At 39.1% G+C, this 502,605-nt stretch overlaps 7 protein-coding genes across 12 annotated transcripts in view; 2 read left to right on the top strand and 5 right to left on the bottom strand.

Moving 5' to 3' along the window:
• The window catches only part of LOC131960526 (NLR family CARD domain-containing protein 3-like), a 10,974-nt gene extending 4,062 nt beyond the window's left edge, over positions 1-6,912 (bottom strand). Inside the window, exons 1-6 of the mRNA XM_059325764.1 lie at positions 6,868-6,912; positions 4,693-4,778; positions 4,001-4,468; positions 1,899-1,977; positions 1,507-1,726; positions 1-790 (exon numbers count right to left, since the gene is read on the bottom strand). The exon at positions 1-790 is cut by the window's left edge and continues 1,011 nt beyond it. Of these exons, the coding sequence (XP_059181747.1) occupies positions 1-790; positions 1,507-1,726; positions 1,899-1,977; positions 4,001-4,468; positions 4,693-4,760 (1,625 nt within the window). The 5' untranslated portion in view covers positions 4,761-4,778; positions 6,868-6,912. The remainder of the gene's footprint in view (positions 791-1,506; positions 1,727-1,898; positions 1,978-4,000; positions 4,469-4,692; positions 4,779-6,867) is intronic.
• A 6,103-nt stretch (positions 6,913-13,015) lies between these two features.
• aebp2 (AE binding protein 2) lies at positions 13,016-28,661 on the bottom strand. 2 transcript variants are annotated; one of them, XM_059326305.1, is made up of 8 exons: positions 28,064-28,661; positions 22,256-22,481; positions 21,192-21,299; positions 20,414-20,600; positions 17,839-17,963; positions 17,675-17,742; positions 14,809-14,926; positions 13,016-13,507 (listed from the first exon to the last, which is right to left on the bottom strand). In XM_059326305.1, the coding sequence occupies exons 1-8, from the start codon at positions 28,582-28,584 to the stop codon at positions 13,475-13,477; spliced, it is 1,386 nt and encodes a 461-aa protein (XP_059182288.1). In that variant the 5' UTR covers positions 28,585-28,661; the 3' UTR covers positions 13,016-13,474. The 2 variants fall into 2 exon arrangements, with proteins under 2 accessions (XP_059182288.1, XP_059182289.1); XM_059326306.1 differs by having other exon boundaries at positions 14,813-14,926.
• Positions 28,662-54,993: 26,332 nt separating this feature from the next.
• LOC131960517 (pleckstrin homology domain-containing family A member 5-like) lies at positions 54,994-296,084 on the top strand. Of its 4 annotated transcripts, XM_059325753.1 has the most exons (32): positions 54,994-55,121; positions 55,245-55,321; positions 56,109-56,166; positions 206,129-206,212; positions 216,520-216,573; positions 225,802-225,979; positions 229,621-229,725; positions 231,796-231,868; positions 237,574-237,674; positions 239,195-239,310; positions 241,328-242,449; positions 256,069-256,355; positions 257,793-258,031; positions 263,081-263,164; positions 265,816-265,935; positions 268,866-268,919; positions 272,041-272,121; positions 275,999-276,061; positions 276,150-276,230; positions 276,741-276,893; positions 279,112-279,213; positions 279,740-279,848; positions 280,007-280,053; positions 281,031-281,225; positions 283,082-283,217; positions 284,502-284,623; positions 285,560-285,751; positions 286,589-286,726; positions 286,873-286,992; positions 289,855-290,000; positions 290,893-291,062; positions 294,161-296,084. In XM_059325753.1, exons 1-32 carry the CDS (start codon positions 55,030-55,032, stop codon positions 294,193-294,195), a joined length of 4,734 nt encoding a protein of 1,577 aa, XP_059181736.1. In that variant the 5' UTR covers positions 54,994-55,029; the 3' UTR covers positions 294,196-296,084. The 4 variants fall into 4 exon arrangements, with proteins under 4 accessions (XP_059181736.1, XP_059181737.1, XP_059181738.1 ...); XM_059325754.1 differs by lacking the exons at positions 206,129-206,212; positions 216,520-216,573; positions 225,802-225,979; ... (24 more) ...; positions 290,893-291,062; positions 294,161-296,084 and adding an exon at positions 160,814-160,916; XM_059325755.1 differs by lacking the exons at positions 206,129-206,212; positions 216,520-216,573; positions 225,802-225,979; ... (24 more) ...; positions 290,893-291,062; positions 294,161-296,084 and adding an exon at positions 160,548-160,777.
• A 1,454-nt stretch (positions 296,085-297,538) lies between these two features.
• On the bottom strand, positions 297,539-300,698 carry mrps33 (mitochondrial ribosomal protein S33). The gene is made up of 3 exons (XM_059325761.1): positions 300,389-300,698; positions 298,952-299,168; positions 297,539-298,038 (listed from the first exon to the last, which is right to left on the bottom strand). Exons 2-3 carry the CDS (start codon positions 299,164-299,166, stop codon positions 297,933-297,935), a joined length of 321 nt encoding a protein of 106 aa, XP_059181744.1. The 5' UTR covers positions 299,167-299,168; positions 300,389-300,698; the 3' UTR covers positions 297,539-297,932.
• Positions 300,699-305,782: 5,084 nt separating this feature from the next.
• Positions 305,783-443,905, top strand: tmem178bb (transmembrane protein 178Bb). 2 transcript variants are annotated; one of them, XM_059325759.1, is made up of 5 exons: positions 305,783-306,050; positions 306,319-307,018; positions 373,562-373,675; positions 433,861-433,998; positions 437,826-443,905. In XM_059325759.1, the coding sequence occupies exons 2-5, from the start codon at positions 306,637-306,639 to the stop codon at positions 438,074-438,076; spliced, it is 885 nt and encodes a 294-aa protein (XP_059181742.1). In that variant the 5' UTR covers positions 305,783-306,050; positions 306,319-306,636; the 3' UTR covers positions 438,077-443,905. The 2 variants fall into 2 exon arrangements, with proteins under 2 accessions (XP_059181742.1, XP_059181743.1); XM_059325760.1 differs by having other exon boundaries at positions 305,783-306,065.
• Positions 443,906-450,026: 6,121 nt separating this feature from the next.
• cnot4b (CCR4-NOT transcription complex, subunit 4b) lies at positions 450,027-483,815 on the bottom strand. Its single transcript, XM_059325758.1, has 13 exons — positions 483,631-483,815; positions 475,214-475,428; positions 472,256-472,453; positions 467,297-467,383; positions 467,082-467,183; positions 466,872-466,997; positions 466,442-466,566; positions 466,006-466,185; positions 463,882-463,939; positions 462,686-462,941; positions 460,913-461,443; positions 454,301-454,522; positions 450,027-451,891 (listed from the first exon to the last, which is right to left on the bottom strand). Exons 2-13 carry the CDS (start codon positions 475,385-475,387, stop codon positions 451,632-451,634), a joined length of 2,319 nt encoding a protein of 772 aa, XP_059181741.1. The 5' UTR covers positions 475,388-475,428; positions 483,631-483,815; the 3' UTR covers positions 450,027-451,631.
• Positions 483,816-485,287: 1,472 nt separating this feature from the next.
• On the bottom strand, positions 485,288-489,805 carry LOC131960519 (toll-like receptor 1). Its single transcript, XM_059325757.1, has 2 exons — positions 489,749-489,805; positions 485,288-489,613 (listed from the first exon to the last, which is right to left on the bottom strand). Exons 1-2 carry the CDS (start codon positions 489,760-489,762, stop codon positions 487,144-487,146), a joined length of 2,484 nt encoding a protein of 827 aa, XP_059181740.1. The 5' UTR covers positions 489,763-489,805; the 3' UTR covers positions 485,288-487,143.
• Positions 489,806-502,605: the final 12,800 nt, after the last annotated feature.

The raw sequence follows: 502,605 nt of genomic DNA, 5'->3' as shown, positions 1-502,605 counted from the left end.
CCGGCCTGCTCCTCATCTCTGAATCTCTTCCTGAAGTACTCCTCCTTTTGTGGCTCAGTGAACCCTCTGACCTCTGTCTCCATGTCAACACAGTCAGCAGGGATCTGATTGGCTGCTGCAGGCCGTGTGGTTATCCAGAGGTGAGCAGAGGGAAGCAGTTTGCCCCTGATGAGATTTGTCAGCAGCACATCCACTGAGGTGGACTCTGTGACATCAGTCAGGATCTCAGCGTTGTGGAAGTCCAGAGGAAGTCGACACTCATCCAGACCATCAAAGATGAACACAATGTGGAACTCTTCAAACCTGCAGATTCTTGCTTCTTTGGTTTTAGGAAAGAAGTGATGAACAAGTTCCACCAAGCTGAACTTTTTCTCTTTCAGCACATTCAGCTCTCTGAAAGTGAATGGAAATGTGAAGTGGATGTCCTGGTTGGTTTTGTTGTCAGCCCAGTCCAGAGTGAACTTCTGTGTTAAGACTGTTTTCCCAATGCCAGCCACTCCCTTTGTCAGTACTGTTCTGATTGGTTCATCTCTTCCAGGTGAGGCTTTAAAGATGTCTTCTTGTCTGATTGTTGTTTCTGGTCTGTCTGGTTTGATGGATGCTGTTTCAATCTGTCTGACCTCATGTTCATCATTGACTTCTGCAGTCCCCCCCTCTGTGATGTAGAGCTCTGTGTAAATCTGATTCAGAAGGGTTGGGTTCCCTGCTTTAGTGATCCCTTCGAACACACACTGGAACTTCCTCTTCAGGTTAGACTTCAGTTTATGTTGGCACACTGCAGCAAGAGTTCCTGAATGAGCAAAAAACAGATGAAATCAGTGAGAGCATCCTATAATGCAGCTATTCTCAACCTTGGGGTCGGCCCAATTGGGGTCGCGAGATGATTTCTGGGGGTCGCCAAATCATTTTGGAAGTCAGCTCTGTCTCCACTGTGTTAAAGTGTTCATGTGTTAATGTGTTTTAGTCTTTTTGGTCACTTAATGTCTTTTTTTGGTCATTTTGTGTCTTTTTTTTAAATCATTTTGTGGTCAATTTGTGTCTTTTTGTGGTCAACTTGTGTCTTTTTTTAGTCATTTTGTGTCTTTTTTGTCATTTTGTTTCTTTTTTGGCTCATTTTGTGTCTTTTTTGATCACTTTGTGGTCAATTTATATCTTTTTTGGTCATTTTGTTTCCTTTTTTTGGTCATTTTGTTTCTTTTTTTGGTGATCTGAACTGTGCATGTGAGATTGTGTTCAGTGAGTGGGGGTCAGGGACAACATCCATGTTAAATGTGGGGTCGCGACTCAAAAAGGTTGAGAACTACTGCTATAATGCAACATGTAAGTGTGACTGTAGAGCTTCTGCTCCTCCATCAGATTTAATCAGCTCATCAGTTGAGGACCAACAGCTTCTGATCTGATGCAGATGTGTGCAGCATATCTACCGCAGAGTTTGGAAATGTAAATTTTGCCCATGTTGCCTCGATTTCATCTTTCATCATATACATTTGATAGAAATCCACTTACTGCTCTGCAGACAGTCAGCCAGCTCCTCCTGCTTCATTCTTCTCAGAAAGTGAAGTGTGATCTTCAGAAACTCCTCTCTGCTTCTCCTCCTCTGCTCCTCATCCTCATCCTCCAACACCTCCTCATCCTCCCTTTGACTCTCTAGGTAATCTGGATTCAGAACCTTCTGGATCTTCTTCAGCTCGTTCTTCACAAAAGTGACGATGTTCTCCTCCAGCAGCTGGAACAGAATGATAAACTGAACATTTAGTTTAAAGCTCACAACATGTGATTCATCTGTCAGTCTGGAGGCCTGCTGGTCCAAACAGAGCAGCATGGAGACTGTTAGGACCTGAAAGATAGTTTAGCATTAATCTGTTTATAGTGAAAGCTTTGTTTGTACATGTACACACCATAAATATGGAGTCCAGATCTGTTTGATGTTGTGGGGCAGACTCACCACGGAGACCCTCTGAGCTCTGCTGCTGAACTCTGCAGAGAAAACATCAAATTTAGGTGATATTAACATTTAATGATATTAACATGCAAACAGCGTTCTAAAGGAGTTCTAAGATGATGACACAATGACAGAACTGAGGCTCAGGAGGAAGAGTGGGTGGTATAAAAGCATTTTTAAACCAACATTACTAAAGCCTGAGAGCATCCTTCTGGCAGAAGCTTTAAGCAGGGGATCATGTTTGAGCTGACTGTACCCTTGGTCAGACAGAAAGAGGACCATATGTCAGCAGATATTAGAACATTGTCTGTAACTCTAACTGTTGATGTCAGATATGGAGGATTTTTCATCAGGATCACATCAGAGGCTTCTGAAATATCCAGATGGTGACTGACCAGAGGGAATGATCTTTGGGGTCTGATCAAGGTGGGCTGAGGCACCTAGGAGATGGAGTCCACCATAAAGAGAATTGAAACACCCAAAGACACCAGATCATATCACTGATGTGTTAAAGTGCACCGTTGGGGATTTCTTAAACCAACAAGTCTGTTTAGCCAGTGAGGCCTGAAGACAAACTTGGAGACAAGTAACAAAATGATGACTGGAGGAACAGCTGGAAGCAGGAAGGTTAGCAACCCAACCTACATGATCACAAAGGAAGAACTCAAGCGAGCTGCAGACAAACGTTCAAACAGATACTTTGTGGTGTTGAGCACCTCAGCAAAACGGATTATAGGTCATTGTTGTGACCTCAGGCAGATCTCATTCATTTGTGCACCTTGGACTGATTTTAATGGAAAATGTAACATTATTTTTCATTTGTTAGCCTCTTAGAAGGGCAGTTAAAATGGCAGCTGAATCTCTTTGTTCTCAAACTCAGTTACCCAGGATCCCTCACAGTTTCACACCGATGTGAGAGGTCCTCAGCCCCAACCTTCATTGGTCAAAAGGACAACTGGCACAACAGGGGGTGTCCAGGTTTAAAAACAAAACAAAAATCCCACTGTTCTCTTGTTCAGACTCTCTCACAGAAGCTTGCATTAATATTCTTTGTTTGTTAACATACAGTTAACTACAGCAACAAGTTAGACTCAGGGACCACAACCCAAGGTCTATCAGCTTACTTTGAAGTCAACAGGAGCCAACAGAGTGAAGTAGCACCCAACAACTAATGCAGGATGACAACAGAGACAAGTATGCATCCAGCACAGGACTGGACCCAACAAGGAACCAACTCTCTTGGCATCTTCCTGCTTTCCTCCACCAAAGGTTTCCAATCTCCTCCTTTCATGGACTTGGTGGTAATGTAACTGGGAGAGCAACAAGCACAATGTTTAAAATTTAGGAGCTGTAGTGGGCCTTACACAGCCTATAGGAAATAAAAAACTTTATTTAAAAATAGCAAACTGAAAATGGAAAATAAAAAATGTTTATCACAAAAAAAAAGCTAACTGGAAAACAAAAATGCACGTAAAGTTAGACAGCTGACAGGCAGAACCCGAGAAATCAAGTTCTTGAATCATAATATGTACGACATGATTCATGAGTCCATCCAACTGAAGCAAGAGTGAGACACCAATGTGTCCTCTTTGAAACAGCCGAGTAAATGTGAAAAACATCCAGAGAAGCTGCATTTATTGTGAAGGACATACATGAAGTATTAGCAGTAGCTTTAAACTAACTTTATCTAACCACAAAAAATGAGAATAACAGAAAACTGTTTGAATGCACCTGTTTAGGTAATACTTTAAGGAGGTAATAAGGTCAGTATTGGCGCTGAAAGCTTTAGTTCGGATCAGGTCATCCCTGGTACTCAGGGTAGTTCAAAAATATGTTCATTAAGTTTATTAATCCTGATGATAATTTACCATGTTGATCCTAATTGGCATTATATCACTGGATTGTTTGACAGGTAGCTGTACAGGTGTACAATGAGATGTCCCTGCTGGAACAAAGTATTGTTGAGTCCCACAGCAGTCTACAAAGTTCTGGTCCAAGACAGGATTCATCTTCTCAGTAGAGTCAGATAATAATAAAGTTTAGTTTTTAAATTCTTACCTTCCATCAGCTGCTTGTCCAACTTTTAAGTTAATAAAGCGACCCATAGACCGATCACTCTTAATGGTCACACAGCTGGGTTCAGGTCCAGATTCTGGTTCAGGTTCAGGTCCAGATCCTGGTTGTCCAACTTTTAAGTTAATAAAGCGACCCATAGACTGGTCACTCTTAATGGACACACAGCTGGGTTCAGGTCCAGATTCTGGTTCAGGTTCAGGTCCAGATCCCGGTTGTCCAACTTTTAAGTTAATAAAGCGACCCATAGACCGGTCACTCTTCATGGACATACAGCTGGGCTCAGGTCCAGATTCTGGTTCAGGTTCAAGTCCAGATCCCGGTTGTCCAACTTTTAAGTTAATAAAGCGACCCATAGACCGGTCACTCTTCATGGACACACAGCTGGGCTCAGGTCCAGACTCTGGTTCAGGTCCAGATCCAGGTTCAGGTTCTGGGGAGTCTGGTCTCTTCCTGATACAAAGACAGTGGATCAGTAATGTTCAAAAAGTGATTAACTTTGATAAAAGATGCTGTCTCCTCTCAGTCTTGATCTATTTGTTAACAAATAAAGTTAGTAGTTAATAATAGTTGAGTGTGTGATGTGACAGTGAGTGTGAATAATGATGCTGGAGTTATTGGAGTGCTGAGCTCTGACATGGAGAAGAGTCCTGGACAGTTAGAGATCCTCATCTCACCTCTGAGCTTTGGTCTGGCTGTCATGTTCCCCACACAGAGTCGTTTCTCTGTCCTCACACGGCTCCATAGCAGAGGCCACAACGACCTGCAGGGAGAGATTCACAATCAGTCTTTATTAACTTTATTATGAGTTTGATTAACTATCAGATAGCCACATTATTATTTTTTTCTGTTTTGTTTAATTGAATTTACAGGATCAGACTCATAAGCGTCTTATAAGTACTACATAAATCTTACCAACAATTAATTATTATCATGAAGTTTCAGTGCCCATTCCTAGACAGATAATAATACATGTGTAAATCTCACTGTGCTTAAAGAGGAGAGAAATACTAAAATCAGAATCAGAATCAGAATCACTTTATTAGTCCCTTGAAGGGAGATTAGTTTTGCAGCAGGACACACAAGACAAGGTACACAATGATAATAGAATAAAACCCAATAAAAGTCTAATAAAACACAGTCAAAGAAACGCCATACGCATATATAAAATCACTGACACATGTTCATTACAGGGATAATACCCCTAAATGGAGAGTTAATACCTGGTATAGGCGAAAAGTGAAATGTGCAGATGTGCAAAAAGCAGACTTGTGAAGATGAGCAATTTGAGGGCTAATTTCTATTAGTAAAATAAATGGCAGTTGGTATAAATGAGACCTGGAGTCTTTTAGTCCTCCACCTAGGGGCCGTAAGAAGACGGCCTGAGGGCGAGAGCTCAAATTCATTCCGAAGAGGGTGATAAGGACAATCCATAATGACGTTAGCCTTCCTCAGGACCTGCCTGTTATACATAGACATAACGCCTTCCTGCCAACTTCCTGAAATCCTTCCAGCAGTATTGACCAGCCTACCAAGGCGATTCCTGTTGGACAAGTTCAGGTTTCCAAACCATGCAACAATACAAAAGTTTAAACAGATTTAATAAAACTTCTGTAAAAGAGAGTCATCATCTCAGAGGAGACATGGAAGGTCGTCATTTTCCTTAAAAAGAACAGTCTCTGCTGGACTTTTTTGGAGGTAACCTCAACATGTGGTTCGAAGCACAGCTTGTTATCAAGGACCACACCTAGATATTTATAGCTGTCCACCATCTCAACCACAGCACCTTTAACAACTGTTGGAGGTGGAGGAGAGGATGACTTCCTGAAATCAATTATCATTTCTTTGGTTTTTGACACACTCAGCTCAAGAGAGGACACATCACACCAGGCTACTAAGTCATCAACAACAGGCCCATGTTCCTGCTCGTCACCCTGAAGAAGACTAACAATAACTGTGTCATCAGCAAACTTTAAAATGTGTCTATTACTGAAGCTGCTGCGGCACTCATTTGTGTACAAAATGAAAAGGAGCGGTGACAAGCAACAACCCTGAGGAGAACCGGTGGAAGAGGAGAGCATACTGGAATAAACATGGTTAACTCTCACAAAACTCTGTTTGTTGGAAAGTCAAAAGGGAAGTAATTAAGTATATTTACTCAAGGACTGCTAAATACAATGTATGCTACTTTCTACTTATAATATTGTACTTTTTACTGCACTACATTTAATATCATATTTTTAAATAGTTTATCCAGCCAGCAGTTTATTCAGTAATTAAAGCATCAATGGTAATATCTGACCCTTACAATGACCTTTTATACATCATTTACTCAGCTTGTGCTGCCTTCAGTTCTTGTAGAAAATGTTGTTTTTCTCAAATGCCTCCACGTTAAGCGAAGAATCACAAAACACAACATAAAACACCTGTTCAATAACTCTTAAACAACACAAGCAGCAGTGGAGAAAGTACTCTGATCTAGTAAAGTAGTAAAGTATCAGCATCAAAAGAAATGATCAAAGTAAAGTACTCATGGTGTAGAAAACATTTGAAAATATTATATAAATAAATTATTGCTTTACTCTGTAATTTTAGCCATTTGTTAGAAAAAGCTGACAAGTGAGGAATAACTGGAAGTAACTCACGAGGACAGAAACGTTGCGTCACATGATTGAACTTTAACATTACTAACAAAGTACTTTACATGGTTGTAGTGGTACTTGTACTGCAGTGAAGAAGGAACATTAAATATGGTTAGCATGTTAGCACACAGCTAAACTTCAGTCATCATTAAACTCTGAAACACAAACAAGAAGACCTGAGAGTGTTTAAAAGTGAAAAGAGTTGCTTACCAAAAGATTCACACAGAGAGAAAAAACAGCTCCATCGCAGCAGAACAGGAGGAAGAAGTGAAAGTAAAATACAGTCGAAGGTGGGAGGTAAAGAGAGAGAGAGAGACACACACACACACACACACACACACACACACACACACACACAGGTAGGGGGGGACTTTGGTCACTCAAGGAAATGGGATAATAAAATAACTTGTGGAATATATAAATATATATATATTGAAAGTTAACTAAATGTGTGCAGTAAAGTTTGTTATATGAAGTCAAAATATGTCCAGTAATGTTTTGAATATGTGAATATAATGAAACGAGAACTTAAGGTAAATAAAACCAAGAGTTACCACCTTCTACTGCAGGGGTGGGTAACCTTTACTAACTAAAGAGCCACTGTTGGCCAAAAAAAGGAGAGAAATTGCAGAATGGAGCCGCAAACCTTATATTGAGCCTAAAATGAAAATTAAACAGCCTAATAAGTCTAAATTAGCCTACCAACATTATTTATAGTCATATTGATTATTTATTAATATGATTTTGAAAACTAGTCTATCTTGGGGAACTCAAAATTAAACTCAAAGTTTACTTAAAGGTTTAGGTGCCGGGCCAGAGACTTTCATAAGCTCTGAAGCACATTTTAGTTGACTTAAATGTCAAAACTTTTTTAATATACTGTGAAAAAGGCTATACAATTTTACAATTGAGGAATACAAATAGCTTTTGGTCTACACCATTGATAAATGAACATTTTAATGTAAAAATATGTATATAATTTTTTATGTCTCAGCCACGGGGAGCCCCTGCAGACGGCCTAAAGAGCCACATGAGGCTCTGGAGCCACAGGTTGGCCACCCATGTTCTACTGTGTGGCTGCAGGTATGGCCATCACACTAAACTCACTAAAACATGCAGGTTAACAGGGCTGACTTTAAAATAACCCAGATTAGATCTAGATAAGCTTCTGTTTGTTGTTATAAATGTAAATCGAAGTATTTCAATATAGAACAGGAGTGAATGAATCTGCTTATTTTCGTCTCGGCTTCGTCTCCTTATTTTCGTATCATTACCAGGCCTTACTATATGTTTAGTTGTGTAATAGTCAGTAGGCTAACATTAGCTTGATGCATTTTGATGCATTTTGTATTCAACGTTATACAAAACGTTCAACGTTTCCAGTTTAAATTAATTTCTAAACAACTTTTTAATAGTGCTTTCATGACTGACTGGACATCTTGTAATGCAAACAAACACAGATGGGGCTTCTTACAGTTAAGCATTTAATCTTGACACTAGAGGTAATATGGTTATCAGTAGTCTTTCCAACTGAAATAAATAAAAATAATGAATTAGGGCAACTTTGTCTGTGTGCATTTTATGTCAAACCAATGGAATTTGTTTGTTTATAACCAGAGATATTATTTTCTTTATGGGACCTATCAACAGTATCTATAAAAGGCATTATCTAACACGGTGAAGTACCTGTTTCTCATTTAATCATTCAGGTTGTCTATTCAATTTAGGGTTATAGTTTAGTGGTAATTTAAAAACTCCAAGACCCCAACATTGTAAGTTGGTCGCAAAATACATGTTTTTATATTCCAAGCATGGTTTCTGTCTAACACTCTGAACTGGTTAGTTTAGGGTTTTTGCAGCTTGAGGAGCTGCTGGTGTTTATTTGTTATCTCTTGGCGCCATCTAGTGACGCTCAGGAGGAAGTGCTATTTGTTTCCCAGATCATCTGGTTAAAAATTATAAATGTAATTATGAAAGTGTCAAAAATGAGTTCCTCTTGCCAAATGAGCTTTAATCTACACATTTTCATTATAAGACAAACTACTACAGACAACCAAATATATCAGTGTAGTTCTTCAATCGAACTAACTTTTACATGTTTCCTGCATAGAATTTTCCCCCCCATAGCTTCTGGTCAAAAGTTATACATGTCATGCTTCAAAGTGTCCAAAATGAGCTTAAATTCACACACTGTAACATACACACAAACTTGGTCAATATAGTGTTGTAATAGTGTTGCCTTTGGTACCAGTTCAGGTTTCTGTTTTAGTTTTTGCTGCAGACTTGTATCTATGGATGGCATAATGAATCTCAGTGGGGGCTTATATTTCAATTACATAAGCCTAAATGCTGTTTAGTGTTACTTATTGACCCAAAATCTGTAAAATCTGGACTCAATATGCTCCCAACACTCTTCTAAAGTAGTCTTAGTAGGGTGAGATCTACAATGTCTGCACATTAATTCATTATGCCCACATAAGTTTGACCCTTCTAATTCGTAGAGACTCAACTTACTATAGTAAGATAGACTAGACTAAGTACTATAGACACTGCTGATGTTTTCATTGCTTCACTACAAATCCATCCATCCATCCATTTTCCTCCGTTTATCCGGGGCCGGGTCGCGGGGGCAGTAGGTTAAGCAGGGCATTCCAGACGTCATCAAGCTTTGAGGTTGGTTTCTGCTGCAGACAAATACGCTATGCATCCATAGTCTAGGACTAGGATGTAGTAGATATTAAATAAACATGTCCTGCTTGCTCCCCAATCTTGTCCTGAGAGGCATTGCACTATGTTGTTGAGCTTTTTGCATTTGTTGTTCACTTTGTCAGTGTGGTGACAACTGGATTTAGGGTTAGCGAGGTAACTTCAGCTTTAACCCTGGGTTTCCCGTAACATGGAGGTAGTTCTCTTTTAATCTGGCTAGACCTCCATGGCAACTCACACTGCAGATCTAAGATTGTGTTTGGATGCTGCAATTAAATGATGTTATCTGAAGTATTGTGAACCCCAAATGCTTTTGCAGATTACCTGTTATCATCAATTCATGGTCACCAGCATTGAGGCAAAGTGGTCTGGTCTGTTCATGACTCCTGGATATTCAGGGAGTCTGCACTGTGCCACAGATTTCAGCAAGGTACAGCAACTGCACATTACACATCTTGTTTTCTTAAAATACATTTTGATATCGATCATGCCATATTCCTTTTTCAGGGCTTTTCAGTGTATTGCTGGTAGGAGATATGCATGTCAGCCCTTTTTATTGAGCCACTATCCTCCTGACCCAAATTATGGGCTAAAAAATGCATTAAATGCGGCCCTTACCAAGACAAGGGGCAGGATAAAGATGACCTTCTGAGTAATGAAAGGCTGGTTCAGCTGCCTACGTGGCCTCAGGTTTTCCTGAACAGAGCCTGCTAAAATGTGGTAGCTTGTGTTGTGCTGCACAACACAGCAGTCCAACAACCCCCCTAGACCATTGTTTTTTTAGTGCCAGGGGGGTGCAGAAACTTTGATATGTTTTTCAATATGTTGCTAAAAACAGAAGACACTGAATGTTTTTTGGATATTTGCAATCATAATGTACACGTAATTTAAAATAATAATAATAACTAGGACTGCAAGCAGTACTGAACGGGCCCTCGCAGTACACGCGTGTCGGGGCATGCTGACGTAGGGGCCAGTCTATACCACCCCTGTGAATTTCATTGCCTTAAGTGTTATAGTGTGGCCACGGTACCAAATATGAAATTAGACTGCCACCACAGTGCCACCTAGGGGCCGATCAATAAAACCTTAAAGGGTTATCCTCAGGAGGGCATTGACAATAATTGTACCAAGTTTTGTATAATAATGCACAAACTATCCCTTTAATCCTCATACAGTGTCTGAAGGAGGACTCTTAACTGATATGTATAAGTTAGAAGAAGCAGGTAGCAATGGTGGAAAGTAACTATGTACATTTACTCAAGTACTGGACTTAAAGTAAAATTTTGAGGTACTTTTTACATTTTATGTAACTTTATACTTCTACTCCACTAGATTTTGAGACATATATTGTACTTTTTATTCCTCTACATTTAGCTGACAGCTTTAGTTACTTTTCAGGTCAAGATTTAAAATGAAAAATATGATACATTTAAAATGATTACCCATTTTTATAAATTAAACCACTTAAAAGTTTATTAGGTAGTTAAAATGAGCGGAATGGAGTCATTTCACAGTGTGGTATTAGTACTTTTACTGAAGTAAAGGATCTGGACAGTTTTGTCAGACCACAGGACATGTCTCCAAAAAAGATCTTTGTCCCTGTGTGCGTTTGCAAACTGTAATCTGGCTGTTTTATGTTTCTTTTGGAGTAATGGCTTCTTCCTGGCACTGCAGGGCCAAAGTCATGTCCTCAGTGAGTATAGCCTAACAAAGCTCAATCAAAAGTATTCATATAGATTTAGAAGTGTTAGATAATTTATCTTCTTTTAAGAGTTAATTTCTTATTTTAAGGGTTCAACATGCTTATTTCTTGACTTAACAATCTTAATTCAAGACATCTTGTCAACTTAATTTATCTATCCATGCAGCAAGATAATATCCCTCAGATTTAGTGTTTTTATCTTCTTTTTAGACACCCCTTTTTTGCAGTGAAGTTGGTGTAATTTATGTACAGGTGGCAAAGGTTATTCCCCATTTTTCAGATTACCTGGTTAGCCCACTAGCAAACTTTGAAAGCAAACAGGAGCGCAGATTTAATGGTGTACACACGGACCACAGCAGATTGCTCTGTGTGGGATCAGCGGGGGAACTCTGCTGTACATGCCAACAAAAGTGTGCAGCATCATCCTGGCCAGTGGAGTTCTGCACAATATTGCACAGGACAACAGGGTGCCATTTAAGGTTACTGTGGAAGATGAACCCATACCCCCCGGTTTAGACGAGCGTCTTTAGGGGGAAATCTGCATGCATATGGTGACACAAAAGTCTGTGGAAATCGATGTAGTATGCAGCCAGGTGGCTAGTGGTACTGAAGCACTGCCACACAACACCACAAAGAGCTCACACATGCCACGACACTTCTCCTCTACGCCTCTTCCTAGTAGTGCCAAAGAGAATAGAAATAGAAAAGATCGTCCTAGGTAATTAATGTGCGACTTGAATGTCTGACTGATGGAAATAGTCCAACATGACTGTTGTCGTTTGCCTTGACTGCACATGGATGTTACGTAAAAGCGTACGCGATGAAAGCCAGCGTGAGCTGATCAGACACTTGTGCGTTTTCAACTCTTTAGACGGAAACGCAACATTGGAGCGATTTCCACTCAGGATGGTTTATTTTTTTCTGTCTAAACAAAAGTCACATCTAATAAAATATTTTGAAATTTTCACCTGAGAGTGTTGTCGTGTAAAAAGGCCCTTACTGATGATCTCTGGCCTGAGCTCCACCCTCTTTATTCTTGTCCACTTTTGTCAACATTGATTCCAATTAGTACAAATGTATTAACATAATGGCCTATAAATCTGCTACTGTACATAACATAATTGTTCACTTTCAAACTCGGGCACATGTGAGCTACTATACTACTCAGCAGCTTTAATCAAAGTATTTTGTTTTACTTTATAGACTACTAACGACCACAATATATTTGTGATGGGAGAACAATGGGACTATGTTAAAATTTGAGATGTCTTCTTACAGTGCAAGAACTTACTAGTGTGGTGCTGTAGCCCTCTTGAGGGCGATGTAAAAAAACATGGAGTTCTCAAACACTGAAGGCTACACACTTTGCTTCACTTGATAAAGTATAATACACAAATGTTACCATGTATTCAAACCATGTGAAAACCAAGGAGGTGCAAAGACGCACCACAGTACTGGGACCACTGGGATGCTGATCGGTGCAGCGTTGCTATGCTTCGTGAACGAATCATTAAGCTCCTCTACAGTGACTGGGTAGCTGTCACGTGACACAAAAACGATAAATCGATCGGGATGAATCACCAGTCGTGAACTAACCATGTAATGTAATGTAATAAATGTAATAAATGACATGTAATGTAATGTAATAACCACTGTGCTTACTGCTCATCCCACAGCCCTGCAGCTGAGCCTCTACAGCTGTCACATGACAAATTAACGACAGACTGAAACTTGAGGACGCATAGTTGAGTCTCAAACTAATCATTTCAGTTTCCTGTCCTGTGACGAGGGAACGTACTTCGTGAAAATGAACCAATCACTCATTGAGACTACTCATTACTCCCAGTCATATAAAAAATTACTTCAAATTGAACAACCCGTTCACGAACGACACACCACTATAATTAACACTCCAGCTGGCAAGAAAAGAAGACAGGACACTTCAGACTGAGTGGAGCTTGGAAAAGTTTATTGACATCAAACCAGAGCAATGCCAGCTATATGCACATGACCAATGTTATCAGTTTTTAAAACATCTATTTAAAATGTTTCACATAAAAAAGACATCTATCTACAGTACAGTAAAAAAATTCAAAGTATAAAAATATATTACAAATCTCAAGTATTTACAAACACAGCTTCTGTTTAACATGTGTCTGTCTACAGTTACACTTCTGTCAGTTAGTTTCCAGTCTAGTTGCTTTACCTAAAACAAGCAACATCTCTCCCTACATGCCCTCTGTAAACTCAGCACCTAATGCAGATAATACTGGTGGCCTCAAACAGCCATGACAAATAAGTCACTAAACTCCCAGCATCCTCTGGGAGAAGGGGAGGGGAGAAGAGGGACCTAGAGATGGAGACAAAGAGAAAAGGAGACAACGTCCCCTGGAGGTTGGATCAGCATCAAGTTCCCCTGGAAGTTGTTAGAAGAACATCCTGTGGGAGAAAAACAGGTTAAGATATTTTATTCATGGGTCATATGTTCTGGAGCTGCCAAAACCAATCAAATTACTGGGACAATATCTTTCAGACTCTATCAGATATTCTACACAGAAGCGCTGGCATGCGCAGAATCGCAGAAAAGCAGCGCATGCGCAGAAGCCAGAAAGTTCGCGCATGTGCAGAAAAAAAAAAAAAAGAAATTAAAATAAAAAAAAATAAAAAAATAAATAAATAAAATTAAAAAAAAGTTTAAAAAAAAGTAAAGAAGTAAAAAAGACAGTGGTGGAAGAAGTGTTCAGATCCTTTACTTAAGTAAAAGTACTAATACCACACTGTGAAATGACTCCACTCCGCTCATTTTAACTACCTAATAAACTTTTAAGTGGTTTAATTTATAAAAATGGGTAATCATTTGCACATATGCTTTTTTTTCTCACTGTCTGACATGAAATCAGACAATCACTTTTCCTGTTTTAGGTCCGTTAGAATTACCAAAATTGTTTCTATTTGCTAAATGCCAGAATAATGAGAGAAGGATTTTTTAAGACTATTTTTTATTACTTTCTTCAAAGTCAAAGTCTTCAAAGTCTTTCAGACTCTATCAGATATTCTACACAGACCTATTAATGTAGACCCATTGGTGGCGGTTCTCAGAATTGTTGATTCAAGTATGACGAAAAGCAATATGGAACATAGTATGATTTCGTTTGTCACTTTACTTGCTCGAAGATTGATACTACCTTATTGGAAACAAGAGACAGCCCCAACTTATTCAAATCTTATGACGGATGTTATGAGACATTTAGAGCTGGAGAAAATCAGATTCTTACTGAAAAATCAGGAGGGAAAGTTCTATAGAATTTGGCAGCCGTTTATTGATCATTTTAACCACAACACATAGTCTGGCAAGTTTTAGAGGTGCTCTTAACCCCCACTAGAAGGAAAGAATTTTTATTTACCCTTTTTTTTTTATTCTAAATTTTTTATTTACTTTGTGTTTTATTTATTTAATTTTACATTTCTGTCTTTGTTTTTACTGAATGTATACATGTCTGGGTATATTGATATATATAAGTACAATCTTGTTTCTTAAAGTAACCCCCTTTATCTGTTTTTTTTTTTCATACTGAGATATATTAGTTAATATAATTTAAACGACACTTATATGTGATTGTGTACGTGTAAATGTGTATCGTGGATGTGTGACTGTTATGTTTTATGTTCAAAATGAGAAAATTAATAAAGAGAGTTGAAAAAAAAAAAAAAAAAGATATTTTATTCATGTTTTTACTCACACACCTGTAGATGTTGGGGTCCAGCAGCACGGCGGTGTCCGTGGGTAGCTTGGACAGATGAACCACCTTGGTCTTTTGCTGCAGTCTGTCTCCCTCATTCACCCACACATCTGGCAGTCTGACACATACATTTACAGAGGAATGGCAAAAATCTATTAACACTGGATCTAGGCCAACATGTGCACTTTGGATCAGACTTTTTTTCACATGTGAAATATTGACGTGTGAACATTTAAAGATACATGTTAACCACGTGGTGTCAAACATGTGGAACACCATTCTGGACCACTGGGTGACTTAGGCCGCGTTCAGACTGCAGGCGAATCTGATTCAAATCAGATTCCAACTCAAATCCGATTTTTAGGGCTGACTGTCCACACTGTTCTTAGCAAGTGTCCAAATCCGATATGGCTCTGTTCAGACTGGGCCACATTATTGACTGATCTGACAGGTTGCTATAGTAACGGCGTCAGATCGTCCGACGTCGTAACGCCGCCTGACGTCATATAATTGCGAAAGCGACAACAACAACAGCAACAAACATGAGGGAGGCAGGTCACCTCAGTATATTGGCCTTATCACTGTCCAGTAGAGGTGCAGAACATCTCAGACGCACCAGGGGAGAAACCGGGCGGATGGACGCCCCCGTCGGGCCCGCATGAGTCGGGCGCGGCTGTGAGACCGGTGAGATGAGTGTTTGGAGCGGTTCAGACTGAGACGCATCTGTCCAAATGCGATCTGAAACTACCTCCCGAATGTGGTTTCGATCCATTTTGCAAAAATCGGATTTCATGTGATTTGTGACTGTTCAGACTTCAAAAAGAGCCATCCAGTTCCAATCTGGATGGGCTAAAAATCAGATTTTGGCTGGCAGTCTGAACGCGGCCTTTGTAGACTGTGAAAAATTGCAGAAAAGTCGATCACTAATTCCTCATTCAAATGAACTGCTCTTCCCATTTGTCTGCTTGGGGTTTCACTGTCCTAACGAGTAGCCGGCCCTATGCCGGAGCACCACGGTTACAGAGCTCACATGCTGCTCGTAGGCTGCTGTTCACAGAGGAGCTGCCGCTGGAAATTGTCTTTGTCAAAAGAAACGACAAGCGAGCACAGAGTTATTGTTTTCTTCTTGGTTGAGATCCTTCATTATTTCCACCGCAGATGAATTTACAGTAATACAGCAGCGAATGTGGGCTGAAAATGTCCACTTCCAAAAGAAAGCAATAAAAACTTTACAGATTAATATTTTTTTCTACTTTTTTCTGCATAAACCTCTTACACAACTTCCGCCCTGCTCAAAACTACACAAACTAAAAATGCATCAAAAATCAATTTTGTTGCTAATCTTTGACATATCCAAGGCTGTGATAAAAACCAGTGCCCCAGCCAAAAATTATTTATTTTGTGGAAAATAACTACATTTTTGTTTGTTTTTTCTTTGAAAAACAGTGACATCATGTAATTAAACTAGCATTTAAAGGGTTAAAATCCTCAATCTTTTAATGTTTGGTAGATTTGAGCAGGGCGGAAGGAAAGAGGTTATGAGGTTAAGAGGTTTATGCAGAAAAAAGTAGAAAAAAATATTAATCTGTTAAGTTTCTATAGCATTTTTTTTAGAGGTGGACATTTTCAGCCCGAAGGGTCTGAAAGGGTAGTAAATTTTAAATCTGACACTAGACTAAAACCTTCTTCTAAAATTCATGTCATGGGCAGTAGAATAGCCTAAACTTTGCCAAAACAAAAGTGAAAAATGACAAATATGGCTGAAAATGTCCATAGTGGTCCCAAAGGGTTAATAATTAAAAGTAAGATAAATAAGTAAACAATAAAAAAAGTAGACTGAATGATTGAATTGAGACTACTGACTACAGAAAACCTATCGATCTACACAAATATTTACATATAATTACAATAATTGCAATCTATAGCGATTTTCACTTTGCAAATTCATCCAATGGTCCAGACTGGACCCCTTGACACCCCCTTATATAAACACATGTAGAATATATTTACATATTCTATTAAAGTCTACGCTGTGGCAGTCCTGCAGTAGATCTGCATATGCAATGCTGCTGTGGTACGATGGCTATGGGAGTTGAATTGATTGAGAAATAAGGGGCCAGTTGGAAAAAGCATCTTAAGTATTCTCCTCAAGTATGACACGTTTTTTCTTAGCTGAGGAACTTAGTTTCGGGTGTTGCACAGAATCTCTGAACAGGTAACTGTTTAGTCAAGGATAGAGTTTAGTAATTACAGCTCTGTTAGAGATTCTATCAGTCCAAGTGAGAATGTTAGTTTATGGTTATCCTTCCTCTAAATTGGCCTGATAAATTGCTTAAATGGCAGAAGAGAAGAAAAGAAAGCCAAATTGGTCGGGGGGAGGAATAAAATCATACTTCGAGAAGAATTCAATAAAAGAAAGAACATACTGAAAAAGTACATTTGATCCAAAAATAACAGCAAAAGGCAAAAAAAAAATTCAATAAATCTAGTTAGGCAGTCCATCCAAGAAATAAAACCAAATCTGACAATTTGTCTGTCCTGGCCAAAAGAAACAACTGATTAGAGGAAGGATTCCAACAAAACTGGTAGGAATAACATTATACCAAAGTTAACTTTAGTTAGAGTTCATCTTGAGGTGAGGCTAACTGTGTGGCTGACATATTGGTAAGAAGCAGCTACTTTTCTGAAGCTGCCCTGAAGGCTTTAAAAGTTTTATTTCAATTTTTAATTTGTGTCCAAGATCCTCTCAGCAGTTGGAACTGACTTATCACCTGATAACTTCATCTAGTCTACAGAAGAGAGTGAGGGGAGCAGAGCAGGAGAAGAGAGTGAAGACAGGAGGAGAGTGATGGAGGAGGAGACTTACATGTCTTCAGGAGTCCAGTGCAACAAGACCTTCACTTTCCCAGAATCCTCTTTCCTCCTGGCTATTACCTGAACGTACACAATACACAGGCATGAAAATAAGACAATGCTCTGCTGCACAAAGCATACTGGCTAGTGTGTGTGTGTGTGTGTGTGTGCACCCACCGTGCTGTGGAAGACCACACTGTGTCCGTTGCCCAGGCTCTCGATGTGTGTTGCCAGGTTGAGGCAGATGGCTCGATGTCGGATGGCGTCCATGGTCTGGGCGTCAAAGAAGTCATGAGGTCGGGCTGGAAATGTTAACAAAATAAATAAATAAATAATTATAATGTGTGTGTTCAGTTGAGGGACCGAATAAATATTATGTCTTTCACTTAAGTTTAAATATGAATATGTATTGAAGGAAATTGTATTTCATAACCTATCTGAGTAGATCTTAATCAAAGACGATATATTTTTTATGATCAGAAACGGTTATTGGGTGCGTTTCCACTATAGTCGAATACCCGTAATGAGGCGGCTCTCACTCGCCGAAACACCCTTAAGTTGAATGCGAGATGCGGTCGTTTTTTATCTCTGTCGAAGAGCGGGGCTGTTTTTCTCCCCCCAAAAAAGCCTGGTTGCTGATTGGACAGAACACTAAGCGGGATGTGGCGTAGTACTCGACGCCGCAACAACACGCGCCATTTCTAAAAGCCGGCGAAGAAGCAAGCTACAAGAAACATAAGTCCCTTTCATAGTTTGGTCCCGCTATATTGCCGGAATGATCTGTGCCGGCTTTTCGCCACTTTTCATAGTGATCCCTTCAGAGTGCAGTCCGGCGTAGCGGAAAAAGATGCACAGTAAGCGATGCCCGTTTGTATATGATCAGCAACGATAACTTTGTATAGAGTTAGCGACCGTGGGCGCAGCTGTTGCGCATGCTGTTGCGCATGCTGTTTCAGCAAGCTATGCTCCTTCTATTTCTGCGTCTCCTTCCTTATTGTTTATGTTTGGCGCGTCTCCCGTGTTAAATCCATTGCGTATGTGACATCACAGTCGAAACTGTCACTAAGCAATTACGCTACAATCAAAAACCATAAGTTTTTCTGTAATGGAGACACTGCCAGTGAGCGGCCAGTTGAGAGGGCGTGGCCCGAGGCTTTCCCAGCGGACACTTTTTACTCTAAGGGAAACGCAGCTATTAATAGAAGCCTCGTTATGTTGCATGTCATACCCCTTCTTCTCCACCAGTTTCTAGTCTGCCTTTACACCATCTGACACTAAACCCCGAAATCCCCAAAACGCGATTTTTAAATTAAAAAAAAGTAGTTCAAATCGGGCTCGGCCCTACACAACATGACAGCAAGCAGAGAAGAGTTTGTTCTCCAAAAAGGCACGTTCTCGTCAGTAGTTTGGAACTGGTTCGTTTTTGTGGCGTGAGACTTTGAACAAAAAACCACTGTCTGCTGCAAAGTTTCTTTAAAGGCTGTTGCAACTGAAGGCAGCAGTGCGACCAACTTATTTCAGCATTTCAAACTGTGACATGCAGCCGAGTGGGAGAAAGGTTGATGCATGACACCGCAGTAGCCCACAAACCACTTAAAAGGAGAAAACATTAGCAGAAGCGTTTTGGCATTGTATTTGGTGTGACAGGAACAGGCCCAGGGGAAATCTAGAAAAGATGCAATCGTGCTGCATTTTGCAAAGTAACGCTAACAGACACTGATCCACTTCAGTGGTGGAAGGGACACAAACCAAACTTCCCAAGGCTCTATCATCTGGCCAAGAAATACCACTCTGCCCCTGCTGAGGGTGTTCAGTGTGTGTGTGTGTGTGTGTGTGTGTGTGTGTACATGCAACATAGCATGACTCAAGTCAAAGGAAGTAGACAGACACAAAGAAGAATGTTGAAACTAAAGACAGCAAGCATGCACCTCATGTCCTGTACTCGGGAGGGGAATAATTAATCGAAGATCAATTAATTTTTAATTGATCTGTGTATTTAAAAAAAAATTATCAGTAATGTATCAGTACTCATTGAACTGAAATACGGCCAAGCGTTCTGTACTGTGGCCGTAAATGAATAAGCCAATGAGTGTATCAAACCTTGCTAGCATGAATATCGAGTTTAAATAAAATCCAAAGTTTGTTTAAACACACAATACTTAAATATGCAAGATTACTGTGAAAACCAACCTCATGCCTCTTCGGGGGCTAAAACATAAAAATTATACTTGACAGTATCTTTACAGTGTAATCTCCCTTGAGTAAGTTTTACAAATCGACAGGATCAAGTCTCTTTTCGATCTTTTAAAATGAAAGCGTCCGTTATCGAAACAGGCTTTTGCAAAGTACTATTTATTTATCTTTTAATTTGCCCATATAGTTTACAAGCATACTTCTATGATTGTGTTTGGTTGCACTTTAACCCCAGAGCGAAATTCAGGTCAATTTCTTAAACCCAGAAGAGAAAATCAGTTTGATTTTGTTAAGTATATTGTTCATTTTTTTGTCATTTGTAGTTTGATTTTAAGAAATAAAAAAAATAAAAAAAAGTTGGATATAAAAAATTTCATTTTATTTCAAGGCTATATTGCCCAGCCCTAATTTGTATTAGTGATGTGTATGATGCTGTCTGCAACCCAAATAATAGTATTTTAGTTTCGTTCTTCAGCGTCTATGTTTGCTTTCTACAAAACCCATTAGTGCTTACTTATGAGGATATACAGGTGTATGAGGGTGTTTGTGTTGAACATACGGAGGGAGCGTCTGTGTTTGTTCTTGAGTTTCCTCTTCTTGTTGAGGCCGGCCTTGGATGGGGACTCCTCCTTCATTTTTCCCTGATTGGATACTTTGGATGAACTCTGTGAGCTGAAGTGAGTGGGGACGTGACGGGCCAGCCCCCCCTGAGAGGCAAACGTGGCGTTGCAGCCTCCCACCACACACTGAAAGGACACAGATGATTAGTCAGTGAGCTGAGATGGTACAGAGTGAATTCAGGCTCACAGTGGCATATGACTGTCTATGTCAGGGGTGTCAAACTCAAATACACAATGGGCCAAAATGTAAAACTTGAATAAAATTGCGGGCCAAAATTGAACAAATAAACCTTTTAATATATACCAAACATGTTTTGCTTTAACATTAAATATGGAACCAGCAATGCTTATAAACATACAATATATAACTAAATAGAGCAGACATGCAAAATCAAATTTCAAATAAAAAACACATCAATGTCATTAATTTATTAAATAAAAATCTTATGCCTCTTTTCTATTTGCATCCTTCTGATTTAAATATCAAAATAAAGTTTTTCAACAGGTTAATACATTTAAAAATAAAATAACAATAATAAATCTAGTATTAGCGGTAAATGCGCCGTATAATCCCGGCGGGTCAGCTTTTATAGTACAATAATATAATAATTTGGTATTGCCTTGCGAAATTTGGCCCGCGGGCCAGAGTTTGACACCCCTGGTCTATGTAAATGTGATATTACATGTTATTACATATACGCTATTGCACATGGTTACCTTGAATGGCTTGTCTCCGCTGTGGGTAAGCATATGTCTCTGCAGCCAGCTTTGACTGGTGGACGGTGTGTTGTACACCTTGCAGCCCTTCCACAGGCACACAAACACCTGAGGGACACACACATACAAGCACACACTGATAACTAAGTCAACAGAGCAGTTATGGTGGTGAGATTATTTAGCTTACTATAAGACAGCTGGTCTTGGGGAAAAAAAAAAGATTAAAATAATACTTTCTGAATAGTCCTGCTGGGAACATTCTTTTGAAAGCCCCTTTTCAAACTGTGGGAACCTGAATTATTTTGCATTATTAGGCAAAAATTCCATGATATGTCTTAATTTAATAATTCAAATGGTGTGCGCTGTGCTATATTTTTTCCTGGAATATAGAAATGTCATTATCAACTAATTAAATACCTCACATATTAAGGTACTTCATTACATTAATGCAGTTCGGTGTCATGATGCATGCATAAAGTTAAAACATTGGGTGTTAAAAAGCTTCTGAAATTCCCATTTGTTATGAACGCTGCACAGCTGATGCACTGGGGGTGGGCAGGGGAGGACGTCCTGCTCTGCCTCTCTGCAGGGCTGCAGCAACTACTACTTGCATTTCTCTGTGCTAGTCAACAAGGCATTCTGGTCCTCTCCTTTTCAAGTTTTTGGCCTTCTATCCATACTAAACTGGCATTGTTCCCCCACCTCAAAACAAAGCACTCTCCAGTTCGAAACAGAGCATTTGCATAATGATGAATTAAGCCTGTCCTGCACACTTAAACGTCTAAGTAGCTGAACAAGTACAGAAACTATTATCTAACTGAATTGAACGGTTGGATTGTTTGCTGACTAAAATGATGAAAAAGAAGAAAACAGTTTGAGGTTGTCTGATTGTTTAGGTGTTTTAGTGGGAGCAGAAATCTTTAGAAAAAAGCCAGATGTGGACTCAAGTTGCTTTTACATGAAAAAATTGTTTTTAGCCTTAGCCTTCCTAAATAAAACGAAGTACAGAAACACGCCCCTGAGAGCAACACACGCATACAGAAACCTGGCAGTGAATCACTGACCCCTCCTCTCTGTCCGTCCACATGTGTGGCTCTGATGTGTTCAGCCAGGTCAGGGCTGCTGGGAAACAGCAGCTGACAGTGATCCCAGCAGCATGTGTAGCTCAGAGACTTGCTGCCCACCGGTGCCGAGCCACTCCCCGCCACCGCACCGTGACCGTTGAGCATGGCCGGGGTGGAGCGACCGCTGGACGCCGTGCTCTCCATGTCCATCAGGGTGCTGCCGATGCTGCAGAATACACACATGAAAGAGAAAGAAAAACCCATGTTAGACTGGCATTAGTTTTGCATAACCAGAACTCCTTCCCCAGCACCATATCATCACTGGAGAGTGGTCTGGCTTAGGGCTGGGCGATTTGGACCAAAAGTCATATCCCAATATATTTAGGCTGAATATCGATGTACGATATACAGTACAGGCCAAAAGTTTGGACACACACCTTCTCATTCAATGTGTTTTTCTTTATTTTCATGACTATTTACATTGTAGATTCTCACTGAAGGCATCAAAACTATGAATGAACACATATAGAATTATGTACTTAATATAACTGAAAACATGTCTTGTATTTTAGATTCCTCAAAGTAGCCACTGTTTGCTTACTAGAATATAAGACATGTTTTCAGTTATTTCACACTTTTTTGTTAAGTACATAATTCCACATGTGTTCATTCATAGTTTTGATGAATTTACAATGTCAATAGTCATGAAAATAAAGGAAACGCATTAAATGAGAAGGTGTGTCCAAACTTTTGGCCTGTACTGTATATCCCGATATTTTTATCGCAAAGTGAGAGCAAATGTTCAGTCAAAGTCAAAGCCAAATGTGACATGTCACAAGTAGTTTTATTGAAACGGAGTACCTTTTTAAAAAAAATCAAACCTCCATAAAGTACACATTTAAATAAAAAAAACATCTTAACCCATTGAAGCCTGGAAAGCGGATACATCGTTTTGTAGTATTTGTATAAGCTCTCAAATACTTTTTGAATTTAATTTCTATCTGCTACAGAGGCTGAAAAATCTATTATTTAGTAGAAGTGTTGACACTTCTGTTGAATTTCCAGAAAAACTTCAGGTTTTAGGGTCTTATTTTAAAATCGCCCAGAGGTTTTACAGGCGTTTTAGGCCTCAATGGGTTAAATAAAAATAGCCTATAAAATTAAATAGGCCAATCTTTTTCTGAAATAAATACATTCATACAAGAAAAGAATAATGAACATTACAAAAGAACTAAATATGACAAACCCTAGTACGGGCAGAGTTTATATATAAAGAAAGGGAAAAAAATGGAACTATATCGATATATGCGATATGGTCTAATTCCATATCAAATTAAAAAATATATAGATAAAAGCTATCTCCACTGCAAACAGTTGGCTCAATAAGATCCCGACTATCACAGTTATTAAAATATAGTTAACATGGTGACAGCACATCAGCAGTCTCCTGTACAGTATGAGACGGGGAGAAATTGAGTGTATCTGGATGTTACTCTACCATCACTTTCTATCTCAAGGCACTTTTTTGTGTGAACCCCACTATGATAACCATCTGCTCAAATCACTGTCCATCTCTTTGTGGGGGCTGTGCTTACAGGTCCTACTAGAGCAGCTATTCTCAACCTTGGGGTCGGGACCCCAATTGGGGTTGTGAGATGATTTCTGGGGGTCGCCAAATCATTTTGGAAGTCAGCTCTGTCTCCACTGTGTTAAAGTGTTAATGTGTTTTAGTCTTTTTGGTCATTTAATGTCTTTTTTTGGTCATTTTGTTTCTTTTTTTGGCCATTTTGTGTCTTTTTTTGTGTCATTTTGTGTCTTTTTTTGGTCATTTTGTTTCCTTTTTTTGGTCATTTTGTTTCTTTTTTTGGGTGATCTAAACTGTGCGCGTGAGATTGTGTTCAGTGAGCGGGGGTCGCGGACAACATGAATGTTAAATTGGGGGTCGCGACTCAAAAAGGTTGAGAACTACTGTACTAGAGGACCAACACTTCTGCAACACACAAACATTTACTACATAACACACACCAGCTTCTAGCTGCTGGGAACAAAAGTTCTAGTGAGTCAACATTTACAGCTACCACAACAACAGGATTACCAAAAGTTAGCTTGAAGCATTGAGTATCTGAAGCAAGTGTAGTAGAATAAAAGCACCCATGACATTGCTATTTTTCAAAATAAAAGTCCAACAAAGTAACTATATTATAATAGGAAGTTATGGGTGTGTTTTTGTTCATAGAGTAGACCTAACTGTATCTTATTCACCAGTTCCAGTGCCATAAACCAGGGGTTCCCAAACTTAGCAATGCCAAGGACCCCATATAGCATCAGCCTCTGGTGGGTTTTTCTTCTGTCTTCCACTAGAGAGTGGACAGCCCACTGCCTTTGCAGGGAATTGCAAGATGGAGAGAAACAGCTGTGCTGCTTGGTGAAAAGTATGAACAGCGCCAATACTTCCAATATGATTGCACACATAGGAGATATAATAGCATTTGGTCTGTTGACTGCATGAGGAGGAGACAGTCAGATAAAAATAATTCCTTCTGTATTACACAGCCTCTCCATGCAGATTCAGGCTACGTTTACATGATGACAGTCTGAACAGAAGATGCAAAAGTGGCGTCGCGTCTTCACTTTTTATTCCTCGTTTAGACGAGCGTTTCGGGAGGAAATCTGCTGCATACGGTGACGCAAAAGTGTGTGGAATTGGATTGTATGCATGCCAGGCGGCATCACTTAAAGCGATAAGAGCATCTTTGGGCATGTGGAAGTTTTCACACCACGCATTTTCATCAGCTACTCCTTCCACAAAGTTCTCCACCATCCACTAGATCTCCCAGGTCTCGTCCAAAGCCGTCTGGCTCGCCTCCCACCAATTGCTGCATCCAAAATGTGATAGAGGTCATTCCAGATCCCTCTCTGTTCACTAATACTATCTGTACATATCCTGTACATTTGGTGGAAAGACTCCTGTAAGTTTATTAGAGCTGTCAGAGCAGTTTGAAGGTCCAACGCATCGAAATAATCCCACATGTTTGTTTATTTTTCTGTACTGGAGCATGTATGTGACGTAAACACAAACGTGACGTGAGCAGATCTGAGCAGTTTTGCGTCTTGTCAGTGTAGACGGACACGCTACGGAGGAGCGGATTCAACTTTTCCACTTTGGTTTCAGATTTTTTCGTTTTTAAGCCCCAAAAACGCTGTCACCGTCTAAACGAAAGGCACTTCTGATAAAATATTTTGTCGTTTTTAACCCGCAAGCGTCCTTGTGTAAACGGGGCCTCAGATAGGGCAAAATCCAGAACTAAAGCTAAGGGGTTAATAGCTAAACATATGCAGCCCTATGCAGTCATGGAGGATGCAGGATTTCAGCACATAAATGAAGGACTTAAACAATGCGATCACATCCCCTCCTGCTGTCACTTCAGCAACACAGTAATTCCCAAATGTTATTCAGACAAGACAGGAAATTGCTAAATAACTGTCCAGCACACCCCTCTTACTAAAGAGGGATGGACATCCAGGGCTACTGAAGGTTATCTAACTTTGACTACCCACTACATGAATTTGGAGTTGGCGATTTTAAGCTCCGTCTTTATAACAGCCTTACAAGGGAGCATCTCTCTGAAGAACTGACACAAGCAGTGGCAGAATGGAAACTGGAGAGATACATGTAATGCTGTTTTTAAGTCTAGTGCTAATTGAGCATATGCCTCATTTATGTTGATGGCCTTTGTGTAAATGTGGCAATTTTTCGATACGATTTTACAATTTGATGGTGAAGAAGAAGTTTGTTTCTTATGTTCATCATATCTACACTGTAATACATTTCCTATAGTCATTTCATTTTACGTAATATATTTGATAAAATGTATTAAATATAAATGCGTCCTTGATTTTGAGGCAGTTGTTTAAGTAGCTTTAATATAAAAATGTTTGAGATAGAATCTACTTATTTTGATGACATTAAATATAATCTTTATGTGTATGTAACTCTAAATCAAGAGAATTTTGACTGAATCCAACACAATAGAATTAGTCCGTTTTTAATTGACAGGCACTTCCTGTTAAGTTGTTATTAACTCAACTTGTAACGTAGTTAGATTTAATTAATAATATTGCCTGCAATCTGTTGCCTCAATTTTATTGAGTAGTTATTGTTTCTTTTTTTTACAGTGTATTGTTACTATACTTACTATTACCGACCCTATGTTTACATATTTTGGTAAAATCGAAGAATAATAGGTACAACAAGTTTTAGTCTTGCTCTTGACAGTCACAGGCTGCCCGCGATTGGTGCTCATTTTTGCTACATATAGGTTCAGATAGATATTATGTGCCTGACATTATGACAACATTAGGTAAAGGATCCCTACAGAGATAGACCGTTTTGGTAAAGAATAAAATCCTTTTTGTTTAACCAGAAACAGCTAAACTGCGTTTGCCAAATACACCAGACTCCACGAGAAAATCAGAGACAAACAGTAATTTTACCATGTAATTAAACAGACTTACTTGAAAGTCAACCGAAACAAAATAAAACTCACAAACCGTATGGTTAGTGTTTCTATTGTTCCAACAATCACAAACGCTGGCTTGGTAAAAAATCAATTCTTAATTCACCCATGTGTGTGTTTAATTTTATTTCTGTCGACTCTGAATGAACAGTATTTTATGACATGGTAAAATGACTGGTTTTTGTCAATGGAGTCTGGTGTATTTGTCAAGTGTGACTGCAACTGCTGTTTCTAGTCTAGTAAAAAAATTAATTTTACTTAAAAGAAAAAAAGTCTATCTCTGTAGGAATCTCTTTTATTATTTTTTTTGTCAAAATTGTTTTGTTGCCTATATCTTCTCCTCATGACACAGGCCACCTATGGTAAAATCACCTACATCCTCAGTTGATCAGATCATGTGATTTTACCCCTTTAAGATAATTGCCTATGTCAAGTGTGTGACTTAAGCGGATTTATTATGCCCAAGTCAAAATAAAATGTGACTTAGACAATTTTTGAACATGCCTTTGTGAGTTAAGCAAGATAGCAACACAAGATAAGCAACACTTTATTTTGAAGGCGTCTACACAAGAGTGACATGAGCGTATCATAAACATGACATGGGATGTGTCATGAACATTAATGACACTTTGAAGTAACATTAATGCTCATGATACTTGTCATGTCATGTTTCTGACAGGCTTGTGTGACTCTTATGTAGACACCTTCAAAATAAAGTGTTACCATATCTTGCTTAAGTTACAAAGGCATGTTCAAAAAATTGCAAAAAAGCAAGAAAAAGTCATTTATTTCTCTTAAGTTACATAATTTACACAGTGTTATTACTATGCCAATAGCCATTCTTTGTCACATGCTTTTTGAGAGAAATGATCAGGTCGGCTGGGTCAGCGATCTCTTTTAAATCTCTTCTTAAAACATACTTTTATCGGAGAGCCTTTTCTGATTTTACATGAACTTTACCTTCCCTTGATCTGTCTTTTAATTGCACAGAACTATGTCATTCTCTAACATAATTTTTTTCTGTTGTTTCATGTCTGTTTTTAACTTGTCTTTGTAAAGCACTTTGTAACATGCGTTTTGAAAAGTGCTCTATAAATAAAATGTATTATTATTATTATCAATAAATGTCATATGTTACACTTTTGGTGAAGTTTTTTTGCGTTTCCTGCAAAACTTGAAAAAATGAGTTAGGCGATTATTTTAACAGGGTGACGATATTGTGACCTCACACCGCATATTCTTATAGAAATCGGCACAAGGCCTCCTAATACTGCTTACTACTGGAACAGACCTGTCTTCTGAATCCATCCGGCTGAGCGGCTCCACATTGGCCGGGGTCAGCTCCACGCTGGCCGGTCTCTTGGAGCCGTGCTCGGCTTTCTCCGCGGTCTTTGTCCGCTCGGTAGGCAGTGAGGAGGACACGTTCTCCCCCTCTCTTTGTTCTTGTTTCAATACCCGGGAGCCCTCTTGTGCGGAATCAGTGCTACTCGCCAAACTCCCCTGTGCGGGACTTTTCCCCGGTTCAGAGAGTTTACCGCATGATTCCTCTTCATCGTTTTCGGTATTTTCCGTCGGTAACGCTGTTTCCTTCTCGGTGTCTGGGACGGAAGACAGGTTATCTCCGTTCGCCACGATAGCATCACGACTGTTCACATCCATTCCTGCTCTGTGCTCGTTGTTGTCGCCCGGTTCCTGTTTGGGGTCCGGCACGGCCTGTCCCTCCTTGCCGGTTTCAGGTGTTTTACCGGTTCCGTTTTGATCCGATGTCTTCTTCGAATCTCGTTCGGCCCCTTCGTTCGTTATTTGAGCCATTTTCAGCACGAAAAGCTATTCCGTGATGCCCTATTGGAAAAGTTGCCCTCAGGCTGCCCTTTTCTCTCCACTCACACTCTCCGCTCCAAGCGTAAAACAGTGTACAGCAGGGGGTTGCATGACGTCGGAGCTCCGCATGGCCACAGCTCGTCTATTGAGAAGATGTCTCACATATTTACACATGCATCCAGCTATAACTTTGTTTATTAACGCTTTGGAGTTTGGGGCTATTTTGTTGGTTTTTGACTCTTTTTCATTCTGCCTGTATAAGGGTCAATGGCGTGATCTAACGCAGTGTCAGTTGGTGTAACCAGTATTTTTCTTCTCATAAAAATCTGATTATATAGGCCTACAGGGAAATAAATGTGAACTAAAATGAGAAAAATATACAATCCACGTTTACATTGCAACACTATGGTATATAACTAATTTTTACATAATTTGTCAAAACTTTTGAAAAAAATGGTTGTATTTAGAATATGTTCTGTTCGATATTGACGAAATGTGTAAATGTAGAAATAAAAAAATAAAAATTTGATGTTTTTAAAAATTAAGTAATTCTATGTATAAGTCAACTTAAATACAATGAAGGTGGATGAAGTATTTAATATTCATCATTTTTTGTGATTACACCATTTGACATCTTGCCAACCCTTATTTGTCACCGACCCATAAACGACTTAAAAAGGGTTCACCTTGCCATGTTGGTATCATTGTTTTCAGCACAACCTCACCTATGTGACTATGTGATTATTCTTTTTTTCATTTTGACTTACTGGATCAACATTTTGAACACAAAAACACAGAAAGACACACCAAAAATACACACAAAACACTAGGAAAAAAAGACAAAATTACGAAAACACACGAAAACACATACTTTTTTTTTTTTTTTTTTTTTACAAAAAATTACTAAAACACACACAAAACACTAGAAAAACAAAAACAAACCCTTATGTCATTCAGCAATAGATGGTGACATTAACGGACATGTATTTAAATAAAAAACAATAAAACAATTCATTATCATTTAACTTGATCATTCAATCAACTGTATATACATATAATTTTACATGGATATAGGTGGGCAAAACAGCACTGCAAAGAGAAGCAGACTGAACTTTTTTTTAAGCGAGTGACTCATCTTCATGAGTATAGATGATCTTCGGCATTGTGGCCTCTCAGCTCCACGTGTTCCGACAAACAGAAAAATGATCCAACTCAGAAAGTGCTGAAATGGCACGTTCTTATCACAGCAAGGTGCACATTTTTGCAGCCACCATCAATCATTTTTTTAGCCTTCGTGGCCGTTCTTGGTTCAAACCATAGCTCACTCCAATATATCTGTGAAACTCTGAGCGGATCGACTTGTTGCATTGAAATTAAAGTGTTCTTCTGTATTGCCTGTGTTAAAATGGAGAGAAGTGGGCTAAGCTCTTATAATAGGCTATAACATAAATATGTTAGGGATAGTAGGCTCCAGAATAATCCACAAACTATATATATACATCACATCTGTACACCATTATAAAACATTTTTCTTTGGAAATCCATTATAGAAATTCTGAATAAAATGTTTTAACAGCGACACCTGCTGGTCATGCAAGGGGGGACAGCAGTATGTAAGAAGTGGTGCTGGCTCCTACTGTCCTCAAAGGTGTGTTGAAATAACTGGTGCTGACTTGGTGTTGAATTGACTGGTGATATATGAGGGCGTGAGACAGATGTGTCGTGGTCGTGGCCTCTGTGGACCCTTTGTTTATAAATCAGGAAATAAACATTCTTACTACTTTGCATCTTTATTGCACTTAACACGGTGTTTCCATATGAGGTTACATTGTAGGCTACTTCTTTCAATCATATCTCGAAAGCAAGTACATTTTACTGCACTGTATTTGTCTGAAAGACAATTTTCCAGATTACAATTTTTCATCCTCCTCTGCAGTGAAATCCATACAACAGATCTGTCCATTTACTTTCTTTTCCCATTTAGAATAAATTTGATAATAAAAGTTGACTTTTTAGAGATATGCGGTCTACAGGACAGTCATGCTAAAAACAATACATTGCTGTGGATTAAATTACCTACCTACTTAAACTTATAATATATTATACATCTATAGCAGTAAAACATCAGATATAATCGTAAAACACAGACAGGAAACATTTTACTGTACTGTAAATAATTCTACTTCAAGTACAGTTTATACACGTCACTTTGCTAGTTGTACTCAATAGATTTTACTTAATGCTTAAATACAGTTTAGAGGACTTCTATTTGTAATGTCTTATTGTCAGACCTGGTTACTCCATCAATACTGGATGACATCTTACTATTGTTAATCACATTATTATTCTGTTGAAGTTTTTTGGCCATGGAGTTTGCTTTGAATTTCTTATAATAAAGAACACAGCATATTTAAATCTAGCATTTCCGCATTTTGTGTATTCACACTCTAGGCCATGCCTTTCTTTTCCCTTTAAAGCACAGTTTTTAAAAGCTTCTTTGGCCTCTACATGGAATTCAGACACATATTAATGCCATCATGGCCAAAGATTTTGTTATTTTACCGTTTTTTGTACAGCTCATAACAATGCTTCTGACCAAGGCTGCGGCTCAAACATTTCACTCAGCTCATTTCACTCAGAGGTTATTTTGAAGGAGCTGAACCATCTCTCTGAGCAGTGTCTATGTCTTGACAAGTAACCTCACGGCCGAGTTTGTCTTTCAGGCAAATAGCCAGTGTCTAAGTCAGTGAAAAAATTTGTAACAAAGACATTCACCAGCTTGGTATTTCTAACTGGTATGTTTCCCCCAGTGCTGGTCCCAACAATGCTGCTTGTTTTCTTTCTGGAAAGATTCACGCGGGTTTTGGGCTGCATTGCAGCATTTCCAGTGATATGATTTGGATGTACGATGTTCCCAAGTAGGCAAGAAACGTCAAGGCTGTTAAAGCCACAGATGGAAGTTCATCCATATATTGAGATACAAAACAAGGGATGCTTTCACCAGCCGTTTCAAGTAATTTTGAACAACTCTTAACATTGTTTATGTCTTTTTGCTGCCCTTTTTTTGCGACTACAAAGCAGTGGATGTAGTCAATATTTGGGTACTCATTCTGAAGTCAATATTTGACGGAGGGGCGGCGCCCTAGCGTCCTCTCCTGACCCACCGCCACTGGTCTATAGATATTTCTGTCATCACTCAAATCATCTGTAGTAAAGTCACCAAGGTATTTTATTGCATGTCATGAGAGGATTGTCACACAGGTTGAAGACAAGTTAACCTTGTCCTTGTCCTGTCCTCTCTCACAATCATGACATTACACTTATTGGCATTACATGTTATATCATAATCATTGTCATATTGTGAGCACGAGTTTAATAATTGCAGCAGCCCCCATTACTATATGGGCTCAGAATTACCAGGTCGTCAGCATACATGAGATGATTAACAATACAGCCCGCCTTGCAAAAAAAAAATCATCCATAGAAACGTTAGACAATATCAGAGACAGAATTCCACCTTGGTGTACACCATTGCTCACATTAAAATGGAGCTGACAAAGTATTCCCCCATTTTATGTGCATGGTTTGATTGGCATACCAGAAAAAAAAAATAGGGCTCAGTTGGTAGAGTGGGTTGCCCCCCAACCGAAGGGTTGGTGGTTCGATCCGTGACGATCGCAGCCTACATGTCGAAGTATCCTTGAGCAAGATACTGAACCCCAAATTGCTCCCGATGCTGCGTTCATAGGTGTGTGAATGAATTCCAAATGGTGGCAGGTGGCACCGTTTAGGGTCTCCTCTGCCACCAGCATGAATATGTGTGTGAAAGGGTAAATGAGCGCAGTCTGTAGTGTAAAGCGCTTTGAGTGGTCGCAAAGCGACTAGAAAAGCGCTTTATAAGTGCAGGTCCATTTACCAAAACCAATAATTTAATAATATACTTTGGGAGATCTCTAAAAAATGTATCATATTTAACTTTTCATGGTTAATTCTATCAAATGCCTTAGATACATCAATAAAACCCATAAATAAAGTGGAATTATGGCTTCTATATTTAGCAACCGTTTCCTTAAGAGCAAAAACACACATATCATGTTTTCTTTTAAAACCAAATTGATTATCAGTGGAGAAAACGTACCTCCAACCGTGTAAATAACATCCATTCAACACACACACACACACACACACACACACACACACACTTAGCAATCATACACTGCAAAAGAGGCACCTCCAAGCCAAACAAAAGACATCAAACAGTAAGCGACAATTAGTTATGGGCTGAGTAACTGGTCTGTTATTGAAGGCCTCACACACACACACACAAGCTTGCGCAGACACAGCACATGGCTGTGGGATTATAGAGGACTCCTGCTGGGGAGCTGAGCTGCCTTGCCTGACAGATACGTATTTTTCATGTGTGACTGACAGAGAGAAACATGTCCAGCTAAAGTAGGGATTATATACGGCCATTCTCTCAAGAAAACAAAGGCTGTTGGTCATCAGCTTTAGCCACAGTTCCTCAAACATTGCTTCACAAACCCTTTGGAGGGCAGGTACAATGTAAAACATAGTTTGTTGATTTAGTTCTTAGAGTACATTCTACGCCCTTTCACTACAGGCCATTGTTCTATTACTGTTCAAAAGGGAGATGAGCAGCAGATGTGTTGGTGTGTTATAGTGTGTGATTGCTACCTCCTAATGTGTGCAAAGATTTGTCCCATACCCCTTTTTGACCAAGACAGTTCTAGGGCTGTTCGGAGCCAGTGTCTAATCCTGAACCAGTTCCTCTTTTAGACAGCCAAAGAACCGGCTCTCGGCCTGGGAAACTGGTTCCAGAGCTGCACCAACTCTTTGCTGATCTTAAACCACAAACCACTTACGTCAGGGGCTGGGGGGCGGGATAACTGCCCTTATAAATGGGATCAAGATGAGCAGCACAAATGTGTTGTACATGTGATGTTTGGATGCCAATGTAGACTCGCAAAGCCAGGAGCAACATTTGTGAAGAGACCATATAGTCTGCCACCGTTTTTATTAAACTTGACATTTCCAGATGTATACAGTGACGTAATGACGTCTCTCTCGAGCCTGTGGAAAAGCAAACAGCTTCTGAGACGGTTCCTAAGTTGAACCAATTGCGAACCAGCACCAGCCCAGGAAAAGAACTAGGTGGACGTTGGTCGAAAAGAGGTATTAGAGGGCAGGTACAATATAGAAAATAGTTTGTTGATTTAGTTCTGAGAGTACATGCTACGCCCTTTCACTACAGGCCATTGTTCTATTACTTTCTAGTTGAAAAGGGAGATGAGCAGCAGATGCGCTGGCATTTTACAGTGTGTGATGGCTAGGATGGTGTGCAAAGATTTGTCTCAGGTTACCAAGATGCAACCTAGAGATAGATAGAGTCCATGAAGAAATTGTTTTTTGAACTCTGCCCCACTACTCTACTAATGAAACGTTTCCCATATAGAGCCATAGAAAGACAACAACAACAACAACATAAAGAGTTACCTAAAAAGTAATAAACGATTGGGGGAGAATATGTCTAGATTTGTGTTTCGTTCCCCTGGAAGAGCTTCCACCAGTGATATTTAACAAAGTTGATGTCTTGGGTCTACTCAGAAGAATATAGCAGCTGTATGCTGAGGCCTGCTTGATGAAGCGCACAATACAGCTAACAACAGGTGTAAGTGTTTCTGAGGTGCACATGCATCAGCTGCAGTGTTTGCAGCCACTGACGGCTGGAGGCTGCAGCTGCTGGAGCCTCACGCTTGGACACTGTGAAGTGAAGGCAACAGATAGTCCCAGTGGATTAATGTGCCAACCAAAACTTGCCATGAGCTTTGTCCGACACTATTACGTGTCGCTCAGGACTGGATTTATCCGTTCCAACACTGCACCTGCTGCAGGGAGAATGAGAGTGCCTGTCGCTGCTGTGGGCACTCACTAGTCTCACGAAAATGACTATTTGGATTATGTCGTACAACTGTTGTGGACTGTGTTTGGACCAGGGCGTAGGGGATAAAGCTCATTGCATAGTTGTTGGCAACCTTCTGGTGAACTGTTGCGTTCTATGTTTAGACCTTGGCATGGGTATAGTCAGAGGTAGGATATCAGGGTGTGTGGCTATCATATGGAACAAGAAGCTTGACTCATTCATAAATGTTGTTGGGCTTGGTGCTGAATGGTGTATTGCAAAACAGTTTACTCACAGTGGCAAGGAATGTGTTATCCTATGTCCAATTAATGCCATTAGAATGGCAAATAATGCCCAAAGTCAGCTGGGATGGGCTCCAGCTTCTTGTGACCCAAGGTCGGATAATGGATGAATGAATGAATTAAATAGACTAAACAAAGTTATGACAAACAGTTCACAATTATTATTATGTTAAAGGAGGTTACTTATGCATAGTTTATAGTATATATCCCGTCTGTCAATAGCAGCTCCCGGGGAGTTGAGTGAACAATGTCTGGCTAAGACACTACCCCTGGCATTTTTGTGGTTGGGCCCTGATAATAATAATCTCTACAAATACAATAGATTTCACCTGAAAGTCTCAGTGTCAGGGACTGTCACCTGGCATTGTGTGGACCCTAAAAAAACAAAGACAGGATGAGGCCACAGTTTGTGGGATCTTGGAGGTCCCTAGACGTTGGAGTCCAATCGGCCTGGTGGATAATACTTGCTAAGGTTTAGGTAAACAGTATGGTTTAGGGTTAAGTTAAGGTGGTTACGCTGTTCATAGTTACATTAACAATTAATTGGTAGAAGTTAGAGAACAAATCAATGTGACACTTTTTGTTACAGTCCCTCCAATGCAGATCAACTGTAAAACACTAAGCAAACAGTTAGATATCCACCTTATCTAATTTATATAATTAAGAGCTAAAGCCTTATATTCATTTCTGATGAATTTTGAATACATTTAGGCAGAAAGCAAGGGCTGTATATTTTATTGCCCATTATTTACATTGAAATTTGGCGAATAATAACAGCAGGCAAAATCAGTTTCAGTGTTCATATAGGCATCTTTTTTTTTAAGACAGACTTGAAAATTTGTGAGCCCACCCTTTATCAATGCTTTTGCTGCAGGTTGACAGAATGGTTTGGTGAAATGTATGGGCAGTTAACAGATAAATGTTATTCATTCATTATCTGTAAACGCTAATTCAAACGCTGACGCGGGGGGTTTGAGCCAATCCTCATAAGAGATGGGGTACACCCTGGACATGCTGCAAGACTAACACAGGGCAGACCCATAGAGATAGACAACAGAAACGGAAAACCATTCACATTTACACGACAGGCAATTAAGAGTCAAATTAATTAAGTTGTGTGTTTGGGTCATCTGTTATGTGTCAAATCCACAGAAATCTATCTTTCTTGCCATATTGGATCTGGCAATAAAAACCTCATCTGGCCTGTTCCTCGTCCACAAATATCCAGATTATCCAGTTTGACAAGTCTGTTCTGATGGGTTCGGGTTATGATGTCAGCTGTCTTTAGTCCATATGTGAGCTTAAAATTCACAGTGGTTTTTGTCAGAGCAGTCAAATGGGCCTTTGTGTTCCCCTCTGAAGCTGAGTTGGATGACAGAATCTTTAGCACCTGGGTGTTCTTACACCTGCATTATATGATTTTGTGCTGCTACAGTCTGATCACTGAGGACACGTGAGGCCAGTGAGGTTAGAAAAGTTATAAGTAATAATACCTGAAAAAAGGGAAGTGAGTTAGAAGTCATTCAAAAAGCTGAGCTTATTATTCCTGAAGCTTTTACAGCCGAGAGCACACAAGCCCTCTAATTATCACAGATAACGTTGTGTTGCAGTGAACTGAATTACCTTTTGAAAATGACATTACCTGACCACCTCCAGCAAAACCAATCCCACCCAGTCCATTGGCTGTGATTAATTTACACTCAATACCTCTTATGCCTATTGCCTACTTGCAGCTTAAAATTGTTTTCATCTTCAGTCTGGTCCCTCTGTGAAAATCAATCAGGCATGCTGCACTTTTCAGTTCATTTCCACCTGAACCTCTTGCCTTCAAAGGAATTGTATTCTGTTTTAAAGGTTTGAAACTAGTGCCTTTTTTCCCTGCCTGAATCTGAATGTAAACCACAGAGGGTGGCGCTTTGGGAAAAATTATTTTAACCGGAGGGAATCACCATTCAACACAAGGATGCTGGTATTCAGTTCAATGCACAACACTGGTAAGTATCTATTAGGGGTTGTCTTCATACTGGCAGGAATATTGATTCCAACCCAGAACAGAAACCAATGTGCAAGTTACTTGGTGCCATACAAGAGAAAGAAACTCAGGCCTGTATATGTGAATTGGGAGATCAGAGTTTGCGACATTTCAACGACTGTTCAGGACAATTGTCTAAGGACAATTGTAGTTCACCATGCCATCTCAGACTTGAACCCCTCCTCATTCAGTGCTTTTACTGTCTGAGCACAACCAACCCTTTCAGATTACAGACAGATTAATATTTCCTTGGGAAAACACACTTACGATACTAAACCAGTGATACAGATGGGCTCCAAAACACGACTGAACAATATCTACAAATTACGTAAAATACGGTGGCCGACAAGGGCAAACGCGCCGTAAACGGCAAAACGCAGACAAACGGCAAAACGCAGACAAACACATAAAACAATTACAAGAGCGAAAAGCTGCAGATTCACTCCACAAAACGGAAGAGAGCCAGGCCACGAGGGGGACCGACCTGAGGGACGGACCAGTCCTCACTGCAAAAAAGAAAAGTTGGGTGAACTCAAAATTTCAAGGCAACAAACTTCGATAAAATTTCATTTTAAGTTGGACAATTAAACTAAATATTTTAAGTTTTATTTTTGAGTTTGCTCAATTAACTCTGAACTTATAATTTTACATTGTAAACTTTTAATCCTTACTTCTGCAATGTGCTGAATTGGCACGATTGTAACGCCGCTATGAAATGTCAGCTAATGTTGTGACCACAATTTTGAGTTAGCATTGATACGCTAATGGCTACTCTTGTAGCTGTAACAAGCAGCGCCGCTAGCATTAGTTAGCCGCTAGCTTTCACAAATGACCGAAGTTCACCGCTTTCCCGCATTTCACAACAAAGAAATAAGAGTTAGCAGAACTATTGTCCCTTGTTGTGAACCCCAACTTAAAGATATAAGTAACAACAACTCACAAACTTGTTTTTGAGCAGACAACTGGCTTCCTTTGTTGTGCTAAATTACATTGTTGCCCTAAATGTCAATAATTTATATTTCCAAGTTTTACCAACTTAAATCACTGTTTTAGGCAAAGAAGAAGAAGAAGAAAGTTGTTTACCCGTCAGCTGTCAGAGAGTTTTACATGCAAACATTGGACATACATCGGTGGTGAGCTGTACCACTGCTGCAAGAAGCCCATGCTCCAGTTTGTTTGGTAAGTGAAATTCTATTTTAATTTTATTTATATATTAGCAAATATTAGCACTCACAGTAGTTTGTTAGCTTACGTTATTAGCCAGCTAATGCTTCCTTTGATGCTAACGGCAGCATATAAGAAGATATTATTAGACCAGCTTGATGATTGAAGTCATAAGTAAGAGAGAAGTGTTATAATTTATTGTGCTAACACTTGGAATCAGAAGGTGTCTGTGTGTTTCGAAAATAAAGCTTCATCGTGTCAGTTAGCTAAAATTATGCTATGTTATGATAAATTCACCTACCATTACGCTAGGAGTTAACGTTAAATTGTTCAAGTGTTGAACTGTGTAATTAATTACAATAATGTCTGTGGAATTTAAAAATATCACATTTCAGCATGGTTCAGAAATGAGTTAAGAGTTGGTTATCAAGGCTGACAGACAGTAAAATATAAGGGATCCGTAAAATCTGATGGCGCACAAACCTGGACTTAATATCATTATCAAGCAGACATTTAAGATTAAAACACTCTAGAAACTGACTGATTGTGATCGACTTTAGGTGACATAAAACGTTATGCCTGCATTTCAGGAGGAACTGTGCAAAGCATTATAACATCTACCAAAGTTGGTATACGAAACAGGAATGACATTTAAGCTTGTCCGTTCCAACACATTTTACTTACATTTGTATTTGTCTGTGTAAAGTTTTCCTCTGCAGGTGATGCAGACAGGGTGGACCACTGATGCTCAACATGAGAAGACAGAATTGGACTTGATGTTTTTATGAATGCTTAGTGCTGCTGTAGTGTTTATCATGTTTTGCATTAAATCACATTATTAAAAGAACCCATTCATCAGCTTCCTGATTGTATTCTCACTTTACTGAAATTTTTTTTCCTTGGAAAAAGAGTTGAGCATGAATGCTAAATGTTTTATCTGCATTGTATTATTATATTACATATTATAAATCTAACATTTTCAGTCAGTAATGAATCGCAAAATTAAATATAATTTATTGAAATATAATGGGACATAAAACACAAGAAGTGGACAATGTTTAAGACTATAAAATGTAAAGTGTGTAAAGTTGTGATAGGGTTGAGATTACCATAACGGGGTTGAAGAGACAAATAGAATTTACATATAAATAGTTGTTTTATTACTCTCAAATTCACTATATAGGACTTATTATTAGCATTATATTTTGTTATGTAACCATAAGAAGGACAACATATATGAATTGCAGTTGAATTGAGTTATTAACCTATGTAAAAACAACCACAACAACATATTAACAAAAACTAACAGTCAAACACTGTAAAGTGAATTGCTCAAATGTAACATAGTGTGTGTGTGTGTGTGTGTGTGTGGTGTGCATGCATGTGTAAATGTAGTAAATTCATCTAAATGCAAATTCATCCAATGTTGTTAAGGCATTTTTGAGATGTCACTGTGCAATAGTTTCAAATGATAAAATGGAAGATTTTTTAAATGATAATTGTGTGTGTGTCCAGGCATAAGAGCAAAGCCTCATCTGGTCAAATATAATTTTAAAAGGCACTTTGTCCTTGTGCCAATTATTACATACAATTAAAATGAAAAACAATTAAACGAATGAACTGATAGTAATAACAATAATAATCAAACAGTCAAATGATTTCAATGTGTCTGTCTGTATCAGTGCCTGTGTCTGTCTCAGTGTGTGCATGTGTGTTCCTGTGTTGGTGTGCGTATCTGTATTCACGCATGTGCCTCTTGTTTCATTGAAATCATCTTGTGAGTCGGTCACCGGCTGTGGGGGTGAAATGAGTTCAAGGACATCACAAAAAAAGGTACCACACTGTAAAAAATGTTTGTAGAAATGACAGTAAAACACTGTCAAATTGCATCAGAAATAGGTCGTAAAATTGAACATTGTACATCACCGTAGTAGATACTTTTAATTACTGTAAATCAAAGAATAGCATAAAACTTTAAATTCTACTCTCATAAACTGTAGAAAACACACAGTTGTGCTGTAAAAATAAACAATTTTCATGTAAAATGAATGGAGAAATACCATGATGACACAATTATCCTGAAAGTAATGGGATTATTCAGTATAAATTACAGTTTTTTTTTGCTGATATTTACATTTACATACGCTCACTGTATTTCTTACGGTGAAGTTCTGGCAACCACAGCTGCCGGTATTTTACCGTAAATTAAACAGATTTTTTTTTACAGTGCAGAGGAGATCATCCTGATGAGGCCAGAAGAATCTGTTCGACCCAACACGATGCATGCATTTGACCATGAAATGTGTTTCCTGTATCTTTAGAATGGTGTCTGGGTACAAATCATCATCATATCTTAGAATGCACCATTTCCTAATCAGCTCTGGACTTTCCCACTAGATTTCCTTTTCTGGATTCCCCCTTCTGGCTGGCTGTGATACAGCCATTTTCATCTTCTGGCTAAAACTGAAACACTGGGTGTTGAAGCACTTGCAGTTAAACTGCTTCCTTGTTGTGCACATGCAGCTTACATCACGAACCACCACTTCTCCTGGAGCCAGAGTGATAAGCTGGTAAATTCTCATGGTTGCAGGAACAGCTGGTATCAGCTTTGGCATTTTCTCCATTGCTTCCTCAACATAACAAAGAACAGTTTCACAGTTGTGTTTGTTTCAGTCAAGGGCCTGAATAACTCTTCTGCATCTGGGATGTCACGAGCCTTTGCCACCATTATGTCAGCTGCTCTTTTTAAACCAGCCTTGAATCCTCTTCTGTCCAGTTCTGTAGTGAAAAAGTAGAAGTTGCTTCATTGTTTGTATTGAGTACAGGGTCCGTCACTCAAAAAGTGCAGCACAGAGACTTGGTGGATGTTGGGCTTGAAGGTAATCCAGCACAGGATTTAGGTTCTGCCATATTACTGGAAGACCTTTATGTCTACTGGGGGAGATGGTGCTAAACGCCAACATACAACACACCTGTATGAAGGTCGGCCTGTTGATGTGAAGCCCCAAAGTGGACTGCCTGAACTTGAGAACTGTATTTACAGCTGTAGTTTTCTGAGAAGTCAACATGTATCAAAGCCTCTTCCCCTGACGTGTTCTTCTTCAGCTCACGGCAGAAGGCATACTGCTGCTTGATGTTAAAGTGATGCATTTTAAATCTATATCAACCTAATTACAAGTCCAAACTTGTTTGCCTAATAACATGCAAGTATGGTTATAAAGGGGCGGATTTCTGATCGAAGCTCACCAAGTAACTTGACTGACTAACCGGACCGGACAGAGTGGAGTGGAGCATAAAATAATGATTTGCTTTAAAATTATTGAAAGAACATGTACAATGCAAATTAAAGATCAAAACTATAGTTTGTAGCAGGTTTTTGCTTCTATGAAAAGAATAAGTGTGGTTCACAATGTTTCACTGTATAGGCTCCTAACGCATTAAACAGAAATGTTGACACAACCCAAGACAGCACAGGCATTTTCTTTAAATTATTATCATTTTTTGCATGAATCTTGTGATAATAATACAAGTATGTTTTATGTACAAAAAGAGGAAACAATCATAAAAATATTACCACGTTCGCACCTTCTGTTCATTTGCAAGGATGTGAAGTTAACTGTTAATTACTTGTATCCAATACAGTGAATCAATTTAGCACGTATTTAATTTCATGACTAATCTTTAACGATGATTTTTATATTCCAAGCACGTTTTTAAGTCCAACCTCATTTGAAAGCCAATTCATCAACACTTTCTTTAAGTGTTTTGAATAATGAATCCTGTACGTTATATGGTCCCACCACAGCTTCAGCTCCGCTAACTGCTTCTTTTAACCATATCTGGAAAACATAGTTGAAAAAAACTTTACTTTAATATTAAACCAAACAAGCAACAAATATACCAAATAAAACAGTTGACTTTATTCTCAAATTGCATAATTCCTCCAGTTTCCTCCGAAATTCCTCTTCTCATTATTTCTTTCTCCTACCTGGCCCCATCCCTGCTCCATGCAAAACAGTAAAATGACATGCATGTGAACAAATTGAACAATTAAAGTTATTATTAACTCTTTCAATACAAACATAAGGACATACAACACCAGCTGAAGAAAAGAGTAAAAAGAAGAAAACAAAATAAAATAAATCTAGGCACATATAATTAAAAGTACAATCAAAATTGACAAGCAATAAACTGTGGAGTTAAGTGAAAAAATAATAAAAAAGAGAATAAAAATAAATAAATAAAATAAAATAAAAAATAAATAAATAGTGGGCACCATTTATCAACACGTAAGGTAGGGTATTTCTTCCTTAACAAAAGGGGGTAGAAAAAAAGGTATTTATTTCAGATAAGGTTCCTTCCATTATATACATCAAAAACTTACACCAAGCTTCAAAAGCTCTTGTGATTAGAGCTTCAAAAAAAGATGATATCCATCATCAATTTCAAGCATTCAGCAAGACCTGATTTTGTCTGACTTTTCCTATGGCAGAGAATAATCCTTCAGCCAGCAATAAAGCCCAAAGTCCAAGTCTTGTTTGGATATACCAGGTGGTAGGAGAGACTGATCTCCTAATAAGCACAGCTAGGGAGCTTCTGGCTACTGTTAATCACTTGTTTCCAGAAAGGAAAGACAAAAGAAAATTCCCACAAAAGTACCTGTTTCACACTTCCAACACTAATTGTCAGCCATAAGTCCCATTTTTTTTAACTACAGTGTAATAATGTCTGAGGATTATTTTGTAGTGTGTAAATTTATTCAGAATGTTTGGCATCATTCTATAAAAGACTGGAGGCATATTAAAGTAAGATAATAGTTTGTTCTCCTTTTTCCCTTAGTACAACCCCCAGACTCTTTATGCAGCTTCTCATTTGCAGATACCTGCAAAACTCCCTTAAGTCCACCAGTCCAAAATCATATTTAAGCTCTTGAAAGAACAAATCAATAACTTTTTTTCCAAATATTCTAATCAAGCCACGATTCTCAAATAACAGTTTTTTTTCACTATTCTGATTAATGGATTGTTATAATTGATGACTATCCGTGCTTATATTGAGAGATATGTAACAACTTGTGAACGTTTGTCCACATCTCTCTAGAATGCTCCCAGATGGGTTATTAATGCTTGTCCTCTTTTTCTGTAACAATGCCTCTATCAGCCGCCAGGGGGCAGCCATTTCATTTTCTATCTGCTTGATGATCTGCTGTATGATTCTAGTATTTAGCCAATTTTGTCATTTCAAATGATTTTCCATACTGCTCTACATTTGGTTATCCCAAACCTCTTAAATTCCTTGTAGTGTGTAATTAAAGAATGTCTCTGGGTTTCTTTCCATTCCACAGAAATTCTCTAACTGATGTCAAATGTTTAAAAATCCCCAGAGGAATGTTGATTGGCACCATCACCATCCCCACCATAGATATATAATTAAACTGAGGTGCAACTGCCATTTTTATTATGCTTATCTTTCCCCATAAACACAGATGTATGTGTGGGTGTTATCCGTGGCACTGCTCTAATAGCCACTGCAAGTTGTTCAAGTAATAACGTAGACGATAATGGAGAGAGCTGGTGTCCCTGCTTTGCACCCTGTGACAGCTCAAAGGAGGGCAATATCAACCCATTTGTAATTCAAAAAAATTCAATATTCAAAATGACTTTGTTTACCCCAGAGGGGAAATTCAGTTAGTCTGTTAGCTCTTGAAGAATGAGACAGCCTGATGGCTGTAGGAGAGAAGGATCTTTTGTATCTCTCCGTCCTGCAACGGAGAGAGAGGAGCCGTCCACTGCTGTTTTTCTGGTCCATAAAGGTTTTGTGTAGCGGATGATCTGGGTATTTCAAGATGGACTCAAACATGTTGACAGGGCATCTCTCCACCACCTCCTCCAGTGTGTCCAACCTGGCTCCAACCACAGAACCAGCTCTTTAGACCAGTCTGTCCAACCGCCTTGCATCTCTGTGTGTGATGCTGCCTCCCCAGCAGACTGCAGCATAAAACAACACACTACCACCACAGACTGATAAAACATCTGCAGCATCTTACTACAGATGCAACATAGTCTCACAGGAATCCGTGAAATAGTCACAGATTTGCTTAACTCAAATTTCCGTGAAACTGACACGGATTTCGCGACAATGCAAGTTAATGACAGTCATATCCCGTGGCTATTCCAACATACAAAGTGATTATGTACATTCACTGAGTGAATATTTAGAAAATAAAACATATATTTCTCGCTAGAAATCTGATCAAAATCCATTTTTATGCGGAAACTAAGTCAAAATATTGATTTTTTTCACTAAAAATGACTGTCCGCCATGTTTTTTGTTCTGACCGCCGGGACCTTGAAAGTCACGTGAATTGGAACAAACCAATAGGAAAAAATATCCATGGTATAGCCACGGAAATCCTCATTAACCTGCATTGTAGCAAAATCCGTGTCAGTTTCACGGAAATTCGAGTTATTCCGTGGCTATTCCACGGATTTTGAGTTAAGCGAATCCGTGGCTATTTCACGGATTCCTGTGAGACCAGGTTCACAGATGTCAAAAGATCTGAGCTTCCTTAAGAAAAAGAGGTGGCTCTGCCCCTTTTTGTAGAGAGCGTCTGTGTTTAGGGACCAGTCCAACTTATTATCCAGGTATACACCTAGATACTTATAACTTGGCACCACCTCCATGTCCACCCTACAGGTATTCACTGGCAGAAGAGGAGGCTTGAACCTGCAGAAATCTCTGATCATTTCCTTAGTCTTTGAGGTGTTCAGTAGGAGATAGTTCTTGTGACTCCAGTCACTGAAGGCTTCTATCAGACATCACACAAAACACCTACATTCAGATTCCTGTTCATTCCTGATACACGCCACAATAGCAGTGTCGTCCCCGTATAGGACTGCATATATCACTCTAATCCAATTAAAGAACCCAACAGGGATTAAATTACTTGGAAATGAAGTATGGAAGGAAAGAAACTTAAAAAAAATTCCCGCAAATTTGCCACTTTAAATCTTGTAAATATGCAACTTTTTTTCTTGTAGATTTACCACTTTAATCTCCCCTCCCCCGGCCCCTTTTTTTTCTTCTTTTTTTTCATACTTGGCCCTAATACACTGTCGTAATTTAGTGAATATACTTAATACCTTTTATTAAATTTTGTGAAATTCTTTAAATAAACCAGACATGGCCTGTTGTGTAAAGTTAGTTAATCTTCTACAGATTGTTGTGTGCTCTTTATGCTTCATTTAAAAGCTATGAGATGTGTTCATGCATGCATGCATGTGTGTGTGTGTGTGTGTGTGTGCGCGCATTAATCTCTGTTTAAAGCATGTATGTGGCACTGCAGGTCTACCCTCTCAGAGAGTAACCTCTGGCCACTTGCCCTGTAATGTGGCTACTTAACTGGAATAATTAGCACCCAGCAGGTTTGAAAGGCTTTCAGTCTGTTGCGTAGTGTTATTTACCAAGCTGCTGTCTTTGAGGAAGAAAACTTGCTGAAATGGTTGTTGAGGAAAGGAAACGGATGGGGAAATCACCAGGGAAATGATTTCTACGAGTAGTTTCACTGTGAAGCCAGATATCTGTGACATGTACACTCACACGTTGACTGCCAGCATGAAAGGAAAACTCACTTCTGTATTTCTAGGAACTCTGCTTCAAAAAAAACAAAAACATTATCTGTTTAAGAGTGTACTTCCATTGTCTTCTCCTATCCTGTTTAGGTCACAAGGGGCTAGAGCCATTCCCTGCATGCATTGGGCCAGAGGCTCTATCTAAAGCTGGGCTTCATGTCCCGCATCCAGTGGTGGAAAAAATATTTAGATTAGAGTTATAATACTGCATTCTGAAATTACTAAAAGTCCTGCATTCAAAACAAAAATATAAAAGTATCAGCATCAAAATATACTTAAAGTGTCAAAAATACCCAGATTGTTATTATGTCCAAATATATTTTATTAGATTATTTGTATTGATGTATTTATGGAAGCAGCATTTTCATTTTGTAGAAGATGGTGCTCATTCTAATTATTTAATATACTGTTATGAGGTTTAATTTAAAAAAAAAAAATCCAATCATTTTAAATTGATCAAGTTTTTTAATCTCAACCTGAAAGTAATTAAAGCTGTCAGCTAAAGGTAGTGGAGTAAAAAGTACAACAATTGCCTCAAAATGTAGTGAAGTAGAAATATTGTCTAAAACAATGATTTAAGTTGGTAAAAATTGGAAATATAAATGATTGACATTTAGGGCAATAATGTTAGTTAGCACAACAAAGGAAGCCAGTTGTATGCTCAAAAACAAGTTTTTGAGTTGTTGTTACTTCTATATTTAAGTCGGGGTTCACAACAAGGGACAATGGTTCTGCTAACTCTTATTTCTTTGTTGTGAAATAAGGGAAAGCGGTGAAATTCGGTCATTCGCGAAAGCTAGCGGCTATCTGATGCTAGCGGTTAACTGATGCTAGCAGCGCTGCTTGTTACAGCTACAAGAGTAGCCATTAGCGTATCAATGCTAACTCAAAATTGTGGTCGCAACATTAGCTGACATTTCATAGTGGCGTTACAATTGTGCCAATTCAGCACATTGCAGAAGGTAGCAGAAGTAAGGATTAAAAGTTATTATAATTTATAATGTAAAATTATAGTTGAGTTGAGCAAACTCAAAAACAAAACTTAAAATATTTAGTTTAATTGTCCAACTTAAAATTTTATCGAAGTTTGTTACCTTGAAATTTTGAGTTCACCCAGCTTTTCTTTTTTTGCAGTGTGGTATGCATTAAAATGCATTAAAGTCTGCAAGATTTACAAATGGAGGTTTAAAACCTTCAAAGTAAGCAGTATGGTGGTTCAGTCAAGCCTCTCCAGCAGAGCATCTCTGCCTGTGAGAAATCCACACGGACACCAGTTATCAGTGCATTCAGTGACATGAATGGCTCTCCAGGCACCAGCCAAGGTATGCTCTACAGTACAGCAATACTACAGTCGATACATAACACCATAATACCCTACTTGACCTCCACAGCCTGAACGCGGGTCTAACAAGCCTGTCTGCAATGACACGCTCCTAATCGGCTAAAGACCCGCCTCTGACACAGGGGCTTAATTAGATGGCTTTAAGGAGGGGTCCTGTGGGGCTCACACATGCATGCGTGTACACACACACACACACACACACACACACACACACAGTAGATAAATCCCTTGTTCTGTCAGGGGCCCTAGCTTGCACACAAACACCAATATTAAATAGAGATGTTGTGATTTGTAAGCTGTTAAATGGTCACATCAATGCAATGTATCATTATTTGTTAACAGCTTTTCAAAGTAAAAGCTCAAAAATGGTTATTGTCATTGTAAACAAGAATGGTATACCTAGATGGAAGCAAATAGACTAAACTATTCAGTTTGAATGTATTAGCATTTTTTGAGTGGACTTTCTGTTGAAAGTGTTGTTTTATTGTATTAAAGCTGTTATAATCGATCTATTTATATTGAAGGACCTCTTCGTATGTGGTAGGTTTTATTGTGAATACATGGAGAATTATTACACAGCTCTCCAAAGCACTTCAGTGTCTTTGTCACAGCTCTCATCAGCATCCTGCGTGTCTGACAACTGCAGGTAAAGCAGTTTTCACCTGCAACAAAGTTACGCACAAAGAGCTGAATATTCCACTCAGGAGACAAAAGGAGAGAGAAAATTGTTCCTATATTGGTGTTACAATGTTGCTCTGTTACATTTCCATCCAGCCCTTTTTTATGCACATTTACAAAATGCACTGGTTCATGAGTACAATTGCTGGAAATTTGGGAGGAAATCTGAAATGTAAAACATGGTATATCAAGAATTCATTTTCCTTCTGGTTAACTACTTAATACATTTCGAACACTTCATTTTAAGCCCCCTATTTAGCATTCATAATTACTAAATAAAAACTTAATGATTTATAACTTGAATGTATAGTAATGTAAGCAGATAGAAGTGTTTCTGAATGTGTTTGTCAGCTGTTGTAACTCATTCAGGAGGCAGCCGTGGAGGCTCCTGTTGAAACAGAAACAGAATTACAACATACAACGTCTTCATACAGAGAATTAAAATTATATTTAGGTGTATATGAATGTACAGGACTTGATTGCTGCATACAGCTACTTCATGCTTATAAATGCAAATGAGGGGGGTTTAAACTAAAGTTACCTGAAAATGATTAATGTTTCAGGTTTTGTCCAGATGTCATTATTTTCTTTATCTTTAAGTTTTGGGATACCCCGATCAAAATGGACCAACTCAACCTTTTTTCTTAAAGAATAGATGAGAAAAGGAGGTAACTGTAATCCTTCCAGCCTCCCTGTGCTGAGGAGGGTGCTCGGACACTATATTTCACATTTACAGTATTTGGCTGTGACTTAACAGTGGGAGGGGATCCTCCTCCTCCTGAAATTTGACCTGTGTGTGTGTGTTCTGCATGTGAGCTTGTCAAGACCTTGGAGATGGACTTAACGTGTGTGTGCGTTATCTTTGTCTAGCCTCATTAGGAAGTGTGTGTGCATGTTGTGGGGAATGGAGGTGGTGGGTGAGTGTGCATGTGTGTGCAGGGTGGGGGTGTTGGGTGACGGGAGGATTTGCAGCTAGTTGAGCTGGAGAGACTGAGACTGATCAATATTTGAGCAAACAATCAGCTCCAACAGAAGCTCCCTGTCATGTCGGACAGGCAGGAGCCCTCATTACTGAACATATGCGCTGTCAGGAGCTCTCATTACAGCTTTGCTGCAGAAAAGTGGGATTTTAGGATTAAACCATCAGTGCTTTTGAAGAATATTACTGATTGACTGCTGAGAAGCGGTTTTGGAATTAGACAGTTCTGCCACTGACTAAAAATATGTTTACGTAATCTGGACAAAATATGTCTGGATTCTGTTGCATTCCCTTCTTTAAGAAGAATAGTGGGCCTCCACAGGGTCTCCCTTAAAACTTTGGGATGAGCCCCCTTCAACTTAAACAGAATTCATAACAGAATGTATCTTGGTTGATGACAGTCAGTGCGTTTACATGACACTTGAAAAAAACAAATTATTGCCTTAACTATAACTGGACAACTGAAGTGAAACGTGTTAGTCTGATTAATGTTGGAGTTCTCTAACTCCGATAAAATCACAAACACAATGCATGTGCACATGTTAGCTAAGAAAGCCGGTTGCGGTAGCTGATCCCAGTAGCGGGTCAGTAGCGACGGTACAAAGTGTCGAACTGAAGACAGGCTACTGTTGTAGCCCTCCAACAGCATCCGGCGTTTGTGTCTGCTCCTCAAAATCTCCGTCCATCTTGTTGTTTTTGTTGTTCGAAAATGCAGATTTTCTGCCTTTCTCCACTTATGATGTAATAGGCCAACCGGAAAGGGGGCTGTATTAACCTGCTGAAATTACGCATATCGTCACTTAGTGTTGAGGAGGAGGACTAGTCCCGACAGTTATTCGATTTTCTCAGCTGCATGTGAACTGGGACAAAGACAGAAGTCTGATTCGACACCAAAATCAATTTTAAGCATAACTCGATTGAACTGTGGTAAGCAGAAGAATTTAACTCTGCAAGTGACAACAACCAAAGCTAGAATAGTTAGCAAGTTATGCTACAGCTCTAGAGGTTGGCAACAACAACAACAACAACAACTCTCCTGATCAGCACCCCTAAAAAATTCATCCAAGACCCTGTTAATGTCAGGGCCAAACAGGCTAAAATGAAACAAAATTTGGTGACACTAAATCAAGACTCTATTAAAACTCTATTCTTCCTGTATTTGAAATGGCTCATTGAGGCCCAGACCATGATTAAAACTTTGCAGAAACTAAATGCTTCTCTGCTAGACTGACCAGATGGACCTAGAAAATAGATGACACAGAATAAATCTATACTTACTGATATACCAAAAGGATGTAAAACCCTTTCCGCACTACGGAATGAACATATCTCTGCCCTGCTGGACAGACTAACCCTCAGACCTAAACCTGTAATGGATAAGCTGGAAATGCAGTTTGTCTTGTACTGAGACATGCCCGTCAGCACCAGATACCAGGGACATGACTTTAATGCAGCAGAAACTTTCCCCTCTCCTTACTGCACCACTGGTCGTTACAAACGACTGCTAAAAGAATATGATAAATGTGTTAAACCATTTATTTAGAAAGTATAACATCTCGGTACAAAGTTACAGTTTTTTTCATTCCAACACAATAAGAGCACTAAAGAGCGTTTTCACAACCCGAAGTTTAATCCGTTTCAATTGATTAAATCCTTGTTAAGGTTCATTTGGTCGATTGTAAACGTTCCAACAGTACTCTGGTGTGGACCAAATCAACCATTCCAAGACCACTTGCAAGAGGGGGTCTTGGTCTGTTTCCAAATGAGCCCTAGTGCGCTTTGATTGCACCGTGGACGTATTCCGACCCAATTACAGGAAATGAACCAAAACCCAGTGGATTGTGGGCTACCTGTGAGATGTCCACAGAGCGACAGATGCAACATGACTGGGAGAGAACAGACTTGGACACTTGTGCACAGTTAGCGATGCCGGTTAATTCACAATCACGATGTTTATGATCAGCAGAGATGCTGTGCATAATTAGCCATGCTGGTTTGTTTATGATCAGTGTTGTGCACAGTTAGAGATGGCGGTCACAGTTGCCTCTCCTGTGTTTAATCCGTCACGTACTGTATGTGATCATGGATCACAGTCGAAGCTGTCGCTCAGCAATTACGCGATGATCGAAAACCATACGTCACCTCTTTTTTTGTAATGGAGACACTCTGAGTAAGCGGACATTTGAGAGGGCGTGGCCTGAGACTTTCCCGGCAGCCACTCTCCCCCATAAAAGGAAACACGGCTATAGATCAGTGCAGCCGAGGTAAAAAACAACTTACTGACAGCAATTTCATGGTGTGTTCGGTTCCATGTTGCTTTTTTCCACTGGCAACTTTCCAACCAATAAGAAATAAAACCGCGAGAAAATGTTCAGTCCTCCACCTTCATACACGCCCCTCCACAAATCAAATTTTTTTTCCCCTGCTTACATTTCTGCACTGTGAAAGCAAATCAGACTAAAAAGTATCAATTTCATTCTGATTCAGACTAACCAAATGGACTTAAGTTGTCCGTGGCCTGGAGGTTAGGAATCAGGCTTGTAACTGGAGGGCGCCGGTTCAACTGACAGGTCAAGGACCCTGCAAGGCATTTAACCCCCCACTGCTCCCCGGGCGCACTGCTCCTAGCATGGTGTGTTCACTGGTGCGTAAAAAATGGGTTGAATGCAGAGGACAAATTCACTGCAGTGTGTGTGTAAAATCTGAATCTTAATCTAATCTAAAAGAGCCTTTACTTGAGGACAGAGCCAACACATGTGATACAGGTTCTCAGATGGGTTATTTTGGAATAGCATGCATTTATCTGATTCTATGTATCCCATGAGGTGTAGTTTATATTTGTTAAAATGGATAAAATGTTGGCTTTCATAACAAAATAGTTGGATTTTAAAAGTATACGACAAATAAAATCTAGCTTTTGTACTGTATTACAACAGTGAGTTTAGTGAAGACAGGAGTCTGTACATTCGAGAAAGCAAATTTTCTTGGTCTCAATCACAGCTATGAGGGTAGATGAATATATAAATAATATTTTCTTAATTTTCCCCTACTTCTATCGTAGCCGTTGTGTGTTGTACATGAATGAAACAAGGGCAGTAGATGGAGGAAGGAATAAAGATAAGTATGGAAACTATATGTGCATATATTATGTGTTACAAACATGGCTTATAAGCTTGTAACAAGAGGGAGTCAATACACACATAAGTTTAAAAGCCAAATTATTAATAACAAGGGGTATGGAGATGTGGAAGGAGACAGTGGTGTAAATCATGTATGGATGATTAAAGTATGTAGTGTTGTAACATAAGTCATCTTAACCCTTTATCAGGCAAATAACTATATTTGGTAACTTCAGATAATATTTTGAGAAAAAAGTTGCAAATTTACTAGATTAAAGTGACAAATCTACAAGAAAATATGTTGCAGATTCAAGAGATTTAAAGTGGCAAATCTGCACGAAAACAGTCACAGATTTAAGAGAAAAAAGTGGGAAAAAACAACTTTTTTCTCCCGGATTCACCACTTTAAATCTCATAAATCTACGCATTTTTTTCTTGTAGATTTGCCACTTTAATCTTGTAAACTTTTTTTTTCAAAATATTATTTTCGTATGTTTTTTTTAAACATTCTGGCTGTATGTAATATCCTCCAATATTCTCTAGGGTTGAAATTTGGAATTTGCAAGTATTTCAATGAGTGCCCTATTAAGGGTTAAGCACACACACACGCACGCACACCCTCCTCTGTTAAAAAAACAACTAGTTATATATAGTAGAGCATTTAAAAAAGTATATAACACAAATGTTGTCCCTTGAATTTCCATTTTTATCACTCTCTTCATTCTAATAACCATTGTTGGACAGTCGTACATCAATTGCTAGTATTAATTGATCTGGCAGTTTAATTACATTTTGCAACAGCTTGTTGGTCGTTCAACTGAATTTATATTTGTGTAGTGATACAGGTAGTTAAATTACTTTTTTGATATGTAGTTAAACTACTGAAACTATAAAGTATAAGTTGGGCCATAAAAGGAAATTACTTTACCATTACATTATATTGCATTCTATTGTAATTGAACCCCTTTTGACTGACCCCACCCCCTTTTTCTCTTATGCTGACCGTTGTGAAGGCGTGCTGAGGTAATGGCCTCCGTCAGACAGCTACAACCACACACTGGACTTGAACTTTGTGTAGCATTTTTCTTAACTCTTTTAGTTGTGGTCAGATAATACAAAAGCCAGATTTGTTAAAAAATGCTGTCAGATTGAACTCTTATTTTCAAAAAGTGGGTTTGTGATTAAAGGAAAACCTTTATATTTTTATATCTGAAAATCATTTTTCTAGTTCTAAATTTGATTTGTGGGAACATACACAGGAAGGAAGGTCAATTAAAGTAAAAAACATGAAAACCACCAAAGGTGGAGCCCAGTAATGCGCCTGAATCTGGCAGCAACAGATAGCATGACTTATTCATAATTTATACCTCACACACACAGTAGATACATCTCTCGTTCACCCAGGGCCCTAGCTAGCTTAAATATTTAATAGAGATGTTGTGATTTGTAAGGCTGTTTAATGGTCACATCAATGCAATGTATCATTATTTGTTAACAAATTTTCAAAATAAAAGCTCAATTAAAAATCAAATTAACTAAATCAAAATTACTTTATTTATCCACAATGGGAAATTCAGTTAGTCTGGTAACTCTGGAAAAATGAGCCAGCCTGATGGCTGTAGGAGCGAAACCTCAAAAAAGGTTATTGTCATTGTAAACAAGAATGATATACCTAGATGGAACCAAAGAGAAAATGTTCAGTTTGAATGTATCATCATTTTTGTAGAGGACTTTGTGTTGAAAGTGTTGTTTTTATTGTATCATTCAGTTGTAAAGCTGATATAATCTATCTATTCATGTTGAAGGACCTCTTTGTATGTGATAGGTTTTATTGTGAATACATGGAGAATCTCATCAGCATCCTGCATGTCTGACAACTGCAGGTAAAGCAGTTTTCACCAACAACTAAGTTACGCACAAAGCGCTGAATATTCCACTCAGGAGACAAAAGGAGAGAGAAATATTGGACCTATATTGGTGTTACAATGTTGCTCTGTTGTAAATATTACCTACTAAATGGCATGCTGTAGGTACAGAAACATCAGCATCTTTAGTCAAGTACGATGTGTCACATTCCTGTTTGTGCTGTTCTACTAATAATAAGCTCAAACATGTTCTGAACTTGTACTGACAGTTATTATGCAGTATGAGTTTTGAGGTCTGTACATTGTCAATTTGAAGTATTTGAACTACTTTCTCAAAGTAGCTTCAGTTGACCAAACTACATTTGTCCCTCGGGTAGCTTTACTGTAGTTCAACCTCTTTTAGTGTGAGTCATTGGTGGCCTGCTAAGCTTCTTACCGGTTTTAACAGACAAAATCACATCACTCTGATTTTAGCTCCTTTGCACTGGCTCCCTGTTAATTTTAGGATTGGCTTTAAGATTTTACTGATCACTTTTAAAGCTCTTTTAGGTCTGGCTCCTAGCTATTTAACAGAATTACTAACTCCATACGAGCCAACCCGCGCCCTTAGATCCTTGGGTGGCGCCCTTCTGAGCGTTCCAAAGTCAGAACTAAAACCCAAAGGTGACCGGGCTTTCTCCACCAGAGCACCCTGACTTTGGAACGGGCTGCCTGAGGAGATAAGGCACGCAGAGTCAGTAACTTCTTTAAAAATCACTTCTTAAAACCCACTTTTATAGACTTGCTTTTATGTAGGCTAATGCTTTCCATCTCATCACTCCTTTTTACTTCTTCACTTTTTTACTCCTTTTACCTTTTATTTTCTGTGTATCTGAGAATGTCGTGTAAGTGTTCTATCTCTTATTGTTTTTTTTTTAATGTAAGAGTTGTTTTTAGCCTTATGGCATCATTCTTGTTGTGATAAACTGCTGTTTTTAAAAGGTGCTATATAAATAAAGTTATTATAATTATTTTTATTTCAAACTAGCTTCCCCAACACTGCTTATAACTTATATTTGACATTTATTCCGTATGTTTGTTGATTACCTTTAAATGTGTTTGTTACAACATAACGATTGGCTGATTAATCGATTAGGTAATTGGTTGATTGTGTTTGTGGCAGCGCGTGCAGGAGTCACACAGACAGTAAACGTTCATTGGGGCCAGTGTTTCACACAGCTACAGAAATACCCCGCCGCCTGCCCTCAACCGGCAGAAAATCATTACTTGTGTCTTTATCCTTTAAGCGCGCTCCCGTCTCTCACAAGCGCGCGCGAGTGCTTGTGCGTGCGCGCGCTTGGCACGACGCCGCGCACTCCAGCCCCTGTGTGTAGTAACCCAGAGCAGTAGAGCTCTCAGCTAGACATGGCGGCGGATCCTAAGCCGGACTGGCTCTCCTGCCTTCCCTCTTCTTGGAGTTATGGGGTGACTCGAGATGGACGCATATTCTTCATCAAGTAAATATGACGCGGATACTTGGATTTATGGATACGCACTGCTTATTTCTCCGACGCATTTTTCCTGTTTGTCTTTTTTCGGGTTCTCTGTTCACCTTTCCTCCCGTTTTCTTCCACCAACAGCGAAGAAGCAAAGAGCACAACCTGGTTGCATCCTGTTACTGGAGAAGCTGTAATCACGGGCCACAGAAAAACTCCAGGTAAACAATCAGATAATTTGTTTTTTCTTCGATCCATGCGAAAACACGTACACGCGCGCGCACGCAGAACCTGGGAAAGGTTCTCCGCGCGTCACGGAGGAGAAAAAGGGGCGACAAGTTGCGGAGGAGCCGTGGAAGACGATGAGGGGAGATTTGTTCTCTCTGCAGCAAAGCAACAGCCTCCTGTGCTCCGCTCCCCTCTCTGCTCGCCTCTCCTCTGGCGGACCATTACGCACGGCGTCCCCCCCTCCCCTCCTGCTCGCTCCACCTGGACACTTTGCGACACACTTTTTAAAAGTTCCGTCACGTAGGCGTGAACCGATTTCAGAGTCGATTCCCTGCAGTGACATTTGACATATTTCCCAGTGAAACACAGCATTTGTAAGCACGTACAGGCACCGAGGCTGCTGAAAGGACAATGCAGTGCGTCAGTGCAGAGCCGATTTTCCAAAATAAAAGACACATCTGCCGCGACAGGAATGGGATGACGGGTGGGAAAGCATTGTTCCACGCAGATCAACAGTGTATTCACACAGCTGGAGCAGTGCACATACTGACACACAGCCGTTGAGTAATCCCACAATATCTGCTCTGCTTACTGGGGAGGGGGCGCGGAATACCGTTAAATGGCACAAGCCAAACGAGCTATTTGTGGTCCAGACACTGCATTGCTGTGCAGGTGTGCGTGCGTGCGTGTGTGTGTGTGTTTGTGTGTTTGATCATATCACTGCATAGCTGCTTATGTTTCAGTGTCTTGTGTTTTCTTTTCCCTCCACTGTCCTCCCAGATTTACCAACAGGATGGGAGGAAGGATACACATTCGAAGGAGCTCGCTGCTTCATCAAGTGAGTGTGGATGTGTGGTGGTAGAAAAAAAGAGAGAGAAAGGAAGAGATTGATGGATGCAGAGACAGAGCAAGGCAGTTTGAGTAGCCGTCTCAGGCGGTGAGGGGCTGCGTTGTTTGGTCGGCAGGCACAGAGATTTCCCTCAGCTCTCATCACCGCCCACCACTGTCTCTCTGTGTCTGTCTCTCTGTGTCTGTCTCTCTGTCCCTCTGTGTCTGTCCCTCTGTCTCTGTCCCTCTGTGTCTGTCTCTCTGTGTCTGTCTATCTGTCTCTGTCTGTCTCTGTCTCTCTGTGTCTGTCTGTCTATCTGTCTCTGTCTGTCTGTCTGTTTATCTCTCTGTGTCTGTGTCTGTCTCTCTGTGTCTGTCTCTCTTGTGTCTCTGTGTCTGTCTCTCTGTCTCTCTGTGTCTGTCTGTCTGTCTATCTGTCTGTCTGTCTCTCTGTGTCTGTCCCTCTGTCTCTTTGTCTCTCTGCCTCTCTGCCCTGCTGGAGGAATTCATAGATATGTTTTCTCATCCTTTAACACACACACACACACACACACACACACACACACACACACACACACACAGACACAGCAACAATCAGTGTGAATAGATAGCTAGATGGCCTCGACTTTCTCTTTCTGCTGTTTGCTGGTGAGACTCCCCTATCAGTTGCAGTGTCTTTCTTCCCATCCACACACACACACACACACACACACACACACACACACACACACACACACACTCTCCAATGGAGGGATGAGGGATTTGCTTGGGAACAAGTCTTTGCTGTCAGTGGGATGCAAGTTTGACATGCAAGTGTGACTCAGAGGCTGCTGTGCCGAACAGGCTCTACTTGTTGGTGTTCGGCGTGTGTACACATGTGTGTGCGTGTGCATGTGTGCAACCTCTCCAGGGCTATTGGAACTCCAGCTCCATAGGCACATTTGCGTACATGTATATTTTGTGGACCTGTTTGACGGCTAATAGGCCCTGCAGCTCCCAGCCTTTCACACACCCATAACCTTCACACACACTCACATGCACACACACACACACACACACACACATTTACACTCCCTTTCTGAGGTTATGAGCAGGTACTTTCATTTGTTCTACCTACTTTCCCACCTAGTTTTCCTGCTGTTGCCCTTGCTTTCTGTGGCCATTTTGAGAGCAGCAGCTGACACATACAGTGAGCTAATATAGCCACTCTATAAATAGCCCTGAACCGCTGCTCATTGGTATGTATGAATGCATGCAGAATGCGTGCACATACATATTCTGCATGTATGCAGGCATGCACATGGACATGTAAATATACAAGCATAGTTAGTTACACATGTGCTTGCATGCAAACACAGACAGTCACTTGAATGAGTCGCTGGTGGTCACATGTGACAAGTGGACAGCTGTGAATGCAGGTGTGAATGCAGCCAGAACAGATCAGAGGTGCTGCAGGGAGCCATGAGATCGTGTTCAGCAGTCTAAACTGACATGGAAAAGATTAACAAATTAAATTATGGCCCTCAGTGTACTTGCTACACCACTTTTCCCCCCAAGTTCCCATTAAGTGGTGTATAAACAGTAGACCTAGACCATGACAGCTTCATGACAGACACTCTTTTGTAATAATACCCCCCTTGCTTCAGGTTTTTAGTGTGGTTTGATTCAACATAACTTTACTGAGGACTATGTAACATATATGGGCAAAATCTAATGAAAATAAAAGCATTAAAACTAGAACATAGGGCCTCTACAAGACATGGGCTAATTAATTGATATAATTGCATAATAATGCAGGACACATTTCAGTTGGCATTTAACTTCACTGGTGCAAATTCCCTCAACAAGTTTGCAATCAATACAATTACCATACCCTAATCAAAGGGGAAGCACATTAAAATTCAAGTGTTTTCAAGGTTTAAAAAGTACTTGGATTTTGAATTAAGTGTTAAAACTTGCTTCAGATTTTGGTAATATAGGACGCCAATTATCAGCTTAATTTTGGATGTTTGCCACAGCTGGAAAGTGCTGAAAAGGCTTGAAAATGCACCTTGAAAGGTGCCTAAATTTGGCTTTAGAAAAGGTGTAATCAACAGAATTGACTGTTTTGTTGTGCAATATGCTATTGTTGGTTTGTATACATACGATCTTAATTACAAATGTTTGAAATAAAGATTTCAATCAATCCGTCAATCAAACATGCAGAGAATTCATATGACATCCTACAAAACGTGATATGCGTTGCTGGTACTTGATGGCTGCTGTTGTGCACTACGTTGTGTTTGCTGGTTTTAGGAATCACAATCACTGCTTTTAACACATTGTTATTGCTGTAAAAGTAGGTTTATTAAGTTGATTTCAGTAATGTCAGGAGGGATTTTTTTCAAATATGGAACAAATGTTCACTGGGACAGATTAACTGACATTTTGGAGGTCAAAGATCAAGGTCTGTGACTTCAAAATAAATTTTTGACCAAGAGCTAATATGCTAATCATGACAAATTTGACATAAAATGTCTAATAGGATGAAATTATGCTATTTCCTATCCAAAAGGTCAACTTCACTGTGACATCGTAATATTTAGCAAAAACACTTTCTGGCCATTATTCAACGCCATAACTCAGGAACAGAAGGGAAGACATTTAGTCAGATACTCAAGTAGAAGATCTTTAGTCGTCACAGTTTTGTGTTGCTTGGTTGAACATGTGTGCGAAGCATCCATGTTTAGAATTTAATGCTTCTTTGAGGCATCTTTCATTGTCACTTTATTTCTAGAGTCTGAACAGACATGCATGTAAACTGCTACTTGGCTGGATGGTGGAGGCGTACAGCGGCAAGGCAGTAATTCTAGTTAGCATTACATTGCTTTATCACTGAACAAAATTTTGTGGGATACTTAGACATTCCAGTGGATTACTTTTCTTAGGAAAACATTTGAACAAGAGGACAGCCTGCAACAAAATAGCCAACACACAAGCTAAATTCAATATCATGTCTGGACCAACTGGGAGCAGAACTCCAAATGGTTCACAAGAAGACGTTGCTTCATTATAGGGGGTTACATTACAAATAAAGGTTTGGTAGCACTAGGGTAGAGTGTAAGTGCTTCTCTAAAATGCGTCTCGAAAAAATAAACCACCACATCATTGTTGGATGGTACAAAATGCATTAACAGGGCACCTGAACAGAGGGCCAGTGGTGTTTTTCTGGTATTGGCTGACTCAGACTGGACTGCAGGCTAAGAATTCATGCTGCAACACTCAGTCTTAAATACAATGAGCTGCATTTGACTCTGAACAATCGGGTCTAGTGTCATATTGAGTGAACATCGCTGCATCATCACCACTTCTTCAAATCCTTTAAATTCCTTCCAAATTCTTTCTCGATCACTTTTCTATCGGCCCATTATTGGAATCCTGGCCCCGCTGCTCCCTCTACATTCATGGTGTTGAAGGACACTACTGCCCTCTGAATGGCTGCTGACAGCCGGTCACTCCCCAGGCTCAGCCCTGGACCTCAGGGTGGAGGTCACACTGCTCCTGCATTTGTTTGATCTTCAAGATTCATTTTGAATAGGTTCATATCCTCATTTTCTTTTTTTTTAAATGATCTTTTGTATTGATTCCACATATCAACATTCCATCGACATTTTACATGTGCTGTACAATTTTCCAACAGTAGTAGAATATTCACATCCTTCTCCACCACGGAGCAGAGACATAGTTTGACACAAATTATCAAGTAAAGTTACAGTAGAAGTAAAATGAAACCTTTTTCCACTACTCTCCTTATTTTCATACCTCTCTTGCATTGTCCCTTTTTCTCCCGTTGGAGGGTAAACATATCAAATAAACATATGAACAATGAACAAGTTTGTAGCCCAAACCAAGGGGGTCAATAATCTACAATATACAGTACCCTTACTGTATAAAGTCTGCTCTCAATGGAGACACAAAATCATCCCAGTTTTTCCAGTATATAATAAAAGTATCTGTTTTTAGTCTAGTTGAGAAAGTCAGCTTCTCCATTCTATATATATCCAGCATTACCTCTACCCAATCCTCTATTTTTGGTGCATCTGTTTTTAGCCATTTTCTGGTGATGGCCTTTTTAGCCGCCACCAACATTATTCGAAATATGTATTTTTCTCCTGACCTTGTAATCTCCTGGTTCTCTTTTCCCAAAAATAAAACTTCAAATGTAAGTGGGAGTTGCACTTTCAGAATTTTTTCCATACTCTTCTTTAAATCCTGCCAATAAGGTATAATACCAGGGCATCCCCAAAAGATATGAAAATTATTGGCCTTATCTTCCCCACACAGTCTCCAACATCGTGTGTCATATTCTCATTTTCATTGTAAAACTAGTAAGGATTCCTCTAAACATGAGTAGCCGACATGTTGGTTTGCCATAGTAAGGCCAACTAGGGACACAGCTGAAATGTCATGACTTTGCAGCTTTTTAGACTAAGCATTTGGTTTGAAATCACACTGATTCAATATTGGCGCAATTGTGTTTTCAGAGTGTGCAAAACTCCAGTAGAATATGAGGAAGTGATATTACTGGCCTTTTGTTTCTGCTTCGTGACTACTGAGTCTACAGTCTTAACCAGTGTTGATTCAGGGAGAACTGAAACCTGAAGGACTGGGCCACATTTTCACTTGGGTTGTTACATGTTTCACTGTGTATGGGCTGCTGCAATGTCTCCCAAATGCCTTTCAGAACACTTTTCTTTGATTGCCCAGATTTTGAAACCTTGCCAAAGTGTTATGCTCTGCATGGCTAATTAATTGCTCCTGCACTCAGCGATGGCAAGTCAAAAAAGGTTTTGACTTGGAATGAAACATGGGATATTCCCATTTGTAATTAAAGAATATATTTCATTTTCGTTCAGGTGAACAAGGCACAGCATGACTCTCAGTGAAATGAAAACCTGTGTACAGCATGTTTCCTGTCTGGTTGTTCCACTGACTGTCGGAAAACATCAAGTAACTGATGGCACCCATCGGGGGTTTACTGTTCACTGCTGCATTAGCAAAAAGAGCAAAAGCCAAAAAGACTTGTTTTCAACCAAACCAGCTGTGGTTCTGGATCCAGTTTTGTGCAGGAATCTTAGCGCCCGCGTCTTCGCCGCTTTTGAACAAGCACAACCATTGCAATCAAGTGTCGTCAACAGAGGGCGCTGCACGATCCACAACAGAAAGGAACAGTAGTAGCAAGATTGGCAGTTTCTATAGATTCCCTGTGAGCAAGCATAGACCAACTATTAATGAGGCCACTGCATGCTCCTTTTTCTGATGATTTCACATTTGACTGTCCATTTTTGCCTTCTCCATGCTCTCTTTCCAACTTTTCAAATATGACACACTCACTGATGTTGTGACCGTTTGCACTTCAGTTCAGGGAAAATCTGTTAAAGCTATTTTTCAGTTGTAGCCGAGAACCAATTTTTCAGATTCCAAACCCAAATTTATTGTTGGTCTAAATGGGCAGAATGTTTCAAAAGGATATGCATGAACTGTTTTCACCACTCCATGTTGGTGGACCTGTGTGATAGGCTAAAACACCTGTCAATCAAGGCAAACATCCTCCTAAACCTAGTCCTTCTTAAGCCTCAATATCTTCTTAATGGAACAATAGCACTTAGCCTAGAGCTGGGCGATATATCGATATAAAAGATATATAGATATATTTTTAATGTGATATGGAATTAGACCATATCGCATATATCGATATAGTTCAATTTTTTCCTTCTTTATATATAAATGCTGCCCTTACTAGGGTTTGTCATATTTAGTTCTTTTGTAATGTTTGCTATTCTTTTCTCATATAAATATGTTTATTTCAGAAAAACAATTGGCCAATTTTTTTTCATAGGCTATTTGAATTTAAGATATTTTTTGTGCATTTAAATGTGCACTTTATGGAGCTTTGATTAAAAAAAAGGTACTCCTGTTGTTATACAGTATTTATGTTCACTTAATTGAACGGTTTCAGTAAAACTACTTGTGACATGTGATGTCATATTTGGCTTTGACTTTGACTGAACATTTGCTCTCACTTTGCGAAAAAAATATCGGGATATATATCGTATATATTACTATTCAGCCTAAATATATCTGGATATGACTTTTGGTCCATATCACCCAGCCCTAAATTTTAAAGTTAAAAAGCATTTTTGAACCCTAGGTTTTTTTTTTTTTTATTTCAAAATATGTTTATTGGGAAACCAGTCACTTAACAGAGAAATTAACAGTTGACAGTTATGTTTCCTTTGTTTTTTTTTTTACAGAAGGTGAGGAACCATAGGCTTTTTGGATTGGCTTCTCCTATAGCATTTTAAAAGTTTTTTGAAAGCCTTTAGTTTGCATGTGAGTGTTGCTTTACATACATAAATACATAAAGCTGGTAAAGGTTTATGCCAGTACACATAGTAAAGATCTGTATGGAGGAGAGTCAGTGTTCAGACATATGAGAACAATGTTGATGGGGCGTTCTGTGCTGTCAAACAGTGTGTTGCTAGTGTAAAACAACTTAAATTCATAGATTTAGTCATTCCTACTATTTTTCTCATTTCCCTTTGGCACACATGTACTCAGTGCATGTTCATGCTTTGGCTCAGTTATTAGCATATATTTGGTGACTTTCCATGCTGCAGATTGAACTCTTATACGAAGGATTCCAAGATTGCACACTGGGGGTTTTCCCATTGATTTCCATGTAGTCAGGTTATTGTGGAGATATTGTGGTATTGGAGGAACTGCAACTTCCACATAAGTTTTATCACTCAGCTGTTGTGGTTGCATCTTGTGCTGTCCACGTCAGCTACATAACAAAGAATGGCCTCAAAATCACTACAAAATATGGAAATGATTAACATGTGACTGTCACATTTCATCCCTTCCCCCTTTTCTTCAAAGAAAATGTATGTAAAAACTGTAGACCCAGTATGCTGATTTGTGCTATATTCTTGGTATAATGTACTTTGGATTGGTGCATGCTACTGTTGCTCACAAATGGAATGAAAAAAAGTTTAATTTGTTCGATATTTCTCCCTGAGAAGGAACTAGCATTGGTTTGTTAAACTTGAAAGATGATACTGATGCATCACAGGATGCGCCCTCAGTTCTGTCTGCAAGGCCTAGCATGTACACTGCTGCAGCTATTGTTGCAGTAGCAGTAGATGAAAGTGACAAAATACAGAATTGGTAAATGTTATGGATGCATAGTGTTGGATGTGTTACAGCAAATATTGCTAAAGTTGCTGTCAAGCTGCATGAAAACCTGGCTCAGTATATACACAGTGACATACCATTCAGTGAGGCCCAGTCCTCTGCATAGAAGCTGTCTATTCATTTAGTCAGGTTTGTCCAGTATGTATATCTGCAGAAGCATTTCCGTTCCTTGTTGACAACTGTGTGTTGCTCTCTTGTTTCAGTCTCTCTCAGCTTTCTCTTTCTCTCTGCATAGAGCCCTAGAAGGTGCTGCATGAATTGTCATGGCAGTTTGTACACATTTTGTTTGAGATTTGGTCATTGTGTGCAGGTCACATCCAATACTATATTCAGGCCAGGAGCAGGATAACGGATTAAGAGCCACTATACCCTGGATTAAGACTGACACTCACTTGACAGCCTAGTGAAGACCTGGTAGGGTCCAGTGTGTGCATATTTTCTGCTTTTTATTTCAAAGTCTGTCAAGTCTTAAAAAAGTGACATCACTTGACTAACTCATCTTGAGCTTGGAGGCTACAAATTTGCAAGAGAATGTTTTCATGGGAAACTGGGGACTGGGGCCTAACGCTGTGTTTCACCAGAGCCCTAAAGTCAGAATATCTCTTCCTCTGTGTCTCACAAGGCCCCAGCTCTCTGCAGTGCTGTAGTAAAAGTAATTTGTTGGCATTTTTTTTTTGTACAGTAAGGGCCATTAGCTTAGTTATGCTTAGTGTAACTTTTGGTCAATAACTAGCTGTTTGTTGCCCACATCGTTCAAATAATAGACTCATTTCCTGTGAGAGTAGGCCTGTGTGTACATTCCTTTTCTATTGGAACTGTGTGTGTGTGTGTGTGTGTGTGTGTGTGTGCGCGTGCGCATGTGTGCGCGCATTTGTGTAGAGACTCTTTCTGCTCAGTGGGAGCGATCCTGCCCACCTCTCCTCTCAAGTCCCAAATCCCAGGAGAAATCTCTGTGCCACTTCTTTTTTGACATCTCTCTCCTGTGTGTGTGTGTGTGTGTGTGTGTGTGTGTGTGTGTGATGTTTGCTCCCTGCTTCACTGAGCAGAAGCCTTTACCAGACCTTGCCTCTGAATCAGTTGGTGCATGAGCCTGGTTAAATTCAGTTATGAAAAGAACTGTATTTATTTCATAATGATGTAGTTATTGATATTGTAAACTGCTTTAAACTGTATAAATGGTATAAACGTAGGAACATGTCGAACAGTGTGAGGTCGTCTGTTCCGCTGTGGGCTCAGCCAGCGCTCCTCAGCAGGATCAGGATGTCTAGAAGGCTCTTTGCTGGATCACATGATCACATGTGTGATCACAGGATTTTATTCAATGACAGACAATATTAGTTCAGTGCATGGGCCGCTGCTTGGACTGATTTTTGGAATGATTTGCTATGGACGTGAGGTCCCATAGGATTTATTGTCGAAAAAACAAACAAACACTCTAGTGTTTGCTTATTCGCACAAGGGCTTGTTGATATGGCTTATCAATAATATATCAATATGTGTAGGCTATGCTAAAATATTCATCACATATCTCTATATTTTCTTTTTGTTTTGATTTAACCCTTTGTTGTGAATGATGATAGCAGGGAACTCAGCCTGAATGTGTCATTTCAGAAGGCTTTAATTTTGAAATTCCACAATGGAATGTTAAATATTGTTGAATATTGTCTAAGTGACCCTGCAACTATTTTTAAGTGAAATTGGTCTGTGGAAACATGAAGTTTCTCAATGACACTATGAGAATGTGTTCATAATGTCCGAGTGAACTCTTTTCTTGGACAATCACCTAAAGAAGAAGATGTTGGCCAATCAGAAGCCTGGAAAAAAGTTATTGTTGGATTGCTATCTGGATCACTCTGTAGCGCATTCTGACGCCTCTGTTCCCCAGAATAGTGAAGGAGTACCTGTCCCTTTCTGAATAAACAACTCAAAAATCCTCTGACAGGTGAGAACCAGCGCTGTTTTGTCACTTTCACCAGTAACAGCACACAGTCTGATGATAGAAGACACAAACTCTGTTTTCCCTATCCTACCAGTTAACACTGAAAACAGAGTTTCTGGAAGTTTCCACCCTGGGCAGAGTTTAACAAAAGGTGTGGACTACGCTGAATATTTGATTTCATATTTTATTATCTCACAATACATTTCAACTTTAATATATAACTTACCATCTACTATAATAATACTTTTAATTTTTATTGATATTACTCTACCAACTCATTTGGTAGAGGGGTCGCCCACTGATTGGAAGGTTGGTGGTTTGATCCCTGACCATGGCAGCCTACATGTCAAAGTATCCTTGAGCAAGATACTGAACCCCAAATAGCTCCCGATGCTGCGTTCATCTGTGTGTGTGAATACATTTCTAATGGTGGCAGGTGGCACCATGTAGGAAAGCCTCGGCCAGTATAAATGTGTGTGTGAATGGGTGAATGAGTGTGTAGTGTAGTGTAAAGCGCTTTGGATAAAAGCTCTGTATAAGGGCAGTCCATTTACCATATTCTCTATCTTTATGCAATTATTCATGGGAATAATGAAGGTTTATCTTAGCTTAATCATTAATCTGTTTACTATTGACACTGACTAAAGTGGGCTTAGCGATCATGACTACTGAGATCTCGGATAGTTAGTCAGATGGGCAGTCTGACAGGCAGGCTATGTTGAACACATATGCAGACTGTTCACGGGCCAGCTGCTGCCACACTGTCCTTACAGCAGACTAGACACTGCAGTGGTGTATTGCTGCCCAGCTGCAACACTACACTACACAGCTTCACACCAGATCTGGCGGTGCCACAGAAAGACAAGTAATCCCATTCACTTGAGTATGGGTAGTGTGTCTAGTCTGTGGTGATTGGTGCCCAATGGGATGGCGGTAAAAAACGCAGCGGCCTGCAGAAAAAAATAAAACGGAGTCATCTTTCGGACAAACTCAGACCAACGTCACTGCGGTGATGACTTTGTAACAAGCAAGTTAAAAAAAACAATAAAAAACCCCATAACCACCGCACAACCGTCATCAATGAAACTGACTATACTGGCTTGCTATCCGGCCTTCTGCTCCACTGACATACTGATGTGCTGCATTGAGTGTGAAGTCAGATTTCTGGACAACACATCCAACCTTGAAGCAGATAGGCTACAGCAGCAGAAGACCTCACTTGGCGCCACTCCTGTCAGCTAACAACAGGAAACTGGGGCTACTATTCGCACAGGCTCACCAAAATTGGACAATAAATAATTGGGAAAAAGTTGCCTGGACTAATGAGTCTTGATTACTGCTGAAACTTTCAGATGGTTGGGTCAAAATTTGGCATAAACAACCTGAAAGCATGGATCCATCCTGCCTTATATTGACAGTTCAGACTGGTGGGAGTGGTGGTGTAGTAATGGTGTGGGGGATATTTTATTGCCACACTTTGGGCCCCTTAGTACCAACTGAGCATTAAAGTCATGTCACTAAGATAAAATAATCTCAAACTGGTTTCTTGAACATGAAACTGAGTTCACTGTACACCAATGGCCTCTACAGTCACCAGATCTCAATCCAGGAGAGCAACTTTGGGATGTGGTGGAACGGGATGTTCCATCATGTGCAACTGTGTGATGCTATCGTGTCAATATGGACCAAAATCTCTGTGGATCTCCTGGTTTCCAGCACTTTGTTGAATCTATGCCACGAATAATTAAGGCAGTTCTGCAGGCAACACGTCCAGGTCCAACCTGGTACTAGCAAGGTGTACCTAATCTAGTGGCCTTCTTACCTTACCATACACTGTGTGTGATAACAGGTGGATAAAGTTATGCACAAGTGATGTAACAGTGCATCTTGGATTAAAGTATTCCATATAGCTTAAGTGAGGAGAGGAGACATAATGGGAGTGAGAGTAACATGCAGCTGACCTTTGACCTCTGTAGTGGGACATTTAACAAACATGCCTGCTTTGTGGAATTCTCATTTAGCTTGAAGCAGGCAGAGATGAAAGAGGAGGAGAGCAGAGCCTCTGCTGACACACAGATGGATGAAAAGGACAGAAGAATACAATGAAACCTGGAGGTGACACTGAAAAGAGAGGAGTCTGCCTTTGCCTATTTCTCTCTTCCATTTTCAGTGTGTGTACATGTCCTTCTCCTTCTGTTCTGTGTGTTTGTGTGTGTGTGTGTGTGTGTGTGTGGTTTAGCTTCCCACCTGCTCAGTGCTTTGGGAACATCACAAAATAAACACTTAGTAACATGAACGTAGCCTTGTTGCTTCCTGCCCACCAGAAAACGGCTCTTCGAAAGCTCTTCATGTGGGCACGCGTGGAAGTGTGTTGGTGTGTGTCCAAGCATTAATGAAGGGAATATGTGAAAGCACTTATCAGAAGTAATCGTGCCAACTTAAGTTTATTTTCCATAAACGGTTCATTTATAACTTGTTCCAACAGGCGACACAGAAAATTATTTTTTAATTTACACATCTTCACTGTGAGAGGACACACATGTAAATGGGATCTCAGGATTTTTTCAACCATTATTGGATTATTGGACAGAAAATCTGGGCTACAAGGAGCTGTAGTGGTTAGCACTTTCGCCTCATAGCAGGACGGGGTTTGAATCCAGCTTGCACAGCTTGCAGCTCCTCTTCCGGCTACCTCCCACAGTCCAAAGAGATGCAGTTTAGGTTAAATATGTGACTCCAAATTTCCTGTAGGTGTAAATGCAAGCATGACAGAACATATTGTATTAGAAAGAAGTAATCTTATGATCTCTCTGCAGCTCGCTGCTCATCTGCTGTAGGTCAGAGGCACTTTAATACTGTTGCTGCACTGTTGCCACTTTCTTGCTAAATTTGGTGGCGATTTAGTCCCTCTTCGAGATTCGTAAGAAGCAACTTGTTAAGACCATCAGGGAAAAAGGGAGAAATATGATAAGCTATTGTAATTCATTTCCATTAGGGATGTTAATAATTGACCATTTAACCATTAAGTGACAAATGGAATGTAGACCGATTACTTCGGCTGTGGCTCAGTAGGTAGAGTGGGTTGCCCCCAACCGAAGGGTTGGTGGTTCGATCCCTGACCGTTGCCGCCTACATGTCGAAGTATCCTTGAGCAAGATACTGAACCCCAAATTTCTCCCGATGCTGCTTCGGTGTGTGAATGACTTCCCAATGGTGGCAGGTGGCACCGTTTAGGGTAGCCTCTGCCACCAGTATGAATGTGTGTGTGAAAGGGTGAATGAGCGCAGTCTGTAGTGTAAAGCGCTTTGAGTGGTCGCAAAGCGACTACAAAAGCGCTATATAAGTGCAGGTCCATTTACCATTTACTTCTATCATTTAAGCGGTATAAAAAATGTAATTAGTAACTTAAGAGAAGAGGGAGAGCCAGACCAGAGCCTGGTCACTCACCACCTAAGCAGGTATTCTCCGCCATGCACCTTTTTTCAACCAACATGAAGCTAGTTTTGCTGGGCTGGTGCAGGTTCGCAGTTGGTTCAACTTGTGAGCTGTCTCAGAACCTGTTTGCTTTTCCACAGGCTCGAGAGCCACGTCATTATGTCCTGAAGAATCAGCTTCTTCAAAACCAACATGGCTCAGTTCAATTTTGTTTCAAAACAAAACTTCTCATTTCTTCTCTGACATGATTTTAACATCAGATGATTTGCTACAGCTACATTTCATAGTGATGTTTCTTCAAACAGAGAGACTGAAGTCTTATCTGTCACTAGATTTGAATTAATAGCTCTGACTGCTGTAAATGCAGAAAAATCTAACATCTGTCATTAAAGGAATGTATAAAAATAAGACTGTCTTCTGATTAGTCTTAAAATCAGACTTTTACATAGACATTTGTAGCTTTTGGGAGTTCATCTAATTAGTTTACGTCTCTGCTCTCTCAGCAAGTTTAATGACAACAGTGGCGGACTACATGGTCTCTTTACAAATGTTGCTCCTGGCTTCACGAGCCGAGGTGGTACGGATGTTGCTGAGCAGCTAACATTGGCAGGAGAGCAACAAGTCGGCATGTAGTGGAAATGGAAAAATCTGTATACCTTGGGTTAACTCAGGGGTTGGCAACCTTTATGGGCAAAAGAGCCACTGTTGGCCGAAAAAAGGGAAAAACTGTCGGAATGGAGCCGAAAACCTTATTCCGAGCCTTACAATGACAACGAAACAGCCGACTAAGTCTAAACTAACCTACCAGCTTTACTAATAGGTCATAATAAGCATTTATCAATATGATTTTGTCAGAAAGCAGTGAGAACCAAAGTGCAAATGAGGAACTGACACAAATCTCAGGAAATTTGGAATCAAATGGGAAACTAGGGACACTTAAAACTAGACTTGAAGTTGGCTAAATTTAGAGGTTATGGTGTTGACGTAAACAAATAACCGTTTCGTTTTGTATATATGTTTTGGTCACAGCCACAGGGAGCCACTGCAGATGGCCAGAAGAGCCACATGTGGCTCTGGAGCCACAGGTTGCTTACCACTGGGTTAACTGGTGCCCCCTCCTGGAGCCGGACCTGGGATGGAGATGGACAGGCAGTTTGGTGTGGCTTCACTCTGGTGAAGAAAGAGCTGAGCGAAAAGGCAAAGCTCTCGATTTACTGGACCATCTATGTTCCAACCCTTACCTATGGTTATGAGCTCGGAGTAGAGCTGCTTCTCCTTTGCGTAGAAATGAGCCAGCTGAGGTGGTTCGGGCATCTGGTATCTGGTAAGAGGATCACTTTTGGTGCAGGTATCATGACACTGTTAAAAGGGACAGTCATCATAGTAGTCTTATAAATGGTTCCCATGGTAACTGTGTCTGTGTGCTGATTGGTGCTGCACAGGCAGTGTGAAGTGTGTGTTAAACTCAATTTAACACTGCAGAAATATTTTGGTATGGTCTGTGTGTGTGTGCCTGCATCTCAGTTCCCACAGTGAGGTCACATTTACACACTAGTTTACAATATACATTTACTTGCAACTGCACTTGCACAAGGTATGGCAGGTGTGTAGAGCCCAGCAGTATGCAGGGACACATTGACTCACAGGAAACAAGGACAGAATACAAATAAGAGGAATGGATGTGTTTTGATAAATAACTTTTCAACTGACTGATTTTTAAAGATAAATACCATCAGTAAAAACATCTCATGGGGTGATGTTGTGACCACAGTAGTTTAAGAGCTCACGTCATACAGGCACAATGTACACTTGTTGCCAGGCACTCACACAGCTGAAAACATTGCCGCTACTGTAAGGGAGACTTCGGGAAATAGCTGCGTGTGTCCATGACGATGCACACAACATCGTACAACCAGTACAGTCTACAGCAGTTGGTAGATGCTAGATCCAATCCACCGAATGTTGGTGAATTAAAAAAAAAAGATGTTCATCACCTGTTGTACTCTGCATCTGACTGGCTCCAGCTAACCTTGACCAGTCTCACCACCCCCTATCAATGGCCACAGCTGTCTGCAGAGAGTATGTCCCGGTGTTATCTCTCCCAGTTGGTTGATTACAGCTGTTGGCAGAAAAAATGTCCAAGCGTCAACTCTTCCGGATGGGGAGCAGAAGTTCCTACCTTGCATAATGTCATTGTTGGCAGTTGGTAATGGTAAATGGTAAATGGACCTGCACTTGTATAGCGATTTTCTAGTCGATTTGCAACCACTCAAATCGCTTTACACTACAGACTGCGCTCATTCACCCGTTCACACACATTCATACTGGTGGCAGAGGATACCCTAAACGGTGCCACCTGCCACCATTGGGAATTCATTCACACACTGATGAACGCAGCATCAGGAGCAATTTGGGGTCCAGTATCTTCCTCAAGGATACTTCGACTGGCTGTGACGGTCAGGGATCGAACCACCAACCCTTCGGTTGGGGGGCAACCCACTCTACCAGCTGAGCCATTTTGAAATAAAATGTAGCTTCAGAAAGCTGCTGGTTTTCTAGTTTCACATGACACCATGATGTTCTCTGTAGCAGTAAGACGCAAGTCATCCATTGAAATGCTATGGGGTTCTTGTTAGAGGTAAGGTTTGAATGAGGTCAGGGTTAAGCTGTCCACAAGGCAGTCTGCAGTTTCCTAAAACCATATGCTCTGCAAGTTTTTTTTTGTTTTGTGATTTTTTTAAGTCTCCTTATGCTGTGCAAGTGTTTGTGTGTGTGTGCTCAGGCACACTTTCCACAGTTAATACTTGCTCTGCAATATCATGAGTGCAGTGTTTTTTTTGTTTTTTTTGGGGACAAAGAGTTGCTAAGTGGGTCGTTGGCTGGGTGGGGCAGATCAGATCTACCCCTGAATAGTTTCCTGTACAATTTTAAACACACACACACACACACACACACACACACAGACACACACAGACACAGACACAGACACACACACACTCTCTCACTCTCTCAAAGAATTTGAGTATATTCATTCTCCACATATAACTTGCAGTTTGTGGTAGGGCTGGGCGATATATCGATATAAAAATATATTGATATATTTTAGTTTTTTTTCTTTCTGTTATATATAAATGCTGCTCTTACTAGGGTTGTCATATTTCGTTATTTTGTAATGTTTATTATTCTTTTCTCATAAATATATTTATTTTAGAAAAAGATTGGCCTATTTTATTTCATAGGCTATTTTTATTTAAGATTGTTTTTATTTAAATGTGCACTTTATGGAGCTTTGATTTTTGGAAAAAAATGTACTACTGTTATACAGTATTTAAATTTCCTTATAACTACCTATAAACGGGTTCAACTGACATGTCATATTTGGTTATGACTTTGACAGAACATTTGCTCTCACTTTGCGATAAAAATATCGGGATATGTATATCGTATAACAATATTCAGTCTAAATATTTCGGGATATAACTTTGGGTCCATATCGCCCAGCCCTAGTTTGTGGTTGTGTTTTTGGATCTTTCTCAGTTAAATCCAGCTCAAAATTCAATTCCGAGATCAGTTATGTGAGAACAGTGAATCCTGCCTTTAGATTATCTTAAGCCCCATGAGGGGAAGCTGGCCAACTGCAGGAGAACAGAGGAATACAACGTGAATATTCTACAATATTGTGATTTGTGTTTATGTGTTAACACCCTGCTGCTGTTGCGATGTTCCAGCGAACAGTGACACAGCTCAGTGCTGTTCTTTGAAGGAAGTCCATTAAAATAAAACAACAAAATTTACCCCAAACAGCTTGGTCTGTGTTGGTTGGCTCACCTTTATCATCAGGATCACCCCTAACAGGGATAGAGTCATTTTACTGTCAGAATGAAGGTACTGGTCATTTCCTCAATTCAACCATCCTTTCTAAATTGGGAATAGCAAAAGATACACTCACCGGCCACTTTATTAGGTATACCTGTTCAGCTGTCCATTAACACATATATTTAATCAGCCAATCACATGGCAGCAACTCAATGCATTTAGGCATGTAGACATGGTGAAGACGAGCTGCTGAAGTTCAAACCAGCATCAGAATGGGGAAGTAAGAAGATTTAAATGACTCTGAACGTGGCATGGTTGTTGGTGCCAGACGGGCTGGTCTGAGTATTTCACAAACTGAACAAACAAGCAACCATCTCTAGGCTTTACAGAGAATGGTCCCAAAAAGAGAAAATATCCAGCGAGACAAAATGCGTTGTTGATGCCAGACGTCAGAATGGCCAGAGAAGAAGAAAGTAACAAAATAGTTTCCCTGCAATATGAATGTCAAGTTAAGATAATGAGCACAACTGAAGCTCTTTAAAAAAAAACATGTATTTATATAGGCAGTAATATACTTTTTCAAGGCAAATAACATTGTATTAATGTGTATTAATGAGATTGTTTGTGTGTAAGATATCTCAAAAAGGATATTTCCTTAAATGTGCTGTACTGATTGCCCTTGAGCAAAAGAAAAGTCAAGAAGATTTTGGTGGTGATCCAGAAGGTCTACCATTAAACTATTATTGATTGGCACTCTAAGTGTGAAACTAATGGAGAGTACGGCATGATTCTAATTCCTTGGGGAATAATTATCAGTTGAACTTGAAATTGAAGCGTGAATTGCAGAATAGTTGACTGTTGGCAGAGCTTTGCATTGTGATACCTTCTTGTTTTAAAGGAGTGGGCATTGCTTTTTGCTTTTATGGATATCTTGTTTCAAAATCCATCCATCCATCCATCCATTTTCTTCCGCTTATCCGGGGCCGGGTCGCGGGGGCCCTTGGGGCGTTCATAGTGATCCCGCGAAGGCGTGATATTCGTGCCCTTTCATAGTGCAGTCCGGCATCGCGGAACAAGGTGGGAGGATAGTGGGAGGATACGATAGTGACATGCAACATAGCAGCAGAAGTGCTGTGCAGTAGCACAGTGCTAATAGGCTACACAGTTAGCTCTTTACCAGTACAGTATGTATGTGCTGCAGCAGGATGTGTTCAGTTAGCGACCTCCGTTTGTATACAACAAGCACTGGATACTATGTGCACAGCTGCTTGGTCAATCCAGGGAGCATCCTGCAATGGAACCATCAGTGCCAAGTCTAACTGTATTTCCATTTGTTGCAATGAAAGGTTAAAATCTATGATACGAGTGATCCTGACTGAATATTTCTTATTATTAATCAGTCAATTTTATCATACTTAATGAGTGCAAATTTAAAGTGGCTGTAGTTCTGTACCATTTTGTATGATTGTATGACAAAGTCCCAATTAAAGCAATATGCGGGTTTCCATTGAGTACTTTTTGGAAAGAGTGTTTTGGCTATGCCCACTAGTTAGTTCCCCTCGGCCTCTGTTCCCATACAGGTACTTTTGTAGCGGCTAACCAACAGGGTTCGAATGTGACAACAGACGGACGCAGGAAGCAGTGTTGCCAACTTAGCGACTTTGTGGCTATATTTAGTGACTATTCAGACCCCTCTAGCCACTCTTTTTCAAAAAAAGCGACTAGCGACAAATCTAGCGACTTTTTCTGGTGTTATTGGAGACTACTCTTCTGAACGAGTAGCGCTGTCCCAAAGCACTCACAAGCGGCCCAGTCCTCCCGCTCCAGTCAGGTTCATAAAATGCTCCAGAATTAGCATGTATGTAGGATATTACTTCAGACATTGTAATCTTCCGTCACTGACATGAGTAATCGTTAGCTTCAGCAAACGTTAGAAGTAAATACAAATTTTGTCATAGAAATGGAGCAAAACAGTCTTCAGCTATTATTTTGTACCTTTGTAAAATGTTTTTTTTTTTAAATATAGATCTCTGATTTTACTTAACCTGTACATTAATGGGACATGAATGAAGAAAGAGGAGGAGAGGAGGGGCTCGGTGTATCATGGGAAGTCCCTCGGCAGTCTAACCCTATAGCAGCATGAATAGGGGCTGGTCCAAGCCAAGCTTCAGCCAACCCGAACTATATCCTATATCAGGATGCAGTGATGTACAGACATGATTTTGCAGGGACTCACAGTGATGATTCATCCTGTCAGAGCAGTGCAGACTCTTTTGAAATCCTTCATCCCTCCTGATCAGCAGGGAGGCATGAGGAAAAGGAGACGACTTGACCTGGGCACTGCTACAAAGCAGCAAGGAGTTGTAAAGAAGTGCTGATTAATTTGATTGTGGTGGCTGTTAATAAACAGACCTTGAGCAGACAGTAATGAGTAATCCCAGCGGAACAAGCCTAAATCTGTGATGATGGAGAGAGATGACTTTGAAGGACCTCTCCTGGGACCCCCATTGTTTCCTTTTGTAGGCCTGTGTGTAGTACATGATAATAGGGTGTGTTTGGGCCCACCCCTCCAGGAATCATCACTTGTTGTAATTTTGTGCATGTGTGAAGTGTCCCAGGCTGGAGGTCACTATAAGAGAGACAGACATGAGTGAAAACAAAAAGCACAGTAGGGGAAAACTTGCGGGCTGGAGATGCAGATTAAGATGAAGGAAATAGAAAGACCAAAACATTAAAATTCAGATTGATTTTTTTTCTTATCTGCTCTCCTTGCCCCAGCCATAGGATTTTTTTCTCAACTGACTGATAAGATCTTTTTGTGGGCTGTGGATTTTTTCTGTGGAACATTGCAGGACGGGAGGTCTGTCTGTCAGCTCGCTGCTCAGTATTCTCCACCCAAAAACTGAATGATGAAACTGATTTGTCACCTCGTAATAAGTGTGAGGACAAGTGTCTCACAGAGTGGATTCTCAGCCAAGGACTGTCCTCTCATTTGGCCTGTTTGCTCTCTGCTCACTGTTGTGCGCGTCTTACTTTTCTACAGCAGACGTTCAGATATGCTTGTCATAGGTCAAAGGGTCACAGGAAACACACTCATCTGTTTCCTGCTCAAAATCTTCACGCCCCCATTTTCACCCTGTTGTGTGTATGTCCATTCAGGTCAGGATCTGTGCAAACACACACACACATGCACATTAAATAACTGTGTGTCTGCAAGTGACTTTGACACAGTATGGCCCAAAAGCCATAGCTGCCTCATGAACACTTCTGACATGATGGTGTGTGTACTCTGCAGAACACACAGTCACTCACATCACCTCCATTTCTAGAAACAGACACATTTTAAAGCTGCATGCACATCCTGTGTAAGCCCAGCTTGCCAATCGTACCAAGCATGTTTTCCAGCCTTTACCACCGTTTGTCTAAAAAAACTCCAGGCAAAACCCTGGTCTCTCTGACCCTGTGGCCGTCAGAGTTGCATAGTGGAAGCAAGGTTTATTGGGGACGTAGTCCATTGGTCCATTGTCATTTTAATTATACTGTTGTATTTAATTATAATGTTGTATTATTATATTGAATGACTTAAATAAAAGGTTAAAAGATTAGTGGTAGAAGACATGGTTGTTATTTTGGGGTAAATTAACTAAACTAATTGACCATTAAAAAAATGATTGATGCATACATTTTAAAATAATCAATAGATTATTGATTAACAGCCCAAGATCTTTCCCATGCGCAATTATGTCTCATAAATTGTTGCAGAGATTTTGGGGTTGATACCATTTGTGGCACAGATTTAGTGCTAAATGTAACCGTTTCTACCACTTGAGAATTTATAACAACATGATCAAAAATCCCTCTGGAATACCATATCAAGTCACACAGACTCACAAAGACACAATAGAAAAATCCATGCTTTGATTTGGTTTTTGGAAATTTCTGTAAGAATTGCATTTTTGGGATGGGAGCATTTCTATTCTGAAAACTGCTAGGACTCCCTGGTTGTCGATATACCTAGGAACACCATACATCCACTGAATTGCCTAGGTTTCTGTGATTATCCTAGCGGTCACAGCAGATAATTTTAGTGAGGTCAAGTTTCAAACTATGGGACTAACATCATCACAAATGAATAACATTCAGTCAGAGTCTCAGCTTCCCAGTCATTCGTGGGTTTCCACCAGTGTATCACATTGCCGATAGCTCACTAGTATTAATGATAGACTGTTGGATGTTAAAGGTAATGTTACAGTTACTGCTTGCTATTGAGTCAGTTTGCCTTTACAGTGAGTGAGCTGAATGTTATGTTAACAAGGAGGAATAAACTCCGCAGCTCTAGATTAAGATTGAGATTAGGATTAAGATTAGTTTTTTAACCCTTCCTTTACACACCAGTGAACACACCATGCTAGGTCTATAAAAATGGTGGCATCATGACAGAAACATGCCATTTAAAGGGTTAAAATATTTAAAAATCAATTTGTGTTTGATGTCAATTATTAGGTCAGATGTAGGTGAAAAATAATCAGTACAATGAAAGTAGAATATCATAATGTGTAATATTTTTGTTATGGCTTGCTTTTTAGGAGCACATTTTATGCGCTAATCAGTACAACTGTGCTTAAAATGTGAACAGGCCCTGAGGTATAAGTTCTTCTAGTGTAAAGGTTCTCACATTGGGATGCTGTGTTTTACAGTCTTAAGACACTTATGATATATGAGCTGCAGAAACTTGCACATACCTGCAGGCAGATCTTTTGTTGACCTGCCAAAGAACAACATCCCTCACTGCAAAACATGGGCATCCTTGCATTATGAAGTATATTTAGACTAGTATAAGGGTGTGTGGCTTTAGCTGTATTTTTACTGATGTAGTCACAGTCATGTGTCACCAGGCCTGATTGTCCAAAGCAGCCAATGTGACAGCAGGAGCTTCAACCAACTGGCAGCTCCACTGCTGGACTTAAGCAACAACTGCTTTGGGGGTTTGTAGCGATATTGGGCCTAGAAATCATAAGATAGGAGATTTAACTAAATCATCAACATTAATTCATTAACATCAATGGTTTTTTGATGATGCTATGATACTGCATGTCAGGAGATATTTTTTTTTAATGTTTTGTATTCATTTGCATGTATATGTATACTTGTCTAACATATATTTTATTTTATATCATCATTTTTCCTAATTACCTGCAAATAGAATCGAGTAGCAGACGGTGAGGTGTTATTTTAACCCCAATGGTTCTTGTTCATTAACCCTTTATCAGCAAATAACCATATTTGGTAACTTAAGCGGACATTCTTTTATTTTTTATTTTTTAACTTGACTTAACATCTATAACAGGTCTCCTCGCTCTCCGTGAGCTCATAGAACCACATGGATTTCTACATCACACATAGTGACACTGTGGCATCTGACCAATCAGTAAATCATACAAGATTCAAGCTTTCCTTTATTGTCATTGTATTAAAAAGTATACAACTAAATTTACGTGTGCTTCTCATACATAAGGTGCTTTAAAAAAGACATTCAGACATATGTAATAAGTAGTCTAAAAATATAATAAATAGTTTAAAGGTAAAAGATAAAGTGGTGATGGATGCAGATGATGTGTTATTGTCTATTTAGGGTTGCTGTGGGAAAGAGACTATAATAAATATAATAATAATAATGACTCAATTGACCTTGATTTGTAATATAAAAATGAAACATTTTGCAAAAAGTCTTGTAATATCCTCCAATAACACTTCAGGTTGACATTTTCAATTTCCAGGAGTGCCCTATAAAGGGTTAAACAGCATTAGGTGACTGACAGAAACTCTCCTGGTTACAGAACAACTGTGTTTGAAAAGATCTGGTAAGACTAATGGTAAAACACTGAACAGTGAAAATCAGTTCACTTTGAGATTGTGATTGTAGCTTTGCAGCATGTTGCACCAGCAGCAAACATAGCTGAGTCTGAATCCCATGTTGTTGTTCTAGGCTATTAATTAATCATGATTCAAAGTTTTGACACTATAATTTCCACTTTTCCTGCAAATAAATGTACATATCTGTTGCATAATATCTGTTATGTGGTTCTTTAAATAGTAATTACTGTTGCAGTACAACACACAATATACACAATAAGATGAGATAAAATATAACTATATTTATCTCGCAGTAGGGAAATTTAGTTGTCACTGCAGCTCAAGATACAGACACATAGATATAAGAACAGAATATGAATATTTAAAAAAGACATACATATATTCTATACACATTATATACATGCATTTCTGCTATTTGTTATTATTATTAACATATATTATTGTGTTGTTTGTTATCCTGAGAGTACTTTGCATTCTACAGATATTGCACATTGGAAAAAATGTATTTTAGCTTGTTAAATAAATTAAATAAGTTGTTTTGTGTAGTGGTATGAACATCAATGTATAAATATGTGGTGCAGTCCGACAATGGGTTTGGCTGGTTGTCTTCCTCTCCTACACACACACATGCACACACAATCATGAGTAAACTTTTTCCAAGTTGCTTGAAGTAACTCCCTAAATGTTCCATCTGACTCCCCCCCCCTCCTCTGTCTGTTAGCACCCTGCAGTGTGTAACAGTGTGCTGCTGTGCTCTCATTGGGGGCTCATGGTAGCAATGTGATTAATGCCCGCTGGCTGGAGAGAAAGGTGGACTTTTCTGCTGCGTTGGCTGTGGCTGTGCTTCCTCCAACCATCTGCTCACGCTCACTCTCTCCAGCTTGTTCGCTTAGATAGATGCAGGGAGCAGAAGAAGGGAATAAAACACTGGGTGCTGCTGCTGCTCACTATGTGACAGCGGGATTACTCAGGAGGATATGGACCTTCAGGCTGACTTCTAGAAAAGAGCCACGACACAAAGTCACAATAGTTTGAAAAAGATATGTACTGTTATATGAATTTTATTTTAAGGAGTAATGACATAACATAAAGCTGTGAAGAACATGTCTTAAATTCAATCCAACAATAACAACAAATGGTAACGCTTTATATTAAGGTCCTTGTAATAACCATTAATTAACAAGTAATAAGGCCCTTGTAAGTCCTTACAAGTTGCTTATTAACATTGTGTGTTTATAAGCTTATATAAGTGTTAATAATGGCATTATAATACAGTTAATAGCAGGCTATAAGAGATTTATAAGCACTAATAAGAAACTTGTTAACAGTTTGCAAATGCTTAAGAACATTAATAAAAGCCTCATGAGTATCTTATAATTGTTAATAATGGCATTACAAACACCCATGACCCACCCATTATGTCTTTGCCATGCATTTATCAATCTTATTTATTTGCGAGCCGTCATCAGAAGAGATATATAAGAGATTTGAAATGACGTTTACGGGTTTGGTCTCATAACTTTGTCCCTTTCACACTGTATTTCATTTTTCAACAGTTTATTTGAACGTTTTGTTCAGTAAAAATGTCTTGTTCAGCGTATGGTTGGACTAAGAGACATTCCAAGGAGTCGCTGTTCATTTTTCTTAGCTAAGTAATGAACATTTTGTTTTTGTTTTTTGCTAGCCAAAACGAACATCCCAGCTAATGCTCCAGTTAATGCTAACATGAATTAGCAGCGGCTTCTCTCAGTCAGGTTGAGGTGTAGAGAGGCTGTAGTCAGTGTCGTCAGATCCCTCTCGCTCCTCCACAGTCCAAATATGGTCTGCTTCCCGTTTTCGGAAACAAGATGGCGACGAGTGAAACGCTGAACTCGATGCTTCCGACGGGCAGTCCACAAACCAATGGGTGACATCACGGCCACTATGTCCATTATTTATACAGTCTTTGATGTTAACATAAAATATTTTTCTTCTTCAAAATAAAACTGATAAATCTCACTGTCATAGTGACCAACAGTGTCACACTTGTTTTTCAAGTTCACAGCCAAAGTTGTGCAGCAGTGTGCTAGCAGGCTAATCAGCTCCCCCGTGACCCATCTCCCATCACACTGCAGCCACCATCAATAGGTAATCTGCTACTGAGGCTGCTCAGGATTACAATGATGGAGGGATTCTGTGCCAAGCTTGTGAAATTCTCCCAATCCACCCTGGCAGCTGCCAGGCCTTTCTCACTGCGCTAATGTTCTCAATCTGAGCGTGTGTGTGTGTGTGTGTGCAAAACAAAGAAATGGATAAAATAAATAGGATTTTCGAGGTGAGCCTGCTGCTCTGGAGTCAATGGAGGCTTATGTTTGGTTTATGATTATGAATTTAAAAGCAGAAGATGGTTTAATATATGCAGCAGTTAAACTGAGCAGCTAGCGGTCAGTGTGCAGGGCGTGGCACAAGAGTACAACAAGAGAAGTTTTTCCTCTGACTTCCAGTTTGACTGTCTGGATACAAGCACAAAAACACAATGACACACACACACACACACCACAATCTGTCCCTCTACAAACACACAGCCTAAGTGGATGATGTGTTTCCCCTGCCACAGACTAAAGCCATAAATCGGATGAAGTTAGCGGAGCAGTGTTGGACCCGAGCAGATACAGGTTTTACTGTGTGGACGTGGGCAACAACACAAATACCTCCACTGCTCCCAGTTACTGATTATGTTAATGCTGTTTTTGGGCACACAGCACCTGGCATAGAGCGACAAGAGGGATGGTAGGAGGCAGTACTGTCAGGGTGCTAATCACGGGAATCAGGTTTTGGCCTGATGAAGGCAGGGTGGAAAGCCTCACACCACAGGCCAGCCTCTGTTATCCTCCACACAGCTGTCCATCAGTGTGTGAGGAGTGTCTCTGTGTGCGTTCATGGCAATGGAGTATGTCCCCCACCTCACTGATGTGTTTTTAATAGCTTTTGAGCTCTGTGGTCAAGACACCATCACATACACAGGCCTCATGACTGAACCCCATTCTGCTTCTTCAGAAATCCAGATGCATTCAGGTGTTTGTGTTTGTTCTTCATGTAACATTCATGAATCCTCAATGTTAAACAAGTGGCCAGTTATGCTGCAGTCGAAACACACACCACAGTAGCAGGCAGAGCAGCTTGCTGTTCAAATATTTAGCTGCGGAAGATCAGCATACATGTGGTCAGACACACATACATGTACGTAAGCATTCAGGGCCATTCATTCCACATCACTTGATCCTATTTAAATAGACATAATTCATAGTTTTCTACTTTCAGATACTGTCCATCTCTCCTCTCCCTCTCTCTCTTTCTCTCTCTCTCTCTCTGTCCCTCTCTCTCTTTCTGTTTCTGTCTCTCTCTCTCTCTCTCTTCTCTCTCCCTTTCTCTCTCTCTCTCTCTCGCTCTCTCTCTCTGTCTCTCTCTCTCTCCCACACACACACACTCTTTCTGTCCCTTTCTCTCTGTCTCTCTGTCACTCTCTCTCTCTCACTCTCTCTCTGTCCCTCTCTCTCTTTCTGTTTCTGTCTATCTCTCTCTCCTCTCTCTCTTTCTCTCTCTCTCGCTCTCTCTCTCTCACACACTCTCTCTCTCTCGCTCTCTCTCTCTCTCTCTCTCACACTCTCTCTCTCACACACACACACACACACACAGAACTGTGCTAGCAATGGGAAGAAGCTGAAGGCCATTCAGACGAGGTGAAGTCATCATGTAGAAAGCAGAGCTGGTAGTTCCACTCTGGGCAGACACAGAAAGCTCAGTACTTTAGTACATTGATGCCCATCATGTTTCTTGCTATAATATTCACTATTGCATGTGTAAGACACACTAATCCATTGATAATCTTTGACAGAGCTTTCTCAATCCTGTCATATTCCATCTCTGAACAGATTAGCAGCGCTTTAGACACTTCCAGGCTGATTTACAATGGAGAGAGGGCTTCTCTGCTCTTCCACCGCCACTGGCAATAAATGAGTTCTGTCACCTTGCATTAATAATTTTAAACAGGCAAGACCTCAGTGACAAATGCAAGGACCAGCAAGTTGTATCAAGCACTGGATTTGAAAAATGAGTCAGTGCAGCTTGGTCCTATTCACCAAACAAGAATTAATACCTCGTGGTTGTATGTCTCCACGAACCAGACAACCGTCAACTTGAATTCTGCAGCACAGAAGATCTATACATAATCAGCACAGTGTCAAGATTAGTGTCACCACTTCGTTCGTTATGGTCACCACCTTCAGTTCCTGAATTACGGTATGGAAAAAATGTCCAGAGAGAGTTTTTTTGCAGAACATTATATCACAATGACATCCTCTAGTCCAAGTGGACATTTGTGCCAAATCTGAAGAAAATCTTTCCTGGTGAGATATTAGGTTCACTAGAATTGGACGAACAAACTGACTTCATAGTGCCTCCTGCCCGGCTGTCATCAGTACAGAGCATAGACTGTAAAAATGGTAGACAGACAGAAAAACATGTTTGTGGTCTATCGGCTAGAGAGAACAAGGGTGAAGATGACCCTGTAGAAAATGTATTGTTACCAGGTCTCTAAGGAGTTACTTCATTATCCGGACATGCACATTGTCTGGAGGAGTGTTGTTTTGTCATGAGATAAGACAAAGGCTATTCATAATGATCCCTGCCAGTCGTATGTCTGGAGGGGATCATGCATTCCGTGTGTACGTGTGTCTGACTGTCAGTCAGCTAATCTCTCATCCTGTTGGAGCAACCTCAAATTTTTTTTTTGCAAGCCTGACCATCTTCAGAAGGACCTCTCATGGTTGTAGTCATTTATCATTTTTGATATACCTGTTTTATTGATTTTCATTGACTGCTGACCACTAAAATCTCCTAGCTAACTCCTCACTCCTCCAGATGATAGGGAGCAAAGTCATCAACAACTGCGTCAGTTACATAGCCACTGCAGTTCCTACAATGACACAAACCTCGTCTGTTGCAGGCATAGACTGTTTAAAAAATGAATGTAGTGACTGTGAAGTTACCCACTGGTTTGTGGACTGCCTGTTTGAGGCATCAAGTTCAGCGTTACACTCAGACCATATTTGAACTGTGGAGGGTCGAGAGGGATCTGACGACACTGACTACACGCCTCTCTACACCTCAACCTGACTGAGCAAAGTAGCTGCTAATTCATGTTAGCATTAATTGGAGCATTAACCGGGATGATCATTTTGGCTAGCAAAGAACAAAAACAAAATGTATGATGCTTATCTCAGAAAAATGAACAGCGACTCCTTGGAGTGTCTGTTAGTCCAACCAAACGCTGAACAAGACATTTTTACTGAACAAAACGTTCAAATAAACTGTCATTAAGTGAAAATACAGTCTGAAAGGGTCAAAGTTATGAGACCAAACTGGCAAACGTCCTTTTTTTATACATACTTAACTTAATTTACACAGTGCCGTGGATACGCATTGTTCTGCTTTTCTCCCGATGACGGCTCGCCTTGTTAGTGACCTGTCAATCAAAGGTAGCCACGTCCCAAATCATACGATTCTTTATCTTCTATTTTCTTCTAAATGGGGCCATTATTTACACTATTAACATCAAATTGTCTTGAAGAAGATTTTTTACTAGTAATTGAGACCATATTGTTGTCCTAAAAAGATTCTGAGGTAATGAATCAAGTGAAAAGTTTTCTCATTTTGCATTGAAATGAATTGACGCAAATGCTTTTGCAGCCGACGTCAGCACCCCCTGTTGGAAGTTTTGGTAGAATGCAGAGGCACTTCCTGGAAGCTTGCCTGCAGGATATCATCTGGAGGTGCACACAACTCATGGGCTGTAGTAAATCATCTCATGAACCCTCAGATTAATGTTGTGACACTTTGGAGTAACCTGACCCCCAGCTTGGAAACCGCTGGACTAGCAACTACTGGTTTATAAAGTAGTTTAAACTAGCTGGATATAAAGCAGTTAAAAGTAGGACCACCTTAAGTAGCTTCAATGGCAAAATATTGCCTAAACATTGATGCTTCAGTGTTAGTCGCAAGCATTACTTTTGCTATCCAGGCAGATCCAAGGTCAGTTCAGACATCTGCTAAACATAATATTAATTTAGCTGCCAGCTCATGCATATCTGCCGCCTGCGTGATCGTATACAAATGACTGTGAGTTAGTGGTTGGAATCACCAAACATACTGTGTGTCCTTGCATGCCGTAGATCAGACAAATATTTTGCTGGGATTTAATTAATAAGCACTAATGGCTCTGTTAACACAGAACTGCACCAACCTGGGACTGTTGTCATTTATCCCTCCCTCTCCATCTGTCCTGCCTTATAAAGAAACAATGTCAGAAAAATCTTATTTATGAAAAGAAAGTGGGGCATTTCCTTGTGTCACAGTAAAATACTCAATGCCTTTGGGCTAACTTAAGAAAAGTTGGACCCAGTGCAGCTGTACTGTAAGAACTCTGTCTGTTTTGTGGGTTCAGATCTGCTGCTCAGCGCTCTGATACATTTTTTTAAGCAGTGTACTCATTACCATCCACTAATTGATTAAACAGTGCATTAATAAGTAACAACTCCCAAGCTCCATCCATATCTGTACAGGTATAAAAGCCCAAAATATACCCCAGGGTATAATTTGGGCTTTACCACTATCCTCTCTAATAGTCTCTAGTCTGTATTTCAATGTCCCAAGTTTTTTCCCATCATTATTTATATATTCTGGGCTGGACCAGACTTTATATCCCATGCCCCATTGTACCTCCTTGTGTTTTTCATAAATAAGGTAAATTGTAGAATATTAAATTGGATTATTGAGTAATAGATCAAATACAATTGCATATTTATATACCCCAGGGTATATTCTTGGCATATTTTGGACTAGCTCATTTTAACCCCGGGTATAGTTTTAGTAGGGGGGTTAATGTGGGCTGCTATACCGGGCTAAAAAGACCACAAATATATTTGTGCAGTGTGGTCCTAAACATTCAACACTTCATCAAAAAAAGTTATTTATTTGCTATTAATTATTAATTTGGTATTGAATGCATTAAAAATAACATAGCACATTTGTTGTAAAATTGTCCATCAAGGATAAATATCCATAAATTGGGGAAAGACCTCAGACCTCGCAATGGAAAAACATTCTTGTGCATGATTGAAAATGCATCACTTCATTAGTGTTACGTTGCAGGCGTGAGCCCTCAAAACCAGCAGCCACCAATTTTCGTCCAAACCAGTGGATTGGCTTTAGGGATGTCAATATCTCAGCAGTTGGAGGAATTGTTTCATGAAGTGGCTCAGAGTTCAGACAAAGGAGGAACACTCAGAAATGCAAAAAGAAGAGGCAAACAAAGCAAGCAATGAAGAACACCATGATGGAGCTGAGAGAGTGGACACAAGGCATTGTGGGAACTGACTCTGTGAACTTAACAATGATAACACCATTAGAGAGGGGAACATGTAGACCAGTGGGCTCTGTCCTGATGTGATGTATAGGGCAGGAAGATAGGGCAGCATTGAGTCTTGCTGAAAAGCCAATGCTGAAAAGTGCAACAGTCATAAGTCGAGCGGTGTACGGGACTTTGTTGTATTGTAAAATAGCCATTCGGAATTGTGCGGTGTATGGAATACGAATGTGCTAATAAAACTTGCTGAACAGAGTATTGAGTGCTTTGTGTTTGGATGTGTGTGAGGATGTGATCCCCTGCCATATCAGCAGTTTGGGTTTTCATTAAAATATGATGTATTAGACTATTGGATTGATTGCCATTTAAGTTGTTACAATTAATTCTACATTTTAACATTGTTGTTACAATTTATAATTAATTGTCATAATGTTGGATGTTAACATGTTTCTGTCAGCATTTTGCTCAAAGCACTAGTGCCAAAACTGGACTGTAGACTGTCAGTATTTTAATTCTGGCAGTAGTAAATCAATAGTTGTAATGACAGGACTGCAAACTCTTGTTGTGTTGATTGTGTTTTTCTGAAAGGTGGAATATTTTGAAGCTCAAGCAGTATTACTTTCTACTAATGATAACTTATAGTAATGTTTTGGCTACAGAAGGCCACATTTATACTTCAATATACATTATTTAGCACTCTGTGTATTCGTCCAGAATGGAATACTTTAATGTTCAGCGTTCTTTGGTTTAATGTGCCATTATAATTATTTACTTCAAATTAGCCTGTTGTTATGGTCTTTTGGAAAACTCTAGAATGATAACACTGTTTCAGAAAATGTATTTGGCATTGCTGTTCTTCAATATCAATGGCAGACATACACACAATGCCAATATATCTACAAAGCTGTTTTGCCGGTCAGAATTTAGTGTGGAAAGTATGTTCTTAAGTGCAAACCCTCACGTCTCTTCAACTGCATGCTGTCATAGGTTGCCAGGTCAGACAAGATGTATTCTTCTCAGCAGGATCTTGAAAATGAGTTAAGCCCAGGTATCTGTGATCTCATTCTTTCGGTCACTACCCAAAGCTCATGACCATAGGTGAGGGATGAAATACACTGCAACTGCTGTGATTTTTACTAACTCTAGCTACTTCTTCAGATATTTGCTCAGCATTAGCTGAAGGTGTTGGTGTTGTTCAACCTGGGTGTTTCAAGCCTACTTCATATTTTGCACGTCCATGTGTTCATGAGGGTCCACAATGGTCTATGTGGCGTTACTGTTGTCATCTGCCCATTTCTGTGAGGGTCTGCTCCAATTGTCTGTGTGCAGCCCCAAAAAAGTGACCATGCAGACTGTACATATAGACTGTACACATAGCACCCAAGCCGGCTCACATGCTCTGGTTCTCCACTCTAGTAGGCATGTCACGATAATTACTATATCGACTTTTTGTTCGATACATAAAAATAGACACAATAGTTTTTGTGGACTTGACAATTGTTGTTTATGTAAGCCATCAACATTTCCACCAGTCGCGCTGCTTCTGTCCCTCTCCTGTCGCCCAACCTGCTCTCTATGGGAGGCGCGGCTCACACACACAGTGTGGAGTCGACGATAGCCAGCTGAAGCATAGTGAATGTGTTACTTGAAGTTAAGGTTCCCGACAGCTGCACAATTCCAGAAATTTTGGTGAAATAAATGGAATTGGTGCCAAAGCCAGTGTGGTGTGGGAACATTTTAGATTTCACTGTTCAGCTCAGTAGCAGCACAACAACTGCGACCGCCGTCGCTAACTGTGCACAGCGTCCGCCACTGATCGTAAACAAACCGGCATGCTAACTGTACACAAAGTGTCCGCCATTGATCGTAAATGAACCGGCATCGCTAACTGTGCACAGTGTCCAGTGCTTGTTGTAAACAAATGGAGGTCGCTAAGCGAACACATACTGCGGTAGCACATACACACTGTACTGCTACAGAGCTAACTATGCAGCTTATTAGCATGGCGCAGCACTGACTGCCCTGCCTTTTAAAGGAGCCACGCCACTTATATAGTGGACGCATTATAACGCTGACTTTTTGTGCTATTTAAGTAATACTGCAAATGTTTGACAAGCAGTAGGAACTGCCAAAAAAATCTCTGAAGCTGCTGTTTGTATATTATTTATAATATATAATAATTGAATATTTATCTCAGTGCAATGTCTGTTAACAGAGCCCGAGAGTCTATTGTATTTGTTTTGATTGTAGTTTGTTTATTTATGTTTTATTTATCGTGGATGTTTTAATATTTATTTTCTACATTTCAATTCCAACGTTTACTTGAGATTTAAAAATTCTTTGCTGTGGAAAAGGATATACTCATTACATTTGTTTATGGTCATAGTTTTTGGGAAAATATATCGTCCTCCCGAAAATTTGTTATCGTGACAGGCCTACACTCTAGTCCAGTTGGTGGGGTATGTAGCTCTAGATGATAACTATTTGTATGCTTGTTTTGAAGTGCCGTTCTGTGAGGAAATCAACTGAGAAATGTTCTTGCGTGGAATGGCAGACCGACGCAGACCCTCAGTTATAGTATGAATAGACCTGCACTGTGCGTCTGCTTGACGGTACAATTCTGCAGCTGCGGAAATTGAAAGCTATGTCCGAGTCTTCAAGGTACATGTGCAGTTATGTATGGTGGGAGTAAGGTAGTAAATCTGTTGTAACACATCTAGTAGAGAAAGGATGAAAGCGGCGTGAAACGTATCAGTATTTCTGCAAATATGATTTTCAATTCAGCCCACGCTTGGCAGGATCTGAATGTGAATGCAGCAGTGTTTGCCTATTGTTTGTATTCAATATGCTCACACACACACACACACACACACACACACACACACACACACACACACACACACACACACACACACACACACACAGACAGACTAGCAGAAACATCCACAGTGCAGGTCTGAAAACATGCACACACTCCCTGCATCCAGTGTAGATTAAATGACTACAGTTCTGTTCTTCAAAGGGATTTGAACTGTTTACTAAGTCTTACGGTTACTGAGTGTGTGTGTGTGTGTGTGGGAGGATGTGCTTGAAAAATCTTCATTTGAAATCTCTGTCTTTTTTTTATTTCCAAACACATTAAATATAAATAAGTATGCCTTTCCATTTTAATGTAAAACTTTACCCGCCCACATTATCTTTCCTGAAAAAGACACCGATACATGTGCTGTGCTTTTCTTTTGCCTGCTAGATACTATGTAATATGTAATAGACTTTTTAATATTTTCTTCTAGCAGGGAAAGCACAGGTGAACTTAATAACTCAACAATGGCTCTAATCAAGCAAGCTGCTCCAGTGAGCCAGCATGCACAATACCTCCAAGGACCTCCCTGAAGTGGAATACAGCAATGATTAGCATTATTAAATAACTGCAACAATTGCTCGCTATCAGCCAAAATCAACAAATCCAAAAGAGCGATCAAGCTATAACACACTAAACAGATTAAACTACTATCTTAACACAGTTACATATATGTAAGTGTCATAGCAAAGGGTCTGAATACTTATCTGACATTTCAGTTTTTCCTATTCAATAAATTAGCAAAAATTTTAAAAATGATTTTCCTGCTTTGCCATTATGGTGTATGGAGTGTAGATTGATGAGGGGAAAAAAACATTTTAAAATGTTTAGCATAAGGCTGCAACAAAATAGAATCTAAAAAAAGTGAATACTGAATACTTTCTAAATGGCACTGTACATTGGAGCAGTTAAACGGGGTGATTCAGCTTTATTGTCTAATTATTTGTCAACCTCTCAAGTCTTCTTATGTTAATATTGACACAACAACCACACATTCATTAATTTTGGCTGTCTTGGACAGTAGTTATTTTGAGTGGACCTACAACAAAAAGACAACAAACAGACAGAAACCTCAAGTCTCAGGGGTGAATTCACAAAGAACGGATTGCACCCGCTGATAGCACCATGAAGTGCATGCAAGTGATGCACAATTCATAGTGCTATCAGCGGCTGCAATCCATTCTTTGTGAGTAACTAATGAATATCTAATGTTATTTAATGGTCTGTTTTCTTCTAGACATACAAAAAACACACACACACACAGTCCACTTTCACACAGTGAGCATATGTGAACGCATCGGAAGATGACATCATGAGAGTCAGACTACCTAAACAGTATTTTTTTGGAAATTTCTCATGTATATTTAAAAATGACACATTGGGTAGCGGAGAGGAGCGTCCTGCCTCTGGATCTCAAAATAAATGAGTTTGAGTCCACATCTCTCATAAATGCGCTACCATAAATGAGATACCACCAGCTCTCTGAAGAAGCTAATACTTTCACTCTAACTGCATGTGGCTATTAGAGCTGGTGTTTGGGAATTTGACTTTTTCTTGCAATGAGACTCATTTACATTGGATGGCACCAAATGTATGCATATAACCTATACATGCAAATGGAACCGGAGCACCGTGATGCAATTTGCTTGGTAATTCACCCTTTGTTGGTGCTTTACAGGGTTTGTTTTTGCCTTATTTGCACTTGTTTAGCGGCCGCAAAAGCCCCTCAATCTTTTTTCTGAATTTGCTCCTAAATGTAGGCCTTCAAGCTCACGTCTGAGTGCACCACACTGCACACAAATGCATATTTTCACAACTGGACGATTTGCAACGGCTTCTCCACACATGTAAAAGCTTATAAACAGATATTAAATGACCTCATGGTATAAAGCGTGAAAAATATGTGGAATAGGTCAAAGTTAAGAAAGGAAGCAAAGCATCAGTAATCAGAGTAGGAGGAACAATAGGAAGAGGAGTAGGAAAGCTGCCTGTGTAACAGCATGATAGTGTTCCTGTCTGTCAGCTTAGTGTCAGTGCCCTCTCTTCCTCTATCTCTCTCACTGAATCCCATGTCTCTATTGTAATCTGTCCCATATCCTCCTCTTCCCTGCTCCTTTATGTTCTAATGCTCGTACTACATATTCCTCTCAGGCAGGACTTGTGTGTGGGTGTCTAAATATTGTGAAAAGGAAACCCTTTACTGATGACTTTACATAAGACAGTAAATCTGTGAGTAGGCAGCAAAATACTGAAATGAAGAGAAGCATAGAGAGAATCTAAACATTGTTCACAGTATAAATGAACCACCTGTACTAATGACTTTATGTAATCTGTGAGTGGGCAGCGATACAAAAGTGTGGAAGAGGGGAAGAGCACAGAGGTGAGGAGAGGAGCTGTTTTCTAAGAGCAGATGAGTTCAGAGAAAGTCATGTCAGCCGCTTCTATCTACAATTTCATCCTTTCGGTCACTACCCAGAGCTCATGACAGCAGGTGAGGGTTGGAACATAGATGGACTTTTAAAGCTTCGATTCCTGGCTTAGCCTCTTCTTTACTACGACAGCACAATATGATGTCTGCATCACCACTCCGTTACAAACCGATCCAATGCTTGGTTTTGTAAAAAATCACCCGTTCGTTGATTGGAAGCCCAAGAGCAAACACACACTGGAGATAAAGTAAGGTCTCAATACCGGCCTTTATTTTTGATCACAGGTAAAATTATGCAGATCTGGTCTCAGAATAACATCATTCTTGCAGAAAGTCAGTTAGAATGAGCCAGGAACACTATAAAAGTTTATATATTTTTTTCATCTTGGGCTAAGCCTGCCCTCGTGTAGCTAAGAGTCTAAACATGACAGCTGAGAACCCAAACTGTGCCCTTGAACATCTATGAGAAAAAGATTACAACATCACAAGCAAGGTGGAAAGTCATTTTTACTCTACACAGCATTATAATTATCCATATATAACAGGTTTATAAGCCTGATAGAACCACATCATCTGCAAAGAGCAGAGACGCATTCAGAGCTTACCAAACAGAACCAAGCTGGGACCGTTTCATCACGTGTTTCAAACTGTAATGTCTGAGAGTTGTCAATAAGTTGTCAATCTACAGCCAGTCTATGGCCTCACATGCTGTTGGAGTATAGATGCCATAATAATGGGAAGATAAGACAGGAGAGACTGTTTGAGAAGAGATGGGGAAAGAAGAGCTATGGAGAAGACGATGAGTACTTCTGAGATCAGAAAGGTACAGGGAACAGAATGAGTAATTTCTGAGGAGGACATGAGAGAAGAGGAAATACAAGTGAGAAGATGAAGTACATAGAAGGAAGGCAAGCATTTTGAAGCTGCGAGAGAAGAGGAGGGGGGAGTAGTACGTCTCCCAGAAGAGGAAGCGAGAAGAGAGGATGTATAAGAGGACAAGAGGACAGAATACATGTTCTTGGAGAGGAGTAGTTGCAAGAGGAGAGGGCAGAAGAAGATTCAATGAAAAAGTGATGACTGGAGTAAATAACAGAAAACAGAGAAGGTTTGGAAAAGGAGAGAGGGAGAGATGAGCTTAGAAAAGAAAGGCTGACAGGAGATTAGAAAGGGGAGTGGGGAAGATAAGAGGGGTGGAGTGTGTTTTGTCCATCCAGAGACAGCTGGTTCTGCTCTCTCTCTCCCTCTCTCTGCTTATCACTAGTCTCTCTGACTCAGTCTGCTCAGTGCAGGGCTTTTAGCTATGTGCTGTGAGTATTCCTTGTTTACTGTTTACAGTATATGAAGACAAGCTTGGCTCTGTTGGACCTGTTCTCTGCCAAGCATCCTCTCAGAAGTACACATGGAGCCACGAGTGAGACAGTTAACCTTCTATGAAGACTGTTTGATAGAAGTGTAGAGGACGCTGGTATTTACTGTTCGCAGTTCTCCACCAGAAAGAAATAACTAAGACCTGTGATTGTTTAAGGCCATTCAAGGTTTAGCACTCTCCTTGTCCACCACGACCTGACAGTAGCATTCGCCACCACGATCACGTCATCCTCCTTTACCCCCCTGCGACCTGTGGTGTCCCCCAAGGATCAGTCCTTGGCCCCACCCTGTTCACCCTTTAAACGCTCACCCTTGGCAGTGTCATGTAATTTTATTCCACTGCTATGCTGATGACACTCGGCTTTACCTAAATACAAATCCAACCCCCTCCGCGCACCTGCCATCATCCTCCATGAGCAGCATCACCTTATCGAATCTCAGCATCAGAATAGACCCTCACATGACCTTTGTGGCCCACGTTAAACATCTGTGCAAAAACTCACTCTACCAAACATTGCCAAACTCCGTTCCACACTCTTCCTGTCAGATGCTGAAAAACTTGTTGATGCCTTTGTCTCCTCCAGCCTGGACTACTGCAACGCACTTCACACCGGGATGCCTAGCAAGAGCATCCAGCGCTGCTAGGATCCTGATCAGAGTGTGAAAACACAAACACATCACACCCATCCTTCAGAAACTACACTATCTCCTTCAGGATTCAATACAAGGTCACCCTTATCACCTACCAGTGCATCCATGGAACTGCCCATCCTACCTCAAAGAACTCCTCACCCCACAATCCTCCACATGAAACCTCCAATCTGTGAATACTTACCTCCTCCAACCCCCCAGGACTCCATACCATGGGAGACTGGGCCTTCTGCTCCACAGCTCACAGTCTGTGGATGCTTTATTCTTACCCTCAACTCTGTAGCACTTTGAGATTTTATCAAAAATAATTAGATTTGTTCAATATAATGACGATAGTATTCCTGCTGCAGAAAAAGTAAAACATAATTCAGCTCTTTAATGATGACCCCATGCTTTAACACTGTCAACAATAAGGAGCCCTGGAAAGGAAAAAATACATGCTTTATTGCTTCTTTTAGCATTTACCTGAAAACTTTCATAGCAATGGTTTAATAAGGAGAATGTGACAGATTGAGACAGATTCCTTAGCAATCTCATCTCATTGATTGAAAAAAATGATTTCATTCATTCATTGGACAGGTCTCCAGACCATCACAGGGCTGACACATAGAGACAGACAACCATTCATACTCTCATTCACTCCTCAAGGAAACTTTGGGAGTGAATAGGAGTCACTTTTGTTGGCCTTTTAGTTTGTTTTTTTTGCTGTTGAATGAATGAACTTGTACGAATGAATAATTGAAAGAATGCTTTACCTGTTCACTGTGTTACGTGCTCAACATGGAAGCTAACAGCTTGTCTCTCTTTCTTTTCTTTCTTTGTCCATCTGCTGTACAACCCCATCACACCTGCTCACCAGGTAAGACATTTTTTGTTTTTGGACTATAATGGCTTTCTGCCCAGGCTCGCAGATCTGATGCATGCTGGGGCAGAATTATCAATGTGTTTGTGGTAGTGGTGCTGCTTTTATTTTGTTCTTTAGAGTCAAGTCACACTTGTGTCACAGTCTGTTGCAGTATGCTGTTGCTGCTCCTGGTGTATGTGTGTTAGTATTTGAAGCTTGCTGTCTTGGTCTTTTGCCTGATTCCGGTTCAGAGAGGAGCAAGGTGCAACACTAGTAATGCCATGTTGGTCAGTTGGCCCAGTACTATTTTTGCAATAATGATATTTTTGACGATATTACAACATACTGAAAAATATATAGAAAATATGATTTTTTTTGTCTGTATAAATAAATAAATAAATAAATAACCTACAACAAAATAAAATAAATCATACATCTAAAATGTAGTGTAAATTGCAAATCTCAACAGTTGGCAAATGCAAAAAAAAATACTCTTGACTTTTGAGTATTAGCAAATAATAAAAATAATCATCTAGAGGGTCAAGGGGCATGCCCCCCCCGGGACAATTTTTTGTACATTTTTAAGTAAAATGCATCAATCTCATCTACTTTGAGAGCAAAATGAGAGCAAACACCTCACGTGACATTTTTAACAGTCAACAGGGTTTTCCACTAGGACATGGAGTAGCCAGACAGTGTAAAAATATAGCTGGCTAGGGGGGTTCGGGGGAATGCCCCCCTGGAGAATTATTTTTCATTGAAGCCAAAATTTGGTGCCTCTCACACATTCTAATGCCAATTTTCCATCATATACACTGATCTTAATTATTGCCTATTATTATTGTAAAGGAGAATAGGTTCTTGTATGTTTTATTTAAGGCATCTTATTTTGACAGTCTTCTTGTAAATTTTGTGGTTGATTCTGTTAATACACTGTGCTCTTATTTTGAAAGCTGCATGTGTTTAGCGACAGGAAGTAATAGTAGCTTTTTGTGATTAACAAAACTTTAATTGTAAGCTAATGTTAGCTTGTGGATAACGAACAGCATAATGCAGCAGTGTGTTTGGACCTCTTACTGCCTGGAGAGGTTGATAGTATTTAGTTTGCCGCATGCACACACAGACACACACGGAGAGATGATGTGGGGACGGGACTGATACAGACACGTAGGCATGTTTCTCTGCCATACTTGAATTGTTTTGGAGTGCAGTGCGGAGGGCAGCTTGGTATATTCAGTGTGTGTGTAAAAGTATGAATGCAACAAAAAATAAGTTTGTATTATGAATAGTATATATAAATATACTTTCAGTAGCTTGAAATGTGATGTTAGCGCAGCACAGGAGACTATGGCGGGCCGCCACAGTGTAGGTAATTAATGGGAAACCCTTACGCCACTATGTCACCCCTACTGTGAATTAAGGATTAATTTCATACAAATTAGAGTTGGTGGTTGTTTAAAAAGTGAATGACTTAACTAAGGTTTTGGTGAGTTTGATTTAATTTCTTTCCAGTTGGAATCAAGTGTGTTTTAAATGCTTGAGTGGGGGGATTGACAATGTTAGTTTACTGAATAGCAAATTAGCTGCCTGGCTGCATCCTATTCATTCATTCATTCAGTATCGTTAACCGCTTATCCGCACTGGATAAGGCACTGGATAAGGGCTGGAGCCAATCTAACTATCAAAATATCGCAGGGCTGACATATAGACACAGACAATCACGCTGTCATTCACACCTACGGGCAATTTAGAGTCTACAATTACACCTAAGTGCATGTTTTTGGACACGAATTGTACATAGTGAGTTCTTCCATGTATTCTGCCTGGTGACATTCAGTGCTCTGATAGCTTTGTTTACACATGGAACATTAAATCATGAGAGGAAGAATCGACTCTAAAATGACATCCACGTCCAGCTGTTACAGAGCAAATGTAAACATGCTGAAATGTGAACATAGTTTTCATAAATGATGAGTTTTCCTTCTTGGACCATCCCAGACAGAGATTGACTGTTGCATGCTGTTGTCCAGAGAGAGGAGTAAACACACACAGCATCAGAGAGCAGAGATAATTAGCTCATCTCTTTTTGTTTCACTCCCACTCTGCCTTCCAGAGGGACAAGTGGAGCATGACTATATTTAGGGCTGTTTGTAAGACTCCAGGAGTCACCTGACTACCACACACACACACACACACACACACACACACACACACACACACACACAGAGCTAACAAAATGAATAAACTCTGGAATTGACTGCAGTGGGAGTAGAGAGACATCTGGACACAGAAATTAATTAGTGTAATTATTTAATGATAAATGATGCAGAGTTATTGCCTCTTACCTCGATTCTGGCCTGTTTTTTGAGTTGTAACTAACTGCACTCACCTTCAGGAAATGAGATGCTGCCTTTCAAGGTGAAGTTTGAGCTGATTATTATTATGAGACTAGATGATCCTAGAATAACAATTTATTTGGGGAGTCATAACAAAGTCACGATTCCTTCTGGAAGTCTGTATTGTGAGTATCCATAAATTGGGTTTACTGAAGCTTATTAACTTTTCAAGAGAAATATCAACCTGGAGAAAAGGTGAAACACTCTCAAGAACATCTGAGCCTTACAAACAGACATGAAGAGCTGCACGATTAATCTATTGATCAACAATCTGTGTGGACATAGGGCTGGGCAATATATCAATATAAAAAATTATATTGATATATTTTTAAATGTGATATGAAATTAGAACATATCGCATATATCGATAGAGTTCAAATTTGTGCTGTCATCCTTGTGATCCATAGGGTTTTTTATTTAAATGTGCACTTTATGGAGCTTTGATTAAAAAAAAAAAAAAAAAACAGGTACTCCTGTTCATTTATTTATGTTCACTTGAATAAACGGTTTCAATAAAACTACTTGTGACATGTCATATTTGGCTTTGACTGAACATTTGCTCTCACTTTGCGATAAAAATATCAGGATATATGTCGATATTCAACCTAAATATATCAGGATTTAACTTTTGGTCCATATCACCCAGCCCTAGTTAGACATAGTGTATCGACGCGTCAACCTATCTATGTGCGGACTCCTTACTACCCCTGCCCATAATAAAAAGATGACCAATCAGTCTCTGTTTATACAGTTAAACATGTGCTGTGTTTGGTCATCTGATTAGCGTCACGCAGGCAGAAAGGTGGAAAATGGAGGATGATGACGTGCAAAATAAAAGTCGATACATCAAACAGCAACACAATTTGTCTCAGCACCTGAAACAGCACAGAGAAAAATGTGATGAGTGCATGAAAGTAAAATATCTATTTTGGACATAGACTTAACTTTTCCATTGGTAAGTTAAATTGATTTGATGTGTTTTATCGCAGTTTTATCTTTCTGTATACACAAAAGAAAAACAACCTGACCCATTTCTAGCTATATAACAGCACAACAGTCTGAAAAGTTGAAAAGTATATTTTATTTTTATTATTTGAGAAATATTGACAAAAATGCCTTTAGTTTTGAAAAGTTTATAATTAATTTCTACTTTGAAAACAGTACTGTACTGTTTTTTTGTGTTTTGTATTTTATGACCATTTAACTTTGTATATGAGCTGAAAAAAATACACATACACACACACACACACTCAAAGTTTTAAGTAATCTGTGCGATCACAAATCACAATAGTGTCCCCAATATCACTTCAGTCATGCAGCCCTAGTAGGGAGCAAATAAAACTGTTTTTGTTACAATTTTTTGCCTCCTCCTGCTAGGCAAAGTCAATACAATGTTCTTTGTTTTGGTGAGTCATGTAGTGAAGAGAATGGTGTATCCAGTAGAGGCTACGAGTGGGGTCATCCACATCAGCAGCTTATAAAGTGTTTCTGTCTCCTGTCCATCTCACTAAGCAATCCCAGTGGGGGAAGCTGCTTTGAAACTGCTGTTGAAAGTAGTTCAGACACAAAACAAAGTGGCTGTAAACCATATTCAGAGTATATCGATTGCTTCTGCACAGACCTCAACATGGCAGCATAGACCGTACAGAAATAATGGACGTAGTCACGGTGACATCCCCCATTGGTTTGTGCACTGCCCATTTGAAGCATCAAGTTCGGCCTTACGGTTGTGGCCATCTTGCTTTATGTACATCGCCATCTTTGTTTTTTGAAACCGGGAGAGACCATATTTGACTGGGGAGGAGCGAGGACGGGTGTATCTATTTCTTCACGCTAAAACAAAATGCACGTTACTTACTGCAAAAATTGAAGAGCTGACTCCTTGGAGTGCTTTACATGAACAAAATGTTCACATAAAATTTAATAAAAACAAAACACAATGAAAAGATCAAAGTTCAGAGAGGAAAACGAGGCAAAGAAGTTAACAGCTGTTTAGATGTACACAGTGTTGTGGAAATGCATTATTCTGCTTCTCTCCCGATGACAGCTTGCAGTGTTGGCAACCTGTCAATCAATGGTAGTCAAGCCCCAAATCATAAGCTTCTTCATAGTCCATTTTCTTCTAAATGGGACCATTATTTACACAATTGACATTGTTTTGTCTTGAAGAAGATATTTTTTACTAGCGATTGAGACCATAATGTTGTCACAAGAATTTTTTCTGAGGTAATAAACAAGTAAGAAGTAGTCTCATTTTGTATTCCGATAGATATTGCCATTGGCGACCACAACAAATGTAGGCTCAGTGATCAGAGCAGAGTGACCGCAACTGGGACACACACAAGGACTCACAAGCACATTTGGCTGGACCAGCTACCACAATCATTTGTTGTTGTTTGTTGTCAACAAAAAACAGAGAGGCTCAGATAAAGGACTTCATCCTTTGGTTAAGACACCATACCTCAACTATATTTTTTACATAGGAAATAGATGTTCACTAATATATTCATGTTCTGAGTGTCATGTACAGAACCTCCAGTAACCAAACACATTTATTATTCAGTGTAATTCATTTTTCTTTTCTCTTTTCACACTGGAAAACATGGCACATTTTTGTTAAATTGCTCTGCTACCTGAATGCTATTATGAAAGTGATAAACAAGCAGCGTGGCTATTGTCCTGCACTGATCAGTTTCCTCCAACTCTGAGAGACGTGCGTATGATGCAAATCAAGATGCAATTTCATTACACTCTGTCTATTTTATTTTCTTACAAAGTGATCGAATTCATCACTCATAGATGAATAAGGCCTTTTCCTTGAAAAGTACTTTTATCTAATGGACTTCTGATCTGAATATGCCTGATAGTTTGGGGTTTAGGATAGCTGGATCTGACTGCAATGCTAGCCCCTTTCATAGTGCGGTCCTGCAAATGTCTCGTTATATTGCCGGAAAGATCTGTGCCATCTTTTACCCTTAGCGTGTTCATAGTGATCCCGTGAGGGCGTGCAGTGGCGGTTCTAGACCGGTTTTACTGTGGGGGCCAAGCAGGGGCCAGTGCTTAATCTGAGGGGCACATTAAAAAATAGCAAAGGTGATATTTAAGCATTCAAACCGTTATTTTAGCATATTTAAAAATCTAATTTAAGTATATTTGGAATAGACTTACCAACAATAACAACTATTTTTGTATGACAATGGCATTTCTCATTCTTGTGCACAATTACTTTTTTAAAATTTTGAAAGTGCAGTACAATGAGAATGATCTTTTCTTTATATACACACACTTTTATTGCACAATTAAACTATCATACAATGTACATATTTTGGGCTCCTTTTGTGTACAATGAGATATTGTTTGAACAAAAAATAGGTGAGAGTTGTTCTGTTGTTCATCGTTATAAATTGATCATTTTATTATTAATTTGACACAAGGGCCACAGCAAGGGCCAAGGGCTTCTTCACAGGGGCTGTGGCCCCTGTAGGCCCCTGTGTAGAACCGCCACTGGGCGTGATATTTCAAAGTGCAGTCCGGCGTCGCGGAACGAGGTGGGAGGATAGTGGGAGGAGATGATAGTGATGTGGGACAGAGCAGCAACAGTGCTGCAGTAGCACAGTGCTATTAGGCTACACAGTTAGCTCTGTAGCAGTACAGTGTGTATGCGCTGCAGCAGGATGTGTTCACTTAGCGACCTCCGTTTGTTTACAACAAGCAGTGGACACTCAGTGGACAATTAGCGATGCCGGTTTGTTTACGATCAGCTTTGTACACTTTGTGCACAGCATCCGCCGCTCATTGTAAACAAACCAGCATGCTAACTGTACACAGTCAGGGACGGCGAACACAGCTGTTGTGCTGCTGAACTGTGATTCGTTCACTATCGGACCAAATAGGAGGTGTATGTTAAACGTCACGTGCGACATCAATTATCCCGGCTTGCCGCGGTGGCCCGTTCATAGTGGTCCCACTTCCAACAGTCCCAACAATTTTTCGCCTCTGTGACTACCTCTGAAAGGCATTGGTGAGATTGGTGGGATCATTTGGTCTCGGCATCCTGCCTCGGGCACGTTCATAGTGGAGGCGAGACGTTACAGAGCTGTAAATGTACCGGCATGAAACGGCACTATGAAAGGGGCTATTGAGACAGTGCCGTCCTCAGTTGGTTGGACGATTAAATGGATGGACCTCCAACCTGGTGTGAATGAAGGGATAGTCTTGTGGACTTGTAGTTTTCGATTTTTCCTTTGTTTTAGGTAATGCATTACTTTACTTGATTAATCCCAGTAGACAGTAATTCATTCATTTTTAGCAGTGCCTGAAAAAGAAACTCGCCCTTACAGCTCCTGTGTGCTGCAGAATGTAAACTATCAGACGGACAAACCAGTTATTCTGCTTACATTTCATCCTGTGTCTGGCTGTCCGAGGTGCTTCTGTCAGCCACTGCACAGAAGAAAAAAGGAGCCAGAACACAAATTCAACAGCTGCATGATCATCACATGTGTCTTGGGTATATTAAAATGAATATGTATATCTCGTATGCCCCCCCACCCAAGAGAGGAAACAATGGAAAAAGAGCCCTCTGCCATTTAGTTCTGTGCAGGATTTATTGGAAAGGAGGTGGCCATTATCATGTTAGCGAGCTGGTCTGACTGATAATGACTGGGCTGTTATCTTGTTAGGAGATGGATTGCTAGTCACAATAGTCTAGACGTTGTGGGTTTAAGGTCAGACAACAATGTGTGGAAATGTGAAATGTATAATAGTTTAAATCCACAAGGTATGTGGCCCTGTCTGACCTGTTTAACTGTGATGCCTTCACTTCTGTCTGCTTTTCAAAGGCTCACATCAGCCATCACCATGAATACGTATGCTAGGAGGCCTTTACAGACCTGCTCTGTAAGATATTTAGCTGGTTACCATTTTGCTATTTCCTTAAAGTGTAAAACTTAATGACAGGGAGTGAGGAGACAGCCATAATTTGGAGTTTGAAAAGCATGACCTAGTTATATAAGAAGGCTTAACCTGCACCTGCTCTCTAAGTGTAAGGGCTTCTTGCCTTTACTTAGCTTGTGTTTTTTGAAATGCAGTGTGACAAAGAAGATAGTTCCTGTAATGAAACACAGAGAGAAGAAGATGAACTGCATCAGCACAAAGGAACAGTATGACACCAGGCATAGATAGGCTTCCTGTAACAAAACTTTTTTCTTGAAATATCGCCCAGCCCTGTATCAGTGGTAGAAAAATGTCTTAAAACGACATCAACGATATTATTGTTTATCGTGATATTTTCAGATAAAATTTATCGTCCTAAAAAATATGTTATCATGACAGGCCTAGCCTTTGGTCACTTTAGCGTTGACTTCAACACTTAACCCTTTATCAGGCAAAGAACTATATTTGGTAGTTAGAGTCAGGTAATATTTCGAGAAAAAAGTTACAAATTTACTAGATTAAAGTGGCAAATCTACAAGAAAAAAAGTTGCAGATTTAAGAGATTTAAAGTGGCAAATCTGTGCAAAAAAAGTTGCAGATTTACAAGAAAAAAATGGGAAAAAAGCAACTTTTTTTCTCCCAGATTCACCACTTTAAATCTCTTAAATCTGCACATTTTTTTCTCGTAGATTTGCCACTTTAATCTCGTAAACTTTTTTCTCAAAATATTATTTTCGTATGTTTTTTTTTTAACACATTCTGGCAGTATGTAATATCCTCCAATATTCTCTAGGGTTGAAATTTGGAATTTGCAAGTATTTCAATGAGTGTCCAATTAAGGGTTAAAGTGGTGAATCTGGGAGAAAAAAGTTGTTTTTTTCCCACTTTTTTCTTGTAAATCTGCGACTTTTTTCGCACAGATTTGCCACTTTAAATCTCTTAAATCTGCGACTTTTTTTCTTGGAGATTTGCCACTTTTTTCTTTGAAATATTACCTGATGATACCAAATATAGTTCCTTGCCTGATAAAGGGTTAACCCTGGTGGTTGCCTGTTTCTCTACTTTGCAGTGGTGATCCACTTACCTCAAAGTTAAAGCCCTATTTTCCTGCAGTCTTTATTTTTCCAGCCCTGCAAACTCAACCTATACTCTGTGAAGCCACCATCAGAGGTCTGTTTGGCTCACACAGTGTCACATCCAAACAGGGGAAATGTCCTTCTTCACTGCTGTGTATTGCTAGATGTTGACATCTGCATTTCACTGACGGATGACTGGATTGAGTGGAATTTAGAGCTTGAATTAATTAACAGGCTTTCCAGGTCTCCCTTTCTCATCAAACCTTCCCCTGTATCTGTGCTTCACTTTTTCTCTTTCCGTTTCACTCACCCCATCTCTCCCTGTGTGTATGAGCAGTCCATTAAGGCTGACATGTCTCCTCAGACTCACAGCCTTACATGGAGAGAGAGAGAGCTGGAGAGAGTCAGGCAGACAGGTAGACAGAAGCAAGACACTTGACCTCTGGCAGCCTCAGCAGGCTGTTGTTGTAGCGGGCAGCTCCCAGGAGGAAATATGTCTGAACAAAAAAGAAAAAGAGGATTCATGCTTGCTCAGCCATCCCTGGATCAATAAAGATGAAAAGCATATAACCAGAGGGGACGGACATCAATAATATAGGAAGAACGTAGGATTGAGTTCTTAGCATTGCTGTTAGCATGTAAATACAGCTGCCACAGCAATTTCTTATCAAAGCCTGAGCCAACCAATAAGCCTTGGGCTGGTGTTTTTAACATGTCAGAACATCAGATTACAATTTTCAAAAATGTAAAAATGAAAAAAAAAAAATGCATATTTTTTACCCACGGGGCCTGTTGAAATTTTATGCACACTTGTACTGCTTAGTGCATAAAATGCGCTCCTAAAAAGCAAGCTATAAAAAAAACATTATACATTATGATTCTATTTTCCACTTTCATTGTACTGATTATTTTTCACCTACATCTGACCTAATAATTGATATCATACACTTATGATTTTTAAAAAAAGATTTTAACCCTTTAAATGCCATGTTTTTGTCAAAATATCACCATGTTTTTAGATGGAAAAAAATTAAAATTATTTTTCTGAATCATTTTCAGTATACTCCATGCAAAGTAAAAAAAAAAGAAAAGTTGAATTATTGCAGTCTGCAACTTGTCAATGATTAGCAGCAACACTGATTTTGTTGCATTATTGATTTTTGTGCAGGGTCAAATACTCACACTTACTGCTTAGTGCACAAAATGCACTCCTAAAACGCAAGCTATAAAAAAATATCATACATTATGATATTCTACTTCGATTTTTTCCCCTCTACATCTGACCTGATTTTTGATATTAAATACTAATTGATTTTTGAATATTTTAACCCTTTATATGCTAGGTTTCTGTCATGATGCCAACATTTTTATAGACCTGGCTGCAATCACAGCTGTGTAAATAACTATTTTTTTGTCATGAGTTTGTCATTGTTTGTCATTTTATTTGAGGCAATACATGCTTATGTGTATGGATTGTGTGTAAAATGGCATGTTTTTTCTCTATATGCTGAATATGGTCAAAATAACGCAATCTGGTGAAAAGTCGTAAAAATGATCAATTCCAAGGCCAAAGCCCAGATTGACACCAAGATTTAATAAAAATGCATGTATTATGCTTAATGTAAGTGATATAAAAAATTGCATTTTGTTTGTACACAGTGTATTTTAGCCTTACTGCAGGAGCTAAGCTGGAAATAACAAGATCAAATAAAAATACACAATCCTGCCAAAATTCATGCCAAATGCATGAACACAGCCAAAATTATTAACAAATGAAGAATAAAAAGCTCGTAAAATGCGCTCAACCTGGGCCAGTTCAGTGTGTTTTTAAAACTTGTTGCATTGCATGCAACCCTGCATTTGTATCAAAATCAATAAAAAATGTATTTTATTTGTATTCATTCATTTTTTGTTAGCATTATTGTTTGGTCTAAGCACAGCCTTAATGTGATGAACACTTCATGTACAATCGCATCACCACTGGAATTTGTCAGTTTGATAACATGTTAGGCTATAGTGTCTGCAAAAAAAGAAGCATGTATTGTTTTTTAAAGACAAATGGTGAGGTGAGAAAATAATAAACATATAAGTTGACTGAGAATGTCCATGAAGTAAGAAATAAATAGAGGAAGAGCAGGGCAGTTAGAAACCTTGTTATACATATATTGAGTGTGACACATCACCTACTTTGACACGGTAATATCTGACTTGCAAATTAAATGATATTCTTCATAAGTCCTCATCTTTCCTTAGTTTGTCTGGAGAAAATTGCAGCATTTCATTTTCATTCTGTGGTCAACAGGAGTCAGTGAGCAGCAGACTCCTTTGTCCTCCTGTTAGAATGAAAGCCTTCAATTTAAAAGCTTTCAACAGTCGTTATGGTCTGAGTGCCTGCAGGATTTGACCTGTCGAACTTTGAACAGCCCGTCGCCTTTTTCTGGTCTTCATCTGATGTTTTACTGCAGTCTAATTAGTGATCATTAAAGAGAAGAGTAGCTACACAGGCCTGGAGCCTGGAGTGTGTGCTGAGAGGAGCACTTCTATTGATCTGACCCTGGATGGGCATCTGTATGTATGTGTATGTGTGTGTTGGATGGCTGTACAAAGACAACACATTTTCAACAGGATATGATGTACGTACAAGTGTGTGTGTGTGTGTGTGTGTGTGTGTGTGTGTGTGTGTGTGTGTGTGTGTGTGTGTGTGTGTGTGTGTGTGTGTGTGTGTGTGTGTGTGTGTGTGTGTGTGTGTGTGTGTGTGTGTGTGTGTGTGTGTGTGTGTGTGTGTGTGTGTGTGTGTGTGTGTGTGTATTGATCAGTATTGTTTGTGCATTAAGCATGTTGGTGTGTATTTGTGTGAATTAATGATGTTGCCAGTAACCAACAGATGGTAACAGATGTGAGGTGTTGGCCACAGGTCTGTGTGTTCCCACTAACTGTGTGTGTGTGTGTGTGTAGTGTGTTCCAGCACCTGCAGGGCTTACAGATTGAAAACAAGCAGTCCATATGATAGAATAGCCAACAAGTGGGATCAGCGTGTGTGTGTGTGTGTGTGTGTGTGCGACTCCTGGAGTTTCCTCATTATTCCCTGTGTCTGTGTCTGTCTGTTCTCTGGAATGCAAAAAATGAATGAGTGGTGTCCCATTGTGTATGTTTTATAAACCTCCATAAAATGTTTCTGGAATGAGGAAACATATCCATATGAACAAACTTTATTATATATTATATTACATTTAAACACATGATATTTTATAATTACACTTTATTTTCAAGTCTGTAAAATGTATTTTATTTCCTATATGTTTCCTGGAAATGGCTGTGGAATTTGGCACAAATTAAACTGATGAATATAGATTACACTTCCAATAAAGAATTCCAATGAAATGGTAGCAGATAACATAAATGATTAATGGTCATCTGAACATGCAAAAATATAAAATGTGTCTACAGGCAAACAGACAAATCAGACACATTTTTTTGTGATTGGTTACCTATTGCTTTTGTTCTGGAGACTGCTAAGAAACCTTCTTATCGTCAATATACCTAAGAAAGCCATCCATCATTTTATTTTTCAGTCATACCCAGTTTATGCAATTCCAAGACTCCAGTATGCAGGAATATTCTAATACAGTATGCAAAATCACAAATGTATTGCATGAGAAAACCTGTGGTTTTGGCCTTACACTGTATTAGCATAACGTGGGAAAGTCCGTAAAGACTTGTGGGTTCCCATAGAACCCGTTTTCATTGAGATACAAGATGTTGTGACATGGTTAGTACTACTGGATTCCCTACGTGATCCAGTTTCATAGGATACCAGTAGTTTCACTGTCTTGGCCTAACAACTGAGCCTTCTACAGCCTTTGAAAGGCAGAAAGTTGGACAGGCCCGCTGGCGTCTGCTGCTCTGCTCCTTCCTCATGCACTGTGAGAAAAAAAGTGAAAATGTTTAGAGTAAAGTCAGCTTTTTGAGTTATATGTCTTAAAAATTCACATAAATACATAAAAACACATTTTTCCAAAACAAAATTTGCAGTAACCTACTACCATGAATAGCTCATTCGTGTGTAGGGGGATTTTAGTTCTACTACCGCCTTTGGTAACGCTTTATAATAAGGTCCTTAATAACCATTAATTAACAAGTAATAAGGCATTGTTCTCGCTTTAGATCCGGTAGTTGCAAAAAGCATAGTTAACGTATAGTTAACTTATAATAGATGAGCAATAAAGTATATTTTAATATCAATAAGTAAACAAAATAAGATTAATAAAGGCATGGCAAAGACATAATGGGTGGGTCATGGGTGTTTGTAATGCCATTATTAACACTTATATAAGCTTATAAACACACAATAATGTTAATGAGCATCTTGTAAGACCTACAAGGGCCTTATTACTTGTTAATTAATGGTTATTACAAGGACCTTAATATAAAGTGTTACCCACCCTTTTATATTAACAGTAGCTTATTGCTCATTTTATGACATTGATGAAAATCAGGTTGTAGCTTGTAGTCTACCGAACTGTTCGGATAGAAAACAGTGTTGCTCTGATGACTCATTGACACAGGAACAACCAGTTTGTGAATATTATTCAAACTTTACAGATCACAAAATGTTGACTTTATTCTCAATTTTCAACTTTTTTTTTTCTCCTACCCGGCCCCGATCTTCTTCCATACACTTGATAGAAACTGCACTGACCAGCTGTTTCAGGATTGATTGAGGCTTTTTAAAAAAGGAAACTATATTTAGTTCAGTAAGAGCCAGTGAGCGTGTAGCTAAGTGCCACAATCAGAGTAGAGAAGTCAGTCTTGAATATTGAGAAATGGACTGCTAGTTTTGTTCTTATTGTGCATTAGACAAGAAAAAAAATTCAAATGAACCAGACAAAGCCTTTTTTATCGAGTGAGAAATATGTTGTGTTGTGAAAATTGGGCAAGATTGCCAAAACTGTGCAAATCAGATTTGAAAAAAGTTTTAACCCAGAATTACCCTTTGAGGGTGAAATTGTTATCATGGTCCCTAAGCATTAATAACTGAAACATAGTTGTGTAGTTGAGCTTCTTCAATGATCCTGTCACCATCAACAGCTGTGTTGTGAGATTAGATTTGGTCCATGGTGATGTCCCCTTTTTGTATCTCAGAGTGCTCCATATTTTAATCTGCTGTATTTTTAAGACCTACAAACGTTAGTAAAGTCCTTCTTCACTGATATGAAACGTCAGCTATGTGTCCAGTGAACCTTGAATTGCCTCTCTTAGAAGAGCTGCAGCGGATTTTGGAGCTGAATGCTCAGCATGTTGAGAATGAGACTTTGGAGAGGGTGCTTTTTACCTTTTTTATCCCCCTTCTCTCCTCTGTCACTCGATCCTCTCCCCATGTCATTTCACATGGAACTGGATTGAAAGGTGCAGATTTTTGTCTGTCTTCTTATCTAAAGTGATGTTCTCTCTCAGTGTGTATTGACGGTACTGTGCTGTAAATGGGATGCAGATGAGACAAGAAGATGAAGCTTGTTGCAGTGCCAGGTGTTTAGATATTTTAGAGGTAAGTTAGACCATATTTTACAGAGTGTCAGAAAGCATCGGAGTTCAAGAGGGAATAATCCTATCATGAGACAGAGAATGACTCCAGACAAACTTACTTGTTGTCAGAAGCGTGGGTGCAAGGCATCAGTGGAAGGGTCCAAATGCAGATAGTGCGAAAACAGCAACATTTCAGGGATTTATTAATGAAGTGGAGATTGATACACTTATAGCTAAGCAGATACAGGTGCACGTTGAGGATAGATGAACAGGTGCAGAGATGGGCGGTGCAGATGATTTGAATGAGATAAAACACCAGAAGAGCTATAATGTTATGCACAGCAGACTTCGGGACAGGTACATATTAGGTTTGGGTCGTATCTGTTTTTTTCATACCATCATATCTTCCTGACATTTCACTGGGGCATATAGAATATGACAGTATTTGTGTTTCATTGTAAGCAAAGTCAGAGTTTGAATTTTGTGTATTCCTTTAAATGGTAATGGTAAATGGACCTGCACTTATATAGCGCTTTTCTAGTCGCCTTGCGACCACTCAAAGCGCTTTACACTACAGACTGCGCTCATTTACCCTTTCACACACACATTCATACTGGTGGCAGAGGAGACCCTAAACGATGCCACCTGCCACCATTGGGAATTCATTCACACACCAATGAACGCAGCAATTTGGGGTTCAGTATCTTGCTCAAGGATACTTCGACATGTAGGCTGCGACGGTCAGGGATCGAACCACCAACCCTTCGGTTGGGGGCCAACCAACTCTACCAACTGAGCCACAGCCGCCCTTTACATAAAGACATTTACACCATCAATATCAGTAGGCACAGGAAAAAGAGAGCTTTCACATTGTGATGATGTAACTATCCACAGTGAGCGTTGGGGCTGTGACAACTTCCTGTTGTCTCTAACTTTTTCTGTGATGACTGATTTTATTCAAACCAACAGATGATACAGCAGCTGTGTGCACTGTGGTTTTATTTCTGGAATATGAATAGGACGTGCGCTTTTTCGTTTCTTTAACTGCTTAAATGCTTAAATGGCAGTGGATCACAAAAGGAGGGAGAGTGTGGGAAAAACTTGAGAGTGTGCCAGCGCTAGTGGCAAAAGTGCTAACCCCAATCTCATATGGGAGTCCGGCCCGGCAGCTTCAATTACAACACACACTAGAAGAATATGGCTTCATTCTCCGCCAATACTCCAAAATACTTTTACACAGCAAATATTTGTTCACTGCTATATTAACCCTTTATCAGGCGAAGAACCGTATTTGGTAACTTCAGCGGATATCCAAAATAAAAAATAAAGATATTTTGAGAAAAAAGTTGCAAATTTATTAGATTAAAGTGGCAGATCTAGAGAAAAAAAGTCGCAGATTTAAGAGATTTAAAGTAGCAAATCGGCGTGGAAAAAAGTCGCAGATTCATGAGAAAGAAGTGGGAAAAAAGCAACTTTTCTTTTTTGAGAGATTCAAAGTGGCAAATCTGTGCGAAAAGTCGCAGATTTACAAGATTTAAAGTGGTGAATCTGCGAGAAAAGTTGCTTTTTTCGCCTGATAAAGGGTTAAGCACTTCATTCATCATTCACGAAAGAGACTCACTAGGTGATTCTTGGATTGCAGACTGTAGATTTAAATTTCTCAACAACCAATCAGCTTTCTAGTTCTTCAGATCTACATGAGTGTTATTCAAATTTGGGATATGTGTATACACTCATCGGAGTAGAAATGATCTTTGGAGATCCTGATTGTTTTTTTGTTTTTTTCAGTGCTGTAAGCAGAATAAAGTCAATTCCATCCACCACCATTGCATCAAATTCTGAACACGTATAAAACCTCATACTCATTCTAACAACAGTCATGAGACACCTGAAGAGTATCAATCACTGCTTCAGCATAAACTGCACTGTTAGAAAGTAGCTTTGTTGTGTGGCACGCAGTGACATGCACTGTGTGTTAGGTGTTACAGAGCTGTGTGTGTGTGTGTGTGTGTGTCTCCACCCTAACTAAAGCAAACACAGCAGCAGCTCCCAGCATACATCTGCTCTCACGTCACATCAGCATCCCTAGAGACAGAGCGAGAGACAGACTGCAAAGGAAACACACACACACACACACACACACACACACACTAAAGTGTTTGTGTGGGAGGGAGACTGAGAAAGAATCAGTTTGTGAATGTTCTTCTATGCTCTCCTAAGTGTCACCTGACGTGTGTGTGTGTGTGTGTGTGTGTGTGTGTGTGTGTGCGTGTGTGTGTGTGTGTGCGTGTGCGTGTGCGTGTGTGTGTGTGTGTGTACTTGAATTTAGTTGTGGTCATGGTCTTGTGTTTGGGGAAGAAGTCACGCTCTCTGCTTGTACCCACCCATTACCCCACACACACACACACACACACACACACAGTTAATGTGTCAGACCTCTGGCTTGAATTCAAGAGGATAATTACAGGAAGGAGCTTTTTGGCTTTGAATGCTATTTGATTGCACTGCCTCTTCCTCTACTGCATTTCAGGACAGCCTTTTAAGTGTGAGTGTGTGCGTGTATGCATTTGTTGCCATGGCAATGTGAGAGGAAGGGGTATCAGAGTGAGTGTTGAAGATTTGTAAAGGATGATATGTTCCAAACTGAGTAAAGTTATTCAGACTAGGCTCTGTCACACTCATCATCTGCATAATTACAGAGCATCTAACATTTCATGATGTCTCACTTCACAACATGCATCAGGATACTCACTGGAAGGGTTGGGCACAGAAACTTGTACACTTGTAGATTACAGTACACTCTTTCCACAAGACTGATTCCAAAGGAATCACTATTTATTTCAATTCTGGTTTTGCTTTCAGTTCCTAAACAAATACACATAAGTGCTCTTTCTGGACTACAAGACACCACGCAAAGCAAATGCATTTTGTTTTGTTTCAAAACTTTGGGAAGATTAATGAATGTTGCAAGCACATGAATCGGCTGTTTCTTCTCTGCTCCAGCCACTGACACAGTTGTTTGTTTGCTGTGCAGCCACCGTCTTTCTGTCAATAGCCCCTTTCACACGGCTGTTTCAAGCTGCGATATTTACCCCTCCGTGACGTTTCACCTTCATTCGGAACGTCCCAGAGGTGTAATGGGGGGATCAAGTGATCCTGGCTCTGTACCGCCTTCGGAGGTAGTAACAAAGGCGTTACAGGTTATGAGTCATGTTAAGCAAAATCCAGGTCAACTTTGCTTAAGTATGTAGAATCTCTACAGAGAGAAACAGCAAAATGGGCAGTTCTCGCAATTATTGTTTTGAATGCCTTCGCTTATTGTATTTTACATATACTGTGGCAGCCTATTTTATTGTACACATACTGCCATTGTTTATTGTACACACACTGTAAAAAAAGATGAACAATAGCTACTCAATAAAATTAAGGCAACAGATTGCACGCAATTTTATTAATTTAATCTAACTACGTTACAAGTTGAGTTAATAACAACTTAACAGGAAGTGCCTGTCAATTTAAAACTGATTAAATCTATTGTGTTGGATTCATTCAAAATTCTCTTGATTTAGAATTTCATACATATAAAGATTATATTTAATGTGATCAAAATAAGTAGATTCTATCTCAAACATTTTTATTTTAAAGTTACTTAAACAACTGTCTCAAAATCAAGGACGCATTTATATTTATTACCTTTTATCAAATATATTAAGTAAAATGACATGACTACAGAATAATTTATTACAGTGCATACTGTCGTTGCTTATTGTACACATACAGCTATAGCATATAGCTATAGCCCCGATGACCAAATAATGTCAAGTGTGCAGAGTAAAGGGCTTAAGTGTCTTTTTTCTTTTTTCCATTGAACCAATAAATATTTTATTTACTGATGTTCTAGTTGCTGATATTATGTATTAGCTGTATTATTGATAGTAGTAATGACAGTAGTCGTAACTGTCAATGTGGGATGCTCCCACAGGTTGCCTTTTCCTCATCCGGATCCTCTGTGCCTTGCCATGTCTCTACACTGTCAATCATTATGTGCTGTGTGTGAGTCTGAGTGTGTGTTTGTGTGCGTACGTGTCTATGTGTGTGTGTGTGCATGTATGTGTATGTGTACGTGCAGATGTGTATGTGGGGATGGGAGGGATGGGTTTTTGTCATTTTTTAGTCTGTTTTTATTTTTGTTTTTTGTAAAGCACTTTGTATTACATTTCTATGTATGAAAATCGCTATATAAATAACGTTTGATTTGATTTGATTTGATGAAAGCCTGTGCTGAGGGTCAGACGACAGAAAAAATACACTGCAGAAACAAAATAAGTCCAACATCCACATTTAAATAATTTGCCCCAGGAGAATATTCGGATCAGCATTAGAACCAATCACCAAATAGCAATAACAAAAATCACTATACAGCACTACAGTGGTGCACAACAAAACAAGTATGGCAAAGACAAGTCAAGTCAACTTGCCTAAAATATTTTTGTATACCAACATCAACGCTAGTAATATTGATGCTGCAGATTTTTAAAGAGTGTACCCATCTGCAAAGTGTCAAATTGGGTTTCAGCTTTCCACACAGATAGACAGCTGTCAGCAGCATCTCCACAACCACATTCACCTCAAGAAGAGCCAAATGAGACTGTGTGCAAACAGTCAGACTGGAGGACATTAGCAACCAGCAAACACATTCACTCTCTGTTTCTCGCTACACACACACACACACACACACACACACACACACACACAGGAGGACAAACAGAGACAGAGAGAGATTTTCAGTTCGTCTCCTTGATACCACAAAAACACAACATAAATATTTTTCACCTTTTTTTCACCACATTTGTGAATTTGAAATGACATTGGGCTGTAACCAAAGAATATTATTTGTTTGTCTTATTTATATATTTTTTTATTTGCTGTTATAAGTAGCACTGCATTATCCATTGTTAATGTTCTCTCATTAAATAGCTATTTTTGATTAAGCTGTATAACATTTTGGGAAAATTACTGTAAAATGAAACATTATTATTGGTGTTATGTTAATTATTATACCACAATACGATAAAAATGGGCAACATAAATGGGTGTTCACAAACCAATCGGTGAGAGAAGTTAGGCCTTGATGTCAGGCCAGTATTCTGTCCTGGATCTTGATATTGTTCGTTCGTTCGTTCGGTCGTTCGTTCGTTCGTTCGTTCGTTCGTTCGTTCGTTCATTCGTTAATTCTCCGCACTCGGGTTGCAGGGGGCTGGAGCCGATCCCAGCTGACATTGGGTGAGAGGTCGGGTACACCCAGGACAGGTTGCCAGACTATCACAGGGCTGACATATAGGCTGACATATAGAGACAGACAATCACGCTCTCATCCACACCTACGGGCAATTTAGAGTCACCAGTTAAACCGAAGTGCATCTTTTTGGACTGTGGGAGGAAGCCGGAGTACCCGGAGAGAACCCACGCTGACAGGGGAAGAACATGCAAACTCCACACAGAAGAGTCGCAGGCTGAAGGCCTCTTGTGAGGCAAGAGTGCTAATCACTACACCACTGTGTAGCCCTTGATATAGTTGATTGAATAAAATGATGACTTACATATATTATGTGGAAGGGAACATTGTGAGAAGGAACATTGCAGAAGGTCTGGTATTTTTGAATTGAGCTTGGGAAACCACATCAATCCAAATGTCAAAAGACCTAAGACCTCCTTCTGAAGGTCAGCCTCATCTATAGAAGGCACCAGTCTTTGGCCCCTTGCATTCCACTGGCTTCCAGCCGAAGCAGAGAACGGCTGTCTCAGAAAGAGAAGGATTTCACATGAGAGTTTAGGGGAGCATTCCCCCCTTCATCTATGGATCGTCCTGCACTTCACTCTTCTCACAGTGCTCCCGGAGACATGGAAAGTACAACTTTCTTCCATAAATGTCTCTTTCCAGAAGGTCCACCTTTGATCAGAAAGCTTCAACTGCCGCATACATGTCAACAACTTTCAGTTTCAGATTTAGGTGACTTAGATGAGACGTGATGTTACACAAAAAAATAACATTTGCCATCACCTTGTTTTCACATTAAAAGCTATTAAATTCTTGGGCTTTTTTTTTTGCTTTGGAGACTTGACAAAAATGACACAAGCTCATCACACAGGTCACACAGCCTCTCCAACACATGGCCTTTGCTCAGCAAGCGGACATCAGTATGCAGCACAAGATCCTTGTGCTAAGCTGACATTTCAAGCTCTGAAAAGGCAATGTTAGAGACTAGAGCTCTCACGAACAAAGTTAACCAGTCTTGTCACAGATCCACCACCAAGTCATTCTTCTCGAAGAATTGTGTCAACTCCTTGAAAATTATTTTACCAGTTTGACACCTCGGCAGCTCTTCCCGAATTGACTTCCCATCAAAAAATCTTGCAAACACAGCCAGATGTTCCACATCTGTTCAGTCACAGGACGGGTCTATGGCTAGTGATATGATTTCTGCTTTCTTCAAATTGATTAAATTCATTTGAGGAGACCTCCTCCTCAAACTTCTATTCTTCTGGTTGCTGTGCTAACCGACAGCGGTAGTCGGCATTAAAGCTGGCAGCATGCAAAGTGTTCACGTTGCGCTTTAGATTTTCTGCTTTGCTGACAGCTACAGTCTGCAGACATGTTAAACATGTCGGTTTGGTAAAAAACCCCAAAACTGTTTCATCCAGCCTGATTTGGACCGACAGTCCTCCTGATGGACTTTGCACTTCTTTGCTGAGGTTTTGTTGTTCTGGGTATATTGAATATGGCTGTCTGGTGATAATTTACTCCTGTGACAGGCACCCAGCTAGCTGGTAATTGGCGCTGTCCATTCGAGGCCAACCGTGTACACATGTGAAACGGAGAGCAAGGTTCAAGTGTACAGTGTTGGATGAGGTCAAAATGTCGTACATTATTAGTTTAAACTGGTCGGTGCGGGACAGACATTTTGCTATTCCAAAACCTGAACACATTCAATTTCCGATTTGATAATGGAAAGCTGAGAGAAGCAGCAGATCATCACGATTTTTGATGATCGATGTGATCACTTTTCTGTTGATTGAACAATTGATTATTTCATTCGGCTCTTAACTTGCTACAATCTCAAATAGAGGATTTTTATTGGTCTGAAAAAGGACTTCAAGGTCTACATTTATCATCTCTCCTGCAACAAAAATGTGAAGCTGTGTCTTAGCAACCGCTGAAACCAGCAGCTTTCCAGTTCTCAGTATGTGCTATTAACCATCCTCCAGCCAATCACCATCTCCGTGGCCACTGATAAATTAGACTTTAATGTAAGATGAGGTTGCCGTAATATTAACAGTGTTACACATGTGCAACATATGTAAGCAGTTTTTCCTCTGTGTGTGTGTGTGTGTGTGTGTGTGTGTAGGAGGAAGGGAGATGCACTTTGTGTTAGATAGCAATTATTATTAATTGTTGCATTCTAGACTCAAGTGAAATTAAAGCCAGTGTTACAAATGTTTCAAGAAAGCAAATAATAATAAATGAATAAAGTTTTTTCCAACTGCTGCATAAATAAAGTATCTACCTGAGGTTCCCCTGTCAGTGAAAAACATGAAAATAGAACCTGGCTTTCAAGACCTTACTGCTACGGGACAGAGAGTGGTCTGACTCAGAGCAGTCAGGTGTTGGTGATTGGAGCAGTAAAGTTGTCTCCATGGTAGTAAATGTGCACACTGCAAAAAAAGAAATGTTGGGTGAACTCAAAATTTCAAGGCAACTAACTTCGATAAAATTTTAAGTTGGACAATTAAACTAAATATTTTAAGTTTTGTTTTTGAGTTTGCTCAACTCTGAATTTCTCTGGCACGATTGTAAAGCCGCTATGAAATGTCAGCTAATGTTGTGACCACAATTTTGAGTTAGCATTGATACGCTAATGGCTACTCTTGTAGCTGTAACAAGCAGCGCCGCTAGCATCAGTTAGCCGCTAGCATCAGTTAGCCGCTAGCATCAGTTAGCTGCTAGCTTTCGCTAATGACTGAATTTCACAACAAAGAAATAAGAGTTAGCAGAACTATTGTCCCTTGTTTTGAACCCCAACTTAAAGATATAAGTAACAACAACTCACCAACTTGTTTTTTTAGCATACAACTGGCTTCCTTTGTTGTGCTAACTTACATTATTGCCCTAAATGTCAGTAATTTATATTTCCAAGTTTTACCAAATTAAATCACTGTTTTAGGCCAAGAAATAAAGGTTGGCTTTTTTGCAGTGCAGTGTTACCCAAAGTGAGCATACTTGAACCCTGGGGACAAAAAAAAGTCTTCCTTGTACTGAAGCAGAAACAGTTAACACAGGCTTCGTGCTTCTTCTCCATGGCATATTGACTTTTAAATAAACTCAAGCCTCCTTTTACATGAACGAACTGTCTTGAACCACTTTTTCCATTTAATTTGATCGGTTTTAGAACAAACAAATCTATGTGGCGCACAGTGAGAGGGAGAACATTGTCTTGGCAAACTGTTGTGTTTGCCAACGATCACATGGGTGAGCAGCCACTGAAATAAACAACATGGATTTATAGGTCGAGTTGAGTCAAGTCTATTATAATCAGGATTATTTTTATAACATTTATTCATCATTGTAATTGTAACCTACTGTGTCCACTACACTGGCAATCTTCATCGGACACTTAAAGGATTCATGCAGTCCCTCCAGTGCTTATTGAGATGATCTGGGCTGAAATTAATTGGTGTGTGTATGTGTGTGTGTGTTGGCTGCTGGTTGACCAGCTCTGTCACGAGAGCCACACCACAGCTGTATGTAAAAAAAATGTAACCAAGTGAAGTCTCTTGTCTTTAAAGGGAATGTCACACAGGGCAAAATCAAGTCACATCTCAAGTCAAATTGAAATAATATAATCAATACATATAATAATATATTCAACATAGGGGTTGATGAGGACATGGCAATGACAGGACAGTCATTAAAATATTATTATAATAATTTTATAATTAGATAGATAGAGAGATAGAGAGATAGATAGATTACTTTATTCATCCCCGAAGGGAAATTCGGTTGTCACAGCAGTCCGGTATTCAAGTACGATAAAATACAATAGAATAAATTACTGAGGTAGCATAAATAAAAACAACAATAGAAAAAAAAAACACAGATTAGAACAAGGACACTTAAGAAGTTAAAAAAAGCAGATCAGTTGGTAGGTTGGCAAGATTATGGTAATTATAATTATACTGATGAAATGGCTCCAATGCTATAGTGACTAGAAGGTATATCATTGTAATAATAGTACAGTATATAATATATAATATAAAATGTAATAATAAATAGTAACAATGTAAAATAAAATAATTATAAATAAAATAATATGATATATAATATATGATATGATAAATATAATATATAAATATATAATAATAGTAATAATAATAATTAATAAATAAGGCCGGTATAATAATAATAGTAGTATATTACAGTATATAGTAATAATAATAATAATAGTAATGTCAGCAACAGTATATATAATAATAATGATGATAATAATAATAATAGTAATAATATTTATAACATAGCAACATAGCAATTATAAATGTTTTGTAAAATAACAGTTTGGCGTGATGGAAGAAACTCCTCATCCTCTGTGTTTTGGCCTTCAGAGAGCAGAAGTGCCTCCCTGGCCACAGAGAGAAGAGTACAGGAGATACTTGTAATAGTGTGGTTAAATAGTGAGAACATAATCTAAACCACCACATCATATAGCCCCAAATTGCAGGGAAGAAGATGGATGTTGAGGCCTGACAGCCTGCAGCTCTTCGTGCTTTTAAAATCTTACATAAGAAAAGACTTGAGGACAAAGTGCTTCATCTGCTCTCAAGCGGAATGAATAGTAGAGAAGGTAAATTACAGAAGTGCATCAGTTAACATTAACCAGGCAAGACTTAACATTTCGTTCTGTCCCCATGCAGAATGATTTGGATCAGGTTTCCTGGTGCTGTTTTTAATACCATTTAAGTCTCATGGCTTTTGATTAACATGTCCTTCTATGTTTTGACACTCTAAAGCAGACCTGGTCATTTGGATCGTGAGGTTACCTGGAAATTAGAAATCAATACAACTGCAGTGCTTTTATTTTGAAGCAGATTTATGTATGTGCTGGCATATGCACTTGCACAGAAAAATGTTGCCTTGTAACTTCGTTAAAAACGTTATACTTTTTGTATAAAGTTGATAAATTGCTTGGTTACTACTACATAACATAGATGCTGTATGTTGTTTTTGTGGTTTGAATTTCTGTTGTATTTAAAATAAATGGAAAAGTGAGATAATGGAGTTTTTACTATTTTACTGCTATATTTGACTAACATATGTATCATATATGATATAATATGATGAACATAGTCTTATCATAACTTGTATTCCTATCAGTAACAGTTAAAACCATGTAATTTACTGCATTTTATGAAGCCATGCAATTAATATTGAGCAAAATTAAATTCAGAGTGTTGGTCCGGCCCTCATGTGGCCCCTTGAGAAAATTTAGTACCAGAAGGCAAATACCATCAACCTGTTTACCGTTGATGTGAAGTTATTTACATGATGGTCACCCCAGCATTTTTAATGGGAATATTCATGAGCAAAATCAATTAATTACAATAGAATTGCCGTGATCTGCCCCTCAACTCACAGGGCCAAAGTCACCCCACAAACAAAGAGATGAACTTTGGTAAACTATGACATGTGAGTTTTTGCCATTAATCAATAGCAAAACTGCTGACACAGCTGACCTTTGAGAGACAGAAGGCCGGAAAGTCTAAAATGGGAAACTCTCGTGGGAATGCTACAGCCTGTAAGGCAAGTATCGCGTGGCAGATTGGTGTCAAACAAGATCATACCAGTAGGAAAGGCAGATCTAAAAACGTTCATGTGGGTTATTTTGGATGGCAATGACAAACAACATATTTTATTTGTGGTTTTGGAGGACATATCCTCCAGCAAGCTTGAATTAACTGACACTAAGAGGTGAAAAGTTGTGAGCCATCACTATGAAAATAAGACTTACGTTAGTGAATTTAAGTGTTTTAGATAAGGTCAGAAATAATATCCAAGTTGTCTTTAGAACCTATCATGTTTCACACTGTTGTTTTCAGTGTTTATGCTAAACATGGCAGCTAACAGTTTGTCTCTCTGTCTTTTCTGTCTGTGTCCATCTGCTGTACAACTACACCACACCTGCTCACCAGGTAAGACTTTTACTTTGATAAATCTGCCTGTTTACTCTTTTGTTTCCTAGCAACAGCTGGTTGTCTTGTGTTTTGGGCGATAATGGCTTCCTGGTCAGGTGTGCAGACCTGTTGCATGCTGGGAGAGAAAAGGGAGCTTTGTTTGTTGTAGTGTTACAGTTACTACTTTTTTTTTCATGTCAAGTTCAATGTAGAAGTATGCTGGAGCTTCTGGAGTGTGTAGTTCTGTAGTCTTAGCTTGTCACATTGACACTACTGGATCTTGAGGTGGCATTGTTTGGTCAATATCCCTTACTTACATGTGGTTTCAATTGTAAATGACACTATTCAGTCACCAGACAAAAGACCATATTTGGACTGTGGAGGAGCAAGAGGGTTCTGACGACACTGACTACAGCCTCTCTACACCTCAACCTGACTGAGAGAAGCTGCTGCTAGTTCATGTTAGCATTAACTGGAGCATTAACCAGGATGTTCCTTTTGGCTAGCAAAGAACAAAATCAGAGTGTACGTTACTTACCTAAGAAAAATGAACAGCGACTCCTTGGAGTGTCTGTTAGTACAAGCAAACACTAACAAGATATTTTTAATGAACAAATTGTTCAAAAAACTGTTAAAAAAAGGTGAAAATACATTGTTAAGCAGTCAAATTTATGAGACCAAACCGGTAAGCGTCCTTTTTTCTTTTACTTTGATACAGTGCTGTGGATTCGCATTGTTCTGCTTCTCTCCTGATGATGGCTCGCCTTGTTAGTGACCTGTCGATCAAAGGTAGCCACGCCCCTAATCATACGATCCTTTATCTTCTATTTTATTCTAAATGGGGCCAATATTTGCACTATTAACATCAGATTGTCTTGAAGAAGATTTTAACTAGCGATTGAGACCGTAGTGTTATCCTAAAAAAAAATTCTGAGGTAATAAATCAAGTGAGAAGTTTTCTCATTTTGGATTGAAATGAATGGACCGAAAAAGAAATAGAAAGAATGCAGCTTACTGCTCAGACCTGGAGGTTGCCGTCTGGTGCTGACCTGTGCTTTCAACAGTGAAACAGTAGGTTATTAACTGCCTGGCCAAATAAAAAGTCACCCCTTGGATTTTACTCCATTGGATTTCTACTGCAGTGATTAATATGCTTCAGCTGGTAACAATTTATGTAACTGATGCAGTGAGTACTTTCTCACTTCTGAAACAACCATGTCAGAAGACAAATCCTGTGGCTGTGGAAAATATGTAACTCTGTTTCAGAAGGGTCAAATTATTGGCCTGGAATTGGAACTACTAAAATTGGGTTAACAACTGGCCAATGCATTATTAAAACCTGAAGGATAGTGGTGCAATATCATCTTGGAGGAAGAAATGTGGTCAGAAAAAAATCTTGAATGCTCATGATCGGAGGGCACTTAAACATTTGCTGAAGCCAAATCATAAAAAATCTACAGTGGAACTATCAGCTATATTTAAAAGTTAAAGTAAGAGCATTTCTTAAAGGATTGGGACTAAACAGCTCTGCAGCCTTTAGAAAGCCAGTTATTAGTGAAGCTAATCAAACAAAAAGGCTTCAATTTGCTAGAGAGCATAAAGATTGGACTCTGGAAAAATGGAAAACAGTAATGTGGTCTGATGAGTCCAGATTGATCCTGTTCCAGAGTGATGGGCACATCAGGATAAGAAGAGAGGCATATAAGGTGATTCACCCATCATGCTCAGTGACGTGTTATGATCTGGTGTTGCTTCAGTTGGTCAGGTCTGGGTTCAGCAACAAAAGCTGGTCAATTGACTATGTGAATATACTTAATGACCAGGTTTTTCCATCATGATGACATGGGCATATTCCAAGATGACAATGCCACGAATTGTCGGGCTCAAATTGTGGCAGTCCGTGGCCTAAAGGTTAGGAATCAGGCTTGTAACTGGTGAGTCGTTGGTTCGAATCCTGGTACTGACAGGTCTAGGACTGAAGTGCCCTTGAGCAAGGCACCTAACCCCCCTCCACAGCTCCCCGGGCGCAGTAATGTGCTGCCCACTGCTCCTTGCATGGTGTGTTCACTTGTGTGTAAAAAAAAAGGATGGGTCAAATGCAGAGGTTGAATTTCCCCATTGTGGGATTAATAAACTACTCTTCTTCTTCTTCTTCTAATGTCACAACATTTATTTCTGTGAAGAGTTGCATTAATTTTGCCCAAATATTTTTGTATTGATGATGGGAAAGTCAGACTGCTGCTTTAGCACCAAAGATTCTCAACAGGGTTAAGCCTGTTTCAACCCTTTTTTACACACAAGTGAACACACATTACATTACATTACATGTCATTTATGCCATTAGCAGCGGAGTACGCCAGAGCTAGTGTTTTGAAGCGTATTCGCGCAGCCACAGGTAGCCAGTGAAGGAAGCGGAGGAGGGGTGTGTGAAAATTTGGCAAGATTGAAGACCAATCGAGCAGCTGCATTCTGGATGAGTTGCAGAGGTCGGATAGCTTTGGCAGTCAGACCTGCCATGAGGGAGTTGCAGTAGTCCAGGAGTGAGATGACCAGTGCCTGGACACACCATGCAAGGAGCAGTGGGCAGCACATTACTGCGCCCGGGGAGCTGTGGAGGGGGGTTAGGTGCCTTGCTCAAGGGCACTTCAGTCCTAGACCTGTCAGTACCGGGATTCGAACCAGCGACTCTCCAGTTACAAAGTCCCGATTCCTAACCTCTAGGCCACGGACTGCCACTGCTTGCATGAGTTTATTGAAATTATGCCACAGCAAATGCATGCTGTAATCAAAGCTCTAGGCGGTCCAACAGAATATTAGTGTTTGACTTTTTTTAGCCAGGCAGTGATTGTGCTAGCTAATTTACATTTACTCTCAAGTTCAAGTCTTTTATTTATCATATGCAGAACAATTACAGAGAGGCAGTCATTGGCAATAAAAAGTCTCCCTACAACAGTGTTAAATATCATTAAATATTTAAAGAACAAAGAAAATGAAGTAAAAACAAACACAAAATATTGCAAGTTGTAAAGCACAGTTGTAAAACAGTGAGGTGCAAACGGTTGTAAGACAGTAAGTTTAAGTACATTAAGGGTAAAGCAACGTTATGAGTGAAAGAGTTCAGAGGTGTTATGGCCTGTGGGATGAAGCTGTCCATCAACAGTTTGTGGCTGAGATAATTGAGGGCATTCATCTCTCTATGTCCTTCCTCCTAAACCGCTGGCCGTAGAGTCCATGATGGTGATGTGCTAGGCAGTGTTCACCACGCTCTGTAGAGCTTTACAGTTAAGAGCTGTGAATAATAATAATAATAATGATAATAATACATTTAATATAGAGGCGCCTTTCATGTCATCCAAGGTCACCTTACAAAGTTGTCCGATGCTGCGTTCATCGATGTGTGAATGAATTCCCAATGGTGGCAGGTGGGACCGTTTAGGGTAGCCTCTGCCACCAGTATGAATGTGTGTGTGAACTGGTGAATGAGCGCAGTCTGTAGTGTAAGGAGCTTTGAGTGGTCACAAAGTGACTAGAAAAGCGCTATATAAGTGCAGGTCCATTTACCATTTACCAAAGTATAAAATCTTAAACATCGTTAAAAACAAGACGGTGTGATAAAATCAAGTGAAGTAGAGTCCAGTTACAGAGTGTATGCCAGTTTGAATAGATGAGTTTTGAGTTGTGACTTGAAGGTTGTGATGTCAGACTGTCTTATGTGTGGGCGGAGGGAGCTCCAGAGCCTGGGTGCTGAGGAGCTGAAGGATCGGGCACCCATGGTACTGAGGCGTGATGTGGGGGTGATTAATAGTCCAGCAGAGGATGAGCGGAGGGAGCGGGAGGGAGTGTATTCTTGAAGGAGGTTGCAGAGGTAAGTGGGGGCTAGGTTGTGGAGAGCTTTGTAGGTGAGGAGGAGGTTCTTGTAGTGAATGCGGTATTGTACCGGGAGCCAGTGGAGTTGAATGAGAACAGGGGTGATGTGGTCAGCTGATTTGGTGCGAGAAAAAAGTTTACGAGATTAAAGTGGCAAATCTACAAGAAAAAAATGCGTAGATTTATGAGATTTAAAGTGGTGAATCTGGGAGAAAAAAGTTGCTTTTTCCCCCACCTTTTTCTCGTAAATCTGCGAGGGGTTCATATAGACGCATCTATAATGGAGTATAGCTAATCATGATGTTTCATTGTTGGCGTTAAGTAAAGTGTAACACATTTTCATGCACCTCACTTTACTTAAAGCATACATTGATCATTTATTTATACTTATGGCATCCTATGAGTCCTTATAACAATTGATTGTTGAGGTGTGTGTATAGAGGGGTATGAGTAGTTGTAATGTATTATAAGCCTCATCAGTCAGCCTGTAGTTTATAACCAGTCAAGAGCACTCATAAGACACTTGGATTTATAAGTCATTATAAGCTGTTGATATAGTGCATCATGAAGCTTTATATGTGTTTATGAGTGCAGTCATAATGCATTATGATTGATTATAATGAGCATTATAATTCACTATGAATGCGCTCATAATGCACTATAGATGTAGTCTTCATAGAAAGTGTTACCGTGACTTTTTTCACACAGATTTGCCACTTTAAATCTCTTAAATCTACGACTTTATTTCTTGTAGATTTGCCACTTTAATCTAGTAAATTTGCAACTTTTTTCTCGAAATATTACCTGAAGTTACCAAATATAGTTCTTTGCCTGATAAAGGGTTAATGTCCAGGTCTCTGATCTGGACCAAGACAGAAAAAACCTGATGAGGACATCCCTATTTTAAATACCCATGTCAATATGAACAACCAGATTTTCTTTTTCAGTATTATTTCCTATTTATGTATTCATATCACAGTGACCAGCCGAGTAGTGGCCTTTCATTCCTCAGGTTGGAAAAGAGCAGTTGTTGTTGTTGACATTAAAGTGAATATAGAGGCTGAGAGAGAAGCAACAGGGGCATACTCAAGGCAAGCTGTAAGAGGGCCCATGGGCCATGGATTTGCATTGCTGTACTCTGTGTACTGAGTGTGTGTGTGTTTGAAAGGTGGCTGTTGCCACGCTGAACTTGCACAACACGTGTGTGTGTTTGTTTTGAACCTGAACTATTGCCTTCTTCCTCCCACTCAGCACAGTGTGAGAGGAGACATTGATTTGAAGTGAATTAAAAGGATACAATCATAAAAAAGAAGATGTGTTCCTGGGTGTTTCTCTGGTGTTAAGCCTTTCTCCCAGTGCTGAGAGACTTTGGCAGGAAGATGTTGCTTTATGTGTGTGTGAGAGGAACAGAAATCGTGAACATTGCATGCCCTCCTTTTGTCTTTCTAATAATAACTTTGAATTATATCCTCTTTTTATGAAACAGGTCTCTAAAGCATTGTGTTAAATGGTTGGGTGGGCTGGAATATGAACATACAACACACGAGTGAAGCCTTTTTTAAAGATTTTTTTGGGTTATTGCCATGCTTTATCTGACTGTAGCTGTGTTTCCATCAATGAATTTCGTTGCACATTTTGAAGATTCGGATGAGAAAAGTAGTAAAATAGTTAATGTGCTAAACAGGAGATGGAAGATTTTTGCGAATAACTTTTGACATAACTGACATTTCCGGTCAAGACGAGCTGACATAAAAGAACAATTATCAATTCCTGAAGACATATTTTTTGTCATGGGTGGCCAAAGTTGTCCGATTAACAACCTATTTATTATTATTATTTTTTCTCTCTTGCTCAATCTCTTCTTCTTCTACTGACTGATTAGCCTAGAGTAGAGCTGGGCGATATGGACCAAAAGTCACATCCCGGTAGATTAAGGCTGAATATCGATATACAATATATATCCCGATATTTTTAATGCAAAGTGAGAGAAAATATTCAGTCAAAGCCAAATATGACATCTCACAAGTAGTTTTATTGAAACCATTTATTTAAGTGAACATAAATACTGTATAATAGGAGTAGTACCTTTTTTTTTTAAAAACTCAAAGCTCCATAAAGTGCACATTTAAATTAAAATATATCTTAAATAAAAATAGCCTATGAAATTAAATAGGCCAATCTTTTTCTGAAATAAATATATTTATATGAGAAAAGAATAAGAAACATTACAAAAGGACTAAATATGACAAACTCTATTATGGGCAGCGTTTATTATATATTATTCATTTTTATAAGAAAAACAAATCAAACTATATAGATATATGCGATATGGTCTAATTCCATATCACATTTAAAAATATGTTGATATATCTTTTATATCGATATATCGCCCAGCCCTAGCCCACAGCAATACATTACACAGCCATCTTCTGACCAAATTACGTTTATGCACCAAACCAGTTAATTGAAATGTCCCTAATTCACATTTTCTTTAATGCACCATTTCAAAATTTCAATTCAGAATCCGATTCAACATAAATGGAAACACAGCTAATGACAGGGAGAGTTGAAGGGGGACACAGAAGGAAAAACATGCAGCAAAGGGACCTCAGGCTGGATTCAAAGACTCCAACGGGACGCCCCAATTGTGGCCTCCCAGAACAGGAAGTTTCTATCAGCGTTTTTTCTACTGTCTGAGGCCAGCTGTTGTTCAGAGGGCAGACACAGGAAAGAAACAGAAGCTCAGTTATCTCTGACCACATGCCCTTACTACATGCTAGCCTTGCACAAAGATCTGGCAGTGAAAAAGATGCTGCGGTACCTGAATTAGGAGTGTTCTCAGGATGGGTGTTTTAAATGTAAACACAAAATGACACAAAATTACCAAAAAAAGACACAAAATGACCAAAAAAAGACACAAAATGACCAAAAAAAGACACAAATTGACCACAAAATTATAAAAAAAAGACACAAAATGACCTTAAAAGACACAAAATGACCAAAAAAAGACACAAACTGACCTAAAAAGACACAAACCAAAAGTATCGATACTCAAAAAAGTGTAGATACTAAAACGTTGTATCCAGATACAATACTCATTCTCAAAAGTATCGAGTATCTGAAGCTTGTTATCATAGTTGCAGTTTCTTTTTTCAACTGTTTTTTATTATAAATATTTAACCCGTGGTTCTGTTAATTTTAACATGTTGCATTTTTCTTGTTAATAAAAATATTTCTGTTAAATTTTGGGGTCTTTGTTTTTATCCTTGTGGTATCGAAAATGGTATCGAGTATGGAATATTTTCCTGAGTATCGGTATCAAGTTGAAAATTTTAGTATCGTGATAACCCTACCTCAAACACCACAACAAGAATGTGTTTGTGAGTGTTTTTGGATGAACTTGGATATGGTTTGCCTTAAATTGCACTGGCTTTCTACAACCAGCAGTTGCTAGCTAGCTATTTCCTGAATGGATGCTGTTTGTAGTTCACATGCCTCTGCTGTCAGGTCCACAGCAACATTTACTGGCCACATTGTCATGAAATCTGCTGTAGATATCTGTGATCCCCTGAGAGGACCCCGCCCTGCCTCATGTCATCAACAGGTCCAACCCTCTGCATGATCCTAGCCGTGATTGGTGACAACAATCTTAAAAAGGAATTATATCAGATGACCATCTCCATATCCTGCTTTAAGCCTTTGTTTGGAACAGCCCAGTGCTGATTTTGGGTCAGGCTGTGGAGACTCCTTCATCCCACTACGTGACATCTGTGGAAGTCACGGATCTGTTTCCTCTTCCCACACCCTTTCACTGCTGCTTACTAGCTCAGTGCTGCTGACTTCCTGTATAACATTAGCCCTACAGCGGAGTGCCTGTCATTTGAAAGCTTGGCATCTTTGAATGTGAGCTAGGAATTTGTAACACTTATGGCACTACTGGCAAATGTCCAGTTGGCCTTGGGGTGGATGTGTAAATAATGTGTGTCACTTACTGTTTGTGTCCTATAACCCAGCTATTCTCAACCTTGGGGTCGGGACCCCAACTGGGGGTCGCCAAATTATTTTGAAAGTCAGCTCTGTCTCCACTGTGTTAAAGTGTTCGAGTGTTAGTCTTTTTGGTCACTTAATGTCTTTTTTTGGTCATTTTGTGTCTTTATAGGTCATTTTGTGTCTTTTTTTTGGTCATTTTGTGTCTTTTTAGGTCATTTTGTGTCTTTCTTTTAAATCATTTTGTGGTCAATTTGTGTCTTTTTTGGTCATTTTGTTTCCTTTTTTTGGTCATTTTGTGTCTTTTTTTTTGGTCATTTTGTGTCTTTTTTTTGTCATTTTGTGTCTTTTTAGGTCATTTTGTGTCTTTTTTTTTGTCATTTTGTGTCTTTTTAGCTCATTTTGTGTCTTTTTTTATCATTTTGTTTCCTTTTTTTGTCATTTTGTGTCTTTTTTTAGTCATTTTGTGTCTTTTTTGGTCATTGTGTCTTTTTTTGGTCATTGTGTCTTTTTTGGTCATTTTGTGTCTTTTCTGGTCGTTTTGTGTCTTTTTCGGTCATTTTGTGTCTTTTTTGATCATTTTGTGGTCAATTTGTGTCTTTTTTCGTCATTTTGTTTCCTTTTTTTGGTCATTCTGTTTCGTTTTTGGGTGATCTGAACTGTGCGTGTGAGATTGTGTTCAGTGAGCGGGGGTCAGGGACAACATCCATGTTAAATTGGGGGTCGCGACTCAAAAAGGTTGAGAACTACTGCTATAACCTAGTGTAAAGCGATTTGGGAAAAAAACGTTATATAAGTATAGTCCATTTACAATTGCTTTCTTTTAACCAAAGATTCCTTAACCCAACTTTAACCATGGTTAACACGGTGTGTCCATGCCTTCCAGAATCATTCCAAGCCTCTGGGGCCTTTGTTCCTCCATAACAATTTCAACTGCTTTCCTTCTTTGCTGAGGCCAACAGAGTGCAAACAACTGATGCTGTGGTTCTTGAGAAGACCATCTCTGTAGTAGACTTTGTGCCCATGTCAAATAAGCAGATTTTTCTCCAGACGAAGGCCTAAGGACCACAACTTTGCCATTTGTAGTTATTTTTCGGCCCTCTAGTGTCAACATTGTGCCAAAGCATGAAGATCATCACAAAATTGTGTTCATGCCATGTTAGCATCTGTTGTACTAATCAAGAACACAACCTTGCCCTTTTAATATTTCTCTAAGTGAAGAAATCTCCGGATGTGTTGGGGAAAGTGGTTTCAGTTCGCCACAGCTAAGGAGTGAGAGAAGCAGTACAGTATGTCTGGATTGTGAGAAAAGAGCAAAAACAACCTGATAATGATGTTTGGTCTGTGTTGCCTTCTGTTTGTTAGCCCCAAACTTACACATCATCTGTGCACACACTGTCCTTGAGGATAAACTGTGTGTCTCTTCCAGCTAAAGGCCAGGTGCTGTATATTCCCTCACTGTGTTTTAGACTGCGTCAGAGTTTTGGCGCCTGATCTCAGAGATGTGGCTTGAAAAGACAAGACAAGGAGGGCAAACACCAAACACCAGCTGGTCTCCTCACAACAGATCAGAGTTTGAGAAGATGAACTCTTCTCCTGAGGCTGAGCCAGTCTGTCTGTTTTTCTCTTACTTAGCATAGATGACCTGACCACGGTGACCTTGCAGATATTACTTTATCAGCAGAAAAAATAAACATCAAACATCATTATTGACTTTTCCATGTGTGGCCAGTGGGGTTAGGATCGTCTCTCCCCCTGGCAGCCAGAAGAACGACTCGTCTTTCATTCTGAAACTTTTGTTGAAGCTTTCAGATATTTTCCTCCAGACACACAGTGCTCCATGTGACCTGGAATTCAGAGTATTGTGTGTGTGGAGTTTGACCAAGGGTGTGTGTCCTCACATTAACTCAGTGATGTCAGCCTCACAGAGAAGGTCTTTCTGTGTGCATTGATATGTGTATTTATCTTCTCCTCCATCTGGGCTGCTGCTGGTCAGGGGTGTAACAGGAGAACGCTTCCCCCTCCTTTGTGGACAATGTTCTGTTTTTCTTTTGGGTCCCAACCTCAAGAGGAGCTACTCAGAGATGGAGTTATGATAAAGAGAGAGAAACACATGAGGAAAAGAGGAGGATCCTGATTAAAAAGAAAAAAAGAAAAATCCAAATTGGAAAAGAGGAAAACCTGTTGACCTTGAATGAAGGGTAAAAAAAACTGAAAAGAAGGAAAGAAAGAGACAGTAGTAAAGACAAAGAAAAAAAGAATGAGAGAGGAGAAGAAAACTGGGTGGGTCAAAATGATTGCTTGAGATGAGCATCACTGTTGGCTCAAACCAAGAAGGGGATGACAAGAAAGAAAGAAAAAACGATATTATTGGGTGGGACGCACTGCTGGTTTACAATGAGATTTACATGTGCAGCTAAACTCCTCCACACGAGCTGGAGAGGTGGCTGCACAAAGAGCCATACAAAGGGTTAAAAGCTCCATCCTTCTCTTCCGCTAACCAAGGAGCTAACAGTATAAATGGATCTCCCACTTCAGTCAGTATTTACATGCATGATATAGAAAAATGTGACACAACATCCACAGATCTCGTGCTGCGGTTCAGTCCTCCAAACCACAACACACAAACCATTGATGAGGCGCGAAGACGGGTATATCTAAAAATAAACTCTTAACGCTAAAACAATATGTACGTTTTTTAACAGAAAAAATGAACAGCCGACTCCTTGGAGTCTTTTATTGTCTATTTGAACATTTTTGTCATTTAAATTTAGTCCAACCGAACGCTTGTTCAGTGTTCGGTTGGACTAAATTTAAATGACGAAAATGTTCAAATAAACTTTCATGAACTGAAAACTCACTGTGAAAGGGTCAGAGTTATGAGACCAAACCGGTAAACATCCTTTTTTTATATGTATATAAAGTTATATATAACTTTATTGACACGTTGACGTGGAAACGCATTGTTCTGCTTCTCTTCTGATGACAGCTCGCCTTGTTAGCCACCTGTCAATCAAAGGTAGCCACGCCCCAAATCATATGATTCTTTATCTTCTATTTTCTTCTAAATGGGGCCATTATTTACACTATTAACATAAAATTGTCTTAGAGAGGATTTTTTACTAGCGATTGAGACCATAGTGTTTTCCTAAAAACAATTTCTGAAGTATAATTTAACAAGTGAGAGTGAGAAGTTTTCTCATTTGTATTGAAATGAATGGACCGAAATGCTTTTGCAGCTGCCGTCAGCGCCCCCCCTGCTGGAATTTTCGATAGAATGCAGCTTAAGGCAATTCCTGGTTGGCCTCCCTGCTCAGACCCGGAGGTTGTTGCTTGGATTGAGACCATAATGTTGCCACGAGAATTTTTTAATAAATCAAGTGAGAAGTGGTCTCATTTTGTATTGAGATAGAGAGGGCCGGAGTTCTTTTGCAACCACCGTTGGTGACCCCTGTTGGATTTTTGAAAGATTACAAGCTTCACTGCTCAGACCAGGGCCTTTGTAAACACCACTCTTGCCAGCTTTGGTACAGGAGGACACAGACCGCGGGTTGAGTGATAGACAGAGGGGTGGGGGGTGTATTTACACCCCTACATAATATTTTTAGCAACGTTATTAATATATAATAGCACCTACAGCACAACAAGAAATTACAATGTGCTTTTAAGAAGAAGAAGATCAGAGTAGGGCTGCAGCTACAGATTTTTCATGAGGAACTAGTGTGTTGATTGTTATTCTGTCAAGCCCGACAAGTGCTGCAGCGCTCTGTCAGGTCTTGTAGTCATTTCAAATTTCCTTGCAATAATGGTAAATAAACAAAATATCACAGAATTTAGAGGAGGATCAGCAACTTTTTCAATTCCCTGTGCCACTTTACAATGTTTATATATTTTTATATGCATTGATTTGTTTACTGCTGCTGCACATCACTGGTCACCAAGCTCTGCCTTCAGGAATTGTTACACACGAACATAATATTGTTAAGAACATTATTAATATAATAATATGTAACTTATAGCACAACTGATCACAAAATGCTGTTAAGCAGGTAACCCTATTCATAAAGCTCCTCAGAGGGGTTAACCCTTCACTTTAATCAGCGGCTGGCACCAAGACATGAGTTATAGTGTTTATGTTCTGCCAAATAGCCTTAACTGTACACACTCTGCACTGTTAAGCTCACATGCATATACATGGAGATCAATTACCCTTCATGCTAAACAGCACAGAGCACCTTCCCCCTCACTCACCCACTGGAAATGTCCGCTGGACCAAACTGGCAAGCAGAAGAATAAGAAGTTTTAAAAACTATTTAACCCTAACCTTTGAATAACTTATGGAGTGTTAAGACATACAGATAAATTATTCGACCACTCACTGTTTTCTTCAATTTCTTGTTCATTTTAATGCCTGGTTCAACTTAAGGTACATTTATTTGGACAAATATAATGATAACTACAAAAATAGCTCATAAGAGTTTAATTTAAGAGCTGATATCTAGACATTTTCCATGGTTTTCTTGATAATAGTTTTGGTTATTATCAAGAAAACCATGTAAAATGTACCTTTAGTTGTAACAGGCATTAAAATGAACAAGAAATTGAAGAAAATAATGGTCTAATATTTTTTTTTTTTACATGAGAATGATGTGTTGGTTTTGAATACTGATGTTAAAGCATTCTTCAGGTCAACATCATCAATTACGTTAATAGCACCAGCCCTCACAGTATGTGTCAAACTTTTCAGTAAGGATGTTTTTATTTGATCACTTTGCAATATCTCCCAGTTCTAATCAAGAGCAGCATTTCTGCTTTTAAATGAAACATAACTTCAGCACTGCCGGTAGCTCTGTCCACGCAGGGCAGCGACCTGTCTTTACCTCTCTGTTGCCTGCCACTTGGGGTGTGCCATATCGTATCGTTCACGATAATATCTGTATTTTTTTTTTCATGATTAAAGAAATGCATATCATGATATTGGCAACATTCCTACTTCTTGATGTAGTGGTTTCAAGTTGTTTTAATCACAAAAAGCTACTTACTCCCTCTCACTAAACACATGCAGCTTTCAAAATAAAAGCACAGTGTGTTAAGAGAATCCACCACAGAATTTACAAGAAGACTGTCAAAATAAGATCCCTTAAATAAAATATACAGGAACCTTTATTCTCCTTTACAAAATTGTATCAAAATATACCCCCGGAACCCCTAACTGGTTATTTTTATGATTTGCTCATACTCAAGAGTCAAGAATAATTTTTTGTATTTGGCAACTGTTGAGATTTGCACTTCAAACTACATGTTAGATTTTTATTTATTTATACAGACTAAAAAAAATCATATTTTCTACATCTTTTTAAGTATTTCCTAATATCATCAAGAATATCGTTATCGCAAAAATAGCCTGAAATATCGTGATATTCTTTGAGGGCCGTATCGCCCACCCCTACATGCCACTATTTCTTGCTGTCGCTCTCCCTTTTCTAACCGTGGGATTATAATGCAGTAATGCAGCTGTGAAATGGCAGCTGTCAGTGAACTACTTCATTCACTGTCTGTCTGTTTGTCAGCAACAGATCAGCAGCAGGATGCCGTTTGCTATTCCACATGAATGAGGCAGAATGAGCTGATGACCTGGTGTTGCACTGGGATGTGGCTGAAAAAAACGCTGTTTGTAGCCTGTGAATATGTGTGTGTGTGTGTGTGTGTGTGTGTAACATAATACACACATACAGCATACAGAGATGTCATTACTGCCAAGCAAGCAGAGGCGGTATAAATTGCTCTGCCATGTTATAAAGCAGAACTCAGAGATCAGAGGAGGGAGATATGGCTGCTTGTGACCTTTGACCCTTGGTCTGATTATTTACCATTCAGCTGTCTGTTAAATAAGCTATGTTGCTGTCAGATTTGGTTATATCACACACCAGATTGGACTACTTCTGAAAATAGCCAGACCCATAAAAGGCATTTGTGTCTCATTTGCAGTCAGTGTAAGATGTACCATGTCACCAAAGTACACAGCAACTTTTCACAGGACTTTCACTTTAGCACTCTACAAACAGAAAAGGTATTGGAGCCACTGAAAACTGCAATCAGAAACAGTTTTATTGGCCTGAACACTTAATGCATGCTGCTTGCTTGATACTCGCAAGCATGTTACTGTTACATCCATTCAGATTGTAAATTTGTCTGAGCTGCACATCTTTCTTTAAGTTAGTGGAGGTTCCTAACAAAGCGTTCCAACAACACGGACAACAAATTAATAAAGACATGAGAGTTTCAAGTAGGGGTGCACCGATTGCAATTTTCTGGCCGATCACCGATTTTTAAAAAGCCTGGCCTGCCGATTTCGATTTTGTCCGATACCGATTTTTTTTATTACTCACAGCATACACCTTCAATGTTTGAATCTTATTTTATTGAAAAACAATAACACAGCAGTATTTTTCATTAACAAATAAAGAAAATCACAATGTCTGAGGTAGTTAATAAAATATTGAACTTAAAATAAAGAGCAATAATTTACAGGACAAACCTCCGGCTCGTTAAGGAGAGTAAGAAAGAGTCGCTGGCTCCAGTCACTTTCTTGAAAAATAGTTGCTAAGGGGGGTCTGAAAAGTTGCTGAATTTAGCAACAAAGTTGGGAGCACTGCTTCACCATTGGGGGTTATTATCAAGGTAGATAAGATCGCTAGATAAGATCGGTTTGATGTAAAGGAATCGGTCAATCGCCGATCCTACAAAATTATGGACACCCTTAGGGCACACCCCTAGTTTCAAGCCTCATATGCTAATCATGTATCAATTAAATGCTTTTTGTTGATGGTTTCATTCTTGTTAGTGAATTCAGCCTGTCCTCCTGTCAAAACATCAATATAGGTTGTGTGTACAGGAAGAGAAAAATTAGCTATATTTACAAATTTCACGGTCCGCTGTATTGCGGCCGCCGCCATCTTGCTGATGTAATCGTGATTGATGCCCAAGCAAAGTTTAAAAAGGGGGGTTAACTAAGCAACAGACTTTCACCCGGTAGAGCGGGGTTCGCGCCCCGTGTGAAAACAAAATAAACTATTTTTCACTTAAGTTACATTCTTAATGTAAGTTACATGAATCAAGTTTTTGAACTTAACGTTTTTTTTTATGTAAGTTGCGTTTTTTTTAAGTAACTTGCTGCAGTCATGTGACCCTTGTAACTACTTCATTTCCGGCATTAATGTACATTTATTTACTGTCTTTTATAACGCCTTACCAGAAGTTTTTGCACTTAACCTCAGTGGTTTTAGAACATAAATCCCCAGAAACTGCAGTCTTTTAATTTATAACAGCAGACTGTATGTGTGTGCTATTTTTAGAACGTGCTGTTGTACTGCGAGCGCATGCTGCGATCCGCGCTGCGATACCTTACCTGAAACGTGAGCGGCGGTACGGGCCTACGTGCTGTAATTTGTGGTACTGACCCATGACTTCTTCTGCCGTTCATGTTGGAGGACTTGTTGGTGAATTGAAACTAGTAGGACCACACATCAACTTTGCCACTTCTGGGCTTCCTATACAACCACTTTTCCTTCTTTCACTATCCACATACCTCCCTTCCACCCTTTTTTTCTCGTCCTATCTCTTCCTTTCTGTCCTCTTCTCTCTGCCACGCAGTTCCAAGCCTCATATGTCTGGAATACCATGCTTAGTCTGCTTCCCCTGGGACCTGGCCCTGGATAAGCGGATAAAAATGGATGTATAGGTTGATGGAGTATTGCACAGCCCTACCCAGTACATGTCTATGTCTTTTAATTTGAAAAACCTGTAAAATCACTAAACCTGGAGATGCAAAAGCAGCAAATGGACATCTGTGTTTATTTAAAGGAGTTATGCAAAATAGATACAAAATAGATTCTTAACTTAGCTTAAACATAAATATTAATAAGGCAGCAGTTTATTAGTATGACATTTTTGATGTTAATTCAAAACCCTTGCTCTTCCGTTTCAGATTTATAATTCAACTGTAGTTCAAATAATAAATACAAAAAATAGAAAACAAATATCAGCAAGATAAAGCAGCAAAGAAGAAAAAAAACCTTGGTGAAAATGGACACCAGGCACACTGATACAAAAACAACAGCTTGGATGCAGAGAAACAGACAGCGAGAAACAGGCAGAAAGGTCTGCCACAGATGCTGTTTATATCTGTAATAGATTAGACTGACTAGAGAAGTCTGTGGAGTAGCAGCAGGGCTCTGTGTTCTGCTCTTCATGGGAATGCTAAAACATAGCCAGACCTTTCTCCAAAGCACTGTGTCAGAACGCTTCCTGGCTTCACCCATTATCGTTCTGCTGTAGGGGAAAACACTCAAAAATTCACTTGTTTGTTGTAGGAGGGACTACAGGGAACTGAATAAAAAAAGTTTATTATGTGATTTAACAGGAGACATTAGATGCTTGTAGAGATTACTGAATTAGTATTACAGATGGTATGTAATGATTGTCTTAAATGATATGTGATCATTTTAACAGATAATAGATAATAGATGATAGATGAGATCATTTTGTCTTGATCTGGCCTTTGTGTGGGATTTTTTTAAGGAGCATCTGCCCTGTGCCTAATATTTTCCACCCAAAGAGAAATGCTTACTCACTGAACAAATTGACACGAGCCACATATAGTCAATATTAAAAAACGTAATTTGCTAGATATAAAGAATAATGAGCAAAATACGGATAATTGAGGTTAGTGATTTGAAACAGTGGACCAAGGTATAAGCAGCTTATTCTTATTCTTAGCAAAAACAGGTAATCAGTCACATTGTTTATTGTTTATTGTTTATTGGATCCCCATTAGTTGTCACCATGGTGACAACTATTCTTCCTGGGATCCCTAAAAAGCAAGACACATAACAGTAACATTCACATGCATCATGCATACACAGTACAAGTATATACTGTACATACATAGTACAAGCACCTACACATACATACTCACACATATACACAGACACATTCAGAGATCAGTTCATTAAGAGCTGTCTCTGTACAAGTTTAAACACAAACAAAAAATACAAAATAAGGCATTCTGCAGCTTTACAGATATCAGTCAACTGAATTTAACCCATAAGAACCCACGGTGACACCCATGTAACAAACACTTTAAATATTCTAGAACAGGGGTCTCAAACTCAAATTACCTGGGGGCCGCTGGAGGCAGTATCAAAATAACCAAAAAATCTAAATTACTTAAAAAAGACACAAAAAGACAGACAAAATGACTTAAAAAGACACAAATTGACCAAAAAAGACACAAAATTACTTTAAAAAAAGGACACAAAATGACAGAGAAAAACTAAATTACTTAAAAAAGACACAAAAAAAGACACAAAATTACTAAAAAAGAGACACAAAATGACCAAAAAAGACACAAAATGACCGAGAAAACACTAAATTACTTAAAAAAGACACAAAATGACCAAAAAAAGACACAAAATGACAGAAAAACACTAAATTACTTAAAAAAGACACAAAACCCCCCACAAAATTACTAAAAAAAAAGACACAGAATGACAAAAAAAACCCACATCATAAATATGTTCTGCGTGGTTCACTTGGTCTGTGATATATCCCCCATAACTTTCCTTTATGGATAACTGGATCTGGGTTCTTATGGGTTAACCTAATTTCTTTGCTCAAAACAGCTTTTTTCAATTCCCTTCTAAATCCTGATTTCTTACACTTAAGAATGAAGCAGTACGGAAGTCCATTCCAGTATACAATAGCTCTGTACAATACAGCTGCTATTGTATACTAGTCACTTGTCACATTAGACCAGAACAATGACTGAAGTGATGATATACCAGCGCAATTTGAGAGAGCAACTTGAAATGGAAAGGTTGATAAAACCCATGCAGCTAGTGCGGCCACAATGGAGCTGCGTGATGAGTGAGGCCCGAACAGAGATTTAACAATGACAGAGCAATGACAGGGAAGTCACGATGGAAAAAAAGTCTAAAAACAAGATAAAAACACTTAACCTGAGGGAAATTATCTGGCTGCATGGGCAGATAATTTCACTTGACAAGATTTCTTAAATTAAGATAATTGCATCTAGAAATAAGCATTGTATGCTTAAAATAAGAAATTAACTCTTAAAACAAGCTGAACTGGCCCGAGCAGAGTGCACTGCAAATTATTTGTTTCTTACCAAGATAAAAATAACTTTAGATTTAGAAGTGTTAGATAATTAATCTTGTTTTAAGAGTTAATTTCTTATTTTAAGCGTTCAACATGCTTATTTCTAAATTTAACAATCTTAATTTAAGAAATCTTGTCAAGTAAAATTATCTGTCCATGCAGCAAGGTAATATCCCTCAGATTTAGTGTTTTTATCTGGTTTTTAGACACCACTTTTTTGCAGTGTAGTGGCTGAGGGGTCACTATGGACCTTTTCTGTAAGTCGCTTTAGATAAAAGCGTCTGCTAAATGACTAAATGTAAATGTAATGGACCAGGTCACATTGGACCAGTGCAATGAGTGATGTCATCTTGGATTCCTGCAATTAAATACATCATGTTAGGCAGGTACAGTAGTGAAAACATGACAAGCAGTGCAATGAGAAAAGTCAGGTTAAAGCCAATGAAATGTCTGATCTTATCTTGGAATGTCTGCAATAAGCAATGTCACATAGACCAGTGCTTGAGTGATACAAACTTGAAATAGTTTAAATGAGAAAGATCCCAGTAGACCAGTGCTTGAGTGATGTCCCTTTCACTTCAGTCTTTTTATTTCTCCACAGTGAGTCAAACACACAGACTGACCAACAAAGTATTCAGTCAAACTGAACTTAACTGATATCAAACATGTATGGACGACAACAACTGCAGCATTTTCTCAAACTTTCTTCAATTTTAAGCTTCACTGCTCTGAATTTTTTTTGAAAAAACTAACTTTGCAGCGACAACATTTCGACAACTTCTCGACACGATATCCTTACACACATGATGCCTATAGATTGCTTATATTGCTTATCTTCTAGTTTCTATATGATAGTGATGTCCCTTTCGACCAGAAAGTGATGAGTGATGTTATCTGAATATGTTACAATGAGAGGTAAATGTTGGATAACATGAATATGAAGAAACAACGTAATGCTGTTGCTGTAGATGGATGCCTAGAGTGGCAGGGGTAAGTTGCTTTTGGTGAGTCATTTACTGAAAATTTGTTGGCTATATTCAGGATTTATAAAGAGGAAAGTGGCCTTGGATGAGAATGAATGGAAAGGGCGCATACTAATGGATCGGAGCTGCAAGTAATAATTCTTAATTAAAAATAAAGAGTCTGAGCAAGCCACTGTTATCAAGATCAGAATGAAATATCTTGATATGGTTGAATATCATTAGAAAATACCACATCTAGAATTGCATTCAGGCCAGCAAGAATATGGAATAGAGCAGAATAACCATGTTAGGAAAGAAACACCTACTTTAAGTACTGTCATGACTGCAAATAAAGGAGAATAAGCTGTTTCCAGTCTGGAGGAGGCGAGAAGCTTGGGAGATAGTCTTTCACAAGTCATTTGAAAGGTAAATTAGAACAATTAGGTTAAGGAAGGATCATAGCCTACTGTTACATTGAATACCAGCAATTGTCTACTAATGTACTGAGGTAGAAATTAAGTAAATGCAATAGCAAATGAAGGCATGAACAGAGCTTGATAACTCAGCAGTAAGCACACCTCTATTACAGAATTTACGGTAGCTGTTTCCCCCTGGAGCAGGGAATGCCACAACCTGGTCTCACAGAAATCCGTGGAATAGCCACGGAATCACTAAAATTTCCGTGAAACTGGCACGGATTTCGCTACAATGCAAGTTAATGACAGTCATATCCCAACGTGGTATTTTTTCCTATTGGTTTGTGTCCAAGTCACGTGACTTTCAAGGTTCCATCGTTCAGAACAAAAAACATGGCGGGCAGTTCTCAAATTTTTTGTGAAAAAAATCAATATTTTGACTTTGTTTCTGCATAAAATGGATTTTGATTACATTTCTAGCGAGAAATATATGTTTTATTTTCTAAATGCTCACTCAGTGAATGTACATAATCACTTTGTGGCGAAGATCTCGCCAGAAAAAGACGATCCGCTGTGTTTTATTTTGAAATCTGTTTTATTTTATAATCTACCGGACGTGCTGTGCGATTCTACCGGATGTGGTGCGATCTCATTGAATCACGCTTCACTGTAAATGCTCCGGACTCTGCTCTCCTCCTTAAGTTAAAATATCTTCATTAAACAAACATTGTTTTCTTTTTTTAGCATAGATAATATATATACAGTATAATTATGTATTAGACAGTGTGTGATATTCGATATATTGGGTAGAAATAGGTTTTCACAACCCTAAAACGGAAGAACTACAAAAGTTTGCTGATGTCGACATAAGTACTGAAGAGAGGTCTAGGGAGTTGTAGTTTTTTTTAATAAAACAGGGTTTCCCCTAAAATTGGAAGTTGGAAATACTTAATTAGTGGCTTTCCAGGGGTTTGAGGGGATGTCAATCACATTTTTGGCATCAGACTTTAAATATTGTCTTGTTCAATGGGGGATATTTTATTTTTTCAGCATATCCTAAACCCCGCCCACTCCCACCCCTTAGTGACTATGCTCACATTATAGTCCATGTCTATGCAATGACAGTGCCCCTGTAAAATAGAGGAGATAGCGTAATAGAAGCAACATAAGAGACACAACCACCAACAGTGAGTCAGACTCATTCTGATCAAACTGTTACATCTTTGGAAGACGACTGGTGAAAGCTTTCTTTGATGAACTTGGAGGTCACTGATGTATGCAGCCCGGCAAGACTGAATGTTGTCATTCTTAAATATTTATCTATAGTGTGTGTGTGTGTGCAGAACTGCCATACCCATCATAGAAAAACTGTGCTACACACACACACACACACACACACACACACACACACACACACACGCAAACACACTCATCAAACACTTAAGGAATTCATGCAGTCCCTCCACAGCTAATTGAAATTATCTGGGCTGAAATGAGTGTGTGTGTGTGTGTGTGTGTGTGTGCGTGTGCTTGCACTTTTCCCCCCAACATGCTTGGCCTCTCTTGCACTCCTTACTATTTTTTAATAGCTTAGCTCAAGGGCTGCCAGATGCACATGGAACAGAAGACAATAAATATTTTCTTTTTTACCTTTGTGGTTGACAACCTGGGGCATTTCATTTCAATTTAATTTCGACCCTCAGTCCACTATGAGTTACAAGTTAGTATTGTGTTGTTTTCTTTTCTTTCTAGTTTGTCTGTTGTTTTGGGGGACCCATGTCAGCCCACTGCCAGTCTAGTCAAATATAGTCTGGCTCTCCTGGTGACCAGCAAATAGAAAGGGATTTTTTATAACAGCTAAAGTAACAGCTACATCAAGTTAGCACACACTCCCCTAGAAACTTTGATGACATAAGACAAAGATATAAAACTTGAGGATCAGCATTTCCCAGGAGAAAAACAAAACAGGAGGGTGCCAAGAGAACCCTAGGGAAGTGTTTGTCTCTGTTCTCTATCTCCTTGCTGGTTGTCTCTAAAATTTATTTTTGTCTTCTTGTTTTACTTCTTCAGCTCTTTCGTTTTCTTCTTAGTTTCAGTGTTGTAGCTCGCGTCACCCTCGTGACTTTTATGAAAAAGCTGAATTTGTCAATAGATACTGCCATGATAACAAGACGTATAAAACCAGAACTTACTATACATTTTACACACTTTACTTGGGTATTTAGCTACCAACATTTTGTCTGTAGGTGTTCAACAGATTATCAATAGATAAGTACATAACTACATTTAAGTGTCATAACTACATTTTCTCTGAATATTTAATTGAACGTGAACTACTCACTGAACTTACGCTATACAGGTCATATATATATGTATATATGTATGTATATATATGTATGTATATATGTATGTATATATGTATATATGTATATATATGTATGTATATATGTATATGTGTATGTATATATGTATATGTGTATGTATATATGTATATGTGTATGTATATATGGAAATATATGTAAATATACATTTTATCTAAGAAAAATGCAACATGTAAAAATTAACAGAACCACTGGTTAAATATTTATAATAAAAATAGTTGTGCAAAAAGAAACTGCAACTATGATAACAAGCTTCAGGTCTGAGGTAGTGCAAAAAAAAAATTACAATAAACAATAACAATTAGAACAATATTTTTTGCTGTGTGTGTTGCTGTTTGGTTGCAGATCGACTTTTCTCTGCTTCATTCTGGGACTTTAAGAGAGAAAATAACACTTTTCAGTCACCAACATTTATGTAAACATATTAAATCTATGCTTATGTATACTGACACTGTGTCAATTAACGTCGATACTTTTGAAAATGAGTATCGTATCCGGATACAACGTTTTAGTATCGCTACTTTTTCACGTTGATAAAAGCACATTTGCTGACATTCATTTAGAAAAAGAAAGCTTTAAAATCCACTTTCCGTTTTTTTTTATCATGAACACGTGTTGCCTTGCTCCTTATTCTAATAGAAACTTCACATTTTCTCTCTGCAGAGTTTGAAAGGTTTTGACTGACAGTTGAATGAGACATGTGCTGCTGTGTGTCTCTCTCCATCCTCTGTCACAAATGTGTTTAGTTCACAACTTGATTGAAATCTCTGTTTCACTCCAGTAGAGGGATGAATATATGAGCCTTGTGAGGCCTCCCAGCTCATCCACACTCCGTCATAAAATATTCAACTGCTTGTCAAAAGCATGAACCTGCTCTTTCTTTGGGACATTTTTCTCTGTGTGATGGAGTAATTGCTGTTGTAAAGAATGCTCAACTCCACATTATGCATAAAATGTAGTGGAAAAGCCTCTGTGCCCGGCTGTGTTAACAGCAGAGACTGAGGGAAATTGTTTCTGTACAGTTTACAGTTGACCCTAACTGGTAAATATTTCAGAGTTTTTAGATGAGTTGAAGAGTCTTTTTTTCCTGCGGTGATGAAAGTACCAGGGAGCGTAATGTTCTTGTCTCCTGCAGGGCCTGTGCAGCATGTAGAGCCTCTGTGGGGTCACTGAGATAGCAGCAGTGACAGATGAGATGCCTTTCACTTCATATATCATTCACAACCTTCGTTTCTCCAGAGGAGAGGGAATCTTGAAGGACACTCTGCTATCACTGTGTGCTGGAAAGAGTGTGGTGTGTTTTCAGAATAATCCTCAAAGTCTGAGCAACGGTGCAGAACTCAAAACGGCGGATATACAGGAAGTACCGTACATCTATTTTCTTTTCATCACATGCAGTGGTGGTTACGAACACTTTATTTTTGGATAGGGACATTAATGAACATCGATAAACATCTTTGTAAATATGCCGGATTATAGCAAGGATGCTACACTGTAAAAAATAATCTGTTTAATTTACGGAAAAATACCGGCAGCTGTGGTTGCCAGAACTTCACCGTAAAAGTTACAGTGAGTGGATTTTCTATTCTAAATTTAAATGTAAATATCAGCAAAAACTGTGATTTAGTCTGAATAATCCTGTTATTTTTTTAGGATAATTGTGTCATTAATTCATACATCATGGTATTTCTCCACAAATTTTGCATGAAAATGTTATATTTTACCTAAAACCTGTGTGTTTCTTCCAGTTTATGACAGAAAAAAAGTAAAAGTTTTGTGCTATTCTTTGATTTACGGTAATTAAAAGCGTCTAATACAGTGATATACAATTTTTCATTTTATGCCATATTTCTGATGTATTTGACAGTGTTTTACTGTTATTTCTACAAACCTTTTTTACAGTGTAGTTTGCATCCGCAGTCCCTAAAAAATTTAAAATAGATACAAATATAAAAGACAGCAAGTACATAGGTAAGATACAAATACAGGAGACAACACACACACAACACAAAACATACCAGACCCAGATGGGATATAACTATGCAAAAAAGTGATGTTCAAGTCGTCTCAAGTCCAGTTAGTGGTCACACTTTTGATGTGATTTGAGCCATTGTTTCAGATTTCCTTTAAAAGAAGAGTAAGTGGGACATTCCCTTATTCCCCCCCACAACAGATAACACATTCCTCCCAAACGTAGTGCGCCTGTGGGGAATCTCACAGTCTCCTCTAACACAGGCCCTGGTGCTCACACCTCCCAGAGTCCTTTTCTTTATAAATTCATTCAGCGGCGGTGGAGCTAGACCATGGAGAGTCTTGTATACAAAACAAGCAAATCTGAAAGTTTTACAATTATTCTAGACCAATTTTACTGTGGGGACCAAGGAGGGTCCAGTGTTTCATCAGAGGGGCACATAAAAAATGGCAAAGATGATATTTAAGCATTCAAAACTTTATTTTTGCTTATTTAAAGACCTCATTTAAGTATATTTGGAAGATACAAATATTATATATATATATATATATATATATATATATATATATATATATATATATATAAATAATGATTTTGGTTCTGATCAAGAAAACCATGGAAAATGGCTAGATATCAGTTATTAAATTAAACTCTTATGAGCTTTATTTGTTATTATATTTGTCCAAACATTAATTGAACAAAAAATGTAAGAAGACAAGGGTGGTCTAATAATGTTTTCCATGACTGTAGTTTATGTGCGTGCAAAAATATTCATCTGAGATTAAAATGTCCCATCACACTCAATATTATATATAATTCCATAAGCCTCCATATAGGGACCTCCAGACAGTGGCGGTTCTACACAGGGGCAGTGGCCCCTGTGTAGAAGCCCTTGGCCCCTGCTGTGGCCCCTGTGTCAAATTAATATTTAAATTATCAATTTATAACGATGAAGGGCGGAATAATTTTTACCTATTTTTTGTTCAAACAATATCTCATTGTACACAAAAGGAACCCAGCATGTGTACATTGTATAATAGTTTAATTGCGCAATAAAAACTTGTGTTTATATATATAAAAAAGATCATTCTGACTGTACTGCACTTTCAAAATAAAAAAAAAAGTAATTGTGCACAAAAATGAGAAATGTCATAGTTGATCAAAAATAATTGTTATTGTTGGTAAGTCTCATTGTTTCAATCAGTGGTATGGATATGGATCCATTTATGGTCCAGCACTCATGCTTGCTCTGATCTTTCACCTAAAACAAATCTTAGGGATGAGTGAGAGCTTATGACTCCAGCTCCTTATGACTGCTGCTCTATAATGTGATTTGACTGTCAATAACACAGGACATCATTTGGAAAATGGACAGTGCCCTTATTTGTGAAGTTGAATGAGCATTTTGGGTCATATTGTTGAGGTTTTTAGCCAGAGTGACCTGTAATGATAGTGTCCATTGTGAGATGGTGATTACAGACAGGGTGAATGGGGGGGGGATGGGGTCAGAGCCTCAGGTCCTCAACAGTCTGCATATCCATTACTGTGTGGGCTGAATACCCTCTAATGGTCTGCTGTCAAACCTCACTCGAATGTGTCCTTATTATAGACAGGTCAGGATGGAAATCACAGACATTAGCAGGACATATTGGACCACAAAATAATTCAGCTAAATGGAGCCTTTTTCTCCAGGCAGGGACTGGTAGCAGCGCGTTAATTCTGCTGAGGACATTAATCAGAGCTCTTTCCTTCTGTCCTGGTTCCTCATTGCTCTCAAACTAAACGCAGTACACTATCCGCACTTACTAAGAACGCAGATTTCAGCAGGTGAGTGTTGTTCCAAATCTAATACTCCGTAGTGCACTTACCGGAAATTACGCTCGCGACAGCCGCTGTGGCTCATCACCCGCGAAAAACTTCCCGCTTTGAACGGCGAAAAAAATCGCCCTTTGTGTTGTTTAATCTTTACTTCTACAATCCGGCAATATGGCTCCATTAACGCAGCAAATGTGGCGTCAGCAACGTTACCTACTCCTCCTGACATAACCCAACACACCCCCAGTGCGGAGGCCCCCATGAGGGAACACTGGAGCTAAAAACTAAAAGACTAAAAGACAACAGGACAGGATAAAAACTAAAAGACTAAAAAACAACAAGACAACAGGACAGGATAAAAACTAAAAGACTAAAAAACAACAAGACAACAGGACAGGATAAAAACTAAAAGACTAAAAGACAACAGGACAGGATAAAAACTAAAATACAACGGGAAAGAAAATATAAACAATGTAAATATATATGTAAATATATTGACTCTGATGTCATTGAAGAGCTGCAGACATTCACTCAGCTCCGTCACTCTGTTTATCAGACCACAAATGAGACAATGATTAGCCAGCACACCCTGCCGTCCCTCCGCCTCACACTTCTAGGAGACTCCAGCGGGATGACAGTGTATTAAGACAGAACTTCAGTTACGGGAGATTACAGGACAGGGAAAGGAGAGACTGAGGGCTGCTGACAGTATACATGTTACACTGGAACTGCGACAGAGCTGTACATAGTGTTCTGTCAAACACATGAGTGAAAACATGGCTGAAACAAGTCCTGTGTTCTACCTATATGATGTTGATAACGAGTATTGTTGGATTTGACTAAGACAATGAAATGGCATTTTACTTTCCTAATCATCAGTCATGTAAATCATGATGAATGAGTTTTTTTTGCAAAGCCTTGGGAGTAATATGATGTTGAGTAATAACATTAACTTTACTTTTCCAATCATGGAGAACATTATTAGATTAGATAGATTTTCCATGGTTTTCTTGATAATGCTTTTGGTTATTATCAAGAAAACCATGGAAAATGTTTAGATATCAGCTCTTAAATTAAACTCTTATGAGCTATTTTTGCTGTTATCATTATATTTGTCCAAACAAATGTACCTTTAGTTGTACTAGGCATTAAAATGAACAAGAAAGTGAAAAAAACAATGGTCTAATAATTTTTTCCATGACTGTATAAAAACTGGCACACATTTTTAATAAGTATTTTAGGCACTTTATGTATTTTTCACTCAACAGTTTTTGTCTCCATGTCAAATATATACGATATCTGTACCTGTAATGTTTGTTTGTATAATTGTTTTTTATTGTTCTCTTCACTTGGCTACAGCTTAATGTATGCTATGGGAGATAATAAAGTTTGACTTTCATTAGGACAAATAAGAGCGGGAAAAGTGACCATCTGTCAGCAATATATAACAATAACAAAATGTTAAAGTCCTTAATAACCAGAATAACATTCATTTTTGAAATGCTACTGCAGGGTGAAAAGTGTATTTGACTGATTGTAGGAAATGCTGAGAAGCTGTGATAAGTATGATCTAAATACCTGAGATGTTTCGGGACTTAGCTACATGCGCATGGGGCTTAATGGGATTGTATTTATTACTTGATGGTGTTGCTATGTAACCTATAACCTTGAAACAAATAACTGGCTGTGTTGCCATAGAGATGAGAAGATGGAGAATGGCCTCCTGTCATGTCAGTCAGCAGAATAAAAGTGCTTCTGAGTAGAAAATGTTTAAGTTGAGAGGTCTGGTTAACGCTTGCTCACGCTCAGCATTCCACCCTCCATATTTCTCCATAAATGTTGAATTCAGAAGAAGTGAACCAACTTTATCTCTGACGCTGCTGCAGTGCTACACTGAGCTGTGACGGCCACAGCTTTGATGTGTAATGTTGAATTTCCATACATTTGGACACCCACATGTGGCTGTGTGTGTCCATGAGCACACATGTTGAGCCAGTCATTTCACAGTGAGGGCATAGGGCGCCACAGGAATGTCATTTAGCTTTTTAGTGCCCTGGGGTCTATCCTCACAAACTCAGTGAGGATTTTGAATGGGTTTTTGGTTAGATACCTTAAATAAGGTCTGTGGTTGACACCAACTAAAGAGATTTTGTTGTACAACATAAAATACGTTATTTTATACCCCTACTTGTGAAATCTGAAGTTTTGACTGACACACAAATAAACTACCTCAGCGGTCAGTGTTTTCTGCCTGCCTATTACAGGCAAATTTAGGATGAAGCAGTATATCCAAAGTTGCCTGACCCCATACCCTCAGTACCATCTGGATAAAAACTTTGTCTAAAGACCTGACTTTTTGCTCAGACTGCAGATTTACAAAAATGAAATTCATTTAAAGCTGAGATCCTTTGACTGTTGCATAGCCTCTCCTCTTTTTGTCCTTAGTCCTGACAGGCTGTTACTAACTGTCCTGTCCTGTCCTGTATTGGAATTGTAAATGAATTTTGACCCAACAAACAATAATAAAATATCCTGTAACAAAAAAATGACATTCAATGATCCTGGACTTGAAAGCGACATAACTGAACGTTTAATATCTTGTTTAATTCTGTGTTAATTTAGTTTACAAAAACCAAATGAGTAGGACAATCAGCTCTGAAAAGAAAAGAAGGCTTAAGAATCTGAATTTGTGAATATACAATTTACTCAAAATAATAAGAAACTGAATAAAAATAGAGCTGCAAAAAGAGACACCCATGATGTATTAAAGAAGCGTAAACACACCGCTAGATTATACAAAAACCAAAGCAGGAGCACTCCACACATGTAAGTGTTCCTTTTGTGAACATTGTATTAGATGATTAAATGCATGATCAGACTTTCTACACAATTGCACATGAATGAATAATACATTTCATGCAAATATTCATAGTTACGCATTATGCCGCCGTGTGAATCAAGTACAAAGCCGTCATGAACACTGTTCTGAGGTTACAAAATACAGCAGTAGGCTCCAATAAAACAATGGACAGCTGATGCAGCTTTTCTTCACATCACATTGAATAGATGTTGCTTTGACTATGACAGTGGGGCGATTTTGATAAATGTCTGAAAGGAGAGGACTTTTGGATGCACAAAGATGGACTCTGGACGTAGCTGCAGTCAACACAAAACAATTCTGCAGCACTGGTTACAGTTAAATATGCTAATGCAGAGTGTGAAGGAAATTTGGTGTTTCCTGCATGGTGGGACATGAAGTAGGCGGCGACCTACTTAATATTCAAGACGCAAGGCATTGTGAGAACTCACTCTGATAACACCATGAGAGAGGGGAACATGTAGACCAGTGGGCTCTGTCCTGATGTGATGTATAGGGGAGGAAGATAGGGCCACATTGAGGCTTGCTGAAGAATCAATGCTGGGAACTACAACAGATATAAGTCGAGCGGTGTACGGGACCTTGTTGTACTGTAAAAGAGCTTTGTGCGGTGTATGGAATACGAATGTGCTAATAAAACTTGCTTTGTGTTTGGCCAGCTCACCCATTAAGTCAAAACTGCCACGACAAGAGCCATCTTTTATTACTGTGGATATGTGTCTAATTTAAGTAATCAATGAAGTTACGCTGCTCTGTCTTTCCCGAGGACGCACTCGTTGTCTCTGCTGCTGTTAAATAAGTCTTTATAGACCTGTATTGGGTCCCAACGGCCTTCCAGACCTAAAGGGTCCACCAGCCAAGGACCACATACTTGTCCCTTAGTAAAGACAAATTGCTCTGTAAACTCGGGTTATCCCGCCAGGCTGAAACACTCATCTGTAATCTCCTGTCAGATGATGTGGAGACTAATTCCAGCCTATGTGCTCTCAGTTGCTGTCAAAGTCAAAAATCACTTTGCACATGAGCAAATCCAATTCCTCAGCAGAAAAAAGCTTGCTTCTTCTTTTTGGGGAATTTGCCACATACGTAATCAGGATGTTAAGATTTACTGATTTGCACAGACATAAAAGTGCACAGAAGTAGAGAGGATTCTGATCAATTATCATACGTTACCATGATTTCTGTTAATATATCAGTCCTGCTGATTCAGGTGTTCTACAGTCTCTAGCATGCATTTTTTTCTTCATAGACTAAATATGCATTAAATATGCCTTTAATGGAAGTCAGAGACCAGTGCAGATTGCTTATTGACACTCTAATTTGTTCTTTGCTTAAAAAGAACCAATGAAATATAATCAAACTCTGTATTTTATTGAATTGCATTAAATTGCATAGTCTTGAATCAAATTTTGTGCATTTCTGTCGATGTGAGCCATATGTATGTTTAACGTATCAGATTGAACAGGCATTACTTTGTGCAGTGCTTAACTGGTGGATTTGGACACACCCTAAATGCACTTACGCCATGCCCTTTGGACCATGTACTAAAAATGGTCTCAATAAGGCCCTTTTGACAGCATCTTTTTGGATAATTCAAAAACATGATAGACATTTAAGGGTTTATTGATTTAGCATGGCAGTCAGGCAACAGCTGCAGAATCTCTGCTTTCTCTACTCTGGATAAATGAATGGTGGGTATTAAATGCTCCCTGCACTGGTGTTTTATGTGTAATATTAATTGCTGATGTGTAAGCTGATGTGGCTGCTGATCTATGCGGGAATATTGGAGCGAGTGGTTTCATTTGCTGCTCTTCCTGCTCTGTGTGCCCTCAGGAGCCGTTGTGGGGAAAACTGCATTACAGAACAACTCTATAGCTTTGTCATATTGAGTGGGGATAACATCCCCAACCATTTATTTTGTATAAGTACATGTCAGAAACTGAACCACTTTATTCACCAGATGTAATGAATGCACAGGCATTTGTCTTGATGACAGTATTATGCTGCACAGCCAAAGAGCAGACAGTGCATCAGTCAAACTAAGAGAAATAACCAAGAGTGTTCCTGCTACACAAGGACTGCATAATGCTTGGAAAATTTACACCTTATTAAAAATATAATTCTTGTTTACAGGATCATTCTGGTTTATTACAACCTGGATCTTGTTCATAGCTTTTTGGCCATCACTAATTTTCATTATAATGACATTGTACTCATCAAATCATTTCTGAGATCTGGAGCACAGTGACATCATAACATCAAAGTTCAATTGTGTAAGCAAAAAGTCAGACAATCAGACAGCTGGAAGATCAGTTAAGGCCAAATGATCAAACTCCAACATTAACACGAAAGTGAAAACTGTAAGCGTGTCTGTAATTTGTGATCACTAATTACAATGGAGATGCACCGACATAGCTACAATTCTTATTATTGAGTGTGCTTGTAAAAGCATACTATATACTATTCACTGGACTTCTTCCTATTTATTCTCCCGTGTTTTTTTTTTCGGTCGACTACTCCTCCCGGAGTTTTAGTCACACATACACTAAAAAGGTATCAAATCGACTGGCCCCGCCATGACAAGAGTGCTATGACGTTTCTAAGGGTTTCAGCAAATGGTTTTGAAATTATTCGTCAAAAATACGCCAAAATGTGCTACCAACATGCACCAACAGCCTCATAGACCGCCATGTTAAAAAAAGGTGGGACATTTCTGGAGGAAAGCAGCAGTACCAGTTTCTTCTAATCGCTCTTAAAAAAAAACAGGAAAAAAATTGAATTGTAGTTTTAAGGAAATGTGATTAACTTTGATTAACAGGCGGCAACTTGCAGGGGTAGCCTCTGCCATCAGTGTATGAATGTGTGTTTTAATGGGTGACCTGTAGTGTAAAAGCACTTTGAGTGGTCGATATGACTAGAAAAGTGTGACACAAATATAGTGGACCCCCATTTACATGCAGTAAAGGCACCTGGACAGGAACTAAGAATGATGCGCCTTAAACCCCAGAGCCACCAAGACACTTTGAAATTAATGTAAGCTATAGCAAATAAATCACTGTGATCATTGGATTTGCTCTCAAGAGCAAAGTAAATCTGAGAAAATCATTTGCATGCAGATTTGCACTGTTTGATCAACGAGATACAACACAGGAAGTTATCATATTGACTGCGTCACATCATTCTATTTCATCAAACCCTTCCTTTGCTCTGCTTCTGGCAGTTATGAGACAGGACTTAGTGTCGTAGTATTTATCTCTTCTTTAAGAGACAAATTGTCTAATTAATTAAAGTAACCAAGGGCGCTTTCACAACACAAGTCTGTTCGGTTAGTCCGAATCAGAGTGAAATTGATAGATTTGGTTCGTTTTGTATTTAGTCTGGTTTGCTTTCACAGTGCAGAAATGTAAGCGGACAAAATAAAAATCTAAGATTTGAAGAGGGGCATGTACGAAAGTGGAGGGCTGGAAATCTACTCGCACTTTTATTTCTTATTGCTTGAAATGTTGGTGGTGAAAATGTAAACAAAGCAACGTGGAACTGATCGCAAACCAAGTACCTTTAATTATACCGGCCGTTTTCTGCTCTGGTGTTCCGACTAAACTAATTTAGTGAGAAACGCTCAGAATGAGCTCCTGTTGAGGCCCGGGCCCTCAATAATGTGTTGATCCATTATTTCCACAGACAATGTGCTGCGATCAGACACCTGTATAATCAGAGAAGGCGAGCCTTGATGCTACCATGGTCTACTATTTTGAGCAATATGTTGATAATTCTGCAATGACAAATTAGCTTAAGCTCAGTGGTAGCCTACAGAGTGAAACTGAAGGACACAGATTTTTATCTTTATACTATTATCTATGTACATCTCACAAAATGCCCGTGCAGGTAGCCCACAATAAACTGCATTTTGGTTTATTTCCTTTAATTAGTTCAGATTCTGGTCGGATTACGTTCACAGTGCAATCAAACTGCACTAGCGGAGGGTGCGGCGGCTGCCGGCGGCCCCTCCCTCTTCCCAAAGCACTCATAAGTGGCACAGTCCTCCCACAGGAGTCTCTCCCAGCTGCAGTCAGAGCAGAGGATGTTAACTCCTCAGCGTCCAGTCTGCAAATTGCGCATGCGGTAAGTTGCTGCTGGCTGGCTTACAGTCATTGACTCTTTTGGGTCACTTTAACTGGTCCTGAGGCCAGATAAAGGAATTGTGACAGAAGACAATGCATTTTCAGTTCTGAACATATTTGGGGTATTTTTTTAAACTCTTTTTTGTCTTTCCCACATCATTATTCCTCTCTTCTGCAGCGTCAATTACAATAACAGGCACATGGTAAATCATGCAAATTTGGCGATGACGTCATTTAGCGACTTCTAGCTCCTTTTAGGACAGCCAATAGCTACTTTCCTTACTGAGGAGTTGTCAACACTTAGTAAGATTGGAGTGTTCACAAGCAACCAAAGGAATTGTAACAAGAACTGCACGTGAGTTTGATTAAAACAGACTAAACTTTTGGTTGTGAAAGGCGCCTAATTGAATTTGTTATCTTGCTAGTAATTTAGCCACCCAGCAGTCGTTATCCGATCAGCTGTGTTAGTTCACTAACTAGCACTACCGGCAGGTTCTAGCACCACCTGCTCTGTGAGAGCATGCATATTTCTTCCACCACCAAAACAAATGTTATCTCCTCCTAGCAACTGCTACCAAATTTTCTAGTTTAACAGAAAATGATGAAAAACGAAAGGAAACATCAGTCACTACAGAAAATGCCTAACATCAACTCAATGTTGGAGAGATCGATTTACAATTTACTGAGCCCGTTTCTGGAGTTCCACAAGGTCAACCTGGACAATAGAGGGAGACTTCTCACACCACTCCTCCTCTCACTCCTTTTCTCCATTCACTACACTGTTTGTACTTACAAAGACGTGCATTTTCCAATCACAAAGTGGTGACTTCAGATTTTCTGCTAGAGATTCTGTTTACAGTGTGGAAGAAACTTGTTTTTCTTTATCCTGGTAATTGATAAATAGCACTCTGCTTCAGAAAAGAAAACTTTCTCTGGACTTTGCAGTTAATCAACTCTGGTTTTGGTCTGTGGTTTGTGGAGGATCATTAATCATTTCATTAAGGAAGCAGTGTTGTGTAGGCCATGTGTCTAGATTTAGCTTCACAACAAATCTCACAAAAAGAACAATAAGACCTTGACAAATATTCACTCAGCTGTGTGGCTGTGTGTTTTTATGTAGTTGTTGTTGGAAAACTGGCGAACTCTGACATCTGCTTTCTGCCAATGCTGATAATTACCATGACGTAAAGGGGAGTCTCACTGTTCCACCAGGCTCTGAAGGCTCCTGAGAAGTGTCTTCATTGATTGTTTTGTTTGTTGTTGTTTTTGCTTGATAGGGCGTATTGTACACAGTTTGCTATGTTGCTTTCTTTGCAGTTTACTATGCTTAAATCTTTTTCCTCTTTTCTCCTTACTCCAACATGAGTTGCACCCTTGGGGACAGTTGGGTGGCCAGTCATGATGATGTAATAGCACTTTTGGTAACGCTTTATATTAAGGTCCTTGTAATAACCATTAATTAACAAGTAATAAGGCCCTTGTAAGTCCTTACAAGATGCTTATTAACATTATTGTGTGTTTATAAGCTTATATAAGTGTTAATAATGGCATTACAAACACCCATGACCCACCCATTATGTCTTTGCCATGCCTTTATTAATCTTATTTTGTTTGCTTATTGATATTAAAATATACTTTATTGCTCATCTATTATAATTTAACTATAAGTTAACTATGCTTTTTGCAACTACTGGATCTAAAGCGAGAACAATGCCTTATTACTTGTTAATTAATGGTTATTAAGGACCTTATTATGAAGCTTTACCGCACTTTTTATCATTTGCCTGTTGGTGCCTCAATCACCTTTTACCTTATCGAACTATTCTAAAGATAGCTGTGTTTCTAAACTATTCACAACCATAGAACATAGAAAATGAATAACTGTCAGGTCCTGATGATCCAGTGGACCTCGTGCGTAAATGCGTACAGCCTCTTCCTCAGCGCCTGAGCAATAGTACAGTCCCTGATATACCTCAACATCCCGTTATAGGCATACACGCGTTATACGCATTAATGCGTGTGTCACTATTGTCCTAAAGCCAACGCTTCAGACGCCTTAATGTGTGCACGACACGTATATACTGAAATAGCCTAAACTGTCTCATCGCTCTCTCTTGGTAATACATGGACTGCTTGAACTGTGAAGTGAAGCAGCTGTTAAACTCAAAATTCATCATCATAAAGTAAATAATTATTTGTATATTGAGATGAGCGCGCACATAGACATCCGCTACATTTGCTCGTGGCACAGCACGAATGAGCCCTCGCTTTTTGATTTCCACAAACACTACACAGCGTGTGCCTGTACGCTCATGTGGAATTGTACTTAACAGTCACGCTGGTCTTCATGGCACGCCTTTGAGGCGTAGTTCAGCCGTCATGTAGGCGTATGCGCAACAACGCGCGTGCGACGCCTGCGTGCCGCTCGTCTGTCCATTGAAAGTGAATGAAATCGACACGTGCATGTTAGAGGTTTGATGTCATTGCATAGGCGATGTACATGCCTTTTAGTATAGTTCACTGGCAAAACATAACACACACAAAGACAAATACAGCCAGAGTTGCAATATACTTTCATTCGTCAATCTATTATCCTTAACCGCTTAACCAAATTCAGGTTTCAGGGGGCTGAAGCCGATCCCAGCTGACATTGGGTGAGAGATGGTATACACCCTGGTCAGGTCACCAGACCGTCACAGGGCTGACACATAGAAACAGACAACCATTAGAACTATCATTAACTCCTAGGGGGAATTTAGAGTCATCAATTTGAGGAGGAAGCCAGAGGACCAGGAGAGAACCCACACTGACACTGGGTGAACATGAACTGGGTGAACAACACAAAAGAGCCACAAACCAGATTCAAACATTCAACCCTCCTGCTGAGAGGTGATAGTGCTCACCACTACGCAACCGTGCAGCCTGGAATAGCTAATTCCATCATGACTATGATTGATGATGAGCGTTAGGCTGTTTGGTGCCCTCTGTGGCACTTAAAAGGTGGGGAGAAGTTTTGGCTGCCTTAACCAGATCTCTCTGCTTCTCCATGTTGAAGCCTTGAGACCCCCCCCCCCCCCCCCCCCCCCGTCTCTCTCTGTCTCACCCTCCTCTCTTCTCCTCCCAGTCCCCCAGCAGCTTCTCCTCCTCCTCATACTAATCGCAGCCATCGGGGGAGGCTGCCGTGGGTGCTCCCAGCGCCGGGTGGATGCGTGCAGCGTGTCTGGGCCGGCTTTGATCCTGACGCTCTCCTGGAATGCAGCCAGGAGTATTAGGCACTTTTCCACTCTTGTCTTCTTTTAATTACGGACCCATAATGAAGGCTGCACGCTCGGCTGCAACACATCACACAGTGAGAGGAGGAGGTGGGAGATCCCTCCCTCCATCACACCCTTCTTCCCCTCCACCAGCCTCCTGTCTGTGGTGTCGATCCCTCTCTTCTGCCCGTACACTCCTGCTTCTGGCTTTGCTTCTTTTTGTTACTTTTCTTTTCTCAAAAGGAAAGGAAGTCTGTGTGTGAAGCAGTGTTTCACTGCCCTCTCTAGCTCAGAGGTGTGACATGTTGCACCTGTAATCCCACTCAACAGTAATGTCATGAGGTCCTGAAGTATTTCATTACCACCTCTGAAGCTCACTTATGAACACACACACACACACACACACACACACACACACACACACACACACACACACAGTCATGGATGATTCATTGATAGGACCGGTCCTACAGAGGCAAGGCAAGGCTTCTTCCAATAATTGGTATTACACACAGATTGAACAGGCTTGTGAGTATGCAGTTGTGCGTCATTGTGTAATTAGACAGATCCTACATTCAGCACTGCAATTTCAAAATCAGTGCAGGACTTTGATTTGGTTTTGGCATCAGTGCTTTTCAGCGTTTTTGTTGAAATGGAGGAAGAAATAATTTTATACATTATTAAAATGTATTTTTATATATGAAGGTGCATCTCAATAAATTAGGTTTTCATAGAAAAGTGTATTTATGTCAGTAATTCAATTAAAAAAGTGGAAATAACTAATTATATAACTATAATTATATAGATTAATTACACACAGAATGAAACATTTCATGTCTTAATTTATTGAATTCCTTCTAATTATCATGATTATGGCTTACATTTAATGAAGACCTTAAATTCAGTGTCTCAAAAAATTGTAATCTTACAAAAGACCAATTTTAAAAAGTATGTTAAATATTGAAATGTTGGCCTCTGAAAAGTATGTCCATCTATATGACTCAATACTTGGTTTGGGCTGTTTGACTTGAACTATTGGAAATTGATTTTTCCATGATATTCTAATTTATTGAGATGCACCTGTATATATTTTTTAAATAACAGCATTCTGCCGGATTCAAACCCGAGTCCACCGCAGCAAGGACTCACCCTGAGTGGTATGCACTGTACCAGTGGGTCACCGGGACGCCCCCAGATGTTGTATTTTTGCAGGTCTTTAGGTGTTAGGACTACCTCGTCATCAGGCCGGTGACTTCATGGAATGTTGTCCGTCTGACTGGGCTATTCCCAATGCAAAGGCTGTTGTAGGGGTGGGCGATATGGCCCTAAAAGAACATCACAATATTGCAGGCTATTTTTGCAATAACGATATTCTTGACGATGTTAGGAAATACTTAAAAAGATAGAAAATATGATGTTTTTTTGTAGTCTGTATAAATAATTAAAAATCTAAAATGTAGTTTGAAGTGCAAATCTCAACAGTTGCCAAATATAAAAAAATGTAGTCTTGACTCTTGAGTATGAGCAAATAATAAAAAATAACCATTTAGGGGTTCCGGGGGCATATTTTAATGACATTTTGTAAAGGAGAATAAAGTTTATTGTACGTTTTATTTAAGGGATCTTATTTTGACAGTCTTCTTGTAAATTCTGTGGTGGATTCTCTTAACACACTGTGCTCTTACTTTGAAAGCTGCATGTGTTTAGCGGCAGGGAGTAAGTAGCTTTTTGTGATTAAAACAACTTTAACCACTACATCAAGAAGTAAGAATGTTGCCAATATCATGATATGCATTTTTTTTAACCATAGAAAAAATATACTGATATTATCGTGAATGATACGATATGGCACACCCCTAGGCTGTAGCATGGCTCACCTACAGCTCTGTCTCACTCCAGCTTGTTGACAAAAGGTGGCACCCCTGCAATACAGGTCAGACACATTTGGTTGAGTTCAGGAGCATCTTGGACACTGCTGTTGCTGAGCTGTTTGAATGCCTCCATCTCTTTCCCTCAGTGTGTCTATAACTAACTGGGTCTTAACTACACAATGGCTCAGAGTGAGTGAGAGCCTCCAGGAGGAGTCATGCTCCTGAGAGGATTAAAAAGGTCATTCTCTATATGCTGACTTATCATCACAATGGGCCATGAATCAGCTCTACATGTCTGTAAACCTGGAAGGCCTCACATTTATTTCAAGTTCATACCAGCCATTAATCATAATCTTTCCATTTGCCTTTTTTCAGATCAGACCTGTCGATTAGAGCTGTCCATTAGCGGTGTCTCGGACTGAAAACGACATTTATAAAAGCATAACATTCTTAATTTCTCAGACATGCAGAGTGGTTCAGATATATATATGCTTGAGATAAGAAAATCAACTGTGTGTGTATGAGTAAGGATATGGTAACTGAGGATTCAGACTGAAAACAGGCTTGAGTTCAAACAGAGCAGAGGGTTCTGTTTATTTATCAGTTTATAGCATCTGTGAAAAGGCTGCTTTCCCCCTTTTCACTTGGTTATATTCTCATCATTGTTGTGGTATCTACTTAATCCTTAGTTCAGTACAAATTCAGTTTAAGTTTATTTGACAATGATGAATTGATTTGTGTGAATGACACTTGCCTGTAGTTATTTTTTAGGCTTAGAAGACGAAGAAGAAGAATTACTTTATTAATCCCACAATGGGGAAATTCAACCTCTGCATTTAACCCATCCTTTTTTACACACAAGTGAACACAACATGCAAGGAGCAGTGGGCAGCACATTACTGCGCCCAGTTTTTAGTCTGGGACTGTAAAAATCGTTTAGTGTAAGCCCAGCATAAGTTTTCTTTTGTAAATAAAGAAGATATTTTTCACACTTATCCTGTTCCCTGTCCAGCTTTTGAAGATCCCTATGTACAAGTTTTCAGTGTGCCACCACTTCATCATTTGAATAAGGGGCGAGGCGACGGCATCTTTCATATAAAGTACCTGCTTCAAATCAAAATAAACTTAGTATACTCATTTAACAGGGATAGAATGTCAGAATTAATGCAGCATCACATGAGAAATACCACCCACTTGACAAATGCATAATAAATAAAATCCAACATTTTAAAAGATTTGCAGCAGTGCATAAGTGTGAAGATTTGGTGTTCTTGAAGGCAAATAGTTAACAAGGGAATTAGCAATGTAGCATGGTCGTCGTCCATTAACTGCCTTGTATACGGTATGGACGGGACCAGGACGACAACCTCTTACAGGAAGCCAGTGCAGAGCAGCTAAAATTGCAACATAACATGTTTAGTTAGTCTTTGATTGCCTGGTAGATAACCAAGGATTCTAAACATAAAGATTGTGTGTTTATAAATCCCATCGGATGTGCTACGGCTACACTAAGATAAGAACAGCTGTTGTTCGAATGATTAGAGCGTTATGTTTCTGTATGCATGAACAAACAGTGAGTGAAGTGTACCTTTCTCAATAACCCAACAGGTCATTCCAACAGTGTGTGCCAGAGGGCGCTCTGTAGCTTGGAGTGACTGTGTCATTTGAAATCTGTCAGACCAAACGGTGATAACTCTGATGACCTCATGAGGGGATGGTGTGACACGTTGTGTTCCTCCTCACTCTGACCTTTGTTCCCTGTGCTGTTTTATAAAGCACTTTACCTCAAGCTGTTTTTAAAGTTCTCACACTGTATTTAAATAATTTGAATTAGTGTTTCCCAGACTGGACTCCAGAAGACATAAAGCGAGGGGGATTCAAATGCTCCCATGGTGAAAAGATTTATGAATTTCATTTTTATTACATAAATTAAAGAATGGTTTCAATGCTCACAGAATCCAGGCTCAGACGGTGGTCTGTGATGACACTGTCTCTGTTGTCAGGGTCATGTGTGCCCTGAAACATTTGAGAACAAATGATTGTTTGTATTCTGTATCGATGGGTTGTGGTCATTCTTGTTTGTGTCCACCAGAGGGGGACAAAGCTCTACTATTCTTCAGTGTGAGTGCTCCTGAGAGGCCTGAGGTTCAGAATCACAACAGGAAATGTAGACCTTCAATGTAGAGGGACAGCATGACACAGGCACTCACCAGCTGAAACAGGAAACACACCATACTGACACTGAGGCCTGAAGGTGGTTGTGATGAATATGTGTGGCTTCAGCTCAAAAATCACCTTTAGGTTTCTTTCTTTCTTGTGGCAAAAATTGGAATATTTTTAAATGAGTCACCTAAATGGAGACGTTTCAGACATGCCCCGGTTAGGTATGTCCTGGTTATGCATGGTGGCCCTGAGAGCTCACGGCGCAGCAACTTAAATGCAGATACACAAAACTCAAGCAAATAGAGAAAACGTCTTAATCAATTTGACAACACAAGCGCAGCATTTAAAAAATGCGCTGCAAAGACCACAACACAACACAATAAGAAAAAGCGATGCAAATAGACCTTGTTTCCAGAGGACACTTAAAAGTGATGCTATTTGTTATTTCAAGATAATGATAATTTCACGTTTTAACGTGATATATAGCGTTAGCCAGCTAGCGTTAGCCCGTATCAATCACATTGCAGTTCAAATCAAATCAAATAAATGATTGATACACGTTTTAGTTGGTCTCCCTCAACGGCACTGAGTTGGTTTTTGTCTTGCTAGCACGCTAACGATAGCACGATATCGATTGGCCGCTAACATTCTCATGCTATTGATCGGTCGCTAACGTTAGCTTGCTATGATTGTTGTGAAATTATCATTATCTTCAAATAACGTGATATCACAGGTGTGTCCAGACGTGTGCATCACTTTTACGTGTCCTCTGGAAACACTTCTGTTGTGTTGTGGTCTTTGCATCGTGTTTTCTAAATGCTGCACTTGTGTTGTCAAATATGTAATAACATTAATTAACACATATTCATTTGTAATACAGATGATATGGGACCCCACTAACTCCAAATATAAATATGCACACATATGCATTGCACGTAATTTTAAGGTCTAAAGTTGTACTATATGTATACAGATTTGAGCGAATGAGCTGCCCAACACAATATTGGCATTTGGTTTAACATAAGTAATTCAGTGTTTTTTATTTGTATTTTCATTGATGAGCTACCATACTGAACAGACTGAGACTTGAGATTTAAAAAAAAAATAGTTGTTATATTTGCAATTTTAAAAGGTCTTTTCATATTAGTCCATGCATTCTCATGCTGAGTTAACAACCAAACATGCGATGCGAAACATGTTCAGCTTATTAGGGTAGTCAGTGTTCCAATGTTCAGAAAACGTTGAAAACCTGTGAGGCAGTATTTAATTTTGTCCCATCACATACTGTGCAGTGAACTAATTATGGGTGATGAGTCTGGGCAGAAGACAAAGCTTTCTATTCTGCTCTTCCCATTGAGAAACAATGACGCTCCTCTTTTTTTACATACATTGTGTGAATTTCAGGGTTTCCGTTGAATGAACATGCTGTCTCTCTGTGTTCACATGGCAGCTAACAGTTTGTCTCTCTGTCTTTTCTCTCTCTGTCCATCTGCTGTACGACTGCACCACACCTGCTCACCAGGTAAGACTTTTACTTTGATATATTTGCCTGTTTCCTATTTTGTTTCCTAGCAACAGCTGGTTGTCTTGTGTTTTGGACGATAATTTCTTCCTGGACAGGTGTTCAGACCTGTTGCATGCTGGGAGAGAAATGGGAGCTCTGTTTGAAGTAGAGCTACTGATTTTAAGTCAAAGTCACATTTCTGTAAGGCTTTAGTGTGTGCTGCTGCTGCTGTGTGCGTGTGTGTATCTAAAGGGATGTTCTTCCCACTTTATTTATTGCATTAGTCATCATGAGCGAGAGCTGCCCCTCCCCTCCGTGACATAATCCATCTGTCTGTTGGTCTCAGCCTTCTGAATGTCACGCTGCATCTCCACTGTCATATCTCAAGCTCCCCCATCACTTATTTCAATAAACAACAGCTGTGTACACTTTTTGTTCTTGTACTTCCTACATAGTGAGGACCGGAACTAGTTTTTAACCAGAGTGAGGACATTTTAGCCGGTCCTTACCGTTTGAGGGTTAAGACTTGGTTTTAGGATTCAGGTTATAATTATTATGGCAAATGCTATTTGCACCCAGGTGTCCGTACCTCACAATGCATTTTCCACCCGGGCTGGATAGCCAATGTGGCTATTTACACCGGGGTGTATATGATGGCAGAGACAAGCACCCAGGTGTCTGTAGCCAGCAAATAATACATTATTACCTTTAAAGTGAATAATAGGTAAAAAGTGACTACCTATTATGAGTCATTTTTGTATGAACATGGTAAAGGAGCACTATATTCACACACCTGCCTTGGTCTTATAAGTTAACCCTAACTCTTACCCTAACCCTAAAGCAGGGGTCAGCAACCTTTACTAACAAAAGAGCCACTGTTGGCTAAAAAAGGAGAAATAAGGTTGGAACGGAGCTGCAAACCTTATTTTGAACCTTCAAATCACGATAAAACAGCCTACTCAGTCTAAATTAGCCTAATAGCGTACTAATAGGTCATACCGAGCATTTATTAATATGATTTTGTCCAAACGCAGCGAGGACCCAAGTGCAAATGAAAAGTTACCCTTGCCCTAAAGTTTAGCAACCGATCGACAACCTTTACCATCTTCCAATCCACACGAAACTGAGCAAAACCTATATTTTTCTACCACACAGCAGGGAGTCAAACCCACTGCCTCATGACTTCCAACCTGAGCGAACAAAGATCAAAGTACAAGCGTGTGTGTGCGTGTACAAGCAGTGTTTTGGGCAACATGGTCTCACAGGAATCCGTGAAATAGCCACGGATTCGCTTCACTCAAAATCTGTGGAATAGCCACGGAATCACTCAAATTTCCGTGAAACTGACACGGATTTCGCTACAATGCAAGTTAATGACAGTCATATCCCGTGGCTATTCCAACATACAAAGTGATTATGTACATTCACTGAGTGAATATTGAGAAATATATAAATAGCCACGGGATATGACTGTCATTAACTTGTATTGTAGCGAAATCCGTGTTAGTTTCACGGAAATTTGAGTGATTCTGTGGCTATTCCACGGATTTTGAGTTAAGCGAATCCGTGGCTATTTCACGGATTCCTGTGAGACCAGGTTCGTTTTGGGATGTGATGGAGGAATGAGATGGATGAGTGAGTGGATGTCTTTTTTTCTTTACTGCTCCGTGTGCATGTGTGTGTGCTTGTGGGTCTGTCCGTGTGTGCTTGGGGTATGTATGTACGTGTGTACAGATATAGTATCTGTGGAGATGGTTACCATGACAACAACAGGCTGAAGTAGGAGTGCTTGTGGCAGGCAGAGCACAGTGCCCTCTGTGTTTCTGTCTCTTCCTCTCTCATCTCTTCTTCTACTCACCCTCCATGCAATCATGCGCGCCGTGCCCAGCATTCTGTGTGCAGGCTCAGTGACGGCCATAGGAAGAGTAGCTTGAGACCAGACTGACGAGTCATGTTAATTCACCCCACACACAACAGTGATGTCACAGTGTACTGACACACCCTTCTTCTACATCACTGCAGTGAGGTGACACATCAAACCACTGGAGATTTCTAGGTGGGGTTATGGTATTCTTTAGTGTCATGTTCACATATTAAAGCAAAACCATACACTGACAGATTTCAGTGAACAAATATAGACATTTAGCCAAATATAAGAGTATTACACATTGTTGACAGAAAAACAAAATAAGGATTAAAATGGATGCAGCAGAACCAGACAGCCTTGATTTACTCTTTTTCTCCATAGTTCATGTGGAAACAAAACAAATCTATTATTAGGATCATCTCCTCTAAAACAATAGTTACTACTGAAACCAGTTTTTATATAAACCTCCATCAGCATGTCTTCTCCCTGCATTATATCACCATGCACACAACAAGCAGGAGGCGAGCAGCAGCCTCGCTGATGCCTGCAGCGGCATCATGGCTGCATTTCTTTTTTCAAAATGTCATCGGTCGCTGAGTTTGAGCATCCCTCAGCCTCTTTTCTCAGCCGGCTACAACTGACCCAGTTTTGCAATAGCACTGTGTGTGTGAGCGCATGTGATTGTGTGATAGAGAGAGGGAGAGAGCCGTAGAGCCAGACAGCTGCAGCAGGTGTAAACATCTTCTTTCCCAGCATGCCTCATGGTCATGGTAAAGACCGGACGCATACTGACCTGGTATACTGGTTTAGTTCACTGCTTTATATTCATCCCCGGTAAAGCAGCTGCTGCTCCTGGACATACCTGAAGCTGTCATCATTGTTTTTCTGCTGTCTGATATTGACAGATAACGTCTCGGTCGTGTATTGATGTGCAGCATGTGGCTTATCTGTTTATAACACAAGAACGCTTGCATGACAGCTGGGGAGATCAGAAGATAATCACAGGAGCACATGATAAAAAAAATCCATCTTTATGTAATTCTACAATTCTACAATGTCATTTAGCAGACGCTTTTATCCAAAGCAACGTACTAATGAGAGTTAATACAACACAAGCAAGGATGAAGTCAAGAAACACAGCTAGAGTAAGTGCCTTGGGTTAAGTTTGAGTCCATTAGGACGCGAGTGCTTATAGGCCGTGAGAGCGGACAGTGCGATACTTATCGTTGTCATCTGTGTAGATTAACCCTTTATCAGGCAAAGAACTATATTTGGTAACTTCAGGTAATATTTTGAGAAAAAAAGTTGCAATTTTACTAGATTAAAGTGGCAAATCTACAAGAAAAAAAGTCACAGATTTAAGAGATTTAAAGTGGCAAATCTGTGCGAAAAAAGTCGCAGATTTACGAGAAAAAAGTGGGGAAAAAAGCAGCTTTTTTCTCCCAGATTCACCACTTTAACCTTTAATAGGGCACTCATTGAAATACTTGCAAATTCCAAATTTCAACCCAAGAGAATATTGGAGGATATTACATACAGCCAGAATGTGTAAAAAAAAAAACATACGAAAATAATATTTTGAGAAAAAAGTTTACGAGATTAAAGTGGCAAATCTACAAGAAAAAAATGCGCAGATTTATGAGATTTAAAGTGGAAAACACAAGTCGCAGTACGTGCCTACGTGCTGTAACTTGTGCTACTGACACACGACCTCTTCTGCCGTTTATGTTGGAGAACTTGTTGGTTTGCTGCTGAACAGGTAGAGAACAGTGGCTTTATAAGAGCTGCCTGCTGCTCACTATCACACTGTAAGAGCAGTAGAACAGAACACATTCACGACAAGAGACACCTTTTACCTTGTCACATGTTCTTCACTGTCACTTCTTTGCTAAAAAAAAATGTAATTGATCAGGTGAAGTTCGGACAAACTTGTTACATGACATGCTTGCTAGTTCACACGTGTCAGTATACATTACTCTCTGCTTATTCGAAGTTTCTTTAGTTCAGCAGTCAGTAGCATCTCTCTCTCCCATTTCATCAGAATGCTTCAGTGCTACAGTTTTAAATTTGGCTGACTTAGGCCGCGTTTACGCGAGGACGCTTGCAGGTAAAAATGTCAAAATATTTTATCGGAAGTGCCTTTCATTTAGACGATGACGGCGTTTTTGGGGCTTAAAAACGCAAAAATCTGAAACCACCCTCCAAAGTGGAAAAGTTGAATCCACTCCGCCGTAGCGTGTCCGTCTACACTGACAAGACGCAAAACTCTGCTCAGATCTGCTCACGTCACGTATGTGTTTACGTCACATACGTGTTTACGTCACATACATGCTCCAGTACAGGAAAATAAACAAACATGTGGGATTATTTCCATGCGTCGGACCTTCAAGCTGCTCTGGCAGCTCTAATAAACTTACAGGAGTCTTTCCACCAAATGTACAGGATATGTACAGATAGCATTACTGAACAGAGAAGGATCTGTAATTACCTTTTACATTTTGGATGCAGCAATTCGTCGGAGGCGAGCCAGACGGCTTTGGATGAGACCTGGGAGATCTAGTGGATGGTGGAGAACTTTGTAGCTGATGAAAATGCGTGGTGTGACAAGTTCCACATGCCCAAAGATGCTCTTATCGCTTTAAGTGATGCCGCCTGGCATGCATACAATCCAATTCCACACACTTTTGCGTCACCGTATGCACGCAGATTTCCTCCCGAAAACGCTCGTCTAAACGCAGAATAAAAAGTGAAGACGTGACACCACTTTTGCGTCTTCTGTTCAGACCGTCATCATGTAAACGTAGCCTTACTTTAGTTCAAGATTAATTTATTGTTAGTGTACAGCACAGGCTCGCAAAACAAAATGCTGTTGTAGTCCCTTAATGCTCCACAAAAAGAAAAAGAAACAGTAGTACTAGTGTCTCTGATCTCCTGTTGCCTGGCCAGCCCGAGTCATGTTTCATCTGTCACACTTTCCTGTGAGCAGACAGCAGCCGGGAGCAGGCTGGGGATTGGAACACTAGTTGGCCCGGGTGATTGTCTCAAGGCCCACTGGACTAAATCCATTCCCCATGTTTGTAGTGTGGTGATGCTACTGAACAAGGAGGTGAGTTTGTAATGACTATACATTTGGTCATGTTTAGTAGCCAACAGGCTGCAGGACACAAAAAGCTTCTCACTGTTATTGGTGTCCAATAAGTTACCTACACTGTAATAAATGATTCTGTAGTCATTTCATTTTACTTAATATATTTGATAAAATGTATTAAATATAAATGCGTCCTTGATTTTAAGGCAGTTGTTTAAGCAACTTTAATATAAAAATATTTGAGATAGAATCTACTTATTTTGATCACATTAAATATAATCTTTATGTGTATGTAATTCTAAATCAAGAGAATTTTGAATGAATCCAACACAATAGAATTAGTCCGTTTTTAATTGATAGGCACTTCCTGTTAAGTTGTTATTAACTCAACTTGTAACGTAGTTAGATTTAACTAATAATATTGCGTGCAATCTGTTGCCTCAATTTTATTGAGTAGCTATTGTTAATCTTTTTTTTTTACAGTGTACATTCCCATTAACTGCTTTTGAGCCTTTGGCAGAGACAGCAGTCAAACCCAAAACTCAACTTCATAGGTGCACTTTTTATGTACCTTATGTGAAACAATACTTGCGATTTATAGGAGGAGAACATGTTGGGATCTTAATCAAACTAAACGTAGCAACCTTTCAGAACAAAGACTCACTTTCAAACAGACTGTCAGACCTTTAAAACTGGTTGAATCCTATTCCCCAGAAACGCTGTGGCACTATCAGATAAACAGCCGTTTTATTTGACCAAAGTAATGCAATGGACTGTTACATTTGCAATTGTGCGGCACCTTAACTTGAAAGCGGTGTCACTATTGATACTGCACCGACACACACCCTGGATCAAGACATATGCTGGAAACTCCCCCACCGGCAGAATATGTCATGTTTTAAGAATACTTCAAGACACATATGCAGTAGGTAGTATGGTTAAGATGATGGCTGTAACAGGAATGTGCAAAATATCGACCAAAAGGTCAGTGGCTTAAAAAAATGCAAAGCAAAGCTCAAGAAGAGCATTCAGCTTCTTCTGGGTAAATAATCCTCTGATGAACAAGCGATAGATCCAAAGTGACCTGCTGCCTGTGTGCATTTCATCTCAGGAAGATAATGACGGTATGTGCTCCTCTCAGAGAAGTGTACGTGTAAGCTCCTCGTCTGGTTCTACATTTCTGACATTCATCTGTACGATTACCTCAGCTGCAGTCTGCATGAGAAGCGAGATAGGTCTCCTTACAACAATTACTATTCCCATCATACACAAGGACTATTTTTGAGTGACTGACCTGCCTCCCACAGATTGGGATGAAAACCATAGACTGTATAAATAATGGATGTAGTCACCGTGACGTCATCCATTGGTTTGTGGACTGCCCGTTGGAGGCATCGAGTTCAGCGTTACACTCGTTGCCATCTTGTTTCCGATACGGGGAGCAGACAATATTTGGACTGTGGAGAAGCCGCTGCTAATTCATGTTAGCATTAACTGGAATGTTCATTTTAGCTAGCAAAAACAAAAACTAAATGTTTGTTACTTACGTCAGAAAAATGGACTCCCTGTGGTGTCTGTGGTGTCTATTAGTCCAACCAAACGCTGAACAAGACATTTTTACTGAACAAAACGTTCAAATAAACTGTCATTAAGTGAAAATACAGTGAAAGGGTCAAAGTTATGAGACCAAACTGGTAAACATCCTTTTTGAAATCTATATAACGTAATATTTAACTTTATTGACAAGTTGCCGTTGATACACATCGTTGTGTTTCTCTCCTAATGACGGCTCGCCTTATTAGCCACCTGTCAATCAAAGGTAGCCACGCCCCAAATCATATGATTCTTTATCTTCTATTTTCTACTAAATGGGGCCATTATTTGCCCTATTAACATCAAATTGTCTTGAAGAGGATTTTTTACTAGAGACCGAGACCATAGTGTTGTCCCCCAAAAAATTCGGAGTTTTCTCATTCACCCCTGTTGGAATTTTTGGTAGAATGCAGCTTAAGGCACTTCCTGGTTTGCCTCCCTGCTCAGACCCCGAGGTTGCCGCCTGATGAGAGCACAAAATAAAACTTCTATTATATTTGTCTTGTCATGTGAGAGGCAGCTATGCAAGTAATCCAATCTGCCAACAGAAGAAGAAGAAGCTTGTCCCTCACTGACAGACGGAGCATCCAATCAGCAACGAGAAATCATTGTCCAATACATACCTAATATGTACATCTTTCCCAAGTGTTATTTTTCCTCCTTTGCTAATGTATTTTCTGAAATGTTGTGCTCCCTGATATATGGTCACTGACTGAATCAGCAGCTCTTAGCGTCGGAGCTCCACTTACTGGTGACTGAGTGTATTGTCATCAGCCCAGCTGGGATTCACAATACGTTCCCTCCCTTTTAAAAGTATTTTCAAGAAATACACACAAAAAATCGCTGTCTTAAATTATGCTGAGCTGTTAACCTTATAAAACAGTGCTTCTTTGGGCTAAACTAAATGCATGTGCGGAGGTGCCTTTAAACTGTGATGTGTTCACTAACGGAGCATGTGTGATGGCTGCACAGCTCTGTTGGACACGTGGAAGGCATGACAAGAAGAAGCCAGATAGCAGAGCAGACTGTTCATCATTTATCACTGATGGTGACAGGGGACAGCTGAGAGTTTCTGTGCAGCCTTAGGTATTTTTTTCACAGATCTTCACTGAGAAAAGGGCCAATCTGGAGCTGACTGAGGCAAGGAGGTGGAAGGGAGGAGAGACATTGAGATGCGCAGGGATTTATTTACACCACGTCATTTTCACACTGACAGCTGATGAGTGAGCACACACACTGATGAAGCTGCAAACACTAAGCCACTCTTAATGCTGAGTCTAAAGAGAAGCAGCAGAGAGGCATGTGAGCCATGGATTAATCCACTGCTCTATCTGTCTACCTGTCTCTCCGTCTGCCTCCCACCACCACCTCTGAGCTGAGGATGGAGAATATGCGTGCTGAAAGCTCTCTTAATCGAGAGCAGAGCTGCTCTTGGCAAATTCACCTTCATGACACCGTTAGAGAGAATCTCCATGCTTCTTCCTACATCCTGTGCACCTCTCTCTCTGGCCCCTTATCTGTCTGGCTCTTTCCAAATGTAGTTTTCATTGCCACACAGCTCTGCTCACTCCACTGCCATCAGCTACACCTTCAATTGGCACTGTGAAATATCTTTCTCTCCGCCCCGCTCTTCCTGCTGGTCTGCTCAGCCAGGTAGAGGATTCAACTGAATTACTTCAGATCAAGTATATGATCACACATATACGCATGTATGCACACAAGCGGTTGATTCAGCTAGATTGCATGCAATGCGGTATCAGTCATGGCGCCTTTACACTCAGCTGTCATCTATCTCATATCAAAAAGGCTCACCAAGAAGTATTAAAGATAGATTGAATTCTGATAGTTCAATTCACTTCCACAGGAGGTTTGGAATTCATTCTAGCCAGTGCTGAAGGGCTGTAAAACCGTCTGGCTCTCCATGTGTAACTCAGGTCAGAACGCAGTCTGTGAAAGCCAGGGGCTTAATAGACCTCTCACCCATGTAATAATGTGAGATGAAGTGACACTAAAATATACCAAAATTAGCCTTATTTCACCCTGTTACATTAATAGATAAGCCTGGAGATATTCCTTTTTTTCTCTTAGTCAGTTCTCATGTGCAGAGCCAAAACACCAGCAAATGTACAAAAAACTACTGTGTGTGTATCAAAGCCTGATGTATCTTCTTTCTCTGTGCCACAGAGCTCTATGATTGTCCGAAATCAATTAGCAATGTGCCCTTAGGGCATCCTGGTGGCACTCCTGGTAGAGTGCATCCCACAGAGAAAAGCAGGCGACCCGGGTTGGAATCTGGGTTGAGCCCTTCTCTTTCCCCTCTGTCTCCCACCTTCACTCTATAACTCTCCACTGTCGATAAACCAGAAAAACATGAACATTAGAACACAATTAATCCGCTGTTGGAAATCGGAATCAAGGTTAGACGTGTTGTGCGTTCAGAGTCACTTTCAAATCACCTTTCTTCCTCATTCTGATGCTGGTTTGAACTTCAGCAGGTCATCTTCACCATGTCTACATGCCTAAATGCATTGAGTTCCGGCTGATTAGATATTTGAGTATTTGAGGAGCAGTCATAGGCTGTATATAAATAATGGAGGTAGAGACCTTGACGTCATCCATTGGTTTATGGACTGCCCGTTGGAAGCCTCGAGTCCAGTGTTTCATTCGTCGCCATCTTTTTTTTGATACGGGGAGTAGACCATATTTGGACTGTGGAGGAGTGAGAGGGATCTGATCACTGACTACAGCCTCTCTACACCTCAGCCTGACTGAGAGAAGTCACTGCTCAATCATGTTAGCATTAACTGGGATGTTCATTTTTGCTAGCAAAAACCAAAAACCAAACTTATGTTACTTACCTCAGAAAACTGAACTGACTCCTTGTGTGTCTGTTAGTAAAAGTCATTAAGTGAAAATACAGTGTAAAAGGGTCAAAGTTATGAGACCAAACCGGTAAACTTCCTTTTTTATATCCATATAACTTTATATATTGCTTTATTGAGACATTGCCGTAGATATGCATTGTTCTGCTTCTCTCCTGATGACGGCTCGCCTTGTTAGCCACCTGTCAATCTAAGGTAGCCACGCCCCAAATCATATGATTCTTTATCTTCTATTTTCTTCTAAATGGGGTAATTATTTGAACTATTAACATCAAATTGTGATGTTAACCTGTTAATGAAGATGTTTTACTAGTGATTGAGACCACAGTGTTGTCCTTAAAAAAATTCTGAGGTAATAAATCAAGTGAAAAGTTTTCTCATTTTGCATTGAAATGAATGGACAGAAATCTTTTTTCGCAGCCACACTTAGCACCCCCTGCTGGAATTTTCGGTAGAATGCATCTTAAGGCACTTCCTGGTTTGCCTCCCTGCTCAGACCCGGAGGTTGCCGCCTGGGACCAGTTGAACAGGTGTATAAAATAAAGTGGCCAGTTTGTGTATTGTGGAGCCTCTAACCTGCAGCAGAGATGAGCTGCAGAGGCCTTCAAATATGTATTATTATGCAACACTTCCGTTACCTGTTTTAGGTGCTTAACGTCATACTAGTCTGGATTAGTTAAGCCATGTTTAAACAGAGCGATTTTGCCACAATGCATGCAATTGTCTTCTACTGCAAACACAATACACCCTGTGGCACAGCACCCTAATCTGTCCTGTAGTTGGTGATTAAGGTCAGCACACACTCAGTGCTTATTGTGCAGGTAGTCATTTCCTTTCCCTTCCCTTCATTCACTAACTCATCCCTCTCTCCTCTCCTGCAACCCGAGCCAACATTCCACTGCTTCAAATAGACGAAGGTTTAATGAGGATGTCCAGTCCATGTGATGTGATTTGAAGAGTAGAAACAGTGGCTCCTGGCTCCTGCACAGCTGAAAGGAACAGAGCTTTATGTAGGTCTGATTCCTGCTGACGCCTCTGGAAAAGGCTGCAGCCCAGGCTGTATAGAAACACATTAACATCACTCTTGTCAGCTGTTTGTTGTTTTCTTTACTGTTTAAAGCTCTTATTCAAGTCCCTGCTCCAAATGAGATGCTAATAAATATTTAAATGTGAGCAGAGAGATCACAGTAATAAGTCAAGCTACTATCGGTTGACTACTCTTTCATTTGTCATCTGAACAAATATTGCTCTGTGGCTCAGATTTCTCTTTTCTAATTATGGCTGATGATATAAACATTTTACATAAAAACAGCTGTTCCATTGATTACATACATACATATACAACGGCCGAAACTTCTCAGGCACCAGTTTTTATTTTTTCCTGGCTCTGATATATGTGTATATTTTACCTCACTTCCAAAGCATTTTTCTTTCCAGAGAGCCATTGGTTTTACTTCATCCCAGAGACATACTGGCCTAGGTTATCAAATATAAATGTCCATATTTTCACTTATCTGTATGTTTGTAGCATCCCTGGCTGAATGATGGTCCACTCTTTCTACTGATGTTTCACAATATTTATTAATAAACCGTAGCTCCACCTTGTAAAATCACCTTAAGAGCTACGAGGGAAAATAGCCAACATTAGTATTAATGTAAAAGTCCTTATGTGCTAATGCTAATTACAAAAAAAGCCACTAATAAACATACAGATGAAAAATAAAGTACAACAAACCGTGTGGCGCTGTCAGCCAGGCACTATAGAACCTTTTTGATACTTTATACTCATTTTTGGATGACGAAGCACTCCTTTTTATCCATCGTTTGTTCTTTAATTTAAAATTCCATCTCCCGGTCACTAACTTTCAAAATGAAAGCACCCGTTTCCCACTAGACGGCACCTTTTCAAAATAAAAACATCAAAACATTGTAAAACACCTAGAAACTATACAAACATGAAAAACAGGCTATATAATATAAATACACAATGAACCTTGCTAAAGGTCATTTACACAGTAACTACTGTCCTTTTCTCTGTTTCTGTCTTGGGGTTTTTTTCTGCTGCTGTTGGTAATATAAAATGTTTAAATAGAATTTCAAATAGGCTTCTATGGTCACTTTCAAATATAAAGTCTGGTGGGCTCGCTGGATTCAGTGATGAAGTAGCAACATTGTTGCATTTTTCATTTGGTTTGGTTTGCTTCCACACTGTGCTTTATCAAGAGCACCAAGCATTGTAAACAATGTCACACTGCTGCCACTGTCCTTTGTCTATTGGACAGAATATGTGAGGGAAAGAGCTAACACTTTTTTGCAAAGCAAGCTGCTGACTTTAATGTATTGTTGGTGGAGTTTTTTTCACTTTGATGTTGCATTAATGCATTGTGGGTTTGAATTCATCAGCCACCGTTCTGTTGCTAAATCATTTGAAGACCTGTTTGTGTGTGTGTGTGTGTGTGTTCTGTGATCGTCTGACCATATTTGGATAAGGAACTTTACTTTAGTGTTAGACCATGTTTGTCCTCGAAACATTTTTCAAGCCCGCTACTACCTTGGCTGGTGTTGATTCTCAAATTTTCAAATTCAACCCAGAATGCTCTGTGCTTTGGTTCACTTTCTTCCTTTGGTTCGGACTGCGTTCACAGCTGCAGTGAACTGAACTCTTGTGCACTTGGAAGCAGACTGACCAGAGTTCGGTTCTTTGGTCCGCACCAGAGTTTGTTTGAGCATTCACATCAGCAAAAAAAAAACTGGACTATCTCACAAAACGCACCAAGGTTGGTTTCAAGTGTCAATGCCCCCTAAGTTTGAGTTCCTAGACAGTACAGTTAATAGTCTGATGTATATGCGCCTTACAGCCAATCACAATCCAGAGTTTATTTAAGGCAATTGTATAATAATAACACAACAGAAGGCAAGGTAAAGTACCATAAGATATCATATAGCCTAAAACAATGTACACTAATATAACACAACACAATATAATATGTGACATAGTTCAACATAACATGAACTACTGTAACATAGCTTGTATAATAACATGGCAAGCCCCAGAGACCAGGCTGGCAGTGGGAGGTTGTTATCTAGTCCTGCCCAATCTCAAATCTGAGATGTTAGATTTTTCCTGAACCCACCATCAAGGAAACATAGACAGTTTCTCCTCACAAATACATGCAGTGATGAGTTTGATGAAAAAAGGGGACAGCTTATTAACTCTGATGGATTACGTTTCCAGTTTCAAATCTCTGCAAGTGGAGGCTGCACAGAAGGTCATTTCAGTCTGATAAAAACAGAAGCTGTGACATAAAGAGCATATACAGTATATATCAACATATATGTAGACAGTGCACGGCAACATGTAATCACATGCTGTATGTTGTTCTTTTTTTTAACCTTCTTTATCTTCCTGGAGGATGTGTGAAAGGCGTTGTCATTTGGCTTGACACGCGTGTTTGTGTTTGTGTTTGTGTTTGTGTGTGTGTGTGTGTGTGTGTGTGTGTGTGTGTGTGGCTCAGAGGTAGGTGAAGCAATGAGATGATATGTCAGGCTAGAGGACACAGGCTGCCCCTCCATTCTGCCATATCTAACCATGTGTCATTTTACATTACAGTGCTACAGCACCGCGGCCATGTCCCTGTCTGTCCTTGTGTGTGTGTGTGTGTGTGTGTGTGTGTGTGTGTGTGTGTGTGTGTGTGTGTGTGTGTTCATGTGGTAACAGTCAAAGGGCGGTTCGCCGGGTGGCCACTTGTGACAGGTTGCATCATGTGACAAGGACGAGGTGAAAAGCAGCACATTAATGCTGAACCCTTCACTCATGTAGAAGGACTTCCAGCTCTCCTGGAGGCATGTTGAATGCTAAATGGTAAATGGACTGCACTTATATAGCGCTTTTATCCAAAGCGCTTTACACTACAGACGGCACTCATTCACCCGTTCACGCACACATTCATACTGGTGGCAGAGGCTACCCTAAATGGTGCCATCTGCCACCATTGGGAATTCATTCACACACCGATGAACGCAGCGTCGATGAGCAATTTGGGGTTCAGTATCTTGCCCAAGGGTACTTCAACATTTAGGCTGCCATGGTCAGGGATCGAACCACCGACCTTCCAATTAGTGGGCAACAGCTCTACCAACTGGGCCACAAATACCAGTCAGCATGCTCCACTTGGTGTTCAAGCCAGCTTGGTTAGTGACATCAGTCCACATGCTCACATTACACAGTTCTGCCAGGAGGCTGCTGTATAAAATCACATCACCATAAAAAATGTATCCTTGTCTTTTTTGTCAGTTCCATGTCCTCAGGTCTGTCTTCGCTGTCCACCAGCTGAAAGAGACAGCTTTGTTTTGACTTTAAAATGATTTGACTGTTTATGATAAATGAGCATGTTTGATTGTTTCCCTTAGTAGATGAAAGAGTAAATCCTACTAATGTATAAGTACTATGAGTTATACAATACCCAAGAAAAATGTAGTGATAAGTTTGAGGAGACACCTGAATACATGAGTGGAGGACTTTGACCAATCATTGGAATCCCAGAGAGTGAGACTGAAGAACTTCCTGTTCTGCTACCTCAGCACCACTGCTCTGGAGTTCTGCCCTCAGTACTGTACATGCAAAAATAATGTAGAAGCTCCTCATCATTTCATACACTGGACTGAGATGCAGAGTAGGCTCTCTCCACAGACTGGACACAGCATGATCTGGTTCTGTATCTGTTGAACCGCTGCACCCAATGTTCAAATCTGTTGAATTTTGGACGCAGCCAATTAATGTTGACCTCTGCTTCAACTGAAAGTGGATAAAACATTTTTTTTAAATGTCTAAATGTGCAGAACTGTACAATAACAAACTTATCTGATATTGAAACCAGACAACAAAGATATTTGTACAGTGAAGTAAACTGAAGATGAACCCAACAGCTGGGACTCTGGTAAAGGAGTTGAAAACAGGGGTTATGAATGATTTAGGCAAAGGGGGTTTGAGGGTGAAGGGTGGTCAAGGTGGTTGAAATGTGAGTAGCAATGAATGAAGCTGGCGGTGTACACAGGTGCAGGCAGGTGTGGCAGAAGGCACTCCAAAAACAAGAGTTACAACAGGAGACAAAAACACTCGGATAATATCAGGCTGGAGCGATCCTCAGAAGGCTGAGCTACTGCTGATGATACGAAGCAACCTGGTCTCACAGGAATCCATGAAATCTAATTTCCGGACACGGAAGGAACACGGATTTGACACGGATTTCGCTACAATGCACGTTTATGACAGTCATATCCCGTGGCTATTCCAACATACAAAGTGATTGTGTACATTCACTGAGTGAATATTTAGAAAATAAAACCTCTATATTTCTCGCTAGACATGTGATCAAAATCCATTTTTATGCAGAAACTAAGTCAATGTTTTTTGTTCTGACCGCCGGGACCTTAAAAGTCACGTGACTTGGAACAAACCAATCGGAAAAAATATCCATGGAATAGCCACGGGATATGACTGTCATTACCTTGCATTGTAGCGAAATCCGTGTCAGTTTCACCAAAATTTTTGTAATTCCGTCGCTATTCCACGGATTTTAAGTTAAGCCGAATCCGTGGCTATTTCACAGATTTCTGTGAGACCAGGTTCTACGATGACACTCTGGCAGCTTGTAGAGGTAAGAGGAGGGGAATATAAGCTGCCGTTGATTTCAGTCCATGATCCACAACTGTGGCCCTGGAGGAAGTGCCCAGAACCCAAACCCAAAACCACAAAATAAAATCCACCCAAAACTCGGAACCAGTAACTAAAATACACCCCAGAAACTCAAAAATAAACTAAAAAGAGTTCAAACAATGACAAGTTGCTTGGATAAGTATACAGATACAGCAACTAGGTTTATTGTCATTGTACAAGACAACGAAATTTTGTTTGGAGCAGTCCTCCTCCAGTTGCACAGTACAAAATATTGATATTTATATCAATATAGAAAAATACTTCAAACAAAATACAACATTATCAACATTATCAACGCTGTCAGCAATATATGTATAAATAAAATATATATCCAAGTAACAATGTTTTAAAAAGTCCAAGTCCTTAAGTGCAATCTCTATACAAGTGCAGTCAATTTACTGTTTATGCAACCTTTGTAGACCAGTTGAGGCTATTTATGCTTCCTGAATGATTTGCTCATCATATAAGCATCAAAGCTCATTGACTGAAATTAATAATGGTGTATGATTGGATTCTTACTGCTGCTCTACATCGCTGGTTGCATGAAGTGCACACATTCTCACCACACACTCTGTTTTTATAAATAACACTGTATGTGTGGGAGCTGGCTTTTACATGGTTTGTGCGGACACATCATTTATACATGGACCACGCTCTGTACTGACTACTGTAAAGTGTTCCGTCGCTGCCAAATAACAGAAATGCTTTAATGCAAAATGCACTCAAGAAAAATGCTCAAAGCAACATTTCCACTGAGAAAATATGAGGAAATTGTGCTTGTAAAGATGCACATTATTTATGTGTAAAGCAAAAACTTGGATGTCATTGCATTTCTGCAAAGCTTTGACATTAATTACTGCAAACCAACACTGGTTTAAACTCATTTTTCTAGCTTCCTTCTAAAAAGTAGAGCAATGGGGTGGACTGGTGCTGAAGCCCAGAGGCATTCACACAGAATATTTGTATGTGAGGCGAATGTGTGCAGCAAAAAACAACAGTGGATACAGCGTGTGCTGTGGTAAAATTGCTGAGACTAGTTAGCAGCACTTTTAAAAGCTATGTACGACTAAAGACTTCTTAATAGTGAAGTCAGCTGTTTTAAACGTTTCACATTAATGTCCTAATGTGCAGCTTGTGGGAGGTGTTTGGAATTCCTCAGTGAACTCGAACGTGTCATGTGCAGATGAGTTTGTGGCTCAGATCCTCCCCGTCTGACTAGAAGGCGAGTTTAAAAATACTGCTGCCTCTGATGCAAATCTCCCAGGATGCTACTGGAGAGCAGAGGCTCAGTGTGGAGCATGCTGGGAAACGCACACACAAACATAAACACACAGAATCCAATGCAGAGCTGAGGAGAGGCGGAGAAAGGAGGAGGGAGGAGGTGAAGAAGAGCTCATTTTTAAGTACAAAGGGAGAAAAATGAGGAAAGTGTTTTCTATGAGATAACTGTGACAAATACAAAACACAGTTTGATGTTAAAATTGCAACAACTGCGATTGAGGTGAGGAGACATTAGAGAAAGAGGAAAAAAAGAGAAGATGGTAGACAATCAGAGAGACCACCTCTCCAGTAGAGTTTGAACAGTATCAGACAGCAAATAGCTTTGTTCCTCATGTCCCCTGTTGCCCCCTTAAAGCAAACTTGCTCTATTTCTACCTGTTGTCTTGACAAATCTCATTCATTACCACAGCCCTAATTCACTTTGGTTTTATTTATTGTTTTTCCACTTACATTACATTTACTTTCCTGGTATGCTTTTAAAGTGAAAAAATACAACAACAAAAGAACAAAATACTGACAGTAGATTTCACACTGATTGAAAAAAACAGCAAAATCCTGTAGATGTGATCGAGTGATGAGTATGACCTGGCCTGTACGTGTTTGTTGATCCCTGACCATGGCATGCTACATGTCCAAGTATCCTTGGGCATGATACTGAACCTCAAACTGCTCCTGATGCTGTGAATGAATTCCTGATGGTGGCAGGTGGCACAGTTTAGGGTTGCCTCTGCCACCAGTATGAATGTGAATGGGTGAATGAGCGCTGTCTATAGTGAAAGGGATTTGAGTGGCCGCTAAGGCTAGAAAAGTGCTATACAAGTGCAGTCCATTTACAGTGTTTTTTTTAATTCTGGCTTTGTATGAAAAAACACAGTACAGATACAGTATTATATATATTTTTACTTTCCAGTACTTATTTATAAAAATGTTCTAGCTTTACTTTTTGCGACTGTGTCTCAAAGGATTATGGGACAGCAAGTGTCAGACAGACATGTGTTGCATTAGAGTTGCCACCTATAGGGTTGGAAAATGAAGTCAATAAGTGCCAAAATCTGTAGTCCCTTAAATGGGCAATTGAGAACGCCTTAAAAAGTGAGTCAATCCCCATAGACCCCTATGTTAAAACGCCCAACTTTATACACACACACACACACACACACACACACACACACACATAAATGTGCACATTCTATGTATCTCCAGTCATATTATTTCTGTCTACTAACACAGCTCTGTCTACTGTGCTGCACTGTTGGAAGTTTCATTATAAATATATCATTGGAAGGTAAATTCTACCTCTGTATTGAAACCATCCATTCCATACCAGTGAACACATCAGTAGTAGTGGGATTTGAACCAGCATCCCTCCGGTTTCAAGCTAAAAACAACAGCAAAAATAAATCTGATTGGATAACAGGTTTTAGGACAGTGACTCTTCAATGTCTAAAGCTAACTTCTAAAAATAGAATTAGATGAGAAAATGTATGAAATACATGAGATTAAATATGACACTTAGGAAAAAGCCTTTCCTAAGGCCCAGAATGTGCTAATGGTTTCTCTCTGGTCTGGATATATGTAACCTACAAGGGAAACACCTCAAGTTATAATGACTTTGCCAGTAGTCCTCATCATGAGATATATTGGGGTTTTGTGGGTACATCTTAGTGCATAAAATACTCCAGGATGTCACACAGCCCCATTCCATTCAGGAGAATGCTTCTCTGTCACAGGAAAGTGTTGTGATGGTGCATTTTGTAAATGAATTTGGTAATAATAATGTAATTGTATTATATTCACTCCAAAGTTATTGTCCTCCTTCCATGGCAGGATATACATGTCATGGTAAAGAAAGTGAGTCTTTGTGCCCCAAGGTGCTTTTTGGGCTCTGAATGCATTTCATGCGAGAAAAGTTAATTTTTGACACTAAATACATTTGGCTTTTCCCAGCATTCACCTCATGAAGACAGCAAGCGTCTCATTAATGAATAGTTCTAACATCACGTCTCAGGTTCACATGAATATGTGGAATTCCTTTTCTGGCAGGATCATTGTGTTCTGCCCACAGCATCATAAGCATCACACTGGCTGATGAACAGATTCATTTTCAGACTGTGCAGGAATATGTAATCACCATCCATGTTCATCCTTTCTCTCCTCTCCTCTTTTCCTCTATGGGGCTGCCAAATTACTGGTCTCAGACCAGCTCACATCATCCCCAAGAAAGCACCAAAATGCACTGATAATTCCTTTTGTACACACAAGCAGATTTTGCCCATGTTGCCAAGCAACACAAATGGCAGTGTCAGAGGTTGTTGTTAATTTTTCACACAGCTGTGAAGATGTATGTAGCTACAGTGAAGCCATTGGCTGCTAATTAGCCATCAACAGCTAGCAGCACTTCATCTGCTAGCTGTGACCCGGGCAGAGATGAACAGCTGGGCCTCACACTGTCTGCCTGGGCAATTTTGGTGCAAGACTACTACTCATACTGTCCGCCACTGATTCTACACATGATCATTTATTGATTTATTTATTTTTTAACTGATTTAATCGGTTGGAGTTCTGCAATTTAAGGTGTGTGTACATGCAGCAAAATTCAGCTCACATTTACGTTTTTGACTGTCCTCCGCTGCCATCTTGCGGAGGTAGTAGTAATGATGACGGTGATGTAGACTTTAAATGGCGCATGGGAGGGATGGGTCGAACAAATGGCGGACTTTCATCCAGGAGAATGGGATTCTTGTCCTGTGTGAAAACAAGAGTAAATAGCTTTTTATGCAACTTATGTTTTTTTAACGAAATTTCAGTGGCTCACGGTTTGTGAATCACATTCTTTTTTTTTTTTTTTTTTTTTTTTAACAAACATTTTTTTAAGAGTTTTTTTGCCCTTAACTAGGACAGTGGTTTTGTTGTCTAAAATTACAGAAACAGCGAACCGTACATGTATGTATAATGACGCGAATGGCTCACATGGGTCATTTTGACAAACTCTCATACGTGTCGTTATGGGTGGTTTTGACTGTCTATTCTGTCATTTAGGTTGGAGATCTTGATGTCCAAAGGATGGGTCCTACTGATTTTGGTAATCTGACTTTTTATGTAGTACAGCTGTAGCACATTCCCTCTGAATTGTCATAAAAAAAATAATTTGTAATAAGTTTATGTGACATCAGGACACACAAAATTTCAGATCTGCTAACAAAGTTGGTAGGTTTAAAATGGTGGCAACTGTCTTGACCATTTTCTCTCTGGCATTTAATGGCACCAAGCTGGCTTTTAAAGACTTGCTCCTCCTTGGAAAATACAGATAATGAAAAAAAAAGCCCTGCTAGCAGGATGCATCAACAGTAACAGTGTGTTTCTATATGTGAATATGAGAATTTGCCGGTGCCATATATGTCACCCACACACAAACACTCCCTACTATTCATGTACATTCAAACAGCAATATGTCACCTAATGCGTTTTCACTCAGGATGTCCCCTTGACCTGCCATTTCCTCCCACTGCTGAACGGTGGCTCTGGCCTTTTTACTTAATGCACCACATGTGCTCCATCCACTGTAGCACTGTAGCCTGAGTGCATAGTACTCTTTCAGAGGCCCAGATTCATTACATTAGACCAACCCCTGAGCCCCTTAGTGCAACTCTCACCGATGAAACAGCTTCTCGAGAGCTTTTTTTTTTTTACCACTTTCAAAAATGACAACAGAAAAACAAAAAGTACTTGTCCCAGACTATTTCAGTTGTTGAACAGTGCAGTATATGCGTCTCCAATCACTGGATTGGCTGTACATTTCACAAGCCTTGGTGTTCAACAGAATGTTGCGGAAACACACCAGATCTTTTCAGTAAGATCTAGGTCCCTTGGCATCTGAAAGGCTAGTCTCAAGCTTTAGATGTGGAGAATGCAGAAGGAAAGGGCAAAACAGCTCAATATCAATAATAAATAAAGTTTCACCTTGTTTTTAGACATAGAGGTATATAAACCATTCCTATGTTCACATCTCACCCTATTTGTGTTCATTAATACATCTCCCAGCTAGCTTGATTCAACATGTTAACCAACAAGAACAGATGGCAGCCACCCCAAAAAATTATGTTTTCACATATTGGAAGAGTATAGACTGGGCGCCTGTGGCTCATTTGGTAGAGCGGGCACCCACTGGTTGGTGGTTTTGGTGTGAGTGGTTGAATGAGCGGTGTCTGTAGTGTAAAGCGATTTGAGTGGTCGCAAAGACTAAAACAGCGCTATATATACGTGCAGTCCATTTACCATTACTTCTCTGAGTGCTCTGTATACACTCAAGATACTTTTCATCAAAAACTGATCTAAGCGTCACTTGGAGATATTTTTCATTTTGAAGGTGCAGGAAATGTTATTTTACAGTACAGGGAGGGTTTTTTCCCCCTGTGTCTTCATCCTGCTCAGTACACCTACTCAGTACTCTCAGCACAACACTCTGGATGGTCCAGTCTTGTTTTTTATTATCTTAGTGTTACCTTTGAAAATAACACAACAGGGCACCATTACAAAAAAAGAATTGATTCATTCAGTCTGATCACTATTAAACAAAATGTTTATGCATTACAGTGGGTTCTTTACCTTGTTAATAGAAGGTTTACCAAACAATGCCAACACATTGTCCACCAACCAGCTTTAGCTACTTTACAAAGTCTTTATCAGCAGGTTAATTGGATAGGTCTATAGAGTGGCGCTAAATTAAAATTAAGTTGAACTCTTGAGTGTTTGCTGTTGACATGTATTGGTCTGCTTACAAGCTGAATAGACCTGTGATCAGCCAAATGAATGCAACTTGTTTGCTGTGGTTTCCTGACTCACAGGATGTAGATTGTTGGTATAAGACTGCCATTGGCAACGCATTTCACAAAGTATTCTCCTCCCCTTTTGCTATCTCCACTCTGTACTTTACAGGAACACCATCACTGATCCTAGTGCCTTACTAACAGAAGGTCATCTGTAGGGGTGTGCCATATCGTATCATTCACGATTATACACCTTCTTAACACCAAACATCCAGCTTTTTCTGGCATTAGTCTGCACAAGCTGTGTTACTGACAGGAGTTTGCATTTTGAGTTTGTGGCAACTAAAAAATTTAATGCATTCTTTTTTTTTTCAGCACGTTCTGAAACCCCAGAACTCCTGAGCCTGTAAGGACCACTGTAGTCCTCGGAGAGTCCTTCTTTTCTGGATGCTTTAATAAGAAGTAACAACTTATTACTCAAATCAAGTGGGGCTACATGTGCTTAAAATGCCCATAAATAAATTATAAATAGGGTGGAGCTTCGAAGCAACTCAGGCAATAATGGGTGAGATGGCCTGCTTGGTCTTGGCATAGTCTTCTAGAGAAGGTCTCTAATAAATGCTGCTCGTAGCACTTGAGCAGAATAAAACGATAGAACCATCCTGAGATGCAATCGCTTTGATCACAGTGAAAGTTTCCTCTGATTCCTACAGTGAGCTGACTGAAAAAGCCTTTGAAACTGTATCAGACAGTAAAACACTTCAGAGAATCTCCATGTTCAGCCTTCATTTTAACAGCAGTCTCTGTGATCTCACAATTTGTGCCGAGGCAGTGGGTTACCTCTTTTCCTTGTTTGTAATGTTTCAGCTCAGAGCAAACAGTATACATGTTTAATGAATGATACATTCTTTGAATAAGCTCCACACCTACGACATCTGTTCTGGAAATAGCTAAGTGACAGAAAAATGGTGCAGCATAAAGGAAGCCTGCTATAGTTGGAAGAATCACACATCCACATCACAGCTAAAAAGGATTTTCCACTGCAGGAACAAGTGAAGGCACTTACGCGGGACACACATGAGGAGGAATGGTATCGAAGTATATTCATGGCCCAGAAAGGTAGAAACTTTGAGACGATGTTTTTGAGAAGGAAAGTACACTCACAGCTTCACAGGGAACATCACACCTGAGCTGCAATTTTAATCTCCCATAATCCTCTTTGTATGTACTCTAGGCTGCTTGTAATTAGTTTTTAAGCACTCCCAGCAAACACAATCCTTTTTTTAAAATTTGAACAGCAGCAGCTTTGTCCTGGAAGCCAGTTGGTCAGTGTGTTGTGGTGTAAATATGATCACTTTGTGGCCTCTTGACCTTTGTCAAACCACTAGTGGTACAGTACGTTTTTGTAACCCAATTTAGAATCAACAACATATGACGGCGAATTACGGCCAACTACGAAAATAACTAAATAAATAAATACCGACCCGGGGGAGGGTGGTAATATTTTGAGAAAATAGTCGCAAATTTACGAGATTAAAGTGGCAAATCTGCGAGAAAAAAGCCACAGATTAACGAGATTCAAAGTGGCAAATTTTGCGAGAAAAATGTTGCAAATTTTCGAGATTAAAAGTGGGAATCTACGAGAAAAAAGTAGCAGATTTATTGGAAAAAAGTCGGAAAAATAGTGTTTTGTATTTGTCAAGTAACCTGAGGTATTTGTGGAGAGACAATTGGCTCCCCAAATAGCTTTTTCTTCAGCTATTATGGAGCCAGTGAGGCCCAGATCTTAGAGGGCTGCGCCTATACTTATAGAATCTGCAGTTTCAGTACGTGACTAATGTTCTATTTTGTATAGGCATCGCATGGATATGGTTAGCCTGGCTAACGGCAGACTATATCACAAATGAGATATAGTCTGGAGACCACCTATTCATTTTTCCGTTTTGGAGGCGGTTTACGTCCAGAGACGTTTATTGGCCGCTACGAATGTCTATCATAAGCGTCTGTAGGTAGCTCTTAGCCAGTCGTATCAGTTATTACTAGATAACGTATGTAGAGCGACAGAAATTCGAGGAAGCATCGAGCATGAACATGACTGATGTTTACATAGCCAGACTAGCCCATCTCTACTTTGAGACTAAAATGCTCAATTCTGCTTCTGCAACGTTTTTCTGCAGGATGTTCTGACTCTGGCTGCTCTGTAGTTTCAGCTCACAATCTACCGGCAGTGTCAGTGTGTGTGTGTGTGTGAGAGAGTTGGAGGGAGGGGAGTTGCTTGCTGCTTTGCTTCTCCAGTTCTGGCTTTCTGCAAGATTCTTAGTTTTTAAGCCATATTCCTCCCTCATGTCAGCCACACACATCCACTGATTTTATAGGCAATAGACCAGCTGCTGCGGGTCTCTGGGCGGCTCCGCTGTCCCCCGGCTCGTAGCAAGATCAACGGCGTTACAGCAGTGAGCGGTAGTGGGGCTAGTTGGTAGATTAAGGTTTTGCCAAATCCTGTCGGAAGCAAGGCTAAAACATCTTTTTTGGTGGTGATAACGGAGTGTAAAGTCAAACGTTGTTCTTCTTTTAAAATAAATTTTGGCTCTAAACTATCTAGAATAATGTCTACAGCTAGATCCAAAGAGCTTTGTGTCTGCTGCAGCCATGTTGGATCCGTAAGCAAACTACAAGCTTTATGTTATGCTAATCTCGTAAATTTTCTTTTTTCTCAAAATATTACCCCCCTCTGCCGGGTCCTTATTTTATTTTATTTTTTCATTCTTGGCCCTAATACACCGTCGTAACCACACATTATTCAGTAAGACGAAATTGATTGTTTAGCTGTGATTTGCAAGTACTTGTTGCCTCAACACTGTAAACTTCAAAATATATTTATTTAACAATTTAATTTCATTTTACCAGTGCAGAATGAAAGGACAGAGCGAACTAGCTAACTGGCATAAGCATCCATGAGCGTACGTTTTAAAGGCGCCCTAGCCAGTTACAGCACAGTCCAGGCTTTTCTCATACAGAAGTGTTAGCTGAACTGGGTTGGAAAAACAATAGATGCCCCCTGGAACACTTTTGTCTTGACAGGTTTCTGTATCTTACAAAGTACTATCTGCAGTTTTTATGTGACAGGGTTAGCAAACAACCATCCATCAGTAGAGCAGCATGAATTTTTTTTGTGCGCACCTCCAATAGCCCCTCTCTTTTAGTTCGGTTTTTGCTCTCCTTAGAAAAGTGTCTGGCTTTTTTGGACCTAAGTGCGGCACACTGTTGAGCAGCAGGTCTCTGTCTGTGTCTGCCATTACAAACAGCTGCTGCTTCAAAGCTAAACTTCAGCTGATCGGTCTGTGTAGGTTCATCACTACGAGCAACGCCTTGTAAAATCTCACATTGTTTTCACACAGTGTTGAAAACCCTAATATATATATAAAAAAAAATGTCAGCTAGCCAGTTACCATTCAAGGTCCTTTTTTTTGAGGAATGGTGGCTGTGGGCAGTGCAGCTCAGCACTGTGTCAAGTTGTTCTGGTCAAAAATATCTAATAAAAATGACTTAATTAATCATTTTACTTTCAACTGTGTCCCATAAGTTGTTGCAGCAATTTTTGTGTTGATACCATTTGTTACACACATTTGGAGCTGAATAATGCAATGGATAAAAATGGTCATAAAACCCTCCAGATTATTACATCAATATATCAAAACCTTTAGAACAACATAGAATAATCCATGCTGAGATTTGTGTTCAAAAACTTTGGTCATTTTGGAGATTTCTGTATTTTCAACGATTGGATGACGAGCACAACTGTTCTTCAAATTGCTGAGAAAACCTCTAAATGTCAATATACCTAGGAAAGCACATCATCTGAATGCTCTAGGTCTCTAGTTTGTGGTTGTAAAGTTTCTTGAGGCTGTGATTATCCTAGAGGTCACAGCAGCTCATTTTATACAGTGAGGTCGAGACTCAAGAAATGCCCTCACTGCAATGAACTGGCTACTACTGATGACTAGCATCTAATGAAGAAAACTAATCCTAAATTTGTACTACATGAGAAAAACAAAAAAAGTCAATTTTTTGCCTTAAATTGCATGTTATCAGCATAAGGCATAAATGTAAAGAGGAGACGTGTGCGCCCCCCTCCATGGTTACGGATAAGATTTACGTAGGAATAAACACATCTCATTAGCAATTAATGTGAGAGGACACATGGAGTTGAAGCATTTGACCAGTCTTGACCAGTGAAATATCTGTGAGTGAATGATGATCACAACAAAAACAGAGAGAAGTTGCTATTGCTGCTATTGCTGAATATCTGGAATACTACATGGTAGTAAGCAAAAGTGAGTTGTTTCCCTTAAATGTTGCGGCTTGTGAGTGTTCATTGCAGGATTTCCCATTTGAAATAGTTCTACATGGTAGAACTGACCTCAGTTATTTGCATTACAGATAAATCTGAATACTTGTTTAAATGTACCCCCTTGGTGGTGTGGCTACAGGAAGATTTCCAGAGGTAATCATGTTGCATTATCTTTTTCAATAAATTCCATTTTTCTCCCCCAGTCTTTCTCTTGTAAATTGGATAGCTTTGGATATCTGGGAGTCCCTCAACTTCTTAGAGAACTGTTGCGGGAGCGAAAGTCTCTTGGATGTTTGGCTTAACCTAGTTTTAGATTTTATTATTGGGCTACCAACCTAAAATTGATTCAGCTTTGGATCTGCCAGGAGGGCTCACCTGATCCTCCCTCACTGTTGCATATGGAAGCATCCTCCACTATACCTGCCTCATTCTCCCATTAACTTTTCTATCTCTCCATGTACTAAAAATGTTCTAGTTAAGTTCACTTTGAGGATCTGGAAGCAATTTCGAGAGCACTTTGGTCTACAGACGTCTTTCTTGGCTCCAATTTTCGGTAATTCCGTTTTTCATCCCTCTCTGATTGAGTCTTTGTGTCTTGTTCCAATTCCAGCATTAGGACATTTGGCGATCTTTACTTTAACAATACCTTTGGATCCTTTCAGCAGCTCTCTGAGAAGTTCCCTTTACCTAGATATAGATTTTTCAAGTATTTACAGATCTGCAGCTTTGTTAACAATCTTAGCCCTCATTTTCATAATCTTTACCCATTGACTTTGTCTTAACTCCATTACCTCTCGTAAAGGGTACAACAAGATGTTATGCTGCGTCTAGTTCTCTCCTCATCCGTTTGTGTTGGTCTGATCCAATGTAAAATCCTCCATCGTGCACACTTCAATAAGGTCAGACTGTCTGAGATTTATAATGATATAGACCCTGTTTGTGATAGGTGTCCTCAAACTTGCTCCTTATTTTCATTTTTTGGCCAGGCCCCTCCCTCCGCACTGATTGGTACTGCTTATCACTCTACCAAGCAGCTGTTCGATTTTATTGAGTTGGAAACCTTTCATTCTTCTTGAACGAGAGACATATACATGCATCTGCCCGTCTAAGTAATAAGATAGAAATAAGAACCAGTTAACTTAATATTCAATATACATTTCCCTATATCATTTTGGTTTGAAAAAAAAGGGAGTAGGCTGAAGTATAAAATACTTATCTAGGCCTATCCCCTGATACTCAACACTTCAAAATAAGAAATTGTATCTCTATATATAGCCACTTAATGTCAAATAAATATGTATTATTATTATTATTATTATTTATTTACTTATTTTCTTATTAGTCAACCATAGTATATCAAACAACTTAGATCTGAGAATTTCTATTACTCCCGCAAAGAAAACGAAATGAACAAAAATGAAACATGAAGCACATGTAGATATGTGTCTCGCCCATGAAGGCAGTGCATAAAATAAAAATGACTTAATTAATCATTTTACTTTCAACTGTGTCCCATAAGTTGTTGCAGCAATTTTTGTGTTGATACCATTTGTTACAGACATTTGGAGCTGAATAATGCAATGGATAAAAATGGTCATAAAACCCTCCAGATTATTACATCAATATATCAAAACCTTTAGAACAACATAGAATAATCCATGCTGAGATTTGTGTTCAAAAACTTTGGTCATTTTGGAGATTTCTGTATTTTCAGCGATTGGATGACGAGCACAACTGTTCTAGCCACTTAATGTCAAATAAATATGTATTATTATTATTATTATTATTATCATTATTATTATTATTTACTTATTTTCTTATTAGTCAACCATAGTATATCAAACAGCTTAGATCTGAGAATTTCTATTACTCTCACAAAGAAAACAAATGTGACAAAACAAAAAATGAAACATGAAGCACATGTAGATATGTGTCTCGCCCATGAAGGCAGTGCAGCTTCCTACACCTGAAAGGACGTGCTTGCTCGGCCCTGCTGCCTCCATGGACCCGCCTTCTGGGGTTTTATTCCAGGTTACCATTCCACATTGACACATCTGTCTGATAACATGAGCACAATAGTGATGCAGGCAGAGCAGGAGAGAGAGAGATAGAGAGAGAGAGCGAGGGAGGGAGGGCTGTTTAGCAGCGCTCGCACAAGCAGAGCTGCGTTCACCCGGAGCACAGCCCATGGAAGAGGCTGCCGTCCTCCTCCTTAACTCCTGCTACAATTCCTCTGGTGAGTCAACAAGCTCTGGTGTTCTTTTACCATGTGTGGAGTGTGCATAGTATTTTCCTGGAACGTAGAGACTGTGAAATATGCTGTACAGTGTGGCATATGCTGAGAGGTTATTTATTGGCAGTGTAGATTGCGATGCAAGATTCACACATGCTGTTGCCAAGGCTTTCTTTCAGAATGTGAGCTGCTTCACCATGGCTCTGAGCTGTGTGTGTGCTGTTTCAGCTGGATGATTCAGAGGTGCAGCTCCTGTCATTACATAAACACAATATTGGTAAATGTGAAGCTCAAGCAAAGCCAGAGGTTTGTTGGAGCATTGCCTTGCTGTTATCAGTTTTATGATGGATTTTAGTTTAACTATAGGTGGACTTACATTTCTGACAGCATATGTGTATATATATATATATATATATATATACAACATAAACAACATGTTTTCTGTTATCATATATACATGTGTCATGTACAAAAGCTCAAATTCTATTTTCTTTAGTTAGTTAGAAAATCTTTCTATGATCCGTTTTAGAGATAGAAAGTGACATCACCTCTAACAGAGACGGAGAATCTGTTTTCCAACTATTGATCTTGGAAGTAAATGCCTTTCTTCTTATCTATCTATAAGCACGTGGAAACACACAAAGTATACCTATTTCAATATATCAGGTGTCAAAATGTCTTACTTTTATCTCATAGTTGCGTAATACATTTTTCTATCAATTAGGAGTTAAAAAAATCACACTGCCAAGCTAGTTTGTATTAATTAGGTATAAAACCACAGAATCTTTCTGTTTTCTGTGTATGAAGTAAGATGATGTCATTTTGACAGGAAAACACAAGTCTGTCTACTTTCATACACATACATATATGCATACTATCTATGTGCTTAGCCCTTCACACTGAGGATCTGCAGCTGAAGTGCTGCAGCAGCATGATGTTGACAGTCAGCAGTGTGTGGACGGCTCCATCATAGTCCCAATGGCTGTGAGGACAGTTATACACAGGCAGAGAAGGAACAATCCATGTTTGGAATAAGTTTTGACATAAACAGGAAATTTTGAATGCATTATTATTGATCGCTTTATGAAATTACACATCAATGCAAATTGAGTGGTTAACTCAATTTTCACTGTGGCTCATTGTAGTGATGCGGAGCAGTTACCATGCATCTCACTCCACACAGCAGTGCCCTATATGTGTATGTATTAGGGCTGCACGATTCTGATAAAAATGTGAATCACAATTTTTTTTGCTTAGAATTGAGATCACGATTCTCTGGCACGATTTTTTTCATAAAATGGTTATTGTTCTGATGAACTTTGGCAAGGGCATAGTAGTAGTTATGGAAGAGAAACTATTGTAACCCTTAATAGGGCACTCATTGAAATACTTGCAAATTCCAAATTTCAACCCTAGAGAATATCGGAGGATATTACATACTGCCAGAATGTGTAAAAAAAAAAAACATACGAAAATAATATTTTGAGAAAAAAGTTTACGAGATTAAAGTGGCAAATCTACGAGAAAAAAATGCGCAGATTTATGAGATTTAAAGTGGTGAATCTGGGAGAAAAAAGTAGCTTTTTTCCCACTTTAAATCTCTTAAATCTGCAACTTTTTTTCTTCTAGATTTGCCACTTTAGTCTAGTAAATTTGCAACTTTTTTCTCGAAATATTACCTGAAGTTACCAAATATAGTTCTTCGCCTGATAAAGGGTTAATAAAAATGAAAAATAAAAATTGAGACATGTGGCTGATAACAACTTCCCCCTATCACTCTATGCTCATCAAACAGTCTGATTTCCTTAGAACCAAGAGTGTATGGCCCTGAACATAGCACTTCAGAATTGACTTAAAGATTCTTGGCCAGAATCACAAGTCTGTCAACATGTTGAGGCTTCAGCGACGAACGGTGCCGTGTCACAATGTTCCACCTGTACTAACAGCCAATCAGAAGGTGAGCTTGTCGCAGGAATACACAGGTATTTCCTCGCTAGCACAGACTTACCGCAGACTTTCCTCCGCTTTAACTCACTCTTTCCAAAACACTCAACTGCAGGCGGGCTTCCTCCAATGAATCACGTGTTAACATAAAGAAGCTTTACCATTGCTTGAGGGAGGAGGCAGCGGCAGTGCTGCGTTTGGGGGCGCTTGAAAAAATCCGGGAGGAAATAGGAGCATTTGTATCTGATGCAGCGCGAGATATAAATGCTACAGGATTGATGTGTAGAGAAATCTGATCATGTATGTGCGAATCGAGATCACAATTTTTTAAAATATTTATCATGCACCCCGAGTATGTACAGTTGAAACCAGAAGTTTACATACACTATATGAAAAGACACATATGCTTTTTTTCTCACTGTCTGACATGGATTCAGACAATCACTTTTCCTGTTTTAGGTCCGTTAGGATTACCAAAAATATTTCTATTTGCGAAATGCCAGAATAATGAGAGAAGGATTTTTTTAGACTATTTTTTATTGCTTTCTTCAAATTTAGAAGTTTACAGCCACTAACATTATTATGCATAAATTGTTTCAAGGCATAATAATGTTAGTGTATGTAAACTTCTGACTTGAAGAAAGTAATAAAAATCCTTCTCTCATTATTCTGGCATTTAGCAAATGGAAATAATTTTGGTAATCCTAACGGACCTAAAACAGGAAAAGTGATTGTCTGATTCCATGTCAGACAGTGAGAAAAAAAAGCATATGTGTCTTTGTATATAGTGTATGTAAACTTCTGGTTTCAACTGTATGTTGTACATAAGGTATGGATCCTCATAACATGCCTGCCTCATGTCCCTTTATCTTGCTCCATTTGGAAGATGCTGCATGCAGTGTGTTTACACATCAGTTTGACAAAGTGTAAATGTGCTACAAACAAATGAGAGCATGGACAGGCTGGTGCCAGTCGTTGGCAAGTGTGAACCTCACTGTCCCTGAAGTGACATGAGCTTTCTATTAGTAGTGAGATAACTTGTCACTAAGCCAATGTGTGAGACCTGGGAACAACGAGATATTACTCAAAATGTTGCACATCCTTAATAAATGGTAACATGTTGTATTGCTGCGATCTTGTCATATCTTATAGTTTTCCTCTGCAATGACAGATTAGATGCCACTGTGATGACGGCTACAGTGTGAGTGTGATGTCTGATAATACGATTTGAGTATCTGTTCTGTTTGAAATGAGTCACAGACCGCAAGTGACTATTTCACCAGAGAATCTGAACACTTTAATTTGTACGGTAAAAAAAAGCATCATTCAGTAGATTAACTTTGAAATTAAATTCAGATTATACAAGTAATTCACCGTACTGTTGACAGAAAAGTAGTCACTTGTGAAATATGATGAGTCTATACATCTGTAACTGTATATTTTTGTCATTGTATAGACAGTATCAATCTTGCCATTGCATGCAGTATATGATATGTTGTGTGTTTAATCAGGCCTCAGTTCCTGGCACCTCTGGAGGAAGTCATTACCCAATTATTATTCTAAAATGTAAAAACAAAAACTCTTTCTTTCAATGGTCTTTTAATTGGTGACAAAGTATGTATAAGACAATCACTGTACAAGAAGAAAATTTTTTATTTTTTTGTACAACATCCACCCATGACATAACACAACCAACGGCCCAAACTTCTGAACACAGACATACATATACAGCCACTGACAAAAAAATGTAAATGGACAGAGTAAAAAAACAAGAAAAAAAGGATTAACAAACAAAAGGATGAAATAGATGGAAAAAAACATGGAGGAAAATAAATTACCAAATAAAAAAAAAATAAAAAAATAATAATAATAATAATAAAAAGAATAAAAAGAAGAGAAAAAGAGGAAGTGGGGTGGCTACTCAGAAATTATTGTTGAGGGTTTCTCATAAAATACCAAGAAGGGGCGCCATTTTTTGTAGAATTTGTTATCCGATCCCCGAATAGTGTATCTAGCTAGTAAAGCTAGTAAAGAGGCAAAGGCCAGAAAGTTGAGCACAGCTTTAAGTAAATTTAAATCTGGAGCAATGCCAAAAATACCAGACAAGGGATTGGGCTCAATTCGATGGTGAAGGATTTCTGATAACGCATGAAAAATCAATGTCCAAAAGTTACCTAAAGAGGGACATGTCCAATACATGTGACAAAGTGAGGCAGGTGCACCTTTACACATATCACACATAGGATCGACACCAGGGTACATTGGCGCTAATTTGGTTTTTGATACGTGGATATGATGAACTACTTTAAACTGCATGTTTGGACACATAGAAGAGGAATGGATCCGATCAAGCACCGAGTCTGTGTCCTCTGTAAAGGTATTATTATTTAGGTCCTGTTCCCAAGCAAGAGGCATACACTTTAATATAACACTTTCTGTACGGGGTTATGTATTCTTGGAAGTTTGAGGCTTTGTAAATTCTGATTCTTGAAAGCTTTTATATAATTCAGATATTATTTTGCAGCTAATGCTAAATACCTGTGTAATGTTGTTGTCTGTGTTTTCTGAACACGTCAGCATTTTACAAACCTTATGATTTATTTTTTGAACTCAAAACACTAACCAATGGATTCACAGAGTAACTGGTAGATGCAGCTCTAGAGAAAACACAGTACTTTCAGCACTGTGAAAAGAGGCAAGGAGTAGCACCTTTAATGCATCATAAATGTGAATAACGTAAATGTAAGTGTGCCTGTGTGCCCCTGGTATGAGTAAGGTTTAAGTGCTTTGTACATAATGTATGACTTCATCCAGTGACTGAGTGGTCTCTGTAGTGGATAGTTAATGGCAGTAGTCTTAGTCTACCTCTGCCCTCACTGGAACCTACTCTGCAGCCAAACACCTCATGTGTGAAAATGTAAAATGAGTGGGGTTTTTTTTCTGGCTAAAGGCCAGGAGGAGGATGATATCACTGGCCTTTTTTAGGCACTGACAGGCTGTGGGCGTCGAGGCTAACTGCAGCTGACTGTGAAGATGATGAGGATGATGATGATGATGATGAGGATGATGGTAGGTGGAGTGGATCTAAGGACAGAAGGAGAGATATGACCTCTATTTCTCCACTATTTCTTTGGATTGTCTCTCTGGTGGAATCCTTGCCTGGCTGATAGCACTCAGCTCCAGGGACCTTCATGACAATCGCAATCCTGTCAACCATCTGTCGCTGTTACCAATAGCAACATGGGATCTAATACAGGAGCGTGATAGCAATATGAGTGATGACAAACGGTCATGGTCTATATTCAGCTGGCTGTGGTCAGACTATAGCTCATTGCAGGGCTCCATATGATACTAAAAGTCAGCTTCTTACTATTACACTGCATGATAAAGTTTAAGAAGAGTTTTTAACCCTTTATCAGGCAAATAACTATATTTGGTAACTTCAGGTAATATTTCGAGAAAAAAGTTGCAAATTTACAAGATAAAAGTGGCAAATCTACAAGACAAAAAGTTGCAGATTTGAGAGATTTAAAGTGGCAAATATGTGCGAAAAAAGTAGCAGATTTACGAGAAAAAAGTGGGAAAAAAAGCAACTTTTTTTCTCCCAGATCGGGAGAATCTCGTAGATTTGCCACTTTAATCTTGTAAGCTTTTTTCTCAAAATATTATTTTCGTATGTTTTTTTTTTTTACACATTCTGGCAGTATGTAATATCCTCCAATATTCTCTAGGGTTGAAATTTGCAAGTATTTCAATGAGTGTCCTATTAAGGGTTAAAGTGGTGAATCTGGGAGAAAAAAGTTTTTTCTTCCCTTTTTTCGCGCAGATTTGCCACTTTAAGTCTCTTAAATCTGCAACTTTTTTTCTTGTAGATTTGCCACTTTAATCTAGTCAATTTATTTTCCCTAAATATTACCTGAAGTTACCAAATATAGTTCTTTGCCTGATAAAGGGTTAAATGCAAGTGATTCAATGAGAGCAGGTCAGAATTCTCGAGGTTGGTTCGCTAACATCCTTGTCGAGTGAATTATACAGATGCTAGTGCTAGGTAGTGGGACAAATCAATTTTTCTTCCACTTGGCCAACAAAAGTCTACACAGGCCCAAACAAACAGAAGCACATGGCTTTATTTAGAAACCGACTAATTGAGCCACTAGTATTTAGAAGGCTGTAAGCTACAAACATTGGGAGCTCACATTGTGTTTCTTTACTCGAAAGTTCATGACTCAGGCTACGTTTACACGAGGACGGTCTGAACAGAAGACGCAAAAGTGGCGTCACGTCTTCACTTTTTATTCCTCATTTAGACGAGCATTTTCGGGAGGAAAACTGCGTGCATACGGTGACGCAAAAGTGTGTGAAATTCGATTGTATGCATGCCAGGCGGCATCACTTAAAGCGATAAGAGCATCTTTGGGCATGCAGAAGTTTTCACGCCACACATTTTCATCAGCTACTCCTTCCACAAAGTTCTCCAGCATCCACTAGATCTCCCAGGTCTCGTTCACAGCTGTCTGGCTCGCCTCCGACCAATCGGTGCATCCAAAATGTGATGGAGGTAATTACAGATCCTTCTCTGTTCACTAATACTATCTGTACATATCCTGTACATTTGGTGGAAAGACTCCTGTAAGTTTATTAGAGCTGCCAGAGCAGCTTGAAGGTCCGACGCATGGAAATAATCCCACATGTTTGTTTATTTTCCTGTACTGGAGCATGTATGTGACGTGAGCAGATCTGAGCAGAGTTTTGCGTCTTGGCAGTGTAGACGGACACGATACGGCGGAGCGTATTTAACTTTTCCACTTTGGAAGGTGGTTTCAGATTTTTGCGTCTTTAAGCCCCCAAAACGGCGTCATCGTCGAAACGAACCACTTCCGATAAAATATTTTGTCGTTTTTACCCGCGAGCATCCTCGTGTAAACGGGGCCTCAGACTCAGTCACAAAGACATCTCAAACTTTGCCAATAAACCATATAACGTTTTGGATTGGAAGCTGTTTATTTTTGGTTTGACGCAGCACTGCAGTATGATCCTAATGAAGCATATTTGGTTGAAGCATATATATAATAATTGTTTTTTTTAAGCGTACTAGCATTAGATCTGTTTGTGGAAAGGTGTTGCCTTTTTGAGTGTTCACACATACACAAAAATTTCTGAAGATTGGCTAAGGGACAAGGTTTGAAAACACGCAGAGTGTTGGTGTCTATGACCATGAATTTAAATTGAAACATCTCTTTGGTATTCATGCCCCACACAGCTCAGACATAACCCACAGGTAAACAGACTTGTCCAACAGCACAGCGTGTCTCTTAGCTAACCTGATTAAGACTCTTCCCCAGTAATAACGTGAGAGAAGGATTGCTCTCTGATTGAGCAACAAAGGTGATTTGTTGTGCTGCTGGGTCTCAGTGTAAGAAAGGAGCTTTGGCATGTTTCTGGTTGAGTGTGTTGGCATGCTCGTCCCGACGGCTTTGTGTGAGTGGAACAGCACATTAACTCCACAAGCCAAGTTGATATATGAGGTAGAGCCGCTTAAGATTATCGAGCTGCTGTAAAAGCTACCTGTACAAAACTTACAATGTTCAGTTTTAGTTGAAATATGGTTTTAGTGTGTTCATTTAATTATATGTTGATGCCGGAGTGGTGTCAAACTGCATGAAACTGAGAGCCCTTTTATCCTACATCAGGCCTATTCAACTGCAGCACGTGGGCCGGTTGATATAAGACCGGCCTGTGGATCAGTTCTGTTTGAAAAATAAAATAAAGAAAAACGGGGTAAAAACGTGTGAATGATTACTGGTTAAAATGCTTTACTGTGGCTGTGCTCTTGTTACATAGAACATTTTGATCCTGTGCCTTAAATTGCAGCTTGTTGCTAGCTAGCAGGAGTACCAGGATGAGGCGTGATTTGGCTAAATTTACATTTACATTTAGTCATTTAGCAGACACTTTTATCCAAAGCGACTTACAGAAAAAGGGAAACAATCAAGGTATAGTGTGATAAGAGGCGTTAGTGCAGTAATAAGGGCTAGTGACGATTCTTTAAGGAGTAGAGTTGTGGTGTGGTGCTAGGAGAGAAAGTCCTCTCTGAAGAGCTGGGTCTCCAGGAGTTTTTTAAAGGTAGAGAGGGACGCCCCTGCTCTGGTAGGAACTGGTAGTGCGTTCCACCAATGGGGAAAAACAAACGCAAAGAGTTTGGATGAACGGGTGGCAGAGCCAGGCGCCATTCATGTCTGTATCAGGGCATTTAAGTAGGTGGGAGCAGTACCGGAGACAACAAATCCCAAATTGAACAACAAATGGTCGGAGAAATATGTCTACTCCGAAACTGCTGAGGGAAAGCCACACTGTAAAAAAAAGATAAACAATAGCTACTCAATAAAATTGAGGCAACAGATTGCACGCAATATTATTAATTAAATCTAACTACGTTACAAGTTGAGTTAATAACAACTTAACAGGAAGTGCCTGTCAATTAAAAACGGACTAATTCTATTGTGTTGGATTCATTCAAAATTCTCTTGATTTATAATTATATACACATAAAGATTATATTTAATGTGATCAAAATAAGTAGATTCTATTTCAAACATTTTTATACTAAAGTTACTTAAACAACTGCCTCAAAATCAAGGACGCATTTATATTGAATACATTTTATCAAATATATTAAGTAAAATTAAATGACTCCAGAATAATTTATTACAGTGCAATGTGTTTGAGTGCACTGCAGAGCAAAGGACTACAAACTGAGGAGGCATTTTAAAACAAAGCACCCGGCTTTGATAAACCAACACACCAGGTTTGGATTTTTGCCAGCAAGAATATTAGGCTCTAACTACAAACTACAGACATAGCCATATCGTCTTCAGTCGATCCTGTTCAAGCCAACAGAAGGCAACTGCAGCTTCTCTCCACCGAGCATGGATCCTCAGTCAAAAGAAGCTGACACAGTTAAAGAGTGCATCGAGTAGGTGGTTACTATAATAATCAAATGAGAAACCAGGTGATTTCATGCATTAAAACTATACCCATGTCAGATTAATCAACGGGAAGGAGGATAGATGTGTTAGCCACAGATGCTTTTTAAACTCTAGTGGCTGAATTGAGGAAAGCTGAAGTTATGTCCCTGGCCAACATGGTCTCACAGGAATCCGTGAAATAGCCACGGATTTGCTTAACTCAAAATCTGTGGAATAGCCAGGGTCATATCCCGTGGCTATTCCAACATACAAAGTGATTATGTACATTCACTGAGTGAATATTTAGAAAATGAAGCATATATTTCTCGCTAGAAATGTGATCAAAATCCATTTTTATGCAGAAACTAAGTCAAAATATTGTTTTTTTCACTAAAAATAAGAGAACTGTCCGCCTTGTTTTTTGTTCTGACCGCCGGGACCTTGAAAGTCACGTGACTTGGAACAAACCAATAGCCAAGGGATATGACTATCATTAACTTGCATTGTAGCGAAATCCGTGTCAGTTTTACTGAAATTTGAGTTATTCCGTGGCTATTCCACGAATTTTGAGTTAAGCAAATCCGTGGCTATTTCACGGATTCCTATGAGACCAGGTTCCCCTGGCTGTGGATGAATCCACTGACAACTCGCTAAATGGTGAATGTTTCAGAGAGGACATCCTGGGCCTATAAACACTGAAAGGTTATACAACTGGTAACATAATTTCCAGAGGATTGTTGCTTTTTTCATTGGCAATGGACTTGATTTGAAGCATGTTAACATGCTGGTTACATTATAACTATTTGCAGACATCTCTGATGTCTCTGACAGCTGAGCATTATGATTTACTTTTACATAATGATGTGCGATGGCTAAGCAAGGGAAATGCTCTTAAGAGGGTCTGTGAGCTCAGGGAGAAAATTGGTAGTTTTCTCCGCAACAGCAAGCACAAGAGAGCCGCTACATTTCTGTCTCAAATGCTGGATGATGAATTTGTGTCAAATAGGTGCTTTTGAATGCACTTAATCTGGGACTACAAGGGAAAGATAAAATGGTGGTTGAAACTAACTGCATTTTAAAAGAAACCAGTTCTTTTCTTGTCTGATCTCACTGACAGCATGTTCCATTTTCCCACACTCCGTGATTTTATTTACTTTATTTTAGTTGTCAGCACGTACCAGTCACTCACAGTCAAACTTTTAAATGACCTGAGAAACAACTTTGCAACCAGATTCAGTGACTTGGACATGGCCAAAAACGTGTCCTGTCAAAACGTCAATATAGGTTGTGTGTACAGGCAGTGAAAAACAAGCTATATTTATGAATTTCACTGTCGGCTGTATTGTGGCTGCGGCCATCTTGCTGACGTACTAGTGACTGACAGCCAAGCGAAGTTTAAAAGGGTCGGATTCCCGCAATCAGTTGGAGGCTGGAGAAGTGGATGGGTCAAACAAGCAACAGACTTTAACCCAGGAGAGCCAGATTCGCGTCCCGTTTGAAAACAAAAGTAAGCCATTTTTAACTTAAGTTATGTAAATCATGTTTTTGAACGTAACTTACGTTTTTTATGTAAGTTGCAGCAGTCACGTGACCCTTGTAACTGCTCTGTTTCCAGCAAATCGGGCAGTCTGTTGCCTAGAGGTTAGGAATCAAGCTTGTAACTGGACAGTCGCTGGTTGGAATCCCGGTACTGACAGGTCTAGGACTGAAGTGCCCTTGAGCAAGGCACCTAACCCCCCTCCACAGCTCCCCGGCGCAGTAATGTGCTGCCCACTGCTCCTTGCATGGTGTGTTCACTTGTGTGTAAAAAAGGATAGGTTAAATGCAGAGGTTGAATTTCCCCATTGTGGGATTAATAAAGTAATCTTCTTCTTCTTTAATTCTAGTTTTGAAAGAGTCTGTTTGATAAACTATTTTTTTTCGAATAGTTCCATATTTTCAGCTACTCTACCTTATTGTGTGGCATTGACCTTATTTTTGAATGCATAAATAAATAAATAGTTGTCTAACTTTCATTTATTCCCAGCACTTCCATTTGATTGTTCCCTCAGTAAGTCTAAATATGTTCACTGATTAGTTTTTATGCTGTTGTGGAAACACTTCAAAAACATCAGTAAAAAAAATGGCAGGTTGTGCCAGACCCTGAAACTATTAATGAGCTGAAGGACGACGTGAAGAAGTCGCCTCAAGGACATGTTTGACTATTTGTGTTGCCTCTCCGTTTGAAAGGCTTATTGATACACACACTGTGGAAACTATGACTGTGTATGAATACACAACATCACAACAAGGACCTGGAATTTATGACTGCTCATGTTCAGATTTACATCCAGGGGTGGAAGGACGACCTGAGTTGGTGTACTCAGATAACTTACACGAGGTAACCATAGACTGTATATAAATAATGGACGTAGTCACCGTGACGTCACCCATTGGTTTGTGGACTGCCCGTTGGAAGCCTCGAGTTCAGCGTTATACTCGTCGCCATCTTGCGTCGCCATCTTGTTTCCGATTGGCGGAGCAGACCATAATTGGACTGTGGCGGAGGGCGAGGGATCTGACAACACTGACTACACGCCTCTCTACACCGGTAACCCGACTGAGAGAAGCCGCTGCTAATTCATGTTAGCATTAACTGGAGCATTAACTGGGATGTTAGTTTGGCTAGCAAAAAAACTAAAACAAAATGTATCTTTCTTACCTCAGAAAACTGAGCAGCGACTCCTTGGAGTGTCTGTTAGTCCAACCAAACACTGAACAAGACATTTTACTGAACAAAACGTTCAAATAAACTGTCATTAAGTGAAAATACAGTGAAAGGGTCAAAGTTATGAGACCAAATCGGTAAATGTCCTCTTTTCTATCTATATAACGTTATATATAATTTTATTGACACGTTGCCGTGGATACGCTCTGCTTCTCTCCTGGTGACAGCTCGCCTTGTCAGTGACCTGTAGCCACGCCCCAAATCATACGATTCTTTATCTTCTATTTTCTTCTAAATGGGTCCATTATTAGAACTATTGACATCAAATTGTCTTGAAGAAGATTTTTTACTAGCGATTGAGACCATATTGTTGTCCTGAAAATTTTTTCTGAGGTAATAAATCAAGTCAGAAGTTTTCAAATTTTGCACTGAAATGAATGGGCAGATTTTTTTTGCAGCCAAACTTAGCACCCCCTGCTGGAATTTTCGGTAGATTGCAGGCTTAAGACACTTCCTGGTCGGCCTCCATGCTCAGACACGGAGATTGCCACCTGGAACTAACATTAAACGGTTGCAGATCGTATTTTATCCACCTAAATACTGGCTCATTGGAAAAAAAATCTACATTAATTTAAGTTTACACTATATTTCTAACATCTCTTGCCATCATACAGCTTTCTGATGGGAACTGTTACCTATACTATCTTAATTTTACCTCACAGAGAAGTTTGTTGATTGTGTTATTGCTATTGTGTGACTTTAGTGATGTAAGTAGTAAGATCAAAGCAAAAGCAAACACCAACGCAGCAGCAGATCAGCAGCTCCCGTCATGTCAGATTGATCTGGAGTCTGGAGCGCTTGAAGCAAGAATATTATGTATATTTTTTCATTTTCCATTTTTTCATGTCATGAAGTATGATGTTGAAAAATGTCTCTTTCTTTTCTTTTTTTTAACCTTAACAAAAAACAAGGAAGGCTGTGGATTCAGGGCTACATGGCTCACACACACACACACACACACACACACACACACACACATCTGACCACAGGGCAGCTTTGTCACATGGCATTTAAAACAAAGCACGTTCGCCCACACAGAGAACTAATGACATTACATATCAGCTGACAGGAATTAGCTGATTATTGTTTTATTGTTTAGTGATTATGTGTGATTGTGTGTGTGTGTGTTTGTGTGTGTGTGTGTGTGTGTGTGATCTACGGTAGACAAAATTAAACCACTGTGGTTAGCAACAAAAACCGTTGGACATATTGTTAACCCTTTATCAGGCAAAGAACTATATTTGGTAACTTCAGGTAATATTTTGAGAAAAAAGTTTACCAGATTAAAGTGGCAAATCTACAAGAAAAAAGTCGCAGATTTAAGAGATTTAAAGTGGCAAATCTGCGCGAAAAAAGTCGCAAATTTATGAGAAAAAAGTGGGAAAAAAGCAAATTTTTTTCTCCCAGATTCGCCACTTTAAATCTCATAAATCTACAAATTTTTTTCTCATAGATTTGCCACTTTAATCTCGTAAACTTTTTGTTTATGTAATATCCTCCAATATTCTCTAGGGTTAAAATTTGGAATTTGCAAGTATTTCAATGAGTGCCCTATTATGGGTTAAAGTGGTGAATCTGGGAGAAAAAAGTAGCTTTTTTCCCCCACTTTTTTCTCGTAAATCTGCGACTTTTTTCGCGCAGATTTGCCACTTTAAATCTCTTAAATCTGCGACTTTTTTTCTTGTCGATTTTTTATTCTGAACTCCACTTGTTTGGAAAGTTACTTCTTTAAATGTGCATGTGGCACCTACTCACGTCAGCGAAAACTGAGAAACCCCTGGACTGAAATAGCTCCTCTGTAAGCTCTGAAATGTCCACATTAACAGACACAGAACCTGTTTGAGACATGAATTTGGGGGAACATGTGTCCTGCGTCTTACCTGAAGCCTAAGGCCATGGTGTTCCTGATCAAGCCAGCTGGCTTCTGCTGCCCTCTGGCCGGCTCTCCTCCAGATACAGGAGTCTGAAGCAACAGAGCGATCCTAGCTGCAGTGTTGCATGGCTGGCAGGTTTAGACCCAGGAGGAGCCCCCTACCCCTCCCTCCCTGACTCCCTTTGGCTCTGGCACATCTGGCATCCCCAGATGTAGGTATAAACAGTGCACACGCTCTCCCCCAGAGAGCCCACTGAGTTTATTTAAAGATTCTTACCCAGGTGTCAGAGGTAATGGTACAAAGCGGTCTACTCACATTTTTGTTTGGCTAATATGAGTATTTATGATCCACATTTTTATCATCTGTCATAGCAGGAGGCATCAATCAGTGTTTTATTAAGACTGGCTCAAATTTTACGGTTTTAAGACTTAAATTCCAACTTGCTTCCAGCTGCTTAAGATGCCGTTTTCTTGTGCTTGTTGGTCTAAAGGTGATTGATGCATATTCCCACACACACACAATGTAAAGATGAATAATGTTTTCTCATGTACTTCTGGTGGCATCCCTCCATGTAAACACATGGAGTACAGCAAGGTGGATAAGGATCAGGACTACAGCTGTTAGAATTTCAAATAGGTAACCTGTACGTACTCACTCACTTTACTTTGCTCCGTTTGTTGGCAGTTGCACTATAAATACATTGTGCTCAGCAGAACCAAGCTGAACTTTAGTAATTCATTTTAAACAAAACTGCAAAACTTCGAAGTGTGGAGATCTGACTGTGTTTTTAGACAGTGATGTCCCATGAAGATGAAAAATGTCACTTATTATCCAAAACAGCTCATAGACATTATACAAATAACTAAATACCTTGTTTTTTTTAAATGTTTTTTTTAAAATGCTGTAGTGTGAGCACCAAAAATAAAATCCCATCCAGCATTTGTTTTGGTCTGAAGGCAAATCTAATAATAAAACTGTAAACAGGCTACAGTAGAAACAGTAAAGGCCAGTATGAAAATGACTGAGGTGGAGAAGGGGACTGAATCTAAGGTGTATTCTTTTTATTATTATTGTTGTTATTGTTATTGTTATCATTATTATTATTATAAATAACAATTAAATAAATTCAGTCCATGTTTTTTTTTCTAACATTTTTTTAACATTTTATTTTATCAAACATCATCACATCCATAAATTGGGCGCAGTAAGTCTAGTGTTATATACAAACAGTTATTTTAAATAATTTAAAGACTAAATATAAAGTGGAATTTCAAAAAAAGGGTTCACTTAAAGATAATGATATCTATCGGTATTGTCACTTTGCATCGATGATATTGGGCGTCACTGGAATGACTTCTTAAACCAGGAAGTAAGTTAGCATTTTAGCGCCCTGGGGTCTATCCTCTCATATTCAATGAGGATTTTGAATAATAACAGATTGCTAGATTTGTTGCTAGTCGCTTTTTTGAAAAATAGTCACTAGCTGGGTCTGAAAAGTCACTAAAAATTGTTAAGTTGGCAACACTGGGGCCAAAATCCAATGCAAATATCCCATAGACTAATTCTCAATAGACCCCATTGCAGCATTGCTAACTTATGGGTTGGCCTATAAAAATTCATAATGTAATTTCCTCTCTATTTTATAGAAATATTCAATAGGCCAAAATTACATATTTGTACTTCCTGACAAGATATCACAACAGGTTTGGTACCAATGTATTAGATCTTCTAGTTTCATATGCTACCAATACCTTAGCTGTAGCTTTAACCCTTTATCAGGCAAAGAACTATATTTGGTAACTATAGGTAATATTTCGAGAAAAAAGTTGGAAATTTACTCGAAAAAAAGTTGCAAATTTACTAGAAAAAAAGTTGCAGATTTAAGAGATTTAAAGTGGCAAATCTGCGTGGAAAAAGTAACAGATTTATGAGAAAAAAGTGGGAAAAAAGCAACTTTTTCCTCCCAGATTCACCACTTTAACCCTTAATAGCGCACTCATTGAAATACTTGCAAATTCCAAATTTCAACCCTAGAGAATATTGGAGGATATTACATACTGCCAGAATGTGAAAAAAAAAACATACGAAAATAATATTTTGAGAAAAAAGTTTACGAGATTAAAGTGGCAAATCTACGAGAAAAAATTTGCAGATTTATGAGATTTAAAGTGGTGAATCTGGGAGAAAAAAAGTTGCCTTTTTCCCACTATAAATCTCTTAAATCTGCAACTTTTTTTCTTGTAGATTTGCCACTTTAATCCAGTAAATTTGCAACTTTTTTCTCAAAATATTACCTGAAGTTACCAAATATAGTTCTTCGCCTGATAAAGGGTTAAAACTGAACCTACTAAGTTGTTATGGTGGAATGCTAAGGTGTTGAACAGTAGTTGGGTGAGTACTGGTATTGGGTGAGTCAGTTACAGATGATCAGTCAGACATGTCCCACATCATGGGGGTGGCGGGACAAGCACCTTGGACAATGAACATGAGTGTCCACCAATAAAGAGGAGGCTGCTGAGCTGTGTATATACAAACTATACTATAAAAAAAATAATAAAACAGAAAGCAATATTGCAAATCCTTTGTGGCCTACATTCAGTTGAGTACAGTAGCCTATAAAGACAAGATATTTAATGGTCAAACTGAGAAGCCTTTGGTTTTTCTATACCTGTACTCTCCTTCTGAATTTGACGCATTGTGCTGTTTTTATGTTTGACACAGCATCTCGACTTTTTTTGAATAGTGGTTGGACATCATGACTGAACTTTGAGTGAAGTTTTCACTTCATGGTAGCTTTGGGAGCCAGAAGCCTGCAGGCACTATGGCTTTTTGATGTCAACACTCCTTTTTCATTCCCACAAGTGTGTTAAATTGTTGTTTGATCATTTTAAATTGATGTCTTGTTGTTTAATTGTGAAAATCCAGGGTGCTTCCTGTGTCCAGTCTGTTCTGGATGGAGATGATGTTTGATTGAGCAGAGACATCACTGCATTTCTTGGCTGATTCAAATTTAAAACAGACTTCTGCTGCAGTGCTGACTAGGGAAGAAGAGAGGAGTGAGAGAGAGAGAGAAAAAAGAGTAAAACATCAAAAGTGAGACACAGATTGACACAGTGGGGAAGGAAGAGAGATGGTGCAAAGTGAAAAAGTGAAGTATGCAAGAAGTACTGAGACACAAAAAGAGATAAAGGATATGGAGTCTGGAGTTTATTACTATAATTATAGACTTTCAGTGTTTAATTAGAATCATTTAATAAAATGATTAAGACATTAAATAAGAAATTGAATTATTAAAATCAAGCTTAAATGTTTTAGAAATCACGAACGAATAAAAGATGAATGACGGCAAGAGATCATTCGACTGGATTTACTTTTTTGTCTTATGTAATCTGCTTTATATACATATATATATATATATATATATATATATATATATATATATATATATATATATATATATATATATATATATATATATATATATATATATATATGGGTCAATGACGCGATCTAACGCAGTGTCAGTTGGTGTAACCATTACATTTTTTTCATAAAAATCTGATTATTTACAGGAAAATAAATGTGAACTTAAATGAGAAAAAAATACAATCCATGTTTACATTGCAACATTATGGTATATAACAAATTTTACATAATTTGTCTAAAATTTAGAAAAAAATGGTTGTTTTAAGAATATGTTCTGCTCAATGTTGATGAAATGTGAAAATGTAGAAATACTCAGAAATATGCTTTTTAAAATTAAGTAATTAAATGTATAAGTCCACTTAAATACACTGTAGGTGGATAAGGTTTATATAAATGTACATATATTTATCATTAATTTATGGTTACACCATTTGACATCTTGCCAACCCTTATTTGTCACTGACCCATATATATATATATATATATATATATATATATATATATATACATATTTATATATATATGTATATATATATATATATATACATATATATGTATATGTATATATATATCACTTTCTTTTGTTTGCACCTAAGAGCCAAACAGGACATTATGCTGCTGCTCCAGGTGTGTGAATGAGTGTGTTTGTAGTGTGATCATGTACAGGAAGATGATTGTTTATTGATTGTTTATGACGATAGTAAAGTCTTGTGTTTCTTTGTGTACGAAATGTGTCTCCCTTCTGCTCTCTGTCCATTTCACCTTTGACTGTTGTGGTGTTGTTGCCTTGATTAAATGCTCTTTCTGTCTCTCCCTTTTTGCCCCTTCTCTCTCCATCTCTTCCAGTCACAATGAGCGAAAGGTGACCTGTAAGCACCCGGTGTCAGGTGTCCCCTCCCAAGACAACTGCATCTTTGTCGTAAATGAACAGTAAGTCTCTCTGCAGCACTGCATGCTTCTGATTGCAAAGGTCAATGGAAACACTTAAAGATGGATTCATTCATCAAACCACTGATGTCAGGGAGTCAATGTACTGTATGAGTGCTGGTCTCCAGGGACTTGGATATAGCAGACCAGACCTACTTAGACCAGAACCAGGTCTGGAGCCCAGACAGTGCAGTAATAGTGTGATGGTATTGCAGCCAAGTGTCTTTGTATCAACGTAAGGAGTGTAGATGCAGTTTCTTCCCAAAATATTGAGTGTTTCTCTCAAGAAAAAATGCAATGAGCCGGTGTGATCAATCAAAGCCTTTAGTTACACGGAGAGAGTCTCAGCAATCTCTCTCGACAAAGTAAACTTTCTTCCTTATATACAGAGTTTCAGTCTTACATGATCAAAGAACAGGAGGAAGTTAGATGATGAAGTGATTTAGACTTATTTAAGTGAGTTAGCATACAGGAACCAGACATTGCAAAGTAGTGAGAGAAACTTCAAGGAAACAATAGAAACGTGGATTGGGAACCAGTTTAGATACTTGTCATGCAAATCAAATTGTCTGCCCATTTGTTCATGAGACATGATTTTAATTCACTGTGCTCTTGTGCTCTGTTTATTGTTTAAATATCAAGAATCTAATACTATTTTTCCACAGGAGACGATAAACAGGACCATAAGTCCAACCTCCATAATTTCTACACTGTTAGAATTTTGTTATCACACAAAATACAAATCCTCCCTCCTCTCCAAACAAAGAAAAGTTGAATCTCATTTAATTTTCCCTCTGGGCTACCGTATGATCGAGATGGCTGGACGACTCTCATCCGAATGTGTTGTGGCTGCTCTTAGTGATAGAAGCAGCTGAAAACACAAACAGAACATGCACGGGTCTTTATTTATTGCACAGACCCTGATAGCTGAATATGAATACTTTATTTGAACACATAGTCCACTCCAAAGGAATGTGAGCAGCATCTACATTTTTGTAGTCACATTTGTTTTGGGTTTGTTTTGTACCACTTCTTCTCATAATTTTTCATATTTCAGTGAAATCAGGAGTTATCAGAAGTCAATGGAATACACACATCCATACATCTATTTAGGAATCATAAAAAAATAGCTGTTCCTTATAACTTCAAGTCTTGTCTTTTACTTATCACATACAGACTTTTTTCTTTTGTGTAACAGTCATCCAGGTGATTATTGTGTGGACTCTGTGAGCAGGAAGAGCTAAAGGCCAAAGCAGCAGCTTCCTGTGATACAAACGTGCCAGAATGTAAAATAGGCTCCAGGATTGAAGCATTGAAAGAGAGGAAGAAAAACTACTGGGAATAATGAATGCAGATTTTGCCTCCTTGTAGTTATAAGACATGTATGATAATCATCTATAATCAGCAGACATTAGGCTCTTACAGTATTTAGGTGATATGATGAAGTTCAGCGTGCATACAGCACTGCAAAAAAGCCAACTTGAATTTTTTTGGCCTAAAACAGTGATTTAAGTTGGTAAAACTTGGAAACATAAATTATTGACATTTAGGGCAATAATGTAAGTTAGCAGAACAAAGCGAGCCAGTGTTATGCTCAAAAACAAGTTTGTGAGTTGTTGTTAATTATATCTTTAAGTTGGGGTTCAAAACAAGGGACAATAGTTCTGCTAGCTCTTATTTCTTTGTTGTGAAATGCGGGAAAGCGGTGAAATTCATTAGCGAAAGCGGCTAACTGATGCTAGCGGCTAACTGATACATGAGTAGCCATTAGCGTATCAATGCTAACTCAAAATTGACATTTCATAGCGGCATTACTGCACGGCATTATTGCAGAAGTTAGCATAAGTAAGGATTAAAAGTTATTACAATGTAAAATTAGTGTTTAGTACAAACTCCAGTTGAGTTGACAAAAATCAGAATTCAGAGTTGAGCAGACTCAAAAACAAAACTTAAAATATTTAGTTTAATTGTCCAACTTAAAATTTTATCGAAGTTCCTTGAAATTTTGAGTTCACCCAACTTTTCTTTTTTTGCAGTGAGCACAGCTTCATCTGCTGTGTCTTTAACAGTGGTGGTGAGGAGGCATGGCCGCACCATCTGTAGGCCATGTTAAAGCTCTGAGTGTTCCATGACTGTCCTTTTGTTATGTAATAATCAGAAGCACATGAACAGAGCATCAGTGTGCAGCTGCATGGGTGCCCACACTGAGCGCATAATGACTGGGTGCTTGTCACAGTCCCCAGCCTGCTTTTCATGACACAAAATAATCATGGCAGAGTCAGTCACGCCTCCGTGCCCATCCATGCTACATAGCTGAGGGTTGTAGTTGTTTTCCACATGCAATACATTATTCGTTGTTTCACTGTCTGATCCATACTACCTCCATACACAGCCCCGTGTCTGTTCCTGTAAGTCATGCCCTCTCTCCTCAATCAGCTTACATAATCTCTATGTCAGTCTCTTTCTCTGACTGTATAGCTGTCTGTAAAATGGTTAAAAAAAAAAAAAAATTATAAATGTAATCCAGCTCCTGCACAAACACTTTTAGTGGCAAAACATAAAACAAGAAAGAAAGAGAAAGAAAGAGAACAAGATGAGATCAAAACCTAGTATACGGCCCACAGCTTTTTGTCAATGCAATGTTGTGGGCAATTTGTTACAGGAAAAGTTAATGTTAGTGTATATAATGTGACAATTTTGGATATAAGTAGTTATTATGCTTTTGTCCCTTTAATACAAACAAGTAATAATACATTTAATTATATAATAAACCCTACGTCCATTACTTGCACGTCTCACAGATCAAACCGCATGTTTTTTTACACATCAGCCTTTTTGGCAGACCGAGTGCAGCTAGCAGTCCCACCGACGCCTCCCACACGACCGGACAGCTGGGGCTGTCCGAAGGTATTACAGTCGCCGGACAGAGTGAGGGGGAGCTCACAGACAGACCGGGAGCCTTGATTAAATCAATTAACATCCAATTAATAAGTTTAAAACACATACAGGGGGGTATCTGTGTGATCAAACAGCTGTCTGTACAGATTACGCTTCACTTAACGCAACGGAAGATGGAGTCAGTGTGTATTGCACGATAGAACGTATACGTGCCGATCACGTCTCCCTGACAACATGTTTAAAAACAGTGTAGAAGTATTCCACTTAGTCAGTCAGTCAGTCAGTCAGTCACATACAGACCCATTTGTAGGGCTAATCTCAATGGTCAGCCAGAAAAAAAGAAAGAAAGCATTGTGCTTGGGCCCCTAAAAATCTATTCTCACACCACAACATCCACTGCAAACAGACATGGACCTGGATGCATTTCAATACTGAATTAATTTTGAGCATTGAAAAGTATTTAGTGTTGAAAGTTTGCAGTACATTTCCTCTGGGTCTGTTTACAATGTGTCTGATTGTCCGACCGTTTATGTGTCTTCCTCCCTTGATGAGTACAATCTCATCATAATCAATATACCGCGATTACACATGTTATAAGAAACAGGTATCATCCTTTAATCAGGGGTGTCAAACTGGACCATGAAAAGACCATGTGGCTGCAGGTTTCTATTCCAACCAAGCAGCACAAATGAATGTGACACAAGAAATTAACTGGGTGAAGACAGTTGAGGTGATTGGATAAGATGAGTCAGTGTGCTCCTGCTTGGTTGGAATAAAAACCTGCAGCCACACCAGCCCTTTCATGGATCAGTTTGACACCTCATGCATGCGTTAGCTGTCTTGTCTCTAAGCAGAATAGCTCCTGTTTGACACTGTTGTCACATAACTGACTTTGCAGCGTTGAGATCCAATGTTGGATAGTAAACGCATCTTGCTCTTAAGTTTCTAAATTGTGTGTGACTCACTGAGGGTGCAGTCTGTGGATGCCAGAAATGATTGGACTGTTTCTTTTCATCTCTTTGTCTGGCCATCCATCTTAATCTCTCATCTATTTTTCATCTGCTCTCTGTTCCTTAAATCCATCTTTCTTTCTGTCCCTTTGCCTATTTTTTTTTTACACCAGCCATGCTACAGGCTCACTAACTGAAACAGAAATCTCTGAATGTTTTCCCTCCTTTGCTCTCTGCTGTCAGAATGACCAACTGCTGGATGCTTCCGACCCATCAACTCTGTAAGAATTGTGTATGTCATCTGCAGATTAAATCCCATAATAAAGAAATGACCTTCTACTTCCCAGGAGACAAACAACAGAACGACAAAAAGTCAAGTTGAGGGGGCTAAAATTGAATTTAGGACCGGAGCTTTAGAGAAAGACAAACAAACGGCAGCAATTACATGCACCACCTCCAAAAGAGTCTTCAGGATGGTATTTTGGTCTGTTTTAGTCTCTGAACTGTAGAGCTGAGACACCAGTCCCACCACACACACACACACACACACACACACACACGTGCACAGGCACACACTGCTTTAATGCTAACAAGTTCAGTGGAGCTGCACAGCAGAACTCTCTCTCTCTCTCTCACTCTCTCTGTCTCTCTCTCTCTCTCGCTCTCTCTCTCTCTGTCTCTCACACACTCACTCTCCATTGCTTTTTCCCTCACCCTATTCATCTCCCATCCCAATTATCTCCTCTGTCTGTGTGTGTGTGTGTGTGAGAGAGAGAGAGAGAGAGAGAGAGAGAGAGAGAGAGAGAGAGAGAGAGAGAGAGAGAAAGAGAGAGAGAGAGAGAGAGAGAGAGAGAGAGAGAGAGAGAGAGAGAGAGAGAGATGTAAATGAGGTGTGCATGGTTTGTATTTTTAAACTTGTTGAGCTGAGAAAGTCACAGGGAATGAAAGGTGTTTGACTGCGGCGAAGCTGCTAATGAGAGATTCACCTTGTTCCGCCCCAACTGGCACAAAGATGACAGGTGAAAGTCTAAGTAAGTCGAAGGCATGATGAATGTTATTAGACCTGCAGACACCCAAGCTTGGCGTTTGTGACTGCAGGGTTCATTACGGCTCATAGCAAAAAAGTAATGAAAGTATTGATCGGCAAAGTCAAGATGTTCCTATTTTAGAGCCTTGCCTGATGATGAGCTCCTGGTAAAACTCTAATGTAGAGTGTGTCATGAGGGCAGGGCTAGAGTTAAATACAGTGAGGGGAACAATTCATAAAAAGATTGCACAGCTTTTGCAGCTGCTAAAAATGCATAAATAAGGCAATAAAAAAAAGTATCCGCAAAGGGTGAATTACACCCCTAACCATGCTGTCAGGCAAAATTTGTCTCAGTGCTCTGGATCTATTTGCATAAATTTTAATGAGGTAATATAGGCCTACATACCTTTGGTGCAAAATCAGCCCCCTCAATGCAAATGAGCCTGATTGCAAAGAAGTCCAGTTCACAAACACCAGCTCAAATAGTCCCATGCAGTTTAAAATACTAAAATACTAGCGTCTTCAGAGAGTTGGTGGTAAATTAAGTGCGTTAAGTAAATTTATCAGGAAAATATATTAGGTAAACTTAAAAAAAAAAAAACATGAGAAATGAATGAAAAATAAGGTTAGCAAGCATATGCGCTCACATACGGTCACTGTGTGAAAGTGGACTGTGTGTGTGTGTGTGTTTGGGGAGGGGGCAGAACATACGTTTATGTCCTAACCAATCGACTGGTCTGACTCTGGAGATTTAAATAATCGATGTAGACCCGCTGAAGACACACTTATCTTTGCAGTTAAATGAGCAGAGTCCGATCTATTAAAAAAAAAGGACAGGCCCAGCTCCAGTACGTGTCAGATTGGGAGGTATTCAGGGCTTCAACCCTCACAGCCCACACTTTAACCTCTAGTGCATTTATACTCTGCCACTTGGATAATAACAATCATGTGTAAAAAGGAGGCATAATGTGAAAAACAACATCGGTGGCTGTGCTGGTGTCTGTGTGATGATACCAATGAGAGGATAAAATGCAGATGAAGTACAGTTTTAGTAACTGATGCATTTAAAGCCCTATCATAGGCCTTAATTCAGAACGATGCTGTGTTATACAGACAGATTTTTTCCTTTGCAGCTAAGTTATCATGGTGGCAGCTATTTTTTTTTTGCCATGAAAATCAATCGCAGAGTAAACAGTCTAAAATACAACATTCATGTTACACTTAAGTGATTGGTCAATGTAACGCCTTGTCGGATGATTTATCATTACAACAGAAGTCCAGCCTGGTTAAACTTTTTTTCCTCACGACCTTGCGTTATTTTGATGGGACCTCCGCATTGGCACCTTCACTGCACCAATAAACTGGCTGCATTGAAATTAATGAGAGGTCTGTGTTTTTTCTCACAGACTGTTGGTCTGAACACAGCCTAGGTACATCACATGACCTGCAACTCCACTGTGGCTAGCATGCCCAAATGCCACACAGAAGACCTGCACAGGACTTCCCAGCAGCTGCAGCAAAGAGACAGTTTTCAAAAGCAGGAAAGTTGTCATTATATGTCATCAGCTTCATTCCTCTCAAACCTTCAAATAAGTATGAAAATAAATGAGCAATAGCCCTAAGGTCCCCCTACAGGCTTCGAAAAAATGTTCTCTGTATAAGAGAGCTCCTCAGGTCTAACCCAACAGACTACAGAGGGGATTCAAGTGATCCTCGAGGAACTTTGAAAACCAGCTTTGCTTGGTTTCATTTTCAAAAACTGCTGAATGTGACTGCACAGGTAATACTCATACTTTATTCTTTTCTCTCTGGTGTTTGGACTAGATGAGTGTGTTTGAAATACAGAGACTGTTTTTCTCATTTTGTTAAAATTGGCATTAAATATATTTTTTTCAGTCAGTCTCTTGCAAAAAGGAGACATTTAGATCACATTTCAAACAGATCAAGAGATTCAGTAAAATCTCAAATGCTTGATTTTCTGATTTTACATTTAATTATGTAAATACATTCACAAATGACTCAAACTGTTTGACCTTGCCCTTGGGCCAGCCAAAGCTAAGGCCCTCTTGATTAAAGGCCACTGAGCAACAGTAACACCCATCCAGTCAGAAGACACCTGTGTGTGGACACTTCTGTTTGAGCTCCATCAGTTTGTTCTCTCTCCAGCATGAATAGCATGAAGCACTGAAGCAATGTTGCAACTGGAGCAAACATGGTGAAGTTGTAATGTTTTCTTGGAGGCCTATTTTTTATTTGAATCAACTATTGAAAATCTTAAGCAATAACTACTGGGCTTTCCACTTTGGATTTTCTTCTTGGTACAAACATGATATTAATCATATCCAAATCCCAGAACAACAAAAATAGAAGAAATGCATGTTTACAGATGTTCTCAGAGCCTTGATGCAATCATATGTAATCAGAACGCAGCAAACAGTCAAGCCAAGTTGCTTGATGCATAAACACACAGTAAGGGAATACTTCTAGCACTCAACTCAGCAGCCATTTATCTCCCCAGGACTACTGAATTACCTCACTCACCTTCCCCCATGTTTCTTACACATCAACATCACTGTACTAGTCTTATGAACTGCTTCATTCACTCCTTTTACATTTGGCACAGGCATCAATGGTGCACAGAGAATGATTTCTTCTTTGGTATTTGCCTGATTTGTATCCAGTACCAGCTTGAGGTTGACATGAATTGTTTTTGATCTAGCCCTATCATGAACCAGCATTTTTCATAAGTTCAACACAAAAGTCTACAGAAATAATGACATCCCATCGGCCTCATCGCACCAATTAGAAGATGTTAGTATGCTAGCATGATAAAAACATCAATGAGAGATGGGATACACCCTGGACAGGTAGCCAGACTATCACAGGGCAAGCACTTTGAGACGGACGAGCATTAATGCTCTCATACACTCCTATGGACAATTTAGAGTCACCAATTTAGGTTTAGGGCAAAAAACTTCCTGGTTAGACATTATAAAAGAAAGTTTAAACAGTAATTTAAATGTACATAAATTCTGGAAGTGAAGTAGTTACGAGGGTGACGTGAGTCCCGGAAGTTACTTAAACAACATGAAGTATGTTACAAAACGTAATCCCCAAGACGTGATCGACGGAAGTTACATAAAAAAATGTATGTTAAGTAAAAAGTCACTTACTTTTGTTTCCACATGGGACATGAACCCCGTTCACCCATCCACCTAGATTGTGACATCCGCCATTTAAACTCATCACGCATGAAACTCATCACCGACGGGGCGTCCCAGTGGCTCACACTGGTAGAGCGCGTACCAGTAAGGCTTGCTGGGGCGGACCCGGGTTCAAACCCGGCCTGAGGTCCATTTGCCGCATGTCCTCCCCTCTGTCTCCCCCTTTCTATCTGTCACTTTCAATAAAGCATGAAAAATGCCCAAAAAATTATCTTTAAAAGAAACTCATCACCATCAATCATAACTGTTACATCTGCAAGATGGTGGCGGAGGACAGGCGAAAACCTAAAAGTGAGTCTGATTTTGCTGCACCTTTGAGGGCAGACCAATCTGAGCTTGTAGCCCTATTATGTGGGTGCCTGTGGTTCAGTTGGTAGAGCGGTCACCCACTGAGTGGAGGGTTGTTGGTTCGATCCCTGACCATGGCAGCCTACATGTCGAAGTATCATATAGCAATATGCTGAACCCCAAATGGCTCCCAAAGCTGCGTTCATCGAATGAATTCCCAATGGTGGCAGGTGGCACCGTTTAGGGTAGCCTCTGCCACCAGTATGAATGACTGATAGCAGTCTGTAGTGTAAAGCACTTTGAGTTGATGCAAAGTGACTAGAAAAGCGCTATGTAAGTGCAGGTCTATTTACCATTTATGATAAACATTGTACCTCCTAAACATCTTCAGCACGTGCTGAAGAACAGCCACAGAGACAGCCTGAGACACAAAACAAAACAGCCATAATTCATATGGGGTTTTAGTTTCCTTCATACATGCCGTACAAACATGGACACATGCCCTGAAGAGAATTGGTTTGTATGACATGTTGTCCAACCACATCTGAAGGAAAAAGTGTTTTCTAGTTGTTCCAAATGGCAAAAGACCAGTCAGTCAAAAGAAAAGGGCACACAGTTTATCAGATTCTAAAAAAGTTGGGACATTGCCTTGAATGTAAATAAAACAGAATGCAATCATTTGCTTTTCCCTTGTGACTTATATTTAAAAGAAATGTGTACAAAGAGAATATACTTTATTTTTAAACTAATAAACTTCTGTTTTTGTAAATGTGCCCTCTGAAATCTGATGCATGCTGTTTCTATTTACATTTTACACAGCATCCCACGTTTTGGGAATTTGTACTCGTGTAAAGAATGAAAGCAGAGCTAGAAAGAGAAGTTCAAACCCTGCTCACTTTCTCACCTCACCAAAACTGGGTAATTGGTTGGTAAAGTGATCCAGTAAGCTTCCATAAGTTTTAGATTTTATTAGAATTAATCTGCACTGTCTGTCCATGCCCCTGCTGACATATACTAATCAAACTAAACAAACATTGATGTTTATCCAAATGTGTTTTTTTTGTCCTTTCAATTTTACACACACTATATATATGAGCAATACATTCCCCTTCTTTCCCTTGTTAACAATCTCTTGCCTTCACATCTCCCTAAAATAAATTTGATCTCCTTCTGCACTGCTTGAGGCTGCTACACAACTCTTCAGCTATTCAAATGTCATTCACAAAGGAGAAGTTTAAATTAAGAGATTCCTAAAACCCACATCCAGAAAGTTTGCTTTGCAGATCCCAGGGGAGGTTTCCTTCCTCTCATCTCATTAGAATGTTCCGTACGGCTGTGCAGCTCCTGCTTTTATTAATGACTCTCTAGTTTCTTTTTTTCTCTATTTTGTGAAATGTTCCACTCAGTAATATCTGCTTCTGTTCATCCTCCTGATCTTTTGTTAATAGCCCTAACAAGTTTAGAGGGAGGAGTTTTTCAAAGACGTGTCAAGCTCATCTGGCTTGACTCTGACCCTTTCTGACATCCTGCTTTTCTCTATCTCTCTTCCTGCTTGCTCCATCTGTCTCCTTTCTTAATTATTTACAGATTCTGCTCAGACATCTTCAGTGTCTGATTGTACAAACAGCAGAAAGATAAGAAGTTGGGAAAACAGAAATGATCATATTGAGTAAATGAATGATCAAAGCTCTGTGTCCGGTAAATGTTTTCACATCCAACAAAATATATTTTAGCCGACTCAGCTCACCTCCAGTGACGTGACAAGTGTTTTCATTCACGTGTTGTTTTATGTTTTACCTTTTCTATTCTTAATGTTATGATTTCTGTCATTATTTATTTCATGTAGTATGACCCAATGTAATTGAAAATTCAAAGCCTCCGTTTCATTTGTCATTCTGTCTCCTTCCCTTGTTCTGTTTCTAGCATGAGTTGTGGAAAGCTTGTCCACCCTGACAAGCCCTTAGAGGCTCATAGCAGGTAATGATCCCTCACATCACTGAAAGAGCTGCTTTGGCTTCAGCTTCCCTGTCAGCCTTGATGCTTTGAATTCAAATTTGCGCTTGTTGTGCTGTTAGTAGTGGGTAAGTTTAAAGAACAGTTCACATCTGTAAAAGTAGACTTGTCATGGTTTAAACTGCACAATTATTTTATCTGACTTCAAACTTGCACAGTGTTTTAAAATATTCAACAGACTGTATACTAGGGCTGGGCGATATGGACCAAAAGTCATATCCCGATATATTTAGGCTGAATATGGATAGACGATATATATCCCAATATTTTATTGCAAAGTGAGAGCTAATTTTCAGTCAAAGCCCAATATGACATGTCACAAGTAGTTTTATTGAAACTGTTAATTTAAGTGAACATAAATACTGTATAACAGCAGGAGTACCTTTTTAAAAAAAATCAAAATATATATATATTCATAAACACAAATTGCACATTTAAATAAAAAAATATCTTGAATAAAAATAGCCTATGAAATAAAATAGGCCAATCTTTTTCTGAAATAAATATATTTATATGAGAAAAGAATAACGAACATTACAAAAGAAATTAATTTGACAAACCCTAGTAAGGGCAGCATTTATATATATAGCAGCTTGTCTGGAGCAAGGATCACAGCGCAAATTTGAACTATATCGATATAGAATTAGACCATATCACATTTTAAAATACATCAATATATTTTTTATATCGAGATATCGTCCAGCCCTACTGTTTACCACTGAAGTTGTACCAGTTATCCCTACAGCTGTGTAACTACATGATAATGTTATCAAGTCCTCATGCTAGACACCTTTTCTCTCATTTTATTAGGGTTCAAGCCTTAAAGCAGTTATCATTACTTGTGCTGGTTATTATTTATTGTCGTCTTTTGCTGCAGCTCAAATTGTCATGAGCTGGAGTGAGCTTGAAACATGACAGAAACTTGGCAAAATAACTGATAAATGATAAACGATGTGCAAATGCTTCTCAAGATATATGTGCCAAATCAACCCCCTTGCTGGCGCTGAAATTAACGCCCAATCCAGTTACAAAGACTAAGCCAATAAAGATTTGAAAAGTTTAATGCATATTGAGGATGGAGAGCCGAGATGATGTAGGGGAAGATCAAGGTCATGGATGAAGGGATAAGGCTCAATGGATGAAGGAATGGGGCTGACAAATGAGAGTTGATGGGATGTATGTTGGTCCTTGGGATCGTCGATGTACGCAAGTTATGTTTGGAGACAGGCAGGAATTTTAATCATGTAGTAAGGATTTGCTGAGGCTGTGGAAGTAGCTTTGATCAGGGGGATATGCTGAATTGTGATGTGATGTGCAAAAGTGGTAACAAAATAAAAGAGCATGTGGCTGCTTCCCTGTCCGAGGCAAACAGGTTGACATGAGGCATGGTTCAACTGAGTACTTTCTGAGTACTTTTTGGAGTGTTTTGGCTACGCCCACTAGTTAGTATCTCTGCCTCTGTTCCCATGAAGGTACTAACCAACGGGGTTTGAATGTGACAACAGACCACCACAGCAAGCAGTGTTTCCAACTTAGGGACTTTGTCGCTATATTTAGCGACTATTCAGACCCCTCAAGCGATTCTTTTTCAAAAAAGCGACTAGCAACAAATCTAGCGAATTTTTCTGGTGTTATTGGAGATTTTTGGAGACTTGTTCCTCTTCTTAACAGGTAGCAGGTGCCATCCCAAAGCACTCACAAGTGGCCCAGTCCTCCCCCTGCAGTCTCTCCCAGCTGCAGTCAGCAAATAAGGAGCTGTTAACCCCGGTCCAGTTTGTACCAGTCTGCAAATGAATCACGCATGCGCAAAATTGCCGCTCAGTAGCGGCTTAGAAAGTATTTACCCGAGGCAGGTACTTCCTGAGCCGCTAACCGGTGAAGTTGGGCGGATCTTGGGCGGATCATCTCTCCCAAGCCACACCAATAGTGGCTCACTAGAGGGAAAAGTAACTAATGGAAACCCGCCTATGGTTAGGAGTAGGTTGGGCGTAGGTGTTAGTCTAATCAAGTATGCCATTGGGTTAAGGTAGACTGCGGTTGGTCTTGTTGTATTTGAGGTGTTTGATGAGTGTTAGAGGAATAAATGGAAATGCCAGACATGGTTGCCTTTTGAGATGATGGAAGATGAGGGTAGGAGGACCAAACTGCAAGCAGTGACAAAAGCCCACGTGGATTCTGAGACTTTTTTTTTTTGACATTGCCTATGATCACACACAGTTGGTTGCAGAATATCAATTTAAGATTTGAGGGCAGAAATGGGCATCTTAAATTCTGCAGACACATCTGCCTCGTGGCCTTCTTGCAAGTTGGTTAGCAGCCATGCTCACGTTGTTAGTGGCCACAGCATCCATTGGTGTGGTGTCTTTCTTTTTCTGTTTTCTAGGCTTAGAAGATATTTCTGTATATGGTCCTACACAGTCAATCAGGTTGCTTAAATAGCCTACTTTTGTGGCAAAGTGGGGTGTGTTCTTTGTTCCCGAACCTAGTTTCATAAAACTTCATGAATGCAAATCTCGAAAGGCCACATCCCTCACACATTAAGTCCAATTGACATGAAATATGGCACTCACATCCATCTCAATGTGCTGGATGGTGGCACTGTAATTAATATCTGAAAAAGTGAATATTTTGAGAGACCAGCCAGTCCACATGGTGAATCTGATTGACTTGAAACCTGACACATCTACAACTCTCTTCACATAATGACCAAAACGGGCATCATTCAAACGGAACATTTACTCTCCAAATCTTGCATTCACATCATCAATTCTATCAATTCTAGCGACAACTCAACAGATTACAACAGAAGTATTCCGGTTAACACAAATTCATATTTCAATCAAATTACTGACAGCAGGCAATATTTCCCAGCATATATCATGCAAATAATTATACCATGTTCCAACATGTCCCCTGAAACTATTTTAAACTAAACAACACAACTAACATTTAGTAACCCTAAACTTGAATTTAAACCAAACAATTCACAACAAAAAAAAAGAGTCTCTTAAACAATAAAGGCCATCAGACATTTTTTAGATTATATTTAGATCTCTTCCGTTTCAGTAGCCCAATAATCATATTTTTCCTGTTGATGTTATTTGTTTAACAACATAATAGTAATACCCTGAAATTAATCTTTAATCAGTATTACAACAACAGTTATCAAGCAAGAGAAATATTTCTTTTCAATTGTTTCTCAGTTGTTTCTACATGTGACAGTTGCCATGGAGTGAGTGAGGACGTCCTGTGTACTAAATACAGCTCCTCTCTCACAGCCCTGGAAGCAAGGAGCCACATTAGCCAAATGGAATGCTCCCATATCTGAAGTGTTTTCAAACATTCACTTTTACAAAAAAAAATAGCTCAATGTTAAGGTTTACCATCTCCAATAAACAGACAGCTTTTTAATGGGAAGTAACAAGACGTGTTATTGAAAGACTTGGAGCTAGGCTAGTTGTCCACCCTTCCAGTACGTGATAAACCAGCTAGACGTCTGTGTCTATACTGGACACATGATATTGATCTTCTCATGGAACTCTGTTAGACGGCACCAAACAAGATGTTCGTTCTATTTTAGTAAATTCAAACTGGTAAAAACTCACTATGCCAGCAAAAAACAGCTAAGAATAACACACAAAGTGTCCAGGCGACTCTTGCAGCTTTGTCTTCAGCTCCATTCATCTTCTATTCAAGGCTTCAGTACTCTGTCGGCCTCTTGCTAACTTTAACTTTTTTTCCGACTTTTTTCAGATTCACTGTGTGAATTGCTTGATAAGCCGCTATGCAACACTAATGCACAAATGCTATTTTGGATGATTAATGGCATGCCAGCATACAGTGTGAAAAGTTAAAGTTTCCTCTCTGAATACCTCTATGTTATAGGATCTCATGCTTCTTTGTTGCTTTCCAAATCAAATGAAATCCTCGTTTCCATCTGCAGTAGCTTGTATAACTTCTGATATGATGAAATGAAATCAGGTGTCAGGCTGCTGCTGGGACTACACATATGGGGGTATAAAAGGAGACACGTAGTATTTTCTCCCAGCTAAAGCTTTAGACTGTCTCATCATCTAAAGAGAATTCCATCAGTGAGAAATATACCTTCAGCTATTCCCATCATTCAGTTCAGAATGGACCTGAGTAGCTTCTGGTGTCATTTTGCACTACTGATCTCTACTCTTAATTCCTCGGACAAATTTTATATCACATGTTGTATTAAATAAAGTGTCAAACACTCCTGTTTATATTGCTGAGTACCAGTATGGAGTACCAGCCCGCACCACCAGCACAAACAGAGAAGCCAGAGGAAAGAGTTTACAGAGGAAACGTTAACAAAGACAAAGATATCAGTGCAACTGCAAGATAAAAAGGTGGTGTGAAGGATTAAAAAGACAGAAAGAGGGAAGAATAGATTAGCTGTGTGATCAGTGGGTGACTTTTGTTGTGTGTGTTAGTCACTCTGCTTCAGATGTAGGGCTTTTGTCACTAGAGGCGAGTGAAGGCCTCTACTCTCACTCACAGTCAACTGGCCAGCAGTCCCATGTCAGAAATATCAGAACAGTCGCCTCTAGCATCAATGGCTTTCTGTTTTCTAAAGGCGAAATGCCTTTGCGTGCACACTACACAGCATGCACGCACGCACGCACGCACACACACACACACACAGCTGGTATATAATTATATAATATAATTGCTGCCAGCCCAGCTAAAAAATATTTTATAATGAATGTATTCAAGCTAATCTGGTTACAGAAAGTCAGTAAAGACGCTAGCAAAAAACAAAAACAAAATGTTCGTTCAAGTAAAAGTATAAAAGTACTTCAATTAACTACTCAAAGTCATTACTATCGATTGCAATGTCAATCAAAGTATCATACGTTGGTCAATTATGGACATGAGCAGTGTTAGGGTTTACTTTTTAGTTGTAACAAGAAACGTAACACATTACTTTTTCTTATCAAGTAATTAATTCCGCGTTACTATGTTAAGGCTGTTTTCATTCATTTTGGTAATTAATGTTAGGTTTGTAGTTATGAGCCGCACTTCCAATTCAGTGGCTAACAGAACTGAATAACAAATACACAGATGAGATTAGTGATAAATAGGAGAGAGATTTAAGTGCTTAAGCAAAATGAGGTATAAATAAAGCGAACAATCATCCCCTATAATGTGTAACTTAAACAGAGTTAACTGTATTTAGCGATGTGCACTCCACTGTGGCAGATAAGAAACATTTTTTGTATGCTGTGATCATGGATTAATGATAAATAGATAAATAAATACATTGAATTGAAGATGTTATGCTTTCAATGTTTTTTTTTTTATGAGAAGGCAGCTGTGGCTCAGTGTTCGTCCAGTGATCGGAATGTTGGTGGTTCGATCCCCGACCATGGTAGCCTACATGTCAAAGTATCCTTGAGCAAGATACTGAACCCCAAATTGCTCCTGATGCTGCGTTCATCGGTGTGTGAATGAATTCCCAATGGCGGCAGGTGGCACCAATGTGCCCTGGTAGCTTTGGCCACCAGTATGAATGTGTGTGTGAACGGGTGAATAAGCGTAGTGTGTAGTGTAAAGCGCTTTGGATAAAAGCGCTATATAAGTGTATTCCATTTACCATTTAAGAGGAGGTAGTATTGATTTCTCTACAATAGAAGTGACAACACACCAAACGGCATATTTAAAACGCATTTAAATCAGTAACGAGGAAAGTACTTACTTTGTTGCTTTGTTAATTTGTGGAGTCACTTAGTAAAGCAACTTAGTAACTTAGTCTTAAAAGTAACTTTCCCAAACACTGGACATCAGTAGTCACAAACTGTAGTGTTGTTTTTGATGGACGCTGTGTGGGATGAAGAATGAACATGTAAGGGTATGGTGGGATCACTAAGAGTTTATAAGACAGGTAAGATGTCATTTTGATAAAATCAAAAGTGCTGGAGGCAAGATAAAGATGTCCATATTTGATCCCAGGGGCCATTACTGTTATCTTACTGCTTATGTGATCAACAGAGTGGGACAGTCGCAGGCGATACAGCTTGGACACAAGCCAATGTTTTTATCAGCACCATCAGCCTGTGTGTGTATCTGAAAGCTGGGGCCACAGTCAGAGGTACAGGTGTATTCATAGGTGTAAGAGACAATCTGGTCAGAAAATATTTTCCATTAAACAACCCATTAAAAGTCCATCATTAGTTGTCATCAACCTCATATTTATGGGTTAGAAGGTTCCTGCTCCACCTGCTGTTGTCCAATAGGTAGTTATCACGCCATTAAATGGACGGCGGCAGTTTCGCTAACACTACTACTAGTTTAGGAAAAAGAAACAACATTTAGGTTAGTAAAAAAAGATTATTGTTTGGGTAAAATACCGTAAATTACTGAATGTACATTATACGTACATGCACAGCATCATTTCATGATACCAAAATAACATATCAAGTTACTTTTCCTTGCACCCTTTTTAGTTTGTCAGGATGCTAGTCCTGTGTCGATAATAATTTTAGTTATTATCAAGAAAACCATGGAAAATCGCTAGATATCAGCTCTTAAATTAAACTCTTATGAGCTATTTTTGTTGTGATCATTATATTTGTCCAAACAAATGTACCTTTAGTTTAACCAGGCATTAAAATGAACAAGAAATTGAAGAAAACAATGGTCTAATATTTTTTTCCCATGACTGTATCTGCCCATTTAAAAGATTAACAACAAACACAAACAGGCAACTGAAATCTACGTTTTAAACAATGAAACACATAAGCTAGCAAAATCATCTTCTTTGGCAGGCTGAAAAACGGATTGAAATCCTGCAACAGGCCGAACACTTCTAACATTATCTGACATATTAACGACAGGTAGCGTACAGTGAGTTCATCAGAGTTTTTCCCTTAGAAACAGCTGCCTGCACTGCAAAAAAAGGCCAACTTGTATTTTTTTTTTGCCTAAAACAGTGATTTAAGTTGGTAAAACTTGGAAATATAAATGATTGACATTTAGGGCAATAATGTGAATTAGCACAACAAAGGAAGCCAGTTGTATGCTCAAAAACAAGTTTGTGAGTTGTTGTTACTTATATCTTTAAGTTGGGGTTCACAACAAGGGGCAATTGTTCTGCTAACTCTTATTTCTTTGTTGTGAAATGCAAGAAAGTGGTGAAATTCGGTCATAAGCGAAAGCTAGCGGCTAACTGATACTAGCGGCTAACTGATGCTAGCGACTAACTGATGCTAGCGGCGCTGCTTGTTTCAGCTACAAGAGTAGCCATTAGCGTATCAATGCTAACTCAAAATTGTGGTCGCAACATTAGCTGACATTTCATAGCGGCATTACAATCGTGCCAATTCAGCACATTGCAGAAGTAAGGATTAAAAGTTATTACAATGTAAAATTATAAGTTCAAAAATCAGAATTCAGACAACAAAACTTAAAATATTTAGTTTAATTGTCCAACTCAAAATTTTATCGAAGTTTGTTGCCTTGAAATTTTGAGTTCACCCAGCTTTTCTTTTTTTGCAGTGTGCTGGGCTTGTGGGCCAGAAAACACAATAAATGGAATGCGCTAAAATAGGCTAAAGTACTCTGTAACCCTGAGAGAACTGCAGAGGCATGCACTTCAGGTGGATCCAGGTTGAGGTTGAAAGTGTAAGGACCCAGGGCAGCTTTGTGCTGTCAATAATAATAAGATGGACAATGAGCTTCAATCACATGCTTTGCTTATATTCGGCTCACCCTGGGAGCAGAGACAGGACTGTCACTAATCACACTCTAGGACCTTGAACTTTCTTTTTCTCACATTAGCTATTGTCCTTCGCCTCGACGAGGGGCAGAAAACTTTGAGCTTGTTCAATCTGTCAGGCCCAGTTGGCAGGCCATTTAAATTGGTGGGACGTAGAGGCGTGTATCGGAGGTGACACCCAGAGAATAATAGCTGCGATTCATGCGACCAACTCTCTTCCCGCACATTCTCCCTTTCTTTATCTCCGTCTCTGCAGCTCTCCCTCGCCTTCTCTATGCTCACGCTCATTCAAGCCGCTCTACCCATCCTCTCGTTGTCATCCTCCCGCTCTTTAATGGCCCTGACAGAGATAGTATGTCATTAAGAGAGTGAAGATAGAGTCTGCTTAATGAGAAGGGGGTTGGCTGATTGAGTAGCTGGATTGTTGTGGAGACAGATTCTGCCTTTGAGATTAGCAACTCTTTTCTGTAATCATGGTAGCACAATTGGTTACGATACGCATCCGCCTGCACACATTGACATCACATTTATTTTAACAGAAAAAAGTGCTTTAACTTAGGACACATTGACAACTTTTTAATTTAATTCAAAATGCTTTACTGGCACGAGTGTAATGCATTTTCTGTGCATGACCTCTGACATGCAAATGGACAGTTTGCCAGCAGGAATGCAAGGATCCAGTCCTGGAGATGGTAAACTGGACACGTAATTGCACTTTCAGATTCTATCAATGTAAAAAAACAAGCAGGTGTCAGACCTGGACTCAAAACGCAGAGGAATCACAGTTCAGGCAGACTTTATTTATTAAGCCCCTGACAGAGTGAAACCAAACAGGCTATGAAAGTTATCTTAGAAAACTATGGGGAAAAGGCAAAAACCAAAACTGAAGAAAAACTACTAAAAATCAAAGAACCTCTCCAAAAAGGGAGGGAAGAAAAAGATTGAACTAGGGAAAAATAAAAACAAAAACAAAAAATTGTTCCACAAGGAGAAAAAAAAAAGGCCAAGACCCAGTTTCCTCTTGCACATTTGGTTGTTCCTTAACTGTAAATACCAAACAAACAAAAAATAATAAAATAAAAGGGCCTTTTCCTATATTGCAGAGTCAATCCCTGATACCCTTTCTGCCTTTCTCTTTCCCATTTACAAACAAAAGTTATATGTACTAGACGTTCCCGGTGGCACACCTGGTAGAGTGCATACCACAGAGGCCCAGTCCTCGTAAGCGGGCGGCCCGGGTTCGAATCTGGCTCGGAGCCCTTTCCCGCATGTCTTCCCCTCTGTCTCCCCCTTTCACTTTCATTATCTCTACTCTCAATAAAGCTACACAATGCCCCAAAAAATATCTTTAAAAAAAAAAGTTATATGTACTATTTTTATTTACTACAGAAGTCAACTGTCTGACTCACTCCATCTCTCTTTGTCTCTCTATATCTCTCGCCCTGTGGCAGGCCAGCTCCTAAGGCTTCATCAGAGCAGAGCAGCAGCAGTGACAAGAAGGAACGTCCCATGAGCACCATGAGCGAGGCGTCAAACTACACGGGTGGCTCCGATTACAGCACCTTCCCTGGCAGCCCAGCCACTACCATCACAACTGCCACCACCAACACCTCCACCTCATCCACACGGGTCAGTCTCCATCCATCCATGCCCTAAATCTAATCATAGTTCTGTTGAGCGGTTTAAACACAGTTCTAGATCAGGGGTGTACTTCAGAAAGCAGGTTGAGCAAACTCTGAGCCCAACCCTGAACTCAGAGTCGACAACCCGTGGAAAACTGAGTTTTCAATTCCAGAACAGCTCATCGGAACAACTTCAGTCATTTTTGAATAGGTTAAACCTGAAATAAAGGCCATCATCAATGGAGCCCTGATACTACGATTCACCATGGCAACAGGTAGAAAAAAGGCAGAGCCTCCATTTTTTTCCAATAAGTTTTTCACTAAGTTTTATTCAGTGATTTAGAACAGTTCTCAACCTTTTTGAGTCACGACCACCAATTTAACATGCATGTTGTCCGTGACCCCCACTCACTGAACACAATCTCACACGCACAGTTCAGATCACCCAAAAAAGAAACAAAATGACCAAAAAAAGGAAACAAAATGACCAAAAAAGACACGAATGGACCACAAAATGATCAAAAAAGACACAAATTGAGCAAAAAAGACACAAAATAACCAGAAAAGACACAAAATGACCAAAGAAAATACACAAATTGTCCACAAAATGATCAAGAAAGACACAAATTGACCACAAAATGATCAAAAAAAGACACAAAATGACCTAAAAAAAGACACAAAATGACCAAAAAAAGAGACACAAATTGACCACAAAATGATCAAAAAAAGACACAAAATGATTGGTTGAGGATAGCTGATTTAGAAGACTGTAGCGACACTGGATGATGAAGTGATGAATCTGTAGATGGATTTTTGGCTGTAGTTGATATTATATTTTAAATATTTGCTGCAAGATTTTATCATACTTGACCAATGCAGAGCTGATAAAAATCCTTACAGAATACACATTAAGACACCAAGACCTTGAGGAACACAGAAGGATCCATGCTGTGATTTGGTCTCTTTGACATTTTGGAATCATTGTTTGTGGTCCGTAAGGCTGTGATTATCCTAGAAGTCACAGCAGCTCACTTTATACAGCTCAGGTTCCAAGAAATGGTCTCACTGCAATAAAGTGCTACTATTATGGGGATTAAATCACACGTTTCATCACAAGACGCTAAAATATCAATTCTATGGACAACAATACAATATTAACTTGTAATAAAGTCTGCCACAATATGATTTTAATTAAATTCATTGATATGAGATGATATCATAAACTCATTTAACAGTTACATTTATATCAACTCAAAAGCAACTAAAAAATGTTTTTATTTGATTTTTATTTTTTTTAGTAATTTTATGACTTTTTATTGTTATCAGTTTTATTACTTACTCCTCCCAGATATATAAATGAAAGAAAGCACTATTATATACAACTATTTTTTTTAAATTAAATAATTAAAACAATTAATATGAGTATGAAAGTGGGAATTTAAAAAAAAGAAGGTTGTCTTAAAAATAGAGACATCTATTGGTATTGTGCCTTCGCATCAAAGGTAATGGATTGTTATCACTGAATTGATATCTCATAACAACCATATAGCTACTATGGGCATGACTAGGGTTGGGCGATATGGACCAAAAGTCATATCCCGATATATTTAGGCTGAATATCAATATACAATATATCCATATATTTTTATTACAAAGTGAGAGCAAATGTTTCAGTCAAAGTCAAAGCCAAATATGACATGTCACAAGTAGTTTTATTGAAACTGTTTATTTAAGTGAACATAAATACTGTATAACAACAGGAGTACCATTTTTTTTTTAAATCAAAGCTCCATGAAGTGCACATTAAAATTAATTTTAAAGAAAATAATAAAAATTGCCTATGAACTAAAATAGGCCAAACTTTCTTAAAAATAAATATATTTATGAGAAAAGAATAACAAACATTACAAAATAACTAAATATGACAAACCCTAGTAAGGGCAGCATTTATACATAAAGAAAGAAAAAAAGAACTACATCAATATATGCGATATGGTCTAATTCCATATCACATTTAAAAATGTATTGATATATTTTTTATGTTGATAAATCGCCCAGCCCTAGGCATCACACGCAGTTAGCCGCTAGCTTTCGCTAATGACCGAATTTCACAACAAAGAAATAAGAGTTAGCAGAACTACTGTCCCTTGTTTTGAACCCCAACTTAAAGATATAAGTAACAACAACTCACAAACTTGTTTTTGAGCATACAACTGAGTTTCTTTGTTGTGCTAACTTACATTATTGCCCTAAATGTCAGTAATTTATATTTCCAAGTATTACCAAATTAAATCACTGTTTTAGGCCAAAGAATACAAGTTTGCTTTTTTGCAGTGTACCCAGTTTTTGCAATTCCAAGACTGTCTAGGGACCCCAGTATGCAGAAATATCCATCTTCCAAAATAACACATTGACACTGCATGAGAAAAACTGTGTGGTTTCTGACTGGATGAACATAAAGTGGCCATTCATTCTAATATGTTGAAGTCAGAGATCAAGACATTCCATTTGAAATGAATGAAGACCATGACTTGGTACCAATGGATTCCTTCGGTGTTCTGATTTCATATGATGCCAATACCTTCTCTGAGATAAAGGGCTTTGCAATCTGGATACAGCATACAACACCCTCTAGCACAAGGTTTAGTACCCAAAATGAATCCTAACCACATGGTACTCAGGATGCTAATTTCAGCCTGTCCAGACAAAGCTCGGCTTTCTTGGCTGGAAAAATATGTTAACAAGTGAACCATCACCAAAAACATCAGAGAACTTGGCTCTAATGAATAAATGGATTCATAGTAATTTCATCCTAGTTGTCTTTGATTTAGACTTAAGCAAAGAACTCCTTGTATCTTCCTGCTATTGAGTGACATTAAGCACTGCTGCATTTTTCAGTAAGGCAGGCATGATGTATGGGGGATGTGGAATATGCATAGTTTGATGAGCTGAATACATCAGCCTGTGTTGTTGCTTTTTATAGCTGCTTGAAACGCTGCTCTTTACAACCAATGCACCAAAGCCTTGTCACGTCAGATTGTTGTGTTGAGATCAGCGGAGAGTAGCGTTATGTTTTCTCCCTCTGTATCTCTGGAGTCCTCTGCTGTGTTCTCTCTGTAGGAGATGCAAGATGAAACCAGACACATACAGTCATGGAAAAAAATATTAGACCACCCTTGTTTTCTTCAGTTTATTGTTCATGTTCGTGCCTGGTATAACTAAATACTAAGTACATTTTTTGGACAAATGTAATGATAACAACAAAAAATAGCTCATAAGAGTTTAATTTAAGAGCTGATATCTGGCCATTTTCAATGGTTTTCTTGATAATGGTTTTGGTTAGAAAACCCTGGAAAATGGCTAGATAAATTCAAATCTTATGAGCTATTTTTGTTGTTATCATTATATTTGTCTGCACTTTTAGTTGTACCAGGCATTAAAATGAACAAGAAACTGCAGAAAATGGATGGTCTTATATTTTTTTCCATGACTGTATACTCTGAGCTGTTTTTGTCGATTGATTTTTTCTCTAAAATGTAAAATTACATGTGTAAACGTTTTTTCTTTAGAAAGGAATACAACATATTTGTAAAACATCTCTAAATTTACCCATTTTTTTTCATATTACCCATGCATGTGTTTCCACAGCCCTCTAGGTCTTCCAAAAAAATTCACAATTTTGGAAAGAGGTCAAACTCCATCAAGAGGAACCCCAACGCCCCGGTGGTCAGGAGCAACTGGCTTTACAAACAGGTACAGGAGGAAGTGCATTCAATTCAAAGATTGTGGGATGTGTTTTTTTGTGTGGGAGCAGGGCTGGGCGATATGGACCAAAAGTCATATCCCGATATATTTAGGCTGAATATTGATATATGATATATATCCTGATATTTTTATGGCAAATTTATTAACTAAACCCAGATTTGGACTAGAACTGTGCTGTTGACAAAGTGATGGTAACTTGCACTTATATAGCGCTTTTCTAGTCACTTTGCGACCACTCAAAGCACTTTACACTACAGACTACACTCATTCACCCTTTCACACACACATTCATACTGGTGGCAGAGGCTACCCTAAACGGTGGCACCTGCCACCATTGGGAATTCATTCACACACCAATGAACGCAGCATGGGGAGTAATTTGGGGTTCAGTATCCTGGAGGACAAGGACACTTCGACATGTAGGCTGTGACGGTCAGGGATCGAACCACCAACCCACAGCCACCCCTGTGATGTCACAGTGCTTTCATGTAGTGTGATCAAGAATGGGGCCTACACTATCTGCTGTGGAAAAACAAAAACTAGAGAAAAGCACCTGGTACAGCAGTGAGTTGAGTCCAGTGGTGTCCAGTCAAACCATGCAGTGCAGATGAGGCACATGTCAGGCTGAATGAATGAAACTAAATGGCAGATGAGTCCAGAGTTGAATGGTGCCTGTGGAAACGGAGTAAATGGGCGAGTCGTCTCTGTTACGTGCCTGGCTGGACGTAAACTAACCTGGCTTGAGGTTAAGCTTGTTTTCTCATTACCTTGCCACAAACTCATTGTAAACTGAGCAATTTTCTTCACCCCACAGAGCTGCTCTATGGGTCAATTTTTCAATTGCTCTGTGGACACTGACCACTGTGTGCCCCCTGAAGGCAGCCCCATCAAGCACTGTTTAACTCAGCTTTCAGATCCCAGTTCAAGGCACTGTCAATTAACTCCATCTCAGCCTCAGCCTCACCACATTCACATAGAGACAAGAATCGATTCACCTCACACCAGCAGAGCTCCCTCTCTTCCCCACAGACCTGTTCCCTCACAGGAGAAATGGCAACAGTAGCCCTTTCAGACTGCAGTTTCAAGCCGCGCGGACGTTTCGCCATCAATCTGAACGTCCCAGAGGCGTAATGGTGGGACCAAGTAATCCCGGCTCTGTACCGCCTTCAGAGGTAGTAAGGGAGGCGTTAAATTGGCTGTTGAGGCCAAATCAATGTGATGGAATACACATGACGTACATTATTTGTGCGACCAAAACTCAGGAAATAAGAAAGGAAGTGGACCTTATCATGAGAAACACGCCTCTCACTTGAGTCCGACAGTAATCGAATCATATTCAGCAAAATGCCGAACACTTGCTTGAGTATATAGCATCTCTACAGCACAATGTGCAGTTCTTTTGTGATTATTGTACTTTGCCGCTGCCGATTATTGTACACACACTGCCGCTGTTGCAGCTAAAGCACTACCGTCTTCTCCCACTTTGTTCCACAATGCCGGATTGCAATGTGAATTCCCAGAATGGGGACGTCAGTGTGATATCGTTGTGGAATGAGTATGATTATCCTAAGGCGAAATGCCGGCAGAGCTCGTTATGGCACTTTTGTGGAAACGCAGTATGAAAGAAGGTAGTGTAGCTAAACAAGTCTCGATGCAAACCGTGAGCGAATATTCTCAAAAATCATGGTGTTGTCGCTGCAGTCATTCCAGCACCAGGGAAGGTATAAAAAAATCCAGAGCAGGAGCTTAGAGAACAAAGCGCAGGCCTCCGCCCCAAGCACCACAGAGACAAATTTGTTACTGCGTTATGAAGAGATAAAACAGAGCAATTTGTCTCAGAGGGGGAGATAGAAGCTGGTTAATAGAAGCAGCCAGAGGGAGACACAGTGAGGGTGTCAAGAGAAGGGAAGTGAGGGGAGATCAAAGGAGAGGGACTGTGTGTGTGTGTGTGTGTGTGTGTGTGTGTGTTTGTGTTTCTGTGTGTAAGAGAGAGATGTATTTTTCTCTAACTTCACTTTGACTGACCGACTGATGTTCTATGACCTTTGACCCCTGCAGGACAGCACTGGCATGAAGCTGTGGAAGAAGAGGTGGTTCGTTTTGTCCGACATGTGCCTCTTCTACTATCGCGGTGAGGACACACACACACACACACACACACACACACACACAAATAATGATGCTGTTAAATTAAACAGGTTTATTTGTCAGATCAAAGTACTTTTTCAAGAATTCCACCACTCATGTTTGAAAGCCTTCCCAGGGTAAACTCTTTCTTCCAAACATACAGATGTGACAAATAAAATGGGAAAGTTGGAGTCACTTTTCTAAATGTCAAATTGGTGTCTGCCTCAGTTTTCTGTTTGCTGTGGCCATCACTTCCTGCATTTGTTTCACAATAAATATAATGCAACAGGCCTTTTAAAGGACAACTGCTCAGAAAATGTGACTGAGATTTTTGCCTGCTAATAATAGGTGAATGGATTTTGTTTATTTTGCGCTCATCATTAAAAAAAGTTTGTTTGAGCATTTCTCTGAGCTCATGTACCTTCAGTGAAGTGGTATAACAAGCAGATAACACACATGAGTCACCATCATGCTGTTCATCACCAATCAAGAGCAGTGTAACGGGTCAAATTAGTGGTCAACAGGTCACGTGTCCCTGCCTGTTAAAAGTAGTTGTCCTTGCTTTCACCCACAGTTGCACAACCCACGCTGCAGTACCACTAGTTTATAACTTTACATTCACAAAAGCTCATCTCTTCCTGCTTTGTGTCTCCAAAACCCTTGAGAGAGATTTTTCCATCTCCATAAATTGACAAATTAGCCGCTCCCAGAGCGCAATCAGCCGCCGCTTTCATGACAAACCCAAGGGAAAATTGGATGTTTATTGGCTTAGCCAGCCAGAAACGAGAGACAGGAGGCGTCCTCGGGAAGGACAATGACTTGCTCGGCTTTCCGTTAATAACCTCTTCTTTTACCATTTTTCTCCTGCATGCTCTATCACTTTATTCAAAAGTACCTTCTGTCATTCAGGTTGGGAGGTGTTTGCAGAATTTGGAGTTGTTGTACTTCATTTTTTTGTATGAGCAGGGATGATAAGCATTCCTCCTTCTGCAAATCTCATCTAGATCAATCCATTCAGTGTGTTTACACGCACTCTAATAATTCCATTATTACCAGGCTGAAGCAAGGCATTCTCCTCGACTTCACCAAGGGGTGGAAAGAGTACCAAAATACTTTGCTGAAATAAAAAGTTTTGCCACCTTTAATAACATTTATTTTTTCCAATTTTCTAAATATGTGGGGGGCTGAAGAAAAATAGTAACATGCCCCTACTCTTTACATGCCTAAAGCAAAACAGGATGTTGGACCGAAGAACAACATTAAGTGCATTAACATGTCACGCTCCATTAGGGAAATGTGTCCATGTGTTTGTGGCTTTGACGTGGGCGGCTGTAGCTCAGGAGGTAGAGCGGGTCATCCACTGATCCAAGTCACTGCTCCCTATGGGTAGGCCAGGGCCTTGCTATTATCCTGAAATAACAAGTCTGAACAAGGTAGGGATTTAATATATTGTGTGCACAAATTATTCTACTGTGTGCACACTTTTAAAGCTCCGTGGATACCCAAAAGAACAACATAAATAGTAGTAAACCATACATCAGCCCCGGATTTGCAGCTTGTTTAAACCTCAGTAAACGTGGTAAAGAACCTTGAAATGTCAATTGTTCTGAAAAAGATTTCTCAAAAGAAAACACCCCCTCACACTGCAGTGTATACCTGCAGCCTCTCTCAGCATGCCAGCTTACGCATTCTCTTTCTTTCTCGCTCATTTCTCTGTGTATGTTGTGTATCTCAATTATTCAGCAGCAGGGACTGGGCCGGAGAAGCTGGGGGCTCACCGTGCAGGCTCGGCTAAAGCAAACAGCAGCGCTGGCTCGAGGCTCTGTAGGTTTTTGCTGCAGCTGGTGCAGCAGACGTGTTTCTGCCTGCATTTGCTGCCTTTAGTTTGTAGCCTGTAAGTTCAAATCAAAGCAGGATCATGCTACACCGAGCACAGAGAGGGGATACAGTCATTACCATCGCAACATGAATCAGCTCAGATTGTTGTTGCAAGGCTTTGTGCGTGTGTGCGTGTGTGTGTGTGGCATCAATAAATATTTACTTGGTAAGAGGATTCGACTGTAATTCATTCATGGCAGCATTTCACATCTTTTGTGCTTTGCAGCTGTTTAGGAGGAGAGAACAGAAAGCAGTGTCTCTGTGTGCTGCATCCTGAGACTCTCTCCTCAGCTGTGTGTGTGTGTGTGTGTGTGTGTTTCAGGCTGTGTGCCACACACAGGAATGGAAACAAGATAGTAGCTCTGCCGTGGTCTGATAAGCCTCAGTAGGTGTTATTCCATCAATGTCTGTTAGTCAGGCACCACACCATCCATGTCATAGCTTTGTCTAACTACTTTCAAAATGACAAGAAGACACTCTGGACTTAACATCAAACAATCACACCACACTGTAACACATACACTTTAGCTCATGGTAACAAAGGGTACACAACTTGGCCTTTTTCTCCTCTGCTCACAGAGCATTATGTGTAGTGAAGTCCTGAATACAACATAATGCATTTGTCCTGTAAAAATTCTTCTGTTGTTACTACCTCACAAAATATTCAGACGTCTTTCCCTCTGGTGAACTACAGTTCATCTACATTTTTAAAGAATGATGTTCTTAAAGAGAATGTTTTTGAAGAAGCAATGGAATTGATCTTCTCAATGGCACATGGCTGTACAAATTCATCATGACGTGGAACTGTTCCCCAGTTCTTCCTAGCTTCCAGGAATGACATATTGTGTTATCCACATGAGTGCAACATCCCCCGATTTGGGCAGAGGGCTGGTGTCTCACAGGGATAGGCTGACTTTAAAACCTACAAATATTATTTTCGTGAGTGAGTGTCTTGTCTGTGAATGCAGTATGAGTGGACAAGTTAGTATGTGTGTGTGTGTGTGTGTGTGTGTGTGTGTATGGGGGGCATTTTATGCCCATGTGCAGGCTCGTCTCAGTGTACAAATAATTATTTACTTTATGATGATGAATTTTCAGTTTAACAGCTGCTTCGATTCACAATTCCAGCAGTCCATGAATTACCAAGAGAGAGCGATGAGACAGGCTTTTTCATTCTCACGTGCACACGTTAAGGCGTCTGAAGTGTTGGCTTTAGTACAATATTGACACATGTTGAGGTATATTAGGACTGGACCGTTGCTCAGACTGTTTGGAAAATGGCAGACCCAAAAAACAAATCTCTGGGAGGTGACTGGATGAGTCATTTGTCTATCACCGTCACACCCTGTCCGTGTTGTAACCACTGGGGAGAAGAGCCAAAGCCTTCAGTGCTTTTTTTTGCTGTTGTCTTATTGAAGAAAAACTGTTCAGTTCTGAAAGAAATGATGCTGTCGAGAATCTACGCCAGAGGGGTGAAACTCATTTTAGCTGAGGGGCCACATACAGCCCATTGTGATCTCATGTGGGCTGGACCAATAAATCCATAGTATAATAATGTATGTATGACAAGGCTTCCAAATGTTTCCCTTTTACTGTAAAGAAGTACATGTACATTTTGAAAATGTTTACAGTGAATCAACAATCAAGTTACAAAGCAGTTGACAAACACCCTGAGATGTCTTAAGAAAAATAGGTGCCATTTCAACATTTTTCAACATTCCATCTGTTTACTCACTGTTATTACATGCACATTATAATTTACTGATAGCTGGCTCTCCCACACCACCCCTACTAAGGTGGACGTTATTGAGGAAGCAGGTTAAATTATCCCCTGATGGAATTAGCAGTTCGGGCAACCACTTCTATGGTGTGATCAATGCTTAGAGTCTTACAACACAATGCTTCCTGGAGCAACACACAGTAACAGGTCCAATAACTCCCTCCATTTGCAGTCTTTACTTTATCTCTGAATTTCAAAAAGAAAGATGGCGGCACACAGTAGAGCAGCAGCTACTTTAGCTCCCGGTGATTATCTTCAGCTCCCAACTTCCACCCCACTTGAAAGTGTGTGAGAGGTGGGTGTGTACTGAGGTATAGTTCATCTGAACTTTTGAACATCGGAAAACACTAAAAGTTTGCACTGAAACTTAGTGCACCATTAAGTAGACTGAAGCACTTGATGCCAGTCCGCTCGGAGGCAGGAGGAGGCGTTCACACAGGCAGAAGAGGAACAAGCTGGCCGGCCTGTTAGCTAAGCTAAAGGCTGACACTAACAGGCGTGGAATTCAATCACTTTTCCTGGCTTTGTTTGCTCATTGGACAACAGAAAGGGCTCGATACACCTGCAACTGAACACCTACGGGGAGATGGTGAACTGTTGTGTATTTCTCCTGACAGAAACACGGCTAAATAGCAACAAGCCGGACTCTGCTTTTCAGTTCAATGGGCTTCAGTTTGCACGAGTGGAATGCAACCTGCTGTCAGGGAAATCGTGAGGTGTCCTCTGTGTATACATCAATAAAGGCTTGTGCAAAAACTGTTCCCTGATCAGCTTCCACTTCTCTGCTGCAATAGAACAGTTAACCATCACACTATTTGCCATGGAAGTTTACGGCGGTCCTGTGCTGAAGTCTGAGAAGTCAACGTAGAAGACCGTCAATGTGTTGCCGAGCAACGATGCCTTCATGTTCAGGGACTGTTTTGAATGCATTGATTGGCACTCCGGGCTGCAAGGAGAACCATGCCAGGGGGCATTAAAAGGACCAAAGCTGCATATGCTTTGAAAATCCAGGCTCACTTCACCACCAGCAATCCTCAGAGCATGTGGAAGGGCATCAAATCCATCACGGATTACAATAAAAGAGATGCAGAATGCCCTACAGAGCCGTCTCTCCCTGATGGCCTGAACACGTTTTATGCCCATCTGGAAGTGGCCAACACCACTTCCTGCACCAGACTCACCCTTTCACCAGGTGAGCCCGATCTGACCACAGCAGATGTGGAGGTCAACCCCCGCAAGGCTGAGGGACCAGGTAACATCCAAGGCTAGGTTCTGAGAGACTGTGCACACAGTTCTCAGAGGTGCTGAAAGACATCTTAACATCTCACTCTCCCTGTTCACCAACATGGTTCAAGACTGCCGCCATCACCCCTGTCCTGAAGAGTCAGAATGTGTCCTGCCTCAATGACTTCTGCCCAGTAGCACTCACCCCCATCATCATGATGTGCTTCAACCGGCTGGTCATGGCTCACATAAAGGCCACCTTGACCCCAGCGTGGACCCCCACCAGAATGCATACAAACAGAACTGCTCCTGTGCTGAAGCTTTCTCGGCTGTAGTCAACCTGGCCCTCACCTGTAGAGCAGAGACACTTATGTCAGGCTGCTCTTCCTGGACTTCCTGGAGTTTGGCCTTTAACACAATATCTAGAAACCTGATGAACAAATTGGCAATACTCGAGATAAATTGGAGAATAACGGCGTAATGTCCACTGAGGGTAGAAATTCTATTTCTGCATGTGTCAACTATATGGCGATGTACCCTTATGTGTAATATTTGATAATTATTGGATTCTTTGGAGCTCCCTCAAAGAGCAGAAATGTTTTCTATAAATGGACAATTGTGTCTCCAACTGAGGTTAAGTATAAGAAACATATCAATATACCACTCTCCTTAGTCAACTACACCTTCATATCTATCTGGTGTGTGATTTGACCTGGGGCAGTTCATCCCCTTAGTCACAACAAACTTAATGCTTACCACAGATTAATATAATTGGTAAATGGTTCCACATAGATCAGTGATCGAACCTTCTTTCTTCTTTGGTGCAGATGAGAAAGAGGATAGCATCCTTGGAAGTATCCTGCTGCCAAGCTTTCACATCTCCATGTTGTCGGTGGATGACCACATCAGCAGGAAATACGCTTTCAAGGTAATGATGATGATGATGAAGCTTCAAGAGTGCTTGAAAACTAAAAAAATGATTTACTTCTAATGTCCACAAACATACACTTTGACAGTGTGTTTAATATAGAGCTGGAATCAGGACATGGTTAGCCTTAGCTTAGCTTTAAGACTTGAAGCAAGGAAACAGATTGCATGCTTTTGTCTAAAGTAAAGCTTTATTGAAGCAAAACGCCTACTAACAGGAATAGTTTGTAGGACATGTTGTTTGACCACATTGAAAATCAAGAATGTTAATATCTGTTCCACATGGCCTCCAGGAAGCTGTGGTGAAATCCTGACGCAAACAAACATTTGAAGGATTGTGCTATCCTGCTGGCTACAGCGTTGCCAGGTTTTGGTCTCTTTACAGGAACAATGATAGTAAACATGGCAAACATTGTAAACATTGGATTTGCTGTCCCATGCCCCACATATGTTTCCTTTAACTTATTTATTAACTTATTAATCTATTTGTTATCTGTATGGATGTACAGACTGGGGAAGCTGCAGATAATGCCCCCTGGGGGATAAATTAAGTTGTCTGATTCTGATTCTGATTCAAGTTTTGATACTAAGCTAGGCTAACCATGTCATTACACCATCTCTGCAGTTAGCACATGATGACAATTAAATAAAATGATTATCCATCCTCTCATATCACAATTGGAACATAATGAATAAGCTGACTGTTCATTTAACCCTTTATCAGGCAAAGAACTATATTTGGTAACTTCAGGTAATATTTCGAGAAAGCAAATTTAGTAGATTAAAGTGGCAAATCTGCGCGAAAAAGTTGCAGATTTACGAGGAAAAAGTGAAAAAAGCAACTTTTTTCTCCCAGATTCACCACTTTAAATCTCATAAATCTGCAAATTTTTTCTTGTAGATTTGCCACTTTAATCTAGTAAATTTGCAATTTTCTATCCTTTTGTACAGTGTCCTTCAGTGCCAAGAAAGGCGCCTCCAAATAAAATGTATTATTATTAACTTTTTTTCTCGAAATATTACCTGAAGTTACCAAATATTGGTCTTTGCCTGATAAAGGGTTAACGGGGTGTTACTTAAAGTGAACTTCATCTTCTCCTTAGTTTATGTCATGAAAAAGAACACGGACTTGGAGTCCGTGTACAGAGCCTCACAGGTACACATGCACAGCATACATCAAAACATACTGTACACACAATTGTCAGTTAGGCATCAGTGTCATTCCTTTTTATGCAGTTTTACCTACGCCACAGAGATACACAGAGGAGTTTTGAAGACTTTCACACTTAAGCTGAGACAGCCAGTACACACACACACACACACACACGCACACACACACATTTCTACTGTACACAAGCACTTTCATCTGCCAACAGGAATGATGTAAAGACTCCCTGCTGGTATCTCAAGGTCACCATCATTGCTGTTTTATCTTCTCTCAGCCAGTCTGCGCCTCCTCCTCCCTCCTATTTATCTCACTCTCACTGTCAATATCTTCCCCCTTTCTACCTACACCGCCAGGCCACTCACCCCAACATGCGGACGTATTATTTCTGCACTGACACAGCCAAAGACATGGAGTCCTGGATGAAAGTCATGACGGATGCTGCTCTGGTCCACACTGAACCAGTCAGAAGGTCAGTACTCATCACAGGCAAGATGGTTGTAAAATAAACGCAGTCCCCGTGTTGGAACCACTCATTTATATAGAGAGCTGCAATATGTATGCTGTTTTATCATTTTGAATACATTTCTTTCTGCCACTTAAATAATGTTTACCATGACATGTTGTGTTGGTATCATTTTTTTCAACACAACCTCACCTATATGACAAGATCATAATGTTTTCACTTTTTTTTTACATTCAAATCACATTCCTGCTCAATTAAGAATTTTAAATGTTGGTTTCAGAAACAACGCATAAGAGTTAAAATGAGGATAACATCTAGTTCTATATTTTCATACTAAATATATTTTACCTTATCTCCGGTTTTACTTGGCCTATCATCATCAAACAAAAACTGGCATGGAGTTTCAAGCCGGAAATTTAGAGGGAAGCTGACGGCAGGGTTCGCTTTGTTTTTTTTGTCTTGACATCATGAAGATGTCATGCGCCAGCACTTTTATGGACTCAAGAGGGCTACGAATTTCCTCTTATTCATGAAGGCTGCAACTCCTCAATAGGCAAAGTTGAGTCATTGGTGATATTAGCCCTGTTTCCATTTCATGGATTACCCAGGTAATTCTTCTGATTGGGTGTGGTTAGGGAGATAGTGCGCCCAGAATCCGCCCCTATGGGCCATTTATATGGGAGATTTTGGAACTGGTCTGAGGCAGGGTCTTTGGAACATGCAGAAATTGTCTGCATATTCATTTGTGGGAGGAGCTGGGATGTGGTTGGTGACTCGAGCATGTGCGCTCAGTTCCATGCTGTTTGCGTACTTTTCTAGTTTTGGGACTATGCCATCTTTCAGTATGAATGCTACGCACTCTTTGAATCATGAGGCCCCAGGAAACGACAACCAACCAATCTTCCATGTCGACGTCTTCTTGTTTTTGTTTAGGATTTTTTTCTGAGTTAGCCCGGTCACGTCAGTGTCGTCACGATCAAAACAGTCGCTAAATGATTACCTAGCATTGAAATAGATGCATGGTGTTTACGTTATCAGCAAAAAAGCCTTGAGGGAATTGTTGCAAGTGGAGACTCGCCGTCTGAGAAGGTGAAGTAAGTGGGCGGGGTGACTAGTGGGACTAATGCGTGTAATGAAAACGGGGCTATTGTGTTGCATGATTGAGTGTAACATATTCACAGGTAATTAGTTTCTTTGAGCAACAGAACCATCGTTTTAGGGATTTGGGGGAAATAATGAATGACTGTTATATAAGCAACCAAGTAGCCCATGTTTATTGACATAATATGTTGATTAGAAAATAGTGTGTGGATGTTCAATGAGTATTAGTCGCCAGCATGGACTGACACCCTTCCAAGTGAGATCCTGCTGACTTGACAGGAATCCTGAGCTCAGGCTGGACATTTGACAACAGTGTGTAGATCATTAGATTATAGTTTTACTTTACTAGAACTGTTTTGTATGTCTGTAACTGTTGTCAATGATGATAATATTGTAGTTACTAAATTAACCACTGAGATCTGAGAAAAAAAGTAACATCTCAAAAAAAGCTTATCTGGCAGCCATACCTATGGTGACTACATGAATAAGTTATAGCTACGCTGTAGACAAAGCAACACTTCAGAGCTGCAGATTTTCAGATTTCAGATGATGTACTCCACTTCTATGTGACATCTACTGTGACCTGCTAACCCCAATTCTCTATGAAAGGGGATGGAAAGCTAAAGGGGTTAAAGTCTTTGGTGGGAATATGAAGTTATTAGTGAGGAACCCACCATAAATCTTCAGTGTCTTTAACCCCGTATCCAGAAGGAAGTGACTCTCTCAAGTTCTACACTGTCACAGGTGTCTGGCAGAGATCAGAAACTTCTAAGAAGTGGAAGGCAAGAAAGAAGGTGACAACGGATAGAAGGACTGTCAGACAAACCCAGGACTTCTGACACGAGTCTTGAGTTTTTTTATTCTCTGTGAAAACTTAACTCTGACTCTTTGTCTTGACATTCCTCTCTTTCTTTCTTACCAGATTAGACAAGTTGAAAGTGGATCAACGGACCCCTCAGGAGTTGAACAACTTACTAAATCACAGATGTTTGACCCGGCCCGAGATCCAGAACAACGAACGCAACCGTGAGCCTGTGCGACAACACTCACTATCTCGAGTCGACGACAAACGGCAAAAAGAACTGGAGAAGCACAACGGCCAGAGGGAGCGTGAGTATTACACCCTACAGAGAGACGGGGAGAGGTACTCCCTGAAGAAAGACGGCGTGAGCTACATGCTTCATAAGGACGCAGAAAAGTATCTCCTCCACAAGGATGGAGACAAGTACATGCTGCGAAAAGGCGGGGAGAAATCCTCGCTTCAGAAAGATGGAGAGGTTTACACAATTCACAGGGATCTGGAAAAGTACGCTGTTCAGAACGTGGACGAAAAGTGCACTGTGACGCCGACAGAGGAGAAATATGCTCCAGCTAAAGATGGAGAGAAGTACCTGCTCACGAAGGACGGAGAAAAATATGCACTGCAAAAAGAAGGAGACAGGCACACACTCCAGAAAGATGGACAAAAATATATTCCACAGAAGGAGGTTAAGAGACAGTTGTCATTAAAAGAGACAGAGAGGTATGGCATAATGAGGGAGACGGAGGGTAAATATGGTGCCATACAAGTTATAGACAAATACGGCACTGTGAGGGAAGTGAAGAAATACAGTACACTCCGAGAAGGGGATAAATATGCTTATCTCAGAGATGCAGGGAAGTATGCTACGGTCCGTGGTGGGGATAAATATGGCTTCCAGAGAGACCCGAGTGGAGAGAGGTCTCTGACTAAAATCAGCAGTATTAAGCTGCAGCCAGCTCAGGCTGCCGCTATCGCAGCTGCAGTGTCTGCGTCCCGACAGGGCCAGGCCAACCTCAATGTCCAAAATCCTGCACAGGTCAACAGCTCAGGGACCACAGCAGGGGAACAGACTGGGGACTGCAGCCCGGCAGAGGTGGACAGCAGCCTGGTTATGGGTCCAGGGAAGTCCCCTGTTCCAGTCCAGGAGCCAGAGAGGGGACTGTCCAGGACCAACTCCATGCAGCAGCTTGAACACTGGGTCCGCACACACAGGACAAGAGGACCGGACGATGATACCAGAAGGTGAGACTGTGTGTGTGTGTGTCTGTGTTCTTGTACTTCCCACATAGTGAGGACCGGGACACTCAACAGAGGACATTTTTGTGGAGTGAGGACATTTTGTCCGGTCCTCACGTCTTTAAAGGCTTGTTTGAGAGTTCAGATTTTTTTTCGGGTGAAGGTCACAATTAGGTTTATGTTAGGGTTAGGGTTTGGCATTTAGTTGTGATGGTGAAGGTTAGATTAATGGTTAGGGTAGGGACTAGGGAATTCACTATTCCAATGAGGGCCCTCACAAAGGTAGAAGTACAAGGATGTGTGTGTGTGTGTGTGTGTGTGTGTGTGTTTTCTTAATTCTGTACACAATGTCAAAATGAGCGTGCATGTGTATGAGTTCATTTTGTCCACCTTCTAATTTCAGAAATTCTCTAGAACTGTCTAGATTCTGTTACTTCAAATGTTACATTGGATCATTCAGTCTGACATTGAGTTATGTTCTGTTTGGCAGGGCAGTTATTTTGTTCTTGTTTTGCCCCAAAAAATCAGTAGTGAGTGATGTATTTATCCTGCTGCAGACACTTTGAGTTGACACAGAAGCAGCTGTACCTAGGAGCAGTTTTTGTTTTTCACAACGACCAGTGAAACATATTGATTGCAAATACTGACTCTTTTGGCCACTTTGGGGGCAGAAGAAACTAAACATACATTGATATTCACATTGTTTGAGATAAAAAAAAAGTGAACAATTGCCTATCCATGACTTAAGGAGCAACATGATCACTCATTGTGAGTGTTGTTTATGTCCATCTGATGAATCTCAGTCAATCAATCTCATCTCACTTTTAACTAACTAAATGCTCCACACTGTTCATCAGCTATAAATGTTGCTAGGTAGCTCGCTAGGTAGCTATGCATGAAAATGCTGTCCTCCTTTATAATCCTGTCTCCAAAGCACTAATTGGCCAATTGTGGCCAAAAGTGGTTGAAGTAGTTGTCAATCAGCATAACCATTGTTGCCAACTGGTGACTTTCTGACTGATTTGGTGAGTGCTTAGACTGATTTTGGCACATAGGGACAAACAAATGTAGCCACTTTTTGGACAGGCCTTAACTTCTCTCTCTTGATGAGACTGAATGTGTTCAGTAAGTTGGGGACAGCAGCAACAAATAACATGAATAAATCTGCATGGACGTAAGCAATAACATGACTTCAGTTGAATAACATTAGCTCTACTGTGAAATTTCGTTTTTGCTCAAAAGGATGGAACAAACCTTTCCAACGACATCATTAGAATATACCATCAAAAAAGAGCGAGGAGAAAATTGAAACACGAATTAGCTGTAAATATGCAAACCACCTTAACCTCTTATTTTATCATTACATTACATTTTAGAAAACATACAGTGCACTTATTCTTCAGCATTTATTATACTTACAGAATGAACCTGCCAGTTCTTTTTAACTGGCAGGTGAGTGGATGAATCATCTGTCTGTCACCATCACACACCTTCCGAGCTGAAAACCCCCTCGGAGAAGAGTAATGGCCTTTAGTGATGTTCTCTGCTCTTCTTCTAATGTAGAAATATCAGCTCTGATAGAACTGATGCTGTTGCAGCATCCATGCTAACCTCTTCAGGAGCCGCCATTATTGTTTAGAACCAACAGTCACCTCTCTGTGTAATCACAAACATGAAGCACAAAAATGCCATTAGCTCCTCACAGGACACTGATTGACTGAATCACTGGTTGTGTGACTCAAAGATATTATTTGGTCTGTCATGATGGATTGACAAATCCATAATCCTGTGATTCTCACGTGTACTTGTGCTATCGCAAGCTGCCATGCAATGTCAAGTCCATCTGGCAACCATTTTTTGCATTTATTTACCTCTGCAAATCATTTCTGGTTGTTGTCCCTTTCATTGACTGAAATCACGGAGGAATTGGCTTCAATGCAAAGATGAAAATCAGTAGATGGACTGTGTTGGGCACATCACAGCACGAAGGAGAATAAGTTGTTACTGTTGGCCTTAAGAGGGACAGATGTTGAAAAGACTGCTTCTTGCTCCTTTTGGCAATTTTGTGAACTAATACATAACTATTTTTCATGTTACCTTCTTTCATTGCATGAATTTTTGTAAAAAGTTGTTTTTGGAGCTTAACTAGCAATCCCCTGGCTGTCCTCACATTCTCTTCTGATAGATTTCTGTATTTTTCCCGATGTTTTGTCTTGAGGAGATGGCTCGAGTTGTAGTGTTCGGGTTGCAAATAAAGCACACAGCCTTATTGCCAACCTCTGTGAAAAAATACTGAACTGTCTATGACTCGCACGACCTGCCGTGCCTCAGATCTGACTTCAAACATCACTCACATCAAGGTCAACTGCGACAGGAAGCACTCTCACAAAGTAAAAGTTGACTTAGGTAGTTTCCTTAAACTTTTTAGCTTCATGAGTTAAATGGTGAAGTCTGTCTTACACCTCCTGGGCCGGAGAGACCCATCGTGCAGGTCAGATCCAGCCCACTGGCCATATACTCAGACTTAAAGAGTGGTGTGGATCCTCTTTACTTATAATACTTTAGATCTAGTCTCTCTTAATAAGATGAGCCCATTGCAAAATAATCATATCAGATAAGAAAGCTAGTCACAGTCAGTTTAGAATTTTTTAAATCTTGTTTTAAAAAAAAAAAGTTTTGTGATGACATCACAACATGCAAATTATTGCAAAACATAATGGAGTGACATCGCTTAACTTTTTTGAAAGTCACACCTTTGGCCAAACTGCATAAGGCATCAGTAGATCTGACTATAGTTATATGTGTGTATTCCGTTAGATTCACGGGTTGTTCAGATGTATTCTTATGGCCTGTATGAACTTATCATTTCAGCTGTAACTGGTGGTGTGAAATTGGACCTGAGGGCAAATAGAAATAAATGTAAAAACATAATTCAAATCTGTAATAAGGCTTAATTTCACCACCATCGTAGGACAGACGACCCAGATGTAACCCTGAAGTTACCTTGCTCACCACAAGTCTTGTTTGGTAGTACAGGTGGATTCACTGGATTTGGGTTGTGATTAAGAACTCAACCAGGTTAGATTGGAGAATCCTTTTATATGAAGACTCTTTATATACTAAGCTGAAATGTGTAGACCCTTATGCACCAACATCCTTTACAAATTTAAATTGTATTATTTTGATGATTTATGAAATTGCATTGTTACAATACATTCACTTCATAATTACTACAATACATGCTACATACAGTTCCAGCGTTACTGTGGTACTGTTGCTGTGTATAGAGCCACTTTATGCACAGCTAGGACTTAGGTTCCTTGACAAAGACAAACCATTATTTTTCAGACTTTTCTCATAAATCTGTAACTTTTTTTCTCACAAATTTGCCTCTTTAAACTTCGTAAATCTGTGATTTTTTTTCTCTTAGATATGCATCTTTAATCTTGTGAATTTGCAATTTTTTTCTCGAAATATTAACCCCCTCCCCCGTATCCATTTTTTTTTCATACTTGGTAAATGGTTAATGGAGTGCACTTATATAGCGCTTTTATCCAAAGCGCTTTACACTACACACTATGCTCATTCATCCATTCACACACACATTCATACTAGTGGCCAAGGCACAACGGTGCCACCTGCCTCCATTGGGAATTTATTCACACACCAATGAACGCAGAATCGGGAGCAATTTGGGGTCCAGTATCTTGCTCAAGGATGATTCGACATGTAGGCTGACTTTTTTCATGTGACCGATCAACCAGCTGAGCCAAAGCTGCCCCCATACTTATCCTTAATAAGCTGTCGTAGAACTTTGACTCAGTACAAACCAAGGAAAAAACTTGGTAACGCTTTATATTAAGGTGCTTGTAATAACCATTCATTAACAAGTAATAAGGCCCTTGTAAGTCCTTACAAGATGCTTATTAACATTATTGTGTGTTTATAAGCTTATATAAGTGTTAATAATGGCATTACAACACCCATGACCCACCCATTATGTCTTTGCCATGCCTTTATTAATCTTATTTTGTTTGCTTATTGATATTAAAATATACTTTATTGCTCATCTATTATAAGTTAACTATAAGTTAACTATGCTTTTTGCAACTACCGGATCTAAAGCCAGAACAATGCCTTATTACTTGTTAATTAATGGTTATTAAGGACTTTATTATAAAGCGTTACCAAAAACTTTCCTTCCATCAAGCAGAACACCAAAGAGGCCATTCATCTTACATTGCCTTTGCCTGGTTGCTATTTATTTTTATTTATTTTATTTTTTGTGGCAGCGACAAATGATCTAGATGTATGTATGTATGTATAGGATATTTTCTTTTTCACCCCAAAAAGAAAATGTGTTTTCAGAACACTACACTTTTACAACTCAAATGTCAAACCTACACACCCACACACAGTCATTCATATGCAGTATGCACTTTTCTTCACGACAATCTAAATGCAACCTCTCATTCCAACAGGTCAGCTCCTCCACAAGATTTATAACCTTTTTCATCTCTGCCTTTCCATCTTTCCCCCTCAGCCCCCGTCTGTCTTCCTCTGTCCTTGCTCTGACCTTGTGGACCAGAGGGAGCTGAAAAATCTTTGTGTCACCACAGATCTGTATCCCATTTGGGAGCACTTGCGTTTAGCTGCCATTTAGCCAGCTGTACAGAGGAAAACGCAGCAGAACAGACACACAGAGCGCCACTGCTTCCCTCTCCTTCTGCTGCCATGAATAAGTCATGGAAATTAGACTGCAGTAAGAGCTGAGCAAGCTAAGTGCTGCCGAGCCACATTTGTCATATTTATCAGGACTTGGTGCAAACGAGGGAAATAGAGTAACTATGTTGTAGGACTGATTGTTATTGTTGTTAACACTGAGTCCTGCTTCTGCTAACAGCCATATTATTTAAAGTGAGCGCAGTAGTAGCAGGGATTTGGTCTAGTTTATTGTTGTGGGTAGCCTAAACTGTGATGAAACCCGACAGTTGTATTGTATTGTAACATGGCCAGAAACAAACTCAAAGACTTGGTATTGTAGCTGATGAAGACATTTTAACTGAAAGCAAAATGCAGTAAGTGAGAGTTGTGCACTGTTATATATTATACATATATAACTGTTGTTTATAATACATAACTATTTATATATATTATATATATACAGTCATGGAAAAATATTAGCACCTTTGTTTTCTCCTTGCTTTCTTGATCATTTAATGCCTGATACAACTAGAGATACATTTGTTTGGAAAAATGTAATTATAACAACAAAAATAGAGCTGATATCTAGCCATTTACATGGTTTTCTTGATGATAGCCAAAGCCATTACAGGAAAACCAGGAAAATGGCTCGATATCAGCTCTTAAATTAAACTCTTATGAGCTATTTTTGTTGTTATCAATATATTTGTCCAAACAAATGTACCTTTAGTTGTACCAGGCATTAAAATAAACAAGAAATTGAAGAAAACAAGGGTGGTCTAATCATTTTTTCTATGACTGTATATAACCATTCCACCGATTTCAAATGGTAATGCCATAATGTATGTTAAATACTAGTTTTAGTCATTAAATAATAAAAAAAAAAAAAATCAAACTGCACACTGTGGTCAGACAACAATGGAATACTATAAACATTAAACTATGGAGCACCTTAGGAGCCTGAAATACCCTCTGTCTGTTTTCTCTCTGTTTTGTAAAGTGTCATTGTAGTAAGGCCCTAAATAGAGTTGTTTTTTTTTTTTTAAAGATAACACCCATTTCCATTGATCCATCACAAAACAAAGTTGGGTTGGTATTAAATGAACCTGTAATTGTTCTTTTGCCACCAAAACTTGCATGTGATAGCTGTGTTTTGTGTGCCTATGTATACTGTTGTGTATCTGTCCCTATAAAACAAATCATAAATAAATAAATAAAAAAAGGATACAAATCTGCCAGAGATGATAGATATAGCTAACATAGCTAATACGTAATAAAAAGTTAATTAGCATTAGTTAAATTAGGTGGGAGAGACCCTATAGACGTTATGACTGAATACAGCTGTTGTATTGTACTGGAAATTAGACTGTTTTGGCTGAAGTGTGTTCAGTGAGTCGATAAAGGAGCTGAATTGAAAATATATGAATGGTCTTTGGATTGTTGCTAAGAAAGGGAGCTTGGATATTGGATGGTAGCTGTTAAGATCTGAGACATCACCACTTTATATAATGGTACTACTGAAGTGCTTTTCCATGAAGCAGGAATAATGCCTGTTAAAAAGGTTCAGTGCTCAATGTGGTCAGATTAAGGGAGTACTTAGATAGAGAAGTTATGGGTCTAGAATATCAGCACCAGTGCTTCTGTGTGGTTTTGACTTAAGTAGAGCTTTACATACCTCTGCGGTGCTTAATAGACTAAAAGAAAATTGACATTCAGAAGAAGATGAGGCAGTGGGGAGTCCCTCTGCTGGACTGATATGGAAGTTGCTGACAGTTGAGTCTGCAGACTTGTGAAATGCGAGACATGAAGAGTAGAAATGGTGATTAAAGCTTCCACCATGGATCTGTTATCAGAGGAAAGGTTTGATTTGAGGTGGGAGGTTTGACTGTGATGTGTTCTTAAAAGATGCTATGCTATTTCAGAATTTAGAAGAACTATCACAGGCAGAGAGAGAGAGCTGACTGATGATAATTAGATTTCGCCGTCCTGATCATACTGGTGTAAATTATTCTGTTTTGCAAATGTTAACCAATCCCCAGGGGTGCTGGTACTGGATCTAGCTTTGTCTCTGTTGCTGATGGCAGTGAAGAGTTATGGGGAGAACCAAGAACTCTATCTGTTTTAATACTATGTTTTATGTCACACGCAAATACACAAAACACAAACTGAGAAAACATTTTCATTTATTTGACAACACAAGCGCACCATTTAGAAAATGCGCTGCAAAGACCACAACACAACACAACAACACAACACAACAAGAAAAAGCACTGCAAATGTTTCCAGAGGACACCTAAAAGTGTTGCACACATCTGGACCCACTTGTGATATTATCACGTTATTGCAAGTTAATGATATTTTCGTTTGCATTTTGCATTGCATTTCTGTGTTGTGGTCTATTTGCAGCACATTTTCTTATTGTGTTGGGGTCTTTTCAGCACATTTTCTAAATGCTGCACTTTTGTTGTCAAATTGATGAAGATGTTTTCTCAATTTGCTTGTCTTCTGTGTATTTGCATGTGTTTTCTTATGTCTCTCAGGGCCACCAAAGTGTCTTGTCTGTCAGCAATAATATTAAAAGCTTGTGAATATTTTTTCCAGTGCCCAGTTAGATCAGTAATGGAAACAAATGTAATTCATGTCTGAGACTGATAAGTCATTTTAAAAATCCATCAGAATTTTTCATCAGACTAAATGCTTATAATTTCTTGTGGTGATAACTGGGGGTTAAGATTTGGGGATTTTAATGTCTCTGATACAGGTAATGTAGCAGTGATCACTGACACCAAGGGCAAAAAGAAGATGATGAGAATGATAGCAATACTTGTTGAGTTTAGATGATTTTTGTTGGTCAATAAGCTGGGAAAGAGTTCCAGGCACTGTTATTAATTTATTTTATTTGATAGGGTCAATGCAGTTAGCATAGATACAGGGCATGCATCCGATGTGCTGCATATAGAGATATAGCTTCAGCTAATTTTCAACTCCTGTCCCTAGTTGGGCTTTTACAATTACATACAAAATCACAATACTATAAAAATCCAATATACAATTACCCCATCTACAAAATAGAATAAAATTGCAAACAATTACAATATACATTTACCCTGAGAATAAAAAGTAAACCCTATATAAATATAGCTTAGAGTTTAAAATCATCATAAATCTATACAACAATAAGGAGAAAAGAAAGAAATGAGAGAAAAGGAAGAAAAAAAAAACAATCTTACATACCAATCCAAGGTAACTACTCAAACAAATATATACAATAATAATACAAAGGATAGAAAGAAAAACATTACAACCCAATCTAAAATAACTACTTAAACTATAACACTTTAAGAATGGGTACAGCTCTGGTTTGCTTTAAGCCAACACTTTGTGTTTTTTGTGAATGTTTCAAGATTAGTCATTGATTTATTTCAGTTGGTAATGTATTCCAGATTTTACAACCTTTAATTGAGAGAGCTGACTGTCCAAAAGTGGCTCTATGGTGTTGAATTCTGCAGTTTCCCTTTACTGTGTTTCTTGTTACTCTGTTACTGTCCTGTCTTTGAATATATCTGTGAAGAGGTTCAGGTGCAAGGTTCTGTAAGAGATGTCAGAGAGGAAATCCAGGTAACTGCTGCATTAATGAGTAGCTTATATTTTACTGCTATAGATGTTTCAGGTTGTGGTCATTTTGCATCATCATGCATCATATTCTATAAGATGATAATGTGTTTGTAGTGTGGGTGTCCTGTGAGAACCACCTGTCTCTAAAAAGTCAGAAAAACAGCCCTTTTTTCAGCTTTGTGACAATGACTTTTCCAGCTGATCTAGGAGGGGTTTTACAGAGTTTGTTTAGCATAAAAAATAGGAGGATTTTCTCAACACATAAAGGAACACTTCCCATCCTTCAGTTTATCACAAACGTTAAAAATCAACACATCTGGAGGTACATGTTTTTCACTGAATGGGAAGAGGAGCAAATTGTAAAAAATACTAAAGCTGTCAGTTAATGTCGAGAAGTACAGTATTTACCTCTGAGATGTCGTGGAGTAGTATAAAGTATAAATGTAGACTTAAATGTTGAAAAAAGAAAATACTCAAATTTGGACTCGAGAATGGTAGAGTAAATGTAATTGGTTATGTTTCACCAATGTTTTAAGGAGTATTTACCTATTAAGAATATCTAAAGAGTGTTATCTTTATGTGCCAGAGCCAGCATATGGCCTCATCCATGGAAAACAGCACCAGAAAAATAGCAACAAGAACAATTCCCCCAGACTAGAGCCCTGCAGCAGGCAACACACAAGTGCATCTACATGCTGATGGTGGAATGTAGAACCGAGAGATGACTGCTCTGCAAATCTTGCAACCACCATCTGATCAGCTCATCGGGTAGAACAGGTGACTAGCTCTTATTCTATTTGCGAAAGCTGTTGTGGCATCGTACTTTGAGGTATGATGCAACAACAGCTTAGCTGGGAAAAGAGTGTAAACTAATCTTGGCGTGCTGGACCGTCTCTATTGTATGCAGAGGTGTCAAAAGTATTCACATTCATTACTCAAGTAGAAGTAGATACTAGGGTTTAAAAAGACTTCTGTAAAAGTTCAACTCAAGTTTTTTACTCAAGGAAAAGTGTAAATATACTGGTTTCAAAACTATTTAGTGATGGAAGGGGGGAAAATGCCATTAAGGGCAAAAGCTTAGGCCCCGGGGGGGCACAGGGGCCTATAGTGCACTACCCCACCCCCCCCCCCCAAAAAAAACAACATAATTACTACTATAACTATTATGTTATATTAAAATGTTAATGTTGAAACATTTGGGATGCACCTGTTTCAACTCCATTTATGTCAATTGAAAATGAACATATTTAAGTACAATGAAAAAACATTAAAGAAGCATATATGTGTGCTACTTGAGCATTAACATGGAGCAGGAGATATGATGACTTTGTAATGGTGCAAAAAGTCAGACTTCAGAGGCATGTTATCACTAGCCTTTATTGAAATGTCAATGTACATCCAAGCTTAGCTGCAGGAATCTGTGAGGGCAACAGAGTATGTCATGGTGAGATTGTGTCCGTGGGGGCGGGGGCTTGTGTTGGAAATTTACAAAATTTACCTGGATACACAATGGTATTTTCTAATTGGATCATGTGTAGCGGTATGTTATTTTTGGATTGGCTGATAGCTAGTTGATCTTATTGACCGGGGCATGTCAAGCTCCCGTTGAGTTATATGATGCTCATAGCATAGGGGTGGGACAGCAACCCCCTGCCTTTGGCCCCTGTTCCATGGTGCCCCATGTTTAAATGAGCTACACAATCCATTGTATGTTGTGAAGTTGACAAGAATTGAGCATTTACTTAAATAGGTCGAATGTCTTGTATTCTAAATATTCCAGAATACACATGAAATCAGATGAGTGACAGAATTGGTGACTCTTGGTATTGTTAGAGCATAAAGCTTTTACAGCTTCTACCTCTCTACCCGGGTTCTTTTTCCTAAACCTGGTTTTACAAAACACTGAATAACTTCAACCATTTATTGAAAGAATCATAGCCAAATGCAATGCTCAGCCCTGGACTCTGCCAAGTGACCCCGATGGCACCACAGGACAGAGTGATTACAAAAAACCTTCATGTTACACACAGCTTCTTGGATTTTGGCGAAATCCCGTACAATGGGTGAGCTCTTTAACGCAATTGGTCAATTTGTAAATGATATACATTGGTTACCACCCCTTAACCAAGCATCTGGAGATTGAACATCTCACTGATCTTTCAAACTTTATGTGTGTGTGCTGTTGTTTGCTGAAGCTTCACATCCTATCCTCTGCTCCCCCATGCATACCTTTCCCTGAACTCTGACCTCTCCTAACCGTAAATGACCCAGTCCTGTCAGTGAATGACCCCGGTCAGAATTTTAAGTCTCAGGCAACCTGAGTATATACCCCCGTTCCCACAGTATTGTTCCTTTGTTCTACCTTAGCAACTGCTTGCCTGTGACAAATGAACCGGAGAGATAATGTTAGAAACATTACCTTTCTTTGCAAAACAGCAAATATGATCCAATAGTATGTTTGACTAAAAGACTGGCTCGCTATCCAGAGATCTCATTGTCCCCACATCAAAAAATGTGCATTGTCATTCTGATTGCATTTAGATAAACTGTATGGATGCACTGAAATATACAGACAGAGATAACTTTAAGATTAAAATTCCCTTGTTAGTCTTATTAGAACTCTAACCTCTGTATTTAACACCAGTGAACCACTACATGCTAGGACCAGTGCATTGCTCAAAGGCATCTCAGCCCTTGACCATGGCACATGCATAAAACCAAAAGGAAAAAAACAATAGTGCACATTCACTATAACAATATGCCCCACTGATATGCTTGTGTGAACCCCAAAGCCGACAGCCAAATCTGGCACTGGTGGACGGAGTTTGACCCAGCTGTCCACGTTGCTGTAAATTGACCTACAAAAACAACTCTTAGTATTCATTTGAAAAACAGAAAGTTAACTTCTTTGGTCATTCACGACTGGGTTACATGAACACAATGTCAGGCAGAATGTTTAAAGTGAAACAAATGGATGCAGAGCAGAGCTTTTTTGTCTCGCTGCTCAAAGCAAAGGTTAAATGAGAAGAATAGACACTGATGCTCTCATGATCCAGGTGACGTAGGGCAATAGACAGTGACAACCACCATAATGTGTGTTCCTATGGACTCATAAGGTCAAAGCCACAGTCTGAGAGAAGCAAGGGTCTATTTTATGATTAGCTGCTAATGATAACGAGCTCCTCATTACTTCATGTTCTCAGGTTAAAGCAAAAGTGAAAGTGAAGCAGAGTTCTGCTAACAAAAGCAGTTTGATAATTAAACCCAGTCAAGCGCACCATACATGTCAGGGCACACACATGCAGATAATTAAGCAGGTTCCTATTCACTACACCCTGATTAAATGCAGTGATTCACTGGCTGCTTGATATTACAGAGTGCACATGTTTATGTAGAATGTGTGGATGCTGCTGGTCCTTGTTTTTATTCTTATCTGTGTTAGGTAAGTGTCAGTACTGTTAGTAACGACATTAAAATGTATGAATGCGTGTAATCAAACCAATGAGTTTTATATCAGCTGTTATGCTTGTTATCTTGATTGGTACACTAAAAGTCTGTCTTAGCATTAAACACAGCAGACTTGTTTTATCTGAGACTGGTCTCCTGCTGCAGCAGAGGAAGGTCTGGCCATTGGAATATTCATTAGCCACTGACTCAGTTAAATTAATTAAAGGAAAAAACTGTAATTTGCTGATCTGCATCAGTACTTTCTTGTGACCTGCCTAACAGGAATGTGGTCTGGATTCTATGGTTCTTTACACTGAATCACTTACAATTTCCTTAACGTCAACTGCAATTGAAACAATTTAACACTGCCTATATACCGAGGGCTACCCATGAGATCTTGCAAAATTCTTTCTGTTGAGTTACTTTAGTGAAGTTATTTTACCACTTGTCCTCTGTGGATGGCCCCACACTGTGCTCAACTTCAAATTAAGCAGAAGGGTTTAAGGATCGGTCTATGTTAATACAATAGTCATATAGTCGTATATTAAAGGTGCATTGATAGAGCTTTTCATACTGGCCATGAAGAGATACATTTTGTTGTATGACTCTACTGCTTAGTAGTCTAAGTTAACTAAATGAATTTTTAATCTTGCGCACGATACATCCAAATACCCTGAGGCTACCAAGCCTCTATACTTCCCTGGATGAGTGCAGACTTACTTATCCAGGGAGTGGGTGTGGTTGACTCACCGCCTGGCTGGTGTTCTGGGTCTCTGCGACCAGTTCTCTTTTCTTAGGTGACTCTGCTGATTAGTGTCTGTGAGTTCAGACTGATTCTGTGTCAGATTCGGGGTTACAACTCTGCATAAGCTGTAGAGTTAAGCCTACTCAAAAAAATCAAGTATCAAAAAGAAAAGTAACCACTGGGCAGACACAAGCCCCTTTCATAGTGCTGTTTCATGCCGTTACGGTTCTGTAACGTCTCGCCTCCACTATGAACGCGCCCGAAGCAGGAGGCCGGGATCAAATAATTCCACCAATTTTCCGCCTCCAGAGGTAGTCATGCAGAGGCTGAAAATTGGTGGGACTGTTGGAAGTGGGACCACTGTGAACGGGTCATCGGGGCGAAGCAGTCTATTTGACATTGTGCGTTACGTCTAACACACGTCGCCCACCTGGTCCGACAGTCATTGAATCAAAAAAAAATACTATTCTTACTGTAAACAAACCAGCATACTAACTGTGCACGTGTTGTCCGCCACTGATCGTAAACAAACCGGCTTTGCAAACTGCGCACAGTGTCCGGTGCTTGTTGTAAAGGAACGCTAATCACTAAGTGAACACATGCTCTGTAGCCATACAAGTACATACATACTGTATGGCTACAGAGCTAACTGTGAAGCCTATTAGCACAATGCGACTGCACAGCACTGCTGCTGCTCTGTCACACATCACTATCGTCTCCTCCCACACTGTAACCCACGGCCTTTCATGGCTTATTGATTAAATCAACTAAACAAACTACTACAGTGATGCAAACCACCACACCCTCTGGATGAAGTGGAATACAGCTCAGCCTTTTTGCCCTCTTGGCCACACATTCTGTGTCAGACTGAGACCTATCACATTGTGCTTGTGGTGGTACCTGCACTAGTAACTGAGTTTTCAGCTGATTGCCAAACCACATCAAAAAACTCTGAGTCCTCACTCATTCATGAATTCACAATACAAAAAATGCCATTTAAAGCTGCCTAAATTGCCTTTTTTCTTCCTTCCCCAAGAGTGAACATAAGATCCAGGTACAGATCAAAACCAGTTTGTCCTTCCATACTCATGAGTTTATTTGTTTTCTTTCCCAGTATTATGTCCTACCAGACCCTACCCAGGAACATGCCCAGCCACCGTGCTCAGATTGTGCCCCGTTACCCAGAGGGCTATCGCACGCTTCCCCGCAACAGCATGATGAGGCCTGACAGCATCTGCAGCGTGGCGGGCTCTGTGTATGACCGGGCCCTCCGTCCCGCCTCCACCACCACAGTCACCACAGCGGAGAAGAGGAGGTCGATGAGGGACGACACCATGTGGCAGCTGTATGAGTGGCAGCAGAGGCAGGCCTTTTCCAGGCAAAGTCTGGCTCAGCCAACAGGTACAGTTACCACATTCTGTCCTACAGTTACAGCAATAAAATGGAAATTTGGCATTTCCAAATTTTCTTTACTAGCATAAAGGAGCCTGCTCATCCTATATAACATTTTAAATATCCTTGTAACTTCCTACCTCTTACTTCCTATCCCCCTACTTGCTATCCCCCTACTTGCTATCCCCCTAGTTCCTACCCCCTTACTTCCTATCCCCCTAGTTCCTGAGCCTTACTCAGAGCACACCCATCTTGGAATGCAACCTTCATTTTAATCTCTAATACACACCTGCAAAGTTAAATTGCTACATTTTCACATAAATAGAGAATAACAGTCAGAGCTGTTAAATCAAAGTTGTACACTTGTTAAATTTTCTAAATTAGATTCCTTTTACCGTGCATTCAGGTCTGTTTAGACTGAGGCACCGTTGCTGCTACTTGTCAGGAATGGTTTGTTTTCTTGCATATGTAAAAAAAAAAAAAAAAGGATGTCTACAATATCTTTTATTTGATCTCAGTCAGTGGGTTTACAATAATAGGATGATGTTTATCATATGTTTGATGTTGATGGCTTGCATTTTCAGATTCACAAATCTTGTGTCTTCGCATCAGAGGCTATAAACAGAAAAATATATTTTCTTAATATTGAGTTGAAGCTCCTGTTAATGTTTCTGATATTGAGATTGTTCATTATGTGTTGATTCTGCAGGATGAGTGCCCCTATCATTACTTGTATTCATGTGTTGCAATAAGGCCAACCATAAACTGTTATTAGGCATGCATGCAGGTGCCCCATAATAATAGAATATCTTATGCCAGAATTTTATAAAAATCATGAATCAGTGTTGGGGCAGGTTTTTTGCTGTGTGTGTCTGCTGCTATAACTACTATTGATTGTCATCAAGCTGGATCGTAGTTGGGTCCACACTGTTGCTGCGCCTGCTGCGTCCCTGCTAGACACCCATTACTATTACCTCATCTGTATTCATCAAATGTCTTATTACCATTGCTGCTGCTACAGACAATTCTGCTGTTATTTTATATTCACTGCTACTATTACTATTACCATTAGTCATATTCTTTCTATTATCACTGCTACTATTACTGATTCTATTTACCATCACCAAAACCACCATCATTAGTCACAGACTTCATTATAGGGTTAGTACTATTTTTATTGTTGTTGTTTATCTTGTTCTTCTCTGTCAATCTCTCCTCCTCTATCCTCCCTGCCACTTCTCTCACACTCTTATTACTCTATTCTACTATGTTGATCTGTTCTGTACAAACAACAATCTATTGCCTGTCCGTCCATCCTGGGAGGGGGTTCCCTCCTCTGTTGCTCCTTCTGAGGTTTCTTTTTTTTTTTTTTGATCATGCTGTAGACAAGTAAAGCTTCTTACTCCCCTGTTACTTTCTTTTCTCCTCCGCATATTGTGCTTCCAGCTGTGGGTCATTATGGCACCCTGCCCAGTACCAAGACCATGGGTAATATCTCTGAACATGCTGTGGCGCACTCCATCCCCACCTCACCGTCTCATGGCTCCCTGGCTCTCTACAGCACCTTCTCCCCTCCTCGCCAGCAGGTCACTCACAATCCCAGCAGCTCCCACTCCGAGGTGTCCTCACCTGTCTTCAGGGCGGACATGACATTGGACCACCGGCACAGGACACAAGTCACTAAGGTAGAGGGCATGGCACTGGAGTTTGACTCAAATGATAATAATTTTTTATATTGTGGGTATAATACAAAAATTGCAGTACAATGGGCTTAGTAATGAAACATACGTGTAAAAGGGCTGATGCCAAAGGTAGGACCATTACAAAATAGGTAGAAATTATTTCTTAAAAGGTGAATTTTACAAATATAACATAAACAGTAAATTTAAAAAAAAAAACTATTCATAATGTAAAATATAGATTCCTTGGTAAGCCGTAGTCCTGCACCAAGTAACAGTTCATGTAAGAGAGTCAGCAATATGCGGTGATCTGATCAGGCAGCAACCTCCGGGTCTGAGCAGGGAGGCAAACCAGGAAGTGCCTTAAGGTGCATTCTACCAAAAATTCCAGTAGGGGGCGCTGACGGCGGCTGCAAAAGCATTTGTGTCCATTCATTTCAATACAAAATGAGAGAACTTCTCACTTGATCTATCACCTCCGAATTTTTTTTTAGGACAACACTATGGTCTCAATTGCTAGTAAAAAATTGTCAAGACAATTTGATGTTAATAGTGTAAATAATGGCCCCATTTTGAAGAAAATAGAAGATAAAGAATTGTATGATTTGGGGCGTGGCTACCTTTGATTGACAGGTGGCTAACAAGGCGAGCCACCATCAGGAGACAAGAAAAGCAATGCGTATCCACGGCAACTTGTCAATAAAGTTAAAAAAGAAAAAAGTATGTTTACCGGTCCGGTCTCATAAATTTGACCCTTTCACACTGTAATTTTATTTTATGACAGTTTATTTGAACATATTGTAAAGTAAAATGTCTTCTTCAGTTTGAGCATCGATATCTTTGTACTGTATTCCATTGAATGAAGGCTGAGGATTTGCATTATAGCATTTTTGTTTTTATTACATTTTTTGGAATCGTTGTTGTAGAGAAAACACAACTAAATATATAAACGTGCTGCAAGTACCACACGTGCATATGAAAACTGTTTCTACCGGACAATAAAAATAACATAAAAAAACTGAATTTAAGCTAGCCTATTTGAAAACAGACTACCTTTGTTAGCTGGCTATGACATAAATCAATACTTGTTGGACACATTTTGTCGAATTCAATAACTTAACTAGCAAAAAACCATGGCAATAAGAACAAGTCCCAATCATGTGCATCATTTTATAACTGGAAACCGTTTTAATTGTTGAGTGTGTTTCCTGTATTTACAGGGTTTTCTCTAAATGCCCACTTGTCGATTTTCTACAATAAAAGCCTCAATGTGATATTCCAATGGAGGCTTTCAATATGAAACAACAGCAACATGAAGTGATCCCTTGTGGTTTATATGTGGTTATTGTCTGTGGAAGAGCATTTATTTCTGTTTGTTAGGAATCAACAAATTGCCTTGCAGCTAAAAATGTGGAACCTCACAAAGATTGATGGGTTAGTGATCACAATTTGTGTTTGAGGGTAACACAAGAGATGAAGTGTCACTAGAAATGACATCAAAGAGCTTAAATGCAGATATAAAAAAACCCCAGAAAATTGCTTTGTCTGTTTTGTCATTTCTCTTGCCAGAGGAGGAAAATTAGTCAAATTCAGCTCTCTCCTATAGAAACACTTACTAATGTGCCTGGCATTCCACACCCCATCAAGGAGGTCCTTGTCAGATATGGAACACTCCTTGAGTCCACAGATGTTTCTTTTTGATTTGAGTCAGGCAGGATACGGAGTTGAGTTTGCAATCAGTGGATGAGTCACACTTCAGTGGATGAGTCCGATCTGTCACAAGTCTAAAGCCCAAATCCAATCCCCAACCCAGGCTGTGAGCCACAGTGACACCTCAGATAAAGTTTGTAGTGTTTGACTGAGTCACACTAGACAGCTCGCTGTAATACACCAACACGTTCTCTGTATTCACAGGCACGGACTTAAGTTGAATAATCTAATGTAACCTGTAAAAGCAAGCTTTTTCTCTGTGAAATACATGCTTGCTCTATAGAATGATTTTTTGTCAAATAGACGGATCAGGGGATGTAGTAAGAATATACATCTTTGTATGACTAATGGTAATGGGTACTGAGACCCGGTTTTAAATGGGCCACATGGACCATTTCAGTTCTTGTCTTTATAACAATCCAAAAGCTTCCATTTTACTTCAGGTCAAAAAGAATCATGACACAATTATAATATAGTATGATAATGTCATGACAGCCAATGTCAAACATCTCTTATGGCAGTTTTGTGTAATGATCATGCATAAAGCTAAATAGTTTCTTTAAGATGGATGATTAGGCCTTCTATGATATGTTTATGAAGGCTTGTTTATGTCAAGTAACCCTACGGTGCTGAGAGGTCACAGCGCTGCAACTTAAGCAAAGCACATGCAAATACACAAAACACAAGCAAATTGAGAAAACACACTTCATCAATTTGACAACACAAATGCAGCATTTAGAAAACGAAATGCAAAGACCACAACACAACAAATTAAGAAAACGTGCTGCAAATAGACCAGAACACAACAGAAGTGTTTCTAGAGGACACTTAAAAGTGATGCATACGCCTGGACACACGTGATATTGTCACGTTATTTCAAGATAATGATATTTTTGTTATAACGTCATATGTAGTGTTAGCCCGCTAGCCTGTGTCAATCACATTGCAGTTAAACATATCAAATACATTTATGATATAAGTTTTAGTTGGTCTCTCTCAACGGCACCAAGTTGGTCTTGGTCTTGCTAGCCCACTAACGCTAGCATGCTATCGATCGACTGCTAACGTTAGCACGCTAGCGCTAGCCCGCATGTGCATCACTTTTAAGTGTCCTCTGGAAATACTTCTGTTGTGTTGTGATCTTTGCAGCGTGTTTTTTTAAATGTATTATGTACTATTTGCTTGTGTTTTGTGTATCTGCATGTATCTGCACACCAAATCACTGACACACCATGAGTTTTGTGGAGGACTGGGGCAGTTTTTAAGTAAATCTATTTTTTCTACTGGAAGAGATTTTAATGTTGTGTCTCTTTTACTTGAACAATGTTCTGCTATATTCCTTTTTGGCCACTGTATAGCAGCAGAATTTAATTACATTGACATTAATCGAGTTCAATCATTGTTCTGTGTTTGCTAACAAAGAAAGCAGCTGCTGGCAAATAGATAGCACACTGGAGCTGTGGCGGACTGTGTCCTATTGTTACCTTCTCATTTAACAATGTTCCTCTTTTCATACAGTCTTTTGTGCATTTGCTAATAACTAAAAATCATGTATACTTGTCATCACTATCATGCATGCCATTCATTTTTAGTTTAGCTTTTTCTAGAGATGGGTGAATGATCCCAAAACTCCAATGCTTGTAATAGTGCAGCTGTTTCAATACATTATGTCAGAGCATGTGTCAAATGAGAAATACCTTGTGGCTGAGGAAATCAAAGGTTTCAAACGTCACCGGTGCTTCAGAGAGCGTTTCAAATAATAGAGAAACTATAGACCAATTATTTGAATACAAACACTGACAATGCGTGCGCATGCCAGTTGCAGAGAAAGAACAGACCGGAAATAAGAACACTGTACTCACGAAGAAAAGTAGTTACCAAAATAAACTACTTTCTCATAGGACTTTATTTTACTGTTTTACTAATGTAAATGTATAAAATAAAAACTTTATGTATATGTATGAAAAAAGAAGACTTTTATGGGTACCTTTTTCAGTTCAGGCAGCCCACCACACAACACGACATGTTCAAGACAGATTACAACTCTTCCTGTGATTAACTTTTGATTCCTTCTGTAACGGACATTCGTGCACAGTTTTGTGTGACACTATAGTGATGTGTTCTATTGAAATGTTATTATATTATCAATAGTTGAATGATATCCAGCAGTGTTGTAGTCAAGACCACCTAAACTGAGACCAAGTCAATACCAAGACCACAGTGTATCGAGACCAAGACAAAACCAAGACTTGGGTTGAGACCGAGACAAGACCAAGACCGAGTCAGGGCGAGACCGAGTCAAGACCAAGACCAGTCCCAGCCATCTCTGTTAGCGTTGCTTTGCAGAATTTCCAATTTGCGCTGTGTTTTCTTTTTTTTGTAGTTGTGTGTTACGTCCCAAATTGAGTTTCGGGAGTAGCCATTGATGTTACATTAAAAAAACAAGTGAAAACCAGGCAAGCTGAGTTAAAGAAAAATATAATTTATTTATAGACGGCGAACACAAAACTACTATCCAACGGACAGCGACAATAACCTAAAATATCTTCCAACTAAAACACCCTGAGGACACAAACCAAAAATACAAGGACCAACTGGATTCTCCTTCCCCAGCGTCCAGGCAGCACTCAAGGGTTTTCACCAGACAGCCAACACTTCCACAACCGGCACAATGACAGCGCGACAATGGCCTACCAGCCTCGTCTGCTTCGGGCTTCAGTCTATTTAACACTTAACCAGCAATCGATCACAGGTGCACCTGGAAACACACAGCAACTGGGAGGAGCAGGAGGCGGGCCCTTAAGGAAGCAAGAAAACAAAAGAAAAACAAACACAACACACCTCCAACCGTAACATTGTGCACAACAAATCTTTGTGGTTCAGGTAACAAAATTTTATTACAGACGAGTTGGCTGTCACTCATATGCACTTTTGTGGGGGGCGTGTGAAAGGAGGCGGGAGTGGTGACAAATGATATCTGAGTCATGTTATTAGTTGTACTCTAAGCAATACGATTTACGCAAAATCACAGCAATGATATTAACAAGTAAATCCAAAAATGCACAGTTGTGGTCCTGACCAGTCTTGAAATAAAATCCAGAGTCCGCTTTGTCCGAGACCGAGACAAGACAGAGTAAAAATGCAGTCGATTCCAAGACAAGACGGAAACCTTCAAAAAGTGGTCTCAAGACCAAGACCAACACTGATATCCCGTTAAAGTGAAACCAAATTAACACATTTGTAATATTAAAGGTGGTTTTTAGGTCATTTGAGTCACCGATGGAGATCACCGACTCTGAAATTCTTCTGTCTAATTCCCTCCATTGTCATCCTTCTCCCCCACAGTACAGCTACCCACCTGACAGACGATCCATTGCAGCCAGCATCCCTCCTCAAACAATCACCCCACAGTCCCTGCAAGGAAAGACAGTGAGTGTTACAAAGCAATTCCTCTTCACCCTCACGCTCCTGACTATGAGATTCAATCCACTGTCCCCCTGATGTCAGTAAACTCTAACAAAGAGTCAATAGAGTTTTGAGAGCATAGAAAACCTTCCACCACTGACATTCAAACACTTGAAACACAACTCATACATCTATCTCAATGATGCTTTGTTCTCAGCAGCCTCTTATTGTTGCTTTTTCCACTTGTCTCAGCTGGGCCAATGTAATTATGGACAATGCTATCTTAATGACGGTGAACACACACACAAAATGCAGCACAAAGAGGGAGATTGTCTTGCTCTTAAAGTGAAACGAACGACAATCAAGAATGTGGACTGATATTTCTGTTTGAGGCCAGCTGTGAATAATGTGATTGCTTGATGGCAGATGAGAGCCTCTGCAGTTTTTTTTTTTTAATTCATCCAGTAATTTTCCAGATGACTATTGCAGTGCGCAGTTTTGTCACAGAAGCTGTGTTCCTTTTTTTTTTTTACTGTGTCACAAGTAATGCTATGATGCGTGTGTGTGTGTGTGTGTGTGTGGGTGAGATGTGTTTGTGTGCACCAGTCCAAGTATAAATCTATAACTGAAATTACACATTTTGCTCTTTTTTAAACTGAAGATAAAATTGAAACTTTGACAGAGGCCAGTGGGAAGTCATGAGATCGATGAAAGCCTGGAACATTTTATATTGAATTTTCTCACATGCAGGAGCTCGATTTCCGAGTCCAGTTAACCTTTTAGATCTGAAGGATTGTAACATCGGCTGTCTGAGTAATACTTCGTACCAGTTCAGCCAGAAACCTGGCTCATCCAGACTGCAAAGCTTCAGTAAAATACCATTTGGGTACTTGATGTATATGACTGTAGTACAGATGAGAAACTGTTCTTTCATCATTAAAACACTTACAAACCCCAGTTACAAAAAAGCGGGGTCATTTGCTAATTCTTTCTGACATATATTCAATTGAAAACAACAAGACAAATACAGTTTAACCTCATTAACTTCGTTACTTTGTAAATATATGCTTATTTTTGAATTGATGCCAGCAAAAACATTTCAAAGAAGTTGGTACAGGGGCAAATAATGACTGGGTAAGTTCAAACATTTAAAAATCAACCAATTTTTAAATAGGCTAATTGGTGAGAGTATCTCATGATTGGGTATGAAAGTAGTATCCTCGAAAAGCTCAGTTGTTCACAAGCAAGAATGGGCAGAGGTTCACCACTTCATGAAAAACAGTTTAAGAACATTTCTCAAAGCACCTTATTCAGTTTACATGCAGAATGTTCTGCAGACAGTCGCCTGTTTACACATCCAGCAGACACAGAGCAACATTATCATTCAGTTCACTAACAAAGTCCACACCAATATAGATTTAAATAAATGCAGCTTTACTTATAGATGTTTTGGTAACGCTTTATATTAAGGTCCTTGTAATAACCAAGGTGTGCATTATTGTGTGTTTATAAGCTTATATAAGTGTTAATAATGGCATTACAAACACCCATGACCCGCCCATTATGTCTTTGCCATGCCTTTATTAATCTTATTTTGTTTGCTTATTGATATTAAAATATACTTTCTTGCTCATCTATCATAAGTTAACTATAAGTTAACTATGCTTTTTGCAACTACCGGATCTAAAGTGAGAACAATGCCTTATTGCTTGTTAATTAATGGTTATTAAGGACCTTATTATAAAGCGTTACCGATGTTTTTAATGTAAAACATCTATCAAATGACAACATGTCATACGAAATGGTACACTTGCATTTATGAACTCAGATAAAATGATCACAACTTCAGCCTCTTTGAGTAAAATCTCATTTGGTTCAGTCTTAGCGCAGGTAGCTGTTTTTAGTAAAACACACTGATAAAAGAACTTTAAACTACCTGCCTCGCACTAAAGGGCAGAAAGACAAAGTTTGATGATGATGCTGATGCTACTCTGTATCAGTATGTGTGAATAAGGAAGTTTCTGATTGTTAGCCAGTACCACTTCCTCAAGCATTAACATGTCAGTCCAGCGTGTCTGTTCACATGTTGTGGAGTTCTTCTGTCGAAGTGGCCAAGAAAAGTCTCATAATGATTTTTTAAGTTGTAACAACTAATAGCTCAGAGTTCTTTATTTGTTATGAAGACTTCAAATGCAAGCCTCAAATGCCTTTTCTATTATTTCAATCCCAAATCCTCCTCCAAGGCTTTCTTAAATAGAGAAGAAGTTATTTCTTTTTCAACTTGAACTCAAACAACACCTCACATGTGTATGGATGCATAGCCAACAGGCTGTCTAATGGTGCATGCTGAGGAACTAAACTAGATGTAAAAATAATAAATGTAATGCTGGGGGCTGGCATGTCTGCTGTTGCAGTTGAACCAAAGCAACAAAGTCCTGAACATATACAGTAATATACTTCTCTCTCATAAAAAACAAATGGTTTAAATGCATCATATTACAGTTATAGGGTTTCTACAGGACAATTGATAAGCAGTTGCAGTAGTTCCTCTACTCTTAAAGGTCACCAGGGTCAATGCATCATGTTGATTTGATGATTTCAATCAGCAGACAGGTTTTGTTGTTGTCATCAGTGTAGCAGCTTTCCTTCTGTCCTCTGTGTGTTGCTCTGTGCAGCCTGAGGAGCTGACCCTGCTCCTGATCAAGCTCCGCCGGCAACAGGCGGAGCTCAACAACCTGCGAGAACACACAGTAGCTCAGCTAATGGCCCTGGGTATGGAGGGGCCCAACGCTAAGGTCAGCACTGAGTGTGTACAATACATGTGGGTGTGTGCACGCATTTTCGCTTTACCAAGTAAGCAGTCAAAATCCCATATTCTGTGTGTCTGTGTGTATTTGCAATGGGAGACTGTTAGTTTTCTCCAAATTAAATGACTTTGTGGGTGTTCTGTGAGTCAAATTCTTCAAATTCTGTGAGTCAAAGACTGTTGACAGTATGACACAAACCCAGGACCTTTACACAGGAGAGCGGTATTCCTGTGCTATTGGAGACTTCATGACCAGATACACCGTCACTGCCCCTAAACATGTTCTTTGTTTTCCTAACCTTAACCAAGTAGTTTTGTTGCCTAAACTTAACCAAGGAGTTCTGACACACAATAGCCCCTTTCACAGTGCCGTTTAATGCCGGGACATATACGGCTCTGTAATGCCACGCCTCCACTATGAACGCGCCCGAAGCAAATGAAATGATCCCACCAATTTTCCACCTCTGGAGTTAGTCACAGAGGCGAGAAATTGGTGGAGCTGTTGGAAGCGGGACCACTATGAACGGGCCATTGGGGCGGATCGGGATATTTGATGTCACACATGACGTCTAACGTCTCGCTGTTCAGCTGCAAAACAACTGCAGCCACCATTGCTAACTGTCCACAGCGTCCGCTGCTTATTGTAAACAAACCGGCATCGCTAACTGTGCACAGAGTGTCTGGTGCTTGTTGGAAACAAACAGAAATCGCGAAGTGAACACATCCTGTTGCAGCACATACACACTGTACTGCTACAGAGCTAACTGTGTAGCCTATTAGCATTGTGCTCCTGCGCAGCACTGCTGCTTCTCTGCTGTACGTCACTATGGTGTCCGCGACGCCGGACTGCACTATGAAAGGGCACAAATATCACACCTTTGCGGGATCACTGTGAACGCCCTAAGGCGAAAAGCTGGTACAGATCTTTCCAGCAATATAGCGGGACATTTGCCGGACTGCACTATGAAAGGGGCTTATGTTAACATATTTAAACAGAGAAGTAATACATTGGCACAAAATGATGTTCAGACATTCAAGGTTCCTAGATAATAGCCCTTTTCTGACTTTGACGATCTCCTGTCTTGCAACCAGTTCACCCAACAGGTTGACATTTTCAGAAGAATTTCCATCAAATGTTGATAGATGAATTGTAATAAGTTACAATAAGTCCCTACCAACACATAGAATGCCATAGCATTTTGGTATCAGTTATACAACAAAAACAGATGGCTGTGCGCGGTCATGTCCCCTATAAAAACCATAAAGCATCATGGTGAGCTGATACACAAGACACTCTTCCATGTGCTTTGCAGATAGGACATGTCTGTCTTCTCCGTATTCAGGTCAGCAAGTAACAATAGCAGCAGCACAGGGGAACAGAAAGTCCTTATACATTTGCGGCAATGGTGTAGACACAGTAAAGCCAAACAGATAAACAATACATTTACTTTAGACATAAGGTTAGTAATAGATTTCACAGTCACATGGCAGTTTAACCATTTGCAGGTGATGTTGGTGTCAAATCTGACATTTGGCTATATGAACACCCCAAATTCAATTTCAGTTTGGAGTACTGTTCTGGCATAAATGCGCGCAGGATGGTGGGTGTGTATTTTTGTTGGGGATTTGGGCTATTGGTGTGTGGATTTATGGGTTTTCTTTTGCACCTGTGTGTGTTTAAGCATGTGTATTCTTGTATGGGGGCACTAGTCCTTTCCACGCATGTCGGCTTGAGGTCTCTGTGCAGCTGTGGGCCAGGAGAGCATGGATGGATATGAGCTGATGTGTCAAACAACATGGCATATGTTGTCTCTTTTTAGCCTGATCTACATTGTGAGTGGGCTGTCAGAATATGATTTTATAATGCATGTACAATAGGTGAGCCGCGTGTCTGGTTTACCTGTTATCAAAATGATTGTGCAGACTTAAAGTGCAGCATGTTGTCATGTGTCTTGGGTTGATTGACATTTTGTAAATTTTATGATTCATACTGCAGAATGTACAGTCATGGAAAAAAATGTTAGACCACCCTTGTTTTCTCCTTGCTTTCTAGTTCATTTTAATGTCTGGTACAACTAAAGGTACATTTGTTTGGACAAATGTAATGATAACAACAAAAATAGCTTATAATAGTTTAATTTAAGAGTGGATATCAATACATTTTCAATGGTTTTCTTGAAAATGATTTTGGTTATTATCAAGAAAACAATGGAAAATGTCTAGATATCAGCTCTTAAATTAAACTCTTGTCAGCTATTTTTATTGATGTCATTATACTTGTCCAAACAAATGAACCTTTAGTTCTACCAGGCATTAAAATGAAAAAGAAAGTGAAGAAAACAATGGTCTAATACTTTTTTCTGTTTCATATGGGATTTTGGATATGGCTGTCCATATATGCATGTATTTTGGACAAATGACAATAGAAGGAGCACAGATACGTTTTTAGATACGTTTTTGATTCTGCTAATAGTCTTGCAATGCAGGACGCACACTGTTTGAATTGTGTTACCTCCTCATGTATCCCTATCACCAGACAGAATGTTGATATTGGACCATTCTGCCAAACTCTGGGTTATTATTCAGTGATTTTTTTTTTTTACCATTCAGTGCCAACTCTTATAAAATTCATTATTTCTACAATGACAAGTACACTGTGGCTATAGTTGTTAAGAGACTGTGGTTCAGACTATGGTTAAGGTTAGGCAGCTAGAACAAGTTTCTCAAGTTTAATCTCACTGGAAAATAAAAATAGATAGATACGTTAATAGGATCTACAGCACTGTCTCTCTTTGTATGACCTCTTCTTTCCTGTTGAAATATGCCTTTGACTCCCTTTTCTCCATCCTCTGCCTCCTTCTCTTGGCACTCCTGCCACTTTTCCTGCTTCTTCTCTTGCTTCTTCTGCTGCTACTGCAGACTGATGTTCTTTCCCATCACCTCCAGAGGAACCTTATTTACCTGGACAGCCAGGTGAGGACCTCCCAGCTGACTGTTGTCTCCTAACATTGTTATAACAATATAACAATTATAACTTACATGCATGTACATTAATGATAATCTCTGTTCCAGACTACTATTTCTCTCTCTGTTTCCTTTTCATCTTTTTTTCCTTTTCCTCTTAGCCTGTTTAGTCAGAATTATTTAATCTGAATAAACTAAAGTTGAGATTTAAAAATTGTAAGCTGCGTAAGTACGATAGAGGACCATACTTGTGTTTTGTATTCGAGCCTTATTGCTGCTGACCATTTTCCAAGGCATGCCATGTCTTTTCTAGAATAAAGTAGCTGTTGGTTTCATTTGTGTAGTGTGCCATTAAAAACATCTCACAGTGACTTTGAACTGGTTGCAGATCTCAGATCATGTTCATTTATCAAAGGCAGGTGATTGAATTGAATTATGTGTGTGGAGAATTGAAACATTAATGGACTCTTATAGTCTCACTGATTTTCCAAACATACTACAACAGTGAACCAACAGCGCCACCTTGTGGAGAAAACAAAACTCAAACTACAACATGAGAAACGTCACATGTACTAGACGCCATAAACATAAAAGGAAAGATTTTTTGAAAAAAAGAAATTAGGCCATATAACACACAACAGCAAATCTGGACATTGCCAACAACAATCTTAAAGGGATAGCTCTTATTTCTTGAGGTGTGGTTGTATGAGTACGAGTACTTTCCCACAGTCAGATGATGTTCTACACGTTCCCAGTTTGGAGAACCAGGAGCTCCAGGCAGGAAACAGACTGCACACCTGTCACCAAACATATTTTAACCACAGAAACAAAGGCCCACCCTAAAAATGTTGTACCTGTTAATGTGTACACTGTATTAACAATATGTCCACCAGTTTTTGTTGCTGTTCACAGCCGTTTTATTTGGCACTACTTTTTCCTCAACCGTAGAACTTCCATGTTCCTATACATAAGCGCCACAGATCGGCTGTTTTGGTCCGAATCAACCAGAACCATGTGCCAGTCTGTACTCATACAAAGCATATTACTGTGCTTATGAAACAGCTGTAGATAGCAACAGAAAGGTGGACATATCATTAATATAGTGTACACATACAAACAACAGGTATAACATTTTTAGGGTGGGCCTTTGTTTGATTGGTTAAAATATGTTTTGTGACTGTCCCTGTCTGCAAATTGTTTGCCATCAGCCAGGACTACAGCCCTCAGTGATGCTGGTGTGGGTAACACACACACCAGCAGTGTGGGTAACGTTCAACCTTTAACCCTTTATCAGGCAAAGAACTATATTTGGTAACTTCAGGTAATATTTTGAGTTGCAAATTTACTAGATTAAAGTGTTAAATCTACAGGAAAAAAAGTTGCAGATTTAAGAGATTTAAAGTGGCAAATCTGTGCGAAACAAGTCGCAGATTTTCGAGAAAAAATAACTTTTTTCTCCCAGATTCACCACTTTAACCCTTAATAGGACACTTATTGAAATACTTGCAAATTCCAAATTTCAACCCTAGAGAATATTGGAGGATATTACATACTGCCAGAATGTGTAAAAAAAAAAACATACGAAAATTATATTTTGAGAAAAAAATTTACGAGATTAAAGTGGCAAATCTACGAGAAAAAAATGTGTAGATTTATGAGATTTAAAGTGGTGAATCTGGGAGAAAAAAAGTTGCTTTTTCCCCACTTTTTTCTCGTAAATCTGCGACTTTTTTCGCGCAGATTTGCCACTTTAAATCTCTTAAATCTGCGACTTTTTTTCTTGTAGATTTGCCACTTTAATCTAGTAAATTTCTAGTAAATATAGTTCTTCGCCTGATAAAGGGTTAAATGAGTTGTAACGTACAGCATTGCACTAAAGCAGATTGGCTACAATTAAAAGGTCAGTGGTTAGCAAGTTGATAGACAGACAGACAGACAGAAAGACAGACAGACAGACAGACAGACAGACAGACAGAGACAGACAGTTAACACCATATTGCTGTTTGATTGACACTTATCACAATCATTATATCTGCACACTGCTTGGAGCTGTATTAAACTTCACTTACATGCCAGCCAACTCTAGACATGAACATCTCAGACACCAACCTGAGGAATGACTGTCATGTGTGGCTTTAAAGTAAGTGGAATTCACTTCATTGACTTGAATTGGACAGCCACTGGTTGAACAAGTGATTGATATGTAACATATATTTGTCATCTGCACTATTTGCCATCTCCACTGGAATCTCAGTAACATTGTATTGCAGCAGGCTATTCGCAAGAAAAACCTGTCATCAGTTTCCAGAGGCAACCTGATCGAGGCAGGCATCTAAATGTGCTGTTTATTTTTGGTGTGTAGGTTAGAACTTCCTCCCACAGTTCCTGCATTATTGAATACGACTGCTCTGAAAAGGTCATGTGTTTCAAGGAGACGCTAGCTTTGGACAGGCTGTGTAGGAGGGAGTGGCCAGCAGTTTGAAGTCTTAAAGGTTTAGTCCAATCTTTTTCCTCAAATGTTATAATTTATATTGTCATTTCCCAACCCCTTTTTTAAGATAAACATTGTCCCAACTTTCAGTCCATGCTTTGGAAAATGCTCAGCACTGATGTAGTATAGGTAGTTGATAAATCATAAAGATCATAATTTGGCTTATGAAAAATCACAGGAATGGTCCTTAACATTTGTTAGATCAATAAGCTTATCTTGATCCCCAAATAGTAAAACCCCAATTTCAAAAGAGACGCTATGTAAAACGTAAATAAAGGCAGGATGCATCAAATTCAGAATTTGAATTGAATTTCAAGTGTATATTCACCAAAACATTGAAAATACTGTCTTTGTACAGTTTTCACTTTAATATATATCACAAAGAATTAGAAAATAATTTAATTCATTTTTTTTTTTTTTAACTTTATCACAACATCCCAAGTTTTTTTGAATCAGGGTTGTAAACTAGAGGGCAGAAAACTGTCCCTTTCAGAGTGGTATTTATTCAAGGTTTTCTCCTGTTTAAGGAACAGAGCTAGTCCAATTCCAGCTCCTGGATATCAGGCATTAATCCCTGAGCAACATATGCTGCTGTGTTATTACACCACTGTATCCTCTTTCTCCTTGGCGCTCTGCTAGACGAAGGAGAATGAGCCTCTAATCTTCATGATTCACACTATGATCGAGAACTCGGCTCCGAGGCCGCAACTCTATCAGCAAGTAAGGTCCTTGGCTGGTTCTGGCTTGAGCCAGGGTCAAGACGGTCCATTTGTCTTATGACATAAATATTAATTTTGCTTGATCATCATGGAATTTTCAGTTCAAGCTTTTCACAAGTCAGGTATCATGTTGAAAGCAAAAACTTTTTTATAGGGTTTTGCTTAACATCAAGTACATTTCAGTGTAGTAAAATGAAAGAGTTCAACATGAAGTAAAAGTACATTACATTCCATAAACTGAATGTCCCTGTTGTTTCTAAATGAACTCTTTCATTTTAACTTAACTGAAGTGGAACAGACTCAAACCAGACCCAGACCTTTGCCCTGGTAGCCCAGTGCACCCATGTCACCCCTTCACCATCGCCCTTTTGTTTCACCCAGCTGGATTCCCATGACACATTTCACATTCCCAGATGTCATCACAGCATTACTGAAAGTGTTTCTGGTTTCTGTACATGTCATTTCATTGCTTCCTGTTTAATGCTGTTGGAAGTGACATGAAGTGAGCATGGCTGATGGTCCTCTCACCGTCTATCTTCATTGTTGTCATCACTTTGGAAATGCTCACACAGGAGATGTGTTTGTCTTAAAGGTTCACTTTTTCAGATGTTCTGTGGAGAATTAATGATCCTCATGTTTGACATTATTAAAATTAATGGTAGAACATTTTCAGAAATACACATTTTCAAACAAAGAGTCTGGACATGGTTAGCGTAGCATAAAGACTAAAAGCAAAAGGAAACAGGTAGAAAAAAAGAAAAGCCTCTAAAGCTTACTGATTACCACTGATCATATTCTGATGTTGCGGTTGTCCCGATAACAGAAGCATTAAAAAAAAGCATTTAATGTTTAAAGGGGAGTTATGTGCTGGAACTTTTTTTGTTTTAAGACAGCCCAGAGCCTGTGTTCAGTGTCTCCAGATGAAGCACAGGTTGCCAGATATGTTGAGTGAGTCCAGGTTTCAGGTGTCAGTCTCTGTAAAGGTACAATGGAGCTAAACCAGGCAGCAACCTCCGGGTCTGACCAGTGAAGCAAACCCGGATGTGCCGTTAGCCTGCATTCTATCAAAAATTCCAACAAGGCTCGCCAATGGTGTTTTTGCAAAAGCATTCCGGTCCTATCTATCGCAATACAAAATGAGACGACTTGTGGCAACATTATGGTCTCAATCGCTAGTTTCAGATCTTCTTTAATACAATATGATGTTAATTGTGTAAATAATGTTGCCATTTACATTACATTACATTACATGTCATTTAGCAGACGCTTTTGTCCAAAGCGACTTACAATAAGTTTTTAGAGAACATTTAGAGAAAATAGATGATAAAGCTCGGTATGACTTGGGGCCTGGTAACCTATGATTGACAGGTCGCTAACACAGTAAGCTGTCATTAGGAGAGAAGCAAAGCTGAACAATGTGTATCCACGACAACGTGTACATCTAAACAGCCATGAACCTGCCTGCCGTGTTTTCGTCTCACATCTTTGACCCTTTCACAGTGTGTTTTCAGTTCATGAAAATTTATTTGAACAATTTGGTCTTTAAAAAATGTCTTATTCAGCGTTCCATTGTACTAAAAGACAATCCTAGGAGTCGGCTGTTAAATTTTTCCGTTAAGTAATGTACATTGCGTTTAGTACATTTTCTTTTGTACGTTTTTTTTCGTACAGTTTCTTTTTTCTTTGGATACACTCGTCCTTGCACCTCCCCAGTCCATATATGGTCTCTCCCGGTTTAAAAAAACAAAGATGGCAACAGATGTTAAACTTGAGGCTTCAAACAGGCAGTCCACTAAACAATCAGTGATGTCAAGGTGACTAGGTCCGTCATTTTTTAAGCAAGCTAATGCTAGCTAATATCCATTCTTGTCATCTTAAAAATTCAGATTTCCGGTTTTCACTTGTTCGACGGTATACTTCACTGTCAATACAAATCGTATTATTAACCCTGTATCGGAAGTCATATCAATTCGTCAAATCCCTAACAATAACTGACAGTGACAGTTGAAAAAGGGTATTGTGATTCATTTTTTATGTCAACCGAATTAAATCGTCACACATTTGTATTGATTTTGACCTGTCTTGTGGTGCATTGTTGGATTCTCTGTGTGGATATGTACATGGGCTCTCAGCTGTATTTCCTGGAAGAGAACATAATATTGTGCTGTCAGATTCACTGGTGGGGGACTGTCAGAGGATTTTTATCACTTTACTCCACTAACAAACTGCCTCTGCCTGCCCCGATCTATTACTGTCTGTCTGAGCCATTCTTTTCTTTAGGAGGTAAAGGCAGGAAGGCTCATCGGTCGCTCCACTGTAGTTTATGTTCACGCTGTGTAAGAAGCTGTTCCCATACTGCTGCTTCATAAAGAAGATTTTTGAGTGGAGGTGTATTGGATGGACAGACTCTGTTGTGGAAGAGCTCCTTTATTTCGTTACTGCATCTTTGTGTTTGTATTTTGCGTGCAGAGCATAGTGTAGCTTTGGGGACTGGACACAGAGTGATCAATAGGTGTTTTTTTGTTGACATGTTTTTTTTTTGCCAGTCTGTGTTTATGAAAATGAACTGAAAGATACCCGGCTGTTTCCAACAGCACATACATAGCTGTGTTTTCCTTTAAGATTAAAGGATTAAGGGAATGAAGAAAGAGCGTATCAAATATTGGATTGATTGATCAATTTCATTTATCAAGAGCTGAGACAGAGGTAGTGCTCTAACCGCAAACTAAAATAAAATGTGAATTAAATATAACTTCACTTCATGTCACTAAAAGTACCTTGTTCTCTCATGGGCACTGTCTTAAGCTGCATAAGCTTTGACTGATTAGTTCCAGTGTCTTTTAATTAGAACGACAAAAAAAAAACATGTTGTGACCGCAGACTGTAGTTTCTCTGCTTCTTAGTCCACAACTTTAATCCACGAGATTGGAGGTCCGGACCGAATCAGAATGGAATCCTGCATAGAACTGAAGTGAATGGGAGGCGAATATTCACAATTGTTAATTTTACATTGTGTGACCGTGATATATTATGATATAGATGAACATTCTTTATAATTGTATCATACCATTTTTATATTTTTGTCATGGGACGCTGTTTCCTCCAGTCACCAGTGGAAATTACTCTCATGCAATTGTGTGAAAGGAAAAAAAAAAAAATAATAAAAAAAAAAAATATGTATATATATACACACCTCCCGCCGTCTTTCTCTTCATAATGATATTCAACCTTAATATCCCTGGTAACACCTGGGTAAACAGCTTCAAGGGAAATTAAACAGGATTAGTGAATATGCACAGAGCACTCATCCCTTCATCCCCTCATTCCCCTCATACTGCCTCTGAAGTGAACAGCAGGCAGCATATGAATAGTTTCTCTCTGAGATCCGTAGCATTTGGGGAATAATTATTTTTTGTCGTAATATAACACGATTTGTATCATTCACATCAAATTCTGATACTTGCAGAAAGATGTTAGATTAGTCATAACTTTGCTTAACAAACTCTTTGACACACTGCATCTAATTAATTCAGTGCTAATTAAAAATTTAATTTCATGTCATTCTTTTCCCCCAAAATTGCATACAGTACCTTTTTGGAGAACTCTTCATGGCTGGAGCTGTAAATTCTTCATCCTAACAGAGGTGTTTGTTTTCGCTGGTGATGTCCAACTGAAGCTTCATGAACCGCTAGTTGTATCCATTGATCCCACTAGATGGTTTACTTGGTTCAAATTCAAATGTGCTTACAACCCTTTGTTAAACAGAGAGCGTCATCTGGGTTCAGAAAATTAAGAAATTGGTTCATGAAGCTTCATTTGGCCATCACTAGTTGCCGTCCCCCCCGCTGGCTGTCTCTGACTTTGCTTCCTCGTTTCAGATCAGTCCAGACAGCTTTAAAGAAGGCCCCTTCATCCAGCGCACAGAAGAGGCTGACGTAGACGTAAGACAAGCCTTGCTTTCACTTAAATAGGTCATGCTTTTCAAAAAAAGTTTACGTAATGTCTTTGTTTGTGTCATATCTCTGTCAGACCAAGCTCAGCAGACTGTGTGAGCAGGACAAGGCGGTTAGGATGCAGGAGGAGAAACTGCAGCAGCTACTCAGAGAGAAGGTACACCTCTCAGTGAGCATATTCATCTCTGTGCCTTTGTGTAGATTTTTTTTGAACAAGGTCTTTTTATCTAAGATTTTCACATTATACAAATTACAAACATAATACAAACAGAACTAATCCCTAGTTGCCACCCCCCACCCTCCCATCCACCAGACCTGTACCGCTAAATCAAAGACAGTCATTTAATGTACTTGTTGATAGGGTGAGTCACGTAAACAAAAATAATGGAGACAGAACATATGTGAGACTACAAGTAAGAGGTTAACATGTATTACAGGGTGACATTTTCTGCTTCCATTTGGTCCACAAAATCCAAGAAAGGCTGCCAGGTTGCATAGAATTTCAAAACAGACCCTTGGAGAGAGTATCTTATTTTTTCTAGCTTCAGATGTTGCATAGTATCTCTAATCCCCTTTGTGTAGATTTGTATGTACAATAAATATTTGTGTGTGTGTGTGTGTGTGTGTGTGTGTGTGTGTGTGTGTGTGTGTGTGTGTTGTCTGACAGCACACTCTTGAGACGGCCCTCCTGTCTGCCAGTCAGGAGCTAAGTGAACAGAGTGGCTCCAATGCTGCAGCCACTCAGAGCCTGGTCCAGCAGAGAGATGTGCTGCAGAACGGCCTGCTGAGCACCTGCAGAGAGCTGTCCAGAGTCACCACTGTGAGCACACCCCGACACAGACATGCATGCACATTCCATGTTCATCGACAATGAGGTTATTAAAAATATTTATGCCATTTCAGTAAAGTAAGATTTTGGTGACGAATCTTAAGCTGCATTCAAAAACAAGCATGTTTTCCAAAACAAAAACGTATGGGCTTTTCTGTTGCCACTGTTGGCCACACCGAGCCGAACCATGCCGCACTGATTTGTGTTTCCAATTTTGCGTTTATCAATTTTAGTGATATTGAGAACGTAAACGCAACTTTTTTTTTTTTCAAAACTTTATTTATTGATTTTTTTTCCCCAAAAAGTAATACACAATGAACACAACAACGAACATACAGTCATAAAACCCCATCCCTCCCTCTCATAACCAACAGTAAACTCGGAGCAAAACAAATACTTTAGTTAATAAAAAAATAAATGAAAAATAAATAAATGTATTTATCAATAAAATAATAAAAAAATAATAATAAATTAATTACATTAAATCATATTAATAAATAAATTCAATAAATTCAATTTAAAAAATTTTAAAAAATGGGGAGGAAATAATAATAAAAAAATAATACACAATCATAATTATCATGAAAGTATACATAATTAAAATTAATTAATTAATTAAATAACAACAATAATAATAATGAAATAAAATTAAATGGACAGTTTAAGGCAGAGTTATAAAACGTGGTGTAAACGCAACTTTTAGAGCCACGCCCAAAATAGACTTTCCTCGGAGTCGGGCCAAAACACAGCCGGCCCCCCCTTCTCCCTCTTAAATAACCATATGTTAGTTATTTTGCAGCTTCTAACAGAATCTCTGTGGTTTGAAGTTTAGTTTCTCTCCTGCAGTGCTATTTATACTTTCAGATCTATTATATATTTAATATTTATATGAAATAACTTGGGATTTTTATCCTGAAGAATTTATAGGAAATCAAATGTTTTTAACTGAATTAGAAGAACTTTGTTAGTGGCTATTCTGTATCAAAACAGGTCTGTTCATAATGCGGGCGGAAAAGTACACCGTGAGATATGAGGCCAGTCCTTGCTGCCCTCCACTGGCTACCTGTGAGTTTAGGAATTGATTTTAAGATTTTACTGCTTGTTTTTAAAGCCCTCAATGGTCAGGCTCCTTCTTACATTAGCGACCTACTTACTCCCTATGAGCCTGACTGCTGCCTGAGATCATCCAGCAGATCCCGACTAGTGGTTCCTAAAGCCAGACTGGTCAAGAAAGGTGACTGAGTCTTTGCTGTTCGGGCCCCAAAGCTTTGGAACAACCTGCAGGCAAACTCAGTGTCATCTTTTAAATCTCTTCTCAAAACTCACTTTTATCGTATTGCCTTTTATTGACCTTTTCCTTCTTTTACATTGTTTTATTAATTGTTTAATTGTTTTATTTATGTGGTCTTAATTGCATTTAGTTGTATTGTCAAGCACTTTGTAACTTTGTTTTGAAAGGTGCTATGCAAATAAAATTATTATTATTTTTTACATAAAGAGCTGCAGACAACAGGCTCTTACTGGTGCAGAAGGGCAAGGAAAAGGAACCTTCACATATATGATGATTTGGATCCGTCAATTTCAGAATTAATAGACCAAACTTTGATTGTTCTAATGCCTAGATTAATATCAACATATTTGAAGGCTCAAATTCTTGATTTAAGTCTGTGCAGTGGTATCTGCCCTGACCACTTTGAGAATAAAGATATCTATGCTTGATCATAGAGAAGTTTATGTCTGCCAGACAGGTCTCCTTTTTTAACCAAACTGTCCTGGACTCGCTACAAAGACAAAAAGGCAAATAGATCACATCAGCCCTGCTAAATGAACCAACCAAGAACTAAAGAGAGACTGGCAAAGAGGGGAAAGAAAATGGGGAAAGAAAATTGGTTTGCATGTATTTTATAAGCTTTGGAAAGATGCACTGTGGAACTGTCAAACAGCAGTTAAAGAAGTAAGAGCATTTTTAGAAATCCTTTGAAGAAGTTAAGCTTAAAACCAAGTCACGAAGTGGAACCTGCCGAAATGTCCTCCCTTTTCAAAAATGTTCTCACTCTATTGGTTGAGAGCTTATTTCAGTCCACACACGTACCTTCAGCTCTCACATGTACACACATACACACACACACACACACACACACACACACACACACACACAAACACACACAGAGTCCAGTGACCCTCCTGTTTGCTGATGTCCTGGTTTCAGGAGTTGGAGCGTTCCTGGAGGGAGTACGACAGGCTGGGGGCAGATGTCACTCTGGCTAAGTCCAACCTGCTGGAGCAGCTGGAGGCCCTGGGCAGCCCACAGGTAACACACACACACACACACACACACACACACACACACACACACACACACACACACATACTGGTTTTCATAAATCGTGGGGACTCCAGTTTTAATCATCACTTGTGGGGACCATCCTTTCTAGAGGCTGTAGAGAGCTGGGAAAAAATGAGTAAACTTGCCGTAGCTTAGTTAGCCTATACACGCCTTCAAACCTCTGAAATGATGAAGTGATGTTTTTATCAGGCTTTATGGGGACATCCGGAAAAACCAGTAAACATGCTTTCAGGGTACATCATTTACATGAATTAGCATATTTCACACAGATTATTTGGTGACTAATGGGGACCTACTTTTACACAAAACAATGAAAATTTGATACTTTTCAAAGAAGCCAATTCTATCATTGTGGAATTTGCAAAAATACTAAAACTTCAATTCAAACCTTGAAGCAATCACACACACACACACACACACACACACACACACACACACACACACACACACTTTTAACAGCATTGATGTGTCTGTCCGTGTGTGTCCTTAGACAGAACCTCCAAGTCAGCGGCACATCCAGATCCAGAAGGAGCTGTGGAGGATCCAAGATGTGATGGAGGCTCTAGCCAAAAATAAACCACAGCGGAGCACAGACAGCAGTGAGCGTCTCCAATAACGCTTTATTCATTTCATATTTATCTGATGTCATTTACATTACATGACTCCTCAGTTAATAATTATAATATTTTTTTTAATTTAGATGTCTTTTGGAAAATGTTAAAGTCCCATTTGCCTTCTCTTCATATTCCATATTCAGCAGGTTTACCTGGTTCCAAACCACTCTCCAGCCAACAGAAGGATGAGGTAATGCCACGGCACACACACACACACACACACACACACACACACACACAGAATGATTGTGAATTTCAAATGTATTTTGTTCTTGTTGTTTCAGCCAGTTTAATAATAAATTCCTTTTTTTAAATACACACTTTAAATATTAGATTAACTTTATTGCTATTGAACAGAGTACAGGTAGTGAGATTGGATATCAAATCCAATGTAGCATCTAATTCCATTTAGCCACTGGTTTCAGTTAAATTCAGAACACTGTTGAAATCTACTTGCTGAATCTAGCTAATGTATCACAGTGACCTTTTGACTCCTTTTCATGATGCCCATTACTAATCCTCTTGGTTTGAGTTTTGGACAATGTAGTTATGTACTTTGCTTTACAGAAGCCAATCGTCTTAAGGCTAAACACAAAAGTATTTTTTGTCTTTCGGCTTCACTGCTGTCTAGCTGATCTGTTCTTCTTAGTACAGTGCAGCCACAGACATGCAGATATTACAACCAAGCTCTCTAAGGCATTCTAGCAGCTTTCAGCTCATTGTTTTGGTTTTATAGCCCGCAACTTTGTTGTAGTCAACTCTCTGTGCTCTCTTCAGCCCAGCCTGTTCTCCTGTCACAAATGTCAACTTGGCAACTTTTTGTTCTCACAGATTCACCACTTTAAATCTCATAAATCTGCAAATTTTTTCTCGTAGATTTGACACCTTAATCTTGTAAACTTTTTTCTCAAAATATTACCCCCCTCCCCCGGGTCCTTATGTTGTTTTTTTTTACACATTCTGGCAGTATGTAATATCCTCCAATATTCTCTAGGGTTGAAATTTACCTTTAGTGGTACCGGGCATGAACAAGAAATTTAAGAAAAAGTGTGGTCTAATTATTTTTTCCACGACTGTACTACTGATTCCAACTCATAAGCACAAGTATAGTTCAGTAATAGCAGATGATTTCCTCCGAGTAAGACAAGCTGTGTTAACTGTCAACAGGCAGTGACGCTGCTGCCACTCAGTCCTCTCAAGGAGGGTGACAGCGTGCCCCCCCGCCCGCCCCTCCCCCAGTACTACGACTCATCAGAGCGCCCCCCTCAGGTGCCCCCCCACCACACACACCCTGGTGGCCGCCTGCCCCCCCACACACACCGCACCGAGGAACGCAAGGCTGGCTCCAGGAACGGCCACAGCGTAAGAGCCAATGAAAACCTTCATGCCATCCCATCCCCTTCGTCAACATCTTTGCTTTACTGTGACCACCATCTATGAGCTGTGGGCTTACAGCCATATTTACATTCATGTTTCATTCATGAAACATAAATCATGTGAAATCATTTTCACAACTCAAATCCACCCCAAAAGGCTGATTAATTACACTGAAGAGACTCATTCCTCAACAAGTGCCATTTTGGGTACATGTAGCATCATTTTATCAGTGTTGTTTTCTTTTTTATCCCTGCGATCCATGCTCCATCCGTCACATTCAGACCTATACTGGCCCGTACATGGATTGTTTGTGTAATGACATTCCTTATGAGGTTTATGTGTATCATGTTGTGTAACTTTTCACTGTGTTTTGTGTGTGTCCTCCCTTCTACTTTGATTGTGCAGATTCACACACTTTTTATAGCACCAGAGAACTCCTGAATGCCTGTACTATTGCAATGGAACCCTTCGGTGCTATAAAAAAAAAACAATATAAGGGATTTTTTTTTTTAAAAACTCATACTAAAATAAATGCTGAAATCTGACTTCATTCTGAAAATAAAAAAAGTTTATTCTAATAGTAAAACAAGTTTTTCAGCAACTTTTTCTTTCGATATGACAACTTTATCTCGTAAATAACAATCATTATCTTTACATATCACAACCCTTTAATTGTAAAACTACAGCTTTATCTAGTATCTTCTACCACTTTTCAGGTCCGATACTGACACTGACATAACATAACATAATAGTTAAGGCTTATGGATCTGATTATACTTTTTTCTCTTCCTATATCTAATCCAGTGATTGTGGCAATTATCGGCCCGATACTGAATATCGGATCGGCTCATCCTATTCAGTTGGAATAACATTTTTTTTACCTCTTTCCATTAAATGATGTGATAATGTTATTTATTATTGACAGAAAAGGTGTTTATCTTCTCAAAACGTTATTAATCAATCTCTTCCAAATGATCACAATGAAATTTAAGCTACAATTAGCAGATGATTGTGTCTTTAAAAATAAAAGATTCCAACTTTATTGGCAACCGTATATAACTTTTTTTTAATATACATGGAAGAAATTATTAGACCACACTTTTTATTCAATTTCTTGTTCTTTTTAATGCCTGGTACAACTAAAGGTACATTTGTTTGGACAAATATAATAAAACAACAAAAATAGCTCATAAGAGTTTAATTTAAGCGATGATATTTAGACATTTTCCATGGTTTTCTTAGAAATCAGCTCTTGAATTAAACTCTTATGAGCTATTTTTGTTGTTATCATTATATTTATCCAAATAAATGAACCTTTTGTTGTACCAAGCATTAAAATTAACAATACATTGAAGAAAACAAGGGTGGTCTAATATTTTTTCCCTGAGTGTATATATATATATATATATATATATATATATATATATATATATATATATATATATATATATATATATAATATATTTATATTTTCTCTTGAAATGACAAAATTCTGTCCTAATCTACCATATACTCCTGCTAAAAGGCAGATTTTGTGAAAATTGTGTGACCTCTATAAACCATGAAGTGCACTAACTTTGATTCTGAAAAGTTGACATTTGGAAGATACAGGGTTTTCATCCAACAACAATAAGGAATAAGGAATAACCCAAATCAACTGTGTTAAGAGGCACAGTCTTAAAAGCTGCCACGACCCATTCCATTTCCATGTATATCAAGTGGGGCCACCAAATAACCACTGCCAACCCCTGCTTTTCTTAAAGTACATTCAGGTGTGTGTATGTGTGCAGACTGCTGCTAAATGGTGTGTATTCTGACCCCGAGCAATCTCTCCCACACAGCAAGCTCCAGACTACAGGCTGTATAAGAGCGAGCCTGAGCTGACCACGGTGAAAGAGGAAGTAGACGAGGCCAACGGTGAGGACAAGGACAAGACAGAGACCTCGGCTGAGAGCAAAGACACTGCAGCTTCAAAAGGTACTTCTAGACATTATTAGATAAAACCATAGACTGTATGAATAATGGACGTAGTCGTCACCCCTGTGGAAGAGCAAGAGGGATATAACCACACTGAATTCACGCCTCTCTACTCCTCAACCTGACTGAGAGAAGCTGCTGCTAATTCATGTTAGCATTAACTGGAACATTAACTGGGATGTTCATTTTGGCTAGCAAAAAAAGAAAAACAATTATGTATGTTACTTACCTAAGAAAGTAACAACCACACGCTGAACAAGACATTTTTAATGAACAAAATGTTCCAATAAACTGTCATTAAATGACAATACAGTGTGAAAGGTCAAAGTTATGAGACCAAACCAGATGGAAAGACAAACAACGACAAACAAGTTCAAGGCTGGATACCATAGACATAATAAATATAATAATCTTTTTTATATCTCTCCTGGATATGCATTGCTTTTCTTCTCTCCTGTTCTCTCCTGATGACGGCTCGCCTTGTTAGTGACCTGTCAATCAAAGGAAGCCACGCCCCAAATCATATGATTCTTTATCTTCTATTTTCCTTTAAATGGGGCCATTATTCACACTATTAACATCAAATTGTCTTATAGAATATTTTTTACTAGCGATTGAGACCATAGTGTTGTCTTAAAAAAAAATTCTGAGGTAATAAATCAAGTGAGAAGTTTTCTCATATTGTAATGAATGGACCCAAATGCTTCTGCAGCGGCCGTCAGCACCCCCTGTTGGAATTTTCGGTAGAATGCAGCTTGAGGCACTTCCTGGTTTGCCTCCCTGCTCAGACCTGGAGGTTGCCGCTTGGATAAAACTGGTGCTCTTCCACTTCCAGATAAAGCTCAGGATTTATGCTGGAGAACAACTGTGTTGCTTTTTTTCCCTCTTTTTTTCAAAAATGTGTTCCAAATCACGGTACATTCGCATGAGGGTTTCCAATTTAACTATTTGTTTTAGCTGTTGCCATAGTGAATCGTAATCTTGGGGCTTCATTAATGCTGCCTTTTTATAGTAGTGGTAACTACTAAATTACCACTACTATAGATTTAAAGTTTATTGTACTAAATTTCCCATCTGAAGGTAAATCATCCAATGGGTTCCTGACATCTTCTAGTTTCACATCAGTAGTTATAATACGGAGCCCACCACTTGGCAAACCCTTATATATTTTGTATCATATGCAAAATGCAGCATGCTAAATTTTTTGTCACAACATGAACATTAGCCTTACTGCAGTGTTTGTTTTGCTAATGTGCTAATGTGTAAATGTCATCTTTCCAACAGTGCCCCCCTATCCAGTGGGCATCATTCCTCCCAGGACCAAATCTCCTCTGAGTCCCCCTGAATCCTCCACCATTGCCTCCTATGTCACCCTGAGAAAGACCAAGAAGCCTGAATCTAGATCAGTAAGTGATCTAGAGACAAAAAAAAATGGATAAAATGAACAGATTGCAATTCAGCAATTGTAGCAGAATCAGCCTAAATGATCTATGTTTGTAAAATTGTTTGTGGGTGAACATTCCTTTGAGTAAGGAAGTAAGTTTAGCTGATCGTGTTTTCAGAAAAAGGCAGGATACTTGCTTGAGGAACCATTTTTGCACCTATCACGTTTGCACGTTTGCACGTTTGCAAAAATCTGCCCCCTTCCCCTTCAGGTTTACTGCATTTCTCACCTCTCACAGTTAAATGTTCTGGTGCTCTGGGTTGATTAAGTACATGAATATACTGTAATCTTTTTCCTATTTGCATTTTTTCAATGCAACATACAGAAATGTATCTTTATATTCCTCAATATGTCACTTCAATCACAGTTGTTGTGGAGCAGGTTTCTCCTGGTGAAATCTTAAAACAAAACATACAATTAGAGAATAGTAAAAAATTGCAGACAAAACATTTCCACACCAAAATACACCACACATAATTATTAGGGACCGACCTGACCACACTTGCATGTTTTAATTGAATCCTTTGAATAGTGACTGTATTTTAGAATTCGTTGAAACATGCAGTGATGCAGAAAAAGGTTCTGAATTAATACCACTACATCAAGGTTAAAATTAAAGGTACACTGTTACTACAAATAAGGCCTTGACACATATACCCAAGCATATTATCTGATGTAGCCATCCCTTGTGGCTGTTCAAGCCCCAACACAGATTTAAAAACAAAGCCCACACTGGTCAGACAGTCAGGAATCATTCTCAGGGAACTTTAATATCCATAGCATATGTCATGGAAATTCAGAGATTCCTTTCTGAGATTTAGTTCAGGGAAGCACAAACATAAACTTAGAGTGTAATGCAAAAAGAAAAGAATGTAACAATGAGTCTTGTCCTGTACAGGACCGCCCTAGGAGTGCAGTGGATCAGACAGGATTTGGGGAGCGAGAGGCAGGTAGAATGAGGATGAGTGTGGAGGAGCAGTTGGAGAGAATGAGGAGAAACCAGCAGGCCTCGTCACTTCGAGAGAAGAAGAGAGAAACCCCGTCCCGCTCACCCTCCTTCAGCAAAGACAACCCTCTTATTATCCAGCAGGTGATACACACACACACACACACACACACAGACACAGACACAGACACACACACACGTGTACAGCCACTATACAATGACATAAAACCTCTAACGTGCGCATGTAAATTCCATTAACTTTCAGTGGACAGACGAGTGTCATGTAGGCGTCGTGCAGACGCGCCTTTACAGCTCTGATGGGGCTTGGGGTTCATCTATAAGTTCTGCTTTCTTATAAACAATCCTGTATGAACCTGACACTCTGTGTAACAGCTGATCTGTGTAGATATGCTGCAGAACATAGAAAATGAATAACTGTCAGGTCCTGATGATCCAGTGGACCTCGTGCGTAAGTGCATACAGCCAATTCCTCAGTTTGGCGTCTGAACAATGGTACAGTCCCTGACGTTGTTATAGGTGTACACACGTGTGTCACTATTGTCCTAAAGCCAACGCTTCAGACGCCTTAACGTGTTCACGTATATACTGAAATAGCCTAAAGAGTCTCATTGCTCTCTCTTGGTAATACATGAACTGCTTGAACTGTGAATCGAAGCAGCTGTTAAACTAAAAATTCATCATCATAAAGAAAATAATTATTTGTACATTAAGACGAGCGTGCGCACATAGACATCCGCTACGTTTGCAAGTTGCATGACACTTGTCACCCGTCAGCCCTTTATTACCTGGTGTACTCGCAATATTCATCAGTCTTTATGCAGGTGTAGGCGACCCAGTTAAGACGTTTTAATATAGTACGCTGGCATAAAATGGCCCCCCATACACACACACACACACACACACACACACCTATTAATGTTGTCAGTGTGAATATACATTCAACTCTGTGTGTGTCTGTAGCGGCGGATCCAGGCGGAGGGGGCCTATGCAGACCCTTTGGAGCTGGAAGCAGCTCTGCAGCAGTTGAAGGTGGCTCACATGGAGCAGAGCCAGACGGTTGCTGAGGCTGCTGGGACTCACACAGAACCTGCACCACAGGTTCATGGGATACTTTTATTTCAGTAGCAGTGAAATTCAAACTGTCCTGGCAACCAATTTTTATCTAAAAGGAAAACAAAATGCAGTATTACGTTATGAAATGTATGTCTAACAGCTCTTGACAAGATTCTATTTCAATTTTCCAGGAGGTGCAAAGAGTGGAGGAGGTGAAAAATGACAAGTGTGAGGAAGTGCAGCAGGGCAGGCACCCGACCCTGCAGAGTGTGAAGGAGCCGCTGGCCGAGGCCGACAGCATAGACAACGAGGTACTGTAGACAAGGCCAGCACAGCCAGGGTGCATATATAGGCTTCAGTTCAGATTACTGATTACTTCAGTTTGTGTATGTCTGTCAGCAGGATTACAGAAAAACTATTTGGCCACATATTTATGAATCTTGGTGGAAGGTTGAAAATGGGCCTTTAAATTTTGGAGTGGATCCAAATTACGGGGTGGATACACAAACCCTTTTTCACTTTCATTAACAATGCATTTTTGCTTCATTCATGTGAAAAAATGTAGCTCCTGTTCATATTTCATGGCTCACCTGATCCAATTCATTTGCTCTTTGTTGTCACGCAAATACTGAAAAACCATTATCAACGTGTTGTTAAAACACTCTGAGCAATAAAAGCCAACACATCTTCTTTGTAGGGTCCATGTTCTCTACAGCGTAAAGCTCATGAACCAAAATGGGAAGAAGGACTTCCTAGTTTAGGGATGGGACCATCTAAGGAGCATGTGAATGCACCATGCACCAAATCCCTTGAAAAGACCAAAACCAAGAATGTTAGTCCATCTCAAAACAAGCCTGTCTGTATTTCTTAGTTGCCTATATTTGTTCTGCGATAGTTTCAGTCTTTATATCTCGAGGATTTTGCTTTCTTAGATTTTGGGGTTTCTGATTCATGTTTCTTGTTTCACTCTTATTGTTTCTCTTTTCACTGCTTATTTTTAGTGTTTTGTGCCCTATTTTGACATCCACACCTCTAGTGTAATGTCTTGTTTTACTCCCTGCTGCTTCCATGCATATGCACATTAATGTCTGCCCCATCCTGATTTGTTTAAACTGTGTTTCGTCACCCTGCCCTAGTAGTTTCTTTGTTCCACATGTTTTCACCGTTTCATTGTCTTTGTCTCTAACAGTGAGGTTTTGCCATAGAAGTTTGTGTTTTTCCCAGCGCTTATTAGTTGTATTCACAGTGAATTTGGAATTACACTTACCTCAATTACCTGTCTTCCTCCGGACTTTTTTATTCATTAAATCACTGAACTTTCGCTGCTGCAGCTGCTGCTTCATCATTCTGCATTTGGCTTCAAACCTGATATTACAACAGTATTTATTTACAAAATATGAACTCAGAGGAATCTGTTCACAAGCAGCCTGCCATTCAGCCCTCTCCAGTGCCAATGCAGCAGCGCCAGTTTTCCATATTCCAGTCACATATTCACTCCAGCATCTCATTAGGGTTTTTGCTCAGTGTATGAAGAGGATCCAGCTCTGGCTAAATGCTTAATCGAGGTTCTCTGGGAGGCTACAGACCTTGGGTTGCTAAGTTGCCATCATGCTTCCAAGTCAGTTAGCTTGCAGCTGTTAGCCTCCAGCCTTCTTCTCTGTCATTAAGCTTGAAGCCTGCAAGCCTGCAGCCTTCTTCTCTGTCAGTTTGCTTATAGCCTGCAAACCTCCTGCCTGCCTGTTTTCCAGTCAGTTATCTTGCAGCCCACTAGCCTCCAGCCAGCTAGCCTACAACCAACACCCCAGATGGCTAGTTTCCAATTATTCTCATGTCTGATCCTGGCCTGGTAGACGCCAAGCTTGTTCCAGAATCAGGGGTCCTGGTATTGGTGGGAACAGCAGTTCTTTTCAGTGTACTGAATCTTTAGAATCTGTTCTTTAAAAAGATAAGTACAAAAGATTAATTCACTGAATCATTCAGTATTTAACCGGAGCTATGATTGTGTATCAGTACTCACTGAACTGAAACATGGCCGAGCGCTCCGTATACGGCCATATATGAATGATGAATGAGCTGAGAATTAAGCTGGATAAAGCTACATTTTGCAAACTCAAAGTTGCAATAACAATTATAAAACACACAGAAATACAAGACTATTCATTTTATTTTGGCAGTGACAAGTCCACAAGTTCTTTTACAGATACACAGTTTGAATATTACATTAGTCAGACAGGAGGGAATAGTTCAGGCTTCATGGTTTCTGTCCTCACAGATGTCAGCTAATAGTAAAGTGGTACAGTGCAGCCTGCTGGAGGCTGCAGGGGTAGCAGTGGAGGGAAATCAAAGGAATTCTTACACACAACTTCAATATAAACAGCTGTCTCTGCTAAACCCAGGCCAGTCTGTTACACAGCAGATAACCAGCTATTGTGGCTGTAACATCTTTGTGTGTAATCCGGGACAATAACAGAAGATTTGTGGGAATGCGGAAAAAGGGAGGTTGGCTTTAAGGGGTTTATCTCCTGGATTCAGCCAGGATTGATAGCTGGGTTGGTGCTACTCTCAACTGGGATGCCACCCAGGAGCTCCATAGAGCCCTAGACTGTACACAGCACCCTCATTCCACAGCAGAGACAGAAAAAACATTTACTTAAACTATTTATTGATTACTTAATGAAATATTCAATCAATTTGTTGTTTTATTCATTTATTTCTTTATGATTTTTCTAATTTGCCATCCATCTGTTCATTATTTTCTTAAGTGACATTTCCTCATGTATTTATTTTTTTTATTTTGTTTTCACTTACTAATTTATTCACTTACTGGCCTCTGTTGTCAGATGTCTTATATAAGCTATTGTATTTACATATTTCATTGTTTGCCAATATACTTTTCTCTCTACTTGTATTTCAAGTTTAAAAAAATATCATGATGTGAAAGCTCAAATCAAAGTCTTGCTCACATGTAACATTTACATCAGTAGTCTTCACTGCATGTAGCAACGCTGACAGCACACTTAATAGCACAATTGTTCATTGCAATCTTTACAAAAAGCAGAGTTGCGGTTTGCTTTGAATGTGGAGAAGTGAAGTAATTCCATGCACAAATATGGCTCTTTGCATGACTAAATGCTACATTTTGTCAAATTAAAATGTCTTTCTTTGTGTTTCAGCTGTGTGAGAGCCAGAGGGTGGTAATTCTGGACCTGTGCACGGAGCCTCAGCGTGTGGAGATAGTAAACTTTCAGCCTTTTGAGGATGATGAAAGCAGAGAGCAAGACCTGACCAGTTCACCAACAAACACCACCACTGAAAACAGGTGTCTTTCTGTCTGTCTGTCTGTCTGTCCATCCGTCTGTCTGTCTGTCTGTCCATCCGTCTGTCCGTCCGTCCGTCCGTCCAGTATGTATGTATGTACCTTGGGATTTGCTTTTTTGTAAAGTAGATTAATTTTTAAAAGTTTAATTTTTGCTTTTTTATTTTTCCAGTAGAAATGAGTAATGATAGAGTCAATAGATTTAAACCAATTATCTGTCGGGATGGTGGGTATCATTGAGTAAAACTAATTGATGTGGGGGAGTATTTCCATTTTGACTGTGGCTATTCGTCCTAATAGAGATAATGGTAGATTCATCCAGCGCTGGAGATCGTCTTCTGTTGTTTTTAATAATGGATTGTAGTTGAGATGGAACAACTCTGACAGCCTGGGGGAAAAGTCAATACCTAACTATCTAATATTCCCAGTGTGAAGTGGAAGTGAGAAGTTTTGTCCTGCAGTATGTATGTACCTAATGTAGTGGACAGTCCAATGTACATAACCACCCAGACCAGGGAATGATACACGCTAACTTTAACTCACGCACATGCAGTACTGTCTGTTCAAAACAAATCAAAATAAATGTGTGCAGTAATATAAAATAAAGATAGGTCTATCTTTAACCTCAATATGGGACGCTGATTCTCAAAATCACGCATTGGAAAAGGTGAAATCAATTACTGAGAAGAATTTTGTGGAAAAAGTTATTTCAACAGAATCTTATGCAGTCTGAGATGTTATTGGAGCCAGAAAATAGTGTCCATTAGTGAAACTAAATTGCTGAGTGTACGGACCAACATACAAATTACGATGGGAATACTGTGTATGATACATTTCTCTGTCCTGTCCTGTCAATAGTAGTTAGTGTGACCCTTCTGCTTCTTCTGGATTGTAGCTTCCAGACTCCTGAGCCTGAGACGCCGAGCCCAGAGCCAAGAGAGGAGGAACCAGTCGTGACGCAACAAACCAGCAGAGAGGAGAAGCTGGAGAAGAGATTAGATTCTTTCAACCAGCTAACAACAGACGACAAGAAACACAACAACAACAATAACAACATGTTGGCTTGTAAGTGAAGACTCCCTCCACCACATGTGACCTTAAAAACTGACACTGGGCTAAAAAGAAAATTGCAGGGCTTAGTTAACCCTTTATCAGGCAAAGAACTATATTTGGTAACTTCAGGTAATATTTTGAGAAAAAAGTTGCAAATTTACTAGATTAAAGTGGCAAATCTACAAGAAAAAAAGTCGCAGTTTTAAGAGATTTAAAGTGGCAAATCTGCGCCAAAAAAGTTGCAGATTTACGAGAAAAAAGTGGGAAATAAGCAACTTTTTTCTCCCAGATTCACCACTTTAACACTTAATAGGGCACTGAATACTTGCAAATTCCAAATTTCAACCCTAGAGAATATTGGAGGATACTACATACTGACAGAATGTGTAAAAAAAACATACGAAAATAATATTTTGAGAAAAAAGTTTACAAGATTAAAGTGGCAAATCTAAGAGAAAAAAATGCGTAGATTTATGAGATTTAACATGGTGAATCTTGGAGACAAAAGTTGCTTTTTTCCCACTTTTTTCTCGTAAATCTGCAACTTTTTTGGCACAGATTTGCCACTTTAAATCTGTGACTTTTTTCTTGTAGATTTGCCACTTTAATCTAGTAAATTTGTAACTTTTTTCTTGAAATATTACCTGAAGTTACCAAATATAGTTCTTTGCCTGATAAAGGATTAAGAGTTAAGTGACAGATCTGATCCAGTTCTTTTGTGAACTTTAAAGGTCTTGCTAAGGGATTTTTTTTAAAACTTTGAACAGAGCCAGACAGTTTTCCCTAGTTTTCAGTTTGCTTTTTAAGATTTCAATTGTGTATATAAACGTAAAATAAACAACGTATGCTGTAATTACTGTGTCTGATAGAACAAGTCTGCAAAGTATGTAAGCTAAACAGGCAGCACACTCCAGTGGGCAAACGGTGCAACTGTCTCTCATGTCTCCAAATGCAATATGGAGACAGACAATCAGCAATAGTTGTTTTGAGCTTTAAATAATATTAACAATAATAATAAGATATTTGATTCAAGTTCTGCAAGGTCGGATGATGTGTTTTGGTCAGTTTAGTTTCAGTTTGTTTTAGGAGTGTTTAGAAACAGAGACAGAATTTCAGACGTCATAGATTTGAGTGAGTCATCGGGTATATATTCAAAACTGAACGCTGTTTCAGCAATTTGTATTCTATATTTGTAAACTGTAAGAGTAGGGCAAGACTTTGATTTGATTTGATCTAGAAGTTTCATGCCATCCTGTTAGGCTCCATCAGCTTGTAGCCTCAGTTGGCTTCCCAGTGTGCACCATCAACTCTGTAATTTGTCTAGAGCATATGACCCATCAAGCATTAAAGTTGTATTGTTAAATTATCTAGTGAGTAAAGCAGAAGCACTTCCTTTAAAGTCAACTGATTGCATAGATAAAACATGAAGAATAGGTACAGCTTAAAAGCATTGGCACATACCACCAGGACTTTGTACTTAGAAAACTTGATTTGGCATGGAGACTTTTAACCACCCACTGTTCCACTTGTGGGATTCTTTTCAATAAGAACATATCTGTGTCATTCTCCGGCAAAGATGTTTAGATGATTCATTTGACTTCTATGAACTTAAAAAAAAAAAAAGTATCCCCCAGGTCCCTCCCAAAAATCCTGAAATATTTTACCAGAGAGCCAAATCCAAAATTAAAACCGGCACCATCTTCAAATATTAATTTGTGCCAAAATCAAATATAATCATGCAAGTCGACCGTGAGGATTCTATTTCTGACATCAGTTTGCGGCCATCTGCTGCCATGAAAATAGACAATGTAACTTTTGAATGGAAAGGAAAATGCAGTGTAAACTGTCAATAAAAGACCTGTTTTAAAGTACATTTGACCTTTTAAACTATATACGATCATTTATTCAGGTAGATCATGACATCACCTTTTTAATAGCGATCGGAAATACAAAGCTGGGTGTTGTCTCGACACTTTGGATCAGTGTGTTATTCTAAGCTTTTTTAGCTGGAGTTTTTACTAATTTGAATTTACTAAAATAAACCCAACAGCTTGTTTCGTGCCGTCTAACAGAGTTTCATGAGAATTCACCATTCATCAATACCACTCACCCACTCATGTGACTGTACTGTCATCCACTTTGTTTCATCATGTTTTATGAATGTATTATGCAATGTTTGTCACCCTATCCTTCTGTGTCCATCGTTGTGTGTTTATCTCTGTTTCTATCATGGTATCTGTAAAATCACTATTGGTTTATTTTGCACCAACAACAAAAAGAAAAAAAAACCTATCTGCTAATAAATTACAACAACAAATATGGTATATACATAGACTGTATATAAATAATGGACGTAGTCACCGTGACGTCACCCAGTGGTTTGTGGACTGCCCGTTGGAAGCCTCGAGTTCAGCGTTATACTCGTCGCCATCTTGCGTCGCCATCTTGTTTCCGATACGCGGAGCAGACCATAATTGGACTGTGGCGGAGTGCGAGGGATCTGACGACACTGACTACAGCCTCTCTACACCGGCAACCCGACTGAGAGAAGCCGCTGCTAATTCATGTTAGCATTAACTGGAGCATTAACTGGGATGTTAGTTTTGGCTAGCAAAAAAACAAAAACAAAATGTATCTTTCTTACCTCAGAAAACTGAGCAGCGACTCCTTGCAGTGTCTGTTAGTCCAACCAAACGCTGAACAAGACATTTTTACTGAACAAAACGTTCAAATAAACTGTCATTAAGTGAAAATACAGTGTAAGGGTCAAAGTTATGAGACCAAAACGGTAAACGTCCTCTTTTCTATCTTTATAACGTTATATATAACTTTATTGACGCGTTGCCGTGGATACGCATTGCTCTGCTCGGTAATAAATCAAGTCAGAAGTTTTCAAATTTTGCACTGAAATTAATGAGGCAGATTTTTTTTTGCAGCCAATTTTAGCACCCCCTGCTGGAATTTTCGGTGAATTGCAGGCTTAAGGCACTTCCTGGTTGGCCTCCATGCTCAGACACGGAGATTGCTGCCTGGGTATATATTATAAAAAACACCTTCTTCTAATCACTGTTGAATCTCTGACAAATCTCCCTCTCTTCTCCTCCCTGCAGCGCAGACTTTCACCTTGGTGAGCAGTGACACGTGAGCGGCGCCATCCTCGACATCCACAGAGGTGTCCCGTAAAGCCCAAATGTAGCCTGCCTGCACAGAGCATGCTCCACGGCTTCCTGCATTTATAAGAGGACTATTTTGATACTACTGTTACATGCCCACAAGGAGACTGACACTGAGAGGATGACAGCCCTGCTCACTGACTGACAACACACAGATGGGCCACCATCACTTACAGATAGAGAGAGAGAGGCATATCTTTAGCACCTGTTAGATCTGTCCATACTGATATGTCCCTGAACAAAACACCAATTCTATGGAGTCAAATTTGTCTCAAAACACTTTTGCATAAATATAAGATTGTGAAATGGTCATTAAATAGATAAAAATGATGTTGGATTTCGTTAAAATATACCTGTGCAACCCCAGAAATGTTTGTTGGCGTCTGAGTCTCGGGCTGTGCATTAACAAGCAGCTGTACAAGGTTCATAATTGAAAAGGAAGAAGTTTTAAGGCAGGTCCTCAAGTTACTTGACCCATATAACAGTGAACCCTACCTTATGATAATAGGTCATATTTTAAGGAGTTGGTAAATGGCTGGTGCAATGCCTGTTTTAGCCACTTTTTTGTGTTTTGTGTCTTTACAGACGTGATGCACTTCTTTAAAAACAATTATTATCTGTTTCAGAGGCTGTAGTGGGCTCAGTTTTAAAGCTATGACTACAATATGAAACATTACTAAATGAAACATTACTAAATGAAACTCCACACTACAAGCTGAGACTCTTGTAGATTCAATGAGCCCAATTTTATTCACGTGTGATGATGTCCCATAGCAGCATTTCATTGCAGCGAGAGCATTTTTTAAACTTGACATCACTGTATAAAATGTGACCTTTAGGATAATCACAGCCTCATGAAACTTTACAACCACATACTACAGACCTAGAGCATTCAGAGGATGGATGGCTTACCTATGTATATTGACAATAAGGGAGTTTCTGCAGTTTACAGAACAGAAGTGCTCGCCCTTCAATCACAGAAAAAAGCAGTTATTCAAGAAATCTAAGTCAAACGTTTTTGATACTTTTGATACTTAATCATACCATGGATCTTTTTATGGTGTTCCTCAAGGTCCTGGCGACTTAATGTGGTATTTTTTACCATCTTCATCAATTCTCAAGTAAATAATAATTTAAAAAAATAGAACCAAATCTGTTTAACGAATGTTATCCAACCCAAAATTGCTGAAAAACAACTTATGAGACATAATTTAGCATGGGCATGGTCTCATAGACTCACATAATGTTTTAAACCCTTATATCTTTAAATCCTTAATTAGTCAGTATTGTTTGTAAATCATCTGTAGTTACTTGCATTAAACTGAAGAAAACTGATTAGAAAATGTGACTGACGTAACAACTACAGTAGTGAAGCACAATTAAAACATGACTTGTCATGCAACTGGCTTGATTTAAATAGCAGCATATCAAGCAGTCAAGCATGAGTTGAACAACTGAAAAAGACATCAGAACACCTCTTGTGTGGACATGCTCTTTAAAGCCCCTGGGTCCGAACTGAAAAGAGGTTAGGCCTATGTTTGTGTGCACAAGATTCTTTGGGGGGTCAGGAACAAGACAGGTGTATTTTTAGTATCAACAAATTTCATTTTACACATGGAAATAACACTCTCGAATGGTATTTCATCAAAGCCATTCATGGCATTGCACTTGGTTGTATACATATCAGGTAAACAAAGGACTTTGAAAAGAGCCTTCACACCCCAAGTTCAGTCGGTTTGTGTTTGAGAGTTTAAGATGCTGTTAATTCAGTGTTAGAGAAGAACATTTATCAATGCAGACTATTTGATAATTTATCTGTGTAAAAGCCAGCTACTTTAAATAATGCTGGCCACAGAACAAACTCTTGCCATTAAGCAGTCAGGATGAGTAACAAATAAGGGGGAACACTCAGTCTTTTTCTGCTGGTTGTCAGTTCTAGTTAGGTGTTCGTTCTTTCTTTCTTTCTTTCTTTCGTTCGTTCGTTCGTTCGTTCGTTCGTTCGTTCGTTCGTTCGTTCTTTCGTTCGTTCATAATACTTCTATTGCTGTTAATATATAAAATCAAACCATTTCACAATCTTTACTGTATGTAAAACTTGTTTTGGGTATAATATAGTAGCTCCATAGAAAGGTGTTGCCAAATGTATACACACATCATTACACAGAACATTTGATACCTTACTAAGTATTACAGTCATCTTAACATAATAATTCTTAATCTAGTCTACTGATCTGGAGGAGGGTGTATTAGCTGTTAGTGAGTTGCTAGAGGTGAGTGTACAGCTGCAAATAGGAGCACTTGAGAAGTCTCACCGCAGATGGGCTTAGCAACAAACTAAACACACATGCAGTGCTTTACTTTAACCCCAAAGTGACCACCGATGCTCTTGCATTTTAAACTGCTCTGATTTTTGTGTTCATTAGAGACCTGAGTCTTTGTTTTTCACTCAATTTTCCTTTTGCAACAGCAACATAACAGTTTGTCCTTGATTAGATATACATATATAAATATATAAAAACCTATATATATATGAACATAAAGCAGATTTTTACTTCAACAAGGTGCCACTTCATGCTGCTGATTCCTTTGGACAGAACTAAGTATTTTGCACTTGTGCAAAGTTGTGATTATTTATGTTGAGCAGACAGCCTGAATCTCCTCACGTCTGTTGATGATACATACTATGTGAATGTTTTGGATTTCCAGTCTGCTTTTTCAGTTGTGTCTCTTTTTGTTTTTCTGTCTTTGGTTTACATCACTAAGAAGATATACAGAGGCTGAGGACATGACACAGATCAGATATTCTGCGTTTGAATCTGTCCTAGGTGGTGAAGAATTGGAGAATAGCACATGTACGAAGCAATAAGTAGGACTATGGAGCTCCAGAACATGAAATAAATTTAAAGGAGATGTATAAACTGTAAAAAAAACAAAACAAAAAAAACAAAACAAGATAGCATAATTTATGTACACACTGAAAAGAGAAAAAGTGAATACTATAACTACAGTATAAGAGGTTATTATTAATATTATTAGGGTCAATATGCAAAAAGTTCATACCCATCTGTTTTATATCATGTGAAATAAATGTTGATGTTCTTAAAATATGCTTGTGGCTGTTTGTTTGTTTTGTTGTCTGCATATTGAATTCTCTTTTGCTTTTCAGGTCTAGTTCCCTGATCTGCTTGAACTACAGGACATGTCATTCCAAACCAGTTTAGTTTTTGACTCCTTAAAATGAATACAAGTTATTTAAATCAAAACTGCAGGTCAGCTATTCTAGTTTAACAGGAGGCAGAAAGAGCTTTGGAACACTTGCATTCATCAAACTGGTTTTATTTTGAAAGTATGAAAGGCTTCTTATTTTCCAGCCATTACAGTTAATCTAACACCAGCTAACAACTTAGTCCAGAGCTGACATGAGGTACAATATACCTGAAACAGACCAAAATGTGTTATTAATCTCTGCATTTTGAAAAGATAAGGTTCGAACAATATTAACAATAAAAGGATGGAATTCACTTTAATACAACTGACATAGAATGTTTCATGTGTAATTTTGACCTGATTATTCCTTCCAAAAGAAACTTCTGACAAAGCAACTTTATCATTCAGACCAAACCAATGGAGTTCCTTCAGGATCAACATCCCACTACAGTGATGTACACAGTCCAATGTTTGCCTCCATAAAAAGAAGAAGAAAAGCAGCTTATTTCTTCTTGGTTGCTCTCTTCCCTTCTCCTTTTTTTGGTTTCCCTTTTCCTCTCAGTATCTTCAGGCGACGCATCTCCTCCTTGAAGTCTTCGTGCTCGTCTCTGAGAAGGAAGAGCATTAACGTTATTAAAACTTTTACCATGTTCACTGAGGATTAAGTTCACACTAAACGGCCACAGTTTCTCTCTTTAACTGCTACTACTATTTTTATGACCACTCTGCTAATTGAACTGAATGCGTCCTGCATAGATGTTTCACATTTAAATCCTTGCAACTGGTGTAACTGCATAATGCGTCCTCATCCTGGATGGCTTTTAAAATGAAACACTTACAGGAAGTGTTGAGTTTCGATGATAGTTAACAATTGACAAACAAACAGCACAGTAGAGGCGACTAAAATCAAAGATGCAGTCAGAGATCAAGAGATCAATCACCAAGAAAGAAAATAATGACACCTAAACGACATGAGCGTGTGCAAAAAGCGACTCCAAACACGCTGTGTCCGAGCCCCACATGTCCCTCGTCTTCTGCATTATCCTGTTTCCATAATACCATCAATTAGCTTTCATAAAAGAGGTAGTCAGAAACTGTAAATCAGATGGATTTTAATTGGCTCTCAGTGTTTAGATCATTTATCAAGTAGCTCTGAAAGTGATGCTGACGCTATCAATCGCCATTGTCAAGCTTGGTGTAGACAGCTGTGTCTTACTGTGAGTTAAAAATTAAAACCCAGAGTTCAAACATTGCCCAGGCTCTGTAAAAGGGGAACAAATAAAGTTGCTCTTACCGAGAATCAGGAATAGTAATGAAATGTAAATAATATGGAGGTAGTACCTTGCCAACTTCCTATAAAATATTTGTTTTGGGTTTAAGTTCAAATATCAACAATCTTTCTCCAGAATTGCTGACTCCATCTTTAATCAATGAATGAGAACAGTATTTGTGGAGCAGAGTGGTGAGAATGACATATGCATGGATGGATGGATGGATGGATGGATGGAGTTTCTCTTGTACCTGAACAGTCCCAGGAACCTGAGCTTCTGGGTCATGGCATAGTAAATCTTGTGCTGTGGGTACCAGTCGTACACCTCCTTCCTCCTCGCCATGGGAGGCTCCTGGAACAGCTTGACCACCTTCATGGATTTGGTGTCTGTTGGACGCACAACCTCCCCAAAGATCTGTGCACTTAGTCTGGCCATACGTACAGCATAGTTGGACAGACTGGCCATGACTGTTGAACAGAGCAGAGAAAGACTTCAAACTTGAGAAAGGTAGAACATATTTGCCACATGCCAAATATTTGAGTTTTATGCACCCTTTCAGAGGGAAATTAACTTTTGTATGTTGTGTGTATAGGTGTGTGTGGAGGAGCTGCATGAGCCCAGACCATAATGAGCAAACAGGTTCTGATACAGTTTGCAAATTTAACCAACTGCGAACCAGCACCAGCTCAGCAAAAAGAACTCGGTTCACGTTGAAAAGGAGTAACAGAGAGCAGAAGAGAGGACAGAAGCAACATGACCTGGAATAAAAGCAAAACCTGTCTAAATTTGTGTTCTGTTTATTTGGCTTATTTGCTGTAAAAAAAAAAAAAATACTTAGGTGCTGCAACCAAATCTTTTCTTTAAAAAAAAAAATATTTCTTGGTCATTTTTAAGGCTTTTTATTGACAGTATATATATATATATATATATATATATATATATATATATATATATATATATATATATATATATGACCAGTTAGCTTCATGGTGGTCTAGCCAGATTAAAAGACAACCACCTTCGTGATACTAAAAAAACCCAGGGTTAGAGTTGAAGTTACTGCACATTCAGCAATTGAAACTCTCCAGCAAGCCTTCGATAAACTAAAACATTCTCTCCTCAATCTAAAATTAGTTCTCAATTCAGACAAAACCAAATACATGATTGTAAATGAGGGGTTGCCCTCAATGATTCCTCGAGAAATAAATAAAGAATAAATGAAATCCCACAAGTTGGTGTCTTAGTGGAAACAGCCTTCAACCTCTCTACTTATCTAAACACCATTAAGATAATACTTCATTATTTTACTTTGCCAAAATACAAATCCACATCAGTTTAAAGTGAATAAAAACAAAACAAAGCAAAGTTAGAATGGAATTCACTTCCTAATCATATTTACATATTTAATACTGATAGAGTCTTCGGTGTGTAAGATAATACTATCTGGATTCAGGCAGAGATCCTCCGGAATTTATAATGTTTATCAGGAGTATAATGATGCGTCATGTTTGTTTCACTCACTGACAGTTCCTGTTAGTGGATATGTTTTTAGTGTTTTAATCATCGCATTAAAGCCAGACACAAAACATCTGAAAGCCTTTATGAAACCCTCACCAAACAGCACAATGAATGACAGCACTCCATGTGACTAGTTAGTCTTCCTATAAGTGATATCATGGGGCCTTACCTGTGAGAAGTACACGCCGATGTGCAGCAAAACACCTTATAAAAGCAGTAAATCTCCCTTAACTTTAATTAAATAATGTCTATGTATTAGTTAAGTGTTGTAACGTTGTAGCTCGCATTAACCTTCACACATCCATGCCACACTGCCATAACAAACTCTACTGCGCATGACATATATTCCGTGGAGTTGATTGGTTCGTTGCTTTCACTTCCTGTTTTACGGTAAAGTGGTATTTTATTTCCACTAAAATACATGCTTTATTCATTTCACGTAAATGTTTTAATTAGTCGCCATTGAAATTTAAATCAACGCGGACGGTCTGTCCTTATTGATGAAGTCTGGTGTATATTTTGTGAAATCATACGGCAGCAGGAAGTCCGTCGCTGTTAAGAGTTCGTGGGTTTGACAGGATGTGCACAAAGTTCCGGTTGTCAGTCGGACACAATTTCGTCCCGCTACTTGTCCTGCAGGACAAATTATATATCAAAACGTGCGGTTTGATCGGGACCGGTGTGCTATTACTTTCTCTACAGAATACGAATTTTTCGCTAAGTGCCCAAAATTTTGCATTGAAGTGAATGGGACGGCCGAAAAAAAAAGAGCGAAAAAGAACAATAATTGGAGACTTTCATACGTCTACACCTCTTGGGCTCTCTCTCCGTTGCAGGACGGAGAGATTTAAAAGATCCTTCGCTCCTACAGCCATCAGGCTGTCTCATTCTTTAAGAGCTAACAGACTAACTGCACATCACTGGCGTAGCCAGAAAAAAGACATTGGGTGTGCACCAGCAATACTGGGTGTGCCAAATTTATTACACCTCCACAAACATTCAAAAGAATGTGTCTCTGGAATACAACATTATTAACACAACACAACAACATATCCACACATTCTCTTCAGTAATAGTCAACAGTTAGTTCACAGCAGGTCTAAACATTCACTTGTGATGTGCTCTCAAATAAATCGATAACGCTACCTATACACCAGAAGACTTTGAAAAGATTTGGAAAAGACTCCTGGAAGACTATCAGGCACATAGCAAGAGCAAGTTGTGACAGGCAGTGACAACAGAATACGCAGTAAACAGTTCATGTTGGAAAAAACATCTTTCGCAACGCATCATCTGACGGCAATTTTTGGGTGTGCCAGCTGCCTCTGTGGGTGGCACCGGCACACCCTGGCACACCCATGGCTACGCCAATGCTGCACATATATAAATGAAGTTCTTTAGATTGATTTTGATTTAAATATAGAGGTCATATCTCCAACACAAGATAACGCCTACTGCTCTCCGTTGACCATAGACAGTCTATGAAGCAGGAAAAAAATAGTTTTACCAGCTGTGTAGCTCTTTTTAGCCATATAGGCCTACTACTAGCAGCATGGCCCTAGGCAAATCCCCTCAGGATGAATAATAACTTTTTTTTTCTGGTAAAGCATGATAATCAAGACAAAATTTCAATTTGTCGAATACCAAAATCTGAATAAGGTTTCTTGCCGAATGGGATTTCACATTCCAGGAGTTAATCTTCATGTATTCAGAGGAAGTTAAAATAAGCTGGAATGCAAAAGTCAATTAACATAAATATAGATAGGCTACAGATTAGAAAAATGACAAAACAGATATGACAAAATACAAAAAGATATGTATGATTTACCCGTTTTACAATGGCAGAACTGTACTTTTTTGTGTGGGATGTGCAAAAATTTTGATTAGGGGATCTGCAAAAGATCACAGTATAAAGAATGTGTTATGTACAAAGATACCATTTTAAAAGATGTCCAAAGATGCGCATTAATGTAATGTGTGCCAGGCCTTGTTGATGAGGTTGATGAAGATAGGAAGAAACTGTCATTGTGGCACAGCCTAATGCCAGAGGGGAGTGTGAAGGAAATTTGGTGTTTCCTGCATGGTGGGACATGAGGTAGGCGGTGACCTACTTGATATTCAAGACACAAGGCATTGTGGGAACTCACTCTGTGAACTTAACTCTGATAACACCATGAGAGAGGGGAACATGTAGACCAGTGGGCTCTGTCCTGATGTGATGTATAGGGCAGGAAGATAGGGCCACATTGAGGCTTACTGAAGAATCAATGCTGGGAACTACAACAGTACAACATAAGTCGAGCGGTGTACGGGACTTTGTTGTACTGTAAAAGAGCCATTCGGAATTGTGCGGTGTATGGAATACGAATGTGCTTATAAAACTTGCTGAACAGAGTATTGAGTGCTTTGAGTTTGGCCAGCTCACCCATTAACTTAGTGCAGTTGTCAAAATTACCACGACAGGAGTGATTAAAAAACTTTGTGACCAGGGTGGAAGGGGTCATACAGAATCTTTCCTGCCTGCCTCAGGGACGGCAAAATGTCGCCAATCACACTCTCAGCTGAGAAAATGACATACTGAAGTCTGCCCTTGTCCTTGGCAGCGGTGGCAGCATAGCAGACAGTGATGGAGGAGGTGAGGATGGATGCAAAGATGGCAGTGAACTTCGGCTGCTGCAGGAAATACATCCTCTGTTGTTTTGTTATTTTTTGATGAGGTCCTGGGTGATGATGGAGCCCAGGAAGCAGAAGGATTGGGAAGTCACACGGGGTTATGGGGGCATGTGATGCTGCTTATTTCAAAAAGTCCACAACCATCTCCACTGTCCTTTGAGCAAGTTTTTCTGTCTGTACCAGGTCACCAGATAGTCAGTCTCCCACCTGTAGGCAGACTATCTCACCTCAGATGAGTCCAATACCGTTGTTGTCTGCAAACTTCAGGTTTTTGACCTAGAATCTGCAAAATGAATGAGATTCCCATCAGCATTGTCATTGTGAGCATTTTACATGTCAATATTAGCATTTATGACAAGATATCACTGGGACAGAAGTACAGCATCACTGTGTCGACTTTTCATTTTCATTTTGTATTTTTCATTACTCACCAAGAGACATTTTTTTTAACTTACCCAAGGCTGCCAAATACCCATTTTCATATTCTGCTCAGCAATATGTGTAACCGGGACTTGTACTTGACCAGTTGATCAGAAAAAGCTTTGTCAAATAGTAGGTTAAAAACATTTATTCAGCCTTCATCTACAACACAATGTCAGAAGTGTGAGAGAAGTTAAACAACAGGTCAGCAGAGATAATAAACCACCCTGATAATCATACAGAAATGTTTGTATATATACTTGTCCTGGTCACATGCCCAGCTTTTAAATCAGCAAGGCAGTCATTGCATGCAGTATAGAGCTCTTTAAAAGCATTATAACCACTTTCAGTCTGTGTTTTACAGTGATACAGCTAGCATTGATTCTGGGTGGATTGAGACAGTGTGTGGTTAGAAATATTAAGGGAGGCTAGTTCTCTTTGCATTTTCACTCCACCTGTTCAAAAGACAATGAAACTGCTTAACTCCCAATACTTACAATAATAAGTTATGTAATGAAGTTGTTTTCTGATGTTATTCATCAAATATTATTTTTCACCACCACACCCCTTAATAATATAACGTGCTTAACAAATACACCTAAAAAAAGAAGAAGATTAGGGCTCATGAATAGTAAAGTTATCAAGTGATATTGTAGTATCCTAGACAAATACAATATGCCTTCTATTCTACTGTTTTGTTTATTGTGACTTTATAGGGAGGGCACTCCTGGTGCTCAAAGGTTCAACAAAAATGCTGCAAAAGTGCCCTCATGGTAGATAAAATATGATAAAGTATCCTCTCAGGTCTCCTTCTAGAAGAGAAAAATATATTTGAAATGGGGAAAACATGATAAAAGCCCCACTCACTGTGTGCTAATTGATATAATTTGGGATGGGATGGGATTTTAGTTTTCTCTTGAATTTATACCTAGAAGCTATCTTTATATATCAATTATAATATACCTTTTATATATCAGTTATTTCAGTCAGACAGACGTGAATGGTTGTCAGGGACGAGGTAATTTATGGCCTACAAATAGGCCTATTATGTTTCAATTATTATTATTATATCTGTTCATTTTCAACATCCCCCTGCAGGATCCAATATAATATAATATAATATAATATAATATAATATAATATAAGATGGGAACAGATGTATTTTTAGTCTGGATAAACAGCTGTATTCAATTGTATAATGTCATTACAATTTATTCACAGAAGAGGGCGCCAGATATGAAGAAACAGGAAACTGCAGCCGCAGATCCTTCTGGATATTTTCAGAATTTCACCAGCGCAACAGAATGATACTCATACATAAGTACAAGGTTGGAGGTTTTCCCACCCTTGGGTGACACCAGAGCAACCCACACTTCTAAACTATACTTGCAACTGTTTATTAATCCCACAATACAAAAGTATCAGACAGAATGATAAACACATTGATGATGTATTAGTCTTACAGCCCTTTCAGTAGTGTGGTTTTGTCCTGAGGATGGTGCTTCAGTCATTAATTGGTGTTTTGGCCACTTTGGGTCAGGAGAACAAAAAAAAAATCATCGCCACAACAAGCGTCATCACTGACAGGTGTAGTGTCCCATGACTGTCAGTTGTATATAATGTGGCGCATTGCCTTTGGAATAATAAACTTTTTTCATTAATTCTACTCAATCATTTATCTAGTGAATACATGTACATACCCCAAAAGAACATGGGACAGTATTTATAGTGCAGTAATCAGCAAATTTAGAGGGATTTCGGACAGCCTAGAATATTGTCCCAATTCTGGTGAAATTGCATCATCAATTCAATTTGCTCAGTGTTCATCATTTCAGTTTATAATGTGTTTTAGTGGAGTATGCATGCAGTATAGACAATTCAGATTTCAATTAAGTGACCACAAACCCTACAAAACCCTAACCCTATCTAAGTACACAGTCGCCCATGAAGTTGTAATAATAATAATATATATATATATATATTACCTATTTCCATGAAATGTTTGTTACAATGTGATTCATTTTTGACAGATAAAGTGTATATCTTCTCTCTTTATTATCATCTCAAAACAAAATTATTCTAACTTTATGGGCGAAGTGCACATTCAAGCTATAATACTTGTTATTTTAGGTATAAGGCTGGCAATATATTAATTTTATATTAATATCTAGATATCATCTTGGGTTTTGGATGGTGTATCGTCAGTGTTGTCTTGTCCTGCATTAAAGTAAAACTTTCCAGACTGTTCTAGGTGTTCAATTATTTGCCTTTACCCACTAAGTCATTATATCCACATTACTGATTATTATAAAAAATGTCATTAAATACTATTTTGTGAAACCAGCAATAGTCATTACAGCCTACATTATCATCACAATATCAATATTGAGGTATTTGGTGAAAAATATTGTGATATTTGAGTTTCTCCATGTCACCCTATCCTAATTTAAATCCAACTGGAGGATGTGTATGGGATTTGGGTGCCAGACATAACAGAAGATAGTACCAGTAACATAAGTACTGATAGTATATGATTGTTCAATCAAATCTCATGTAGCCTGAAAGCTAACACGGTGCTCCCCCAGACAGACTGCTGTTGATTGGTCCGTGGACAGGCCTGATCTGTAGCAGCTGCCGTCATCCTACCAAACGTGCTGGGGATGCTGACTGTGGCTGATCCCTCTACCCTCTCCTGCTGGCGGACTGCGGTATGCATGGGCTCTGTTTGGATACATCAGGTACATCTAAATTAAGTGGGTCCCATCGTGTTGGTCGCATGATGCTCTTGGTTTAGTGTGTATTAGTCTATATGCTTCGGCTAAATGCAGCCGCAAGATTCTCTTTATTCTCTCTCTGTTTGCTGTCTACTTCTTTGTTCATCGTTTGATTTAACGTGGGTAATGCAGTGTGGATATATTTTGGGGGGTTGGTACAGCTTAACCTATGCTTAACTAAAGACCGGAATGCTGTGCTGATGTGTTTGCATGTTGGTGTCGCCCTCCTTAGACGGATGGATGCTGAAGATCCGGGACTGAGATGAGATAAGCGTCCTCTCTGTCTCCGCCGAGCTGCTGCAACGCCGAGCACGCAGGAAAGACGTTGTCACTTAGTAGCCCCAAAAACACCGGAATACAGGGATCTAACATTTTATTTTGCCAGTGAGCTGTGTTACCGGAAAGGGTTGTCTTCTCTTTGCACATAATCGCCACCTCGATAATGGTCCCGACGCTGCTCTCCAGAGGTGATGTGAGCTGAACTAGCGGGGAAGCCGCAGAGGAGCTGTCCGTCTGTCGAGGTGCTGATGCGGCTGTGACAGAAGCGAGCATGGCTGCCGGGAAGTTACTGCTCTACGCCGGGCTCTCTCTTTCTCTTTGCGCCCTGGGCATGCTGGCTGTGGCGATGTGCTCCGACCACTGGTACGAGACTGACGCCAGGAGGTACAGGGAGCGGTGCCGAAGCTTTTCCAGCCGTCGCAAGGACCCGGGCTTCATCTACATCCCCAACAACAGCCTGCCGCTGCGGGCCAGCCGGAGCAGCCTGCCCCGGTGGGAGGAGAAGCTGCTGCTGGCCCGGAACCGGCGGCAGCTGTTCGCCATGAGCGCCGCGGATGAGTGCAGCAGGCAGTATAACTCAACCAACATGGGGCTGTGGAGGAAATGCCATCGGTTTGACTTCGACCAAGAAATCGAAGACCTCATCCGGAAAGGTAAGAAAGAAATAAAACGACCCAGACAGCCTAAGAGGCTAGAGTTGTTGCAGAAACAGCAGAGTGGAAGCTATTTCAGACACAAACACGACAGGGATGTGACATTTATCTTAAGAAAACCAATTAGCCTGTTCTGGGGTGATTGTTCATTTGACCAAAGGGCGAACAAGGGCATCGAGCTATTTTCTTGCTTTTATGGAACCAAATACTTGTCCAAAGGCACGCAGAGCCCCACTGTCTCTGCGAGTGAGTGGGTATGAGAGGCCTGTGGCTACAGACTGCTCGTTGTCATGCTATTTTGCAGAAGAGAGGCGCATGTTAATTATGACGCTGAAGAACAGACCGTGCGTGCTGTCCCTGTTCTCAGGTTTGATGTTGTAGGCTAGTTTAAGTGGTGACCCTGCAACTGCAAATAATGACATCATCATTTCAGGGTGGAGGGCTTGTCAGTAACCTCTCAGTATGAGTCAGGCAGAGGTGGGGGGCACTCTGTTTTTATGCTTCTATATTTTCCATCAAGATTTCAGTATGTTACTTTGTTCCACAGAGGAAGCCTAAGCTCAGTTTCTGAGACTGACTCACTTAGGTCTAGGTCTATATATAGTTCTGATGTTCATGGCTGGATTCACCTGTTAGGGGCCAGAAATGAGCTGATTGGTTCCTAGTGACCCCCATTTCTTACCACAGTGTGGACATGTTCAGTATTCTATAAACTGGAATAATACCCACAGATTCATTTAGGTATGTGCATCAAAAAGCACAGTAACACATGCCCATTATTAAGATAAGGCCTAAGGGTTGGTGATGTATCAGGTAAAATACCCAAACTTTCCATTTCTTAAATCCAAAATACTGGATTTTAAGGCAGATAGTAATGTTTAGAAGTTTAAAAAAATAATTTAAACTATTCTTAAAACATAACCAAGTAACATACATGATCATGCAGCAGCAGTGCCCCTGCAAAATATATAGCAGAGATAACAGAGGAGGAGTAGAATGCTGCCAGACAAAGGTGGCCAATGGCGGGCTTATCCCAACAGTCTCCACCAGTGAGTCAGACCAACAGTGACACTGTTTGGTAGGGGTGTCACGATTTCGATTCTTTATCAAAAAATGATTGAAATTTGCTTTATATTCGATCCATTTTTTTTTGTTTAAAAGTTTGGTCAAATAAGTTATTAATACAACATTCTAAATATATATTTTTTATTTGACCATATACAAGTGTTGATTGTCTAACAATGGCATAGCTGTGTTACTTTTTGGCCTGCATACACAATGATATACACTGATACCGAAATCTGAAGAAAAACTACTATGTATGTCCATGGATTATGTTTTAATCTAGTACTAATGTTTTCTAGAATAAACATTTAATCCAGTGGTTCCCAACATTTTATGAAACATTAAGAAATCTTGTTGAACTGAGCCCTGATGCTAAGGTCATACACCATCACCGTATGAAACATGGCAGTTTAATTTATTGTTCAAGTGCAGTTAAAAGTCGAATCCAGTACTATTCTTGCTTTTAGTGGGGGAGAGATGTTTATGATCAAAGTCAAAATTAATCATAAAATCTGCTTCAGGCAGAACTCAAATACCAGTTATCACTTCAGGCCCTGTAGCTGATAATACTGCACAGGCAGGTTGTGTGTTAAAAAGACAGAGAGGCTGATGTTTCTGATGGAGGCTACTGGTCTGAGTCCAAGCTGGAAGAGGATAGGGTGTGTGTGTGTGTGTGTGTGTATGTGTGTGTATGTGTATGTGTATGTGTGTGTGTGCGTGCCTGTGTGTGCTGCAGCTGTGCCTTCCTTTGAGGATGCTTCAATGGCCTTGATGGCCTACCATCTGCAGTAATGGGCAGCCCACAGTCAGTGCGCTCAGTGATTAGATGAATGCCTCCATAGAGGGGTCTGATCTATTCCAGCTCTCAGCTCCATCAGCATGGAAAAGTACAGCGTTGTTTGTCATCATGACAATAACTTCACATTGGTGGGTCAATAAGGATGCAACTGTGGGGATTAACACTATTTATCTCTGTGTGCGCTAAATGTTAAAAAGTGTTATCAACTTGCACTTACAGCTCACAAACAGCTGCTAAATCGTAGTATCGTGATACCCAACAAACCACCACAACTGCAACTAAGTATCACAGTTGATACTATAACTACAAATACTATTATTATTGTTATCTCTACTACTCATACCACTGCTACTGCCACTACAACTCTTACTTATCTGGCCTGCTACTGCCACTACTACTGCTATTATCTATGCTGCTACTGCCACTAAACTGCCCTGTTACTGCTACTGCTCCTGCTATTATTCGTCCTGCTACTACTACTGCTATTATCTGCCTTGCTACTGTCACCACTACTGCTATTATCTATCCTGCTACTGCTACTACTACTGCTGTCCTGCTACTACTAATGTTATTATCTATCCTGCTACTGCCACTACTACGGCTATTATCTGTCTTGCTACTGCTACTACTAATGCTATTATCTGTCCTGTTACTGCCACTAATACTGCTATTATCTGTCTTGCTACTGCTACTACTACTGCCATTATCTATCCTGCTACTTCTACTACTACTACTACTACTATTACCTGCCCTGCTACTGCTACTACTACTGCTATTATCTGTCGTGCTACATCTACTACAACTGTTACTTATCTGTCCTGCTACTGCCACTATTACTGCCACTACTACTGCTGTTATCTGGCCTGCTACTGCCAGTACTCTGACCACTACTACTGTTACTTATCTGTACCGCTACTACTGCCACTACTACTACTACTACTACTACTATTATCTATTCTGCTACTGTCACTACTACTGCCACTCATCTCTATGGCTACTGCCACTGTACTGCAGCTGCTACTGCAACTTCTAGTGCTACTAATGCCAGTGCTATTGCAACTACTTATACCACTAATGTGACTGCTACCTCGTTTAATACTGCTACTTGATGATGAAATGGGAATAATAAAAATAACTGTCGGGATATTACTCTTTGTGTCTGTTCAGTGGGGAGCTGTCCAGCTGAAGACTTTTAAACCCTGGTTACAGCCCTGTTGGTAAAAACATATGGTTTAATTTAAATCCAGCATGTCATAGACTTAGCATTGTATTCACACTATCCAAGTGTTTAACAACTCTTCTTTTAAAATACCTTTCATGGACAAATAATATGAAGCTCTGTGCCCTGCCTCCCGGTAACATGTGTTGTAGAAGGAACATAAATCTAATTTTTTAGGGATTTGGGGAGATCAAAGGTCAGAGCAAAGCACCATAAAGCCTTCCATCTACATGTTGTCTCAATCTAATTACAACTTTAATCTCCACAGTTAAATCACAGCTATACATACACGAAGATTGCTGTAACTACATCCACTAACCGGCCCATGCTGCTGTTCACAATGAATTCACATTATCCTGTGTACTCTTATGACTAATGTGAAATGGCAGGAAACATTCATGCAATTATTAGCCACATATCTAAACCCTGATGAGTAATTTCCCATCCATTAAAGAAAGATAATGCTGTTTTTATATAAATAAACATGATAATTGTTGCGATATGTTAGGAATTAATCATAATCTAAAAGCACTTATTAAATCTCTGTGCACAGATCAATCCTGATTCATATTTAACTTCATATTTACAATCCTGAAACTTTAATCTCTCTTGTTCATCCAACCCTCTGGCATGAAATGGATTTATAGAAGCAGGAGAGTGAGGGAGAGGAGCAGTGGCCTCCATTTTCAGTTTGCCAGTTACAGTATGAGAGCTATGGTGTGTGTTTGTGAATATGGAGTGGGTGAGTGTAGGTTATTTGAACAGTGTTAGAGAGATGCTGACCAATCCTTTCTTTTTGACAACTAATCCCATATGCCACACTGTTGCAGTGGGTAACATGTTACTTTATTTGACTCAAACACCGTTCTGCTGCCCCAAATACTCACCGGAGCACCAAATGTGGATTAATCCACTACTGAAAATAGTTCCCAACCAATGCACAATTTCCTCCTGTTTGAGTAACATTTGCTGTTAAATACAGTGGTTGGTTATTTTAGGACATAACTGAACCTCTGAAATAAATGAAACTGTAGATGCCCAGGTTTAGGTTTTCCGTTGGAGACAATGGGTTTGGAGTTGAGAGTCAGAAAGTATTGATGTGACAATCCGGAATCAATGACATCAGTAAAAATAGACACAGTTGTCTCCACAAATGTCATACGAAAAACAACAAGGCACAGAATTTGTCAAAGAAAACATGTAATGTGGATTGAATTTATTAATAGATAGGAGTGATTATACTGTCAAATATGTTTGAATTCCTTTTTTAATGAACATTCGGCAATCAACATTAGGTCTGACTATTATGGGTTAACTATTATGTCTATGTAGATTGTAAAATAATATATATATATATATATATATAAATATAGACAGAAAGACAAATATATTAATAAGAATAATATTATGAAACTAATAAATTATACAGACAGATATTTAAGGTCAATTCCACATAAAAATGTATTTTTGTTAAGTGTATGTCCCCTAAAATGTCTTACCTGAGTATAATGACTTGCATTTGTGCAAAGTTTGTCACTAGAGAGGTGTTTTCACATTCCTCCACTGAAGGGGGAGATGTCTGTGCACAGTCTGAGATTTAAACATACAGCAACCTAGATGAGGTCAACAAACCTTTCAAAGCCAATGAAAAGCAGGAAAAGAAACTCGAAACCTCGAGTGCAGTGCAGACTTGTCAGTACAGAAAGCAAAAACACTTGGTAGCAGTATGCATCACAACTGGGTCTGCCACAGACAGTTTCAAGCTATCAAGCAAACAAACGACATAAGCAAGCTAAAAGGCGCTAACTACACTTATCACTGTGATGTGTCTGCTGATGCGGTTTCAGATTTCCATGCATAACAGACTGAGACTTTTAATGTTTAAAACAAAAATATTAATCATAGCAGTATGTAAACATATGCTGAAGGGCACTTTGAGTAATCATCCATTACTTTATTACATGCCCTTTTATACTGGAGAATGTTGATAACAAGAGACATACCGGTAACGCTTTTAAGGTTAACGCTTTTAACGCTATTAAGGTCCTTGTAATAGCCATTAATTAACAAGTAATAAGGCCCTTGTAAGTCCTTACAAGATACTTATTAACATTATTGTGTGTTTATAAGTTTATATAAGTGTTAATAATGGCATTACAAACACCCATGACCCACCCATTATGTCTTTGCCATGCCTTTATTAATCTTATTTTGTTTGCTTATTCATATTAAAATACACTTTATTGCTCATCTATTATAAGTTAACTATAAGTTAACTATGCTTTTTGCAACTACCGGATCTAAAGCGAGAACAATGCCTTATTACTTGTTAATTAATGGTTATTAAGGACCTTATTATAAAGCGTTACCGACATACCATTAAACCTCTAATAGTCTTATATCAAAACCAACTTAAAGGAGCAATCCAAAAGTGCATTGTATGTTCAGGTTATGAAATATAGGGGGTTTATTGTCTTATACAGTTGTTACTTTTTACATTTTTCAACTTCAACATTTCAACAATGTTGTTGTCTTATCCACAGGGAGAAAAGGAAAGTATATAGGCTTAACTGTATAAATGATATGTAGCTTCTTTGTGTAGTGATCTACATGTGTGATCATGAATATGAAATATGTGAATAACATAGTTACTGTGAGATATATGTTCGGACCATGTACTGAGTTGACCTGTAGATGCTTTGCGTAGTCATCTTCTTGTCTAAATAGGTCACTGCCAGCATCTAATGGTTGCTGTTCATTCACCATACAACTCATGTTGGTAATCCGAACAGTTGGCATATGTTAGCGTGGTTTCTGATGCCGTGACTGGGCACGATATGTGACCTCCTGCTGTGGGAGCAGCTCACTGACTCTCGTTCTTTCTGTCACAAGGAAAACCTCTTGGAGAGAGAAAGGGAAAGATAAAACAGTAGCAGAGAGACATCAGGCTACAAAGTGGTTTGGGACAGAGGATGAGGAGAAAGAAGGGAGGAAAGCCAAGGATGGCTGTGGAGACGAGGATGTCAGAGAGAAGAGGATTACATAGACAGGAGGGGGGGGGGGTGGGGAGGGGGGGTGGTTGAGGCCTCTTCATCTTGCGCCATCTGTTGTCACTCTGTGAGGAAAAAGGCCTTCCAGGTCCTGATCAAGACATTCACATACCCATCCAACCAGAAAGAGCATGGAGAGGCACTGGATTGGATTACCTCGCTCCCCAGGGGCCTCGTATCATGGGGTGGGCTAAATTAGACACTACGGGAGTCTAAAGGTGCCTCATAGGTGCCCTGCCAATGAGCCTGCTGGCAAAGCTGCTCATCTAATAGACACATGGAAGTAGTGAAGGGCAGGCGGGGCGGCTGCTTTCACTTCAAGTTTGACCTGCTGGTGGATGATTATTAGGGGAAGTAGGCTGGAAGCAGATCAGCCTTGATATTTAATTATAGGGACAATGAAACAGGAGAGTTTAGTCTGGTATTGTGATGTAGACTTTTTTTTTTTAAGTAAAGATGGAATGAATAATGTATTAACTATTTTAGATCAAATCCCTGGCCATATTGTCCACCTATTCAACAACATGCTAAAAGACAAATGACTTTGTATTGTCATATCAAAATATAATCATGTTTCATTCAATCAATCATTCATTCATTCTTATCCAAACTCGGGTGGTGGCCTCTCAAGAGTCAGGCTACACTCTGGACTGGTCTCCAGTCTATCACATAGGGACAGACAGCAACAATTCACACTCTCAATTACACCTTCGGGCAATTTAGAGTCACCAAATTAACCTAAGCTGTATGTCTTTGGACAGTGGGAGGAAGCCGCAGGACATGGAGGGAACCCATGTTGGCACGGGGAGAACATGCAAACTCCACACAGAAGAGCTACAAGCTGGATTCAACGCTCTATCTCGCTGTGAGGCGAAAGTGCAAATTATTGATTAGAATTCAAGAGATTCCATTCCTGTTTGAGAGACAGACAGCTGAAAAACTTGGCTGAAACACAGAAACATTATCAAGGTTATGGTCATATATACGCAAAACACCCTCTTTGTATATCTTCAGACAAACTTCCTGAGTTCTGGTGAAGTGAAATATCCTGGCAGTCACATATATCCTTGTTGCCAGGACAAAAATACTAGCAATAAACCTGATTGCTGGACAAAGATAGCCACTTTATACGTCAAACTGCTTACACCTTTTATTACTAGAACAGATGGAACAGGTACTGCGGACTGTGTCCTCCATCTCCATGGTTACAATGAGCTACAACTCTTTCTATGGACCTTGGGCATGTTTGTGTTGTATTAAGATATATTCTATTCTTTGCATAGCCATGTTGTAAGACAGAGGTATTTGAGTGAGGTTATTAATGTATGACATGATTTGTTATGGTCAAAGCACCAAACACAGGAGTTCTCTCGTCTTCCTTGGAACACTTCATTTATTCAGAACACATCTACTTAATGTGTTTGTGATATTTCCCTTATGTTTGGCATTGTGCATCGGTCCCAGTGAAACTGAAGTTAGAGCATAGCTTCTGTACAGTGACACAATTACCAGTGAAATGGAATATTTGAGCTGTGTCCAAGGGTTTTTGGTCACGGTAAATGGACTGCAGTTGTTTAGGTATTTTTCCTATATCACAGCGACAACTCGAAGCGCTTTTACACTACAGATCATCCTTCACTCATTCACACCCACACACTGGTGGCCAAGGCTACCCTCCAAGGTGCCACCTACTCATCAGTACCTGCTCATTCACACTCATTCATATGCAAATGTTTATATGTCTGTCTTTCTATCTGTCTGTCAACCGATTTTGTAACAGCGATGGTTGTCAGTGCTGTTGCTAGCTAGCTAAATAATGACTGTTAGCTCTGTGCTGCCTAAAGTTGGAAATTGAATGTGGATATTGTGATACTAGGCCTGTCACGATAACAACAATTTTTAGGACGATATATTTTCCCAGAAACTATCACGATAAACGACAGTATCGTTGATGTCATTTTTGCACCATTTTATGCCACTGATATAATATTATTAGAGCATTATAATCCAAGTACATCATTTTCAATAGCAATTAATTTTAAAACATTGGAATTGAATTGTGGAAAAGAAATATTAAATTTTCCTAGAAATAAATTGACTACAATCAAAACAAATAAAATAGACTCTGTTAACAAGAAAAAATGCACTTAGATAAATATTTTTGAATTATTTTATTTTATATTATAAATAAAATAAACAGCAGGAATCGCTGCTTGGGAAATATAGTTTTTTTTTTCAGCAATTTGGACTGCCTGTCAAACATTTGCAGCATTACTTTAAACACAACACAAAAAAGCACAAAAAGTCTGCGTGACAACCTCCTGTGTGTGTGTGTGTACGGGCAATAAAGAACGAGCGAATGATTCTGGGGACAGTTAATTATAAGGAGAAACACATTAAGAAAAAAATGTTAGCTTATGCAAACAAACACACATGTGAACGACAATATATAGTCATGAAAAAAACTATCGTGTCCATTTTATATATCGAATGATAAGTATATAGTTATTATCGTGACAGGCCTATGTGATACTTTTGGTTGAAATCTGTTGGTACCAACTTCCATAAGTGCTTTTTATATTCTGATGGAGGGAGAAAACATGACTGGGGGCTACACATTGGTGTCGTGGTTAGCACTGTCACCTCGAAACAAGAGAGTGGTGGCTTGCGGCTCTTCTGAGTGGAGTTTGCATGTTCTCCAAGTGTCAGCATTGGTTTTCTCAGGATCCTCCAGCTTCCTCCCACAGTCTCTAAATTGTCTGTAGGTGTGAATGAGAGCATGAATGGTTGTTGTCATTACCTATGTAATAGACTGGAGACCTGTCCAGGATATAGCCCGTCTCTTGAGAGTCTGCGACTTGAGTTTGGTATGAATGACTGAATGAATGAATGAAACATCATCACATCAATGTTCTTGCCATTTCGCATTAGTCATAAGAGTACACAGGAGAATGTGAATTAATTATGAACAGCAGCCTTGGACCAGTTATTGGATATATATATACAGCAATCGTGTATGTTGAGCTGTGATCTGACTGTGGAGACTAAAATTGGAATTCACTTGAGACAACATGTGAATGGGAGGCTTTATGGTGCTTTTCTCTGATCTTTGATCTCCCCAAATCCAGAAAAAGAAACTACATTTTACACACCACACATGCATAAAAAGACTTAAAAAACAACTAGTAGACATAGATTCTGAAGTGAGAACTTGCCCGAAGCTTACAGTGAGTTCTTTGGTCCAACTTTGCGAGACCAGTTAATTGCATTTCACAATATTCAAGTAACATATCTCCTCCTGCATGTTGGCAAAATATTTGCAATCCTGGAAGTATTGTGTCTGTTTCATTAGTCTCATGGTGTAAAGGGCTGTAGCAGCAGCTAACAGGCGCAGCCAGTCAGTCTCCTCTGCTGTGCTGCAGACTGCAGGGGCACTAATGAGGAGGGCTGCCACATGTGTCTGAATAATTTAAGTGTTTCCAGGAAGACGAGAGAAGCCCCGTGTCTGCTGCTGTGACCACAACAAACCATGTCACACATTAATAACCTCACTCTAATAGCCCTGCCTTACACCGAATACAACATGGCTGCAGGTTCAACTGGTTTAAAGAGTAAGAGTATATCTTAAAACAACTAGTAGACATACAAAAAGATGTCTGAGTAATCCTGAAGTGAGAAGTTGCCTGAAGCTTACAATGGGTTTCTTTGGTCCAACTTTGCTACAGCAGTTAAAAAGGATGTAAAATAGAATAAAATTGCATTTTACAATACTCGAGTAGCATATCTCCTCCTGCATGATGACAACACTGTAAACAATTGTCTTGTAAATTAACAGTAAAATACTGGCAGCAGGGTTGCCAGCATTCTACTGTTAATTTTACAGTTCCCTTCCTGTTATTTACTTAACAGCATGTTACTGTGATAAAACCACATACTGAATTACAGTACAATCCTGTATCTCCTTGATTTGACAGTAAAATACTGATACTGCAAACATCATCTAACAAATAAAACATAGTTCAACTTACAAGAATGAAGAATGAAATGCTATTTACGGTATATTACAATATTTTATGGGAAACGGCAAACTACCTACAAATATTTCCCAGAATGCATTGTTTTCTACAGTATAATACTTTTTTAGTGGAAAACAGTATGTTACTGTAACAGTGAAGCTTTGAAAATATTTGCAATCCTGGAAGTATTGTGTCTGTTTCATTAGTTTCAAGGTGTAAAAGGCTGTAGCAGCAGCTAACAGTGTGGACAAGAGGAGTGGTTACAATGACCCACAACTCTTTCTATGTACCTTGGGCGTGTTTGCGTTGTATTAAGTCTTAAGTCTTAAAGTGGTGTTTTAAGATCAGAAGGTGGGTTCTGAATCTATATTTTCAGTGTTTATGAGATGACAGAATAATATCTTGATCACTTTGTCTTGCAAAGTGTTTGCAAGCTAATGACCTTATTTCTGTTGTCACCGGAGGCTTTTCTCTCTTGGAATATGCAGTTGTTGTGGCATGAGCTTATTCCTCATAGTTACCAAAATGCTAACAGTGGATCTCTGATCCGAAAAGGCAAATTTATAAAGTTTTTTTTTTTATCAGGGGTGATCTCGATTAGTGAAACATTCAACGATTGTTGGAGCCTGATCTGACTGCCATTCTTACAAAAATTAGGTAATGAAAAAAATAGCATTCCAGTCAGGCTATACAGGGGTGTTGTATGTCCAATTTTACAACATCAAAGTATAGGCTTCATTTGTTAATCGGAGCACCCACACGAGCCTAGCAAGTGCTAGCAGACTACGACTTTTAACTACCCATGCACACACACACACACACACACACACACGTTACTAATCATCAAAATTCAGATTTGATTATAAAAATTCTTACTTAGGGACACACCAATTGTTAACATGTCTTGGTCTGTGTTATTAATACTGACACACAATACTGGCAAGTTGTAGAAATTCCTTGGGAGTTATGAAAGATAATAGGGAACAAATCGGTAGCTAACTGCGAGGGGGAAGCAGAGTATGCAGCTTTTCATTTAAAAAGTCTAACTGTAGTCTCTGGTCTGTGTTAGCTTAATGACATACAACTTGGGGGGTAGAACTTCTTTTCAACTGCAGTTTCTTTGCTAATGATCTGTTGCTATGAATGACTGCCATATTGGAAACCCACACGAGTCAATAATAGCTCTGAAAATGGTAAAATCTGCCCCAAGAGTAGCTAAATCATCAGTATGCTGTTCATTCGGTCCAACGTGTTTGCATTATGCCACGGTTGCCTCTTAGTTTTGTTGTTCCAACAAGTACATGCAGTATATTAGGGACATTTCATAATATGAGAAAGCCTTTCAAGGGAGAATGGACAAACATGCATATGATGAGAGTGGCTCACATGCAGTGGGTACAGAGAGGAGCTCTGGCTGGGAGACTTACTCATCGTGAAGTCAGTCTGACTCCTACAACCACAGGCAGGAGTAGAGGGAGGGAGTCAGGGAGAAAGAGAGAGATGAGGAAGTAGAACCATGATGTGGTTTTTTTTCCCCCCATAGCATGGCAAGCCAACATCAATGTTTGATGACCTCATGCTCTCCCCCACAGACCAGTCATGGCAGTACGCACACAGCTACACAGAGCATGTGCAGCCTCAGGACATTTGCACACATGCACAATACACATGATACCTACTTAGATGGGTATACTGTGTACACCACACACATTACATATTCACAAAGAACATTATTTGCCCAACATAAATAATAAATGATGCACTCAATGCACTTTGATACTGTCTCCTGACACACACTGTTCATGCATATGATGCACATACAAACATACATTCACAAGTGCTTCTCATTCTCTGGTCTTTGTTGAGTTAGAGGGATGAAGTTTTGATTTAAAACAAAGAAAGCTTGAATGGAAAATGATATGAAGAGCCGTGGTGGAATGTAACTATCCTCATGTACATTTACTCAATTACTTAAATTCAATTTTGAGGAAGTTGTAACTTTATACTTCTACTCCACTACATTTTGAGGGAAATTTTTACTTTTTACTCCACTACATTTTGCTGCCAACTGCAAAGATTTAAGATGATACATATAAGGTGATTAGACATTTTTTAATTAAACCTCATAATAGCATATTAGTAGTTAAAATGAGCCCTGCCTTGAGAAAATTAAAACGATGCTTACAGAAATGCATCAACAATAATCCAATCATATATTTGGAATATATAAAACAACCTGAGTGGGTTCATTCTGCATAACAAGCACCTTTACTTTTGATACTTTGAGTACATTTTAATGCTGGTACTTTTATTCTGTTACTTCAGTATATTTTGAATGCAGTACTTTTACTTATAGTGGAGTAATTTTACATTGTGGTATTTGTACTTATAATGAGGTAAGGGATCTGAATACTTATTGCAGTTTCGTTAATGTGTATCAACCTACTTTTATGTTGTTCTGATAAGATATCTCATCTTTTAAACATTTGCTTAATCATGTGTTTTTGTTATAAAATTGTATATTTATTTTTAAAACGGCTTTTATCTGTTTTTGCAAATTAACTCTTCATAAGTAAACTGAGATCAAAATTACACGATAATCTTGTTTTGTGACAATTTGTTTTTAAGAGTCTCTCTGAATTGCCAAAATCTAGTTATTTCAGTAATTCAAATACTTCTGGTAATGTTCTCACTGTTGTTTTGCATCATAAAACTAATTCTATTCTCCATTTTATACTAAATGGTGACAAGAGTTGATGGGATGGATGTCGCATATGTTCCTTAACAATATAATAATACAATAAATATATGTCCCTCTCCTGATCAGTCACCTAGTGTGTGGTTAAGGTTGGATTGGATTAGATAGAAAATGGTCTTGGTGTGGTCATTTGTAAAATAAAAAGTGAGAATAAAATGGAAAAAAATTCAGTAGCCTATGACCACAAGGCTGACACTATCATGGTGATGAGGTCATCAATGGAATTTGGGTTATTCTCCTGTTATTCAAATGCATTTCAAAGCTTTCATGCACAAGCTCAGTCAGTCAGCCTCTGATTGGAGGAAAGCTTAAACCCAAAGCCTTATGGAGCATGCTAATAGAAAGCAAACAAATTTACAAATTTTTGTAGGCCAACCCACAAGTAACATAGAAATGGGGTCTACTGAGAATTATACACTGCAAAAAAGAAAAGTTGGGTGAACTAAAAATTTCAAGGTAACAAACTTTGATAAAATTTTAAGTTGGACAATTAAACTAAATATTTTAAGTTTTGTTTTTGAGTTTGCTCAACTCTGAATTCATATTTTTGTCAACTCAACTGTAAGTTGTACTAACTTACAATTTTACATTATAATAACTTTTTATCCTTACTTCTGCTATCTTCTGCAATGTGCTGAATTGGCACGATTGTCAGCTAATGTTGCGACCACAATTTTGAGTTAGCATTGATACGCTAATGGTTACTCTTGTAGCTGTAACAAGCAGCGCCGCTAGCATCAGTTAGCCGCTAGCATCAGTTAGCCGCTAGCTTTCGCTAATGAATTTCACCACTTTCCCACATTTCACAACAAAGAAATAAGAGTTAGCAGAACTACTGTCCCTTGTTGTGAACCCAAACTTGTTTTTGAGCATACAACTGGCTTCCTTTGTTGTGCTAACTTACATTATTGCCCTAAATGTCAATAATTTATATTTCCGAGTTTTACCAACTTAAATCACTGTTTTAGGCCAAAAAATACAAGTTGGCTTTTTTGCAGTGTAGATTGTACAGATTTTTGCATTGGATTTTGGATCATTGCAGAAAATAGGCTCTGTGGCAAACACATGTTTCTGATGCTTAAGTTTTTTGTTCAGCAGGATAATCTTCACAAACGAAAACCACTTTTATGATGTTTGAAGCATTAATGCAGCCAACAGAAGTAAAATGCTAACGTTGTGCTGTAGCTAGTAGCTAGTTCAAACAATGTATAAATGGACTAACAGGTATGCTGCATCACCAAAAATGAGATAAAAAGAACATTATTGAAAATGCATCCTGTGAGGAGACAAAGTCAACTTTATTTAGATAATCATCTGAAATACAAATGACAATATTATGACAGTTCCATCATAATGAGTCTTACTAATTTTCTACTGTCTGTTTCTAATAGCTGCATCACTGTTATCTCAGTCTATCATTAAAACCTTTTAGTTGAAACATTATTTCCAGGAAATATCCTCTTGCATGCAGGAAGTGCTCATTTATTTGGATTAAATGAAGGAACTGGCTAGTGCCACAAGTAACAATAGATGGTTAAACAAAAAAAGACCATCATGAACAGAAACTTGAATATCTGGAAAAACTGCGAAACAAAATTAAAAGTTAAAGGACGTGAGTGACTATCACGTCCTTAACTTCGAACCATCACATTGATCCGACAAATAGTCCAAAGAAGTGATCTTTCTTTAACCCTAACTAAGTGGTTATTGTGCTTAAACCCAGAGTGCTTATTTTTTATTTTATTTTAAGGAGCATGTCAACAGTCGCTAGACCCTTATTTCAATGTATGGGACCAATGGGAGGTAGGAACAATGAGCAGTCCCGTCTGCTAGAAAGTTGACAAAGACGCAATACAGGAATGAAAAAAGAATCCTAATATCTCTTTAATTACAAAGAAAGATCTAATGCTCATTGACAGTGAAATAAAGCTAATTAAATGGAATTACACTGTTGCAGATAAACCCCATGAGCAGTCTGTGATGATGAATGCTTTCCAACTGATTTTAGTTTATTGAAACATGACCCAAAAGCCTTAAGCTAAATGGAGTTTGCCTTAGTATAATAGTAACCCGTGGGGCCTAATGAAAAAAAAGTGATTACTCTCTTAAAAAAAAAAAAAGAATTGAATAATGATTCTTAACCCTCCAGAAATAAAGTCATGAACATTTAACATATTATATAATGTAAACATTAGAAAAGCAAAAAGGAATAATAAAATACAATGGGAAAGCATTGACAAACCAGAGAGAGGGGACATCATTAGTGATAAAGCAGTGAATCATAGAACTTAAATGTATTTTCTGATTGTTGTGGTGGTCACATTCTCAAGCACAAATAAACACACCTCCTTGTAACCCTGCATGAAGGTGCTGTATTGTTAGATTGTATTGTTGATTTTGGGTTTTGAACACCTACCGAGACAGCAGCACAATGTGCACAGAGGGTCATAAGTGATGATTGAGAGGGATTATTTTTGTATATTCAACACATCAATTTTTAAATATATTTTCTGTCCTGGAATTGAGACAGAACTTAAAAACAAGACTAGGTCAAAACCTAGTATATGGCTGACCATGTTTGGTCAACGCCATTTTGTGGGAAATGTGTTACAGAAATAATTAATGTTGGCAGGAGAAGAAAAGTCCATTTTGACCACGTGAAGTGCATTAGTGTCCATGGGTAAAGTGGTTTCCTGTTGACAGGTCCTTAGTTTGTGTGTGTAGGGAGGGAACCAGGCGTCAACCTCCCGGTCTGAGCAGGGAGGCAGAAGAAGAAGTACCTGAAGCTGCATTCTTTCAAAAAGTTCAGCAGGGGTTGACACTGTTGGTTGCAAAAGAAGTCCAAACAAATACAAAAATAAGACAACTTGTAATTTTTACCTCAGTCAACATGCTTGCAGGGTATTATTTGAGGTGCAGCTACCTTGTGATTGACAGGTTGCTAACACAGAGGACATGCAGTGCAATGTCCTCAAGTCTTAGCCAGATCCACTCATAGATCCTCCCCAGTCCAAATATGGTCTCTTCTGGTTCCAAAAGACAAAGATGGCGACGACATTAAGGCCGAACTCGATGCTTTAAACCGGCACTCCACAAACCAATGGGTGGCATAACCGTGACTATGTCCACTATATACACTCTAATGAGGGGACACAGTCCATTCACCATTCTTACAGCTTGAGGAAAGAAGCTGTACGGCATACTGCTGGATCTGCAGAAGATGCTCTTCAGAAGATGCTGAGGCATGTCACATATTTATAAACATAATTCTTTTTCGTTTTACGAGTCGCATCTCCTATCTACTGTGGAGAAAATCATTGACTAAGTGAACACTACATCACAGCTGCCTATAAAAAAAAGAAATGTATGAAAATATAATGTTTGCGAGATCGATAAGAGCTGGATTCGAACTCACCTTAGCAAAATTAAGTAGCACAAATCCATGAACTAAGCCAATCATCTTCATTTACTCTCCGTGCCTTCAATTATATATCCTTCAAGTAACTTACGTCAGTGTCCAGGTAACATTTTGTTTTGGATCGATCTAAAACAACTGGTTACCTTGAGCTGAACAGAGAAAATTACCGAACATAGTTATCAAGTTTCTCCCTCTCTCTTTCACTGCCCCTGTCTTGACCGAGGCTACTTTCATATTAACCACTTTATGAGCCCCATATGAAACATATTGTGACATGTAAATACTTTTTAAAAGTGACGATCTAACTAGACAATGGTCTAACGCGGCACCTTTCACACCTAGAATTTAGGTTCGGATCAAACTGAAAAGTCCTAAAGTCCGGACCAAACGAGATAGGTGTGAAAGCGCCCTCACACACACACACACACACACACACACACACACACACATCAACCCTATCTATAGTGACATCACTCAGTACATTTAACCCACAGTGACTGGCAGTGTCATGAAATGACATGATATAACATAGCATAATAAAACATAACAGCATAGATTAATATGACATAGCATGAAATGACGTGACATGACATGACATGACATAGCATGACATGACATGAAATGCCATGACATGACATAGCATGAAATGACACGACATAACATAGCATAATAAAACATAACAGCATAGATTAACATGACATAGCATGACATGACATGACGTGACGTGACGTGAAATGCCATGACATGACATAGCATGAAATGACACGACATAGCATAACATAGCATAATAAAACATAACAGCATAGTTTAACATAACATAGCATAGCATGACATGACACTGACATGATATAACTTAATAAAGCATGACATAACATAACATTAATGATGCTGATCCACAGAAATGCCATGCAAGCTGTTGGTGGTGACGCACACACATCAACCCTATCTGTAGTGACTTCACTCAGTACATTTAACCCACACTGCCTGGCAGTGTCATGACAGCCTGACATCTCCATGGAAACAAGGTGTGCTGGACCTGTGAAGATGGAGAAGAGTGGGCTTGAGCAGAACATAATCACCTTCGGCTACAAACATAAAACTCACAGCTCTTTTTGGCCATGTGGTACTTTTGCCTCACCTGTACCAGGGTGTCTTGGTCAACCATGTCAGCAACACATTAGCAAGGATCAAGTTTCACCATGCAATGTTAAATTTGGTTAATTCTTACAGTAACTTCAAGTCAACATATAATGGTTTGAAAGAAAATGTTACATCACTGCATTAGTAACTTGGCTTAAGTTAATTTCAGTTAAAATTACTGTAACATATTTAGACACACATATGACACTACTTTATGTTGAGAATCTCAAAGTGGGCCACTAAAAAATGTTGGGTCTTGCAATTTAAAAAGGGTGTTAAGGTGGCTATTGGATATTGAATAATATGATTTAATTGACATTAAATCACCTTGGGGCACCTCAACTAAATCAGTTTCAATAAATTACTAATCTATCAATCTTGAACTATGATTAATCATTTTTTAAAAATGGCCATATTCATATTTAGCTGAAGCAGTATTCATTCCAAACGGCATTTATTCAAAAAGAAAGCCAAATAAAACAAAAAATGTAGAGCGAGAAAGTCATTATTGTGAAAAGAGCCCTGATAAAGGGTATGGTTCAGGTACTGTGCAGTTCAGACTGTCTAAAGTAATGCTGAGACAGTGTTTGGGATGAAAAGCCTATGTTTTGATTTCATATCAGCGGGCATTTCCATTCTTTAGAAGGCAGCTCTCTCCTGCGGCGCCTCTCCTGCCTCGTCTTCCTCTGGCCCATTTAATCAACGGCTTATCAAGTCAAGAGAATGCTGTTGGCCTGTAGAAAGAGCCAGCATCAATCAGATCCTTATTCTGCCTGCGCAAAGACTGGCTGCCTGTGAGGAGGGAGAGCAGATGAAGGGAGCTCTGTGGCCACAGCTGCCTCCCTCAGAAGAAAGGCCTTTTTACTGCTCAGGACCACCGGACAATGCAAGAATTATCTCCCATAAAGGGAGCATTATTGTGCAAGTGGAGCATCCTGGATGTTGAGTGAAAGGCGGTAGTTATCTTAGCTTTGTGCTGCTCAGAACGTCGTCTCACACTCCCTTCGAACCAGAGATCGCTACTTTGCAACCACCGATTAACACTGGAGGGACTTAGTGAGAGCATCATCGTCTGCTCACTAACAATAAAGTAACACCCTGCTCATTCCCCGGTTTGTGTTGTCATGGTAACGTGCAATGACTGTTTGACAGATGATATTCAGGCAGATTGAGCCGGCGGCTGAGCTGAGGCGAGAGGGGATCAGGACGAGTGTTTCTGTGAATGTCAACAAAGCTTCCTGCTCCAGATGACGACAGGCGTGGAAAGAGAGACTGCACTCCCACTGCGACACCGCCACTGTTTCCAGTCAGACGCACTCATTGCTGTCTGCATGTGTTAGCTATTTGTCTTGTCAGACAGGAGAATAGAATGGACGGATGTCACAGTGGATGCTGAACTCTGAATAAAATTATTATCATTATTTAATGAACAGTTTATTAGCTACGACCAGCAGCTGTATTGTGGCAGTTGGTTAGCCAGTCCCCCAAAATGTGATCTTAGTTCATTAGTTTCATTCACTTGTGATACGAGCATCAGCAGGACTCGTTTCATCACCAAATATAAGGCTATTCTATGTAGTCGTTGTATTTGTGTTGATCCAGTCACTGTGATAGAGAGCATGGGGTTACAGAGAGCAGGAGGTCTGCAGTGGAGACATGTTTGCTAGATTGCACCTGTGTTACTGACAAGGACAAGATAACTCTTTTCTCCAACACATTTTTGATGTGTTCCCTCTCAAAACTAACTGTGTTTTCATTAAAGTCGTATGGAAATTAAAGCAAAATTTCAAATGTCTCATTGAAGAAAATGCAAATTAGGGACATTTCCATCAACTGGGTTAGATCGAATAAACAAAACTGCATAAATGTACCTTGGTCAAAAGATGGCAGTGTAATGTATTGTTGTAAGCTAATCCATCAATAGACAGTCGAAGAAAAAGACTGAGCAAGAGAGAGAGAGAGAGAGAGAGAGAGAGAGAAAAGAGGTTGTTAATCAGACAACTTTGGCCAACCACAAGAGAAAATGGAGAGAAGTCTTCAACAGCTTCTTCTTCTTCTTTTGGGTTTACCGGCAGAGTGGAAACAGCTGGTCAGTCATGAGTTAAACCTTCGCTACGTCAGAACTTGTGCGGAAAAAGCATTTCCGGCTAATTGTAGGTGTGTTACGACTGAGTACTTTCTGAGTACTTTTTGGAAAGAGTGTTTTAGCTATGCCCAATAGTTAGTTCCCCTCGACCTCTGTTTCCATACAGGTACTTTTGTAGCGGCTTACCGACGGAGTCCAAATGTGACAACAGACCGATGCGGCAAGCAGTGTTGCCAACTTAGCTTGGGTGTATCCTCTCTCCCAAGTCACACCCATAGCGGCTCACTAGAGGGAAGAGTACCTAATGGAAACCCTCCTTATGTTTATTTAGGTGGTCATCTCATCCCTCAATAGTAGAGCAGAGGTATGATCACTTTATCCTGTTCCAGGTTTAACACCCAATCACTACCATGGAAGATGTTGCTCCCGGTTCAACAGGAAGTTGTGTGACATTCAAACAAAACAGTTACACTAAATGCTAACATGTCACCCAGTCTGTAAAAATTTAATGTACTTTGAGAATGTTTGGGTGGCACAAAAGAAGAAACCTTCAGCATGAAGCATACAGAGTTCAGAGACATGCAGAGGCAGAGGGAATTCACTACAGAAAGAAGTGCAGAGATGCCTTGACCCTCCGTGACCCTGTTTAAACCTCCATAAGGGCTTCATCTCATTCTGCTTAACTGCTTGTCTCTCGGCATAATCATCAAGCTCCCGGTTCAGTTGTGCCTCTTTCATCTCCTTTTACCTTCTAATTTCTGCTGAGTTCATAATTACAACATGCAGAATGATGGGAGATGAAAGGAGGCTGAGATGTATGAGTGTAGGTGGAGGATCTCATTTGACTGCAGTTACTACAGCAGCAGCATGATGACCTCAGGTAGCAGGCACACACACACGGCATCCGGGGATTTGAAAAGAAGTATGTGGGACTGCTTTATGTAAAGGTAATGTGCCACAATACTGCTTTTGTAAGAAACTGAATAAAAATAACGCAAAACCACTGGTCAACAATATTTCTTTTCAAATTAGCTGTAATCATAATGTACATTTTCCTTATAAAAAAAAAAAAAAAGGACGATGACATCAAACAACTTCTCTTACCTGGCTCAGAGCCTTTATTAAAGCCATCTTTGGTAACTTCATCATCATCATAAAAGTTGTGAAAACCTGATACACCAGCTGACAAATCTGAAATGTTTAAGTGTTTTAACTGTATGTTACTTAATATCACTGACAAGACATTTATTGTTGAGGAATTCACTGTAATTCTAATGGATATTTTTCCCAACCTGTTTTCCAACTTTATAAAGTTGTATACACACGGACTATTTTTTCCCTATTGCATCATACAAAAATTGAGAGCAGTGTTTTTTCATACTTATAGATTAAAGTCTGACAGATACAGGGATTTTGATGCATTCGAGTTTAAAAATCTGATATTAAAATGACAAAGCAGATTTTTTTTCCCTACACAACACATAACTCAAATAAACATTCCCTTAAATTTAGTTTTTTGAAGAAATGCAGGACATGTTAAACTTCACGCTGTTAGGAAATTCACCTTGAAGTATGGTATTGGCTGACATATGCCACTACTGATAAACTATATCTGCCAAGAGCTAATATATCTGCCATTGTTGTCCCAAGAGAAATATAGGCATCATTTGCATGTTTAAATGCCAAACAATGACCTTTTTGTGTTTGACTGACAAAGACCTGAAATGGTTTTGTTTTTGTTATAGAGTCGGAAACATGGTTGGAGGATTTTAGACCAGGTGGATGGGTAAACTGAAAGTGGTTTTAGCAAAGTAAACCATAAATAATTAAGGGTTTTAATAATGACCGCAATCGTCTCACAGCTTGCCTTTTTCTGAATATTAACCCAAACCATGATTTACAGTTTTGGTCAAAACAGCTAAGTGTCATTATGGCGAGATTGATTTGTCAACTGCTGTTTCCACAAACAAGAATGACATTTGAGCTAATAACAGTTGTGTCAAGGCAATGAAAACGACTCATTTTGTTGGCTTGGAGGATCTGTTGGGTGAGTCCTGCACTGACTACTGTCAGTTGTGGCTTGTTTCATTCCTGGCAAAATGGATATAGAGACGAAAGCCACTTATAATGTTCCTGCTGCTTTTTTATTTTTTTATTTTTTACAGGGCATGGATTTATACACTCATCTTTTAACTGCTTGTTAACGCAAATATCTAACCAGCCAATCACATGGCAGCAACTCAATGCATTTAGGCATGTAGACATCGTGAAGACGAGCTGCTGAAGTTCAAAGTGAGCAACAGAATGGGGAACAAAGGTGATTTAAGTGACTCAAAAAAACAAAATCTAGGGTTTACAGAGAATGGTCAGATAAAGAGAAAATATTCAGTGAGCCTTGATGCCTTGTTGATGCCAGAGGTCAGAGGAGAATAGTCAGACTGGTTCAACAGTAACTCAAATAACCACTGGTTACAACCAAGGTCTGCAGAAAAGCATCTCTGAGCACAACACGTCCAACCTTGAAGCAGCAGAAGACCACACTGCCACTTTATTAGGTACACTCCACCTAATAAAGTGGCCAGTGAGTGTTAATCGGATAGTACAAATCAGCTGATGTAGTCCTTTTGATTTCCCTGTCTGCATTTCCTTAAACATCAGCACTGTCAAGATGATTTGCAGTGGATCAATGGTGGGAATCTGCCAGTCAGTACTCTTAAGATGAAAGTGTAGAATGTACTTCCCCTCAACAAACCACTTCCCTGATTGCAACCACTATTCTTTCATCATGATAAGACTTTTCAAGGGAATAAAGAGACTGTAAGTCTGGAAGTCTGCTTTGCTTTATTCATCTAATTCGACTGATAAAGCCTCATATTAACTGCTATGTACAGTATTTTTTAATAGAACGAGGACTCATGTGCCACATCTTTTACACTGGATACCATTTGTGTAGGTCTAATATGAATGGGAGGAATGTTAAGGCGCAACTGTATGATCTCACTGTATAAAATGAGCTGCTGTGACCTCTAGGATAATACACAGCCTCATTAAACTTTACAACCACAAACTAGAGACCTAGAGCATTCAGAGGATGTGCAGCTTTCCTAAGTATATTGACAATAAGGTTGTTTTTTTTTTAGCAGTTTAGAGTACAGAGGTGCTTGGCATCCAATGTCATGATGTAATATTCTGGAAGGATTTTTGACCATTTTTATCCATTCTCGATATAAATAAAATTGCAGTATTCAGCTCCAAATGTGTGTAACAAAATTGCTGCAACAAAATTGAACTGGACTTCAAATGGAAGAATATTAATGTTGTTAACCCTTATACACCCTGTTTGTTAGAAACAATGAATTCATTAAGTTATGTTTATTTGATATTTTTGCCCCGAACAACTTGACACACAGTGCTGAGCTGCATCTCAAATGAATCTTCAGGTTCACAGCTTTCAGATGATGTCCACCTCTCCTATGGGCACATAATGTTGACCTGCTATCTCCCCCTAAACATCCACTGCCCACAACCCCCGATTCTTAATAAAAGGGAGCCGTATGGTAAGAGGATTTATGTATCTTCACTGTTGCACATATGTTAAAATTTGATATACTATAGTAGGTATTTGCACTGCAAAAAAGCCAACTTGTATTTTTTGGCCTAAAACAGTGATTTAATTTGGTAAAACTTGGAAATATAAATTATTGACATTTAGGGCAATAATGTAAGTTAGCACAACAAAGGAAGCCAGTTGTCTGCTCAAAAACAAGTTTGTGAATTGTTGTTACTTATATCTTTAAGTTGGGGTTCAAAACAAGGGACAATAGTTCTGCTAACTCTTATTTCTTTGTTGTGAAATTCGGTCATTAGCGAAAGCTAGCGGCTAACTGATGCTAGCGGCGCTGCTTGTTTCAGCTACAAGAGTAGCCATTAGCGTATCAATGCTAATTCAAAATTGTGGTCACAACATTAGCTGACATTTCATAGCGGCGTTACAATCGTGCCAGAGAAATTCAGAGTTGAGCAAACTCAAAAACAAAACTTAAAATATTTAGTTTAATTGTCCAAAATGTAATCGAAGTTTGTTGCCTTGAAATAATAATAATAATTTGGTAATCACAAACAAATATTTAATAAAGTCTGAATAATGTTATAATGTGCACTACAATAAACTGTTAAATGGCAGAAATAATAACATATCTAATAATTAGTAAACAATATACATTTTAATTCCATTGTGAACAGTAAAATAACTTTTAACAAAGTTAATTTACTATAAATTTAGATATAGATGCTGTCACTTGGACATTTATTCTCAGTATTTCAAAAATTCTGGCACTGTTTCTACTTACAGCCTGCATTACAGCAGGTTAAATATGCAAATATGGCAACATATCTATCCATAGCGCAAGAACAGATATTGATATTCAGTGCAGACACAGTCATTATGGCCCCATACAGCCTGCTGTGAAGCATGCGTAAAACAGAGTGTTGCATGCTCACATAGAGCAGGCACATTAAAGCATGCAGCAGGTCCTGATTCATGCAGCCTCTGAAATGCATTTCATTAACAGCCCTGACATGTGGCTGACGCTCAGCGGGCCAATGGAATGGCTTTGACATTTGAATGACATCCATTTCTCTCTGAATAATTGGCTGAGGCCTGCTGACAGGCTGAGATAGGTGTCGAGCTCCAGAAAGCTGCCTCTTCTCACCAGGATCTCCTCAGCAGATATGGAAAATACATTCAGAGACCGGCCTACACACACACACACACACACACACACAGAGTTCTGTCAGTAAACTCTTGTACAGCAGATAGTGAACGCCTGCCTCCCCAGCTCTGAATGTGCTGCTTTGTTTCCCTTATCTTCTTCACTCCATTATTTGATTCTGCAATTGCTTTTGGTCTTTTGTCGCCTTCATTTGCCAAAGAGTTCTTTGTTTATTCAGCCAATTATACATGAACAGACACAGACATGGTGTATGTCTTTAAACCACTGTAATCCTGCAGTTTTCTAAATTGTGAATGGAGTAAACATAGTTTTAGAACAACTTATAGAAGTGGAGAAGAAAAGAAAAGATACGGTGATGAATTAGAAACTTTAGTCCTGAGCCAGATGAGTTCAGCAGCAGACAGATGTGAACCAGCTGCTGCACTTTGCTGTAGTTTGCTCGGTAGCACAAAGCTAATGTCTTTATCATTATCCATATGTGTTTGAGTCACAAAAAACGTATGGATAATTGGATCAGCAATTATACTTCATGTACTATATGTATGAAATAGTTTCTAATAAAAAACACAAGATAAAATGTATAATATTATATTTCAACCAAACTTTTATGTCAACCAACTCATAGAACCACATGGATTTCTACATCACAGATAGTGACACTGTGGCATCTGACCAATCAGTGAATCATACAAGATTCAAGCTTTCCTTTATTGTCATTGTATTAAAAAAGTATACAAGTAAATGTACGTGTGCTTCTCATATATAAGGTGCTTTAAAAAAGACATTCAGACATTACGCATATGTAAAAAGTAGTCTAAAAAGATAATAAATAGTTTAAAGGTAAAAGACAAAGTGGTGATGGATGCAAATGATGTGTTATTGTCTATTTAGGGTTGCTGTGGGAAAGAGACTATAATAAATATAATAATAATAATGACTCAATTGATGATTTGCAATATAAAAATGAAACATTTTGCAAAAAGTCTTGTAATATCCCCCAATAACACTTCAGGGTTGACATTTTCAATTTCCAGGAGTGCCCTATTAAGGGTTAAGTGTCCTCTGGAAATACTTCTGTTGTGTTGTGATCTTTCCAGCGTTTTTTCTTATTGTGTTGTGTTGTTGTCTTTGCAGCAAGCATTCTAACTGCCGCGCTTGTGTTGTCAAATTGATGAAGATGTTTTCTCAATTTGCTTGTGTTTTGTCTATTTGCATGTGTTTTCTGAAGTTGCAGTGCTCTGAGCTCTCAGGGCCACCAAAGGGGGATATACGTGATTGCAGAACACAAGCAGTGGGATCGTTATTTCCCCTGAGAGACTGAAGTTTCTCAGTCATGCAGGTGATGATAGTCGTAACACTAAGTAAGGGCTGCTGGACCTGCTCTGCACTTCTAAAAATGTTTCACTGTGCATCCACGCAACATATCCCCAAAGCCATTAACTCCAGTTCATGTAAAGTTCAGGTTCAGGTGCATCTAATTTAAAGTACCAGATGACATAAAGATGATTTCATTTTTAAGCTTAAGATAATGTAATTTCAAGGAGCGGTGAGCTTGAAATTTCTGAGAAAATGTGATAATGGAGGCATTACGTCGGCTCATTGGCTCACTGTCACATCCCTCAGAACAAAGTTTAAACCTGTGCTCTGCTGCTTTTCTGAGAAGTCAAAATCAGTCTGCAATAGGCTAAAATCACCACATGAGGTGTTTAGCAATAAGCAGCATGTTTAAGCACTGGCCATTATACAATGCATGTAATCAAAAAGTTTTTTCTTTTTTTGGGCATGTCAAATATGCATTTTAATGCTGTTCATTAAATCCCAAGGTATGGACACACTGATGGAATCAGTGATATCAGTATTTCAGATTGAGTGCACATGTCAAGGGATCCATTTTCATACCTGTCCAAGATCACACAGAAATCCTAAAAAATAATAATAATATTAATTAATTAAAAAAACAAAACTTACCGGTAATATAAATATATGTTGAAATGTCCCCCCATTTTCTTTAGATTGTTGGCATATAAGTTATGGTATTAATAACTAATTTATTCTATGTATTCTAGGTTTTTTTAAACAGTATGCATCATCTAAGCACAATAATAATAAGGGCCCCGAAAATGGGCAATAATGCTCGTATCCAATTTTAGCATGAAAAATAACTGGAACAAATCAGATGCTGAAAAGTTGAGCTTGTTAGAAATGTTGTTACAACAGCATGTAAGTGTTTGAGGTTTGGAGAAGGTTTTTATTTTATTTTAGGACATTCATTTGACAAGCAAGACTCTGGCCTGCGGCTCTTCTGTGTGTGGAGTTTGCATGCCCAGGTCCTTGGGCTTCCTCCAACAGTCCAAAAACATGAATTTAGGTTTAATTGTTTAACTGTTAACTCTAATTTGCCTGTAGGATTGAATGAGAGTGTGAATGGTTGTCTGTCTCTATGTGTCAGCCCTGTGGTAGTCTGGCAACTCAAGTTTGCCCTCAAGTCCTGAGTCAAGTCCCAAGTCAAGACCAACACGTCTCAAGTCAAGTCCCAAAGTCTAAAGTTTGAGTTTCGAGTCCTTTCAAGTCCTTTTAACAACAGAGTAATAATATTTACACGGATCATGTATGCTTTTAAAATCTTTGTTTATTTATTTCTTCTTCTTCTTTTTGCAAGAACATTCTTCAAAAACATTTGAAAAGTGCATAACAAGAGCATATTGCACTTTAACAAGTTCCATAGCAGTTTCTGTCCTGTCTTGTCTCATCTCTGTCTGTGTGTGTGTGTGTGTGTGTGTGTGTGTGTGTGTGTGTGTTTTTTCTCACTAATTTAGCGATGCTGCTAGCAAAGTTACTTAGCCGAGAAGCTAGCGTTAGCGTTCATTCAAAACTTACCGTTCTTTGTGCAACTTCAAATGTCAGACGAAGTTGGAAGTTGGAGGCCGGTGAGTGTATTACCATACTGTTCACAGGTCCTGGCCATACATACCAGAACTGAAGATGAATAATCTTTAAAAGGATGTCTATTTTTGACCTTGGAAATAATAGTTTGGATCTCAGCACAAGGTCGTTACTTCCTGTTCTGCAGCTCGAAACTGCGTTATGTCTGCCTGATCAATGGTTGGAGTTTGCTCAGCTGTCATCACATGGGCTAAGTATGGAATTTATCGTGTCGTGTAATCACAGGTTATAGGATGACGGACGTGTCGTCACACGACCATCTGTTACCATGTGAGAGATGTTCCATTACCAGCTCCATGACAACTGAGCTAGTTCCATATGCTGATGAAATCATAAGACGCCGTCTGATTTAAACAGCAGTCTGCGGAATAATACTTCACTGAGCATGTGTGAGTGTGGATTGAAACATTTGACAAAAAGGAAGAATATCTGTCCTTTGAGAGTGCTTCTAAACATGCTGTTGATGTGGATTGGCCTTGAGTTAGATGTAAGAATTTTCTGGTCTGTTTATTCTGAATTCCCTCTTAGTATTTCCTCTGAAAGTTTTTTTCTTTGGAGCTGTGGTATAGGGACAGGAGCACAAAGAGGAATATTTAAGAGAAACCCTTGATTTGATAGAACTAGAACTAGATTGCTGAAACCTTATGGGAATGGATTTTGCTCAGAATGATGACTCTGGATTTTGGATGCACATGCATCTCTGCATGGTCAGTATGGACGGAGGAAACTGTTTCAATACACAAAAACTGTTTTAATAAACATGTAGGAATCTAAACATTGTTTTAGAATGGACTGTAAATGCATCCCCTGTAAGTAGACTTGTAAAGATTTTGTGAAAATTATACTTTCCTCATGCAGTACAAATGTGTTATTTTCGCATATGAATTTCTTACCGGGGTTCCTTGGACTGGGACTTGGGCTCCTAATGACTGGAAAACGGAGACCCTTGTCCTTGTGGATGCAATGAGCCACATGTTGTTTATGTGTGATAGTTCCCTTAGTAGCATCTCATTGTTGTCAGAGCATTTCTTGAAACGTACTGGATAAAATGACCTACATCTAGGTTCATCACAGCCTCAATAAACCACAAACTAGAGGGTGAGAGCATTCAGAGGATGGGTGGCTTTATGTATATTTTACAATAAGGGGGCTTCTCAGCAGTTTACATAACAGAAATACTCACCATCCATCCATCCTGAAAAATACAATTCTTGAAGAAAATTTCTTAATGTGGAATTTCGAGGGATTTTTGACTATTTTTATCAATTCTTCTGGTAGGTTCAAGTCTGTGTAACACATTTTTTTGAACCCGTAAATTGCAACAACTCATGACACAAATGTTATAAACCATTACATTTTAATCAGATGAGTCAATTAATGAGAATTCATGGGTTAATAAGGTGCAGGTTTTGTTTTGGCATCTATCTCCCCCTAAAAACCCTCGACCCCCATCCCTAACTCTAAACTCAAAGTTGTTGGGTTGTGATTAGGTCTTTGTACCGACAAGTCAAGGTTTGCAAGGTTTTTCAGGTTGTCCACTGTTTTCCAGCAAACTGGAATACAATATCATGAAGCTGACTTTGTCTCTTGTTGAGAAAGAGAAGAGACAAACTACAAACTCGTTATACAAAAGCTGTATTAGCAGTAAATTTGTTACTCTCCCATGTGTCTTTGAGAGTCTTGAACAGCTCATTGAAGCCTTAGAAAGCATCCCAAACGTTAAATAAAATTACTTTAGAACTGATTTGCTTTGTTTAGATTCAGCTCTTCCCTGTTTTCCCCTCCGTCTGTCTCTCTGTCTCTGTAAACTCAGCTCCTTATGCAGGCTCTTTATTGTCAGAATAGATTAGGAAAGCTATATCATCAAGGTGGTGAGGAAATTCGGCCGTCTCGGCTCGCCCGCTCTGCCTTTTATAATCTTTTTACTGCTGCAGATGCCTGTGGCTCGAAGCGACGCAGTCAGGTGTGTAGGGTGAGATAAAGGAAGCAGAGATTGCTACCCACACTTTTTCAAGATAGAATGTCAAACATCAAGGTGATCCAAGCAGAGAAAACAACTTGGAGAATATCAGGAATCAAGGCAATTACAATAAACATGACACTAATTTAAACTGGCATGATTCGGATCAACGAAATCAACTTAAATAGTCATCTGACATTTATTTTCAATAATGTTCGTAAGCATGAGATTTATCCAATAAAACACAGACTGTACACTATTACTCTATATGAAAGGCTTTTTAACATTTAAAGTTTTACTGAATTCTCTTTCAGCTCTAACCAACCAAAATATTAGCCTGGCTAACACCAGACTAATCACAAATGAGATTAGTCTGGGAACCAGCCGTTCATTTCTCCGTAGAGGAGGTGTGGTTTACGATCCTCCGGAGCCGTTTATTGGGCGCTTAGAATGTCTATCAAAATCGTCTGTAGGTAGCTCTTAGCCAATCGTATCAGTTATACCAGATGACGTATGTAGAGCGACAGAAATTGATGTTTGTTGTGTGTGTGTCTGTTGAGTGTTGCTTGCTGCTTTGCTTCTCCAGTTCTCGCTTTCTGCAAGATTATTTATTTTTGCGCCATGTCACGCCTATGTCATTCAGCCACACACATCCACTGATTTTATGGGAAATAAACAAGCTGCTGCGGGTCTCTCGGCGGCTCCGCTGTCCCCCGGCTCGTAGCGAGATCACCGTCGTTACGGTAGCAGGGCTAATAGCTAATAGCCCCGCTACCGTAACGCCAGTGATCTCGCTACGAGCCGGGGGACAGCGGAGCCGCCGAGAGACCTTTCGCCTTTCAACTTTCGCTCTAAACTATTTAAAACACCATCTACAGCTAAAGAGAGTTTCGCGTCTGCTGCAGCCATGTTGGATTGATTGGATCCCTAAAACAGGGCTAAGAAACCTCTCTGGTTGCCAGACTGCCTGGAGGTTCGAAATGAAATTCGAGTGCGCAAGGCAGTATGGGTATACCCAGGCTACCAAAATATATGGATGGATATGAAATTTTAAAAGTAAGAATGTAAGTTAAAATTAAATTTCCATTGGTCCAATATATCTGTTTTGAGAAACACAAAATACTATTTATAGTCATGATTGAACATTTTCTCTGCTGAATGCATCATTGGACTCACAACTACTGTGAAGTTAAATGTGTTACTGTTGTTCACATCTACTTGTGTTTTAATTGAATCAGCAGAATATAAAATCACATCTTTCCAAAAGTGCAGAGCAGAAGCACATGGCGTACACAGCTGTCTCCCAAATCAGAAGTGAAATCGTATTCTTCTATTCACATGTTATGGACACTGTGTTCTGCCATTTATGCCTCGCCACTTTTAGATTAAGGAGCTGTATAAATTCAACACAACATTATTTTGAGAAAAATGGGTCAAGGGCCGGGTCCCAAAAAATATTAATCATGCTTTTTGTTTCTTTTTTTGTAAAGTGAAACGTCTTCCTCAATCTCCACAACCATGTTTTTTTTTTTTAATATGTGAGTTCATGAGTCTGGCTTTGCGAGGCTGACAAATATTAAAAACAACTTACAATAAATATGCTTAACCAAATGAAAATGATATTATGATTAACACAGTTTATCAGGAAACTAGAAAGCTTGAAATAAATAATAAATAAAGTCTTTCAAACACTTGTGAAGAAAGTGAAAAATGTTTCAATTTAGCTGAAGGGAAAACTTATTCAAGAAGAAAATCAATATACACTAATGACAGGATGTTTTTAGGAATCATAAACATAAGGTCAATTTCTAATATATCTAGAAAGTGAGCCATCAGCCCCATTTTTTTTTTTTTTGCGTCTGTCATATCCTCTCGTTGTCTCCGCTGTTACACTAATATAAGCTACTGAAGGATTTTCCTTCACATGTGCCACTTTGTAGGCTTGCTTGCTTTCCTCCTGGCAGAATGCCTCTGGCCTTGCTCTTTACGGAGGTCCAGGTCTCAATTTCTGGAATCCCCCTTCCCACCACTACTTTCGCTCACCTGAACTGCTGGTCAGGGTGCAATTTGGTAACACCCGCTCACATGTTGCTGCACTAATTGAATTCCACTTCAATTCCACTTCCACTTCAACACTTCTGGCAGTGAGAATGAGGTTGTGTTAATATGGTACGAGGAGCCCAACTGAGGCCCAGCATCATAAAGAATCCTTTACACGCAGCACAGTATATCCCATAGTGACTAAAGGGCATCTTAGCATAGGGAACACCTGTAGTAAAACAACAAAAGCTTGTTCACCCTGGAAATGAGAATTTAAAAAAATCTCTCCTACTGACTAGAGAAAAGAACCTCCTTCCCTACATGCCATTAAATTTGCTTTAGATATTTACTGTCCAATCATACTGATTTTAGCTTTGCACCAGCTCACATGCAACACCTTTATTCTGAAATCCACTTGCACACAATGAAAGACAAGGGAAGTATCCAGAAGGCATTTTCACCCATAATGCACTTTGAATAAAAAAAAAGAAAAGAAAAGACTTCTTGCCTGGGGTGCACGACATTACACGGATGTGTTTGTTACACAAATTGAAATACACACAGAGAGAGAAAAATGTCTTTGACATAATTTAAAATAAAATATATCAAAGATTCAAAATGTACAAAAGTTAAGTGCCTCAATATGCAGTTAGGCTGCCACACTTATCACCAAACACATTTGTTGTGTCTCACTTTGTGAACTTCTGCACTGACAGAATTTGGTATTTTGAGTGCATGGAGTGTGTTCACAGTAACAGTATGGAAAATGCAGTGCATTGTGAGTACCCAATGTTACTTATAACTGTCAAAAAGTTGAGTGTGGACAGCTGGGCACATCACACTGTCAACCATCACCATCTTTGCTAGGTAGTGGACAGATTTCAGTGTAGCATCTTAAATAAATGTATAAAGCATAATCTTATTCAACCTCAAATGAAAAGAACTTTTAACCACTGAACTCTGTGCACTGATTGCTCAACATGACAATTGTGTAAGATTTGTTACTGCCAAAAAGCACACACCATGACCAAAGGTCCAAAAAGAAAACATCCTGTTATGAACAAAAGTGTCACAACAAGAAGATTAACTGTTAACAGCTGCAGGATAAGAATGTAGTCTGAAACTTTGCATAATAATGGGTGCGCAGAAATGTGCTGCCCCCTGCTCTTAAGCATGATGTGTAAAAAAGAAAAGAAAAAGGATTGGTTAAATGCAGAGTTTGAATTTCCCCATTGAGGGACTAATAAGGGAATCTTTATCTAAAACTTAATTCAAATATGACCATAGGTGGGACAACACGTAGTGGCATAAACCCTGAATCCAACATAATGGTAGAGTATCACTAGGGAAAGGTCCATAATGTTTATTAACACTGAAACTATATCAAAAGATCTGACTTTTTGTATGTGTTCAGTTGCTCTGCAGAATAACTAAGTTTTTATTGTCTCTACCACACCAATTTCATACCACTCTGCTGTTGTCGGGTAGAAGCCATTAATGGGTTAATTTATCAATAACTGGTGATATGCAGATAAGTATGTGGCTTATTAGAACCAGTTTATCTACAGAGCTACCTTTTCGAAATGCGAAACCTGGTCATCAGAATAAATGTTGGCGTTGTATGTTTCCGCAAATCACAGATGAGGTTAACTCTCTACATTATTGAACAAAAAATATGAGGATCTTTGTGAAATGTTGCTACTTGCTCCTTCTTATTGCTACACCTGACTACCGCTGCTTAAAACAATGCCACCACATTGTCAACATGTGACATTGTTTTAAAGAACATTAAGAACACTAAATCATTGCAATCAAGTTTAGATTAGGCCTCCAACAGTGGGACACAAAACCATTACTTCAAGACAAAATTTCCAACAAAGTGAAGCAAACAACATTCTTCAGGTTTACTTTTATGCTGGTTGGTGTCTAGTTGAATATATGAACTTTAGACAGTGATGCTGGCTGTTTTTTTTTGGTCTTTATGCTACGCTAAATCACTGATTCCCAACCGCTGTTCCGCGGCACACAAGTGTGCCGTAAGAAATCATCAGGTGTGCCGTGGAAGATTATCAAATTTCACCTGAATGGTACTGAGTGAGAGGCAGAACAATTAAATGCTCTTCCAACAGAGAGCAGTGTATCAGCGAATCTCGCGAATTCACGCGTAATCAAGTGATATAACCGGAAGAGAATCAATATCTCCTCATTAATGACTGGAGACAAATCCAGGGACTCCACCTTAACGAGCGCTAATGAGGTCGGTCTCGTTAGCGGCACTTAGCTACCGTTAGCTCTGTAGCAGTACAGTGTGTATGTGCTGCTGCTGCAGGAGGTGTTCATTTAGCGATCTGTTTGTTTACAACAAGCACTGATGTGAGCGGTGTCAGTGGGGTGAAATGACGAGTGAAATCCTCTAACTTGTTGACTTCAGGTCTGTCCCCGCCCATCATGACGTCTTCAAGTTGTGAAATACGATCCACCGTTAATCTGAGGTACTTTAATTTGAAAATATACCGAATATTTTATTTTGTGTCTGTGGACGACTTCTTGCCCGAACGATCTGCTCTGTGCTGAATTGATGCGCCGTGCTAGCTTACAGTCTGTTTTGGGTCACTTTTGCCGGTTCCTAGGCCAGATAAAGGAGGAGGGTTGGAATTGTGACAGATGACACATGTAGTTCTAAACATATTTAGGGTGTTTTTTTACGGTCTTTTTGACATTTTTGTTTGGTGGTATGCCGTGTAATTTTTCTAATGTAAAATATGTGCCGTGGAACGAAAGAGGTTGGGAAACACTGCGCTAAATTACCCCCTTGCTGTAGCATTAGATTATAGTAAAGCCATATTTACAGAGCTATTCTCTGAAGACCACACCCACCGGGGGGAAAACTATAGGCCACAATATGTAACAAGGGATAAAAAAGCTAACAAAATACTTTGCTAAAATTACTATTTTAGCACTCTATGTCAATCATAGAGGACATGTTAGCTGTAAGAAAGCTAACGTTAGCTATATGTCAGGAAGCTAAGGCACAAACATAATACTGCATAGCTTTCTAATGCATTTGCATATTACACCACAACACAAGTTACATCTTGTCAAAATGCTTTAGATTAACTTGAAAAAAATGTAGTTAGCCTGGATATCTGGATTGGATATATGACTATATGGTGACAAAATGCACTGCAAAAAAAAATCAAGTTCTCCGATTGTCACTGCTGACGCCTCTCGTCCGTTTTTGTCTATATCCACATTACCTTTTTAAAATGATTTTTTTTTTCAGCTTGTAAAAACTTTGTGTGAGCTTTGCCCTGTTGGTAGTGCATTTCACCACGCAACAACTTTTAGGCATTTCTGTTGTTTGCTGGCAGCTGACGTTGACAAGGAGAAACCTTCTGTCAATACAAAGTAAGTGGAGAACGATGGATTGTTTTTCACTCCGTTGGGGGCAAGGTTTTAGTGCTCTTTGTCTCTATGAGAGTGGCAATTTCCCCAAATTGTCAACTATTCCTCAAAAAATGCAAATGCAAAAAGTACTCAGAAAGTAGTCAGTGGAAACATGCGTTATTTAAGCCCGTAAATGCTTGTCCCAGCCCCGGCTACTACAACTCGTTCTCATGTGCTCCCTAGCCTCTCTATATCCTAAATAGGCCTTACTGAACCCTTGTGTAACACTGAAATTGACCACTGGAGATGTAGATGCTGCTGGCAACCGTTAGAGAGAGAGAGGGGGGTAGGGACTTCCATACAAACTGCAAGAATTGATTTAATCACAATTTTTAGAGCTTCATGTGCTGGAAAATGAAGTTGCTGGAGGTCTGTTTTCAGCTCGTTCCCCGGGGCACGGCTGAGCCAGAAAGAACATTTCCTCTCTGATTCAGTGAGCCAGCACTGCAGCAGCCTCTCTGGGATCACGCTGGAAATTTGGTGTGAATCTTTCCATCTGCCTGTTCATGGTTGTTGTGTTGCATCTGATTCTTTACGACCCTTTGCAAACACACGGCTGATTACTAATTTGTTATTCCAAAGTTGCACGGAGCTACGGGGTAATTATAGTGCAGGCGATATGCAGCGGTGCTCCGCCTTGCCTTGCCTCAGTATGCGGATCTCTTTGTCAGTGGCTCCCTGGAACAGGCATGGATGGGAATATCAAACAGGAGGGAAGAAACAGGCACAGAAGAGCAGCTGCAGTTAATTTATGTCACGTTGAGCCCAGCCAGGTGCATAGGCCTCAGTTTCACAAATACGGATCAATAACACAGTCTAGTCTGGTATCAGGCCTGCAGGCAAGTCTTAGCAGGATTCTAATGTTTATCTACATCCTGTATTAGATGTGGACACCGTCTGATATTTGCACCATCTGAAGAGCAAGGTCAGTCAGATACTGACTATAGATATGCAAGTGTTGCAGTTAGCCACTGCTGACTGAGGTGGGATTGTCAAGGTCAGTAATCATATTTTGTGGTGTGTGTGTGTGTGTGTGTGTGTGATATTCTCAACCATATGAATAAGAATACAAATGTAAGAAATTATGCGTAATTGTTAAAATCTTATTCAAGGCATTCTAATCAACGTGAATAGCATTGATCAATGTCCAGAGAAATTTGAAACAAAATATGATCAAACTGCTTATTTATATTATAATATTATATCACACATTGAGTAAACAGTGTCAATCCATAATATCAATTTCAGCTTGCTCTCTACAATTCAAGGCTTTCTTTCTTAGAAGTGAATTTATTAAAATGTTTGCAATCTTGTGGTAGGCCTACCTGTACGATAAATATGCCATTACACACAGGGGATAAGTGAGCTGGAGCAATCTGGAATGGCGATTTGGCACATTTGATTAGTTAGTTAATATATTTGATTGGCAGTTATTTTTGACCTATATTCATTCTGCTGTTGTACACCATTGTGAGTCAATGAACTGTGGTTAGTTCTGTGATTAGTTTAAGTCTGTCATGACAGTGGGACAGTCGAGTGTCTGTTATCTAAACTAATAAAGTCAATTAAAGAGAAGAAGCAAAAATAACGTTGTCAGTAGCCTACTGGTTACAACCAGTAATGACCGTCACACTAACATACTGACTGATGGTGTGGTGATATGAGTGTCTTGTGTTACCCCCCACCCCAGCTATTAACTGTATGCTATATTTAGCACTGTGTTATGTAATATATAATAATAATCATATTGCCATCTGTATTTAGCTTATAAATACATACATGCATGCACATAAGCATGCATACAGTATATACACATCACCATGGATACTCACAATGGTTTGTTGTGTTAAATTTCAGAGCAATCATGGAGCAGACACATGCATTGCTTCTGACTTTTATTTATATTATGAGAAAAGCCTTGATATAGGTCTGCACTCCTCCAGTTCACTTCCATTCGGACCGTTTTATACCGACCATAAACAAACTGCAAACACAACAGAAATGAATCAAACCAAAATGCTCAAGTAATACCTAAAAGTAACACGAGTGGTATGGTTGTATTTTGTGCTTGTTGGTGTCCGTGCCATACTGTGTTGGCCTAAATAATATTGCTGTTGCCATGTCATTTTTTATTCATCTCTGACATTCCAAAGTAGCACATCACTTTATCTTTGAGCCAGGAATAATTAAATATCATCTTGGGTTTTTGTCTTTGGATCTCAGATTTGGCAGTAGCTGTCAGGTTCATTTGGGTACGAGCCAGGTTCAGGTCTCAATTATAGGCCGGTGCAGAAACCAGCAATAGGAAATGGACTTGAGTTTATATAAAAGGTAGTTTTCAGAATAATCTTTAGGGTCAGAATTAGCTATATTTAGGGCTTGGGTTTAAAAAAAATTAAAAATCTATTACATATAAGATAAAAAATCTTAGGTAAGGGCTACGCTAATGGAGAATGACTATAGTAAGTGGAAGGTGCTTGCAGCTGTGATAAAACCAGCTAGCATGTGGGGTTGGTCGAGCGGTCACCAGTTCAGTGGTTTGATGCCTGATCATAGCAGCCTACATGTCAACGATACTGAACCCCTTGCACTTATGCACTTATTGTAAGTCGCTTTGGACAAAAGCGTCAGCTAAATGACATGTAATGTAATGTAGTGTAATGAACCCCAAATTGCTCCGTTCTTCGATGTATGAATGAATTGCTGATGGTGGCAGGTGGCACTGTTTAAGGTTAATGGTAATTGGACTGCACTTGCTTTTCTAGTCTTTGCGCCCACTCAAAGCACTTTAACACTGCAGACAGTGCTCATTCACCATTCGTACATTCATGCTGGTGGCTGAGGCTACGGTGCCACCTGTTTCAATGATGAACGCAGCATTGCTAGCATTTGGGGTTCAGTATCTTGCCCAAGGATTCTTCAACATGTAGGATGGTCAGGGTTTGAACCACCAATCCAAACAGTGGGTGACCACTCTACCAACTGAGCCACAGCTACCAGTGTATGAATGTGTATGTGAATGGATGAATGAGTGATGTCTGTAATGTAAAGCACTTTGAGTGGTCGCAAAGACTTGAAAAGTGCTATGTAAGTGCAGTCCATTCACCCATTTCTACTGACCCTTCATTTTAACACACATCTTTCTCTTAGCAAACACATTTTGAATATTTGATGTTATGTGATCTATGTATTTGCCAAATGCTGTAATCATTTAGATTACTAAATTTGAATACATGTATTTTGAATACAGGAGGTAGGTTCTTTATGATCTTATTTGATGATGATTCTTATGGCTCTTGTTGCAGTATAAAATGTTTGTGTGGGTTTTATGTGCATTTCCCATAGCTATACACAGTTGGTGATATATGGAACAATAATTGAGCAGTACAGAAAATACAACACATTCTCTGTGTTCATAGCAAGGGCTTGTCTGTTGTGCCTCCTTCAGCTTGTTCGCACCATGAGCAAGAACAGTGAATAATTCTAGTATTTAATGCTTCCAGTTGGTTTTGTTTGTTACCTTGCTTAGTTTTCCCATCATGACTCAATTGAAATACAAACCAGTTCATAACTATGCTCCCAAGGCATTAAAATGTGGTTGCAGCGTTAGCATTTTGGGTTGAGACACATTGACAGTAATACAGTCCATCGCAGGTTTCACGCTATGTGGTTGGAGATCAGCTTGTGGTTTTGTAGGACATTCCACCCTGCCAGACAACCCTTTGTGGTTCGCTGTGATCTGCCATTTTAGGAGCCCTCCCTGTACTGCTGCAGCTGGCATCACAGTGCATGGCAGGAGATGTGTGGCTGCCGCTGTGGGCACGGATCATCACTCTGATGCCAGGCAGCCTCATGTCCCTTTTCATTTTTTTAAATTCCCGGTGCTGATGAAAACAAAGGGACAAATTGAGGCCATGTTGAGTTGATTAATGAAAACTGAACGCTCCAGAAAAGCGTAAGAAAGTATATCATTAAGAAGAAAGACACACATTCCCTCTCCGCCCCTCTGCACCCAGCTGTACTGATCGAAGCACAGTAACAGGGTTAAATGCACAGAGAGCCTGTTGGAGCTGGTCGAGAAAAGTTGACAAGCATTGATGATGGATGTGTGTGTGCGCGCATGCTAACATGATTGATTTCCTCCTGCTCTCCAGTTTTCAAGTTGAGCTTCGTTTTGTCCAGACTGAAGATAAATACTTTATATTGTTGCCTTTTAGTTCTGGTCAGGTACATTTCCACACTGTCACAAACAACATGAGGGGTGTTTCCATTACAGTCCAATACCCGGAATGAGGCGGGTCTCACTCGCTGAAACACCCCTGAATATGAGCCTGGTTGCTGATTGGATAGAACGCTAAACAGGATGTGATGTACTTGACGCCACAACAACATGCGCCATTTGTAAAAGCCAGCGAAGTAGCGAGTAGTCACAAGTGACAATAAATAGCCACTTTCATAGTGTGGTCCCTCAAATCCCCTCTATATTGCTGGAAAGATCTGTGCCAGCTCTTCGCCTTATGGCGTTCATAGTGATCCCGCAAAGGTGTGATTTTCTGCGCTTTCATAGTGCAGTCCGGCGTCGCGGAATGAGGTGCACAGTAGTACAGTGCTAATAGGCTAACAGTTAGCTCTGTAGCAGTACAGTGGGTATGTTCTGCTGTTGCAGGAGGTGTCTATTAGCGACCTCTGTTTGTTTACAACAAGCACCGGACAGCATAATTAGCCATGCTGCTTTGTTTATGATGAGCGGCGGACGTTGTGCACAGTCGCGCTCCCGTGTCTAATCCGTTGCGTATGTGATTCCGGATCACGATCGAAACTGTCAGAAAGAAACAGGCAAACACACCAGCAATGAATCAAGAAGCTCAAGTAATAAAAGTTAAACGAGTGGTATGGTTGTATTTTGTGCTTGTTGGTGTCCGTGCCATACTGTGTTGGCCTGAATAATATTGCTGTTGCCATGTCATTTTTTATTTATCTCAGCCATTCAAAAGAAGCACATCACTTTGTCTTTCAGCCAGGAATAACTAAATATCATCTTGGGTTTCTGTCCTTGGCAGTAGCAGTTAGGTTCATTTGGGTACGAGCCAGGTTCAGGTCTCAGTTATGGGCCGGTGCAGAAACCAGCAATAGGAAATGGACTTGAGTAAACACAAAAATGAGTTAAGGGTCAAAAGTAACTATATTTAGGGCTTGGGTTTAAATGTAAAAGAATCTTAATATTAGATAAGGGCTAAGCTGATGGATTGTCCTTGCAGCTGTTTCAGGAGAGAAAGCTCTAACTAGTTTGCTCCAGAGAGCGATGACTAACGCACTAATACAACTAATTAAATATGGTCCACCTGTCCGTCACACCTACTACTTCCTCCACGTCTCTCCCTCGCTGAGCTGCTGTCTGTCTCTGGAGCCCCAGGGGACCACAGGCTGCCTGGAGCTGCTCTCTCACTAGGATAGCCTGCTGTGACAACATGGGCCCATTATGTTAGGCAGAAATTAAATAAAATGTCAGAAAATTAGCAAGAACATATGTTAGTATGTTTTGGACTCAAGCTGAATCCTGCAGTAAAAAGGCCTGATTCTCAAATGCACGGAGCAGTTTGTTAAAATGTCATCATTCCGTCTCACAACGAGTTCTTGTTAAAAATATCTGTGAGTCTTTCTCGGTAGAGCATTTGAATTCCCTCAAGCATTAGCGACTGCTGGATGTAGCTGGTGCACCACTTTAATAATAAATTCTGATGTAGCAAAAACATTTAACTCAGGAATGATCAGCTGTTTTTGCTCTGCTGGAAAACCCAAAAGAACAATTATAAGTTGCTCAATTGAATACAATTCCTGAAGACTTTTCTCCATTTTCTCTCATGGAAAGTTGTCAGATTTACAACCTCTTTTTGTTGTTGGTTTTTCCCTCTTGCTCAATCTATTCCTCTGTTTACTGATGATTAGCTACAGCAATACATTAGACTGCCATCTTCTGACCAAAGTACGTTCATGCAGCTTTGCTTATTTGCTCTAAATCAGTTGATGGAAACCTCCGAAATTCACATTTTCTTTAATGAGACATTTCAAAATTGAGCTTCAAATTGGCTTAGACCTTAATGGGAACACAGCTGGCTATATACATGAGACATGTATGCCTCTCAGTGAGAGGTAAACTGAGATTCTGGAGATGTGTGAATCATGTTTGCATCATCATTGATTGAAGTGTGACACAACTGTAATTTTCACATCTATAAAATGTGACAATTGGGGGTTTTGGAGAGAAGTGTTCGTGGAATGGACTCCATGTGGACTCCACTCCACCATATGATGCATACGGTTCACACTCAGAATTCAGACACACATATAAAATGGTGGACAGTAAATGAAGGCCACTTTAAGGTAAATAATGAGCGATTTGGACACAGACACTATGTCCTCTACTCAGAACAGGTCCTATAAATGAACCGACGAAATAAGAGAAGAGAAGAAAACAGAATTGGTTTCTTTCCTCCAGAACGATACAAGTTTTTGTTTTCTGTTCTGATGGCCCTAACAGCAGGACAGCTTCATTTGTCCTGCTGTTTTCCAAAACTGTGACAAAAATAAATAATGTCCTGCTCTGTCCAGCAAGGTTTGGTTTGGTTTAGGAACAAAATGACCAGAATCTAACTGATATCACATCCCCCTCAATCGTAAACTGTAGAATATACTCATTCAGCTAATTACACCATTGACAAATATTACCACATCTAATAAAAATGAAATCATCAGGTTATGGTGTATGTATGGTATCCAATTCTATCAGGATTACGGTGATGAAATGTTCATATGTGAGTGATATCTCTGTAATTACAAGCTGATAGCTTCAGGCTGCAGAGGACACACAGTCATGTTGGCAGCAGGAATTTGTGCACATATGCTCACTCAAATGTTCAAACCACTGTCAGCCCTGTGATAGTGACTATGAATGAATAAATAAATCTGCCAGCAGCCTCCAGGATTTGCTCCTCCTCCTGCTTTTGGAGCAGTGCATGCTGGGATTACAGGGCTTATATTAGTGCCAGGCTGAGACTCAAGGCTGGTCCAGACCCATCACTCATTTTAACAGTCAAAAAGGATGGGCACAAAGAAGAGACGGGAGGCAGAGAGCACAGAGGAATGGGAGTTAGTGAAACAAGCAAGGCTTGACAGAAGGAGAAAAGAGCAGAGGGTAGAGCGCAGCCTGCAGCATGTGTGGCTAATGCTGTCATCCTTATTCAAATGCGATGTGCAAATTTCATACTTCCAACTGATTCCACGTCGAATCAAGGCAGGGACAATAAAAGGGAGGGGAATAAGTGAAAAACATCAAAAGAGGATGAATCCAATCAAAACAGAGCCAATGACACAGAGCGCGCCTTATCTCAGAAACACAGCCAAACCTTTCTTGCTGACGAATCCACTTTTACTTTCAATTCCCGTCTTTCCCTTCTCATGCAATGTCGATACCCCACGCCGAAGGGCACTATAATTGGACTTGGCCATTCAGGCCTGAAAATCAATTCCATCAATATGTGAAATAACCCTCCCATCTTCTCTCCGTGGTTTAGACTATCCACCATCACTACGCTCTTATATACTGCTGTGCTCTCTGAATGCAGGGAAGCAGAGCCAGATTTACACAACACCATGCAGGGACATCAAGAAGGCAAGACGTGTGGGTGACGTCCATATGTGCTGTTGATCCTGTTAGGGATATTATTATAATAACTAAGCCACATCATGGCACTATAGTCATGGGAAAAATTATTAGACCACCCTTGTTTTCTCCTTGCTTACTTGTTCATTTAATGCCTGGTTCAACTAAAGGTTCATTTTTCTGGGCAATTATAATGATAACAACAAAAATAGAGTTTAATTTAAGAGCTGATATCTAGCCATTTTCCATAGTTTTCTGGAAGATAACCAAAATCATTATCAAGAAACAATGGAAAATGGCTAGATATCAGTTCTTGAATAAAACTGTTAGCTATTTTTGTTGTTTATCATTATATTTTTCCACACCTTATTTACTGCAACATTGTTTGGGCCAGTACATATGCCTCCAACCTTCATTGTATTTATTTTGTTCAGAAAATATTTGTTAGAACTGCCACATTTTCAAAACGACTAGATCCTTCTGCTCCCCTTTTCCAAAAACTTAAGATAATGACAATTTTTGAGATCAATATATAACAAATATGCATTTTTATCTTTAAGTATATGTATATTCCAAATCCCATTCCTAAAGCTTTCAGTGAATATTTCCATGTCAATACACAATTACATAAGTACAATACTAGACAATTGACAAGATTACACCCTACACATCGTACTACCCTTGGTCAATTTTCTTTAAAATACAGAGGTACAATACTCTGGAAAGATCAATTTAATAGTTCCATCCATCCAATTTCCACACACACACACACACACACACACACACACACACACACACACACACACACACACACACACACACACATTTCTACACTTTTGTTTTATTTTACTTTTTAATATTATTATAATTGTGCTTTATTTTATGGTAATTCTTTTTGTATTTCATAGTTACTTGTTTTTAATTTAAGTTGTGAATTTTAATATAGGTAGAGGCCCTGTATAAGCCCTTTGGGGTTTCTTGCCACTACCTTGCACCTTCTTTTCTTGTCATTTCTTTATCCTTTTCTTTTTGTCTTATTATTGTGCAAATAAAAAAAACTTCAAACTTCTATATTTGTTCAAACAAATGTATCTTTAGTTGTACCAGGCATTAAAATGAACAAGAAATTGAAGAAAAAAAGTGGTCTAATATTTTTTTCCATGACTGCATGACCTACTGAGCTTTTACCAGCTACTGTTAATCCAGAGATATACTTATCTTAACATTTTTAAACAGACACCTAGTCCAAAGCAGAATCTTCTATTTCTCAGGTTTGTTGGGTTAGTGCTTGTTAGAAAATGTTAGCATGCTCACTTAAGATGATGAACATAGGAAATGTTATAAAGGTTAACATTTCGGCATTAACCCTTTATAGGGCACTCATTGAAATACTTGCAAATTCCAAATTTCAACCCTAGAGAATATTGGAGGATATGACATACTGCCAGAATGTGTAAAAAAAAAAACATACAGACCCGGGGAGGGGGGTAATATTTTGAGAAAAAAGTTTACGAGATTAAAGTGGCAAATGTATGAGAAAAAAATGTGCAGATTTATGAGATTTAAAGTGGTGAATCTGCGAGAAAAAAGTTGCTTTTTTCCCCACTTTTTTCTCTTAAATCTGCAACTTTTTTTCTTGTAGATTTGCTACTTTAATCTAGTAAATTTGCACCTTTTTTCTCGAAATATTACTATTATTTTCATTCATACTTGGCTCTAATATGCCGTCATAGTCAAGTTCTCCTCGTTCAAGACATTGAAGAATAACTCGGCTGTTTCTTGCAGATTTTTTTTCTAAATTTTTCATTTTTACATTGGAGGTCAAGGTCAATAAAGTTAATATTATTATATTATTATCATACTAATTGGTCTGATGTCATGGTGTCACTGTCTGTGACGTAGCCTGATCTTTGCTGGTTAGCTGGAAGAAATCCATGTGGTTCTACGACCAAACAGAGAGACATCGGAAACCCATTCTGATATCCACTGAAGTTACCAAATATAGTTCTTCGCCCGATAAAGGGTTAAGGTCAAAGCTGCTAGCGTGGCTGTGGACAACTGATTGTATTTTCCAGATCCCTGATGTGACTCTTTTGTTTTTGTTTTTTATGCGCAGAAGCCTTGAGGGTGTCGTTCCATCACATTGGTGGCTGTATCTGTCTTTCTGTGACTAATCTTTTAAACTACTGGACAAAACAGCCCAAGCAATACCAATACATTTTGACTAAGGCAGCATGTATTCATTGTGCTCCTTCTTGCTTTCCATTTTGTTGCCTGGTGAGTTTGACTGCAGGATCACAGTTGTGTTCCACGCACAAGACATGCCATTGTGAACAATATCTCCATTACTTTCAATCATCAGCCGTGGATGAAATACCACACATCTGAAAACCAAACATTGTGTGGGTTCATATCATCTGGAGGTGCACGCAGCCGTGTGACTTTCACCATCTTTCTAGGAAGTGCATCTGGATGACTGCTGCTACGCTGCTACCAAAATAAAACAATTTAGCTGTGACTTAGTTGTAACAAACAGATCAAAAGTATGCAGAAAATAACTACAACATAATGCCAATTTATACGTTCATTGCTTTGTCAGGTCCGTCTGCAAGACATCAAAGTAACAACTTTTAAAAAGGTTGTTTCAGAGTTCATGACAATTAGGGATTTGCTAGGATTTATTCTCATTGCAATAAACAAATCAAAAAGATGCCAAAACACAGATGATGATGCCAGTGTGTAAAAAGTCGGAATTCTTTGTCAAGTAACATTTAACAATGCTTGTTTTCTGAGTGGAGTTCAGAACTCCTGGCAGAAATCTGCACTCTACTGAGTGCACTTTTAAAATGTGTTACCAGTATTATGATTGTAACAAGGACTTTCCACCCAGGGGGTCACTTTAGGGTCGAGTTATTCCAAGTGTTCATTCACTATGACGACTTTAGCCCCTTTCATAGTGCCGTTTCATGCCGGAACATTTACGCCTCTGTAACGTCACTATGATCAAGTGATCCCACCAATTTTCTGCCTGCAGACGTAGTCACAGAGGCGAAAAATTGGTGAGACTGTTGGAAGTGGGCCCACTATGAACAGGCCATCGGAGCGAAGCGGGATATTTGACGTTGCTGTGACGTCTAACGCACACCTCCCACTTGGTCGTACAGTCATCCAATCACTGTTCATCTGCACAACAGCTGCCACAGCAGTCGCTAACTGTACACATCCTATACCGCTTATTGTAAACAAACCGGCATCGCTTACTGTGCACAGAGTGTCCGGTGCTTGTTGTAAACAAACGGAGATCGCTAAGTGAACACATCCTGCTGCAGGACATACATACTGCACTGCTACAGTGCTAACTGTGTAGCCTATTAGCACTGTGCTATGCACAGCACTGCTAGTGCTCTGTTTCACGTCACTATCGTCTCCTCCCACTATCCTCCCACCTCGTTCCGTGACGCTGGACTGCACTATAAAGGGCCACAAATATCACGTCTTTGCGGGATCACTATGAACGCCGGCACAGATCTTTCCTGCAATATAGCAGAACATTTGCGGGTCCACAATATGAAAGGGGCTTCTGTCTTTATTAAATAATATGAAATGATCCGCAACAGTTATTGCATATTAAACACTAACCAGGTATAGCAGAGCCACTCAGCAGACACAATGACATGCTCTGAAAAGGCTGCTATATATCTAGTCAATCACATGTAAATGTCAAATGACAACATGATTCCAACTAAAACAGGCTCACAGAAGCTTTAAAATGTGCTCAACTTGCATTTTTACAAGATGGCAGCTTTACAAGGGGAGTGATTTTTTGTTATTTATTTACAGCAACAGTAAGAGCACTGAGTGTGCATTGTGATGAAGTTATTACAGAAATGTATAAAAAAAATATTTAAGCTACAGTGGCTGACGATTATGTATTCTATTTTAAAAGAATAAACTTCTTCTGACTAACTCATAGCATCAAAGCTATCCTTACTAATGTATTTTTAAAAAATAAAGTAACAAGCACTGATGCAGTATAAGACAATGGTCATGTGACATGGCAGTAGGCAGATGAAACAGATGAACCTCAATAAGACCTCAACCACAGAGTGAACAGCTGTCTGGTTACACTGTCTGCAGGAACTCAGTTAGTCTTAGATATGTGGAGGACCAACTCGAGCTAGTTCTTGTGTGAAGGTAGCACCTCCGCTCTCCATTATCAAAGTGCAGAGTGTAAAATGAACCGTAGGCAGTCTGCATGTGGGTCAGCTCTGTGATGTAGTTCTGGGTTAGCTCACTGCTCAGAGCTGTGTTAGCTCGGCTCCAGCTGTCTCACAGTGTGCAGACATGGTATGACACACATTCAGGAGACTGGTCAGAGAAATGTGTGGAAATGAAGCTCACATAATACGTTCTGTGGGTTGAACTGACATGCTTAGACGTATTTATTTGAAATATGACTTTTTTTCAAACTTGACCCTGCCCCAAGGTATAATATGACTAGATATTTACATATTCACAAGCTGGGTTAAGTGATGTGAGTTAAGGGATTGTGGGTTTCTGTTTGGCATGGAGTTTCCCCATTTCAGGAGTGTTTCTCATAATTAATTATATTCATTCATTCATTCATTATCCTTCACCGTATGCCAATGTTAAATCAAATTAGATGCTTTGAAGGCACTACAATTGAATGGCACTAAATATTTGGTTAAATATTCTGTTTGAATACAAAGACAGAGAAAGAACCTTGTGAAGGTTGAACATGGGTTGTTTGTGGCCCTGAAGTTGATTAGCCAGTAAGTTTTGATAGTTAGCTTTTTAGTTGCGTTTGGCTCAGTTTAACCTGCAAGAGGTTTTAACAGGCCATGGAACAAAACATCTGTCAAGCCTCTATGAATGTGAGCTAATATCTGATCTGAGTCTCCAAGAGTTAAACAGAGAGAGTGTGTAGTAAGAAAAACAAAAGCTTAGCACCCCTAAAAATGTTCAGCTTTAGTTATTTAGGATGAGGATAATCTTATCCTTGGAGTAATAGTATTTCACTTGAAACAGTGCTCATCTGATACACAGTTCCTTATCTGTAAGTCTCTTTTTTTCTAAAAGCAGTCTCTGGAAATCAGTCTTATATTTGCTGTAATTTTTTGCTTTTATTTTTTACTTTCACTTGCAAAGTCAAAAAAGACATTACAAATTAATTTCATGTTATTCATCAAAACCCACAAAGGTCTTGCCTTGTCAATAATAGGATATGCTTTGTTGGCTTTGTGGACATTTGTATCTCTTTCATGGTTTCCAAAAGATAAAGGTTAGCCATACCTGAGGGCTAACTCTGACATTTAATCTTTAAAGCCTCAAATTGTGTAAAAGCAGGTTCAATGCAAAGGCGCTGACGCCAGGTTTTCTGCTCCTGTAGCATGCAGCCCCTGCATGCAAGCTTCTTCCAGGACTGTCTTTGACTTGTGATCCTGTTTATTCTTTTTCTTTTGGTTTTTGACTGTACATCATGAGACAACCTTCATCACATTCTTTGCACAAGAATTATGTTAGGTTACGTGGGCATAAAGTCAGAGTAAATCTTTAAGAGCAAATTCTTTCTGTCAGATATGCATGGGGAGATATGGGGAGATTTGCCTTCTGTAAACCTACCAGCATCTCTGCTCCTCCAAGGTTACTGAAACATGCTGTGTTTAATGAGTAATTTGTTTCCATAAAAGCAGCAGGCTTTGCTGTCAGCTTACATTGGAATGAAATAATATAGTGCTCAAATGAAAGTAACAGTTACGGTGTTAACAGCAAGAACGATACACTGCAGACTGTGAGGACCTTGATGACAGTAACAGAGGTGCCTGTCACAATAAACAGCCCGTCCTCCTGTCAAAAACCTTTATTTAGGTCGTGTGTACAGGCAGCTAAAGACAAGCTATGTGTCCGTATTTCACCGTCCGCTGCATGCGTCTGCCGCCATCTTGCTGATGTGGTAGTGATTGACAGCCAAGCGAAGTTTAAAAGGGCGGATTCCCGCATTTGATTGGAGGCTGGGGTGGTGGATGGGTCAAACAAACGGCGGACTTTCACCCAGGAGAGCAGGCTTCGTGTGCCGTGTGAAATCAAAAGTAAACCATTTTTAACTTAAGTTACGTTTACGTTAACGTTAATGTAACTTGCGGCAATCATGTGACCCTTGTAACTGCACTGCAAAAAAAGAAAAGTTTCAAGCCGGCAAACTTCGATAAAATTTTAAGTTGGACAATTAATTAAATATTTTAAGTTTTGTTTTTGAGTTTGCTCAACTCGGAATTCAGATGTTTGTCAACTCAACTGTAAGTTGTACCAACTTATAAATAATACTTCTGCTAACTTCTGCAATGTGCTGAATTACCACGATTGTAACGCTGCTATGAAATGTCAAATAATGTTGCGACCACAATTTTGAGTTAGCATTGATATGCTAATGGATACTCTTGTAGCTGTAGCAAGCAGCGCTGCTAGCATCAGTTAGCTGTTAGCATCAGTTAGCCGCTAGCTTTCGCTAATGAATTTCACCGCTTTCCCGCATTTCACAACAAAGAAATAAGAGTTAGCTATTAACTATTGTCCCTTGTTGTGAACCCCAACGTAAAGATATAAGTAACAACAACTTACAAACCTGTTTTTGAGCAGACAACTGGCTTTGTTGTGCTAACTTACATTATTGCCCTTAATGTCAATAATTTATATTTCCAAGTTTTACCAACTTAAATCACTGTTTTAGGCCAAAAAATACAAGTTGGCTTTTTTGCAGTGTGCTTTACTTACGTCAGTTATTTACAGCTTATACTGTCTTTTATAACACCTTACAGTGAGTTTTCTGCCTTAAACCTAAGGTCAGTGGTTTTACAACATAAATCCACAGAAACTGCAGTCATTTACTACGTGTGTGCTATATTTAGAACGCGCCGTTGTACCGTGAAAAGCGAGCCGCGATACGTACCTACATGCCGTAATTTGTGGTACTGACACACGACCTCCTGTGCCGTTTATGTAGGAGAACTTGTTGCAACAAAGGATTGGAAAAAGGTCCCTACATAAGATAATGTACAAAAGTTGTTTTTTTCCCGTCACAGCTCCTTAAGGACCATGAATCAAAATAAACCCAAAGCACTTAAGAAATTCAACTTCTCCTGGAGAATAATTGACTAAACTTTAAAGCTTAACTAGGCAGTTTTCTCTTTCAGCAGCGGCTGGAACGTAGAGGAGCAACCTGTCCACTGACTGTCACACTGTAGATTTGTTCTATTAATCCCAATTAAGTCAGCTGAGGTACTGCCACTGTTGCCAAATCACCTCTAAAATGAGGAAAAATACACGTCTCCTCACCAGCAATCAGCTAAAGGCAGCTGCTTTCACTATCATTACATCCCCTGACTGTCTCTCTTCTTCTGAAACGCGTCAAAGACTGACCAACACTATAGTGCTGCTGGGTTAAAGGAAATACATTCTTCATGTATAGATTGTGGTCAGAATTGAAAGAAGCGAGGGTCACAGTCTGCTGTGTCAAAGTTGTACTCTTTGCTGGCATTTCAGTTTTGTTTTTCAGCTGTCTCTTAATCTAATGGAACAAATATAAATCAATATACAGCTACACACATCCTGTATAGACACTGATGGAGGACTGAATCTCCTCATGTGCTGCTTCCAGACTGCTTCCAAATCTACAAGAAAAAAATGCACAGATTTATGAGATTTAAAGCGGTGAATCTGGGAGAAAAAAGTTGCTTTTTTCCCCACTTTAAATCTCTTAAATCTGCGACATTTTTTCTTGTAGATTTACCATTTTAATCTAGTGAATTTGCAACTTTTTTCTCGAAATATTACCTGAAGTTACCAAATATAGTTCTGTGCCTGATAAAGGGTTAAATTGACCACATCTGTGTAATCCATGGCACAATTGAAATGGGATTATTTGTCTAGCGTACATATTTTTCTGCTCTAAGGTCCCAAGGGGGACTTGGTCTCTCTATACAGCTGTCATCACCGCCACTCACCGTGGCTGTGATCCAGCAGTAGATTCATTGTGTGAGGATAGAGGTAAAATAACAGACAGCTGGTGTTTGTGAATACAGGGTGGTCAGGCTGTAGTCTCACCCCCCTGCCTTCAACCTCCTAAAGCCTCCAGCCCCCATCTGGCCCTGTGCATCCACCCAGCTGGGAGAACGTGGCATTGGGATGGCTGTGCTGCCTCCCTGCCTGCTCACCATCCTGATCCCATGGGTTTGGGTGTGGGAGCAGGGGTGTGGGGAGAGATGAAGTGGGTCACACAAAAATGAGGCCATGCAGGGCTTGAACTGTAGCAGGACCTCCCATCTGGCAGAGAGCTGTTCAACCTATCTGACATAGCTCACATGAAACAGGCCAAGGCGTCTGGCTCAGGTCTCCATTGGGGATGTTCCCAAATCAGAATACAGTATACGCTGAACAGTGTTATACTGATGAGCTCCGAAATACGTGAGAGTGAATGTATTGAAAAGGAGAGTGTGACTTTGACAGCTGCATGCATTCAAATTTTCCTGCTCCCTTTTGTTTTTATACTCCTTGATACATACTCCTTCTTTAGACACTTTATTTTTTATTGTTTTTTTATTGTATTTTTATATTTTATTGCTTGAAGTATGCCTAGGTTGTTCTTATTTAATTGTGTTGTTATTGTCTGTGTGTAATGCTGCTGCTACACTGTAATTTCCCAGCTTGGGATAAATAAAGTCTATCTATCTATCTATCTATCTATCTATCTATCTATCTATCTATCTATCTATCTATCTATCTATCTATCTATCTATCTATCTATCTATCTATCTATCTATCTATCTATCTATCTATCTATCTATCTATCTATCTATCTATCTATCTATCTATCTACTTGGATGAGGGACAATTAGTTTGAAGAGACTATGACCCTTTTGAAAAAAGATTGAACACAGTCTTCCTATTATACACAAAGAGTCAATTTCATAAGCAGTAAACACTTGGGTGCAAAAACTTTGGTCATTTTGGAGATTTCTGTATTTTCAGCGATTAGATGACAAGCACTTCTGTTATTTAAACTGCTGCGAAACCCCCACTTATTTCCTATACCTAGGAAAACTGCACATCCTCTGAATGCTCTAGGTCTCTAGTTTGTGGTTGTAAAGTTTCATGAGGCTGTGATTATCTTAGAGGTCACAGCAGCTCATTTTAAACAATGCGGTCGAGACTCAAGAAATGCCCTCACTGCAATGAACTGGCTACTACTGATGACTAACATCATCCCACATGAAGAAAACTTTATTATATTATAGAAATGTATGTGATTCAAAGCGTGTTTATGGACCTCAGTATGCACACATATTCAAATACAGCAGAAATAGAAAAAATGCACTACATGAGAACAACTGTGATTTTATTGCCTTTTTTGCATGTTATCAGCATAAGGCATATATGTGAAGAGGAGACTTTTTTCATTTCTTTGAGATAGCATGACATCAGAGGTCACCTGACCCCATTTGAAACTCACCATGAAACAATAGCCTAACTTTGCAGCGATATTTCCACAACTTCCCAACAAGATATCCTGACATACTTGGTGCCTATGGATTCCTTTGATCTTCCGGGTTTCAAGTTGTATATTCCTAAAATTGAGCCCGCTACAGCCTTAAGCAAGGCTTAGGTTGAGCAACCTGTTGTGTTATGCAAGCGCCTTGCCAGCCAGGTTGCCTTTAATAAGAGAAGTTTCATCAAAACTTATATTTGATAAGCCCCAAATGAGTTATTCATTGGGCAAATTATTGAAGTTTATATACATGTTGGTGCACGATGTTGTTCAAACTGGAAACTGCAGCATAAACCGTGCATACCATTGAGTTTTAACATGCCCCAGTTGACCAACGTGTGTCCCTTGTTGGTAGTTATGGCTGGAAGTAGATTGTTTTCTAACCTAAAGGAAGTGGTTCTTCAGCCATCATCACGTGTCAACAATGTATTGCAGTCATGAGTCAACAAAGTTTTAATAGTAAATCACAAATGTTCATTGAACAGTAAGTGAAAAGTCAGTCCATAAAGGAACATCAATGAAATGCAGCAGATCAAATCTAGCCTGCCCATGTGACAGTCCCAGCTAGAGGAAGAGACAGACCATCTCAGCCTGTCCGTATTTGAATTTACATACATACTGTCACAGTGTGTATGCAAATACAAATGGCTTTATCTTATGCTTGGGTGTATCCATTGAGCACCTACGACTGTTGTTTACTGTCGCTAGCTCACTCTCATTATTACTGTTGTGAAGAGATGAAAAATACTCTTTTTATCATCACTGCATTCTGAGTGAAAGGAGGACTGATTGATTTGCGTGTCCCTCAGCTATGGCAGGCTACTGGATGCAGATATTACAGGCAGGAAATACATTTGTAATGGATAAAAGGCAACAGAGTTGCATTTGTTTTGTTAAAGGGATGCCTAAATTATTTAGGAAGTCGTGGGCAATTTCAGTATGTGCATTCTGACTCATCCCTCCCAAACCTGATTTAGTTTGTTGGGAAATTTTGTCTTGTAACTTTTTTCTGTAAGACAGAGGCTTGTTGTGGTGCAACTGTCTCCCACGCTTACTGTTGGCTTAAAAATTTTAGAAGCTTAAAGTAGCACCACTAGCCTGGCAAAATCAGATTATATTGCAAATGTGTTTTAGTCTTGAATCTCATTTTTGATTTTTGAGGGGTGTTATCAATGGGTGCAGACTCAAATGCCTCTGAATAGACGTACAACCAATCAACAAAACATTTCAACTTGCATTTTGTAAATTGAATGCTTTTGATATGTTCATGTTTAAGTCTGTGCACTTGGTGCCTAAAATTTCTTTGATGTAAATTACTTTGTGCTGCATTTCATTTGTGAAAGGTGCTATACAAATTATTATTTTTATTTTTAATATTTTTCAAACTGGGTGCATGCCAAGTTGTTGTTGTTGTTGTTGTTGTTGTTGTTATTTAAGAACTTGGAGCAACTAAGCATGTGATATATCTCTTAGTGACAAAAACAGGTTACACAAACAAACTTTCTGAAATGACAGGTAAACAGTAGGGCTGTGTGATATGGACCAAAAGTCATATCCCGATATATATTTAGGCTGAATATCGATATACAATACAATGTATTGAATACATATATCCCAATAGTCAAAGCCAAATATAACATGTCACAAGTAGTTTTATTGAAATTTTTTATTTAAGTGAACATAAATACTGTAAAACAACAGGAGTACCTTTTTTCAAAATCAAAGCTCCATAAAGTGCACATTTAAATATATATATATATATCTTAAATAAAAATAACCTATGAAATAAAATAGGCCAATCATTTTCCGAAATAAATATATTTTTATAAAAAAAATAAAAATAACGAACATTACAACAGAACTAAATCCCTTTAAAAAAAAAAAAACCGAGAAAGGGCAGCATTTAAATATAAAAAAGAAGAAAATGGAACTATATCGATATAGGCCATATGGTCTAATTCCATATCACATTTAAAAATATATCGATATATCTTTTATATCGATATATCGCCCAGCCCTAGTAAACAGTACACTAAAATTGGCTGCAGACATTTGAGGCAAAAAATAGTGGGAGAGTGACAGGGTTCATCTGCCAGAGCAAATACAAATGTGCCAGGCAGATTCTTTAGGTTTATGGGCTATAACACAACACCATTTGGAGAAATCGGTAACGCTTTATGTTAAGGTCCTTAATAACCATTAATTAACAAGTAATAAGGCCCTTGTAAGTCCGTACAAGATGCTTATTAACATTATTGTGTGTTTATAAGCTTATATAAGTGTTAATAATGGCATTACAAACACCCATGACCCACCCATTATGTCTTTGCCATGCCTTTATTAATCTTATTTTGTTTGCTTATTTATATTAAAATATACTTTATTGCCCATCTATTATAAGTTAACTATAAGTTAACTATGCTTTTTGCAACTACCGGATCTAAAGCGAGAACAATGCCTTATTACTTGTTAATTAATGGTTATTAAGGACCTTATTATAAAGCGTTACAGAGAAATCTCCTTGTTCGTTGTTTTACACAGAGTCACATGAGTAGATCAATATCAGTTTCTGTCTCCCAGTAGACAGGTAGTGTTACAGTGTTCCCTGGGTCCTACAACCCAACAACACAAAAATAATATCTTTCTCGCTGGTGAGTAAAAAACAAAACAAACCTATAACTTGTTGGTGCAATAGTAGTCTAACCATTACCATGACCCTGCATTGAGCCATAAACACAACTTGAATCATAATTTGGTGTTTAAGACCATAGTCTTTCTCTAAGCACATCCTTGGATCATCTTTAGACCCTACAGGAAACAGGAACCAACCAGGGGAAAAGCCATCTCATTCGTAGATGTTGTAGCTAGTGTAGAAATGGAAAACTAAAAAATGACATCACTGACACTGAATTCTTATCATTAGTTGGGCTGCAATGTTCCACATAAATTGTCCTAAACTCTACCATCAACTAAATACAGTTTTGGGAAGTAGCAGTCATATCAGCTGTCTCCAGTCAACATTTGTTCTGTAAATAATTTGATCAGAACAAAATTAAACTCGGCTGTTATCTCAATTGTGTGCTCTCTGCAGTCGTGTGTCTGTACTCAGCCAACGGTTGTTTGTGAGGGAAGAAGCTCCACTCTGTAACACAACCGTACAATTGTGAGAGACAGAGTGTTTCTTTAGTTCCAACAGCTGCAACAGAGTGGCACGTCTTTTCTGGTAAAACAATCCAAGTGATTATAAATTATAGAAGAGTTGTATTCTCCCAGTTAACCCTCCATTTCATCTATAATTTAAGCCTATGAGCTTAATAGTTTTGAGCAAAGACTCAAGTAGGTCATGAAAAATAAGGTGTGCCATGTGGCCACATGAGTTGTTAGATGTTATGTCAGATACATATTCAGTCAAGTTATCATTTAATATATGTATTGGATCGGATTCCTTAATGGCAAAAGCCACAGATCAGATCATATCAGAGCCAAACAGTAATGAACATTGGCACTGGATGCTAATTGTGCACTGCAGAATGATTAAATACAAATGCATCAGTTGTGTATTTTGCTTGCAAGCACATGCACAATTTCTCATTAACACATTTGAACTTGTTTGAAGGTGTATTTTTACATTTTTGGATGCATGTAGGCTAGCTTATTCCTTTTGCTTCCAGTGTTTATGCTAAGCTAAGCTGAACACATCCTGCTCCTATATCTGTAAGGAATACATAGAGATGAAACTGATACATTAACTGATTGTTACTGAACATAAGCTTCTTCCTTTGATCCTTAGCTGCATTCCAAATTTCTTAGTTTTCTTTTTACTTTCAGTACATACTGTAGCTGCCCTTACAAAGTACATACTTTTGCATGCAGTATGAATACAATTGGGACATATTCATCAAAACGCAGCACCGTGAATTTTGACCCTCTGGCTCATATATATGCTGTGCAAAGAATTGTGGGTCAGAAAGCCAAAAAAAGCATGCTGCAAAATCTACCAAATGTAGTAGGACATCTTGGTGTTTTGGCATAATGCATTTGATATTCTACATATTGTGGCATGTAAATATTTTTTTGGCATACTAAATAGCATGGCAGTATGGATTTTGGATCACACTGCTTGAGTCAGATCACAATCCTTCGAGCTTAAGACGCATTACAATTAACTTCAAACCAAAGGTCAAGCACCAGCGTGTGCACCTCATTCTCAAATATAGGCCCCTGCAGGAAGATGGCCTTCTGCCTCCTGTGCAAACATCCACACAGTATAGACACTGATATGCATAGATACAAATACACACACACACACACACACACTATACGCACTTCTTCTGTGCAATCACTTCCAGTCACAATCAGTAACAAGGAGGAAATGGTGTCTGGCTCAAAGATGTTTGCAGAAGGCTGAAGGGCAATTTGGCTAAAATGACTGAGTTAGAAATCCATTTGGGAAAGCGGGAGCAATATGCCCCATTCTCATTGCTGGAAGTAGTGCTTCTCTGTGAAGGAGTGTAATGTTGTGTATTATAATGTGTCTCCCGGAGCAAATGCCCAAGGTTTGGGATTAGGCTTCCTTGGATGTCGCCGTCTGCAGAGAAGAGCAGCAGAGAGGTTAATGTAGCTCGCGCTAGTCAGGAAATCAAACGGTGGAGGTGCGGTGCAGCTTGAGGCCGGGGAGAGCAGATGGCGATTGATGTAGAAGGAGATTGAATGTATCACACAAGCCTGGCATCAGATTACTCCTCATCTTCATTCCCTACTCCCACTTCACGGACAACTACATCCTTAGAGGGTGTGATGACACCCATTCATCAGACAACTGCTCAACTTAGATAATAAATATATTGAGCCAGGAAATCATACAGGTATTGTCATAACCGCTTTGTATGAATGGCTTGTAGAATTTAGTTATTAGGATCTGGTATGTGTTAAAGGACATTCATCCAGGTTGCCATCAGTTGTTATCATATGCTCCAAGTTTTGTTTGTCTGTGAGAATTTTTTTTTCAAATTTAAACAAAGATGATGACACTGAAACAGAAAGCAACCTCCGGGGCGGAGCAGGGAGGCAAACCAGGAAGTGCCTTAAGCTGCATTCTACCAAAAATTCCAGCAGGGGCAGCTGACAGCGGCTGCAAAAGCATTTCGTTCCATTCATTTCAATACAAAATGAGAAAACTTCTCACTTTAATTATTACCTCAGAAAAATCCTCTTCAAATCTTCTTCAAGACAATATGATGTTAATAGTGTAAATAATGGCCCCATTTAGAAGAAAATAGAAGATAAAGAATCATATGATTTGGGGCATGGCTAACTTTGAGTGACAGGTCACTAACAAGGCAAGCCATCATCAGGAGAGAAGCAGAGTGCATATCCACGGCAATGTCTCAATAAAGTTTTATGTAAAGTTATATACAAGGACGTTTACCGGTTTGGTCTCATAACTTTGACCCTTTCATACTGTATTTTCACTTAATGACAGTTTATTTGAACGTTTTGTTCATTAAAAATGTCTTGTTCCTCGTTTGGTTGTACTAATAGACACTCCAAGGAGTCGCTGCTCATTTTTCTGATGTCAGTTACGTACTTTCAGTTTTTGTTTTTTGCTAGCCAAAATGAACATCCCAATCAATGCTCCAGTTAATGCTAACATGAACTAGCAGCGACTTCGCTCAGTCATGTTGCCGGTGGAGAGAGGTGTGTAGTCAGTGATCAGATCCCTCTCGCTCCTCCACAGTCCAAATATGGTCTGCTCCCCGTATCGTAAACAAGATGGCAACACAAGATGGCGACGAGTGTAACACTGAACTCGATGCTTCCAACACGCAGTCCACAACTACATCCATTATTTATACAGTCCATGTGCTGAACTTAAGAACCTTAGTTACATTTGTAACTCTTATTCTATTCCATTCTTCCTGACTGCCAGGGTTCATTGTCAGCTGTGTATTTCATACCATCTCTGGTGAAGAATGAAATAGAACTTTAGTTACAAAACTCTTTTTGTTTAACTGCCAGTTTCTCATTTTTTTTCCACCTGGAGAGAGAAAGCTGCAGCGATCAGTCAGCTAACTTGTTACTCTCATTCAACGATGTTCTTTTGGGATAAAGGGAAACTTTGCCTGGTCTTCTTTCATGCTGCAGTGCAGGAAGATTGCATCATCCAGAGGACTTTTATCATTAAAATACAGGTGGACACAGCTTTACCATAAGACATTGCAAAATTGGTAAATCATAAAGGCTTTAAAAATGTTTGGTCACACACTGTGAAATCTTGGTATATAAAAACCGGTTTGGTTCTCATGTGCTGTTTCCTCCACTCTCCTGTGCTCCATGTTCTTGTGTGTTTGCTGGGCTCAGGACTGACTCACGCCACTGCCACTGCCACTGCAGGAATGGCTGTTCATTGCTGCAAAAAGCTGTTGACTCATGTTACTTCACATCTCCAGTGAGCCAGACTTGTTGACTTTGTTTTGGAGTGAATACATGATTGCTCTTCCACAGGTAAATATTTGGAAACGGTCGAGACTAGGTTGCTGATCGTTGCTTTTTAAATGTTTTAAAGAGCATTGTGTGGTGCCTTATCCCTTTATAGACATTTAAATGAGCTGACTGGATTACCGGAGGCATGAATACATTTTAGGAAATACACTCTAAAAGCAGGGTTCACAGGATGTGCTTTTGTCCTCATTCACCTGCCTACGTTGTGCTAGGTACTGCTGAAAATCAAGAGGATCTTGATCCTTTATGGGTAAATATGGATAAATCAGAACATTAATGTTGAAATACTGCATTGTTAAAATTACAATCCATGTGCTGTGGAAATTACTGTATACTATATTACATTTACCAACACAACAGATAGACATGAAGCAAAATTAAACAGGGTATTTCAAGACGACCTCAAACATCTTGACAGTGCCTGTCTCCACCACCTCCTCCAGTGTGTCCAACCTGGCTCCAACCACAGAACCAGCTCTTTAGACCAGTCTGTCCAACCGCCTTGCATCTCTGTGTCTGATGCTGCCTCCCCAGCAGACTGCAGCATAAAACAACACACTACCACCACAGACTGATAAACATCTGCAGCATCTTACTACAGATGTCAAGAGATCTGAGCTTCCTTAAGAAAAAGAGGCAGCTCTGCCCCTTTTTGTAGAGAGCGTCTGTGTTTAGGGACCAGTCCCCTGTGTGCAGTGTGAACAGGAATGGAGCCAGAACAGACCCTTGTGGAGCCCCTGTGCTGCTCATTAATGTCCCAGAAACACAGTTCCCCAACCTGACATACTGTGGTCTTCCTGTCAGGTAATCTGTGATCCAGGAGATGAAGGAAAGATCCACTCCCATCTCTGTGAGCTTGTTTTTGTTTTGTTTTTGTGGTGTTTAGCTGCACCCTCTACTTAGTAATTGAACGATGGGTGGAAGTGACAATACAGAGTGAAAGCAAAGTTGGAGGCAAGGAAAACGAGAATAAAGCATTGATCTTAGACTGGGCCGGAGGGAAGGCGGATGCATCAAACAATTCCAGGACTTTCACCCAGGAGACCAGGGATTTTGTCCCATGTCAAAACAAAAGTTGACAATGTTATTTGAATTAACATCTTTTTGAATTAATCATCTTTTTACATGACCAATGTGACTATGTCATTTCTGATGCTATTCACGCACATTTATTTTACTTTTCAAACTATTTTTTATAATGCCCAACCTTGAACCTAAGAGCATTGGTTTTGTAGCGTAATATAAGGAAACTGCAGCCTTTTAACCACATGGTATCATTTTGAGAAATCATTGAATATGCTGATAAAATACTTCCTCAACATGCTAGTAGGTGGAGCAGGCTCCTATTCGCCCATTGGTATGGGAATGATAGCGGCTGAACAGTCAAAACAGTTTAAGTAATGGCCTGGTTCTCTCTGCATGCCCTGTTGACTAATTGGAATTTTCTGGGGATACAGGTCTCATAGTTCCAGTCAAAATGAAACATGAATTGACCATAGGGACCATAGGATGAACATGCCTTGGTGAATCCCTTTGGTTAGTTTGTGCAGTGTGAATATAGTGTAGGACAGATGAACCCTGCCTGTAACAGCGACAAATAACAAAACATAATGTAAATATTCTGAATTCAGCTAGTACTGAAAAACACGCCATGAATACTAAAAAAAAAAATGGGGCTTGATACCATACAAATCGTATCTTTAATCAGATTATTTCAGTGTTAGGATAGACATGCTTCATCACCATTACCGCTATCATTTTAAACAGGTGCTCTACAGTTCAGATCAATACTGAAATCACTTAACAGATGTCAACTCCCGGCCCATCTGAGATCATTTCTTGGCAGACAAGCTATTGAGAGATCATCCTCTCAGCATAATGCACACGCATGTACCGCTGCTTTCTGAGCCACAGTTTTCTCTGTGAGCCCCACATCGGTTCACTGGTCCCCTCAGCTGACTGGTGTGCAGAACTGAGTTCCACTCAGCTGACTGTGTGGTGACTACAGCCTCTGTTTTATTAAAAAACTGTCATGGGGGGGGGACAACAAGTCACTTTGGGCACATCATCAGTGGGTCTGCAGAGTAAATAAAAGAGACGCTTGGTTAATTAGTTCTGCAACAGTGCACTGTAGCACTGTCACTTTTACAAGGTGGCATTGCTATATAGGAACTGTGTGTGTTAATGTGGCAAATGTGAGATAAATTCTGATAAATTTGAACGGGAATTGTGGTAGAGCCTCCATCCCATCATTAAGCATTATGCTTACTCATCCACAGCTATAGTATAGCAGCTAAATATATGACATCACAGTGCAGACATGTTTGTAACTTGTGTTAATTCGTATAGCAGTTCATTTGTTGTTATGTTTTGTATTTATCTGTCTTCTATTAAGGTTTTGATGTCATGAATGCAATTATTATAGACCTTCTGTCACATTTTTTAAAATAAAATATTCTGACTTTTTGAAGATGATATGGAAATGGTTGGACTTAGAATAAATACATTTGTCAAGTAAGTTTTGTAAACCATGTAAATAACTCATTGATGACACACAGGACCTTAACAGCTGTCTCCTGGGTGACAATCCGATGTCTGTTCCATCCAACCACCCTGACCTCGTCGCACTTGTTATACTTATTGCTAAAGCATTTCATATCAATGTATCCGTAGTTTCAAACATACCTTGCCAACATTTTTTTTGGACCGCAAGGTGGGTGAATGGTTGGACTGTAAAACCAAGAGATTCAACAGTCAATGTTTTTTTTCATTAAATTAGGAACGCAATCTTTCTTGAGCCTTAACCTTAACTAAGGAGTTGATCACAGAATAAAATCAGGTCACAAAATATTAGCTAATGTAGTCTAATTCTGAAGAAAAAAGACTATTTTATTATTTAGGTTTTGGACCTTTAAATGACAAGAAAACGTTCAAAAATGTAACAGATGTCAAGGGGGGATGAAGATATCGGTGCTGCATTTGTCAAAACAAATGGGGAAATGGGGATTCCCATGGACTTTAGATTCTAGTGTGTCTTCGGTCTCCTGCATGCAGGGCAAACACTTTCCATTTTTCTTTTGGAGGATAAGAAATGTGCCAGAGCACTTCTTGCACCTCTTGTTGTGCAACTGACAGGAGGAAGTGGTTGTTTTCTGCTTTCATCTGCTCAAAATCTCTTGACTTAATGGACTTTGACCACTTGTCAAGACAGGGCCGTCATCCCCCACTTCCCACTCTTCAAACCCAAGTACCTTTAAGCAGAACTTCCAGTGCACACTGCAGCAGAGAAACAGCCTTTTATAACCCTACAGTGTCAGTGCACATAAATCCTCCTGTAAATTCTCTTCCGATGGTTTTTTAATGTAACATCTGCATGTGAGTACTATGGAGTGGAGCCTTATTAAGTAGTGGTGAGCTGTGTTGAATCAGAGCTGGTTGGGAGATACAATGCTCTGATGAGCCTCTTCTCAGGGTCATCAGTTTTATTGGCCTACTTGAAATCTCTCCAGGTCTCAGAGGCTTCCACAAACATCAAGAAAATCAATAGCTGCTCCAGGACTCTACTACACAAGACAGATCTCTGCTAGCCACTTTTCTGTTCATGCCGTAACATCAGCAGAAGTCTGTGTTTTTTAAAGCCAGTGGGTTTGCACAGAGTTAGAGTTAAGATCTTCAAACACTTCACAAGGGAAGCAGCTATGAGGCAACAGGAGATTTCTTGTGGGAGCCTAAAGACAAGCCATCATCCAGTCAATGGATCAGATGTGAAAATCATTGATTGATCAATGTTGCATTATGATGCCAGGAATCATGATGGAATAATCAATTTATTTGATTTTACTTATGAACAGAAGACATTCCTGGAAACATGAATAGAATGACATTTAAAAAACGACAAGTGACTGTTAGACATCCACTAAAGGTCCAAGCATGTGCGTCAGAATTGTTATAACTGATAGACTTTTCAGATCATTATTTTTGTTTTACATGGTCTGTGAACACTGGTAGCTTATGACACCTATGACAGCAACATCAACATACTGAGCTTCAGCTTTTGCCTGCAGCTACTCAACATATAGGAACAACTCTTTGGTTTGTGTTCATTTTTATCTTATTCAGTTTTATGACTGGTTGAAAAATATTTTGGTCATTGGCAGATAGACCCAACGATTAACCTAGGAGCCTGTATCCACCTGATGTAGCACTGTGAATGTGAGGCTCCATTAGTAGAGAGTTTGGATTGGTGAGAATGGAAATGGTGGAGCTGAGGTGAGAAAATGAACTTGCTATACTTGCCATAACAAATGTCAATCAAACAATTGTCTGAAAATATACTGTACTTTTCTTGAAGCATTAATGTCTTTCTAACAAGAACAATGATTACCAAACTAACCACCAAGGCACAAACTCAAGTTATAAATTCAATTATTGACTTACTTACTTACTTACAAGAGTTGAATCCATATTCAGTCCATTTTTCGGAACTTTAGCATTCAGCCATTTCAACTCTGTTTCCTATGGTTTCTTCTGCTTGATGTTACATGTAAGTGACTACCAAACAATCTGAAGTCAGACATCAGTCATCTCTATTATTTTGACCATCATGGCGTGTCGGCACAACCAAGTTTAGTCATCCGTGTCACACTCGTCTTACAGAACAGAGAGGCTCCTATTTTAATCAATCCAGCTGTTTGCACAGGGTGTGTAACGGCTCGCGCTTCACACCTCTTCACCTAACTGCAACCTGAAGTGAATTTCTTTCCTCCTCAATATTCCTCCTATATATATATTACTCCATTTCTTTATTCCATAGTTACTTTTCACACATTACATATTTAACTTTTAGACTACAAAGTAGATATTAAGTAGTTAAATGAGCTCCACCCATTAACTCCTTACATGTTAAATCAGCAATAATAACCTAATAATATTATTATATAACAATATAATACTCCTAATGGGACCTTCTTCATAATAATGACTTTACGTAGTTAATACTTGAAAAAAGGAAGTACTCTAACATTCTAGTATAACTACTTTAACATCTGTAAAGGATCTCTACAATGATCCGCCCATACCACTACTATTGTTTACAAACTCCCATCTGTTAATATATACTTTTTCCCTCTGCCATATTATCAGGCAAAACCCAAGAGGAGATAACAGCAAAAAACGAAAAATATCAAATGTTCTTTTAATTTTAATCAGCTGTTGAAAAAAGCTTTTTTTTTTTATTATTGGGAAGATTGAAATAAAATGTAACATTATTTGTATAGTAGTAGTTGTATTTTAACATATATACTGCACAAGCTTATAGACCATGGTTTTATCAAATAGTTTCTCTGTGTGAGCGATGAGGTGCTGCCCCACTGATAAAGAGATAGTCATGAATGGGTAATTACCATTGTCAGTAGTTGTTGTCTCCTGGGTTTGCTTGTGTGTGTGTGTGTGTGTGTGTGTGTGTGTGTGTGTGTGCATGGCTGCAGGACAGGGGCGAGGCAGGGGGTGTTATCCTGGTTGTCTTTGTTTGTGCGGTTCAAATCTCCCAGGACTCTAATAATGCAATTTTCAGAGAGCCACACAGGCTTGCCAGAGTTAATTAGAGCAGACATGCAGTAATGGCATCAAAAGGAAGCAACTCTTTCTCCACCAGCTGGAATATTACAGTTTTGATATGAACATACAGTATCACTGCATGTGCAAATATCGCAAAATAGTTAACATATCACACAAAAATATAAACATGCTTAGAGAATAAGTCAAGATGTTCAAAAAGCATGTGGCTTCCACTGAAGCTTCTGCTTCACTAAGAAGTTAAAAATAGATAAAACCGTCAGATCAATGTGGAGCGATTAGGAGGCTGTAACCTTCCTTAAATGGATACATGAAACAAACAGGAGTGTCATATTTCTATCATGTTTCCAAAGCGTTTTCACTTGTTGGAGGGTTTTCTGGTGCCCTTTTAATGACAGATTGTTGTGTTCTCTTTTTCTTCAAGGGTTTAATTGAATAGGACTAGAGAATTAGTGCCATCAACTATTTATCTAATTGCACCCAACTTATATTCACATAACAGGAGTTGATGTAAACAGATTAGTTAACAAATTCACATTTTCTTTTTCCAGCTCAGAAAAATTTGGTTTGACATAGCAGTCTTAGTCCCATTAGCTCCAGGACACTGCTAGAAAAAGTGATTTTTATCAAATAAGTAATAGTTAATGTATCTTACTAGGTGTTATACTAGGAGTTATGTTAATCCAACTACCAAACCTCAACTGTCAGCTGTTTAATACTGGACCCCCACATAATGAAGTCTCCTCTCTTTGCGATATATATTGTCTTCATTCTATCCAATGTACTACAACCTCTACAAACCTTTTCCACTATGTTGAATGCTGGGACTACATACTACATATAAGAAATAGAGCTGTTTTTCTGTTTGCACAGTTTCAGAACTAAACGTTGCAAAATTTCAAACAAAAGCAACAATCAGTGACTGGTAGTCTGGGTAAGCAGCTTATTAAAACCCATACACTGCAAAAAAGCCAACTTGTATTTTTTGGCCTAAAAGCAGTGATTTAAGTTGGTAAAACTTGGAAATATAAATGATTGACATTTAGGACAATAATGTAAGTTAGCACAACAAAGGAAGCCAGTTGTATGCTCAGAAACAAGTTTGTGAGATGTGGTTACTTATATCTTTAAGTTGGGGTTCACAACAAGGGACAATAGTTCTGCTAACTCTTATTTCTTTGTTGTGAGAAAGCGGTGAAATTCGGTCATTAGTGAAAGCTCGCGGCTAACTGATGCTAGCAGCTAACTGACGCTATCAGCTAACTGACGCTAGCGGCGCTGCTTGTTACAGCTACAAGAGTAGCCATTGCAGAAGTTAGCAGAAGTAAGGATTATTACAATGTAAAATTATAAGTTAGTACAATTTACAGTTGAGTTGACAAAAATCTGAATTCAGAGTTGAGCAAACTCAAAAACAAAACTTAAAATATTTAGTTTAATTGTCCAACTTCAAATTTTATTGAAGTTTGTTGCCTTCAAATTTTGAGTTCACCCAACTTTTTTTGCAGTGTATTAATGTTTGTTGTTAGGCAGTGACTCTAGAGGCCATATCAATGGCAATGGGAGCAAACGCGGATAGGTAGTATAAAGAGCATTAAAGTCTGCGTAGGGAGGTGGTAAAAGACTTTGACCCAGGAGAACGCTGTTTATTTCCCGTGTGAATCTAAGTCATCCATGAAGGTTTTGCTTATGTTACATGGTTATGAAACAATCAAGATAACTCTAACCATGATTTTTGCCATAACCTGACCAAGTACAATAGTTTTGTTGCCCTACACATCAACAAATAGTTACATTGCACAACGTTAACCACATGTTTAAATCGTCTCACAATGATAAATAGTATAGTCATATACGCTGTCCTGCTAGTCACTGGCAAACAACCTATGTTGTTTAGATAGATCAGGATGAGTTGGAAATAACTCTTGAATGGATTGCTTTTGTACTTGAATAAGACAATGTTGTTCCCATGATCACATGAGGTCTCTTGTGGCTGTAAGAGTTTGACCAAATAACCAATGCTATCATCTTGAAACAACATTTTGTGGCCTTTAGAAAATTATTTCTTTACACCGTTGTGTTTCAGTATTTTCCACAGCTCAACATGTCTCCATTAACTCAGACATCTTTGTGACTGTCAGTTTGACTCAGGTCTACATTGCCAGTGAAACATTCCATCTAGAAATCCCACACACATCACCAGGCCAGGAGACATTTATAATTATACACTGAATGGGTCCCTTGACTGACACATCATTTCTCTGTCAGTCAGCGTAGGTAATAGAAATGTATGTTCAAAGTGTTCTTCCGCATTGACACAGCAGGGTCTCATACAACAGCAGAACGCTATTGTTTTAGAAAAGAAAAATGATTTTACAGTGTCTGGGTATTTAATTAATAACTGCAAACACAGGCTCTCCCGCTGAATCATGACACTGGGGAATAATGTTATCTTAATGTTCCATTCATTCTTGCTCTTGTGTCAGCAATGTGGATCTTATGCAATAACACATGAGTCAGTCGTTTATCTCTATTTAAAAAAGTAAAAAAATCCTTTCTTTTTTCTCTGCAGGTTCTATTGCAAGGTGCTCCTACATCAAGTATCACTACTCCTCGGCTACGATACCCAAAAACCTCTCCTTCAACATCACCAGGACAATAAGACAGGACGAGTGGCACTCCCTCCGTAAGTCTGCCACACTTAGAAGTGTTTATATTGTAAAAAGACAGTAGTAAGAGTAAATGACATAGGACTGCATTAGCTGAAGAGTTATTTAATGCTTTGTCCGAACTTTATATTTAATTGTCTTTCTTCCCTTGAGTTTACAGTGCCAGATGTTAATGTAGCTATATTCAAGAGCAAAGGTATTAAAAAGCAGGAAGAAATCATTGTGATTAGACCTACAGGCCAGAGTACACTTCATTTCATCTGATTTGGTCTTTATGTTTTTCACAGGTTTTTCACTCTGTACATTTTATATTTTCACTGCTCGCTTGGTGTTGACTAAATTAGAGTAAAGTGTTCTCTTGTGCAAGTTGTGTGTTGCTGCAGGGCAGGGAATGTGGTTGTTGCAGGAATCAAACCAACAACATTTCCAGTATGGTGCAATCACTTAAAGCATTAGGCCATTCTGCTGGGCACTGATCAATAATGTTTGATGGTGCTATTATGTCAAACTGCATTTGTCCATTCATCCGTCCACCACTTTGTCCCAGGGCTAAACATTTCAACCACTTCTGATCAGGTAGCTGTGAAATCTACAGTCAAGGTTCATGTAGCACTTTTTATGATCCCCTGACCTTACATATAGTGCTATTATCACTTTAAAATGTACCTTTGAGCAGCATCATGCCGATGATTGAAAAACTCATTTGAAAACTGGAATTCGATGAAATTCCATGCTGTGTGTTCATGGTCCCCAGAGGATGAATGTTATCTGTCTTGACTCCATAAATCCAAGTGTTCTTGGTGAGCCTCTGAGCTTTGATTTAGAGCCACTATACTTCCATCCATCCTTTCATTCACAACAGTGGGATTCTTGTGATATCACAAGCTTATTATGAATTTTGAGTTCACATGATCACACATGAATCCATCTTGTCAGGCTTCAAGAAATACATATGTTTTCACACCACAAGTGATTTGGAGCAATCAGTGTCCAGTACTGTAAGTAGCTAGTGACGGCTACGGATGTGGGTTTAGTGTGGACATGGATAGGCAACTGTTTCTTCAAAACAACACTGACCAGGCTGCTCCAGGTCTAAACCCTCTGTCAGGTGTCAGTTGCCTCTACTGTCATGGCACTTGCTCTCCATGCTCCAGGTTTTGCAGGAATCGAACAAACATTTTCAAGATTTTGCAATTTATTGTCCATTTCAACTCAAGTCCACATCTTTGCAATAATCAATAATATTTGATAGTGTGGTCAGTTAGTAGGTCATTCTGTCATTTCATCTTTTTTTAACACCACTATCAAGTTACAGAAAAAATGTTTCCATTCACTCATTTTAATGCACATTTTAAACAGCAAACACTGCCATGTGAAATTTCCATTTTTGGACATTCAATGAGTTTTCCCTCTTTCCTCCAACCTCAAATGTCAAATTTTCACCCAAGATATCTCACAATTTTCAACTGGCAGATTGTTATGGCAGTTTGCTGAAAGGAACCATGTTCTTGAGGGGATAAACCTCTTTAAATTTACTGTAATAACTCATGAGCTTTACCTCTAGCGCCCCCCTCTGAGCAAACTTGCTGTTTTAGGTCCCACTATTGGTGAGGCTTGCCATATTTATGAGGATAATGAACACTCAATCCTCTGCTTTCAGTTGTGATCCAGTTTGAGTCACACTCACTGTATGTTTGAGTTTTATTTGTCCAGTCCTGGACCTGTACAAAATCGAAAAAGACGCTGGAGGGCTTCCTCTCCACAGCACTGTTTGCCTGTTAGATTATATCAGCATGGGTACAAGTGCTGTCAGAGGAATCTACAGGGAATCTATCTACTTTTAGGATACCTGCCATTCATGAGCTCTTCCTCTGGGCATGTTGTAGCTCTCCAGTCGCCTGGCCACTGAGCCGAGTGGAAACATGCCTTGACCTCAAACTGTCACTGTCTTAGTCTGACTAGTCCTCGACTGTCAAGTGACAGGCTCGGGAAAAGCTCCTTTCTGCTCCAAACAGCAGAGGACTGCTCTGCTGTCTGTTTTCTACTGCCTTTTTCCCATCATGTAGGTCTGTCCTACAAAGTGGAGAGGAAAAAGTTTCTATCACAGTAAGAGGCTTTTCTATAGCATATCCAGGGCAGACCATTATATTATGTATGCATTAATATCCAAAGTTAGGTGACTTTTTTAAGAAAATGCTGTCTAATGCTAAAATGCTATATGTCTTTTATTTTATGACTTGGTAAGTGGATCCACGGAGGAAGCATGTTGCATGACATTAAACATGTACAAGAAGAAGATTACAATGTATTTCTTCTCTAGTATTGTTTATAGGGAAACAGCCCCAGACACAATCCTACTGACTGTTCTCATTCCCAAGTTGGCAAATAGCGACTCTTTGTCACAGCTTTGAGGTTTGGTCCAACGCAGCATTTATATGATACAGTGGGCTTCCTACATCATACTGTATATTTTTGGTAAAGCGGTGGTTGGCTGTTATAAGACAAGATAAGATAAGATAAGATAAGATAAGATAAGATAAGATAGAACTTTATTTATCCCGAAGGAATTGCACCCACAAAGGTCATTTTAACATCACAATGATTTCTAAACTGTTTAATTAAGTTGAAAAGGCTGCATAGTTCTGCTTTATCAACATGTTTATGATTCATACATGAGTTAGTTCTCCTGCAACCGGTATGGTGCTAATCTTTGAAACACTCCTGTGGGTTGTATTCAAGTAGGAACAGACAACATATGACAACATATCATATGGTTCGGAGAACTTGCTGGAATACTTAATTCTGTATATTATTTGTTGTCATTTTGCAATATACAGTATGTTTGCTCTTTATATGATTTGCTGTATAGTTGGCTGAATGTCATCAACTTGGATCACACTGGATCATCAGCTTACTTCATGTTACCCCAAATCCCAGCCCCCATGGCATTAGAGTAAGGGGTTATACGGAATATATGTTCGGTGTGGGTTGGTGTTTATTTACCATTCGGTGAAACAGACATGCCTTAGCAAAAATCACTGTTGCATGACTAGTGTTGAGGCATACAGTATGCTTCCTGCAGTCAAAAGCCAATCTGTTTTCTCCCAGTCTAAATTTGGTGAATCAGTGATATACATCTATCTGTTTGACAGTTTATGGCATTACATTCAGCATATTCAGCTCCAACCCAATGCACAGTTCTCGCCAGGAGATCATTGCCCCAAATAATCCCCTGTGGATTGGCTTTTTAGTTCCAGCCAAGGACAAAAGACATCACATTTATTGGGCTAAATAAGAGAGCTGCTGCTGTGTATGCAAATGTTCTGGAAATGTTTGGTTCAGTTACTGCATTTTTCTGCTCTGGTTTTGGCTCATATGCATAGAAATAGGAAGGATGTGTTTCATCTTCACTATCTTGGCAAGCTCAGGAAAACACATAGCTCATATTTATGGCAGGAAGGTCACCCCTCTCCAGTCAGAGATGTTTAATGTCCTTATTACCGAGCCTATCCACACACCATCTCAGTGTGAGATAACTCCACTCCTCTAACCGATGGCCTGTCACTCCAATGTGGGTATGAAAACGAAGGGAAAGAAATAGCAAAAGGGTGAATAAACAAAGCCCTGTCCACTTAGTGAGCATCTGCTCTCACTACCAAATCAATAACAAGTGCCAGATTAAATCACAGCACTGAATGACCCACTAATAAGAAATTACATGTAAGCCTTGAACTGGGGAGTCTTAGGGGACTGCTTTGAAGGAGTCCTGAATGCAGATAGGCTGACCATGGAGCATATGTAACACACAGTGACCAGTAATTGATGTTAAAGGTGCAGTATGTGATTGTGAAGAATAGTTGATTGTGAGGTCTCATTCCCAGGACAAAAGACTATCCTAGCGTCAGTATTTGATGCCCTGGGAATGAGACTCAGCAAACAACTCTTTCTCCTGAATCACATACTGCATCTTTTACTTCCTAGTCAATAAGTGCCAAAGATGATAATAAATAAATCATAAAACAGGGAGGACCAAAGAGAGATTTAGTTTATGCTCCCAAGTAGAGGGCCTAAAGGTTAGGTACTGGGCTTGTAACCTTGAGCAAGGCACAGAAATGTGCTGCCCACTGCTCCTAAGCATGGTGTGTTCACTGGTGTGTAAAAAAGATGGGTGAAATGCAGGAGTTGAATTTCCCCTTTGTGGGACTAATCCGAATCTCAAACTTAAAAATATCCTCACAGCTGAAATTTATCCACTATATAGTTCTTTCACATATACTAATACCGCAATGCAACGAGTCGTATTTTACGTCTGTGTAAATTGTTGCCATGTGGCTTTACTATACTGGCAGTAGCTGTGTTGAAATTTAACTACATGACTGATCAGCTGTTTCACCTGTTGGTATCATACCGGATAAGATTTTAATTTGTCTCCAGATAGCACAAAACTATTAAAACCTTCCCAGTTGAACCAACGTCTGCCTGTTTTTTTTTTCATCATAGATTGATTTGGATTTGTTGCATCGTTAGATGGTCATGGCTGTTTTGTTTCCAGGTTGCAGCCTCTTCTTCTATTCTAGTCAATTAGTTAATTGGTGGATTACAGCTGTGCTCAATCATTCGTGCCAACTTCTGATGAAACAATGCTGTAGTCCTTATTTGCATTTCTTTTTCTTTCTTTTTTTGCAACATTTAAAAAATTTAAAATTTAAAATTTTGTCTTAAATTTGCTTTGCAATTAAATAGAAACACAGGTCCTAGTGAAAATGACAATGAATAAAGGGGTTTCTTTGTACTTTGTTAAATTTTATGTAGTTCATGATGATTGAGGAATAGATTTATGGCAAAGTTACCTCTGCCTTCCTTTGCAAAGTTATTTTTGTTTATGCAATGGATAACCATTTTGGACCATTGCAAAAAATCAGCTCTGTGATTAACACACGTTTGTGATTCTTACACAGTTTGTTCAGCAGGATAATCTTCAGAAATGAACGCCACTTTTATTATGTTTGAAGCGTTAAAGTTATACTATCGCTAATTAAACCTCGGTCCCATGACTGAAACGTTATCCTTCAGAGGGTCTCTAACAAGCTAACCAACGGTTTTGACAAGCTAGTGAATCCGTATCCTAAGAAATTGTTAGAAATATTAAAATAAGAGTTTGCCATAGCACTGAAAAACACAACTAGAGGCTGTAAGGCGAACTAGTGAGAGAGTTGCCACGCGGCATGATGACAGTCTCATTTAGCCACTTGTTAGCTACCACCTTTTTAAGGACACACAATACACAAGTGGGGGTCTTTGCTAACGTATTTTATGTCATATAAAACATTTTGTGAACATCTCTTCAGCTTGTGTTAACTACAGACCTTATTTCAGCATCTAACCAAAAACCCATTCAAAATCCTCATTGAGTTTGAGAGGTTAGACCCCATCGAGCTTAAATGCTAACTTACTTCCTGGTATAAGTACTCATTCCTGTGGCGCCCTATTATTAGCACAAAAAGTTGTAAAACTGCTGTAGAGAAGTTAATAAATAAACAACACTCAATAAGCTTAAATCGAACGTCCCAGATGTCTCAGAGGTTTTTAGCTTAGCTTAGCTTAGCTCAAAGGCTGGAAGCAGAAGAAACTGTTAGCCTCTGTCAGAAGTGCAACAATATGCCTTCCAACAATTCTAAAGCTGTTTGCACTGCACACTGATGGTCATTTGATCTGCCTCACATCAAAGGGATGCCTTAAGGCGAGAATTTTGAAGTTTTTTTGTGGAAACTAGGCCCCACACTCTATCACACACACACACACACACACACACACACACACACACACAAACAATACAGACAGAGAGGATAGTACGGAGCACAGATACAGCTATTATAAATAACACTGTGTTAAAAGTGGAAGTGGGTTAAATGGTAAAGAAAACTTATAAGGACTGTCAGGCTCTTTAAATCTCACCTCAGTCCTTGTAATGGTTTTTCAGATGTGCCACGTAAGGTGTGGTGAATTCTGATGAGCTGCTCTGCACCCACACCTCTGAGACATTTTCGTGTCTCCCACGGACTCCACTGCATTTGCATCATAACAGTGCAAATGTCAGGGCTGAGTGTTGCCTGCGCTCAAAGCTATCTCTCTCTACCTTTTCTTTTTAAACCTGAAAATGATACTGGGAAAAAAAGTAAACAGCTTTGATGATTTCATAAAACCATGAGAATCACTGTGTGAAATTGCACATTTGATTGCTTCTCTATTTATTTATTCTTAGTAGGGCTGATCAATCCTCCTTGGGGCCTTACGCAAAAGCTTATACCATCCAATCTAAAACACATAACTTTTCAATCTGAACTAAATGACTGTGATGTGTGATGTGCATGTGCAGCTCTCGGCTACTTCTGAAAAAGTTGCTGATATTCAGAGCACATTGGAAAACATTTGGTTACAAAGCCACCAACTGTCACTGAACAGTGTCCTGTTTTAACGAGGGTCATCTTGAAGCTTTTTGACGTTAAATTTATACAGACGTTACCATTGGAGGGGTACTCCTTCTTATAAAATGTGTGTATTGCTCTCTCTAAATCTGAAGAGAGCAAGAGAAAAAAGAACAATCAAAACAGAAGCTCTAGGAGATAATGAGACTGGTCTCCCCTTAAAAACAACCATATAAGGCGTTTGTACAGGCAGCAAAATACGACTCATATTTACGTTTTAGACTTTCCTCTGCCACCATCTTGCTGACGTAGTATTAAAGATTTACGGTAATTAAATGACGGATGTCACAGTCAGGGTGAAAGGGAGGGTAGGAAGAAACGGCAGACTTTCACCCAGGCGAACGAGGTTCATGTCCCATGTGAAAACAAAAGTAAACAACTTTTTACGTAATTTACGTACAGTAGTGTTCAATATAATAGCGGCCCAATGTGGCTAACCAGATTAATACAGGTTTTTAGTATATTTTTTATTGCTACATGGCAAACAAGGTACCAGTAGGCAGTAGATTCTCAGAAAACCAACAAGACCCAGCATTCATGATATGCACGCTCTTAAGGCTGTGCAATTGGGCAATTAGTTGAAAGGGGTGTAATTTGCATAATTTCTGTCACTTCCGTAACTTCCGTGGTTCATGGTTTGTGAAACACTTTTTTTTTGTTTACGTAACTTCCGTTCTTCCGTTGCATAATTTCCATAAATTCCGTTGCTCACTGTTTGTGAATCACATATTTTTACACAACATAAGGTTTTTTTTATGTAACTTATGGCATTTACATATATTTATTTACTTTTTAAATTGTCTTTTCTAACGCCTAATCAGATTTTTTTTGCCTAAACATAGGTCAGTGGTTTTGTAGCCTAATTCACCGCAACTGCATGTATGCATGTATAACGACGTGTGTGCTATTTTTTATAAACGATTCGCTGGAGCCGTGAAATGCAAAATGCATATATGTATCGTTATGGGTGGTATTGACAAACAGTTTATTCTAGGTTGAAGATCTTGTTGTAGATATTTTAATTATCAGTCCTCGTTCAAGCTCCCAAAGTACTGGATACTAATTTTCATTCCATTAGATCCTTGATGCTTGCTAAATGCCTACATCTTTCAAACATTGCACCAGCTTGTAGCAGTTTTTTTAAAATTCAAGCCCAAAGTGAGATAACACTGACATTATCAGAGGCATTCAGTCAGACTTGACAAAGCTCCTTCAGTGTCACAGAAGACATTATGCAAATGTTTTCATAACCATGATGAGTAAACAGACCTTCATAAACTCAGTGTTGTGCACATTCAAAGTTCTTTATTGAAAGTAACTATTTGTCCAAAATAGAGACTTATGGGTTTTTAATATCAAAATTGAATGATTTCTCCTCCCTTAGTTTTTACAAAGTAGTGATCAACTGACATTGTTTTTTTGATACTCTTTTTTTAATAAAAAATTGTATATATACATATATATATATATATATATATATATATATATATATACATATATATATACATATACATATAATAGCAAATGAGACACACATTTCTGAACATGAAGGAATACTTATTTAACACTGTTATTGTCTGCAGGCGATCTGCAGGGTAGGGTTGGTCAGGGCCGTGCCTTATGTCCTTGTTGCTTAATGTTAACGTTGTATGGATGGTTGGAGTTAGAGTAAGGGTTACTTATAAGGCCAAGGCCAATGTGTGTGCCATGTTCATACAAAAATGACTCATAATAGGTAGAAATTATTACTTCTGGATGTAATAAGGCACTTTTTACCTATTATACTTTATTATTTGCTGGCTATGCACAACTAGGTGCTTGTCTCTGCCATGATATACACTCCAGTGTAAATAGCCACATTGGCTATCCAGCCTGGGTGGAAATAGCATTTTTAGCTACGGACACCTGGGTGAATAAATAGCATGTTTTTTTCCTTTCTCAGCAGATACCAGGATTTGCTTGTTAAGGAAATGGGTAAACTTAAAAAATAAAAGTGGCCTTCCTTGGCGTTATAATAAATAAATAATTGGCCTCATGGAGGCAGGTGTTCCCTGATGTTGATGATCTCAAAATGGCATTAATTAGCCGACCGATCAATCGGTCTACAACTAAAAAGTCCACATTTGACATTCCCAACCTGACTTTTGAGACTTCTTGACAAGTCTAGTAATATTTCATGATTTATAACCAGAAATTTTTAACCAGAAGACTCAGATAAAGTATATCTTTGTCTTCTTTGTTAGCTGGTGACCTCTCAGCAGTCAGTTAAACCCTCTGCTGAAGTACTCTTTCATAAAACCAAACCCCCCTGACAGTAAGACACAGATGTGCCAACTGACGGATCACACTCTCTTTGTTTGTTCTGTTTGGGAGTGTGAAAGAGACTGTGATGGGGTGGAGGCTGGAGGTTCTACCTTATCAGGTTAACAGGATGAAAGCAGCTACAAAGCTTTTAAATAGCAATGAATCGTTGCTTCTCAATGATTTAAATCCCTGTCATCTTCATGCAGGCCTGCTCACTGCATAATCTACAGCTGCAGCAGCCACATCAGCGTGATGAGATTGAGTGGGTGTGGCTGCCTGCTGAACAATTAGCCTCAGATACAACCTTTAGCTGCTACCTTGGATTATACACTGTCACTCATTGACAGCTTTTCCCGGCTCACAATTTATGCTTCCTTTTGAAGTAACAAAATCCCTAAGCTGCAGTATGAGAAAACGTCCTTCCATCCCTTCCTTTCTAAAAGCCAGTGTCAAAAATGTATGCACCCTCGCTGCTGTCTGCATCTGTGACAGACAATGGGGGTGGTAGAAGGGATATTGTGTACTCTGTGCTGTTGCTTTGATGTTCAGCAGTAATAGAAAAAAGGGTTTGGGTTTTGTTGCCGCTGCAAGTCACTGCAGCTTTTTTGACTGACAGAAACAAATGAGTATCATGTTCATCTCTGAGTCTTTGAAGCGGTGTCAATGTCACCCCACTGTTTCCTCAAATCTATGTAATGGGAGTGGGAGAAATTGTCAGGCCTGCCTGAGCTCAATTTCACACACTTCATGAAAGTGAAGACTAGGTTGTCATTCTTACTTAATCCATACAAGGCCCGAGGCAGTGTGGGTGGATTTGGTCCAGGACATGTCTGAAGTTGAACAGCAAACTATTAAACTCTGCCTGCTGACCAAACAGCCTAAAAAGACTGAGCTCAAGTGGGGTTACTCATCTGGAAAAAGCAGTTCCATTTTCAGGGGCTGGCTGCAGAAAGATGTGTTAGAATGGCTGAAAAAGTAAAGCCGTAGTTATTTTAACTAGCTATGATGGGAGTTACATTGGTTTTCTATATGTGGGTTAAATGGGAAAAGGGGATTTTTTGACACACACACAAAAAGAGAGAGGATGATAAATGCACAAGAAGAGTCACGAAGAGTCACAAAGGCCTTCTGTGTTGTTCATAGTTCACGTACAGTTGTGTTTTTGTTTGCTCATACCACTTTGCAAGCTGTGGTGCCCAGACCTCCCAAAATCTCCTCAGTTTTGCTGCTTTCACTTTGATAGTGATCTGCTATCTGTAGCCATCAGCAGCAGGAATATGTGTGGCATTTGCAGGCTCTACTTTTTTGATGTACAGCCAACACAGAGTTGTAAAATCAAAAGTGAATTACTTTTTTACATAACTTAAGATGTTAACATAACTCACGTTGTTAACGTCTCGTTACTACTTCACTTCCAGCATCTATGATCATTTAGGCTACGTTTACATGAAGACGCAAAAGTGGTGTCACGTCTTCACTTTTTATTCCGCGTTTAGACGATCATTTTCGGGAGGAAATCTGCGTGCATGAAGCAAAAGTATGTGGAATTGGATTGGGTATGCATGCCAGGCGGCATCACTTAAAGTTTTTTTTCCTGTAAGTTTATTAGAGCTGCCAGAGCAGCTTGAAGGTCCGACGCATGGAAATAATCCCACATGTTGGTTTATTTTCCTGTACTGGAGCATGTATGTAACATAAACGCGTATGCGTCCACTCTGAAGGGTGTTTTCGGATTTTTGCGTTTTTAAGCCCCAAAAACGCCGTCACCGTCTAAATGAAAGGCACTTCCCATAAAATATTTTGTCCTTTTTACCCGCAAGCGTCCTCATGTAAACGGGGCCTCGTTTACTGTTTAAATTATCTTTTCTCTTACCAGGTCAGTGGTTTTGTAGCCTAAATTCACAGAAACTGCAGACTTTTTTTAACAACCGTGAACCGTACGTGTATAGAGCGTTAGGTACGTACTGTAACTCCAGATTCTATGAGTATAGGCACGGCCTTGTAAGATCTGGGCCTCACTGGCTCCATCATGGCTGAAGAAAAAGTTATTTGGCGAGCCGATTGTCTGGACTCGCCACAATTTAAACATGTATATTCCATACTGTTGGCACCCCCTGCTTTCAGGGTGGCGTCTTTGGCATATTGAGGTTCCTTGACAAAGACAAAACACTATTTTTCCACCTTTTTTTCCTCATAAATCTGCTACTTTTTTCTCATAAATTTGAGACTTTTTTCTCGTAGATTTGCCACTTTAATCAATGACGTATTGCATGTTTAAGGAAAGGTATAGTCAACAGACAGTAGTAATTGAAACATGCTCATAGATATAGTCATATTTGCTGCAATCTGCCTTTGAAAACACATTTGTAAAAACAACTTGGGATGCTCTCTAATGAGGTTATGTACATTAATATTCCAGATATAGATCTACTGATAATATGCTGCTGTAGATGAATCTCTGGGGGCAGCCTAAACTAAAGCTGGCACGGAACGAGCTCATCAGGGTTTGCAGAGCTACAGTAAGCCCCGAGGGGAGAACATGTCAGTCACAACCCACACTGTTTCAAGAAAGCTACTTAAGGTTGTAAATCTTCTCTCTCATTAACTGACAGCTTGGTAATATATATAACCGCTTTTTTATTATGATTATTTTTAGAAGGCTCGAGCTTTTATCAATGTTTACTGTGGCTATTTCCTGGAAGCAGTAAATAGTACATATTAAAACTGGAAATAAAAATACAGAGAAGTTTTTCTTCTTTTCTTTTTCTTTTTTCTTTTTGTTTTTGCACTTACAACCATGAAAAGTATTGCTTCTGGCCCTGTCCATCCCTGGGTTAATTATACAGATACAATAATATTATTTTCAGTACTGTATGTGATAACTTTGCATAGAGTTACAGGAAAAAGGAGTGAAATGAAAGAAGCAGGAAGTAGCTGATGATTAGTAAAAACCATAGACTATATTTTATATTTTAGACAAATTTTTAACCATAGTGGTTAAAACGTGGGAATTTTTTTGGTTTTTTTAAGGTATACATTTTTGGTCATAAAATGTGTAAACCTATTGTAACTGTATCCCAAATCGCACACCGTTCGGCTAAGATTAAAAGTCTAACTTCTTATCTTTCGAACTTATATTGTTTTAACGTACATAATGTAATGTAATATACGTTAGCCTTGGGTTTACCAGAGTCGGCAAAAGGACGCTAACGCCAGTGAATTAGCGGTGCGCTAACCGTATCCCGAATCTGACACTTGGGTCTCCTTGCTGTAAAACAATGGGGGCTGCTGAGTTTTTCAAGGGAAATTGGATGTTTCTGGATAAGCCAAAAAAATATCACCGTTATTAGCCATAGTTATCAACACATCCGGACCGTACTTCTGTCCTTCACAATAAAATACAGTAAAAATAAAGATGTACTTTTAAGATCGTCACCTGAGTGTTGCCAAGCGTTCTTACCGGTTTCTCTCATCAGATTTACTTTCATATTGTAATTAGACATGTAAATCTCCATGTACATAAATGAAATTTCACACATAGATTGTTAAATATGTATAAATCAGTTATACCTACACTGGTAGTGGCGATCTTATTTGAAAAGACTGTGAAACACCGGAAAGTGCGGCATTGCAGATGTGTACAGTAACGAACGGTGTCTGATTTGGGGGATACAGTCTCTATACATATGATTTTGTCACATTCAAAAACATGTAGACTGTAAACAATTGTCTTGTAAATGGTTGCCAGCATTCTACTGTTAATTTTACAGTTCCCTTACTGTTATTTACTTTACAGTATATTACTGTGATAAAATCATACTGAATTAAAGTAATGATTTGATCATTGATTTTTACAGTAGACTAAAACACAGTATAGTGCTGAAGCTAGTTGCAATCTTGTTGCAGTATACAATGCAGTCACTTTTTGTAAATAGAGCATATTACTGTCTAAAAGCCAATCACTATGAATTAAGCGCTGTCTTCACTGTAACCTCAGTAATTTTAATATACCATATACTGAATGAGTTATTTAAGTAAAATACAGCCATTAAAAATGTGTAGAAGAAGAGACTTAGAAAATATCATCGATATATATCATATATTTTTATGGGAAACGGCAAGCTACCTACAAATATTGCCCAGAATGCATTGTTTTCTACAGTATAATGGAAAAAAGTATGTTACTGTCACAATTTGGCTGTTTTCTTACAGCAATTTGTTACAGTGTACTTTTCATTGCAAGAAAAACCTTCTGATATCATTTCTACTTACTACCCTAAAATATAGCCTGAACTAATTGTGAACTGTTACTGGAATAAATCAGCTAATAATATCAGCCAGTTGGGCTCGATTGTACAGTCAACCTTTCCAGCTCTACTGTGCAAGGTCCTCCTTGTGGAAAACTTGCATTTAAAAGCAATGTACTGTATGTTCAGACGTGGTGAGAGAAAGGTCAACACATGCAATTATTTATGAGGTACAAGAGTCACTGAGCTGTTGTTAGGAACATCCTGTATCACAACATTCTGCTGCTTCTCTACATCATCACTCTTTTCTAGCCAGCATCCTAATGATTTCATCCAGCCGCATCACACTCCATGTCACCTTGTATTATTGACAGAGACGGTTGTTGAAGCTTCAGAAAGTTTTCCGACTGTTCTCCTGCCGTCTGATGTCAAGTTACAGGAGTTATGCTAAGCAGCAGGCAATTATGGTGATAATAATTAGCAGAGAAATCAGTTTGTTTCCATATTTAGACATGGTGAAGAGGCTGCTGATTGGCATGACAAGCATTACTCACAAACGCACTCACACACTTAATGTGGATCTGAAGGCATATGGATGCAGCAGCAGCAGACACTGGTATGGATTCACTCCCTCTTGTTGTGAATGATTGATAGGAAGTACAATTAAGCTTAATTAACAGGGCGGAAACACTGCAGAAACGTATAGCTGGAAGTCCTGATGCACCTCATTACACTTACGTGTTTCAGATTAGAGGAAATCAGTTGTGTCCAGTCATGTGACCACAATGTCCACAGGCCCAATGATTCATCACTGCTCATCCATATGAAGCCTCAGTCCAGAGGGAAGAGCTGTGAGCTGTTTCAGTGCAGCAGGACAACCACTGTCTCGAATCCAGAGAGGATGAATAAAAAGTCTGATATTTGTCAGCACAAATTGTGTGCTGAACTTGGTAAAAGGAGCAATGCTGTGATGGGTCATTTTCATTTACAAGCTATTTTGATCAGAAGTCTAAATTTAGACCCTGTGCTGAACATGTAATAGGTTCACAAGAATGTCATGAACGTCCACTGATGTTCCAAAATTAGCCAATTTTAAGTGATGTTTAGAAGTTTTAACACTTGAATGATTTCAGTGATTTGACTCAGTTACATACTAGAGATGTTCCTAATGTCTAATTTCCCTGACGTTTAAATGTATGTTTGCACTTTCACTAGTTGGCCAGTCTAAAAGTAAGAAAACAGTTGATTCTGCAAAGTCAAACATTGTCCAAAAAAGTATTGCACATGTTATAATAGCCATTTTAATCATTAAAATAACCAAATCACATAACAAATAATCAGTTTGTTTGATTTCTTATTAAATATAATGCACTAGAATTTGGTGTCCCGCAAAATCTTGATTAGTGACTGAGTAACCTAATTGTAAAAGCCATGCTGTTTGCTTATTGGGATGGTGGGATGAGTGGAGGATGGGTCAAACCCTCGCTCTTTCAACCAAAATTGTTTGTGCCCAATTGTTGGATAATATGTCTTGGAGTGTCATTTTTAAGCCTAACCCTGATCTTTTACTGAACGTTAAGGAAGTGACACCAAACCTAACCATTTACACCATTAACAATGTGTTTAAAACAGCAGTATGTATAGTAGGTTACAAAATGTTCCATATCAACAGTGTATTATGGTCACATGTCAGCAACGTGTTGAAAACAGCACTCGTCACATGTAACATTTCGCAGGATGTTCATAGGATAACACACAATCTCTGCAAAAGTTTTTTGTAGGAAATCATGCCAACCCATTCATGGGAATATAGTATGTATTTAAATGCTGTTAAATGTTCTTAAACATCAAAGATTATTTTACAAAAAAACACCCCACACAGATAACAATTAACATTTATTGAAAATAATATTCTTCAAGAAAATACATTACTATAACAACATTTTTATTGGATAACTGCAATTGCATAGCAAACAGCTTATCTTATTCTCATTAGTTGCTAACGGATATTTGTCTTTTATAAAGCAACATTTGACTAGGAGACTTGACATTTCACTGCAAATTATAACAATATATATTCATATCCTGCACATTCCTATTTTGAATGTCAATTGAAGTGTTCTTAAAAAAATGTTTAAATTTAGACTCTGATCTGATCATCCATAGAATGAATCATAAGAAGACAAGACAACGTTCAGATTGGCTGCATGTCCAGACACTGCACAAATTTTGGACATAAATCTGACATCCAAAGGTGGTCCTAGTCTAGATGGTGTGAAATGGACATAATCTACTCCTGCATGTAACATTAAGCATTTAATGAGATTCTTAGTGTGTGGAAATGCAGTTTAATGGACAATTTTGCAATTTTTGGAAAGTTGCAAATAGATTCCAAAATAACTTGTGACACAAAACCAATTTTAATGCCATTTCAGAGTTGTGGCACAATGCTCTCAATCATTTGGTGCCAGGTGGTCAAAAACTCAATCCAAGCAGTCTACTACATCAATTTAAATACGAAATATGATGCGTTGTTACTGCATTACACGGCCCAAACTAGAAATCATACTTCAATTAGCTCATCCACCAGCTGCAACACTTAAATGCTGCTTCTTTGTGGATAACAGCAAATGTTTTTGAGACAAGATGACATTCATAGTCTTGCACTCGATATAATCTAAATCTAAATATACAGGAAAAGTTGTGGTGACAAATAAAAAAATGGGGCTAGAGAGGAAAGTTCTAAACACAGGCTCATTTCTGACCTCTGCACAGCTGGCCAATCATGGCATGAGCGTGTGCGTGTGTGCGTGCCAGCAGGCTTTGTGTATGCAGGACATAATCTCTTTCCTGCAGATACTGTGAGGAGACAAACAACCTTTCTCTAGAAGGTCACAGTGGGTCACATAAACAAGCATTGATTTTCTCTGAGATCTCTGTATCATTTGCATGAACAAAATTACATCCCCGCTGCACATTTGTCTTCCAGCAGGTCGACACATCTTTCCTGTCCCCTGCTCTCCTGTTTCTTCATGTTGTTGAGCTCTGTCTCTTTCTGTCTTCGCACAAGTTCTGACTGACAGCTAATGCTAATGCTAATGCTCACAGCCTGGTCAGCTGCTGCACTGCTCCAGGAGCAGTGCTCCTCACACCATGGTTTTCCATGCAATAACTTTAATGTGTCTACTGAGTCACGCTTATCACTGACGTGGTGACGGCCTGTTCATTGGGAGAACATCGAGGCTTTCTTGGGAACTTTTCAGACGTTGAGTGGAGGAGCTTGGGATCGAACTGCCAACAAAGCAATTAATGAAAGAAAGAGCACCATCAACAACAACCCTCTCTTCTATCTGTGCACTCCCTCAGAACTTTCTAAATATTGCTCATAGATATTGATGACCGCAGGAAATGAAAGTTTATGTATTTGTCAGGTATGGTAAATGGACCTGCACTTAAATAGCGCTTTTCGACCACTCAAAGCGCTTTACACTACAGACTGCACTCATTCACCCTTTCACACACACATTCCTACTGGTGGCAGAGGCGCCACCTGCCACCATTGGGAATTCATTCACACACCGATGAACGCAGCATCGGGAGGAATTTGGTTCAGTATCTTGCTCAAGGATACTTTGGCATGTAGGCTGCGACGGTCAGGGATCGAACCACCAACCCTTCGGTTGGGGGGGCAACCCGCTCTACCAACTGAGCCACAGGTATCACTATCTGCATCCACTGAACCCATGCAGATAGGATCATTATGAACAATTCAGTGAAAGCCATTATAAGAATTCATTCTCAGTTAACTTCTTCCGTTCAGGTGAAATTTGAAGGGGCAAAACAGGATGTCACCAGTAGGATATTTTTACATCTTACTTGAGGAATTAAAGATTTATTTCATCCAAACCAGAGTTGGTGGTTGTTGGAACAGTGGAAAGATGAACCAAGAGGTGTTTGGGCGGTGTTATTATGTTTCTGTCCAGTCTTTGTCCAGTGTAAGAAAGAAACTTGAATTCAGAAGGTGTACATTTGTAATTTTTCTGATTGGTATATAATAGGTGTAGAAATATGTGATAAGAGCTTATGGAAAGTAACCAACTTGTGACTTCGAATGCACCTCTCAGCTGGAACAACAGAAGTGGAAGCAGTGTAGGGGAGTGGAGTTGGAATTTGGGGATAATTGACACAAAAATCCAAATACATAGCATACGCTGGGGAAATACCGGGAAGGTATGACGGTATGACAAACTAGGTAACTTTATGTGAGATTTGGCTATTCTGTTGGCTCTGAGGATTGGGACTGAAAGAGGAAATGAGAGAGTGAAGCCCTGTTGAAAGCAGGATGTTGGGTTGTGGCTCATTAATATTCATGCTAAATGTGAAAGAAAAAAATGTGGACAGGCTAAGCCTTAAAAGAGTACAATTATCCTCAGAGACAGGAGGGCTGTGATCAGTGCAGGAGGAGGAATTTAAGTGGCGTGCAGTTGGATTTTTTAGGCGCAGCACTGACGGTGTGTCATATAAAAACATTCCACAGCTTCCTCCACCTCTGGCCACACCTCTGGCAGAGAGCTGTCCTTCTCTGGACCTGGATGATGTGATGAGGGCAGAAGGTTGACGTCAGACCTATCACAGGAAAGAAAAGGCATGGTTGCCACAAGCAACCACATCCTTTAAAACAGATGTGGATTATGGAATTGCTCTTCTGCAGTCTGAGCTCATTTAGTGCTCCAGTGGGGGATAATAGCTGTCTGCTTTATAGCTCTGATGGATTAATCGTGAAGGAAACAGCAAATGATGTTTAGAGAACTGAAAGAAACTTCTCAAGCATATTCACACTTTGTGATTTAAAAAACACATTCTGTGTTTTAGAAAAGTGTGATAAGTTTAAGTGGAGAGAACCATCCAACACACAGCAGACACCAAAACAACAACAAACACAGTTGGCCTCTATAGAAAGCCTACATCTTGACCCAATATTAGCATGTGATCTGTATTTAGATAATGACATCTGATTAAGGCCCTCCTTATTTACATATGTGGGCCTTAACTGAAGCCAGTACACAAGTGCCTTAAACATGTATTTTATCTAATGTCCAGCAGACTCCACTGGTTGTGAAAGACGTCTGATGAGAAAATGACTTGATTTATTACCTCACTAAACATTCTTATAATGACTTTGTGCTTTTTGAATGTCAGCTTCAAGTCTTCCATACAGCATGAATTTCATTTTGGAAGTTATGGTCCCATTTAGAATAAAATACATATGATTGACAGATCGCTACCATAGTGCACTGCAAGTTTTCGTCTTAACTTTGCATTTTTACAGAGTTTTTCTTTACATACAGGTAAAAATTATATTATTATTATTATTATTATTATTATTATTATTATGTATTCAGTGTTTGGTTGGACTAAAAGACACTCTTAGCAGTAGGCTGTTCACTTTGAACGATGTTTGTCCATTGCTAACCAAGCTAGCACTAGCATTAGCTGATGACACTCCGATTCCCTATCCGTTTGCACATGCTCTGGTTGCGACAAGTCAAGATAGTGACGGCCATGAACTAAGATGGTGATGGCCAAAATCCAGAACTCCATAAGTCCAACAAGTGGATGGCTTCATCTATATTTTTGTACAGACTGTTATAGGGCTGGGCGATATGGACCAAAAGTCATATGCCAATATATTTTAGACTGAATATCGATACACGATATATATATCCCTATATTTTTATCGCAAAGTGAGAGCAAATGTTCAGTCAAAGTCAAAGCCAAATATGACATAACACAAGTAGTTTTATTGAAACTGCTTATTTAAGTGAACATAAATACTGTATAACAACAGGAGTACCTTTTTTTAATAAAAGCTCCATAAAGTGCATATTTAAATAAAAAAGTATCTTAAATAAAAATAGCCTGGACTAAAATAGGCCAATCTTTTTCTGAAATGAATATATTTATATGAGAAAAGAATAATGAACATTGCAAAATAACTAAATATGACAAAACCTAGTAAGGGCAGCATTCATATATAAATAAAGGAAAAAATTGGACTATATCCTTATATGCGATATGGTCTAATTCCATATCACATCTAAAATTATATCAATATATTTTTTAATGTCGATATATTGCCCATCCCTAGTCTGTTATTATAATAATAAGCCTCGTATTATATCTCCACTCCGCCTGTATGTATGGCTTCATAAGACAGGGTTGAATTCAAGGTATTAGCTTCTCTTGACTTAGCATTACTCAGACTACAGGCTTTAAAAAAAGTTCATTCTCCAATCCATATTTTGTATTTGCCCGATGAGCAGCTGCATCAATAGCTCTGTCATTTCTGAATTATAGTATCATGTTATTTATTTCAGTGGTTATATTTCAGGACATGTATTGATTTTGCCATAATCAATACATGACCTTTTTGTTATCATTCATCTCAACAATCATACAAACCAGTATAGATTATTGTATGCACTAACTGCATCTCACTTACAGCTGATGAAATTGGAACCGTGATTCTTTCTGAGCCTTGGTAATGAGTCTGAGTGGTAAATAAGGACAACTGAAATAATATTAACTGAGCTGATTAAAAAGGGGGGCAAAAATGTAATTCCATAGAATTCTTGCTGTGCGTTTAGAATATAATGCTTGTGTTAATCCACTCTTTGCTGCTCTATATTTGTCCATGTACATAATCCTTTTCTGCATGTGAGCTTTTGCTTCCGCTGCTGAAAATAGCACTCCCTACTTCCAATCCAAATGGATGGTGGAAGAACTGTGCCACATCTCCAGCACACACAGTCAAGTGCATGAGTCACGGTAGCCCATGGATCAATCTGGCAGAGCTTTGGGTTAGAGGATTTGTCTGTAAAAGGCAACCTTACTTTGTGATGACCTCACTGCCCAAAAGAAACTCTCTTTTCATTTGTTGAGACAATGAGAATGAAAAGGACTGTTACTTCTCTGGATTTTTTTGCCTTAACCCTCTATCGGGCGAAGAACTGTATTTAGTCACTTCAGCGGATATCCGTAATAAAAAATAAAAATGTTTAGAGAAAAAAAAAGTTGCACATTTACTAGATTAAAGTGGCAAATCTACAAGAAAAAAAGTTGCAGATTAAAGAGATTTAAAGTGGCACATCTGAGTGAAAAAAGTCACAGGTTTACGAGAAAAATGCTTTTTTCTCACAGATTCACCACTTTAAATCTCATAAATCTGCAAATTTTTTCTCATAGATTTGCCACTAATCTTGGGAATTTATTTCTCAAAATATTATCCCCCTCCCCCGGGTCCCTATGTTTTTTTTACACATTCTGGCAATATGTAATATCCTCTGATAAGTCCAATTTCTCTACTTTCCCTCTTTAACCATTAATTAATTTGTCTCAAAATAAAATAAAATATTACAAAAGACCAATTTTAAAAAGTATTTTAAAATTTGAAATGTTGGCCTCTGAAAAGTATGTCCATCTATATGCATATATATATATCAATACTTGGTTGGGGCTATTTGACTTGAACTACTGGAAATTTACTTTTCCATCATATTCTAATTCATTGAGATGTATCTGTAGGTTTAGGGGGAAAAGCTTCTTCGTAATGCGTTATGAATGACTGAAGTAGTAGAAATGTACGTAAATGCCAGAAGTAATGTAGTTACTGGGACGTGACTACAGGAAGAGGCATAGTTACGTAAAAAAGTAATGCACAAAACGTGAGACACAGAAGTTCAGTGATGTTTAAATCACATTGTTTACTTTTGTTTTCACATGGGACTGAAGCCCAGTCTCCTGGGTGAAAGTCCAGAGGACTATGTCAGGACATGGTTAGCCTAGCTAAACGCTGTTTAACACATATATCTTGTTTAAGGTCTCCATGTTAAAACTTGGGTTGTTTGGTTGACACATTTTAAAATTTCTAGTAGAGATATAACTGCTTTTTAATAGCAATGTATGACACATTAGTGTATTTTAACTTGGAAAATACATTACATTAAAATCTAGTGATTTAAATTATTTTCAAACAAAGGTACATCAACCGAGACATTTAAAAACAACAACTTTTTAATTAAATTGAAGAATAACTTATTTGAACTAATAGCTTGCAGTGCACATGCAGTTATAATCATAATGCCTCGATGTCATCATCATGAATGCTTCCCAGAGCGTGAAACTGATCTCCCAGCTGTTACCGTGGCACTCCAGGAGTGTCGATATTTGTACTAAGTAAGGTGTAGCTCAGTTGACTCTTCCTAGATTATTAATGGTTAATAAACACTGGAGTATAATAGAGTGGAGGTGTGTGTTAGCATCAGCAGTAGTATGGGGGTCTGGAAGAGAGCCAGCCTCGGCTCATATTGCGTGTCTCTAAAGACACTATGTGTAGATATATAGTGTATCAACAGCTGTGCTACTGCCAATTTACGTGCACTGTGCTGCACTGTACTGTTCCACTCCAGATACTCTGTGTCTCTATACTCACACACAGAATCCAGAGTGTCAGTATCAGTGTTTAATAGTAATCTCTCAGTTGTACACTAGAGAAACATTTCTTCTCGTGCTGCATCAATATGTACTGTGTGTGTCCACACATGTACAGCTCTGTGTGATAAACTCTGCAATCTGCCTTACCAAGTAGTTTGTCTAATTATCTAATGTAGCCAGGAGAACAGATTCAGAAGCTAACAGGTACACTGTGTTCACTCTGTACAGTAGCAGCTGCAGGAGAAATCACCAATGAGCAGGCAGGTTTGTTTCATTTGTTACCTCTGCCAAGGAGGTCATGTTTTCACTTTGTGTGTCTCTCAGCAGTAAAAACTGCTGGCCCATTTTTCATGAATCTTGGTGCAAGGGTGTAGCAACGGCCAAGGAAGAGCCCAATGCATTTTGGAGCAGATCCAAGTAACACAGTACATAAACAAATTATACTGGCCACATTCCCCAATGAAATAGAGGGCAGTATTTGACCTTGTGTAGGGAGTGCATGATTTATTAAATGCTGCAATGACACTCATCAAAAATGTATGGCGAACTGAAATGAGTCTTAAAGTCTAGCTCCATCTTGGCAGAACCTACTCACCCAACGGAGTGCACAGAGAGCAAGAGCCCAGCAGAGAGGAGGCACAGGTAGATGCGATGTAGAGTTGGGTGTGGCGAAGATGCGGCCTGCTCCCTCCATCGGCCAAATTAGCATGTGGTCTCTGAGCAAGTATCTCAGTCTGTAGAATAGAATAGAATAAGTCCTAGTGTATTCTGTGGTGATTTCGGGAACAATTACGTTCTAAATTCTAAAGTCTTTTTCAGTCGGCAAAATGTCTTAAAACAATTGCAAAAAGCACGTTACATGATTCTGTGCGGGAGCCTGAGGCAGAGCCTAGCTTTGACAAACGATAGGAACATCTTGGGGCTCTTATCTTTTAATTCATGGTATATAAACCACTTAAACAGCACTAAGATATGGCATGGCACAAAGCACATGAAAATACATGCTAAATCTGACATATAACATGTTACGTAACATGCCATGCAAAGAAAATGGATAGGCAGCTACTTATTTGCAGCATGGAGCTGACATAACTTGCCGGCTGAGTGAATTTAGATTTCTCATATTTGCACAGAGCCATGAGTAATTGGAAACTGAAAGTCCCATCTCATGGTTGTCTGCAGCAGCACTTCACAGACTTCAAAGCACTGCCAGGCTACACCTCATCAAATCTGCTTACAGAGACACCCCTCCTCCCTGTCTCCATTCAGCAGCTCCTCTCTGGGACAGAAAACATCCTCCTCAACCCCCACTCACTGTACGGCACAAAGCTGCGTATTTATGATCAACTGATAGGCTAAACATCGCAATCCGTCACATCATCTGTCCTCTCTTTTCTGTTAGGAGCATTTGTGTGGGTGTGCTCTAGGACAAGAGTCCACAGTTAAGCAGAAGCTCACAAAAACAGTAAACAGAGCCATAAAATTGGCACTAAATACCTTTTATTTCCTAAAGTAGGACACTGGTGGAGACATCTGTTTAAGATAATAAACCTCAGTTTGTTTGGAGGAAAAGGATGCACACAAGTGTGCTGCACTAACCATTTTCATCGGCACTTGCCGGGCGTATTGTCTGACATTTACAAGCAATTCAATATGAAAATGATGGTGATGATATTTGGACAACAATGGATCTGTTATGTTTTTTTTCCTGTTTTCCTGGTCACAAAAATTCAAAGAATGTTGTAGATGATATACTGAATTTTTCAGTCATTTTTGTGGGACCTTGGTTAATTTCACTTCCCACTATCCTCCAAAATGAAAACAGTGTGAATGTGGGTGAGCAGGCAGGACTGTTTTATGTTTGTTTTTATGTATGGCTGTGATTGTCTGTTTTATTGATTGTCGTTTGCTGCACTAGTCATGTGCAGCTAAGTTGATGCCACAGGGCACAGCTCTAATAAAGTGTTAGCAACAGGCGGAGAAAAGTCATTTTGTTGGTGTGCGGTCCATTGTGTGCATACAGAAAAAGTAAGTCATAAATCACAGTAAATTTGCCACGACTGGGCTGAACTATTGTCATGCCTGTGCATGCTGAAACAAAGAGCTGTGCAGGTGTTAGGCTTAGTGTGCAGTCAATATCACCATAAGGTGCCTTTGAGACTTCCCCATTTCCAAAAAAAACTTAGATTTTCCATTGAACTTAATATTTATTGTATTAAGTAGATGTTATGCTGTTAAAATTGCATATTGGTCGAGTTCCCACACTGTTTTATAAATTAACCATAGGCAGACAATGTAGATGCAATCAGCAAAATATGGGCTAATATATATGGGCTAATTTTAGCATTTAATTTAGCATGGATGGACCTTCAGTTAGCAACATGACTCAGTTAGCAAGTTGACTGTGTACTGTTTAGCAAATATATTTCAAATTTCAGAAAGGTTTATTATTTTTAATTATTTATTTATTAAGTTATTATTTCACTATGACAGGTGGACATGTTAAGCTTGACAACATTCAGCTACACACATAATGAGATGAAAATACAAAATATAAGCGTAAATACTTATTCTGCAACTAGCCACCGTATCAGACTCCATTAAAGAAAGACAAACTGACGGGAAAAAATTTAACTGAGAGCATCACAGGGTTTCTGAAAGGGCAGTTTCCCCATAATGACAGTTGTGGACTGCAATTTCAGGGACACATGAAAAATGTTTGATATGATTATGAAAATAGAATATATATGATCAAAATGACTTGTTTTTATCAAATAACGTGTTGTTACTTTTCTGAATTAGTATCATTTAACCACTAATGACACACACTGTAGTAGGCGGAGCAGTGTGTGGGACATGCCAAAATCACTTACATCCAATAAAAAAACAGTATAAAATGAAGGAAACACATTTTAGGAGACATATCATTGTACTGATATGTGTGTAAATGTTTGGACATTTATAATAAGACCTCAGAGTTTCATTATTTTTGCTACATTTTCATGATGACTGAGCGATTCTGATGAGACCAAAAAGGCACTTTATAGTGATATTGATGTGTTTTGGAGCTGAATACTTTAACATTAGTGTTATTACTAACCACAAATTCAGTTCGTGATATGCGTAGCAGCCAGGATAGATCATTTGCAATGCTTTATGATTTGGGTTATGTTGGGTTAAAGTCATTGTGGTGGTGCTTTTGTTTTGTTGAAGATATGTTTAACACTTTTATTAAGCTAATATTGTAACAAAGGAATGTTAGCTTGTTCCATAACATGTTTATGAGCCTATTATTTGCTATGGTTTTATATGCTGTATAGCCCCTTTATATTTGTCTGAGAACCACACCTACCTACTATCCTCACACATCTTTAGTATATGACAGCAATAAAAAAAAAAGGTTGGTTGTTAAAGCACAGTGTGTAAACAAACCAAACCAAATGAAAAATTCAACAATGTTGCAACTTCACCACTGAATCACACCAAGCCCACCAGAGTTTGTATGTGAAAGCGTGTCATTATTATGAGGTACTAAGTCATTATTTTGAGAAAGTTCCTCATTATAATGACTTACAGAAAAAAATAATTGGCACATCGGCTGAAATGGGGTTCCATAGATTTAAGCCCTCAGTTGTAATCGAACACTGATCCAACTTCCCACATGAGCATAGAAAGAGACCTTGAGTTAATTTTCAAACCATGCTGATATTTTTACTTACATTGTCTTTGCTTTGATGTTCATATTCAGTGTCACTGCCTACTTACTTATTTGCTAATAGGGTCAGGAATATTCTTATATGGCTTCTTTTTAAAGACAAAGAGAAATCTTGTTTGGTGAACTTGCAGTGTAGGGCACATTCATCAGAAGCAACACTTATTCTGTCACCTACTGTTTTTGACAATGTGTGAATGTTTTCATCTGTGTTATTTTCTGGTGATGGATGTCATGGAAAAAAATATAAGACCATTGTTTTTTTCAATGTCTTTTTCATTTTAATGCCTGGTACTACTAAAGGTACATTTGTTTGGACAAATATAATGATAACAACAAAAATAGATAATAAGAGTTCAATTTAAAAGCTGATATCTAGCCATTTCCCATGGTTTTCTTGATAATAACCAAAATCATTATCAAGAAAACCATGGGAAATGTCTAGATATCAGCTCTTAAATTAATTAATTAATTACATTGTTATATAAATAAGGCTTTATAAATAAGCTTCCCTGCAGCATGTAAAGTAATATATAAATGTCCGTATATTGTCGTATAGGTTACCCAGGAATTAGAAATCAATACAACCACAATGCTTTTATTTTGAAGGCGATTAAGTATGTGCATTGAGTATGCACCTGCACAGAAATTCGTTCCCCCAAAAATACTGAGTTACCTTTTATACCTTGTCAAAACACGTATTGCTTTTTGCATAATGTCAATAAATTGTTGGTTTACTCCATAACATAGATGCTCTATATTGTTTTGTGGTTTGAATGTATGTTGTGTTTAAAATAAATGAAAAAGTGAGATAATAATTGGAGTTTTTACTATTTTTACTGCTATATTTAACTCCACATTAACAAAGTCTTAATGTATTCTTACCTGTAGCAGTTAAAACCATTTAATTTACTGCATTTTATGAAGCAATGCAATTAATATTGAGCAGAGTTAAATTCAGAGTGTTGGTCCAAAAGAAAGCAATTAGAAAACAAGGGTCGTCTAATAATTTTTGACTGTATAATTAGTTGTTATGTAGCAGTGTTCATTTCTAGTGGTACAGGATGATACAATACTCACCTTTTCTTCTTCCTTGGGTTGTCGTAGACAGTAAAGATGTGTATGCAGTGCAACTATTAATATATAAATATATATATATATGTTTATTGCTATGTCTGTTACCATTGCGGCAGATGATGATGAGTCCGCCCTGCATTTTCCTCCCATGAAGTCGTAGCTAACCGTAATCCATTTAGTCACATCACAGAGCTTCTGTATCCACCAGCTCAGAAATCCTCTAGTCATTTACCCTGCCTGAAAAAAGAAGAAAAAGAAGAAGAGAGGGAGCTTAGCTTACTATGACCAACTGCCACATCAGATTTCACAGTGCACCGCTATCCTCCTAGTTTACTGTAATTAGCTCAAAGTTAGCTTTCCTCCCTCCCTCCATATGATACATTTACTCTGTTAAAGTCACTATTTTGTTGAGTAATCTCTTTCCCGACGAGCACTCGAGGGATTAGCTGCTTGTTGACATTGCAGGGGAAAATATGAAAACACTTTGAAACTTTGTACTATGTAAATGTATATATGGTGTTTTTAAAGAGAAGTGCTCGATACAGTCCTGCAAACTCTAGTGGTGATACGCAAATAAAGCCTTTTGGAGTATTTTTGAAGTTAGAACACAACAAGAAAATAAAATTTGGTTCTGATAAACAAATAGGTTTCATTCCATAATAGTATGTTATATTATTGGATTATAATTAATGATGCATTAATGCAGGGTTGGACAATTCATTTTCTCAAGGGGCCACATGAGATACTGCAAAGTTTATGGAGGGCCAGACCAACACTCCAACTTTAATTCTGCTCAATATTAATTGCATCACTTCATAAAATGCAGTAAATTAAATGGTTTTAACTGCTACTTGTAAGAATACATGTTGTGATAAGACTTTGTTAATGTGGTAGTCAAATATGGCAGTAAAAATAGTAAAAACTCCAATTATTATCTCACTTTTCCATTTATTTTAAACACAACAGACATTCAAACCACAAAACAATTTAGCGCATCTATGTATTTTTGACAAGGTAACAAGGTAACTCAGTGTTTTTTGTGGAATGCATTTCTGTGCAGGTGAGTATTTATGCACACTTAATGGCCTTCAAAATAAAAGCAATGTGGTTGTTTTGATTTCTAATTTCCGGGTAACCTTACATGGGTCAGATATTATACGGACATTTATAGATAATAATAATAATAATAATAATAATAATAATAATACATTGGATATATAAGCGCCTTTCTAACACTCAAGGACACTGTACAATAGTTTAAACAAGACAAAACGGAATGAAAACAAGACACAAGAAATAAAACAAAACACAAAGAGCGGTGCGGTTACAGAAAAGAATAAAACAAAAATAGAGAAAAAAGAAGAATATTACTTTATACTGCAGGGAAGCTTATGAATTTCCCCTTAGGGACCAATAAAGCCTTATTTATATAACAATATCATAAAGAATCTATTAATAATAATAATCTTATATTGTTAATCTGATTCTAAAAATGGAACTAGTAACTAAAGCTGTCAGATAAATAAAATAGAATCAATATCTGCCTCTGAAATGGAGTAGAATTATAAAGCTGCAGAAGGTAAAGCCTCAAATACCTCACATTTGTACTTAATTACACCACTTAAGTGAATTAATTTAGTTTCAATCCACCATTGGTCATTTCCCATGTGTTACAAGAAGTGAATGTTGACTCTTTGTATGATCATGGCAACATTTTAGTGAATAATGCTGAACCCAGTGAGCATTTTTTTAATTTCCAGGAAATGGTGATTTGTGAAAGTTTTGGAATACAAATAATGTTGTTCTGTGATTGATGGGCCAGATCAGAAACAAGCATGTGTGTGTCATTGGCTAATGGCAATGAAAAACATTGAATTCTGTTTGGAGACCTTATTGGAAAGCAGACCTTTTCAATCAAACATTCAGGCTGGTCAAGAGAGAACCAAGCTATGTCCTGATGGATTATAAGATCATCTGCAGTGCAAAAAAAGAAATGCTAGGTGAACTCAAAATTTCAAGGCAACAAACTTCGGTAAAACCTTAAGTTGGACAATTAAACTAAATATTTTAAGTATTGCTTTTGAGTTTGCTCAACTCTGAATTCTGATTTTTGTCATTTTTGTGTGGACTCCAGCTGGAAGCAGCAACAACAGCCACAATGAGACTTCAAGTGCAACTCGGAAAGTTGGCTTTCCGCATTTCACAACAAAGAAATCAGAGTTAGCAGAACTATTGTCCCTTGTTTTGAACCCCAACATAAAGATATAAGTAACAACAACTCACCAACTTGTTTTTGAGCAGACAACTGGCTTGCTTTGTTGTGCTAACTTACATTATTTCCCTAAATATCAATAATTTGTGTTTCCAAGTTTTACCAACTTAAATGATTGTTTCAGGCCAAAAAATACAAGTTTGCTTTTTTGCAGTGTGGATAAACTGTTGGTTTGTTTACAATCTGTCTGATTGTCTAACTGATTGTGGCACCATGTTCTCAGGACTCAGCATGACCAAAACTCAAAAGCCCCAATACATTTTCAACTACAACTAGACAGAGGTGAGAAGTTGACAATAGAGAGCTTATAGGTTCACTCAGAAACTAAAGTGGGAACAGTTTTAATGATGCCGGTGGGAGAACAGGCATGTAGCACTGAGAACACTCAGAGCTTCAATTCTGACCTGAGTTGTTGATGTCTTTTCAATGCATAATGATTGAGATATCCATATATGTCCATAAAATAACCTGAAGGCAACCCATGACGAAAAAAATCTTGATTGTCAGGTTTTTCTGTGGTAAACTGAAATACATAATTTACTCAAACAGTCTTTAAGGGGATTGTTATAGTGTTTTTCCAATGCTTTCCTCTAATTGGCACTAATCGAACAACGCTTCTGAACATGTACTCTGCTCCCCAATTTATTATATTGTTTGTCATATATAGAGAGCCTAAAGGCCATATTCTCATAGATTTCCTGTCCTGTCACATTGGATTCATTTAGATTTGTAGGCATCTGCGTTTGCAGGACCTCAGGGTGAAGTATGCTTTTCTAATATTCTTTGTACAAACATGTGCATACCCAAATCCCATTAACGTATTTATATGATATGGTCAGCAAGATGTCCAACCTAAATGACAGAATAGATTGTTTGTCAATACCACCCATAACGACACACAAAAATAGCACACACATCATTATACATACACTTGTGGTTCGCGGTTGTAAAAAGGCTGCAGTTTCTGTGAATTATGCCACAAAACACTGACCTAGGTTTAGTGCAAAAACCTTCCTGGTTAGGCATTATAAAAGACAGTTTAAACATGAAATAAATGTACTTAAATGCTGGAAGTGAAGTAGCTTTAAGGGTGACGTGAGCCAACGAAAGTTACATTAAAAAAGTCAGTTACGAGAAAAAAAAAACTTGATTCTCAAACTGTTCGACCCAAGTGTGATATCTGCCATTTAAAATCTGCATCATTTCTACTACGTGCACAAGATAGCGGTGAAGGACAGTGTAAAACGTAAATATGAGTTGTTTTTTGACCAGTCTCGATGTGGTTGCTAATATGTATACTCTATTTACTCACCAACAGGCTGGCAAATGGCGATTGCAAGTTCAACAGCCTGGTTAATTCCTCAGAGAAAAGATGTACCAAAGACCATGGTTTTATAAATCCATCCATCTCGCACTGTAATCAGATTACCTCTGAGTGCCAGTGATTTAACTGACATATGAGCACTAAGTGAAACAGAAAACCCAGACACCATAAGAGATTGTCTGCTCTAAAGCTGGAGCTTTAAGGAGCAAGCTTCCCCTACTGCTACGAGACATATCCACTATAAGCTTTACATTGTGCCCTGTTTGTTTATTTACCTGCGTATTCCAACAAGGGTCATGTCATTTGGATGAACAAACAAAACAACAATGCCCATGCAGACTAAAATAGCTCCAGCACATTGGCTGTCACTACTTCTTTTTAAGCTCCATTATTCACTGCATGCAACTGTAATTAAAGTTGGTTTAAAATGACTCAGTATATAGGGCAGATAAGAGAGGGTTGTGTGTGGGTGGACAGATGTTGAATGGAAGCATCACATAAGCCAGTCCCACAGTGTTGCTGTATATACACAGCCTATCTCAGTGCAATGGAAAGACTGTTTAGCTTTAGAGTCGTGTGGCGTCAGGGTTTGTCAAGTTGGCTTCTCAGCACTGCTGCTTATCTCCTCAGTGCACGTGGACAGCAGTGCTGCTCTACAGTCTGAGAAACCAAGGTCATCTCCCTTCACTCCCTCTCTCTCTCTTTCTCCCCTCTCTCTCTCTCTGTCTGTCTTGTGAGAATAGAAACACAGTTCTCTTCAGATAGTGAAGCATGTGCTGACAAAGGACAAGCTGCTGGATGCGGAGAGAGAAAAGACAGAAAGTGTTGTTAGGCATGTCGAGGCATCACTTTTTACCTCAGTTCACCCTTTGTCTTTGATTTACATATATAAAGAAACAAAAACAGTTTTGACGTTTATCCTGGAAAGTTAACATTTCAAGCCAAATTCTTCTTCATCCTGCATTTATATTCATTATACATTCTACATGGTGACCTGACCTACCCCTACAACACTGTTTCTCACATTAGCCCTCAGTATTACACCAGGGTCCGATTGACTGCATGGTGTCGAATAGTTCCTGACAATAGTCACCTACTAAATTACCGTTAGTACTGGCTTGTAGTAACCATAGCAACAGGGATGAAGTGAAAGCCTCTGTTTACAATGTATTACACAGTGTCAGAGTGTCACCCTTCAGTTGTTTATCCTCTGAACTCCTTAGAATAGAGACTGTAACACACAAGCTGCATGAAGTATACTGTCCCTCTGAACTCACTGATACTCTAGATCACATAAGAAGTATACTGTCCCTCTGAGCATGCAGTATGGAGCTCTTTAAAAGCATTATGATCACTTTTGAAGTGTGGATAGTGCTTTTGAAAGTAACAAGGTCATGGTCCTACTTGGTTTGCAGCAACCGTTGTGTGTTTTACAGTGATACAGCTACCATTGCTTCTGGATGGATTAAGACAGTCTGTGGTCAGAAAAGTTAAGGGAGGATAGTTCTCTTTGCATTCTCACTCCACCTGTTCACCGATACTTCGGATCACATAACAAGTACATTGCCCCACTGTTGATACTTCCAATTACCAGAGGTGTGGACTCAATAAATGGCTCTGGAGGATCGTAAACCATGCCTCCTCTACAGAAAAATGAATAGCTAGAAAAACCTTATGGGATGCTAATGATTATTCCAGGCATTAGTCAACACCTGAGATGTTACCAGGTAGTTGTGGCTTGTGAAAACTTTAGATTTTGATTGCAAAATACATGAAAAATTAGTGAAGGGTATTATTTGTTTATTCTTTGTCAAGTGACCATGATATAAGCAGGCTAATCCCCTTATGTCCCTAATCAGGAATTAATGGACTCCACGTTAGATGCTTCTGGCCTCCCTGTCAGCGAAGATGACGATATTTAATTTTCAATAAGTCCTTGTTGTTTACCTATCACTGATTTCAAGTAACTTTTTTGTTTAAATTACAGTAAAAAACTGTCAAATTGCATCAGAAATAGGTCGTAAAATTAAACATTGTACATCACCGTAGTAGATACTTTTAATTACTGTAAATCAAACAATAGTATAAAACTTTAAATACTACCGCCATAAACTGTAGAAAACACACAGTCTTGCTGTAAAAATATAAATTTTCATGTAAAGTTAATGGAGAAATACCATGATGACACAATTATCCTAAAAGTAATGGGATTATTCTGTATAAATTACAGTTTTTGCTGATATTTACATTTACATACGCTCACTGTATTTTTTACGGTGATGTTCTGGCAACCACAGCTGCCGGTATTTTACCGTGAATTAAACAGATTTTTTTTTACAGTGCATGACTTCTAACATATTTGGTTTGTTGGGCACTGTAATCGACAAACACACCAAAAAGCATACTTTCTTTTTAAGGTTTGAAGGAGCAAACTGCTTGATTTTTTAATCTGTACTTCTCACAAATGTTGCATCTCACCACAGCTGTGACTTTACCTGCAGCATAGAGCAGCTGTTGTCAAACACTGTTAATGTTGCATGTTGTCCATCCAGTAGGCTAGGGCTGCAGGTCAGCTGACCACCGGGCAATCATTGACATGGCAGCGGGAGAGGCTGAGGGATAGCAGGCGTTTTACACGTTTCTCAGCTGTCTGTCACTCTGCTTCTACCCACAGCTGCATCACAGGGTCAAAACGACCCCCCTGAGCTGCAGTAGATGCTAAGAAGCAGCAGTTAGCTATAAAAAACAGGAGAATAAATTCTCAATAAGTCTGTTGAATGGACTTCAAACAGGAGCTGGCATAAGGGTGGGAGTCTCTTCGTCAAAAGAAGAATCTTTTCCTCACTCTGTTTTTTCGTCCATCCCACTCATATCAACTCTCTCCGTCTGCCTTCTCCTCCTACAGTTTTACTCTGGCTCGCACCCTCTTTGCTTTTGGAAAGAGACAACTTCCTTTTTAGAGATATAAGGAGCAGTTACAGCCAGAGCCAGAGCTTGAAAATTCCAGAGACTAAGTCCTGGAGAAAACCCAGCAGGCCTGTTCTCTTTGAGCAGGTATGCTGTTTGAATTGTGTCTCTAACATATGTACATATGGAGGAGAGCTGAATGATACCTGAGAATGATACAGATGCTTGTTAAAAAGGCTTGGGAGGGAAGTAGTGGAAAAATCTATCTCACCTGTTCTGGAGCTTTTGATCATGTCACAAAGACAGTTTCTCCACTTGTCAGGAAATTGTAGATGTGCAAATTTCCAATTTTTCAGAGCAATACATGTTGGCTTAAAGGTCAAGAATACACTTTGAAGCATTTCCTTTGGAGATCAAAGCATATTGATAGTGTTATACCTCTTTATTTGAGGTTTTTCATTTACTTTCTAGTTTACTTCCCTTGTCAAAAGGACGTTTTATCATCTAAAACAGTGGCCCTCAACCTTATTTAGTCCTGAACAAGGTTGGACCCCCAGGCTGTGAACCACTGCATTAAAATATAAATAATCTATGTGTTAGTGTATTTTTATGTTTGAAACCCAGCTTGGGGATTGTAGGCATGAACATAAGATCATTTTGGCTTGGTGCTGACAGTCAGTAGTGTAGAATCACATAACGTGCAGTGACCCATAAAGCATTTTCCTATATTCAATTATCAGAAAAGGAGTGGCTATAAAATGACCTTTTTCTGTCACGCTGAAATGACTCAACATGCAGACTGTACAGAAAATATCGGCCAAACAGTGTATAAAGTAGTGGGGATATAGCCACCATGATGCCATACATTGATTTAAGAACTGCTGTTTTGAAGCCTTAAGAAGTGATCATATTTGGATAAGTAGGTAGATCTGACTGAGAAACCAGGACACTATGTGACCCCACCTATAATGACAACCTGACTGCACCTGGCTTCTGGGTACGGTGTGCTAAGGTGCTGCTAACAAAGTTACCTACCATAATTCAAAGTATCTATGCATAGTGCCTGGAAGTTAAAAATAGATATAGAATATCACAATATTTTGCTTGGCAGTATAATTCATGGCATATGATTCATGGCCACCTAGTAACAATATTTAGCGTTTCGAGGGCCGAAAGTATTTTCGCCGTTTTTGCCTTTCCAGAGGCAATATATATGTAATATATATAATGGAGATACTGGTATCATATCATCATATATATCATGAAGCCAGAAGATCTAAGGAATCTATAGGCACCAAGTATGTTAGAGTATCGTGTCGGGAAAAAATTGCTGCAAAGTTAGGCTATTTTTTGACGTTTCATGGAGATTTTCAAATCGGTCATTTGACCTCTGACGTCATGCTATCTCAATGAAAATAGTCTCTGGCTTTCCACAAGTCGGCAGAACCGAGAATTAGTTTAGTTTTTTTTATTTTGCCGACAAAATAAACAGTTAAATCATAATATATTGTATCCCAAATACTCACCATATCCCAAAATGCTTAAATTTGCAATGATATATTATATCGTGACTCAAGGTGTTTATTGTTTATTGTATCGGGGCCTCTGGTGATTCCCACCTCTTATAATGCCATGGATACACACCTCTTTTCTCATAGACAGGTTATCACGGACGCAGCTTGTCCATCACAAGGTAATCCCGCCATAAAGCATACCTTGCTATATTAACTACAGGGCCAAAAGTCACAGAAGTCTCCGGCACCCACAGTGTCTGTTTAGAAAAAGTCTGAATCCGAACTCAGGTTGTGGGGGGCTGGATCAGATCCGAGCTAACATTAGGTGAGAGGTATAGAGACAGACAACCATCCATGCTCTCATTTACTCCTATGGGTAATTTAGAGTCACCAATTAAACTTCAGAATCACTTTTATTGCCAAGTAGGTTTTCAGATACAAGAAATATGTATAGTTTCTCAGTCAGATCTACCTTCTTATCCAAATATAGACACTTCTGACGAGAGACGCAGACACTGGGACAACATGCAGACTCCATACAGCAGAGCACTTTATCATTTCAGTTTATAATTGTCTTTAGTCCCACATACACTATGTACATACACTACTACAAACACATTTGCACAAACGGCAAAAGTGAACCTTGAGTCTGCAGGCCCCCTATGGCTTTGGGCCCTTCAGTAATTGAAGTACTTAGGTATTCATTGCAATCTTTATGATGACAATGTCATTATGATACAGGCGCCTTTTAATTTATTTTTTAATTTAACAAGATCATGCCAAAGACACATTTCACCAGTACTTGACATATTTGACCAGTGATGATTTTATGCTAAATAAAGATCAATAAGATAACTGAACTTTTGTAGTCTTTCTATATATCAAGCCCCACCACAGGCAGTGTGATAGGCAGATACATCCATCACATCATCAGTTCATCTCCCCTGGAGCTGAGAGGGAAAGTGTATTCCATTGCCCTCTGTCTTCTTAATCTATCTCCCACAATTTAAGAAGTAATTACTTTCACCATCTTCCACTGCCTCTCTCATCCTGCCACTGTTCCTCTCCTCACTCCTGTTAGCACCAGACGGCTTCCTATTAAGATAAAATCACAGAGTATTCCAGAGTTTCTTCAGTGACAGGATGAGCAGCGGAAATGGAGGCACTTCAGGCCTTCAGGTTCAGGATAGATTAATGCCAAGAAGAAGAGGATCCTCTCAGTAAATGTAGAGTGTACTTTATTCTTGTCCTTGAAGACTGGTGTGATTTTAAAATTTAAAATGATTAATTACTATTTAAATCAAAAATGTAAATGTTTAATTACAACCATATTGGTGGTCTGCATAGGTTCATGGTGATAGTAGCAGATTTAAGGTGAAAGTTGAGATATAAAATTAGCTTATGTGTAGACTAGGGTTAGGGTGTATTAAAGACACGCTCCTGCCTTGGAACCACAATGTTCCACCCTACCCGCTCTGCCACCTACACATACAGTCATGGAAACAATTATTAGACCACACTTTTTTCCTCAATTTCTTCTTCATTTTAATGCCTGGTACAACTATACGGAAAATTGTTTGGACAGATATAATGATAACAACATAAATAGCTCATAAAAGTTCAATTTAAGAGCTGATATCTAGACATTTTCCATGGTTTTCTTGATAATAAGCAAAATCATTAACAGAAAAACCATGGAAAATGTCTAGATATCAGCTCTTAAATTACACTCCCATCAGCTATTTTTGTTGTCATCATTATATTTGTCCAAACAAATGTACCTTTCATTGTACCAGGCATTAACTGAACAAGAAAGCAAGGAGAAATAAAAGGGTGGTGTAATATTTTTTTCCATGACTGTATGAGAAGTAGACGCCACAAACACCAACTGACCTGTCGACACGAGTTGCCCGACCTGAAACTGCTTCCACTGGAAGTTGGCATACTAGACCCAGTCAGCTGATGCATCACAGGCCGTGTACTGGCTGTCTGTGTGAGTCACAACTGTGCACAACAGGCTGCTGATCCCAGAGGATGTGCGCAATAGAATAACATGGCATTTATCCCATCTGAGTTCGATTTGGATCTGTGCTGGTTGTTCAGCGACTGGTGGCAACCGAAATAACCATAGAAGATCGGAAATATTAGAAATAACGTGTAGATTGTCACACTTGGATAGTGTTGTGAGGTGCACACACAGGCTGTGCTGAACAATCCATAAACATCTATACAGTCGTAAATTCTGTTTTTACACATTTTATTTGACTTTTGAAAGCCATTTTGATTGGATTAGCTGCAACTGCTGACCCAGAAGAGATTTGGATACGACCAGAAAGAATTCTTCTTTTGCTTTTATTGGTAGACAGGAAAGGATTCATACAGTACAAGGACTGAAGTTATATTACGTTATTTTTATTTTCATTGTACAAAACCCACAATCCAACCCGCCCGGATCCAAAAAAATAATAATTTGCAGGTTACCTGATGACGACACTCAACCACAATACCATGAGATCTTATGAGTTGTAATTTCACAAGACTCCCTCGTTATCCAGCTGATGGCGGCTATGGCTCAATTGGTAGAACGGTCACCCGCTGATCGGAAGGCAGTTGGTTCAATCCCTGACCATGGCAGCCTACCGGAGTGTCCTTGGGCAAGATACTGAACCCCAAAGGGCTCCCAATGTTACGTTCATCTGTGAATGACTGAATTCCCAATGGTGGCAGGTGGCACCATTTAGGATAGCCTCGGCCACACATTTAAAGTGTTTCATAAGTGCAGTCCATTTACCATTAAGGAGAACTCCTGGAGGGGAAAAAACGGCCCTTCAGCACTTACTTCCTCTCTCTCTGGTGCAGAATTGTTCGAGACAAATTCATCCTTGCCATGCGTCACGTCGTGCAGCAGTCTGTGAAAACGTACAGTATAATCATGCTGGATGTCCGTGCTGACCACTTGTCCACCAATGAATTGCAATCAAACGATAAAAGCTCTCTTTCTTTCTGTAATTGTCACCAGTTTCCTGCGTTTTGAGTTGATTTGATGTTACGTTCAGCCTCATGTAGCTCAAAGTACAAAAATAAAATAAATCACAGGCCTGTGACAGGTGCAGCAGAGGACTGACAGATTGGCAACCAGACTGAAGGGTAAGCACCTCACCACTCGCTCTCACACACACACACATACATACACACGCAGGCACATACACACTTGCTGACGGTAGTATAGATAAAATCAGTGTCCTCCTTCGCTGCAGCTCTGTCCTGCAGTTTCTGTGTCACAGCGAGCTTTGACACTGGTGTCTTCCCAAGCAGTACCACACTTCCACACTGCAGTACACTGCCAACATCTCAGTGCTAATGCAGGAAGTGTGTTTTTTTTTGTAGGAAGTAGAAAATGGTGGTGGACGGGAGAATCTTTGAATATTAACATACTGTTTGGCAAGATGATATACTGGGTGTGACTGGTCCGCACATCACTAATGAGCACATTTACCTGGAGTAACTGCAGAACTTCTTTCTTAATCATTCAACCTGTCTTTTTCATCAGATAATGTAATGGTTAAAAAAAATATAATGACAAAATTAGTGTTTGTAGCTAGACTTCACTAGGTGTGTTTCCATTAAAGTCTAAGCGAATTTTGAAGCGGAATATTTATATGTCGGGTTAAAGAAAAAAGAGAGAAAAAAATTATTTAAAAAACTGGTTGCTAATCAGACAACTTTAGCCACCGACGAGAGAAAATATGTCTTCAGGAATTAGATTAAACTAGGCAACTTATAATTGTTTTTTCATGTCAGAGCGGAAACAGATAAAAGTCATGAGTTAAATGTTAGCTATGTGAGAACTTTTTCAGAAGCATTTCCATCTCCAACTTAGCGCATTAACTATTTTTCAAAAAGGACAAAAACCACCTCAAGCAAACGTTAAAAGTTTTCTGTGCATTTTTTTTTCTGGATTTTGGTGTTTCAATTATGCAGATCTTCAAAATGCACCTATAAATGTGTGTATGGAAACACGGCTACTGACTGAAATCGTCATTTTTTGTTGAATAAAACTGGACTAAAACTTCTTGAGTTGTCTAGGTTTAAACTGTGAAGGACAAAAATGACAAAAATGTGAGAGAAATGTATAAAGACTAATAAGCTTGTTCATCTCAAGACTAAAACTAAACTCACCAGATTTGCTTAATGATGGTATATAACTTTCACCTCCAGCACTGTGTAACAGTCATCAAAACACCCATTGTTTTCAATGTAAGCCCCATTCAGACTGACAGTATCCCTGCATGAAAAAATACAGCTCTCTCATTTATCAGAATGGAGCTGGTACATTGATCCAGCAGGGTGCCAACTCAGGGGCCTGCAGCAAAATGATAACTTGCGACATCGCACTGCAACTTCAACTTCAACCAGCTTTGTGTTGAGTTAGCCAGTCACATACATGCATTCATGTTGGAAAACTTCTGAAAGCTGTACTTCCTGCTCCTGTTGTAGCTTCTGATAATTGAGATGAAACATAGAATAATGTCCACCTTCGTAATTTACTGCACTGCATAATATCCTTATGTCTGGGCATAATAAAACAGTGTGCAATGTTTTGGAAATGAGAAGCCTTGAAATTCAGAGATCTGCACTCAAACCAAGGTAAGCCTAGCCTGGCTAACGCCAGACTATATCACAAATGACATAGTCTGGAGACCACCTATTTATTTTTCCGTAGAGGAGGCGTGGTTTAAGATCGTCCAGTTTATTGGGCGCTACGAATGTCTATCATAAGCGTCTGTACGTAGCTCTTAGCCAATCAATGGCGAGATGACCACAACAGCCGGGGTTTTGCTGAACCCCATTAGCTTAGCCACTAACGGGGCTAGTTGGTAGATTAGGCTTTCTCCAAATCCTGTTGGAAGCAAGGCTAAAACCTTATTTTTTGTTGTGATAAAGAAGTGTAAAGCCAAATGTTGTTCTTCTTTTAAAATAAACTTTCGCTCTAAACTATCGAGAACACTGTCTACAGCTGGATCCAAAGAGAGTTTCGCGTCTGCTGCAGCCATGTTGGATCCGTAAGCAAACTACAAGCTTCTGTCTGTCGAATAGTACGCATCATCGTCTTGCCCTCCCTCCCCGTTCTGTGATTGGATACCAAAAGCAGGGCTAAGAATCGGCCATGGACACCATGCTGCTTGGCAGTTCGAAACACAATCAAGCAAGCAAGGCAGCATGGGTATACCCTGGCTAAGGGAAGCCCACTTTTGGTGCAGATCCCTGCATTGTTTGACACAGGGCAGATTTTGATCTGAACGAACGCCTGCTGCCTGAAAACCAGCTGTGTCTCTCAGCACATCATCTTGGTCGATGCATTTCAAACTGTCGATAAACATCACTGTCCTATATCCCGGCATTGACTCACATCAACTGCCCAGAAAAGCTGCAGTTTTATCACATTCTGTCCCACACAGCTACAGGCGTAAACTAACCTACATCCAACACTTTGATCTCAAGTCATTTCTAACTACTCACCAGATTGCCATGGATACTTATCATCCCCAAAGCATGAATCATAATGATCATGGTAACCCTGACTGTTCAACCCACCTTTAGGTCAAGATTTCCTCCTGACCAGAATTGGTTGCATGACAGGAGTCTTTCTAAAACTAATGATGTCATTAAGACTTCATCATGGCCTCCAGAGGATAAACCATTTTTTTTTGTGACGTGCTAATCTTTGCTTGAGCACCACTAGCAGTTCTTTCTTTGGTATTCATGCTCCATTTAGGCCTCTTGTGCGTCACCTTTGATAAATAGGGGTTTTTATTGTGGTCAAATCATTCTGCAGTGTGTTGTTATATCTTGACATTTCATTAAATTGTGACATTATTGCAAACGTTGATATTCTGACTCCAAGACGGGGAAATCATTTTTTAACTTGGTTTCACCTTTTGCAAAAGGATGCATAAATGTATTTAAAGTGAGGAATGGAATGTGCAAGTTAACCAAAACCATCTTGTCATTTCCTCTTTCCGTTCCTATCGCTGCTTAAGCTGTCAGCTCGACACATCCCTTCTAAATGAGCGACACTCTCATTTCCAAGCTCGGAGCGGCTAGAACTGCAGACATTAATGGCTAAGAGCTTTTAGTATCTCTCTCTCTCTCTGTCTTCTCTGCCTTTCACTGTTTTCACCGCCTCTCCCTCACTCCTGTTTCCTGTTCTGTCTTTGAATCATTCAAGCAGCTTTGGGGTCCAGGCTGGAGCGCCACTCGCTCAACAACTTGGCATCGGTCCTGGATAAGATTAGGAAAATCTTCTCTCAAAAAATGCTGAGTCACACAAGCAGCATTTTATCGGCGGTGCCAGTAGAGTGGCCCGTCAAAGGGACACAAAACAGCCATTAAGACAGCACCATGCAAAACCAACACTTTAATAATGCTGTGCAGTGATTGGTTGTCAGTGCCGCTGCAGCGTGCAGTCCGTTTTTTGATAGAGAATCATATTGTATATTAGCAGATGAATATGTCACACAGCTTGGCAGGGGGGGGATTTAGCTTCCTGAGCAGATTGGACAATTTCCTTTTTCTCATTGCCAGCAGGTTTCTTTTTCTGTTTTATGATCATCAGATGCTTTGAGATATAAATTCATTTAGCAGAAGCTGCTGATTTCCATCTTTCTATCCTTTGATAGTAGTTCCTGACCTTGATTAATAGAAATCATTACCCCCCTCATACAGTTCTTGTCACCCATTAAAGCTTAGAATTGCTGAATGACTGATAACGATCCTGTCCTGATTCCAAGCATATTCATCATAGTTAGTGGGGACTAAGTGTGAGAGCGTTGGTCAGTCTGTCATTCCTTCACTTTGGTCCAGAGCTATTAGATATGTATAATAATGTATAATTATAATGTATATGTAGCTGTACAGCGATTGGTCACATTGACATGACATTTACTACATGCAATTATGCTCTCCACAGAATCTTTTTTCTTTCCTTTAAAAGTGTTGTTCCTGCAAAAAATACATATTGGTTGGGTTGATTTAAAGTTTTGCTGGTGGGGTCCGGTGTGCAAGCTGAAACTGGTTTGATTTTTTGCCAACTGACTGCATCATTTGTCTTTGTCATGACACATTCTGGCAAAGTACAAAGTCACCTCCATCTGCAGCCTGTGTTGATTGTGTCACATCGCTAAACCCAACTTGTATTTACAGTGTTTCCCACATACTATAGTTGGATGGGCCCCTCATATAAATAAAGGACATAGTCACCGTGATGTGTCCAATTGTTTTGTGGTCTGCCCGTTCGAAGCATCAAGTTCAGCATTACGGCCTTCTTGCTTTATGTCCATCAGCATCTTGGTTTTTTGAAACTGGGAGAGGCCATGTTTGGACTGGGGAGGTGCGATGATGGGTGTATCTAAAAATAAACTCTTAACGCTAAAACAAAGTGTATGTTACTAACCGGAAAAAATTAACAGCCGACTCCTTGGAGTCTTTTAGTCCAACCGAACGTTGAACAAGACATTTTTAAATGACCGGAACGGAAAACACACAGTGAAAGGGTGTAAGTTCTAAGATGAAAACGCCGACAAGGATAAACGCTTTCACTGCTGTTTAGATGTACACAGTGCCGTGGATATGCATTGTTTTGTTCTGCTCTATCCTGTTTGACAGCTCGCCGTGTCAATCAAAGGTAGCCTACCCCAAATCATAAGCTTCTTTATCTTCTATTTTCTTTTAAATGGAACCATTATTTACACAATTAACATCATTTGTGTTGGGGAAGACTTGAAACTAGCAATTGAGACCATAGTGTTGCCACAAGAATTTTTTCGGAGGTAATATATCAAGTGAGAAGTCGTCTCATTTCATATTGAGGTCGATTTTTTTGCAACAGATGTTTGCGACCCCTGTTGGACTCTTGAAAGATTGCAGGTTTGTGGCATCTCCAGGTTTGCTTCACTGCTCAGACCGGGAGGCTGCCTTTTTTTTCAAATAAAGGCCAGTATACTGGTCTTGATACCAAATCAGTGAAAAGTCCAACCCTAGTATTTAGACCAAATCTGGTTTGGTAGGATGTTTCAGGCAATTTTGGATGATCACTCATTTTTTTGAAGCACTTTCTCTAGCCAAGTGTAAAAACAGAAATTAGAAAGCAGGCTTTCTTCTCCTCCGACATCTCAGTTTTGCACACAGGATATGTTATAATCTAACCTTCAGATTTTTCTTAGCATTGGGGGGGGGGGATAAGCCCTCTTGATTTTAATGACCCCATTCCTCTGGCACTAATTTTTCCAGGATTTTAAAAATGATGCAGCACAGGGGGGACCAAGAACCAGTCAGGGTGGGTCAAGTGGTGCTCCATGAACAATCTCACTCTAAATGCAAAAATCCCCAAAAGAACTGATTATCGACTTCAGGAAGTGCAAAACAGACCTCCCACCACTCTTCCTACAAGGCAAGTGTGTGGACAGGGTCCAGTCCTTTAAGTTTCTCGGCACTCACATCTGTGACACTCTTAACCAGTCTGTAAACACTTCATCCACTGTCAAAAAAGCCCAACAATGCCTTAATTTCCTGAGGCTACTGAAAAGGAAAGTATGGATGAACAGGTACTGGTCACATTTTATCGAGTGTTCTGGTGTATGGCATCACTATCTGGTATGCTGCCTGTTCTGCAGCAGACAAGAAGGCCCTACAGAGGGTGATAAACTGCAGGCAAGATCATTGGCTGCCCTCTTCCATCTTTGGAGCAGACCGCAAGCACACGCTACCTGGGCAGAGCTTCAGCCGCCATCAGAGACTGTAGCCACCCAGGCCACTACCTGTTTGCCGTCCTGCCTTCAGGAAAACGCTACAGGTCCACAAATCACGGACAAACAGACTAGAGAACAATTTCTTCCCCACAGCAATATGCAACCTAAATGGGCAATAACACATCACTTGTGTAACATAGTTAATCAGGTCATTAGTAATGTGATTTCACTTGCCATCTCTGAATAACCATGGGTATTGAACGCAGCACCCCTGGGGTTTAGTGTCGTGCACCCCAGAGGCAGCTGCATTCGGACCTTGTGGCTTAATGGTAAGGTTACGGGCTATGAGCTCCGTCTTTTTTAATATATATTAATTAATTTAATTTCACTTTATTTTAGTAGAAAGTTGACAGTGTCTTTTAATTTTATATTTTTCAGAGGGATGCACCTATTTGTTACTGTCTCTAACCAGGTATGATTTTGTATTTTGTGTTGATTGTAATTAGCAATTGCTGCATTCGGACCTTGTGGCTTAATGAGGGATGCACCTATATGTTACTGTCTCTAACCAGAATAAATGGCTGGATGCCGATCAAATGTCTTCGTTTCAACCGTAAATGACACAACGCACAAGAGAGAGAGAGAGTACTAAGCCGCTATCTTGCATCCACTGCCACTTCATCTTTTACTATTTATTATCTTTTAGACTATTTATTACATGTGTAATAACCTGAATGTCTTTTTTACGCACCTTATATATGAGAAGCACACGTACATTTTGTTGTATATATTTTTTAATACAATGACAAAAAAGGAAATCTCGAATCTCGAATATTGGATATGTTTGTGAGGTGGCTTTATTACATCATGGCTCTGTTTAAATGTTTATGTGACAGTATCAGAGTTCCATCTATTGTTGCCATGGAGACAGCAGTGAACAGCTGATAAGAGAATAGTAACACTCCAATATGCCAGCTGTCCTGTCACCATCTATGCTCAGTACATGCCTCGCAGAGAGAGGTGACTGACAGCTGCTGGCCCCACCCTGGGCCTCCAGTTGGACCTTGGGTGTCATTTTGCCTCCCATCGTTCCGGCATACAGTTCCGAACAGCAGCTCCGCGGGGACCCATATGTGTCCAATGTTCTCCAGGAGATGGCTGTCAGTGATAATTCCCCGTCCTTCCTTTGCCTGCCCCTCCCTCTGTACTCAGCCGGCTCCCTCAGGCCCCTGACTCAACCTGCAGGGGCACTCACACTGCTACTGACTGGCACACCATGAAATCACCCATATGGCCCCCACCCCAAAGGAAATCACGAGGCTCCGCTATAATGCCACAAATGCCACAGGGCGCGTTGTGAGGGCTTCCTCAGCAAACAGCACATATGTTTAAAGACATCAACTCTGCTCTCTCTGCTGCCAACTCATCCCCTTCACGCCCACCTTTTCCCTCCTCCCTGCTATCTTGCATAATTTGATTTTCCCAGTCCATTGTTTTCTCCCCAGTGGCAGTTGGCATGGAGTAATGAAATTAAGCTCTATTTCTACTCCCCAACAAGCTGTGGCTGCAGGCAGCCTCTGTGACAGGGCCACATGCTTACAGCAGCAAAACCTCAGCAAATCACAGTCTCACTGAAACTCCTCTACCAACACCTCTTGTCGGAAATGCTTAGTCACTCTCCCTAATGTGTGTGTGTGTGTGTGTGTGTGTGTGTGTGTGTGTGTGTGTGTGTGTATGTGTGTGTGCGCACATATATCACAGTAGGTAGGTATTATTGAGGTTAGCGTTACATGGCTGATCAGACCTGAATTTGTGATTGCCTGCAAAGTGAATAAAGATAGATTTTCAGATCACTCTGTACTATTTATTACAACTTTTAATTTTTTGTGAATTTATTATTATTATTATTATTTTTGTTTAGTTTTGCCCGTTATTACTATCAATAATAATACCATTGTAGCCTACTCAACACTTTAACTACTTGTCATAAGTGATTTCAAGCAATTACTCCGGTGAGTATATAAGTGATAAAAATGATGAACTTGAACAAAACTAGAAGACCCAAGTGGAGCTTAGTGGCTCTTTGTTTTAGTTTGCTCATGTTTCATACATGTCTATAATGGCAACTGAGCCAGTACTTCAATTTTCTTAGTAAGACTGTGACATGAAAAATCCCTAGAAAGCATAAGGAAAAAAAAGCAAACACACAAGCTGTCATGAACTAGAATTATCCTTTAAAATAATGGGTGCTCGTTCCATTTGGATGGATAGAAAACCTGCAAAACTTACAGATACTATCAATTTTGGAGTAATTACCACTATGTTAGCACTGGTGGAACCGGATGATGCCCTTGGTATCCCCATGTTTGAAAAAAACTCTGCAAAAGTGCCTTCTTGAATGCTTCCAAGGTTAATAAAAAAAAAGATAAAATACCCTCTAGGGTGCCCTGAAATGGAGAAATCACAATTAAGTGACTTCCAAGGTTTCCTTCCAGTACAGAAAATGTGACGCCGCATGAGCTGTCCTACATGCTGTCCTGCAAAAATAAAATTACGTGCATGCTCGTGCCCTAGCACATTAAGTTGGTGACCTTGTTAACTATTTTGGCCCCTGCACATCAGACAGCCTTAGTCCTACAGTATATGGGTGTTCAGTTTAAAAGCATTTTTTATGTAGGTAATTTGAAGTTTGTTTTGGTGTCTGCCTCTCTGATTCACAAAAAACATGGAAGTTTTATTTCTCCTGAGGCAAAGAAGCCATATTCCACCACAGTAGCCTGGGAAGACCAGACTGGAGTGCAGCATCAAGACACATTGAGGTTAATTGTATTCATTTGACCATAAACCCCCACCATTTGGGTGGTGGGGTGGTGGTGAAAGGCAGTCTGGAAAAAGAACAGTTACCACATTGAATTTCCCCATTTTGGGATTAATAAAGGATAAATATGAATCTTAATCTTAAAATATTAAATCACACTGCGCTCCTGCACTGCATATTCAGTGTGGAGGGGTATCTAAGGCTGCAAACAGGCAATCTTTGAGCTGTTACAGACAGGACACTTCCCTCTCCATCTATCCGGCTGAGAAAATAACATTTCCTCACAAGCACCAAAACCCATTTCCCTTTTATGAAGTAACATTTCAATGGGCCATTGGTCCTGGAGCAGAGAACGTAATTAAAAGGGAATTGCAGCACAGAGCTGAACAATGCAACTTATTAAGCAGTAGAGAAAAGCAGACAGACAGCAGTCTGTCATACTGCTGATACAGTAAACAAATGAACAGTTATTGTCCACAGTTATTCACAGCATCAGCAATCAGGAGAATTCAGTGTAGGCTTTTGTCTTTGAACACAGAGGTTGTTCTGATCATCGTGCCTCTTATTCTTCACTCTTTTTTTTTTCATTTGTACAGTTATGACATTTATTGTTCTCTTAAACATTTCATTATTTCACTCATTCATGTCTAGTCCCCCTGCTTCTTTTGGCCTGTCTCACAGAATGGAAACTCCTGCACTCTAACAGAAGATCAGTGACATGTTTCACTAATGGTGCATCAACAGTTTTTCCAGTAAGCAAGATGCTGCAACAACCCTGGTTCATACTCTCAGAAATAACATGCTGAATTTGTACCTTTAGGGATACAACGGCTTGTCACTTGGGAAGTACCCTGTGAAGAGCTGTTGTACCCTGGAGAGCATATATGTTCTGTTTTGGCCATCAAAAAGCGACATACATTGAGGTTCAATAATTAGCCCTATCAGAAATAGGGGTACAGTAGGAGTCTATTCCTGTCCCCCAAGGAACAATTTATGATAATATACCCCTAAGGGAAAATTACCGCACCTTAACTGACTATTCATACTTGTTGAGAGCCAAAAAGGTACATAGAGTATATGTTCCCAAGCCTCTGGTGGTCCTGGGGAGGCTGCCGATGTCTATGTTGCAGGTGGGGATCTCTCTGCTGCTCCTAGAGATTGTGAGGATCTCTCTGGTGCTCCTGAGGAGGTTTGGGGTACCTCTGGGGGTCCTGGAGATGGGTAGGGTAGATCTGGTGCTCCAAAGCAGCTATTCTCAACCTTGGGGTCCCGACCCCAATTGGGGTCGCGAGATGATTTCTGGGGGTCGCCAAATCATTTTGGAAGTGTTTTAGTCTTTTTGGTCATTTTGTGTCTCTCTTTTGGTCATTTTATTATTTATTTTTTTGTCATTTTGTGTCTTTTTTTTGTAATTTTTTTGTCTTTTTTTGGTCATTTTGTGTCTTTTGTAGTAATTTTTTGTCATTTTGTGGTCAATTTCAGTCCTTTTTTGCTTAATTTTATATATTGTTTTGGTCAATTTGATTCTTTTTTGGGTAATTTTGTGTCTTTTCTGACAAATCCCAAAGTATCAAGTTCTTACTTTCCAAGGAGTCTCTGGCTTGAAGCTGACTGTTACACACTCAGGAGGTCAGAATGGACCTTTAAACTTATAGCAAAGGACTTAGATTAAAAGTAACAATAAAATATTAAAAAATATATATATAAATGCACAGACAGAGAGATGTTTTAGTTGTTGTCTGCTTCATTATTTGTCCAAAATTCGTCGTATCAACTGAGTTTGTATGATCTGAACTGTGAGATTGTGTTCAGTGAGCGGGGGTCGTGGACAACATGCATGTTAAATTGGGGGTCGTGACTCAAAAAGGTTGAGAACTACTGCTCTAAAGGAGGGTGGGGGTTTCTGTTCCTAGAAATTTGGAGGATTCCCATCTGGCTCTTTGAGAAGATCATGGTCTCTCTAGTGCACATGGAGATTGTGAGGATACCTCTGGGACTGAAAGGGTCAGAACTCAAGCATTTGTATGTGGAAACAACAATTGTATAGTGACTTTATTTAAAGGCCATGGTGTTTCGGCTTGTTGCCTTAATCGGGATCATTACCTCAGAGGATTTTGGGGAGGATGGTGGTATCTCTGGAGCTCCTGGGGAGAATTAGTGGGGGAATCAATGGTGCTTCTGTTATCGAGCTTTCTTTTTGATGCTCTAGACAAAGTTTTTTCCCTATGTCCTCTTTTATTTTAGATGGATTTAATCATACAAGTGCTGGCACAAGTGCTGTTAATGTATTCTACTGTGGTGTACCATGCTGACACAGCTCCTGGGTTCTGATCTGAGTAAAGTGTGTTGATGATGTTTGGGGAATTTGTTACTGAGGAAGGAATGTGGATATCATTATTTTTGCCATTAAAAAGTCCTCAATAGCTCTTTGATCTGGCTGTCATAGTGTTGTGGTTATATTACCGTTTCTCCCAGTATGGATATGAATATGGGTATCCAAACATCCCATTTTTATTCAGCTTTATTGAGGTCAGAGGCCCACTTTAAAAACCGCCATGTCCTCACTGAAATAGCCTAACTAGCTTAGCTTAACACTTTATTTCAACTTTTCCTGACAAGATATCGTAGCATGGTACCAATGGATTCCTTAGATCTTCTATTTTCCCAGGATACAGTATCTGTCTTTTCTATAGCCTTAAAATTGAGCCTGCTTCAGCTTCAGCTTCAATTGGGCTGTTACCATGATGGAGTACTATCTGCAGTTGCTAGCTGCAGTGCAACCCCATAATACACACATTACTGTGATTCTACCAACACAGAACTTGAACTTGAACTTTACTTGTTTGTCTGCTCACTCTTGTTAGTAATGTTGCTGTCAATGCTGCTCCCCAGGACCCTGGAAAAAGACACACACAACAAGACACGATACAACAATACAAGCAGTCAGTGTGCTTTTTACACAGAGCACATAGTCACATTGTAGCCAAATTGGCATATTTAAAGGAAAGTGACTTATGATCATCTTTAGTACAGTGCCAACAGTTCATTCAGGTGTCACTTAAATTGGCAATCCTATACTGGATAATTTCTGGCACCTGCATTTTCGACAGTCTAGTGTTATTACTTATTGTCTTATTCCTCATAAATTCAATTAAATGCATTTTTGTATTGTTATCAGCCCACTGAAAGGTTGCTGTGAATTGTTATTAGCCTGATACATAAGGGTTAGAAGCTGCCGGCTCCAGCTACTGTACAGAAGGTTGTTAGCACACCATTAAGTGGCTGGTTAGGTTTAGACGACAAAAGATGGTAAGTTTAGGAAAAAGAAAGTTCATGTTTGAGTTAAGTAAAAAAAACAAAAAACACAAAATCTACGTTACTTACCTTAGAAAAATGAACAACGACTTCTTGAAGTGTTAGTAGTCCAACCAAATGCTGAACAAGTTATTTTTAATGAACAAAACGTTCAAATAAACTCATTAAGTGAAACACAGTGAGAAAGGGTCAAAGTTATGAGACCAAACCGTTGAACGTCCCTTTTTTATATATATATATTAACTTTATTGACACAGTGCTGTGGATACGCATTGTTCTGCTTCTCTCCTGATGATGGTTCGCCTTGTTAGACACCTGTCAATCAAAGGTAGCCCCGCCCCAAATCATACGATTCTTTATCTTCTATTTTCTTCTAAATGGGACCATTATTTACACTATTAACATCAAATTCTACTTGCAATTGATACCATAGTGTTGTCCTAAAAAATCTGTGGTAATAAATCAATTGAGAAGTTTTCTCATTTTGTATTGAAATGGATGGACACAAATGGTCCTGTAGCCGCCGTCAGCGCCCCCTGTTGGAATTTTTGGTAGAATGCAGCTTAAGGCTCTTCCTGGTTTTCCTCACTGCTCCGACCCGGAGGTTGCCGCCTGGGATGAGATGGCTGGATCTTTTTGTTTCTGTCAATAAAAATAAGGCCTGCTGCAGCTAGCTGTAAGTGTGAATAAATGAATCATCATCTGTACTGATTTGTCCCACAGACAGCATCATAGTCACAATGTGCGCCACAGTGTTCCCAGGAGCGGAGAGCTCATTCACCTGGCCTAAATAAGCTAATGATATGTGAGCAGGTGTACCTATCATCACCCCTAGCAGGACTCAGAGACACTGCCCACATAGAAAGGTTGTTACTCGTCCTATACTTCCCACAACACAGCATCTGCAGTTTAATACCATCTCTTCTGTCCAAAGATCTCAACAAAAACCTGACGTTACAGTAACCTCTGTAACGACATCTACCTTTATTTTTTCCCAAATCTTTATTTAAACTGTTGCGTACAGAGGTATTCTTTAACCCAAAGTCTAATCTTAAGGGGCAGGATAAGACCAAGAATCTTTTCTGTTTTTATTGATGTAGTTTCAGTTGTCTTTTAGCCACATGCTAAACAAGCACAAGCACAGAAACTACAAGATGTAACCTTTCAAATTAAGCCTCATACATGCATATGGTGAACATGGTATACAGCCTCAGAGAGCTGCAAGTACAGCATGCTAGTAATCTCTGTTTAGTGATGTTTAGTTTAGTTGCTAATCTCATATGCAGCACATGTCCAACTGTACTGCATGTGTTTTCATCTTTGAAAAGGCACATATTTTTGCATGTGAACCTAACAACATCCCTAACAAGGCATTCACTGTGCTTCTGTCTCCCAGAGAGCCAGTTAGCTTTACCAGCATCTGTGGGGAGTTGTCACTATGGTAGTGCACTGGGTCTCTAAATGAAGACGTACTGTTCCTGGATTTCAAAAGCTCCCCAGGTTTCCCCCAAAACTTAATGACACAGCCAGCTCACAGTCTGGTATAATGTTTCATTTTTAACTAATATGGTTTTGTTTTTTTGTCAATAAAATAAAACACACACACACACACACACACACACACACACACACAAAAGCAAACACAAATGTGGACATTTTTATTTGTGAATGTTTGACTAGACTGATACAGACTGCTCTGCTTCTTTCCCTATATCCTCTCCCCATGGAATAGTAGTATAACAGTAGAGTCTGGGGTATATCCATCTCTCATGCTTTCCAAACGTCCAGGGGAGGTGAAATGTAGTCAAATGCAGAGGCCTGGATGACATCTGACAGCTCCCAGCTCCAGCCAACACACGGGCCTGTGTGCCCTGTCTGAATCTTGACTGCTGCAAGGACCTATCTAGGATCCACAGACCAAGACAGACAGGCTGACAGCGGCAGAGACATGCATCAAACCGTGCATCAGGGTTTAAACAGATCTCTCAGTGAGGTATCCACATCAAACCTGACAATGCTCAGTCACCCATAAACACGAGCTAACCTGAATGCAACAAGTCAGCTGTTGTATTGTAGTCAGTTGTAATAGGACATGTTGAGGTTCTGAGTTTGCATACAGAATGTCAGACTGAACCAGCAGTTTTCCATTCATAGACTGTTAGTGATGTTGCCCCTCGGTGCAGCACTGGATGGACACCCAGTGCTCCTAGAGTATCAATGCACAGCAACTACAGTTTATTTGTGCACCAAATGTCAAAGTCTCAGGGTCTGTGTACAGATTCACCCTAGACAACTGAGCAGAATAGTAGTTTTTTTGCGTAAAAAAAAGGTTCTAACAGTCCTTTAATAAGCTAGTACATGAGAGTTTTGTGCACCTGGATTCATTATACCTTACTACCCATTGCAATTGTACCGTCAACAGGGCAATTATGTACACTAACAGACATAAATGTACCTTTGCATAATTTGGCACTCACCCCATTGTTCATTTTGTTTTAATGAATCATGATTGTTTTAAGTAAATCTCTTGCACAGAGTACTTGTCACATTAACTGAGCCAGTTTGTGACAATACTTCTCCAGTATTTGTGAGCTTGCACATCTCTTCCCTGTGGAACTGGAAGACTTTCTGCTCTGTCAAACACTTAGTACTCTCAGCTGGCAACTGAAAGGAAATCACATTCTCCTGCCACCAGTTGACTATGATGACAGGCTGTGTGTGTGTGTGTGTGTGTGTGTGTGTGTGTGTGTGTGTGTGTGTGGTTTCTGTTGTAGGTTATTCGAAGACTAGTCAGGGATAGATTTCCAACTTCACTTTAACCACATTAAAAGCTCCATCACATTACCTGAAGGTAAACAAGGTAAGGGAGGGGATGATTTTAGCTATACCTGTACCTGAAGGACACTAGCCATGTTTCCATTCAAATGTCTAGCAAATTTTAAACAGACTTTTGAAATGTTGCAAAAAGAAAAAAAGGGAAGGCACCTTCAAATTAAATGGTTTGGAGCAAATAAACTAGGCTATAATCCACCAGTAAACAGCAGAAGTAGAAGTCAGTGCCATGTCAATACTTTTTTGACTGGGCTGGCCCAAGTGGGGCAATGGCCTATACAGGGGTGGCATTCAGTATGTATTTGCAGACATACAGGTTGGAATAACATTAATTTACCATATATGATTCCACAAAATAAATTGTTCCTCAAAAAGTAGGCTACTGGGATACTGGATAAAGCACATTAAAAAAAACATTTATGGAAACATGGATACAATATTGTCTCAGCCATTTGTTCTATAGAACCCTTAGCTGTAATAATGGCTCTCTATTACCGCTTTGCAACCAACATGAACCTAGTTCTTTTGCTACATTTTCAACACATTTGTGCTGCTCGCCTTGAATGCTATGGACGGAGATTATGTTCTTATTAACGCTGAACGTAAGATGTTGGTATTAGCCTTTGTTGCAAGCTAACGCTAGTCCATATCAATCACATTGCAGTTAAACAAATACAATTAAATGAATGATGATTAATGATTAATAATGTTTTAGTTGGTCTTGTTGGTCGCGATAAACCTGCCCCCGCCCCCTGACCTAAGTGGTTTGTGGTTCCTGACCAGCAAAGAATTGGTGCTGCTCTGGAACCAGTTTTCTCAGAGCCGGTTCTTTCGCTGTTGAAAAGCAAGGAACTGGTTCAAGATTAGGCACCGGCTCCGGATTGGCCCTGGAAAGGCCTTGGTCAAAAAGGGGTATATGTCTGAGCACAGAGTGTACGATATGGCTATAAAGCTGTTTGTTGTCGGATTACAGAGAACTAGATCTAATGAGAAGTATCAACATCAGTCCTAAATCTTTCCTTCATTTCCTCTTTCCTGCACAGGTAAATAGTGATCCCCTTACTTTCCCTTTAGAACCACCATGAGGTTTACAATTGTTTCATGTTGAAATATCTTAAGAACTAATTGATGGAAGACCATGAAATTTGGTAGTTCTATAAACCCATGTCTCCCTCAAGATGATATGAAGTCACTTTGGTGATTCACGCTACCAGCAGGTCAACTTTCAAATTAGTTTGATACTTTGGTGACCTGCAAAACTAAAGACTTTCCCATCAGCCTTAGCTGCACTTTGTATTAAGTGTAAACTAGCATGCTAACACCACAAACATACGTAGTAATCATTACCTTCTAAACATTAGAATTAATTTCAAGGATGCCAGCATGCTCCAAAACTGTCTGATGTACATGTTTGATTATCATTCTGAAACCTAATGTGATAAATTGTTAATACTCTTGCCAACTATATGCTATATACTATTTGCCCACATGGGGCGGCTGTGGCTCAGTTGGTTGAGCAGTTGTCTTCTGATCGGAAGGTTGGTGGTTTGATCCCTGACCTACATGCAAGATACTGAACCCCAAATTGCTCCCGATGCTGCGTTCATCGGTGTGTGAATGAATTCCCAATGGTGGCAGGTGGCACCAGTGTGCCCTGGTAGCCTTGGCCACCAGTATGAATGTGTGTGTGAATGGGTGAATGGGTGAATGAGCGTAGTGTGTAGTGTAAAGCGCTTTGGATAAAACCACTATATAAGTGCACCCCCCATTTACACCTGTCTATTGGTCTTGGCTACAGGCAGCATATGATGTCACATATGGTTCAATACATGTATTCATGCAGGAGAGGGGTAGTCATGCTGAGGACTCACAGGACACTGTTACCCAGCAGGGGCTTCTAGAGTAGGCCACAGGGGATTTTGTTCCACATTTGTCCTCTTCAATGTTTAAAGTCGTTGAGTCCTGTGGTGACCTGCAGGATCTTGCTCTCAACAGAAGATGCTGAGGGCTAATCTAACCTGACAGACAGACAGTCAGGGTGCTGAAAGAGGGGAAATATCACCTCACCCTGACCAACATCAGTGTTAGCAAGCTGTTAGCTTGTTATTAAAACATATGAAGGAAATACAGGTTGAACTTATTGTCAACTCTCATTGGACCCCTGCATTTAAATAATAATAATGATAATTAATATAATTAAAATAGAAAGCTTTGACTTCTAGGGAGTATGAATTTCTTGGCTATCTGCTAAGTAAGCATATGAGATGTATTATAAAAACAGTCAGTTTTAACCCTCTGAAACCTAAGAGTGTGTACAGTAAGCAACATCAGTTTGTTTACAATAAGAGACGGCCACTTTGTGTACAGTGAGTGACAGCAGCGGCGCTGAAGTCAAAACAATGAAACAGAAAAACTGCGCATCATGCTGTTTCTCGCTGTAGAGATTCTATAGACTCAAACAAGACTTCTGCAATTTGCTGAACATGATTTGAATCGAGTGAGAGGAGTTTTTCTGATGATACATTGCGTATTCTCTGCCGGTTCAGATCGATGCCACCTTGAACAGTCTAACCAATGTAACACCTCTGAAGGCATTACAGAGCCGGGATCACTTGGTCCCCCAACCACGCCTCTGGTGCATTCAGACTGAAGGCGTTATTATCGTGGTTTGAAATTGCAGTCTGAAAGAGGCTACTATTACCATTTTCTTGCCAAAAATTTGCAATGCTTCAGTTTAGAGTTTGTGATGCTGGGATGTGTACTTTTTTAAGGTACAGTTTTAAACAGATATTGCCATTGGGCCTTAGAAGCTTATCAAAAACGGCGTTAAGAGCGGCGATCTCCTGGGTCAAAATAACACAGGAAGTAGGCAAGTAGGAAGCAGAATCTGCACTGCTAAGCAACACTATGATACGTGACAATGAGAGCATGTGTGGATGCTCAGCAAGATGAATCATGACTGTGTCACTGACTGTCAAACAGCTTCCCTCACATTCATGCCTCACTGTAAAGGCCAGGGGTCACCACAGCTACAGTGTGTGACTGACAGGCCTCCTGACAGGGAGTTCCACATGAGCTCCTTCCTCATAAAGTCATGCACAGACATCAGCATCTTCATGTGTCAGAAATGGCTCTAGGACAGTCAGTCTGCTTCAGTCTTTGAAATACTGTTTTATTTCTGTGTGTATTTCCAAGAGCCTGTTTCCATGGCTGTCACCATGACGTTCCAGAAGAGTACAAGTTAGAAATGCAGATTACATTGAGTGTTTCATCAGCATTATAGGTTTGCTGAGAATATCTTGCATCAAGCCTAGTTTGCACCTGTTTGTCACATGAAATTCATCAGCAATGGTTCAACTGAAACAGTTTAGCTTGAAGGGTACTTTGCCACTAATTCATAGTGTCACTTAATTGCAAAGGCGTTTATGGATTTTTGCAGCCCTTAGAAGTGTCCACCAGGAAGTAAAAAGGGCTTGTATGTTACCTAAAATGACCAAAAGCTCTATAATGAACATAGACTCAAGCAGCAACTTCTGGGCTTTAACAGTCAGAACAATGTGGAAGTGCCTTAAAACAGCATTCTTACTAATGGCCAGCAGGGGGTGACATCAGCAGATGCAAAAAGAAGTCTGATTGTATGTACCTACTTCTCACTTGATTTATTACCTCACTAAACATTCTCATAATGAGTTTATGGTCTCAAGTGTTCTTCAGCATGATGTTCATTTTGTATGGTCCCGTTTAGATAAAGCAAGGTATTTATTGTGTTTTTGTTTTAGAACTTTGACCCTTTCACAGTGTTTTCACTTCAGTAAGGTTAACTATAACATTTTGGTCACTTGAAAATGTCTCTCAGTGTCCGGTTGATCAAAAATACACTATAAGGAGTTGACTATTCATTTAGAAGAATGACTGTCCCTTGCTAACCAAGCTACCTAGCAAACACAAGCATTAGCTGATGATGTAGCATTATTCTGGCTCTCGATCTGTTCTGTGCCTGTACCACTGGCAAAAAAACAAAAACAAAATGTTGCCAATTGGGCTGTGCCTTACTCTTCCTGAGATGGGGGTGTGAACTCCCTTTTGGAGCCAGCCTCAAGTCGCCATTCAGGGAATTGAAGTTTTGGCAGTGGCGTCATTTTTCAGCCCAATTGGAGTAAGAAGTTTGGTAATTACTTGCTACTACTTATACTGTCATAACTGAACGCTATGCGCAGATGAGCATTTAACATTTTGATCAACTCAGATCTTCCACCACGACAATTTGGTTGTTGGACCGTAAGAGAACACAGTTAAGTAGTATGAACCGTACACAACTGTACTGAAGGGGAACAAAAATATGACTTTGAAAAGTGAGATGGACATGACTTGTTTTTTATTTAGAGGAGACCAAAGATGTATTTTAAAACAGTACATTTTCACTGGCTAAAGCCAATAAATATTCAATGTCAGTTACAGTGGATGCTGGATGTGAAGGAGTTACATGTACAGCATGTATTACATTAAAGGAGCTTTGTCTTTTGTTGTTCTTCATTTATGCTCTCAGGCCAAATGTTTTGACCTTTCTCGCCCCACCACATGGCGTCCTCCACTCGAGCCCTGTGCCAGCCCCTGGCCTCCTCCTTCCCTCCACCACCCTTCCCCCAGCAGAGCAGCTCACCCATGACATTATAATCTTCTTGGAGAAGAGGAGTCTGGGTTTTGCCTGGAGCTCTTACTCTTCCTCCTCTCTCCTGCTCTTCATATTTCAGCCCCGCTCTGCAGCCAGTCGTTGTCACTGTCATTACCCTCCTGCAGAGCACACGGCTGTCCTTGTGGCAGAACTCGGCGCTATTCACACACTCTGTCTCTTTCTGTTTGCCCTCACTGTGTCGTCTCCGCAAAATGGACCAGATTTGTAAAACTGCACTGAGATTCAATATTCAACATGATGTTAAAGACACATTTTAGCAGTCTCTGACTTGGTTTTCTGTGGACTCTGCAGAACTCTGACAAATCCTTGAGACCTGGAAACTGAAATAATTGAACTGCAATGTCATGGGAAACATTGAGAGTGTACTGTTGACAAAGCTACTTAATCTCCACCTTCCTACAAAACCCCCAAATATTCTATATAATGGCCATCTATTAACAGAGCAGTATTAAAATGGCAATAGGTTGACTTGTGTTAATATTAGGGATGTAACAATACACTCAACTCACGATTCGATACAATTTCGATTTTCCCACGATTTTTTTAACATAATGAGCTTGCAGGCAAATTATGATTGAACAAGATTCCTTAGATATTTTCTGAGGTAACTTGTAACTTCAAAACACAAACTATGCAATGAAGGCATATTTAAAAATCAAAAACAATTATCTTATCTTTCATAAATTAAAGAGAACCCCTTGGTATTTCTCCAAGGTAGGGTAAACTGTGCAAAGCAATGCATATGTCCTCTTAAAATTGCAACTGAAATTATATTTCAGTAACATTTTTTAAACAAATCCCACATCTAAATAACTAAATGAGTAATACAAAAAATATCTCCAAATAAATAAACTAAGGCTTGCATGTGTTCCTAGTTTGGAATGAATATGTTTGTTGTTGTTTTTTTCAGGAAGATCAGTGTATCATCATTCTCAGGCTTGAAGCGGAGATCTCTGCACATTCACAATATCTCCTGTTGGCTGTTAGCAAGCTAATGTTAGCTATATGTTAGCCAGCAAATGTTAGCTATATGTTAGCAAGCAAATGTTAGCTATATGTTAGCAAGCAAATGTTAGCTATATGTTAGCAAGCAAATGTTAGCTATATGTTAGCAAGCAAATGTTAGCTATATGTTAGCAAGCAAATGTTAGCTATATGTTAGCAAGCAAATGTTAGCTATATGTTAGCAAGCAAATGTTCGCTAATATCCACACAGCAGCTTTTAGACATTATTCTGTTTGCTGGAGACGGAGACTCCTTTCAATACAAAGTCAGCAGAGAGCGATGATTGTTTCCCCTCTGATCGGGGCGGGGCTGAAAGGCGCTCTGTCTTTATAACTGACAGTGACGTATGCCGTCGTACAAGTGAAATCAAAAATAGATTGCAGTCTCTGCTGTTGAAAAAGGGGAATTGTGATTCATTTTTCTCAAATTAAATCGTCACACATTTGTATAGATTTTGTAACTGTCTAGCAATGCATTGTTACATCGCTAGTTAATTGCAGTGAAGACATTGCATGGAGTGTTGTGAGAAGGCTACAGGCAGTATACTGCATTCTTTGAAAATAAAATAAAAGTCTAATCTTGCCACAGAACAGACATTTTCTCTGCAGTGAAATCATGTGTATTGTCTGTCTCCCTCTTGCATCTCTGCACACATTAATTAAACTATGGGTCTCTGTCGGCTGCTTGATTGCACACCTTGAGGCAACATGAAGTTCAGTGTGATTCCTGTCTACCTGATAATTTTCTATGCAATTAGAATCCCCTGCCAGAAATAAAGCTTCTTGAGGCTCACACTGTTTCACTGAGGTCAGTTAAAACTGGGCTATGTCAGGTCCTACATTTGAAGCGTGCTTGTGTATTAAACCCACAGTAAAGGACTGTTATTTGGCTTTGACTATAATTACATTCACTCATTGAAACAGATGTGACAAAAAAACACACATGGAAAACCACACAATAAAAAGAACAGGAGATAAGCTGTCAATGCTGCTTCAGAGTTCATCTGTAAATCTTGGTGCAGCTTCCCTTTCCGTTGTTGCTCATCTGGGATTTAACAAATTTAGGAACAGCTCAACAATCCTGAACTTTGACCTTTTTCTAATTTGGTCTGCTGCAGGAATGTCTTTAATGTGTTGTGTGTATCATTCTTCTCCTGCTGTATACCAACAGACAACTGGGATTCAGTGTGTCTGACTGTCCTCTTCCTCTCCTGTACTAATGAGAGCCATATTATGGGTTGTCCAATATTGTTATTATTAGCCGATATTGGCCAATCACATCATACGTATTTATATTTATCGGTATCGGGGTATATGTTTGTCAGATACCTTTTTTTACGGAACATATAGAAGATGTAATGCAGTGCCCCTCAGTCAGCTTGAGTCCACCAATGTTTTAGATAATGACTTGTATGCCAGTTTTGTTGTGCCCCGAAATGGTGAGAATTTAATGAAGTGCTCTTAGACTGTCCTGAAATGGAGAAAACATAATAAAGGGCCCTATAGAGAGCAATTAAATGACATATTCTATTAGGCCATCCATTGTAGCAAGTAGCATTGCCATAGGGACCACTGAGAATTGCCTATTTTGGATCATTGCAGAAAATAGCAGCTGGTGTCCCATTAGGCATTTTGACCCCTGCTCCTCAGACTGCCTGAGTCCACCACTGTTTGAAATTGTTCCTTTATTCTTGTGTTATGCGGAGGCAATACCGACACAAATGTTACATTAATAATGCTACTTTAACTACATTGTTTACAAAAACCCATCCTTTCATTTGAGCAGCAGATTTAATGGTGCTTTGTCCAACTATTTTTCCAACCGCCAAGGTATAATTCATGTACTGTACACAGAAAACCAGGCTAGAATTCAACCCTGAGTACACATTTAAACTCCACATGGCATGAAGCAAAAACATAAAAATAAGTGCTAGTAGCAAAAGAAAAAAGAGAGAGACACACCAGAACACCATCAGAACACACAACATCATATGTTCTCAGGTCCAAGCAGAATCAGGCCAGCACTGTCTGTTCTCACACTGGAATTAAAAATGTTGACAGCGCCCCCGTCAGGTGTCTTGGTGATGTTTATGAGTCTCCAGTTTAGTTTTTATCTGATTTCTTGTGACATAATTTGAGACTAAATCAAAATGAGTCATTAATAATGTGTAGTTAAATGTGAGAAGAGACTTTCCCTGGATGTGTGGAGCTGGTGTGGTGTCAGTTGGAGTCAGGGTGTGGGAGTTTTTGTAGTGCAACACCACTGTGTCAAAATGCATCTGTACAACTTAGATTAGAACTGGACCAGCGTGTGGGCTATTCTGTTGTAGTTCTGTTCAAATGTGTCTTGCGGCCGGGCTGATTATCAACCACCCGGTGTGTGTCATGTTTTCTCTCTTCACAGCTGCAGTATCTGGTTATTTTAGTGATGTGCAACATCTCTTCTTTCTTTCCTCAGACTTGCGGCGGATGACGGCAGGTTTCATGGGCATGGCGGTGGCCATCATTCTGTTTGGTTGGATCATTGGCGTGCTCGGTTGCTGCTGGGACAGAGGCCTCATGCAGTATGTGGCCGGCCTCCTCTTCCTCATGGGAGGTGAGTCACACACACACACACACACACACACACACGTACACTACCCTATCAGTCATTCTTATACTCAGTGGCGGTTCTACACAGGGGCCTACAGGGGCCACTGCCCCTGTGAAGAAGCCCTTGGCCCCTGCTGTGGCCCCTGTATCAAATTAATAGTAAAATGATCAATTTATAACGATGAACAACGGAACAATTCTAACCTATATTTGGTTCAAACAATACCTCATTGTACACAAAAGGAACCCAGCATGTGTACACTGTACACTAGTTTAATTGTGCAATAAAAGCTTGTGTATTAAGAAAAAAAGTCAAAAAATCATTCTCACTGTACTGCACTTTCAAAATAAAATAAAAAGTAATTGTGCACAAAACTGAGAAATTTCATTGTTGTACAAAAATAATTGTTATTGTTGGTAAGTCTCATTGTTTCAATCAGTTTATTTTTATCTTCCAAACATACTTAAATTTTATTTTTAAATAAGCTAAAATAAAGGTTTTGAATGCCTAAATACCATCTTTGCCGTTTTTTTTAATGTGCCCCTCTGATTAAACACTGGCCCCTCCTTGGCCCCCACAGTAAAATTGGTCTAGAACTGCCACTGCTTATACTGTAAGAAAAAAAGGAAGATGTGAGAAACCGCCATTTTTTTAAATCATTCATACAGTAACTTTTCCCCAAATGGACTTCCATGAATCAGCCCAAGCATTTCCCTTTTTACACATAGGTATATTTCTGAACTGAAATATAATCATCTAGCTTATCAAGCCTCCTTGACTTGATTGCATGCTCTCTGAGGTAGGATGCAGGGCAAGTATACATCAGTATATCCTGCGACCGTCTGGCAATGTACATTAACAGCTCAGCTAGCTTTAGGGCAGGATTTAGCTAAATTCGTAAAACTATCTGCTGAGTCAGCGCCATCTGGCTGCAGACAATTCACCATTCATTACTGTTGTATTCATTGGTACATACCAGCCTGATCTCACAAAATTACATGACATGACCACGACTTCTTAACACCGACATCCGTGCTGGTGCCACGTAATATGTGAAAATGACGTGGCACCAGCACGGAAACTATGTCAAAGTGAAGTCAATGGGAGTCTTTTTCATGCTGGGCTCATGTATTCTTTGGTTTAACAATGTCACTCAGTAACACAGTAGTAATGATTGACGGCATTGCAGAGTTTAAATGGCAGACTATCACCCAGGAGAATTTGGTTTGTGTACCAGGTGAAAACAAAAGTACATTTTTAACGTAACTTCTGTTGTTTACGTTACTTCCGTGGCTCACGGTTTGTGAATCACATTTTTTTAACATCTGTGGCTGACTTCACCCTCATAACTGTTTCACTTCCAGAATTAACGTACATTTATTTATTGTTTAAATTGTTTTTTATAACGCATACCAGGAAGTGCCAACAGCACATAACTCTGTGTTAAGAAGTCGTTGTCATTTCACATAATTTTTCTAAGATCAGGTTGTACATATAGTACTCCACTAACTGTTTACAATGTATATGTAGTATGGAACTATGGAACAGTTACTGTGCCTGACGTTTTTTTGGAAAAAATATTATTTAAGGACATAATTCCATCTAAAAGCCAAAATTGTCATAAATAACGCAAACCAAATACAAAGTTTTAATCAGTCAGCTTTAGTTTTGGGAGTTGTATTATTGAATTTCGACTGAGGCTTTATGCTAAGTTAGGCTAATCCTGACTTCAGCTTCTTACTATGACCACCATTACAAATGAACAATTACTAAGCAACACTGCCTGTGAGCAGTTAGACAAAAAACAACAACATTGTAAACAGTAAAGTGTGTATTTCTGTCCTCACCAGGTGGTGATGGTGGTGATTTAGGTGAATGAAAGTGAAGTGTAATATGATTCTGCATATCCAGCCCCTGAATTTCCAGCTTTCTGTCAGTGTACAGGCAGTAGTAATGTCACACACACACACACACACACACACACGCACACACACAATGATATGCTGTGTGCTGCACAGTTCTGGCATGACAGGAGGCAACTGCACACTCAATTATGATGGGCCTTGGATTAGTGCTGTGCCCTACAGTTGTATAATGAACAGGCAATTAAAAAGTCAATTATGTTGCTTGGCAATAAAGTCACAAGAAATAGGCTAGGTCAGTGTGTAATGGCTAAATCACTGGAAAAGCAGCCCACAGGGTCACAGCACTCCCAAAATGAGGACAAATTTAGAGCTGTGACTCCTACCACGACAACTAAACATTGTCAAAAGTAAAAGATTAATTCAGATCAGATCAAGTGGACAGATTATTAAAACTTTTCAAATATGTTGTGGCATTTTTATAGAGTGCTTGGCGGCCTTATCAGTGCAGGAGTCACTAGGGCTGACTCCTGTTGATGCATTATTATTATTGTATTGTTGTTGCATATTTGAAATAAATCATTCAAATCAAATAAAAAAAAAAAATATATATATAGCAAAACAGTGAAAGAAAGAGTTGTAAGTGGTTTGGTGCCATGTTTTTCTTCATCTTCAGGGGTTTTGCCCATAGTTATTTATAGCAAATCAGATCAGGCTTTTTTCTGGAAAAACCAGAGAAAGATCCAGCAGAGAGTCACATTTCCTTAATGGATCAAAATGCAATGCAGACACAGAAGAGAGCTAAAGTGTTTGGGGTTATATCAGAGCCATGGCTCTGGAAGTAAAATTCCTTTTCATTGAATGCAGAGACAGTATCAGGTAAAGGTCTGCTGAAGAATTCCCAACGCTTGATGGACTTTAAACTTTAATGGTTTAATCATTTGTGCAAACAATGAGACAATTAACTGGAAACTTTCTGCAAATATGTTTTGCAAGAAAGATAATGACACCGGATTGTAGTTTTCACCAGCTGAATGAGGAAATGTTTATTCTTGGCTAGTGGTTTCCATTTTTAGTCCAACTAGTATTGACCAATCACGTCTGAGTTCTGGCATCTCAAGTTGCAACTTGAACTGTAAACAATGACTGGGGCAGAGAAGAGGAAGTCTTGGCTAGGATATGTGTTATACATTATCAAAATAACAACATTAGAAATATTGACCCTTGCCCCCAGAGACTAATTACACTGTAAAAAAAGATAAACAATAGCTACTCAATAAAATTGAGGCAACAGATTGCACGCAACATTATTAATTAAATCTAACTACGTTACAAGTTGAGTTAAAAACAACTTAACAGGAAGTGCCTGTCGATTAAAAACGGACTGATTCTATTGTGTTGGATTCATTCAAAATTCTCTTGATTTAGAATTACATACACATAAAGATGATATTTAATGTGATCAAAATAAGTAGATTCTATCTCAAACATTTTTATATTAAAGTTACTTAAACAACTGCCTCAAAATCAAGGACACATTTATATTTAATACATTTATCAAATATATTAAGTAAAATGAAATGACTACAGACTAAAAGCCAATTGGTTCTGAGATTGGCATTAATCTAACTTGGTACCTGGACTCACATCTCTGTTGTCAGAGCCCTGTGCATCATACTGCATGTCCAACCATCCACCCTGACCTCCTCTTTATGAATTCTCTGCAGTATAAATGAGTCATACTTCCTGGATTGGACAAATTGTTGCCAGTGAACATAATCAAGGCCACAATTAGATGTCTTCCTTAACCTTTCTCAAAAATCACAAAAGCAGGACATAAACATTTTTTGTAGAAGACAGGGTTGGATATTGGCAGGATATGGCAGTAGGTATGAGGGTTCTAACACATTTCACTGTGATGCACATTTGATGTAGTTTCCTTTTTAACATCCTGTTCTGTCGTTGCAGGAACTTTCTGCATCATCTCCCTCTGCACCTGCGTTGCCGGCATCAACTTCGAACTTTCCCGCTACCCGCGGTACCTGTACGGCCTGCCCGATGACATCGGCCACGGCTACGGCTGGTCCATGTTCTGCGCCTGGGGAGGCCTTGGCCTCACCCTCATCGCTGGCTTCTTCTGCACCCTGGCTCCCTCTGTCCAGCCGATACCCCGATCCACCTGCCCCAAGTCCCGACAGGAGAACGGCACCGTCTGCTAAAGCTGACAGCCATTCGACGACCAACTGAACCCACAGATTGACAACAAACAAACAGAAAAACTGTGTCATGTCTTCATCCACCCACTCATCTCCAGTCTCTCCTGGTTGCAGATTTCTTTTTTTTTATTTGTGTGTGTGTGTTTAAAAATGGGTGTCTTGATGATCTGCTATCTTGAAAATAACAGAAAAAAACTGAAGAACTAAAGAAATATTATCAAAAATTTGAAGTTGTGCTTGTTTTGTTGTTATGGAGCAGACGCTGAAATGGACCGTGACCAAGGAGGGTTTCAAAGGAAATACGTGGGGAAAGTGAAAGACTACATTTTGGTTATAGCAAAACAGGGGGTCTAAACCTCTAGAGGTGATTGACAATGGTGTTCAGCCTGGGAACTGCTTCTATTAACTGGTCTACTGTGATTAAATGAATGAATCAGCAGGATTGGAGGAAACAGTCAGATGGTTAAGATCAAGTTTCTCGTGGGCTTGGCCTCTTGGAGCCTCCCCTGTGGGACCATTCACAAGGAAATGGACCAAACATGAAATCACTTGACTTGATGGGCTTAGATCATGTTAACTTTCAGTATTCCAGCTTCTGAGGTCCCTCCACTTACTTTGGACATGGGGGCAGCGAGGAAATCCAGGACCTCCACTGTTGTACATTATTGTACAGAATATTCCAGAGAAGTGACAACCAGGAACTGTCATGATGGACCATTTTCATTCTCGTGTAGGTGCATTACATCCTGTCTGATGATTCCATCTGCCATTTAGCATTTTATACATGCATTCCTCTTTTATTCAAAGTGTATTTTCCTTTATACTGAGCCCTTCATGTTGTGAACGAACTGTCGACTGAGTGTACGTTCAGAGCAAATGTTGTGTTTCATTTTTTTTTTCCACCATTCTAGTCATAGAAGTAAATGTGTGTGTATGAGTGTTTGTATGTGTGGGGAGGGGTTGTTTTGCAGTCTCTATAGGAAAAAAAAGTTGTAAAAAATGATCATAATGACAAAGTGGAGCCCTGCCTTGGGGATGTACAAAGGTAGGAGCTTTGATGAACAGAACGACATAATGGAGAGATCGTATCCTGTTTAACCTCACTGACTCCTGCCTCCTTGTCATCTCTTCTGGAGATTCCAGCAGACCTGGCAGATAAAGAAGAGTTGATTTAAAAGGTGGTGGTGGGGGGCAGCATGTTCAACTCTGTACTCTGCTGCCCTAAGCAACTACGGAAAGCTTAAGTAATTGCATCTGATGAGAACACACTCCGACTTTCTTGCTGGGAATTTGTGAAGCTCGGCTGTTTCTCTGAGCACACGGCTTCTCCTCCAGCTTTTATTTCTCTTTCACCAACAGCCAAGACCTGGCAGGCTTTCCTGCGGGGCCTCCTCTCTCTCTGAGAGGAGGATAAACAGTACAGTATCAAAGTACAGGGTTAAAAAAAGGTCACCTTACTCAGTCAAAACAAGTCTAGACTGCAGAAGACAAGCTACGTGTTCTATATTTGCAGGATTCCTCGAGGCCTCAGCCACCAATCTGAAGTCAGAAATCAAAACGCACACTAGCATGGGCTTGAATATTTGTATGCACATTAGGGATGATGATCGTATTGCAATGAATAGGCCATTAAAACTCTCACCTGGACAAAATATAGCAGCTGGTTTTGCTGACGTCCAATCATCCAACTATACAAAACAAAAAGCAGACACTGAAACAGTGATCCTGCAGTTTATTCAAGTACAGCCAATCCAAAAACAAAACTTGAACTTGTGATCTGTCGAAGAATATTTCGGTTCAATTCAAACGTGGGTCTTATTTTGTAGGACCTCAACCTGGTTTATAGAAGTCTGGATATGTTATCTGGAGGATACTGTTCCTTGTAAGATCCTGGTTTCAATGAGGGAGTCTTGTCCTTTTTTTGGATCTGGGGACAAGCAAGTCAACACTAATCTTGCAGACCAGTGAGGTGCTGGAGTGAGCGATGTGGTTAAGGTTTACCTATGTTTTATATTTTCAGAGACTACTGACACCATTTTCGATCAAGGCAGTTTGAGAGCCGTTCAGAGCTAGTGCCTAATCTATGCCAAAGAACCGGCTTTCTGATAGAAAAACTGGTTCCAGAGCTGGTGTCTCAATTTCTAGGAAAGCAGAGACATATACAATGACATGATAGTGTGCCTCTCAGGCAAGTTCATAAGTTGAACCAACTGTGAACCAGCACCAGCCCAGCACTAGAACTAGGTTCGCATTGGTCGAAATGGGGTATGTGAGACACTGCCTTTAGTCTAAAGTCAAATCATTTCCTGTCAAGAGTCAGTCCAGTGGATGACACTGCCACTATGCTTCGTGGTTTGTCAGATGGTCTATGACCGTTTCAATAACTTTCCAAAACCAATAATTTGACATTCACAAACCCACACCACACCTTTCATAAATGGCCATTTATCATCAGCTATAAACACTTTATTTCCTTTTGATAATAAGTGAACATGTTAAAGATATGATACAGTCCATTCAATCAAGATAACAAATTGCCATCATGTCTAACTAACACGGGCCTCACCTGGACAGACCTACCTGCACAGCACTGTGTCAGTCTGTCTGCATCTATTATTACTCTGCTACAAGGGAAAAGACAGCCAGGCTTGTTTGTATTTCTTTAACCAATCACAATCTTCTTGGGCGGCGCTAAGCCCAGGATGCATCGGTGGTGGCTGTACGATAGATATCGGAAGAGGAGGAGAGTGCTACGTGAAACATGTGGCAGTCTAGATCTGGTTAAGACTACACTAACCCTAATAAAAATACAATGACGTATAGTGTATTCCAGGGACTGCAGAGGAAAAATGACCTTTTGGATAATTCTGTCACAATACAGCTAGTTTATGATGTGCTCTCTGTCTGTCAAAAAAAAACAACAATAAAATAAATACTTCAACTTGAAAATGAAGCTTTTGTGAGGCCATACAGTACATCTGTAGATACTGTGTGCTCTATAACATCTCTATGGCCTGTAGCCAACACTGCTGGGACCGGCACACGTTTAAATCTGCATTAACTGTCTTGTTTGCACTGTTTGAACTGGCTTGTTTGTTGACTGTCCTGATCATTTGACCTTTTCTTAACTTGTTGGACTTTGTTGTATGAATGTCATCATGTTCCCAGATCTCAGAAATTTGCTCAAATAGAAATGAATCATGAAATTATTTGAAAACTAAAAGAAAATAAGACCCAAGTTGTCACTAGAAAAATGCACCCAGCAGAGTGCAGATCTCTCCCAGGTACTGAGAATCTCCTGCGCATTCTGTCCAGAAAACAAACATTTTAAAAGTAGTTCCCTTGTTGTCTTGCAGACAGATCTGACAGCATGAATTCCGTACAGGCAGTCATCCAGACACACTTTCTGGAGAAGGCAATTAATTTCACTGAGCTGTGTGCACCTCTGAATGTTAATGTTAATCCAGACATGAAGTTGTTGTTTTTTGTTTTTTTTGACGCATCTGAGACTTCCACAACAAGTACATAGCAGCAGTAGTGGTTATTTTGGCCATGGCTGATGACAGAAAGTAATGTTAGTGATGCATTTCTAACCCAAATGTGATCCTGCTGTCAAACTTGCGGGGTGCCAAAGACAAGGTAAGGCTTGTTTTAGCTTAGCTGATTGCAGGAAATGCCTTTGATATGTAACTTAAGCAGTTGTTGATGACTTGTGCCCCCCAAATAAAAAAAGAAACTCCCCGATCTATTAGCTGCTCTCTTAATGGGTTGCAGTTAATCCCATACCACATATTAATCAATATCTTGCTCTGTAATGGAGATTCACTGTCGATTTGCCTGTATGCAAATAATGCACAAATATTAATAGGTGGAGATTGTGTGGTTGTAAATTAGAGACTTTAAAAAGAAGGATTTTTTTTTACTCCAAATTCAATTAAATTGACACAGGCTTTGTGCTGTCTAAAGAGAGGAGGATTAAGGTGACAGCTGCTGTGTAGGTTAACATATTTGTTACACTTTTAAAAAAACACTCAGCCTTCTGTACACAGCTAAACCCCAGTCAGTGTTTTTATTAATAATGTCATTGTTATCTGGATACTTCAAACATGGTTTTCTGGTGATCAGAGCTTCAGTATGTCATTATCTGTAGATAATCGTCTGTTTCATCCTGGATCCATTCCTCTGAGCCTCCTCAGATGAGGCCAGAGCGTACGTGACAGATCATAAATAAATAAATAAATGAATAGACAGGCCAACACATATCCTCATAATAACATCATCCCACATAATGAAATAATAAAGCCATTATCATAAATTAACCGTTGTAAAGCCCTTTCCTGAGATAATGGGATGTCTAACCAGTCTCATACAGTAGAGATGAGCATCACACAAAAAATGAGAAAATGAGATAATTAAGTTGCTATCTCAACATAATGGACCAAAAAAAAAAGATCAGCAGCTACGGCTGGTTGTTTATTGCATATAAGCCATGGGCCTTCTTATTCTATTCAAGTTCAATGAGGCCAGAGTCTTTCTTTGCAGGCAGAGTATATTTTTTCAATAAGAGATGTTCCCTTGGACACAAGCTGATAATGCAATTGAGCATGAAATTAGTTTAACTCTACTGGACTTCAAGAGCTGTGCTGCTTAAACCTCACACACACACACACACACACACACACACACAGTCCAGGACATACAGAGTGAGACTGGAGTTATCCAGTAAAATGGTTCCTTAGCATACGTTAAAGTCCCCCTCCACTCAAAAAATGTGTTTATGTCATGTTTTTGTCCCCTGAAATGTTTGATCTTGAATATGCAGACTTGTATCTGTGCAAAGTTTGTCACTAGAGAGGTGTTTTCACAATCCTCTACTGACGGGGAAGATGTATGTGCACGTCACTGCAATCTGAGATTCAACTGTATGCCAGGCACGCTAGATTAGGTACATCAATGCTACGAAAAAGGCCAATCTTATCAAAAGCTTTAAAAAAACATTCAGCACAGAGCAGACTCTACACAGAGCAAAAAAAACTGTAACATTGTAGCACATATAATTGTATGTTTCATAACCATTAACACTGTCAGCCACTGAAAGTTACAAGCTAACAAGCTAATAGCATAAACAAGCTAAAAGATGCTAACTACACTTCTTTTACATCTGCTAGTCGCTAGGTACATCTTGGTCTGTAGGCTCAAACATGTGTGGCTGAATCTCTCTGAATCTTGGCTGGCCAGCCCGTGGCCTCCAGGTTAGAGAATGGGAATGGTTGGCAGATCTAATCCCAGCACTGAACCGCCCTTGAGCAAGGCATCTAACCCTCCCACTGCTCCCCAGACGCAGAAATGTGCTGCTCACTGCTCCAAGCATGGTGTGTTCACTGGTGTGTAAATTAAGGGTTAAATGCAGAGGACAAATTCACTGGTCGCTGTTTTGGTGTGTGCGCAAAAAAGGAATCTTAATCTTAATCCTGAGAAAATAGAGCTCTGTGACCAGTACTGTTCCTTCACTGGTCAACCTAGTACGCGAGCAGCGGCGTTGGCGAATTCATTTATTTAATTATGAATCATCAAACTTGCAGTCCTTGTTTTTTATGTTGTCAAAGGAGAATTTTAGCCGGGAAACAAATGGAGAGTCTGAACAAGAGGATTTAATTAAGTTAAATAAGTGAAAATGTTTTTATGGAGCAGATGATTGTGGGTTTTGCTCCGTTTTTTTCTTTCTCCAAGAATCATCCACCTCTGAACATTAGTATGGGACCCCAACGTATGTACCTGTAAGATATATAAATGAACCAACAATTTGTAAAATAATTAAAGTACTTACTGAAACTCAACAGAATTTTTTTTTTGGATATCATTTTTATTTCATGATAGATATTTTATTTTCAAAATGCCCCTTTTCAGAAGTCTGTTTTTAATTCATTTTGGCATTTTTTTTTAATTATGTTTTTGTGTACTATGAAGTTTAATTTCATGTATGTTTTTTGTTTCCCTTTAGCAAGTCAGTGAGTGACAGCAAGAAGATATTTTTTTTAATTCTAAAACTATTTCACAAATTGTGGTTTAATTTATATATTTTAATTCATATGACTATTAATCATGACTTTTTATTTTATTTATTTTCATATATAGTATTTTTATTCAGACTTTAAAAACATTGGAGCTCCACATTAGCTGCTAATGATTGGCTCCAGCAGTGATCCGGCCTGTGAGGGTGCCAGGTGGTCCTTGATCATTCTCTAATTTACAAAAAAATAGAGCTTGTTTATTAACCCTTTATCAGGCGAAGAACTATATTTGGTAACTTCAGTGGATATCAAAATGGGGTCGAGAAAAAAGTTGCAAATTTATTAGATTAAAGTGGCAAATCTACAAGAAAAAAAGTTGCAAATTTAAGAGATTTAAAGTGGTGAATCTGCGAGAAAAAAGTTGCTTTTTTTCCCACTTCTTTCTCGTAAATCTGCGACTTTTTCGCGTAGATTTGCCCCTTTAAATCTCTTAAATCTGCAACATTTTTTCTTGTAGATCTGCCACTTTAATCTAGTAAATTTGCAACTTTTTTCTCGAAATATTCAGGTTCTTCGCCTGATAAAGGGTTAGGAAAAAAAAAAGAAACAAGCAGTACTGAACGGGCCCTCGCAGTACACGCGTGTCGGGGCATGCTGCCGTCGGGGTGCGTGCGTTACAGGGGCCAGTCTATACCACCCCTATGAATTTCATTGCCTTAAGTGTTATCGTGTGGCCACGGTACCAAATATGATATAGCTGTCAGCTAAATGTAGAGGAATAAAAAGTACAATATATGTCTCAAAATGCAGTGGAGTAGAAGTATAAAGTTACATAAAATGTACATAAAAGTACCTCAAAATTTTACTTTAAGTCCAGTACTTGAGTAAATGTACATAGTTACTTTCCACCATTGCTACCTGCCTCTTCTAACTTATACATATCAGTTAAGAGTCCTCCTTCAGACACTGTATGAGGATTAAAGGGATAGTTTGTGCATTATTATACAAAACTTAAAATTATTGTCAATGCCCTCCTGAGGAAAACCCTTTAAGGTTTTATTGATCGGCCCCTAGGTGGCACTGTGGTGGCAGTCTAATTTCATATTTGGTACCATGGCCACACTATAACACTTAAGGCAATGAAATTCGTAGGGGTGGTATAGACTGGCCCCTGTAACGCACACACCCCGACGGCAACCTCTCATTGAAAAATAAAAACTCAGTCAACCAAATAGTAAAGTGGTCTAGCAGACTGATTGGTGAGCCACAGCTCAACGTGGAGACCAGTTTTGTCCCTGCTATGCTTTGCACACTTTGTAACATTCACACAAAGAAAGACTTTCTTGTCACGCATCAAGTCACGCTCAAAGTCAGAAATAATAAAAGCTGAGTCAGCAAGAAAGCATACAGGTGTGTTATGTCAGAATATAGACACCGCTCAGACTGACAGCTCGTTCTGTGAGCCAACATGAAGAAACACAGAGCAGGGCTGAAGAGGTTCAGGACAGAAATACTACAGAACTGATTCATCAACCTTTGACATCAGTAATGTGTCTGTCGAATAAACATAAAATAGGAGAAAAAAAGGAAATGTTCAACTGTGGAATGTAAAATGACAACAAAATAAATCTCATCGGTGTGTTTACTAATGCCACTAGTTGTCGTGCATGTTGGTGAATGGAATGTGTGAAGTGAGAAGGCATTCAGAGAGTTTGGATAATAAATAATTAATATCTAAGAATGGAAACACTCCTTTACAGATGCAAACCAAGAATTCTTCAAAAATGTTTTCACACAGAAAGTTGCTCTTTATGGTGATATGCAGATATTAAGATTGTTGTGTTCTCCTCGCTGACAGCCACAGCTGTCAGCGAGGGTGGCTGTCATTTAAAAAGCCTAAGATCCTGGTATCATATAAAAAACTAGAAGATCTAAGGATTCCTTTTGTACCAACCATATATCACACCACATTTTAGTGAGAAAAAAAATTAAATTATTATTTTCAAAAGGGTCCCTTGATCACTGACCTCCATATATCTGAATAAAAATTGGCTTCTATGAATACCCATAAGTCTCTCCTTTACAGACATGCCCTCTTTGTACTAATCACATGCAGTATAGGGTACACTGCAAAAAAAGGCAGCTTGTATTTTTTGGCCTAAAACAGTGATTTAAGTGGGCAAAACTTGGAAATATAAATTATTGACATTTAGGGCAATAATGTAAGTTAGCACAACAAAGGAAGCCAGTTGTCTGCTAAAAAATAAGTTGGTGAGTTGTTGTTACTTATATGTTTAAGTTGGGGTTCACAACAAGGGACAATAGTTCTGCTAACTCTTATGTCTTTGTTGTGAAATGCGGGAAAGCGGTGAAATTCATTAGCGAAAGCTAGCGGCTAACTGATGCTAGTGGCTAACTGATGCTAGCGGCGCTGCTTGTTACAGCTACAACAGTAGCCATTAGCGTATCAATGCTAACTCAAAATTGTGGTCGCAACATTAGCTGACATTTCATAGCGGCGCTACAATCGTGCCAATTCAGCACATTGCAGAAGTTAACATAAGTAAGGATTAAAAGTTATTACAATGTAAAATTGTAAGTTGGTACAATTTACAGTTGAGTTGACAAAAATCTGAATTCAGAGTTGAACAAACTAAAAAAAAAAACTTAAAATATTTAGTTTAATTGTCCAACTAAAAAATTTCCATGCAGTTTCACACATGCTGTACAAATGTGTTCTTTTCTCCTATTGTACATGAATATTTCTGCATACTGGGGTTCCTAAACAGTGTTGGAATTGCATAAATTGGGTATGACTGGAAAACTGAGACATTTTTGGACTCATTGGGCCCAATTTTATTAATTAATGTGCGATGATGTTAGTCCCCATAGTGGCATTTTATTGTAGTGAAACTAGACCTCGCTGTATAGAATGACCTGCTGATCTGGATAGATTGATGGCTTTCATTGCCAAAAGTTTTTAATACCACATCACATAATGGATATTGCCTTCTGTGTTCTTCAATGTCTCTGTGTCTTAATGTGATATTTTAGAGGGTAAAAATGGTATCAACCCAAATGTTGCTGCAACAACCCTTTATACCTTCACAATAATTAATAACTACAGGTGCATCTCAATAAATTAGAATATCATGGAAAAGTCCATTTCCAGTAGTTCAAGTCAAATATCCCCAACCAAGTATTGAGTCATATAGATGGACATACTTTTCAGAGGCCAACATTTCCATATTAAACATACTTTTTAAAATTGGTCTTTTGTAATATTACATTTTTTGAGACACTGAATTTTAGGACTTCATTAAATGCAAGCCACAATCATTTTATTAGAAGAAAATAAATAAATTATGACATGAAATGTTTCATTCTGCATGTAATGTATCTATAGGTTATTTCCACTTTTTGAATTTAATTACGGATATAAATAAACTTTTCTATGATGTTCTAATTTATTGAGATGCACCTGTACCTTCTGTGTCACCTACTGTTGACCTGCTGTCTCCCCCTAAATACCCCATAGTCCACCCATATCCCTCTAAAAAGGTGGAGGAATGTTAAGGGGTTAACTCTAACCATTTCAGTGGAGCTGCTCCAGACGATCGGACTGTTAATGTAATGAGGGAGTTCCTCCAAAAGAGGCTTCGTATCTGTGAAACTGCTCTGAATTAATAGGTAGGGTAGAAAATTAAAAATATATATATATTTTTTGATAGTATCTTTAAACTCAATGTTGTCAGCTTGACTAGCCAATTAGCAAACAGAGGAGTGATTCTTGCAGTTGAACGTGAGTGTCACTAGTGACTTTAAGCTTACCATTTCCAGGCACAATATGAGCTCTTAATATGCTTGTGACATTGTTGCGAGCTGCTGCCTCCTCAGTAAGATAAAGTTAATTGGCCTACACTGAAAGCATTAAGCTTTCCCTTCAAATGTTTTTACAGGACGTGTGGCCACAGTGGAGCCTCTCCCTAGTTACTTCGGACAGGAAACATGAGACCAGTGAGCTCCAAACCAGTTCCCACATGGATGAGGAGAACGGACTCAGACTTGAGAGTCAAAAGTGGTTTTGTATGGGCGGTATATATCCAGACTGAAGCTGAAGTCCACTGCTGAGAAAAGAGGAGAAAAAATGACCAAACGAACACACTTGATATTTTCTCTTTTATTTAATATTTAGTTTGTTTTATGTTCCTCACCTCAGCTCCTCATTAAGACAACATTTGATAACATGTTGGATCGTATCAGTGTCTTTATCCTCAAGAATACTGTTGGAATTCTGAACTTTGTTACAACATTGTGAAAAAAGGACCATTTAAATTTGAAGCTTTGGGATGATAAAGGGGTACATGATGTACACCTCATGATGCCTTGAGTTGGTCTGAGGCGCTACTTTCCCAGCACACAGCACCTAAAGAATCAACCAGTCTTCTGGAATCAAAATGAGTCCTATTTAAAACAAATATTCTTTTCAATTTTCTAAATTGATTTAAATATCTAAAAAGTCACATGTTGAACAAATAAAGACTGAAGAGCATTCCTGTCTGAACAAGTGCAAGTCACATGACCACCGAACCCTGAATGTCAGCATCACTCATGCAGTTGAGGCTTTAAGCCGTCATATAAATCTGGGACAATGGGCGAGGTCTCTGTCTCTGCAGACAGCTGGCAGTGAGCGCCACACGGTGGCACCGACTGTGCGCACCCTAATCTGAGCTGAGATACTTCACATCTGGTACAGCCTCAACCCTCTGATACAGAGGTTTAGCCAGCACGGTGAATATCTACTCAGCAGAATAAAGGGTACACACTTTGTGCTTCTATGGAACAGACCCAAACCCATGTTGCACATTATTCCTTAACCCTTTATCAGGCAAAGAACTATATTTGGTAACTTCAGGTAATATTTCGAGAAAAAAAGTTGCAAATTTACTAGATCAAAGTGGCAAACCTTCACCTTAATAGGGCACTCATTTTCAACCCTAGAGAATATTGAAGGATATTACATACTGCTAGAATGTGTAAAAAAAAAAAAAACATACGACAATATTTTGAGAAAAAAGTTTACGAGATTAAAGTGGCAAATCTACGAGAAAAAAATGTGCCGATTTATGAGATTTAAAGTGGTGAATCTGGGGGGAAAAAGTTGCTTTTTTCCCCACTTTTTTCTCATAAATCCGCGACTTTTTTCGCGCAGATTTGCCACTTTAAATCTCTTAAATCTGCAACTTTTTTCCTTGTAGTTTTGCCACTTTAATCTAGCAAATTTGTAACTTTTTTCTCGAAATATTACCTGAAGTTACCAAATATAGTTATTTGCCTGATAAAGGGTTAAGCACTAATCTTATCCCCATGTCTGTGAGGGACACACATGTTGATACAGATCCTGCTCTGTAGTTGGGACCAGTATGGAGTGCATCTCTTCCAACGGTCGCCATCTTTGCTATATAGTGGAATGGGCGGGACCACTTACATACTTCAAACTTCTAAATGGCATGCGAGGAAACTGCTGCCTAGGACTGTAGTCAACCAAAGAAAATCTTGGTAGACTGAAATTCTACCTACTCTCCAGCCAACTGATTGAAATATGAAAACGATCTCTACATTAACAAAGCAGCCACAGTTCACTGAGCTCACTCTACCTGGTAACGCTGTGTCCACCAAATGGCTTTTTCTTGAGGTCAGCTTTTTTTTTTTTTTTAAGACTTTGCAATGGGAACGCCACATTTTTACACTCTGCTACAAACACCAGCAGCATGATGAAACATGGACAAGCCGTGCTGAACAACAATCGCGAACTATGCAACACATTATTTTCACCAATTATAATATATGTGGTCTGATAGATGCTGTTGATGGATGCATTATCATTATCATGATAATTACCACCACTCCACTGATTTAGCACTGAACTCCCATTACAGCTATAACATTATCAGACTCAAACAGAGGACAGTTTAACAAAAAAGATCAAAATTAATGCATCAGAACCAGTAATGTTTTTTTAATTCCAGGTGTTCTTCTTCTTTAAATGTTCAGTGTGTAGCATTTAGTGGCATCTAGTGGTAAAGTTATGTATTTAATTCAGAGTTTATATTTATATATAACATTTTGAACATCAACCTCTTAAAACCCACCTGCCCGGGTAGGTTTAGGGATAGGTGAAGGGTTAGGATTAGGCCCAAAAAAAGCCAAAGCTTATATTAGAATAACTGTAAGGCCAAAATACATGTATGAGGCTTTATTTGAAAGGTTACATCACGTTGTGTTTTTTTCAGCATGTGGCTGAAACACAACCCAAACTACATCAAAATAAAATGTTTTTTTGTCTACCCCTACCCGTACCCACCGACTGGCAGGTGGGTTTTAAAAGGTCAAATATATTGTTGAAATAAAAATTGAATACCACCGCACACTGAAGTGACAAAGCATTCCGCCTGACGTTTCATCAGGTTCGCTCGGTTTACAGTTTTTCTGTTAAATATATTGTCTTTGTATAGCTTTCAATTAGGTATATATCACAAATGTGTTATGTTTTAGACAGTGTCTCAACTTTTTTTGGAATCAGAGTTGAATTATATTCCATTCTGCCAATAGATCCCCTTAAATCCTACACAATGCAATTAAAACCAGCTCCTACATTATCCACAATGCAACTTGATCAGTTCAGTCAGATTCAGGTGCTTTTTGGTCACCCCTATGATTATAGACTAAATATATGTGGGCTTTTTTGTTTCTTACAAATAAATAAACACATGTACAAGTGTACGCTTGTTTCTATATGTTGGTTCAAATATGCCATTTACCCAGCTTTTATTCTGGAAGTAGAAGGGGAAGTCTAACAGGAAGGTGAGCATGTTTAATTTGACCTGGAATTGAAAGGTCATCCTGTCCTCCCTTACACATAAATCTGATTGTGCTCTTATAAATGGTGCCTGCGTGCTCTCGTAGGTTGACTTGCAGACTGAGTATCAGTATAATTGCTCTGCACTCTCTAAAATCATTTGTCGTCAATATATTTCCATAGCAGTGCAGCTCTGAACACGCTAGCCTACCATACCTTAACTATACTAAACCCTAAACCTTTCCTCTGGGGTTCCAGAAAACAGCTTCTCTCACAAGGACTGGTTGAAGGGAAGATTTATTGAGAGACATGTCCAATTGTGTTTTGAATTATCACATAAGTGTGCAGATTTTTTATTTGAAGCACCTCTCAAACACACTTTCTCTACATGATTTGACCATGTAATTACAAATATGTTTTCAGATTCAGATAACTCAATAACTTCTGACTGTGGTTCTGTCTCAGCAGTACCTTCACACAGTGTTAGGAGATGTGCCTGGGAAGTTTGCCTCGACCAACTCCAACAGCCAATCAGAAACCAAGACAAGAAACACACGATTTTAGAAGATCTGGTTGAGAAAGAAATTAAAATATGATATTATATTATTAGTTGTTAATAGTATTGCACTCTGTATCTGCTGATTCGGTGTGGTTTGAGGTGACACGCGTGTGTGAGTAATGACAGTCCCTAGTGGCGGTCGATGCCGGCACTCTGTAGCAGGTCTGTCTGGGTCTGTGTTGGGGGTCTGAAGGCTGTCTGGAAGCCTGGCGGTGGAGAGTGGAACTGGCTGGTGGGGGCCGGGTAGTGCGCCCAGCCGGCTCTGTGGGGGGGTGGGGCGGAGCTGGATGGGGCATCCATTTCTGTGAGCGTCTGCAAGGACTTGAGCCAGTGTGGAGGATTTTCGTCTTGAAGTGAGTCCAGACTGTTGCCACCAGAGGTTGGGATCCCTGCAGAGCACAAAGGTCACACAACACTCACTCATTGTTTGAAATGCCATTGTTTTAAATTACGAATGAATAAATGAGAATCTCTTATAATCCCTAAATGCCCTCTATACCATCCTTTTGACATCTAAAGGGATGTTCTGGGATTTACTATTCTTATAATCCACACAAACAAAACAAAACTAGTCATTAACACAGTGTGATCCCTTAAAAACAGCATTATCAAACTAATGATGGGCAGTTAACAAGGATTAATATTGGTGCAGCAGAATCAGGGAGGGTTGTTTATTTTACTCTACACATTCTTCTTCCTTGTCAAAACATTGTGCCTACATTACCCACAATGCAACTGTGGCCTCTAGCCTGCAGCAGAGTTGAGCAGCGGGCTGCAGAGTACTGGTAAACTCACTTCTTGACACTTTATACAACCAAAACAATACAACTCTTTGTCTACCTGATGATGTAAGCTGGTTTCTAACTGCACGTGTGTGCCGTTTGGTGCTGGGCAGATAGTGTACTTAAATAGAACTTTTCCCCTGAAAACAGCTGGTGAAAGCGACACAGATGAGGGTGGAGTTGGCAGGCTGTAAAACCAAAACAATGAGCTAAAAGAAGCTTCAAAGCTCCACAGAGGCGCAGAGTGAGCGATAACCCTCTGTAAGTCTTCCTGCAAATTACCCATTTCACATTACAGTCATTTGAATCCAGTAATGGCAGATAGACAGTGGGGAAAAGGAAAAACGGTGTGTAGAGCTAGAATATTTTCACATCTAACTTGAAGAATTATGGATTATAATGACAACACCACAGATGGTGATTGTTTCAACAGCGGACAGACTAACTAAGATAGTTTTGGTGGGTTTAATTTTGTTTCTGTCAAGTTTAAAGTGTTTAAGAGGTGCAACAAGGGGATTGAGGTAGTATTAGTTTGGTACAGAGGTGTACAGTTGTTTGCTTTGCAAATGTAATATCAAATTAACACAATGTGCCTAACTTAATACCACACAAGTGATGGTGGAAGTGAACCCTTGAATGTAATAACTGGTAACCTTCTTTGGCAGCAATAATCTCAAGCAAGTGCTTCCTGTAGCTGCTGATCAGACCTTCATAACGTTCAGCTCAGCCATATTCTGAGGATTTCTGGTGTGAACGGCTCTCTCGAGGTCATTCCTCAGCATCTCTGTTGGATTGAGGTCTGGGCTCCAACTGGGACACTCCAGAAGGTGGATTTTCTTTTTTTGAAGCCGATCTGTAGTAGATTCACTTCAATGTTCAGGGTCATTGTTCTGCTGCATCACCCAACTTGTACTGATCTTCAGCTGGCAGACAGCCACCCTGACATTACCCTGTAGGATACAATGATACACTTGGGGATCATCTCCCCTCAATGATGTCAAGTGGTCCAGGCCCTGAGGCAGCAAAGCTGCCCCAAATCATGATGCTCCCTCCGCCAAACTTCACTATGCTGTGCCCTTCTTTCACCATACATAGTGCTGAGAGTTCTTCCTGAACAAGTCAGCCTTAGTTTCATAAGTCTGCTAAACATTTTCCCAGTAGTGTTGCATGTCAAGGCTCTTTAGTAAACTTCAGGCATGCAGTGATTTTTTTTGGAAAGCAGTAGCTTCCTCTGTGGTGTTCTGCCATGGACAACACACCTGTTCAATCACATATAGTAGACTCACCAACAGAGATGTTAACCAGTTCCAATGATTCCTTCAAGTCTTTAGCTGTTACTCTGGGGTTCTTTTGGAGTGAACTTGGCTGGGCGCCCACTTCTAGGGAAAGTAGCCACAGTCCTAAATCGTCTCCATTTGTGGACAATTTGTCTAACTGTGGACTGGTGAATAACTAAAATGTTTCAAGTTACTTTTTAACCCCTTTGTGTTTTCTGCAAATCGACAATTCTTGAAGTTGGTCTTCTGAGATCTCTTTTTTTGCATGGCAAAGGCTTCTCAAAAAGGTTTGGTGTTTTTTATAGGTCAAAGTAGCTCTACACCTCACTCAAATCGTGTATAATTGATTGTACTCCAGGTTTGCTAACTCATGATTCAAATTAGCTCTTGATGGAGTTATTAGCCAAAGGATTCACTTTCCACCAGCACTATGAATGTTTCATGGATGCGTTTAACAAAGACATGAAATATTATTATTGTTTGTGTGGTTTTAGTTTAAACACATTGTGTTTGTCTATACTTGGGACTTAGATCTGAATCAGATCACATTTAATGACAAATCAATGCGGAAAACTAGGAAATTTCACATACTTTACAAGCTACTCTATATTCATTTTTTAAATTAAATGTACCTCACTAGCCAAACTCCTTTGAGACACTATCTATAATCAGCCAAGAGCTTTTTAAAACCTCATATTTTAGACAAGTCTAGAGCCCCTGGGCAGGATCTGGCTCCTACCTGTGATGATGGCTGGGTCCATCCATCTGGCTTTGTTTTCCCAGCAGAGACTGTGAGAAACACTCCCAGAAAGCCCTGGTGCCCCTGTGTGGTTGATGCTGGATGACGACGAGGAAGACGAGGAGTTGGGCAATCCTCCGAAGTTGATGTTGATGTTAGGTAAGAGAGCTCTGAGCCCGTCCTGCCACTCTTTCACATTTATACCATCTCCACAGCTGTTTTCTGCATGGAGACAGAGACAGAGGTAGCTCTTAGAAAAAATGGACCACAAATACATAGCATTAGCTTTAAAAACACATGGTCTTAAATGTTATGTTGGCTTCTCAGTCATGGGCAGAGGTCACCAAAGACCAAAGGCTTTTTATGAGTTAGGTGCTCAAATATTGTAATTTACAATAATATATGGAGTCCAGATTGCTATTGCTTTATGTCCCAAAGACAAACATGTGGGTGTTCCACCAGTGTTTTTAAACCAAAAATATATACAGAATATGAAAAATAGCAGTGAAACAATATTGGTAGCAATGGGAATTGATAAGATTTTATTGATACCATTGCTATTATCAGTTCTGCTTATCGGTCCAATTCTTTATGGATGTTTTTTTTTTTAATTCCTCATCATTTTTCTGTGGGGAAATAAGAAGACCTAAACTGGCTTTTAACATTAAAACTGTTTTACTCTCAATTTAAAACAGTGTGGCTCGAATGTTATTAAATGGTAAATGGACTGCACTTATATACCGATTTATCCACAACGCTTTACACTACAGACTGCGCTCATTCACACACACATTCATGCTGGTGGCCGAGGCTATCCTACAACAGTGCCACCCGCCACCATTGGAAATCATTCACACACCGATGAACGCAGCATCGGTGGGCCATTTGGGGTTCAGTATCTTGCCCAAGGATACTTCAACATTTGGGGTGCCATGGTCAGGGATCGAAACACCAACCTTCCGATTGGTGGATGACCGTTCTACCAACTGGGCCACAGCCGCCCCATATATAACAAGATATTTACCCTTAATACGAATGTGATGGTCCATTCGGAAGCAGTGTCACATGATAAAAAAAAATACAGATCATTCCTGGTATTTAAACCCATATTGTGCTACTGTTTCTTACCTTTCTTGAAATGATAACTTTGCAGACGTTAGTGCATTAAGTTTGTTCACACTGACAGTATGGGAAAAAGAGTTATGAGTACCCAGATGTTGTACTCATAACAGTCAATAAGAGTAGTGTGGAACACTGGATAGGATCGGTGGGACAAGTTGGGGCTGCCAACGTATTAAAAGGGTGAGTGATGAAGCTGCAGCAGCTGCCACTGGAATGGTAAGCTCCGAACTTTGCAAATTAAATGTCTTACTTGTCATACATTCTTTCACTAAGTACCACTATTTTGTAGTCAGATAGAAGAAATCTGAATTGTATAACTACTAATACGCCGTAATGTCAGTGGCTGACTATCACCAGCTCATATAAAGAGCTTCCAATAAGTGCATAGGGTGTGAAGGTAAATGCCATAACTAAAATGAGGACTTTGATTTTATGATGATTGATGAAAGAATAACTGAAAAAGATGATGAATCTGAACATTAAGAACAACAAGTTTTGATCTGACAGTGTGATACTCCCTGACATCTCTCGTGAGTAGTTGGCACTAATAGGTATTGAGGTTTAATGCTTAGCCCTAGGAATAAGTTATTAAGTATATTTAAATTGGACCTTTTCTATCCACAACAATAGTATACAACCCTGATTCCCCAAAAAGTTAGAATAGAAGAAGTTTATCATTTTGAACATAAATATATTGTCTTTGTGAAATCAAAGGATTATCAAATTATCAAATTCTGTTTCATTTTCATTTTAGACAATGTCCTAACTTAATTGGAATCAGAGATTGTAAAAGTTTCCCCACAACTGTATTCCTTTCAGTGTAGAAAATACTAAAATGGTCTACTGACAATCAGAGTTGGCTGCTTACTACATGTTACATCACCTCACTGTAGGAAAGTTTTTACACCAGTGATCCTCAGAATTCATCAAATTTAATGATCACATCAAGTTTTCCACACTTGTTTCTGTGCCTTTGGTTAAAGTGTCACCAGGTCAGTCAGATGTGAGATCAGATTTGAATCCTGAGTCCGGAGAGACTGCAGCAGGGGGTAATTATTCAGCTGCCATGGTTCCTCCTCCAGCCCAAAAGCAGTATGAGGGTGCTGTGGTTAGGAGCTGAAATCATTTAGAGGTCTGTCTAATGAGACAGCAGGCCTCACAAGGAAGACAGCCTTTGCAGTTACCATGGCTCTATGAATAATAAATACTAATTGACAGGATGATTGTTAGTGGAGTTAGTCATTAACCCCCACAGCTAGCTTCCTACGAGATGGCAAAGGAATAGAAGAGACTATGGAAATGCTATGGAGTATTATTCATTACATGTCATGAGTTGGTGTTACCATAGCCATTACGTCTAAGGAATTCATCCATTCATTTTCTTTAGCTTTTTAATTAAAAAAAGCCCAAAACATGAGTGATTAAGAGGAAACAATCCTCTGTCAGTTTTCCTTTTTTCATTTTAATCAGGCTGTCAGGCAGGGGAGCATGGCTGGCATTAACATCATCACCTATGTGCCATTTGCATCCCCAGATAAACAAATGCTGCCATGTTTAATTCATGAGACTGAGAGCTGCCTTCAAAATCAATTCAAACCAAGTTATCCAATACCACTCCTTTACTGGGAGGAATTATTTTCCACAGCATTAGCTGATGTCTTTTCTACTACCAGAGAAAGGTTGTCTGCCAATAAGCCATCATCTTCCTCATCTAGTTTCATTTAACAACCATTATCTTCTATTTGGAGGTTTCTAAATAACTGATACATTGCTAAAAGAGATCACTGCAACTAAGAAATGCTAAACAGTTCCAATTTAAGAGAGAAAAAGCTGATTTCTGTACAGGTACACTGTCCCTTTTAGGACTTTTGATCTGGCACTGTTTTTTTCCTGCCTGGCTAAATAGTTTTCTACCGAGAGAAATGCTAGAATGTTCAGGTAAACTTTGTTCACATACTTATGGCCAAGCAGACTCCAATCAGAGGCTGCTGAGTCATTGTTTATCAGAAAAAATGTCATCCTTTCTTCATCATTTACATGTATCCATATCTCCAGCAGAACATTGTAGCCTGTCTGGTCTTCTCCTGATAATAAGATAGAGGTCTGGGGGAGGAACAATGAAGATTGAGGGACTGCTGGACCAAGTTAAATTACATTAGCATTATTGACTATGTTGAGGCTTCAGAAAAGTACAAGAACAGGTATGCCAAGCTCATCTCGTTGGTGTTAATAATAGCTCTAAAACATAAACCTTTGTCGATAGACAATATGTCAAGTTTGAACTTCTTGGTAAGAAAGTCAACTGGGAAGCTAAACTCTATAGTCCAAATTTGGAAGAACAGGAAACATGGAGTGCTAAGTTTGCAATTGGGTCAACAGTATTCTTTCAGATATCACCAGCTACGGGAGGTTCTGGTGATTGAACCAGTGACACATCAGTGACCCACATGGATGACAACCAGATGGTCTTCTGGTTGATATGTTTGGGATACTCGTCTACCTCAAGTTCATGCAGGTCTATTCATCCAGGCATTTGGACTATGCTTGGCTAAATGTGGACTTGATTTTACTTGAGTGGTGACTAAGGACATTTCCCAAGTCCATGAGAACAAAGATAAAGTCAAGAGATTGAGACAATCTTGAGACCTATTGGATCTGAGTTTTGGCTGGTTCTGATTGTAGAATAGATAGTTCTGGCAAGTTGGCAGGGTCACAAAACAACTATTTTTTTTTTGTGAAACAAAATAGCGCCAAAGTTGGCTTCTAATATGCAGGAAGACCATTGTTTTGTGGTGGAATGGGTGACCTTTTAGTCATCATGTAGTTGTGTGTAGTAAAACCTTGTATCTATTCTACGATTGGAACCAGCCAGAACTCCAGAACGCTTGGCATCCACTAGACTACTGGCAAGTATTCCAGACAACTTAATGTCCAAACATTTCAAACTATCCCTTTAAAATGGGACTCAAGAGGCACTAATAGTACTCTTTAAAATCTGTTACAGAATCAGGCATATTCACTTGCCATGGCTAAAAGTACACCTCTGATCATAGAAACTGGTGAAAATTCTCAATCAATCCTATTCATAAACCAAAAAATTAAGCACTCAAAAATTGCAAATGAAAATTCTGTACGTGAATTCAACTTGTTATAAATAGCTGCATGGTATATTCTTTTACTCAACTTCATTGTTTCCATGGAGACAGACCACAGAATGTCAAGCCACAGCCCAAATTTTGTCAAGCAATTCCAGCAATCTCAGAAAATGGCTGCACTTGATTTAAATTTGGACTTTAAAAGAAAATCATAAGTCAATGTCCACTAACTAGTTTTCAATCCACATCTCACAGTTTTCATTGGCTGATGGAGTTTGTTGATGTGCCATAATTATGCTCCAAGTATTATGCCATTATTGCAGTGAATTTGCTCAAAGTATTCAGTTTGTTTTTGCTGCCAGAATCAGATGTGGCTCTAAAATGTCTTTTCTCAGTTCAACAGACCCAGTTACCACCACTACCAAAACACCAGCAACTCTTTTTGTGCTTCCTAATTTGAATGAATCTCACACATAATTGTGCCTCACCAACTAGCTGTGTACCATGCCCCCTGCGCTAGGCACCAAAATAACTAACTACACAGGCAAAAAGTTTAAAAAAAAATACTACTGTCAGAGCTCTGTATCATTAATGGCCATTGCCCCAATATGAAACTAAACCAAAATAAGGTGCCAAAAAACTTTAAAAAATTGATTAAAAAAACAGAAGTTTTAAAAAGAAGACACTTTAGCCCACTACCATAAGTCATTACCACTAGGTTTAGTTCATAAATGTAAGTCAGTGCACTTCTCCAGACATAATTATTAGAAATAAATTAGTAAACTGCAATCATATATTAGGCATTATACTTGTATGCAGGTCTCTAATATTGTGTCATTATTTGGCCTCTCTGGTAAAACTGCTTTCACATTTCCTTTAGTGTCCAAAGAGGACTCTGTTTGGATCCAGTCGGTCTAGACTCTGATGAGAGCTGCTTTATGGGTAGCTCTCTGCAAATGGGTGCCTTACTAAAATATTTCAGGTCAGTTTACTCTCTGTAGCAGCTGCTGCCAAACTCCTCCATGCCTTCAAGACTTTTCCATCTCTTTTCACACCTAAAACACTTCAAGACTTTTAAACATGTCTCTGAAACAAAATCACCTTGTGATGGCATTTACAGATACTTTATTTGAGTACTTGAAGTGCTTTTGGGAGGGTGATTTGCTCTTGGAGCAGGTGCTGACTGAAGGTTATACATAAAGCAGCAGAGATGAGAACGGGCCCTTTTGGTGCTGTGAAAATCAGACTGAAATGATAATAATAATGCTAGAGAAAATGATGTGCTGCCACCAAGTGGTCAATTAATTAGCACATGTTTACCCACAATGCCATGCAGCAAAATGATGTCATGTACTAGTTGCTTCTTGAAGCTCTCAGTTCTTTACCTGTTCTGTAGAGACAGACACTTTGGAGGTTGCATACCCTACAAAACATAACAGACTGCATTTTGTCTTATAATTTTGATTAGTGTACTACTGAGGATTAGTAGATATCCTCAGTCCACTTGAAACAAACCCTGGTGCGTTTAGTCAGATCTGTTTGTTTTTTGCTGGTGTGAATGCTCAAATAAACTCTGGTGCAGACCAAAGAACTGAACTCTGGTCCGCTAAAAAATGGGGGTCTCAGTCTGCTTCCAGTGCACCAGAGTTCAGGTCACTGCAGGTGAGAACGCAGTCCGAACCACAGGAAGTGAACCAAAGCACAGAGCATTCTGGGTTGAATTTGGGCGGAAATTTGAGAATCAACCCCAGCCAAGGTAGTAGCAGGCTTGAAAAATATCTTGTGGACAAACATGGTCTAATACTGAAGTAATATCCAAATATGGTCAGACAATCACAGAACACACAAAAACGCAACAAGTCTTCAAATGACTTAGCAACAGAATGGTGGCTAATGAATTCAAACCCACAGCGCATCAATGCAACATCAAAGTGAAAAAAACTCCACCAACAATACATTAAAGTCAGCAGCTTGCTTTGAAAAAAAGTGTCAGCTCTTTCCCTCACATATTCTGTCCAATAGACGAAGGACAGTGGCAGCAGTGTGACATTTGTTTACAATGCTTGGTGCTCTTGATAAAGCACAGTGTGGAAGCAAACCAAACCAAATGAAAAATGCAACAATGTTGCAACTTCATCACTGAGTCCTCTAGACTTTATATGTCAAAGTGAACTAAGTTAATCTATTGAGTTGAGTTGAGTTAATAAAATCCAGAAAGTATTTTGTTGGTGAATTATATAATACAGGAAAAACAAAAATATGAACAGACCTGTGGCTCAAAAATCATGGACCGAACTAAACTGTGCATTTAGAGATTCCACTAGGGTTTACACTTGCAAGGCACATAAAGTATAAACAGCTTTAAATGAGCGAGCTCTCCTTGAAGAAGTCTTACCTGTGATGGGGATTCCTCCAAGCCCAGTACTGTGATGTCCCGGCAGCACTGTCAAGTCCAAGAAGCTGTTATGTGAGGTTGACGCTGTTCGACTCACTGTGTGGTTCAAATGCACAAAGTTACTGCGTGAGGAGGTGGAACCCATCCAGGACCCACACGATGCTGAGGAGGAGGAGGAGCAGGAGGATGAAGATGATGATGAAGGGTGATTGGGGAAGCCGAAGGAGCTATACTCTCCCCTGTGTGGGTGCTGATGCTGGGAGAAATGGTGAGAGGGAGCGAGGTGGTTGGGGAGTGGGAGCCCTCCTTTGTTTAGCAGGGGTCCGTGGGTTCTGTGGGAGAAGGAGGCGGGCGACAGGGACGAGCTGAAGCTGTCTTCAACAGAGAGCTCGTTCTCTATGAGGTCAGCCAGAGCCCTGCGAGTGATGTCGAAGGGGTCGAAGCCCAAGTCGTCCTCCTGCTGCTGTTGTTTGGACGAGCCGAAGCCAAACGCCGCCTGCCAGTCTGTGGACGAGGACACCGGCATCGTATCTGCACACGCACAGAGGACGAGCTGTGAGCAGGCAAGCTTTAAACACTTGTTTAATGATTTATCATTTATGCACTGAACTCCTCCTCACCTGCGAATATTTTACAGCATAACTTTTCATACTCACAGCAATGCAAATCTGAAATAGTTGCACATTTGTTAAATAAAATGCTCAATTAGTTTAATTCTATTCTTCAGAAAAAAATAGCTATTTTATTGAGTTTCCCTTAAGGAAAATACTTTTATACTGAATTTTATTTCTGTCTGGTAAACAGTTTTGCACTGTATACAGTACAGGCCAAAAGTTTGGACACACACCTTCTCATTCAATGCGTTTTTCTTTATTTTCATGACTATTTACATTGTAGATTCTCACTGAAGGCATCAAAACTATGAATGAACACATATGGAATTATGTACTTAACAAAAAAAGTGTGAAATAACTGAAAACATGTCTTGTATTTTAGATTCCTCAAAGTAACCACCCTTTGCTTACTAGAATATAAGACATGTTTTCAGTTATTTCACACTTTTTTGTTAAGTACACAATTCCACATGTGTTCATTAATAGTTTTGATGAATCTACAATGTAAATAGTCATGAAAATAAAGGAAACGCATTGAATGAGAAGGTGTGTCCAAACTTTTGGCCTGTACTGTATGTCTAGGGCTTCAATTGTGAAAGGTAAAAACAAAAGTGGGAGTGGATCTGGTAGGTGCTGCCTTTACCAGGGTTGAAAGGAGTATTAAAATGTCTTGTCTTGGTTCGGAAAACAGAGCCTGTTCCACGTTAAAGTAGTCACTCCTAAAACATTTTGAAAAATGTATTGATGTGATGCACCCAGAAACGCTTCTAACTCTTCATCTTTTGTGGTCATTTTAACATCTTTTTGTTCTTTAGTTTAGTTTAATTTTAATTAAGATCTGCTGTGCATCATTATTTTGTAGTGGAAAACTGTTCACATTTACACTATGCTTTCATTCCAACTTTGTTTAAAACATATTGAGTATGAATTGTAAAAAAACTGAAAACGAAACTGTGAGCTGCCTGCAAGTTAAACCACAACAGTCACTATTGTTATTCAGTGTAACTGAAATCAATTTCAGCCTTGAGCGTTTCATCACTTTAAGCACTTTAAGCTTGCAAAAGTAGATTTTTTCTTTTTGTTTTATGCTGTACCATTTAAAATTCAAGTTAATCTGAGACTGATGAGACTGAATGAGAAAGATGAGCCAGCTGCAAACCTGAGGTGAAGAGGCTCTGTGGCTCTGGAGCAGTGGGCCAGTCGGCGTTGCTGTGTGGGGAGCTGGGGAAGCCGCTCAGTCCACTGGGGAGTGGGTTTGGATGCCTGAAGTTACTGTTGTCTGAGAACAGCGACTGGGACTCCGCAGCAGCTGCCTCGAAAGGGGAGCGAGCTGTGTGGCCTGTGACACTGATGGGAACCACCAGGCTGGGCTTACTGAGGCCAGGAGGGGGCGATGGAGAGTCACTGCCAGGGAGCTGAAGGACAAGAGAGAAGAGAGCTTCTTACTTCTTTTATCCTTCAGTGAGTCTGTTGGTCTCATGGAGATTCTAGTTTATCTAACACATATACTACTGGTCAAAAGTTTTAGAACACCCCAACTTTTCCAGAATTTTAATGAAATGATGCAGTTCAATGTCTCAGTGTACTCTGAAATTAATGCATATAACAAATAAACAATTGAAGTTAAAAAATAAATCATAGAATCAGTTTAGAAAGGAAAATGTATTCTAAACTTTTGACTCATTGAAGTAGCACCTTAACAGATAGAACAGCTCAACACACTCATTGGAAATCAAATATTCTTCAGAAAGTTCTTCCCAACTCTGTTGCAGAAGTTCCCTTAAATGTGGAGCAACTTGTCGGTTGTAAGTGATCAAGAAAAGTTGGGACACCTGTAGGAATTGGTAGCAACTTAGCAACTTTCAAGGCTTGATCAACCTCCGTTGCTGCAGAACTGCTTTAAGTTTTTAACCCATTTCTTGTTCCCTGAAAAAGGCCTTTTTCTATAATTCTGAAATGTACATTCTTTTTCAGTTTTGATTAACCGTACCTTTTTTTATTTACCTCTGGCAGTTCAACACTTACCTTTGTACCCTTTCTAGCTGTTCATTGGACTTGAACTGCTTGAATTTCAATAAAAAACTGGAAAAATTGTAGTGTTCTAAAACTTTTGACCGGTAGTGTATATATGAACACAATATCTCAAAATTAGAAAATACAACACGGCCATGATCAGAAACACAGGGGAAGGGATATCGCTGTTTTAAGATTATAGACAGGGACGAGCAATCTTAACATTCACTTCCTATATAAGATGCATCAAGATCAAAAGCGACAACAATTGTGTCTTAGGACAGATTCACTCAAACATTATGAAGTGCTTGCCTTTGTAATCCATGTGACTTTATTTCTTACCAGCTGTGAGGTTTCTCCGTTGCCTATACTTATGATGTCTGTCAGTTTGCTGCTGGGACTGTAAAAAAAAAAGCAGAGAGAATAAAAACTATTTTACCCCTCAGAAGAAAATTTTAAAAATGGAATTGCTTGGTGAATAAGGTCAGTTTTTGTGTGGGAGTGGTGAATATGACTCTGGTGTTGTACTGATAAAATGAAATTGTGTTAGGATTAAATGGGAAGCAGGTGAAATTAGGAATAAAAGCCTTCTCCAAATAATAATAATAAATACAACGCAGATTCCAAAAAAAGATGGGTTACTGTTTAAAACTTGAATAAAACAGAATGCGATCATTCCTGAATCCTTTAAGACACATATTCAATTAAACTGAACTGAATTTTTCATTATTATTATTTATTATTATGACTGATCAAAGTCGTATATCAAGTAAGAATGAGAAAAGTTCAAAACTTCAACAATTAGTGTCCTCAGTTCCTAAACACTTACTGAGTGTTGTTAATAGAAAAGATAATCTAATATTGTGGTAAACATGCTCCTGTGCCAACTTTTTTTTGTGTGTTGCAGGCATCAAATTCAGAATGAGTGTATATTTACAATAAACAATAAAGCTTTGATATTTAATATATTGTCTTTTACAGGTTTCAATGGTCTTTTTGGGAATGATGGTTGTAGTATTATACAATATTATAAAAATTATGGCTTGAATCAAGCAATCTGATTGGTTATTAGCCTTTGTATAAATCCTGTATACCACGGCTATGAAGTCCAATTCCTTGTCACAATTCTATCGAACTCCACTTTCATCTTTTTATACGCGGTGCTTTGGACTTCCTTCTGTTACTAAGCAACCAAAACAGCTTGTGCGGCAGTATCTTTAATCTCCCATTTGTATCAAACTGGTTTTCTAGCATACAAAATGGAAACATTTACGGTCAACTTCGACCTCCGTGGTGGCTCAACTATGGACTAAATAAATGAAGAGAGACCCTCCGAAAATCTATATCCTTTCAGTCTTTGTTTGTGTTTAAGTGAATGTTCTTAAGAGAGAGAGAGATAATTCCCCTGTCAGGGTCTCGGCCGTCACCCAGTTCAGCTCTGCGGACATCGCCAAGCATCGTACCATATATAATCACGTGACGAATTGCAGTGGACACTGGACATAATTCACCATACTGTGTCATTTACTCAGCTATATGCTTAGTCTCTGATGTTAAGTTATAGGGACGCTGTTTCTTTAAGGTAGTGCACCTTCATTGTTTATATTCCGGGTGGTCACACGTGTTTGGAAATGAATGAATAAAGGACACGCCGATGCACTGTCAAAGTGAGGAATCGGCTCTGAAACTTCATTTAACGCAATTTTCACCCTGGTGACGCTGAAGTTTTTCTACTGGACGCATACCAGGGACATAAGGAATGGCGATGGCGACTAACGCGGTTTCTCTGAAGCTCCCAGCATTCTGGTAAACGTCTACTTCAGCTTGGTTTACTCAGACGGAGGCGCTGCAGTAGATTAGCACTGAAACCACCAAGTACTACTAGAGAAACTGTGATAACACAGTCAATCAGGTTATGAGGTTGGATTGACTGCGAGGATAAGGCTAAACCGGTAGGCTTTGTTAGGATAAGCTAGCAGGGCAGCAACAAGAAAGAACGCTCCATAGCAACCGCCGGCCAGGAGGGCCTATTTCTTTATAAGAAAAATGCTTAATGGATGATTTTTGTTGATAGACACTGTTTTAATTGGATTATGTCCATCACTTTAATATTGCCATAGTTGGTAACAGTTTTATAAAAGCAATAGCTCACTTCAAGCAGTGGTATGTTGGGATTACACCACGGCTAAGGGGCGTTGATCGGCTCGACACGAAGCCTGTCGTGAGCTATTGCTTAAATGCATAATGTATATAATTTAAATCCACTTAATTGCATGCTCTATGATTTGCTAAAAGGACATTTGAGAGCCAATAAGCCTAAGTAAAATCTAAAGCGCTACACGTAACTTCAAAACTTAATAAAAAGGATAAATAACATAGTTGGTTAAGGGAGCCTCTGTGTGGAGAGAAAAGGAAACAGTGAAATGACTCTGATCCAGTGTGCACAGGTGTGAAGTTATAGTTTACCTGGCAAGGTGATTGTTTGAGGTGAATGGGGAAAGTGGCGGTACAGGGTCAAGGCTGAGGTCAGGTTCAGGCCCGTCAGGGGTCAAGTGTTCAGAGTCTGAGCCGTCTAATGGTGGACTCCTCCTGTGGTCTGATGACAGGCCGTTGGTCATCCTCCCATCTTTACTGGAGCTGTTCGACCTGTGACAGCACACAAGTCAAAGTCAAAACAAACCCAATGGTTTAATAGAAAGCTGGACATACATATCTTTGTAAAGTCCCACTTATTCATACAATTCTTGAAGTTTCTGTAGTCAGTTTTGCTTTTTAAAACAACCAATTTGTCTGTACTTTTTTTAATTGAACAAATACAGTAGCAAATCTGATTTAAAAATCAAAAAAGAGGACATGAAGGCTATTGTGACACACAGAGATAGAGACACTGGTGTTAGAATACCTCTGTAAAGAGTTGGCTTTGCCCTTTGGCTTGTCCCCTGACACAGCTGAGGTCTGTAGGAAGGCCGGGTTCATTTTGTAGAGGTCTTGTAGTAATTTCTGCTCATACTCCTGATGCTTTCCTGCCTGGAGACAAAAAAATCAGATGAGCAGGAGCTGTGTTTTCAGAGAAATGTGACACAAAATAACAATAGTTCTAAAATGCTTTATTGTGAGGACTGAAAAAGGACACCTCAGGCAATCTTACGGTTATGTAGCTAGATGTCATTCATTATTGTCGAAGTTAAGCTACTCAAGATTGATTGAGTTATGACTCAATCAAATGTTAATGTTAATGAGAAGAGGCATTTTGTTTTATTTTGCTTGTGTCAATTAAGCTTAAAGAGTTGAGTTTGGTCCCATCTTCTGAACTACCACCATATTCAACTTACCTGCATCTCCTCTTTTGTAAAACTGGCAGCTTCGTCCCCTAGCTCGTGTAGATACATGCAGTCTGGTTTGGGGCACTGCATGCTCTTCAAAAAGTAACTGCAGTATTTTGTGGTTCCTAAAGAAGCCTGAAAAACATAATACATTCTAATCTCCAGTAACTCAATATTCAGCGGAACCTTCTATTAATTCAAACACTCTTTTAAGCTTACCTTAAGTGTTCTGCCATCAACCACTACATTGTTGACACACTGGATTGCTCTGAGGGCGTCTTCAGAGCGAATATATGTGACATAGGCACTGGCACTGGGCCCCTGAGCAAAAAGACAAATAACATAGACAAGGCCAACATCAAAAACTTGTTTCATCAGTGTGTCTGTCTGACAGAGGTCTCCTTCTGACTCCTGTTTGCTGTGGAGTGCCTCACCTGTGAGCCGGCGTATGATGTGCTGTTGTTGATCACAACTTTGTGAATCTTGCCAAATTTCCCAAAATATTCTGGCCTCTTTAGAACCTGTTCAGCACAGAAGACACATAATTGTCATAATGTTATTCATCATTATCATCATCAAGGTTACTGCTTTATTTGTCCATTTCTATTTTGTGTCATTTTAGAAGTGTTAAGTAAACATGGTAAGTAGCATCATAGAGTTCTGTCAGATGCAATGCAGCTGATACTAAAGGAGACCATTTGAAAATGCCCTTTAAAGTCCCCCTCCAGACACATTTTAAAGTAAGAGGGTAGTGCGTATTCTTATTGGAGTATTCGTGATCTGCAGTTACAGCGTCTGTCAGCAAATATGGAGCAGGAGGACAAGAGGCCTCTGACCTGCACACAACTGCTGCTGATCGCAAACTAGGTTGACCGTTGAAAGAGCAGTGCAAGACAAAACATTGAAGAGCCTCCAGACTCAGACTAGGAGTCTGTCACCTAGGCCGGCGACTAGCAGACATTCCAGGATGGTTAGTGTAGTGAGCATCTCTCAGCTGGTTTATCTTTTTTCACAATGTTAGTTGTTGTGAAACATACAATAATGTCTGCTACAATGTTTCATTGTGTTTTCACTCTCTGTACTAACAGGTCTACTCTGCACTGAGAGTTTCAACTTTCTTTTGTGGCTTATTAAAGCGGTGATATACCTAATTTGCCCGGTGAACGTTTGAATCTGAGATTGTGAAATGCACAGACATCTCCTCCTTCATTAGAGTAATCTAGTGACAAATTGTGCACAGATACAAGTTAGTATAATCAATGTCAGACATTTAAGGGGACAAAATGTAAAAAGAGTGGGACTTATAATAATAATAAATCTGATTTATATAGCGCTTTTAAAAGGTATTCAAAGTTGCGTTAATGCTTGTGAGTCAACAACACTTTGATATGACATCCAAATTTCAAAAAGAAAAACCATTCGATCTCATTCTTTCTCCTCATTTAGTTAAATAGCAGTTGACAGACGACCAAAGGGTACAAAGCTGAGGCATTAGCATGCTTCTAAGTGCTTGTTCCATCGTCTAACAGTGTCTTAAGACCCTTCCTGACATCAACTTTTGTGACTTTGAAAGCAATCTAAAGCAGCATTACATATGAAAAGCAGTATGATTGGTACGAATAAAAGGAAAGGAAAAGAAGAGTTGTTCGGCTCAATAACCCGGTCAGTGGCCCGAGGCAACTTGAGTGTCTGTTGAAATAGTCTCCCTTTTTCTTGTGTGCCGTCACTGGGCAGGAATTCCATAATAACCTTTCAACCTACTGTAATTCCAGTGGTCTGAGAGAATCCACATTATTAACTGCACCTTCTCTTGGCTCAGTTTTCAGGCGTTAGAAAATCTAGCCTGTGACGGGAGCCCGTAGCCAATCTCAGGTCATTTCAGAGAGAGAGCGTTCTAGTGAATGTTCTGCAAATGGAGATGTACATGCATGTTCCTTGACTTTTCCAGCATTTGCAACAACTGCCTTCACTGTAAAGCATCCGAAAAAAACTGCTAAAAGAAAAGTTAAAAAAAGATAATCACAATAAATGCAATAAATGGAGATGGCTGCAGCTACTTCAAGTCATGTTTATGTAGCTAGCTAGAGCCTTAAATCGCAGACTGTCATGTCAAAGAGCTTTACAAGCCCACAAGTTTACAAAGAAAAACAGGACGGTAATTATAATAAACGATTATAATATCCAATTATAATAATGGAATAGAATGCGTGTGCATTTTCAAATTCTGGCTTCCTCTTTCTTTCTTTTTTGCCTTTTCCAAAAAAAAAAAATGCATACCCCAGCTTGAAAGTATAAAACCTAAAACTTTTTCTGGGATAGATTATTTCTTGGAAAGAAGTACAATTATAATCAAGTTAAAGTCTGAAAACAAAAAGGCGCTTGTACCCTATTTATCCAAAAAAAATCAACTGAAAGTACACCAACAGTTCGAGAGTGTTTGCATTGGTTTGAGTGCTCTAAGCTGGATGGTGGGACTCTGGGTTTTGACATTCTGCTCAGTCTTGGCAGTAAGAATACAGGACGGGGGGTGCGGGTCTTTTCTTTGTGGTCTTTGTATGACTGGAGCTGTCCTGCCTGCTCAGCCTTCCATCCTCTTCCTTCACCACACAAAGGCAGACACACATAAACAGAAAGAAAGAGACGTGTGACAGAGATGGACAGAAGACAAATAGACAGTTTGGTTTGCCTCTCAGGTTGTTGTGTTAGACAGTGAGAAAATAGAGGTGGGTATGCAGCATGCACTACCTTCTGTATGCACAGAATACTGCACACTGTATTCACACAAATTAACCCTCCTCCTCCTCCTGATGGAACACGGCAGACTGTGAGGGAGCCGACAGTCCTCTACAACTCTATACAGCAGTGATCATCAACTGGCGGCCCGCGGGCCGAATCCGGCCCACCGAACTGTCCAATCCGGACCGTGACTGGATTCCAAAAATTGTAAATCAAGGAGAAAATATCATGTGGTCCCCACTATTAAAGCAACTGAAAACAGCAACGACAACTGAGACTCTTAACTATCAGTAATCCCCAACATATATGACTCTATTTAATGAGGACAAACTCGATACACTGTTTAAATTAACATTTATTGTTTCACGCAGTACTTGTTTTTGTTTGGGGTTTTTTAACGTAACTTTTCCTCATGCCATTACCTGACATGGTTGGTTTTTATTTCAAAGTCTCAACAACAAGCTTCAGACTAGACTATCAGTACAGAAAAAAAAGGAAAACCAACTGGAATAACTTAAAATAGCATGGTATCAGAACATGATTGCACATTAAATAAAACGTGACTCATAAAGGCTAAAACTGCCTTCAGTTTTGTAATGACATGAAAAAATATGAACAATAAAAAAAAAACATTAAATAATAATGTTATGCCAAAATGTGTTTTTTTATTTCATTTTATTTGAGGGTCCGGCCCCCAAGGTGACTGTCCAGTAAAATTCTGGCCCTCCGACAAATGTAGTTGGTGACCCCTGCTATACAGTATCTCTCTACTGCTGTCACTTGAATCGATCACAAATGAATTCAGCCTAACATGATTCCCCATAATCTGGATTCTCATCTGAAATTTACTGTCAAATAGGTCACCCAAAACATTTTAATTGTCCTGTCAATATTACGGAAACCATGATAGGTAAGTGAGAAAGAAATATTGTGGTGATCTACTTATTTTTCTCTACTGTGACTTAAGAGCAGGTGGAAATTAGATTTACCACCCCCCGGGTTGTCTGTGTGTGATGTCTGTCCAGACTTCTTTTGCCATGACAGTAGCATCACGTTTGGGTGTTGCTTCAAGCAGCTTTAAATGTAAAAAAAAAAAAAAAAAAAAAAGGATGCTTCACACACATCTTCAACCCCACAGCTCAGAAGATCTACAATCACCACAGTTTCAAGGTGGACAAAACTACATCACTGCATCATTTCATCCTACTAGACATTTATGTAAAATTTGTCATGGTTATCAAATTCATCTTTGGCTTTTAAGTTATGGCTAAAAACACAGTGGTCACAGTGACCCTGACCTTTGACATCCACAATCAGTTTATCCTTGAGTCCAATTGAATGCTTGTGCCAAAATTGAAGAAATGCCTCGAAGGCTTATTTGAGGTATCACCTTCACGAGAATGGGCAAGAGCAAGCGAGCAAAAGAATATATATATATTTTTAATTTAAAAAGAAAATAAAGCAGAATAGTGACAAGATCATCCAAACCGCGTATAAAAACATCTCTATGACAGACAGTGACAGAAGACCTGAGCCAGGAGATCAACATAGAGGCCGACTACAGTATTATTAACAATAATTCAGACTATATTTGCCCACAGACTCGCTAGTCGACGTCTGTAGTTACAGTAGGATGATGACTTACACCAACAGCTTCACTGTGAACAAACTGTGATATAGTTATTGCACCACCACTGACAGTTTTTTTATTGAAAATATGGCTCAGGTGACTTTTCTTTCTATTACACTGTAACACACAGTGTAATAAAAAAATGTTTTCTTTTGTTGTTGTTTACTGAGGTTTTCAAAAAAAATTCTAAAGCACTTTTGGGCAAAGGCAATGATTTACAGTTAAGGGCAAAGGGTTGAAGCTTTCAAATGGTTTTATTTCATCTCTTCATCTGCTACAGAGGCTGATAAATAAATTATTTAGGAGATATTGAAATTCCGTTTCAGAAAAACCATTTTCTTTTGGAGGTTGTTTTGAAACAATGCTTAGGTTTTACAGGGTGTTTTTTGAGGTGAACTTAGGTCTTAATGGGTCATGAAGAAAAAATGCCTGTTCATAGATGTAATTTAGAAAACTAATCCTGGGAAAAGGGTTTTTTCCTCCCATGTGTTTCACAGATGGAACTTTGAAAGATTATCCTATTTGTAAAATAGGAGTTTCTCTAAAAATAACTCATCTGCCAGAATGGAAAAACTGTATGGAGAAGTCATAATGTGTGTGTGTGTGTGTGTGTGTGTGTCCTGCTGAACTTGCTCTGTGTTCACAGTATGTAAGTTCTCATTGGAGAAGTGTTCACCAAGCCTTTTTCTTATGTGATATGGTGCCTCCAGTAAGCCTAACACTGTCCTTCACTGCTGGAAACATGATTAATAGGTTCAGGATATTTATGGAATGTAACGTCATCACAGACGCCATCAGGCACTGACGCCACGCTGCTACTGCTGCTGTTGTTTTCCAAGACTGCTGAGTGTGGGAGATGTTGGCAGACTGAACTGCTGCTGCACAATTACATACCAATCATTTAATGCTCATTCTGGTCTTCCGAATACCTGCTATCAGCGTAGCAGGATACACTGCGAATACTTACTTTGCTCTCTGTGTGTGTGTGTGTGTGTGTGTGTGTGTGTGTGTGTGTGTGTGGTCTCACCTCAGGGTCAGCCAGCCTCTGAGACAGCCCCACTACAAACACCAGGTTTCTCTGCACCACTCGGACACTGGCCAGATGCTTTCTGTTCTCTGTGATCTTCTGCTTCTTCTCATTCTGCTTCTGTTTCTTCTCATTCTTTATCCTCTGCAGCTCTTCCTGTGACAGCGGCTTGTACACTGCTGGGTCTTCTGGGTACGGCTGCAGAACACACATACATTCATTTTAGAAGTGTGGTTTTACAGTATTGCTGATCCTATCTTAGATGTGTCTGAAGCTACTTTCAGTATGCAGATGGATGTGTCCAATGTGATTATTGCCTTTAGTCAGAGTCAGAGGAGTAATAGGGGCCATTCCTGGCCACTTGAGACGAACTCTGGTGCATTTTGTTGGATAGTCCGTTTTGTTTTTGCTAGTGTGAATGCTCTGTGGGGACTCGGTTCTCTTCCAAGTGCACCAGAGTTCAGGTCACTGCAGGTGAGAACGCAGTCTGAACCAAAGGAAGGAAGTGAACCAAAGCACAGAGCATTCTGGGTTGAATTTGGGCGGGAATTTGAGTCTCATAGGCAGACTTAGTCTAATGAAGAAGTAAAGGCCCTTATCCAAATATGGTCAGACGATCACAGAACACACACAAAAGCAACAAAGTCTTCAAATTATTTAGCAACAGTATTCTGTCCAATAGACGAAGGACAGACCCAACAGCGTGTCATTATTACATTATTATTACATGGCATTTAGCAGACGCTTTTGTCCAAAGCGACTTACTCACAGTGTGGAAGAAAACCAAGCTAAATGAAAAATGCAACAATGTTGCAACTTCACCACTGAATCGCACCGTGTCCACCAGACTTTGTATGTGAAAGTTTTAGCTGGATTTCAAACACAATGTCAATGGTAATTCCATTCTATTGCACATGTGAGTCTGATTTTTGTAGTTTTTTGCCATTATTTCGAACAGTCATGAGAAAATTGTACTCTGTGTTTTCCCCGCCATTTTATGGTTTATGCAAAGATCACGCGAACTGACTTTCTAAGTCAGGATTCAGCCAGACTACGACTACACGAGTTTTAAACTCCTAACAGATTTTGAAATTGGGTTGCATCACACACATCAGGAGAATCTTCCCAGATAACTTCCAATTCAATCTCAAATATGCAGACACTACAAGATTTAAAAATAATGGTGCATTGCACACTACAGGACATTATTAAGATTATTGTGGCAGAGAAAGCAATGCACCACCTCACATGATCCAATGGGGAAGCAGATGTAAACAAACAGAGACTGACAAAGTGCAACAAGTTGCTTCTTCGCAGTGAGAAAAAACAAAAGCAGACAGCTAAACAAGTCTGGATGAGAAAACAGTTGAGGTCAACGCAGGTTGTCTATTCTTAAGCAAGAAATGGAGGTGAGCGTTTAACAGTCAGTTTTAATTTCTGTCAACCATAGTACACTAGCTGCTAACATTAGCCTAGCGTTAGCGTAACGTTATTACCGTTGCTTGGAAACAACGTCCGTTGCTTCGGCTTGTCCATTTCATTGCCCGGTGCAGTTCGGCTTGGAAAGCACTGACGTATCATCCAGATATTCAATCCTAAAGATTATCGGGGTGGCCAAGTCTGCGGACAGTTCAGGGGCCTGTTCCAGATTGTGGGTTTTCTGAAAACCCTGAGTATGTTAACCCTGAAATGAGGGAAACTCTCGGACTCTGAGAACCTAACCTGCTCACAAGCAGGTTTTCTTCAGCAAACTCGGAGTTTCTCTGTGTCTCCGCCCTCTTTCAGAGACAGACACTCTGTTGTTTCATTTCCTCATTGATTCAAAGCACCGAAACGCAATAATCAGTAGGTTACTGCATGTCAGAATCACAATCCTGTTTGGATTTTAGTTTGTTACTCAGTGACTGTGTAAGCTTTTCACTTTTATGCATGTGTCTTTGAACCCTCCACAGTGACTCGGTCTCTTTTCACACGTTGTAAATTAATATGCAGGTATTCTCATCTTTCGGTCTCCTAACTCTGATCCTGAAGCAGCTCGCTGCTGTTATGGGGTGTCCCTTTCTCTGGTCCTGTTGATAAGGCTGTTTATTCACAGCCACCTCAGAGCTAATTATATATATTAATTTGCAAACTTGAGTTCTTTTTTATAATCGGCGATGCAGAGCATATCAGGAAGGCGTCCCTTGTCTTCTTGTTGAGGCCTTGTCTTCGAGAGCGGGCAGCCCGGGTTCAAATCTGACTCGGAGCCCTTGTCTTCTCCTCTGTCTCCCCCTTTCACTCTGTCTCTCTAACACCATAAATAAAAAGCATTAAAAATGGCCAAAAAATATCTTTGAAAAAAAAAGAAAAGCTATAGTTTGTAGGAAAGGAAAGTGACCCCGACATACTTGTCATTAAATCTTATTCTTCTCTCTCCTTTGCAGCTACAATCATATTGCTTTTGTTTCTTAAGATGTGTTCCAACTCAACGAAAATCCACATGAGGATTTACAATTCAACCATATGCCTTTTCATAGTGGTGGTGCACGCGCGTAACTCAGAGCGAACCTAAAACTCCCATCTGGCAGTAAATCAACTCAGAGTTCAGTGTTAAACTCAGAGTTTTTTTAAACCTTCTACCTGAAACAGACTCCAGGAGGAGTAGGGTTTGGATGTGTAAATTGCTTCTAACCAATGTTTTGAGAGGGGTTAATCAGGGTTAAATCTGCTCAAAACTCCTACAGTGTGAGCACAGCTTTATGGTTTTTATGATGGGCTTTTGTCATTTTTATATGTTATAGACAAAAAAAAGGATCAAAGTGTGAAAGAGACTAAAACAGGTTTTAAAAAACATGTTTACTTAAAGAAAGCCCCTTATGTGTACTTCTTTAAACACAACAAAAACACAATTTTCATTTGGACTAGTGTCAGTTGTTCTGGTGCACAAACTGTGACGGCATGTCAGAAGACATAGTCTACCTTTCTGCAGGCGGGACAGAGGCCGTTCTCGTCGGTCCTGATTCGATGCCAGCAGAATCGGCAGATCTGGTATCCACATGTACAGGGGAAGAAGTTGACGTCATCGATCTCCAGCGGTTCCATACACAGCGGGCACTCCATCGGGTCGTCCTTCACCTCAGGGTTCCGGGACATCCTATGATTACACACTGCTGGGACAGGAGGAGCTGTGGACACTGGAACAGAGATTAAAAAAGTTTAGCTATATCCTTGGGAGAATTATAACTAGCACCTGCTAGAGACTGACATTTCTGACTACACCAATACAAAGTGTTTACTGATGGTTCGTTCTGATCAGATGGAGTGTGGATAAAAATGTAAAGCTAATCTGGATCATCAATGTGTTCAGCTAAATGGCAAAACAGTCTGCCTATTAGATAATGAGATATTGTATATTTGTGATTTGTGAAAATCAGAATTGGAATCAGAATCAGAAATAATTTATTGATCCGCTGGGGGGGGGATGCTTTGTTACAAAAGTCTGCTTCATGAATAAAAAACTGGGTTTCCATCATGATGCTCTGTTCTTTTTTCCAAACATTCCTTCTCTATTTCATTTACAGTCAAGTTAAAGATCAAGTATTTTTCATACCGTTTATAACCATCCCATTCCCTTGTGTTAGAAGCAAACTGGCCATTCTTTTTAACGGAAAAAAGATGTCATGATTTTTCTTACACAGTGTTGTATTAAGCAGAGGCATCAATGTAAGCAGCCAAAATAAAATAAAAACATTTGTGGAGGGGCGTGTACGAAGGCGGAGGGCTGCAAATATATTCACAGTATTATTTCTTGTTGGCTGGTTGATGGTGGAAATGTAAACACGGAAATAAACAAAGCAGCAGGGAGTCGAACGCTCCATTAAAGATTGCTGTTGATGTTTTTTTTACCTCGACTCTGCACTGATCTATCACGCACAAGCATCCTTCTCCTCTAGTTGAACTTGAATGATTTATCAACGCTATTGTTTAGGTCTGTCCTCTCCCAGTCATGTTGCATCTGTCACTCTGTGTACATCTCACAGGTAGCCCACAATCCACTGTGTTTTGGTTCATTTCCTGTAATTGGGTCAGATTACATTCACAGTGCAATTGAACCGCACTAAGGTCTGGAAATAAACAGAGATCCCTTCTCATAAGTGGTACGATACGAAACTTAATATGGATTTAACTGCACCAGAGTTTGGTTGAAACGGACTAAAAACGGACTTGTGAAAACGCCCTTAGTGGTGCGTGTTGTGTCAGGAACAAATGCGCAAAAACACTGTGCCCGAGTTAATTTAATTCTCGGATAAATAAACATTAGTAGTGAGATAACAGACTAGAATGCATATTTCAGAGAGTTATTTCAAATTAACTAAGGTTAAACAATGACTTTTAACACCACTTAAGTTCTGCATTGCAGCCAATGATGTGTGGATTGAGTGAGAGTGAGTCACAGACACGAGAGCCAATGAAGCGGTCACTATGTAGCTGTGTCACAGAAGGCTGGAGAGAAGATGTTAAACTTTGTCTGGATCATCTAAGTGGCCAATTAAACTGCTGTAAAAACCTCTGCAGGCAGACACTGCTGCTTAATTGGCAAGAAATTGGGTGATTTCACAACACATGACTTACTTTAATGCATGGGTGGGCATTCAGCTAATGGACAGACAATGAACAAAACTGCAGCACAAAACCATTGAGACATTTAGTGGCCGCTATAAGAAGCTCTTTATTTGTTAGCAGGATTTTTAGTTGGGAGTTTAGACAGGATTAGACCTTTTTTAATGACAATGTCTGTATGATTTGATTTGTGTTGTTTATTAATATTGGGTGATTTACTGCCGTGAAGCCAGTTACAAGCAGGTCAACCAGAAAGCAAACACAAATGGTAATTAGAAAGGAAGTATGGGCATTCTTCTGACCCAGGGCACATACGGTTTCATCTGAGATTGCTGCTGCTCTTATGATCATATGATAAGGAGATAAAATAAACGTTGAGAGACGGGTAACATTATGAACTTCATTAATTAAGTTATTATTGCTACACAGCATTCTGTAAACACAGCTGGTCACAGGTGCATTCATATACTAATTTTTTGATTATTTATGACTCATTCATTTCATCATTTGTTTTATTTCCATTTGAGCATAATCTCCATGATCATTTTGTTTGATTTAGAATTTTGGAGCACTTTTTAGTTTAAACATGAGTACTATGAAAGAGTTATTGATCATTCCTCTGACATTAAACAATAATAACAATGAAGAATTAGCAGAATAGAAACTAAAATGACCACAACTGTGTGTAATGACAGCAGCTGTGGATGAAATTACACTTTCTTGCAGTATTGCTCACAGACAGGTCTAATGAGTTGTGGAGTTGGCACAAGTATTGATATGCAAACAGATATTTAAGAGCGTATCTAGATCAAGTATTGCTAACTGTTGGAGTGAATATGAGGAGAGATCATGCGCGCCCAACTCATCAGTAATTAAGATAAATTTGACAAAAATTGGCCGTATATGCAGCTTATAAATCTGACTAGAAAAAAAAACTAAAAACATATGCATTACAGCCTGGCCAAAATATTGGTTAACTAATATTACTGGTCAATCGAAAGTATATTGGGATCTAATGGCATCGCCTTATACATTGTCTGACATGCAACAAGATTTTTTTATACACAATATAATGCAGAAAAAGATGCTTGTGGTGATTTCATAGTTAATTATTTTTTTAAATGGTCAGCAATTGGATGACACCGAACATACAGTACTATTTAATAATCAAGAGTTATTTTTTTCGACTGTGAAAAATGTTATGCGAGATGTTTGCTCTCATTTAGCTCTCAAAGTGCACGAGATTGATGCATTTTACTTATAAATGTACAACATTTTCCCCGAGTCTCAGAAAAACCTTTGGGAATCACTGACTACATAATTCCATATGTGTTCTTTCATAGTTTTGATGTCTTCAAAATGAATCTACACTGTCGAAAATTTTAAAAAAAATTAGGTGTTCAACATTTTGACTGGTATTGTATATTCTTAATTTTCTCAGTTATTATTTATAGAATTGGTCAGCAATAGCATACACTCCATATTAAATATTCTTAATATTCTCTAATAGAATTATTTGTTTAGGAAAGCAGCCTTTGCATAGTCATATCAGTGTGCAATGTCATATCTGTGAATTCTCCCCTCTTAAAATAATATCCAATCCATCTCTAATATCCAATATCTGTCAGGCTCCAATGTGCATGTTTCATTAAGTTGTATGCCTCTAGCCATAGGAAAACCATAATACACACAGATCTGAAGGGTTTTCTCTGCAAAGAACCTCGAAAGTCTAGTATGTCGGAAAAGAATAACGCATTGCAATTACTCAATCTACGGTAGTTGTGTCAATCAGACTTAAGCTTAAAATTGCAGACCATGCAACAGTGATTCAAATGAATTTTGAGAGGGATAAGAATTCAGTGGTCTAGAACAAACCTATGTGGCAACAACAGTTATAGCTGTTGTTGCATCACTCTACAGGAAAGGATGAGTGAGGAAAAAGATCCAGCAAATAGAACTCTACTTTTCTGAATAAAGAGCTTAAAATACACCAATGAAATGGTGCTCAACTATCAGGATCTTTGGTTTTGATTGGAAGCACAAAGACAATAAACATGTCAAGCACAACAGGAGACGTTAACCTTTTGGCTGTTTTGTCCTTAATTTGCAGGTTTATGGTACAGTCATTACTCATCTAAGCATGTCATATATTGTTCTTTACAGGATAATTTCTGCCAGCAGTATCATAAATACTCATCTGTCAATGGTAATACACATGTATCTGTTTAAAAACTGTCATTATTAAGTTAAGCTTTAGGCCCATTTGAAATTACCTTTTGCCTGAATATGATCATGTTGATGAAACACTATAAACACAATACACTCCGGTTGTTTTTATTTGTCTTAGGGAAGAATATATTTTTAAATATTCCCACCAGGGTTTCCTATCATGCTTTAGAAGATGTAAACAGAAAGTGCAGTATTGCCATGGAAACTATGGACTCACAGTTGGTTGGCAATTAGTTTTAGCCTTTTTCTTAATATTTTCTTCAAATGAGCTCCTACCTGTTCCAGTTTGCACTATTATCATGAATAACTTTGATCAAAACAAATGGATATTACTGCCACTGGAAATCATCAGACCAGCTGACTGTGTGATTGATGTTTGCATGGCCCAGTTTGACTCAGGTATGAGTCAAATTGGGTCATGTCGGGACAATATGTATCTTCACTGAGAAAACACCGACCTTTGTATTGTGCTGAAACACAAGATGAAGTGCCGTTAAGGTAGCAGGGCAGAGCCATAAATGTACAGTGTGCCAGTTACCTTAGAAAACCTACACCAACATAGGGTTCTGCAATATAACTGTATTATATCAATATTGTGATAGGAGAAGAGATATCATCCTAGATTTAGAAATGAAATTGTCTGTAATTTTGGCTTTACCCAATTATTCCCATATGTATGATGATTATTGATCAAAAATCTCATTATTGTGTGCACAAATAGTCAACCTCACAATATCCTTTGATTTTCTCCATATCGCACAGCCCTGACACCGATACAAATTATGCATACTAAAAAAGCTCACTCTGACATTTGCACATAATGCAGTTGTGACTTTTTCTCATTAATAATTAACTGAAATCCTTTGTCTGCATGCTCATAAAGAAACATGAACAACCCTGCACACCACTGTTTGCATAAGCCTTCAACCCTTACTATCCCATGAATACAGACTGGTCAAAAGCAGGAAGTAAAAAAAAAGTTAATAACACTGTCATAGGTAGATCATAAGCAGTGCTGCATCACGACAGAAAGAAAATGTAGCCCAAATATCAGAGCTGTAGTCAAGAAGTCCAAGTCAAGTTCGAGACCAGGTCCAAAGACAATTGGGGCAAGACTGAGTGCAGAGCAAATTAAATCCTGTTTAACACTGGAATAGGCTATGGGGTCTTCCCAGTTTTTACAGCAATTCATGACTAAAGATGGACTGATGTAATCTATCTATTAAAAAGATTGATTTATCTTTCAACATCTAATGTACCATGTGATACAATAACCCACTTTATGTTCATTCTTATTAAAAAGAACAGATTGAATTTCACTTGAATGTCTCAAAGAGCTTGGTAATACAATTGTCAAATCATTATTTAGTTTGGGAGATTATATAAATGTAAATAATTGTTTAAAAGGTGTATATGATATGATCCAATATATGGTATTGCTGTGCAAAGAACTTATGTAATATCGTATCATGATGAAACTTTTGATTTACACCCTTAACAACAAACAACTTGATCAACAGCCGAGCCTGAGACAAAGACAATTCCGAGTCCAACAAGGCGTGAGAACAAGAGAACAGAAATACTTTTTTTTTTTTTTTTTAAGTGGTCTCGTGACCAGACTTGAGACTCAACTTTAGTATTACAGCCCTGATTAATATCCATAGCAAATATGACAACTTGGTTCTTAGCCGTAAACAGTGTTACAGTGGCCAATCAACATCACTGTCCATAGTCCCTCATGAGGACACACTACAAGATTTTTTGCCAGAATTTACCCATGATTCCCAGTTGGGCAAAGTCTGCACTAGTTGGGGACAGTCGGCATGGTTGGTTGGCACAAAAATCTGTTAGTGTGTGAGGGGTAAAGACACAAATCTACAAGTGTGTGAGGGGATCAGACCCCACCCGACCTCAGTGTTTGAATTTTTTTAGCTGAATCTGGATGCAATCGGGTAGTGTGAACTGATAACCGAGGCATCTGCAAATACGTGTTGCCAACAGCCAATGAAAAAGAGAAGTGGGACAGAGGAAACAGCGTCAGAAGACAGCAAAAGTGAGCCGACTGTCATCCATGTTTGTTTACCCTTTAAACTGTCACACTATTGGGAGAGTTTGCGTGAGAGTTTGATGCGTTAAGGTGGCTTTAGTGGGTTTGACAATCTGTAATCCCTCATCAGTTGTTAAGTGTGTGATCCCCAGTCCGTAAGTCGTCATACAAAAATCTGCTGAAACTAGTCATGCAGTGTGTACTCAAAGTATTTTCCAAATCTGTAAAGACTAAGTTGTGTATAGCGTGCCCAGCTTTGGTGGGTGCATTCCAACCCCCTTTAAAAGTTTTGCTTCCAATCTGCAATGCTCAACTTTCTAAATGTAAGGTTGGCTAGCATCTCATTACAAAAAAGGTGTGTGGTTAAACATGTGACAGAGAGCTACCATGCCTTGAGGCAAAGTTTCTCTAAGAGACAATTTTCTGTCAAAAAAGTTCTGCACAGACTGCTCCTGGCTCTCAGCATATAGCGCTTAATCACTGCAGGGCAAAGTGTAAAACAGTAGGACCTGATTTGCTCACTACAACAATAGTCAATAAGGCTGAATGTGTCACAGGGGTGACAGTTACAATATGAGAACAGGGACAAGAAATTGCTACTCTATTAAAGCTCCATGAAATGCAAACTTAAAAGCCACATGCAGCCCCGTGGTTCAATGAGCCCAATGACTCTACTGTCAGGTGTCAACACAGAGCTGGCCATAGTAAAAGCAGTATTCCCATCACAGTAGTCATCCTGACAACCTTTGACACTTTCAACAGAACAGAAGAAGTGGTGGGTTTTTTTTGGTGATGAGGCCAAACATTTAATCTTGGCACAACAATTAACTCAATGCCAAACATTGTCAATAATAAAGCATTCTGACTCCATCGTATCTTGTCACCAGACTGAACAGGACAGAACTTCTGAGACCGACAGAATGGGCTAAACAAGTTGAGGGGGTACATTTGCGATAAATGTGCAAAGTTTGTGAGCCGTGCTTAGTGTCCTATGAACTAATACATAGTCACAACTGTCACATAACATTATAAACAATAAAGTGTGAAATTACAAGCAGTATTGGGTTGAGGATAAGACAGCTGCTTTGGTGTCAGTCATGTGCCGGATGGACACTTTAGCAGGGCGCCGATGGTGCTGCTGACGAGCTAAGATAGCCATAAGTCCTGGGTCTCAAACTCGCAGCCCGCGGACCAATTGCTGCCCTCGTGAGGATATTTTGTGGCCCTCACATTGATATGAAAGTTTAATGTGAGTTTTATATGAATGGCACTTTACCGTTTTGTGTGTGTGGGTACCTTTATTGCACAAGCTGGAGCTTTGTTTCACTTGTTTCTATGACGACGTTAACAAAAATAAAGGCAGCTGCTACCAGACTGTTTATAATCCGCCGTGTTGTTGTTGTTACCTGAAGAAGTGGAAATGTTATGTAATGTAATTTTGTGTCTTTTTTTTGTACTTCTGTGTCCTTTTTTGGTAATTTTTAAAATAATTGTATCTTTCTTTTTGCTAATTTTGTGTCTTTTTTTAATAATTTTGTGTCTTCTTTAGAAAATTTGTGATTTAGGGGGGGTCATTTTGTGTCTTTTTGTGCATTTTTTGGTCATTTTGTGTATTTTTTGGTCATTTTCTGTCTTTTTTTTAGTAATTTTGTGTTTTTTCAGTCATTTTGTGTCTTTTTTGGTAATTTTGTGTCTTTACTTTGTCATTTTGTGTCTTTTTTAAGTAATTTAGTTTTTTTCTGTCATTTTTTAAGTAATTGTCTGTCTTTTTTAAGTAATTTAGTTTTTTCTGTCATTTTGTGTCTTTTTTTTCAGTCATTTTGTGTCTTTTTTGGTAATTTTGTGTCTTTACTTTGTCACTTTGTGTCTTTTTTAAGTAATTTAGTTTTTTTCTGTCATTTTTTTAGTAATTTTCTGTCTTTTTTAAATAATTTAATTTTTTCTGTCATTTTGTGTCTTTTTTTTTGTAATTTTCTGTCTTTTTTTTGGTCATTTTGATACTGCCTCCAGCGGCCCCCAGGTAATTTGAGTTTGAGCCCCCTGCCAGAAGTTACCCGGCAGCTATGCTAACCGGCTTGGTTGCCAGGCTGGAATGCTGCTAGCTAACGTCTGTCTTGTATGACGTCGGCTAAATGGTTTCTTGTGCTCTGCTCTATAACGAAACACAACGCTCTTAACTCCCTGCCAAAGTTATCAAAACACAGTGGCACTCCCTCTGACACTAGTGTGTTCTTTATGAGTTGTGTTCCTTCCAAAAGTGTGTCAGGAAGAGGAGTTTACGCGGCCTGCCCTCCGCCGGCAGAGCCCGATATAACCGAAACAGCAGCCCGACGTGAGGGAAGCTCCCTCGGCTGTCCTCCAGGAGCAGCGCCGCTGACACACGAACAGTAGTAGCTGCAGAAGGCTTTCACCCAACTATGTCACTGAAAATAATGTTTCAGTGCGTAGCCTAGTTTATGGCGTTGATTTAATTGGGATAACTGTTAGTCTGGATACTCACCCTGCCTATGTGTTATTGCAGATTCCTCTCCAGGATGTTGAGGGAGAAGTACGCCTGTATGGGACACTAACTCCGTCACCGCAAGCTGTCTGCCGTCTGTGGGACCCAGTTGTCCTCCGGAGACAACTGGCCTTTTCTCTCAGCTTATAAAGGTGCTGGCTACCTACTTACAGCACAAACCACCATCTTACATTGAAAGGAGGAGAGAGCAGGGGCAACTATCCAACTCAGTGAGTCGGCGCAAATCGTTTTCATGTTTCGTGCATGGAATGCTGGGTATTGTAGTCCCTACTAGTACTAGCTAAGCTAAGCATCTTCACACCATAGATATATGAAAATATTGTTGTCCATTAGTCCATTACTTTTAATTAAAACACCTATTATAATAGCCAATAGCTTACTAGTATCAAACCCTTTCTGATTTTTACGCTCTTTATTTATTTAAGGGCAGACATCAGCCAATGGGATTTCCACAAACGTTGTTGTTGTAATAGTTTATAATAATCCCCTTTTGAAGCAAATGAACTGACAGTTGATTGAAAGTAATATGAGGCTTTAGCAAACTGAGAAGATACCTTTTAAAGTTTCTATCCTTTTCAGGTTTCAGATGTCAGATGCGGATAAATACAAGCCAAACCAATAAAACAATGACTTTTGTTCAAGTGATCAATAGATTTTCTCCAACATTAAGATTAATTTGTTCATACCGTCACATAACAATATGAATATTTGGTTGGTACTAGCCTGCTCCTCAGCACTGGAGACAAAGCCCATGTGCCCATGTTGTGTTGAAATCTAAAAAACAGATGTATAATGACTAAAAATTCCTTTATCTAGTAAAATATATTCATTAAAACAACTCAGTGAGTCGGCGCAAATAGTTTTCATGTTTCGTGCATGGAATGCTGGGTATTGTAGTCCCAACTAGTACTAGCTAAGCTAAGCATCTTCACACCATAGATATATGAAAATATTGTTGTCCATTAGTCCATTACTTTTAATTAAAACACCTATTATAATAGCCAATAGCTTAGTAGTATCAAACCCTTTCTGATTTTTACGCTCTTTATTTATTTAAGGACAGACATCAGCCAATGGGATTTCCACAAACGTTAGCCTTAAACATGACTTATACTGTTAAACTTCCCATTACAAATCACATTAGGATACAAGGAATTCTGACAAGTATGGTGCTTGAAGATATTTTGAAATATTTTATTTCAGTTTAATGCAATTTGCACAAAATAGATACAAACATAATCAATCTTAATAAAATTAAATAATGTAGGCCTACTTGAAATAGTGAAGCCCAATCTACATACGGTAGATTGTATTGTAGTCCCTACTAGTACTAGCTAAGCTAAGCATCTTCACACCATAGATATATGAAAATATTGTTGTCCATTAGTCCATTACTTTTAATTAAAACACCTATTATAATAGCCAATAGCTTACTAGTATCAAACCCTTTCTGATTTTTACGCTCTTTATTTATTTAAGGACAGACATCAGCCAATGGGATTTCTACAAACGTTAGCCTTAGCCTTGACTTATACTGTTAAACTTCCCATTACTTATACTGTTAAACTTCCCATTACAAATCACATTAGGATACAAGGAATTCTGACAAGTATGGTGCTTGAAGATATTTTGAAATATTTTATTTCAGTTTAATGCAATTTGCACAAAATAGATACAAACATAATCAATCTTAATAAAATTAAATAATGTAGGCCTACTTAAAATAGTGAAGCCCAATCTACATACGGTACCCACTGCTTATCCAGGGAAAATTTACCAATTAATTTCAAATCATCAGTGTTGAATATGTGTTAAAGACACATTCTGTCTGCACTGTACAGACTCATTCTAAATCTCTTCTTCATACTGGTATGCTGTGTACAGACTCATTACAAACAGTAGATGGAGACATTTGCTTAAACTAAAAGAGGCTATTGAGGACACAGAATTAAGGCAACAAAGCATATAAAAACATATATTTCTCTACTGAGGAAATACATAAAATTATAGAAATATACAGGTTTGTGCTCTCTGCCCTCCCATTTTATCGCTAATGCACTAGTGAAAACACCACATTTTGATTTATTGAATGCTTGACCCTGTAAGACTTGTAATTAAAGTACTTCATTTTTATTTTTTTTGCTGTTGTATGAAAGTTGTATCATGAAACCTCTAATTAAAATAGATTTGTGTTGTATCTCCAATTAAGAAGATGTGGCAAATCAAATGGTGATGTACACAAATAATTGTAAATATCATAATATACATTTGACTATAAACTATGGCTTAATCTCAAACTTTAATACTATGTAGTGAGCAAAATGTGTTAATAACACAGTGTTTTACTAAGCACCAAATGTTGGCATGTAAGGTCAGATCTTGTACCTTTTTTAGTGTTGCCAATTTCTGACTAGTTTAGACAATGTATATAATTTTTAATGATTTAGCTTCTTGGGTTCAGTTAAGATAGAGGCTTGTGCATTTATGTAAAGTGAGATCATCATTGTTACTGATTAACTGGTGAAGACTATTTACAGTTTACAATTTACAACTTCAAAATGTAAGATATACAGTAATTATAGATGCAGAACCACCTCTGTCACCATCATTTTTTGTTAAAGGATTAGTAAGTCTATAATTATACAACATTCATGTCGTACATGTCTGAATATACATTGAAAGCATTGTGTCTGTTGTTGTAATAGTTTATAGTAATCCCCTTTTGAAGCAAATGAACTGACAGTTGATTGAAAGTAATATGAGGCTTTAGCAAACTGAGAAGATACCTTTTAAAGTTTCTATCCTTTTCAGGTTTCAGATGTCAGATGCGGATAAATACAAGCCAAGCCAATAAAACAATGACTTTTGTTCAAGTGATCAATAGATTTTCTCCAACATTAAGATTAATTTGTTCATACCGTCACATAACAATATGGATATTTGGTTGGTGCTAGCCTGCTCCTCAGCACTGGAGACAAAGCCCATGTGCCCATGTTGTGTTGAAATCTAAAAAACAGATGTATAATGACTAAAAATTCCTTTATCTAGTAAAATATATTCATTAAAACAACCAATTTCTATGACCTGTAGCATAAAAAGAAGCTTACAGTTATAGCTTTTGGGGGACAGCACAGGGCCAACACAGCCAGCCAGAATCCTTACTTGAATTTTGGTTGTTATGAAAATTGTCAAGGAATATTTTACATTTTGTTTTGTTTTTTCCTTTGGCCCTTTAAATCAGAATACTCTGGCCTTGTATTAGCCTCAGCTGGACGTGAGTGCATTTTTGCACAAAACAAGGAATGCAGGTTTCGTCCCCCATCTCTCATTTTGGTTTTGCATTAGAAAGAGATCAGGTTTTGCATTAGAAAGAGATCAGATTCAGGACCAGAATGAGTTGGAGGAACAATTACAGCAACCAAAACTGCTCCAAGTGGGTATTTTATAGATAGAGATAGACTTGAAAAAAATGAGAACCTTTCCTTTGAGCTCTTAAAATTGGTCTGTGAGTAGAGATGCTGTATCTGAAAGGGCTAAAGCCACATCCTGCAGAACCACAGATTTGTCTGCCAAATGCAACATGGATTTAAGACTTGCCCAGAAAACCTGCTGCTTCCGTTCATCCTTGGGCCACTCCAGGTACGTCTGCTGCCTCAGTAAACTTCTAAGTTTCAAGTACTTCTTGGGCAGAGAGTCTGTTGGAATGGGCTCCAGTAACAGGAAGACTAAAGAGTCCTGCTGGACGCTGATGGCCCTGTGCTGGGCAAAGAAGAGCTCATAGTTGCACCATTCACTTTGGACAAAATGTTTAGAGAGGACAAACAGTGTCTTGTAGCTGGATTCCACACAGTTGATAATGTTGTCTATGATCCACTCACCAGGGACAAAGTCACGCTCATGAACGCAAAGTGAAAACCCGGCACCTTCCAGAGACGGCACTAGCTGGTCGTCTACCCAGCCAGAGTCCTGATGACTGTAGGAGATGAACGCATGATAATTAAAAGATTGATTCTTTAACATGTTGGAGCGTTTTTTGCCTCTTCTCTTCACTCTGATCCACACCCACAACATCTTTGTATACCACACTCCGTCACATTTATAGAAAACCAGACCTATGGCAGCACAGATAACTATTATTACAGGGATAGCAACTGTAGCTTGAAGCCAGTTCTCACATGACAGCTCACTGGTTTTGTACTCTAAGAGCGACAGGCCTGAAAAAGATGGTGGGGTGCTGCATGTATAATCTAAGGGCCAGTCTTGGAGCATTGACTTGTTGAGAACGTTGACGAACCAATAGGAATCACAAGAGCAGACAAATGGATTGCCTCCAGCTTTGAGGGTCTGAAGCCTCGGAAATCCTGCCAAAGCCTCCTTGGATATAGATGTGATAGCGTTCTGGTCTACATAGAGACTGAGGAGAGCTGGGGCGCTGAGATCTGCAGGGATAACCTGGATGCTGTTGGAGCTCAGTTGAAGGTGTGTCAGCTTGGGGAAACGAGATAGATCCTCTTGCGTTATGGCTGTTATTCCTGTCTTTGACAAGTAAATTCTCTCAAAGTGTTCTGACAGGTATCTAAAGACGTTGTTGCCCAGGTTGTTGTTTCCTAAGCTGAGCTCAGTCAACTGAGCAGGCCAAAAGCATTCCCTTTCCAAGTGAATAGAGTTAAAACTGAGGTCCAAAGATTCCAATGTCTTCATCTGATGCGTCTTCTCAGAGATAAAGGCCAGATCGCTGAAACGGTTTTTGCTTAGAGACAGTCTCCTGAGTTTGGGGAAGACCGAGGTGTACGAACATTGAAACCACCAGAAGCCTGAATCCGTTAAGAGGTTATCTGACAGATCCAGCGTCTCCAGTGATGGCAGGACAGATAAGAGATTGCAGGGTAAAATGTTCATTCCGGTCCCAGAGAACTTAAAATAGGTCAGACTTGAGACGGCGTCTAAGCTTATGTTGAATGTGGGGTATCTGTACTGAAAATGATTCACCCCGTTGAAGGTAAGTGAGCAGAGATTGATGGTTTGATTATTGTTGCGAAACTGAAACCCATCTGGTGTGTCCTCATTATAAGTGATGTTGACAAAGGAGAGGTCATAAAGGTAGGACACCCACACGTTCTTAAGAAGCACCTCCATAAAGGAGCTGTTCATCCAAGTGTTTTCTATGGTGAGGTTCTGTACAAATGGCATTGTTCTCAGGTTCTCAAAAAGGTTGCCAGTCATGTTGCAGTTGTCTGGAAAAAGAGTGATGAATCTCAATGATGTTGCTCTTGTCATATTTAAATCCACAAGAACATTCTCAAACATGCTAGTATCCCCACAAAAAGAAGCAAAAAGTGAAACTGTTTTAAGAGACATCAGTTTTGTAAGAGCACCGGAATCATACTTCTGCCAGTGAGTTCCTGCTCCAAACACCAGGTGATTCAGAGAAACGTTCATCAATGGGTCAAAGTCATTGTAGTTGACTGTCAGAGCAGCTGTGCTACCTAATGACAGCACAGCCAGACTGGTTAGGTTCTGAAACGATGCTGGAAGTTGATAGCTGTTGTAAAGATTGTTAGCCAAATCAAGGATTTTCAGCTGTTTCAATGAAATGTCAGGGATGAAAGGAAGGTCATTGTAAGATATATTGAGGACTTTGAGTGCTGGTGTGTGACTGAACACACTGGGAGAAATCTCCTGCAGGCCACAGTGAGTTACCTTCAGCCAACAGAGCTGGGTCAGTCTGGAAAACGGAGCTCCAGTCAGTCTTTGGATGGAGTTGTGAGAAATGTCCAAGTACTGCGTGTTGTTGGGAAGATTTGAGGGAACATGCGTCAGATTTTGGCGAGAGAGGTCTTTCATTCCTTGTCTGGATGTGACACACAGTTTAAATCCCTCTTCATCTTCGTATACAGCCACACAGTCAGGTATGATCAGGAACACAAGGGCAATGGTTCCGATCAGTAAAGCTACATTTATGCTGAAACATCAAAAAAAGAAGAAGTACAGAAATTAGTGAAATAAATAAAACAAAAATGTGGATATTGAACAAGCAGAGAGGCAGTATTACAAAATGGAAAAAAAACAGCTGTAATGATTAAGAACAGTAGATTACCTTTGTGTCGACATAGCTTCAGATAGAGTGGTTTCCAGCAGTCGGAGTGTCAGGAGACTGAGCTTTGCTCTTTGAGCTCTGACTTTTATATTCTGGATTCTGAAAAGCAATCTATCAACCCGTAAGTCTCTGTTCCTCTCTATGTCAATTCCTCTTTTCTCTAGTTTCTTTTCAGTCATGTGACTGATTAAGGCCAAGTTAAACACAGAAAGTAAATAATGCATGCAATATAATTATAAAAACAACATATTTTACCAGTCAGGGACCATGTTTTTGTTCAAGTATTTGGAGATTGTTGGACTAGAGAAACAAAGACTTCTCTCCATTTGTGACCAACAGAGAAGCTTAAAAGACAAAGAAAGAAAAACAGCCTTCAGGATTTCAACTTTATATTGTACATAACTTTTTTTAAACAGCATTTATTTATTAAGATGTTGTTCAGCTTTGAGAAGGGTGATTCAATGTGGGGTTTTATGTGAAAGGATAGGCTCACATTTTTCTGTGTAAAATATTTCAATTGTATTACAATTACATGAGTATGGGTTACTTTGGTGTCTTCATTATGCAATCAAAAAACAGAATAGGTTTGGGAACGTTGCGAAGTAAAATAACTTTGTGATTAAATTGTATTGTTGGGAATTAAATGTTCAAAAACCGCAGATGCCCCCTACCCAAAACAAAACCTTTTTTTTGTTTTGTTCAATTTAAATATTTGAACGGTTTTGTTCTGTTTGGACATAGCACCTATCCAGGAAACTGACAATAGGACTTTCTAACCTGCACTGGAACTTTGATTTCACATTGTATTGTTATATTGCACTGCTTTATTCTGTGTTTTAGCAGGAATTAAACTGTTGATGGTGTTTTTGTTATGGCTGTTGTTCATGTATTGTGGTGAAAGGCTTTGTTGTTGTTGTTGTTGTTGTTGTTGTTGTTGTTGTTGTTGTTGTTGTTGTTGTTGTTGTTGTTGTTGTTGTTGTGGTTGTTGTTGTTGTTGTTGTTTTTTTGGGGGGGACAAGGGAATCATTAAACCAATACGTTTGTTTTCATGAATAAACTGAACTGAATAAATAAATAAAACATAAAATATAGGGACTCCTGGCTGATGTTTTGTGTTTGTATGTTGAGTCTTAACAGGATGGGACAGGAGTTTTTCTTTCATAGCATTGGGATGGGACCCTCTGTTTTAAGTCCATGGAGAGGACAGAGCAGAGGCCATGTTGCCAAGCTGTCACTCCAATCGGATCTGATCATAAGAGACAAGTCCCGCCCACAAGATTCAGCACAACAGCAAGCAAATGTTTGAATGTTTCTGACTTGCGAACAAAACTATCTGACCTGCATAAAGGTTGCATTATAAAGACTCCAAAGTAACCATAAAGACATAAAAAAGTAACCATACATGATCATAATGCCTTACAAGGTCAAAACGCATTCAAGCTATAAATATATATATATATATATATATATATATATATATATATATATATCATAATCATTCAATATATATATATCATAATCATTCAAGCCTAAAGGTCTCTGTCGGTTTCATTATTGGTCAAGGATGAGATGACGGAGAAGTTATGATTCAGACTTTGAAAAAGATTAAAACCAGAAGTGAAACAACACATATTCATTTTTTTTTTTTTTTACCTTTTTCTATGAAATGATTGTGACAGTGTGAGTTATTCTTGAAAGATAAAATGTATATCTTCTCAAAACTTTATTAACCAATTTCTTCCAAACATATCAGAATGAAAATGAAACTACAGTTAACAGAGGATTCTGTTAGTAAACAAAATGATTCCATCATTATGGGCGAGCATGTAGTTAACATTTACAATCATAGACATCAAACAACATACAACTGTCAAATACACACTGAAGAAAATAATCCATCAAGTCATTTTACCATCCAAATCAAAGTGACATGGAATAATTTTGCTGATATGAATGAGGATATGAAGGTAAACTGACTGAGTAACGGTATCTGTTCCAGTCAAGTCGTGGCTGTACAGTGCAGGGAAGCTCAGTGTGGTGATTAAAAATCCCTCAGGGTCTGGAGGAATTTACCTGCAAAGACAATGAGAACAAACGTTTTGATTTTACCTCACTTTTCGTTTCATTTCACTTTCTTGTTTGTAACTTAAGCAAAGGACGTTAGTGACTCTTTCATCAGCTCAGTTCCTTTTGTAGCTTGACATGTCATCATATTCTTTACAGCCATTATTACTCAAGAACCCATTTTTGCATCATATCAAACAGAAAGTGGTGGCCTTTCATTTGCAACAATACTGCTTTTAAAAATGATTTATGTGTTATAACATCAGTTGTTAAATACAGTACATACGGCATACAGTAATTCAACATAAAACATAATTCACATATTTATAACAAATTATGACATCTTTTGTGGAACTAACTATTTCATTCAATCAGGCTTGTGTGGTTTATTTTAATTTCTCTGTTATATAAATTGCAAACATTTATTCTAAGTTTATTTCAAATTAACATCACTGAGATCAGGAGAGAAATATGAAAATATTTTATGCACTTATTTTATTGCTTGGCTGCAGTAGTTCACCACAGCAAACACTGCTCATTGTTTGGCAATAGTGCATTTATATATACAGTACTGTGCAAAAGTCTTAGGCAGGACAAAAATGCCCAGAAGAATTGATGCTGGTTTGAAGGTAAAGGGTTATCACACACACACACACACACACACACACACACACATATATATATATATATATATATATATATCTGTCACCACATAATAAAGCATGAAAAATTCCCAAAAATAATCTTAAGAAAAGTAATTAATTAATAAATTAATTAATTAAAAAAAATATTATATATATATATATATATATATATATATATATATATATATATATATATATATATATATATATATATATATAATTTATTATTATTATTTTTTTTTCTATTTGTTATTTATTTATTATTATTATTATTTTTTTAAGATTATTTTGGGAATTCTTCATGCTTTATTATGTAGTGACAGATAGAAAGTGGGAGACAACTGGGGAAGACCTGTGTCCGCCGCAGCAAGGACTCGGTCTTAATGGTACGTGTTCTACCAATGTGAGCCCCAAAATATTGATTTGATTTAGAATTTTTTTCAGTTTGCTCGCTTTGCATTTTGTTAATTAATAAACAAGTAAATTATTAACATTTCTACTTTTGAAAGCATTCTTATTTGACAGCATTTTTTTCACTCCTGCCCAAAACCATTGCACAGTACTGTATGTTGATCAAAGGGCCACAGAGACATGTACCTGTCTGTTGTGACAGGCCCTTCAGCTGGCACTGTCCCAGGACCAGGTTACAGCTGTACAGTCCGAAGCATCCAGAGCAGTGTGAAGAAGAGCTGCAGCTCTTTGTTTGGATTCCACTACAGCTATGCTGAAAAAAACAACATGGGTTTTCTATTTATTAAATAGTGTCGTAGAAAGAGGAAGAGCAGTAAGCTCATGTGGAAGCTGATAGAATAAATGTTAATGATTGACAAACAGTGCATTCGGAAAGTATTCACAGTGCTTCACTCATTCCACATTTTGTTATATTACAGCCTTATTCCAAGATGAATTCAATTAATCCCCCCCCCCCCCCGTAAAATTCATACACACGATACCACATAATGACAATGTAAAGAAAAGGTTGTTTTGAAGTTTTTGCACATTTATAAATACAAAAAAACAAGAAAATCACATCTAAATATTTTTCCTAATTTTCCTGTTTATTTTAATGCCTGGTACAACTAAAGGTACATTTGTTTGGAGTTGTTATATTGATAACAACTAAAATAGCTGATAAGAGTTTAATTCAAGAGCTGATATCTAGCCATTTCCCATTTGCCATGGTTTTCTTGATAATAACCAAAATCATTATCAAGAAAACCATGGAAAATGTCTAGATATCAGCTCTTAAATTAAACTCTTATCAGCTATTTTAGTTGTTATCATCATATTTGTCCAAACAAATGTACCTTTATTTGTACCAGGCATTAAAATAACCCATAAATTGAAGAAAACAAGCTTGGTCTAATTTTCTTTTTTTATAACCCTAACCTTGAAGTCTAGGCAAATGATGCTCGGGAATATTTCCATGTCATTTAATAGTGCAAACAAACATACAAAATTGTCACTCAATATTTTTCTCAGTGTTTAGATGTCTATTATTTTCCACATGTTAACATACTGTATTTTTATATATATATATATATATATATATATATACCAACGGTTCTCTCCGTGTTAGGTTTCATGTTGCTCTGAACAAAAACAAATGCCTGCCTGGAAGGTAAATAAAATGTATGTATGTAAATCCATACACCTCCATTGTATTAAAGAGGAGGCAGAAATCTCAGACATAGAACCTGAAAACATATAAAACCAATATAGTTAAATTTTGTTGCAAAACATTCAATTTCTGTGCATTATTTCTTTCTGATCGTTAGTGTATGTTTCATCCTCCCACCATTTTTCAGATTGTATTGAATTTCATTACATTTATTTCTATTACTATTTATTTACTATTTTCACTCACCCTGTCTGAGTTAAACTGTCCGAATTGCTGCAGACGGGCCTTTATGGCAGTCTTTTTCCTGTTGAATCCACCAAAGCCTCCGTGCAAGGGGATTGCATCTGTCCTCTGTGAAACTCCCGTCTCAAAAGAATCCTCATCATTGGTGGACATGTGTCCCCCAGCGTCTGCAGCCAGAGGAAGAGGATGAACTATGCTGGTCCATCCAGCCTCTCTTTGCCATCCTGGCTTCTGCCTTGGACCTGACTCTGCAGATGGAATGTGCAGGCAAACTATGTGGAGGATAAAAAAGTATTTCATCTGTAGAAAGTGGACATCCATTGGATTCTCTAAATGTAACCTGAACCAACCTGAACCATGCTAAATTCACCAGCACTGAGATCACATTTATATCCCTTCTAGCAGTCCGCCTCTGCCACACCCTGCTCCACAATGTGCAGGGACGTGTTTAAAACACAGACTGTGTTTTTCTTGTCATCCCCCAGTAACGGAGTCAATATCACCATAAGGTCATTGAATTTCATATTTATTGTATTGAGTAGATGTTATGCTGTTAGAAATGCATGTTGGCCAAGCTCCCACACTTTTTTTTTAATATAAATTAACTATAGGCAGACAATGTACATGCATAAAAACAGCAAAATATGGGCTAATATATATGGGCAAATTTTAGCATTTAATTTAGCATGGATGGACCTTCAGTTTGCAACATGACTCAGTTAGCAAGTTGACTGTGTACTGTTTAGCAAATATATTTCAAATTTCAGAAAGGTTTTTATATTAGTTATTATTTCACTATGACAGGGTGGACATCACTATTAAGTTTGACAACATTCAGCTACACACATAATGAGATGAAAATACAAAATATAAGCATAAATACTTATTCTGCAACTAGCCACCGTATCAGCCTCCATTAAAGAAAGACAAACTGACAGGAAAAATGTTACTGAGAGCATCACAGGGTTTCTTAAAGGGCAGTTTCCCCATAATGACATGGTGGACTGCAATTTGAGGGACATATGAAAAATATTATTAAAATCGAAAAAATATTATCAAAATTATTATTTTTTTTTTAATTAATATCATTTAACCACTAATTACACACACTGTAGTAGTCGGAGCAGTGTGTGGGACATGCCAAAATCACATACATCCAATGAAAAAAACTGTATAAAATGAAGGAAACACTTTTTGGGAGACTTATCATTGTACTGATATGTGTGTAAATGTTTGGACATTTATAATAAGACCTTAGAGTTTCATTATTTTGCTACATTTTCACGATGACTGAGCGATTCTGATGAAGACACTAAAAGGTGAGTGCTTTGTTGCAGTATATGAGGATTCATCTAGGAATATGACAACTACACTCAGAGGCATTAGGCATTAGGTAAACCTTGCTAGTACCGGGTTGGACCACCTTTAGCCTTCAGAATGACCTTAATTCTTCATGGCGTAGATTCAACAAGGTGCTAGAAACATTCTTGAGAGATTTTGGTCCATATTGACACAACAACATCACACAGTTGCACATAATGGAACCTCCCGTTCCACCACACCTTAAAGGTGCTCTACTGGATAGAGATCTGGTGACTGTAGAGGCCGTTGGAGTACAGTAAACCAACCATTCATACAAAGCTGGATGGATCCATGCTTTCATGTTGTTTACACCAAAATTCTGACCCTACCATCTAAATGTCGCAGCAAAAATTGAGACTCATCAGACCAGGAAACGTTTTTCCAATATTCTATTGTCCAGTTTTGTTCTTAGCTGACAGGACTGCCACCCGTGTGGTCTTCTGCTGCTTTAGGTTGGAAGTGTTGTGTGTTCAGATATTCTCTTCTGCATACCTTGGTTTGTAATGAGTGGTTATTTGATCTGCAGTCAAATGCTCTACTACTGAGCTATACCCTTTGTGGTTATTTGAGTTATTGTTGCCTTTCTATCATCTCAAACTCTTTTTCTGACCATTCTCTGTAAAGCCGATAGATGGTTGTATGTGAAAATCCCAGTAGATCAGCAGTTTGTTAGATACTCAGACCAGCCATCTGGTACCAACAACCACACCACGTTCAAAGTCACTTAAATCTCCTTTCTTCCCTGTTCTGATGCTCACTTTAAACTTCAGCAGCCCGTCTTCACCATGTCTACATGTAAAATGCATTGAGTTGCTGCCATGTGCTGCTGTTGCTGAATGTTGGATACAATTATTTCACAATTTCATTTCAAGGAAGTAATATTGGAAATTCCCACACTGTCCTGTGATTGCGTAAAGTGATATTTTCTACACACGATTTCTCAAAGAACTCACTGACTTCTATGTTATATATTATGTTTAAAATAATAGCTCAAAACTTCTGAAAGCCTCCAACATTATTTTTAGTTTGAATCAAAAACCCTGTTATAAAAACAAACTGCACAATAAGATTTTTTTAAAGACAGAGGTTAAAGATATATACATATCTTTAACTGAAGTAATAGAAGTAATACTACAGTATAAAAATCATCTTGTTGCACTGAGCAAAGGTTTTATGTGGAAACTGCAGCTGCTGTGGTTTATGGGGTTTTTTAGGCAATACTGCAAAATGTAAAAAATTTCAGTTAAGCTATCAGTTTTCTTTTGCATGTTGTTACAGATTCCATGTCATCACAGAACATTAGAGAACCTGGCTGAGAAATGCATGAAGAACTTTATCAAAATCAGAATCAGCCCACCCGATTCCAATGTTATCAGATGCCGAATGGGATCAATCAGCCAATATTTATGGGCCAATAGGGGCCTGCTCCTCCTGCTGGCAGGTTAGATGGTTGTTATCAGCCCACTCAATGGCCACTCACTGAAAACAAAGTGTCTTACAATTTTGCTATGAAACCATGATAATGGATGATAATACCCATTCAGTCTTCTGATAACATTTGAATCGGGTTGTAAAAATGCTCTGTTACAAGTAAAAAAAACACTATAATACTAGAAATACTTCAGTAAAAGTATAAAACATAGTTAAAGTATCACAAGTAAAATAACTCATTATGCAGAATGGCCCATAGAAATAAACAATACTTATAATACAATTAATAAAATAAGTGCTACCCCCTCATAGTCATTTAGTTGAATATTTGATTGTTTTTGTCTTAGTCAGCTAAGATATCTTTAGTTGATAAGTCATTTTTTAATGCTGAATGAAAAAGCATATTTCTGTTATAAAACATAATTTAAAGTGATGCTTCTTGTACTACAGATCTGTCCATTAAAATCACTAATCGATAAGTTGACAATTATGTGTTAGCTGACTTAGAGTTATAACTACATTACTTCTTAATTAAATCTACCATTATTAATTATCAATGATGTTGCAGCTGGTAAAAATGCAGCAAATTAGATTTATTTATAAAGGGTCAGGTCGCAGAAAAAACAAAACATGGTTTATAAGTTAAATAAATGTACAGTAGTTGAGTAAAAAGTCCAATGGAAATGGACTAGAAGTAAAAGTCACTTTCCACCTCTGATTACAGAACTGTTGGATTAAAGGTCATTAGTGTTAGTTGCGTGAATTTGATTAATGTGGAAGAAAATGTAACAGTTTCTACACAGTTCCAGTCAAACTCTGCTCCTGTTTCAAGTGGGAATTCCTAAGCCACACACCCACAGTGTGACAGTATGTTGCTTGGATCCCAGGAGTCAATACAGTGTAAACATCCAGCAGTCCATACAGCAAAGGACTAATGAGTGAAAGCAGAGCAAACAGAGCAGCCAGCAGGTGTGCTCCTCCATCGCTGTCTTTGTCTCCGCCTCCTCTATCATCTCAATGGTGATGTTTAAGAGTGTAAGACCAGGGTCATTTTATCACGGTGTGTGTTTTGGTGCACGACACCACAACACTGTCCCTGATATTGTTCAGACTCTCATCACCTGAGCACACATCCTGTTCCAAGCTCTGGCTTGGTCACCATGGGAGACACTCATCAGTTATGTCAATGAACAACATCCCCAAGGTAAACATTTTGTGTCTCCATAAGCATGCGTCCTCACTGGAGTATATGTGAACATAATTGGCTCAATATAGATAAGCTCAGGAGTGGTTTGTTTACAGAGACTAAACAGAGGAAGACAGATGACTGAAGTGTTTCTTCTAAGATGACTAAGTGAGAGACAAGTGTTTTGTTTGAAAGAACTGTATTCATATATAAAGCTGGGTTTACTAAGGTTGAGTAGGGACACTGCCACTGCTGCACTGATCAAAGGTTTCATATGGAAACTTATGACACAGGTCTGACTTCACTTCTGTTGCTGTGTTTTGGATTTTTGTTTTTGGCAATAAAGCAACTTAACTTTAAGTTATAAAGGAAAATAAAAAGGAAAAAGCAAGACATTTTTATTAGTAAGAAATGTACATGTACCCCACATATTACCATAGAGTAGATGTCAGAGAAAAAAGAAAAGTTTTCTTTTGCATGTTGTGATAGATTCTGGTCACTGAGAGGAAGTCCAATTTTCACTGTCTTTTAGCTCTGATTTTGGTCACCACCAACTCCTGAGAAAAACAAAAGGCCTGTTTTGACTGAGTACTTTTTGGAAAGCGGCTGAGTTTTTTGGCTCCGCCCACTAGTTAGTTCCCCTCGGCCTTTTGTAGAGGCTAACCAACAGGGTTGACAACAGACCGACGCAGCAAGAAGTTTTCCCAACTTAACAACTTTGTCTCTAAATTTAGTGACTATTCAGACCCCTCTAGCGACTCTTTTTCATAAAAGCGACACGTCCCAAAGCACTCACAAGCGGCCCAGTCCTCCCACAGCGGTTTCTCCCTGCTGCAGTCAGCAGAGCAGGAGCTGTTAACCCCTTAGCATCCAGTTTGCACCAGTCTGCAAATGAATCAAACGTAGGTACTTTCTGAGCTGATTTACTCAAGTACTGTACGTAAGTACAAATTTGAGGTATTTGTACTTTACTTGAGTATATCCATTTCATGTAACCTTATTCTCCTGCTCCATTACATTTTGAGGCAAATATTGTACTTTTTACTGCACTACATTTAGCTGACAGCTTTAGTTACTTCAGGTCAAGATTTGACATAATATTGTTTAATAAAGCTCATTACAGTATATTAAGTAATTAAAATGAACCCTACCTTGACAAAATTAAAATGCTTCTTATATAAATGCGTCAAAAATAATAATCCAATAATATTTATAACAATCTCAATGGAGCCATTCTGCATTACAACTTATTTTACTGCTGATACTTTAAGTACATTTTGATGCTGATACTTTTTTAAATGCAGGACTTTTACTTGTCGTGGAGATATTTCACAGTGTGGTATTAGTGTTTTTTAATGACTCTATGAAAACAGTGAGAGTGAACCAACCATAAAGAGCTAAACAGTCAGCTCAAACTCAATACAAAGCTGATAATTCGCTGTAGGTTCATCATTAACAGAGACACTTGTCGCAGTATCATTTGATGTATTAAAAATACAAATTATAGCAGCTTTAGATTTAAGCCTGACACTTTAAGGCTCTACAAATGTTTACAGTTTTTTTTTGTGATATGAAACCCCCAAAAGTGTCCAAAGTTAAGTAATGTGTATGAGGTCACAGCAGCAGTTGGTTTGGGTCTAGTTCCTTCATGCTTGTTTCATATCCTGCAGGGTTTACCCAACCACAGCAAAACACATCCACTTGTGAAAGTAATGAGCTGGGAAAGCATTTGACTAGGGAAATGGTTTCAAAATGGTGCTAATCAGGGTTCCAATGGAAGTTTGAGGGTTTTTTCTTTGTTTTTTTTTGTTAAATATTGGATAATTTCATTGATATGAAACCATCTGAAACATGACAAGGAGCCCCAACCACACACAGCTTTTGTGTAATTGGTAACAAGCCGAAAAGGTTTAGAATTACTGTTTTAATCTTTAAAAATGTGCTGTATGACTGTAGGATAATCATTATAAAAATGTGGATCTCAGTTGTAATCCAGTTAGATAAATGAAGTGCTTAAAAAAGTATAATATAGAGTATGGCAGACTTGTCTAATATTATAGACTGTTATAGGCAAATGCATGAAATATTTGAGTGTTTCCATTTTATGCAACTTCACTTCTGGCACTTACTTGCATTTATTTTATTTTATTTTTCTTTTGTAACGCCTAACCAGAGAGTTTATTGCTCTAATCTTAAAAAAGGAGTAGCATGATTGTAATGAGACTGTGGCCATTTAATGGAACTGTTTTGTTTTCAGCGACTGGCTATTGAATGGGTTGAAAACAACCTTCTCTACCTGCTAGAAGGAATGATATGGGGAATGATAACTGCTGATATCTCTCAGTCAGTCATGTGATAACACTCAGTTGATGTTTTGGACATGCTTACAACATGGCTGTAGGGACACAATTTCTGTGGGCCTAAAACAGTGATTTAAGTTGGTAAAACTTATAAATATAAATTATTGACATTTAGGGCAAAAAGTTAGCACAACAAAGGAAGCCAGTTTTATGCTGAAAAACAAGTTTGTGAGTTGTTGTTGCTTATATCTTTAAGTTGGGATTCACAACAAGGGACAATAGTTCTGCTAACTCTTATTTTTTTGCTGTGAAATGCGGGAAAGCGGTAAAAATTCTGTCATTAGCGAAAGCTAGCGGCTAACTGATGCTAGCGGCGCTGCTTGTTACAGCTACAAGAGTAGCCATCAGCATGTCAATGCTAACTCAAAATTGTGGTCGCAACATTAGCTGACATTTCATAGCGCCGTTACAATCGTGCCAATTCAGCACATTGCAGAAGTTAGCAGAAGTAAGGATTAAAAGTTATTACAATGTAAAATTATAAGTTAGTACAACTTACAGTTGAGTTGACATAAATCTGAATTCAGAGTTGAGCAAACTCAAAAACAAAACTTAAAATATTTAGTTTAATTGTCCAACTTAAAATTTTATCGAAGTTTGTTGCCTTGAAATTTTGAGTTCACCCAACTTTTCTTTTTTTGCAGTGTGGATTGCCACTAAATATAGCTCAGGATGAATAATAATAACTTTGGTGATCCTCTGACTTTTTATCTATCACCGCCCTCAAGTCGGAGTTTATATTTGAACAATAATTTAAACATGAATGCAGAACTAACTACATCAGCCCCAGCTACTTTATGTCATCAGAAAGTGGATGCTTCACTTTCCCAAACCTGATAAATCCTGGGGCCACCCTGCCCCAGTTTTGACTGGGGGGTTAGTTTAGTGTGGTTTTGTAAAATAAAAATAAAAAGTTTTGCAATTAATTTGAAATATTTAACATGTTGAAAATAGGTTACTAAGTTTTGAAGATACTGGAAAATAGTATGATTGAAAACGATTGAGAAAGTAAGGGAATCCATTGATACCAACCATGTTGTAATATTTTGTTGGGAAGGGGTTATCCTTCAAACCCCAAGACATTTGAGAAGAAAATGTTTCTATGGATACCCACAAGTCTCCCTTTTACACACAAAAATCCATTATTACAAGCTAAAGGGGGGAAAGTAATCATGATTGATCATAGCAAATTGTGGGATTAATTACTTTGAGGTTTTTTTTCATTAATTGAGAGCCCTAAATTAAAGACATCAAGGATGCCCTCATCACACTGACAGGAATTCTGTGGTGCAGAGATGCAAACTCCATCAGTTTTATTGTAATATAACTAATGAATTGCTGTTGATGTCAATGATACAGCCCTGAGTCATCGAACCAAACAGCAACCATACAATCACAAGCTAGCCTTTCTATCTTTATTCCACTGCTGCTCAAATGTCTAAATAAAAATCCACACAACCTAACTCTGATTATCTGATGTGGATAATGAAAACATACAGTGCATGATCATCACCATAACAATCCACAGTCACAGTAACACAAGGCTATATAACCAACCCCAAACAATAAATGTCCTCACACAAAATACACCTCATGGCCCTGTTTGTTTTTACAATGTTTTTTAGCAGACGCTTTTATCCAAAGCGATGAAATTGCACCTCAACCAAATAATAGAAATATAGACTACAATACCTGACACCTGACCCTGACACCTGACCCTTTAAATCTCGATATATATGAGGGAGGAAGTAAGGAAAGAGGAAGTGACTGATAAAACCCAGCAAGAAGTAGATAAACACCCGGCATGCTAAGCTAATCACAGCTTTCAGTAGTACTCTCTCTATCAATCAGGAAAAAACACTGACTAATGATAAAAACAGATCAATAAACTTGAATAAAACGTAGAGCAGCATAGGACATTCACTCCCAATATCTTATGTTTCATC

The sequence above is a fragment of the Centropristis striata genome, chromosome 22, assembly GCF_030273125.1.
Source record: "Centropristis striata isolate RG_2023a ecotype Rhode Island chromosome 22, C.striata_1.0, whole genome shotgun sequence".
NCBI lineage: Eukaryota > Metazoa > Chordata > Actinopteri > Perciformes > Serranidae > Centropristis > Centropristis striata.
This window is presented reverse-complemented; position numbering and strand designations above follow the sequence as displayed.

What these genes read in the sequence shown, in the direction of transcription:
- aebp2 (XM_059326305.1), bottom strand. Translation starts at nt 28,584, where the DNA reads ATGGCTCAAATAACGAACGAAGGGGCCGAACGAGATTCGAAGAAGACA. An exon ending in CGGATGGATTCAGAAGACAG is followed by an intron (nt 22,482 to 28,063) that starts GTCTGTTCCAGT and finishes TGTATTCTGCAG; the next exon opens with CATCGGCAGCACCCTGATGG. An exon ending in CACTGGACTCCTGAAGACAT is followed by an intron (nt 14,927 to 17,674) that starts GTAAGTCTCCTC and finishes TGTATGTGTCAG; the next exon opens with ACTGCCAGATGTGTGGGTGA.
- LOC131960517 (XM_059325753.1), top strand. Translation starts at nt 55,030, where the DNA reads ATGGCGGCGGATCCTAAGCCGGACTGGCTCTCCTGCCTTCCCTCTTCT. An exon ending in TGGAGGGGCCCAACGCTAAG is followed by an intron (nt 265,936 to 268,865) that starts GTCAGCACTGAG and finishes CTGCTACTGCAG; the next exon opens with ACTGATGTTCTTTCCCATCA. An exon ending in CCGACAGCATAGACAACGAG is followed by an intron (nt 286,993 to 289,854) that starts GTACTGTAGACA and finishes TTTGTGTTTCAG; the next exon opens with CTGTGTGAGAGCCAGAGGGT.
- mrps33 (XM_059325761.1), bottom strand. Translation starts at nt 299,166, where the DNA reads ATGGCCAGTCTGTCCAACTATGCTGTACGTATGGCCAGACTAAGTGCA. An exon ending in AGGTTCCTGGGACTGTTCAG is followed by an intron (nt 298,039 to 298,951) that starts GTACAAGAGAAA and finishes CTTCCTTCTCAG; the next exon opens with AGACGAGCACGAAGACTTCA.
- tmem178bb (XM_059325759.1), top strand. Translation starts at nt 306,637, where the DNA reads ATGGCTGCCGGGAAGTTACTGCTCTACGCCGGGCTCTCTCTTTCTCTT. An exon ending in CGAAGACCTCATCCGGAAAG is followed by an intron (nt 307,019 to 373,561) that starts GTAAGAAAGAAA and finishes TTTTCTCTGCAG; the next exon opens with GTTCTATTGCAAGGTGCTCC. An exon ending in GGACGAGTGGCACTCCCTCC is followed by an intron (nt 373,676 to 433,860) that starts GTAAGTCTGCCA and finishes TTCTTTCCTCAG; the next exon opens with ACTTGCGGCGGATGACGGCA.
- cnot4b (XM_059325758.1), bottom strand. Translation starts at nt 475,387, where the DNA reads ATGTCCCGGAACCCTGAGGTGAAGGACGACCCGATGGAGTGCCCGCTG. An exon ending in CATCATACGCCGGCTCACAG is followed by an intron (nt 467,184 to 467,296) that starts GTGAGGCACTCC and finishes CTTTTTGCTCAG; the next exon opens with GGGCCCAGTGCCAGTGCCTA. An exon ending in TTACAAAAGAGGAGATGCAG is followed by an intron (nt 466,567 to 466,871) that starts GTAAGTTGAATA and finishes TTTTGTCTCCAG; the next exon opens with GCAGGAAAGCATCAGGAGTA.